This window comes from Panthera tigris, chromosome A1 (assembly GCF_018350195.1).
Source record: "Panthera tigris isolate Pti1 chromosome A1, P.tigris_Pti1_mat1.1, whole genome shotgun sequence".
NCBI lineage: Eukaryota > Metazoa > Chordata > Mammalia > Carnivora > Felidae > Panthera > Panthera tigris.
In genome coordinates this window covers 79,114,217-79,684,990 of record NC_056660.1, presented here as the reverse complement: position 1 = coordinate 79,684,990, position 570,774 = coordinate 79,114,217, and the positions used below count along the sequence as shown (strand labels likewise).

Below are 570,774 nucleotides of genomic sequence, written 5' to 3'. Positions count from 1 at the left end.
GTGGTCCTAGAAATTGGTTATGAAGGTAGCTTTCAGGTTAAGTGTTATGACCAAAACAAGAAGCAAAAAAGATACACAAGGAAATTTTTTGAGAGAATGAATATGTTTGTCACTTTGATTGTGGTGAGGATAACATGAGTGTATACATATGTCCAGACTCACCAGATTGTAGACACGTTAATTGTGTGCATTTTTATGTACTAGTTATACCTCAACAAAGCTGGAAAAAACAGAGTTAAATTTTAGCCACTTAAAAAAAAAAAGTAAAACTAATGCTAGTTTGGCTTTTCTTGGGCAGAATCTACGTACTCGGTTTGCTTGCTTTATTGCTTTGATTGAAATGTCTGAGGCAGTGTTACACAATGGCATTTCTAAATTGTTTCTGTCCTTAATGCCTTCAGTATTTCATCGCTTAAGATCATATCTGTTGTTGGTTTCTGGAAAATAGCCATCGTTCTATTTTTTAAAGCTCTCTTCAATTTCTGTTTGCATCGAGTTTCTGGTTAGGAAATGGGCTGGATTTTATCAAGCGCCTTTTGGTCCCATAATGATAAAATCACGTGATTTTTCTCCTTTGGTATGCGGGGTGTAATGACTCGTGTCCACAGATCTCTTAATGACGAAGCATCCCCATATTCTTGGGATAAGCCCAGCTTGACCACAGCTTATGTTTCTAGTATGCTGCCGAGCTCAGTTGCCAGTATTTTTGCTTGGTGTGTTCACATCTGCGCTCATCCAGAAGGAATGTCTGTAACTGGGAGCATGGGGGGATGGGGGGGAGCATCATTATGAGGGCCTTCGTGAAGGTTTTATGAAACAACGGGTCGTTTGTCTCTATTTGTCTCTGTTCTAGAACAGTTTGTGTAAATAGGGATTACGTGTTCCCTGGATATTTGGTAAAATCACTTGAAAAGCTGTCTGGCTCTGGCAACTTTGCATCTTTTTTTAGGGGCGAGTCTTGGCTGTTCTCGCTGTAGGACTCAGAGGCCATTGGCCTATTCAGGCCACTCGCACCTTGTGGGTGAATGTTTCTACAAAGTCACAGATTTCATCCATACTTTAAAGTTGATTAACAGAAGTTGTGCAAACAATTTTTACGGTCATTTCCGTCTCCTTTGTCTGCTGCCTGCCTCCAAAATCCGGGTGTCTGTGTTGCCCATCACTTTTCCTAAAGGCTCACCAGGAGCCTGGCTTTCTTGTGTGTGTGTGTGTGTGTGTGTGTGTGTGTGTGTGTGTGTGTTTTATAATATTTATTTATTTTTGAGACAGAGAGCACGAGCAGGGGAAGGGCAGAGAGAGAGGGAGACACAGAATCCCAAGCGGGCTCCAGGCTCCGAGCTGTCAGCACAGAGCCCGATGCAGGGCTTGAACCCATAATCTGTGAGATCATGACCTGAGCCGAAATCGGACGCTTAACCAACTAAGCCACCCAGATGACCCCCCAAATATATTTTTTAAACAACCAGCTTTTGGTATTATTTATTAGTTAATTTGTTTTGTATTCTACTTCATTAATTTCAATTTTATCACTTTTAATTTTATCCTTATTCTCTTCTGTTCTGGTTTCTTCTGTTGAATGCTTAACTTGTTCATTTCACACTTTCTTGTTCAACTAAGACTAATTATGGGTAAAACTATAAATTTTCTTCTGGCTATGACTTTAACTTCATCTTTAGATGAAATGTGCTTATTTTATTGATTTCTACGTAACTAATCACTTACCAGTCACATGTCTTTTGATCTGAGAATCATCTTTAAAAATGTTTTCAAATTTCCAAGGGGATGAGTGTCTTCGTTTCATATTATTAATTTCCAGATCAGGTAGGACTATCTGTAAGAACTCTACTTTTCATAATTTATGAAAAAACTCCTGGCCCCCGGGAGTACCAAGAACAGGAAGAAGTTTGGGGAAATTTGTATTGTCCTAAGAAAAGAATGTGTAATCCACGCACGCACATACACACACACACAGTTAATTCTTATTTGAATCCTGAATATCTGTTTATTCATTCCCTCCTTGAAGGGTCTGATTCTGAGAGAGGGGTATCAAAGCTTCCTGCTGGGATTACGATTCTAACAAATTCTTCTTGTATTTTTTATTTATTTTTAAATTTTTTTAAATGTTTTTATTTTTGAGAGAAAAAGAGAGCACGAGCGGGGCAGGGGCAGAGAGAGAGGGAGACGGAATCCAAAGCAGGCTCCAGGCTCTGAGCTGTCAGCACAGAGCCCAACGCGGGGCTCGAACTCAGGAGCCATGAGATCATGACCTGAGCGGAAATTGGACACTCAACGGACTGAGCCCCCCAGGCGCCCCTTTTCGCCTTGTATTTTTGATGCATTTGCCTTCCGTGTGTTCTGGCACATCGACTGTTTTGCCTTTTTAAGTGGACTGTTCTTTTTAACTTTGCCACACGCCCCTTTGCGCGGCCGATGCCCGGATGCTACCTTGGTTCCCCCCAGACCCCGCCCCTGCCGGCTCCCCTGGACGGCCTCAGGTCAGTCTCGGCCAGCGGTGGGCCGGGCACATTGGAGGGTGGAGGCCCCACCTTCATGCCCTTGCTCATTTCCGTGGCTTTGCCTCTTGTGGCGGCCCTTCCGCTGATTCCCTCCTGCGTCAGGAGCCACTCCCTCCCTGACACCTTCCAAACTCGGGGAAGGAACAGCCCTGTGGTCGCCAGCCCCCGACTGTCATGCCCGCGGCTGAGACACCCCCCACCTTCGCGAGCAGTCCTATTCCTGAGCCCCCCTCAAGCCTCGGGCTGTGAGGGCGCGTGTTTCCCCTGCTGCCTCTGCTTCGGGCCTTAAGTTCCACTTTGCCGGCTTCTCTGGTATTTGCACCTGCATGTTCTTTTGTTTTGGTTTGGTTTTATTTTTATCTTATTTCTTTCATATATTTTGGACTGTCTCATAAAATAGTTCTTTGTCGTTTTGTTTCCTTTTTGATCTAAGCCGAGTGACTGAGAGGGAGGACGGGGTGTTCTGGGGTGATGCGGTTTCCTGACGAGGACGGTAGTTTCACAGGTATTCACTCTGTGATCGTTCCCCAAGCCACCGCCGGTGATTTGCGCATTTTCCGGTGACCGGTCACCACCCCGTGAAAACGTAAAGCCTGCACAAAGCTGGCACAGTGCCTCTGTGGTGTGACAATTCCCCCAAGCCGGGCACACGGAGCTGGATCCTTCTCAGTGTTACGAGAGGGTCCCGGTGTTTACTCAGCGGAGGACCGGCCGTGGCTCCCGGGAGGACCGTTCCTTCTGCCGTAAAGGTACAGACCGTGTTTGACAAGTACGTGCAGAGTCACTCCTTGGAGGAGCCGTAGGCCCTCGCGGTTTGTCGGGGTGTAGACTGGAGTAGCCTGCGTCCTCTGGGCTCCTGCGGTGGCCCAGCCCCCCCCCCCGGCCTCCCCACCCCCCGCCCCATGCTTGGTGCTCAGGGAACCCTTCCTGGACCACAGGTCCTGTCCAGTGGAAGCCTGTGGCCTCAGGAAATGCCAGGTCACAGGGAGGGTCCGAGGAGGGTGCCACCGCCCCTGCACCTCCCCCCAGGGAGGGATGGAGTTGCCAGGAGGCCGGTGGGGGCCCCCGTGGAGCAGGGCATGAACGCCAGGGCACAGGAGCCGGCTGGGTGTGGGGGGAGCTTGCCTGGTTCTGCCTCCCGAGGCTGATCACCCCGCACGCAAGAAGCCTCTTCCCCTGGGCCTCCCACTCGGTCCACGGTGCCTCCCATGGCACCTCTCCAGCTCCTTCTGGTGGAGACAGTAGGGCACCCAGGGCCCCAGCTGCTGGTGGGGTCCCCTCCAAGCTGAGGCAGCCTGCTCCCTCTCTATGGTGGGAACCGGAGCTCTGGGGGACACAGTTGAACCCACAGCAGGACATCCACGTGGAAACGTCCAGGTGATGAGTGAATGAGTGAGAACGTTAGTCTGGGACCCGAGAAGACCTGAGAAGGCACTAGGTTTAGGTGTTGTTGGCGCCAGGTGTAGAGGCGTGGGCGCGCTCCCCCGGGGTGGGGCACACAGAGAAGAGAAGAGAAGCGTCCCCTGAAGGACGGCCAGAGGAAGGGCAGCGGGTGGGAGTCTGGTGGGAAGACACACGAGCAGACGTGTCCCGTGGAAACCGGGAGCGGGAGCACATGGGACCCGCGAGAGGGGTTCCAGGAAAGAGGGTAAGAAGTGGAAAAGCGTCTGGGAGCGAAGGGGACGCTCACAGCAGTGGGTTAGCGGAGTGGGGCGGGGGGGGCAGCAGGCTGAGGCTGACAACACAAGCTGAAGGGAAAAGGGTGAGTTCAGGCTGCTGGTGTCACGGTCAGCTCTCACGACCTGGGTAGGACGGTGGCCAGAAAGATCACATGGGGAGGGGTGCCTGTGTGCATGTGCATGCGTGAGTGTGTACGTGTGTGCACTGCGTGTTGCGTGAGTGTGAGAGTGTACACGTGTGTGTGCACTGTGTGTGTGCATGTGTGTGTGCACTGCATGCATGTGTGTGTGCTGCATGTGTGGGTGTGTGCGTGTTGCACCGAGTGTGTAAGTGTGTGCACTGCATAGATGTGTGTGTGTGTGCACTGCGTGTGTGCGTGTGTACGTGTGTTCACTGCATGCATGCGTGGGTGTGTGCGTGTTTCGCTGAGTGTGTGCACTGCATGGATGTGTGTGTGTGCACTGCGTGTGTGCGTGTGTACGTGTGTTCACTGCATGCATGCGTGGGTGTGTGCGTGTTTCGCTGAGTGTGTAAGTGTGTGCACTGCATGGATGTGTGTGTGCACTGTATGCACGTGTGTGTGTACGTGTGTGTGCGTGTGTCCGTGTGTGCACTGCGTGCATATGTGAGGGTGTACGTGGGTGTGCTGTGTGTGTGTGCCTGTGAGTCTGTGTGCACTGCATGCTTGCGTATGTGTACTGCGTGTGTGCATGGGGGGTTCGAGATGCAGGGCGTGCTTACATCTGGAGGGGAAAGAGATTAGCTGGGGAAGGACTCCAACCCACAGGGGACGCAAGAGACACCCTGCAGACCGAATGCCTTCGAGACTAGGGAAATCAAACCTAAATGGAAGTGTGGTGGCCAGTTTCCAGGGAGGGAGCTAAGTTGATATACACAGAGCGACCAGATTCGGGACCCGCACCGGCCAGCGGCCCCTCCCATCACCCCACGCCGGACCACAGCCCAGCTCAGCTGTCACTTTGGTCGTCATCAGTTTGAAGCAGGTCACTGGGGTAGCCAAAGGTCTTGTGTCGGGGCGGAGGATGGGAACACATTCTTGGTGCCGGGACCAGTGGCCGGGAAACAGACACCAGCTCCTCACTGATCCTTCGAAAACGCTCGCTCCCATGTGACTGCAGCAGGCCACATTTACAGATGTGACCCCAAATAGGACTTGCTGTATATTTCATAACTAAAACCCCATCTTGCTCTAGAGGTCCATGAAGCGGGGACGGCAGGAGGGCGGGGGATTGGGACCAACATCGGGCCTCTTGTGGTTGTAGAATCCAAAGTCGCAGTTCAAAGACGAGTCTCGGGGCTCCAGCGCTCTTTGTCCTTGGAACTGTCTTACCATGTGCGACTTTTCCTCAAAGGTTGAATCTTGGTGCCGGGGAAGTAGGTGTCAGCACACTCTGCTCAGCCTCCTTGCCCCACCCCTCCTCCACCAGGAGGGGGCCCTTCAGGAGGCTGGGGGTGGAGGGCCACAGCTCCAAGGTGGCCATGTTTGGGGTCGTGTGGGCACATCTGCAGCGTTCTGCCCTCGGGGCACACTGACTGCCTCGTTAGCCACGACTGCACCGCTTTTATGAGGATTTAAAAAATCTCAGGTTTCTGGGGCACCCGGGTGGCTCAGTCGGTTAAGTGTCAAACTTGATTTCAGCTCAGGTTACGATCTCAGGGTCTGTGGGGTCGAGCTCCATGTCGGGCTCCAAGCTGATAGCATGGATTAGGATTCTCTCTCTCCCTCTCTCTCTGCCCCTTCCCCCACTCTCTTGCTCTCTCTCTAAAATAAGTAAACATTTTTAAAAACTCTCAAATTTCTGCCTTTCTGCCCAGCGATGAGTAAATTAGGCAACACGTCCATAAGCTGAAAGAGTGGGCGGGGAGCTGACCTGGGTTCTGGAAACGATTCTTGATCGAACTTTCTAAGACACGTGTGTGCCTGTCCCCACCTCGCTTAGATGCGTGCACACACATGTACACACACACAGCACACACCCGGACACGCAGGAGCCACCCAAACACGCACACACACATACAACATACTATATGCACAACACACATATACACAACACACGTAGAACACAAGACCCACAACACATAAGACACACAGAGCCGCACAACACACACACACACCAGAGAAGCAGTGTTTTCCAGCAGCTGGACACCTCCTCTCCGCCAGCCCGGAGGCTTCCGAGCACCCCCAGCCTGATTGATTGAAACAGCTCCGGTCTTGAACTACCTTGTCTTTTTTTTTTTTTTTTTTTTTAGTTTTTTTAACGTTTATTCATTTTTGAGAGACAGAGCATGAGCGGGTAAGGGGCAGAGAGAGAGGGAGACACAGAATCTGAAGCAGGTTCCAGGCTCAGAGCTGTCAGCACACAGCCTGATGTGGGGCTCAAACCCACCAACCGTGAGATCATGACCTGAGCTGAAGTCGGATGCTCAACTGACTGAGCCACCCAGGCGCACGAACTACCTTGTCTTTAGAAGAAAATGTCCTAATAAGCTTTGGTCCACCACGGAGGGTCTGTAATTTGGAACACTTTCTCCGAACCATTATTTCTGTTTTTCACTGCAAGGCTAATAATGTAATTGAGCTGTCATTGTTGGATCTTAGGTTACAGACGTTTCTGGCAAAATGCTTCGCACTCGGTGTGACAGAGAAGGTGAACTGTGCAGTGCTTGGCCCTGAAACACGATGTCGCTGGAGTGATTTTCTTTTAATTTTTTAACATTTATTTATTTTGGAGAGAGAGAGAGACACACACACACACACACACACACACACAGAGCGTGAGAGGGGGAGGGGCAGAGAGAGAGGGAGACACAGAATCCGAAGCAGGCTCCAGGCTCCGAGCTGTCAGCACAGAGCCCTACACGGGGCTCGAACCCATGAACCTCGAGGCCATGACCTGAGGCGAAGTCGGACGCTTAACTGACTGAGCCCCCCAGGCGCCCCTGGAGCGATTTTATTTGCACTTGGATCAGAGATGAAAATCTGTGCTTAAATAAATGTTTTACCTTTTCCCCATCATTTTGGTTCTCGGATCCTTCATCAAACAATTGAAGAAGCTTATGTAGGTGTAGACAAAAGCGTGTAGATAAATAATGGTGTCTCTGTTCCTATTATATGTCATTTTAGCCAAATGGCCCACTTTGTGCGAGACTGCTTCCAGACGCCATCGTACAATTATTTCGTATCTGTCACATGTCACACTACCAGGGGGAATACTATTGACAGCTTGTAGGATCTGTGCTAATAAAATGCCCTCTGGTGGGACCTGTGCGGGGGAGCCCAGGTCTTCGTCACTCCCTGGGGCTCTGGTGCCATCCGTGGGGATGGGCCTGACAACCATGGGAGGGAATGTCACCACGTTGAATGCTGTCACCCCGCCCTCCAACCCCGGCCTGGTGACGGACACCCTGAGCAGCGTGAGCCCCCGTCCGCGGGTGTGGGTGCCTTCCCTAGGCTGCGGGCACACTGCCCTCAGCTGACCCGCCACCCGGCTGTTCTGGGCTGGGGCCCCTCCCCCACCGTGTGGTTAGACTCCCAGCAGGACAGGTGCTTGGCTGCCACAGGGCTATGCTTACACCTGAGGAGTAGGGGTTGGTGGCGTCTCTGAAACTGGCCCTGGACTCCCGTGGAAGGTGCCAGAGTGTGAGTGGGGTTTCGGAGCACCCCAGCTCCCCCACCAGCTGCGCCTAGTGCTCTGAGTTGCCTGAGTGACACCAGATGGTGTGGAGGTTGGAGGACGGTGGCACCCGGCATGGACTGGTGCCTTCCGCTGTCCGTCCCTCATGCCATTGTCCCACATGTGAGCAGCGGTGGGGGGGGGGGGTCGCTCCTAAACCGGAGACAAAAGTGGCAAAATCCTAGCCCTCGAGCCTCGTCCCGAAGCAGACACTAGATGGGAGTGACTGGAAGAATCCTGGAGGGACAGAGAGCGTCCTCCGGGCGGGGACCCGCCCCAGCCCCCCTCGGGCCCAAGGCCTCAGCTGAAGGACGGGTAGGGGAGGGGGCGGCAGGAGCTGCAGGCCCCCGGAAGCCTTGAGGCCTGGCGTCTGCCCAGGGCATCTGGTGCACACCCCTGGTTTCAGGGTGACCCATGGTCTTGGGGCTCGCTCCCTGAGACTCGCAGAGTCCTTCCTCCGCCTTCTGGGGTGGCCAGTGGGCCTTGTTCCCTGGCTCGTAGATGCATCACCCCATCATCTTCCTCGGTCTTCCCCGGGCGTTCTCCCCGTGGTCTGTCTTCACATGGTGTCCCCTCTTCCAAGGACACCAGCACCGCACGAGGCCTATCCTGCAGACCCCATGTTTCCGTCATCACACGTGCAAAGAGCCTGTCTCCGCAAAAGGTCACGCCCATGGGGTCCCGGGGGTAGGGCTTTGACATACCCTTTGGGGGACACAGTTCACCCGTAACCAACTCAGCCTTTGCAGGTGGCACGTGTGACCCCCTAAACCCAGTGCTGCCGTGGTTCCCGGAGGACCCAGGTCCTCTCAGCCACCGCACCACTGGGAGGGACTCTCCTGAGCACGCCCGAGGGGAGCTCTTTGGCCATCTCGGCAGACGCTTGTACGTTCAGACCCTGTCTTCTCTCCCCTGAACCCAGCACCTCTGCCCATAACGCACTCTGTGATCTTGTCCCCGTGCTGTCTTGCTTGTCCTGGGAATGCTGTGCTCTGTTCCCCCTGCCACGGCCCTCTGTCGCCCCGCACCCTGGGCCCTGTGGCTGGACACATTTTCCGCGGGGTCAGGGGACCGTGCGCTCACACCCATCCCTGTCACTCAAGCCCCAGAGCCAAACTCCACCTGGGTTGTTACAGGAAATGGTGACACACTTTTGGGGGGGGACAGCCCCTCGGGGAGGCTGCCCCCTCTTCCCTCACTGTGTCCCCGGCAGCTCAGCTTCCGTCCTGTGGCCCTTCTGGGGCTCCAACTGCCAGGGAAGCCTGGGGCTTAGGGGGTGCCACAGCGGCAGGGCCAGGACACCAGGCTCTTGTCCATAGCCATGAACCATTGCTGTAGCCCAGGAGGACGGGTCCTGGCGGCCCCTTGCAGGCAGGGTCTGGTAGCACCTACTGCCCCTAGGGGGAAGGGGATAGGGAGCCCCTGATGGCGATGGGCAGAGGGGACCTGGAGCCCCCATGGCGGTGGGGGGAGGGGACGCGGAGCCCCTGATGGCGGTGGGCTGGGCGGGGCTGCATGGGGAGAAGGACCTGAAAAGGGGTCTGGCCGGGGACGGGAGTGGGGGGGGTGCACTGGGGCCCCACTGGAAGTGAGGAAGCAGGACACTGTCCCTGTGTGTGTGCCGTGCGTAGTTCGGGACTCGCCTAACTTTCTGTGTTCAGCTCAGTGGGTGGTTACCAGGCGCCTCATTCAGCGTGAGACGCGGTGCCGGGCAGCAGAGAGAACGAGCGAGGCCCCAGGACGGCGGGGAGCCTGGCAGGCTCGAATGCCCTGCATCAGTGTGCCTCCAGGTCCCCGACTCCCAGTGGATGCCGAGTGCGTGTCCCCAGATGACCGTTGCCTACAGTGGAGGTGCCCTGTGGCCGGTGTCTGCCTGGCAGGAGTCAGCTGGGGGCTCTGACACTTGATTTTCTGGCCCTTTCTCTGAACAAAAAAAAAAAAACTGGCGTCACAGGGTTTGACGAACGGGAGAGGGAAATGCTGAGAAGCTGGTGGCCTCCATCCCGTCTCACCCAGCCCGGTGAGTGGCAACCCGAGGAGACAATTCTGAGCAGCAAGCACCTTGGGTCTTCCGCAACCTTCTGGCGGTCCTGGTGCAGGTCTGAGCGTGCCCAGGGCCGAGCAAAGTGCCACACGCCAGGCTGCTCCAACAACCGATTGGTGGCTCACAGCCCTGCAGCCAGAAGCTTGAGACCACGGTGTTGCAGGGCCGAATTCCCTCTGAAGGCTCTGGGAGGTCCTTCCTACCTCTCCAGCTCCTGGTGGCCCGGCACTTCTTGGTGGCCTTGGCTTGTGACACATTCCCATCGCTGCCTCCATTGTCCCTGGCCATCTCCCTCTGCGTCCTCTCCTCTGGTAGGGACCGGTCATTGGACGTGGGGCCCAGTCTATGCAGCATGACCTCGTCTTAACTAATTTCACCTGTAAAAACCCTGTTTCCTTGTAAAGTCACATCCTGAGATTCTGGGTAGACGTGACTTTGAGCGAGACACTATTGAATCCACTATAGTGGATGATGTCACAAAGCTTGGAAGACAGAAAAATAGAAGAAATATAAAGAAAAAAGCCCTCTGTTTTGTGTCCCTGTGACCTTTATGAAAACATTCCAGAATGATGCACTCATCTGAAAACAACCTAATTTTGGGTCGAGGCAATCCAGCCAATTCCCGGTCTAAATATTGTTAAGATTCCAGCTGGATCTGTTGCCTTGTGTGTTAAAGACTCCGCACCTCCTGGCTCCCCCAGCCCTGCCATTGCTCTCACAGGACGTGCATCGGATTAGAGGACGTGTCCAGGCCGCGCCCGTGGGATGTCTACTGGGCGGGGTGGGGAGATCTGCGGGGTCTGACCGATCTCGGGGTAAGTATGTGAAGACAGAGTTGGAGCCTCGATGCTGCCTCCTGGCACGCAGGCGTAGCCTTGGGTGAATCTGTGACCCTGTCAAAGCCCGGTGTGCTCACCTAGGGGGTGGATGAGCCAGTGGCCACTGCCTATCCTGTGCCATTCTGGGCAGACTGCGTTCCACGGCCTTACCATCCATACTAACTCACTTCATCCTTACCGCAACCGCGAGCAGTGGTTTCAGAGATCGGGGGCAGAGAGAAGTAACTTGTCCCACGTCACTGTTTTCAGTGGGGGAGGGGGCATGGGTTTGGACCCACGGCCTGGTGTCCTGACGCTGGACAACTACCACCGCTGGACCACAGGCACAGTCCTCAGATGGGACAACAGCCTGTGGTGGCTCCCGCCAGCTGACGTGAGGCACCTTGCTCCCCCGGGCCCTGCCGGCAGGCTCGCCCGATCATCAGGCCTCTGAGGCAGGGGAGGAGCAGGTTCCTTTGCATCAGCAACAGACCAGCCTCTGGACTCCGGGAAGTAAAGGGCAGGTGACAGGCCAGAGAGGTCTCGCTGGGGTGACTCTGGTGCCCCACAGCGATGGTCTTGTGGGTGTGGCGGCTGTAAGAAATAACAGCTCGGAGACCCGTCACCGTCCCAAGCTGCCATCCTCAGACCGAGTGTATTTTCTACTGGTTTTCATTTTTAATGAGGTGTCGAGTGAGACTCCCGTTGGATCAGCGAATCGGCTGGAAGCGTAAATGCCTTCACGCAATTAGTCACGAGCCATGAAACCTGATCCTTGTCTCTGTCAACCTGAAAAATTCTCTTCCGGAAATCGCCAGCCGGAAACCCAAAGGTTTGGGGCCCTGCGGTCCTCTGGGCATCGCCCTGTGGAGCCCTGGCTGGGCGAGCAGGGGGTGGGCTTTGCAGGCTTGGAAACTGGCAGAGCAAAGGGAGCGCCAGGGCACACAGACTCCACCCCTCCCCACCTGGGCGCGCACCCTCAGTATTCAGGCAGCATCTGGCATGGGTCCACACTGTCCCCGTGCTGGTGACACCAGAACGCACGAGGCAGCACGGTGCCGGCCCCCATGGAGCCTCCAGTCTAGAAAAAGTCCCCTTAGCGCACAGGGGCGCCTTCTGACCAGGGCCGCAAGCGCTTTGCCTGAAGGGGCTACAGTGTCTTCCTCTGAGGCCAGCTTGCCCGGGGGGGGGGGGGGGGGGGGGGGGGGGGGGGGGGGGGGGGGGGGGGGGGGGGGGGGGGGAGTGGGGAGAGGGGTGCGCGCAGCCCTGCAGCAGGGGAGGGTGTCCGGCAGGAGGGGGCACTGTGGGCTGATGTCCCTCCCGAGGTCTCCCGGAGGGACTGGGGTGTTCTAGAGACAGAGGACCGGCCAGGCCTGGGTGCCTCTGCAGGTGAGGGGCCTCTGCCCTCAGGCCCCTGGGTCTGGAGGGGTGGAGCTGACGAGGCCACACTTGAGCCTCCAGGGCCTCACTGGGGAGCCTCCCCAGGGGCACGTGCACCCCCCAAGTGGGCAGGGCAGTGTTGAGCCCGGAGCAACTGCCGTCCGGCGGCAAAGGTCTTGTGGGACCCCGGCCTTGCTTTGGGCAGGACGCTGTCCCTAGACCTGACCCTCCTGATGCCCCATGCAGGAAAGCAGGAGCCAGTGCAGACGTGTCACAGGCCGGCAACACCCCTCGCCCGACCTCACCCCTCTTTCCATCAGGTCGTAAACTCCCCCCTGGTTCACGTCTGCTCATTTAGATTTGGTCTCAGTAGTGTCTGTAGTACTATCCGGTAAAGGAGGAAGGAAGATAATGTTCATGTAAATAAAATTTTTATTTTTAATGTTTTTGGCACGTTCATAAGCTTTATGCCCTTTAACTGGCCCTCCCCTGCAAGAGGCGGCAGTGAGATGCCAGAGCCTGGCTCCTCCGTTAGTCCCAGCTAGCCTCGGGGTTTGAGAGTCCCCATCTGAATGGGTGAATCCCCAAACCCCACATTGTCAAAGTCACCATCAGCCTTTGCACACCCATCTTCCACTGGGGACACAATATAAAGAGGCATCTGCTAACATGTGTGGTTGGCTTATTTCCAAGGATCGGAAGCCGTTATCATCTGGGTGAACCCTCACGCCCTCCTCCCCCACCCCCGCCCCAAAAAGCTGAAGCTGTACCTGCTGGGGTCTGACAGTCACAGGGATGAATGACTGGAGGCTCTTCCCCATTGGCCTGAAAACTCGCTTGGAGAAACCAACCACTTGGAAAGCAGATCTCCTTCCGAGTGTGACTGACATCAGCCGGGGCACCCCAGGAAGAAGGTGAGCCGTGGTCCGACAGGACCCCCCCTTCGGGGCTGAGATCTGAGAAGCCTGGACGTCTGCTTACATCCCGCACAATTGCCAAAGAGGCTGCAGGGCTCCAGCACTCGCCGGGGCTGCTCAGTCCCAGCGCCATCCCTCACCACTGTGACCGTGCCCAGTCCCAACAGGGAGAAAATCACATTCACCACCACGACTGTCGGATTAAATCTCCACTCCTGTGAATCATAGGCAATCCATTGCAGGAGCTCATCCTAAACCAGCCTCAGGATTTGCTTTAAACAGATTAATCAGTAAGTATAGTCTAGGGGCGCCTGGGTGGCTCCGTTGGTTAAACGTACGACTCTTGATTTCGGCTCAGGTCACGATCTCACAGTTTGTGGGATCCAACCCTGCATCAGGCTCTGTGCCGACAGCGTGCGGCCTGCTTGGGATTCTCTTTCTCCCTCTCTCCATGCCCCTCCCCTGCACTCTTCTCTCTCTGTCTCTCTCTCAAAATAAATAAGTAAACTTCAAAAATAAATATACTCTAATAAACATGAATATGCAGGAAAGAACAAAATAATACATTTGGAATAGTTACAACGTCAGGTATCCAGGAAAAACAAAAATTTCAGTAAATATTTGATACCTGGTATGCAGGAAGGAAAAAGTAAAACCTGCTTGAAACCAGCCTGAATCTAGCGGTAATGCTCTAGAGTGGTGTATCCAGAAAGTATTCACTTCAAATGTCAGGTGCTACAGAAAAACCCCAGCATCTGCATGTGACGAGCTGTGTGGCGCATGGGGAAGATACCCCTGGGATGTGAACCCCTGTGGTCTTTGCACTGGCTTTACGATGTCTGCCTCCACCAGCAGGGGGCAGCAATGCTGTCCTCATCCCCTTCCTGGCCACCCGCTGACCACCCCCGCCCCCCAGCAGTCCACATCCCAAAGGAAGGGAATTGGATGCAAAATTAACATTGGGGATATTCCTGAGAAAATAATATATATGCTACTTAAAATGATATAAAACTTCAATTAATCTGGGTGTGGTAATTAGGGGAAGTCACTGATAACTCTGTGAGAATTAAAAGCAAAACCACAGCCAGTCCCCAATTACCTGGGGAGAGGAAGGGGCTTCCAGCCCCTCCCCCTGCCGTGAGCCAGGAAATCCATCGGAATGGACCACCTCCCCCAAAGCAGGAGCGCCCCCCCCCCCCCCCCCCCCGCCACCCGCCCAGGGCTAGTCAGCACTAACCTGTGTCCCCGGATCTACCCATCCCCAGACACCTGAACAGGCACTTCAGAGAATGGAGACGTGTCATTGTTCCAGATCCAGTAAAGACAAAACAAAATTGTTTACAATTAAATGCAAAAACTTTGTTCTCTCAACATTTAGGTGTGGGGTTTTTGTTTTGTTTTGTTTTGTTTTTTTAAGAGAGACAATGAGAGCGTGAGTAGGGGAGAGAGGCGGAAGGAGAGAGAGAATCTTGGTCTCCATGCTTAGTGCGGAGCCCAACTCGGGCTCGATCCCATGTCCCTGGGATCAAGAATTGGTCACTCAACCGACTGAGCCACCTGGGCACCCCAACATTCAGTATTTTTATTTTATACTTGTCAAAACAGCTATTTCTAACATGCTTAGGTATGGGGTTTTTTGTTGCTTTTTAATCAGATGTCATTTCTCTGGATACATAAATGGGGAAAACAAGCACAAATAAGATTCCTTCAGGAGACAGGCGAGTCCGCCATTTATTCTGGGCTGTCTACACTGCAAAGCTTTGTCGCTCGGGCAATTTTTGGTGTGACTGCATTATGGAAATGCTCCTACATAGACCAGTTTTCTTGTTTTTGTATCGTTCCCTCCTCTGCCTTGAGAATTTCATTTCAAGTGCTAGGTTAAACAGATTGAAAAATGTTGCTTGGAATGTTATTCTGTCATTTCCTCGAGAAGTACTGTTCCTTAAGTAAATCAAAATGGATGCGTTCACACTGTTGTGGCCACAGGGAAAGAACACACAACACTCAGAAATAAAGCTCTCCCCTCCCTTTTACCAGCAAGGCCACAACAGTTCCGCAAAGCAGCACATTTACTAGTCCTTCTGTCCTTTGACCTTTCTGGACGGCCACTTGGCTACTTAACTATGACATGCCCTAAAGACTTCCCAGTAAGAACTGATTGAAAGTCCCCTGTGGGAAGGGGGCTATTGAGTGATGTTGTAAAAATGCACTTGTTACCCTGCGGACTTCCTCCCGGAGTCCCTCCCAGCATGCAACGCAGCGGGGGTGCTGTCTGAGCCCAGGGGCCGGCAGCCACTTCCCATGGGGTTGGGAACAAAAGACCTCTGACGGCAAGGGGAAAAAGGAGAAACTAAGGAAACATAGTGGCCAGAGTGGCCAGCACCCCCAAAGCCATGCCCAGGCTTCCAACCTACAGAAACTGTGACCAGTGGTGTGTTATTTTCAAGCCGCCAAGCTGTGGCACTTTGCACACAGCGGAAGAAAAAGAGTCCCACCCCTATGGAAGCCATCCCTCTGTGCAGGGGGCAGCCCGGCACTGCGGTGGAACCCATGGGTGCCAGGAGCTGGGAGACCCGCCGTCAAGTCCCAGATGTGCCAAGCTGGGTGACCCTGGATGGTCGCTTTATCTCTCTGAGCCTCAGTTTCCTCACCTGTAAGACAGTTGGTCCTTTGAGCTTCTGGGAATATTTTACTCTAGAGGCAGGAGTGTTTAGAATTAAAGAGAAGGAACCACCGAGAAGACACCCTGGAGAGCCGTGGGGTAATCCTGCCCCGAGGGGCTTATTGTAAGGGGGGTGCCTCTCAGGGCTCCCTGGCTCTCAGCACCCCCTTGTACTGTCAGCTCTTCCTGCCTCTGCGCTGCTGCCCCCAGCTGCCTGCCTTGGCCTCCCCCAGCTGACCCTCCCCCTACCTAGCTTCCAATTTGCCTCCCTCCTACTCCCCACCTGTGACTGCACCTCCCCTATTGGCCCTGGGCCCATTTTGTTTCAGATTCTGGATATTCCTCTGGGCCTGATCCCTTTATCTGCCCTTAAACTGCAGGACAGGGGGGACAGCAAATGTGTGCTACCGGAGGAGCACTGTCACAGTGGCCTCTGTGGAAGAACAGACTCCAGGAGGCAGAGGCAAGAGAACAGAGCACAGAAGTGAGCTGAGAGCATCCCTACCAGAGGAAGAAAATCTCACTAGTTGGTTGTTCACCTCAGTCCTTATCAAAACAGGAATGAGAATAGCATAGCATGGTGGAATGGGATGGGATGGGATGGGATGGGATGGGATGGGATGGAATAAAGTGGAATGGAATGGAAGGGAGTGGAACAGAACAGAATGGAACAAAGTGGAATGGAACAGAATGGAATGGAACGAAATGGAAAGTAACAGAATCGAACGGAATGGAATGGAATGGCCTGGAATGAGGGAAAATGGGTAAATGTGAGCATGGAGGGGAACTCCGGGTAAAGAAGAATCAACACCTCAATAAGCCAGCCCGGGTTTATTTTTTTAATATAATTCATTGTCAAGTTGGCTTCTGTATAACACCCAGGGCTCATCCCAACAAATGCCCTCTTCAATGCGCATCACCCATTTTCCCTCTCCCCCACCTCTCCGTCCACCCTCACTTTCTTCTCTGTATTGAAGAGTCTCTTAGGGTTTGCCTCCCTTTCTGTTTGAAACTGTTTTTCCCCTTCCCTTCCCCGCATGGTCTTCTGTTAAGTTTCTCAAGATCCACATATGAGTGAAAACATATGATATCAGTCCTTCTCTGACTTATTTCACTCAGCATAATACCCTCCGGTTCCATCCACGTTGCTGAAAATGGCCGGATTTCATTCTTTCTCATTGCCAGGTAGTATTCCATTGTGTATATAAAGCACATATTCTTTATCCACTCATCAGTTGATGGACACTTAGACTCTTTCCATAATTTGGCTATTGTTGAAAGTGCTGCTATAAACATTGGGGTACAAGTGCCCCTATGCATCAGCACTCCTGTATCCTTTAGATAAATTCCTAGTCGTGCTATTGCTGGGTTGAAGGGCAGTTCTATTTTTAATTTTTTGAGGAACCTCCACACTGTTTTCCAGAGTAGCTTCACCAGTTTGCATTCCCACCAACAGTGCAAGAGGGTTCCCGTTTCTCCACATCCTCGCCAGCATCTATAGTCTCCTGACTTGTTCATTTTAGCCACTCTGACTGGTGTGAGGTGGTATCTCGGTGTGGCTTTGATTTGTATTTCCCTGATGAGGAGTGACATTGAGCATCTTTTCATGTGCCTATTGGCCATCTGGGTGTCTTCTTTGGAAAAGTGTCTAGTCATGTTTTCTGCCCATTTCTTCACTGGATTGTTTGTTTTCAGGTGTTGAGTTTGGTGAGTTCTTTATAGATTTTGGATACTAACCCTTTATCTGATATATCATTTGCAAATATCCTTTCCCATTCTGTCAGTTGCCTTTTAGTTTTGTTGATTGTTTCCTTTTTATTTTGATGAGATCCCAATAGTTCATTTTTGCCTTTAATTCCCTTGCCTTTGGAGATGTGTTGAGTAAGAAATTGCTGTGGCTGAGGTCAAAGAAGTCGTTGCCTGTTTTCTCCCCTAGGGTTTTGATGGTTTCCTGTCTCACATTTAGGTCTTTCATCCATTTTGAGTTTATTTTTGTGTCAGGTGTAAGAAAGTGGTCCAGGTTCACTCTTCTGCATGTTGCCGTCCAGTTCTCCCAGCACCACTTGCTGAAGAGACTGTCTTTTTTCCGCTGGATGCTCTTTCCTGCTTTGTCAAAGATTAGTTGGCCGTACTTTTGTGGGTCCAATTCTGGAGTCTCTATTCTATTCCGTTGGTCTATGTGTCTGTTTTTGTGCCAATACCATGCTGTCTTGATGATGACAGCTTTGTAGCAGAGGCTAAAGTCTGGGATTGTGATGCCTCCCGTTTTGGTCTTCTTCTTCAATATTACTTTGGCTATTTGGGGCCTTTTGTGGTTCCATACAAATTTTAAGATTGCTTGTTCTAGCTTCGAGAAGAATGCCGGTGCAATTTTGATTGGGATTGCATTGAATGTGTAGACTGCTTTGGGTAGTATTGACATTTTAACAACATTTAGTCTTCCAATCCATGAGCATGGGATGTTTTTCCCAGCTGGGTTTAATGCTCAGGGACCTCCATGAAGGCTGGTGGCCGGCCGTGCTCAGGCCACACATGGGCCTGGAGGCTCTGAGCTGACTCTTAACTGAGGCAGCCCCTGACCAGCAGAAGGCCCGAGGATGCAGAGCCCCTGCTCAGTGGAGATGGCTCTGTCTGAGAACCAGGGCCAGGGAACTGGGCTTTGCTGTGTTTGTTGGAGGCCCCAGGGTTTGTGCCACTGTCCCAGGCCACAGGGGGACAGGCTATGACCGCCAGTGCCATGGAAAGAGTGGACGTGCTTGTTCTGATCACCTTAAGGCACATGGCCCTGTTTATCGATAAATGTCACAGTGAGACTCCCAAGGGCCTCAGGTGTGTTAGGTCAAATGGGGGCGCCACTGCTCTCCAGCTGTGAGGCTCAGACTTGGCTCAACCTTCCCAAATAGTCTTCCCCCCGCCACGTGGAGGAGACCCCAACCCCCACTTCGGGGAATCGTTGAAGGATCACGTGGAGGATTTTGCGGAGCGCTAAGAAGACATCGTCACCTTTCCCACAGGGGCCAGTGCCTGGCTAAGTGGGGAGACCCGCCCAAGGCAGGGTAGTATTTTTGTTACTCTCAGTGCTCAGAGCACTTCCTCCAACCTCATTTCACTTAATTAACTAATTCCTGTGAGGCAAATGCGATGAATAAAACTGCATACCATAGATTTCAGAGAGGGGAATGTTGAGCTTCTCGGGGAGCAGACCGTTAAGCGCCCCCTGTCGCCAGGGCCACTCAGCTTGCTGCCCTGGAGCCGCACCTGTGAGCCACCGGGCCCCCCGCAGGACAGGGCCAGGAACAGCCCTGCTTCCTTTGTTTCAGAGCTTGGCAACCGCTGCCCGTCCACGCACATCCAGTCCAGGGATCCACAATGCTGTGCCTTCAATTGAGGGACTGGGTGGCTCAGTTGGTTAAACATCCGACTCTTGATTTCAACTCAGGTCATGATCTCTCCGTCCTGGATTCGAGCCCCGAGTCGGGCTCCACGCCGACAGTGCAGACAGAGCCTGCCTGGGATTCTCTCTCTTTCCATCTCTGTCTCTCTAAATAAATAAATAAACTTAAAAAATAAAAATAAAACTGATGGGCCAATGCTGGCCTGCCTTGGGGAGCGTTGGTCACAGCACAGACTTTGAGACAAGGAAGTCTGCCCCTTCTCGCTGTGAGCCCAGGCAGGGGCCACTCCCCGCAGTCCGTACGGAGGACGCTGAGGCGGGAGACCCCACTTCCTGGCAAATGTTTCGTTACTCAGTCTTTTGTCTCCCCATAAAACCGTGTTTCTAATGATACCCTAAGGTGCCTTTGGAATCATCAGAGCAAGACGAAATTCTTTGCAAATTGGCAATTAATGCATGCGAGGAAAACCTTTCTCCTCACTAGAATATTCTGCCAGTCAGCCTGAACCCTTCCCCTAGTCATTACATTCTGCATTCATTACAGACAAACACGAGACCAACAGACCAGTGACACTTTCGGCCTTTGGTCCTTCCCGGGCTGTGAAAAACAGCTTCTCTTGAACTGGATGCCAGCACTCAAGCCCCCTGAAAGCAGAGATGTGGTGCCAGGACTCCCCTGGGCGCCTGGCCTGCCGACAGCGGTGTGGACCAGAGGGACGCCAGGATCCTGAGGTGGGAATCCGCAAGAGTAGAGACCCCCAGCCAGCCCTGTGCCCCCCAGCAGGGGTGCAGATATAGCCACCAATCTGCCACACGTCAGAGACAGCTTCCCGACCTGGGACAGAGAACTGCATGGTCTCTGGGTTCTCAGGGGCCACCCACGTCCCCTCTGCTGGACCTTATCCCAGAGCCACAGGCCGCACTGGATTGGGCCCCGGGCTTCGCAGTAAAACTTCCACCCGGGGCTCCATTTCGGGTCTCCTGGTCTTGCTTTTGCTCTAAGCCTGGTGTGTTCGCTCTCTACTTGGTCACTTCACACAAGGTAAGCAAACACCGCTCAAGGAGTAAAGGAAAATTTTAGAATTCTTTTACTTTGCCCTTCCATTTATTTCTGTGTCGTTCTTTGACTATGTCACACGTGTGCTGACACCACCTCCATCTGTCAGGCTGTTGTTCCTTCTGCCCAGAGACTGAGCGGCTTCCTGACGACACGACGTATTCTGCGTGAAAAACACACTCGCGTAGATATGCACAGTACGTATACACGTTTACAGCATATTTTCTGCAAATGAGGGCACATTACACACATCTCCTCACGTGGTTTTCATTCTCCTACTTTGCATGTTGGGGACGGTTTCGCTTCAGTACACGGAGAGTGTCCCTGTTCTTTGAAATGGTTTTATGTATTCTATCGCGTGGCTGCACCAACATTTATTTAGTTAACCAGGCCCCCCGCCGACAGACACCAAATTATTTCCATTGTTTCTCATTGGCAAACAATGCCGTGCCAAATATGCTCGGGCAGGGGCGGTTTTGCGCACGGAGGGGGTATTGCTGTGGGCTTTTCAATTCGTGCACTTTCAACCGCGCCGGGTATCCTCAAAAACTGCTTCCCAGCGGCTGTTCCAATGCACGCCCCCCGCAGCCGCGTACAAGCTGCCTGTCTCCTCCTCACTTTCACAAACGCGGTGTGAATGCAAACCTTGTTCGTAATCATCCTTGCCAACCTGCGAAATAAGGAAATCACATTTCGGCGTTGTTTCAATTTGCACCTTCTTGCAGGGAGTCTGAGCACGAAGGAACCAGCCATGCTTTTCCCCGTAAACTCTTCATATGCTTTTCCCACCTTCCGATTAAATTCCTGGCCTTTTGAAAGACTGATTGTTAGGAATTCGTATCATTAAATATATTAGCCATTTTTCTGTTATTTGAGGTACAAGCATTTCTTCTAATTTATTGATTATCATCTAACTTTGTTTATGACGGTGTTTGCCAGCTAATAAACCGTGGTTGGTGGGGGAGCGGGGTTGGTCAAATGTATCGATCTTTTCTGGCCTCCAGACTTTGTGTCAGAGTTAAAAATGTCTTTCCGAATCAGAGATGGTTTGATAATCCTCCCATATTTCTTCTATTACTTATAATATTCCGTTAGTCATGTTCAGATCTTCTACCCGTATGGTATTTACTCTGGTAAATTTGGGTGGGTAGCTGGAAATTTTTTTTTCATGTGATTACACACTTTCTCACCGATTTGAAATACTACTTACTTATGTAATAATATTGTATTTGTTTTCTGGACTTTAAAGGTCATTCCATCAATCTGTTCATGAACACAAACCGCATTATAACATGTTTTAGTATATGGGAAATTATATTATTTTTCTTTTTCAGTATTTCCCTGGGCTTTCTTAGAGGTGTACTATCTCCCCGAACTAGTGTTTAAAATAACTTTATTTTCTTCAAAAGTTTTGTTTTCACGTAGCTCAAAATGATAAAGAAAAATCGCGAGATACAGTGGAGTGAGTCTTCAGCCTCTGGCACCCAGGCACACCACTTCCTCCCAGGGGCAACCAGCGTTATCACTTTCTTTCCAGAAACAGTTCATAGCAATTTCACATGTGTGTTTCTTTTCTTTTCTTTTTTTTTTTTTTTTTAGTGTTTTATTATCCAAACTTGAGAGCATGAGCAGGGGAGGCACAGAGGGAGAGAGGGAGACACAGAATCTGAAGCAGGCTCCAGGCTCTGAGCTGTTAGCACGGAGCCTGACGCGGGGCTCGAACTCACGGACCATGAGATCATGAGCTGAGCTGAAGTCGGACGCTCAACCGACTGAGCCACCCAGGCGCCCCCATCACATGTGTGTTCCTTATAAGCCTTTTAATCTACTTGTCCCATTTTTTTTAATTCCCCAATGCTGCTAATATCTTAAATGGGATCGAGCTCGCTATATAGGTAAACTAGAGTATTGGTGTCTTTATGAGAAGGTGAATTCTTTCCCATTAACATCTACTCCATCTCCATCTACATGTTTTCTTCTGTGTCTGGCAGCAAGCAGAGTTGTTGTTGTTGTCATAAATGTATCCCTTACTCCATCAGATTTTACTTTATAAGTGAAAGTTATTAATTTCTGTATATGAGTGAGGCAGTCCACACGTCATTCAATTCTCCAATTGCATGGAATTCTAAATAAAACGAGTTGCCCTTCCGAGTATCTAATGCCTCCTGTGTTGGGGGGCAGGAGGAAACAGACAAGGGTGACCGCTTCCCGGACAAGACAGCACCTTGCTGACTGTCTGCTCCAAAAGCCATGTGCCACACAGATCACAGGTCCTCTTGGGGGCCTTGCATCACAGAGCCCCTCTGGTGCACAGATGAGCCCTGCTCACCCTCCTGGGGGATCAGGTTTCCACTGCCTTGACTAGGATGTGTCCAGACATGGTTTTCTTTGTATTTATCCTGATTGGGGGTTGCTGAGTTTCTTCACTTTGTTCACGTGCGATTTTAGCAAGCATAAGAAAAATCCAGCCATATTTCTTCAATTATGTGCCTGTGCCACTCTCTCTTTTCCTTCTGGGATTCCAATTACTTATATACTAGACCTTTTGCTCTTGTCCACAGGGCCTTTAGACTTTAATTTACTTATTTATAAGCCTCTTTCTGTCTCCATTCTTCACATAATTTCTATCAGTCTGCCCTCGCGATTACGGTGTCTTCTTTCTGTCATCGCCATCCTGCCGTTAATCTCATTTAGTAAACTTTTAATTTCAGATAAAAATTCTGAAATTGAAGGTAGAGGGAAGGTGGCGGCAGAGTAGGAAGACCCTAGGCTTAAGAAGAAATTCTGAAATTTCAATATTATCTTTTGCTTTTCTAGAATTTCCATTAGATTCCTTTTTTTTTTCTCTTTCTATGCTGAGATTTAAAAAACTAATCATGAGTATATTTCCTTTTATATCATTGAGAATATTTATAATAACTGTTTAAAATGCTTATCTGCTAATTCTAGCATCTCGGTTATCTTGAGGTGAGTCTTCACTGCCTGTTTTATTTTCTTGAGAATGGATCATATTTTCCTTTTATTTCGAACACATCAGCCTTATGGACACTTTGGACCAGCTAATTCTTTGTTATGGGACTGTCCTGTGCCTCATACCATGTTTATTCCTGGTCTCTACCTTGCCTGTAGCAACCCCCATTGTCACAGCAATCAGATATCTCTCCAGACTGCCAAATGTCCCCATTGGCAGCAAAACGCCCCCCAGATGAGAGCCATTCAAATAGTAAAGTTTTGGATTGTATCCTGGGAATTGTGAATGTTTTGTCAAGGAGACCCAGCATTCTGTTATATTCCTCTGAAGAGTGTTGATTTTTTTTTTTTTTTTTTTTTTTTGCTTTATGTTTTAATAACAGATTCACTCTGTTGAACTAAAACTGCCAATGCCGTCTCTTGGATATTGGCCCAAATCTCAATTCAGTTCTTTTATTCTGATCTGAGTTGTTTGTGTTTGTTCTGTGTGTACTTGGTTTGGGGGTCAGCGAGAGATTGGAGCAGAGTTTATGCACAAAACTTGGGGCTTCGCCCCCTCTGTGTCTCTGCTCCAGAACTTTTCCTTTCTTTCCAGAGGCTGTGGTTGTCCCAAACTCTTCTTTGGTTCTTCAAACAAGAGAGGCTGCCAATTTTCAGCTTTCAGCTGCCCCAGATGGCAAAGTCTGGGTCCTGACCTCAGGCTAGAAACCATGAAAACAGGAGACTCTCCCAGTGGTGTGTCCTTTACCCACATGTCAGCTCCCCTCCAGAATAGGCCTATTTGTGGTCATTCCCTGGTGTGTTCAGGTTGTTTTTTTCCCCCAGAATTAATGGTTTGTAATTAATTAAAACATCCAATCATGTGTTTACATGGTATTATCTGGAAGCAAAATCTTTAATCCTGCAGGAGGATACTGTTTAATAAGTTATCAGTTTGCTAGTGGTGGAAGAATGACCACTTCTGGTCATTTCACTATCAGAGGGAGTGGCCAGTCTTTGCTGCCTTCATCTGTGACACAGGAGGGTTTGGGGCAGGGGGTGGCACCATCTGTCTCCAGTTAGCACTAGCTGAGGCCCTCTGAGAACTCTACTGGTGGCAGGTCTCCTCCAGGACAGGCATTTATCATCTGACCCACCACGTCATCCTCTATCTTCCTCATCACGAGCATTGTCTGCTGAGATTTCCTGCTGTACCGAGTGAAGGGACATTCTTCTGGTTCAACTGAACCAACTGGCTGCACACAAAACAATTTCTTGGTTATGTGACTGTTTTTTTGGTAAGTTCTTGTTTCTCCTTGGGTAGAGCACAGAAATGCGTTGATTCTGCACACCCTTAATAATTAATTAAGACTTTCCTCTCTCAGGGGCACCTGGGTGGCTTGGTCAGTTGAGCATCTTGAGTCTTGGTTTCAGCTCAGGTCATGATCTCACAATTTGTGGGTTCAAGCCCCCCATCGGGCTCTGCGCTGATAGGGTGGAGCCTGCTTGGGATTCTCTCTCTCTCCTTCTCTCTCTGCCTCTCCCCTGCTTGCTCTCTATCTCTCAAAATAAATAAATAAACTTAAAGGAAAAAGACTTTCCTCTCTCGTTACATCTAAAGTACCATGCTGCCGGGTGCCTGGGTGGCTCAGTCGGTTAAGCATCCGACTCTTGATTTCGGCTCAGGTCATGATCTCATGGTTCATGACTTCGAGCCCCGCATAGGGCTCTACACTGACAGTGTGAAAGCTGCTTGAGATTCTCTCTCTCTCTCCATCTCTCTCTGTCCCTCCCCTGCTTGTGTGCTCATTCTCTCTCTCTTGAGATAAATAAGCAAACATTTAAAAATAAAGTACCATGCTAAGCAATAAGGGAATAGAGTGAACACCCATGCCTGTCTTGGTAAGGGTGGAGCTAAGCCATTGCAACAAAAAGACCTGGAGACCATATGCATCCACCACCTGTTTGTGGAACAGTCTCAAAGTGGACAGTCCAGGACGGAGCTTTCCTTCCTCTGCCCCACGCAGGAAGAAGTCACTGCTCAGCCCTCTGCTCTGGCCATGGCCGTCACCCAATGGTCAACGCCGGCTTCCGGCCAGAGGAAAGCAGAGGAGAAGGCTCAGATGTCAGAGGTCTCACACCTGGACGAGGAACACTTCACCCCTCTTCACAATCGTGTGGCAAGAACGTAGTGACACCACTGCCCCTGGCTTCCGGGGGCGTGGGGTCAGGTGACCTGCTTCCACGCAGTGACCTCAGAAGACGGCAGAGCAGAGCTTGGTGGGCTCCCCCTTCGCCCCATCCCGTTTCCACCACCATGACTAGGAGTCGGCAGTGCTCACCCCAGCTTTGCAGGCTGACATCTGTCCACCTGAGGACTTCTCCCAGCGTCTCCAGGACCCTGGTTGCGAGAGGAAACTCGGTGTGCTTGACTGGGATGTCCCTCTGTCCCAGCTGTGTTCTCAGACACACTGTGCCAGACTGTGACCCTGATGGGTCCTGCCCGCTGATTCCTTTAGCTCATGCTCCGCTGAGATGTCCAGCAGCCTGTGCCGTGGGCCGCCAGTGACGGCAGCAAGTACGTGAAAGACAGACAAGAATTCTGACTCGTTTTGGGGGAAAACACCTCAATCCTCGACTTCTTTCCCTGGAAAGACCCTGGAAAATCAATACGGAGGGGGGTTACTTTTTCTGAGCTATGCCAGAGCTTAACTCTGATGGCACATCTTCTCTTCTTTCTCTGTCTGAGCCAGGCCCAGCCCACGAGGCAGCACCGCAGTCCAGTGTTCCCTTGGAAAATTACTGTGGTTTGGACCACATCATACAGCCCATTCCTTGGAAAGAACATCACGACTTCTGCCTAAAAGTAATTGTTTAAATGGGAAAACTCACGCGTGGGGCTTGTCGTTGGCACGACTTTCTTTTGTTGTGGTGACGCAGACCCCGCCGGGCATCCCCGAAGGAAATCATTCTGCCTGGTCACCCTCGAGAGCTTGACTTAATGATGAGGACTCTTAGTGACAGGACTCCCAGTGGAGGTGACAGCTCCCTGCGCACCCTGGCCACACAGGGTCCTCCTTCTCTGGGCACCACTGTCTTCTTTGTCCCAGAAGAAGCCTCAGGAAAACCTTCAGTAACAGAAGCTGGAGGGCAGTGGGGTTCAGCCCTGGCAATCCAGGTGACAGTAGGCGTGCTCAGGTCCCCTGGACAGCAGCCTGCCTCTCCAGGCCATGTGCCCTCAGCCAGTCAGCCCGTTGCCCACCCTGCCTGCGACTGGGGTCCGGGGTTCCACACCAGGTCCTGGGGCAGCCACAGCTCAGCACTGCCGGGCAGGCTTCCCAGGGCTGGATAGAGCTTCACGTGGCCTCTGGAGCCACGGCCACCCTGTCTGCCCACCTTCTAGCCTTACCTGTAAGACCGCATGGGTGGTCTGTGCCTGTGCCCCTGGCAGAGGCTTGCCTTGGAATCTTAAAGCAGCCCATGCCCCTGAGATGCTCAGAAAGCTAGGCACGCAGTTATTGATTTTTGTTTGTTTCAAACAAGGACAGCTCCAGAAAGAAAGAGATTCTTGATACTAAATACACTCCTCTTGGGACACCTGGGTGGCTCAGCCCATGGGTTCAAGGCCTGTGTCAGGCTCTGTGTTGACAGCTCAGAGCCTAGAGCCTGCTTCGGATTCTGTGTCTCCCTCTCTCTCTGCCCCTCCCCTGCTCATGTGCACTCTCTCTCTCTCTCAAAAATAAATGAGCATTAAAAATTTTTTTTAATTAAAAAAAGAAAGAAATACACTCCTCTCATTTAAATTTTTTTTTTTACATTTATTTATTTATTTTTGAGAAAGACAGAGCACAAGTGGGAGATGGGCAGAGAGAAGGAGACACAGAATCCGAAGCAGGTTCCAGGCTCCGAGCTGTCAGCACAGAGCCCGATGCAGGGCTCAAACCCACCAACTGCGAGATCATGACCTGAGCTGAAGTCAGACGCTTAACCGACTGAGCCACCCAGGCGCTCCTACACTCCTCTTGTTTAAATGAGGGTGGAGTTACAGGAAGCAAACTGGAATGTTCCTTCAGCTGAAAGAAGGGAGAAGAGGGAGGAGGGAAGGGAACAGAGTGGGACAGAAGCAGGTCTCTGTGCTTTATGCACATGTAGTATCTCATTTGACTTTCTGGACGACCAAGTAAAGCAGGCGTTTTCCATTTTACACACAAAGAAACCAAGGCCCAGAAGTTCAGGAACTTGCCCAAGAAAGGGGAGGAACTAGGATTTGAGCCCAGGGACGTCTGATTACAAAACTTCCCAAGACACCATGATAGCTTTTTAAAAAGTACTTTTGCACGTGGGCGGAGAGGCAAAGAGCGGGTCCTTCCAACGCCGAGGCCGTTCCCAGGACCCCCGAGAACGTGAAAAGGGGAGATGTATGCTGAGCCCCCCATCCACCTTCCCAGCGTCCTGTCCCAGGGAACCGACTGCCACCCACAGGGGCAGGGGTGACACATCTCTGTGGCGGTCTGGCTCGGCACCCGTATGGTAGCACTTACATTCTAGGCTCAGATAATGACAACCACGTAGTAAGACCATTTTCCGCGAAGGTGCAGGAGGCACTTATTATGTGGGAGCGCCTGCACTTTGTGGAACCTTTACCATCCCTGGCCCTTGCCTGCTAAATACCGAGGTGCTGGCATCCACTGAGATGAGCAAAGTGTCCCCACAGGCATCCACAACAGCCCCTCAGAGGCAGAACACCCTGCCCCCGTCAGGACCATGGAGATGAGGTATTGGTAACAGATGAAAAGGAAAAGCCAATCGGGGCGCCTGGGTGGCTCAGTCGGTTAAGCGTCTGACTTCGGCTCAGGTCATGATCTCGCTGTCCGTGAGTTCGAGCCCCGCGTCGGGCTCTGTGCTGACAGCTCAGAGCCTGGAGCCTGTTTCAGATTCTGTGTCTCCCTCTCTCTGTGACCCTCCCCAGTTCATGCTCTGTCTCTCTCTGTCTCAAAAATAAATAAACGTTAAAAAAAAAAAAAAAAAAAAAGGAAAAGCCAATTCAGAATAGGTCTTGGAGGTCTAGGTCTTGGAGGCACCACTCACAAGTTGCGTGACTTCAAGCAAGTTCTCTGATTCCCCCTCCTGAACCTCAGTCAATCCGTCTGCAAAATGGGGGTTCGGAATCACCTGTCTTCCTTCCTCACTTTGGTCGGTGCAAACACCAAACACGTCCGCACTCATGAGATGGCTTTTGAAACCCCTGAGCCCCACAGATGGCCCCACCCAGGCTGCCCTGCCTCTCCCCACCCCACCCATGCCGTGTGGAACTGGCCCACGGTGTCCTGTTTTCTCTGGCACAAAATCTCTTTCATTTGACCATCTGGGAAGCCTCCAGAATTGGACCCACAAAAGTATGGCCAGCTAATCTTCGGCAAAGCAGCAAAGAGCATCCAATGGAAAAAAGACAGTCTCTTCAGCAAGTGGTGCTGGGAGAACTGGACAGCAACATGCAGAAGGATGAAACTAGACCACTTTCTACACCATCTGGGAAGCAATCTACTAGGATAAATAATACCTCGGTCTAATCAGGGGGTGACAGACTCCTCTCCCCCAAGTACACTGGCGCCTTCCGAGAGTTCCCCAGGACAAACGTCACTTGCCCAGAGGCAGAGCCTTGAATGTGGCCGTGCATCGAGTTGGGCATCCAGGGCCCTGCAGCGTTAGGAGCCGCGTGGTCTCCGCTGGACAGAGCTTGGGTCCAGAGGCTGGGATCTGGGGGGTGCTGGCCCGGCGGCCTCCTGCTGTGACCCCGAGCCGGGCACCCCCTCTCTGCCCGCCTAGATCTCTTCATCCTTAACGTGGAGGCCAGATGACACCTGCCTGTGGCAGCAGGATGAGCCATGATGCGAAGGTCCTCGGAAAATTAAAGCGATAATTACGCATAATAATCTTAGGGGCATCTGGGGGGCTCAGTCGGTTAAGCGTCTGACTCTTGATTTTGGCTCAGGTCATGATGTCACAGTTCGTGAGTTTGGGCTTTGTGCTGACATCTCAGAGCCTGCTTGGGGTCCTCTCTCCCTCTCTCTCTGCCCCTCCCCCATTTGCTCTCTCTCTCTCTCTCTGAAAATAAATAAAAAATGAACTTTAAAGAAAAAGAATAATAATTTTAGCTTGCACAGGGAACAAACTATATGCAAATAGCTCGTATACACATTAGGATGATTTTGCTCCTCTGGGGAAAGGCAGACAGGTTTTTTGTCTGTTTGTTGGTATATATTTACAAGTGCTGTTAGACCAACGCCAGGGTCCGTGTCTATGTGTTAGACGCCGGGCCCACGAAGGCGTTCACGACGCTGCCTTCAGGATGAGCGCTGATTTGAGGACTTCAGCCCCCACGTTAGGACACACCGTGTCACACAGAGTCCGCTATGAGACCCAGGGGGCTGGTAGAACAGGCCCAGGACCCGGTTTTCAGTTCTGGCAAATCCCTCACGGCTTTTACTACACAAGTGTGTTTCCTGCCTTCCTTCTCTCAGCCCCAGGTTTCCTGAACCAACAACCAGGGAGAACAACTTCCCAAGTAAGACTTGCCTCTTCTTGGTGTGGGAACCAGATGAGATGACACCCGTGAGAGGTTCCATCCGGAGCACAATCAGACCTCAGATTCAGAGCAGTGGTCCACTGACGTTGTTGATCTCACACCCCCGTGAGTGAAAATATTTCCACACCCCTCCCTCATGCATCAATACGCGTTTATAAACTATGTATGAGTACGACTCTGCTAACGTAGCCTTTGTATTATAAAACATACGCAGCAATGAAAATATTTAAAGGATCTGTTAAGAATTAAACACAAAATACACTCAAATAATTTTGGTTTATTTTATTTATTTATGGTACAGAAAACCTTTTATGCTCACAAAAGTAGCCCTATTCCCCACAATAAGATTTTCAATGGAAGCAATGTGATTGAACGCACACTCCACTATTTCTAAGATTTTTAGTTTCACGTCTTCTGATGATAGATCCTAGAATCTGCAGGTCTGATTCTCAGTTATTTATTTGGATACTTGATTTTCATGGCTGTCAAACTTGTACAAAACGCTCCTTAAAGCAGCACAAATCCAAAGATGAACCAAGAATGAAGTTACCAAATCGTTTTACTCATTTTTCAATCTTGTCCACCAATGATGGAACCCTTTTTTGTTGCTGTTGAAACTCAGCTAGTAAATTTCCATCTTCCCTGATGTCAATTAGTCGTTCATGCAAATTAACCATAAGGCACTACACGTTAACATTTTTTAGCAAAGGGGATTATAACCCACCATTGTTTGGAAGATTGTTAAACAAGATAAAGACGTCTCTATTTTTTTTAAGTATGCAGACAGGAGCATTTTAATAGATGACACACATTATTTTTGGCAACAATAAAAAATTTAGCCCGTCTGTTTTCAAAAGGTTCTGTCAAGTTTTTTTTTTTCTTCAAAAAGCTGTTACATTCTGACTCCTTATTGTTAAAAGTCACCTGTATCCTGAGGGTTCAAATTAAGAGTGTTTATTTTCCTTTTAAAAATATCTGCTGGGAAGCTCACCGGTCTTGAACAGTTGCGTTGCTGTTGTTTTGTGAAAGAAAACTATATCATCCATCTTTAAGTCCAACAGCCTTTAAGTTACCTTGTTACAATTTTTGTTGTTTTGTTTTTATTTTTGAGAGAGAGAGAGAGAGAGCTGGAGCACGCGCAGGTGCGCATGAGTGGGGGAGGGGCAGAGGGAGGAAAAGAATCCCAAGCAGGCTCCACCCTCCGTGCAGAGCCTGACACTGGGCTTGATCCCACAACCCTGGGATTGTGACCTGAGCCAAAATCAAGAGTCAGTGGTGCCTGAGCTGCCCAGGTGCCCCTACCTTGCTACAATTTAACCAGAGTAATTCTGTGTAGTACAAAAAGTTTTCGTGGTCATTCCCCACCTCATTACAAAGTACTATAAATATTCTTTGATATTTTTGCTTCTAAATGAACAGAGCTGTGTTGGTGGCATCTGGGGCATATGTAGGACTTGTGGTGCAGGAGTTTGGTTTCTATAACTCGCCCTGGCAGGCACAGTGGACGAGTCCCCGTGTGCTGGAGTAACCGTGACCTCACCCCACATCCTTCCCTGTTCTACTTCAGTTGGTGAGATTGGTGACAGGCTTTCCATTGAAATTTATTTTAATAAAAAGCTATTTACTGTGAAAAGTGAATGTTCCATAGCACATCTTTCTTTGGATACAAAGGAGACAGTAGATCTTTTTAAAATTTAATTGCTGAAACAGAATACAGCAGGTACCATGAATCAAGACGCACTGGATACATAGACACCTTGCTTAGACACAAGATATCCGGAGAGTCTCAAAGACCTTGCTTAGACACAAGATATCCGCAGAGTCTCAAAGTGTCTCCCCCACAAGATACTTATTAATTATCAGAGGAGCAACAGTAACTTTCCAGGGCTCTGACCAGGAGATCAAGGTTAACATCACCAGCCACGAGAAAAACTGGTCCATGCAGCCCTGAGATGAGCGGCTGAGCACCCAGCATCGCCTTTGGCGTTTCTGCCGAAGGCACATGACTGTTCATGAGAAAACAGCAAACATCTGAGATCTAATCAGCCTGTATCCTTCAAAAGTGTCAAGGTCATGGAAAGCAAAGAAATCAAAGAAAGAGTGTGGAACAGTCCCACGTGGAGAAGTCTGAGGAGACCCCACGACTGAACACAGCTGGGATCCTGATGGAATCCCGCTAGGAAAAAGCCAGCGGTGGGAAAATTGGAGAAATTCAAACAAGGACTGCAGATTGGTTCATAGAATGTGTCCATGTTAATTTCCTGGTTTCGGTCAATTGCACTGTGGCTGGGTAAGTGTTAACACTGGGGGGACGAGGTGAAGGGTACGTGGGAACTCTGTAAGAGCTTTGCATCTTTTCTGTAAATCCGATTATTTTGAAATAAAAAGTTAAAAAAGGAACATCTATGCTTTCGCCCAGCTGTGTAGCAAATTTCCCACACTGTGTAATGTGGTCTAACCTATTTCTTTCCGTCTTCAGTGATGTTTTCCACATGCGCTCCAGCACTGTTTTATGACAAAGGGAATGCATTTTAGTTTGCCACGCTATTATTTTCTTTGTATTTCAGCTATTTGAACCACAGTTGGAAGTGTTTCCTCAATGGTATTTGGCTTAAATGGCTGCTAAGTTCAAAATCTCAAAAGAGGCTTCTGGAAATGTATCAAATATTTAGTGAGATTTCATACTGTACTGTGGGATCTTTAAAATGGTAAAATTTTGTCTTCATTTTTAAGCATTTCATCCCCAAGCGCTTTGCTCATTTTGATGATTTCATACTATTATCAGCTGATATTTCTTTTTTTTTAAGATTTTTTTTTTAATTTACATCCAAGTTAGTTAGCATTTAGTGCAACAATGGTTTCAAGAGCAGATTCCTTAATGCCCCTTACCCATTTAGCCCATCCCCCCTCCCACAACCCCTCCAGCAACCCTCTGTTTGTTCTCCATATATAAGAGTGTCTTATGTTTTGTCCCCCTCCCTGTTTTTGTATTACTTTTGTTTCCCTTCCTTTATGTGCATCTGTTTTGTCTCTTAAAGCCCTCAAATGAGTGAAGTCATATGATTTTTGTCTTTCACTGACTAATTTCACTTAGCATAATACCCTCCAGTTCCATCCATGTAGTTGCAAATGGCAAGATTTCATTCTTTTTGATTGCCAAGTAATACTCCATTGTATATATAGACCACATCTTCTTTATCCATTCATCCATCGATGGACATTTGGGCTCTTTCCATACTTTGGCTATTGTCGATAGTGCTGCTATAAACATTGGGGTGCATGTGTCCCTTCGAAACAGCACACCTGTATCCCATGGATAAATGCCTAGTAGTGCAATTGCTGGGTCGTAGGGTAGTTCTATTTTTAGTTTTTTGAGGAACCTCCATACCGTTTTCCAGAGTGGCTGCACCAGCTTGCATTGCCACCAACAATGCAAAAGAGATCCTCTTTCTCTGCATCCTCACCAACATCTGTTGCTGCCTGAGTTGTTCATGTTAGCCATTCTTACAGGTGTGAGGTGGTATCTCATTGTGGTTTTGATTTGTATTTCCCTGATGATGAGTGATGTGGAGCATCTTTTCATGTGTCGGTTGGCCATCTGGATGTCTTCCTTGGAGAAGTGTCTATTCATGTCTTTTGCCCATTTCTTCACTGGATTATTTGCTTTTTGGGTGTTGAGTGTGATAAGTTCTTTATAGATTTTGGATATTAAGCCTTTATCTGATATGTCATTTGTAAATATCTTTTCCCATTCCGTCGGTTGCCTTTTAGTTTTGCTGATCGTTTCCTTTGCAGTGCAGAAGCTTTTTATCTTGATGACGTCCCAATAGTTCATTCATCAGCTGATATTTCAAAATGAGACACACCCTTAGATGAGGGGTCCCCTTGGTGAGCATGAATCTGTATCAACAAGTTGAACTCTCTGGACCATTCTGAACCTCGTGGCCTCGTGAGGCTTGAGTGGGTGTCATTGTTTTGCGTCATGAGGGGCCCACCGGGGCTGTGGTGGGTGGGGGGAAGGCCACCTTTTCCATCCTGCCATTTGCTTCACCAGCCTGGTCACCAGTCTGCAGTTCTGTGTGGGATTCTTTGCAAGTCAGTGTTCCACTTCGCCAACATTAGTCCTTCTTCAAACCAGATAATTTGTAAATCCAGTTAAACAGACATAACGAGGCTGTTTGTAAGATTCCGAACAAAAGCAGCTGAGGAGCCACTGACACCTCTCTGAGTGGGACCTTTTGGCCAGGACACAGACTCACTCGTGTGACTGTGACCACGTGAGAGACTAACTCAGTGAGGGCCCCAGTGTCTCTCTGAATATTAGATGCTGGCAAAGTTGGTTTCTTTATGTTCTTTTTAAAAATTTTTAATATTTGTTTTTGAGAGAGAGCGAGAGCAGGGGAGAGACAGAGAGAGAGGGAGACATAGAATCCAAAACAGGCTCCAGGCTCTGAGCTGTCAGCACAGAGCCCGACACGGGGCTCGAACCCACAGACCGTGGGATCATGACCTGAGCCAAAGTCGGACGCTCAACCGACTGAGCCCCCCAGGTGCCCCTGTTTATGTTTTAGATGAAAATAAATATTAGGAGAAGTTCAGATTATGCTTGCCCTACTCTCCAAAGCTGTAATGTCCAATAAGGTAGCCTCAGCCACATGTGGCTATTTAAATAAAACTATAAATTGATTAAAGGAAATCAGTAAAATTAAAATTTAGTTATGCATTTTCATGAGCCACCTTGATGTGCTCCACAGGCCGGGGCTGACGCAGAATTTCCCTCATCATGATGCACTGGAAGGCGCTGTTCCCGTTGCCCCGTGGGCTGCACTTGGTGGCTCGCAGCTCTAGAGCGGCGCCCAGGGTCCGCTGGGTGTGAGCTTGGGCGTGAACTAGAGGTCTGCTCATCGCGAGCCCCGAGCTGTGAGCGCAGACCATGTCCCTAGTCCAGGGTTGGGGAGCCTGCATGAGAAGGCCCTCCCTCTCCTGCACCCCTCCGCGGGCATGTTCTTTTCGCGATTTTGCTCTTGAGCAGCCAGGGAGACCCTGGGAAGCCCCCGTGGGCTCTCTGCCAGGGTGCGTGGGAGCCAGGCTCACGGTCCGAGCATCCTCTTGAAGCCAGCTGGGGGTCGGTGTGCACTTAGCAACATCTGGAAAGACCAACAGCCACTGTGGGTCTGGTTCCCACAAATCAAAGCAAAATAGTAGCTCAAGCTGCCAAAACAGAGTGTTATTATTTGTCCTGTGGTTCGTTATCAGACAGCTTATTAAGATGTCAAAGAAGTACAGTTCTGGGTGAAAAGCCTTTAGCAGGTGGAAGTGAATCCCCGTGATGGAAGGCTGACGGCATGTGCCCGGCACAAGCCAGAGACGGGGGGGGGGGGGGGGCAAATGAGGGGCCATCCTGGAAGAAAAGACCCGAGAACCAAGGTGAAGCCCCAGCAGGTAACCCCTGTCTGCTTTACGATGTAGCCAAGGGCTGGCCCCACGCGAGGTCTTTCAGGTGACCGAGAGTATCACACCGGCGTGTTTCCAGCATAGGCATTGTTTACCTGGGCAAGGAGGCTGGACGGAATCAGGTCAGTGGGAGCTGAGGAAGCAGTCCAACGATGGATGGGCAGCCCGAACCCCACCCCCCAGCGAGAAAGACCCTTTGGTGAAGAGCGCCTCCCTCGGACACCCATGGAGAGGAACCGCTGCATTTCCCCAGCAGGTGCAGGCGAGCAAGAGGCCGGCAACAGAATACAGCTCAGCGGGAAGGAAGGCTTCTCGCCAGGCAGATGACAGAGAGGATGATGAGGGCCGGTGGGTCTGATCCGGGAGGGAGAAAACTCTCGTGAGGTTCGAACACCTTGCTGCCGGTGTGTGTGGGAGGTTGGATAGCTGATTTCCGTAACGGGAAACAACATCTGTTTCTACTCAGGGACCAAAGAATATTTTTCAAAGTCTGGCTGAGCAACGGTTTTCTGTTACTGGCAAAGCCCACACGGCACCTTGTAAATTTGACACCAACAGCTTTTTCTTAACTTGTTCCTTCTGTGGACACGTCAGAAAACAGAATCTCTCGTGTTCCTCCACGCGTGGCCCTGTAGGTTCCCTCGGCCCTGGGGGGGAGGGCGTCCCACAACCTCCTACCTGCCTCCTTCCACCTGCGCTCTCAAGCTCTTGCCCAGAGCGGCCCCTCCCTCACTCAGAGCTGACGACACAGTCTCTTCTCTGTCCTGGTGCCCCACCCATTCCTCCGTGTGGTCAGATTCGCACTGGCCAAGCTGAAAGAGGTCTTTGTTCAACAGGGGAAGAAGAGGAAACCAAGTTTAAGTTACTTTTTTTAATGGAGGTCTACGCACACCCGGTACAGTGTAAAAAGTGCGTAAATCTTAAGCATACAACTCAATGATTTTTTCCCAGGTCAAGATCTGGAACATTCTCAGCACCAAGAATTTCACCTCACGCACTCTCCCCGACCATTAGCCACCCCACCCCCAGAAGCAACCACTATCCTGATGTCTATAAACATTGTCTCTTCTGAGCCGGGCACTCACTATGGGCCAGCCGATCCCTCAAGAGGAGCTCGTGTTAGCCAAGTTCATGAGCTAGCTGTGTAAAAAACAGTGATGCCAACTTACTCATTTGCGGTTGGAAATGCAGTTTCCCCCGGAATTCATGCCCTGCCGGCAAAGCTTCTCTCTTGCCAGCAGGACGGAGACGTGCAAAGTCAGCTTCCTGAGGTTCTTGCTCCCCTGGGCGAGAGCCGGGGGAACGTGGCTAACGTCTGATTCTTCTCGTGAGCTTCCACACAGACGCGACACTACCGGGGAAACGACTGGCCACACCAAGCGTCGACCAGGAAGCAGGGCAACTGGAACTCACATACACCGCTGGGAGAGCCCGAGCTGGGAAAACGACTTCCGGGAAGCGCACACGGCATTATCGGCAAAACCTATTTGCAAAACCGAGCAAATATGTCTCTAGGCTACACCCAACAGACGTGCACACAGGTGCTCCCCAAAAGGCAGGTGGATGTTCACAATAGGGGCGCCTGGGGGGGCTCAGTCGGTGGAGCCTCCGACTTCAGCTCAGGTGGCGATCTCGCGGTTTGTGGGTTCGAGCCCCACGTCGCGCTCTGTGCCGGCAGCTTGGGGTCTGCCTGGGATGCTCTCTCTCAAAGTAAATACATAAACTTAAAAAGATAGTTTACGTTGAAGGTTAGCAAGGACCCACCTGTATGTAATTGGCCATTCTCTCTCAGTTTGACTTGAAGAGATACTTCCCTTTCTGTCTCCACCTTCCCCGGTGTTGTGGCCCATGTATTACCTCCCATCTGGGAGCCGTCGTAATGCATGAATTTGTAGGAGGTTTTCTCTACGCGCTTACACGAGGATGCCGTCCCTCCTCCCTCACAGTGGTGAGCCCCTACTTCCTAACTTGGGGCAGACGGGCCGACACATTTATCCTGCGATCATGGAACATTTGGGGATTGGAGGAAGGGTTTCCAAGCCTGAAAAGGACTCAGAGGTCTGGCCAATAAGAAAAAGTTCAAATTCAGGACGTAGATCAAGAGAGACTTATAGTCAATTGAGGCTTAAGTCATCTAAATAGTATTAATTCTTTGTCAAAGTGAGTATGTGACAGGAAAAGCCCCATCTGACTGAATCTCCTTTTATAAAAATAAAACCCAAACAAGGAACTCAGGCGTTTTTTTTGTTTGTTTTGTTTTGTTTTGTTTTTGCACAGACCGTCTTCTACACACGATCGTACTCTTGTTCCTGACATTTTGCCCCTCCCCCCAGCGGCCCACTGGGGTTTTCGGTCAGGAAAAATCCGAACGTGGCTCTCCCTAGAGCCCAGTGCCCTTTACCACATGCGAATGCACATGCGTCTGGCACAGCCATCCCGGGTCACAGGGAAGCAGTACTGACCTGTCCTCGTCCTCAGTTGGAAGGGGGAGAGGGGGTCCCGTTCATCTTCTTCCCCGCCCCCCCCCGGGTCTAACTGTCAAATCCAGATGCTGAGCCTCTGAGCCTCCGCAAACCCCCTTCTTCCCAGCTCCCTCTCAAGGGGAAGCCAGATCTCCAGCGTCAGGATGGGGCCTCACAGGAAAGCGTGGCTGAGAAGCTCAGAATATTCTTTTCAGTGTTCCTTGGCATCCTCTACCCACGGAGGAAGACCTAGCAAATTAATTCGCCCCGAGTGCACTCACAGCAATGAAAACGTGAGGGATTTTGACTGACCTCCGCTGCCACTGAGAAGTGTTTTTCACATTCACAAGTGGTTCACAGTCACGGAATGAGGGATGAGGAGGCCTTGCAGGGGTGACATTTCCTAAGGCGGTGGCTGCAAGTTTGACGGCTTGCTCCAGTGGTTCCCAAACTGTGCGCCGAGGAACCCTGGTGTGCCACAGGATGCTTTGTGCCTTAAGGATACACAGTGATATTCCCAGGGACCGCTGGCTTGGGGGAGTTCACAACTCGCACACTAGATTGTGGCTACAGGCCCAAGGTGACATCAGATCTCCCTGCAGCTGGTTTCTCACAGCTGCCTCGGCAAATAGCAAGAACCAGGCAAGAAATAGTGACTAAGGATTCAGTGAAATGACTTTATTTTGGTTTGTAGGGTTTTATTTTTTCAAATGGTTACCCAGTCGTGAGGCTACAAATATTTACTAAGTCGTTTGGACGGTACCCCTGATAAACAGAATCATTAGGGATTTCCTTTGGCCGAGGGGCACCGTGCAAGGTGACCACAGGCTACAACAGTGCCCCGAGCTAGGAAGGTTTGGGAACCCTGGAGCAGGCTCACGTCGTACAACTCGTAAAGGAGGTGAAGCAAACCCCAAAGTGCAAACTGACTGGCTTATTTTATTTTGAAATTCTCCCCGCGATCTTCCCCACATCGAAGGGCTCATCAAGGTTTGGTTCCAGTCTCCCAAAATGCAAACATACCTTTAAAATGTGATCAAAAGGGGCGCCTGGGTGGCTCCGTCGATTGAGCATCTGACTCTTGGTTTCAGCTCAGGTCATGATCCCAGGGTCTTGGGATCAAGCCCTGCATCAGGCTCCGGGCTGACAGCACAGAGCCTGCTTGGGATTCTCTCTCTCTCTCTGACCCTCCCCTGCTCATGCTCTCACTCTCAAAATAAATAAACTTAAAAAAAAAAAAACTTTTAAAAAGAGATCGTTCCCCCAGTGGATAAAACATAACATTCAGAATCAAATTTGAGATTTTGATTCCTCAACCCTCTACTAATAACTGACAGCCTGGGGCCAGTTACTTCCCTGAAAATCCCCTGTGTGTGACCAACGTCTCTTGCTAAGCCAGGAGGACCAGAAGACAGTTCAGGACTCACAGCGGCCACTGGCAGTCTGGATCTCTTCACGGCTCACCACCGGCCTCGGCCAGACCACCCAGTGCTTCCTGGGGGCCCGCAGGACCCAGCGCAGGGGTGGAGGCAGCAGATGACCGGCCCCTGCCTCCTGCTCGCCCGCATCTCTGCCCCAGCTGCCACCAGCTCGGTGCTGGAGGCCCCGAGTTTCCTACTGTCCCCACTCCAGGTCTGTTGGAGCTCCGGGGGCTCGGGGCCCCCAACCCTTGGCGCCCTCTGACCGCCTCCTTCTGTCTGTCTGCCCTGTGCTTCATGCTGTGCACTGGGGAGTGGGCTTGGTAACAACTCCCCCTTCTCAGGGTTGCCGGGAAATTAACAAGTGCACGTGACGCAGTCACAACGGTGCTTCTGCTCTTGGTTGTAGGGCAAATAGTTGCCGAATCAAATAGGACAGCACTTCAGGCTTCCCAGATGGATAGCCAAGTTTTCCTGGAGAGATTTTAAACCAACTTCCCCTTTCTTGGGTTTTGGGTTTTGTTTTTCAAAGGGCCTGTTCACCTGAGCCCCCGCCAATATCAGATAGTTCCATTTGCTTTAATTTGCCAATGTGACCTTTACACCATTATCTTCTGCTGGCCCCCCACCCCCGGATGCAATTTGGTTTTCTACTGTATTTTGATGCTGTTTATTTGCCATAACCCAACCCCCTTTCTGAATAGGCGCTTTTGCCTGTTCCTGGAGGGCCTGGTCTCTGTGGCTGCAGGACCATCTGGTGTGACCGACCTGGGGTCACGTCATCCTTTCGCTCTCCCCTGGGACAAACCCCACTTTCCACTCAGGTAGTTGCTCTGACCGTGCCCACCACGCTGCCCCTCCTGCGCCCGCGCCCCGCACTCATACACTTTGGGAGCAGAGCTCCAAATCCACCCCAACCACTGAGCAGCACCCCCTAACCCCCAGAAGCACCCCCTACCACTGAACAGCACCCCCTAACCACCGACAGGACCCCCTCAACTGTGAAAGAAGGGCAGAAACAAGCACCCCCAAAGGGCTCTTTGTTTAAGAGAACCTTACAACACACGTAAAAGAGAAAAATTTACTACAAAGGAAGATAACAATGTGTATCAGGATAAAATTGGCAGTTCTAAACTTAGAACAATGCATCTCATTAAAGGAGAGAAAGGAATCAAGTTTAGTTAACTATAAAAGGAGACAGGGGGGTGCCTGGGTGGCTAAGCCAGTTAAGCGTCCTACTTCAACTCAGGTCATGATCTCGTGGTTCATGAGTTCAAGCCCCACGTTGGGCTCTGTGCCGACAGCTGGGAGCCTGGAGCCTGCTTCAGATTCTGTGTCTCCCTCTCTCTCTGACCCTCCCCCGCTCATGCTCTGTCTCTCAAAAGTAAATAAACATTAAAAAAAATGTTAAAAAAAAAAAGGAGACAGAAAGTCCAGATAAAAGGAAGGAAAAAGTGCATTCGGACATAAAACAAATAGAAGTTGGGCACCTTTTTATAAAGAGTTAAAAATGGAAGGAAATAGGGGAAGTGGGTGGACAGTGGGTTACCTAGGTGATGGGTAAGGAGGGCACTCGTGATGAGCAGGGGTCGGGCTCTGTGCTGACAGGGCCTGTGTGGGATTCCCTCTTTCTCTCTCTTCAAAAATAAATAAATAAACATTAAAAAACAAAACAAAACAAAACAAAAACTTGAGGGCAGGGTGCCTGGGTGGTTCAGTCAGTTAAGTACCCGACTTTAGCTCGGGTCATGATATCCCAGGCCATGAGTTCAAGCCCCGAGTCAGGCTCTGTACTGACAGTGTGGAGCCTGCTTAGGATTCTCTCTCTCCTTCTCTGCCCCTCCCCTGCTCACTCTCTCTCTCAATATATAAATGAACATTAAGACAAATTTTTTTAACTTGAAAAAACAAAGGATTTATATGGAATTGGGGCACCTGAGTGGCTCAGTCAGTTAAGCACTCGATTCTTGATTTCAGCTCAGGTCATGATCTCACGGTTGGTGGGTTCAAGCCCTGCCCCGGGCTCTGTGCTGACAGCTCAGAGCCTGCTTGGGGTTCTCTGTCTCCCTCTCTCTGCCCCTCCCCCTCCTCTCAAAATAAGTGAACATTAAAAAGTAAAGGATTATATGGAATAAATGAGGCAATGCTGGGCTGTACAGCGGAAGGGAATAGGCTTGTATAAAATGCTTCAGTGCTGCAGTTACTGAGAAAACCAGTGGGGTCAGCAAACTGAGGACACAGATCTAGTGCAGAGAAGAGAGCCGGGAGGGCAGCGATGCGGCCAGCGTTTGCTGGCCTTCCGTCCTGGGAGTCCATTGTGTTCATGCTCCTGATGGCATGTGGGTCCCAGTAGTGCTAGCCGCAGGAGGGGGCAGCATTTCTTTTTTTCTAACTTTTGGAAGAGTTTTTGAAGAATTGGTAAATGAGTGGTAGAATTCAGGGACAAAGCCACGTGGGCTTCTCTTTTTCAGTCGTTGTTTCACTACTGATTCGATCTCTTCCGTTCGGCCCGCACCAGCCCCTGCCCTTCCTCTTGCCCTCCCGGGCCCTGGCGCTCCATACTAACCCGTTATTGGCCTGCACCTGAGTTAAGGTCCACAACTCGGGTGCCCATCCTGTCTGCCCTGCTCTCCCTGCGATGTACCTGCTATTGTTTCTGGACCCATGAGAATAGGGAAGTTAGCCATCCACCCAGACAGCAGCTCAGGGCATAGTCTCCTGGGCTCCATGATTTAACCAACCTGTCCACCCTCCAGTGGGCCTTGGAGATGCCACTTCTGGGGTTGCAAATGCCAAATGGGCCACTCTTCACAGGGAACTTGCAGAAATCAGAACACCCCCGAGGTTATAGCCTAAAACCATAGGAGAGAGACTGAGATTCCACTCCCACTGTCTTCCCTCAAAATGTGATTGCTGGGGGCCCCTGGGTCTTTTAGTCGGTTAAGTGTCCAACTTTGGCTCAGGTCATGATCTCACGGTTTCTGGGTTCAAGCGCCACGTGAGGCTCTGTGCTGTCAGCGCAAAGTCTGCTTCGGATCCTCTGTCCCCCTCTCTCTCTGCCCTCTCCCACTCATTCTCTCTCTCTGTCGTCTCTCTCTCTCTCTAAATAAGTAAATAAAATTTAGAGGAAAAAATTGATTGGTCAAAGATCTAAGACTGCAGGCAACAAAGAGATGAATCCACCTGTAACTATAGGCATAGAAGAGAATGTTTGGAACGTACTCTGGCCCTACTCTAGACACCCAAACAGTTCTGGACGCAGCCGCGCATGGCGGGAACCCCATGAGCACCACTGCAGGAAGGCCGGGCAAACACAGCGCAAACTGATGGCTTGACAGCTTAAGAATTTGAAGGAAACAAGCCAGGGCCAGCTGTTCCCTCCAACACCCCAGCAGGTAGGCGTGTTTGCAGATCCCGTAAGGAAGAGGGACGCTGGGTTTAGAATTGCGTAGGACAGACGCCTGGGGGGCTCAGTCGGTGGAGCGTCCAACTCTTGATCTCAGCTCAGGTCATGATCCCAGGGTCGTGGGATGGAGCCCCGCGTCAGGCTCCGCACTGAGTGTGGAGCCTGCTTGGGACTCTCTCTCTCTCTCTCTGTCCCTCCCCCGCTGGCACTCTCTCTCTCTCAAGATTAGTTGATAGATAGATAGATGATAGATACCAAGAATTGCCTGGCTTTGAAATGCTCCATGGATCCTGCCAGAGTCCACAACTAACTCCATGCGTGGGGGACATAATCCCCCTCAGGGGACACCCCCAACTTCCGAGCGGGTTCTCCCGCTAACACTTCTGCCACCTTGGAGTAGGCACACCACGCTTGGGACTCCTCCCTGACACCTGCTCACCGAAACCCCCTCCTCTCACAAGGGCTCCTCACCCCCATGCCCCACCCCCACCACCCGGCTCTCCGCTCAGCTCTACTGTCGACAGGAAAGCCTCAGGAGGTCAGTCACCTTCAAGCAGGGCATGACTATGTCTCTGCTCTCCTGGGAGCCCCACCATTGATGCCCAACTCCACTCCCCACACCTTTGTCTTTCGTGAGTGCTCTGCCCTTCCCGCTCCCGCTCAGAGTCCCCGAACCCCTTTCTACCTTCACGCACGGACCCCATTAACTGGACACCTGAGTCCTGTGGCCTTTCTTGCTCCCCTGAACCTCTCACAGTAGAAAAAATGCTTCCATGCCGTGGCCAAGCTTACGGCCACGTTCTCAAAAACTAGAGGCCCCAGGTCTACAGCCTAAAATTAACCCGAGGACCCCTGAACATGGTGCACATGAGAATACCCCGAGGTATGGGAAGAGAGCTGAGCTGGGTGTGTGGGAGAGCCGGCCGTCTCCCAGCGCATCCTGGATTGAGGCAGTTAAGCATCTGACTCGTGAGTTAGGCTCAGGCCGTGATCTCACAGTTCATGAGTTTGAGCCCTGCATTGGATTCTGCACAGTGTGGAGCCTGCTTGGGATTCTCTCTCTCTCTCTCTCTCTCTCTCAAAATAAATAAATAAGCTTAAAAAAAAAGCTATTGAGTTCCAATCCTGTCAAAGGCCGATTTTTTCATTAAAATTCCTATTAAACTCTTCCCAGAAGAGTAACCAAAGCAGTGTAGACCCTGCCTCAGAATGAGCCTCGTCGGAGGTCATTGAGCACGTCCCCAACAAAGCAAGGGCCACAGCTGTGGCGTGATGGCAAACCTTCTGGCCGCTAAGAGTCACAAAGACTGCTCCCGTCAAAATCTTGTCACTTAAATACTTAGTAAATAAATTTCTTCAAACCATTTCACATCTGTGCCCCTCAAGGATCCACAGACTCACCTCATGACTACTGGACTTCCAAAAGGTAAGGGAAAGCACTTTAAAATGTAACACTTATAGTTTCTCTTAGTATAAAAGTGAGAATCGTGCATTTGTTTTTATTATGTGTATACATACACGCATACATTTATTCTGTAGGCAACTAAGAATAGAAAATGACGAGTCGATTTTTACATTTTATCAAGAAATTATAGAGATTTTATTTTTACAATTTAAGGGGACAGAACCAACAACACACCTTTTAAAATACTCAGAGAAGGGGCATCTGGGGGATCAGTCGGTTGAGCATCCAACTCTTGATTTCAGCTCAGGTCATGATCTTGCGAACTGTGGGATTGAGCCCCACATCGGGCTCCGTGCCGACAGCTGGGACCCTGCTTGGGATTCTCTCTCTCTCTCTCTCTCTCTCTCTCTCTCTCCCTCTCTGCCCCTCCCCCTGCTCATGCTCTCTCTTTCTCAAAACAAACAAACATTTAAAAAATAAATAAAGTAAAATAAAATACTCCTAAAAAGCATCCACAATGGAAACACCAACACATGAATGAAAATGAAAATCAGCGACAGTGTGACCCTCCAGCATAATAATGGAGGCGTTCACGTGGGATTTCCCTGAGAGAGCAGTCTGGCCTTGCCCTGGTGAAAATCCACACAGCAGCCTAAAATCAAATGACTTCTGGATAAACATGCGGCCACCCACCTCCGCATTTTTTCAGAGACAAAACGGCGCAAAGGCAAAAATTGTTTGTAATCTGTACATGTGAGTAACCCACACTGGTTGGCAGAAAGGATCCTGGGGCTGTTTGGACGAAACTGCAGCTGCTTGGAGATGAACATCATGAACTAGATTTATCATTGAGGTCTTCTTGGTGTATTAAGAACTAAGATAATCCAATTTGTGACTCGTCAGTAGACATGAGAAAGAAGGTGTATTCTGTTTCAGGATACAAAGTTCAACATATAAGGATGGAACAGGTCTCATTAATTCTGCTGTCCAGGACTGTCACACCCCAAAACTCATTTTTCTGTCCATTTGATCTCACGTGGATGAAAGGTGAAGTTAAGTCTCCTATTGTATTTTAATTTCCTCTTGCGTCTCTTAGTTGTACCTTATAAAAGTGATGCTTTTTTAAAACTTTTAAATCTTATTTTTAATTTTTTAACTTATTTTTAACTATTTTTATTTAGCTACTTTGTTTTTAACTTTTTATTCTATTCTTTAACTAGTTTTATTTTACTTAACTTTTTTATTCATTTTAACTATTTAACTTTTTAAATGTTTATTTGAGAAGGAGAGCACGAGCGAGCGAGATGGGGAGGGATGGAGCAAGACGGACAGAGAATCCCAAGCAGGCTCCGAGCTGTCAGCACAGAGCCCGACTCAGGGCTCGATCCCATGAACCTTGAGATCACGACCTGAGCCGAAACCAGGAGTCAGACGCTTAACCGACTGAGCCACCCAGATGCCCCTATTTTAATTTTTAATTTTAATTTTATTTTGGAATGACTCCAAAGTATAAAATGTATGAAAAAAAGCAATACCCATATATCTTTCACCTTGATTCCCCAGTTATTCATATTTTACCCTTTTTGTCTTATCGTCCTTTCTCTCCTTCTATTTATCTGTTATTATTTTCTGAACCATCTGAGAGTAAGTTGAAGATGCAATGTCTTATTCCCCCTAAAAACTTAAGAAGTATTTTCCTAAAAATAAGGTCACTCTCCCACTTGACGGTAAAACCAGCACCAGTGCAATGCCACCGTCTGATCCGCAGACTCCCTTCTGCGGCACCCGAGTCAATGTGACTTTCCAGCACAATGTTGGAGGTTCCCAGTCCACCTGGACCACACGCTGCGTGTGACTGTCTCCTCAGTGTCCCTCACTCGGGGCCAGCTCCTCAGTCTTCACGGGTCTTTAATAACCTTGAGAGCCGTAGAACAGCCTAGTTACCTTGGGGACTGTTTCTAAACTTGGCTTTGTCTGATATTTCCTCCTGATTATATTCAGAATGTGCATTTTTGGTAAGAATACCGCAAAAAGGACACTGTGTTCTCCGTGTGGCGTATCAGGAGACGCACGATGTCCCTTTGTCTCCGCGGTACAGGTAATTGCGTGCAAGTGCTGGAAACCGTGTATGCTCTTTATCGCTGAGGGTTCTTATCTGAATTGTTACCATGATGACTTTGCCAAATGTTGGTTTTCTAATTCCATCACTCCTTCTACTTGTATTAGTTGGGATTCTGCTGTATTTTCTTACTTGTTCCTGTCAGATGATACCCACAGATCTTTATTTTACTCAGTGGGTCGTAATCTATCTATTGTGACACTCAGATGTGGCCCATAGAAGCTTCTTCAAGATGACTCCCACGTCGTTTGATGTGTTCCCGGTAGCTTTGACGTTTCCTCACTTTCCGGCACAAGAGACGTTCCAGGCACAACACATTTCCCTGTGCAGCCTGGAGTCGGGCTTTTTTCAAGAAACCCTGCTTCCTTTTAGCGGAGAAGGGTATTAGAAACCACGATCTGGCCGCGAGACCTGCTGGTTGCATGGGGCCCATCGCTTCGAAGCCCTGAGTGCACAGAACTAGGAAGCACGTGTGCAGGCACATCTGAATTGACATGAGTTCGTATTGATGGAATTAACTCTAATTCAATACAACGGAGGCTGTCTGCCCCTTTTCATATTTGTAATCCTCTACGGGTTTGGAATATGGCTCTGATTAACCTCGGTGCATTACACACTTGCTCAGGTCCCCTGCACCAAACCTCCTGGCCCCCCAGACCATCTATTTGGCTGAAGCCTGCAGACGCAGCCTCACAGATGTTCCCCCCTGGGTGGCTCTAACAAACTCTCGAGTGGTCCTCCAGAATTCTCTGCTCCCAGCCCCAGCGAATGCATAATCTCACCCGCCACATCCCCCACCGAGGAGAGGGGAAGGGAGACGGTACGGGAGACGGTACGTTCATGATTCATTAACACTGGTAACTGTCATAACTTCACTGGATATTGTTCCTGTTAGAATTACAAAGCACTGGGGTCGCGCGGGTGACTCAGTCGGTTAAGCGTCTGGCTCTTGATTTTGGCTCTTGTCATGATCTCATGGTTTGTGGGTTTGAGCCCCACGTGGGGGTCAGCACTGACAGCGTGTAGCCTGCTTGGGATCCTCTCTCTCTCTGCCCCTGCCCTGTGCTCAATCTCTCTCTCTCTCTCAAAACAAATAAATAAACATTAAAAAAAGAATTACAAATCACCATGCTTTGCTTCGTTTAATTCCTATTCTTAATTCAGTGTAGTCTGAAATGAAGATTTATATCTTTTAAACAAGTTTTTATTTTGCTGGAATTTTAGAGTTATAGAAAAAGGCGCAAAATGGGAGAGTCCCATCTGCCCCTCCCCCAGTATCTGCTCATGTCTCCATCTCACACAATTCGGTACATTTGTCAACATTCAGAGATTAAAGTTGGCATGTTTCCACTAGCCGAGCTCCAGAGTTTGTCTGGATGTCACCAGTTGCTGTGTGAATGGCCTTCTTCCGTGCAGAGACCCCACCCAGGACCCCCCATGGCGTTCAGCCATCATGTGTCTGTGGCAATTCATCAGTCTGTCCTTGTTTTCCATGACCTTGGCGGTGTGGGGAACATTGGCAGGTATGTGATGGACTGATGTTTTCACTGTGTTTAAACTAGGGTTGTAGGGTTGTTCTGGAGGACACTGAAAGTGAAGTGTCCTTCTTTCTCCCCACATCCTACCAGACACGCGCCATCAGCACAAATGGGCACTGGTGACATTAATCTGGATCGCAGACTTCTCGGCAGTGAAGCTACCATTTTCTGGTCTCCAGACTCTAATCTTGGGAAGTAATTCGCTGAATCCAGTCCATCCTCCAGGGGTGAGTGGGGCGGGGGGAGATTGGGCTCCGCCTCCTGGAAAGGGAGTACTTTCCTGTATCATTTGGAATTATTCTCCAAGGAACATGGGTCTTCTTTCCCTCTTTAGTTACTCTTCCAATCGTTTCTTTATAGCAATATGGATTCATGTTCAGTCTACTATACATACAGATACAGAATACAGAAATCATCACAGATATATGTGTATACCTGGGTTAGAGTGCATACATACATCTCCTAGCTTCATCTGCTACGAGGTCCTATGAGAAGTGATAACGGGGAGCGACAGGCACAGCTACCACCAGCTCTTGGTGTCTGAATATCATCCTCCGATGAAATGAATCAGACTCCCTGGAAAATAATGGATTCTGGGATGGGCCTGGAGGATCTAGTAGTGCAAACAAGTAAGGAGTGCTCAAAAAACAAAAGAATGGGGACGCATCAGAGGGATATGGGAGCCAACCAGAAGAGCTCTCACGGGCCGAAGCTAGAACAATTTGAGCAATAGAGTGATTCTTTTTGTTATTATACCTGTGTATTCTATCAATGTGTCGATACTTACGTTCTACCAAATCTTCTGTGGCTGCAAATATGCTGCTGGCCTTTTAACAGCCATTGCACAGTGACTGCAGTGTGTAAATCCATAAGATAAAATCCCAGAGATAGAATTGCTGGCTCAGATTTCAGTGGTGGCCGTTCCTTATGGCCTCTTGTTGTTTTAGCATGGAAAATGTCTTCTCAGATTTGTCTAAAAATACTAATTAGCGCCCGTACAGATTCTCTGCTGTAGTCGTTCCTTTCATGGGGCCATGAACCCGGATGGATCATCTCACATATGCAGGTCGTCGTCACGATCACTTTTACATATGAAGGTTAAAATTTTATTCTCATTGTTTTTTGGTCACTGAAGTTGGTCTTTAGGAGAAAAGAGAGATGAATGCAGAAGCCAAACATTCCACGTTGTTCTGAGTAATTCACAACAGCCGCACTTTCTGTTTCATGGAGGAAGATTTTATTAATTACAAGGGAAAGGGAATATAAGAAACTGAACAATTATAGTAAAGATCAAGAGGGAGAGAGTACAGAGAACAAAGAAGGCTAACACACCAAATCGGGTACTCGTAACATCCCACCTTCTGGCGGGGGAAGGCCCGTGGTGAGCAGCCCGCTTGGCGTCCTGATTAAGGGTCCTGGGCAGACTGTCCTCCCCTCAGGTGAGAGTTCAGCTAGCTCTTCCCGCCAGGGCAACAGGTGCACCACCCGGCCGTGTGTGATCTATGCTGAATCATGAAGTTTACCTAAGTGCAGTCCCGAGCAAGCTGGTTTTTCTCTGTTTCTCTTATTGTATCAGGATCTTAGGAACTTGGCATCCGCGTTTTTCTCTTCCTTCCCTGATCCATTCCAGGCCCAGCCCGGTCCGGCTCCGGGAGGTGAGGCATGATAATCCCCCTTGGTGTCAGGAACAGAAGGGTCAGTTCTGATCCCGAGGCCAGATACGGAGCACAAGCCAAGTAAGCCCCCCCGTGATTGCGTATGTGTGGCTCTGGGCAGAAACGCACAAGTCACACAAAACAGCTTCAGTACAGAACACACCTGGAGGTGAATGTTTACATATTGTTTCGTCATCTTTTAAAATTCTAGATTACGTACACTTCTCCGTATCTTGGAGTTTTCTCCAAGTAGAAATTCTCAATGGCTGGGGAGTAGTCCCGTTGTCCAGTGAAGCATACATTTTTACATCATTTTACTATTTTTAAATATTTTGTCTGTTTCTTTTATTTTATTTTTACGGTTTTATTTCCACTCCAGTTGGTTAAGATACAGTGTAATATTAGATTCTGCTATACATTATTTTTTAGTTTAGTTTTTGGGTCTTTTTTATATAAAGATCGTATTTTTAAGTAATCTCTGCATCCAACGTGGGGCTCAAACTCACAACCCCAAGATCAAGAGTCACACGCTCCACTGACAGAGCCGGTCAGGCACCCACCCTCTAACTTTGTTTAACGGATTATAAATAGTAACATACATTACAACTAAAACTGTAAGGCATATCTTTATATGTAAACCTTTCCAGACCTCTCTGATTATTTCAAGGGGATTTTTGAAAGTGATGTCGTAGGACAATCGGAAAGCGCACCTGAAGGTTTGAAACACAATGGCAAACCACCCTCTGTACTGATTGTATCCACTCACCACTCCCCCATCAGAGGGTGACTTCAGGGAAGTAACTTGAAAGTGTCCCTGAGCGGGTTAAAATAAAATTCTAAGTGTCCTTGAGCAGGTTAAAATGAAATTCTAGCCAGCTACACTTAGCTAGCTAGATGTCAGGTCACTAAATCTGAAATAGGTTCTAGCTAAAGAGGACTTAGCTGACTATGGATCCAGCAGACCCTGAGCTTCTTGGAACCCAAGGGCTGAAGAAGCCGATGCAAGGTCATTTGAAGGCTAGTAAAAGGTCATATCCTCTCCCCGATGTACTCAAAGGTATCTCTTCCCCGATCCAGAAATTCATTGCATTGAAATGAGCTCTTTGGGTGAAAAAATCTGAAAGTAAGACCATAAGGAAAAGATAGTGAGGATGAGAAGTTTCTTGGAGGTGGGGGCTTAGGAGGGGGGCCATGGGGTGCATTCGTGCCTCCCCAGAGGATAGGTGCAGGTGCACTCCCCCATGGTGGCCATGAACCTAGAATTCCCTGCTCTGGACACCTAGAAGAACCAGTAGTGAGGAAGTGGAAGCCCTTGGGTGGGCGAGCCTCAGAACCAAGACCAGATGCTGTGGTCTGTTAGATTAAGCAGAGCTGACATCTAGAAAACATTTGTGTCTTTAAAAATAATGTGGGGGAGGGGCGCCTGGGTGGCTCAGTCAGTTGAGCATCTGACTTCAGTCATGATCTCCTGGTTCACGAGTTTGAGCCCCACGTCAGGCTCTGTGCTAACAGCTCAGAGCCTGGAGCCTGCTTCCGATTCTGTGTCTCCCTCTTTCTCTGCCCCTCCGCTGCTCACACTCTGTCTCTCTCTGTCTCTCAAAAATGAATGAATGTTAAAAAAAATTTTTTTTAATAATAATGTGGGGGAGGGAATATCTTTCAGCTAAAATGTGTAATTTTTGTACAATAATACTGTAGAGGCGCTTGGGTGGTTCAGTTGGTTAAGTATCCGACCTCAGCTCAGGTGACAATCTCGCAGTTTGTGGGTTTGAGCCCCGCGTCGGGCTCTGTGCTGACAGCTCGGAGCCTGGAGCCTGCTTCGGATTCTGTGTCCCCGTCTCTCTCTGCCCCTCCCCCGCTCATGCTCTGTCTCTCCCTCTCTCTCAAAAGTAAACATTAAAAAAATTTTTTTTAATAATACTATAAACATAAATATTATAAAAATCAAAAATTCTAAGAAGAAAGTACAGATCATCAGATGAATTAAGTCTTCAGCTTTAAAGGATACTGGACTTCTCAGGGTTTGTAAGGAAACAGCCATGGCTATTTTTAGTCATACTCATGACCAACTCTTGGGCAGGGCAGACTCATTCGGTTCCGCTCATCAGGCTAACAAGATTCCAAAGACCTCATGGCCACTTCCAAGAAACAAGAACTTAGTTCCAAGAACTAAGCAAGCCAGGCTGTGACCTGCACCCCTGTGCTCCAGATGTGGCAGAACCACTTGGAGAAAGGAGTGGGTATATGTATGAACTGACACTGATTCTTCCTGTAGAATGGTCTGGAATGACACCGCAGCCGTTAGCTGCATTTCCACACCTGCAACATGGAGGACTTCCTGTGTGATCGGAAAGAGGCTGCTATGACGTACACAAGAGATCAGAGTCTCTCTCTTTTGAAACTCCAAGGTCATAGAAATCATAGTCATATTCCACAAAATAACTATATATGACCTTCAAGGATAGGCCCTTCCTCTTATTATTTTAAGAAAACTATATCAATCTGCTCCTTACTGTTTAACTCATTAGACCAGCAAAAAGTTCAAACGTCTTGGGAACTTACAAAATAAAATAACATTCCATTGCTCTTTTGAATGAAAATTATAAATATATATAAACCTTTAAATAACGGAATAGGGATTTTTGATACATTTCTATTCCTATTTTTACTATTCACGTTGTAGTTTGCCGTCAGATCTAGAATAATAATGACCAAGGTCAATCACATGTGTTTTCGTTACTCGTATTTCTGCTTCAAAAAAAATAAACATTATGCATTCTACTATAAAAAAAAAAAGATTAAGCAGACAACTTGTCCAATGAACAGTCTTACTGTTCATTCTCCCAATTTTCAGTTAAGACACTAAGTCTTTGGTGAGAAATCCAGATGGGAAATGGCGGAGGTCCAGCCCCATTGGGTGGCTTCAGACGCCATGCTGTAATTCCTCACAGAAGGGCGGTTGCCCCAGAAAACCCCTACCTGAGTGGCTCAGACTGGGGACTCATGGCCTGGCTACTTGGGGCACCCATGGAGACAGCTTCCAGGTGCCAGAGCCCCGCTGTCAGGACTCACACACCTCAAGCACTGGGCCCTGTGGGTGGATCATGATAAGTGTCTACTGGTTGACTGAAAACTGTACAAACTTCATCGAAGAAGGACTTACAAAATGGTAGGAGGAGAACAGAGAGATTCACAGAGAGTGGGAGACAGAACAACAGTTTCCCAGAGGCTCCCCTGTAGGTGGCGGCAAGGGGGAGGAGTGAGGGCCAGGAGAGGAGGGGGCCAGGGGGCAGGGACCCTTAAGGGTCACATATGCCCTAGAGTTTGCCACATCTGTGTGTCATGTCTTGGGTGGCCATGCTTGCTCCTCGTCCAATAAAACTTGGCAACATTCAAGCTGTTTGAAAGACCAAACAACTCATTTAGAATCCACTTGTGTTAGAAACGCACCTAAGGAATTCAGTTTTCTTAATTGGGTAAGGCAGTTTCATTAACCCTTCACAGAACTTTATCACAATCACACTACTCTTCAAATGAAGTGAGAAACCTAGAATACCAACTCTAGATTATATAGTAGAAGGGGCGTGAGATTCATTTTGAATTATGAAAAAAAGGAGGCAAAATAAAAAAAATCAAACTTGATATTAAACAAGTAAAATGCAGTCGTGCGTTTCCCACTGGGCTGGCAAAGGAGAACAGAACTGGGCTTTGAAATTGTTGAAGCTTCTTTTTAAAGTAGACTTGGGATTTTAAACCCTCTGGTCTCTGAAACAATCATGGAGGCATTTATGAGGTTTTCAAATGAGTGGTGGCTGGGCAGAACCAATTAGCAAAGTGGAGGGGGCCCCGCCCCAACTACTGGTGGGCAGGAAAGACCCCCAGTCTCCATGGCCACTTGGAGTCCACCTTGGTCCTTTGAGGGAGGAACTGCCGATTCATGCTTTTCTCACATCATCTCCCCACCACCTATCAGGAACATCCATCCTTACAAAGCAGCCCGGAAATTCTTGGCATTGGACAATAAAGTGAAAAAGACAGCAAGATGTTTATTGCTGAACAAAATATTAGCAAGATAAGGCTGTGTTCGTGATTCAGATTTTCCACCCTAACCTATGTTAGGCAGGAGTGACAGAGGAAACAGACACAGATGCCTGGAGGAATACCTTTAAGGCTAGAAGCATCTTTGCTTGGGAAAAGAATTAAATCAACCAGTGTTCTCCACACAGTCTCCACTGTTCACCCATCGGTACATAGTGTTTGCACCTGTGCCCCTAGTCTATGCATATTTATAAGTTACATGCATGAAAGATACTGGAAAAGCAGCAATTTTCTTTAATTTTTTAACATTTTATTTATTTTTGAGAGAGAGAGCACAAGCAGGGGAGGGACAGAGAGAGAGGGAGACACAGAAGCCGAAGCAGGCTCCTGTCAGCACAGAGCCCAATAAGGGGCTCAAACCCACAAAGGTGAGATCATGACCTGAGCCGAAGTCGGATGCTTAACCAACTGCTCCACCCAGGCGTCCCCCAAAATAGCAATTGTAAATTGCTATTTTTTTTGGTAAAAAAAGTAAATCATAAGTATTCGAATATTTCCTTCCTGCTCCCCAGTGTAGAATTCTGGTCCTGGGGGGGGTCACCATGCACTTTGGAGTCTACTGAAATGGTAAAGGAATTCATGGAAACATGCAGCCTGTATTTTAATTCAGAATATAACAAAGGCAAGTTGAAGAAAGAGGATGGATAGATAAAAGAGAAGAAGCATGTTCATGAGGGAAAAGGAACATGTTCTGGGTATTTTGGTTGTCTTTTCTCTCGGTTTGTATTAAGTTGTATCACTCACATTTCTAAACAGAGACATGGCACTTTGATTTTGCATTTATTCAGAATGTTAGGTTTTAACTTCGCTCTCGTAAGAACAGAGCTATAGCAAGGAGCAGATTAAAACCCTGTAGGACTTTAAGAAAGCAGGGAAGGGAGGAGGATAGGAGGAAGGGCGTTGAGACTACTGAGAGCACTTAAAAATGTCCAGGTTATCCAGGAAGAGTGAGGAACGGAGACACAGTCAACTGGGTGAGTGTCACCTGGGAAGAGCCGGTGAACACTGCCCTGGGGGATGGGCACAGCAAACTGAGAGTCCTTGGGGGCCATTAAAATCTGAGGACACATGAGCAGTAAGGACCTGGTGCTTTACAGGCAGGGGACACAGGATGGGGACACTAGACGGGGACACTGGACAGGGAGGCAGGGACACTGGATGGGGCACCAGACGCTGCCCCCTGACCCGGGCTGCACCTTTCATATCTCGCTCCATCCCAGTGTCAACACTGCAGCCTCCAGTGAAACCCTCCCGGCTGCTCCAAACTCAGTGGCCACTGTCTGCCTTGTGCCACTGCTGTGACCAGTACGGATTTCTATTGCTGCATACTTTTCACTATGCTGCAATTACTAACATTAGCCTCTGACTGGAAGAACACAGAGTCAGGACTATGCCTTCTTTAGAACCCATGTTAACCGCAGAACAGATAACACACAATCCACCAAAGCCGATTGAAGAATGAAGGCTGAATTTGAAAGAGTGGTTTGGTGAGACAATCCAATGATTGTGGCTAATGTCGATACCAGTGGCGGGGTCGGGGTGGGGGGGTGTCTGGGTGGCTCAGTCAGTTAAACATATGACTCTTGGTTTTAGCTCAGGTCACGATCTCATGGTTTGTGAGATTGAGCCCCATGTCCAGCTCTGTGCTGACAGTGCAGAGCCTGCTTGGGATTCTCTCTCTCTCTCTCTCTCTCTCTCTCTCTCTCTCTCCCCCCACCCCAAAAATAAATAAACTTTAAAAAAATACCAATGAGAGAATGAGGAATACCACCGGGAAGCAGCAGAAGTTGCAAAATTCTTAGGCTGAGAATATTTTTCTAAACCTTTGGAATCTGATTCCTCTAATTATGCAATTTGTCTGCAACGTAAACTTCTCTGCTGTCCTATTGTATCAAACCCGTGTGATTCCAATTAAAGTACAACGGGGCGACTTCCCAGCTAATTCGATTAAAATAAAGTTCACATGAATAGTCAGCTTCCCAGGGTCCTGTCTCATCCACACTGTGGTGTTGAGTTACAGCCTCAAGGGTTTTCAGAAAGGAAATTGCTTGGATTGTACTTTGAATTTCAAACCAATTACTTGAACCTGCAAGGGTTGTTTCTGGCGTTTGTTCCAGTAGTATTTCCTGTGCACGCGCTAATGTGTGCCAGGGCCCAGGATGTAGAAGTGAATCAATCAAGGTTCCTGGTCTCTTGGAACTCAAGGTTTAATGGGCAGAGGGAGTTGATAAGGCCCGTTTCCAGTCATAGGGCAGGCTGGATCTCCTGGAAAGCCCTGAGGTTGAAGTGATTCCTATGTTAGAAAATACTTTTTAAATGCATTGCCGACATGGCATGAAGTTAAAACAATTCCACAGAGGCCAAAACCAAAATGAAAGCAGAAAGCCTTGTTGGTGCCCAAAATGTCTTTCCCCTTAGGCTAAACGCTCCGGCCTGGGGCTACCCCCTGCGGGCGGCAGGGGGCCCAAGGCACAGAGTGGACCCTCACCTCTCTCGAGGCCTCCCTGGTCCAGAGCCCACCCCAGCTGCAAGTGTAGCATCATCCATGCTCAGAAAGCTAGAACAAGGATAGATTTGCCATGCAGAACAGGACAGCAAGGAAAACTATCTTTGTCAACTGTGGTCGGAAATGCAAAAATGCCCTCCCTTTCTCGTGTGTTTGTGGTGTGGATTTAACCAGCTTTATGGTTTGAAAAACCCCACACTGAGATTTTTGTTGGCCTTGGTTTCCAGGTTGCTGGGGGTCAGCAGAAGAAATGAACGTTCCAGTGGAAGATGTCACCTTCAACCACAGCCTCGACTCCTATTGATGAAATCCCGAAGAGATCAGCTGCGTCACGGAAGGAAGTGAGCTCATTAATTAATTTTAAAAACAACAAGAGAACGAGGTCCTACAGCTGAGAATGACAGACAGCAGCATAAAATCCTCGAAGACTTCAGATACTACAAGTATTGCACTATGAGTTATATACGATGTAGAATTATCCATCATAGAATGACTATGTTTAAAATGATTTTGAAATAAAAGCTTAATGATATGATTAAAGAGCAAGGAAGTTTTTCAAATAACCAAGTAGAAGTTTCAGAAATGAAAACTATAATTGAAATTTAAAATTTAATGTAGAATAGGGATGGGGCACGTGGGCGGTTCAGTTGGTGATGCGTCCGGCTGTCGATCTTGGCTCAGGTCTTGATCTCGGGGTCGTGACTTCAGGCCCCGCGCCGGGCTCCATTCTGGGCACGGAACCTACTTAAATAATAATAATGTAGAATAAATATCAGATTCAATATTACTGTCAAGGGAATTCGTGACCTGGACGCTAGAGCCAAAGGAGTTATCTGGGATGTAATGTGCGTAGACCAAGGTAGAAAATGCATTTAGTAGGGACATGAAGAGAATGAGAATTTGGATCCCTGTGTGATCAGAGCTCCAGACGGCTGAGATGGAGAGAATCTGAAAGAGTAAACCACCAACAGATTTTTGCTAAAGGAAACCCCAAAGTCAGAACTTAAGGCGGAAGAAAACCTCCCAGGGACAACTTCTGAGGCGCGGGAGCTGTGGTGAGCAAAGGTGTGAAGGAGAGAGGGCAGATCTGGACAATATTGGCCTTATGAAACAGCGATAATGTCTGATTTGTGACAATAATGGTGCCATCCCGGGCAACGGTGTATCTACATGGGTGTTTATATTGTTACAGAGGAGACACGGGTGTGAATTAACCTCAGGCCTTGCTGGGGATACAGGACAAGGTCCAGAGTAAGGACTAAAGGCATACAGAGGGTGTATCACTCCTCAATGTTGGTCTTGGCAGTTATTTGGGGGGATACGACACCAAAAGCACAGGCGACAAAAGCAAAGATAAACACACGAGAGGACATCAAACTAAAAAGCTTCTTGTGTCACAAAGGAAATCAACAAAATGAAAAGGCCACCTACAGGATGGGAGGAAATATTTGCAAACCATGTATCTGATAAGGGGGTAATATTAAAATATATAAGGAACTTGGGCAACTCAAAAGCAAAAAAAAAAAAATTTTTTTAATGGGCAAAGGATCTGATAGACATTTTTCCAAAGAAGATATGTCTTCTAGCAGAGGCCTACCAGCATCAGGGAAATGCAAACCAAAGCCACCATGAGAGATCACCCTCACACCTTTAGGATGCGACAATCTCAAAGACAAGAGGGCAATGCTGGCACGGATGTGCAGAGGGGACCCTCATGTGGAGGGGCCTCGAAGGACGAGAAGTGGACCAGCAGTCCCACTGCTGGGGATTCACCTGAAGGAAAAATGAAGCCAGGATCGTGAAGAGACATCTGCGGCCCCATGATCATCGCAGCATTACTCACAATCGTCAAGATATGGAAACAACCCATCTGCCGACAGATGAACAGGGAAAGAAGACGCGGTATTTATACACAGTGGAATATTACTCGGCCGCAAGCAAGAAGGAAATCCTGCTGTCTGCAACAACACGGATGAATCTAGAAGACATTATGCGAAGTGAAATGGGGCAGAGCAAGACCCTGCGTGATCTTACTTATATGTGGAATACTGTTTTTATGTTGAATTCACAGAAAGGGAGAGCAGAATGGTGAGGACCAGGGGCTGGGGGCCGGGGGTGGGGGTGGGGACGGGGAGACGCTGGTCAAAGGTTATAGATGAACAAGCTGTGGGCATCTAATGAACAGCACGGTGATTATAGCCAATAATACTGTGTTATGTACTTGAAATCACCCAGAGAGTAGACCTGAAGCATTTCCAGCCTCACACAAGACAACTAAGCGAAGTGATGGATGTGTTAATTGGCCTGATTGTGGTCATTTTGTAAAATGGACATATGTCAGATCATCAGGTTGTATGCTTTAAATACACACAAATTTAGGAGCGTCTGGGTGCCTCAGCTGGTTGAGCATCTGACTTTTTTTTTTAATGTTTATTTATTTTCCAGAGAGAGAGAGAGAGAGAGAGAGAGAGACAGAGTGCAAGCAGGAGAGGGGCAGAGAGAGAGGGAGACACAGAATCCGAAGCAGGCTCCAGGCTCTGAGCTGTCAGCACAGACCCAGGTGCGGGGCACGAACCCACAAACCCTGAGATCATGACCTGAGCCGAAGTCAGACGCCCAACAGACTGAGCCACCCAGGTGCCCAGAGCATCCGACTCTTGATTTCAGCTCAGGTCATGATCTCACAGTTCATGGGATGAAGCCCAGCATCAGGATCTGTGCTGACAGTGCAGAGCCTGCTTGGGATTCTCTCTCTCTCTCTCTCTCTCTCTCTCTCTCTCTCTCTCTAAAATCTCTGCCCCTCCCCCACTCACGCTCATACTCTCTTAAAATAAATAAATAAACTTTAAAAAAAATATTTATTTATCTTTGAGGGGAGAACACAAGCAGGGGAGGGGGGGACAGAGGATCCAAAGCGTGCTCTGCACCGACAGGCTGACAGCAGAGAGCTGGACGTGGGGCTCGAACTCACAAACCACAAGATCATGATCTGAGCCAAAGTCAGACACTCAACTGACTGAGCCACCCAGGCACCCCAAAATAAATAAATAAACTTAAAAAAAATGTGAATACATAGAATTTTATTTGTCAATTATACTTCAATAAAGTTGGAGGGGAAAACATAAATAAATAACAAAAGCTATGAAAAACAACAAAATAAACTCAACGAAAGAAGAAAGTTCTATTAATCAGAAATCAATAAAATGAAAATAATCACAGATTTGATCACTAAAACCAGATACAGTCACTTTGGAAGGACTACTATTTGACCACCCGATGTAAGAAACAAAATACAATATCCAATAAACAACACTAGAAAGGAGAGAGGTTACACGACCATAGTCATTGAGGAGATAAAAGTAGGCAATACCTTCAGCAGCAGATCGATACATGTGACAACCTGGATGAAACTGATGATTTTCAGGGGAAATGCACCAGAGAGTATAGGAAATGTCAAATGGAGTCAAGGAGAGGTAGAGAGGTCCCGGATGTAAGGAACCAGAACCTCCCTGCTGTCATGACTGCTCCGTTACTGAAGCCGCGTCCACTGACCCCCTGGGCCTTTCCTGTGCCTGTGACTTGCCCTGACTGTGCTCCTGGCGAGGGTCAGGCTCCCTGCTGGCCACCTCTCTAGCTGCACTCTCCTAGCTGCACACTGGTGGTCCCAGTGACTGTCTCTGCTGGCACGGGGGCAGGTTCGGCAAACCAGCCTGCAGCTGGCAGGGCTGGCGGTCCCCAGCTGGTGAAGCAGCCCGTTGACGCCCGGGCTCTGCATCTGGGGACCGACCGGGTTCCACCCGGCCTGGGCACTGCTGACCTTGGGCGCTCGAGTTAACTGGTGGCGAGGTGACAGTTTCTGGTTTCAGTTTGGGCAGACCTCTCAGTGGGCACTTGGTGCACAAGGGCACCTGGGCCGGTTTCTCCCGCCTCCTGGCCTTGGCTCTTGGACTTCATTCAGCCACCTCCGAACAAGAGGTGCGGGGTCTCATAGCCTCCTTTTCTTGCTGAAGAGAAGGCTGATGAGGAAGCCGGACGGTTCAGCCAGCGAAACCCTGACTTTGAGGGAGGAACTAGAAACCAGGGAGCCGTTCGGTTCAGTGCTGAGGGCCCACATTTGGGGGAGGAACCAACGCTCACAGGGGAGCTCTGGCTTCAGTCGGTTTGTGTGTTTGCTGCAGCTTTTGGTAGCTGAACACAACTGCCGTGTTCTAAGTGGAAAATGGGAAATGAGCACATATCTCTGCTGGCAGCCCTTTGGGTCATATTCTCCCAAACTGAGCAATCTTTTTTTTTTTGCAACACTGCTTGGCCACAATATTCATTAGACTCCGGAGAAAAATGGCCAGTGAACGGGTCTATAAATTATGGCACCAACTTGCAATGAGATTTGTGTTGTAAAGGGGAGACATCTGGAAATTGGGCCTTTTTGTCGCATCTTGTTTTGCGTATTTGGGTGTGCATCCACGCACGTTGTAAATGTGAGATCTTCTCGACCTCCAGTGACATTGCTAAAATTAACTTGCAAAAGAGCTCTGTTTAGTTGGTTTAAAGGTAAGCGCTTATAAGAAGTGGGCATTCTGCAACTCAGAAACACAGAAACGAACTCAAATGTTTTACAAGTTCACATGATCTGGGAAAACATATGCTATTAAAGCTAATATAAAGTCGTTTTAATTAACCTGGACACATCTTTAGAATTGTCAGCATCACATATGAGGCTTTTTTACGCTTACTGAAAGTTAAGTTGGTGTTATCTCCGTTGCAAAATTTGTCCAGAAAGAAACAGAACTTTCCAACTCTAAGGCCTCATGAAGTTTTACCGGTAAGCTAAGAACAAACACACAGGTGTAGATAATTTTAACAAATGTCGTTAAGACTACTGGAAATAATTGTGGAAACAACTCTGTATGTGAGGAAAGCGAGGCTGGGTATTTAAACGGGGAACACTTAGGACAAAATCTGAATGAATGTAGAAAAGGGTTGTAGGAGGTTCGTGAGAAGAGAATCTTTGGAAAGGACCTCCGTGTGTGATCGGGACCAGGATGGTGGAGAGCAGTAGGGAAAGGGATTTATCAGAGAGCGAGCGACACCTTGGCGGGAAGGGAGGGTAAAAGTAAGATCGGGCAGAGGTTGAACAGTGACACGGCATCAACGGGAGTCCCAGCTGGTTCTCCGAGGAGCCCCGACAGCTGGACTGCCCTCCAGAACCATCCTAAATTGGGCCAAAAGGGTTGGGCTTTCCTAACAGTCCTTGGATGGGACCACCTGCGAAGGGGGGCCCTGGGCAAGGCGGGTGTCTTCAATGAAGGCAGATCCCTGGCGGCCTTCTCACAGCTGGGGGTCCTTCATTCCTGAAGGGGGTTCTGGTCGGCACAGCATCCAGCCTCAGAGCGGAGATCCACGCGGTTCCCTGCATGTCCTTGTCTCAATAAGCACATCTCAATGCGGGAGACGACAGGGAAGAAAAGGTAGGGACTGCACATATGTTTCCAAAAATGCACCTTGAGGGGATGAATGAGCTTTAATATAAAGTGCACCTGTATAAGGTTGGAATTGGGGTTTTCTCTCTGTGGAAATGAGTTTTCTTAGATTATTAGCCTAAATTGTAAACCAAGGTTTTTCTTTATCCTTAATCTGCTTAGAAAAACAAAGTTTCTATGTTTTGTCTTTATTAGGTTGTTGATTACTTAACGTTGAATCTTAGCAATATTTTTTTAAGTTTATTTATTTTTAGAGAAAGAGCAAGCAGGGGAGGGAGGGAAGGAGGGAGAGAGAGAGAGAGAGAGAGAGAGAGAGAGAGAGAGAGAGAGTCAGAGTCCCAAGTAGGCTCCACGCTGTCAGCACAGAGCCCAACTCGGGGCTCAAACTCACCAGCCAAGCCATGAGATTGTGACCTGAGCTGAAGTCAAGAGTCAGACGCTTAACCAGCTGAGCCACTCAGGTGCCCCTGAATCCTCTCATTATTAAAAGAACTAAGTTTTCTTAATAATTACGTAACCCTCTGAATTTGCCTTTTAGAATCTCTTATTGTGACCTAGATAAATAGATAATGAAGTTTTATAATGACTTGTAATCTTATTTAGGCATGTGCTTTTCAACTTTTTGATATTTCAAGGAACTTCCCAAAATTCAACTTTTCTTTCTTTCTTTCTTTTTCATTTTATTTTTCTCATCATGACAAGTGCCCTCCTTAATCCCCATCACCTATTTCCCCCATGCTCCCACCCCATCCCCTCTGGGAACCATCAGTGTTCTCCATAGTGACGAGTCTGTTTCTTGGTTTCTCTCACTCTCTTTCTTTTGCTCGTTTGTTTTGTTTCTTGAATTCCACATGAGTGAAATCATAAGGTGTTTGTCTTTCTCTGACTTATGTCACTCAGCATCATACCCTCTAGATCCATCCATGTTGTTGCAGATTGCAAGGTCTCGTTCTTTTTTATGGCTGAGTAATATCCCAGGGTGTATATAGAGTTATAGAATAGATAGATACCACATATTTATCCACACATTATTGACAGATGAGTGGGTTGCTGCCATGAGTTTGGTTATCGTACATGATGCTGCAATAAACATAGGGGTATGTGCATCCTTTTGAATTAGTATTTTTGTATTTTGGGGAAACCCGGTAGTGCAATTGCCAGATCCAAGGGTAGTTCTATTTTTAACTTCTTGGGGAACCTCCATACTGTTTTCCACAGTGGCTGTACCAGTTTGCATCCCATCAACAGTGCACGCGGGTTCCTCTTTCTCTGCGTCCTCGCCAACACTTAAAGTCTCAATGGTTTACTTTTGCTTTTATTTCCCTACCCTCAGGAGACCTATCTAGAAAAATGTTGCTATGGCCAGTGTCAGAGAAATTACTTCCTGTGCTCTCTTCTAGAATTTTCATGGTTTCGGGTCTCACATCTAGGTCTTTTAATCCATTTTGAGTTTATTTTTTTTGTATGGTGTAGGAAAGTGGTCCAGTCTCATTCTTTTGCATGTAGCTGTCCAGTTTTCCCAGCACCATTTGTTGAAGAGACTGGTTTTTTCTCATTGCATATTCTTGCCTCCTTCATCAAAGATTAACTGACCGTATAATTGTGGGTTTATTTCTGGGTTTTCTCTTCTATTCCATTGACCTCTGGGTCTATTTCTATGCCAGTACCGTACTGTTTTGATTACCATCACTTTGCAATGTAACTTGAAGTCTGGAATCGTGATGCCTCCAGCTTTGCATTTCTTTTTCAAGGTTGCTTTGGCTTTCTGAGGTCTTTTGTGGTTCCACACACATTTTGGGACTGTGTGTTCTAGCTCTGTGAAAAATGCTATTGGTATGGTGATAGGGATGGCACTAGATGTATAGATTGCTCTGGGTAGTGTGGACATTTTAACAATATTTGTTCTTCTAGCCGATGAGCGCGGGATGTCTTTCCAATTCTTTGCTTCGTCTGCAATTTCTTTCATCCGTGTTTTCAGAATACGGGTCTTTCACCTCTTTCATCAATATTCATTTCAATATTCCTAGGTATTTTGTTGCTTTTAATGCCACGGTAAATGGGATTGTTAATCTCACTTTCTGCTGCTTCATCCTTAGTGACGAGGAATGCCGCAGAGTTTGGTACGTTGATTTTGTATCCTGTGCCTTTACTACACTCATTCATCAGTTCGAGTAGTTTTTGGTGGAATCTCCGGGGTTTTCTATATATGGTACCAGGTCATCTGGACAGAGTGAGAGTTTTACTTCTTTCTTGCCGCTTTGGATGCCTTTTATTTCTTTATGCTGTTTGATTTCTGTGGCGAGGGCTTCCAGTACTGCGTTGAATAAAAGTGGTGACAGTGGACATTCTCGTCTTATTCCTGACCTTAGGGAAAAGGCTCTCAGTTCTTCCCCATTGAGTATGGTGTTCACTGTGGGTTTTTCACATATGGCCTTTATTATGTTGAGCTATGTTTCCTCCAAACCTTTGTTGAGTTTTTTATTTTTCTTTTTTTGAGAGAGACAGAGCACAAGTGGGGGAGAGGCAGAGAGAGAGACACACACACACAGAATCCGAAGCAGGGTCCAGGCTCCGAGCTGTCAGCACAGAGCCCAACGTAGGGCTCGAACTCACGAGCCATGAGATCATGACCTGAGCCGAAGTCAGACTCTTAACCGACTGAGGCACCCAGGTGCCCCAAGAGTTTTTATAATGAATGGATGTTGTGCTTTGTCAAATGCTTTTTCTGCATCTAGTGAAATGATCATATGGTTTTTATCCTCTCTCTTATTGATGTGATATATCATGTTGATTGTTTGCAAATATTTAAAATACCCTTGCATCCTGGGAATAAGTCCTACTTGATTATGGTATATGATTTTTTAAAATATATTTTTGGATTTGGTTTGCTAATATTTTGTTGAGGATTTTTGAATCTATATTCATGAGATATATATTGACCTACAATTCTCTCTCTCTTTTTGTGGTGTCTTTATCTGGTTTTGGTATCAGGGTAATATTGAACTCATAGAATGAATTTGGAAGTTTTTCTTCCTTTTCTATTTTTTCGGAAAGGCTTGAGAAGAATAGATATTAACTCTTCTCTGAATGTTTGGTACAACTCACCTGTGAAGCCATCCAGTCCTGGACTTTTATTTGCTGGGAGGTTTTTTTTTTTTTAACCTTTCTTTTTTAATTTTATTTTTATTGAGAGAGAGAGAGAGAGAGAGAGAGAGCAAGTGGGGGGTGGGGCAGAGAGAGGGAGAGAGAGAATCCCAAGCAGGCTCTGCTCTGTCAGCACAGAGCTGACACAGGGCTCAAACTCACAAACGATGAGACCATGACCTGAGCCAAAGTTAAGAGTCAGATGCTTAACCTATTGAGCCACCCGAGGCCCCATTTTTGCTGGGAGTTTTTAAATTACTGATTCAGTTTCATTGCTGGTTATCGGTCTGTTCAAATTTTCTATATTTTCCTGCTTCAGTTTGGGTAGATTATATGTTTCTAGGAATTTATCCATTTCTTCTGAGTTGTCCAATTTGTTGGCACATAGGTTTTCATAATTTTCTGTTAAAATTGTTTGTGTTTCTGTGGTGTGAGTTGTTATTCTCCTCTTTTATTAGTAATTTTGTTTATTTGGGTCCTTTTTTTAAAATGAGTCTAGCTAGAGGTTTATCAATCTTGGTGATCTTTTCCGAGGGACCAGCCCCTGGTGTCATTCATTGATCTGTTCTCTTGTTTTGTTTTTGTTTTTTTAGTTTCTATATCATTTATTTCAGCTCTAATCTTCATTATTTCCTTATGCTGGGCTTGGGTTTTGTTTGCTCTTTTTTTTTTTTTTCTAGCTCCTTTATGTGTAAGTTTAGGTTGAGATTTTTCTCGCTTCTTGAGGCCTGTGTTGCTATAAACTTCCCTCTTAGAACCATTTTTGCTGTAACCAAAGATTTTGGACCATTGTGTTTTCATTTTCATCTGTTTCCCATGCAATGTCTTTGATTTCCTGGTTGACTCATTCATTGTTTAGTGGCATGTGATTTCACCTCCACATACTTACAGTTTTTCCAGATTTTTTCTTGTGGTTGATTTCTACTTTCGTAACATTGTGGTCAGAAAAGATGCACAGTGGGGCGCCTGGGTGGGTCAGTCAGTTAAGCGTCTGACTCTTGATTTTGGCTCAGGTCATGATTTCATGGTTTGTAGGCTCAAGCCCTGCATCAGGCTCTGTGCTGACAGTGCAGAGCCTACTTGGGATTCTGTCTCCTTCTCTCTCTTCCCCTCCCTCGCTTGCTCTCTCTCTCTCTCTCTCTCTCTTAAATAAATAAACAAAAAAAGAAAAAGAAAGAAAAGATGCATGATATGACTTTGATCTTTTTTAATTTGTTGAGACTTGTTTTGTGGTCTAATGCGTAATCTATTCTGAAGAAAGTTCCGTGTGCACTTGAAAAGAATGTGTATTTTGGAACGTTCTGAATATGTCTGGCAAGTCCATCTGGTCCAGTGTGTCATCCAAAGCCAGTGTTTCCTTGTTGATTGTCCGTTTGGATGATCTGTCCATTGATGTAAGTGTGGTGTTAAAGTCCCCTAATATTATTGTATTTACTATTGATTATTTCTTTTATGTTTGTTATTATTGTTTTAGGTACTTGGGATAGTCTATGTTGGGTGCATAAATATTTATAATTGTTATCTCTTCTTGTTGGATTGTCCCCTTTGTTTTGGTATTCCTTCTTTGTCTCTTGTTTCAGTCTTTGTTTTAAAGTCTATTTTGTCCAATTTAAGTATTACTACCCTAGGTTTCTTTTGGCATCCATTTGCATGATGAATGTTTCCCAAAGTTCAACTTCTAAATGAAGTCTTTTTGACGATTTTTGCTTGTTTATTTGGTATGTCAAATCACATGGGAAGCATTGTGAAATAAGTGATGATAACCTTAGGTTATATTATATGGCTGGATGCTATAACTGTTCCAGAAATTATATAAAGGCCTATGGTTTTTATATGTCCTGGTATAATGCCATCACTTGTAGCCCTAATAATTGACATGTTATGTGTCACAGAATTTCCTTGTCAATTGCACTGTTACAAGGAATACATGTCTCTGATACCTTTAAGATCATAAAAGTAAGAGTGAGAATTTCTGGAACTAATCGGAAAATTGCACCCAACACTCTTGTTTGAAACACGGCTGGTTGTCTAATGTTTGCTCTTCCAGAGTTAAAGCTACCTATGACTTTTAGATATTTGGTAAAATATTCCTTTGTAAACAAATAGGAAAACTTTATCTTTTTCTCTCTATGTGATCCCTTCAGAAATCAGAAAGTCTCAGTATTTTTATATTTTCATGGCAATATATTTATTTGCATAAGTTCAATAAGAATCTGATCTTCTTGTAATAGGCCACCATTGGAACACTGGTCATATTACTAAGGCTTTGGCTGGGTTATCATATTTGAGAGAGACAGGTATAGACTCGGACATGTCCAGACAACTTTAAGGAGATAAGGTCAACTTTATGAATCCAATAGAGCCCCTTCAAAGAATTGACCTGGTACGTTGCTATTTATAGGGTTCCCAGAAGCCTCCCCAAGTGAGTAAAAAAGACGATTTCCCAGCAGGCACAGGAGTGTCAGGATATTTGGGGACTTTGAGAAGAGAGGAATTCACTCAAATCTATAGGTATTATGGGTGAAATCTGATGGCAAGTATTTGGCATGGCTTATTAGTCTCAAGAAGCTGTTAAAAACTCAACCTGAAATTTCTTATGAACAGTTCCAGTAAAGGAAATTTAAAAAAACAAAAAACAACAACTATGTGGCCAATCATTATTCTTGCTGTGTTTGTGTAAATAATCAGGCCAACTTTGTTAAAATTGGACAGATTTACAAATAAATTAGTCTTAATTTGGCTATCTTTGGAAATAGGGTGATTTAAAAAAAAATTTTTAATGCTTATTTATTTCTGAGACAGAGAAAGACAGAGCACGAGTAGGGGAGGGGCAGAGAGAGAGAGGGAGACACAGAATCCGAAGCAGGCTCTAGGCTCCGAGCTGTCAGCACAGAGCCCGATGTGGGGCTCAAACTCACAAACCGTGAGATCATGACCTGAGCCGAAGTCGTTTGCTCAACCGACTGAGGCACCCAGGCACCCCAGAAATAAGGGTGATTTTAAAGAGAAACATCAGGGGCACCTGGGTGGCTCAGTTGGTTAAGCGTCTGACTCTTGGTTTCGGTTCAGGTCATGATCTCACAGTTTGTGAGATTGAGCCTCATATCGGGCTCTCTGCGCTGACAGTGCAGCGTCTGCTTGGGATTCTCCCTCCCTCTCAAAAACAAATAAATATTTTTTTAAAAGAGAGAAAAGTCGGGGCACCTGAGTGGCTCAGTTGGTTAAGCATCCGACTTCAGCTCAGGTCATGATCTCACAGTTGGTGAGTTCGAGCCCCGCATCAGGCTCTGTGCTGACAGTTCAGAACCTGGAGCCTGCTTTGGACTCTGTGTCTCCCCATTTCTCTCTGCCCCTCCCCCAGTCAAGCTTTGTCTGTCTGTCTGTCTCTCTCTCTCAAAAATAAACAATAAAATTAAAAAAAAGAGAGAGAGAGAAAAGTCATGTTTCAGTAACACAGCTTTGTTGATGTTAGATTCTAGTTCTGATTAGTTATCTTCAAGTGTTTGTTGTTTGTCTATAAAACTGGGCAGGATCTTGAATTCTTCTGGTTTCCTTGAACATCTGGCTATGACTCTCCAAACCAAGGTTTCCAGTCTTCTCCCATTCTCTTGGCTTGGAATCATTGAACTAAAACTGCTCTTTTTCCCGAAGCCCTGCAGACTGAAACTAGACAACTTGAGGTCAACCTCAGAGAGAACTTGCCATAGTGACCCACGTGTAGACAGTCTTCATGCCTGTCACTGTGTGGTGTGGGCCACTCAGAAAGAGAAGGAGGCATACAGGTAATTGAACAAGTTTATTTCAGTCATCCCAGTGTGGTGGGTCTGCCATTGAAAAATTCAGACTTTGAGACGCTCATGGATGGGAACAATTTTATGGATCAAAGACAAAAAAGAATTGCATGCAGGGTGACCCGTTAGCTGCAGTCCACTGTTAGGACACCAGGAATCAGACTGACTGCCTAAGGGAACAAATACCCCAAAACCCTCTATGATGACTTTAGTACCAGACATAGACTTAACTAAATATCAACCCCAATATTCCTTGGAGGACCAGAGAAGAGCTAAGCAATGGGGATTTGGACACCACGCCGACTCTAAAGCTGGCTGCAAATATAATGAACCATTTTCCCAAAACATCTTATGGAAGAAGTAATTAACCACATTCACCAAAGCACCCTTTATGGGTATCAATAAAGATCTTCGGTGGACCCAGAAATATATCGCGGGTCCCGATCTTCAGAGAACTCTTCAAAAATGTGACATCTGTGTTAAAAAACAACCCTAAAGCTGGGCCCCTACCCGTTCTAAAAGGTATACAATGTAGAGGCCCTAGACGTGGAGAAGGCTGCCAGGTAGTCTTCACCATGACGCCAAAAACAACAGGGTAATTCTTGATATTTGCTAGTATTTCAGTAGACAACTTTACAAGTTGGGTTGGGCTTTCCCCATGCTGTTCCGACTTCAGAAGTTGTCAAAACACCTGTAAATGACGGCATTCCTAGGTTTGGACTGCCGCTAACAATTCAGAGTGACAACAGGTTGGCATTTGTGGCAAAAGTCACACAAGCAATGTCCAATGCCTTGGTCATTCTTTTTTTTTTTTTTTTTTTTTTAACATTTATTTATTATTGAGAGAGACAGAGCATGAGCATGGGAGGGGCAGAGAGAGGGCGAGACACAGAATCCGAAGCAGGATCCAGGAGCTGTCCGCACAGAGCCCGACGCGGGGCTCAAACCCAGGAACCGCAAACCCAGGAACCCGAGCTGAAGTCGGACGCTTCACCGACTGAGCCACCCAGGCGCCCCTATTGCCTTGGTCATTCTATAGAAATTACGTGCTTCCTGCAGACCCCAACCAATTGGAAACACAGAAAAAATGAACTTTGGCAAAGATATGCCGAGAAATCAACTTAACTTGGGGAAAAAGCCTTGCTGGCTGTCCTGCCTTGGGTGAGTGTGACCCCCAGAAGTATGCTTGGTTCAAGCTCCTCTGAGATGTTATGTGGAAGACTGTACACCCTTTTTGTGACTTAGGAATTCCCAACAGGCTCACACTTAGGGAGTTGGATATGATCAGGTACATTTGATACATAAGTTTGCTTCTAGCAGGCTGACGAACCCACAGATGTGCCTCTTCCTGACCTGAATCCTGGAGACGTGGTGTCAATAAAGACCTGGAAGGGCAGGTGCCTGGAGGACCGGCTCTAACTTCATGGGACAGGACTTTACGAGGTGCTGTTGACCACCCATTCCTCAGTAAAGCTACAAGGAATTAAGCCGTGGATTCACCACCCTGGGACTACAGGCATCCGCAGGTTCCCCACACCCTGTCAGCAAGGAAGCCATAGAAAAGAACCCAGCTTGGACCATTCAACCTGTGACAGACCTGACACAACGATTTAGGAGAGCCAGTCTGAAGAAATCAATCAATAAGTACAACATGCTGCTTGGTCACGACAGCTCTCCCCTAAAGTCCTAGATAAATACAGTACAAAAACTAATAACCAAAGTGCAAAAGTCCTGGTAATGCAGAAGGTTGGGTTCCATCTGGAAACTCGAGAATATTTCTAGGCACGTGTGGAAAGGTTCCATTCCTCTACCCCAGTCTTCACCCCATGTCAAGCAGGAAGTAACCAGAGCCATAAAAACTCTAGGTACCCAGAATCCTGTGGTGCTGATCCTTTACCCAGAAAATCTCAGTTAGCTGATGAATTTCTACAAATAATGGGAAATTTCCAAGCAAGCAAGATGGCCAGATCAAGGACCAACATACAGAATTTAACTGCTTTCCTACATGCAAATAACAGCCAATAAAGCAAAGTCATGGAAAAACTCGTCCATGTATGGTAGCAACTAAAATGCAAAGTTCCAATAAGAGATAGGAGGAAAACTACCAAACTTCACTAAAGGATATAGTAGATGCTGTAAGTGAATGGAAACACACGACACACCCGCACGAAAAGATTCAAATACCAAATATATAGATATTCTCCACTAGTTAATGGAAAGTAATAGAATGTTTGCCCTATTATATATAAAAATAGATACTAGAGGGGCACCTGGGTGACTCAGTCGGTTAAGCATCCAACTTCAGCTCAGGGTCATGATCTTGTGGTTTGCGAGTTCAAGCCCCGTGTCGGGCTCTGTGCTGACAGCTCAGAACCTAGAGCCTACTTTGGATTCTGTGTCTCGCCCTCTCCCCCTTCCCTGCTCATGCTGAGTCTCTCTGTCTCTCAATAATAAGTTAAGTAAAAGTTAAAAAAAAAATAGATACTAGAAGGGCGCGCCTGGGTGGCTCAGTCGGTCAAGCATCCAACTTCAGCTCAGGGTCATGATCTTGTGGTCTGCGAGTTCAAGCCCCGTGTTGGGCTCTGTGCTGACAGCTCGGAGCCTGGAGCCTGCTTCAGATTCTGTGTCTCCCTCCCTCTGCCCCTCCCCCACTCATGCTCTGTCTCTCTCTCTCTCAAAAATAAATAAACATTAAAAAGAATTTTGATAGATACTATAAAGCTACTGCAACAAAAACACTGGAGCTCGTTGCTGCAGATCAGTCAGTAAATGGAAACTGGAGACATCTGTGTATTTATGGAACCTCAGCATATACTAGAGTTGACATTTCATAGGAGTGAGAAAGTAGTGGATGATCTGGCATTGGATTGAGACAATGGACCATCCATTTGGCTAAATACATCGTGAGGGTTAATATGCAACATTATTTTAAGTTCTATGAACTTTTATATACTTGTCTTGCCTGAACTTCATAGAAACACACTGAGGGATACATATTGTTACCATTTCACAAAACTGAGCCTTGGAGACAGGAAACAACCTCACTGGTCACCCAACACTCCCCCCCCACCCCCAACCACCCAGAGCACAGCCATAGCCTCTGGCTTCTGGGTGTATCTGCCATGCCTCACGGCATCGCCCCCACTTCCCCATTGTATTCCAGCAGTTTCTGGAACTCCCCACCCCAAACACCAAATAAATTCCAGATGGATAAAGAAGGGTTTTTTTTTAAATATAAAGAATAGGGAATATTTTATAATCTTAGGATGGAAAAGACTTTCTTAAGCAAAATATAAACCCTTATAAGGACAAAAAGTTCAGAGCAGCCAATCTCAAAATTTAAAGCTTCTTTATGACAAAAGATGCCATAAACCAAAGTAACAACAACAGACTGGGAGAAAATATTTGCACATAACAAAGCAATAAGACAATTAATGACTTTAGTATAAATACAAATGGCCAATATACACCTGAAGAGTTGCAGAAAATCACTACAAACAAGGGAAGTGCAAAGTATAAATACACATACTTATATATAAAATATACAATATGTATTATATAATATGTATAAAATATGTAATATTTAAGTAGTTAATCTATACTACATAATAACCATACAATTATATCTTTTTCTCAAGATAGGAAAACGTGTTAATATCCAGCAATGATAAAGATAAGGGGAGGGAAATATTCTCATATACTCTGGTATAAGTGCAAAAGGGCACAGCTTTTTGGGCAATTTGGCAGAATGATAAAAGTGTGAGGTTCTTCTCTTACAATTTCATTTCTGGATATCGTAGAGAAATGCTCCCACGTGCATGATGAGACCAACACAGAGATACCCATCTTAGAATGGTTTGCAGTAAGGAACAAGTTGTAGCAATCAACATGTTGACCAACAGAGGAGTGTTTACATAAGTTAGGACAAAATTATTTGCAGTAGTTAATTATATGTTAATTAATCTTTATGTACTGACATGCAAAGATCTCCAGGGCAAAGTGTTACCTAGGAAAAAAATTAGTGTAAGATCAATACAGAGGATACGATGCCATTTACGTACAGGGCAAAGGGAAACAATATCTTTGCACAGGTTACCTACTGCTGTGTAACAAAACACCCCAAGTTAACTTTCCTGAGCCTCTGCGGTTTGGGCAGGGCTGTGCACTCGGTGTCACCTGGGGTTGGAACCACCTGCGGGCTTGCTCGTGCGTCTGGTGGGAGGCTCTGGCTGCCCAGAGACTCTGCTGAAGTTGTGGCAGGAACACCCATCTGGCCTTGGTGGGTGGCTGAGTCTCAGGGTGAGCCTCTGTGGACCAGGCTGGGCCGGAGCTATGCTGCCCTGTCCACCCTCACCTGGGTAGTCTCGAGGCCTCCCAGCCGGCTGGCCATGGTCTCCTTCTGAGCACAGGCTGGAATGTTCATCCAGAGGCCAGGGGAGGGGAACTAGGCCCCACCTTTAATGGGAGGAGTGAGAAATTTGTGGTTTCAAAACCACCAGAGAGGCATGTACGTAATACCCTGGACAGAGATCTGTGAAGACAGACGCAGCTGTGATGCTGGGGAGGTTAGCAGGGCTGGGCAGCGTAGGTGGTGGTAGATTTGGTCAGTGTAGAAACCCAACGTGGACTAGCTGAAGAACAAAAGGGTTTTTTTTTAATTTGTTTTTTTAAATTTACATCCAGGTTAGTTAGCATGTAGTGCAACAATGATTTCAGGAGTAGATTCCTTAGTGCCCCTCCCCCACTTAGCCCATCCCCCCCTCCCACAACCCCTCCAGTAACCTTCAGTTTGTTCTCCATATTTATGAGTCTCTTCTGTTTTGTCCCCCTCCCTCTTTTTATATTATTTTTGCCTCCCTTCCCTTGTGTTCATCTGTTTTGTCTCTTAAAGTCCTCATATGAATGAAGTCATAAGATTTTTGTCCTTCTCTGACTAATTTCACTTAGCATAATACCTTCCAGTTCCATCCACATAGTTGCAAATGGCAAGATTGCATTCTTTTTGATTGCCGAGTAATACTCCATTGTGTGTGTGTGTGTGTGTGTGTGTGTGTGTGTGTGTGTGTGTGAATGTATGTACACACACACCACATCTTCTTTATCCATTCATCCATCGATGGACATTTGGTTTCTTTCCATACTTTGGCTATTGTTGATAGTGCTTCTATCAACATTGGGGTGCATGTGTCCCTTTGAAACAGCTCACTCATATCCCTTAGGTAAATACCTAGTAGTGCAATTGCTGGGTCGTAGGGTAGTTCTATTTTTAATTTTTGAGGAACCTCCATACTGTTTTCCGGAATGGCTGCACCAGCTTGAATTCCCACCAACAATGCAAAAGAGATCCTCTTTTTCCGCATCCTTGCCAACATCTGTTGTTGCCTGAGTTGTTAATGTTAGCCATTCTGACAGGGGTGAGGTGGTATCTCATGGTGGCTTTGATTTGCATTTCCCTGGTGATGAGAGGTGTTGAGCATTTTTTCATGTGTCAGTTGGCCATCTGGATGTCCTCCTTGGAGAAGTGTCTATTCATGTCTTTTGCCCATTTCTTCACTGGATTATTTGTTTTTTGGGTGTTAAGTTTGTTAAGTTCTTTATAGATTTTGGATACTAACCCTTTATCTGATATGTCGTTTGCAAATATCTTTTCCCATTCTGTCAGTTGCCTTTTAGTTTTGCTGATTGCTTCCTTCACTGTGCAGAAGCTTTTTATTTTGATGAGGTCCCAGTAGTTCATTTTTGCTTTTGTTTCCCTTGCCTCTGGAGACGTGTTGAGTAAGAAGTTGCTGCAGCCGAGATAAAAGAGGTTTTTGCTGCTTTCTCCTCGAGGATTTTGATGGCTTCCTGTCTTACATTGAGATCTTTCATCCATTTTGAGTTTATTTTTGTGTCTCCTGTAACAAAGTGGTCCAGGCTCATTTTTCTGCATGTTGCTGTCCAGTTTTCCCAGCACCACTTGCTGAAGAGACTGTCTTTATTTCATTGGATATTCTCTCCTGCTTTGTCAAAAATTAGTTGGCCATTGTTTGTGGGTCCATTTCTGGGTTCTCTATTCTGTTCCATTGATCTGTCTGTTCTTGTGCCAGTACCATACTGTCTTGATGATTATAGCTTTGTAATACAGCTTGAAGTCCACAAAAGGGTTTCTTGACTCGCACAATTCACCATTCCAGGGATTCAAACGATGCCACCAGGGACTACACTTATCTCTGTTTTCCAGGCAGACTTTCTCCACGTGGTGGGCAAGGCAACCCCAAGAAGCCTCAGATCCAAATCTCACACCTTAGCGGTTCCAACAGAAGAGAAAAGTCACTGTGCTGGTAACCAGAAAAAGTTCCGGGAAAGATGCATAGCCATGGGCTTGGGGTGCCTGCCTGCCCCCACACTCCCGCTGGGCCAGCAGTGGGCACTGTAAGCAGCCAGGTCTTGGTGGCTTTGGTGGCCTTGGTGGTCTCTTCAGCAGCTGCCTACTATTCTTACTCTGATTTGCTTTGGGAAATCTCCTTTCTTGTGGTTGCTCTTGGGTACGTATTTCAAACATTTTCCCCCCCGCATATGAAATATATCCAGTCTTTTTACTGTTTGAGGCTTGGTCCATCGTATTGATGAGGAGTCTTTCGTAGCTTCCATAGATTGAGACACCAATTCTCTCAATGTTATGTGTTTGATTTTATTGTCTTCTTTATTGGGGGTGATCTTCTGCTTGTCTGCACTTCAGGAATATTGGCCTGGCACCCTCAGCTGTCAAGATCCCAAGCTGCCCTATTGTCAAGGGGGGACAGAATGGTTCAGGTGACAGAACAGTCTTGTCACACACACACCATGGTGTTACCACTTCCCTATGAAGCCAGAGATGTCATTTGTTGCCTTCTTCCCTACGCCAGATACTAAAAAAATATAAATAAAATTGTTCTAAGACTCTTACTGTGAAGTAGCCTTATAGGAGCAAAAGAAGAAATAAAATTAGCATATCCGTCCGTGTATTTTGTTTCCGCAAGACATTGGCCCCGCTTATAACAGTAATCCCACCACAGTAAGTTTTTGCCAGTATGAACCAATTTGCTCCCCTGTGGTCTGTTCAGCTGTTTTGTATTTTTCGAAAAGTAGGTTGTGCTGGTACAAACTCAGTGGCAGGAATTGCAGCCTCTAAGATTTGCTCCACACCGGCAGGTCCTGTCAGAGGTTCTTAAGTGTGAATGATATGCTTACTGGACACTGAATGTTCAAATAACTTTTAAATACAGAGTAACATGAATAAACCTGCAAACTGTTTTCAGAATTGTCCTCACACATTCTGTTCTCACCCTTCCCTTCTGCAGCTCAGTTGGGTCTCTCCTTTTGTTAATATTCTTGAGTCCAGGAATAAGGTTTCAAAATTTGCAAAGTGAAATGCTCCTTATTAGCCTTTGACACCGAATGATGAGCCGTGAAAGGTTCTAGGAAAGTCCATCCTTATGGGTCACTGCCTTCAACTACCTGATGTTTTCTGGCAGATCTTTGTGCCCTGAGAGTATTTCACTGTTGGCCAAGTTTTAATCATGTTTAGGGAGGAGATCAATGATGAAAAGTGTCACAAATATTTTGAAAATCATGTGTATTGACCACAGAATAATTACAGTCCTCACCACCTAATTTTTACTTACCTTGAAATATAAAAGTTAGGGCGCCTGGGTGGCTCAGTCGGTTAAGCGTCCAACTTCAGCTCAGGTCACCATCTCACGGTCTGTGGTTTCAAGCCTCGCGTCGGGCTCTGTGCTGTCAGTTCAGAGCCTGGAGACTTCTTTAGATTCTGTGTCTCCCTCTCTCTCTGCCCCCTCCCCCGCTCACGCTCTGTCTCTCAAAATATGAATAAATGTTAAAAAATTTTTAAAAAATAAAGTGTGCAAACATGTTTAAAAAAAAGAAAGAAATATAAAAGTTAATTTCCATTCCCTGAGCATATCCCAAGTAATGTGGAAAGAATGAAGCCAAATCCAGCCTGGTTGCCATGGTGGCAGTGTAATTACCCGTTTTAAACACAGCATCTATCAGGGCAAGAAGGATTTTAAAAATGGAAAAGTTTACTCCAAACACAGTACCTGACTGTCCAAGCCAAACTCGTGGCTCAGCATCTAGCAAGCCATCTGCCCTTGGCCATAGTTGGGGCCACATGTGTCTTCTCCACCTGTGCAGAACTGTTCCTCAGGTCACATCTGTGAAGATCTCATCACCACCTGTCCCCGGTGCCACTCTGCTTCCTGGATTTTCTGAAAGGTTTCTCTTCCATCTCTGCTTAAGGCCTAGTCAGTCCGTTACCGTTAGTTGCAGCCAAAAGATGCTTAAATACAACAGTAGAGAAAACAAATAACTATCAAGCAATCTCTCATGCAGAAATAAATTTGGGAGACAGCAAACCATTTCAAGCATCTTTGTAAGTGGATAAATTGTTAATAAACCCTACAAACAATTATTTACATCTGTTCTTTTGAAACTTCATAGTAGAAAATATCAAATGCATTGGGTGACCAAAATCTAACCAAATTCCATTTCTCAAATATTAATCATTTAGAAATACTGCATTTCTAACGGCCTATACATCTATCCTAAAAACATTTCCTTTACCCAAGTTTGAAATTCTGTCCTAGGTGTGATCATAGAACATTTAGAAGTTAGAAAAGAAAATGTCAAAGAAAGAAAAGAAAATGTCTTGTTTTTCTGTCAATTCACGGATCGAATATATACTTAACACACATCTACTGAAGGCCTCTGCTCTCTGCAGACAGCAGCTCCCCCCACGCCCACAGGAGGGAGGCCAGCCCCAGGCTCAGACGGCAGCGTGGGCACTGGCCTCGGTGACCAGACCACCCAGGTCTGGCTCAGGAGCCTTACCACTGACTTGAGCGACTTCATCGTTCTGGGCCTCAGTCTCCTCACCTACACACGGAAGTGACTGAGCTAATTTTGGGTCTACTCGGATTCAATCAAGAGGGGAGTCAACAGGACGATTACCATGTCTCTCCACCCCTGGGTTCTACACAGAGAAACAGGGTCATTTCTGGAAAAGCAGCTGCAGCGCCCCCCGCCCCCCGCCAAAAGGACGGAAGACGAAGCCGCCACTGTATTTTACAGCTGGACTTGATGTTTCTCTCCAGCTGTAAGCAATCTCAATTCCATTTTTTGTTTAATGTTTACTTATTTTTGAGAGAGAGAGAGAGACAGAGCATGAGTGGGGGAGGGGCAGAGAGAGGGGGACACAGAATCCAAAGCAGGCTCCAGGCTCTGAGCTGTCAGCACAGAGCCTGACGCGGGGCTTGAACCCATGAACCGTGAGATCACGACCTGAGCCAAAGTCAGACACTTAACCGACTGAGCCACCCAGGTGCCCCTCAACTCCATTTTCCAGAACACATCTGTTAATTGGAATGATCAACAATGGACCAGAATTGTGTAGGATTCAGCATCCTTAGAGTGGGTGCGCACATTAGCTGGGCTCATCCCCAGACTGCGGGACACGCATGGTCAGAGTTGTCTAGGAGGATGCTGGGCGAGAAAACTGACCTCCCCAAAGGTAGGCTGTACTGGTCCGCCATTCCCGATTCAGACCTTCTGACTTCACATATCATTCTGCACCTGGTAAACTGCGTAAAGTCTTAGGGGTGAAATGCAATCCTAAAACTGACTATGAGGCGAGGCAGGAAGCATGCGAGAACAAGGCGCAGGTGCACCTGGAGGGAAAGCCCGTGTGTGCTGCGCTCGGCAGCATCGGTCTTTCCTTCCCGTAAGAAGCCCAGCCACAAAGACCCCAGGCTGACCACCCTGATGTCTTATTCCGGCTCTACTCCTGGACCACGTGAGTTTCTTGGATCTTATTGTTTTTGTGGTCATAAACTGAGGGTAATTCCCTACCACACTGGGAAGCAAGGACAGAGACGAGACCACTGTAGACACCTGGTTCCACTCCTGACATCAGTTACTTTGGGCCAACGGTGCCACGGCCTGCGACCCAGCGCGTCTCCTGTGCAGGATGGTGGCTAAGAGGATACAGGCTTTGCAGCCACATGTGGGCCCCCTGCCAGGTCGTGGCATCCTCTCCAGGAACACTAACGTCTTCCCAGGCAGGGCTGTTGGGAAGATCTAACATACAGTATACACGGTGCCTGCACACGCAGACGATACATGGCGGCTGTTACTTTTATATGTTGGCTGAATAATTTAAGGTTGACTCAAACCTGACATTTTCTTGTTTAGTAAGAAAACTCTGGTTTAAAATGAAGCACCGAATGGCACAAATCAAGACTTAGCCAGTTACTGTTTGCAGGGACTTTTTAAGTAAGGATTTCTCTGTTTTATTCATTACAAGTGGGGGGTAGGGGCAGACACAGAGATTTCCAAGCAGGCTCTACGCTGTCAGCAGAGCCCGACATGGGGCTCAAGCTCACAGCCCCTGAGATCACGACCTGAGCTGAGATCAAGAGTTGGACACCTAACCAACCGAGCCACCCGGTTGCCCTTCTAAGTAGGGATTTTAAGTTGAGAAAGCATCGACCCCATCTTTATGAACAAAATCAGGTAATACAAAGTATTTGAGGCAAGAGAAGTGACCTAATGCTTTCCTTCATTCCAGTTAAAACCATGTATTTGTTGTCCTTTTTTGGTGGGTTGGGGGAGCGGGACACAGCACACTGGTGTTTGGTCTGTGAGGGAAACAAAGCCCCCACAAAACCCTAAAGAGGCCCTTTTGGTACGTGACAGACCTCTCTCCTGCTGTTCCCACCCCCGAGCCCTCCACAAGCTTGTAGACGGAGGGTAAGGAGAACACGAGTTCCTCAACAGCAGTAAATGATAACTAGCCAGTTCTCCAGGTTAAACGAACCCAGAAGTCTACCTCCCAAATTGCTTAAAAGCACCTGGGCCCCAAGACTAAAGAGCTCAAGCTGAAACAGCGGGAGACCGACAGCCACGAGACCTCGTTCCGTACATGTAGTGATCGCAAGCAATCAGCAATTCCTTTAGACAGACGGTGCAGAAAGGCTGGTCTCCTGCAAAAAAAACACATCATGTCTTTAAATAGTGCGTGGACAAAATGTTTGAAACTCTGCCTAACGAGGTTTGATACCTTAATACATTCTGAACACTATGAACATGAGATACGAAAGGATATTAAGAGTAAACATCCGTTCTTTCCAAAGTAGGTAGATAGTAAGACCATGCCTTTTATGTTGGTACACGCGTTATTACGTCAGCACTTGCAGCCTCTTACAGCCTTGGGTACAAAGACCAGCACACCCCACCCCAGTGTCGTCTGGGTGGGTGGCCTGTGGGTCCTGCCACTGCGGTGTTCCTTCTCAGGACGGGGACGCAGGCTCCTGTGCCCCAAGAAAGCCATGCCACGGCTGTCAGTACACACCGGTTACCTGGATGAACCAAGGTCCTCAGTCCAGGTTAAAATGAAGCATTCAATTGGGGCACCTTGGGGCTCAGTCGGTTGAGCGTCTGACTCAGTTTCGGCTCAGGTCATGGTCTCATGGCTTTATGGGTTTAAGCCCCACATTGGGCTTTGTGCTGATGGTGTGGAGCCTGCTTGGGACTCTCTCTCCCTCTCTCTCTCAAAATGAATAAACTTAAAAAAAAAAAAAAAAGACTTGTTTAAAAGTAAATAAAAAGAGGTATTCATTCTACTGCAAAGTTTAGACTATGTGAAGCGTAGTAACTCAGTTATTAAATACAAACAATGGATGGCTGCCAGAGCAGGCATGGGCAAAACGGGTGAGGGGGTCAAAAGATACAAACTTCCAGTTGTAAAATATGCCAGGGATAGGAGTACAGCAGGATGACCACAGTTAATAATACTGTATTGCACATTTGAAAGTTGCTAAGAGAGTGAATCTTTAAAAAGTCCTTATCAACAAGTTTAAACAAAAAAAGTTTAACTGTAGTGACAGGTTAACTAGGCTTACTGTGACGACTTCATAATACATAGAAACATTGAGTTATCGTGTACCTCTGAAACTAAAACGTTACAGGTTATACCTTAATTTAAAAACTCTTATAAACAAAGAAATCTAAGCAGCCGTTCCACATTAGCTAGCCTGGCATTCATCTAGTTTCAGACTCTGGCCCCCTTGCAGTGTTTCCCACGGCCACCTGCATCTCTCTACTGTATCTAATCATGACCTAAAGCCTAAAGCTTGACGTGCTGAGTACTCACGTGTGATTTTACTGTTCACTGGAAATAATAAAAGGGATTTAAAGATCACTAAGTCAACAAAATCTTCCTAGACCATCAAATCCAACAGAATCTGCTTCTGTAACGTTCCGTATTTTTAGAAAAAAATGCCTAGGCTTTTGTCCTTATGGGAAACTTCATCAAAGGTAGGGGAAAAATACCCAGCATTTGTCTTATCCACTTACCCTGACTTATTTCTCAGAGGCACCTTTTACGAAATAGGGGTTTTAAAAGTGACCCATGGATGGAGTTAAGCTGTTTATTCAAGATCAAACCCCTAAGGGAAAAAGATGGGTTTAAACCCAGCAAAGTTTAGCCTCTGTGTCTGTCTCTACTACAGCCTTTTACATACACCAGAACTGTATAAATATGAAGAAATCCAGTATTAGCAACTGTGTTCTATTCAATCTTAACTCCCATAACTTCACTTTCAGCGTTAGCTCTAATTAAAATAGAAGTAGAAAAAGCAAATGGAATTTTCTAGAAGGAAAGATTCTTTTGAACTACTTTTATTGCCACTGGACTGCTAATCAAGTATCTTAGCTTTTTATTATTTGTCTAGGTTAATCTTAACACTCAAAAAGATTCTTAAGGGGCACCTGGGTGGCTTAGTCGAGCACCCGACTTCGGCTCAGGTCACAGTCTTGCGGTCTGTGGGTTTGAGCCTCATGATGGGCTCTGTGCTGACAGCCTATCAGTGCAGAGCCTGCTTCAGATCCTCTGTCCCCCTCTTTCTGCCCCTCCCCCACTCACACTCTCCCCCAAAATAAGTAAATGTTAAAAAAAATTTTCTTAAATGTTTTTGAAGTTTTGCCTTCTTGTAGATCCTGATATGCAAAAAGGTCACATTTGAAGGTATAATGAACTGCAATTCGCATTTCTTCACCAGACAGTTCTCTATGACAGGGATTCACTGTAAAACACTGAGGGATTTCCATCTGGCACAGATAATGTTCTCGGTGTTCATCAAATGAAGTAAACACTCAGAAAACAACCTAGTGTTTACCCAGAGCCCTGTGTGCTCCAGCGGCCACTCAGTTCTTCCTTGTGACGGCTTCATAAGCGGCTACAAGGCAGACTATACGAAAGAAACAAATTCTCTTCTCCACTTACCGCTTAGAAATGTGAACCATATTATCCCCTATAAATGAAGTTGGTCTACATCAGAAATCAGCAAACCTCTTGAGCGCAGGGCCAGAAAATAAGTAGTATCAGCTTTGTGGGCCATTTGGTCTCTGTTGCAAACAACTCTGCCATCGTACAAAAGCAGCCACAGACGATGCTTAAGCGGATGAGAATGGCTGTGTGCCAATAAAACTTTATTTATGGACACTAAAATCTGAATTTTATAATTTTCGTGTATCATAAAACAGGATTTTTTTTTAACCATTTAACAATATAAAGCTCATTCTTGGCTCACGGGCCCTACAAAAACAGGTGGCAAACTGGATTTGGCTTATGGGCAGTATTTCCCACCCCCTGGTCTACATATATATTCTGCTTTGACATTTATTTGCTGGCAATTAGATAACTTCTACTTCGTTATTAAGAACGACAAAAGAACTTGCTTAAGGCTTCATCTAAACTGCTGGTATACAAATTTGTAAAACAAAAGTTTAAAAATTACTTCCATCCAAATTAAATATCCTGCTAGAGGAGCAAAGAGACCAAATTTATCTCTCGACCTCGCGTCTGCACAGCTCTCGTGCACACACAGGAAACACACCTTAGTCCTACAGTGGCATTTGATGACCCTGAGACAAGCACAGGGTCGCTTGGAAATGCACATTTACGCGCCTTATGTAAATGAGTATGGCCACACTGGGGTGTGTGATGGCACAGAGTGATTCGAAGTTCCATGACCAAGCCACTTCCATGTGGTTTCATAAAAAAATATGTCCAATCACTTAAAAAATGGCCACTTGGGGAACAAGCCAGTATATAAGATGTTTGCCAGGTAAAACTTAAACCATTTCCTTTTCTACAAAATAATCTTCAAATTTAAAACCTTTATATTGAATTGTTAGATGGACAGACATTATTAGAGCAAGAAACAGATTTGCTACGGGCTATGTTTGTAGCAATTCGGCTAATTTTTTTCAACATACTCATGAAGTAATGACATTATTTTTATTGAAATAGCAGCTACGTGAAATCTCTTTCCACATTTACTGCGTTAGGTTGCTTCCAGGCCACCCCCAGCCCAGCCAACCAAAAACAAAAAACAAATCAGTCTGAGACTCACTTGAGTGTTTAATTCAAACCTATATTTGTAGTTTCTAAAATGTTGATCCACAGACCACTCTCTGGTTACACGTGTGTAGCAATGAAAACAAAGGCAGAGAATCCCGGCCATCCCGACAAAAGGAACAGCTCCTTTCCCAACATCCTTTAAAAATACACATGGGACCGTCTGGCACATCAGCGCGGGCGGTGGTGGAACACGCGGGCTCCTGGTGCTCTCCTCCCTGCGGGCCCAGCTCCGCCAACTACCTGTTGTAAGCCCGCTCCTTTTTGGATTTCTCCAGGGCCTTGTCCATGGTTTTCTCATTCTCCCCTCGACACTTGGGACAGTACCACTTGCCCTTTGGTTTATGATTCAGCCCCACGCAGGAGAAGTGGAACCACTCGATGGGGCACTCGTCATTGTCGCAGCCGATCATTTCTCCATAGGAGACCTGATTGCACAGACAGTACGTGGGCTCGTTCGGGTCGATGGGAAGGTCTGCAGGGGACGCCTCCCTCTCGGCTTTGGCCTTGGAGCGCTTCTTCTTCTTGGAGGCTTTCGCCTTCTTCTCCTTGGGCGTTCCCGAGGTGACATCATCATGGTCGTGATGATTGGCCGCGTTCTCCCGGTTCTCGTTGTTGCGCTGCCGCCGGGACCTCTTGCTGTTGGTCTTTTCCGCCTGCGTGACGGTCTCGCTCTTGGACTTATCCTGGCCGGCTTTGCCACTGTGGCCAGTGGTGTCATTGACCTCCTGGTGGGCCTCAAAGAGCTCCACGTGACTGTCCACCTGCCTGGTCCGGTTCTCCACCAGCTCCACCATCTGACTCACGATCTGGATCTTCTCGTCTCCCAGCTCCTGGCTCCGAATCAGGGCTCTCTGAATGCAGTGTAACACTCTCCTCTTCTGGACACTGTCTGTCTCACGTTTAAATTTCTCATAGTACTCATCCAGCTCCTTCAGGATTTCTGCAGAGGGAAAAAGAAGCATTACACCCATGCCACAAACACTGCTGAACCTTTTATTTGATTCTCCAGTCTAGGAGAAAGCAATGGCGAAGCACAGAAACGATCGCTGCAAGATTTCCTAGGATGAAAATCCTGCAACCTACAGGCCTTTCGAGGGGGCACCGTTTTTTCTCTATTGAAAAAAATCCCTGGAACTAAATACAGATGCCAACACCGTTCCGGTTCAGCGAGGTGCTGCTCAGAGCCCCCCGGGGGGCTCTGTGCATTCAGAAGCATGAGGAACGTTTCTCGGAATGGGCAAGGACGAGGAAAAGTTTAAATTTAGATGAAGTGCTGGCACCCAAACTTTTATTTTCTATAAAATTAATGATTTATGTCCTATATTTCCATTATTTTATTCAAATATTCTTCTAACTTAAAGGCCTGTATTTCCTTCATTTTAATGTACCAATGTCTAGAATACCCTGTTAGAGAACGTATATAAATAGTACCCAGTGACCCAGAGCCTCAGTTTGTCACATCTTTCTCCTCCTACCACATTATTCCTCTGTATTTACTGAAAACAAGAATGGTTTGTCACAATAAAGCCCAACAACCTAGCTTTGCTTTGAAACAAGGGTGTCACATTTTGCTTTCGCATTTACTGCTTAAGACAATACACATTCATATCTATAAAAACAAACAGATTTTAAAACATTACCAAAAACAAAAACCCTCAGTACTATATTTAAACCTTGTACAGGGGATGCCTGGCTGGCTCAGTCTGTAGAGCATGTGACTCTTGATTTTAGGGTTGCGAGTTCAAGCCCCACATTGGGTATAGAGATTACTTAAAAATAAAATCTTACAAAACAAAAAAACAAAAAGCCCCAAAAACTCTGTACAGACACTATATGATTGGAAAATGTAACTTGGGAAAATTAGGAAATTTCCCAAGAAATAAAAGTTGTTAAATTATCTTGATCAAAATAAAGTAAATATTCTTGCCAAAAGCTATTGAAATACAAATAGAAATTCCCAGTTATTTTCCCCAAACAGTAACAAATCTAAATAGAATCAGGGGCACGTGGCTTAGTCGGAAGAGCACACAAATCTTGATCTCTCAGGGTTGTGAGTTCCAGCCCCATGATGGGTGTAGAGATTATTAAATATCAATAAATAGTATCAGATTTTTTTTTCCCTGAAACCCTCTGTAGTCTCTTAAAATAATGCAATTCTACTCTCCAACCAGGAAGTATGTGTATGTATGGGGCCGGTGGTGAGGGGGGCAGGGGAGCAGTCGGTGATGTATAAAATGTAACCTGTAAGGGTTCCAGATCTTATCTTCAAATAGTTATAAGGCATAAACCTAACACTGAAATAAACACAGGCACTTAGGCCAACCCTGAAGCTTACCTAAATGTAAGTATTCTGGGGTGCCTGGGTGGCTCATTCCATTAAGTATTGAACTCTGGATTTCAGCTCAGGTCATGATCTCAAGGTTCATGAGTTCAAGCTCTACATCAGGCTCTGCGTCGACACTGACAGTGTGGAGTCTGCTTAGGATTCTCTCTCCCCCATGTTCTCTTTCTCTCTCTCAAAAATAAAGAAAACAAAAAAGAGAGCTCTGAAGATACTTCCTAATTGAACAACGTAGACTATCTGCCACCAGAAAGGAGGAATGCCACAGTCTCATAGCGTCTTAGAGTAATTCTGAAAATAGGCTCAAGGTATCTAAGTTCTATTTCATAGATATTAAAATATGAGTTTCTGCAATGTATTTTTAAATTGATTGCACATTACAAAACTATTATCTGGTTTAATCAAGTAACCTTTTTTTTTTTTTTTTAAGTTTATTTTGAGAGAGAGCAAGCGGGGGAGTCAGGGAGAGAATCCCAAGGACGGTCAGCACTGTCAGCGCAGAACTGTACACAGGGCTTGAACTCACCAACCTTCAGATGAACCTGAGCCACCGATTCAGAGTTAGATGCTTAACCAACCAACCAAGCCACTCAGATGCCCCTCAAGTAACCAAATTTCTAACGACAATGTTACTCTTTGATAGAAGAGAGAACGATTTTATCTTATTGCTAATATTAAAATCAGTAAGGTATGGCTTCTTTTGTATCACAAGCAAACTTATATCCATGTGAGGCCTCAGTCTTGGGAAAAAAACAAAAATGACATCACAAAATTACCCAGAAGTAATTCTGTTCCCTACACAATGGCTTAATTTCTGAGACTCTCCAAGTACACCGTTCCATCAGCAAAGCCAGTTAAGTACACACTGTAACAAGACCACCACCAGTTCTAACTGCGCGGGCGCCCTGCCAGGACACTTTCAGGAGCTTCTTCAGTTCCACCAGCTCAAACTGCTGCTGACGTTCCTTCTGAAACGCTCCACACCAACATCACTGTAGGCAAGCAATGGTACCACGGAAAGAATTTAAGGATTAAGTGAGACTGTAGCAAAATTTAATGTGATCTGGCCAATGTATAAAAGGCTGCACTGGTGTTCTTTATGAAGCTGACTTCCATTGCGAGGTGGGTATTTTTAAAATACTTGAAACATAACGCAAAAATAAGTTTGAATTCAATAATCCAAGCATAACCTCAAATAACATTTAAAATTGGTAAACTAATTATAATCCATCTTTATGAAGCAGTCTCCAGTTGATGCGTACTAAGCAAGTCTGACCCGCAACACAGGCCCTTCGAACGAAAAGCCCGAGTGTTCCCACGTACGGTGCACACCCCCACATGCACAGCGGAGCCCCCAGGCGAGGGGTGACCATTACCGGCAGCTCACTCGGCGGCACCGGCTGCCCGCGGGCACGCCGTCTTCCCCGCAGGAGCAACCAGCCCCGCCGCGGGTGCAGGCTGTACTGGAGACACCTGGTCCCGAAGCAGCAACAAAGTAACTTCGAGGGGATGCTAGATGAATTCACAAACACTGTCATCTTGAAATTTCCTGTAGGCGCTAACGGACGGTGAGGGCGACAACGACTCCCTTTGACCTCTGCACCGAGTCGCCGTCCCGGCTCGCCCTGCGCCCGGCCCCTGTCCCCTCACGCTTCCCCCGCTCCGCGCGGACCTGGACCATCGACGGGCCCGGGGAGGGAGGCCTGAGCTGCAACCTCTGCAGCTCCCGCACCGGGACGCCACCATTGCTCCGCGGCCGGAAATGGCCAGGCTCGAGCCCCTGAGGGACAGGGGCGGGGCCTGGCCCCCAGCCAATGAGGAGGCGGTCAGCGGGCATCGCGCCCCGCCCCGAGAGCCACCGCCTGTGGGGATCGCCGGGCCGTAGGGCGGAGGCCGAGCGGGGCTCCAATCACAGCACAGGATCGACGAACACGGCCCACCCCAGCAGCGCCAATGGCCAATCCCAGGCCGGAGGCCGGGCGACCCGAAGACATTCAAATCAACTCGACCCCCCTCCTCCTCCCCGCCCCTCTGAAGAAAAAAGAAGGCAGCGGAAACAGAGACCCGTGCCAGTCACTGCGCAATGCCCACCCTCCTCCGGCGCAGCAACCAATAACTCAGCAGCGGATGGATAAGGACATTCCATGGGGAACGCCGAGACCAATCACAGGGAAGCCAAAGCGGGACGTTCGCAATATGCTAATAAGACCCCTATAAAAGTCGCTGCAAAGCAGAGACTCGGCTAGAGCGCGCAGGGGGCGCCATGCCCGCAGGGGTGCCCGTTGCGCTTCGGGGCGTGCGGCTGCTTCCCACCTTCCCCCCCCCCCCACACGCTTCCGTTTCCCTGCTGCGCAGCCCTGTAAACATTAGTAAACTCCGAGTGACGATTCGCGTCCCATACGCAGCCCCCACTGCCGTGCCTGACCTGGCAGGAAAGTTTCCCCAACAGCCAACAATTCCCAGCGGACACGAACCCTCCTCCTCTGTCCGGAACTCTGGGCAGCCGGGGCTGCAGAGAACGACCCACAGGTCCTCTCCCCTGCCATGTTCCTCTGCAAACAGACAATCTTTGCCCGCGCCCCCCGAGCACAGATGGGCGACTTCCTCGACCCATCCTCCCTTCCCTTCCCTCTCTTCCTCTCCCCTTCCCCACCGCACGCACAGAATAAAGCCCTAGCCCTCAGCGAACTACACCCGGCCGCGCCGCCCCCTACACGGCGGCCCTCACTCGGTGTCCAGCTCCACGGGAGGCCCGGGGGGCTGCGCGGGGGCGGAGGCGGCCGGGGCCACACCGCGCGGAGTGCCGACCCCGGACTTTATATAACACTCAGATTCGGGACTGGGTGGGGGTGGCTCCGGGGATGGCAAGCAGAGCAGGGGACCCGCCGCCCGCAGCGCCCTCCCAGAAGCCCTGCGCGCAGCCCCGTCGCTGCGCCCCTCAGCCCCAGCTACCGCGGCACATCCCTCCCTCGGCGCCCTAGCCTGCGCCCCCCTGCGCCCCCTCCCCCGCAGCACCCCGCCTCGTCACTTCACTACAAAGAGCGCTTTGCTCGCGCAGCCTGGCATTGAGACCTCTCGTTCCTCCTTCCTCCTCCGTGTCCGGGCTTCGCGCACAAGGACCTTGGCGAATCAAAGACGCTCCAGACCTTTTGTTCCTGCCCGGCCGGGGCCACCTCCGCGGGCCCGCGGCTCCTCCGGGCGGGGAACAGGACGGCCCGCGGCCCCGCGGCGCGCCGCGACCGGCGGGGATGGAGCGGCCGCCCCCGCCCATCCATCCCGCCGTACCTTGGTATTTCGCGTCGATCTCCCGCATCAGCGAGACGTTTCTCTGCAGGTCGAATGGCAGAGACTCGATGGAGTCCAGGTAGTCCTCCACATAGTTCACCAGGTGGATCTGCTCCCCGTTGGCAGGGCTCAACATGGTTCACCGAGGTCCCCGGCGACTCGGCGCGGCTTTCCGCTTCCTCCAGCCCCCGCCCCCTCGGAGCCCAGCGCTGCAAAATGCAAAGCTCCCGCCCGCCGGCGCCCCCCCTCCGGCCGGCCCCGCGCCGCTACATCTGCGAGCCGCGCCGCCTGGGCCCGGGGACCCGGCGCCTGGCGGGCCGGGCCGGCGCTCGGCGGCCTCGGGCGCGGGGCGGGCGCGGGCTGCGCGTGCGGGCGCGCACCCCGGCGCAAGGGCCGGGGCCGGGGCCGAGCGAGCGCGGGAAGGGGCGCGCGCCGCCCGCCGCGCAGCACTTGTCCAACGTGGAGAACCCAAATACCAGTTTCAAACACTTGGGAAACATTCGGCCCCCCGCACCGCGCATGCGCCCCGCCCCCCACGGCCCCCTCCCCGCGGGCCCCGCCCCCGCCGCATCACGCCCCTCACCGGCCCGGCCGCGCGGGGGGTGTGGCTTTGTCTGTCACTTTGGCTGGGGAAGGGGTCGCGGGAACAGGGGCGGCGGGCGAAGCGCAAACTTTACTAGGAGTTTCGCACTTGGAAGCAGAGCCTGTCGGGCGGCAGTGCACGCCCACCGGGGAACGTGGGGAGCAGCCGGCCTCGCCGAAGACCCGGTCGGAACCGACTTAGTCGTGGTACCAATGCCGCCGAGGCCATCGCTCGCCTGGGTTGCCACCTCCCTATCCACACCCAGCCCCTCACTCTCCAGAGCCCCGCCGCGCAGCCGGGCATAAGTAAGGCCCGAAACAGACTGGCAACGCCAAGACCCAATCCGCTCGCCGCCCTTCCTCGATAGCCCAATCAAACCGAAGGAGAGGCGGGACGAGTGAGGATAACCCCTCCCACGCTCTTACTACGAGAAACCCGCGTCCCGCGGGGGGCGAAGGGAGGGGGCGCGCCGTGCAGGGCGGAAGTGGTGGCGCATGCGTACTTGCACGGCCAGGGAAGCCATCGGCCCGGGAGGGAGGAGACCTACCATTAGGCGGCCGGACCACCGCTCCCAGCAACCTCAGCGGCTCGCGCGCCTGCGCGGTCCTCACCGCCTTCCCTTTGTGTCGCCGGCTGGAGCCCAGTGCCGAGCGGCTTGGAGACAAAGGGGCCCAAGAGGGGAGTTGCATTCGTAGCCGGGCTCCCGCAGAGGGCGGGCGATCCCGACCCCATCCCGACTGTGCCCTGGGATCCGATCTTATTCGAAAGGCCACTCAGATCGGGGCGGGGCAGGCGTCCGGGACCCGCTCCCCTTGCCATCTCGGCCTCTCCCCTCCCCCCACGGCCTCTCTCCCCACCCTAAGCTCCCGGATTTGGGTTTTCTGAAAAGCCCCGCGCAGACGATCCCGTTGCCTAGGCGACGGACCAGCGCGCAGGCCCGCCGCTTCCGGCAGAGGCCCCGCCCCGTGGGCGTGGCCGCGCTCCGCCTTTGTCCTCTGGGCTCCGGCCTCTACGGCCACAGCTGGTGCCTCCGGGGCGGGCCTCCGCTGCAGCGATCCTGTGCAGCTCGCAGGCTTCCTTCCTCCAGGTGGGCGGGGTGTCCTGTCGGGGTCTCTGACCGTGTAGCTGGCTCAGCTCTACCTGCTCCCGGTCTCTGCGGGCTGAGCAGGTGCCCTGGATCCCGCGGGATGCTCTTCCACAGACTCCGAGCCAGGGCGCTCAACTGCTGTGCAAACTCGGAGTGCTCGGCGAGGGAGGCATGTTGTCAATAGGCCAGGCCATTGGCGATTTTTAAATTACTGTATGTTAGGGGCGCCTGGCTGGCTCAGCCCGTGGAGCCTGCGACTCCTGATCTCCATCCAGGCAGTGAGTTCCAGCCCCAAGTTGGGTGTAGAGATTACTTAAAAATAAAATCTTTAAATAAAAAGTAAAGAAAAATAAATTACTGTGTGTAAGCCACTAATATTTCAGATCAGCCCGACTTTTATAAAATAGGTTGTTATCCGGTGGTACTCATTCCAGCGATCGTACGGCATTTTGTGAGAGGGATGCCAGTAGAGCAAATGAGACTAAATCGAGCTGTTTTGTCTTTGAAATGGTTGGTTCTCGTTCCAACGTTGTTGCGGTGATAAACGACGAAGAATGTAGCACTTTGAAGTAAATAGATTTGATCTTCACTCTTAAACCCCTTCATCCCTTCCCCACATCAAAAGAATGCTCGCTTTGATAATTGGGAAAATAGTTATTTTACTTATGGATTCACACTTCTTTCAGTCTTGGCTCAGTTTAAAGCAAACGATGAAGTTTCATTTCATTTTATACAACAAAATGTATTGGCCACTAGTCTGCACGAAAAGACTTGAATACTATGACATTATGTGACAATAGAAATGGTATATGGGATAGAGATAGGATACAAAGTTGAATAAGAAAAATAATTACTAAAAAATAATTACTTTTCTCTGAGAGCAGACAAAAAATTTTTAAGTACTTATTAGTAGATCTTTGCATTTATTGGCTCTAGAATGAGTGTTTGTCTGAATTTAAGAATAAAGGTAAGACATAATTTACTGCTTCCAGGGATAAGCCAGTTTGAACTAGGGTATCTTAAAAAAAAAATTTTTTTTTTTAATGTTTATTTATTTTTGAGAGACAGGGAGAGGGGGAGGGGGGAGCGGGGGAGGGGTAGAAAGAGAAGACCTATAATCCAAAGCAGGTTCCAGGCTCTGAGCTGTCAGCACAGAGCCTGTTGGAGGCTGAAACTCAGAAACCATGAGACCTGAGCCCAAGTCGGAAGTTTAACGCACTGCGCCATCCAGGCGCCCCTGAACTAGGTTATCTTTTTTAAAAATCACGATATTATCTGAATAATGATTCCTTTCATGTTTCCATGGTCTTCACAGACACAGAAACAAAAGGTTATCTTAATCATTCAACAAGAAATATTTCGTGAGTGCCAACCAGGTGCTAGCTACTGCTTAGGCCCTGGGGATACAGCAGTGACTAAGGAGCTTACATTCTATAAGATAGTTTACCCTGTGGGCTGAAAAGTCAGAAAATATTTTATTAGCTTTATAAAGTTCTTAAAAAACATAACAATGACTTAACAGTTTTCTGAACAAGGTTAGAAGACCAAAGGCTAAAACGTAACTATGATCATGCATTTTAAATATACTACTAAGGAAAAGTAATTCTGAAAATACATCGAAGAACCCTGGCTGTTTTAGTTCTGCTCTTTGGAGTGTGTTGCAAAGATGGATATTACACTTTTTTTCTGAATTATATTTCTAGTTTAACTGGTGATACTCAAACTCATGGGGGAATAAAATCAGAAGTGAACATACAGTTTTTGTTTGTTTCTTTTCAGGTGCTTAAAAAAAATAACACATTTATTTCAAACTTGAAATACCTTAAACACTGTGCTACCTTATCTACCCTACTTTGGGTTTGCAAGACTTGGCCTTAAAAGCAAAGGTATTACTGAGAACTACATTTTTGGTTGTCATTAAGGACTAGGAAATGGCGTTCAAGATACTTTGAGATCATTATTATTATTTCTTTTTTTTTTTTTTTTTTGAGAGAGAGGAAGCGAGCAAGCAGGAGAAGGGCAGAAAGAGAGGGAGAGAGAGAGAATCCCAAGCAGCCTCCACACTGCAAAGCCCAAACCCATGAACCATGAGATCATGACTTGAGCCGAAATCAAGAGTAGGACGCTTAACCCGCTGAGCCACACAGGTGCCCCTGAAATCATTAATTCTAATATACTTCTTTGTTCTGACCCAGCGTGAGGACGAGTCCCTCCAAATTAACAGGATTCTCTTTTTTGGGAATATATTTGCTAATCTTCCCAGTCATTTTTACTATACCTGAATATTCAACCTGCAAAAGGAGTTGTATTTTAATTATTCATAATTAATCATATTTTAATTATTCTGTATCATTAAATAGAGGGTTATGTTTATCATAGTTTTGATGATTTCCAGAAGACTTAAGAAAAAGTAGAATTGCTGCCAGTTAGGGCTGAACATATTACACGACCGGTTTTCTGAAGACAGAAGATCCCATTGTTCATTTAAAAGTCATGACTTTTCTATGGCCAATTCAAACATGCCAGCTATACAGATTCATGTGTAGGATTTGGTCTTCAGTGTTACTAAATCTGTTTTCAAAACTTCTAGCCTTTCCCGTGAATTCTGTGTGTTGTCACAGATTGCCTTTTGTTCATTTTCCTCTTTTACCAGCACATCTAATATCTGGACCAGAGCTTTCCCTACCAGATATTTTACTGCCCAGATTTCCTCCCACAGGCACAACAGGTGGATTTCACAGAGTAATTCAGCAACCCTTTGCTGAATTTAATCTGCTTACAGTGAGAGAGTTCAAAAAAATTTACAATCTCAAGTACTCAGAAAAATATACACATTGTACTACAAATAAGAGACAGTAACAAAGGAACCAAAATAGGGATGCAGAGAGCAAGGGAGGGATAACCTGCCAGTAGGACTTTGAGGAGTCAGGGAGCCTGTGCTTAGCACTGAGGGAGAAGTCGCCTAATTCTCAACCACAGGTTCTAACGCTTCAGCACTATGCATTAGAACAGAGTTTACGTTGGATTACAATTTAGCTTGAAGCACAATTGCAGAATTAGACTTCAGGGATCTTGAAAGAAAGAAAAAAATAAGGAACATACCATTTTGTCTCTGGTTAAGAATTTTCCTTTCAACTGAATGACCAAAACAAACCAAAAAAAGGAAAGAAAAGAAAAAAAAAAAAACAACTTAGGGACCTCTGTGCGGTTTTGAGGAATGTAAAAACAAAGGGGATTTCTTTCTCTTTCTCTTTCTCTCTCTTTTTTGAGACATTGTTTTGCAAGACATCAGTAAGGGTACTTTTGTCAAGACAATATGAAAGCGACTTCAAATGAATCCGCCTTTTAAAAGTCCCACTGAAACCGCAATTCAGATTGTTTTTGTTCTCGAGAGGAGATGATATAGAATGTTTAACCTTAATGAATCCCAAGTAGACACTTCCCACTACTGGCACTTGATGAATGGGGCGGTTTCCAAGCTTTGGTCTTGCATCCGGAGACAGAATGCTGTCTTGGGGTGCAAGTGTGCCTTGTGCTGTTAAGTGGAGACGTGCTGTGTGCGTCTTGGGGTATCAATATGCTGTGCTGGGGTGCACACGTGCCTTGTGCACATTGGGATCATACGTTGCTGTGTTGGGGTGCAGACGTTCTGTGTTGAGGTGATGTGTTTGCTGTGTGTGTGCGCTGGGGCACAAACGTGCTGTGTTGGGGTGCAGACGTGCTGCGTAGGGGTGCTGATGTGCTGCGTGTTGTGTTGGGGTGAGACGTGCTTCCTGAACAGGCGAGAAGCCGGAGGCGTGTGCCCGCACGGTGAACTCCGGCACGGGCGGGAGGTGGGCACCGGCCCTAATTCGTCAGCGCACAGCCCGCACGACGGGCTCCAGGGAGAAGAAGGGCCCCCTCCTCCGGACGCGAAGGAGCGCCTCTTCCTACCTCCTCCCGCGCCCGCGCCGCGCCCCGCCCCCAGCGCCGCAGCAGGCGCCACAGGCCTGTGGGAGGCGCCGCGGCCACTTCCCGACCCCTTCTTCGGGGGTTGACAAGGCCGAGGCAGGTTATCTTCCGGAATGGGCGGGCAGGGCTGCGATCCCTTCCGGGATGGGCGTGGCGTGGTCAGATCCTTTTCCGGGTTGGGCGGGGCCTGGGCGTCCGCCGTTCTGGGTTGGACAGGTCACGGAAAGCCTTTTCCGGGGTAGGCGGGATCTGGAGGCCCTCTTCCGGGTGGGCGAGCCCAGTGCGAGTCCCTCCCGGAGTGGGCGTGGCGAGCCTGTCCCGCGGCCGCAGGTCCCCAGGCTCCGAGCCGCGCGCCTGCAGGCCATGCTGCGAGCGTGCGGGGCGGGCGTGGGGCCCCAGCTTCTGCGGGCGGCGCTGGGCCTGGGGGCCTGGCCCGGTCCGGAGCGGGCGGCGTCGGGGACGCGCGGGCAGGGCTGGCTGCAGCCGGCGGGCCACGACACGGGCGTCAAGGTGTACAACAGCCTTACCCGGAGGAAGGACCCCTTGATCGTGGGCAGCGCGGACGCCGCCTCCTGGTAGCCGCCGGGGACCTGGGGAACCGGGGTGCTGGGGACCAGGGGCGGGAAGGACTGTGCGTCGGAAGGTTCTCAGGTGGAAAGCATTCAGTAAGTGACAAGTGCGTGGCGGCACAATTGGAGATACTGTGCTGTAGTCACGGGTACTTGACAGGCTTGGGCTGGGAATCCCCCAAACGTGGTTCTATGATACCCTGAGAATGTGGTGTCCTTTCTTGCAAGTATGATTCACGTGATGGATTGTAACTGTGTTCCTAGGTATAGCTGTGGACCAACTGTCTATGATCATGCACACCTTGGCCATGCTTGGTGAGTGACCCCAGTTTGATTTTTCACGCTTCAAGCGACCATTCATTTTGTAAAGAAAGAGTCTTTTGCAGGTTTTTTCCATTTCTCAAGTGGCAGCTTAATACCGAATATAGTCCTGGTGCTGTGGGAAGCACACCTGTTAACAGTCTCTCATTTCGTTCTTGTAGTAGTTCTAAGCACTCATGCCCATTTCACAGGTGAGGAAACTGAGGGAGGCAATGAAGAGCGGTGATAAATGACCTGTTTTGGAATTAGATGTTTAATGCGATGAGGCCATTCCAGGGGTTAGGACTCAGCTGGTGAGTTATTTCTGGCCCCACTAACTTCTTTCCAACTTTGGACAAGCCACTTTATTACCTTGAGTCCTGCTTTCTTTATCTTTGTGACCGGGACGATAATTGTATCCATCTTTTTTCAACCTGCACAATTTTTTGAAATAACGCCCATACAGTGCTGCTTGCAGAGTGCCTGAAGTGTGATGCGTGGTGGGGACTTCACAGTTAGGGTGAGGAACTTCCCCGAGGTCACACATTCAGGAAGCCTGGAGCCTGGTGTCTCTGATCTCCCAGGTACTCGCTTTCTCAACCTGCTAACCAGCAGCTGCACTCCTGCCTACCTTTGTCAGAATTGCACTTTTCCGAATACTCTCTATGTTCTCTCATTCGTGTTTTAAACTTGTTGTTTCAGACCTAGACTAAAAGTGAAAAGCTACCTGTGCTCATTACACTTCTTACAAAATCATGTATCACCCAGGAAGTTTGGAGCATTTTTTGTGTTTTGTTAACATCAGTAGTGTGGGAATCCTTTCTTCCTTCACTGTGGGCTAACTTAGCGTTACTTGTAAAAAGCATATCTTGACCTCTTTATTGAAGTATGAAATATGTTGGGGAAGTATTAAAAAACAAGAACTCTTCCCAACCTGGAAAAACCTCTCCACAAAGGCAGAAGAGAAAGCAAAGTTTATTGTTGAGTAACATTAAATCAGAACGGGACATGGTCACAGGCAGCCCGCTAACAGGATTGCAAAGACAGAACTCTCATAGAGCCAGGTGGGTGACACTTGTGAGATCAGGTGGGGTTTGTGACGTGCAGTCAGATGACACGTCCGGCCCGTCCCTCTTCCTTCCTTGATGACTTTATTTCAGAAGAGTGGCTCTTAGTTCTGATGGATGTTAGCAAACAAACGGGGTCCCAGTGATCAATACAAGTTCTGTTTACTGAGCTTTGATGCCGCAAACTGAAGAAAGGAAATGTTTCACTATAGAGCTGCTTAGACTGAAGGTCTTCTAGAAGCCATCCGCACAATTTTCCACTTGCCCAGGAGACCTTTCCCCTCTGCATGCACGAGATCGCGTTAGTGTGTCGTGTTGGGGTTTACACTGATTAATAAATACCTGAAACTCAGAGCGCCTGGGTGGTTCAGTCAGTTAAGCGTCCGACTTTGGCTCAGGTCAAGATCTTGCAGTTTGTGAGTTCGAGCCCCACATCAGGCTCACTGCTGTCAGCATGGAGCCCATTTCAGATCTTCTGCTCCTCTCTCTGCCCCTCCCCTGCTCATGCATGCTTTCTCAAAAAAAAGGAAACATTTAAAAAAAATAATATCTGAAACTTTAAAAAAAAAAAAAAAAGGTGGCTCTTGGGTCCTTGAGAGTTTTCTGGTCATGGGACTCAACAGAGGCTTCCTTAGCCATTAAAGCCATCTACAGAAAACATTTCATAAAAATTAAAACAAACTTTTTTTTTTTTTTTTTTTTTTTTAATTTTAGAGCACACATGTGTGCCTGGGAGTGGGCAGAGGGAGGGACAGAATCTTAAGCAGTCTCCACACTCAGCGCAGACCCTGGCGCGGGCTCAATCCCACCACCTTGGGATCATGACCTGAACCCAAATGAAGAGTCAGATGCTCGACCAACCGACCCACCCAGGTGCTCCTTACATCCATTTTAGTAGGACTGAGGAATTTCTGAAAGAAAGGGGCGGTGGGGGAGAGCCTGTTTCCTTATTTTCAGCTAGGAGAACCAAGCCTCTTGATTATAATTTGTACTTGCCCTTACAAATACAGAAAAGAGTACAAATGTTAAGCGTACAGCAGAATGAAGTGTTCATGGCTCTTAGAGGGAGACATGTTACCGACAGCCTAGAAGCCTCCCCAGCGCCCCATTCGTCAGTCTCGCGCCCCGCCCCCCGAATCCCCTCAAGGATAACCGCTAGGGAAGGCTGGGCTGGGAGACAGAACCCATTCTTCAGGAGTCCTTCAGGATGTCCCTGGGGGTGGAAAATCTAAGAACTACAAGATTCTGAAGATATGAGGTCGTATGGGCAGGGAGGGGCAGGCCTGGCTCCACTGCCCCTAAGGTAAAGTTCGAAGTCCTGAGGTCGTCTCTGCAGTTCTATAAGCCTGTCCCGACTTACCGTCCAGGCTCACGTCTCCCCACCTTCCTCCCCAGGTAGCCACACTGGCCTCTACTGAAAAAGACGTGTACCGGGCACCTGGCTGGCTCAGTCAGTAGTGTGTGCGACTCGATCTCAGGGTTGTGAGTTCAAGCCCCACCTTGGGCGTAGAGCTTACTTAAAAAAGAAAAAGAAAGAAAGACATGTAGTTAACAGACACAACACCTGCTCTTGCTGTGTGCCAGGCTCTGCTCTAAATGCTCTGCAAACACCAGCCACTGTAACACCCTAATGGCACCGGATGATGGTGCTGTGATCCCCCAGCTACAGATGGGGACATGCCGGGAAGGGGCTGACATCGTGGACATGGAGTGGCCCCTGGGGGAGTCATGCACCTGTGGCCTCAGTGCCATGAAGCCCTTAAACTCCTCAGGGCCAAGCATGTGACTCTTTTTACTTTGTGCTTCTTACTTTTTCTCTGAAATCTCACTGCTTGTAGGGTCTTTCCCTGCTCAAGTCGCAGGAAGGGCATGGTGACGCCTGTAGGAACTCGTGCTGCACAGGCCTCAGGATCATGTCCAGCAACCCCATGGGGTGGTGGGATTTTGCCCAGTTTCTGAGTAAGCAGTTCAAGCCTTCAAATGATTAAATATCTTGGCAAGGAGTTTCTGACATCGCTTTGTCACCCAAGCTGCGTTCGGGGAGTGGGGGTGTGGCAAGCCGAAGGGGTGTGATAACAGGGCTCGTCTTCGAGGGAAAAGGATGTTCGGAACTTAGAGAGGTTGTGCGGATGACAGATGAGCGTGAGACTACCTGACCTTGAGCTTTAAGGTTGCTTTTATGAGAAGCCAGATTCTTTTTGCAATTTATATCCAAGTTAGTTGGCGTTTAGTGCAATAATGATTTCAGAAGTAGATTCCAGCAATTCATCCCCTACTTATAACACCCAGTGCTCATCCCAGCAAGTGTCTTCCTGAATGCCCCTTACCCATTTAGCCCGTCCCCCTACCCACCTCCCCTCCAGCAACCCTCAGTTTGTTCTCTGTATTTAAGTGTCTCTCTCTCTCTCTTTATTTTTTTAATGTTTATTTTTGAGAGAGAGACTGAGTGTGAGCTGGGGGGAGGGGCAGAGAGAGAGAGGGAGACACAGAATCCAAAGCAGGCTCCAGGCTCTGAGCTGTCAGCACAGAGCCCGACACGGGGCTGAAACCCACAATCCATGAGATCGTGACCTGACCCAAAGTCAGACGTTCAACTGACTGAGCCACCCAGGCGCCTGTGAATTTAAGAGTTTCTTATGTTTTGTCCCCCTCCCTGTCTTTATCTTATTTTTCCTTCCCTTTCCCCGTGTTCATCTGTTTTATATCTTAAATTCCACATGTGAGTGAAGTCATATGATATTGTCTTTGACCAATTTCACTTATCATAATGCCATCCAGTTCCATCCATGTAGTTGCAAATGGCAAGATTTCCATTCATTTTGATTGCCGAGTAATACTCCATTGTATCTATATATACCACATCTTCTTTATCCATTCATCCATCGATGGACGTTTGGGCTCTTTCCATACTTTGGCTATTGTTGATAGTGCTGCTATAAACATGGGGGTGCACGTGTCCCTTCAAAACAGGACTCCTGTAACCCTTGGGTAAATACCTAGTAGTGCAATTGCTGGGTCGTAAGGTAGTTCTATTTTCATTTTTTTGAGGAAACTCCACACTGTTTTCCAGAGTGTGAAGCCAGACTCTTGACATTTACAATTTTTTTTTATGTTTATATATTTTTTTGAGAGAGAGAGAGCGCGAGCGCAAGCTAGGGAGGAGCAGAGAGAGGGGGAGAGAGAGAGAATCCCAAGCAGGCTCCATGCTGTCAGCACAGAGCCTGACGCAGGGCTCGAACTCCCAAAATGGGACATCATGACCTGAGCCCAAATCAAGAGTTGGACATTCAACTGACTGAGCCACCGGACACCTCCAGATTCTTGACATTTTAAGTGGCTCTTGAACCCTTCTGGTTTTATAAGTTTGAGTTGCCCCAGTGTAGCCCACGGATAAGCCGATGTGTTAATATTCTATGATAGTTTTACACGTTCTTTAGGAGTGACACTGTACAGCTTTCATTGTACTTGCCTCAATTTGTTGTTACTGCTGTTCTGCCCTAGCGAAACATTACAGTTACTCTAGAACACGAACTGGGATGGTAACAGCTCTCTGTATTTTAAGCACCTAGTGTCATTGTATCAGCGGTGAATTTTTATACAATCCAATGGATGTAAGCGCACTTACCAGCTCCAACGTTAAGAGTGCTAATACCACACCTGACATTGAGGGGATGCCTTTGTTAGTTTCTCGCGAGGACCCGCGTGGGCCCTTCTCCTAGCTGCACGTGAGCTGTCTGTTCTGTCACACACCCGACTGCTCTGTGGCAGCCTGTTAAAATGTAAGGCGCTCCGTTTTAAAGGTCACGGCGGTGATTTTCTGCATTAAAGACGCCCTAATACTTATCTCCTTGCAGCTCATATGTTAGATTTGATATCATTCGAAGGATCCTCACAAGGGTTTTCGGATGCAACATCATCATGGTGATGGGAATCACGGACGTGGATGATAAAATCATCAAAAGAGCCGGTGAGGTAAGTGTCGACGACGACCATGTTGATCGTGTGAGTGTTCTGATCCCTGCGTGGCAGTGCCGTGGCTGTTGCACACGTGTATTTTATGTCTCACTGTCCGTGTGTGACCCAGCGAGGTTGTGCTGACAGGTTCTCAGAGGAATCCCTGTCCCGGTAAAAGAGGCCTGTTCGATTCTGGTCGCCAAAGCCTTTGATGCCGAGTCTCGCTCTGTCCCGGTCTCCTGCTTGAACCTCATCCTTTTCTGGCCCCTCGGCCCCCCAGCCTCCTGCGCAGAGTGAAGTCAAGGGCCACTTTGGGCTAGAGAAACTGAGCTCATGGGAGGCTGAATTTTCCCACCTGTTATGTGTGAAGCGAACGGGGCACTTACAACTCATACGGTATTTAGGGGAAGTTTTTTGGGGGGAAGTTTTAACTGAGGGGTTGAAGTTAAATATTATAGTTAAATTTTTAAAAGTCAACTTTCAAAGGTTTGTCTCTTCTGCTTGTCATAATTAGCAACTTTGACAATTATCTCTAAAGATCTGTAAAGGATTGTTAAACGGTCCAATCTGTGCAAAAACCTACACAGAGCATGTGACATTCCTGTTATTTTAGAAGATGTATGTATGTACTGAACACTGTATGTGCTATTTTTTTTCTTTAGGAAACCAGTTTATAATGTTTTATAGTCTGCTTCCTCCACTTAGTGTATTTTGAGAATTTTCTTCACGTTCTTAAATATTCTCGAGCATTTTTAAATAGCCTCGTAACATTCCATCACATGGACATATCATAATTTATTTACCGTTCTTAGTTTTGGACTCTTAAGTGCTTCCATAGTCAAACTTATTTTCTAGAAACCACATCTCCCTGTTTCTCACAACTTGCCTTTTTTTTTTTTTTTTTTGTAACTTTTATTTACTTAAGAAATCTCTACACCTGACATGGGCTCGATGTCACGACCCTGAGATTAAGAGTCGCACGCTCCTCTGACTGAGCCAGCTGGGCGCCCCCCAATTTGCCTTTTTAACAACTCGACAGCATTCCATGCAGGGGGCTATGCAGCAGCTCCCCGTCTGGGCTGCGTCGTTTATAGCTGTTAAAGATAGGGCTGCTGTGAATGTCTTTTTTCCATAATGTCTTGTTTCACTAAATACTTTTCCCAAAGTGGAATTTCTGGTTGAAGGAGGAGTGGGTTCTTTGATAAGGCTTTTCTTCTAAGAGTTGGGCCACTCAGAGCGTTTACCAGCGGCACTGAACATGGGCTCCGGCTTTAAATGTGTTTCCTCGAGTCCCTCGGCACAGCTGGGTTGGCCAGTGGGCAGCTTAGCCGGTGTGCCGTGTTCCCCTAAGGTAGACTCAATCTCCATTTCCAGAACTGTCCCCGAGGGTGTATCAAGCCACCAGGGGTCAGACCTCCGCCTGGCTTTGTGCCCACGAAGGTGAGGGAGACGCTTCCTGGCCGCACGGAGCTTGTGTCCCCCATGAGGCGGACGATCCCACAGAGGGATGCTCGTGTGTCACATGGCTCATCTTCTAGCCAGGATGGGGGACCACAAGGAAATCCATCAAACCGCCCCGGAATTCAGAAATGACTCCCTGGAGGAGGTTAGCCGGCTGACCCGCAGTTAGTGTCAGAACAGGGTTGAGTCCCGGGACACCGGCTGCACGTTCGGTGACAGAAAGAAGATACCGCAGGCTGGGAGCGGAGAGCAGGCAGGCCGGCCTGGGTCACCGTCCCTGGTGCCCTGGTGGCTTCCATTCTGTCTCTGCCGCTGGGGTCAGGTGTCCCCCCGCTCCAGCCAAGGCCGTGCAGACGTGGGGAGCCGTCCCTTCGTCGGGAGCTGCAGTGAGGGGCAGACGTGAGAGGACAGCAGGGAAGGCAGGGGCGAGGGGTCCCGGGGAGGTACCGCTCTGCGACAGCTGGCCGACCCCACAGGAGGAGGGGCTTGGAGTGGCTTCCCCAGGACTGTGTGACTTGAGTGCGTGCTCAGCCACCTCGCTGGGGGCACAGCCTTCTGATCCTAGAGTGAAGCTTTTGAGCAAACGAGCTGGCCTGGGGAGGGGCGGGGGGCAGGGAGCTGTGCTGTTGTCTGGAATGTGCTAGGAGCGGAGGCTGGCCTGGGCAGGCGCTGGGAAGGCTGACCCCACAGGGGCTGAGCAGGAAGGCCTGTGTTCAGAATGGAGACGGCACCCAGAAATCCGTGGTCTCTGACGTCGTGAGCACGTACTTGGAAGGAACATGGCAGCACGAGGCATTTGGAAATGCAGGTTGGTTAAGGAGGAAGGTGACGCCGTGAGTGTTTCCTCCATCCTTACCCTCAGTGGGCACCTGACAGCCCAAATGGGTCCCTGAACTTGATGAATCGGGCTCTGCTGTGAATCTGCAAAATCGGGGGTGGAGACCTCGACCTGAAAGGCCTGGGTGGAGACGGTCAGGCTCTGGAGGGCCCCGGGGGAAGGGGTGGGGGTTGGTTAGCCAAGTGGGTGACGGGACACATGTCCCAGGAGGGGCGGCAGCAGGGGTAAACGCAGCTAGAGGGAAGTTAGAGGATTTCACAGATACCATGAGGAGGCAGCGCATGTCAAAGAATTATGTTATACTTAAGGGCACAGGCATGCCTCATTTGGTTAAGTGTCTGACTCTTGATCTCAGCTCAAGTCATGATCTCATGGTTCGTGGGATCAAGCCCCATGTCAGGCTCCGTGCTGACCATGCAGAGCCTGCTTGGGATTCATTCTCTCTCTCTCTCTCTCTCTCTCTCTCTCGCTCTCTCGCTCTCTCGCTCTCTCGCTCCCTCCCTCCCTCCCTCCCTTCCTTCCTTCCCCCCTCCCCCCCCTCCTTCTGTCTCTGCTCCTCTCCTGCGTGTGCTCACTCTCTCTGTCTCAAAATAAACCAAAAACAACAACAAAAAAATCATCTCCTACTTACACTATGAACAGGCTGGTAGAATTGGCTGAAAGATTCTGTATGCAGAGAGCGCTTAATTTTTGACCCCTGAGAATTTCCATACTTGTCCTGTCATATGATGCTAATGTGGCACTGGGTAGATCTCTTCAAGATATATCTGTAGGATGATAAAGCGCGTATCTGAAACATGGTTATGAAAACATCTATTTGTTTTTTAGCATCTCGCGAAAAAGGCCGTCTTTGATCCAGTGCAACCTTTTTAAGTGATGGCGGTATTCTTCATGCCATCTGCTCCGGCACTTTTAAAATATTTTAAATTATAACATTATGCTTTTCTGAATCACTCCCTTGACTTTAATTTTTGGCTCAGTGTTACAGTTTGTCGGGGATAAAAACCACAGACAGGTTTCTGGGGTGAGGGTTTCCAGAGGAATATGGTACATCTGCATAGTCACCGTTTGTAAGAAAACTTGTAATGAGTGTGGCATAGAGATTTGAGCCAAAGGTATTCTTTCTGTGCTTCAAGAACACCGGCCCCTGTTGCTCTTCTTTCTGGGAGGAAGGCTGGACGCTCAGCGTGAGTGCCAAGGCCCGAGCAGTGGGACTCTTGCCAGGGGGAGAACCAGCTTGAAATGGTTTATGATGGTCAGGGCGAGCTGGACAGGAATCTGAAATCACAGGACTAAGATGCCGTTTGGGCACCTGCGTCCTACGGTTTGCTGGGGGGGTGGGGAGTGGGGAGCAGTGCCAGCCCGATGGTAGTGGGATGACCAGCTGCCTAAAAATCAAATGTAAAAACTTTACTTTTAGAATATGATTCCGCTCCTCCCTGCAAAGCCGGCAATGGATTGATATTCCCCTTACAATTCACTGTCACTCAGCATTTCTGAACCATGCCCTCTGGGCTCGTGCGTGTGAGCTGGAGAAGCCACAGGCGGAAGAGGGGTTGCGTGTTTGCAGTATGGTACTTGCTAGGTCGTTACAGGAGTGTGTGTGTGGCCGTGTGCGTGAGTGTGCATGTGTGCAGCCGTGCGCATGTGTGCGTGTGCATGTGTGTGCAGCTGTGTGTGTGTGCTGCTGTGCGCACACGTGCATGTGTGTGCAGCCTTGAACGTATATGTGCGGCCGTGTGTGAGTGGCTGTGTGTGTGCGTGCATGTGCTGCTGTGCGCGGGTGTGTGCAGCTGCGTGCATTCATGTGTGCAGCCGTGTGCGTGTGTGTGCAGCTGCGTGCATGCATGTGTGTAGCCATGCACGTCTGTGCGTGTGCGTGTGTCTGCAGCCATGCATGTGTGTGCATGTGTGTGCGTGTGCATGTGTTCTTACTATTCCCCTTCTTCTGAACTAGAGACCCGGATTCTAAAGTTCACATGGGACGGCACAAAAGCAATAGTAGCAGGAAAGTTCTGTAAAAGAAGAGTATTAAGGAGGGAGTAGTCTGACCCGATATTAAAACATACTTTTAAAGCTATGGAAAATTTTTTGTTTTCATAATCTTTCCCTTTTCTGGCACAGTTTTGAGGTCAAACAGACCTACAATCAATTGCATTTAGTGCACACGAGGCCCACAGCACGGTGACGTGTGCACCTGTGAGCCCGTCTCCCATGTGCAGACGCATGTCTCCATCCATCCATCACCCTAAAAGTCTCCTCTGCCCCTGGCCATCCTCCCTCCGTGCCACCCTGCCCCCGAGCATTCACCAGTCTGCTTTTTGTCGCTCTCAAGGTTGTAGGAATTAAAGGTCGTTGTACAGATACAATGAGCAGATAACAGGACACGTTAGAAAGTTGGACGTAGACACATTAAATAATGGAAATTTGTTTTATGGTAACGATGGCACTTCACATCAGTGGGGAAGAGAGGAATTATCCAGTAGAAAATGTTGACTGTTAGGTAAGCATCTGGGAGAAAAATAAACCCCAGTTGAATGTGTGCCTCAACCAAATCTAGGGCAGATTGGAGACTTAATATAAAAGAAATGGAACTCCAAATTACTAAAGGAACTTTGGGGCAGTTTTTATAGCCTCTTATTGGGGAAGGCTTCCCTAAATTTGTTTCCAAACCCAGGAGCCATTTGTGGGAAAAGATTGAGAAATATAATTTTTTTTAACGTTTATTCATTTTTTGAGAGAGAGAGACAGAGCATGAGCGGGAAAGGGGCAGAGAGGGGGAGACACAGAATCCGAAGCAGGCTCCAGGCTCTGTGCTGACAGCTCAGAGCCCGATGCGGGGCTCAAACTCATGAACTGCGAGATCATGACCTGAGCCAAAGTCGGACGCTCAACCGACTGAGCCACCCAGGCGCCCCAAAGATTGAGAAATATAAAGGATTGCTAAATATAAAAATTTTTTCTACATGACCTAAGATAACCATAGTGTTGAAAGACTGTGAAAATAATTGAAATTCACCTCAGAGATAAAAGGCTAATTTCTTTCATGTAAAAATACTTCCTACAAATCGGTAAGAAGAGAAACTGGTATGGTGGCCATACGTTCCCTGTGAATGTTTCCTAAACACGTGAGATGTTCACGCCCCCTCAGAGGAGGGAAATACATGTTACAGTTACGAGAAAGCATCCGTTAGCTGTCATGTTGACAGCGTCCAGAGGTGAGTCCCCTGCGCGGTTGGGGCTGGCCCCGCAGACACTGACGCACCCTCCATGGGGACTGTGGACAGTAGCCAGCAAGGGTATGTGCATGTGCCCTCTGCCCGGCTGTCTCAAGTCCAGGGCCGTAGCTCAGAAATGAACCTGCATGTGTGTGATGTGACGTGTGTCCCAGCAGAAGACAGCGTGACGAGGGGCCTGGGGAGGGGCTCTGAGTGTGGGTGTGTGATGGGAGGCAGTCAGGGGACAGGTCCGGGTGGTGGTGGTATCGTGTGCAGGCCGCAGGTTCAAGGCAGGGCGGTACATTTCAGGAGGGAGTTGCAGATATGTGTGGGGGGGTGCTGGGTGTCGTGTCTTCAACAGAGGTGTTAACCAGCATCGTCCATTCACACCATTGTCTTCACAGCCGCACCGAATCCTCGTGGCAAACTTGGGGGTCATCTCTGTGTTGCAAAGAAAGCCTGAGGCACAGGGGTTCATTGCCTTCCCTACGGCCACACAGCTGAACCGCCCCTTTGTTCGCCAGGTTTATTTATTCAGTACCTGTCTGTTGGTGAAAATTTCTAGGATGATTATCTGTCTGGGGCCCTGGGCAGGGAAGACCATGGCTGCAGAGTGATGGGGTTGGAGGGGGCATCTCACTTGGGAAAGTTTCTTACTGTCCGGGAAGCGGGAAACGGAGCCCTGACCTGGGGGCCAGGGGCTGGGGAGGAGCCGGGGCTGCGGAGGCCAGTTGAGGGAGGGAGCGGCTCCCGCTGCCTTCACATGCCCAACAGTGTCCGGTGCCGTGTCCTGCTTTTGGTCTCTGAGTGTTTTTTTCTGCTGATGCTGAAAAGTAAAAAATACTTTGGGAGCCTGGTTTTGTACGCCAGCGCCCTCTGAGAAGCTGGGGCTGCAGGTGCGCGTCCCCATATGCCCCAAGCGCAGAATTCCACGTCTGTCTCTGGGGCCGGCCTGCCCACCCGCCCTTGGGTGGAACACTGCCCGCCCACTGCCCTGTGTTCAGGTGCTGTGTTACTTTCAAAATACTTCCCCGAGTTCCTCTTTCATGTATTTTTGACTTGTTTTCTTTTGCCCCCTGAGGGGTAAGGGATAAGATAGGAACCCAAGTTTCTGCTTATTATGTAGAATAGATTGAAGTAGCTTGCCCTTGCCCTTGCCCTTGCCCTAGAAAAGTGGAGGCTTTTGTGTGTGTTTTTGGGTTTGAATTACGTAACAGAAATCGTCACATTGTTTATTCCTTTTTTCTCTCTAACCAGAACACGGGGTCTGTAATGAGCCTTCGTGACTAGCTAAGTGACTACAAGGACTTGGAGACCTGACACTGAGAGCCCCTGTGTGAGCCGGCCATGGTGAACTGAGGCCAGCCGCGTGGGGCTCCACCTGCTGACCAGCTCGCCTGTCTCTCTGCAGATGAATGTGTCACCTGCTTCTCTGGCCAATCTTTACGAAGAGAATTTTAAACAAGACATGGCAGCCTTGAAGGTAAAGCGTGTTGTTGAGTCCTCTCACCACAAGGGGATGCCATGAGCGGTGGAAGCCAGCACGGTGGACCTCCACTTTTCACCCGCCAAAAGTCACTTCTCCTTTGCCTTCCATCAGGTTCTCCCCCCGACGGTGTACTTGAGGGTAACTGAAAATATTCCTCACATCATTTCTTTCATTGAAGGAATAATTGCTAACGGGCATGCTTATTCGACAGCACAAGGTAGGGTTATGCTGCTTGAACTGATCATTGGGGAAACGCCTGTAGGGTTTGGAGGAACTGGACACGTGTGAACGACTTCCTGGAGTAAGCCGGATGGTTTACTGTCTTTCTTGAGGTGATTCCTGTGTGAAACGTGAGATTTTCTTATGGTTATTGTACCTCTTGGCGAAGCTGTTGAATCCGTTCTTTTTAAAAGTATTTTCCGTGGTCACAGGAAGACCTGAACATCTGGAGAGCTCACCTAGATAAAGCAGTTACCGCGGCCAGGTGGCAGGCGTACAGGTGTTCTTTCGAGCCCTTCTTTTAGCGTGGTTGCAATTTTCCATGACAAAAAGCTGGGGACGAAAGCCGTACCCTTAAAGTTGCACATTTTGTTAAAGACTAGCCCTCTGACATTTTTCTCTGTGTGCGGGTGTATGTTTGAGGGGCCAGCGAAATCGGGCTGTGGACATCCTGACCCTCCCACGTGCACCTCTGAGTAAGAGAGCACCCCGCATAACCGGGGTCATTATCCGACCGAGGTGCCGGACAGTCCCTACCGCATCCTGTCCTCCACATATTCACGCCCTCCATTTGTCCCTGCCTCTCCCAGCCTGGTCCCCTGCTGGCCGCCCACTGTCTGGGGCTGTGCCTTCTGTGTGTGTTACCACTGGTCAGCTGTTTGGGGGGGCCCCTTCCTCTGGCTGTGTGTGTGTGTGTGTGTGTGTGTGTGTGTCCCTCTGGCCGAGGTCTCCTGTCCTCGGAACTTTTCTCCTGGCATTTCTGCCTCTGGGATGTCCTTCACTCTCAGCTGCACCCCCTCCCCCTCCCCCCGGTCCTTCCTGATCCAAGTGCCACCTGTCCTGGACCCCTCAACCAAAGCTTTCTCCCTCCCAGGACGCTGCTTCACCGCTCGTGGTGGAAAGCGGACTTCGGCCCTGTTCTGGTGCCGGTGCTGTGTGGTTGGTAGCCAGGCACGTGCTGCCTGAACTTGCTGGTCATGCCCTTGTGTTTTGTCACTTTTTGTCATTTCTGGGGCCACAGGAACCTTGTGCTGTTAATGAATGACCCACCAGCATGCCCAGCCTGGGGCTGGGAGAAACAGGTATTGTGACGTTTGTTGCAAGTAAATAACAAGTTAAGTCACAAACTGTAAGGCCTGAGGGTGGACACAGCTTCTGCAGGTCACTGGACTTACTGGCCGGAAGCATCCTTCTTGCAGGGTTCTTGCTGGGAACACAGACCCATGGAGGGGCCCTGGGTCCCCCAGGTCCCCGGACCTTGCGCTGCCTCTCTCGGTAACCTCTGCGTACACAAGAGCATGTGTTTTTGGTTTTGTTTTTCCTTTACCTTATTTAGATTTTGTTTCCAAGAAGAACTTGTTTTTAAGGGGCTTAGGGGACTGAACTGGAGTTTGCTCCAGAAAATACAAGAATTGTTTCCCTGTGGCTGCCCTGTGACGTGGAGTGAGACGCACCACCTGGAGGGCAACCCTCACGAGGGGCAGAGGCGCTCATCCGAACGCGCTTTATCATTTTATTACTGTGCTTTATTGTCAGTTTTTAATAATAGACAGCGTAAATGTAATGAAGTCAAAGTAAATTGATGTTAACTCAAACTCCATTAATTTGAACTTTTCAACAGTTCCGTAAAATCTCGGTTGTAATTTGAATTTTGAACTCTTTGAGGAAACAGTTCAGCAAATCGGTAACATGAGCAAAGGTGAGGAGAATTGTCTCCTTTTTGAGAGCGTGTTGACGTTCTGACGTGGTGGACAGCAGCTCCCAGTGTCCCTACTTACCCCCGGCGTAGCTTGGGCTCTGATATGAGCTCTGGGAGAAGAGGACAGGCCGGGGCAGCGCCCAGCCACCCAGGGCCCTTGTATCAAGTCCTTCCCCGCCCCACCCCCACCCCCAGTCAGGATAGAGATCTGATGTCACAGTCCTGGCCACTGAGCACGGGGCTCCTTCCTGGGGGGGGGGGGGGAAGGGTGGTGCTCCAGCACCCGCTTCCCCCTCATCCATCAGGGTGCTCAAGTGTGGAGGTGTTTGGGCTCCAAGTGAAGAGATGGTCGTAGACATATCTGGGTCAAGACGGGTTTTTTGTAGCCGCAGAGCCCAGAGCTGAACGCAGGCTGCAGTAACACTCTTTTTCCCCTCTCGTGAAAAAGAACCATCTCGTTTGACGTAGATCTTACACTTGGGTTTTCACACCCACTCTGGATGTTCGTGATGTGTGCAAATGCGTGCTTTTACGAAATAGTGGTGGTGGCATGAATTCTGAGTTAGAGACAGAACAAAGGGGCCACGTGAAGGCCAGATGCCAGATTCTGAGTTTGAGTCCTAATTACCAGTCAGCTCCCAAGCCCGTGTAGATGCTGATACTTAAGACTTGAGAAATGATGAGTTTCTAATTACCTTTGTAAAACAGGCAACGTCTACTTTGATCTGCGGTCAAGAGGAGACAGGTACGGCAAGCTCGTGGGTGCGGTCCCCAGTCCCGCCGCAGAGCCAGGTGGGTGGACACCCCCCTCCCCTGTGCTCAGCCTCCCCCTCCCCTGTACTCAGCTTCCCCCTCCCCTGTGCTCGGCCATGGTGATGGCGCCAGACCGTCCATCCCAGCCGTGCTGTGCATTTAAGTCCCTCTTTTCTAAGAGAGGAAATTTGTGGAGTATGAGGTTCACACGGCAAGTCGTGAGTCTCCCCCAGCCCTTCCCCAGAGAGCACACGTTCACGGTGTCCCATCTCCCCACTCTCCTCTGCCTTGCTGGTATGTTCAGTTCCACATGTACTTGGCCATACGTTACATCCCCGTAGGTATTTTACCATATAGTACGTTCCTAGGGGATTTTAATCTCTTCCTGCAGTCCCTTCTATTCCAGTGACTGTTAGAATGAAGCTATTTTTGTGGAGAAGAAATGTGTATAGAGAAGTAAATTTAAAATAATTTTAGGGGCACCTGGGTGGCTCAGTTGCTTAAGCATCCGACTCTTGATTTTGGCTCAGGTCATGATCTCACGGTTCGTGGGATCGAGCCCCGCGCTGGGCTCTGTGCCGATGGCACGGAGGCTTCTTGGGAGTCTCTCTCTCCTGCTCTCTCTCAGCCCCTCCCCTGCTCTCTCTCTCAAAATAAATAAACTAAAAAAAAAAAAAATAATAATTTTAAAAGGATACTATTTAAAAGAACCAAATAAAAACAAGCAACATCTCAAAAGACAAATTGTCCAAGTCATTTCTGTCTTCAGGCATTATCCTCTGCTCTATAAACAATGCCATTTAAATTTAATTACTGACAGTATTATTTGACTCCTCAGAAATGGTGTCTGTTACTCTTAGTAGTATCCTGCTCCCCTTCTGAAAGGCCAGAACCGAGGACCGCTGGACTGGCCACACATGTTCATATGCGGTGTGCCCCCTGGAGTCAGAGGACGAGCCTCTGAGACACATGTTCTAGCATCAGCAACGCTTTTGTGTTTTGATAGACTTTATTTTGGGGGGCACTTATAGACTCACAGCAAAACCGAGGGGAAGGAACAGAGATTTCCCACATTCCCCTGCCCCTACTCGTGCACAGCCTTCCCCATTATCAGTGTCACCCACCAGAATAGGACGTTTGTCATAGTGGACCTGTGTTACACATCATCACCCAGAGCCCATGGTTTACATCAGGGTTCACTCCTGGTGTTGTACATTCTTTGGAATTGGGCAAATGTGTAATGACACGTATCCACCAATGTGGTATCACACGGGGCCACCTCCCTGCCCTCAGACCCCTCCCCGTGCTCCACCTGTCCGTCTTCTATCCCTCCTGACCCCTGGCAACCAAGGATCTTTTATCACCTGCATAGTTCAGCCTTCTCTAGAATGCCATAAAGTTGAAATCATACAGTCTGTGACCTTTTTCAGACTTGCTTTTTTCACTCAATACACATTTAAATGAAAATGTGTATTTAAGCCACTAGGCCCCACCAGGACGTGGGCAAGGGGACTCAACTGTCCTTGGGGACAGGGGACTCAACTACCTTCCACGTCTCTTCATGGCTTGATAGCTCATTTCTTTTTAGTGTCGAGTAATATTCCACTGTCTGGATACAACACGGTTTATCCACTCACCTGTCAGGGAATCTTGGCCACTTCAAGTTTTGGAACAGAGAGCCCAGTAGTGGCTCATCGTACAACCTCGTGTTATCTCCTGACCCTCCTCTTTGGGGTTTTCTTGCCCCTCCAGTGTGATGGATATTCTGGTTTTTGGTGTGTGGTTGTTGTTGTTGTTATTTTTCTCTATATAATTCTCTTTTGGGGGGAAAAGTTACCTGAAACTCATTTGCTGGCAAACACAGCTTTCTCACAACAAGAATAAGGCAGAGAGAGCTCAGCCCAGTGCCCCCCTGGGAAGAAGCTTCAGTGTTTGTTATTTGAAATCCCGACTCGTTCTGCTTGGTGGGAGCTGGCCTTAGCTCCGCAGTGAGACCTCACAGTCCGGCATGTTTTAGATAAAAGCGTTGGGTAGTCCTTCCAGTGGCCACCTGGGGAGAGAGACCCGTGAATGAGAGATGTGAGGTCACTGATAGGAAGGCACAACATCTTTGGGATGTGCCTCCTGCCTCCGTCTGGTGGCGGTGCTGTGTGGGTTTGCCTGTTGTAGATTCTCGCCCCTGATCGGTCACTTGATCTGTTGGCAGTTGATTCTGACAAGCGGCACCCCAGCGACTTTGCCCTGTGGAAGGCAGCTAAACCCCGGGAGGTGTTTTGGGCCTCTCCTTGGGGAAACGGGAGACCTGGCTGGCACATCGAATGTTCCACCATCTCAAGGTAAGGTTTTGTGTCACCATGGTGGCTCACACAGTGCCCAACCTGGCTGGCACAGGGTGTGGGTGTGGACAGTGGGGACCATTCCGGGGCTTGGGAGGAAGGCTCCGGGCTCCAGAGGAAGGGACCAGCCGTAAGAAGGGAAACCAAACCCCGTCCAGTGTCAGCGCCTGTTCTTTTTAGTGGAAAAGCCAGCTGTACAGGTCGGTTCTGGATTTCCCGTCACACACCGGACACTTCCAGGTGCCCCTTTGTCTTTCCTCTTCTGTGGGTTTGGGGCGGGCCCCTCAGGGACAGGGAGCTAGACCACCTTCCTCTTGATTTTTTTCTTTTTTTCTCTTTCATTAAGTTTTTTATCTTAGTTCCGGTATAGTTAACATGCTGTGTTCTGTTAGTTTCAGGTGCACAACGTGGTGATTCAACAATTTCGTACTTTATTCAGTGTTCATCACTATGAATGTACTCTTAATCCGCACCCCCTATAACCCCCATCCCCTGCCCACCTCCCCTCTGGTGACCATCAAGTCTCTATAGGGTTAAGAGTCTTTCTGGGTTTGTCTCTTCTCCTTTGTTCATTTTGTTTCTTAAATTCCACACATGAGCGAGATCATAGGTATTTTTGTCTTTCTCTGACATATTTTGCTAGCCTTTATTATGCTGTCTAGATCCATCCATATTGTTGCAAATGGCAAGATTTATTCATTGGCTGAATACTATTCTATTGTGCATGTGTGTGTATGTATTTATGAGTACATATATGTGTGTGTGTATGTATGTATGTATGAGTATATATCTATGTACGGGTGTACATATGTATCTATGTACAAAACACTTTCCTTATCCATTCATCTATTGATGCACACTAGGGCCGCTTCCATAGTTTAGCTCTTATGAATAATGCTGAATAAACATAGGAGTGCATGTATCTTTTTGAATTAGCGTTTTTGTATTTTGGGGGTAAATACCCAGAAGTCTGATGACTGGATCCAAGGGTAGGTCTATTTTTAACTTTTTGAGGAGCCTCCATACTATTTTCCACAGTGGCTGCACCAGTTTGCATTCCCACCAACAGCACGTGAGGGTCCCTTTTTCGCCACCTTCTCGCCAACACTGGTTGTTTGTTGTATTGATGATTTTAGCCATTCTGACAGGTGTGAGGTAATCTCGTAGTTTTGATTTGTATTTCCCTGATGAGAATGATGTTGAGCATCTTTTCATGTGTCTGTTGGCCATTTGGATGTCTTCTTTGGAGAAATGTCTGTTCACTTTGGCCCATTTTTCATTGGATTCTTTGGGTTGTTTTTTTTGTTTGTTTTTTTAATTTTTTTTTTTCAACTTTTTTTTTTTATTTATTTTTGGGACAGAGAGAGACAGAGCATGAACGGGGGAGGGGCAGAGAGAGAGGGAGACACAGAATCGGAAACAGGCTCCAGGCTCCGAGCCATCAGCCCAGAGCCTGACGCGGGGCTCGAACTCACGGACCGGGATATCGTGACCTGGCAGAAGTCGGACGCTTAACCGACTGCGCCACCCAGGCGCCCCTCTTTGGGTTGTTTTGTGTTGATTTGTATCCATACTTTTTCCTTCCTTCCTCCCTCCCTCCCTCCCTCCCTCCCTCTTTCAAGTAGGCTTCACACCCAGCATGGAGCCCAACACAGGGCTTGAACTTATGATCCTGAGATGAAGACCTGAACTGAGATCAGGAGTCAGATGCTTAACAGACTGAGCAACCCAGGCATCCCTGAGTTGTTTAGTTCTTTATGTATTTTAGACACTAGCCCTTTATCTGATATGTCATTTGCAGATATCTTCCCCCGTTCAGTATGTTTTCTTTTAGTTTTGTTGATTGTTTCCTTTGCTGTACGGAAGCTTTTAATTTTGATGAAGTCCTAATAGTTTATTTTTGCCTTTATTTCCCTTGTCTCAGGAGACATATCCAGAAAGATGTTCCTATGGCTGATGTCAGATCACTGCCTGTGCTCTCTAGAAGGATCATTATGGTTTCAGGTCCCACATTTAGAGCCATCATCCATTTTGAGTTTATTTTTGTGGATGGTATAAGAAAGTGGTTGTTTCATTCTTTTGTATGTAGCTGTCTAGTTTTCCCAACACCATTTGTTGAAGAGACTGTCTTTTTCTCTTTTTCTTGCATATTCCTGTCTTCTGTGTTGAAAATTGACCATAGAGTTGTGGGTTTATTTCTGGGTTTTCCATTCTGTTCCATTGATCTGTGATGTCTGTTTTCACCAGTACTGTGCTGTTTTCATTACTAACACTTGAAGTCTACAATTGTGATATCTCCAGTTTTTTCTTTTTCGAGATTGCTTTGGTTGTTTGGGGTCTTTTGTGGTTCCATACAAATTCTAGAATTGTTTGTTCTAGCTCTGTGAAAAATGCTGTTGGTATTTTGATAGAGATTATAATAAATGTATAGATTACTTTAGGTAGTATGGACATTTTAACATTTGTTCTTCCAATCCATGAGCATGGAATGTCTCTCTTTTTAAGTAAGTTCTATGCCCAGTGTGGGGCTTAAACTCACAACCCCCCAAATCAAGAGTTGCGTGCTCTACCGACTGAGCCAGCCAGTTTTGTTTTTTTGATGAGTCTGGCTAGAGGTCTGTCAATTTTTCTGATCTTTTCAAAGAACCAGCCCCTGGTTTCATTGATGTGTTCTCTTGTGTGTTTTTTTGTTTGTTTGGTTGGTTTTGTTTGTTTTTTAGTTTGTATACCATTTATTTCTGCTCTAATCTTTATTGTTTCCTTCTTTCTGGTGGTTTGAGGTTTTGCTTGTTCTTTTTCTAGCTCCTTTATGTGTAAGGTTAGATTGTTCATTGAGATTTTTTCTTGCTTCTTGAGGTAGGCTTGTGTTGCTATAGACTCCCCTCTTAGAGCCACTTTTGCTGCATTCCAAAACATGTAGACCATTGTGTTTTCATTTTCATTTGTTTCCATGTAATGTCATTGATTTCTTGATTGATCCACTCATTATTTAATAGCATGTTATTCAATCTCCCTGTATTTGTAGTTTTCCCAGATTTTTTTCTTGTGGTTGATTTCTAGTTTCATAGTGTTGTGGTCAGAAAAGATACATGGTATGACTTTGATCTTATTCAATTTGTAGAGATTCATTTTGTGGCCTAATGTGGCCTAATTCTCTTCTGGAGAATGTTCTATGTGCACTTGAAAAGAATGTGTATTCTGTTTTAAGATGGAATGTTGTGAATATATCTGTTAAATCCATCTGGTCCATTGAGATGAGAGGGGTGTTAAAGTCCCCTATTATTGTGTTACTATCAATTAGCTCCTTTATGTTTGTTACTAACTGTTGTATGTATTTGGGTGGTCCCATGTTGGGTTCATAAATATTTACAGTGATTATATCTTCTTGTTGGATCGTCTCCTTCATTATTTTATAGTGTTCTTCTTTGTCTGTTGTTCCAGTCTTTGTTTTAAAGTCTTTTTTGTCTAGCATAAGTATTCCTACCTGGCTGTCTTTTGACGTCTGTTTGTATTATAAATGTTTCTCCATTCTCTCACTTTTGTCTGAAATGAGTCTTGGGGTGCCTGGGTGGTTCACTCGGTTGAGCGTCCAACTTGATTTTGGCTCAGGTTATGACCCCAGGGTCATGGGATTGAGCCTCACATCAGGCTCCATGCTCAACACGGGGATGCTCTCTCTTTCTCTGAAATAAAAAAAATAAATAAAAAATAAAAAAAGATTTGAAATGAGTTTCTTGTAGGCATCATATATAGATGGGTCTTATCTTTTTATCCACTGTCACCTTATGTCTTTTGATCGTAGCATTTAGTTTACATTCAAAGTAATTCTTGATAGATATGTATTTATTGTCGTTTTGTTACTTGTTTTGTGGTTGTTTTCATAGTTTTTCTCTGCTCCTGTCTCCTCTTTCATGGTTTGCTGGCGCTCTTTAGTGATATATTTGAATTTCTTTCTCTTTATTTTTTTGCAATCTATTATTGGTTTTTGATTTGTGGTTACCTCTAGGTTTGTTTATATTGTCTCCTGTATATAGCAGTCTATATTAGGTTGATGATCACTTAAGCTTTAACCAATTTTTTATTCTTAACCATGTTTTAGGTATATGGTGTCATACTTTACGTCCTTTTATTTTGTAAGTCCTTTGACTGATTTTTTATAGATATACTTATTTTTACTGCTTTTGTGTTTTTTCATTTTCATAGTCTTAGTTTGGTCTTCCCTTTCTACTCAGAGAGTCCCCTTTAACATTTCTTACAGGTTTGGTTTAGTGGTTATGAATTCCTTTAGTTTTTGTCCAAGAAACTCTTCATCTCTCCTTTTATGAGTGATAGCCTTGCCAGATAGAGTATTCTTGGATGCAGGTTTTTTTCTTTCAGTACTTTGAATATATTATGCCTCTCTGGCCTGCAGAGTTTCTGCTGTTCTGAAAAATTAGCTGATAGCCTTATGGGGTTTCCACTGTATGTAACTGTCTTCTCTTGCTGTTTTAATTTTTTTTTTTATCACTATATTTTGCCATTTTGATTATTCTGTATCTTGGTGTGGACCCCCTTGGGTTACTTTCCTTGGGGGATTTCTGTGCCTCCTGGATCCAGATATCTGGCTCCTTCCCCAGAGGAGGGAAATTTTCAGCTATTATTTCTTCAGATAAATTTTCTGTCCCCTTTTCTCTTATTCTGGAATCCCTATAACGTGCTTGTTATTACACTTGACAGGGTTGCTGAGTTCCCAAAGTTTATCCTCATTTTGAGTTTTTTTTTTTTTTCTCTCACCAGCTCAGTTTGATTACTTTCTGTTGCTCTGTCTTCCGGGTCATTAATTAGCTCCTCTGCTTCCTCTAGCCTGCTGTTTATTCCACCTAGTGTATTTTTAGTTTCATTTATTGTGTTCTTCATCACTGTTTTTGGTTGTTTGTTTAATCTTTCTGTTAAGGGCCTCACTGACATCCTCCACTCTTTTCTCAAATCCAGTGAGTATCTTTATGATCACTACTTTAAATTCTCTTTCAGATACAGTACTTACCTCTGTTTCACTCGGGTATCTTGCTGCGGTTTTATCCTGCTCTTTCATTTCGGACATACCCCTCTGTCTCATTATATCTAACTCTCTGTTTCTAGGTGTTGGGAATGTCAGCTATGTCTCTTGCTCTTGAAAGTAGTGGGTGGTATGCACTTTTAACTTTTAAAAGTCGGTATGCCTGACTTTTAACAAAGGGCACTGGTCCTTTTCCACGGGGGATGTCAAGCTGCTGTGGAAACGGGGTGGCTGGGGCTACTCTGCGAAGTGTGCACGGGAAGGGGGGTGCAGTTTTAATAAGGTTTGTGTGTCCTCCCTGGGAGGTGACCAGCCACCCCACCGGGATCGAGGCCCCACAAAATATGTGGGTTGGGACATTCGGTGTTGGTGAGCTTCGGGTCAGTCTTCTGGGGAAGGGGACTGCAGCCCTGGGGCTAAGTCAAGCATGGGGTAGGGGGACAGTATAAGCAATTTACGTCATGTCAGTGCAGTGCTGGTTCCCACAGGTGGCTGTGTGTTTATGCTGAGGGGCAAGGGAGGGAAATGGTGTCTTCCATGGCCTTTGTTTCTGGAGGGATCTCCCTATGATCCCTGCCTCTCCAGATACGTCTGAGATGAGTAAATAGCTGTCCTTCCTGTATGCCCCAGGCTTTTTTCAAACTGCTGCTTTGGAGTTAGGACATGTGCAGGGTGTTTGTTGTGATCCCTCTTTAAGGGCAGACACTCAGCTTCCTAACGCCCTCCTGGCTCTCCCAGAGCCTAGCTGCTGATTTTTTTTTAATTCTAGGTTTTTAATTCCTGCTGGTTGTAAGAACTCATGAAATTCGGCCTCTCTCACTTTCAAAGCCAAATGCTGTGGGGATTCATCTCCCCCGTGGGGGCTCCTTGGCATGAGAGTCTGTTTCTTGCCCTCCTGCCTGCTCCTGGCTCCCTCCCGACTGTGGTCAGCCGGGGCCATTTTAGCTCCTGACTGCATCTTTGCCCTGCCCACCCCTCTTTGATGTGGCCTCTCCTCTACCTTTAGCTGTGGAGTTTGTTCTGGGAGTCTTTGGGTCATTTTCTGGGTTATTTCTGCTGATGTGAGTGTTTTCTAGTTGTATCTGTGGGACGTGAGCTTAGGATTCTCCTATTTCACCGTCTTCCCAGCCTCTCCCTAGACCACCTTCCTTTTACTTGCTCTTGGTTACCAACCCGCTCCCCAGAGATGGTTCTGGATCGGACCCCTCAGGCACCACCCCAGCTTCCCCTTTCCTGGCTCCTCAGTCTTCAGTCTGCCCACTCTCCCAGCTCTTCCTGGGCAGCACCAAGTACTGGATGTTTCTGTCTTGGGGATCTCCACAAACAGATGCTTTTGTGATCTCAGTTCCAGATTTGCAGGAATCTGCAGAATCTCCAGATTCTGCTGCTTTTTTTTTTTTTTTTTTTTTTTTAGAGAGAGAGAGAATGAGCAGGGGTGGGGCAGAGAGAGGGAGGGTGAGAATCCCAAATAGGCTCCGACAGCGTGGAGCCCAGTGCAGGGCTTGAACTCACAAATCACGAGAGCATAACCTGAGGCAGAGTCAAAAGTCAGGACGCTTAACTGACTGAGCCACTCAGGTGCCCCGTCTGCTTCTCATCTTACCATCTGCATTTGACCTGCTGTTGTCTCCAGGCATCCCCACTGACTCCTGAGGTCTCCTGAGGTCAGCAGTGACCCCCACCGCCAGCTGGTCAGTGACTGGTGGTCAAAACACCTGCCCTTTCCTTGGCTTCTGTGAAACAACTTTCTTCTGGTTTTGCTGGGGCCTCCTCCACCTTAGATCTCTGTAGACGGGTCCTCTGACTTCCCATGGTTCTGTCGGTAGCGAGACGCCCCTTTTCTGTGTGTGGGTGTGTGTGTGTGGGTGTGTGTGTGGGTGGTGGGGCACACGGTAGGCGGCACACCACATGTGCTCTCTTGTACAGGCGTGCCTCATTTTACTGTGCTTTGTAGATGCTGCTGTTTACAGACTGAAGGTCTGTGGCAACCCTGTGTAGAGCAGGTCAGTTGGCATGAGTAGCATTTGCTCACTCTGTCTCTCTGTGTCACATTTTGGTGATTCTTGCCATAGTTCAAGCTTTTTTATTATCGTTATAGTTGGTATAGTGATCTGTGATCAGTGATATTTGGTGCTACTGTTGTGATTGGGGACACGTGACCCCCGCCAGGTAAGATGGCGAACTTAATTGACACGTGTGTGTTCTGACTGCTCTGCCAACTGGCTGTTGCCCCATCTGTCTCCCTCTTCTCGGGCCTCCCTATTCCCTGAGACACAACAGTGTTGAAATTAGGCCACTGATAAGCCTACAGTAGCCTCTAAGTGTTTAAGTGAAAGGGAGAGTCACACGTTTGCCACTTAAAAATTTTTTTAATGTTTTATCTATGTTCGAGAGACAGAGCATGGGTGGGGGAGGGGGAGAGAGAGAGGGAGACCCAGAATCCAAAGCAGGCTCCAGGCTCTGAGCTGTCAGCACAGAGCCCAATGCAGGGCTCGAACCCACGAACGACGAGATCGTGACCTGAGCTGAAGTCGGACGCTTACCAACTGAGCCACCCAAGCGCCAGATGTCTCTTACTTGAAATCAAAAGCTAGAAATGCTTAAGCGCAGTGAGGAAGGCTTGTGAAGACTCAAGACAGGCCAAAAGCTGGACCTCTCGTGCTGAACAATTAGCTGCCTTGTGAATGTAGAGGAAAAGTTCTTGAAGGAGATGAAAAGTGGTATTGCGGTAACCACATGAATGAGAAGAAAGTGAAACAGCTTTTCTACTGATATGGAGAAAGTTTTAGTCATCTGGATAGAAGATCACACCAGCCACAACATTCCCTTAAACCAAGCCTACTCTGGAGCGAGGCCCTGACTCTCTTTAATTCTGTGAAGGCTGAGGGAGTTGAGGAAGCTGCAGAAGGAAAGTCTGAAGCTGGCAGAGGTTGGTTCCTGAGCTTTAAGAAGCTGTTTCTGTAAAAGCGCAAGGTGGAGAAGCGAGCGCCGACCCAGAAGCTGCAGTGAGCTGTCCAGAAGATCTAGCTAAGACAGTGAATGAAGGAGCTACGTTAAACCACAGATTCTCAGTGTAGACAGAGCACCTCTCTGTCAGAAGAAGATGCCATCTCGGACTTCACAGCTGGAAAGAAGTAGTCAATGCCTTGCTTCAAAGGACAGACTGACGCCCTTTTAGGGGCTAATGCAGGCGGCTGGAGACTTTAAGTTGAAGCCAGTACTCATTTACCATTCCACAAATCCTAGGGCCCTTAAGAATTAACGCTGAATCTATTCTGTGTTCTGCAAGTGAACAACAAAGTCCGGATGACAGCCCATCCGTTTACAACATGGTTTCCTGAATGTTGTGAGCCCGCTCTTGAGACCTGTTGCTCAGAGAAAAAGATTACTTCTAAATGTTTTTTTTTTTAACGTTTATTTATTTTTGACAGAGAGAGAGAGACAGAGCATGAACAGGGGAGGGTCAGAGAGAGGGAAACACAGAATTTGAAACAGGCTCCAGGCTCTGAGCTGTCAGCACAAAGCCCGACGCGGGGCTCGAACTCACGGACCGCGAGATCATGACCTGAGCCGAAGTCGGCCGCTCAACCAACTGAGCCATCCAGGCACCCCAAAAAAGGTTACTTTTGAAACTGCTCGTTGACAACACACCTGGTCACCCAAGAGCTCTGATGGAGCTGCACAAGTTTAGCGCTGTGTTCCTGCCCGTTAACCCAGCACCCATTCATTCTACAGCCCGTGGATCAAGGAGGAATTTCAACTTTCAAGTCTTAATATTTAAAAAGCACATTTTGTAAGGCTATAGCTGCAGCAGAAAGTGATTCCTCTGGTGGATCTGGGAAAAGTAAACTGAAAACCTTCTGGAAAGAATTCCCCATTCTAGATGCCACCGGGAACATTTGTGATTCATGGAAAGAGGTCACATTTCAACATGAGTAGGAGTTTGGAAGATGCCGATCCAACATCATGGAAGAGCTTGAGGGGCTCGAGACTTCCGGGGAGGCAGTCACTGAGCTGTGGTGGAAACAGCAAGACAACTAGACTCAGAAGTGGGGGCTGAAGACACGACTGAATGGCTGCATCTCAGGGTAAAACTTGAACGGTTGAGGAGTTGCTTCTTAAGGATGAGCAAAGAAAGTGCTTTCTTGAGATTCCTGGTGGAGACGCCATGGAGATTGGTGAAATAACAACAGTCATTTATGAAAGCTACGAGACTGCGTCATAAACTCAGTTGAAAAAGCTGCGGTAGGGTCTGAGAGAATTTTGAAAGAAGTTCTGTGGGTAAAATGCTATCAAATAGCTTTGCCTAAAAGAGAAATCATTCATGGATGGGAGAGTCCATCGATGTGGCAAACTTTCGTGTTGTCTTATTTTAAGAAACCACCACGGCCACCCCAGCCTTCATCAGTCACAGCCCTGATGAGTTAGTGGCCACCACCATCAGACAAGACTCTCCACCGGCAAAAAGATTACCAGCCACTGAAAGTTCACGTGGTGTTTTGCATTTTCAAGCAATAAAGTATCTTTTCATGAGGGTGTGTACCGCGTTTTGTAGACAGAATGCTGTTGCACGCTTAATAGCCGACAGTGTAGTGTGAACATTTATATACGCTGGGAAACCAAAAAGTTCATCTGATTGGCTTGTGATACTTGCGTTACTGCGGTGGTCTGGAACCGAGCCTGCGGGAATCTCCTGGGTTGCCAGCAATATCTTTTTCTCCCTCTGCACTGTGTCCGGGAACCGCCTGCGGTGGTTCTCGAAGCCCGTCATTGTGCCTCAGCTCCATGGCGCTGTGCTGTGTGGGTGCACCATTCAGCTAGCTGGGACCCTATGGATGAGCGTTCAGTTCCCAGTGTTTTGTTCTTATAAATACCTGCGGTGAGTAGCCTGCAGTGAGTAACACTATTTATTTCCTGTTTCTGGAGGTGAGGGGCTTTTTAGTATCGTTAGGAGCCCATGATTTTCAAACATTTGATGTGTTTGCCTTCATCGCAGATGTTTATTATAATAAGCAGTTTTAAAGATTAGAAACATAGGGGCACCTGGGTGGCTCAGTCGGTTAAGTGTCCAACTTCGGCTCAGGTCATGATGTCACGGTTCGTGAGTTCGAGTCCCACGTTGGGCTCTGTGCTGACAGCTCAGAGCCTGGAGCCTGCTTCGGATTCTGTGTCTCCCTCTCTCTCTGCCCCTCCCCTGCTCACACTCTGTCTCTGTCTCAAAAATAAACATTAAAAAAAAGAATTTAAGAAAGAATATTAAAAAAAGATTAGGAACATAAAATACAATTAAGGTAAACAGGTCAAAGTGCCGGCTACGCCCAAACTTGAAGACCGGCAAACCCAGCCCCCTTGAGTTGGTCACCGTGTGGTGCTGTTTGCTTGCCAAGTCTGAGCGCACGCGTCGGGCGAGTAATGCCCCAAGACAGCACTCTGCCCCAGCCACTGACCGCAGACTGGCTTCCTTGTCCGGGGACGCTCTTTCCGTTCCACCGGGTGGGAGGGCCACGTCCTCCGGGACCCGCCGATCCAAGTTGCGTTCATTCCACTGATGGCCTAGAGGGATGCTTTTCCACCGCGCCTCCCCTCCTGTCCTCACCTGTGATGACGTCCAGATGACTCTTCTGGAAACGCATCCGGGAGCTCCAGGCCCAACTTTTCGTTAACAAACTACCGTACTGTCAGTCCTGCTGTATACACTTAGGTGTATATATAAATGCTTTTGATTTAAGACCAACGTGGGCTGCATATTAGGTTGTAAAAAGATACTTATTTGTAGATTCGAATAATTTCTCTAAAGTAGTAGAAAAAATGAACTAAATTTCAAATTAATGTTCCCATTAAATATTTTTGTTGAAATCTAATGAACTAAGAGAACTCCTCGGGGTTCTCTTATATTGAAACAGGTCTAACATATGGACAAGGATAGAAACTAATGTAAGCAACAGCAAGGATCCACAGTGTAGCTTTATTTTTTTTTTTTAAGTAACCTCCACCCCAACGTGGGGCTTGAACTCACAACCCTGAGACCAAGGGCTGCAGAGCCAGCCCGGCATCCCCTCCCCCATTTAGCTTTGTTAAACCCTCATGCTGTCAGCTTTGTCTCTGATCTTTGTAAAAACGAATCACTCATTATAAATAGAAAGGAGCCTCTGTTGCTCTCCTCCCTAGTCCTGCCCCTCCTGCCTCATGCGCCCTGCGCGGTGTTTGAACCAAGACTCCGAGATTCTCTAAGCCCGTCACCAAGGATGTACAAGAATGGGCTGGCAGGTTTTTGCCATGCCTGGCGTCTCTGTGGCCAGCGTGGACGTGGTCTTTCCAGAGCCGGCCTGGTGGGAGAAGAGTCGGCTTTCAGCAGAGGGAGCTCAGCGAGGCTATGGCCCCTTTGGAAATGTCTTTTTTAACCACAGTGTCTGCACCCGCAGCCCCTCTGAGCTCTGGGACGGGGAGGGGACAGGTGACTGCATCTGCCCACAGGCCTGTGTTCCCCCCATGCTGACCGCGCGTCTCCGTGTCGTCCGAAGCGTCCTGCTCAGCCTGGCCTGTAGGTGCTGGTGCCTGTTGCTTCGCAGGTGCTCTGGGGACAGAGCCATCTCCGTGGCCCCCAGCAGCCCTGTAGGTTTTAGGGTGCAGTTTTGTGGGACGTGAGGTTTTCTGGGAACGCCACAGAATCAGACGAAGCAGATGTGCCGGCAGCTGAAATGCATTGCTTTGAATTCAGTTACCTTGTTATTTATAAGTGATCACTAAATAGGTATATTTTCAAAAGCCATGACAAGAATTCTCTTGATTTTATAGTTCTCTTTTGTTAAAGTTGGAAAACCACTCAACTCTACCTGTTGAAGAAGAAAACATAATTTTGTTGTTTTTAAAAACTGTATATTGTAGGTGAATATTGTAGGTATTTTCCATTTGAAAGACATTCTTCTTTGGGGCATCTGGGTGACTCAGTCGGTTGACCATCCAACTTCGGCTCAGGTCATCTCACAGTTAGTGGGTTCGAGCCCCACGTCAGGCTCTGTGCTGACAGCTCGGAGCCTGAAGCCTGTTCGGATTCTGTGTCTCCCTCTCTCTCTGCCCCTCCCCCGCTCGGGCTCTGTGTCTCTGTCTCATAAATAAATAAACATTAAAAAAAATAATAAACAAAAACAGTATATTGTATCCAGAACAAGGAGAATTAAGCCTCTTTACTAGGATGTAAAACTATGAATCAGGGATTTATGAAGTAAAAACGGAATTTCAGTTTCTCCCTTTTGCATCAGCTAAATGATCACACATACTGATTTTAGATTGAGATCCATTTGATCCTTGCACAAAGGCCAGGAGGGCTGGCCGCCAGACGGGGTATGGAGACGTGTGCTGTTTGAACTGACCCCCCACTCTGTGCTGTCCTGCAGCTTGGTGTTTGGAAGCCGGCTGGACATCCACTCGGGCGGGATAGACTTAGCTTTCCCTCATCACGAGAACGAAATCGCCCAGTGCGAGGCCTTCCATCAGTGCAGGCAGTGGGGAAATTATTTTCTGCATTCTGGTAAGTCGTGACTTCAGGTTGACTGTGCTCTATTTCGGTGCTGTCGCTTCTGTCACAATTGGAAAGACATAGCTCGGTTCGCAGGGGAAGAACCTGTCCTCTGTCAAGGTGTTGGAGTTTAAGTCCGCCGGATGTGAACTTCCTCGGATGGGACTGGAGTTACGAGGGCGGGAGGGCTGACTAGTGCGTGCAGAATGTTCTCCATCGCCGGGGCAGCGCTGGCAGAAGCACTCTGCTGGCTGGCGCACGAGGCCAGGCCTCACTCATGCAGGCGTCCGTGACTATAAGCCCTGAGGCTGCTTGGCCCAAAGCGTGTCCACTGCCACGTTTTCCGGTGGACAACGACTGCCCCCACAGTCGCCGCCACGTCTGCCGCTGTGCCCTGGAACAGCCGTCATGGGTCTCTGCCACCCCAAGCCCATTTCTGCACCTCCTTGGAGGAGCGTGCGGAGGAAATGCAGAAGCGGGGCCGGTGAGCTGTCTGGTACCCGCTCCGGAACAGAACCCGGCAGGGGCCAAACTGCATTTCTGCCGGCGGTGTGCACGCTGGCGACTCCCTGGAGGGGACAGGAGCCCCGTGATGCTGCAGGGCCAGCCCGGTGGGCGCCTCAGAAGTGACCCCCGGAGCCCAGTGTAGCCCACAGTCAGGGGCCCACCCTTGGCTTCAGGAACCTCGGGAAATAGAGCCTCCCTTTGGCCTGGGGACTGGAGAGGAAGGCCCACGTCGAGTAAATGTGTGCAGAGCCTGTCGGGCAGGGAGCCTCCGCGGAATGAAGGGCTGTGTCCCACCCCGGGTCAGCTGTGTGGGGGCCTGACACCCATTCACACGTCATGGTCGTGCTCCTGGTCACTTAGTTTTCTCCTGCGCCTGTCAGCGAATGTGGGCCCGGGGACCAGAGAGGACAGCGGGCCAGCGCCCCTCCTGCTTCCCTCCAGGAGTCACTAACGAGGTGTTTGGGGGCCACAGAAAAGCAGGTCCTGTTCACCCCCGGTTTGGGAACAGAAAAGGGTTTTCGTTGCTGCATTGTGACGACTGTGACAAACTATTAAGACAGCGGGCTCTCTGCCACTCTGCCGTCACCCTGTCCTGGAGAGACACTGGTGTCTCCTGATGCACAGGAGGGTTAACACCCCTCTTCTGAAGTAAGTGAACGGAAGATGAGTAGTCGGATGTATTTCATTTTCTAAATATTGTCAATTAAAAAAAAATGGGGGGGGCCTGGGTGGCCCCGTCGGTTGAACGCCCCGACTCTTGATTTTGGCTCAGCTCATGATCCCATGCTTCGTGGGATCGAGCCCCGAGTCGGGCTCTGCACTGAGTGCGGATCCTGTTTGGGATTCTCTCCTTCTCTGCCCCCCTCCCCCGCCACACATGCTCCCTCTCTCTCAAAATAAATAAACTTGAAAAGAAAAAAAATTTAGTTAAAAAAACTAATAAAAAAGTGTTTAAGTTTAGTTATAATCTCTACATCTGACAAGGGGCCCGAATTTGCCACTCTGAGAGCAAGTCACATGCCCTTCCAGCTGAGTCAGCCAGGTGCCCCGAAGAGGGTTTTGTGTTTGGTATATATGTGTTCTATGACGTTATGTGTTTGAGGTCATAGTTGTTTGGAAGCTACACTTTTTAACCAGTTCTCAGAAAAACTGGCCTTGGGGCTCCCTTGTACTCGGGCTCCTGTCAGAGAAGGCAGAAGCATCTTTTGCGGGAGAGGTGAGGCCCCCCCACCCCCCGCGCCCCACTCCCCCCCGCCCCGGAAGGAAACCGTGTGAAAGCAGGGACTGAGAAGCTCCTGACGTGGGCTCTTGTCTCCCATCACACACACTCACACACTCACACTCACACACTCTCCCAGGCCCTTGAGAGGCCCGTGCCAGCAGACCGCAGCACACAATCGGATCATTTGCAGAGACCCGCGCTTTGGAACCTCCGAAAACCGGCACGTATTGCCAGGCGCGGGGTCTGCAGAGCCCCAGGCTCTGTCCTTTCCTGGGGTGAGGGGTCTGCGGGACAGGGCGGGGCAGACCTGCCGACCTCGAGCAGGCGTGGCTGTGGGTTACCTTTTCCTGGGGGGCCGAGCGTGGGCGAGGGTCTGGGGAGGGGGGGTGGGGCACGGGCGAGGGTCTGGGGGGGCACACTATCCACACAGATGCGGGCGTGTGCCTGCTGGGGATGAAGCGCAGCGTTGTGGGAAGTGGTGCCTGGCGCTCCGACAGAACCAGCCCTCTCCTCCTCCTCCTCCTCCCACCAGACTCGGCACAAATCACCATTTTTTGTTTCAGGGCATTTGCACGTGAAAGGCAAAGAAGAAAAAATGTCCAAATCGCTGAAAAACTACATCACTGTTAAGGTAACCCTGCACCGCTGGCCTGTCTGGAAGGGCGACCCCAGGTCTCTGACCCCCGTGCTCCAGGTCCTTGTCCCGTGGCCCCGACAGGCTTCTCCTACCTCCCAGCTTAACGTGCGGTCTGGGGGTGGAGGCAGCCCTACTCTGCCACCCGGTGCCCTCTTGGGGCAGTGCCCTCCGCGTCCCCCTGCCCTCTCCGGGCGGCCTCCCCATGGATGCTGCCTAGCTCCTCCTGCGTGCTGGGACTCACGCCACCTTCTTGCCTGAGCCCCTTCCCGCACTCAACCCCGAGTCACACCTACCCCTTTTCCTGTCCCACCACCAGCCTGCTGGCCTGTGGCTTTGGGGCTTCACTGCCTGTGGTTTTGAAAGCCACCTGTTGAGAAAAGCATCACTGCGCCGTGGGGATGAGGGGTGGGAGGGGGCGTCCACATGAGTGGAAAGCACGTGAGCCAACGGGAGCGCTCCAAACACTTCGGTCTTAGTGTTTGGGGCCGTGAAGCCAAACACGGTTGTAATGGCAAATACTGAAGTGACAAGGACAGTTACCAGACCTTTGTCCCCTGAGTCCCCGGCCCGGAGAGCTGTCCCCACCAGAGTTACGTTACATACAGCCGGCCCCATATCTGTGGTCTCACTCACCAGTGTCCAGAGGCAGTGACAGCCTCACGCTACACCACTGCCCTCCTGGCATCCCAGGGGACGCTTATTTTCTCACAAGAGGGGCGAGAACAGGACCAGAAGGTATGTCGACAGAGACAGAGGCCACGGGCACTTACATCACAGTATGTTGCCACAGCCGTCCTGTAGTTGATCTCGTGCTGTGCCTCAATTACAATGAAACGTCGTCACAGGCATGTTAGTATAGGGAAGACCAGTAAACACGGGGCTCGGTGCTATCACGTGTCCAGGTGTCCACGGGGCCTCAGAACGCACCCCCCCGTGGACGGGGCGGGCTGGAAGCCAGAGCGGGGGTCCTCCTCATAAAAGCGTCTTTATCGACTCCTCTTTAGCAGAAGTGTTCATTCTTAGACACGTTTTCCTGCAGAAAAGTTACACACTTACACGCTCACCACACAGGTTCAAGAGTTATCACTTTTCCTGCACCTAAGGGAGTGGTGGGCGTGTGTGCACGTGTGTGCACGTATGCATGGTGTATGTGTGTCTCATCACCACTGTCGTTGAACCGTTCAACACCGCAGGCGTCACGACCCTTCCCCATCCCGCCCGCACTCCTGAGGACAAGAGTGACACGTCAGCAGTGGCTTCTCAATACCAGTTCCCCAGTCTGCGTTCTGACTTTTCCACGTGTCCAGTGTCCCTCAGAGCCTGGTGTTTGTAAAACCAAGACCCGGTGAAGCTTCACGTGCTGCGTTTGCGGGCCGTGTCTTTCCAGGCTTCTCAGGGGAAATGCTCCGTGGTGGGAAGGCACGGAACCGAGTTCCCGTCGTAACCGTTCTGCGGGTACAGCGCGGTCGTGCTGACTGCCCTCGCTGTCGGGTTGGACGGCTCTGCCGCTTCCTCCTCGTGCACAACCGACACTCTCCCCATTGAGCATCTCCCCGCCCGGCCTGGCCCCGGCATTCCTCATCCGCTTTCTCTTCCCACGATGGGGGTGTTCCGTGGACCTTGCGCCAGCGCAGACAGCGTTCATCCCGTTGTGGCTGTTTCACTGGGCACCGCGTTCACACGTCACCATAGCGGGTGACCGGGGCTCCTCCCTCCTCACACGCAATTATATCCTCCTGTTGTTTGGTTGGGTGGGTTGTTTTGGCTTCTGATCGACAACAGCCTCTCCCTGTGGTGTTAACCTTTTTGAAGGGATGAGGCCAGTTTTGGTGAATGGCCCACGTTTTGCATGTCTGTGGTGTCCTGTATCATATGTCCTTTGCATATCTGTGGTTTCCTGTCTTTCCTCATAACTGGAAGTGAGGCCTCAGGCCTGATTCGGTTCAGGTTCAATCTTTCTGGTGGGAAACTTCCTCCGTGGTGCTGTGGGCTTCACGCAGCATCCCTCTGGGGCCACAGCGTCAGGCTGTCCTGCTGGTGACGCTGGGCTTGACTGCTCGGGTAAGGATGGCCACCAGTGGAGATTCTTTTTTCTGTATATTTTTAGTATTTTTTAAATTTAAAAAAAAATGTTTTTGTTTATTTTTGAGACCGAGAGAGACAGAGCATGAGCAGGGGAGGGGCAGAGAGAGAGGGAGACACAGAATCCGAAGCAGGCTCCGGGCTCTGAGCTGTCAGCACAGAGCCTAATGCGGGGCTCAAACTCACAGACTGTGAGATCATGACCTGAGCTGAAGTCGGACGCTTAACCGACTGAGCCACCCAGGTGCCCTTTTTCTTTCTTTTTTAAAGTTTATTTATTTTGAGAGAAAGAGAACAGGGGAGGGGCAGAGAGAGAGGGAGACACAGAATCCGAAGCAGGCTCCGGGCTCCGAGCTGTCAGCACAGAGCCTGACACAGGGCTCAAACTCACAGACTGTGAGATCATGACCTGAGCCGAAGTCGGACGCTTCACTGACTGAGCCCCCCAGGCGCCCCGCTGACAGAGAGGTTCTTATTTGTCTTTCGTGAACATGGAGAACCGGCGAGGTGATCTGCATGGGGCGTCCTCTTCCCAGACCACCTCCAGTCTGTGGTTTTCTCATGCTCTGGTGGCTTCACCCCATCGTGCGTGTCTCTGGTCCCTGCAAAGCACGCTATCTTGTGCTGTTGCCCCCGTCACACTCCCTGGCTGGCAGTCCTTTTCAGAGACGGGGGCTTGTCTGTTCTTTTTTTGGTACCACTAGGAGTTAAGCTTTTATTTTCACTCTGTGTATTATCAATTCAGCCTTCGTTCTTTTTGTGCTGAAATTATTCCAGCTCTGGCCTGGGCAGGGGGGAGGGACGGGGAAGAGGCTCCTTCTTCCGGGGGAAATGCCCCGCGCATCCTGGCTTTTGGCCCCGTTTCCCGTTGCATCCTGCCCCAGTGCTGCCACTCCCCCCAAGGAGCTCGCTGCCTTTGCGGGAAGATGGAATCTCGAACCAAGATCTGGATGCTCGGTGTGTCTACCGCAAGAGTGACATTGTTTCCAGGCCTCTTCAGGGGACAGAGCTGGTGGAGATGAACCCATGTGCGTGTAGTTGGTCCCTGGAGTTCATTGTGAACTATCCAGTCCCATACTATAGGACTTTCTTGTTTTAGCTCTTTTCCCTCTTTATGAAAAATCTTGTTTCCTTCCTTACAACAGCACATCAACTTCATGCTTTCTCTTAAAATTGACATATTTAAAATGTTAATACCAATAGTCTTATTAATGGTAAAACTACTGAGTGAAGTTAAAGTTTCCTTGCAATTCTTGTTTTTAAGAACAGCTTTATTGAGATATAATTCACATATCAGAGGATTCACATTTTTTTTCATTTTATTTATTTTAGAGAAAGCACACACGGGGGAAGAAGGACAGAGAGGTAGAGAGAACATCCCAAGCAGACTCTGTACTGTCAGCACGGAGCGCAACATGGGGCTTGAACTCACAAACCATGAGATCATGCCCTGAGCTGAAACCAAAAGTCAGACACTCAACTGACTGAGCCACCCCAGGATTCACCCTTCAAATTGTATTATTTGGTGGTTCTCAGTGTCTTCAGTGGCTGCACAAGTCTGTGTTCCCACCAACGGTGCACGAGGATTCCTATTTCTTCTCCACGTCCTCACCAACACCTATCGTTTCTTGTGTTGTTGATTTTAGCCACTCTGACAGGTGTGAGGTGGTGTCTCATAGTGGTTTTGATTTGCATTTCCCCGATGATGAGTGATGAGCATCTTTTCAGGTGTCGGCCATCTGGATGTCTTCTCTGGAGAAGTGTCTGTTCATGTCTTTTGCCCATTTTTGAATCAGGTTGTCTTTTGCTCTTCATAGATTTTGGATACTCACCTCTTTATCAGATACACAGTTTGCAAATGTTTTCTCCCATTCCGTGGGCTGCCTTTCCGTTTTGTTGATGGTTTCCCTTGCTTGGTAGTTGGATACGGTTGCCTTTTCCTTCTGTTATTACCAGGAATTAGTCCCCAGAGACTGATTGCTGTAGAAAGACTACAGATTTCTACTCAAAGTACTATACTCTACAGGCGCCACCCCCCTAAGGGGGTAAAAATTCTGAATGGGAGGAAAACCCCTTTAAAATAAAATTGTAGGGGCACCTGGGTGGCTCAGTTGGTGGAGTGTCTGATTTTGGCTCAGGTCATGATCCCAGGGCTGGAGGATTGAGCCCCGCTCAGCGTGGAGCCCGCTTAAGACTCTTCCTCTGCTCCCTCCCCTGCTCATGTTCTCTCTCTCTCTCTAATACTAAATAAATAGTAAAGTAAAATAAAAATAAAATCCTACCATCCTAACATCTTAAAACCCTTTTTGGAGTGAAATAGAGAACATAGCTACCCAGAAATATACGAAAATGGAAGGGAGGCTGTCTTTGTTTAGAGACGTCAGAGAGCTTCATCAGACATAAAATGGCTGTATTACCACAGAGTCTTTAAATGTTTTTACTAAATGCACAAATACAAGCATAAAGTCAGCAGGGAAGGAAAGGTACCCAGTTCACAGAAAACACAGACGTGTGCAGAACAGGTGCATTCTGGGTGCGGCCATATCGGGACCCAGGAGATGCACCGCTTTGCTCTGCTGCAGACCACTCCCCACGACTCCCACTGCACACACCCGACATCTGGCAACATCTTGGGAGGAGAACACAAGCAGCAGTAGCAACAACAAGGAACTGAAGTGAAGGGGGGCGGGGTGGCACGGGTCCCCTGACGCCAGCTCGCAAGGAAGCAGCTCACACCCGGCTGTAGAGCCGTGGAGCCTGTGCTTTTGGGAAGGAATTCTCAAGAAATGGCCCCAAGCTGAGGGGACCCCGCACGGGAAGCCTGCCCCCCCGGCCCCCGCTCTGCAGGTGCAGACCCAGATGGGCACTTGGGTCCACCGGGGCAGCACACGGGAGCTGTGACACCAGGGGCCTGTGCCTCAGCCGCCCTGCTCACACAACCTCACAGACCGCAGTGGGGAAGGGACCCAGAAGTAAGACCTAAGTGGGGTGCAGCTTGGAGCCCGCAGCAGAGCAGGGATCTGGTGCCGTGTGGGCCGCTTGTCAGCTCTCCGCGCCTCGTGTCTTTGTCACCGTGGTGGGGCAGACGCTGTTGTGACGCAGTGCAGCTTAGCAGTTTGTGACGAAGTTGTGGGAGCCTTCCAGTAGGTTCTGCCATTGGCAGTGTAGCAAGTACTCAGCATGTAAGGGGCTACATCCACCCCCCACCCCCCCGCCACCACAAGGCCACGTCAGCCCCGGGCGTCCTGTTATTGCTATGCGGGCCCCAGGAGGCCAGCGGTCATGTTAACCCAGGGGACAGGCTCTGCCGCTGCCTCCAGGGAGCTGCCCACCGGTCCTCATGCAGGATCCCGGCCACCGCGTCCCCCCCAGCTGTGACATGTGGGTCCCTATGGCCAAGGGGAGGGCGGAAGCCACCGCTAGACGTGGAGCGGGAGAAGGGCTGAGAGAGTCTCCTTTTGCTCACACAGAGTCCACGACGCAGGGACATTTGACTCAAACCCCACGTTGTCAGAGGGTCCCGTTGGAGCCGGCCTGTCCTCGGGGCCACTGCTGGTCATCGGTGTGGGCCCCCGTGGGCTGGGTCTGAGTGTCCCAGGCAGGCCAAGCGGTGCCCAGTGGCCTGTCTTTGCATCCCTGCCCTGTGCGGTCGCCGAGTGCCTCTCACCAGCCACCACAGACAGGGTTTGGGGTTGTTTTAACAACTTCTACAACAGGTTCTTGGGGCATCTGGGTGGTTCGGTGAGTTAAGCATCTGACTTTGGCTCAGGTCATGATCTCACGGTTCATGAGTTCGAGCCTCGCGTTGGGTTCTGTGCTGACAGCTGGGAGCCTGGAACCTGCTTCGGATTCTGTGTCTCCCTCTCTCTCTGCCCCTCCCCTGCTCCTGCGCTCTCTCAAAAGTAAATGAACATTAAAAAAAAATTAAAAAGAATTTAAATGACAGGTTGTTAGTTTTCCTCAGTTTAACCAGGGGCAGGGTATCCTCTGAGAACACGAGCTAGGTGCCCGCCTCACTGCAGTGCGTCAGGGAACAGCCTGTGGGAGGGTGAGTTGGTCTCTGCCCTCAGTCTGACCCTGGTCCTGGCCTGTTTTGATGTCCTAGGCGGCTTCCGCTCCTGGGACCCCTGCCATCATGGGGCCTGGAGCTGTGCCCATCCTCTTGGGACCATGTCATGGCAAGGGGCTCCCAAGGTCAACATCAGTGTGGACTCCCTGCGTCAGCGCAGAGCAGGGGGCCTTCCCCGCAGACGCAGTCTGAAGGGAAACGTGGGGAACGTGCAAATAGGGTGGAAACAAAACCAAGCTGTCCATAAAAACTCCGACGTCTTGGTAAGTGGGGTTGGCTCACACGGTCATAGCGCACGTTATAATTTCCGGGTTCTCCCTGATTTCTCTGCCAGGACTTCCTGAAGACGTTCTCCCCCGACGTCTTCCGGCTCTTCTGCATGCGAAGCAGCTACAGGTCAGGTGAGGCCGCGGCTAGGGGCCGAACCCAGTGGTTCGAAGGACCCACACTCAGGCTGGGGAGGAAGCACAGCCTTGTCAGTGTGGCTGCCCTCGTGCCTGTGGGTTTGGGTTCTGAGTGCAAGCCCAGCGCTCGGCCAGAAGATTCTAGAAGCTTGTGTCTTGGAGGCCGTGGGTTCTCCAGTCAGCCCCTGCCCTGCTCTGTGTGGGTCTGGATGGGGTCCCCCGGTGACCCCCTCCCAGGTGGAGAGTGCGTTCTCACTGTAAACGCTGAGTTTGAGGGCCTGTCCTGAAATACAAGCCCCGTGTCCCCACCACCGACTGATCCCCCAAGCAGTGGTTCGGGGCCCAGGATCTCCTGTCCGCAGGAATGAACCCCTTGGCCAGGCGTACTGGGGGTGGTTCTCCGTGTCTTCCAAGGAGGGGAGGCCCGGGGCGGGGTGGACCCTCGCGGTCCCAGGGGGCAGGGGGGCGGCGGTATCCGTGTCTGCTGCTTCACTTGTGGCTGCGAAGTGCAGTAGCTCCCCAGGTGACCGCACGTGTCCCCTCCGCAGCCGTGGACTACAGTGATGGCACCATGCTGGAGGCCAAGCACCTCCTCCTGGCGGCAGCCGCGTTCATCGAGGACGCCCGGGCCTACATGAAGGGGCAGCTGGTGTGCGGCCCCGTCGGGGAAGGCCTGCTGTGGGAGAGGTAGGTGCCCCCCATCCGCCCCAGGGTCCTGGGTGCTCGATGTGGGGCTGCCGAGAGGGCAGAGGCTTCTGGGGGCTGATGCGGCGCCTCAGGCGAGTGGTGGTCCTGCTGGGGAGGGACGAGGACGCCCTCAGAGGGCGACTGTGCAGGGGTGGGTGACACCCGTGCCCGGACAGGGCGCTCACTGGTGTGCTGGTGAGTGACGCACAGAGGTTCCAGGTGCCTCGCTCCATGGTTCGGTAGGGCTGGTGGGTGCGAGGCCGAGTGGAGGGGGGTGGCCTTGGTGGCTGAGCTCAGACCTGATCGGGGGTCGACCTGAGGGTCTGCATGAGTGTGTGTCCCCCTGCCCCCTGCTGTTACACGCGGGTGTCTGTGGTCACAGGGCAGCCGAGGTAAGTATTAAGCGGGGGACGTGGGGGGACCCCCGACCCTCCACGTGGAAATTGCCTGGTTCTGCTGCTTTGTTAAGTGGTTAGATGTGTTCACAAGACCAGGGATTGACATCAGAGATGGAAAGGAGCTGGAAAGACCCAGGAAACTGGGGAAATGCTTGTCTGGTTAGGAGGAAAAGCAGCAAAGCCTGGAGCACTGGGACAGGTGGGGGGGGGGGGGCACCATCAGCAAGACTCGGCAGCCATCTAGATGGCGGATACAAGGGACAGGTGGACACCCTCTTTGCCTTGGGCGCTCCTCACTACTGGGCCTGGTGGAGGGAGGGGGTAGAGGCCATTCGGCACTCTGGAGGCCGGGTTCTGCTTTGTGACAGAGAGCCCTAATTGTGGCCTGTTCCTCGTTGCCTGGTCACTCAGGCCAGGCTGGAGAGCAGCCACTGCCCCACCATCCAGGGCCGCAGGCCCACCAGAGGGGCGAGTGTCCAGGGGCTTTGCCGCCCCAGTTCAGGGCTGCTTATGATGCCGGAAAGGGTCCCGGGGCTCCACCTGCTTGGAAATCGGGGAGTTCGCAGGAAGTGGGGGGATGTCCAGTAATGGTGGACAACAGGGAGCCCATGTTGCAGACGAAGCTTCAGTGTATGAGGCAGCAGGCGTGCAGGAGAGGGGAGGGCCAAGGGACACCTGCACGTCCTTGCCATGGCTGCGGGGGGGGGGGGGGAGGAGGTGGACTATCACGGAGACTGCACTGGCTGGCAGGGCTGTCACAGCAGAGGGACAGAGGTGGAGAGGCTGCAGCCAGGTGTGGGGAGCAGGATGCACTCAGAACCTGGGGGAGGTGGGGGCAGGCCCTAGGGGCCATTGGATCCCAGATGCTCTGACTAGCTGCCCACAGACAGGTGTGGTTCACGGGGTGGGGGCAGGGCACAAGCTGCTGTGGCCTGCTGGGACTGCGTGACCCTGAGGTGGCCCATCGGGACCTGAGGCTGCCCTCCGAGGGAGGCCGGGCTCTCACCATGCAACCAGGTGCCCTGCCTGCAGGCTCCTGGGCAGGGGGGTTGACCTCGTGCCGTCCTTCCCTCCAAGCCTGCCCAGGCCACTTCTGTGTGATGCGGGCCGAATGCGGCCTGGCCTCGCAGGGATGCTGCCTTTCCCACCACCGCATTCTTAAACCCTTACAAGCTGCCCACACGCATAGCAGGGGTTCAAACCTGGGTTTTAGGGGCTTTCTCCCTCTGAATTCTGGGGTAACGTGAAGATTCTGGGCTAGTTCTCAGTAGGGGCGTCTGCAGTGGGGAGGGCCCTGTGCTGGGCAGGGCCGGGGCGCTGAGGAACACCCGTGTCTCTCCAAGGCTCCGCCACACCAGGGAGGCTGTGAAGGCTGCGCTGGCAGACGACTTTGACACGCCTGCAGCGGTGGACGCGGTCATGGACCTCATCCACCGCGGGAACGGACAGCTGCAGGCACGCACTAAGGTAGCCCCAGCACGTGGCCGTAGCACTTTCCATCGATGGGAAGGCAGGGGTGCCACCCTGCCACCTCCTGGGGTGGCCCCCAAGGCCTCCCCTGACTTCTGGGAGCTGCCCTGTCCTGCACGGGACCCGCCCTCCCAGAGCAGGGAAGTTGCACACACGGACAGGCACCATCACGTGTTTGCTGATACAGGAAGTACCTCCTGATGCCCCCGTTTGCTCAGGGGAACTCGGGAGAACCCAAGTTTGATGGGATGTGAACTAGGACGTTGGGGGAAGTTGTGTGTTGGGACCCCAACTGTGCCCACCCCACCAGGCCCATCTTTGGGCCTTGGCAATAATCCCCTTGGTGAGGCTCTGTCCCCGTGAGCCAGTGACCCCCCCCCCCCCCAAGGACCCACCTGCTGAGAGCATCACACCGGGGGTTAGGTTTCAATATCCAACTTTGGGGGACACAAGCATTCAGACCTACCAGATCCCCGTGTTACAGATGGGTAGACTGAGGTGCAGGGGTGACGTGGCTTCCCCGTCGTGCGGCAGGCTGGTGAGGGGCAGCTCTAGGACTGAGTCTAGAATGTCCTCCCGGCACGAGGACCTGAAGCCGGGACCGGCGGGGACCTGCCAGGTCTCTGTTCCACGTCACTTCCTGTGCCTTGAAAGCGCCCCTTTTGGGTGATCTGCCCCAGGAGCCCAGTGGTCCCAGGAGTCCTGCCGTGTTCGGCTCCATCGTGTCCTACATTGAACACTTCTTCGAGACCGTCGGGATCTCTCTGGCGGACAGACAGGTACACCTTTCTCTTTTCAGGCCTCACTTGTAGGATTAGGACTATGTGCAGGAACCACTGACTTTCCCCTTTTAAAACATTCATTTCAGTGGATAATTGTGTTGAATTTACTTACGTGCTTAAAACACATTCTTTAAAAAGGAAAGAGGCTTAGAGCTAGTATCTTCCTTCTGGAAGCTGCAGGGAGCCCATGCGGACTGCCTGCTGTCACTTCTGCACGTGTACTCCTGTGTGGTGTTGACTTTGTAAGACTCAAAACGCAGGTAATTGCACAGAGGACGTTTTTCCTGAGCCTCCTGAGAGTAAGCTGCCAGCCGAGCCCCTCGGTGTCTCCTGCCCCCCCCCCCCCGCCTCCTCCTCAGGCAGCCTTCCGCAAACACCCCCTCCAGGGCCCCACCTCCATGGCACCCTCCCCACGCTGTCCTGCCTGATGGCTTCAGGACTGCGAGACCAGGGAAGGAGGGGAAAGGTCAGGGCTTCAGACAGGTGTGACTGTCACACGCGTGCTGGGATCTTTCTTCCCAGATTGTGCTGTTGAGTAAGAAGAAGCCTGCCTGGCCCGGCCCTCATCATAAAGTGCTCCCTCACCTTCCCCGCCTCGGCAGCTGATACCGGCTCCCACTTGGGGCTCACGTTTTTGTAGTCAGAAAATCGTCTTAACTGCAGAAGCAGTAACTGAAGATAGGATAGGTTCCAGAAGCTTGACCCCACAGTTGTGTAATTCACACATGTGAACAGCTGCTAGGATCCCCTCCCATAAGGAAGAAGCTATGTCGGGGAGAGACAACTCCTGGCAGCTTCAGATGCATGCGACCCGCTGAAATTTCTCCCCTGGGCACGGGGAGTGTTGGCCAGTATGCGAACCACGTGCGAGGTCTATGCAGTTTTGAGTATCTGGTTAGAGGGAACAGATTCGGTTCCATTAGTCGGTATGGCGTGGACTTTCCGACCTTGGTAATCACATCTGTGCACTCGCAGCTCCTGGCACGGCCGCCTGGCCTCCCGGGGACCCCTCCCTCCCAAGGACGTGGGTGGCAATGGGGAGCTCTGCCTGGTGACCCAGGTGTGCAGGCCAGGAGTGTGGAGAGGGGCCAAGGGCCCAGCCCAGGGAGGACGTGCTGCACCCCCCACCCCGGACACGGCCGCTTCCCGGCCTCACTAACCACGCTGCTCCCCTGGGTATAGTTCGTTCCAGGCGACGGCAGCCAGGCCGCTCTCCACAGCGTGGTGGAGGAACTGGTCCGGTTCCGGCTCAAGGTCCGGCAGTTCGCGCTGGCCAGCGGAAAGGCCACCGGGGAGGCCCAGCGGCAGCAGCGGCTGGACAGGCAGCCCCTGCTGGAGGCCTGTGACGCTCTGCGCCGGGACCTCACTGCCCACGGCATCAGCATTAAGGTGAGCCACCACGGCCGGGGGCACCGTCACCCCGAGGGCCTGTGTAAACCAGGTGGGGGCACGCAGACACGGAATGGTCCGAGCCAGACCCGCTGGGCTGATGGCGCTCGTGAACAGAGGACCACCCCTCCCCCTGCCCCATTGACACGAGGGACCCATGGGAATATGTACTGGGGAGGAGACGCTGCGGCTGGGGACGGATGCAGGAGCAGGCCCAGGTGGCCCAGGCCCGTGGAAGCATTGGGGTGGCAGTGAGCCCTGCGTCGCCCCCTCACGCCGTGAGCTGTGAGGGAGTCCACTCAGCCAGAACCTTCTTCCTCTGCAGGACAGGAGCAGCACGTCCACGTGGGAGCTGCTGGGTCAGGACCACAGACCAGGGAGCTGAGGGCTCCCGACACAGTTCTGTAAAAGCTTTACATTAAAGTTTCCTATTGTAGCTGTTCAGTGAACATGGAAGTAAATCACAGTGACGCTGTATGCCCGAAATGTGCATTCTTCACGGTGCCGATGGACAGGGGCGGTTCTCAAACCTCCTCGACAACATTGGTCCTTGACGCTGGCCCTGTGTCCCCGGGTGACACCATGGCAGGACCCCACGAACACCGGAGCCCCGACATCAGGACGCAGGTCTCACAGGAGTCAGGACGGAGTGGCCTGCACCTTGAGCCCTGGGCAGTGCTGAACTAGGGGTGAGGACCCGTCCCTACATTCCCTTCTGGCTACACAAGTAACGTGTTAATCATAGGAAACAACATAACCACTCCCGCAGTCACTGCTGCACTCTGACCGTGGTCTCTTCACGCGGCATGTAACCTTTTCAACCATGGTTCTCGTGTGCCATCCTTTGTGGGAGACCTAATTGGGCCGTGCTCCAGCGGCCGATTCTGGAAGAGTCTGGATGCCAGGGTGAGAACAAGTCACAGGGCGGGACATGGCCGCGTGGCTCATGGCTGAGCGTGTGGTCTCCCTGCTTTCAGTCCGTCTCTTCCCCCCCTACCCCCCGCAGGCCGTGGCTGCACCCCCCCTGCTGTCCCATACTGCCGAGATGGCATTTCCTGGGCCTGTGGGTGAGCACACGGCCACCTTCACTTCATCCCTGGCCTCCAGGACCCCAAAAGGCACCAGTGTCCCCTTCTACCCATTCATAACTAGACTTGCCTACAGTGACCCAGCTCGTGCAAATATACCCTGGGCAGGTATGCCTCTTACAAGGATACCAGAGTCCCTTCAGTACCTGGGGGTCACACTGTCCCCTGATGGCCAGAGGCCGACCCCGGCCCCCCAAATGTGCTCTGTGTTGCTAGCCTGCTCTCAGGAAAAGCACATCCCTAGCTGGAGCTAGTAAGTTCATACGGGTTTGTAAAAGCACAAGAAAGCAGTTAATTTTCGTAACAGCCACTTGCCCCTAGCTACAGGAATTTTGAGCAAGAGGGTTTGTACTTAGAGCAAACCTATAAAAACCGTTGCTGTGACTACTACAGTTTATTTTCAGCAGAAGGAAAGGCCGAGCGCATTTTAACAACGTTGGCGACAGGCTTTTACATTTTCATCTCCCTGCTGTGTCCTCACCTAGGAAAGGCGTCTGCTAAAAAAGGAATACAAAACCATGCGTTGAAATAGTCACCAGGATTTAGACAGAATTCCCCAAAACGAAAAACAGGAAGTTTTTAAAGTTACACCTGAAACAAGGGGGGTGGGGAGGGAGAGACAGGTTTTTAAGAAATGTGGCTTTAAAGGAAGGATCCATTTGAGGTAGGGGTCACACAGTATCACCCCAAACATCAGGGGAAAATGGCGTTTGAAGGAACCACATGGGTCACGAGCGGCTGCCCAGGCATCACACAGACATCAACTTCTTGACCAGAATCTGCTCCTGAGGACACACCACCTCCAACCAGCAGGGCCCTGCTGTCCGACCGTGTTCAGTCCCCGTGCCCCGATGGGCCACGTCGGAACCCCACCCACCGCTCAGGGCTGTGTCGTTTCCTCCAAAAACCAATCACTGATTGTTCTGAAATGCTTCCATTAGCCCAAACCACCAATGCTTATTTCTGCCGGGTTTCAATGTAATCAGTGTTTAAAAAGCAAACGTGAACGAGAAAACGAAGGCCACGCCACCCAGTGGGCCTCAATTTTAAAAAGCACAGCTCATCATCGTGCAGGTATTTGGACAGGACCCAGGGGATCCCCGTGGGGGGGCATCTAGCACGGGGAGCTCCTCACAGAAACAGGAAGCAGGCCGAGTCCACAGCACCAGCTCAGCGGCCAGGACCGTGTACGTCTTTCTCTCCATCACTGCTGAACAGCCAGGAAAGTTCAGGAATCCCGTTCAGTGTCCCTGTAACACCTATAGCTACGTATTAAGGCCAAAACCAACCTGTGGATCATGCTGCTCTCGTACCCCGAGGACGGGGACCCGCGACAAACGCAGCATCCCCATCCGTGGTGCGGCCTGCTTCCCGTTGCCTCGGCTCAGGTTTCGAAGAGTCTGCGGAACGCGGGCCCGACCTCCGCGATCATGTCGGTGGTGGTGGTGGAGCGGCCGTGCTTCTGGAAAGCCTGGTGGCTGCACTGGCGTGTGAGAGAGCATGCACCCAGGGCGGCCAGGAGCAGAGGGCTGGACCTGGAGGGAGGACCGTCAGACAGGCTCCACTTTCCCTCCCACGTCCCCCTGACACCCCAAACAGATTCAAGCCTGCTGGGCCCCTGAGGCAGAAGGCGGCTTTATGACCAGGGACACGGATACGCCCGGACACAATACCCACCTGCCTGGAGGACACACCGCAGCTTCCCCCCACAAAGCATGGCCTAGAGCGCCCTCGGTGCCAGGGTGCGAGGACGACCAAAGATCTGAGAACGCGGGTCCTCGCCCCCGTCTGACACCAGACCCCCGTGTGGCACCCGCACGGTTCCTGCCCACCAGCAGTGCCGCCACCCTGCAGGTCCCATAAAGCTTCACGGGTGTCGAGGGGGCCTCCAGACCCGGGACATCCCGTCCCGGCCCATGTGGCCACCAGTGTCACATGATGCGTGTGGAGGACGGGGTGGGGGAACCTGCCCGAGCTCACAGTTCCGACCCGGAACGTGAGCCAAGCCTGCATCTCCCAGTCCTGCCACTCAGAGGAAACTCCACTCTTTCGGGACAACGGGCACAGCCGGCTCCCCTAGGCCCCGCGTGTTGGTCCCACGCTTCTGCCGTACGAGGGGGTACACCTCGTACCCCCTGGAACAGGGTCCCAAGCATGGCCGCCATGTTAGAATTAACTGGGGGGCTTTAAAAACTCCTGACACCTCGGAGCCATGGGCGCCAAGCAACAGGGCAGGGCCCCAACCTCACATGGAGCAGGAGCTGTGCGGGTGACTGTCCTGGGACCCCCCCTGCCCTGGGGTCGCCTCCACGTGATCCCGAGCTTTCCCCTGCAATGTTCCAAGCGGCTAAACGTACGAGCAAACGAAGTGGCTCACACGGCTGGGAACCGGAAGGACAAGGGAGGAAGACGTCACATACCCGTTTGTCTTCTCGGGGCTGGCGTGCAGCGCCCAGTGCACCAGGACACCCAGGGCGCCCGACATCAGGTCTCCCTGGCCGCCACACCTGCGGCTGCTGCCTTCGTGGGCACACTCGAGCACTGCGGGGCAGGAGGGACAGGGCCGTCAGAGCGAACTGGCCTGTGCCCGGGGTGTGATTTGGATCAGCTCCGGCCCTTCCTGTCTGCTCCTAATGAGGCGGTGTGTTTTAAGGAGAGCAAAGCCAGACGGGTCTGGAACCACCTGAGCCGTGCAGGTGGCGAGCAGACTCGTACAACTGGTAGGGCGCTGCCGGAACACATCGGAGAATAGCACAGGTACATGGGGTGGCCAGGCTCATGGGCTCCGAGAGCCCAGGCCACCCAGGGACCAGCACCGCCTTCAGGGAGGTGCGTGCCACGCGAGTGCCCCCGGCACAGACCCAGCTGTGACCGTTTCGTTCACTCTGTGTCACGAGCAGCTGCTCTGAAAATACGGATCTTGAAAACGGGTTATTACAGCCTCTGAATGTGTCACACTCCAGAGCTCTCTCCAGCAATAAAAGCCCCAAGGGTCTCAGGGTCCCCCAGAGGACACGTGCTGTGTCTGTTGACCGCGGCCACATGAGTTGAGCACTCTCGGTGCTCAAGGGTTTCTTCCCCCTTACAGCAGGTGACAGTCCTGGGTCACGCTGTTACAGCCAGTGTGCTCCCTGCCCCCCATCATGGTAAGTGAGCGGAGGACCGGCTTTCAGGGCACTAGGGAGGCACTGCAGCCGCCAGAACCTCCCCCTGCTCGGCCCACTCAACAGCCCACAGGCCCTGGCGCAAGGACGAGGGGGACGCAGCCCCTCCAGCACCTGGCAACCCCTTCCCCGGGGTCGGCTCTGAGCACCTCCTCACTCTCCCACTGTTTTCACAATAGAACAGAATGCGGTAGAATAGTCAAACTCGTCTATGACCCCGCAGGAGTGGGAGGCAGCAGGCCAGGGACCCTGGAGCAGCCCCTGCTGACGGGACCGCGTCGCCACCACCCCTAGCGATGGGGAGGGTGAACGCCCTGCGTGCTCAGTCCCCTTTGCCAAACAGGAATAAAACTAAGCTCATCAGGAAGTCCCTCTGTGTGGAACACGTGTGGCACAAGGGACCACATGTGCCACGGGGATGGGTCTTCCAGAGCCCAGGGCCCAGCACGGCCATCCGGGCTGACAGGCGTGAGGCCTACAGCTACCCACCGTGTTCGCCGTCAGAAAGCACGTCCCGCTCCCCTTTCCGGACCACGGTCACATTCCCCAAGGCCTGGCTGAGTCTCCGTACGGCTTCACGATGATCACTGCCTTCACGATGATCACTGCCGTTCACAAGGTCCCTAAGCTGCGAGGTGGGACATCACAGACAAAGCTGTCGGTGGACGCCAATGGCGGCACGAGCAGCACAAATACCGCCCTCCTGTTGACACGGAACACTGCCCGTGGTGGAACTTTCAAGGCTCACAGAAGTGACACAGGCCTGAATGATGATGCGCTAACATTCACGGGGTGCTCAATATGGAAGAACTCGTGGGTTTACATCCGTTGTGTCATTTCGTCCTCACAGGCCCTACGAGGTGATGCCGTCATTACCCACATTCCACAGGCCAGGCAACGCGGGCAGGGATGGGCTGATCCACAGAGCACCCACCCACCTCTCATCCACCAAGAGACATGCTAGCGAGAAGATGCCCCATCATCACACGCCCCGCCAGGAACCAACAGCACTGTTAGCATGTGGGGAACACGCATCTACCCGCTGGCCGTGTGCAGGGACAGGTGGGGCAGAATCACAGCATCGTCCCACCCCGTCTTCGAGAGTGGAGGGGGGGACCTCACACCCCATCCCAGGAGGGACTCAGGCTCACTCCCCGTCTCCTGGGAGGTCAGCAAACTCACCACGGCATCAGAGAGTCTGGTGAATTCCCCGTGGTTGGGAGTGAGAACGGCCTTCCGGTAGCCGTGGATGAGGGCCGGGTGCTGAGCAATGAGCCACAGCCCATCCTGCAGACAAGAACAGGTATTTAGCGCACAGCCTCGGGGCCTGGCTGTGAGAAGGGGAGCAGAGGAGAGGCCACACTCACCGCATCGATGATGATGGGGACATCCCTGGCCTTGGATGCTTCTAAGATGCCCTACAAGGAAAAGGAAACCACACTGAGGACAAGCCCTCACCCCACCCCTCGTTGGAATTCAAAGAACACCAAGCAAGCAGTTCCGCAATGAATTACAACAACAGGTCATTGACAAGCAGAAATTAAATGTGGGCAACAAACAGAACAGACCCCCCCTGACCCAACAGCAGGCCCCTCTGGAAGTCAGGGCCAGCCCACAGGGTGGACCCCAAGGCACAGTCTCCCACTCTCCCATCAGCACTCACCGGGGTTCCCAAATCATCAGTTCTTATGCAAATTTCCTAACACTTTATGTTTTAAAATAAGTGACCACGGGGCACCTGGGCGGCCTTCCATTAATATCCTCAGCTCTGGTCAGGATCCCAGGTGGGACTGAGCCCTACACTGGGCTCTGCGCTACCAGGGGGGAGCCTGCTTGGGACCCTCTCTCTTACCCTCCCCTGCTCACATATGCACTCGCATGTGCCTGCTCTATCTCGAAATAAACTTTAAAAATAAAAAGATAAATAAAACCAGTGATGATAATAAGCAATAAATCACCTCTGACAAGGTTATACTCCAAGTTTCAGAAGTTTTTTACTAAATTATCTTTTTTTCCCAGTATATGAAGTTTATTGTCAAATTGGTTTCCATACAACACCCAGTGCTCATCCCAAAAGGTGCCCTCCTCAATACCCATCACCCACCCTCCCCTCCCTCCCACCCCCCCCTCCCTCCCACCCCCCCATCAACCCTCAGTTTGTTCTCAGTTTTTAAGAGTCTCTTATGCTTTGGCTCTCTCCCACTCTAACCTTTTTTTTTTTTTTTCCCTTCCCCTCCCCCATGGGTTTCTGTTAAGTTTCTCAGGATCCACATAAGCTATCTATCCATAATCAACATACATACACTTGCTTATTGCTATGAACCAGTATTTTACAAGATCATGTGCTGCAAATGCACTTGAAAGTAGAAAACATTAAGAAAACAATGAAACAAGAGCCCTGCTCTAGGACGGCTGGTGTCCTTGGAACAGGAGAAGAGGAAGGACACAGACAACATGGAGACAACTGTGTGATGGCACAGCAGGAAGGCCAAGGAGACAGGCCTCAGGAAAAAGCAAACCTGCCGACACTCTGCTGTCAGACATCTTCCAGGACAGGGGGAGCGGGGGGACCAATGTCTGCTGTCCCAGCCCCCGCCTGTGGTTGTCTGTGGTGGCCACCTGAGCAGGCAGGTACAGATGTCTAGTGCCTCAATGGCGTAAACTCCAGTGTCTTCTGGGCCCAAGAGGAAAAGCAAAGGAACCAGGGGATAAATCCAGGACAGGTGACAGCTGCCTTAATGACGGCCCTGACTTGGGATTTGTAAGATGTGTCGATCTCTGTGAGGCAACTGTTTGACTTAGGCTTCAAGCGAAACGGTCCAAGATATGTACTGAGCAGCTAGGACATCGCCAGGTCACACGCTCTGGACCTCCAGAAAGCATCTTGTGATGTACACCGGCTCAGAGTCCAAAGACCGTCCCCGAAGCCCCAGCTCTGCCACTTAGAGTTGAGTGAACTTAAATCACTTTACTTCTGTGAGACCGGGTTTTCTGATCGCTAAAATAAGGATAAGGCCTTGAGTAATACTCTGAAGTTTGTATGAGGACTAGAGATACCGCCTCTAAAGATTTACCCAGCTCTTGGCAAGGGAGCTGACAGTCCACAAATGGTAGCTGCAGTAATCATTTTAAGTACACAGTCTAGCCCTGAGCCTGACAACTGCTTAGGTCTAACACACATTTACCTTTAAATTCCTATTTCCTTCAAGTAAATTATTTTGGAGGCTCCGAGGACCTGCACATACCTGAAATGCAACCATTAAAAAAAGGAAACAGTAAAACAAAATACATGGTAAGCAGAAATAACTTAAAACATTAAAAGGTAAATCCACATACGTTTCACACAAAGTTATTCTGAAAATGAAACGAAGAGCCCATGAGACCAGAGCTGCCCTGCCCCATGGCCTCAGTGGTCCTTTGCTGACACTGGTGTGAGCGACGGGAGAGCGGCCAAAAGCCCCCTCAAACGAGGGTCGGGGCACAGGAGCCTCGTGGAGCCGTACTTCCTCCCTTACAACGAAAACACTCCTGCTTGCTTGGAATCTGGCTCTCCCATTAGAACAGATTCAGCTTGGCTAATTCCACTTTCCCGGATCTCTGGGTGCAGGCTGCAGCGTCTGGCCACAACGAGGATGCCTCCACCTCTGTGCTTTCCTATCACACTTCTCACAGAGAACAGTGAAGTCCACGTTCAAACACCGAGAAACCTCAGGCAACACAGCGGGGCATCTGAGTCGTGTAACGTCACAGGTCACTTGGCTCTCCTGAAGCACAGAGCCACGTGTCAGTTGCCCACTGAAGGACCAACTGCTTCCATCACTCGGAGGACTCGTACGAAGTGCACTGTGCACGTGGCTTCGTCCCCACTGACTCTGCTGCCAGGACAGCGGCCACAGTGGCGGCGAGGGCCCCAGAACACAGCAGACAGAGGGGAGCCCAGGGAGACCAGCTGATGACACGACCACACCTCTCTCCGTGCACATCCAGTTAGCGCTACAGGGTCCTACAGGGTGGATGGAAAGGAGTGAACGAGCGCCCCCACAGGTCAGAGGAGGCTGCGCAGCAGCCCCGAGTGTCCAGCAGAAAGACGCAGCTGCAAACAAACCAGCAGGGGGCGCCCAAGGGTCAATGGGTTGAGGGTCCCACTCCTGATTTCCGCTCAGGTCGTGATCCCAGGGTTGTGGGCTTGAGCTCTGCATCAGGGCTAAAGATCCTCTCCCTCCTGCCCCCCACCCTGACTCGTGCTTGCTCGCTCGCTCTCTTTAAAAATTTAAAACAAGTAAACCAGGAGTACTCCCTGGGGGACAGGGCTGAGGGGAGAAGGGACGATGGCCCCCAGAGCAGAGTCCTGGCCAGGGCAGCACTCCAGCAGAGGGAACAGCCGTACGCACAACTTGCAGACGGTTATCCTGAAGAAGACGCCCAAAAGAAATGGACGTACACTCATGCACAAATGTTCAAGACATCAGCACTGCAACAGGAAAAAGCCAGAAGCAGCCCAAATGAACTAGTTAAATATGGCATGTGGTGATGTAGCTATTAAGAATCATGAGGAATATACACATACCCTGTCAGGAGAAAGTGTCCAAGACTTAGCACTGAACAAGCACAAACTACAGATAAATAGAATGAGGCTAGTCAAGAGCCTACATTCTAGATCTGGAAAACTCTGGTTCAAAACCAGCATATGAACTGGAAGACTTCACAGCTGCAATACCCGCCCCCCCCCCCCCGCCCCAAGCTGACCTACAGATTCAACACAATCCCCGTCGGAATCCCATCTGCCTCTTCGGCAAACTGACACGCTGATCCTTAACTCCTGGAAAAGTGCACGGGACCTAGGACAGCCAGAATACTCTTGAAATGAACAAAGCTGGAGAGATCCCACAAAGCTTATCGCATAGCCACCGTCATCAGGACTGTGTGGCACCAGCACATGGACAGCCGTACAAACCAATGTACAGAAACCAGAGCCCAGAAATAAACCCTTACGCCCACGGATTTCCAGCAAGGACACCCAGACAGCTCACTCGAGGCAAGTGGAGCTAGAACTGAACATCCACTTGCCAAAGAACACAGGTGGACTGCTTCCTTACACCATACGTCAAAATCAACTCAAAATGGACCACAAACCTAAATATCACAGCTAAAAAACAATTAAGCTCTTAAAAGGCAGGACGTGATCAGAATTAAAAATGTGTGCTGCAAGGGGCACCTGAATGGCTCATTCGGTTAAGTGTCCATCTGACTTTGGCTCAGGTCATGATCTCATGGTCTGTTGGTTCCAGCCCCGTGTTGGGCTCTGTGCTGACAGCTGGGAACCTGGAGCCTGCTTTGGAGTCTGTGTCTCCCTCTCTCTCTGCCCCTCCCCCACTTGCGCTCTGTCCCTCAAAGATGAATAAACATTAAAAAATAATTTAAAGTGTGCTGCAAAAAACAAAAATCAAAAACAAAAATTGTGCAGCAAACACAAGTTCCTCAAAACGTGAACAAAAGTGATCACAAAACCTGTAACAAAGATTCGTGGTGGCGTTAGTCGTAACAGCCCAAGCAGAAGCCACCCAATCGTCCATCAAGTGATGGACAGGTAAACAAAATGTGGTCCATCCACAAGGGAACGTCAAACAGCAATGAAAGGAGTGGAGCCCTGGGCCACAGTGGACACAGACGAACCCCGAAATGCTGGGTAAACACAGCTGGTCACAAATGCCACGTAGTGTAAGACTGAACTGCTAGGAAAGGCCCAGAACAGGCAGAGCCACAGACCATGCCGCCTGACACCTCACCTTGGCGGGGGGGGGGGGGGGGGGGGGGGGGGGGGGGTGTCAGGATTCCAACACGTGAGACTGGAGGGACACACACACTCAGACCACAGCTCTTAAAAGCAGCAGCCAGAATTTTGAGGTTACGTTGAATCCATCCACACCAATAGCATATCTATGTCTCCACAGCACATGAGCAAGAAACCTCGCCATAATTCGATAATCAGCGTCGAGCACGAAAGAAGAAGAAAGAGGCCAGAGAGACTGTTGTGAGCTCCACTCTGTCACGGGGCCAGCGGTGAACTGGTAGGTCACAAAAGGTCAAGAATCCCATCATCCTGAGGGTCATAGGGGCACCAAACACTCTGACCCTATTCCGGCAGGAACCCTCACTTGCCTCTCTTCCCAAAGACAAACCATGTGGCAGAGAGGCTGTCCCAGGCCCTGTCCCACCCACGCTGCGTGGACAGCCACCATCTCAGGACAAGAGCACACTGCAGACCTACTGTGTACGCACGGGGATGCCCCTCCCGTCTCCCTCTCGCCTCACGTGACCCAAGGGGCCTGGCACTCCTCAGCTATGATTGCACCAACTTTTCAGCAAGAGGTCAAGGCTCCAGGGCTGGATGATGCCACCGGGCAGGCAGCATGCCCCCGTGCTGGTGCAGGTGGCTCCGAAGCAGGAGCGCCCCAATGCCCCTCATTTACAGGGTGTCACCTGGAACTACTGTTCAACTGTGCAGGACTGGCTCTCAGATTATCTGCCCCAAATGTCCCAAGTGTTAGCTCTTTCGGCTCTCTGGAGGACAAGTCAGTGGCTGTCCTCCCATGGCAGGCGTCTGTCCCCATGCCTCTTGTTCCAGAGCAGAGTGGGACACCCGCACGTGAGCGATCCCAGTGACTCCCCCGCTGCAGGGTGAAAAGCTGACGCCCCAAGAGCAAGAGACGCATCCCATCCCGGTTGGTTGTTAAAACCTAAAGGTTTGCTACTCTCTCTCTGCCTAGTTCCTCCTCCCTCCCCCAAACCATCTCCATGACTCCATCAAGAGGCACCAGAACACTGAACAGACGCTCCATCAAAGTGCTCGTCTTCTGACTTCTGAGCTCAGTCGGGTCCATGAGAAGAGGGAAGTTCGGTAATTCTCTACATTACTTACCTTAACGTTTTCGAGAAGAACGTTGTCTCTGCCCAGGCCAGGTCCTACCACCAGGGCGTGCAGTCGGGGCAACCATGTCTCCACGTCCCGCACGGCACTGGGGCTGTCGCTGCGCAAGGAAAAGAAGGGCAGAGCACTTACAGTCTGCACGTGTTGGCTTACCCTTTAGGGAGACCACACGTTCTTCTGGATTCCCCGTTCTTATTCCGAGTTCCTTCTCTGTGCCGGCACCACACCCGGCATCCAGCCATCAGCCTCCCTGGCCTCCTCCGCACACGGGTTCTCCCCAGAACACCCAGCTGTGGAAACCTAGCTCTCAACATCTACGATAAGCCAGATAAGACACGTGGCTCCTTCATAACCATCTCTGCCCTCTGGAAGGAACCCGTCTGTCTCCATCACTCACAGGAGGCGCCCGGGGGACCCTGTACAACGGAAGAGCGCCTTCACTTAGCACAAGACCTGACAGCTGGAGGCACTTGTGTCACTCCTTCCCACCCACCATCTCGCTCTTAGACTCTTGGAACCCACCATGTAAAGCCTTGCCCAGAACAACCCCACCATGAGCCCCAAGCAGCCGTGCTTAGTCTTTGTGTGACTGACTGCAGGGACGCAGGCACTTCCAAGAGGGTGCGGTTGTCCAGAACACCCCGCCCCCCGCCCCTGCTCCCAGATGTCTGCATGCTGGGCCGAACCTGCTGACACGCACTCCTGGGTGGCCTCATCCTGTCTCCTGGCTTTAAACCTCTCCCACACGTGAACAACCCGATTTACCCTTTCCCTGACCACCTCCATCTCGTCCGGTGCCTGACGGCAATGCGCTCGGATGTCCGACAGGCAAGTGAAAACACACCCAAAAGCCAGCCCCTGACGGTCAGGCTCACCCGAACCTGCTCCCCCACGCCCCCACCTTGTTAATGGACAACCAGCTTGGACCGAAGCCAGGACGGCCTTCACAACTCTTTTCCTTCTACCCCACATCCCACCTGTCAGCAGCCCCTGGGCTGTACTTTCAAACGTGCCGCGAATCTACCCCCTTCTCCTACTCGTACCCATCACTCACTGTCACCTATGACACCCCCATGCAACCCCTGCTTCCACCCTGGGCCCCAAGAGCTGTCAACACAGCAGCCAGACGAGCCTGTTACAATATCCACTGGATGCGGCTGTTGCCCTGCTCAGGGGCTCCAGCGGCCCCTCTGCACTTCCATGAAAGCCAGACCCTCGTGATGACCCCCACAACCTGCTAAGCTTGACCCTGAACCTCTCTGGTCACCTGCCCTACCTGGAGCTCCTATTGCTCCCCAACACCCCGCAGCCTGAGCTGTTGCATCAACCCTTCCCCGTGTCTGCAGGGCCCTACCTGAACGCACCCTCTGGGCCCCCGCTCACGATCACCCCACGGAAAAGCACACACACGCCACGTGCATGCACCCCATGTGACATGTGGTGTTCCATCCCCTGCCCTGGCTCTCCGCGTGGTCTTTACCGCCCTCTGACACACTTGTCCTACTTGTCTGTCTCCAGGACTTTGCTGCCCAGTAGGACAGACATCAGCCCCATGTGGCTACTTAAGTTTAATTAAAATAAAAGCTCAGCTTCTGAGTCCCACTGGCCACATTTTAAGTGCTGGGTAGCCACGCGTGGTCAGCAGCAAGGAGAACGTTTTCATCACTGCAGAAAGCTCTAGGGCACAGGGCTGTCCCAGAAAGGAAGCTGCACAGAAGCAGGTGTTTTGTCTGCTTGGTCCTATACTGTCCCTCTGGAAGCAGGGCAGGGACTGGAAGGGGAAGCATTTGCTGAATGAGGAAACGGCCCCACTACGGTCCGACGGGCTCCTCATTACTGCTGTGGGGGCGTGGCCACAGGCAAGGCCCCAACCTCTCCCTGGAGGCCTCAGCCCTTTCTGACAGCCACGGCGCACAGGGCCCTGGTGGCCCGAATCTCGTCCCACGCTGCACACACATGGCTGCTGGGCTTCTGACCTTACGGCTTTGTCCCCTCTCCTGAGGGCACCTCCCGTCACCTCCCAGCACAGCAGCCACCGGGCAGAGGCGCCTGCAGCCCCTGACGAGCTGTGAACCACCCGCACGGCCCCACTCACAGAACAGGGTGAACGATCAGCTCCGGGCTGTACGACTTGATCACGGGAGCAGCCTCCCGCGTGCAGAACACGTGCGATAGATCTGCACCCTAAGAAACGAGCACAAGGGTGGACTCAAAGCACGGCCCACCCGGCAGGCTCCGAAGGGGTGTCCGTACAAGCCCCTCGCCGCGGCCCCACACTAGGGTGAGGTGGCTCAGAGCAGGACAGACCCTAAGGAAAGGTCTGCAGAGAAAGCCTTTTGCCGCACCCCCTCCCCCCCAAAAGGCAGGTCAACCCAGACCAACTCAGCTGTGTCACCCTAAGGGCCGCGGGGGGGGCACATTTCACTCATACTGTGCCGACAGGGCTATTAGGACTTGATCAAAGGCCTAGGAAGTCGCGAGGTGTAAAGACGCCAACTGCTTAAGGCAGGACAGAGGCGGTGTCCCAGGATTGCACTGAAGTACAGTCCTAATGAAACTTCAGTTAAAAACTCCCAGTTCTTTGGTCACAGCACAAGGTCAGGATAGATTTCAAGGTGCTTTTCGGGGCATCTGGGGGTTCAGTCGGTTAAGTGTCTTACTCTTGGTTTTGGCTCAGGTCATAATCTCACAGTTCAAGGGATCAAGTCCTGAATCAGGCTCTGTGCTGACAGTGCAGAGCCTGCTTGGGATTCTCTCTCCCCCTCTCTCTGCACCGCCCCCCGCCCCCGCCCCTGTCTCCTTCTCTTCCTTTCAAAAATAAACTTTAAAAGACAAAGACAAGCTCTTCACTAGACAGAGAAGCTGTAAACAGACCTACCACTTTGAGAGCGGAAATTGCTGCGAAGTAGGGGGCTCCTGTGTACCTAAAAAGGAAGATACTTACAGTCAGAAACTACTGGGAAAGAGTCAATACAGCAGGTTTATCAGAGGGTTACAAAGACATGAATCACATGGCCCAAGGCCCAACACCTCGCAGGTGCTCAGAAAATGTTCAGTGAACTTCAGCAAACATGGGTCACGACCAGACAAGTCACTGTGTCACATAAGACCTTTGTGCCACATCAGGACCGCCACTCTCTGCAGCACGGTGCCCACACAGAAGACGGAGGCGGCCACGTGAGCTCACTGAAGGGTCTGCCAGGAGACCCCCAGGGGCAGGGGAGCACAACACAATCAGGCACCGAGACTCACACAGCTTCCTCCTGCTTCCGCCCTACCATTCCAGAATGCCTATAACTGTTTTTAAGGTTGCATCAAACACAGAAAGGAAAATTCTTTTTGGGGGGGGAAGAGGGGAGAGAGAACCCATTCACATAAGGGCGAGGGGGCAGAGGGGTGGAAGGAAGGAGAGGAACTAAAGCAGGCTCCACACTCAGCAAGGAGCCTGATGCGGGGCTCGACCCCATAACCACGAGATCATGACCTGAGCCAAAATCAAGAGTTGGACGCTTAACCTACTGAGCCACCTAGGTGCCCCTAGAGAGGAAAATTCTTGAACTTGTCATCGGACTAGTGTAACCTTTACGTCAATCCCGAGCAGCGAAGGGAACCTAGGAAAAAGGCTGAGGACTCTCTACACGAGACACTCTCCCAGAGCAGGGCCGCCAACGGGCCGGGAGCACAAGGCAGGACACACACATCCTCTCTGGCCCACCCCACAACGAGGACACAAAACAACGAAAACCAGCTTGCCTACTTGCCCAGCAGAAGCTGCCCATAGTCACAGGGCAGGGGGGCGGGGGATGCTTGCTGGTGGCAGCACACACACTGGTATCTGGAAGGCTAACAATGTGTCCTTACTGTATTATCATGTGGGGTACCATAAGGCTGTCACTTCACACATCTCTGAAGTGCTTGAATTTTTATAAACAAGTACATAATGCTTTTCTAACCAGAATGAAGAAGATCCTACTTTAAAGGTTAGTTCCTAAAGCTAATGGACAGATTTTAAATTAGATAATTACCCCCTAGCACGCTACACTACCAGACTATCTAAAAAGAAAACCTGAAGACCAATTCTTCCCATGCAAACGTCCCAAAATACAAAGCCAGAGATGGAGGGGATCTGAGGAATAAAACCCCCGACATGCTCAACACTCTCAAGGGGGCCGGGACCCAAGGGCCTGGCAGGGGCCCCCATCCCAGAGGCCGGAGGAGGGCTGTCTTTTAACTGGGGGCCTAAAGGAAGAAAGGCAGCTAAGAGCTAGTGATCCAAGAGTCCAACATGCGGTAGCAGGAAGAGAACCAGGTGCGACATGACAGCCAGTAAAAGGCAAACTTCCCCCATCCAAAGGGATCATGTCTACAGACAGAAAGCACTCAGCAAATCTCAACATTATTGAAAAGAAGACACACCCAGACACATCTGGAGAAAACTGCAGAATTCTTAAAAAAAAAAAAAAAAAAAAGAAAACCTTACAAACAGCCAAGCAAGAGTAAATTACTTACTTACAGATTAAGGTGAACTTTTAAGGTGCAGAGTGGAGGCTAGAGGACAATATGATCACGTGCGTGGATTACCAGAGAAAATCGCTGCCACCTCGGCCAAGGCGCAACTCAGCCTGCCTAGCAAGACACCGGGGGTGTGCAAGTCCTCCACGGGCCCCCTGCACACTCTGCACAAAGACCATGCCAGAAGAGGCCAAGGACTCCTACCCTGACTGCAGCCCACCAGGCCAGGCAGGAAGCAGACAGCAGTGTAAGTGGCAATATACAAAGTGACAGTCAGCAGTGAGAGCTCTCTAGGAATTCTTAGATCACGTGTTCACTCTCCCCAGAGGCATTTCTAATTCACAGTAGGTAGAAAAGGCAGCCACTAGCTACATTTGAAAGTATAATAGGGGCATCTGGGGGGCTCAGTCAGTCAAGCGTCCAACTTTGGCTCACCATCAGTGAGTTCAAGCCCCGCAACAGACTCTGTGCTGATAGCTGGGAGCCTGGAACCTGCTTTGGATTCGGTGGCTCCCTCTCTCTCTCTACTCCTCCCCCATTCGCATGCGGTCCCTCACTCTTAAAAATAAATAAACATTAAAAAACAAGGACAAATTACAAAATGTTACGCGTCGAATAACTCAGCGGCAAAATATATAAAACCAGAAGAGAGACCGGGCCATGAGAAAAGGGTAGGCTCTAATTTCATTAATGACTCCCACGAACATCTTCAAATTGACAAAGTACACCAAACACATGCTGTTTTTATCCTGATTACAAAGTAATACCTATTTGTAGCATGGAGCCTGGTCCATATAGACAAGGGTAAGGCAAGAAAAAACAGCCTCAGTCTCCACCACAGGCAAAATCGTAACACTGACACACCCCCGCGGACCGCACACTCAGGGCCCGTTTTCTCCTATTCAGTCAAGAAGCTCATCACTGAAAGATACCGAGTGTTGTAACATGGAACTACATTTAGAGATGATTACTGGGGTCTAACTGGACAGATGGCGGGCCGCTAAGGAGGCAGACAGCCAGGTAACAGAGGTTGTTGACACGCTAACGTGGTCCAAGTCACTTACTCCTGGCAGCCTCCGACTATACCTATTCTTCCGTCCTGACCTTTGTGCTTCTTGGTGGTTAGAGGAGGGATGATATTCCTCACCAGCTGTAAAGTATTTTCCATATCCGTTATTGAATGTGGTTTATGCAATGAAAATGCTCTTCTTAAAACTGAAAAACAGGAAAACAAATTATTTAGAAAAATAAGTATCCATCGGCATACACAAAAGAGACTGAAACAAGACAGCCTGTTAACCAAAACACCTCACAAAGCTGACTTAATATCAATGCTAGATTTTTATCCAAAGGCTTATTTTATTTCTATAAGCAAATGTTTGGAAATTACAACACAAAACACAAGCTGTACATTATCAAATTTGTTTCTGAAATGTATCATTTTGAAGTCTGGCTAATCTTTCAGAAAATGTTTTTAATGCATTCCTACTTAATAAACTATACACATTCCATTTCAATCCTCCTTTAAGTCTTTTTTCTCAAACTGGAAAAGCAACTTCCCACTTGTTACCTTTCACGGTCACATTCAAGTCTGAGATTCACATTACTCCCAATTTGCCAGTCATGATTCTGACACTCAGTTGGATACATTAAGTAGTCCAGAAATGGGGGGCGCCTGGGTGGCTCAGTAGGTTAAGTGTCCCACTCTTGATTTCGGCTCAGGTCATCGTCTCATGGTTTTTGAGTTCAAGCCAATGCACTGATAGGGCAGAGTCTGCTTAGGATTCTCTCTCTCTCTCTCTCTCTCTCTCTCTCTCTGCCCCTCCCGTGTGCACTGTCTCTCAAAATAAACTTTAAAAACTTAAAAAAAAAAAAAAAAGCAACCTAGAAATGGCATTCTAAATAATAAGGTGATTTTTAACTGTCAGCCCCATACTTTCTACCTTCTTGCAAACCAACACAAGCTACGACTCAAAACAATCACTGTAAACCTCTGGCCAAGAAAAGGCACAAGTGGGCTTGCTCAGGGACAGCCCCAGCCCGCTGACCCCTGTGCTTCCAAAGTCCCGGGGAGTGTCCACAGTGCCACCTCCCAGAGGCGCTGCCTGTCCACACCCCAAATCTGGGGGCTGCACAGTCTCCTCGTGGGCACCCCCTGGTGAGCTGCATGAAGGGAGCTAGAGCCATTACAGTCACATGTGACAAATCACTGCTTGAGAGCAATCCACACGGTCATGAAAATGGTTGCTCTGTGTTTGTTCCAAACGTTAGCACATCTACGTAAGGACCGGACTGGACAACACAAGAATATCAAAGAACGGCCACTCCTTCAAATTCTCCACATCAAGAAATACAGTTGCTTTTTACATTTTTTTAAAATTTATTTATTTTTGAAGGAGAGACAGAGTGTAAGTGGGGGAGGAGCAGAGAGAGAGGGAGACACAGAATCCGAAGCAGGCTCCAGGCTCCGAGCTGTCAGCACAGAGCCCGACGCGGGGCTTGAACCCATGAACCCTGAGATCATGACCAGAGCCGAAGTCGGGCCATTAACCGACTGAGCCACCCAGGTGCCCCTATGGTTGCTTTTTAAAGTCTAGAATTGTGAAAGCACAATCCAAACTTACCGGTCATTCAAGGGTTGTTCTGGGTTCCTGACAATGTTGTGGTTTATCAGGGACCGTAACTTTATGCTAAGGACTTAGCCACACACAAAATACTCCTAAGGCCACCCCACAGCCCTTTGCCTACACAGAACATGGTTCAGCCCCACCTACAGATTCAGGCTAGGGGTCCCCTCACCCCCAACCACCTTAGAGTGGCACAGAGCAAGACACTCCATAGACGTTGGATGAATTCAAAGCATGTTGGTTTATTCTCATTAGAAGCCAGTCTGTCCACTTACAGACCAGGACACTGGAGCCCAGGGAGACAGGCCTGTGAGGACACCTGGGTTAGTGACAAGTAAGCCAGGCCAGAAGACACCGCTGTACCAAAATGCTGCCGTTTTAAGGCAAATCGTTTTTCTTTAACCAAATAGTCACCACACCAACCAAAAGACGAGACAGAGATGATCAAACCTGTTTCAACTGCCCCCATAACCATTAGGGTCTGGGGAATAAAACCACTCGGGAAGTATGGCATTTTCACTCGTGAACCAGTAAATCCACGCTGCTCACCAGCACCCGCCCCATCCACCTGAGGGCCAAACCAAGGTCAGTTACATTTCCTTACACTTGGAAGTTAATCGGTTTCAGCTGGCTTACCGGGGGCAGACCCCGTTCGGTGTTGTCCACAGAAATATTTAAATAGAAACATCAAAGTTCTGCAGGAGAAAAAGGCCTTGACCAAAGGCGATTCCAAATGTATCCAATTAAGGGGCGCCTCCGCCGCTCAGTCAGTTAAGCTGTCTGACCAGCTCAGGTCATGATCTTGCGGTTTGTGAGTTTGAGCCCCGAGTCCGGCTCTGTGCTGACAGCTCGGAGCCTGGAGCCTGGAGCCTGGAGCCTGGAGCCTGGAGCCTGGAGCCTGCTTGGGATTCTGTGTCTCCCTCTCTCTTTGCCCCTCCCCTGCTCATGCTCTGTCTCTCTCTCTCAATAATAAATGTTAAAAAAAAAAAAAATTAATCCAATTAAGTCACCTGGTCTTCACAACAATTCTGAGTCTGGAAGAACAGGTCAAACCTGCCCGTTTTTTGTTTGTTTTAAGTGGCTGAGGCCGACTGGAGAACTGAACGGATTTCGTAAGCCTGGGCTGTTTTCTGGAATTACTTACCACCAACGACCCTCCTGATAACATGTCTCTTTGTGCCCGCTGTGCCTTTACACTAACGAGACCCGTCCTAATTTGGAGTCCCTGCACCTGACAGCATTCTGGACAATAACAGAGATGTCCTAAAGCTAGCACAAGGGGTCAGTGCTCGAGAACTCCACCTGTGTTTTGGTAAAAGTTCAGCAGGTCGGCTTAGTAATAAATCTTCAAACTCCAAGAGAAATACTAACTCATCACAGGGTACAAATTTAGGAGAAAGGGCTACCAGTAAAAAGTCTCTGAACAAACTGTGACCAGAGGCTCCATATGCGTCTCAAAGCGTTTGGCACCTGAAACTAATGGCATGCTGTGTGTCAACACGACTTCATACTGTGTGTCAACTATCGCGCAGAAAAACAAAAACCCAAAACTCCTTAGGTTATTCTGTGCCAGGCCCAACTATATACACGCCTTTGGTAAAATCCATCTGATGACTATTACAGCAAAAGTAAATTTTACCACTTCAGTTACTTACTGGCTAGGGAACCGTGGCTTGCTTAATTTTCGTTTTCTCAGAGCCTCTTCCACACAAAGGCGGATAAACAAATGTCTCCACCGTGTTGTGAGAAGTGAGAAAATACAATATACAAGCTCTTTCACGGCTTAAAATATATTCCTGTATCTTACACAAACACAAATAATGTACATGTACATAAACATCCACAGGGCAGAGAGGAAAACCCCTCGAGGGGGTACGGGGCTCCGACTGGGACACGCTTGTTCCTTACGCGCCTAAATCCTTTTACACCGTCCGTCCTACTTAACAGCCGAGGCCGGGGCTGGGTCCTCGGGGGGTCATTCGGGTGAACCCCGCATGCGACCTGGGCCCCAGGCGCGCCCACCGGGGCCGGGCTGCGCGGGGCGCCCCAGGACCCGCTCGGTCCCTCGCCCAGCGCTTCCGGCACTTCCAGTCCGAGACGCGGAGGAAACTCTGCACCGCCTCGGCCGGCCTGCTGGCCCTGGCCCGGCCCCCCCGACGCCCCCGCGTCGTCCCCGGCTTTCGGCGGCGCCTCCCGTCCGGACGAGCGCCTGCGGCCAGGTACCTGCGTCCAGCGGCGGCCCGTAGAGCGCGAGGGCGGCCGACAGCAACGCAACCACGGCTGCGCCGGCGACCACAGCCCCGGCCCCCGCCCGAGTGGCCATCCCCGCAAGGACGATAGCGACCTTACCTCGCCGGCCGACCCGGGCAGCCACCCAGACGCGACCCACGACCATCGGCGGACTTCCGGGCTCGCGCCCCGCCCCGCGCCGCCGCCGGAAACACGGCGGCCCGCGCCGAACCGGAAGCAGGCGCTCAGTCCGGCCTCGCCCCACCCACAGGCCAGCCTCCACCAGTCATAGTTGGTCTCCTATGATTGACAAGCTCAATGCCCAACCCAGCAGGGCCCCAGCTCCGGACGCCTGGAGTTTTGCCGGAAAGCAGGTTAGGGCATCAGCGTGCGCCGTAGTGATTGGGGGTTTGGGTTGTTTTTGTTGTTCCTATTTTGGGCGGGGAGCATTATGGGAAGTGGGGCAGCACGCTGCCTCGTTGACAGACACTTTGCTTTTGGGAAGCAGGTGGAGGGGTCCGGAGGAGCATCTCTGCGCAGCCCAGTCCCTCATGTGCCGACCTCTCCCCTGGACTCCCAGACTAGTCCGTCCAGCTCGGTGGCCCCCGCCAGGCTCCCGCCTCCATAAGCCGGAGCTCTGCCATCGCAGCTGCTCGAGTCAGAAACCCGGAGGGCAGGCTCGCTCCCCTCGTTCCCCCGCACGCATCCCTCCTCCTGACGGCCTGCCTTGTGGAGGCCGCTTTTAGGGAAACAGGCTTGAGCGGTGGAATGCAGAAAGGGTCCACGGCGACCCCCTGGCTGAATACCCACAGGCCCATCAGGAGACCCACCTCAGGACAGCCGTAGCCCCTAACTGACCAACGGGCTACTTACAACCAGGCGCAGTTACGCAAACAGGGAGAATTGCATGCCTTGCCATACTTCGTCTTCCCCCTTTAAAGTAGCCCCCGCCCACTGTCTCCTTGCAGACAGCCGCTGCTCCCTTGCCCTGTATGCAAAAGTGCATCCCCTTTGCTCTGCCTCAGGTGAATTCTTTCACTTCCCTCGCCCCTGGCTTCCACCCCCATCATAGCCTCACGTTTGGGGGCCCCCATCCCACCGGGAGAGACACCACGTTTAGACACCACATGCCTTAGAAACGGATTCAGAATTTGCCTGCTGGCACACTCTGCTTGAAGCGCTGTCGTGGCTAGGAGATGATGGCAGTGGCACTCTGTTAGTGTCCTGGGGCTCCCATAACAAATTGCCACACCCCGGGAGAGGGGGACACAGAACAAGAGAAATTTCTTGTTTTATGGTTCTGAAGGCCAGAAGTCTACGATCGAGCCTTGCCCTCTGTAGCTTCTCTCGGTGCCATCATCCTATCATCCTGGGCGTCCCTTGCCTGGCAGCTGTATCACTACAATCTCTCCTGTGAGTGTCCTCAGGTCATGGTACTCGAGTCTTCTTGCAAGGACACCAGTCATATTGAACTAAGGCCCACTCTGATTACCTTATCATAATTTGAACGTCTGCAAAGACTCTGCTTCCAAATACGGTTACACTGACAGGTGCTGGGGGTTGAGACTTAACATATCTTGGGAGACACAACTTCCCCATAACACCTTGTAAATCCATCTCCCTATTTCCCTACAGCAACAGAATGATTTTTTTTTTTAAGATAATTTGTTTTGAGAGACAGGAGGGGCAGAGAGAGAAGCAGAGAAAGAATCCTAAGTGGGCTTTGCAGTGTCAGTGTCAGTGTCAGTGCAGAGCCCTAGGCGGGGCTTGGTCCCACTGAGTAGGTGAAGGTCTAGCATTAGGCAGGGATAGATAAGGGATCCTCAGGGAGGCAGGCTGCAGTCCAAGTGAGAGGCTGAAGGGTTTTGGAAAAAAAAAAAAGGGTAAATGTATCCCAGACCCACCTGGGCTAGGTGCCATGACTGGAGTCTCACGAACGTTCTGATAAGGTCCCAATAAAAAATCAAAGACAAAAATCCTTGGTGGCAACCCAGTCAGGGACCCCTCTTACTCTTGAGAGCTTTGTAACTTCAGCTCAATAAACTCTATCGCTTTGCTCACTCTCTGTTGTCCATGAGATTCATTCTTCGACTCCGGGAGACCGGGACCAGTGTCTCTCCCACCCTCCTGTAACACCATGAACCCTGAGATCATGACCCGTGCCAAAATCAAGAGTCAGACGCTTAACCAACTGAACCACCTAGGCGCCTCGACAGAATGATCTTTCTTAAATGAAAGATCACGTCACTCCTCCGTACAGAACCCTCCAATGATTTCCTGCGTTGGAGCAAAATCCAACTAGGTGCTGTCTTTCCCGAGGAATAATTTACATAACAAAAACTTCACTGATTTTAAGTGTACAATTCTATGAGTTTGCACAAACGTATACAACCATGTAGTCACCACCACATTCATGATTTAGAACACTTCTATCAGCACTCCCACATCAGGCTTTTGATGCTATTATAAATGGTATTTTCTTAGTTTGAATTTTTTTTTTTTTTAATTTTTTTTTTCAACGTTTTTTATTTATTTTTGGCACAGAGAGAGACAGAGCATGAACGGGGGAGGGGCAGAGAGAGAGGGAAACACAGAATCGGAAACAGGCTCCAGGCTCTGAGCCATCAGCCCAGAGCCTGACGCGGGGCTCGAACTCACGGACCGCGAGATCGTGACCTGGCTGAAGTCGGACGCTTAGCCGACTGCGCCACCCAGGCGCCCCTCTTAGTTTGAATTTTTAATTGCTCATTGCTTATATACGGAAATACAATTGATTTTTATATATTGACCTTGTATCCTTTGACCAGGCTAAATTCACTTATTAGTTCTAGCAGATACTTTTAAGATTATTTGGGCTCTTCTTATAAGCAATGACAGTTTGCCATTTTTGATGACGTTAACTTCATTGACTTCCATCACTTGTTAAGGTGGTAGGTAGCCACCAGATTTTTATTATTAGTATGAACTCCTGAATTTTCATTTTACTCAGTAAAATATATGAGTTTTTATTTTATCTTATTCAGAATTTTTAATTTTATATATTTTTAACTGCCCAGTTATTTATTACCAGTATGAATTCATGAATTTTTATTTCATTAGTTCATTTTATTTTCATCTTATTTATTTATGTTACTCTTTTTAATATTTAAAGAAAAATTTTAACATTTATTTTTGAGAGAAAGAGACAGAGCGTGAGGGGGAGAGGGACAGAGAGAGAGGGAGACACAGAATCGGAATCAGGCTCCAGACTCTGAGCTGTCAGCGCAGAGCCCGACGCGGGGCTCGAACTCACGGACCGCGAGATCATGACCTGAGCTGAAGTCGGACACTTAACCGACTGAGCCACCCAGGCACCCCTCTTTTTAATATTTTAAATGCAAACATATTTAAATATTTACATTTCTTTTTTTTCGTTTTTTAAAAATTTGTTTTTTGAGAGAGAGACAGCATGAATGGGGGAGGGGCAAAGAGAGGGGGAGACAGAATCCAAAGCAGATTCCAGACTCTGAGCTGTCAGTACAGAGCCCGAACGGAGAGATCATGACCTGAGTGGAAGTCTGATGCTTAACTAACGGAGCCACCCAAGTGCCCTAAATATTTACATTTCCACCATTCCCCTAGGGACCCCAGCCTCAGAGCCAACTCTAATCCTTGTGATAAAATCCTTCCCACAGAACGCAGCATGTGAGTTCCTTCTCCTGTGGGGGGTGGGGGAGGAGATCTGTGCGACCTAAAAAAGTTGTGCAGATCGATCTAAAGGACTCTGCCTCACTCAGCTGTGGAGCCGTGAAGAGGTCATTGGCACTGGCCCAGCGCCAGTGGAGGTGTCATGGCCGAAGCAAGAGCTTGAAGCTCACTGGACGCAGACCTGCTTCACTGCAGTGCTAGGATGGGCCTTCCCAAGCCAAAACCACAGGGAGAGGAATGTAACCCATCTGAAATGCGGGCACCCACTTGGTTTCCAAACATCACCCCTGAACTAGAACAGCTTCACCTTTGGCCCATCCTTCTGGCAACGTCCAGAGGTGACCTTCACCTTCCAACAGTCCTCCCCAGGTTCTTGGCCTCCAGGCTGCTGTCCTCATCAGCCAGGCTCAGAAATTGATCCAAGAGAGAACAATTGGAACCCAGATCTTTTACTATCCAAATATCACCTTGGATAATATCATAGAAGACTTGTAAGAACGTTTTTCAGTATTCACCCACAAAATCTGAAAGTTCATTAATGCTGAAATAATCGGTAATTTTCTTAGTAAGCTTGAGGGGACCATAATTAGCATAACACTGACAAGGGATTTGCATTCAATTAGCATATTCCTATTAATTTAATTACCGCGGTGGGAGCAGCTCCTTAGCCTGCCCTTTGATAATTGGGAGGCTGTCCTTTGCTTTGAGAACTATCTCTCGTGACATCTTACCTATTATTTTTAGCTTTGCAATGAAGAGCCATATAATTAGGGGATATAGCCAGAAGGAAAAATAAAATTTATGTCCAGGATCAGCAAATTTTTATTTTCAGACTTAAGGAAAAGCCAGTCAGGCTTAGGTAGATTTGGTTTCCCCGGGGGCTTATTTGAAATGCAGAAGCACAAAGGGACCTATTCTTTCCATAACAGTTAAGTCGTCCATTTCAAGGGATTGCTGTGATTCAGCGTCTTTCTTAAAAGCACAAATAAAATAACCAATTGAAATGTTGATGCTGTTATTGATTTGCCTGGAACATTCTTTACCTGGTGTGGCCTCAGCAGGACGTTGTCCTCGCGACCCCAGGAGAGGCCAGTGGTGAATGCTGAACACAGTTTCACCATAGTCTCAACCCATAGGTCAGTTGGATGGGGCTGGAGAACAAAATTACCAAAATCTCATGAATAAAGCACTTCTCATATCTGTCACCCTTGCAGACGGCACTGCGTTGGTGTTCTTAATCACTTTGTCTTACATAAAACTCCAAGAGACTGTTTCTCCTTCCTTTCTCCCTGCATTTACCGAAGGAAACCACACTGCACTGGATCTGAGGTCATGAAACTCATCTTACTGACCTCTGTTCGGCGGGGGGGCGGGGTGAGGCTGAGAGCAAGTAAAACGTCTGGCTGTATAAAAAAGGAAAGAGAAAATCTAGCTAGTGCTAATCTCAGTGAGAAACTTTAGAAGGCCTACAGTTTAAATAAAAACATCTTATATAATCATAACATAAGGGAAAAAATACTAGGTTGAGTCTGGATGTGAGTTCTAATCCTCAGCGGTAACCTTGAGCATTTAGGAGAGCTGCCTCAACTTTTCAGGTCACAGAGTTTTTATCACCAAAAGATGAAATTAGATGAGATAACCTTTAGTGTTTCTGTCAACTCTAGAAACATATTTGATCTACTAATACACTTGCTTACATTTTATCTTCAATTTCATGTTACTTTTAAAATACGGTTTTGAAGTCCTCTAAGAGGAACAGTAATGTGCTCGGGAGTTGAAATTAAACAAGTGGGGCGCCTGAGTGGCTCAGTCAGTTCAGCCCCCGCCCGACTTTGACTCAGGTCATGATCTCACGGTCTGTGGGTTCGAGCCCCATGTCAAGCTCTGTGCTGTCAGCTCAGAGCCTGGAGCCTGCTTTGGATTCTGTGTCTCCCTCTCTCTCTCTGCCCCTCCCCTGTTCTCTCTCTCTATCTCTCTCTCTCAAAAATAAACATTAAAAATTTTTTAAAAAGAAATTAATCAAGGATATATATAGAACAGAATCCCAAATGATATTCTCCTCCCCTCCCCTGCTTACACTCTCTGTCTCTCAAAAATAAATAAACATTAAAATTTTTAAAAAAGAAATTAATCAAGAATTTATATAGAACAGAATCCCAAAGGATATTCAGACCAATATCTCTTACTTTTTAACTGAAAAATACTTTCTTCTTTCTCTAACTGAAATTTTTCTCCAAAATAAGAGAAAGCCACTGGAAGGGTGGCCAGGTGATGTCACCTGATTGGAAGCCAAGTGACTTCATGCCATGGATACCCTCTGTCCCTAGGACATTCAGGCTCATCAGACCTCGGGAGTTCAGCCTCTCTGCTAGACTGGTCCCAATTTCCGTTATTCTTGGTGGCTTATGTAAGGGAGGAAACAATCTTCCTCTGCCCCCTTAGGGTAGGGGGTCTATAATCAGACTGACAAAAGACAGATTAACAGGAGAAAAGGCAGACACATTTCACTTGTTGATAATTTAATTTTTCCCCATGAGTGGAGGCCTGCACAGAGATGGAGACCCAGAGAAGGGGTCCAGTTATGGGAGTGGGGGCATATATACCACTGTAACAAAGACAGTTAAGTCATGGAGAAGTGACCAGACCAAGGAAATGGGGTTTGGGCATCCAGGAGCAGACGCTGTGGGAAAGGAACTATACGGGGATACTAATGGAAGCTGAGGGTTATTCAGTGAGACGGTTTATGCAGAGGCATCCTGGGACCACCGCCATCTCTGGTGATAAAGGCGGTCCTCCCTTCCTGGTTTGAGACAGGGGCACCCCTTCCCAAGGCAGATTCACTTCCTGTTCTTACGTGGAAGGAGATGGCAGGGCTTCCTGTGTCTACTGTTTCTTTCTTTTTTTTTTTTTTCTCAAGTTTACTTATTTTGAGAGACAGAGAGAAAACGAGCAGGGGAAGGGCAGAGAGAGGGAGACAGAGAAGCCCAAGCAGGCTCCATGCTGTCAGCACAGAGCCCGATGCAGGGCTCGAACACACAAACCTCGAGATCATGACTTGAGCCAAGATGAAGAGTCGAACGCTTAACTGACTGAGCCCCCCAGGCGCCCCGTGTCTGCTGGTTCTTAGTTCCTTCGGCTCAATATAACCTTTATGGCAAAGTGGCATATTTGGGGGTGGCATACTCTGATTACATATTCAATTGTAACAAATATGAGAACTGAGATTTCAACAGCGCTGTCTAGAACTTTCTTACGACGATAGAAATATTTCCATGTCTGTGCTGTCCAACATGGTAGCCACTAGCCACACGTGACTATTGAGGATAAGAAATGTGACCAGTGCAAGTGAAGGGCTGAATTTTTTTAATAATTTTTTTTAATGTTTATTTATTTTTGAGAGAGAGAGAAAGCAGAGAGGTACAGAGAGAGAGGGAGACCCAGAATCCGAAGCAGGCTCCAGGCTCCGAGCTGTCAGCACAGAGCCCGACATGGGGCTCGAACTCTCGAACCGTGACATCGTGACCTGAGCTGAAGTGGGGCCCTTTTCCGAGGGAGCCACCCAAACAGAGGAGATGAATTTTAAATGTGAACCCACTCAGATATGCGCATGTGGCTAGCAGCTTCCGGGGACAGCAGAGCTCCAGGATACTGAGAACATAATCCATCAGAAAAGACCAGGTTAGCTTTTAGCAAGAGGAGTTTGACGGCGAGCCTTATCGCACACTGTACCCAGCACTCCGGGTCACATTCCATTCTGGGATGTTTGCTTTTTCTTTACTTTAGTATTTACCCAGAGTGCCCTCTACTGTCTCTGGGATGACAGTTTTGAAATGTCCTCAGTGTGAGTGCCTGAGGATGACAATCGGTTCTGTAAACCCTGCAAATCAGCCCAGAACTAACTGCTGTTACCAGCACGTCTTGTCTTTAAGTCCTGATGCTTCAAACTCGACACAAGCAGAACCTCTCCTGAAGATAAATTGGCAATGAACTCAGGAGACATAAACCATTCTGGATTCTTGATGCACCATTATTTCTGCTAAATCTTTTCTTCTTGGCCAGGATAATGTCTTTAGGCCTTGCTAGGAGCTGATGTCTAACATCTCACATTTATATTCTGTGTTACAGGGAAGATAGGCAGGGAAACCAGAACTCGATAGATCTGCAAGAGTCTGAGGCAGATATGGGCAAAACGGCGGGTGGCTTTGAGAATGAGATCCAGAAATTTAAGTCCAATCCAGGAAGCATGGAAATCCAGTGAAGAATCTTAAGGAGAATATGGGAACCTCTGTTTGGTTTGCAACATAACCATTTTATGGGTTAGAATCATTTCTCCCTGGTGATTCAGGGACAAGTAAAAACAAAAAGAGAGACAGAGACAGAGAAGCCAGGCTAGCCTCTGCTTAGGGGATATGGTACTTTCAAATTCAAACTAATAGTCGACTTAGTCAACAGCTTTACTTGGGGAGAAAAAAAAGTGACGCAAAGTTTGTGGTGGAAAATCGCTGGCTTACTTGGTGGGCCACGTGAGTCACTAGGCAGAAGTTGGAACACCTGCGTTTTCTTGCCCTCCCGTAGGAGATGTGGAGAACAGTTAGAGAACGTGGATCGTGAGGATACAGCAATCCACGTGGGCTTAAATCACAGGGAAACAGAGAAAGCACAGAATATAACAACACAGGTTGCGTTCGACTCAAAAAGCGGAAGGCACAAATCCAATTTAGAAGCTCACAGAGCAGGAAGGATTTACAGCTTCTGCAGAAACTAAGTGGGTTGCAGGCTTGGGGACTCGTTAAGTTTCTAACCTGAGCCATCGTGATACAGTTAATGGGTGTACGTTTAATTAGACGCTCAGGAGGCAGAATGAATGTGTCATCTCTGCGAATATGTATTGTTTATAAGCACGGGGCACTTGCGGTGTGCAGGGGGTGGGAACCTGGGCAGAACCCAGCTCCTGCCCGGACCAGTGTACAAACCCAGGCAGGGTGCCTGGTGGCTGGCCGTGGGAGGGCGAGGCAAGGCAGGAGAGGGGCACTGTTGCCAAGCCTCCCACCTCCTCCTCTCTGGCCGGCATAGACGTGATTCTGCACTTGAATCAGGAAGCTTGGCTCCGTCCCCGGTCCGGAGGTTAATCCAGGCTGATCTGACCTAAGCACAGTGGTTCCATCCCGCTAGCTGATTTTGTAAGTGAAGCAATCCTGGCCACGAAGCTGTGAGCGAGGCTTCCGGGAATAGGTTCTCTGCTCTCAGAGGGACGCGGGTGAGCGTAGGCCAGCCCATACAGGACACCTACAGCTGGAGAAGCCTTGGGAGCCTGTGCACATGTGGCCTGAACGTGAACCAATGCGTTGTGAATGGCAGGGCAGAGAGACGGGGAGAACGCGAGTCTCCCGGATTCTGCGGGAGCTGACACCCGATGGCCCTACGGGGAGAGCAGCGGTCCGGTGTGCCCAGGGGCACTCCAGTCTCAGCCCTGTGGCTCCCTGCTGCCTGCCCCGCATCGTACCGAGGGTGCTACATCTACTGTTTTCTTTCCTCCTCACGGCGATTTTTTTTAAGCTTTTTACTTTGAGATGTTTGTAGATTCACACATAGTTGAAAGAACTAACACAGAGAAATCCCATATAGCCTACCCAGTTTTCCCCCAGTGAGGACATCTTATGAGACTACGGTACATCACAACCAGGAAACCACCACGGATGCGGTCAAATATAGGACAGTTCCATCACCACAAGGATGACATCATCGCCCTTGTACAGATACACCACCTGCTTCCCACCCAGTCCTCCTGAACCCCTGGTGGCCACGGATCTGTTCTCTGTCCCTATGATTGTGTCACGTCAAGAACATGGTATCAGTGAAGTCTACAGTACATAACCTTTTGGGATTGGCTTTTTTCACCCAGGTTAATTCCCTGGAGATTCATCCAGGTTGTTGCCCATTGGTTCTTTATATTTCTGAGTGGTTTTCCGCGGTGTGGATGCATTGGAACTGGTGTGTTCATTCACTCAGTCAAGCACAATTGCATTGTTTTTAGTCGTTGGCTGTTGGGACTGACCTGATATGAACATCCACGTGCAGATGTCATTTCTCTGGGGTAAGTGCCCAGAAGTGCATTCAAGTCATACGGTGGCTGCATATTTAGGTGGCTTTTTCGTGTGTGTGTGTGTGTGTGTGTGTGTGTGCGTGTCCCAAGTGGCTGTGCTGGCAGTATGTCTTCTCTTCCTAACCTTTCAGAGTCTACTGATGTTTCATGTGGAACACAAGGGTTCCAGCTGTACTAGTGGGAGTCCGCCACCTTCTGCCACGGATTTTTCTAGGCAGATGAGCGTTAGTTCCCCAGGACTGCCGTAACAATGTACACAAAGTGGCGACTTCAAACAACAGAGACCTGTATCTAATGGTTCATTCAGAGTCCAAGATCAAGGTGTCCACAGACACGTGCTCTCTCTGAAAGCTGTGGGGACATCCTTCTTTGCCTCTTCCCAGCTTCAGGTGGTTACGGGTGACCCTTGGTGTCCCTCGGCGACCCTCAGCTGGCAGCTGCCTCACCTCCATCACCTCCGTTGTCACATCATCCTTCTTGCATGTTTGAGTCATCAGATGGCCCCGTTCTTCTAAGGACACCAGTCACAGCGGGTTAGGAGCCCAGGCCACCCCATTGTGACCTCGTCTCAGACTCACAAACTGCATCACAATGACCCCATTCCACATAAGGTCACATCTGAGTCACTAGGGGTTAGGACTCTAATGGATGTTTTTTTTTTTGCGGGGGAAATGCCATGTTCCTGTGGAAGAAAACGACACCCAAGCGCCAGCCAGTGGCAGAGCTGGGGTCTGAGTATGATTGGGCCACTCTGGTTACTATATCCCCATAACTGCCTGGGCTCACCCAGCTCAGCCAGCTAGTAAAAAGTATGTTAGTCCTTAAGAAAAAGGAGGTCGTAGCAGCTGTACCAATGGGTCAGTACCACAGGTCATTTTTTCTTGCTTTTCGTTGCATTTTCTACCTCTCCTTTTGCTGTTTGTTTTCTACTTGTCTTCTACCTGGAAGGTCTGGCATGAATGATTTCAGATTTTTGACAATTATGGATATTTCCATCGTGATCTGTGTACAGATACATTTTGGTGAATGTTCCATTTCACATATATTTTATTTAAGTGTCCTAAAACTCCCTGAGAGGAGGTGAGCAGATACTAACTTCATTGTCAGATGAGGAAATTAAGCATTAAACAGACTAAGAGCCTTTCCCTGGTTGAATATTTATTAAGAGAGAGAACAGAGATTTAAACCCTAACTTGCTTCATTAAAGTCCTTCTTAACTATTTACAGCAACCACCCCCAGGAGTCGTATAGGATGGCTGAGAATCAGGGGCCATTTCATTTTTACTTTGCATTCTTTTTTTTTTTTTTTTAAGTTTAAATATTTATTCCTAGAGAGACAGAGACAACGTGAATGAGGGAGGGGCAGAGAGAGAAGGAGAGAGAGAATCCCAAGCAGGCTCTGCTCTGTCAGCACAGAGCCCGCTGCCAGGTTGGAACTCAAACAACCGTGAGATCCTGACCTGAGCTGAAACCAAGACTCAGACACTTAACTGACTGAGGCCCCCAGGGGCCCCTTTACTTTGCATTCTTATGCACTATTTGATTGAAAGAAAAAAAAAAAACAAGTATGTATGGGTTTTGCAATTTTGTAGAGAACAATGAAATTGGGGCAGGGGTTAGGCAATCGCACTTCTGGGAATTTACCTCAAGGACTTAGTCCCACAGACTCAGAAAGAAACTCGCAAGGGGATATTCGTCAAGGGTGGGGATCCAGAAGAAACGTGACCGGCGTGTGAAGGGCCTGGTACACCACACTCAGACCCCAGCACCCCTTCCTGTGATGCCACCTGTAAGGCTTCCTGGGAACGGACGTATTTGAGGGCAGAGTCGGGAAATATCTGGAAAGATCTTTCCACTACACTAAGTAACACTGGTTTATTTCTGGATAATGGAATCTCATGTATTGTTTATTTTTGCTTTGTCGTGTTTGAGGGGTCCCTGGGGGGCTCAGTCAGTTGGGCATTTGACTCTTGCCTTCGGCCAAGGTCATGATCCCAGGGTCATTAGTTCAAGTCCCGTGTCCGGCTCTGCACTGACTATGAGGAGCCTGTTTGGAACGTTCCCACCCTCTCTCTCTCTCTGCCCCTCCCCTGCTCTCTCTCTCAGAATAAATAAATAAACATTAAAAAAAAAAAAAAAGAAAGAAAGAAAGTGCCCCTGAAATGCAGCTGGCCCTTGTCTTCTCCGGTGGGGTGTTGGCATAGGCTAAGGCTGAGCATTTTTAATTTATGCAGCTGAAAGGAAACATGTTTATTATTATTATTTTTAAAAATTTTTTTAGTGTTTATTTATTTTTGAGACAGAGACAGAGCATGAACAGGGGAGGGTCAGAGAGAGAGGGAGACACAGAAACCAAAGCAGGCTCCAGGCTCTGAGCTGTCAGCACAGAGCCCGATGCAGTGGTCAAACCCACAGACCGTGAGATCATGACCTGAGCCGAAGTCGGACACTTAACCGACTGAGCCACCCAGGCGCCCCTGAAATCTCCATTTTTAGGTCATCAAAGCTCATGTGCTGGTTTCATATGGTTCAACATCTATTTTCTTCAAAAAAAAAAAAATGTTTTAGAGAGGAAGAATGTGCCCTTGTGAGTGGGGGAGGGGCAGAGAGAAAGTGGAAGAGAGAATCCCAAGTTGGCTCCACACACAGAGCAGAGCCGGTCACGGGGCTCAAACCCTTGAACCGTGAGATCATGACCTGAGCTGAAGTTGGACCCTTAACTGACTGAGCCGCTCTCCCCCTGCGTCTCCTCAACCATTATTTTTAATGGTTCCACCTTCATCAAAGAGTAGTTGTTAAGACCTGTCATGTAAGAACGGGACCGAATCCCACCATTTGAACACACTTCACGAGCCACACACCCTCCCCTTCTCCCTGCCCCCCCAAAGCCAGTAAATACTTGAATGATGCCAGAAAATTCGATTTCAATTAAAAGTACATGCGATGAATTTTCAGCTTTCCCTTTGGTCCTTTCCATAAACTTCCACCCCGCTTTTCCCGGTTCAAATTAAGTTTAACTTTAGATTTGCTTTTTCTCTTTTCAGAAGTAATGTGCATTCATTGTAGGAGATGTGCCAAGTGGACAAAAGCACGGGGGTCCAGAAGGGTCAGCACCCCCCACACCGTGTTCATTGCCCTCGTCTGAAAACCTCGGATCAGCCCTGTTCATACTTCCTGAAAACTACCTTGGCCTTGTAAAGAGTCCCTCATGGCTTTGCTAGATTATCGAGACCCGTGCTAATACTTACTCAGGTGACTTGAATTAGCTCCTTAATCATCAAGCCTGGGTCTGCTGTAGAAGCGTGTGTCCGGTGGTACAGTAAAAATAACCGGCTCCTCTAAGGAATAAAAAGTGACTTGAAACGCAGACCCGAGCACCTTGGCTGTCTCTCAGATACCGTTCTGGATGATTAACGCCTGGGACGAGGTGGCCTGGCTCTGCTCTCCAGCCACAGAACAGTCACCAGGGCCCATGGCATCCAGGGAAACCGAGAATGGAATCAGGTGGGGGGGAGGGGGGAGAGAAGGAGCTGAGCTAATTTCTGAATGTATTTCAGGGCCACACTGTGGACAAGTTAGTGCCCGTAAATGATGAGACGCTCACGCCGGAGCTTGAGTGGCGAGGTGCCTTTCTTCAAAGCTGGCCGATCCTGGGTGCCGTGGGGGCTCCCCCTGGCTCTGGTGGGTTATTGCAGTGGGGACAGTGCTGTCTTCAGATTCGCGTCTGCTCTGGTTGCAGACGAAAGCTACAGGAAGCATCTGGGAAATGAAAATACATTTATTCCCCTTGGGTAGTCTTAGAAAAAATGTCTTATCTCAGTCCGTTGAGGCCGCTCAGAGTCCCACACACGGGGTGGCTTACAAATTAGGCAGCTCTGCAGGCCGGAGGCAGATCAGGGTGCGGGCTGGTCTAGTGTCTGCTGAGGTGTCCTCACTGCGCCCTCTTGGGGTGGGAGCGGCAGGGGCTCTCTTGGGGTCTCCTCCCAGGGGTACTAACCCCCTTCAGGAGGGCTCTACCTCATGACCCAATCTCCTCCCAGATGCCCCCCTCCTAATCCATCATCCCCTTGGGTGCTAGGGTTTCACCGCATGCATTGGAGGGACACAGACAGACCCAGCAAGTACGCATCTTTCTTCTTAAAGATGACGCCTGCATTGTGCAACGAAGCGTGGGAATCTTGCCCGTGTCCTGCCAGGAATGCTGGACTGTGGGCCCCCTGGAGGGCCTGGGGGTCTTGTTGAGCACAACCCACGGTGCTTTGGGCAATGCCCACGGGAGTGGGAGCTCAGCTCTGGGCTCCACTGAGGCCCTGAAGAAGGATCCTTCTGGTCACATTGCAGGCAAGAGCTCTGCCTGGAGATAGGTAACATACAGCGGATTCAGAGAGAAGCTTCGTCTGAGAAAGCAGCTTCACCCCCACAGGGAAGGAGACTGGCTGGCCCCAGGATGGGAAGTTGCCTTGGCAGACATTTCCACAGCGGCCACACCTCCCATCTCCCCTAAGAATTCAATGTCTCCCCACAGCAGCCCTGTCTGCCCCCCTCACCCTATGGTTGGCACACGGACCCTGCTCTCTCACTGCTCAGGGGCAGTGAGAGAGCTCACATGTGCGTGACTAAACTTGCCCTCTTTTCTCCTGTCTGTTGTTAAGTGTCTGGGCCCCCGCCACTGGGTCTGCACCAGTAGAGGGAAAGCGTTTCCCCCAACGATATGAATCAAGAAGGGCAATCCTGGGGTTGGCAACACCCCCTCCATGCTGCCCCCTTAAGACAGCTGTCTGCTGCCCCATGTCTGCCCATGTGTGGGTCGTGATGGTCTCTTCCCCGGAAGGTCCAAACCTCACAGGGATGCAATTCGAGAAATTTACCAGAACCATGAAACCCTTCGATTAGACCAAGTGGTGGCTTACAGGCACCAGTCGCAGCTCTGGCTTAACGTCCTGAGATGAGGGTCACCTTCTTTTTCAGCAGGCATTATGCTCATTGTTTATTTAGTTTTTTTTTTTCAGATCTTCAGAAATTCTAGTCTTTAAGAAGGTCTGTTTTTACAAGTGTACTCTTGGCAGGATTTAGGTTTGATTCCAGAGGGGCCAATGTTCCATTCCAAGGAAAGGTAGAGAATATTGTACGTAACGGAGTTTCAGTGCACAGATAAAGACTTACGGGACACTTATCGACTGTATGGTGCGTAGGGGTGCCTGGGTGGCTCAGGTCATGATCTCGTGGTTTGTGAGTTCGAGCCCCGCGTCGGGCTCTGTGCTGACAGCTCTGAGCCTGGAGCCTGCTTTGGATTCTGTGTCTCCCTCTCTCTCTGCCCCTCCCCTGCTTGCACTCTGTCTCTTTCTCTCTCTCTCTCTCTCTCTCTCTCTCAAAAAAAAAAAATGAAAAAATAAAATTAAATTAAAATAAAAAGCAAACCCACATGATGAGGAGAGAGCCCTGGGGAGGCCAAGGCATACATGGTCAGGAAAGCTACAGATTGTCAAGAGAGAAGCCAGAAACAGGGTCAAAGGCCACAAATGTATTGAGTGGCCGAAGTGACCGTGAGGTGGGTGCCCGGTGATGTGGGTGAGAGCAGTTTCGGGGCACGTGGAGGGCAGGCTTCTGGAGGAAGTGGAACAGCTAGTGACCACAAGTCTTGTGGAGAATGAAGGAGTTTTAGCCACACAAGGGAGGAAGCCCCTTGCTCAGAAGCCTGCCCATCATGGCTCAAAATTCCAGCTGAGACTCAGTGAGGAAGAAGAAAACGAGAAACGTACAAGAGGAGAAGGGGGTAGTTCACAAGGTGGGCATAGCCATTAAAGGCCAGGAAAAGTAGTTATTTTTTAATGTTTTTATTTATTTATTTTGAGAGAGAGAGAGGGAGGGAGAGAGCATGAGTGGGGAAGGGGCAGAGTGGGGGGAGAGAATCTCAAGCAGGCTGTCAGCACAGAGCCCAACGTGGGGCTCAATCTCAAGAACCAGGAGATCATGACCTGAGCCCAAACCAAGAGTTGGATGTTCAACCGACTGAGCCACCCCGGCGCCCCAGGAAAAGTAGCTCTTTCGCAGAGAATTAGAAGAACAAAAAGCTGTCCCCTGGGAGACCAAAGAGGTAATTGCGGACGGGATAGCACCGTGTGGAAAAGACTTTCACGTACAGTGTCTTAGAAACATTCAGCATCCACTCAATTGGTTACTGAAAAATCAAAAGCAATGAACTTGGAGTTCCTTGTTCTCTGGGCACAGGGAAGGTCACTGTTTCACAAGAGGAAGTTGAGCCGTTAAAAGCAAAAGCTAAGCCTGCATGTCAGACAGGGGAAGGATGAAGAGAAAATTGCACAGGTTTGGGGGGAGCTCAAAGGTCAAAGAGCAAGGGCAACACAAAACCCAGCAAAGACCCAAACCCACAACTTTCCAGAAGCCCCCTTAGCAGACGGAGTAGTTAAGTTTCTTGCGTGCATTTCCAAACATGGAGGCGAAGCTTGACCTCGGAAGCCTGAGGCCCGGGTGGGAGGGAGGACCTTTCTCTTAAGGTGTGTGCCATGTGAGTGTGAGTTTCCCCGCCGGGATGCTGCTGTCCGGGTGGCCAGGCTAGGCCTCCTGGAGGAGCTTTGCTGGGGACCCCATGCAAAAGAGGCAGGAATGCAGACAGAAGGGCTCCGATGTCCTGTGAGCTCCAGGCCCCTCAGTCCTCGTTACTCTGCACACAAGCTGGAACCGTGCGGCCCAGGGAACACCCTTCTGAGCAAACACCGCCCCTTTTTTTCACAGGGGCAGAGGATTCCTGCGGTGGCCCCCGAGCCTCCGGGCCTGGTGGGTGGAGGCCAAGGAGGCTGGGGAGATTAGCCCCAGGGCTCCCAGGAGTAGGGGTCCCAAGCCTGAGCTGCTCAGACTCACCTGGAGGCCTGGGCCCCACCCAGAGTTCCTGACCATGGGTGGGGCTGGGGCTGGAGAACTTGGGAACTTCAAGAACCACAGGCCTGGCCTGAAGAAAACCATCCCTGAGAGCGGGTTCTCAGGACTGAATAGGGAACAGCCAGATGCTAAGGACCCATGTCTTAGCAGAGAGCAGGAGAGGCGGCCCAGCTTAGGAGGACCCCAGAGAAACCGTGGGCCCAGGGAGGAAAGGGACATCTCCGCCAGGGCCAGAGACAGAGGGGAGGGGAGAGGCTGGGACCTGACTGGGACTTCACTGCCTGAGGCCCCCCATGGCAGTGCTGGCCTCTCCCCCTCCTCTCTCTGTCCTCGAAGCCCTTCAGAGTTCTCCCCACAGACGCACATCCTCCAGGATGAGGTCCCAGACTTGAGGTCAGTCAGGAGGTGAGGCACAGACAAGCTGGTCTGTTACACAGAGGAAAGGAAGGGGTCACATCTCTGCTCTCGACTTGTAGCCAAATGGCGCAATGCTGCTGGCAAGGGACAGGACGGCCGGGCACGGGCTCTCCTGGGAACAGCAGCACCAGCCATGCCTGGCAGAGCCCGGCTGGCCTTGACCTCGGACCTCCGGGACTGCGAAGAGATAACTGTGTGTTGTTTAAGCCATCCAGAATGTGGCACTGGGCACAGCCGTCCGGGCAGACGAATACACCAGGGAACAATGTGTCAACGTGCTTGTCCCCAAGGAAGTTGCAGTCTGTTCTGGGGACAGAAATGTAAAGACCCTTGTTCATCACAAGACAGACACGGGTGTCTGAGAGATGCTTAAACCAGGGTCAGGACAGAACAGATGACCCACACTCTGGGGATCTGCCTATGGAATCACCCAGATTTGGATGAAGCTGAGCTAGGGATAGACAGAATGGACGCACTGGGAGATAGCACCAAGGAGGATGCTGTGGGGCTGACCCCAGACCAGTTCCGGCATTCGTGGGCAGGACCTAACTTCAGGTTTCCCCTAGAGTGTGTGACTCAGGGGTGGTGACAGCAGATGATGCAAAGGCCGGGTGGGCCATCGGGAAGATGGACTGATGGTACAGGGGACAGGATCTAAGGGGACCTGGGTGGCTCAGTCGTTAAGCGTCCAACTTCGGTTCGGGTCGTGATCTCAGGATTCGTGGGTTCAAGCCTCGTGTCAGGCTCTGTGCTGACAGCTCAGAGCCTGGAGCCTGCTTCGGATTCTGTGTCTCCCTCTCTCTCTGCCCCTCCCCCCCCAAATAAATAAAACATTTTTAAAAATTAAAAAATATATGTATTAGAAATCTACCATTTTTGGAATTTTGTATTGGCTTCTTTTCCATTTCTACAAAATTCTTTAAATTTGTTTTGAAGTTTTTGGATAGTTTTTATGATAAACAGAAAACGAGCTGATGGAAGAAGGCATTGGTGTCAAATTAGATGAGATTCTATGTTGAAATCTAGGAAGAAGCAGGTTTGTGAGCTACAATAGCAGCCTGTATTGCTAGTTAGATCATTGCCGCTTTGGGTATTTTGTTTCACTTTCTTTAAGCTGGGAAGGCAGTTTTCAAATGTTCTCAGTCAGGTTCCCACCTCACCCCCTAACTTGTGTGCAGACGTTTATGCCGAACAAATAGTCTTTCTATGACCGTGGTTTGCCCAGCAGCCCTAGAAGGGTCCCGAGGCATTGTTTCCCCAATCCCAAATCCGGGAATCCAGCCCTGGGGTCATCCACTGACTCCAAGGAAGGGAAGAGCAGAGACTCGGGGTGGCGGGTTCTGAAACTGAAACGGAAGACCGACTCCATAAACACCCACAGTTTCCTGCCCAAGCTGGGGTGGGTTGCTGTCCCCGAGGGCCTGATTCATCATGCTGAGTGCTGTTGGTGCCGGCTGAGGAGGTGTTGGTCGAAGTGGGGGGCTCCCCCAGGGAGGGAATAGGGATCTGACGTCTCCCATGCACCCCTGTGTACAGGATCACATGCCTCTGGGGGGGGTGGTGGGAGGTACCATGCACATTTGGAGGTGAGAAAAGAGTGCAGGACCACTTGGAACATTTGCCCTGATTTGCTTGGTTAAAACGTAGCCAACAGGGTTCCCAATTCAATTCTCTTGTCATCTCTCCACACTCAGCTGACACCAGGCCTTCGGCAGTAAATTGAAGGGATCACGACGGATATCGAAATGGCCAGAAACAGTGCAGGAAAGATTGGAACGTTTGGTACCTACAAATGAAAGTACATGTACATTTGGGGCGCTGGGGTGGGGGGGGGGGCTCAATTGGCTGAGCGTCTGACTTCGGATCAGGTCATGATCTCACGATTAGTGAGTTCCAGCCCCGCTTGGTCTCTGTGCTGGCAGCTCGGAGCTCAGAGCCTGGAACCTGCTTCAGATTCTGTCTCTCTCTCTCTCTCTCTCTCTCTCTCTCTGTCCCTCCCCCACTCACTTGCACATGCTCTCCGTCATTCTCTCAGAATAAATAAATAAACATTAAAAAAACTACCATTAACAACATTGACATGGTTGAGTTTTGTGTATGTATATATATATAAACTTTTATATGTTATATTTCATAGAAATTCATTTACAGGTATTCGCTTTACATGTTTTGTGTTTATGTGTTGGAAATTCATTTACATATGATACACATATGACTTCCAATCTTTTATTTTGAAGAATGGCAAATCTATAGTAGCACCATGATTTAAAAAAAGTGTTCGCGGGTTTTTAATGGGAAATTAAGAAAAGGAAACCCACCAACGACCAGTAGATTTTTATTTATTTATTTATTTTTAAATATTTATTTCTTTTGGGGAGAGTGCAGTGGGGAAGGAGCAGAGAGTGGGGGACGGAGGATCCGAAGCCGGCTGTGTGCCGACAGCCTGTCAGTGAGGGCCCAATGCGGGGCTGGAATTCATGTACTGCGAGATCATGAACTGAGCCGAAGTCAGACACTCAACCGACCGAGCCACCCAGGTGCCCCCTGACCATGGATTAAAAAAAAAAAGGTTATTTATTTATTTTGAGAGAGAGAGAGAGAGAGAAAGTATTTGCGTGCCATGAGTGCACACGAGCCGGGGGGACAGGCAGAGAGAGAGAGGAAGAGAGAATCCCAACGAGGGGCTTAATGTCATGAATTGTGAGATCATGACCTGAGCCCAAATCAAGAGTCAGACGCTTAACCGACTGAGACACTCGGGCTCTCTGACCAGCAGATTTTTAAATAACGATTTTGACCTTACTGATGATCAAAGAAGCACAAATGGAAATGAGACCTACTTCTACCTACCATGCTGGTAAAGATTAAGCTTTGTCACTGGATATTGGGAGGGTGTTGGACAGACAGGGGAAATATTCAGCACACACGCTGCTATTCTGTGCAGAATCCCGTGCTGACATCACTACTCTCAGTGCATCTGCCCACCGAACCCCAGGGAGATTATCAGTTAGCTTTGGCAACAGAGTAAAGACTACATTTCCCAGCCTTCCTTGCAGCTAGGTATGGCCACGTGACTAACTCATGGCCAATGGGATATAAGCAAAAGTATCATGTGTCACCTGTTTGACACTCTGCCTGTCCTTCCTTACTCCTGCTGCTTGGAATGTGGCTGTGATGGCTGGAGCTCCAACCGGGACTTGGAGGGTGAGAGTCGACTCTGAGCTGGCTGAGCTGTGAGCTGGAAGGAGTCCTGAGGATTTTGCAGAACAGACTGCCAGGCCAGCCCCAGATGGTCTACCTCAGAACTTTTTTGTGAAAGAAATAAATGTCTGTCTCTTTTAAACTCCAGTTATTTGGGGCTTTCTGTCCCTGTCAGTGAGAACCTCATCCTGACTGACCCAGTTTACATATGCTTCACCTGGCAATTCCGGCTGCAGCAGATTAGTTTACAGAAATGACTGGACAAGTGGGCAAAACTGTCTCATACCTTAGGATGCGATGGCTCAACCCACTGTGTCCATGATAATGAGGGGTAGCATCTTCAGCGGCCGCTGGTACATGTAGAGAACACTTTACATATAAATCACTTTTGTTCTGAAGGGGAACCTGGGTCCTGTGGATGTGAACCACGGAGAAAGAAATGAATATTTTATGGCTGTGAACGTTGGGGTCCTTGCGTAGATGGCGTGGTGCAGGGCAGGACCTCCGATTTAGACACAGCCTCTGCCACAAGCCTCTTGATTTCGGCTCAGGTCATGATCTCACAGTTCGTGGGGTCGAGCCCTGCGTCTGGGCTCTGTGCTGGCAGTGCAGAGCCTGCTTGGGATACACTGTCTCTCTCTCTCTCTCTCCCTCTCTCTCTGCCCCTCCCCCAATTTCTCTCTCTCTCAAATAAACTTAAAAAAAGGAAAAAGAAAATAACCAGGAGTGATGTTCACCTCTGAGAAATTTAACGATGAATTTTAAAGTGCATTGGTATTATTCTACAGCAGTGGTTCTGAACTGAAGGCCATTCTGCCCCCCAGGGGACAGCGGGCGTGGTCTGAACAGATATCTTGGTTGTCACCACGGAGAGGGTGTTAGTCCTCCCATCTGGTGGTTAGAGGCGGGGCGCTGCTACCCATCACAGAACACCCCCCCGTGCGTGTGGCCGTGCTGAGGTCAGGGATCCCTACTCTAGACAGAGACGACTGTCGCCTGAGAGCTGATGGAGACGTGGCAGCACCCCGTTTTTCCGGATGCTTGTCCACGGCTTCTCTCTCTCCCCCTCCCATGCGCTCCTCCTGTCCCTCCTCCCCCCACTGTATCCCACGTGCAATCCACAGCAAATCCGGTAGATTCCACCTTCAAAACACACTCAGAGTGTAAACACTTTGAACATTCCTCAGTTATCATGCTAATCCCAACCACCACTGTCTCTCCCAGATGCCTCTGCCTCCACCAGGGCCGCAGCCACCTCAACACAGCAGGGAAGTGACCTTGTTTCTCCTCTGCTCAGAATCCTCTGTCACCCTTTTACCTGGTACAGCGTCTAAGCCTTAGCCCTAATGATGCCCTCTAGGCCCTGGTATCCTTCTCTGCCACGCCCACCCCTAATCACAGCCCTGACGTCTAGCTCACCTCCTCTCTCTTCTTCTGGCTGCTCTGACTTCTTGTGGTCCATCAAGCCCGCCAGGTGGGTTTCTGCCCCAGGGCCTTTGTACTCCCTGCTGTCTACCTGAATCCTTCCTTCTTTCTACAGATGAATGCACCTTCAACTCTTTACCTCCTAATGCTTACAGAAACTCCATCTCGAAGACATCCTGTTTAAAATGGAACTCCCTGCGTTTACCGTCAGGCCTTGTTCTCTAGGTACCTTCCCCGTTTATTTTTTCTCCGTCTAATATTTAATCACTGTCTAAGACGGTATATATTTTGCTTGTTTATTTTGTTGGTTGCCTAGGTCGGGGCTTAGAGCTCAGTGCTACAATTCCTACCCACTGAGAGAATAAATGATAGGTAGGGTCTGTTGTTTTGTTTTGCTTTTTTTTTTTAAATTTTCAGTTTATTCATTTTGAGAGAGAGAGAGAGAGAGAGAGAGAGAGAGAGAGAGAGGCAGACAGGGAGGGGCAGAGAGAGACAGAATCCCAAGCAGGCTCCGCACTGTCAGCATGGAGCCTGATGCGGGGCTTGAACTCACGAACTGCGAGACCATAACCTGAGTCGAAATCAAGAGTCGGATGCTTACCCGGCTGAGCCACTCAAGCGCCCCATGTTTTGCTTTGCTTTTTAAAAAGGAAGAAAGTACTTTAAAAGGTAAAATTGTGGCATGGCAAGGTACCTAGAAACACTCCCAAGTTACTTTGCAAAATCCAACGAAAACAGCCATATTTTCTCATTTCTTTTATTTTCACTGTAGACAGTCCCAGAATTGTTAAGTTTACATCTCTTTTAAAAGGAAACTGCAACAAAAAAAAAAAAAAAAAAAAAAAAAGAGGTTAGAGTGGGAGAGAGCCAAAGCATAAGAGACTCTTAAAAACTGAGAACAAACTGAGGGTTGATGGGGGCTGGGAGGGAGGGGAGGGTGGGTGATGGGTATTGAGGAGGGCACCTTTTGGGATGAGCACTGGGTGTTGTATGGAAACCAATTTGACAATAAATTTCATATATTGAAAAAAAAATAAAAGGAAACTGCATATTTTTCTTGGCCTGGGGAACGTTTCATCTAGCAATTGGAAAAAGGATTAGCCTGTTAGGCCAGTGGTTTAAATCCAGGCAGAGTAAACATCATTCTTGGCAGGTGAGTAGCTCCTTAAACAGACTCTTAACCCAACGTCTCCCTCCTTCTTCAATACGGCCTCTTGTGACCGTGACTAGGGTGACTGATGGTCTTCTGGCATTTTTTAGGAGTGGCTGAAATTTGACATGGAGACATTCTCTCATTTGAATGTAGTTTTTCAAAGTGCCGGAGAATTAAAAATTTTTAACACACTCACTGAGTGGATTCTACACGCCAGGCACTGGCTGGGTGCTGGGATGGTCCGTCCCCTGCGAACCTGCTCTGAGAGCAGCTGTCTTCTGCAGTGGAGACAACATTCAGTTAATGAAATGTATCCAAATACACAATAATTGAGCACGGACCGTGTCTCGGTTCTAGGCACTTGGGACACACACAGAACAAAACTCAAGGACCCTCATGGGCTCACAACACCCTGTTTAGTGAGTGAGAGGGTAAGCTGAGACAAGCAAGGATGGCTGGGGAGGATACTAAGTTAGTTTAAAACCTGCTCCCTGTCTCTATGGAATTTGACAATTACTATAGGAGGTAAGAATGAAAATACAATGGTCTGCTTAGGAAGTGCAGAGGCTTGGAAGGGCTGGGAGGGGGGTGGATGATGTGGTTTCAAGTGTTGGGGGTTGGAGCCAACAACCTACAGAGTTCTCCAGATGTCTTCAGTGCAAAAAGGTGGTCTTATTAAAGCATGGGGACAGGAGCTGTGGGCAGAACAGGGTGCACTGGGGTTGTGACAGGTGACTGATTACAGACCTTCAGGTTGGGAGGGGGTTGGGGACAGCGTAAGTCTCTAAGGTATTTTGGAAGCCAGGTTTCCAGGCTCCTGAGGGGGCTCACAATTGGTAAGTTTGCTTTTTTTCTTGTAAATCATTAAGACGGTTGCAAACTGACGGAGACTCCGGTCCTGCACAACTGTGATCTCTGTCAGGTAACTATTTGTTTCTTTTTAGCAAAGCACTGACCTTCAGACACTTGGGCGTTCCCGGAGGAATGTTAGACCCTGCCTGCCTCATTGTTAGCGGGCTGCAGGTTATAAGGAAATTTAATTTTATTTTCTTTCTTTTGCCTTTGTTCTCATCAGTGGACATGCAGAGAAAGGACTGTGACAGGAGTCACCGAGGGGGGCCTGGAGGAGGGGACCTGCTCACACGGATGAGGGGCTGGGGGGGCTGACAGGTGAGGCAAACCCAGCAAGTGAGGGTGGGGGGCAGCACACCTGGGCATGGTGCGTTCTCAGGACACAGCTTCTCATCTCCCCAGGATGGTGAACTCGTCCGTCCTTTCCTGACTCGAAGCTTTCTTGAGTAACTATTGTGTGCCAGCTAGGCTTTGATGTGGAGCACAAAAGCAGGGTACAGGACCGGTGGGCAGAAAGAGCTGCACTGGGGTAGTGAGGAGTGACCGATTCTAGAAGATTTTCTACTCTATGGAGGGGAGGGTGGAGTCCAGCTCCCAGGAAGTTGAATCCACGGGTTTGTGGAAATTCAGCTGTTGATAAGATTGCTTTTTTCTTGTAAATGAAACCGACGTTGACTCAAGTCCTGCCTGCCTGCGACCTCTGTCAGTAAACCACTAGTCGTCCCCTCTGGCAAAGCGTTAGCATTAAGGCAGTTGGGCGTTCCCGGAGGAGTGCTCTATTCTGCTTGACTCAAGTTATGTGTCACTCAGGTTATAAGGAAATTGAATTTTACCTGCATTTCTTTTTGCCTTTGTCCCCCACATCAGGAAGCAAGGCAGGTCTCTGAACAGGAGAGGCAGGAGTTAGGAAAGGTCCCGCTCCCCAGACTCAGGGGGAGGGCGGTGCGGTCACACCTCTGCACACCTGCACCCGAGCACCTGCTGGGCCAGGTCCTGTTCCCCCTTTACGGCGACCTGCGGCACACACAGTGCCCTCAGCAAACCACCGACCCGGATTCAAACTAGAGCATCGAGTTCCGCTTCAGCAGTTTTTTTCTAAACTAAATACCAAATCCCACATGCTGCACATTTTAGAGGAGTTTCAAGGTTTACTCAAAAAGGAGGAGAGATTTTGGCAGCAGCCACGGCAACTGACAAAGACAGACTGTGACTCCCAAGTTTCAACCGGTCACGGCCGCGCACCTTTTCAGATACAAAACCGCGCAAACGATTTCTTGCAAAAGTGCAGAAAACAAAACAGAAGCGACCCTGGAGGCGCCCCTCCGCGGCCTCCAGCTCCCCGAGCCTCCGCCACGAGGCTTTTTTCAGACGCTCCTCGAAGGTGAACTTCTCCTAACGGCCTTGACCGGTGGCTACATTTGTGCACCCGCAGATCAGGGGACCTGCGCGGCGGGGCGAGCGGCCCTCGGCCGGTGGCGCCGCGGGGCACGTGCGTGGGGGAGCAGCTCCCCGGGCTCCGCTTCTGCGGCCGCGAGCCGCCCGAGCGACCCCCAGGCCGCGCCCCGCCCCAGCCCCGCCGGCGGGACCCGAGTCCGCCGTCCAGCTCGGCGGCCGAGGGCGGGGGGGCGCGGCCAAGGCGGGGGCGGGGTCAGGGGCGGGGCCGGGAGGGGCGTGGACGTGACCAAGGGGGCTGTGACCACGGGGCGTGGCCTGGGGGCGTGGCCGGGGCGGGATCCGGGGCGACCCAGACGGGCGCGCACTGCAGCGGTCTGGAATCCTCAGGTGGGCGCCTGGTTGCGTTCCCCGCTCCTGTCCGGGCTCGGACACGTGCCTCCTCTCTCGCCCTCCCAGGCGTCTGAGCGGGAGGACCCCGGCGGGTCTCCGCAAGTTCGGGGTCCTCGCGAGCCCTGGTCCCCGCGAGTCCGGGTTCCCGCGAGTCCGGGTCCTCGCGAGTCCCGGGTCCGAGCGATCTGGGGGCGGCGGCCAGCTGCTCCAGCGGCTCCCGGGGCACACGGGCCGGACGGGCACGGAGAGCAGGAGACGGGGGCCTTCCTTCGGGAAGATGAGGAAGCCCGACGGGAAGATCGTGCTTTTGGGGGACATGAACGTGGGCAAGACGTCGCTGCTGCAGAGGTACATGGAGCGGCGCTTCACGGACACGGTCAGCACGGTGGGCGGTGCTTTCTACCTGAAGCAGTGGCGCTCCTACAACATCTCCATCTGGGACACGGCAGGTGAGGGTCGCCGGCACCCCCCGGGGCCACTGTCTCGGGGCTCTGCGGAAGAGGTGTTTCCGGTAGGAGAGAAGCATCCCCCAGGACCGGGGTCTCCTAGGGCAGGAGTCCCCAGGGCAGGGTTCCGGTGCAGAGTCCCGCCTTGGCACGACATGTGACCCCATCTGGGGGGGGGGGGTTAGACCCCTAGTGACAGTGCGAGGCCGCCCTTGGCCCCTCTCTGTCACTACTTGTTCTGTTTTGCTGGCGGGGAAACCGCTCAGCCACTGGGTAGGTCTTAGGGACAATATAGGTGACTTAAAAGCACCCCGGGCTTCGAAGAGAGAAGCCCCTGTTGTCTCCTGAACCTATGGTGGCGTCTGGCTCCTGAGCCCCAGGGTCCTGTGCTAAGCCTGCTAATGGTAACAATGGTAACCAGGTTCTCATGAACGTGATCTCATGTGATATCCATAACAACCTTGAGGCCTGAGCAAAGCTGGTAAATTACCCCTTCTTTATAAAAGAGGAAGTTGAGCCACCGAGCATTCCCTGCAGGGTTTGGGGAGGGGGAGAGCAGGAAGCAGGCAGAGCTCAGGTCTCTCCTGGGAGTCCTGAGCACATCTGCATTTCCCACCACGGGAATCATCTGCTTGATATCAGTGCTTGGGATGAGCTGGTATCTGCCATGGAGGGGTTTGAGGTAGTTTTCTGTAGAAGCATTTTTAAGAGAAGTAATGAGTTATTTTTTAGTGCATGTAGCGTTTGTGATTTTTCCAAAGTAGGGATGGGGGTCTTGATTTAGGCTTCCAGTTTGTTAGCCCTGCAAAAGTTCACTGGCAATTATAGTTATTGCTGTAGTGGCTATGATATATATAATATATTGCTATAATAGCCATTACGATAGAATTTATCTCCTTCTCCATGAAAAGGAACAGAATGCTTGAAGTAGGTAAAGGAACTGTAAATAGGATGGCAAATTTTCAGTGAGCGCACCTTCTAGAAGCCTGAAACTTGGAGGTCTGACTTTTTTTTTAGGCCAGCACTTGAAGAAGTGATCAGTATATACCCGCAGCTCCTGTCTAGAAAACTTAAATTAGTAGCTTGGGCGCACCGTTCGGCTAAGTGAACAAACTTGGAACTAGTTTTGTGTTTAAAATGGAATTCATGAAGTCAACCCATGTGCATCTACCCTTCTCCCTCCATCCTGCGTTTTCTCTTTGAAATTTTTTTAATGTTTATTTTTGAGAGAGAGCGAGAGAGGGCGAGCATGAGGAGGGGAGGAGCAGAGAGAGAGGGAGACACAGAATCCGAGGCAAGCTCTCCGAGCTGTCAGCACAGAGCCCGACGCAGGGCTCGAACCCATGAACCGCGAGACCGTGACCTGAGCAGAAGTCGGAGGCTCAAATGACTGAGTCACCAGGCGCCCCTTCATCTGCAGTTGTTTCTTGTTGTTTCTTGTGTATTCTGGCGGTTAATGTCTGACTAATCGATTTGCAACTGTGCTGTGGGAACAGTCTCCCAGGTACCAGTGTCCCGGTCCCTGCTCTTCTCCAGCTCCAGGCTGCAGGGAGGCTCCGAGGTCGTTTACCTAGGCTGACTTTCTAGCACTAAGCGCTGGTAGGGACAAAACACAAACTCTGGAAGTCAGATCAGATGAAAGTGACTTGTCTGTCTGGTGTGCCGCTGGCCCCTCAGATCCTTCAGCTGACTGGTCGTCGTTGGTGTACAAGAGGATAGCGTGGGACTGGTGTTGCGGTCCCACACTGAGAAGCCCTGTAGCGGCTGCTGTCAGAGGCTGACCTTAACCGTGTGGCGTGGGGTCTCTGGGACGGGAGCTGACCTTTGGTGTCGAGCAGGCGTTCCCGGCGTCAAGGGTGTATGAAGTAGCAAAGTGATTTTGACTGGCCACTTTCTTCAGCGACCAGGACGTGATGCAGCCGGAATCTTGAACGCCGGGGGATTTTGTAAGACAGCAGATGTCATGTCCCAGACGTGCTGTCCGGCTCCCGGGGGCGGCGACTCATTTCCTGGCTGCCGCTTTCTTGTTCCTGGAACTCAGCGTGAGCTCGGTCAGCCTCCCGGGGCAGTGGGGGTGGCCGGGCCGCGTGTCCACATTGCTGCCCTGTGTACACAGGCGTAGGGTGACCGAGGCTGGCGTTCAGCAGTGACACGGGCCATTTCTGTGCCTGGCACCCCAGCCACTGTGGGGTTATGGGCAACTTGGAAGGAGATGCCCACATGGGTAGAGTCCAGGTACCTTTCCTTTATCTTTGTTGAATTCAGAAGGGGAGGCTACTTTCTTCCTCCTCTTGCCTTGTTCTTGAACTTCCTCTCCATTCCACAGACGTCCTTTGTTAAAGTTGTTCACTTTACTTTTTGTAACCAAGGCAGAGGATAAGGACCCACTGGAGGCTGGCTGAAGGGTGCCCTTGGTCACAGGAGGCGGGCGGGGTGGAAGTGTGGGGTGTGCGGGGTATCAGGACACCCGAGGGTAAGGCTGAGAGTTGGGCTCGGAGAATCTCACTCTCGTTCTTTCCGACAGCCAAGCACCTGGCGGCTTGCAGCTGGAGAGGGGAGGGGAGATGCGCGAGGCCGGTGAATAGGTCATCTTACTCAGTGACACAAGAGGCCTTCGGAGAGGGAAAGATCACTTCCAGGTTAGGGACGGGGCAGTGGAGACCGGCCGAAGCTGAGAAAGGTCCAGACTTTGGTCCTGTCCAGGCGCCCTGCATGCATCGCCTTGGCCCTTCCTCACTCTGACGCTTGCCTGGTCGGGCAGACAGAGGTGAGGCTTTCACTGCGAAGGTTGGGTGAGTCCTGGGAGCAGAGGGCGGTTGCCCGGAGATGAGAGGCGCCCCCGCAGAACTGCCACCACTCTCCTCTCCGTCATTTCTTTGCCCCGTCTGAGCAGTCTGAAAAGACGTCGCCCATCATTCAGCAAATGTAAACCTGGCCCCTGCTACAGGCCTGGGGCCGCTGCTTCCGCGGGCCTTCAACCCCAGAGGAGGAGGTGGGGCACAAGGAAATGAGTGGCATCATTTCACATCTGGTTATCGTCTTGAAGAAAACACAACAAGATGGGGAAGCGACCGGTGCGCCCCAAATAAACTGCACCCGCAGGGCCCGGGAAGGCTAGACGCCCCTCATTTATTCCTCCCTCAAGGCTGTAGTCCCTGGAGGGGGGCCATGCGGCTCACTTTTGCACCCCCACCCTCTGTCCTGGGAAGACAGAGCACCTAGTCCCCTTTCCTCCACCTCCGGGGAGCAGCTCCCATTTCCATCTGAGCTCCCACTGCTCACACGCTTACCGTCCACGTTTCCTCCTGCCGGCTTGCGTGGCCTCCACAGATGACACGGGTGTTCTCTACCCTCCCTGCCTCTCCGAGGCCTCCCCAGTGGGGCTGGCAGTAGCCGTGTCCCTGCGGGTCTGTGCCAGGCGATGCGGGCTCTGCCGTCTTGACTTCTTCCAGCCTCTGCCGCTGCCCGGATCCGGAGCCCCGCCACCTTTGTCACAGCAGCCGCTTTGTCACGGCACCGAGTCTGCTCTAGGATTTTACTGCTGCTCCGACAAGTGCCACCCACTTAGTGGCTTAGAGTACAAGGCTCAGAAGTCCTACCTGGGTCTCACCGGGCTGGAACCCAGGTGTCTGCAATCCGCGCTCCTCTCGGGAGGCCTTGGGGGAGGGTCTGTCCCCTCCCCCTTTTCCAGCTCCTGGAGCCTGCCCCCTCCCCCCCCAAATTCCTCATCTTCCACTCCCAAGGCCAGTGGTGTCTGTCATCCTCGCTGGGACCCTGACTGTCGTGCCCCCTCCCACATTTAAAGGACCCCCATGATTTACCCTGGGTTCATCCAGCCAATCTCTCAGCTGGTTAGCAACCTTGACCCCCCCCCCCCCCCCCCGGCCATGTAACTGAACATAGTCACAGGCCCCAGGGGCTAGGACTTCTTTGCCAGGGAGGGAGGCTGTCATCCTCTGCCGGCCGCAGCCCCTGACCACGCGTGTGATTTGGTGGCTCTCCTCTCTCTCCACCTCCTTTTCCTCATCTATAAATGGGGACAGTTGTAGCACCCGCCTAATGCATTGTTAGGAATCAATAGGTTAATATTGGCAAAGTGCTTGAACAGCATCTGGAATGAGGAAGCACAGTGTTCGTGTTTAATGAGTAAACAGCTATCCAGTGCTGCGCGCTTCTGGCCACGATTACCACTGGCAAGCATGTCACCGAGGGACAAGAGCGGCTTGAGTGGGCCCCCAGTAAATAATTCTGCACTAAATGGAGAGCTCAGAGAGACGGGGATTCCGAGCAGTTGGTGTTATGACGATAGCTTCATACTATATAGTGTGACTGCTTTGTTCTTTTTTCTCTGGGTTTCCTTGGCTAATTGGGATCTTTTGTGGTTCCTGATAAATTTGAGTGTTTTTCCTACTTCTATAAAAAAATGTCATTGGAATCTTGACAGCGATAGCATTGAATCCAAAGGTGACTTTCGGTAATAGTGACATTTTAACAATATTAATTCTTCCAGCCCATGAACACAGAGTGCCTTTCCATTTATTTGTGTCTCCTTCAATTTCTTTCATCAATGTCTTGTAGTTTTCATCCCAGAGATCTTTCATGGCATTAAATTTATTCCTAAGGATTTTATTGTTTTTTTTTTAAGTCTTTTTTTTTTTTTTAAGGGGCACCTGGGTGGCTCAGTCAGTTCAGTGTCCAACTCTTGGTTTTGGCTCAGGTCATGATCTCATGGTTCATGTGTTCAAGCCCTGAGTCAGGCCATAGCTCACCCTCTATCTCTCTGCCCCTCCCCTACTCTCTCTCCCTCTATCTCTCTCAAAGTAAATAAACATAAAGAGAATAAAGTCTTTTTTCTTTAAGTTTTTATGTATTTTGAGAGAGAGAGAGAGAGAGATTGAGAGTGAGTGCATGTGCAAGCGGGAGAGGGACAGAGACGAAGAGAGAGAATCTCAAGCAGGCTCTGTGCTGTCTACACAGCCCAAACCCTGGGATCACGACCTGAGCCGAAAGTAGGAGTCAGATGCTTAACTGACTGAGCCACCTGGCTGCCCCTATTTTATTGTTTTTGATGCTATTGTAAGTGGGATCAGTTTATTTCTTTTTCAGAAATTAGTCTATGGAAATGCTACTGATTTTTGTATGTTAATTTTGTGTATTGTATTCATTGACTGGATCTCACAGTTTTTCTGGTTGAGTCTTTAGGATTTTCTCTTTATAAAATTAAGTCACATGCAAACTGAGGCAATTTTACTTCTTTCTTTACCGTTCTGATACTTCCTATTTCTTTTTCTTGCCTAATTGCACTGGCTGGCACTTCCTGAACTGTGGTGAATAGGAGGGGTGAGAGTAGACAGCCTTGTCTTGTTCCTGATCTTAGAAAATAAGCTTTCAACCTGTCAGCGCAGAGCGTGATGTTAGCTGTGGGCTTGTTGTGGATGGCCTCTGGCATGTTGCGATGTGTTCTTTCTGTGCCTAATTTTGTTAATGATTTTTATCATGAATGAATGTTGAGTTTTGTCGAGTGCCTTTGCTACGTCTACGGAGATGATCATCTGATTCTTCTCTTTCATTTTATTAATGGGACATGTCCCATTGATTGGACTACCCTTGCATCCCAGGGTGGCAATTGGTTTTAAGATCATTCTCTCGAGGGGCGCCTGGGTGGCTCAGTTGGCTAAGGGTCTGACTTTGGCTCAGGTCATGATCTCAAGGTTTGTGAGTTTGAGCCCTGCATCGGGCTCTTGGCTGTCAGTGCAGAGCCTGGAGCCTGCTTTGGATTCTGTCTCCCTCTCTCTCTCTCTGCCCCTCCCCAGCTAGTGCTTTCTCTTTGTCTCAAAAATACATAAAAACATTAAAAAAAAAAAAAAAGAACTTTCTCTCGAATAGCTTCAGTGCAGCCCAGGAGAAGATGTTGCTGTCCTGGGTTATGAAGTCATGGTGCCTATGACGTTAGCTCAGAGGTCTTGGCTGCCTGTGCAGAGCCCAGGGCCTCGGCCCGATCTGAAGGATGGGGTGGCACACAGTGAGGATGCCAGGTGAGTGCGCCCTCCTTGAGGACCGTGAGCCCCCGTCATTTTCCTTCCACTCTGGGTAGAAGCCACGGCCCCCTACCCCCACATTTAGGCAGCTGCTCCTACATCCGGGGAACTGTGGCAGGGATGCTTGTCCCAAGTGAGGTGGGTTCAGGTTGGAAAAGATGGTGGTGCCGTGGATGAGCCCGAGGGTGGTCTCTGGGACAGGGACCGTACCGTTGCTCATCCTTGATACCTTGGACTGGCCTGTGAGGGCCATGCGGTTTGGACAGCCACAAGGGATCGGTGCAGAGCAGGTGCACAGCCTGTGCAGAATATGGAACCCACGGTGGAGGACTCAGATCTCAGCTGAATCTCTTACCTATTCCCGCCTGCTGAGTGGTTTTGGTGGTCCTGATACCCTCTGCCCAACAATTGGTATTTGTGTGCCGGGACAGCATCTGGGGAGCTACATCCGCTTCCTGTGGATGAGCAGACCGACCGGGCCCTCCCTGGTCATCATGAATAAAGTTTTATTGGCACACAACATGCTCTCACACTGTCCTGGTAGAGCCCCGTTGTTGCAATAGACACCATGTGGCACCGAGAGACGAAAGTGCTTACCCCCCTGCCCCCCCCCGCCCCCCCCCCCCCCGCAGAAACTAGGCTGACCCCCCGTTTCGGTCACCTTGAGCGCAGACTGCTTCTCTAAAAGTCTTTTCTCTGGTTGCAGAGACTCCCCACAGAGTCGCGCATTTCGCGGCTATTGAGGGAACCCTGATCAGTTCCACTCAAGCCGCGGCCACGCTTCCCTGTGGGTCCTTCTCGGGGCTAGATGGGGATGCGGGTGGGGTCGGAGGTGAGCTCCACGCGGGCCCTGACAAAAAATAGCTCTTGGAAAAATAATCTTAGTTTACATTCGAGATCCGGAAGTCACACCTGCAAAGCCTGTGTTGTGGGGGAGCCCGTATCTTTGGAGGTGGATCCGCGTCTATACCGCTACCGTGCACTTTGAGTGGGCGCCCTCCGTGTGCACGGCCTCTTGCGCAGAATGCCTGTGTTTTCTCGATCAGAAACAGTGGCCTGAATATGAATGTGGGTACTAAGACAGGTGGAAGGGAGCCGACCCCGGGTTCAGCAGGGCAGACAAAGCGCCATTGTGCTGAGTGACTCCAGAGCACAAAGCGAGCCTGTGAGCAGTGCGCGCGCTGGGAGTCAGCCCAGAGTCCGCCTGGAGGGGGCGCCGAGGACTCTGGGGGTGGGAGAGGTATTTTCGGCTGGTTAGTGTGGTGTCCATTCAGGAGAATTTAACTAATTCAGGTCAACCATGCTCGTTAACTAAGCCTGATCGCATCTAGCGTCTCTGGAAGATAATTCCAGGCTTTATCATTTCAACTCGGACTTGCCTGTCCTCTTGCTTTGTCGGGACTTCACATAACTTCCCTTTCTGTGAAGAAGAAATCTTACACACAGTTGCCCACATGTGTACAGACATACAAGTTTAAAGGGCCGTTCATTCTTTTTTTTTTTTTTTTAATTTTTTTAATGTTTATTTATTTTTGAGACAGAGAGAGACAGAGCATGAATGGGGGAGGGGCAGAGAGAGAGGGAGACACAGAATCGGAAGCAGGCTCCAGGCTCTGAGCCATCAGCCCAGAGCCTGACGTGGGGCTCGAACTCACGAACCGTGAGATCGTGACCTGAGCTGAAGTCGGACACTCAACCGACTGAGCCACCCAGGTGCCCTAAAGGGCCGTTCATTCTTAGAGGAATGGCTTTGTCACCTGCTGACAGATTTTCCCGGTCCTGCTGTCCTGTGCCCGCTGGCCGAGGAAGATCCCAGCATTCATTTCTTAATTTTTTTTAATGTTTATTTATTTTTGAGTGAGAAACAGAGACAGAATGCAAGGGGGGCAGGGCAGAGAGAGAGACACACACAGACACACAGAATCTGAAGCAGGCTCCAGGCTCCAAGCTGTCAGCACAGAGCCCGACGCGGGGCTCAAACCCACGAACTGTGAGATCATGAGCTGAGCCAAAGTCAGATGCTTAACCAACTGAGCTACCCAGGCACCCCAACCAGCATTCATTTCAAAGGTGGAGAGAAGGCAGGCCAGCTCGGGATTTCTGGGTCCACAGAGTAACACAGTGGTAGGCTCCCTGGGTTCTCTTTTTGCCTCATTTATTCCAAACTTGGAGCTGAAGAAGCCAGCAACCCAGAAATGCCAAAGGGCACAGACAAAACAAAACAAAATTAAAAGCCTGTTCTTCCACCAAAGGATCAGGAAAGGGGTAGCCTAGTGAGGCAGACCTTTTCAACAATAACTGTTGTACTCCAGTCAAACACTCAGAAAAACCGGGGCACCCCCGTCCCCATCATCAAGGTAGGAGCCGGGCTCATGTCCCCACCAGCTGCTGAGGAGCCCTCCCCACCGTGTGCCGGTGGAGGCTGCATGGGGAGTCTGGACTTCTGCCTCCACCGGCCCCAGTCCCGGCCCCCGCCCCCCCCCCACCCTCTGGTCCCCCACTGCTGGGGTGAAGGATCCAGCTCAAACGGGAGATTTAAGTGAGACCCAGTATCTCGTAGCACAAGACAGAAATGTCCAGTTTTCAATACAAGAGCCGCTCTTTGTACAAGCACCCGGAAGATCTGTAGCAGAGTCGAAAGTGACAATCACTGGATGCCAGTCCAGAGCTCACATAGATGGTGCAGTGACCGACAAGGACTTTAAGGCGGCCGTCCTAAGCATACTTCAGGGAACAATCCGGAGCCCTTAAACCCAGGAAACAAAAACAGAGAGCCTCAGCAGAAACAGATTTAAAGGACCCAAATGGCAATTTCTGAACTGAAAAAAAATGCGATAACCCAGATAAGAAGCTTAGTGGATGGACTCAGCAGCCCAGCGGAGGGGAGAGAGGAAGGAGCCGCGAGCTAGAAGACAGGGCAGCACACAGCACCCAAGCTGTACTACAGACAGCAGCTGGGGGAGGTGAGCAGAGCGTCAGGGACCCGAAGACCTGGAGAGCCAACACTGTGCCGTCAGAGTTCTGGAAGGAGAGGAGGGGAGTGGGGTGACAAGGGGCCACCAAGGGAAGCAGGGTGGAAGCAGCCAGAGGGGAAAACAAATCAGAATGACAGCCGGTGTCACATCAGACACCATGGTGTCAGAAAGAGGTGGCTTCTGTTTTCAGGTGCTGAAAGTGAAGATGCAGAATATTGACACATAATTCTCGTCCGTCGTCAGTCCCAAACAGTGACTCTGGGAAGATGTGGTTCTTTAAAAAAAAAAAAAAAAAATTATGTTTATGTTTTTTTTTTTTTTTGAGAGAGAGAGTGTGAGCAGGAGAAGGGTGGAGAGAGAGGGAGACAGAATCCAAAGCAGGCTCCAGGCTCCCAGCTGTCAGCACAGAGCCTGACACAGGGCTCGAACTCATGAACCTTGAGATCGTGATCTGAGCCGAGTCGGATGCTTAACTGACTGAGCACCCAGGCACCCTGGGAAGACTTAATTTCTGTTGCGTTTGCACCAACATTGACTTGGGACTTTTAACTTGTCCTGTTCTTTAAGTTATACCTATAAATGCTCTTTCATACTTAATATGCTATTTAGGCAAACCTGGGATGTCCCCCCACCCCCCCCCATGAATTTTAAAAGCTTCTGGCTTTGTAGTTTAAACATTGGCAACAAATTTTGTATAGATAATAGCTTTGGTTTTTGGCAAAATTGTCCTGGTTTTGTTTTATTTTTTAGTAAGGCTTATTTTTTTTTTAAAGTTTATTTACTTATTTTGAGAGAGGGAGAGAGATCAGGAGTGAGCAGGGGAGGGGCAGAGAGGGAGGGAGAGAGAGAATCCCAAGTAGGCTCCGCGTTGTCAATGCAGAGCCCGACGTGGGGCTCGAACCTCCGAGCTGTGAGATTATGGCCTGAGCCCAGATCAAGAGTCGGACGCTTAAATGACTGAGCCACCCAGGCGCCCCTTTCCTATATATTCTTCGAAAGTTCTTAATTTCATTAATTAACAGCCTTTACAGGCGTCAAGAATCCATCCTGGGGTAGAGTAACAGTTACACCTCCTACAGGAAGCCTTTTTGTTCAGGTTATACCAGAAACGCATGCCTGTATTTGAAAGTAAACGTTCAGGAATAAAGAACAGATCGAATGGCATGATTTTGACACTGTGTTGGCCCATGAGCTACCATGGGCCCTTCAGGGACCCCGTGTCACCAGCCTCCCTGAGATGAGGCACCATCACAGATTGTGGCCAAATAATAGCTGCTGCCTATGTAGCGCTTACTGTATACGCCAGGGCCATTCCCAGCTGTGTGTGTAGCGCTTACTGTATACGCCAGGGCCATTCCCAGTTCTGTGTGTGTAGCGCTTACTGTATAAGCCAGGGCCATTCCCAGCTCTGCGTGTGTAGTGCTTGCTGTATACGCCAGGGCCGTTCCCAGCCATGTGTGTAATGCTTGCTGTATATGCCAGGGCCGTTCCCAGCTCTGTGTGTGTAACGCTTGCTGTATACGCCAGGGCCATTCCCAGCTGTGTGTGTAACGCTTACTGTATACGCCAGGGCCGTTCCCAGCTGTGTGTGTAACGCTTGCTGTATACGCCAGGGCCATTCCCAGCTCTGTGTGTGTAACGCTTGCTGTATACGCTAGGGCCGTTCCCAGCTCTGTGTGTAGCACTTACTGTATACGCCAAGGCCGTTCCCAGCTCTGTGTGTGTGTTAACCACAGGGTCACAACCTGGGTCAGTCTACACAAAGCCCGGAAGTGGCTGGGCTGGGCAAACTGCCCAGGGTTTCTGCAGTTGGTCACCCAGCCTTGTGTGTCCTTCACTGAAACGACATCTAGTCTAAAGGGACAGTGACCTTGTGAAGTGCTCTGTGCGAGGCGCAGTCTGTGCCTACACACGACGTGACGATGTGCCAGCGTGCCTGTGAATGTGGACGCGGTGTTGCACCCAGCAGTGGTAGGATAAACATATCTCCGGGGCCGCCGGGTAGGGGGGCGCTCAGTCGGTTAAGTGCCCGACTTCAGCTCAGGTCATGATCTCACGGTTCGTGGGTTCAGGCCCCATGGCGGGCTCTGTGCTGACAGCTCAGAGCCTGGTCTGCTTCTTATTCTGTCTCCCTCTTTCTCTGCCCCTCCCCCCACTCGTGCTCTGTCTCTCAAAAATAAATAAACGTTAAAAAAAAATTTTCCAGCCTTTGGGCCACGGGTCTCAGGACAGGATTCGTGCATCAGCAGGCCTGTCATCCACTCTTTCCCACGGGGAATCTCCCGAACCTCGTACACCTGTCTTCATGTCTGAGATGGCACTCTCATTTGTACCGAGCCGGTAGGCAGTATAGCGTTCGATCTGTCCTTGAGACAGAGGTCCCGAATCTGTCACTCCCCTGACTCAGCGGTGCTGTTTCTGGGCAATCTTGTTCGAGAAGGGCCGGTGGGACGCCTGCTGGGCACCGTGGGCCCGTCAGCCTCTCTTGGTGACCGTCCAGGTCTCCGTGTCTGGGTCCCAGAGCAGGACAAGCACGCCCTGTGGTTTGTGGCACTGAAGGTCATCCCGTCCTGTTGGCAAACTCCCTGGGTCCAGAAGAGCCTGTGTGCCGGGAAGCCACCCAGGGCTGTGCCCCGCACGCGTCAGTGCCTTGCTGTGCCCTCGCTGGAGGTGGAGTTTTTGCTCAGAAACAGAAGGCCGATGTGTGACCACGCGTCTTGTGGAAAGCCGTCGTCTTGTGGCGTTTCTTGGAGTGACGCGTCCCACCTGAACAGACTTAGCCGTGCCCACCTTTCCACGCACAGCCGCGCTGGCGGGCTCAGCAGATTTTTATTTATTTTTTAGCTGAATCAGTTGGGATGCTTTTTAATGAGGATTTGTCCTTTCTGTCTCCGAGTTTCAGTGACCTTGTCCTAAAATTGTGGTAGAGAACCTGGTTTACAGGGTTATTCTGAAGCTTAATGAGGATTGTGGATGGGAGGGGGGGCACACGGTGGGTCCTTCCTTTCCCTGGTGCAGAGTAAGAATGCTCAACCTGTGTAAAGGGGGCGGGGGGCAGGTGGCCAGGTCTTTCCCTGCACCTTTCTAGTGGCTTTTCTCTGACAGGCTAAGGAATGACTTTTGGGATTACTGATGGGTGTGGTTTGAGTTGGACATTTAATTTTCATGTATTTTGCCATATGTTGACTTCCAGCTTCAGCTGAAGACCAGACTATCACTGTTTCCACGGAGTCAGATTATCCAATAGGAATAAAGAATTAAAAAAATGGTAACAATTTTGGCCAAAGTCCAGGTATGGTAATCATTAATTGCTTAAACATGAAGAATGGTGGATGTAAAGAGGCCCTTTTCTTAACATTAAAGGGCTTATTTTATAGTCTCTTACTGGGCCCTTTTCACATATTGCTTTGTGCTTGTTCTTGGGGGGGTGGTGGTGAGGGTTTTGTTATCCCCCCAACTTTGTGCTGACTCTCAGTTCTGTGCTCGTCCGAGCTCGAGGAGTCCGGTGTGGCCACCGCCAAGCTCCCTCTCATTCTGTGTCCCAGGCTGAGCACTCGGTTGGTGTGAACCGTCCATTCACACACCCAGTCAACACTGCGCACCTGCTCGGGGGCTAGCAGTGACCGTGGTGGTCTTTCCTCCTGGGAGCTGAGTCCTGGAGAGGGATGGTGGCTGACAACTTTGTGCTTGAAGGAAAGGGTGGGCTGGTGGAACGGCACTGATCGGCCCCGGTTTGGACTTGAGGGTGTGGTGGCTTGTTGTCCCCCGTGGAAAAGAGAGTTCTGCCTCCTTTGCACATTAACTGCCTCATCCTCTGTGTCTTTCTGTAACGTGCATCCTGTGTTACGCAGTGTTCCCATTGTGCGTCCTTACACGGCTGTCTTCTTGGCGTCTTCAAGACCTCTGTCTGCCTCCCTCATTAAATGAACTAAATAACTAAGTAAAGAAATAAATAAAGATCCTGAACGTATATTTACTAAATTCAACGAACTAAATAAAGATCCCAAACGTATATTGACTTTTTCTTTTTAAAAGTAAGTTCTAATGCCCAACGTGGGCCTGAACTTTTGACCCCAAGGTCAAGAGTCGCATGCTCCACCAACTGAGCCAGCCAGGCACCCCTATATTTACTTGTCCCCCCAAATTTTTATTTAAATCCAAGTTAGTTAACATACCGTGTATTATTGGCTTCCGGAGGAGAACCCAGTGATCGTGTCTTACATATGACACCCAGTGCGCACGCCAGCAGGTGCCCTCCTCAGTGCCCATCACCCTTCTAGCCCATCCCCCACCAGCTCCCTCCAGCAACTCTCAGTCTGTTCTCTGTGTTTAAGAGTCTCTTATGGTTCACCTCCCTTGCTCCCTGCCCCCCGCATATGTTCATCTGTTTTGTTTCTGTTTACTTTTTTTTTTTTTTTAATCTGTTTGGGAGTCATGATTTTGCCCTTCCTTGAAAATTGCCTTTTAACATGTTTCAGAGTAGAAATTGCTTAAAAAAGTGCTTGACCAAATATCCTAATGCTTTTCCTAACAGAATTTAGAGGCCTGCCCTTGCCGCTCAAACCCTTACTGCCTGGCATTTTCTTACACAGACCAGTCATTCTGCTGCTGGTGTTAGGAGCAGCTGACTTCTTGGGGGCCCTTGAGCAGCTGTGTGAGCGCTCTGGGCCTCTGCTTCCAGATCTGTGAAGTGGACACCCAGATAGTGAGGAGCACAAAGTGCCCGTGTGTGCATGTGTGGGTACATGCGTGTGAGTGCATGTAGGTGTACGTGTATGTGTGCATGCACGTGTGTATGCACGCATGTGTGTGCACGTGTGTATGTGCACATGCTTGTGTGTGTGCACGCACGTAGGTGTACGTGTCTATGTGCATGCATGTGTGTGTGTGCACACGTGTAAGTGTGTGCAGTGCATATGTGCATGTGCGTGTGTGCACGTAGGTGTACATGTGCACACGTGTGTATATGCATGCATGTGCATGCGTGCACGTGTGGGCACATGTGCGTGCATGCATGTAGGTGTATGTGTGCATGCCCGCGCGTGCACAAGATGTTCTGCCTGCACTTGGAGTGAATCTCAATCGAAGTTTGAACTGCTCTCACAGCAGTTCTCAGAGGGAGTGAGACTTGGTTAGCAGAATCAAGGACACTGGTCAGGACACTGAGGCCCCTGTGTCAATAATGGAGCACAGAGGAAGCAGTTCTCCTAAACCACAAGAAGCCAGACTGAGTGGAGGATGTTTTAAATGCTTCCTGAGTTTATATCATAACTAGAACTTACCTTTTTAAGTTTATTTATTTATTTTGAGAGAGTGCATGTGCACACGAGCAGGGGGAGGGGCAGAGAGAGGAAAATCCCAAGCAGGCTCCTCGCTGTCAATGCAGAGCCTGATGCAGGGCTCAAACCCACAACTGCGAGATCACGACTTGAGCCAAAATCAAGAGTCGGACTCTCAGCCAACTGGGCCTCCCCGGCACCCTCTATCCTAACTGGAACTCTTCTGCTGTGAGGATCTTGCGTTATGAGTAGCTGGGAACAGTGTGTGATTCACCTATCACAGGGCCTTGTGAAGTAGCAGTGTGGTCCCCTGCAATTGTAGAGCATCTGAGGACACTTTGTTCCCACTTTTCAAGGCGTGTTGACCTACTTGCTTAGCTCTGCACCTTTTCCATAGCAGCTGCGGAAGCACATTCCAAACCGAATTTTTTCTAATCTGATCAACTCTGGTTGGTTACCTCGTAGCCCAGGTCCCTGCTGCTCAAGAGTGAAGCTCTAACACCTGGTGAGTGGTGCCTTTCAGCTTTCCTGGGTTGAACCCCCTGCAGCCCTCTCCCCCTCCCCCTGGGGAACTAGGACCGGGTGCAGAGTCTCAGGAGAAGGCACTGGAGGGGTGGAGTGTAGAAATGGCAAATGCAGGTTTGAGTTGCATCGTTGGGTTAAAACTGTATCTGGTCCTGGGTTGATGAGAGCTGCCCTGGATCCCTCAAGGTTTTACAGTCTTGCTTCCCAGAGGGAGGTCTGTGGGCTGGAAGAATCCAGCAGAATCCAGGCCCCACCGAACCTCTTGAATCAGAATCTGCATGTAAACCACATCACCAGGTGATTCTTGTTCCAGGTGGACAAGAATTACTTTGTGTTTGCTGCAGCTACTGTAGAAATGAGCTGTGAAGGTACAGACAGGCAGGGATTCGGCCATTTGGGTTTTCCGGTGTTCTTAGTAGGTGCTTTGTTTTACGTACAGTTCTATGTCTCTGTCCATCTCTGTCATCTACCTATGCTCTTTCTACCTATCCTCTCTCTTTCTCTAAGTATAGACAATTTTTCTTAAAACTTTTTTTTAATGTTTAGTTATTTTTGAAAGAGAAAGAGACAGAGCATGAGCAGGGAGGGGCAGAGAGAGAGGGAGGCACAGAATCCAAAGCAGGCTCCAGGCTCTGAGATGTTAGCACAGAGCCTGACGCAGGGCTCGAACTCAACAAACCTTGAGATCATGACCTGAGCCAAAGTTAGACGCTTAACTGACTGAGCCACCCAGGTGCCCCAGACAATTTTTCTATTGTGGTAAAATACACAGAACAGAATTTATCACTTTAATCAAGTGTATAGCTTGGTGGCACTGAGTACATTCCCATTGTTGTGCAGCCACCATCATCTCCAGAACGTTCTCCTCTTCCCGGCTGAAGCTCAGTACCCATTAAACACCAGCCCCAGGCCCCCTCCCTCTGGCCCTGGTGGCCCCCCTTCTGTGTTCTGTCTCTATGAATTGACTGTTCTAAGTAATTATTTAGAAGTTTTACGTTTATGTACACTATAATATTCTATTTAAATATTAAACGAGCTCTAACAAAATATTTCAATGTGATTGATTTCAAAGGGCTTTTGCACCGTTCCATGGGTGAAATAATTTCCAGGAACTCCCGGGTTGACCCGCCACCCGCAGAAGGCATTTCTGGTTTACGGTATCTGTCAATGAATAATGTACTTTCCAGGGACTTCTGTGAGAACATACCCAATCTGTTGAGCAAGGGATAGCTAGAGGTTGTAAACATCTAGCTGTAAACATCTATCTGGATTCCTTAGAATTGCTCAGAAAAGGTTTAATGTGCTTCCCTCGGGATGGAATTAACAGAAAAGCAATTGTTCTCTGCTGTGTATTTCTCAGGACTTTATATTACGGAGAAGAATAAAACGTTGTTCTGGATCGCAGAGCTGTTAGACATAACTGGGGTATTTACTGAATGGGCTACTCTAGATAAGAGGCTATTCTAGATAACTTGATATTTCGAGAAAGCTCTCTATAAAGTTAAAGAGTTTTCTTCATACGCTGTTTGCAGTTGAGTCTCGACTTTGAAACAAGTTAAAACTTGCTTTAAAAAATCTGAAATGGGGGCGCCTGGGTGGCTCAGTCGGTTGAGCGTCCGACTTCGGCACAGGTCATAATCTCGTGGTCCGTGAGTTCGAGCCCCGCGTCAGGCTCTGTGCTGACAGCTCGAAGCCTGGAGCCTGTTTCAGATTCTGTGTCTACCTCTCTCTCTGACCCTCCCCCATTCATGCTCTGTCTCTCTCTGTCTCAAAAATAAAATGTTAAAAAAAAATTTTTAAAAATCTGAAATGATTTTAGTCCCCTGCTTTAATAAGTAGAGAATTTAGCAAATAATTGAATTTTTCTTTTTTCTTTTTTTTTTTTAAATTTTTTTTTTTTAACGTTTATTTATTTTTGAGACAGGGAGAGACAGAGCATGAAGAGGGGAGGGTCAGAGAGAGGGAGACACAGAATCCGAAGCAGGCTCCAGGCTCTGAGCTGTCAGCACAGAGCCCGACACGGGGCTAGAACTCACGGACCGCGAGATCATGACCTGAGCCGAAGTCGGCCGCCTAACTGACTGAGCCACCCAGGTGCCCCAATAATTGAATTTTTCTTTGTTAATCTCACTCTAAGAGTTAATTATCACAGGACAACAGAATATCTGTTGGAGGTAAAAGAGATTGGATTAAATATGTTGGTATGTGAGAGGTTTTTATTAAAAGCTAAATCTGTTACGTAAGTGTATTTTCTTTGGAATTGCCTCTTTTTCGTAATATTAGATTGCTAAAGATCATATCTTTATTTGAATTACTTGCTTTTATTACTGAATTATTTTTAGTACACTCCTGTCGGAGGAGAGTGAGGTAATTTGAGAATTAAGCTCTAGTTATTATTATATAACCTTAGTAGTTATTTCAGAAAGCCCAGTTGGTGAGTCACAGACAGAGGATTAATTTAGGTGCAATTAATTATTTGGTTCACTTGGGCATATGACACGTTCGCTGTTTTTGGTTGTCTTCAAATTATCAAACAGAAACAACAGAAATGACACGCGTGCGGGTTTGGGTAAAAGCACAACGTGTGTAAACAAATTCATTTTTCTGAAACACCCTTCCTATGCCCCATATGTTGTTATTCTATTAGTTGGAAATCATCGTGGGTTTGGGCAAGATGAAAACGCCTCCTGTAACAGGCTCGGGTCTTTGTCTTTAAAATGTTATTTAATCCCTTCTTTTGTTGGTGTAATTTATTACTTGGTGTTGGGCTTTTAATTCTTCCTTCTGGCAGAAAAAAACCCCATTAATATGGAGTGGGGTTTTTTTCCTTTTAAATTCCTACTCTTTGATGTCCAGCTGATGGCTATTGGCTCGGGTCTTTCCCTGCAGTTTCTGGGAGGTTCTGTGAGCAGACGTGTGAGCGAGACCGGGCTTCACCCTGCCCGTGGAAGGGCCTGGACGGACAGTGCGCGGTGGTCCCGTCTGTCTGAGAACAGTAGACGGTTCATTCCCACCCGTCCACACTGCCGCCTGGCTGGGAGGGAGCGTCTGTCCCCCAGGGAAGCCAGTTCTTCAGATGCCGGTGTTTCACTTTTTGTGCTTACCTGGCCTCTTTGGGGCTGCTCGCTTTCTGATAAGAGGATGACAGAAACCACCCCGTTGTTTCTTCTAGATTTTGAAACACTGGCATTCTTTTCTCGAGCCCTGAGCCTCCCCCTGAGCCATGCTCGTGTAGGATTTGGAGCTGGCTCCTGGGAGCGGGGCCTCTGGACCCTGATGGCCGTGGCCCCGGCCCGCGTGCGGTGCCCGCAAGGTGACCGAGCGTGTGCGGGCTGTGTGCAGTGCCCACAGAGGTACGTGCCGTGACAGTGTTGCTGCTGGGGGTTAACACCCCGTGTTGTCGCATAAACGCCCGAAGAACACGTGGCCAAAGCAGCCCCCCACTCAAAGGGTCTCCGTCCCCTGACCTGACCCTCTTCGGATGGGTCACGTGTGCTTCTGACGACAGGTGTCGGTACCGCTTCCCTCGTGGTGCCTCCGGGTGGATAAGCGTTAGTGTCTCGGCGGTTACCCCCTCTTCTTTCTCGAGTTTCTCCAGCAAGACGGGCAGCCGGACCGGGGTGCGCGCTCCTTCTCCGGTCGATCAGATCAGAGGCCCGAGGTCCTTCCCAGAGCAGCGTCCGCTCGGGCTCAGCTGCGGGACGTGTTTTCAGGAAGCCGGCAGATTTGCTGACCTTGCTGGGGACGCTCCGTGTGCGTGGGCTGGGGCATATGCGGTCACTGCCGTCGGAGCCCTCCCGTCCGCTTCTCCGCCGTGGGTCACTGCAGGGCACAGATGCCCAGTTTTTCTCCTGCGCGTGGAGGGGGTGGGAGAGGCCCCCGCACGTGGGTGTGCTTTGGTTCCGTCTGTGACTCCTGGCCTCTGTGAGAGGCGAGGCCTCGGCCCGTGGCCCCGTGGCCTCCGTGGACCGAGTCCTGTGGCTGCCACACGCTGGGCGGCTTGCAATTCCCGGTTGCATCCCCATCCCGGATGAAGGTGTTCTGGATCCTGACTTTGGAAACCCTGTCTTTCCCGTGTTTACTGTTCGGGTGTTGAAACCCAGGCAGGGAGGCTGGTGTGTTTGTGGGTGTGCGCTCTGTCTCACAGGCAGCACAGGGGCTCCCCTGCTGGGTCTACGTGTAGAGAGGGAGGCGGTGGGCCCCGGGAGTGGGCAGGACTGTCCTCAGCGAAGAGGTGAGCCGTTTGGGTCACAGTGACCCTCGCCACTGCTGGAAACCCCTTTCAGGACACTTCCCCCTTTCCTGTGGACAAGTGGCCAGTGAGCCGAAAGAATTCCTTTTTACTTTTTTAAGTTTATCTATTTATTTTGAGAGAGAGACAGAGCGAGCAAGGGAGGGGCAGAGAGAGGGAGAGAGAGAATCCCAAAGAGGCTCCATGCTGTCCGGGCAGAGCCTGTCGCGGGGACTGATCCCACGAACCGTGAGATCATGGCCTCAGCCGAAATCCAGAGTCAGATGCTTCACCAACTGAGCCACCCGGGAGCCCCCAGATTCCTTTTTCTCCAGGAACTTTCGGTCTTTGCTCTTAAGGCCTTCAACTGATTGGGTAAGGCCCACCCAAGTCACGGAAGGCGATCTACTTAAAGTCAGTTGATTGCAGATCTCAAAAAATACCTTCATGGCAACATGTACACTGACATTGGACCATGTAACTGGACACCACAGCCTGTGGCCAAGGTAACCACACACAGGTATTGTGGGGGTGGCAGACTGGAGCCTCTGCGTGGACAGTGCGTCCCTGGATGAAGTGTCCTTGGGTCTTCGGTGCACATATACTGTAGAGGCAGCTGCGCCCGGCGCTGGCCCCAGACGGCCAGGCCTTCTTCTCAGCCCGGGAGGACACATGCTTCCTTTTTCTCATTGCACCAGAAGAGCTTTAAACGTCTGTGCTTTTGTGAACATTCCTGGGGGTAGCTGTTTCCACGGGCCATTCTCCAACCACGCTCACAATCCGTTCAGGACAAATAAATAAACTAAAAAAAAAAAAAAAGAAAAAGAAAAAAGAAACAGCTTTCTGATTCTCACATGTTAGTGACTGGCTTTTACTTGACTGTCACCTCTGGCTGCACGTCACATGCGCCAGGGAGCTTCTGACAGGATATTGGTACCGACCCCCCCCCACCCCGTCACATCCTGTTTTATGGGCTCTGGGGTGAGGGGCCCGAGCATCACTATCATTTTGGAATTAATGAAGCAGTACATGCACATGTTTCAAACGTGCAGCCCGCGTCGCAGCGTGATTTCTGACGGCCACACCATGCGTTCAGTTGCTTCCGACCGCGGAAGCAAGAACGAGACCGTGTTCAGGGTAAAAAGGGTGGGCGGTCACCTGGCCCCAGGACGGCTGCAAATAAAAGCGAAAGCAATAGAGCAGTTTGTGTCCTGTGGTCCAGAGGCTGCCCGGGATCCCTGCGGGCCGCTCGCCGACTTGTGTCCCCGGGGCTGCTGGTGGGCGGAAAAGCTCCGCTGATCCCGCGCGGCAGCTACGGGACGAGGCGCCCCAGAACGGGAGAAGGCCATCTCTGAAAGTAAGGCTCGTCAGTAAGACAGGGTAGGGGACTGGTCGGCCGCCAGAGTGGCCAACAGGCCCCGGAGACAGTCTGTAGACGTGCTGATGAAGAGACCAGGATGCGGGGGCCTGGGAAGGTGTTTATCCTTGGGTGGGCAGGGCTCTGACCCTCCGTCTATTTAAGCAGCACCGACGCGGGGCTTGGCGGGAGCAGGTGCACGTCTAGGTGGTTCCTGTCCCAGTTATGTCCTCTTGCACGGCCGCCCGCTGGCGGGACTGCCCGAGTTCCAGTGATCGGAACAGAGGCCCAGCTACTTGCCCAGGGTCATACTGTGGGGCTGTGAGTGTGGATAGTCTGTGCTTGGAGCCACGCTCTCCCACGGCTGGTTAGACCACAGACTGCCCGGTACCTGGGCTCCCGGCTCCTGCGTGCATGGGCCCCTTGCTGTGCTCTCTGGTCTCAGTTTCTCCCTCTGTAAAATGGGGGGAGGGGGAGGCCCCCTTTGTGCGGTTGCTGGGAGGACCTCGTGGCTGTGTCCACTGTCCTCATGCCGACCCCGCTTTCTCCCGGTCACTGCCCCTCCCCCTGTCCCCTGCCCCCAGGTCCTGGCTGCCACCGACCCCTTGGAGTCCACCAACCGGTATTTGTCCCGTGACTGGCTTGTGGCCCTTCTGTGTTCCCTGCAGCATTATTCACAGTCCCTAAGGAATGGAAACACCCCAAATGTCCTTTGACAGATGAATGCATAAAGAACACGTGTCTGTGCGTACAATGGGAGATTATTCAGCCTTAAAAAAGAAAGGGTCTACATTATGTGAGTATGTGGGCGAATGGGAGTGATTTGCTTCACGGACAAGCCAGGATTCCTGGACAATCACACGCGCTCCCGGCCCCCAGCCCCTGCGGACCCCCACGGCAGGGGCAGCCCCGGCCGCTTCCTGGAGGCGTAGGAGGCTGGGCCCCTCCCCGGACTCCTGCCTCCAGCTGGCTGGCAGGCGGTCTGGCGGGGCCAGTCCAAGCCTGCAGCCTGGCTTCCCACCTGGCCTGCGGTTTGGCCCTCGCTGACCCGCACCCCCCTTGGCTGGCATAGGTCAGCCGCTTCCCAGGCGTCCCCAGAATCGGGCCACAGGGCTGTTAGTTCCTCAGTGTGAGCCAAATAGAGGAAACTCCCGGACTTCCCAGAGCCTCGGCTGTGGAGCTGGCGTGGGCAAGTGGGAGAGAGAGAGAGAGAGAGAGAGAGAGAGAGAGAGGGAGGGAGAGGGAGAGAGAGAGACACCCGCCTGGTGGCCACGGGAGGGGAGCTTGTGCGCTGCTGGGTCCCGCCGCCCACGTAGGCCTGGAGCAGGTGTTTCCCATGTGTTAACGGGAGCCTGACCTCACAGCCCAGCTGCGTTCACAGACCTGCAGAAAACTTACGAGGTCTGGAATTCAAACACCGTGCGAGGCTCACAGAGCCAGTTCTCAAAGGCCAAGTCTTAGGGAGCCACCCCTTTATCGTTGCTGTGTCTGGATGCCGGAAATGCCAGGGCTCCCGCTGGCACTGGGCCAGGGCTAAATTCAGAACCTCTGTTCCCGGTGCGACTACCCCGTGCCTGTGTGGGCACCGCACTCTTGTGACCGCCTACCCGCCGTGGATTGTGTCTAAGCCAGAATGTAAGGATTTCGGGTACAGAAACCGCTCACTCGAAAATTCTTTGGTTGCCAGGCCGCCACACTCTGTGTCTGTGTTGGCTCCTGGGCGAGCGGTTGGGTGATCAGAACAGCAGCTCTTGTCTCCTCTCCTTTCAGGCTAACGTTTGGGATTCTTCCATTCTTACTTCCTTCATTACTCTGAGTTTTTTCTTGGTGTGTCCGTATTGTTTACTTTTTTAGTTTTTTAAAGGCAAATCAGACATTTTTGTCTGGAAAGGAAAAGTATTTTCGGCCTGGGCTCAAACACAGTTGCCTTTTTGTCCCCAGTGAAGTGCGTAACAGACGGACAGACGGTCCCCCCGGGATAACTGGAATGCCCCTTCACTCTCCCCTCCTTGGCCTTGTGGGCTCTGGCATGTCGGGCTGGTCACCTCTCCTGTTGGAAGATCTCACGATGCCCGGATCGTTCTAGATGATTAGTGTCTGAAAGGAGAGTCCTAGTCAGTGGTGATGGTGGGGAAGCATATCTTTCTTTTCTTCTTTGTTTATACATTAAAAAAAATTTTTTTTTAACATTTATTTATTTTTGAGACAGAGAGAGACAGAGCATGAATGGGGGAGGGGCAGAGAGAGAGGGAGACACAGAATTCGAAGCAGGCTCCAGGCTCTGAGCCATCAGCCCAGAGCCCGACGCGGGACTTGAACTCACGGACCGCGAGATCGTGACCTGAGCTGAAGTCGGACACTCAACCGACTAAGCCACCCAGGCGCCCCTGTTTATACATTTTTAAAAATGTTTGTTGATTTTTGAGAGAGAGAGACAGCGTGCAAGCAGGGGAGGGGCAGAGAGACAGGGAGACACAGAATCCGAAGCAGGCTCCAGGCTCCGAGCTGTCAGCACAAAGCCCGATTCGGGGCTTGAACTCACGAACCGTGAGATCATGAACTGAAGTCAGACGCTTAGCCGACTGAGCCAGCCAGGTACCCCCCCCCCCCTTTTTTTTTTAATTTTTCTTAGTGTTTATTTATTTTTGAGAGACAGAGAGAGACAGCATGAGCGGGAGAGGGCAGAGAGAGAGAGAGAGGGAGACACAGGATCCGAAGCAGGCACCAGGCTCTGAGCTGTCAGCCCAGAGCCTGACGTGGGGCTTGAACTCACAGACCACGAGATCATGACCTGAGCTAAAGTCGGACGCTCAACCGACTGAGCCACCCAGGCGCCCCTCTCTTTTCTTTTTAACTAATGCCTGCTGTTGCCAGTTTTGAAATTGGTTTTTAAAGACTTCTTGACCATCGTCTCCCAGGGTGGGTCCAGAAAGCGACGGGAGAGCACAGCTGAGTTTCTGCCTGTTGGCACGGGGCGTCGTTTCACGGGAACTTGTGATGAGATGATCTGTGTCAGGGCTACGTCGTGCTGATGCTCACGGGCAGGAAGGCTGTTCTGTGGGTGCTGGATTCCAGAGCACACGCCGCTGGTCAGCAGGCAGCCCTGGGAAACTTGCTTTCTGGCACATCTCTTTGACCTTCAGCATCTTTGCAGGGCGGGACACGTCCCTCCAGCCCCTGCCAGACCGGGCCTGGGCGGCACCTTCTCCACCCCTCCCCCTCCGGATCATTTTGGGGGGACATGTGGGGCCTTGCTGGACAAGAGGGGCGCCCTGGCTTTGGGTCTGGCTCTGTGCGAGGGGAAGTCAGCTGTCAGGTGTAGGTTCACACCGTCTTTCTCAGCAGGCTGCTCTCCACCCGGAACTTAAAGTGAGGCAGTCAAGGCCATTTCAGAATAACTGGGGATTGGGGTGGCAATTGGTTGTGTTGCTTTGGTCATTTAGCTGAATGAAAACAGTGGTTTATCGGCAGAGGACATGTGCTTTATGTGAATATACGTGTGTAGGTAACAACCTGCCTTCAGCCCATGCTCCTGAGACCCCCCGGGCCAAAAGTTCTTCCTTTCTTTTTTGTCAGGGATCCCTTTCTACCAGGTAGTGTGAGCCCATGACCCTTTCTCTGAATACTGGATTTAAATGCATGCAGGGGCGCCTGGGGGGCTCGCTTTCGATCTAACTCAGGTCCTGATCTCACAGCTCGCGGGATTGAGCCCCGCCTCGGGCTCTGCACTGACAGTGTGGAGCCTGCTTGGGATTCTCAATCTCTCTCCCTCTCTCTCTGCCCCTCCCCTGCTCATGCTGTGTCTGTCTGTCTCAAAATAAACAAACTTAAAAAAAAAATGCATGCAGTAAAATTCAAAGCTTCCCTTGGAGACCAGGCTTCCTGTAACAGCCTGTCCAACAGCTGTCGTTCCAGAGCAGGGGGTGGTGCCCCCGGGTCCCTGAGGGCCTGGACACTCACTTCTTTTTATTTTATTTTTTAGTGTTTATTTATTTTTGACAGAGAGAGAGAGAGAGAGAGAGACAGAGCATGAGCAGGGGAGGGGCAGAGAGAGAGGGAGACACAGAATCCGACACAGGCTCCAGGCTCTTCGCCATCAGCACAGAGCCCGAGACGGGGCTCGAACTCACGAATCGCGAGATCCTGACCTGAGCCGAGGTCGGATGCTCAACCGACTGAGCCACCCGGGCGCTTCTAGGGATGCTCATTTCTTTGTGCACGCCAGTGTCTCGATCAGGCCCAGCTCCAGCCGCACCTGCATTCGGGGTACGGCTCCCATCGTCCCTCTGGGGTTGCCGACCTCGGACGAGAGATAACCTGCCTGTCTCTTTTCCTCTTCCGGCCAGGGCGGGAGCAGTTCCACGGCCTGGGTTCCATGTACTGCCGGGGAGCGACCGCGGTCATCCTCATCTACGACGTCAACCACCCGCAGAGTCTGCTGGAGCTGGAGGACAGGTTCCTGGGCCTGACGGACACAGCCAGCACTGACTGCCTCTTTGCCATCGTGGGGAACAAGGTGGACCTCGTCGAGGAGCCGGCTGCAGAGGACCAGGAGAAGGACGGGAGGGGCCCTGGGGTGGCTGGGCGTGGCGGCGAAGCACCCAAAGCGCCCAAGCAGGTGCAGCCAGAGGACGCGATGGCGTTGTATAGAAAGATCCTGAAGTACAAGATGCTGGACGAGAAGGATGTGCCGGCCGCTGAGCAGATGTGCTTTGAGACCAGTGCGAAAACTGGGCACAATGTGGACCTGCTGTTTGAAACCTTGTTCGACCTGGTGGTGCCTGTGATCTCGCGGCACAGAACCCAGGGGCCGCCGCAGACCGTGGACATCACCAGTTATAAGACGCCCGGACAGACCCCATCTGGGTGCTGTGCCTGATGCATGGGGGCGCCGAGCCCCAGGGTACATGATCGGCCAGGGGATGACCAGCGCGGTCGGAGGGCGGGTGGAGAGCCCAGCGTGTTCCTTAGTGGGGCCGCACACCAGGAGGAGGTCCCGGGGCCAACGCCAGCTGGTGGTTTTGCGGCTGCTGGGAACGGTCCCTCGGTCTGTGTCACCGTGCCGGGAGGTGGGGGGACAAGCGAATCCCCTGCAGAAACCACTCTTCTGAGCCGAGATGCCCAGAGACTGCTGTCCCCTGCTGCCTCTTCCCTAACAACCTGGCCTTGCCGGAGGCCGTGGCCGGGCTTTGGAGGGCACCCGGCGTGGCCCCCGCACCACTTTTATGTTGTTCTTAAACATCGGTGCCTCCTGGGTCCTACCATTTGGTACTTGTGTCCTGAGGTATCACGATGATTCTGGACATATTAGCTTCTACGCAATCAGGAATCCCTGCTTCGACGTGGGTGCAGCCGTATGAGTGCGCGTATTATTAAAAAGGATTATAGGAAGACCCTTGGTGTGGAGTCTGTGTTGATTTAGACTTTATTTTCACTGCTGGTGGGCCCCTTGCGGGGGCTCCTGGGAGGTGGCTGTGAGCTTAAGGTACTTGTCTTTCAGGGTGCCTGGGTGGCTTAGTCGGTTAACCGTCTGACTTGACTTCGGCTCGGGTCATGATCTCATGATTCGTGGGTTCAAGCCCGGAGTTGGCCTTTATGCTGGTGATGCGGAGCCTGCTTGCGATTTTCTCTCTCTCTGTCTCTCCCTTTCTCAAAATAAATAAATAAACTTAAAAAAACAATGGGAGTATCTCAGCCAGCTGGGGCCGCTCGTCTCAGACCCTTAAACTCTCGCAGCCGTGGGGGCTGGATGCCAGAGGTCCGGGGGGGCCAGATCCGATTTCTGGTTGGGCCCCTTCCTGCCTTGCAGACGGCACCTTCTCACTGTGTCCTCATACGGTGGAAGGAGCGAGCTCTGGTCTTTCTTTTCTCGTAAGGGCACTGATCCCATCATGAGGACCCCACCCCCAGACCTCCAAAGGCTGTCACACGGGGAGGGGCGGGGTCTGGGCTTCAACATCTGCGTCTTGGGGGAAGCAAGCATTTGGTCCATAGCAGAATGCAGAGAGGCAGAGGCCAGCCTGAAAGCAGTGTGTTTCGTGAGTCGTTACTTCCGGAGGGTGCGGGGAGGCGTGCGGTAATTGTGTTCAGTGCCCACGACTGGTGTGGGGGCCTCCAGGCCGGCCTCCTCTGCTCCCGTGTGCTGCCTTTTCCGGGGTGTGCGTGAGCTGACCTGCGGGACGAAACGAGGCATGGCCCCCTGCCTCCGTCTGGGGCTCCCCAGGGGGGACGCCTGTTACTGAAACCCACCCTGAGGCCTGCCTCCCATCCCACAGCGGGGCGCACTGGACACTGAAGATGAATCAACGCATCATCAGCTTGGTCGAATTGTATCTTTGCTAGATACACCTGCCACCATCCAGGGGGCCCTGGAATTTGTCTCCAGAGGCCATGGACGCGGTGTCCCGTGAAACCGTCTCTGGTTCTTGCTGGAAGGCGGGGCCGGCTGAGTCCCTAGGGACCTGTCCCCCTGAATGTTCCTTGCGTGTGCTCATCCGCTCTGAGCACCCCCAGCTCGTGTCCCTGAATGGCCACACTTCCTGGGGGATTGCCTGGGATGGCACGTTCTCCGTCAGCCACGCGTAATTTCAGCCTTGGTTGTTGCCCTAAAAATACACTTCACGCTGGGCTCTGTCCCAAGTAGGTTTGGGACACTGGCCCAGTTCTGGGGTCCAAACCTGCTCACAGGTTTTCAGTCTGACCATGTGGGCCCAGTTCCCACCCGGGGAGCCAGGTAGGCCCTGGGGAGGCTTCAGGCGGCTCGGGTGGGTGTGGGGGAGCCAGCTGGTGGAAAGAAAGGGGGTTTCTTGGCTGGGTGTGGGTTTGAGCTGGCAAGCTCGAACGTTCCTTCTTCTCATTTGCACAAATACGGCTGCTGGGGGGCAGGGAGGCCACGGACAGCCCTGTGACCTCCCACTGTGCCTGGTCTCCGAGCCATCGCGTCAGGCTTTCACCCAGGGCTCCCTGTGTCCTCCCATGGGTGAAAATCTTTTTCTTGACATTTCCTGGGTGGATGTTTCCTGGTGCCTGAGGGGCCGAGCGAGGCAGCTGCATCAGGGATGGTTGGGGAATGTCATCTGGGTCATGAGCCCTGCTCCCCCCTTTCCCCACGCAGCCGGGCCGGGTTCTTAAAGGTACGACTGTCATTTTCAAACCTGGTGGAATCAGAGCCACCTGCTGTGTCTGGAAGCCACACCTTCGCCTCTGGCACCCAGCTTCCCTGCAGACCGGCCCTCAGCTTCAGGCGCCTGGTTCCGGGAGCTGCCGTGTCCTCTCCCCTGAGTTGGGTTCGGTGGTCTATCTGCTGCCCCAGACGAGGTGCGCCTGTTGTATGCCCCCACCTGCTTGTTTCCCTGGGAAAAGCCGTGGAGGCCTCACAGCAGTCCTGGGCTGATGCGTCCGGGCGAGGTGAGCGGGGCGGCCTGGCCCGGGGAGGGCGCCCCCTCCCCCCCACCCAGGACAGTGTGCGTCTCCAGGGGCACTTCCCCCTCCTCCCACAGCCTTGCCCTCTGGTGGCCTCGCTCACAGGTTCATGCCTCACATGTTTGTGTGTGTGTGTGTGTGTGTGGGTTCCTGTCCCCTGGGCAGGGAGGGGGGGCAGGAAGACCCCCAAACAGTGTCCTCAAATCCAGACACCAGAATCCCCTTTCCAGGAACTCTGCAGGGATCACTTATTTTTTCTTTTCTTCTTTTTTGTGTTTATTTACTTTGAGAGAGGAGGGGAGGGGCAGAGAGAGAGAGAGAAAGGGAGACACAGAATCGGAAGCAGGCTCCAGGCTCTGAGCTGTCAGCACAGAGCCCGACGCGGAGCTTGAACTCAGGAACCGCGAGATCATGGCCTGAGCTGAAGTTGGACGCTCAGCCGACTGAGCCCCCCCCACCCCAGGCGCCCCAACACTCGTTTTTTTCCAAGCATAGAAGTAGGGATAAGTCAGCTCCAGGAAGAGCATGGGAACCCCCCAGTCCCACCACAGGGGAGCCAGACCCTGACCCCTGTGACCAAACGGCCTCTGTGGAAGCAGCTACAATTTCAGGCCGATTTACATCATCACATGACCTCCGTCCAGCCGCCCTGTGCTCTTGAACCTGAGCTGTGGGATGGAGACCAGCCTCCCATGAGTCCGTCTGTTTGGCAAGCCCCCGCCAAGGGTCAGCCTTCAGGCAGGGCGGGCATCAGGGGCCCCCGGGGAGTGTGTCCCACCAGGGAGGATGCTGGTGCCCAGCGCCCCGTCCTTCATGGCATCACACCTAAGCCGAGTCGAGCAGGGATCTTGGGGACTGTGCCGCACTTCACAGCCGCCCCCTGATCGTGGCGACCAGAGTCTGGAATGAACAGCTGCCTCCCACAGGGGGCGCCGTGTGGGCCGCTTTCAGGCCTCACATCCCGTGGGGTGCTGTGACTGTTGCCATGGAAACCATCTGTGAGCAGGTTGTAGGACACAGCACCCGCGTCGGCTCGACTGCTTCTCTGCCACATCTACCTGGGACGCCGCTCAGCCCTGCACACACGGGACAGCCAGGGACCTGGGGGGTGGGCAGCCCACGACCCCCCGGGGCGAGAGCTGGCGGAGGGAAATGTCTCTTTTCCATGCCTCGGCTGCACAGCCTGAGGCTCCTCCCATGGCCTTCCTGGGGGGTCCCTGCAGGACAGAGCCCTCAGTACCGCATCCTCTGCTGGAGTCACTCTGCCAGGCCCTCTCCATCCTCTGATCGGGACTCGTGTCCCCAAAAACCCTCCTGGGCAGAGTCCTTGTCCCCGTCAGCTGCTGGGGGACAGTGCAGGGTGGTTTCTCAACTATTTCGAATGATAGTATCATGCGGAATACTCGTTTAGTTACGTGGAAACTGTTCCTAGAAACGTTTAATATGAGGTGCTTGACTGGCTCAGTTGGAGGAGTGTTCAATTCTTGATCTCGGGTCAGTCGTTTGAGCCCCACATCAGGGGTAGAGGTTACTTAAAAATAAATGAAATCTTTTTAAAAAATTTAGCATGAGATTGCATTTTCTATAATTTTTTTTAAGTTTATTTTTGAGAGGGACAGAGACGGTGTGAGTGGGGGAGGAACAGAGAGAGAGAGAGAGAGAGAGAGAGAGAGAATCCCAAGCAGGCTCCAGACTGTTATGAAGAGCCTGACGTGGGGCTTGAACTCACAAAACCATGAGCTGACCTGACCTGAAAACCATGACCTGAGCTGAAACCAAGAGTTAGACCCTTAGCTGACTGAACCACCCAGGTGCCCCAATATGAGACTGCATTTTAATTTTTTTTTTTTTTTAATTTTTGAGGGAGAGACACACAGAATGAGAGTGGGAGAGGGACAGTGAGAGAAGGAGACAGAGGCCGAAGCAGCTCCAGGCTCTGGGCTGTCAGCACAGAGTCTGACGCGGGGCTCAAACTATGAGATCGTGACCTGAGCCGAGGCTGGAGACTTGGCTGACTGAGCCAGCTGGTGCCCCAAGACTGCATTTTAAAGGCTGGAAATAAATTCTGGCCTGGGCTCCCAGAGGCCTGCCAGGTTCCAGAGATGTGTCTTGGGGGTCTCTTGGAAATACGGAGATCTGACCTGGGACGTTCTGTCAGAACTAACCAGATGACTTGGGAAGTGTGTTTGTGAGGCGCCCGTTCTCTTGAGCCCCGTGAGTGGTGGCTGGGGTGTTTCCTGTGGGCCCTAACACACTGCAAACACAAACACCTCCCTGACGAGCCACACCACAGACCCGGGGAGGGGCGTGGCGGGTGTGTGGGGTTCGTTCAGCAAACTGTGCTTGACAGACGTGGGAGAATGAAGGCCGTCAACACCTTGGGGTATAAAAAGCTCAAAACCAACTTTTATTGTGTGTTTGTTACAGAGGTTAGATATGTCATAGGAGTATGAGTCACCAAGAATGGAGGGTAAGTCCCCGGGGCCACCTGGGGCAGTAGACACATCACTTCTGACTACAGTGTGCCACATGGCGTGGCTGACAACAGGTGGCTAAGAGGTCTCCCGATGGTCTGTGAAGACGAGGCGGGGGGGGGGGGGGGGGGGCGGGGACAGAAGAGAGCTCATGTGGGACCATCAAAGTCTTAAAAGGCACATCTGGCCTTCCTGAGGGGTTAAGAGGCACATCCTGGGTCTTTGGGAGGAAACAGAGCTGCCAGCACGGAGGCCCGGATACCCGCAGGTGGGAGCCGCACGAGGGGTTCAGGAGCCCTTGGCGACACGCTTCGCTTATCAACACCACCCCATTAGGCGGGTTCAACAATGCGGGTCGTCTGCGGGGTCTGGAAGCGCAGTGACTCTAAGGGCACGTGTGGAGACATCAGCTACACCTAGTGCAGAGCACTGTGGCACGGCCTCATGGGGGTGTTCGGGTGGTGACCATTCTGTTGGGAGGCAGGTGTCGCCAGTGCCCAAGCCCCTGCGGGTGCCCACGGGCTGTTTGGTGTGAGCGCTGGCGCTCAATTCCTTTGGCAGCCTTTCCGTCAGAGTTTGAAAGAGAGGATGAGATCGGTTTTGGGGGCGGCGTGTGAGGTAATAAGTTAAGAGTGAGCACCAAGGTGGCCCCCCCGGCCGAGTTTAGCCCCCCGAGAAGCGCGTGCGGGGCGCGGCCCCCGCACGTCACAGGTTCTTCATGCACACCTGGCAGCGGCTGATGTGCGTGCGGATGAGCCCCGCCTTGAGGGTGTCGGCGGACGGCGAGCCCTGGAAACTGCGCTCGGGGATGGTGGTGAGCCAGAAGCTGTACTTGTTGGCGTAGTAGTGGCAGGTGCCACGGCCCCCGTTGCACTCGATGAAGGGCGTCGCGCGGAAGTCCTCCAGGCAGCTGCCCGGAGACACCAGCGACTGGCCACCGCCTTCGTCGCCGGCCGCCGTGTGCTGCACAGAGGGAGACGGGGCAGGGCTGTGAGCGTGCCCGCAGGGGGACGGCCCGGGCTCTTTGATGCACCGTCCTCCCCCCTCCCCCCCAGCTGAACACCCCCCAGAGTTTATCTGCGCTTTCAATACAGACCGCCTGCAATAAACCAGGGTGGCCCACGCACCAGGCACGGTGCAGGGACAGGGACGTGAGCCCACGCGCACCGTCTGAGCTTCAGGGAAGCCCAGAGCAGAAGCAGGTTATAACCAGCACACGCAGCTGACTTCGTCTTGGGGAAAAACACCGTCTCCCGAATCATCTACTCAAAGGGTGAAGTGTGTTCACCTGGCAGGACAGATACCAACGTGTGAACTGCTTTTTTTTTTCTTTTTTCAAAGGAAAACTAAAGTCAACATGCAGGGCACACGTGAGGCTGGTAAGGTAAAAATAAGTCAGAAAGAAAGTGGCCTCGACAGCTCCTCCTCGCTTGTTCTTCTAGAGAGAGACTGGGAGTGGTTCTGGAAATCTCCCCTTGCTGGTGTCTCGATAACCAACAGGTACTACTTGTGTAATGATTGTTTTTTCAATCAGAGGGTTGTTAATTAGGCAGCCGGTCATCTGAGAGGACCGTGTGGCTGCTGGCTGGGAGGCGGGAGGCGTCAGAGGGGACCTCGTCTTCACTTCTGTCACCTGCTACTTTCTCGTGGTGTCACAAGTGCGGCAGCTCTTGTTAAGACGCACGGGACCCCCGGGGCCCGAAGCTCATAGAGAAATGGGCCGCCAGGCTTGGTGGGACACACACTGTCCCTGTGGCTTGTGGGACAGGGATGTGTCTCAGCCACAGTGTGAGGGAAAAAAAGGAGGCTGTTCTGGGGCATCCCGGGCGGGTAACCTGGGTCAACCTCTTTAAACAAAGCCACAAGCACAAGAAGCTTTGAAAAAGGCTTGCGCTCGCAGAATGCAGGAGCCCCCCCAGCCCAGAGCCCCACAGTCCGTTTGGTGTGGGAGGGAGCCTCAGGCCCCACTTGGTGTGAAGGAAAGGAGGCCGGCCTGGGAGGGCCCCGCCCTGGAAGGACACCTCGAGGGAGCCGGTGGGCCAGGGTCAGGAGGAAGCACCCTGCGGGAAGCCTCAGAGCTGGGAACAGCCTGGCCGGCAAGGGCTCTGACTTTAGTCTGCACACACACACACACACACACGCACACCTGCACACAGACGCACCCCGATGGCACGTGTAACCACACAGGCTTGTTCTGTCCTCAAAAGTCACCTTACGTGGCCGTGATCAGTTTCTCGAAAAGTAGGGAGGTGCCTGTCTTTGCACAGAACTCAGTATTCTGTGCTTCGAATTATTGCAGCAATGATACCTCTAAAAATATTAAGATATGAATACTTACCTTTTCCTATCGCTTACATGTTATGTTATTTATATGATTTATGACTTATGGCACTTATGACGAATGTAAACACAAGGCCTACTGTCGTCACTGGCCTTTCCTTTCTCCGTACAGTGGTGGAGTAAGCAGGAAAACCGTAAGGGCTGCTATCATGGTGGCCCAGTTTATCCTAATTGCAGCCCGTACAGTGGCCTGATGGCAAATTCACGGGCCCCTGTGGGTGGGGCAGCCCATGCCTGACATGGCTCAGTTTGCAAAGTGCTTAGGCAAAAGTGCAGGCTGTATTCCAGCTCTCATCCCCTGGGCCAGATGCCCTTGTGCAGTGTGCAACCTGAGCAACTGTCCCGTGTGATTATTCTTACAGAGGCAGGGTGTGTTGGGGAGAGGAACTAGATTTCCACCCAGTTCCATGCTCAGACAGAGAAAGCGGGCAAGTACCACATACCATGAGGAAAGAATATCCAATCCACAGACTCCGCCATCCAGCTGGGCAGTGGGGGATGGAGACATCTTGACTGTGTACCGCTATGGCGACGGCTGGGGCCTCACACACGGAACAGCGGCTGATGTAAGGCTTGATTTCGTCCTCGGCCACTGGCATCATGGGCAGCGGGGCCGTGGTGGAGAGCCAGTAGGACTTGTCGTTGCGGCTGGCGTAGTAGCACACGTCACCCGGGTTGCAGTACAGAAAGGGCATGGTGCTGAACCGAGCCAGGCAGGAGCCCGCCAGCCCTGTGGAAAGAGGTCGCAGCTGAGTGTGGCTGGGAAGACGCCCCTCCAGGCCGGGCCAGGTCCCAGAGGCCCCACATCAGGGACCTGCCCACCAGCCACCCGGCGGGGCTCAGATCCGCACAGGGGACCGAGCTAGCGGTTTCCAATTCCTTTTTTTGGAGTCTGCCCTGCCATTTCAGCCTTGCCCTTCTAGAAGTTTTCACACACATCCCTGGATGGAGTGGGGTCTTCATGAAGTAGCACCTGGCTGAGGCCTATGTTGTTTGGGGGTCTTCAAGACCAGCCCTGAGAAACCCCTGATGGGACCCAAGATAAGGGCCTGGCTTCCTGCACCCTGAAGGGCCCTGCCCGAAGGAACTCCGTCCGTATGAACCCCAAACACTCCCCTGCTCCTGGGTACAAAGGTTGCCTTTATCTCAGGGCAGAGAGGATGAATTAGAGCTGCACAGTCTTCCCTGCTCAAATGGGCTGCCTACTGGGCTTGGGGACAACGTGTGGGCACCTGCCACCAAGCCTGCCCAGCGCGGGCCCCACCGCCTAGGCTCTGCTCCCGGCTCTGTGTTTTAGGCCCTGGCCCTGTGCGTTCGTCCCGCTTTGTGTTCTGTTAAACTTATTTCGGAAGTGGAACCTGTAGACGGGAATGTGCACACAGCATCGGGGTCGGATTGAGGGACTCCCCACCCCTGTCCCTACCACAGGCCCCTCGGACGGAGGTACCCCTGCCCCTCCCCGACTTTTCATGTGTGCTCGCTGCACTTCCTGTGCACTTTTAAGTCCTTTCAATTCCTTTTGGCAACCAGGCTTATTTGAATGCACATCTGTTCTCCTGGGGGCTCTGTGTGACCCCCCGCCCCTCACGGCCCCAGCCTGACCGTTTACAGAGCCTGCGGCGAAAAGCCAAGCTGGGGGTGAAGCTTCTAGTGGCCTCCAGGGCAGGCGGGGCCACCCCTGAGCCTGTGCAGGCCGCAGCCTCCGTGGTCCTGACCTGAGCTTTGGAGCTCTCAAAGGCCATTTTCATCTCTTCTGGAAGCCCAGGGATGTGGATGGGCCCAGTGCCCTCGATCGGCAGGAGCCCGTCCAGCCAAGAGCTGCCAATGCTGACCAGGAGCCGAATTGGCCGGGGCTAGCCGGGCGGTACCTACCCAGGTCCTGGTTGTGCGCCTTCTCCTGGCCTTCAAAGTACAGCAGGCTGTACCCACTCCAGAGCTTGTTCATGCCCACGGGGCACATGGGCTCCTGGTCCGTCTGACTGTGCTTCACCAGGAGGTAGCCGATGCTGACGCTGCGGCCGGGCATGCCGGGCAGGCCGGGGGTCCCCGGGCGGCCTGGCTCCCCTAGAACCCGGGAGAGAGTGGCCGCCTTTCAGCTGCTGTGTGGACCTTGGCCTCTGCGGCTGCTGCCCGCTTTCTGCCTGAAGCTTGGCCCTCACTGGCTGTGCCCCTTGGAGGACCTGCCAGGGCCCTGAACGAGGGGCAGGTGCGGAGCCAGTCGAAGGGCCCAGAGGACTGCGGCTCACCCCCACCCAACAAACGGGCCTCCTCTGTCCCAAGAGCCCTGTGGCTGGGCACGTCTGGGTTAGAACTCTGCCTCCCACGGTGCCCACCCAGGGCTCAAGTCTGCTCCCGGAGCATAGCGGAACATCTACTGTGCCTCCAACAAGACGACCCTTCAAACACTGGGAATCAGCTGTCCGTGCTGATCCTGACTTGCTCCCTGCCCACCCCCCCAAGGGACACTTCCACTTGTCACTTGTTCCTCACGGGATGTCCCCTCCACCTCTGCTGCTTGGTCTCCCAGCCTGGATGACTCCCCTCTGCCCACGTGTGTCCCTGGACATACATCCCCCACGGAGCCCGCAACCTCCTGGCCATGGGTGGGTCCGTGCGGAGGACAGCGGACTGCACGCTCCTGTGATGGGAACACCGGTCGTGCACCCCAGTTGAATGTGACTCACTCCTACCACTGTTTCCCAGTGAGCTCAGGGGGGACTGAAACAAATCTACTTCTTTGTGCACAAATTGCTGGTATTTCTGGCCTATCCCGCCCTGCGTACGTACAGATCATTTTAAGAAATCAGTGACACCAGACTTTACGATGGCTGCCACTAACACAATTGCTTTCCTTCAGCTCACTGTCCCAGACCTTTGAGATCATAACAAAGCCCGTTTCTCGAAGTGCGTTGATTGCCTCCTTCTCCGAGCCACCTGCGGACGTGTCAGTGGAAGGAAGGGGGCCGGCCTGTCTGGGGACTCTGGACTGGGTGCCCTCACGGGCACAGGTGTTGTTACCGAGTGCCACAGCCTGGGTGAGGGGCAGCGTCTTTCTGCTCGTCTGGGTGCTGGCTCATCCCTCCCCACGTACCACAGAACACTGGTCAGACCCTCAGTGGACCTGGAAGAAACCCCCTGCCCTCTGCCCCCTTTCCGTCTGCCACTCACCTTCCTGGCCGATGGGCCCCTGCTGTCCCATGGGCCCCTGGTCTCCTCGGAATCCAGGAACAGCAGAAATGCCACCTCTTCCCTGGGGCCCTGCCTTCCCTGGAGCCCCTCGGAAACCTGCACAGCCACGAAACGGGTGTGAGCACCATGGAAGGCATGACCGTGCTCAGTGTCACTGATGCTCAACACAGGCTTCCCGGGGAGGAAACCCAAGCGAGAAGAACGCAAGCAGGAAAAGGCGTTTCCCTGGCGGCTCTCCGGCAGGGCTCCTACCTGGCTCTCCTGGGGGGCCCTGGGGCCCCATCTCTCCCTGTGCCCCCGGGGGGCCTCTCCTTCCGTGTGGACCCACTGGCCCTGGCTGGACGGTGATCTTCTGGGGGATTCCCACAATCCCAGGGGATCCCATAGAACCGGGGGCACCTGGAAAGGGCAAAGAAAGGCCAGTTGACACAGGGGCGCCCCCTGTCTTCCTTGCAATGATCTGTATTCCATTGTTTTCATCCGTTGAAACCAATCTTGGAGCTTCCTGGAACCATCTTGCCATCTAGAGAATAACCCGTCTGCGAGGTCGCTAAGGGCCTTCCCTTCACCGGCGGCTGTCAGTCACCCAGTCACGGCGGGAGCCACAGAGGGTCCCAGCGTGGCACTTCAGAGGGAGACCTCGGAGGGGTCCCCCAGCCCGGAGGGCCAGGGATCGTCCTGAAGCCCAGTCCTGGGGCCACCCACCTGAGATGCTGGCTGTGTGCGTGTGCGAAGGCCACTCACCTGGGAGTCCCCTGTCTCCTTTGGGCCCCTTGGGGCCTGGGTCGCCCACACTCCCGGTGGCTCCTGTGTTTCCCATGAGTCCTGGCTCCCCTCTGGGTCCTTCAAGACAAGCAGGACACAGAGGACTCACACGTCTGTGTGGGGGCTCCAGCCCTGCCCCCCCCTTCCTGCCCTGACTGGTGCCGCCAGCCTCCCCGGCAAAAGGAGACAAGAGGAGCCCTCCCTCCGTGGGCACCGTTACCTTTTACTCCCGGGAGCCCGAACACGCCAGGCCGGCCCTGGGGCCCGGGGTCCCCGCCCCACCCTTTGGTCCCGGGGTTTCCTGGGGCTCCTGGGTTGCCCTCGTCTCCTTTCCTTCCAGGGAGAGCAGCAGGTCCAGGTGGCCCCGGGGGCCCTCGATAACCTGTCGACATGTGTCACCAGAAAGACGTTACACAGGAGGAGGGCACGGGCATGGCCAACCGGCACTGGCATGTGTTGCAGGACGTGCCCGGGGGGCCAGGTGTCGAGTCCCCTGTCTGGGGGGCGTCTTTGGCATGTCTAACACTGGACGAGTTTTCTTTATTGTGGTAGAATATACATAACATAAACCTTACCATTTTAACCATTTTTTTTTAATTAAAAATTTTTTTAATGCTTATTTTTGAGAGAGAGAGAGAGAGAGAGAGAGGCAGAGAGAGAGAGAGAGAGAGAGAGAGAGACAGAATCCGAAGCAGGCTCCAGGCTCTGAGCTGTCAGCACAGAGCCCGACGCAGGGCTCGAACCCATGAACTGTGAGGTCAGGACCTGAGCTGAAGTTGGACGCTTAGCCAACTGAGCCACCCAGGCGCCCCCATTTCAACCATTTCTAAGTGTGCGGTTCAGGGGCACTGAGTACACCTGTACTTCAGGGCACTGAAGGACCTGTGTGGCCATCGTCACACCAGGAAGGTCCACCTCAGACCTTCTCATCTTCCGGAAGCGGGGCTCTGCCCCCATTCACCTGCGACTCTCTGTCGCCTCCCCCAGCCCCGGCTTCCCCCATTCTCCCTTCCGTCCCTGGATCTGAATGCTCTGGGGACTTGTTACCAGTGGCATCACACAGTGCTCGTCCCTCCGTGCGCGTGTGGCCCATTTCCCTTTGCACAATGTCCCTCAAGGTGGCAGTGAGAGTCTGTCCCATCCCTACAGTAATCCGGTCACCGCCGGGTCCTGCCCCACAGATTGCAACACACAGAAACAGGAGTCCTGCTTACCTTCTGGGCCAAATATGCCCGGCGCCCCTTTGTCACCAGGTGACCCAGAGATGTTGGAAGGTGGGGTGATTCCTGGAAATCCCTGAAGTCCCGGACTCCCGACTGGGCCTCGTTCCCCTTCGGAGAGAAACAGAAGTCAGTTTTGCCATCACCGTCCAACTTTTCAATCTATCGTTTCCCCTCCTGTCCAGGAGCAGAGCCGCCAAGGAGGGGCAGTGAGGGGAGGCGGGGACCGTGCCACACTGCGGGCGTGGGGAAGCCACCGGCCCCTCCTGCTGCCTGGAGGGTCCCACGGATCTTGCTCAGCCGACGTGGCTGTGGTACTTGAGGACGGCCCCTGGGCCCTGGAAGGCTGGCTCTGTTGTTGGCTAGCACTTGGGTTGGGATGGAAGGTTCCGGGTGTGGCTAGCACTCGTGTTGGTCCAGAAGGACCACACGGACGCTCCCAGTCTGCCCTGTCGCCCTCCCTTCGGTAGCCTGGGTCCCAGCTTTGCACAGCCATCCTCGCCGCCCGCGGGTTCTGCGCTCGCCGATCCGCGTACTCGGCGGGGTTTACTGGCGATGCGCCCTCAGTGCCGGCGTCCCTCCTGGACAAGTAGAAGAGGCAGACTCTTGCGTGCCTGCCGACGTCCTCGTTTCAGCTCCAAGTGTCAACAAGGATTCTTCCTGTGTCTGTTTAGTGCTGTGGTGTTTACATTTCTGGGCTTCTTATTGGTGATTTCACTGTTAAATTGTCCCCCCTCCTCCCCGATCATGCCGAAGTGCCATCTGGCATTCCTCAGCTCAGGACAGCTGTGGCGTGCTCACAGCGGACACGTGTGTCACAGGGGCTTCCTTCGGGCAAGAGACCGAGCCGGTGGCCGCGAGGTCCACGTCAACGTATCAACAACACACATCAAATAAGGTGTCTTTCAACAGAAACACATGAGAGCAAAAGGTCACGTGCAGGTCGGTCGGTGAACGTGTGACCAGGGGCTGTCAGGAGCCCGACTCTGCATTTCCATGAGAGTCCCTGGTTCAGAATCTCTCACTTGGTATTTGCTTCGCAGAACAGAACTGCGGCATGGGACAGGACCGGCCTCAGGCACTGACGGAGGACAGACGGTGGAGGACAGTCCCCATGCGAGCAGATCTGTGGGAGCCCCCCGGTCCTGCGTGTCGGCCCACACGACGGTCACAAGTGCCCGTCCGTGCTCGGCGGGTGTGGGCGCTGCCAGTGGGGAGGCGGTCGATTTCTCTCCTAATTGCCAGACTGGTGTTTGTTTTCTCCCACAGTCTGGAGGTGCAGAGAGGCGTCCGGGTGTCCCGGGACCGTCATGTCTCCACCACGGTGGACGGTGAGCTGGGCAGCATGGGGCAAATCTGCGTGACCGAGGGGCCAGAGGCCGCCTCCTGTGCCCCCCACGCAGCCTCCTGGCTGGTCCTCAGCCACACCGCGGCTCCAATACCCGTCACGGCGCGTGCCTCTGCGCGGCGGATGGAGAAACGCGCCAGGGGGAACACTGAGAAAGGTGTCATCTTTGTCTCGATTGCAGGCAGTGGGCAAGCGGGTTTACGAGGCCTGTGGGGACCGGCCAGCTGCCGTCTGTAGTTTGACAGAAAACGACACCAACTGAGCTGTGTCTAACTATTATCACAAAGTGACTGAAACAGGCGGCGAGTGTCAGTGGATAATGGCAGAAACTCTTGAGTCAGAAGATCCAGAGAGGCCGGATTCCCACAACAAACCACAGTGACTGGGCCTCTGTTAACGACACTCTGAGTGACCCAGGCTCAGTTTGCTGGAATCAGGATCAACACAAGCCCGTTCCCTCCTTGGCGCCCATGGATCTTCCTAAGTGTTGAAAGAAACCCCCGACTGATGGAGGTTTGATGAAAGGCCGTCCTGCACAGGCAAACCATGAATTGAGCCCCACATCAGCGGCAGGAGGGGCCTCGGCTGCAAATCTGCACTTCTGGCCTGAGGTGAGGCCCACGGGAGGGACAACGATGGCTCACGGTCACCCACCATCCTCGGAGGACAGTGTGTCCTCACCGGCCTGCCTGGGGATGTCTCCGTGGGAAGTCTCCCTCCCTCACGACGGCCAGAGGCTGTGGCCCAGTGGGCAGAGCCCGGAGTCTCTCGGAAACCACCAGCTCGTTGGGCTGCCGTGATTCTGATGCGGGACGAGGCCCTCGTAGGGGACAGCTGCTTTACAGAGAGCTGCGAGGCCTCAGGGCCATGTGGGAGCCCGCACGTTCTGGGTCCCTCTGATGGAGTGCGGGGGCTACACTGTAGGTTCAAGAATTCTGGGAAACAGATGGCGCACAGTTACTGCGCGATGGGATCGTGGGGCGGGGTGGCGGAGTCTTTTGACTTTGTGGCGGTCACAAAGAGTTTCACAACATTCTGCTCCAACGAATGTCTGTGAACACTGACTCTGCGGCAGGCATCTCGCCGAGGTATAAACAGGGGAGTAAGAGAGGTGATTTCTGTCCTGCCGGGAACCGTAACCTATCCCTTGTTGCCCATTTCTGAGCCTGAACAGTGTGCCGTATGCATCAGTCGGCGTGCCTCAGGACACAGGGCGCAGCTGAAGTCTTGTGAGCACTGTGCCTCTCGCTTCCCTCTGTCCCCTGGACCTGGCCTCACCTCCATATCCCAGGCTGCGTTCCCCCGCCCCTTTCAGAGGGCAGCTCCTCTTACGAGCAGGACTCTCTGAAAAAATACTAGTTGGAGGCCTTTTAGGGAAGCCAGAGAGCGTTGCTTTCTGGGCCTCTATGTGTAAGAGCCTCACCTGTATTATCTCACCGCATCCCCTCGATACCCAGAAGGTGGGCTTCTACTTTCGTTTTATAAGCAAAGCCATGTGCAAGGTCGCACCAAGTGAGAGGCAGAATGAGAACACACATGCAGGCATCTGACTTCAAAGTCACGGGCACTGCCAGCTCCCCGGGGGGCTCTAAGGAGGCTTGTGCCGGTGGACCGACCCTTACCCCCGAGCGGGGAATGTGCTGGTCAACAGACCCCGACTGAGGCTGCGTGAGCACCGTGCAGCCTCTCAGGGCTCATACTAAGGCCCCGGCTGGCTGAGCCTCTCCTCATTCTCTTGCCTTCAGATCAATGCTGTGGAGCTCAGATATCAGGGAATTCTGGAGTTTCCAGCTATTTGAAAGAGGGGCAGTGACAGACCTTGGAGAATCAGGCGATGTGGTCGGTGAGCCTCTGGACACCGGCTGCCCTCTGTGGGGGATTGAGTCGCTGCCTTCCTTGGGCACTGACTACTCTATGGGGTTGCTGGCTCTAGCTTACTAGAGTATCCTGACCGAAGCACGCCCTGGGCCGCTGTGTGACAGGCCTGCACCCATGTGCTGGGTGTGCTGGTGGCCACGGATCGTAAGCAAACGCTCAATGACACTGTAATACTTTCAACACGCTCTGCCCCTAGATACTGATTGGACTTCTGTCTGGAAACGTTTCCCACCTCAGGTCAGGCTTAAGCACGTGTGCCGGGGGCTTGGGTGGGAGTGGGGCCCTTTCTCAGCAGGTGAGACACCTTTCCCTGGTTGGCTCCTACCACAGGCCAGGCCTGCCTGCGGGGTTCAGCTCGGCGACTGTAATGCTTGTGTTTACGTGTTCGTCTGACACTGAGAGCTTGTGACAGGTAAGCACTGTGCAGGTGCCCCGGGGACATGGGGCAGGGGACAGAGTGTGGTCCCTACAGGTGGGAACGTGTCCTTCCCACCAGAGAGGGTGGTCACTCACTAACCCCTGATGGATTCTAAGAGTATAAGGGTGGAGGGCTGGCCAAGGGGTTCTGCAGCAAGAAACTGTCTGCAAAGCAATCGGCACTTTCTAGGGACCTTTCCACATCCATCTCTCGGACCCACAGACACCCCAGGTTTGGTGCCGCTGGCTGGTCCTTGGCCTCACCTGGATTTCCTTGCTCCCCTTTCTGTCCTGGGGCTCCGACAGGGCCTGGGCGGGTGTTGGCCTCTCCTGGGTCACCCCTGTCCCCGGCAGGACCGGGAAAGCCGGGGTCTCCGTGGGCGTCCACACCTGCGGCAGGGTTAACACAGCGGTGAAGTTAGCATCCTCAGCCATGGCAGGCTGATGTGCGGAGGCAAAAGACCAGTGATGCTGTGCACCAAGACTCGGGGATGGAACCAGAGGCCGGCCGTGGAGATCCCAGCTGGCCATGCGGCCTCAGTGTCCTGGATGTGACTGTAGTTGGAACCCCTCTCAGTCTGCAGCACCACGGAGGAGCCCAGGTGGCCTCCGGGAGGGCCGCACAGCCCGCACAGAGCCATCCTGCTCCCTGAACCCCCAGGTCCAGGACGTCCCCCACTAGCCCCTGCCCCCCACCACTGGGTGTGGTCACGTGGCTGGGGCAGGATTAAATACCTGGGGATCCTGGAAAGCCTTTGGTGCCTGGCAAGCCGTGGAGTCCGCTGATGCCTCGGATGCCCGGAAAACCTGTGTGGGTTTCACTCACGGTTATTTCATGCACCGGAGAGCAAAGAAACTCTTGAAGCAATTCACACCTGGTTTTGTTTGCTGTTATACAGTCATCCATCCGGTTCACTCAAAAGCCCGGCAAACAGCAAGCAGTTCTGCACACTGTGACTTGCACATCACTTTCGTGTCACCCAGGAGAACCATTTAACTTAGATTGTTTTCATGGAATCTTTTCACAGGTTCGTTACGGCCATAAGGGAGCTGGATGGAAGTGCGGTGTTTCTCCTGATGCTTCACTGTACATATGTGGTTTGTACAAGCTGTGCTCGGAACCAAGGCTCTAGCATTATTTCATTCCCTCTGGATTCCCGAGCATAAACTTTTCTAAGTAGGACATGTAAGGCTGACGGCCAATGAGCGCGATTCTTCCTGGGATATGGGGAGTGAGTGTGGGTGGGGGTGGCCCCTTAATGCTGGGAAAGACAGCTCCTGAGGGCCTGGGTAACCCCCCAGCTCCCGCCAAGAGCTCGGCCAGACCTGGCTCAGCCACAGCTGGAGCCCTGGACAGGACAGCGGGGACACTGGCTTCCGTCCCTGTCCCACCTCTGCATTGCTGTGAGCCGACCAGAGAGAGACCAACCTGGCTCCCAGTGCCCCTCCCCAACCTGCAGGCCTGGCTCTGAGTTGGTGCTCAGAGGGAGTTGGTGTCTGCAGAGGGAGAGACGCTCTCACCTGGTGAGCCTGGGATCCCGGGCCAGCCATAGTCTCCTTTGTCACCGGGCGCTCCTGCCCGCCCCGGCTCTCCCTGCGGCCCCTGTAGCCCTGTCAGTCCTGGGAAGCCTGGGGATATAAACACACCCTTAAGTGGGACTGGAACCCCCAGCAGCACCCAGGAACCCCAGGGCCTCCCTGGTCTGTAGCTCGGTTCTGCCTGGAGGAGGAGGGCCTCTGTGGGAAAGGAAGAGCCTTCCTTCCAGCTGGAAACGTGCCCCACGTACGGGCTGAGGGCGGGTAGCTCAGCTTTGCCAAAGAGAGAGCAGCCTGTGTTCTCCCAGTGTTGTCCTGCCATCTGCGTGGGAGTCTGGAGGGAACCCAGGAAACCCTGAAGGATCAGCCTTCAGGTTCCCAGGTCCCACGCAAAGCAAGGCAACAACAAAACAAAAGCAGCAACAAGGAAAAAGCGGGGAAGTAGCCCCCCTGTCTGCTTTCCAAGCTAACTCGGGATCCGCAAACACGTTTCTGCATATTCGGATGCACAGAAGGGGTGCTATGGCCAGAACTCAGCCTGAGTTCACGGGGAGACACCGGCCACAGGAACTTGTGCATCAGTTCCTGTGCATGTCCCCACGGCTGGCCGCCTGGTCCTTTCCACGAGCTCGGTCCTAAGGCAGAGCTGGGTCACGGGTAACATGCAAGGGCCATCTTCCTGGGGCGCGGTGTGATCGTGGCAGACTAGGAGACAGGCACACCGGCCACCTCTGTCCTGGGGTCCTGAGGTTTGGAGCCCCAGCTGTGGGGGTAGGGCACACGTGGGGACAGCAAGACAGCAAGAGATCGTACCTGCTTGCCCTTTAGGTCCTGGAGGGCCTTGGACGCCTGGCACGCCTGTTATCCCGGGGAAGCCGACTTCACCCTCCGTTCCTTTTTCCCCAAAGAATCCCTTTAGACCTGTAAGCACAGAGTTCTGATTGGAGCCGAGCAGACACTGCCTCCCTGGGGCTTAAGGGGACGCCAGGTAAGGGATGCTGTCATTTCACACGGCTGCTTCTGCTGTGAATGGCTCCTTATCTCAACATGTTCCTTCCCTGACTCCTGTTTTACCTAATTCAGTGGCCCCACGTCCTAGTATTCACGCCCTTGGGCATGGATGGGGCCGACGTGGGTCACCCCAGGTCACTGTGTCACTTCATCGGCCATAGAATGTGTCATGCATCCCTGTTTTCACTTTGTCACCTCTTTGGGTGGCTGGCTCTGGAGAGGACACCCAAGCTGCTCGGGGAGAGGCCCACGTGGTGAGGGGCTGAGCCTCCCGCCAACAGCTGCTCTCGGGTGCCATCTTGGAGATGGGCCCTCCCGTTCCAGACCAGCCCGGGGTCAGAACCACGGCGCTCCTGAATTCCTGGCCCCTGGAGACCATGAGATACTTCTTGTGGATGTTCTAAGCCACTGTGTTTTGAGCAGCTCGCCAAGATCACCACCTAGGGCCCCTATCGGAGTGGTTCTTCACATGTGGTGTGTCGGGGACAGCTGGGGAATCGGTCATACATGTGTGAGCCTCTGTCTCAGGGATGGCTTAGCAGGCCAGGGGCAGTCTGTAATCTGCACCTTCAACTAGCACGTCAGGAGACTCCGCCATGGCCATCAGGCAGACTTAGAAACCCTGCCTTCGCCAGTGACATTATTCCGGGTCAAACGTTTGCGGTGTTTTCTGGCACGTTGGAGGATTTTGAAAACTTCGGATCAACTTACATCCCACATAATCACTTTTGTCCAGGGTCTCCTCAATTCTGAGTTGCTCATAAAAGGTACTGTTAACGTTTGTGTGGTCTTGAAGCAGAGCCACCTGAGAAGTTCTGCTTCTTTCTATCAGTTATTCTAGTGTTTTAAGAATCCTCTCCAAACCCCGATCAGCCGCGTGCTCTCCCTGCAGACAGTCCCGTGTACCTTCATCCCGGGGACGCCAGCCTGAGCCCCGTTCCCCCCCACCCCTGCCCCCCCCCCCCGCCCAGTCCCCCGAGGCCCCTACTGCGTAGGAGCTGGTCTGATCAGGGCCCCTCCGGCCGCCCCCTCTGCTGCTGACCTCTCAGGCGGCCCTCATTGGTCCGAGGGAGATGGACCCCACGGTCGCCTGATACACGTGTCACAGCCCCTCTGTGCCTGGGACTGATGTCCTGAGACACAGCCCTACTTCCTGGGCCCACAGCTAAGTCACCTACACGGTTGAGGGGTGACAGCCGGAGTTCTTGGTGGGGACAGCCTCTTTTCCCCAACATATTTTCAGGTGAATAAACGAGGTCATTGTTAGTGACCACAGAGCAAAGATGGTCTCACGTTTCTGCTTTTATAAACCAAATTGCCCAAAATTCTGTAGAAGGGGAGATATAGGCAGCCCAGGGTGCCTGTGTGGCTGGGTGGAAAGCCACCGTGAAACCAATGATAGATGTGCAGTGAGCCCAGAGCAGCCGGGAGGCATGGACCGTCTCTGGCTCCATGTGGCCTGAATGCCCCAGTCACACGGACAGACGCTTTCCCCCGACCAGCGCTGTCCCTAAGAGAACTTGGGGCTCCAGGCAGCTAAAGCAGTGAGGGGTCCCCCGAGAGAAAATCCCCGGAAGGGATGCATCTATCCCCGGCGCCCACTAGTGGGAATGCTGACCTTGGCCTCAGGGACACTCAGAGAGGAGGAGTGAGCTACTGTACCACGTGAGGCACCCCTCCCCCCACCCCATGCCGTCGGGGGCCTTGTTGCCCTGCTCAGGGCATGCGCCTGACTCCCGCTGCCCTCCTGCAAACCCCTTGCTGCCTATCACACGCTCTGGCCATTGTGTCATTTGCTTCGTGTCCTACTGTGTCCCTCTCAGGGATAGAGAGAGCTTTCTTAACATTGTCTTCAGGTTTAACTGAATTAAAAATTCTTCTTTGCACATTGGGCTTGGAGACCTCAAACCGTTCCCTGGAACGGGACCCACGATGCTACAAGTGGAGACACATTGGGCCGGGCCAGCTCGTGAGTGAGGCACACCCAGTGCTCAGGGCTGTCCCGAGATGGGAGACAGGAACGACTCAGGTACCTGGTGCTCCAGCGACGCCCCGCTCCCCCTTCAGGCCTGGGCTTCCTGGCAGGTCTATGGTGTCTCCAATGTCACCTAATGTGCAGAAAAGATGGTTGACAACCATTCTTCTGAATGGCAGGGGGTTAGCTTTGCAACTTCTGTTGTGTTACTGTTCATTCATTCATTCATTTGTTCGTTCATTCATTCAGTAAGCTTCATGCCCAGCATAGAGCTCAATGTTGGGCCTGAACCCACGACCCTAAGGTCAAGACCTGAGCTGAGACCAAGAGTTGGATGCTCAACCGACTGAGCCACCCAGGCGCCTCTGTGTTACGTTCTTAAGACAAAGAATTTGCTTCAAAATTCCTGCCAGCATCTCCGGGCTCGTCACCACACCCGCCCAGAATGCTCTGGATGGTGGACACCCTACGGTCATGATCCAGGCAACACTCACCGAAATCACCTGTGGGGCCAACCTCGCCGTAAAGACCCGCTCTCCCCGGAGCTCCCTTGTCGCCCTAGAGCAAAGTCAGACACGGAAACATCTTAGGAGGCTGTTCATGAAATAAGTCTATAATTTAGGAGGGCTAGGGCGTCCAGCTACTTGGTTTGCTAAAACCACCTCTTGATGTTTGTTACGTCATCATTTTGTAGCACCCCCCCTCATGTTTTTCTGCATGATAGCAGGTGGTTTGCTCCCCCGTTCTTACTGAGCGGTAAAGCTTTACTGAAACCAAGTATGTAGATGATGTGGGTCACTGTCATGACAGTGGTGGTGGCACTCGTGGCTGATCGCGTCCCACACTCTGCTCAGCTGTGCACGGGCACCCGTGTTGGGTCCTGTCTCAGAGGCAGGTATGATGAATTCGCATGTGACAGATGAGGACGTTGAGGCACAGAGAGGCTAAGTAATTTCTCAAGGTCACTCAGCTAGTAAGCGGCAGAACTGGGATATGAACTTGGGCTGCTGGATTCCCGAGCTTGCTCTGGATGTTGCACGGCTCTGCCCTCCATCTGCAGACGTGAGACTTCCCTCCAGCAATGCTGATTCCTGATAATGAGCCTGGGGTGGTGTCTGGGTGGCTCTGTGACCATGCAAACCATGGTTTCCTCTCTGAAGGGGCTTCTTCCTCAGATGGGGGGTGGCCTCCTGGTCCACCCTGATCCTCTGGTCTACACGGCAGCGTTAGTGGGGACTTGTGCACAGTTACCTCTCCCAGCATGGCTAACTTGAGTCTCTGGACCACGAGAGTAGCTCCCCTTTGGGTGGGGGGTGGGGACGCTGTGCCAGAGGCTGCATCATTGTCCACATGATGATCTCTTTTCCTTTTTTTTTAAGTTTATTCACTCATTTTTGAGGGGGGGGGGATAGAGGGGCACAAAGAGAGGGAGAGAATCCTAAGAAGGCTCCATGCTGTCTGCACAGAGCCCAACGTGGGGCTCGATCCCATAAGATCCGTCCCACAACCATAAGATCGTGACCTGAGCCAAAAACCAAGAGTCAGCTGCTGAACCGATGGAGCTGCCCAGGGCCCCCTCCCTCTTTTCCTTTCTTAAAGCTTCCTGTCCTGAGGAGTAACACACACCACTGTGGTGAACTCATCTCAACCGCTCAGTGACCTTGCATTCATGTCCCACCCAGATAGACACACAGAATATTTTCAGAATTCCAGAAGGTTCTTTTGCGCCATTTCCTAGTCCCTAATCCCTGACCGACCTCTGTCACATCGTCTGGTTGGTTCTGGACTTCTACACCCGTGGGATCGCATCCTTTGTACTCTGTTTCTGGCTTGCTCGGTTCGACGTGAAGTCTGTGACAGTCACTTGGGTTGGTGCATTTATCAGCACTTCCCCATTTACCACCGAGTGCTCGTCCACGGTCGGAACGCGCCGTGTCCGCTCACCTGTTGGCCGGCATTTGGGCTCTCCCAGTTTTTGGCTGTTAGGAAAGAAGCTGCTGGGAACACCGTCCTCTGGGCCCCTCAGTAGACACACGCATCCTTTCTAAGCGACCCGAGTAATGGCACACACCTGCTGCACAGGTCCCATCAGGTTCCGGGTGATGGAAGGAAGACACCCAAAGAACTCAGATGGCGTCACGTACATGAAGGTGGGCTAGACACAGGCCAAGCTGGGCTATTACTAGAGGTTTACCATAGGGTGGCCAGGCCTTCCGATCTGCCCAAAATGGCCGAACCCCACTGTGAGCGCCAGAAACGAGTGCGTCACATTCTGAGGACTGTGAGCGTAAAGTACCTTTAGCCGTAACAGGTTGAGGGGCTAATTTCGTGAAGTAGAACCGACTGAGGGCCCCTCTGTGCCACGTTACACAGACCACGCCCTGCCTGGCCAGTGACATCGCAGGGTAGCCGTGTCCTGAGCCTCACAGACGAGGAGGCAGGTGTGGAGAGACGGGAGCCCCACCCGGGGTCACTGTGTGTCTGTGTCACCCCGACTCGGCGCCCGCACCCAGTAAGCACTCAGAGCACGTGCGTGGGGTGAAGGAGCCAGTGAACGGCAGGCCGGGGTTGTGTCCACTCCGTGACCCAGTAATGGGTCCTCTGTCCTGATGTCACACACGATCACGTGTAGAGTTTGATAGCTGTACATTCACGTGTAGCTTTCCCAAGGGGGCCGTGAGAGAGCGCGGAGGCCACTCCTCTGCCAACCAAGGCCACCAGCAGCGTGGGCGGCACTGAAATCACCACTGGGGCTGGTGTGAGCAGCGTCCACTTACACCGAGCCGGGGACCCAACTCCGAAGCTGTCCCTCGACCACTCGCACCCCAGCAAATCTCTGGTCGGGAGCAGAGGTGGGGCTGGGAAGTAAGAGGTGCCACTCACCCGACTTCCTGTGAACCCGGGAAACCCGATGATTCCGGGGGGGCCGGGCACGCCGGGGAATCCTGGCAATCCGGGCACGCCTGGGACTCCGATGTCTCCTTTGACTCCTTTGATGTGGCCCGGCTTCCCTGGCAAGCCGGGGATTCCAGACAGCCCGGGGATCCCTGGCATCCCCGGGACACCTGTGGGGAGACCCGAGTGTGAGGAGGCAGCACCCACCCCAACCTTTCCCATTGCTGCGGATCCTAAAGCAGGAGAGGGAGGCCACTCAGGCGGCAGGGAAGCGGTGGGCCCACTTGCTGAGGTGTCAGGGGCCGGGGGCTGGGACACGGCAAAGCCTGTGTTGGGCGGAGCGGCGTCTGGCGTAGACCCTGCTGCTCCTGAAGCGGAGAGGGGTGGGCGGAGAGGGGTGGCGATGCTCACCTTTTAGGCCCAGGTAGCCTTTCAACCCCATAGGCCCCTCGTCTCCTTTCTCCCCTTTGATGTCTTTCATTCCTGGCTGGATGATGGGAGGTGGTCCTGGGGGCCCCGGGTCCCCGCGGCTGCCTGTGAGGGAACAGGATGCGGTCTCGCCATGGGCCTCTGGGCCACTCGCCCACTGTGATCCTGGCAAGCGCGTCCCGAGAGGCTCTGAGCCTCGGGGCGGCACATTCCCTGGCAGCCCCCACTGGGCCTGAGCCGGGCAGGGGCCTCCGAGAGAGGCCGAGGCTGATGGAAAACGCCTGTCTTCTCCCACAGCACCTTCTCCACGCGAGCCAAGTGTGGACCTGTGCCCCCCACCGCTATCGAACTTTAGGACATTTTCATCACCCTGGAAAGAAACCCCGTGCCCATCAGCAGTCACCCCAAGTGCTCCCCACCCCCAGCCCCGGGGGACCACTAATCCAAATCCCGTCTCTAGATTCGCTTGTTCCGGATGTTTCACGTAAAGGGAAGCAGACCACGTGCGGCAAAACGTCCTCAAGTTTTACGCACGTTGAGCGTGTGAGAGGCCTTTGTTCTCTACGGCTGGCCAGCATTCATGTGACACCACATTTACCCACGACGCGTATCCAGCGTGTTTCTGCTTTTGATTGTCATAAACAAAGTTGCTCTGAACATCCGTATACAAGGCATGTTTTCACTCCCTCGGGACGGAATTGCTGGGTGCCTGTGTTGATCTTTCCACGACACCGTCAAGCTTCTGTCCACACTGGCCACGCATCTCGCATTCCCGCCAGCAGCGTGTGATACCCACGTGCTCATTCTCATCAGCACGTGGTGTTATAATTACAGGTTTAGAGGCCGTGAAGACACTTTCAGAACAAGGGCATTTGAGCAAAAGTCATGAAAATGTGGCTCGTTGGAATACACTTCCTAAACAAGGAGCCTCACGCTTGGGGTCTTGAGATGCCCCCGCACCGGGGTTTGAACTGGCCTCACGTCTGTGGCACAATTCGTGGGCACAGTCCCTCCACCGGGAACACCGGGTCCCCATTTGCCAAATGGCCCTCGCCTCCTTCAGAATTTGTCTTCTGCTTTTCACCCGGCTTCCCGTGACCTCACGCTCACCATGGGATAATCATGGTGGGACGTTTCTTATGATGCATTATGAGATCCTTGATGCGGCCGCCTGTTTTGTTCTTAACAGTTTCCTTTGTGTAAAATATACAGGCCGTGGGGATGTGATGTGCCACGTAGTGACCATGGCCAATAACACTGACCTGCGTATCTGTAAGTTGCTAAGATTGTAGATCTGGAAAGTTCTTACCGTAAGAAAAAATTCTGTAACTATGTATGGTGACAGATGTTAACTAGACTTATGTGGTGACCGTTTCACAGTATATACAAATAATCATTATGCCATGCACCTGAAACTAAAGTTGTATTCAATTATACCTCCATAAAAACTTTTGCTGAATAGCAAACAAGCTAGTTTCCTTTGGTTGGGATTCTTCCTTTATTATACTGCTGGTGGGTTGAGGCAGAGATAAAGCCTTCTGATTTTTGTTAGTTTCCTTCTTTTCTTTTCTCTTTTTTTAAATGTTTATTTAGTTTTGAGAAAGAGAGAGACAGAGAGAGACAGTGTGAGCAGGGGAGGGGCAGAGAGAGAAGGAGACACAGAATCGGAAGCAGGCTCCAGGCCCTGAGCTGTCAGGACAGAGCCTGACACGGGGCTCGAACTCACGGACAGCGAGATCATGACCTGAGCCGAAGTCAGATGCTCAACTGACTGAGCCACCCAGGCACCTCAGTCTCCTTTTCTAGTTGTGCCCAGCTTTGGGCTCCTGGAAGGTTCGGTCCAAGCAGCACTACGCCCCACAAAAGTGGGTCCCAACCTTGTCAGGACAATATTAAGAGAGGTGGACATACCTTTCACACCTGGCTCACCAGCCAGACCCTTCAGTCCTGGAATTCCAAAAAATCCGGCCTCTCCTTTGTTTCCTGGAAGCCCAGCTCTTCCCTTGAGCCCAACCATGCCTTGGAAACCGTCCATCCCGGGTGAACCTCTACTGCCTTCAGAGGAAACGAGAAAAGTGCTGGGTTAGGCCTGGAGAAACACACGGGGTGTTTCCATCTTGCTTGTCTGAGACATTCCTGAGGAGTGGCTCGGGTAGTAGGGTTCCTGACCTAAACTAGGGATTTCCGGGGCCCCATTCCTCAGGTCCCCAACCGGCTGACTGCCCCCCAGGGACAAGGCATCAGGCAGATGTACATGGTCACAGGAAAGACACAAGGCAAATGGGTGGTAGCCGAGGTCCGTGGGCCTCAGGGAGAGGAGGCTAACACTGCAGCCAGCACGGGAACCGCGAAGGACCGAAGGACCGCAGGACAAACATCTCTGTGTGGCCCCACAGTCGAGGGCCAGGGGCTCCCCTTCTAGGAAAACTGGTTCGTCTACAAATAAGCCCACCCTGGTGACCAAGCGTTTTCCTGGTTTTGGTTTTGTATTAGCCAACTGGCCTTGGGATATGCAACCAGCCTCCGGGGGCCTCCACACAAATCTCCCACACAGACCCCAAGTCTGCTCCCTCGCTCTCAGGAAATTACGACAGGGCATTTGGGGGCATGTCCGTCACACCCAGCCTGGCAGCATGAGCTGGCTTTCCCAGGTATGACACCTCCTGGGGGCTGGTGAGGGGCTGGCCTCTCCTGCAGCCATAATGAGTCCCGGTCACCCTGGTACCCGCCTGGGGGAGCGCCCTGTCTGCCGATCCTCACCTTTGGGTCCGGGGACACCGGGAATTCCACTCATTCCTTTAAATCCGGGGCCTCCTGGGGGACCCCTCTCACCCAACAAACCAGGGTCACCTCTGTCGCCAGAAAGACCCTTCATGCCCACAGGGCCGGGGATGCCTATGTCACCTGGGTCCCCTCTGTCCCCAGGCAGACCTGAAAGGCAGAGGAGGAAAGAAAGTTAGAAAAACACGAATGAACTCGGAAGAGCTAAATGCCTCTCGGACCCCTCACCTGGGACAGCACCCCGCCCCCCGCCCTCAGGGCCATCTGGGCCCCAGCCTCCAGGGCTGTCTCTTGGTGGGGGGACCTGGGGGGGATGGCCTCTGGCCTCCACTTGCTTCCTGCCCCCCTTTCCCCCTAAGGAAGCTCCTGTTCTCCCCCAGTTTGCTCACTTTCAGAAAACAAGTAATTTCCCCTCCAGAGCACAGCGGTGATTCTGCAGTGGAAATTTCACGTTTTTCCTAAGTGACATCTTAGCCAGAACCCCAATATACACCAGGTACAGAGCATGGGCAGGTCTCTCGGCCTGTGTGAACTCTCGTTTGGCACAATGCGTGCCCTGTTTCTGGAACGTGTTAAGGGCTGAACTGTGTCTCCCTCCCCTCCCCTCCCCTCCCCCACCAGTTCATATGTTGAAATCCTAACCCCCAATTAGGGGAGTGTGTGTGTATCTGAAGATAGCACCTTTAATTAAAGTGAAATGGGCCCTAATCACATGTGACTGGTGTCCTCATGAGAAGAGACTAGGACCTACACACAGCGGGGGGACAAGCACGGGAAGGAGTGGCCAGCTGCTCAGTGTGGGTATTTTCCAGATCCCCGCAGCTCTGGGGTGGGGGTGGGGGGAGGGTCCTTGGGGCCAGTTTGAGAACTCCCCCAGGGAAGGGTGGGGCTAGTTCACTTGTGCAAGTGAGGCCAGACCCCTCCCCCTCCATGGGATAGGGGATCCTTACCTCCGCGGCCTGGGGCGCCTGGCAGCCCCAAGGGCCCCTCCTGGCCAGGAGCTCCTGGGAAGCCATGCAGTCCTGGTGGCCCGGGCAGGCCTGGCTGGCCCGAGGGTCCTGGGAAGCCCGGCTGGCCCTTCAGGCCTGGCATTCCCGGCATGCCCTGGCTTCCTGCGGACACCAGACAAGCCCCGTGAGGCCGACCCCACACCCTTCGCTGCACACAGGCTATACCTCTCAGGCTCGTTCTATACAAACAGGACGCAATTATTTTCTAGACCGTGAGAAACCCGGAAAATACACAGAAGTATCAAGGGTATTACAGTAGCTCAGGCTGTCCCCCAGGGGCCACCACTGACAGCTCGGTGTATGTCCTTCCGGCCTCTGTTCACACAAACACACCTGGGAACCGAGGCTCACAGACCTCATCCCTCGCTGGGAGTTCAATTTTTGGCTTTTTTCTCCCCAGCTGACATTACATTTTGCGCATTTTGCCACACTTGATCATGACCTGAGCTGAAACTAAGAATCGGACGCTCAACCAACGGAGCCACCCAGGCGCCCCCCCAAAAACATTCTTCACGTTTTAAACGGCTGCCTGAGTAATAGCATCACGTTGTGTGGACACACGCCGCGCACGTCTTTCTTTGCTCTTACAAATGGTGCCGTGAGGAAGCTGATTTTGGAGCACAGAGCTGGGCATTTCTTCGGCAAAGTGCCCTAGAAACAGACTCCGTGGGTCAGAACTGCCTTCCACACACACTACTGCACGGCTTTCCGGCTTCTGCCCCCACCTGTCCTGGGGGGCTCACCTGGCGTGGGGCTGGTGCTGAAGGGAACAGAAGCCTGGCAAGGAAGATACCTGTCTACCTGCATGTTGGTGTGAGTGACGTTTCCTTCTCTTGGTGTTCGCTTTCTAATGTGATTTTTGTTCTGTGCTTCTATTTTCCTTTGGGGATTTTGATATTTGTATTATGGATTTTAGCATTCCTCATACACGTTGGCTACTCTTTCTTCGTAGCTATCGTAAAGTTTACTTTGCTGCCCAAATTCTCATTGCTTTTGACATAAAGATTAGCATTCGCGTGAAAATTTAATGCGGTGTGCACGCATGTGCAGGTGCACGTGTGTGCACACACCCGGGCACAGTTTCTTCCCTTGCTTTTACGTTCAGAATATCCTGCCGTACCCAGTAGTCATGTGAGCATATATCTTCTAGTTTTTAGATCCTAAGTCCCCCAGCTTCCTTCCATTCAGGCATTTTTACCTTTCTTGGACTTTGAGGTTGGCTATATCCATCCAGTGAATAGGAGGAGGGGCTGTGCCCGCCATCTCACAGTGCTTGATGGGTGACCTTTAAGTGCACCTGCTCACGTATCCCATGACCACCCTCCCGAGTGTGTAGGCCGACCCGAGAGGAGGAGGGACCGGTCGGGGGACGGAGGGGAGGGGCATTGGCAAGAGGGGCCAAGCCAGTCTTGGGCCAACTCAGAATCCGACTTGCCAGCCTGAGTCCCAGTTTTATCTGCTATGTGGACAGAACGGGGGAGGAAGGTCTGCAAACAGCGGGGCAGATTCGGGGCAGAAGGCTGCAGAAAGTAAGTCTCTGGGAAGGCACAGATGCACGTCCTCCCATTTTCCAGCTTCACAACGGGATCTGAGGGCACTGTTCCCACTCTGCTTCTGTCTCTGGAGGGAACAGCTCACGGTGCCGAGGGTATCAGACGGCAGGCAGCATTGCAGGCACTCAAGTCTAACCGGGGAGTCAGGATCCTGCCGCGATGCCGTGCTCCATGAGGATGGGCAGGTACCTTCACCCGCAAGGACCCTCTGGGCTGGTGAACGGAGACAGCCCAGCCAGGAAGGTCACGGGAGCCCAGGCTGCAGGGGCGAGGGCATCCGGGCACGATTTCGGGAGCGCCTCCTTCACAGGAGTGGGGAGTGGGCAGGACACGATGCAGGGGAAGGAGGGAGAACCGGCCGCTGCTACTTCAGCGGCCGCCTTAAAACAATCCGGTGTGGCGGCCTGTGCCTCCGGCTTTCTGTCGTGATCCTGGAACTCAGGATTTTAAGCCAACAGCCATTTCCAGAACACGGGCCAAACAAGGAACAACTACCAAGGATCCGTTTCCCTCAGCAAAATAGCATCTAACTCGTGGACCCGCACCCCTACTTCATGCAGGGGTTCCGCTCCGCCAGGCTGCGTCCGGGCTCCACGGGGCCTCGTGCACACCACCTGCCATGGCCCCACGGCCCGGGCAGGACGGACGAGATGGAAACAGGTTCTCAAGCCTCCGATGCTTCTGAGGTCAGAGCTTGTACTGACAGTGTTTCTGCCTGGGCAAGCCGGACACTGAGGTGGCCTCGGCCGTGGGAAACCGTCACACGCTTGAAAGTAAACCTGCTGCCAGTTGCTGTCCTGCCGAGGTGCTTTGACGTCCGCAGGGAACAGTTACATTTAGAAAATCCATCACAAGTGCCCCCTGTCAAGAGCCTGTGGGCAGTTTCTGCAGCCGGACAGCAGCCCCGACTCTTGGGGACACAGTGCCTGCCACGCCTTTAAACAGTCACCGGGGAGGCTGACGCACGTGGTCCCCGGTGTCCACACTCGCCGAGTTATGCCGTGTGTTCCATCCCTACCGGCAGGTGGCCAGGTTGGCAGGGACAGCCCCGGATGTCCTGGCATCGGGTCCCCACTGCTTGATGGTTCTACACAGGCCTGTGCAGCTGATTGGCTGTGTGTAAGAGGGTGATCGTGAGTGTGTGTGAGAGTGTGTGGGCACACACGTGTGGGTCTCTGTCATCATGTATGCACAAGCAGGTGTGTGTGCGTACAAATGTGTGGATACATGCACACGAGCACGTGTATATGAGTGTGTGGGCGCATGAGCATGTGTGTGCACTCTAGCCCTCTTAGGCTCCTCCTTCCATTCTTTGGGCCTCCTCCCCATGGGTCTCTAGGGGAAGCCTGGCCCCCATGCTGGGGGTTCTCCTGGCCAGCCGACAGGGCAAGCGTGATCAACATGGAAACCCACCTGCCCCGTCTCCCCTCCCCCGCCCCGGCCCCAGGCCTCCTAGAACCTGACGGGCTCCCCCAAACACCACTGCTCTCCTGAGCTTGCTGAGTTCGCCTGCCTGTGGACAACTGGCTTCACCCGCTCGAGTGTTCGTGTAAAGGATGCCGAGCGAGGTCTAATGGCACTGGAGGACGGGACGCCCGCTCCCTGCCCCACAGGAAGCCCCTTCCGCCCGGGTTTGGGAGCAGACATGTGGTGGATACGCAAAGTCACGGGTCTGCCTGCATCTGGGTATCTGAACAGGAGCACCACTGGCCTGGTGTCTCCCGTGCGCGGTGCACTGAACAGAAATGCTTGGTCTTTAGTGACGGTCGTTCATAGACGGAGGGCGTCTGCGGTTCTCAATGCCAGCTCTGCATAGATTGGGTACTTCACTCCTCAGCCAGCAGCCTTCCCACTTTGCTAAACGTGCACTGAGGATATTGGGAACATTAAAGTGTTTTACATGAGAGGTGCCTGGGGGGCTCCGTCGCTTAAGCGTCCAACTTCGGCTCAGGTCATGATCGCACGGATTGTTGGTTCGAGCCCCACGTCAGGCTCCATGCCGACAGCTCAGAGCCTGGAGCCTGCTTCGGATTCTGTGTCTCCCTCTGTCTCTGCCCCTCCCCCACTTGTGCTCTGTCTCTGTCTCTCAAAAATAAACATTAAAAAATTTAAAAAAATTAAAAAGCAATGTTTTACACCAGTCCGTTTTTACACCATCCAGTTAAAGCGTGTCCCAGCTCAGTTCTGTCTCCTGCCTCGCTCTCTTCCCAAGCTTGGCCCTCCTCTCTTCTCACCACCTGCACTCGTTCCCTGAAGGCACCAGTGAGCCCCCTGCCCCCCATTCACGCCCCGCTGGAGAGTAGAGGGTGTGTCTCATTAATCTGCACCTGTGAGTCTCAAATGGCCATTGTTCTTGGCTGTGAAAAGGTAAGTCACAGGACGCTGATGACCGTCCTAACCCGCTTCGAAGGAACACTGGTACTGAGCATGGGGCAGAAACCACGTGTGCTGTGGCTTCTCATCAAATCCTCAGGAGGGATTTCAGACCCACACTCGGAACCCACGGTGTGGTGGGATTGGGCCCCCCGCTCTCCTCCCACCACCAGGACTTACCCCGGAATCCAGGTGGACCTCTCTCTCCCGGAGGGCCTTTCAGCCCAGGGTGTCCGGGGAGCCCAGCATCTCCCCTGGGCCCAGGCTGGGCTCCCAGAACTTCTCCGGGAAGGCCCCTGTCCCCTGGGGGCCCGACGGGCCCCGGCAGACCGGTGGGACCTGGGTGCCCATCTGGGCCACGGAGGCCCGCCACGCCTTTGGATCCTCGGGGCCCCACGAACCCTGAAAGGAAACACAAGTTAGTACCGTGATGGCCCAAGAGAGGTATAGGAGAGAGGCCGGAGACAGCAAGATTTGCAGTCGGGGGGCCTCGGCTCAAGCCCCGGTCCCATCACTTACCTCGGGACCACAGCATTCTGCCCCCTCTGCCATCTGGCCCCCAGCCCTACCATTTGGCTAATGTGAAGGCCTTTAGAACCACCTGCTTCTTGGATATGAATCTTCCTATTTGATGGGCTCCCTTGTTGATCAAATAATCCCCAAAGAATGGCTTCTATGGACCTTCCAAGTTATGTGTGCAAATGGGGACGGAGACCCGGGGTGAGAATGACCAGGTCTCTCGAGCCCGAGCTCCACCTCCCTGGTCACAAGTCCCTGACCATCAGTCCATTTGGAAATGCTCTGGAGGGGGCCAATCGCCCTATTGTTTTCACGGTCAACTGTCCACGTCTGGATAGAAGCACGGTGGCTGTCACATGCCAGTGCCTGTCCCGAATGACTTCCCCTTCCCGTGTCCTCATCCCTGATGTGATCTGACACTGAACTCTCAGAGTGGACGGTCACGTGTCTGTTCAGGAGGAAAGCTTTCTGAGGTCATTACTGCCGTGGCCGTGGAACGCTGAGAAGGAAGGGTCGACCCGACAAAAGAGACCCCACACGCGGGGTCCGGGGCCTTTCCCGGGAGAAGGCTCGCCACGGCCCGCCTGCAAGATGGGCTGACCCCTACGGCCGTGTCTGAAACACGGAACAACAGATCTGGACTTTATGGGAGTATTAATGAGTGGGACCCAATGCCAGAACTTCAGTGATGTGATTTATTCACAGAAAGTAGAGACTCGGCTTTTATGGAGACGTTCAAAGCCGTACGTGGGCACCGTGGGCTCAAATTGCGGGCACGTGTGTGTATGTGGATCTGACATCCGGAGTAGACTCTGTTCTGCAGCTTTCAAAGTTGGGCATTTGGTTTTCTTCTGCACGTGGCACATTCCGTGTCATAAAGAGTGACACGTGTGCAAAATCAGAGTATGCCAGTTCCTCACTTACCCCTTTCCTCCGTTCTACCCCGATCTCCCCGTTCACTTACGGGCTCACGTTTCAGTACAGAACAGGCTTCCCATCAACACCGTCCGCCCCCCGCGTGTGCTGGTGACAGGCACATCCCGCTCAGTCTCTACCGCCGGAGCGCGCTCTGGACAGCTCACGCCCGCCTGGCTGGCACCCAGCTGGTGACCGGGTCCCCTTCCCACGCAGGGCAAGCAGGTGTTAACAAACTACTGTCCTCTCAAGAAATTCACACTTTGCTTTGGTATGTGTGACAGGACCGAAGTGACCGTGCCCTAACTGCTCAATGTCTGGGTGCCCCCAGAGCAGGGCAATAGGCTGGTCCTCTGGTGCTGGCATGAAAACTCTCCCGTGTCTCCAGTACAGGTTTTCACCAGCCCCATGCTGCACAGGGAGCACGCCCCCTCTTGTCGCAGGACACGGAGATACTTGTCACGAAAGGTAACAGGGCGAACGTTCCCTGCGGTCCCATGTCTCCAAGCACCCCCCGGCACAGTCCCATGTCCGGACCAGTGAGTCTGGGGGGAAGAGGTACCAGGACTGACCCAGACTGGTCCAATTAGGGTTAAACCAACTGCCAGAGTGTGACACCCTTCCCTAAGGGGCAAAATTCAGACAGTCTTTGCCGAACATATCTGCTGAGGGTCTAAACCTCAGGACACCACGGTACCTGGCTCTGTGCGATCGTCCAGACATCTGGACTGTTCTGTTTAGTTTCCCGAGACTGGTTTGTAGGGAATGCAGACGAATCCGAATGCTGGAGGTCACGTTATAAAGAGACGGTCTGCACTCCTGGGGGCAGTTCTGCCCCGTTCGTGTGGTGTGTAAGGGGACGTGTGGCCTCTGTCTCCAGCTGTGTGGGGGGTGAACTTGCTGGAGGCAGATTTCACTCCTCCCGATGAGTGATTCCAGCAGAGGCTGGAGGGGCTCCTGACCAGGACCCTGCGGGGGACATCTGGCCTTGGGCCAAAGCGACTTCCACAGTCCCTGTTTCAATAACACGATTCTAGGGGCGCCTGGGTGGCTCAGCCGGTTGAGTGTCCGACTTCGGCTCAGGTCATGATCTTGCGGTCTGTGAGTTCGAGCCCTGCATCAGGCTCTGTGCTGACAGCTCAGAGCCTGGAGCCTGCTTGGGATTCTGTGTTTCCCTCTCTCTCTGCCCCTCCCCTGCTCATGCTCTGTCTCTCTCTGTCAAAAATAAATAAACATTAAAAAAAATGTTTTTGGGGTGCCTGGGCGTCTCAGTCAGTTAAGTGTCTGACTTCAACTCAGGTCACGATCTCGCGGTCCGTGAGTTCGAGCCCCGCGTCGGGCTCTGGGGTGACGGCTCAGAGTCTGGAGCCTGCTTCGAATTCTGTGTCTCCCTCTCTCTTTGCCCCTCCCCCGTTCATGCTCTGTCTCGCTCTGTCTCAAAAATAAATAAACGTTAAAAAAAATGTTTTTAAAAAAATAACACGATTCTAAAACTGTGTGCCTCTGCACACCAAGTAACACAGTCATGCCTGCTCACACTGCTGGAGACACAACTGCGTGGGGCACCTGTGCTTGGGCACACGGGACCGTGCCGGGGGGTGCTTGGGGACACGGGACTGTGGCGGGGGTGCTTGGTTGGGGACACGGGACCGTGCCGGGGAGTGCTTGGGGACACGGGACCATGTCAGTGGGAGTGCCGACACGTCTCCCCACAATCAGTTACCGGCAACACGCTCACTCCCTGCCGTCTTATGCTCTCTTAGCCACCCACCGTTTCTGTAATTCTTTGCCGCGTCAAATGTAGATGGAACCATTTGCTCAGACAAGCGCCCACTGAAGAGTGAGCAGGCAGTGCCGTGAAAAGTGGACACAGGTGTCCTTTGTGTGGTGTCTGGTGCGTGATCAGCAGATTGGAATCGACGACCGAGGGCTCCATGCCTTTAGTGACAGTCCCAGAAGAGGGGAGTGTTGTGTTGCCCTCAGAATGTTTCCCACCAACCAGAGAACATTGCTCTGCACACCTACCTCTTTTCTCCTCCGGGAGCTGCAGGGGTCTCATGCAAACTCCAGCAGGACATTAGTGATGGGAACGTCAAGAATTTAATTTCCCAACCGCAAGAACAAAGTGGTCATTGAGCACACGTTGAAAGCTTCTAAGTGTCCAAAGACAATAGAGCTGGGGCACCCATGCCACACACAGTCATTTCCCGAACCTAAGGGTCGTGTGGGGGTCTGCCCCTGCCTTACCTGGGGGTCCTGGGAATCCTTCACGACCTGGGTCTCCTGGGAGACCCTTGAGCCCCGGTACTCCGTCAGCTCCTGAGGGTCCTGGTATCCCTTGGAGGCCCTTGGCACCTAAGCAAACCGAAGAAAGCAGGACACAGGTCAGAGCCCCATGTGCAACCCCCAGCCGGAAATGCGTGGAAGATGGTCAGGTCTAGCTCCTGACTTAGCATGGTCTAGGAAATGATGAGGACGGGGAATGTGAATGTAAAATGCCACGTATTTTTCTTAAGTTTATTTTGAAAGAGAGAGTGAGAGTGCAAGCAGAGGAGGGGCAGAGAGAGAGAGAGAAAGAGAGAGAGAGAGAGAGAGAGAGAGAGAGAGGAGAGAGAGAATCCAAAGCAGGCTCCTTGCTGTTAGCACAGAGCCTGCCTCAGGGCTTGATCCCACGAACTGTGAGAAAACGACCTGAGCTGAAATCCAGAGTCAGATGCTTAACCACCTGAGCCCCCCCAGGCGCCCCTCAACACTGGGCACTTCCGACCTCTGGCCACATCCCACTGCAAACCCCACAGACCACGGCAGCTATATTGGTCAGTTGCTACTAGAATTCACTTGAAGTCTTCCCTCGAGTTTGCTGCACCCAGAGCCAATTTATCCAGATTTGAGAGATGTTGACTTATACTACTTATAATGAATGTGTTAGACTCAAAACCAGACGAAACCTCACACCAAATAAATGAACTAATTCTTTACTACCGGATGTTGTTGACCTGAATCCTTTCCCATGGGAAGCAAACTTGAGGGATTTTCCCCCGGGCATCTCTGTGTCTGTCTGGTCCAAGCCTCAGAGATTCCCTTCCATCAGAGACTCTCGGAAACCACAGCCAGTACACCTGCCTACTGCAGGTGGCTGGGCACCGGGAATCACCGAGATTCCCTGCAAACACTAGTGAGAGCAGCAGCCTCCTCCCTGCCGGGTGCGAGGCAGCGTGCAGGGCAGGGGCCGGCGAGGGGATGGGCGGGGAGGTCTGTAGGTTCACTAGGGGTTCTAGCTTCTCCAGCTGCCGTCCCGTTAGAGGTGCCCTTGAAAGTATGAGGCTGGGCTGGAGCTTTGCCATCACGTAGACGGGGCCAAAGCCAGCCTCCTGGAATTCTCAATATTTTTCTATGTGGGGACAGAAAGACGTCATGAGAGAATTGTGGGCACCCTTCCCTTGGGGCAGGGGAGCAGGGGGCCATGTGTGGCACTCAGCAGGCCCCCTCTGGGGCCCCATTCCCTGACACTCCCGTCGAGGCAAGGCTGGACTCGGGAGGTCACACGGGGTGAGGACACAAGCTCACCTCTACTCACTGCAAATAAATGCACAGATTCATTCCACTGATGAAACGTCCCCCTCAGATCACCAGCTGCTCAGCACAGTTAAGTGACTTTAAACAGATCCCTACGCTGGGCCATGGAGATGGGGAAGGCTCAGTGGGGACCAGAAGTTGCTGTCAAACGACGTCCTTGCTAACACATGACTCCGCGGGTCTAATCCTGCCGCTCTATGACGAACGGGGTGGGCTCAGACCCAGAGACACAGCAACGTGCTCGTTCAGAACTCCGATACGCCTGGGAGTCTGTGACATGAGTGAGTGAGGAACGGGATGACAGGGCTGTGCACAGAGGATGTCCCACGCGAGCACCAAGTTCGACAGACAAGACAGGACAAAACAAAGCCAAAGACACACTTTCAGGTTGTCTGAAGTGAAGGTGCGTGAGGTGAGTCCGTTTCTGAAAGGAAACCACCATGGGGCCTGAGGGCGGGCGCAGCCGAGCCCCAACAGGACACACAACCCAGCACGCGGCCTCTGGGCTGTCCTGCTGTCACGGGGTCACGGGCACGTCCCTTCCACGAGCGGGAAGCACCACAGACCCTTTTGTGCAAGTTCACAATCACCTTCCGGACCGAGGGTTAGTCTGCACCAGACACGTGGACTCTATGAGCTCCTTACAGCTTCATGTCCTTAAAATGCAATCAAAATCCTCCCCTCAGACTCAATTCCTGTGTATTTTGGGCCCTGCTTCCACCCAGTTTCTGCCGAAAATGGTCCCTCTGCAGGCTGCTGACCCCAGGGCCCCGGTATTAGTGGCCGTGTGAAAGCCTGCGGACAGACAGTCGTCCGGAGCTAGAGCAGGGAGGATAATGCAGATAACGGAGTGAGGAAGACACACGCTGGGTCCTCAGAGGACAACACAGGGACATCTAACACTGCTTTCCGTGCATATGACACTTCTGCATTTCGTCCTGTTGTCCCCGGATCCCGCATCACCGTGAGTCCCGGAGATGCCCTTAGGATCTGGGGACGCACACCGTGAGGCAACATACTTTCCAGTTCTGACTGTTGTCTCGCACTGGCTCAGCACCGCACTTCACAGTTGACACTGGACCTCAGCCCCAGCGCATCATGTGCAGTATTAAGGGCATCGTTTGCAAAGTGGGAGGAGTCTAGAATGCCTGTATTAGTCCTCTGGTACAGCTAAGAGGACAAAGTTCCACAAGGGAGGAGAGAGATGCCCAAGGCCCTGCTGCCAGTTAGCGTGAGAGCCGGACCCCACGGCAGGGCTCTGGCCATGCGCCCCACGCTCTCAGCACCGAGCGAGTTGTTGAGTGATCGAGGCTCTCGCCCTTGCCAGGAGGAGGACCTGCCCGGGGCCCTGAACTGCTCTGTCCTGGGCTGACAGACACAGACATCTGGGCATCACCCAGTGGTGGGGCTGCCCCGACCCCGCCCGCTGTCTTTTTTGAAAAGCCACACACGCTGCAGGTGGGCGTGGACGGCTTCCCACACTGGGCTCTGCCACTGAGAGCCTTGCTCCAGTCACGCGGGTGCTTGGTTGGGTGATGGGTCCGTGCCAGTAGCCGCATGGGGCTGCCGAGATGCACCGCTGGCCTTGTGAACTTCTGTTCCCCTCCGTCAAAACCCAGAACAAACAATCCCCTCCCAGAGGTTCGTCCCACAAAGGCTGGGACACCAAGGGGGAGAAGTGGCACAGAAGCGAGCTTCCTCCAGTCTGGAAGTGGCGGGCCAGTCTCTGCCACTCTTTGGTGCCCACTGAGGCTGGTGCCGTGGTGGGGGCTGGGTTCTGTGCAGTAAGAATTCGCTCCTCTAGCCCGGGGCTCAACTAGGCGTCAGTCGCCACACGCATTTTCCACGGCGAAGAGGAAAAGGCCGCCTCCCTACCCAGGTGACTGAGGTCTGCGGTCATGTGCCAAGGTTGTGGAACGTGGCAATGTCCAGAGGCGGGGAGGGGTGCAGGGGCAGCGGGGGGATGAGCAAAGGGGCCAGAAGGATGAGGAGGACACAAGGGGAGGCTGGAAAACACCCTGTTTACCTGTGGGGCCTGGGGGTCCCCGCAGGCCTGGCGCTCCCTTGGGTCCTCCGACGCAATCTGGGAAGAAACAGGAAGAAAGAAAAGACAAGTTGGGGCGCGATCATTCACACCGACTCTCATGGCTGTGGGCCCTGCCAAGGTCAGAAGCACCAGCCCTGAAAACCGGCTACCACTCTGTGATCAGAGTAACTTAATGATTTAATGAATCTTGATTCTAACGTAAAGGAAGGTATAGTTTCACCGTGCAATGAATCGGAATATCAGTACTAAGGCCAACCAAGTCGACCCAGTCCAATAAAGCCAGCACGGGGCTGGCGATGCTACATCCCCACACTTAGGGCGACACCTGGGCACAAGTGAGCTAGTCTGGGTCCATCCTAGTCTGTCAGTGTGACTGCCTTTCTTGTGTCTGGGAACGGTCACCAGTGGATGGAGACAGCTTGCAATTTCGAAAGGAATTCTTTGACTTCTGCTTTGTGACTTTGAATAGTTTCAGAATTGGCCACGTGCGTTAGCTGCTTTGAGAAATGAAACCCAGGCTGCAGCCACTTTCGGGCGGTGTGGACGAGGGTGGGGGCATCACGTGGTGGTACTGTGGCCTTCATCTGAGAGAGCCCCTCACAGACACAGCAGCTCTCCAAGACGTGCTTTGTCTGTCTGCCCAGGCCCTGGCCTCCTCTGACGCACGAGGGGTCCCCGAGGTGCACGCTGGCCAGCCCAGCTCATCAGAATAGAGGGACAGGATGTCCTGAGGGCACGGCCTCCCCCCCAGACCCTCATGCCCAGGGACGCTCCCACCAGCTCTCCGAGGGCCTGCAGGTGACGTTCCTGCTCTGCACGCACATGCCTGGTCTGTCCCCGCACGTCCACCCCACCTCACGCGGGAGACCCACACGTCCTGATGCTACGTCTCCGACCCTGACCTCGATCTTGAGGCTCACACCCAAACTTTGGTCGGCCGCTTGGGACCTACTGCTGCCACATGTTCTACGAGCATCCTGAACTCTGTGCCAACCTCTTTGCCGGTCTCTTCAAAACCCTCCCGAGGCTGGCACGCCCTTCGTACTCTGGACACCTCCTGGCTTCCCACTGCGGTTCCTGACACGCCCTGGAGACTCTGGCCCTCTGTGCCGGCTGGGCCCGCCTCTGATGGCATCTCTCCCCTCTGTTTTGCCACCACTAGGCCTCGGCACAGGGTCCCTGCACATCCCTTTGTTATCGGGCAGCCCCTGTGCTTTCTAGCACTCATTCATCACTAGACCACACTCTCTTCTGACAGACATCTGGAGCAGTTTTCACCACACACAGCCAGCGAATACAGCTTACACACACATACACACACACGAATGTATGCATACACTCTAAGTGTGATGGTATTTTATCAGCACTGTAGCCTGGGGCTTCACACCGGTGGGAAGCCTGGCAGGTCCGTGTTTCACCGTGCGTCCCCTCCCCCGGATGACGAGCTGACGGAGGGGTGCCGACCTGCGGGAGCTCACGGCAGCCACTCACTCGTTAGTGGCCCATCTTACAAACCCAAAGCTTTCAAGTGTCCTAGAGCCTCCTGGTCTCCATCACGGTACCTGGCCGCACGGTCTTCTGTCCGTCATCTCCGATGGGCCTTTTCACACCTGTATCGCAGTCTGGGAGCAAGACACAATGCAGGGGTGAGGCGATTCTGAAGCAACCGAGGGTTGCCAACCTATCCAAGGGCGTGTGCTGCTGGGTTGGGCGGGGGGGGGGGGGGGCGGGGTGTGTGTATGGCTGGGACGGCAGGGAATCCAGAAGTGCAAGCCTGAACGGTGTGTGGAGCCCCCGTGACCAGGGCACCGGAGGGACAGGCCCACCCGAGGGTGACCTGACTGTGGTCGGCCAGGAAAACCCCGCGTTGGTTTGTCTGTGTCCATGACTGATGGTGCAACATGGACTGTCCCGTGACGCCAGGGGAATTTATACATTTGCTGAAGAAGGGGAAGGTCCCACGACTGAAAGATACAGAGAGGACTCCTCCGTACCTATCTGTCCGGGAGCACCCGGGGGACCAGCGGGCCCGGGAAAGCCTGGTGGTCCAGGTGATCCCACATCTCCGGGGAAACCACGCTCGCCTTTGGGGCCGGGCAGGCCCAATCCCCGGGGGCCCCTCTCTCCTGGAGTGCCCTTCGTGCCCGGTGTTCCTGGGTAACCGGTGTCCCCTGGGGGGCCTGTGATGCCGTCACCCTGCATGAAAATTCAGTTTATCTCTTAAAATACGTGGGAACCTCAACGGCCATATCCCGGTTCTCCTTCCCATTCCCCTGAGTTGTGTGTGAGGGACACAGAGCCGAAGGACGGTGGAGAGTCACAGGTGCCTCAGTCACAGTCTAACCGAGCTTGGGATGAAGGCAGGTTTTGTGCACGAGTGACACAACGGGAGACACACAAATCTGAGTATTTGCTTTCCTCTTCCTAAGCCTCTCGCCCTCCTCAGTCGGGACCTTCATTCACAAGGAAGAATCCTGAGGGGGAATTAGGTGCAAGCCCAGATCATCAACAGGAGTAGGAACAGACTGTTCTGTCATGATGAGGCAGGTGTGACATGTCCACTATCCACAGGGGTGATACGTCGTTGGAGAAAGGAGTCTGGTTTGGGCCAGAAGGAGCAGTGTGTTCACTGGAAATAAGGAGGTAAGACAGGACCAAAAAGGCAGGGTGCGGGGCGCTGTGAGGGCTCAGTCGGTTAGGCATCCAACGTCGGCTCAGGTCATGATCTCAGGGTTTGTGGGTTCGGGCCCCACGTCGGGCTCTGTGCTGACAGCTCAGAGCCTGGAGCCTGCTTCGGATTCTGTGTCTCCCTCTCTCTCTGTCTCTCTCCCGCCTGCACTCTTTCTCTCTCTTAAAAATAAATAAACATAAAAAACAACAACAACCCCGCAGGGTGCTCCCCGTGGATGAAACCACCCAGCAGGTGTGGAAGGCAGGGGGCAATGGAGAGATAAGGGGACTGTGGGCACGGGGGTCAGAGGATGGCTGTCAGCAGGTCAGGGGCAAACACAGAGGGCTTCACACTGGGCCTATCTGGATGAGACGGTGCAAAGCCATGCTGGCGAATCCCAGCCCATCTGTCCAAGCGAGAATGAGGCCGGGACGCGCCCACGGCAGGCAGCAGCCCGTGCAGGGCAGAGCCCCACCTCCCCAAGCCCCTGAGGCTCCCTGCCCAGCTGGGATCCTAGGACCCCAGGCTGGACCCGCACTCAGTGCTGACAGGTGATGGCCCCTCGCTGTTTCCCGCCCATCTCAGGCACAGCTCGGAGGCGGCAGCGTGCCAATGCAACGGGGCCGCGCGAATTCTTTTTGGAAACGGTTTTTCAGGGTTGAAACTAAAAAAGCAATACTAGGTTATGAATAATCCAGGTGTTTCCAGGGAGCCCACGAGAAGCGCACCGGGAGCGTGCGAGGGCCACACTGGAAGTGACCCACGTTGGGCACAGCGGAGGCCTGGCTTTTGGAACGCGGCAGACGAGCCGCTACAGGGAACCGCGGCGTGAGGCTGAGAAGGAAATGTCGCGGGGTGAACTGTGTCCCCGCCAGACGCTGGAGTCCTGATGCCCCTGCCTGAGAGCGTGGCTGCTCTGGACAGAGGGTCTGTGAGGGCGATCGGGGTAAGGAGAGGCGGAGCCCTGCAGACGGGAGTGCCAGATACAGACAGATATGCGGAGGGAAGCTGATGCGTCGGCACAGGCAGGAGACACGAGGGACAGCCGTGGCCACCAGCACCGGGGGACAGCTTGGAGGAGGTTCTGCCTCGGGAGGAAGCGGCCGCCACCCCAGGCTCCCATTCTGTCCTCCACCAGGAGAAACACCTGTTAACTGGTTGGCCTAGAATGTTCCCTCTGGGCGTGGCTTCTGACCTAACTCCCCGCTTTGTAACGGACAGGATTTGTGCTCATGAAACCACACAGGCTGCACCGGGTGGACCCAGCCCCTCACTCGAGATACTCACAGGGGGGCCTGGGAGGCCTGGGAATCCATCCAGCCCATCACGCCCTGGGACACCGTCGTCACCTTTCAGGCCAGGCACGCCTGGGACACCTGGCTGTCCCCTCTCACCTGGGAAGGGATTTGAGGTGTGACTGTACTCACCCAGGTGCTGCCACGGAAGGACCGCGGGTCCCGGAACTGCCAGACCCCAGAGACTGACCTTTGGTGGTGATTGCCCGAGAATCGCCCTTCACCCCTTTGGGCCCTGGAGGCCCGACGTTGCCAGGGGCGCCCTGTGGGAGTAAACACACAGTTTCTGCCTCCTTCACACTGTTAAGGACGCCAGGGAAGATGACAAGTTTCGGCTCACACAGCTCAGGAACCTCTCCAACATCATGCCTGGCACTGCCCCCGAGGATCTTCTGCCATGCGTGAGATGCTCTGCACCTGGTGGTCCAGTCTGGGAGCCACCAGCCACAAATGGCCACCGAGCGCCCGAATTAAATTTCAAATAATGAAAACTTAACAGAAGGAGCCATACGTGGCTGGATAGTGAAAACCAGAATCTCGCTACTCAAAGTGTGGTCCGCCGACAAGCAGCATCAGTCTCTCTTGGGAGCTCATTAGAAATGCAGAACCTTGGGGCACCTGGCGGGTCACTCGGTTACAGGTCCGACTCCTGATCTCAGCTCAGGTCATGATCTCATGGTTTATGAGTTTGGGCCCCGCGTCGGGCTCTGCGCTGACGGCATGGAGCCTGCTTGGGATTCTCTCTCTCCCTCTCCCTTTGCCCCCCTACTTGTTCTCTCTCTCTCTCTGTCTCTGATAAATAAATAAACTTAAAAAAAAGGCACAACCTTGGGCCCCACCCTGGGGTACGGAACAGGAATGTGTGTTTTAACAAACTCCCAGGGATTCACATGCTCGTGAACTCTTGAGAAGCGGTGACCTAAGACAAACCCAAGGCTGCTAAATCTTCAGCATGTTAGTTAGAATCCAAGCCTCCACGTACAAAGGAGGCAAGTTTGTGCTCATTCAATACTGAGAACGACAAAGAGAGCTTTGTGGACGGCTCGTCTTCCAGACTGAAATTAAGGTTGGGAAAAAAAATCATACTTTAGAGACAAGCTTATGGCAGGGACATCACATTTTATGTCACAAAATCCAGTCTAGGTTCAGTGGGGAGAAAGGAGCAGGTTCACAGGCCAGGATGTTAATATGTGTGATGTGCTAGTTTCTGGAAAATCTTGCCTGTTATTTGCAAGAATATGAGAACTTGCAGTGTTGGTCTAATGAAATGGACTGTTCTGAAAAATTCCACAGATACTTGATTTATTGATTTAGTTCTTTGCGGAAAAGGGCAACATTCTTTCCGAGTCCGGGAGGGCGCGTTGCATACAGACAGCGCTCATTCTCTGCAGGTGCTGGGCAAACAGGTGGATGGATGAACTCACTTACTGACTGACTCCCATGCTTCACTCTCCCACACTCTAGCAGCACAGGCAGTAAAAAAACCAGAACCATCCCTGGCATTTCTCCTGTAGCAGGCGTGCCAGACACATAAACATATAATTAAATGCAGGACAACAAACACGATACCCGAGGTCTCTGAACAAAAATGCCGTGGGTGTGTGTCACACAGCTGGGGGAAGCGTGTACCCTTGGAAGATGTCAGACACCCCGGTGCACAAAATGGGATCCTTTTGGCTTCTAGGAGATACTCGATCATTTTATAAACAGCCGAAGATCCTACTAGTTTGGCCAGTAGTAATTGTGGAACTCTCACCGCATATGCATTTACATGCTGAGAACTCCCTGATTGGGAGACGGTATCATTTAAAAAAAATTTTTTTAACGTTTATTTATTACTGAGAGACAGAGAGAGACAGAGCATGAGCAGGGGAGGGGCAGAGAGAGGAGGAGACAGAATCCCAACCAGGCTCCAGGCTCTGAGCCGTCAGCACAGAGCCCGACACGGGGCTCGAACTCACAAACTGCAAGATCACGACCCGAGTCGAAGTTGGACGCTTAATCGCCTGAGCCACCCAGCTGCCCAGAGACGGTATCATAGCCCCTACTGTTCTAGTTGAACAGTACTGTGTTATCCTGAGGAATCTCAAGGTGTGAAGCAGAGAACAGGTGCTCTGGAACTCCTTTCGCCCTCAAAGCTCCTGTGTCACAAAGCGATTATAAGTCGGAACCTTCTGTATCAGCAGCTGCGTGTGGCTGCCTTTCCCCGGCACCAGGTCACACAGCCAGGTCATTCTGTCCTTGGTCAAGTGTCCTGAGCAACTTTTCCCCTATTGGCTGAATAAGTAAAATGATAGACTTTCCACACTATAAGTCTATTGCGATTGTCTCTTATGTAAAATAAATGCTGTATAATTTCTTTGGCTTTAGCTGATACTGGCTTTGAAGTCACTGGTTAAAACCTCTTGCCCAGGAAAGATCTACAGATATTCTTTTCATCGGTGTGAACTAAAATCCTAGGCGTGATCTAAAATAAAGGTGTGATACACACAAGGAATCCATGGGCAGGTAAGTTCACACACTCGTGTAAATTCATGGTTTACTTGGGGGGGGGGCCTCACTTTTTAATCTGGTTCAGAGAGACTTCATAAAATGCTTAATCAGTTCTGTACCAAATCTGAATGTTCTGTAAGTAAGATGCTTTACATCCAAAATGCTAGGTTTTTAAAATTTTTTTGAGATGTAATTTATACACCATAAAATTTACCATTTTGAAGCACGCAATTTGGGGTTTTTTTAGTGCAACGAAAACAACTGCAATAATTGCGAGATTGTGCAACCGTCACTATTATATAATTTCATCACCTCCCCCAGAAAACCCCAGAGCCATGAAACACTCACTGCCCCTCCCCTTCCCCCAGCCTCCGGTGACTGCTGTCTGCTTCCTGTCTCTAGAGTTGCCTGTCCTGGACACTTCCACAGTGGCCACGCCGTTCACATTCTCACCAGTGAACGTTTCGAGGTTCCTCCCGGAGCACGTGGCCTTTTTGGATGGAGCACTGGGCGGGGGGTGAGCGTTGCTGGTCTAAATCTGCGTTCATTTAATAGACAAAAGCCGTCAAGGACATCCTATCAGCTCTGATGGGACTGGTGTCTCACCTTGAACCCTGGGAACCCAGGGATGCCATGCTGGCCGGGGTCTCCCTGGCTCCCTTTCTTCCCAGGCTCCCCGTTGATGCCTGGAAGGCCCTTGGGTCCTGGTGGCCCCGGGAGGCCCCCGATGAACTGGTCGCCTTCTGCGCACTTACAGTCCCCAGCGTCACCTGCAACACAAGGGAGGCGGGAAGACTCACTATGTGCTCGTGAATCACATGCTTTGCCGGGGGCAGAAGTCCAGGGCGGTGGGGGCTGGACCGAGGAGGGGGCACTCGGGGACCTCCCGTGCTCGGGGGACTGTTACCCATTACCCCCGTTTCCTGCATGAGGAATGTGAGTTACTCCCCAGGACTCAGAACCCTGCCACGTTTACCCAACATGTTACCCAACAGGCCGTTTACAGAGCTGTGTGTGGAGCTGAGGAACAGGGGCTCCAGAGGCCACCACGGGCCTCCCAGGTCAGGGACGGGGGGCGGACAAGGCTCCAGGGTCTGGGACAAAGGGGGGCCATGGGTGGGGGGCGGTGTGCCTGGCTGGAGCGGTGGGTTCAGAGCCAGGATCCCGGGTGAGAGGGAAGAAATCTGTGACCTCCCTTCTTTGTGTGCCTGTGGCGGGGCCCGGGGAACCCACTGTTCGTGGCGGGTGCTCCCCAGGGCACAGGTGGCAGGCGGGAGCTCACGGGAGGAGTCCTCTGCAGCCCTCCATGGTGAGTGATTCTGCAGTCACCACCTCCCCTCCCCCGGGCGCCAACACACCCTCACGTCCCGTGTGAGCCACAAAGGTTGGGGTGTGCTGCTTGGGGCCCCTGGGCGGCCGCCTCCCAGAGACGGAGCGTCCCCCAGGCGCGGGGTATTTTGTACACAGAAACCCCTTTGTTCTGCTCGGTCGACCGCACCTCCACCAGCAGCGAGGGTGAGCCCAGGGCGTCTGCCCTGTGGTGACTAGTCCCTAACTCGGGGAGATGGGCAGCCAGGCCTAGTCTAAGGGAACTCCGTAGCGGACAAGCTTGCGCAGGTGCTCGTTACGCGGCCTTGGCGCTGAGCCCTTAGAGGAATCATGGATTCATTGGCTCCGTAGTGGGCTCCGCACTCCCAGAAGGTTCAGTGGTGCAGGCGGAGACACAGATGGGAGGAGGGAGCGCAGACGGAGGGCCGGGTGGTGGGTGCCACGCACCTCGGCTCCGGTAACACCGTGGGAGAAAGGAGGCGCAGGGGGACGCGGAGGGTTGTCTCACGTCAGAGCCAGTGAGAGGGGTCATGGCCTCCCGCCCTTCCTCCGGTGCCCTCGACGTTCCTTACCTTTCCAGCCTTTCTGTCCGCGAGCCCCCGGGAAACCAGAAGGGCCAGGGTAGCCCACATTTCCTTCCGCTCCTTTAAGGCCGAAAAGGAAACCTAAGGAGAAGATCCAAGGGTGGCCCGTGAGCACAGTGTGGAGACCCCACGTCTCCCCGGACCCAGTGCTGGAAGGCTTACCGCGAGGTCCCCCAACAGGGTGTGACTCCATCCCAGGACACCCTCTGGGCCATTCTGTGGCCACAGCTCCCAGGGATGCAAGGAAATGAGAGGGGCTAGGTGTTCAGCTTTTCTATTGAAGTCTAGAGATAAAAACCTTTGCTTTTGGGAAATGTTGAGTCCAAGGAAAGGCTTTCACTTTTCTACCATGTATTTTATTCTGCTAAAAAAAATTTATTTATTTTGATACAGAGAGAGATAGAGCATGAGCAGGGGAGGGGCAGAGAGAGAGAGAGAGAGAGAGAGAGAGAGAGAATCCTAAGGAGGCTCCGTGCTGTCAGCACAGAGGCCGATGTGGGGCTCGAACCCACAAACTGCGAGATCATGACCGGAGCCAAAATCAAGAGTCAGAGGCTTAACTGACTGAGCCACCCAGGTGCCCCTTAGTTTATTGTTTTTCAAAAAAAGTGATTTATTTTTTAGTTTCTTAAGATTTTATTTTTACTAATTGTATTTTCTTCTTTTTAGTCTTCTATATAGTTTCAAACTCTGAATAGTAAACACATTCTTTTACAATAATTAAAAAAAAAGCAATTCACATGTAAAAAATTCTATGGGCATTTATACATCGTGGCGACAACTGGTATCTTTACAATATTTCTGTGTAATCGACCACATATCTGTTTATGTGCTAAAGGCTTGTAATCCAAGACCAACACAAGTCTGGTGTCCCCAAAAGACAGAAAACAGAGTAAGATATTAAAACTACCTCGGTTCTCTAACTATTCCCCTGGAGCAGGTGCACAGCCGGGTTTGTGTAGTTAATGCAGAGAACAGGGGACCATGTGGCTCCGGCAACCTCACCTCCCCTTTCCCGACCCTCACCCCCAGTAACTAGGCTCAGGGCCCCTCAGAAGCTCTGCTAAACTAATTCCGAGCAGGAATATGTGGAGGGATTAGAACCACCCACCTTCTGGCCGCGTCTACTGGACGGCAGCGCCACCTTGTGGTGAGAACGAGCCGCGCACTCCTAGACACCAGCAGGGCCCGGAAGGATTGGAGGGTCCCCTACCCCGTCTGTCCTCAGGGCCAAACCCGGTGAGGCTCGAGACTCCAGCCCCAGATCCAGACCTCCCCCGCCCTACACTGGGACACATGCTGCCATTCCGCAGGGAGGGAGAGGGAAACAGGCCACTAGGGAGACCGGAAGGAGAGTAAACACCCGTGCTAACGTTTGCTAACTGCTTGGCAGAGGGACACCAGGATTTCAACGTCAGCAGCCTCCCAAGTAGGGATAGATATTTATGGAAGGGTGGCGACGACTACTGTCCCGTGTGGCTCGCTCTCCCTACGCATTCAAGATGATCACTCTCCTTTGCTCTCGGGCGTCGAACATCTGTCTCATCCGGCACCTGCGTGAGCCAGGTGCCGTGTCTGCAGCTGGAGAGAAAACCGCAGACCCTCACGGTACCTACGGTTTACGCGTGGACACACAGCAGACACACATTAGTGAACAAACCCACACGGAAGTTCAAATGAGGGCCGGTGCCACGTGAACAGGGAGCTGTCAGGGAGAGCAGTAGAGACAGCCTGTTCAGAATGGGGGGTCAGGAAAGCCCGGTCTAGGCGCTGGCCCAGGACCCAAGGAACAAGAGGGAGCTGGCCGAGCGTGGGCACCGGGGATCGCTCCGGAGAGAACAGCGCACCCGAGAGCCCCTGAGGTGGGAGGAAAGCCAGGAACTGGAGGGGAATGCCAGGGGCTGGGGTTTTCTCCAAGGGCAATAGGGAGCCACTAAGGAGTTCTGAGGGGGGGACGTCACACAAGTTTATGGGTTAAAAATCTACATGCTACCCCTGCAGACAGTTGAGTGGAGGCTGGTGATGAGCGGGCTGACTATAGCAGACACGCGCGGTGTGTATTCGAGTAGCACAGGGGGCGTGGGGGAAAAGTGGTGGACAGACTGCAGAGGCAGAGTCCGTGGGACCTGGCGATGGGTCCAGTGTGTGGGCGAGCGAGGCTGTGGGCCAAGCTCCGGGTCTGTGTGTGTGTGTCGGGGCGGGGATGAGGCCCAGCACGGGGTGTGTCGGGTCGGGGAGCCGGGCGGCAGGAGACCCAGAGTTCAGTGTGGACACACAAAGTTCGAGATGTCTGTGAGACAAACCAGGCGGCCATGTGACGGATGACAGTTTGTGAGAGTCGGGGGCTCAATACAGAACTGGATCGGGGACACAGGGAGTGCGGGCAAACGGCCTGAGCTTAAGGTCACCTTAACTGGGGGGTCCAGTGGGTGGGGGTACAAGACAAGGGTCCAAGACCAAACTTCAAGGAACCCTGTCACCTCCCAGACTGTGTAGGCGGGAGAAGGAGGGGCCAGCAAAGGCGCCTTGAAGAGAACAGCCAGTGAGATAGCGGGGGGGGGGGGCACAGAGGGCCAGCCCATGAAGAAAGCCTGCCACCTGCATCCTGTGCCCATGAGCAAGATGGAGCCCTGGGACCTGCTCCTCAGGTCACTGGCGACCAGGCCAAGGGCATTCAGGCTGCGGTGACTTTGGGGGCTTTATTTTATTTTATAATTAAAAAATGTTTTTAATGTTTATTTATTTTTGAGAGAGAGAGAGGGAGAGAGAGACGGAACGCAAGCGGGGGAGGGGTAGAGAGAGAGGGAGACAGAATCCGAAGCAGGCTCCAGGCTCCGAGCTGTCAGCACAGAGCCCGACGCGGGGCTCAAACTCACAAACCGTGAGATCATGACCTGAGCCAAAGTCAGACGCTCAACCAACTGAGCCACCCAGGCGCCTCCTTTTTATTTTATAATACTTTTTTTTGTGGGCTTTATTTTACATCTCCTGAAGTTGTAAGAAGTGCAGAGCACAGGTAGGCGTGTGGCCACGGATATCTCAGGGATGCTGGCATTTTACGTTTGACACAAACACTGGGTGTTGCTGACACTGCAAATCCAGTCACAGAGGCACGGCGTGGCCGTCGTAAGGGGCCATCCTGCCTCTTTCCTAAGTGCTCTCTTTGCCTAATAAATTCGTAACTTCAGACAAGTCCTATAGGACAGCAGGGCACCTCTTAGACATTTCCAGGATGATTCTCCTGAAGAGGCCAGTGGCCACAACAAAGCTGTGAGCATTCTGACTTATTCTAGAAAACGACAGGACTGCCCCCATCCTCGGTTCCGTGAACTCGGCTCGAACCAAGAGCGAGCAAAGTATTTAGCTGAGAAGAAAAACTGCCAACACGGTTTGATTCTACAGGAACGGCAAAAGGCTAAGAATTCTGGTTTTCATTAGTAGCAACACATAAAGCAGGATGAAATGCGGTTAACAGGAAAGGAATCCAACAATGTCATTCCAGGGGGAGACTTGGAGAGCTCTGTGGGAATCAAGGTCACTGATATTACATTATGTACAAAAATCCTAAGAGGCCATTGTGGTTGGCTACTTCTTGTGCAAGAGATCGCTTTACAAAAGCAATTGGGAAACAACGTGTCTCACAGGGGAGAATAAATATTTCAAGGAGAACTTAAGTTCTATGCTTTTAATATCGTAAGTTGATAAAAGTTATTGGACGCTATTCTATGTATTTTGTGGATAAAATACGCACAAGAAAGTGGTTGATTTGTTTACAGCTAACTGATGTTAGCAAATCACGGTCTTAACCGAGCAGGATTTGTAAAACAAGATGGTGTTTGTATCTTTAGCAAAACGAAATTTGGTTACAGGAATTGGGGCAAGGTCAGCCTTCAGTCAGTCTTCTGAAGAGGCAAGTCTTTGTGCTTAAAAAATTTTTAACACATCATGTTCTGTTCCCAGAGAGGAAAACTTAACAGATAACATTTGCTCAGGAAATATCATGCTCACAGAAACTTAGCCATTATCAACGATGTCACAGGAATAAATATTACTTCCAGGCTAAAAATATATTAAAGACAACACTGCTCAAAAGATTTGGCAAATCCCAGGGAAATATCTGCACCTAAAAATTTCCAGAAGAATGTGACAATTTGGCTTTGCCGGTCAGAGGAGAGTTGGAGCAGGAGAACCACATTACATAGCAATCTGTGCAACACCAAGTGGAATCAGAGAGGGGACTGCTGATATTTTTACAGCTCTTCTATTAAAGTTTATTTATTCTGGTAGGGGGGATGGACAGAGAGAGAGAGCGAGAGAATCCTAAGCAGGCCCTGAGCTGTCAGCACAGAGCCCCAAGCGGGCTCGAACTCACGAACTGTGAAGTCATGACCTGAGCCGAAGTCGGAGGCTTAACCGACCGAGCCCCCCAGGCGCCCCTGGGACTGCTGATTTTTCAATGGGAGGTGTATGTGCAGATACACTTCTCTAACCCCCAACATCTTTCCTCTAGAGATGGCAAAGAGAAGCAGTCTTCCCAAAGCACCGAAAGCACAGATCTGAACCTGACCTTTACACTGAAATCCAACACTACCTGTTGGCAATGTGAGGCTCCCCCTCTCCGAAGACAGGAAGCTCCCAGAGATTATTGGGATGGGGCAGGGTGCCAGGGAACTGAAAGTCAGATGTTTCGAAAGGAGGCTGACAAACTATGGACCATATCACACGGGAAGAAATTGGGCGCTCATGTTTTCTTCTAAGGCCTCATATATCCAAACTCTTGAGGGGATGGAACGCTCCCATTAGGGGATTTTACAATGTCGAAAACAGCACTTTAAACTCAGAAGCTGCAAAGATCACCGTTTTTGATGGCAAGCACAAAGACAGACTGCCTGTCTCCCTGCCTCCTGGGGGCACCCTCAGCTAAAAGATGAGCCAGGGTAACATCGGAACCTGGAAGTTCCACTCTGCTACGGTTCAGCGACACCCCCAGGCAGCGTGGGGTCCAGAAGCTCATGCTTGTCTGGTTTACAGACGCTCAGAGTCTCGCGTCTCGACCTGGGCCAACGGCGGCCACTTCCTGTTACGATAACGCAGTCACCTCTTCCTGTCGACTATTATCAACTGTTCAGTGAGAGGCTCCACGTGGGCTGAGAAGACAGATTATCAAGTCTGCTTGGATTGTTAGTAAGACAGAGGAGAGAGGCTACAAGTCAAGGCAGGAAGGCTCCACCCTGGAAGAAGGTGATGGAACGTACCACACAGACACCCGACAGCGTTCAGCGTGCACCTGCTTCCAGACTGCGCGGCTCAGGTCTTCCACTGGAGAGCTGACCTCACTGGACCCACAGCCAGCCAAGCCCTACTGGGTCATGTCCGCGGGCCTGCTGATACTCAACAGATTCACCAGGCTGTGCCCTCCTTCCATCACCAGCCTTTCTGTTTGCATCCCAGAGCACCTGCCTCGCCCTAGCGTGATGCCTGCCGCGTTGGTTCACGGAATTATTTAGCAGAAAAACCCCAGGAAAGATCTGACTGGGGCCAGGCTTCTTTGTCTGAACACGAAAACCACCACTCTTGAGTTTCCTTCCACTTACCGTCTGGCCCAGGTAGTCCGGGAGGCCCTGGCGGTCCTCGGGGCCCTGGCTTTCCGTCGGTTCCCGGAGGGCCGGGGTACAGCGCGGGGATGCCTGGGTCTCCTATGAAGCCTTTGGGCCCCATTTCACCTGGTAAACCTCTCTTGCCATCTGAAAATCCAACAGTGACCACCGGCAGCATGAGACTTGTGACGTGTAATGTGTGTGTTGGCATTCCCGTCCCCAGGAGGCCACCAGGACTCGCGGATTTACAGTCTGGTCAGGACCTTAAGGGTCGATGCCATTGGAAGGTCCCATCACCGTATTTCAACTTTAAAAAAGACCCTCCTCTCGCCCCCCGACAATGGTCTGAGAGTCGTAAGTGTGGCCACGATGTCTGAGGGCTGTGCACGCTCCTCCCGGCCAGCTGACAGCATCATGCTGGTTACTTGTCAACCACACAGCCTGGCCCTGTGGCGGGGGGTGGGGCGGGGCGGGGGGAAGGGTCACTGTCACAGGCCCAATGCTCCCGGGAAGACACTGGGTGCATGCACTTGAGTCCGTTAGAGCTCCTGAGCCTCGTCTTTAAGAGACTCCGGCTGCAGAGCTGAGCAGTCAGTACGGGGACCCGAGGGGACGTACGTTTGGTCTTTTGACACCAGGGAGCCTTTACCTTCGTCTCCGATGGACGTGCCAGGGGGGCCTGGTGGGCCCGGGTCTCCTGGTTCACCCCGGCTTCCTGGCTCCCCGTGGGCCCCTGGGAATCCTGGGTCACCCCTGACACCTGGAATCAAGACAGACTTCGAAATGAGAACAGGACGCTGTCCAGGACCCGCCTCAGACATGCACAATTTCACCAACCAAACATGTATTTACTCGTTTATCTCGTACACCGAAGGATGGCGGGGGTCCGAATGTTTAATATATGGGGGTCTCTGCTTTCGAGGAGCTCATTCCTAATCAAATAGGAGCGATACAAGATTCCCATAAATATCATAAAATGACAGAGAGGTTTCAAAAGGGGGAAAGATTATTTTGGGGAGAAATCGGACATTGAGGGACCGTAGAGATTAAAAATAATAGGAACAGGTGACATTGTGGAGCTTTTGCTGTGTGCACTGGGCTTGGTGTGCAATACTTGACTGATTCGCATAAAGCCGTGGGGGACGGGGGAGAGCTACAGCCCCACTTTTACAGACACGTGAGGCTTCATGCCACCGGCACTCAGGTTTCACGGACACGGCAGCCTGGCAGTTGGACACGGGTGCCCTCTGAGGGGACAGGAGACAGGAGGGACAGGGCAGAGGACGGTGGCAAAAGGGGATCTGGAGAGGAGATCAGCCAAGTGGAAAGCAGTGATCAGGGGAGTGTCTGCTTCTGGCGGGAGTGCTGGGGATCTGTGAACAGGGGTCAGGCTGGGAGAGCAGCTGAGTCTAGAGTGGGGATAAAGAAAGAAATGACAGGCCTGGGGATCCCCCCGTGCATCAGGCTCCGTGCAGGGAGACCAGGAAGTGAGGAGGGTGGCTTCCTGCGTGAGGCCCCTCGTCCCCAGAGCCCCAGCTCCAGCCCAGCTCCGCTTTTCCTGGCTGTCTGCTGGAGGGATAGCGTATGTGAGCCCTCTTACAAACCCTATCCTGAAACACACACACACAGACACACACAGACACACACAGACACACACACACACACACACACACAGAGCGGCCTCGCTGTGTTCTGTGCAGGTCAACAGCAATGCTTTACTGTGCAACACATTTTTTCCCCTGGAATACAACTGGGAAAGATGAGAGAAAAGATGAGACAATATGATATTTTACCGCATAGGGATTATCAAGTGTTAGGAAAGCCATCCCTCTGCATGGGATCTTTAATTTTTTTGTTTAACCTCAAAAGCAAGTCGTTGAATTAAGGATGCCCGTGTGCCTGTGTACAAGCGGGTGGAGAGTGTGAGTCTGGGCTACCTGTGCTGGGGCTCGGCTCCCTGCGGAGGGCGGGGCAGGGGAGGGGTGCTGGGTTCTGCACAGGGGTCAGGGGGGTGCTGAACGCTCCTCCTCCACTCATTCTATGTGACCTTGGGCAAGTTGCTTAACTTCCTGTGTTTCAATTTATCCACCAGCAAAACAAGACTAACATCAGGCCCCCTCTCAAAGGGTGGTTAGGAAAAGTAAATCAATTAACAAGCATCATGGTCTAACAACTCAGACCCCTGCCCGGGCTCCCGCGAGCCCTAAAGAAACGCTCGCCATGAGCATGGAGTGAGAGATGACGATGAAGGTGCAAACCACAGACTCATTTGTTTGGAAGAAGAGCAGGACTTGTTCCAGTTACTTTGCAACCATTAGGGAAAAAGAAGCACACGTCTCCTCCACCCTTTGGGATTCGACGAGCTCCTGCAAAGCTACTTTGTGAAGATATTTATTTTCCTTTCTTCGCTGAGGGAATCTGCTCATCAGCCTGTGTCAGGAGCCCTCACCTGCCAGCTCACCAATTAAAAAAATTTTTTAACGTTTGTTTATTATTGAGAGACAGAGCATGAATGGGGGAGGGGCAGAGACAGAGGGAGACACAGAATCGGAAGCAGGCTCCTGGCTCTGAGCTGTCGGCACAGAGCCTGACATGAGGCTTGAACTCACGAACCGCGAGATCATGACCTGAGCCGAAGTCAGACACTTAACCGACTGAGCCACCCAGGCGCTCCCCAGCTCACCAATTTAAAACCATCGCCTTCCCAGTGTGGTTTTAGAAATACAGGGTGGTGGACAGGGGAAGCTAGATCAATGCTGGGCTCTTGGGCAGTGAACGTTTTTGAAAAATCGCCAACGTTAATTTAAAAAATTATGTTCCCAAAGCCTCAAGGATAGTATTTCCATTTCCCCAAAACCACTGACAGTACATCAACCTCATGTTCCTCTTCCTGGGGTTTCTGGCCTGGCAGGCATGTCGCAGTCCATGGACACCCCATGGACTCCATGAGTACCAGCCGCGCAGGGAGGGTGATCTGAGGTGTTGAGCAGGGATTCCAAATATACCCATTTACCGGTATGTGTTAATTCGCAAGAATGCACAAAACACAGCTGTTCTTGCGGAGAGAGGCCAGTGGTGTCCTTTCAATGCCACCCTGCAGAGAACTCCCTCGGGGGCTCTGCCGGGATGTCCTTAGCCCTGTGCTAGTCTAAGTTCTCACCAACAGCGGATAAGCACATGCAAAGGCTGTTCTTAAACTGACAGATGGTTCACACCAAGCAGGAGAGTGAGTCCTTGACCCGCGGACATATACTGGGTGCAGGAAGAAAACATTAGACCATCTTTAGTTAAAAAAAACTCTTTTAAAGTAAAACTCTTGGGGCGCCTGGGTGGCTCAGTCGGTTAAGTGTCCGACTTCAGCTCAGGTCATGATCTCACACTCCGTGAGTTCAAGTCCCGCGTCGGGCCCTGTGCTGACAGCTCGGAGCCTGGAGCCTGCTTCGGATTCTGTGTCTCCCTCTCTCTCTCTGCCCCTCCCCTGCTCATGCTCTGCCTCTCTCACTCTCAAAAATAAATAAATGTTAAAAAAAAAAAAAAAGAGCAAGGGTACTTTCATAATAAAAAGATGATGTACCCTACTCTAATTTAAAAAAAAAAAAAAGTAAAACTGTTTCCTGATGTGCATTATTTAGTACATACACTGTTCAGCCGTTCAGGTAACCTACTCTCTGCCTGGTCCTGTTCTAGAAATTGGGGATACAGTAGTGAACCATAGCAGCCAAAATCCCTGGAGCTTTGCACAACATAGGTGAATCACCCATAAGTAAATATACATATGATTACTTAGAGGGGGCACTGAAAACAGGTTTTTTTTTGAACCTAGAAGGACTCACATTCAAAAAGGTTCTGAGCCCACTGCTCTTCTCACAGAATTAAAATCGTATTTTGGTATGATCCTGCCAATCTGGGAGGCTGAGTGAAATCACGAGATGGGCATTAGCTGTGACACATGCAAAACCTTTCATGTACACTCAGGGGTCAACTGGGGCACCGGGAGCCTCTCCTGGGCAGTCCATCATGCACAACAAATACCTGGGGATTCCTTGAAGGTTGAAAGGAGGTGGCTGTGTACAGATTATGGATTATGGCCAGTTTCCGGCTTCAGACTGGCCAGGAGGGGCCGTAAACATCTTGGTGCACGTGCGGCAGAAACCAGCAAAGGCGGCTGGGACTCCCGCCGTCAGGGAGGCCAGATGTGCCCAAGGACTGGATTTCTCCAGTGACTTTACAGGTGGCGAAACCAGAATCTGCACGACGTATGCGGAAGTGCAGGGCTCGCCCAGCAGAGGGCGCTCTCTTAGGCACAGGTGAAACGAGCGCCTCTCTGTGACACTACATTTAAGCATTTCAGCTAAGTTGTACATGGGACTGATATTCTCCAAAGGTTATGTTCTAAACATCTTTTGTTTTGCTTTGCTTTGTTTTACTCAGAAAGCCTCTCTTGCCAGTTTGTGACTCTGTGTCCGAGACAGAAGAGGATCCTGTACGATGTAGACACGCAGGAGAAATCACACACAAACCTTTGGCCAGGGAGGGATGAGGCGAGTACGCAGGGGCACCTGGGGGGCCGCGGTCGCCCACTTCTCCCTGGAGGAAGAAAGAGGAGAATGGAAGAACGTGAGGCCCGCCTTTTGGAGTTTGGGAAACTACGCTTAGTACCAGGGAGTAAAGCTGGATGTGGACCGTCTGCCCTGTGCTGTGGTGATGCCCGGGCATCCCAGCCACCAGCCGGACACACCAAGAGGCAGTGGTGCGGGCAGGGCACCAACCTCACTTTGAAGTCCTTGTCAAACACCAGAAGCGGGCAGGGGACGACTTTCTGCAGGGCAGACTGTTCCCCTGTTGGTCACGGTACCCCAGCCACCCATCGGATACCAGGCTGCAGCCACACCCAAGCTGGGAACGATGCAACTGTACCCTGATCTGGATTGTGACACCGAAACTTCCAAGTGCTGCCTTGGTGTCCTCGAGCCTCCCGGGGCCCCCGAAGGCCTGACCGCGGAGTGCCCCTGTCCTCACCAGATACGCTCCCCACCAGCAGGAAAGCCTCCCCGCCTGGCTGGAGCCCCATCACCCGACCACCTGCACCCCACCTGGTCCTCAACCTACTGGTCCTCACCTCCCTGCCAGCCCATTCTTCGAGCAAGCCAATCATACTCCCCCCTGGGGACAGGGGATACCCCACCCTCTTGTTACTATAAAGCCTCTCCCCACAGCCCCGCTGGTCCTCTCTGCTCCCGGGCGCAGATCCCGAGTGTGCCCTCCATGTGCCTTGTGTGGTGTGCAGCACTGTGAGGTCCGGACACGGGACCGATAAGTCTGTGTCCGCATCATCTGTCCAGTGCGGGGTGTTGTGTGCTTGCTTAGCTAGTGTTAAACAGGGCAGAGGACACCTCCTCCAATGGGGTGGATGGCAGGAGACCACACCTCCAGCCACAGGAAAACTGAGCTCACCTTGAGTCCCGGGGGTCCATCCGGGCCTTGATAACCATCCAGTCCTTTGCTTCCCTGCAGGAAAGATGTTCGGGGCTTAGTTTTACCGCTAACACAGAATTTAAAGAAGTGACCACGATACCATTATTACGGCCGACAACACTAACGACAACCCATGAAAATTACCTACTACCCACTCTGTGCCCAATGTTCCCTGATTGTGGTCTCAAAGTCCAAACGTGACCTGCGGCTGATAAGCCTCATAATTATTTTGTTTAATTAACATTTTTTTTAGCGTTTATGTTTTTGAGGCAGAGAGCAAGCAGAGGAGGAGCAGAGACAGAGGGAGACACGGGATCCGAAGCAGGCTCCAGGCTCCGAGCTGTCAGCACAGAGCCTGACGCGGGGCTCGAGCCCACGAGCCGTGAGATCGCCACCTGAGCCGAAGTCGGACGCTCAACCGGCTGAGCCACCCAGGCACCCCGGCCTCACAATTCTTAGGAGTTGCCTCCTCCTTTCTACTTTTTCCATAACTTCTGTTATTGTTGCTGTTGAAGAAACCGGGTCACTGGTGGTCCACTCTTCCTTGCAGTGGTGGAAAGTGTGCACCTCTGCCCGCAGACGTCCTCTCCAGCAGCTGTTCTCGCTACAGGCTTCCCTCCCTGGGCTCAGGTGCACCTTCCGAGCGAGAATTAGTCACAAGGCGTGTCGTGTCCTTCCTACTGCGTCACTTCAGGAGGCTTGGGGCCGGGTTGCCCCCCTTCAGTGATTTTATGATTGATCCATCTATTAAAACCTTCCCCCAAGCGGGATTTTGAAAAATTTTTACGAGCACCAAATAGGAGCATTAATGCCCCCTAATTTAGAATTTTTCTCTTCATTTAGAAAGTGCTCAGTGCTGCTTTCTAATCTGCTTGAATATTTATTGAAAGAGAACGTTCACCCTCGTGAGTCACATCATAGCTGGATATATATGTAAAGCTTTTTAAGAAACCTAGAAGTTCATTCCCTCTTGCCAAAGAATAGGTACAGTGAGGCCCCAAGTTGAGAATACCACGCGCCAGTGGTGTAAAAAATGCAGCCTGGTTATTTCACAGGATGTTCTGGAACGCGGGAGCACACATGCTGAAAGTCCTGTTGCTTAGCGTGAGCAATGACGGGGTTGGTTTTGTGCTTTCCGCGCAGGCCTTTCATGTCGACGGACTTCCTTTCACACTAGGTGGAGCTGACGATTCAGAAGTGAAGGGAAACTTCTCCGAGGTCCCACCAATCTCCTACTTGGAGGCCATCTCTCGAGACAGGCACGGAGTCCTGAAAGAGCGCGCCGATGACGGGAGCAGCTAGGCGCTCAGTTCTCAGCGGCCTGCGCGCCAACCTAACAACTCAGCCCAGACGCCGCGCTGGAGGCGGCCAGACGTGCATTCGTGCTACGTGCCTGAGTGCCGTCTGGCTGGGCGACGCCATCACTGGGCAGTAGTGGGTAGTACCCCCCCACACCCCCTCTGTACAACGTGCTCACCACCTGTGCTGCATAAGCCACAGCAGCACCAACGTTTCCGAAACACGTCTGAGCAAACGTTTGGAATGAGCCGGGGGCTTCGGAAAACCAACAGGGGAAAGGGCAAAATGGAAGAGTGCTCAGGATGTCTCTCACTATTGGCTCTATCGATCCACAGGTCTCCCTGTTGGCTGCTGGAACCCCAAAAAGCCAAAACAATGATCTAGAAGTTTCCCTGTGAGTTCTCAGCAGCAGGTAATTGACTGGGGATGGGGGTGGGCTCAGTATTATGTAGGACTCAGCAGAGTAAAAGGGGGAGATTGTACTTAGGTGCACGTGAGACCACAGGCAGCTGGAACCCTGATTGTTTGGCACACCAGGAGTCAACACAACCACCTAACGGGTTGTCTTTGTGTTTCTGTGCAGACATAACAACAGGGGTGGCGGTGGGGGGGGGGCAAGGGCTGTGCGGTCAAGGAGGAATTATCTGGGGACTAGATCAGTAACTGAACAGGTCGCTAGGAGTAATGGCAGCTTGTCAAGTAAGACGAGGTTCAGTGGTCACGTCTGAGGTGCCGTGCGGCCTAACAAGCAGGGACTCTGCCATCTGTACATGTCCTGGGCATTTCCTATTTGTATGGTTGAGTAAACTGTCTCCCCACAGAGACGTCCCACTTGGCCGGAAGTGTCCCCGTCTTCCCCTGGAAGATGAGGGCCTTCCGTTCTAACATCTGGCCACAGCAGTTAGAGGCCCCAGGTGGTCAGTGTCTAACTGGGCGTCTTGTCTCACATAAACAGCGAGTTCCAGGGGGCAGCTGTATCCAACTGCATTAAAAAAAAGTCTGTAACTCCTGAGTGCCGGGTGTAGAAGAAACCCGTAATTATAATTTCCCTGTCACTGGCAAGCGATGAAAGTTTGAACGACAGAATTTCGGTTCCACAGGCAGTGGAGACGGGTCCCTTGTAGACGTTGCCTTAGTTCTCTGTCTCTTTGCTTGATTAATGAAATCCTTCCACTGGAATTTGGCCTTTTGGCCTTCGGTTGGGGTACGCCTGGACAGCCGTCCTCCAGGAACACCGCCTTTGGGGGTGCCTGCATCAGTTACGAATGTCATGAGAACGTGGATGCAATTAGGGAAACCCTGGTGTCAGCTTCTCAGCCTGACTTTGGGATGAAAGGACAGGAACGGGAGGAGTGAGACAAGCCAAGGTTGCAGGAAGGAGTCGACGCTGGTCCCGCTGCGAGCGGGTTAGAGTGTCAGCAGAGCCTGGGTCTAGGGCTAGTGCCGGCTGGAAGCCGGACCCGGAGGCCACGTCCATCTGAAGTCCCCGGGGAGCTCCCCGTGGAGACTGATGAGCCCCACGTTCTTGTTGTCCACACGGCGGTGGAGCCCTGGCAGGATTCAATGCAGTCATGATTCAGAGGCTGAACTGATTTCCAAAAAGCCTGTCTATGCACTTCCTAGGACTGAATGATGGAAATCCTGGCCTACGGGCGCCAAGAGGTGTGTCCCATACTGTCGACCGTGTGACGGCTGCAAACAGCAAGCAGCTGGGAACCACGGTGAGGGGTCGTTAGGCACACGGTGCGTCCTTTTCCCGCAATGCTGTGCAGGTCGCTACCAAAGCTCTGTGGACGTGTCCGTGCTAATGTGGAATCATCTGCAAAGCACGGTGGTGAAATAAACAGGCGCGTCAAACTTACCTTTTGTCCTGGTGAACCTTTCTCGCCATCGAGGCCAGGAGAACCCTGGGTTGGGACGGAAAACGGAAGCAAAAACATCTCAGAATGGACAGCAACATTTCCCGGAGGGCTCTATTACCGCCCCTGACACGGGCTAACATGAAATGCTTTACTATGAAAGTATCAAAATTATTTTCTGAAGGAGGTGGGTCATCACATCTACTGCCCAAAGAAATACGGAGAAGTCTAGAAAGACGGTATGGTTCATCCGGTGGAGGTGTTAAAAGACCTGCACTCCAACTTCCTCAGGGGTCTCTTATTTTCCAAGATTCTAACACGCGTCCTTTTAGTGGCGGTGGCTACCAGAGAGCCACCACAAGGCCACTCTGCCTTTGTTCTGGCCACATTTCCCAGTGCACTTGCAGTGAGGTGTGGCAGGAGACCGAGCTCCGGCCGATGGAGGGAGGACCGAAGTGGCAGGCGTCATCTGAGGCCGCGCTCTAAGGATGGAGGTCTGCCGTTGGGCATGGGAGCCACAGGCGCTGAATCTCCATGGGGGGGGCACTCCCGTGACCCCCAGCACCCCACCCACCGTCCTAGACTCTCAGGGAAACAAGAATCAACTTCCCGTGTTGGGGACAGTCTACACTTCCGTTACCGTGGGTTAAGGCAGCCTCACCGGCATTGGCAGAGATGTCTCTGTGTTCTGCCCCTGCCCTCCTTCAGTGGAGTCTCCAACATCATGGTTACTGGGGGGGAGGGCGTGTCCATCACTGTGGGCTCGCCCGCCGCGGTCAGCGGGCCACTCTGGCAGGGACGCTGGGAGTGGGGAGGCTGTGCGTGGGTGAGGGGAGAGGGTATGTGGGACCTCTCTGTGCCTCTAGCTCGACTTCGCAGGGAACCTCAAGTCTGCTCGGAGGAATCCAGTCTACTTAACACGCAAAGCCAGCAAACCGCACTTACGGGATGCATCGCTTACCCGTGTGCCCGAGAAGCCCATGACTCCTTCTTCTCCCTTCAAGGCGATGCCCTAGGAGGAGAGATAAGATGTGAGGCAGCTGGCCCGTGCACTTTACCCCCTCGGGTGTTCTAGCCCCCTGGGACTCCTGGGGTCCCCAGTCCAGCCCAGCACGATTCAGGGTCACATAGAGTCCCCCAGGTGGCCTGAACTAGCATCGCTCCAGGACACCACTGGCATTGTCACGTAGCAGGTGACGCCCAGGAGGGCTGGGAATACAGGGCAGGCATGACGAGGACGGAAGACAGCATAGCAACGATGTGCTGGCCCCAGAACTGAAGCCACTGCCAAGCCCGCCGTCCCTCCGCCTGTGCACCTGCTCTCTTAAAGCGCCGACGTTCAGGTCACAAACCCCAGAAGATGTTGGTTAGCTGGTGTATATTATGCAAAAGGGGAGACATTCTAAAATTGTTTTCTGAAAAGAAGCGTCAAAGCGCCACCCGGTGTCACAGGTGGATGCTGCTAGAGCCCTGTGCGTGGTCACCGGGAGTGGGGGCCGGGGGGGGGGGCTGGGGGGACCCTGCCAGCGAGAGGAAACCCGGCCGCTGCTCGACTTACCTTTCTTCCCGGCTCCCCCTCACTCCCCTTTTCGCCCTGTGAAGACAGTGAAGTGTCAGAAAGAGCATTAATTCAAGAGCAGAAAGGACGGATGGGCTTCACCATCCAAAAAGTAGTTAATGCAACGGCAAACAGTGACTACGAGTGACTCATAATAAACAACTCCCACGTTTTGCAGCTTCAAAGTTCAAGAGAAAAGAAGTATGACTTCTTCTGGTCTTTCCCAATATCAGTTAAATCCCATGCTACGTCTGGTGGAATGGGGAGGCTGCCCGTCCGCTCTCTGCACGGCCCCCCCCCCGCCCACAGCGCAGGCCCACGGTGACGTGCAGTGGCAGAGGATGTGCCCGTGAGAGGCCCCCAGCGATGGCGTTCGTTTGAATAAAAGAGCCTTAGGAAGGTCCTCTCGGGGGAAAAGACACGTTTGGAGCATATTAAAACCCCAAGCTAAACAGGCTTTATTTAGGAAGCAGGCTCAATTTTATATGATCGCTTTTTACCACTCTTCTTGGTCTAAAACGGGGGAAGAAATGCAGTGACCACTGGGTTCTTTCCCTCATTGCTGCTGAGACGGCACCCAGGATTGCTGTCACTCTCAGCGGCCTCCTGCAGGCTGGCCGGGCCCCTGTCCCCCATCCATCTTGTTGCAGAAGCTGAAGGAAATCTGCTGCAGAAGCTTGAGCACCTCGGCAGGGATCGCACGTCCTCTGGCCTCACTCCCCGCTTGGCTCCTGTCCTGAAACTGGACAGAGGCCCTACCTGGCTGATGGCGAGGGCACCAGCAGGAGCCGGAGTCCCGCCTGGATCCCACCTGATGACTCAGTGGGGTCCCCTTTCTGCCTGGATGTCCAGGGACATCCTGCTCTAAGCTCAGATGGCTCCTGACACGCTTTCCTTGGTGTTCTGCCTTACATCAGCCACCGCCCAAGCCCCTTCTGTCAATGGTCACGTGGCTGTTAAGTCAGGCACAGCTGCCCAGAGCGACTCCCTCCCAGAGGCCTGCCTTCCCCCAGCCACAGCCGAGCACCCAATCCCCATCTGGACAGATACTTGAGAGTTGGAATTAGATCCCATGTTTGGGGTTTTCACTTTGGTCCCAGGCACTGTCTGTGACCTCAAATTGGGGACTTTGCCATGATGGAGTGGTCTCCACTCAGCAGCATTATGAGGTTGAGTTTATTGACCACCTTCCTTTGGCACAAGGGAGCCCGGACACTGGGGAAGGTTCACTGGCCTGTCTGAGTGAGTGAGTGGTAGAGTGGGGTGTTAATTAAAAAAAAAAGTTTATTTATTTTTTTGGGGGGGGAGGGGCAGAAAGAGAGGGAGACATAGAATCCCAAGCAGGCTCCACACTGTCAGCATGGAGCCCGACTCGGGGCTCGAACTCACGAACTGTGAGATGGTGACCTGAGCCGAAACCAAGAGTCGGGCGCTACACCGACTGACCCACCCAGGCGCCCCTGAATTTTTATTTAGATGCCAAGAGTACACTTTTAATCAAAGAAAATGTTAATGGAAATTATAAAAATCAGAAAACTGACTCATGGGAGAACGCCCACAGTGATGCTCCATTGTCAGCAAAGACAAAAAGTAGGTTTCTTTTGCGGAACACAACACTTTGCTCAGATAGTTCCCATCCTGGCTCTGAATTATGCTTGGACCATTAACCTGTGCCTGCACAGGAGATGTGCATACTCAGGACAGATTGGAGACTGTTCGTGAATTCTGCTGTTGTCACAAATTTGTCACAGTTTTTTTTTTAAGATGATGGACTAGCACACCTGTGTGATTATGGGCGGTGTCTTCATGTATGATGAGCCAGCTGGGTACTAAGACTTTACCACTTCGTGATTGTTTTAAAAAGATAAAAGTTCCTTTCTTTTAGTTCAACTGGAAACACAGTCAACTTTGCTCAAGCCTCTTTACCTTATACTGATCTGGGTGGAACATCTCCTTCATGGGCCCGATGATGGCATGGTGGATGTCTGATGGAATCCCATTGGGTCCCGGCTGTCCCATGTCACCCTGGGAATGGTTTAGCAAAAGTAGTCAGCTTTAAATTGCAAAGACACCATCAGGTGTGAACAAAAGCACCACTACAAACTGCTATTCCTACTTTTGTATATTACAAAAATTACACCAGTTTTGTAATGTTATAATCATAGTATAAAATAAAATCATAACATAAAATTATTTGTGTCCTCCTTGCATTCATCATCATTTGCAATTTATTCATAAACAGTGTTGAGGTTGTTCATAAGTGTGGGTTACATTTGCTTCTGTGGCGTTATCTCCTTATGATGAATTCCTGTACTAGGGCTGAATGTCTCCACATCAATGTTTCCCTCTATTGTGTTCCAAGATTGGGACCCAGGTGTAAGATATGCCTGAGAAAGGAAAGACTACTCCAGTCTCGCCACTGCTATGCCCGTTAAGGGTGTTCTTATAGAATAAAAAGTAGCATCTTCAACAGATAAAATATCTCAAGCTTTATTTGCACTTTTGTCATTAGCAAGAAACACTTCTCACTTGGTGCACAGATCCCAGAAGGAATCAATCTGCAACTATTAGACAAGGATTCTTGCATAAGAAGGGGCTTCATCTACCAGAAACTGACACAAAAAGAAACCTATTGTCTTTTCTTTGGCATTTCCACATGCAGACTATGGAATACAAATTTGAGCCCAGATGTCATATAATGTGAACAGGAGCAAAGTGACACACGTAGTATTCTGAGAGTCTGCTAACATTGTATCTGAGAATTGCCTGGAGGTCTTGGTTCGTCTTCCTTTACCTATGGGGCCTCGATACTCTATTAACATTCAACTCAACTCTTTGGAGATGATACACATTCACTTCTTTTCCATCCTGTCTAAAGTGATGACTCTTCCTTCTGCCCAGTGATTTCTTCCCAGATTTTTCTTCTTTTTATGTTAGTTCACTATTTTGTCATATTTCATTGTATAGGTGTGTAACTTTTTATGTGTTCAGATTTTTCAACGTTTTCCTTTGTAAATTTTTTCTACGGTATTAGCACAAAGAAAAAGTCTTTCTCTTCGGACCTGAGCAGTACCGGACTCCACTCAGTGTACTGTGTGATCAAACAGCCCAGTGGAAAAACAAAATGAAAATTCATCAACAATGAGGCCACGGCACAAAGTTCACGGTGGCCAGTGGGTTTTGTGGTGAGTGCGACCTGTTACGTGTTGGTGAGCCTCTGCTTGTGTGAGCCACCTGCCACATTGGGCGTCTCACGTGAGTGGCCTCAAGTGATGCTCTCGAAGGCCCTTGGTCTTTGCGTGTTGGTGGTGCAGGGATTACAGACGCCCACGTGGTTCCTGCTCGCCTGTGAGCCCGGTCCCTGAGTGGGCTCCACGTTGGCTCGTGGTTCTCCATTCAGTCTCTGCTCACTTACCTTGGGGGTCCGCACATTGGGAGACACCTCGGGCAATATTTTTCCTTTGTGGGTGCTGCAGACGGCTGAAGTCACTCACATCTGTGTCACAGGTCTGTCCGGGGCTAACCTAGACTGTTGGCTTTCACTGTCTCAGTGACCCATCACCGTAACTGGAGCGTTTCCCATAGCCCGGCATTTTAGAGTGATCATTTCCTATGTAAGTGGTCAGAAGACGACTGCATGGAAAGCAGTCATCAAAATGATTTATTTCCTAATTGCTAAGCAGGCCTCTGCTTTAATCTATTATGTTTCCTTACCTTCTCTCCCTTCTGTCCATAAAAACCAAGTCCTCTGTTGCCCTGAAAAGAGAAATGGTTTTTCTGAGTTTTTAAAAGTCATTAACCACAGAGAAATATATATATATGTGTGTGTGTGTGTGTGTGTTTATATATATATATATATATATATATATATATATATATATATACATATACATATTTAGAAGAAGAGATGTAAGCTCTATCTATTTGCAAAATACCAAACAATTATCTTTGCATAATATTCTGGCGTCTCCTCCCCAAACCTATTTGACACAAAAGAAAATTAATGTCTTTTCTTTTGCGAGTTTCACATATAAAGTACGTAATAAAAGTGTGAGCCCAGAGATCACACAATATGAACGGGAGCAGGCTGGGGTCACGTAGAAATTACGGAAAGCGGCACCTCATGGTGTATCGTGAGTGTGATGAAAACAATGGGCTTTGGGAAAATGCTGTGCTATTCTTGAATACAGGTGTGCTTTTAGGGAAAATCCGTATTTTATACTCTAAGCGAAACCCTGAAAATAGCGGATTAATGGCGGTTTTTCTGGACTCTGTCACCGCTGGGAATGTTTTAGCTTGCTTTTTGAAACATATTCTGTTGTTCAACCATCCCAAGGCTCCCGAAGTTGGCTGTGTCATTAATTCTGCACCTGCTGTGTGAGCCAGGGCTCTGCGGCATTTAACCCTGTGCAGCGTGCGATGAATGAAGATACCACAGACGTCTGGCCGTGGCCTCCCTGCTGGCGCGCAGCAGAGCCCAGACCTGATCCCGAGTCTCTCGGACTCGGTAGCGCACCTGTCGTCTCCACGGATGAGGGTCTCAGCGTCTCCTCAGACCCAGGAAACAGCCACTCCCTGCCCCCCTGGATCCCAGATCTCAGGATCAGGATTCAGTCTCACTTCCGCCTCAGCCTTTTGTCATTTTGGTAAGATAATCCTGATTCCACAAACACATCTGACCCTTTTCATGACTTTAGGGGCTGGGGATTCTCTGGCTGGGGCCCCCGACTTGTCACGTACTTAATAGATTCACAAGTGGGGGGGACATGTGTTCGAGAACTGACTTGACCCCCAAGTCCAGGAGCAGCTGTGCTACACGCTTACACATGTTCTAGAAACAGCGCTCTTTTCTTTGGCGTGCAAACAACTCGGCTTCCTCCCCAGGGCCCCCACATTCCCACCAAGACAAAGGATGGCGTGGGGCCGTATCTGCTCCTTCTCTCTGCAGTACCCTGCTCCCCCCCCCGATGCCCAGATATTCTCCAAAAAACACAAACAAAGCCCCTAATTAATTTTTGCTATTTTGCTCCTTTCCCACCTGGCTGGGAGCTGAAATCAAAGCACAGCAAGGCAGCCGGGCCAGATCAGAATGCGCTTTGCCGGGGGCCCCTGCTGTCCCTCTGCCTCGCGAGCCGGCCGCCCAAGTCCCCAGGAAGTGACCTGGTGGACGGCGAGGGCTGTTTGTGCTGCAGCCAAGCGGGGATCTGAGGCGACCCTGGGGCTGGGCGGCCCCGTCCCACATCCGCTTCTCTTGGCTCGGGGCCGTTCCCACCCTGCTCGTGGCCGCAAGACAGTGGGGAGCCCAGCGGTGGGGGCAGCAGCCTTAATGAGCTCCAGCCCCAGCCGGAAGCCAGGTCAGAGGTGATGGGAGCAGAGGAGGGGGACGGTGGACGCCGAGGTCCCCCGGAGGCCAAAGAGATGAGGTTTCTGTAGAGCAGACATGGGAACATGCAGGCTGGGGGATGTCCCCGGCCACGCGCAGGCCACGGGATGGTCCTTGCACACTGGCAGCTGCAGCCCAGCATTTCTGACCACCCATCCCCTTCCCCACCTGCCTGCTCTTGGTCTTAGACATTTATCCAACTTTCCCTGTTGACACTGAACCCTAGTTCCGTCTACAGGTTCTGACAAGCCACCTCCTTTCTTGTACTTCATCCAACTTAATCATCTTTCTTGGGTGGGAACAGTATGGCCTTGGGCTCAAGCCTGACTTGAAAATCACAGACTAGCTTCCTGGGGGCTGGTGTCACCCTCCGGCACAAAGAGCTTAGTTACATCTGGGCAGGAATGCCACTGGCTCCCCACCCCGCACAAATACAGCCACATTTTGTCCCCTCTGGTGCACTGACACATTCGGATACACACGAGCTGGTCTTGCGTCTACATTGCTAATCAAACATTCATCAGTGTGATTTCCACACGACGGCAGTGGGATGTGATTTTTTTGGTCTTAAAAACCTACAGAATCATTTTCATCACAAAATAAACGATATGTCGTTGTCAACCAAGTAGCCCTATGGTCAGGAAAGGGGCACACAAGTGTGTAAGCCACCCCTCCCCCGTCACCGACTTACCGGCTGTCCTTTAGGTCCAGGGGGTCCAGGCGGGCCCTGCACAAATACAAAGAAATCTGTAAACTGTTTTCTTTATCCCAGGACCCAGATAACTTCTGCTGAGAAGCTCTGGGAAAGCCATTCTGTGTATATTTAGAACACCGTCTAGTATGTAGAGAGGTTTCTGATCTACCTGCCTCAGTGGGGAGGACGGGCTGGAGGGCAGAGGACCGGGGGCGGGCCTGCCTCTCAGAATTTGCCAGCTGTCCACCTACAGCTGTTCTGGGTTTGCTCTTCTGAGTTCAGACTTTTGACTTCACCCGGGTCCTAACTCCTGCCTGCTCTCACCCCCCGCAAGGTCCCAGGCCCTGTCACCGCGGACACTGCCTCCCGTGACCTCCTCCTAGCATGTTTTGCTGGAGGGGTCAGCAAATGTTCACAAGCAGAATTAACCTGCGGGTCCAAACTGCAGGGTTGAAAGTCCATCTGCAAACACCACGGTCTTTCTGCAAAGTGTTCCGCGTCAACGCCACACTTAGGATGAGGTGTTAAACACGCACGAGATGGGCGGTTAGCGTTTAAGCACAAGGAAGCATGGGCGATTCTAATGGCCCGTAGAAGAACCTGAAGCTGTCAGATCAGCTCAGGACACGGCGGGGACAGGCCCCTGCTTCAGATTTCCCCGAACTGTGTATTTAAAGACCAACCCCTGTCCGTGTGGCGTGTGTACCGTGGGCGGGCCGACAGCTGTATGCGGCGGGGGAGCAAAGAACCTGGCATCTCGCGATCCTCGCTTCTCCGGTTTTCTGCGACAAGGTCTCTCTCACCTGGACCCGGACCTCCCCCAGTGTTGTTCAAGGCCCATTTGTCTTGATGCTAAACTTCCAGGGAATGAGGGGCAGACACCCAGTGGGGGTGGTTTAGTGCCGGGCCGGTGGGCGGTGGGGGAAGTGGTCTGGGGGGCTTCATGGGCACCAGCACCTCTGTTTTCTCGTCCTCTCCCTCCCTGCAGCAAGCCTTCCCTCACCCCCGTGTTGTGCAGGTGCCACTCTGTCTGTTGAGTTGCACGGGCTGGGAACCCCTTCAGGCGGCCACTGGGGCCATTTTGCTAACTGATGTGTAACATCTCACTGGCAATGATGGCCACTCCCAGGTGTGGCACAGCTGTCACGATGGCCACGCCCAGGCAGAGACCATTTCTTCTTATCCACCTGTCGGACTTTGATGTGCTTGGCCCAGGGGTGACCGCCCCTCCCCCGCCCCCCCGCCATCAGCTGGCTGGGTGTGGGGCCGAGAGAGCTCATCTCGACTGGAAGGGGGCCCAGCCAGCACCATCTCCACACTGGACATGCTTGGTGGTGATCTAGTGCCCACAAATTTCAAGTCCTCATTCTTCAATCTTAACAGCAGCAAAACGCATGCGAGAGAGTCTCGACAGTCTCCATCGTGACCACAAGCATCCGAGATGTATCGTGACGTTTCCACATGCATCAACAACTGAAGAAGCCATGTGTCTGGGGGAACACCCTGATGGCCCCCTCAGAATGAGCCGGGCACCTGCTACTTACTGGTCTTCCTGGAGCTCCAACCGGACCCATCTGTCCCATAGGCCCGTGGCGGCCAGGAGGCCCCTGCATACAGGCAAAAAGGAAGGCTGTTAGGAGAGGGACACCGGTATATGCAGTCCTGAGTTCTTGACATTCTGCTTGGAACATTCTCTAATGAAAATAGACCTTACCTGGAAACCGACCAATCCAGGCTCCCCAGGTTCACCCTAGTTGAGAGAAAATAATTTTAACAGTTCTGGTTTTTATTTATTTATTTAAAATGTTTTTTTTTTTAACATTTATTTATTTTTGAGACAGAGACAGACAGAGCATGAACGGGGGAGGGTCAGAGAGAGAGGGAGACACAGAATCTGAAACAGGCTCCAGGCTCTGAGCAGTCAGCACAGAGCCCAACGCGGGGCTCGAACTCACGGACCGTGAGATCATGACCTGAGCTGAAGTCGGACGCTTAACCGACTGAGCCACCTAGGCGCCCCAAGAGTTCTGGTTTTTAAGTGTCTTTAGATTTAGTTACATTTTATCACAACTTTGGAAACAAATTCGGAAACTATATCAGCCCCGCCAGGGGCTTGGTAATGCTACCCTTTATCTGGGGCATTGTGAATACAGACTGGAAAGGTGTGCACCCACAGGTAAATGTCACCCCGATGGGAAATTGATGATTTTTTTTAGTTTACTTATTTTGAGAGAGAGACAGAATCCCAATCAGGCTCCACACTGTCAGCACAGAGCCCTACCCGGGGTTTGATCCCACGAACGGTGAGATCGTGACCTGAGGGAGTTGGATGCTTAATCGACTGAGCCCCCCAGGCGCCCCAGGATAGAAATCGAAGGTTTTTAGCTTCTTCATGGTGCTGGGCTGTTCTACCACCCCAGAGGCACTTGCTTATAGCTCAGCCATACTAGGGAAGTTTTGTTATTATTAGGAATTACCCTGATAGCTCAGGCACGAGTCCCACCTCTAGCGAACATACCCTGTATTTGTCGCGGTCCACACTGGAAAGCGCGTACGGCTCACCTTTCTGCCCCTTGGGTCCTTGGGGCCCCTATGGTAGACAGGACGTGGAAGACAGAGAAAACACAGAAAGGCCCATGAACACTCAGTGCAGTCAGTGCTAGCCATGTGGGTGATTAGACATTGTCTGTTATGGGCAATGTCAGTGGTCCTTACGGCTTATTTGGGTTATTTTGAACACCAGTCCTACATTCAGCCACAAAGATGAGACTTTCGTATTTACCCAATAGTATCTTCCTTCAAAGTTAAAATGGAAACGTTTTATAGGACTTAGGTTATTTACAAAAACCCAAAAGGATGCTCAGTAAACGAATCCTTCAGGATACCAACATGTTGTTTCTCTTCGTAATAATACACTTTGTCTTTTCTTGGGCATTAGGGTGCTAAAGATATTAACACATATGTTCTGAAGCACCATTTTTGGGAAAGATGCTGGGTCATTCTGTAAAAGTGGAATTGTGACAAATACACTCAGTACGTGTGCATATTGTATGTGGATGAATGTCTTTCAATGTCTGTGTATGAAATCAGTATTAAAAATTTTTTTTTTAAACATTTAATCTTAAGACACACAGAGAGACAGAGTGCAAGAGGGGGAGGGGCAGAGAGAGACACACACACAGACAGAATCCCAAGCAGGATCCAGGCTCTGAGCTGTCAGCACAGAGCCGGACATGGGGCTCGAACTCCCGAACTGTGAGATCAGGACCTGAGCCGAAGTCTGACACTTAACTGACTGAGCCACCCAGGCGCCCATATAAAATCAGTATTTTAAAGTGATGGTTATATTTATTGATAATGATAGTTTCATGACATTACAGCAGACTGGAAAGTGATGGTCCTCGTTGACAAGGTGACCCACACATAAAAGACAACCCAGGGAGAGGACTGGGGAGGAGAAGCGAGAATAAGAGAAATCCACGAACTTTAGGGGGAAACACGCAGGGAGGAACGTGTGAATATTCTTCCCCAGTCTTAGAAATGTTTTCTTAAATAAAAAGTTTTACCAAATAAGATGTTGGCAAAACCCTGACTTTGCAATATTTTGATGGCAAGAAGGCAGCCATACAGAAATGGAAAACATTTCAAGATTCTTTGCAAAGACCTGAAAACTGAGTCTACAAAATAGATGAATACACGGAAGTTTTCCATAAAAAAAAAAAAAAAAAAGCACACTTCTACCTGCAGGGGCTGTTTCCATGTCACAGAGGATTTTAGAATCTAACAAGATGGGAGCTAACGGCATTCTGTCAAGCTCTAATTAAGCCTTTTGATTTTGTTTTTGCTCTTGCCCAATTCTTCCCTGTTACTTGAATTGTAGCATGGGGGGAAATGCAAGGACACAGGTAAAACTGCACGATACAAACCACACGCATTATTTTCTATCTTGTTTACAGAATAAATTTGGAGAATGAAGTTCTCTGGACGCAGGAAAATCATGCTGAGATGTCTGCAGGAACGTGTGCATCCTGACCGCTGCCTAGGGACAGGGGAGCACCTGCCTGGGGGTGCAGGAGCCGGGCTGAGCACACCTGCCGCGGCCGAGGGGTCCACAGGAGCCAACCCGCCCTCCTTGGAAAGTCTCTCTGACACAATTTCTAAAAGGGCCTTCTGGATGGGCCCATGAAAGGCACACCACACATCCTCCACCCGTCTGCGGACAAGGGCCGGCCCCCCAGCTCCTGGAGTTCACCACCCCAGCCACACCCACTGCCCTGATACTCACAGGAGGGCCAATGAACCCCCCGGGGCCGACGGGTCCCTGGTGGCCCACGTCTCCTCTCGTCCCGTTGCAGCCATCGTGACCAGGTGGCCCTCTGGGCCCACCTTGCCCCGGGTGTCCCTGGGAAAGAAGAGTAGGTGAGCCTTCTAGCACACGGTCTGGCGTTCTCATGAAGAGCGTGATAAAACACTTCTAAATCTTCCCACCCTGCATGAACCCAAGGGCAAAGAGAACTCAAAACCAGCAGGTGGGTGAATGAAAGATTAAGTAAATGGAGGCACACAGGTTCGGTTCTGAGCAGGAGAAAGGCCTTCAGGACAAAGTTCTGTTTGCCATGGGCTGGGTAAAGAAGTCCATTACCGCCGGTCTATCGGGAGGTCTGTGTCAGCAGGGACGGGTCACGGTAGATTTAAAACTTCTAGAAGGCACTCTGGAAGCGGCTAGGTCTTTCAAGGACAATAAGGGGCCCCATCTTTTGTGCCCAACCGAACTGTAGAGGGTGAGTTGACAGACTCACATCCTTCACAGGAAAGAGATTCACACTCCTCCTGCCCCCCCAAGGGATTTCATCCATGACTTCGCCATATGTAGAAGAACTGATTTCCTCTTATTTGCTTTCGAATAAAGCCAATAAAAGCAACATCTGATGTTCAGAGATGTCGGGGTGGGGGAGGGGAGGGAAGGCAGCATGACCAAATGTCTTTTGAATAGCTAGGGAGTCAGGCTGAGTTAATGACCTGCTGCTTACGTACTACGAGACCACGGCCTATTTTGCTGTTTCTTCCCCCGGCACCTGTTTAGATATATGCCATCTTCTTAATCTCTCTAAAATTTTGCTTTTGCTGACAATGGACCAAGCATACATTCCAGAGTGGATTTTTTGAGGCCCCATTAGGATGCCTTTTACACTTACATTGAGAAATTTGGGACATTTCAAGAGAAATGAACAAATCCTACATAGAGTGCCTGGACCCTGAACGATATTAAGAAACACAACGAGAAGAGTTGCATTTTAATTTCGTTGTCTACCTCTCATCGCTCTCCTTTAGACACTCAAAGCCGCTGCTTTAACTGGGACCCTCAGACAAGCACAGATCCAACAGCCAATCCCCTGGTAGACGAGAGAAATCCCCTCCGCCCTGGAAATCACGGGGTACCATCCATCTCTCCAGCTGAGAGTGCAGCCAGCTGCCTTGGTAGTGGCCAACTACAGGCCTTTTTTTGGGGGTCTCTGAAAGCTGATCCTTCAAATTCAGCCTGAGAAAACAAGCCCGGTGGGTGCTCTGCTCACGATCTGTGCGGTCTTCCATGATGCTTTTCGTAACTCGAGTTCTTCACTCCTCTCCAGAGTGATCTGTCTCCTGTTGGCCTTTCTTGCTCCCTTGGAACTGATCTAAGTCATGTGACATGGCGTGTCAGTCAGACGTTAGTTGGAGACTGTTCTTCAAAGAAAAATTGCAATTACCTTGAACTGACCGCCCGTCTCATGTTCAACATCTAACTGGACACGGCTCTTAAGATCTGACTGCACATCACATTTTATATATGGCTCCTAAGTGGCTAAAATTAGCCCGGGGGCAGATGGCACATGGGTGCATGTATGTGCAGTTCCAGAGTCCTGTGGTCAGTGGGCGAGGCCATTGTCAGCAGCACGGAGATTCTGCAGAAACCGCTCAGTTACCTGCTTACTGTGACCACTCTCTCATGTGAAGATACTGCCTCTCCAACTTGTGAACTATTTCCTCCTCAGAGTAAATGGGCATACAGTGGAAAAACCAAATATGACTCAGAGTAGCTATACTGTTTTTCCACATCCCTCCTTTTAAACTCAGATTTCGACTTCCAGAAGACAAAACCGACAAGGTGGCCCAAAGAGCTCAAGAAAGCAGTTTAAGAATAGGTGGTTTTGTTGCAGGCGGTTGGTAGGAAAATGCTATCATTATTTGTTTATCCCTGAAAATCTACGGATTCTTTGACTCTGACTAATGGGGAAGTGACTACCTTACTTGTTCACACAGCTGTGTGTCCTAACTGGTGCGTGTGAGCCCCCGTCCAGGGGACGCTCCGGGTCAGGTCACCGTCACGCGGGCCTCAGGTCTGCGTGTGGCCTGTCTGTAGCCCTGACCGCCTTCCTGTACCGCTGCACAGCCTCCTGGGTATGCAGCCGGCATTCTGAAGAACCTCCTCTCTGTGATGCACAGCCTCTCTGTGATGGCTCTTCTGTGTTCCCTCCTACAAGGCGGCTGTCCTGCTTCCACAGCTCCGGGAATGCATCTGTTACGTGTGCACACGCGTGTAGATGTGCGTGCTAACACAGGGGCAGGGGGTGTGGGCATGTGGGGTAAGGGCTCGGATGTGTGCACACGAGGGAGGTTCCTGAAGCAGATGTCCTCAAACCTCAGCAGCAGGCGAAAGCATGTGTCATAAACACATCTGTCCCTGCGGCTGGGATCCGTAGGAGGCAGACCCTGGGAATCTGCTCATGGATCCTTGTGAAAGAGGTTGAGAGACAGGCCGCTGTGTTTATTTTTTTTTTATGCCACAAGAAGTAAAGTAAACTAGGTTAGAAAAACACATTTTATTGCATTTTGAGATTTTTCTCATGGACAAACCCTGTCTTTTCTTCTCACTTACGCATGGTTCACTAGAGAACTGGGGAAGCTTCACCAACGTCCAGCAGAGGGCGTCCTCCCACCCACCATCTCGGCTGTGCCCCTTTATGTTCAGGTCGCTTTACGGTTCCAACAAAATGTCAAGCCGCATTCTGATTGCGCATATCTAACGTGCTAGCCTTCCATTACAAAACCAGGTCCGGTTTTCGCCAAGTAGCCTCGATTCCGAAGCCAAGCGCAGAAGAACATTTACAAAGGAACCAATCTGTGCCGTATTTGATGGGACTCCAGGGGAAAAAGGATGCACTGAGAGCCCTACTTCATTTCGTAAACCAAACAGGAGGCCTAGGTAGAAATGCTTCTGTAAGTCAGGAGCTTGCTTAGCATGTGTTCGGTGTTTTAAAATCCTACAAAATCTTACAAAACACTTACGGGAATTCCGTCGGCACCAGGGAATCCGGAAACGCCTCTTGCTCCCTGTAAGGAAGGCAGACAAGCTTACTGTGGGCCGGGACACCCACTGCCCGTCACAAAAGTGGAGGGAACATGAGAAGTCATCATACCACATCTCCTTTCGGTCCTGTGATCCCCGGTGACCCCCTCTCGCCCTTGTCACCTTTGCGGCCCTGCAGTCCTGGGAATCCCTGCAGGCCTGGGGGCCCGGTGTACCCCTGGGGGCCCACTGGCCCTGGCTGGCCCTGCAGAAACAACAGAGTTTAATCACGGTTAATAACAACAGACGAGCATTTTCCAGCGTGCTGCTTTTGAAACGACGCTTTTCTCTCAAAGAGCTATGATGTCCAGGGAACGTCACATGTAGACAGTTCTATCTCCTGCCACAATTGCCACAGAGTGACTTCTGGCTAAGAAAGAAGGCCTAGAGTGTTAAAAGAAAAAAAACATGTTAAATGTGAGAAAAAAAAATCATCCTAGATCACTAATGTCGCGTTACCGTGAAATGCTGGCATTAGGTTGGGATGAAAGAATCCGCTTACTTGGCTTTTTAAAAAAATTTTAATGTTTATTTATTTATTTTTGAGAGAGAGAGAGTGAGAAAGCGTGAGCAGGGGAAGGGCAGAGAGAGAGGGAGACACAGAATCTGAAGCAGGCTCCCGGCTCCCAGCTGTCTGCACAGAGCTCGACGCGGGGATCGAACCCACAGACCGTGAGATCATGACCTGAGCCGAAGTCGGACGCTTAACTGACTGAGCCACGCAGGCACCCCTTACCTGGCTTTTTTTTTTTTTTTAAATAAAAAATGTGTTCTCAGTTAACAGGAAAATTCCAAACAGATTTCCAATATTTTATCTCTACTCAGTATAATGCCTGTAACAGGATGGAAATGTATATGGCACTCAGGTATCAAAATGATCCCCAGATGTTTAAGTGATCAGATAATCTCCCGTCTACACACATACTACACGCACACACAGAGAAACATTAAAGGTGTCTGAAGCCTGTAACAATCCACACCCGTGGCCATCGGACATGAGTGGCCATTATTTAAAAAAAAGACAAAATGATGTGCTGGTGAGCACACGGAGAAATCAGAGCCCTCGGCACTGCGCGTGGGGATGTAAAACGGCACGGCCGACGTGGAACAGGATGGTGGGTCCTCAAAAATTAAACAGAGAATTGCCATTCCATCCAGCAACCCACTTCTGGGAGAATCCTCAAAATCGCTGGGAGTGGAGACCGAACAGGTGCTTGGACGCCTGTGTTCGCTGTAGCATCTTCCCCAGCAGCCAAAGGGCAGACGCACGGCGTTTCCTGGGAGATGGTGAGCATACAAAATGGGGTCCATCCACGCCACGGGCGATTATTCACCTGGCCGGGGGGTGTGGGGGCCTCACCTCCCAACACTGCCGACGCCTGTGGACGTGGGGCCCAGGTACGGGGGAAGCGGTCAGAATTTCTCGGAGGCGGAAGATACAGATGGAGGTTAAGATCGAGTCGATGGATGAGACCTGCCCCGAAGCTCGGGACCCCTGCCTCCTCCAACAAAGGGTGATTTGGGATGCCCCCTTAGGGCTCCCTCTGGGCCAGGTCAGTTCTGGAGATGATGGGTTCTCTTGCTCTACCCTCCTCGTGTTCCGGAGGGTCCGGTCAAGGTGGAACTCACCAGATACTCCGTCTGAGTGCAAGCATCGCAGGCAGTGGTGAAGCCAGGGTATTTCGTGTCTTTGAACAATGCGGTAAAAGGGGGCTATCGCCCCTTTCTTGTCTCCCCCTCGTTGAGGAGGGTTGTGCTGGAAGGTGGGTAGCCCTGACCATATGAACACATGAACCCCAGGCTCACCCTAGGCTAGTGCTCAGGGCCTTCCACCTGCTACGTTTGCTGGAAGTGTGGGGACAAAACGTGCTTTGATTCTGATTTTTACGGATCTTCTCCAGTCGTAATCATTTTTGTTTTGTTGGCACTGTTAGAATACCACCTTCTTGTGATTATGCGGTATGCCCCAAGCCCTCGAATGCCCCCAGTCATGGTGAGGCTTGCACGGCGAGCGTCCTTTTGGGCGTAAAATGTTCTTCAGTAACACTGTCACTTTTACCGTCTACAAAGTTCATCCCCATCTGGGGGGCTCACTGCACGCCTCCAACTAGGAGCGGCACCTACTGTTAACCACAGCAGAACATGTGTGTCTTCATGATGAAAAACCACATTCTTGTCGTGCCTTCAGTAACCTCTCCTCGGTTCCCTTTGATGGGAAAAGTGATAGCGACATCATGTACTCACTTTCCTGCCATTGTCAGTAAACTTCTTTTCAGCCTTTGTTTCTTGGATGGGAAGTCTGGCTTTTGGAATGAGCCTTTCCTCTTCTGAGGCGTGCTATCACTGTGAAATTCCCATAACACAACACAGACCCTTTAAAGGGGCTTCTAGCACATTCACAGTGTTCTCTACCCACCAGTTTTATCTAGGTCTAGAACATTCCCATCACCCCAAACGGAAACCCGTACCCACTGAGCAGACACTCCTCACTGCCCCTATATTTGCTGTCTGCTCTCCGTGTCTGTGGGATCTATCCATTCTGGGTATTTCACATATATGGAGTCATATGTATGATATGTGACCTTTTGTGCCTGGCTTCTTCCACTTACCATAGAATTTCTGAGGTTCTCCCATGGGGTAGCACCTGCAGTACCCCATTCACTTCCACGGCTGAATCATACTCATTGTATGGAGAGACCACAATTTGTCCATTTCATCCATTCATGGGCATTTACGGGGTTCCCACCTTAGGGCCATTGTGGCTCGTGCTACCATGGACGTGCACGTACAATTACCTGTGTGAGTGCCTGTTTTCGATTCTTCTGGGTACAGACTTCGGAACGGAATGGCTGTGCCTTCTGGCAATTGTCTAACTTTTTCAGGAACTGCCAGACTGCTTCCCACAGTGGCTGCATCACGTCCATTCCCAGCAGCGGTTTGTGAGGGTTCCAGATTTCTCCACACCCTTGCTAGCACTCACTCTTTTCCCTTTCTTAGAAGTTCTAGCCATCGTGGTGGGTGTGAGGATGGTGACATTCTGAGGAGTTTATCTTGAGCTTCTGACAGATGGGACATTTCACAAATTCCATCCAGCTTCCGCCCTGGGGAAGGGCCAGGAAGAGTCTGGAGAAAATCTGAATCAGACCTTCGTCCCCACGGACTGGACCCTCGCTCTTGCCCACAGTGCAAACGCTGTGCTGTTGAGGCGAAGTGGACATTGACGTCAAGGTCAAGGACCTTGCTCTGAATGTTTTAGTCATCAGGCCTGAGATTTCCCCGAGGATATCCTGCCGGCCAGGGCATCCAGTGTGTCTGTCAAGAGCAGTTGGAATGATCAGCTAATGAAAAGGAGCTTCCTCTGTGCTAATTATCACCAACTTCCACCCTTAGTGGGAAGGTCACGGTCGGAAAACCTATTTCCATCTCTTCCCTTCCTTTTGTTCTAAGTGACGTTAAAAATAAAAATTACCCCAGAAGGAGACGTCTAGTTTGAATGTCTCTGCATAAACCTCAAGGGCTCCTGAGAGTCTTGCGGCGCACTTGACAAAAGCATTCCTGAGAAACATTTCTTAAAAGCCAGCAGACGCTGTGAAAGGAGTGGAGGGACCATGTGCTGTGACCCCCATCCCGCCAGGCGATCTGATTCAGATCTACGTGTTACTCGCTGGGAGACAGGACAAAGGAAAAAGCATCATTAAATCGCGTATCTTCTGGGATGAAGTGCCTGTTATAGGTTTTATTTTTAAAAATCTTTAAAAACGTTTCTATTTTTGAGAGAGTGCAGGACGGGGTGGGACAGAGAGAGGGGGACAGAGGATCTGAAGCGGGGTCTGCACCAACAGCCGTGAGCCCGACATGGGGCTCGAACTCACGAAGCAGGAGATCATGAGCTGAGCTGAAGTCTGACGCTTAACTGACTGAGCCGCCCAGGCGCCCCCGTCTTGGTTTGAAAAAACGGTTTATCTTATTTTACCCCCATGCCAAACACGTGACAACTGTCACCCCCCACTTGAGAGGAGACAGCGGGGGCTCTGGAAGGAGCCCAGTATCGTGAAGTTGGGTGGGGAGTGGGCCGGTTCTGAAGCTTCCGTGTTCCATTACATCATTGCTGCTCTGAGTGAGGTCCTCGACCTGAATCAGCTCCATCTGGGAGCTTGAGAGAAATGCGGAGTCCCAGGCTTGGCCCGGACCCTCCTGGAGCTTCAGTGACCACCCTCCCCGGGGGGTTTCTTTGTACAGTAGCCTGGGAGGCTTACTGCTCAACACCCCTCCCCCTGCGACATTCTCACAGAAGCAGGTATCTTTTAATAAAAATCTCATTTAATAAAAAATGAAGTCAGGTCTTAGAAGAACAGTTGAGTGTTTACTGCATCAGGCAGAGAAAGATCTAATATTTACGTTTGTTAAGTACTATTTCTAATGAACTTTTCTGGGTCTTAGGCTTCAGTGGGATCTGCAACAGGCCAGAACCAACTTTGCTCCCTGTGAGGACGGAAGGTTGCTCATCATGTCTCCTTCTTGAAATCACTCCTGGAGCCCGTGTGGGATCCAGGGTCGGCGGTGGAAGCTGAAGTCTGGAAAGGTGGATAGAATGCGTCCAGACTTGAATACACATTGCTCAAATACCGCGGCTGCGGCCAGAAGGCACTTCAAGGCCTGAGACTCTTACTAAGCTTTCCTGAACTTGGAATTTTCACTTCTGAGAAAAGGGCAGAATATAACCAGCTATGTGCACGCGGGGGTGACTCCGGGCCTGCGGACGCGGACACGAAGGTGGGGCGCTGATCATGAAGCGGGGCCGAGAAGTGTGGCCTCACACGCGGCCCCAAGGGGGTGCCTGTTTCCATCCGCAGCTTGTTAACCTTACAGCTCTCTGTGGGGAGGAAGGTAAAAAAAAAAAAAAAAAATAGCTTCCTTTATCAGAGAAGGATAAAGAGAAATGTTTCCAAGGATAAAACCCTGCTTCACTGCACATCAGGATTTTTAATTTACAGTACAGTATTTTCCTGCTCGAATAAGAATAAGCTTTTCACTTACTGGCCAACATGTGAATAGTAGGAAATCCCTTCTCTTTCTGAAGTTGACTCTTCCTGTCTTGCCTTTTATGGGCAGCGGGCCCCAGCAGACACCCCATATCCTCTCCCGTCCCCTGGGGGGCCCCTCCCTTCCTCGGCTGCTGGCGGTGCGTTCCAAGCCTTCCCGGCCCTTCCGATGCTGCCCTTCTCGGTGACCCTCTGGGGATTCCAGCCCAGGTCCCAGCTCGTTAGAAAATACGTCAAATGGCCCAGAAGCTGGGCAGGGCTACCTTTGAGGATCCAAGAAAACAATTCCTTCAGCTACAACTCAGACTTCGTCGCCGTTCTTAGGGTGAGTGAGTTTTTTGATGGCCCTGGCCGGGTGAGTCTGTACCATTTTCTGAGCTCATGATAACGTGGAGGCATCGGAACAGGACAGAACCTGTACGATAACAATCAGCAGTAACGAGCAGCCGCCCGATCCACGAGAGACAGAGCCCGTGGTCGGTCTGCCACCCTTTGCTTGTGGCTTCTTTGGCGTAACAGAACACCAGCCCTGCCCCGGCTACCATTCCGAATCACGGATTCCACCTATATGAGGTAGAACTATACTGGCCTTGGAAGTCCTGCTCTCCAAAATTATTTGGCACTGGCCACAGCACCAGCATCTATGCAAAGCAAATACATCCACACGTAAGGAAATAAACCGTGACCCTCGTCTGGTTCCATGTACACATGTGTGGTCAAAAAGGGTCACAGACCCGAGTGTAGGAGCTAAAACTCTAACTTTCTGAAGAAAAGCACACAGGGAAGAGTCTTAGCGACTTTGCATTAGGCAACTGTTTCTTAGACGCGCCCCAGAGATCATGAACCGTAAAAGAAAAATGTTGAAAACACCAGAAGGCTTGATCTTAAAGGTACCATCAAGAAATAAAGAGCAGCTACAGATGGGGGGGGGGCATATTTCCAGAACACATATGCCTGATATGTGACTTTTGTCCAGAGTACACCCAGAAATCGAGGACAGAGACACTCTATATGAGATCTGAACCCACTCTTCCTCAGAGAAGACGACCAGAGGGAAGCCAGTCCACGCTGGTGCCACCAGGGAGGGCTATGGTCAGGACAGCCCCCCAGGGGTGGGTCGCCCGGCAGGATGGCATGCCAGGACCATGCCGGGGAGGCTGCCGGTGTGATGCGGAATGGGCAGCCTCTCTGGGAAAGTGTGGCAGTTTCTTATAAAGTTAAACATCCGCTTACCGTAAGACCTGTAGGTAAACGTTCATAGCGGTTTGGTTTATTTCAGCTGAAACCCTGGATGTCCAGCGTCTGATGAGTGTAGGAACTGGTACGTTCGTAAAACGGAATACCACTTAGCAACACGAGGGGGGAAATGACCTGATGTGTGCAACATGGAGGACGGATCTTGGGGCGTCATGGTGAGGGAAGCTCATCCCACCCATCCCGCTGGTAGGATGCTATGCTGATATCTGACTTACGACATTCAGAGAAAGCCAAACTAGGCACAGGAAACAGAGCAGTGGTGGCCGGGGGTGGAGGCAAAGGGAGGGAAGAGACTGAGACTTTTGGGGCTCATGGACCTGTCTTCCTTCACGATTACATGTAGCTGTACACGACTGTCAGTATCCACTAAATTGCACGCAAAATATTACCTCGACAAAATTAACTTAAATACAAGTGAAGAGAAGAGTCTGGTAAAGACACACATTAAGAGGACAAGTCTGGGGGCGCCTGGGTGGCTCAGTCAGTTGAGCATCCGACTTCAGCCCAGCTCATGATCTCAGGGTTCATGAGTTTGAGCCCCGCATCGGGCTCTGTGTGGAAGGCTCGGAGCCTGGAGCCTGCTTCGGATTCTGTGTCTCCTCTCCCTCTCCCCCTCCCCTGCTCACACACTCTCTCTCTCTTAAAAATAATAAACATGAAAAAGTTAAGGGGCATCTGGGTGGCTCAGTCGGTTAAGTGTCCGACTTTGGCTCAGGTCATGATCTCATGGTCTGTGGGTTTGAGCCCTGCATTGGGCTCTGTGCTGGGAGCCTGGAGCTTGCTTCGAATTCTGTGTCTCCCTCTCTCTCTGCCCCTCCCCCACTCATGCTCTGTCTCTTTCAAAAATAAATAAATGTTAAAAAAAAGAAAAAGAAAAAAAAAAAGAAGAGAAGCCTGAAGTTCATGGGCTTGTTGGATACGACCAAGTCCTTCTGGAACATTCTTACGAATGAATTTATAAGGTCACTAATGTTTCGGAAAGGAAGAAGGAAGAGGGGACACTTTTAAAACGCCTTATTAAAAATACACTTAGCCAAATGCTTTTTAAAAATGTCTGCCAGGGAGATGAAAAAAAAGAAAAAAAACCCAAACTGCAGAAACTAAGGGCTGGTCTGGAGTCCAGTCCGGAATCTGGTCTGTGGCACTTGATGTGGACAGAAAGGAGGGCCGTCCGCACTCAGCCCGCCGAGCGGCCGGACTGGAAGTGGGTCAGGACCAAAGAGAAGGCCAGGCGGTCTTGGCCTCCACGATGCACAGTCTTCAGAAAGAACACACCAGAGGCATCACCTCTACTCATAAGATGCTGCTGTACAGTTTTACCTGAAATGAGTCACATTTTACAGCAGAGGAGAAATGGGTCAGCTCCCGGTCCCCACCCACAGGAGCAGGACATCTGCAAACTCTGCTCCTTCTTCTAAAAATAGGCAGCACATGGGCCGTCCCACTCGATGGCTTTTACCCCAATGTGAGGCCACGCTTTTTACAGTCTGGATGTGACGCTGCCTGGCATATGTCAGAAAAGCAGAACTTCTGGGAAAGCCTTCCCCTGCTTGCGGCAATAAATACATTTCGTTTGCCCGAACGCGACTGCTTGCCTAACACACCGGCTTGGTTTCTCAAGCCTCCTGGCCCCAAGAAGACATGGAGTTGGATGTGGATGAACTGAGGGCCTCGGGGAGCCCAGACGGCAGCCAAGAATGGGCTGGGACCACAGGTGTCCCATAGGCAGGAAATGCTCTAACTGAGCTCTGACTACACGGAAAACAGTATTAGTGCCCAGAGTAACCGCAGCAAATGGCCTTCATGTCCTTATGAGTGATACAAGGGCTCCTGGCTATACTTAGGTATCAGAAAGTGACAACCAGAATACGAGGCGATTTTGGAGTTACCAAATCAGGCAACTGCAGGTAACTAAAACAGCCGTCTACGTGTACGGCCTCAGTGGAGACCATTCATTTCCACGTGCCAAGACTCCGCCGGTCTCCTTAGATCATACTCCTAGGCCACGCTCGAGTGTGACGTGACTTACGGCAGACCCTGTGCGTTTCTCTCATGGCCCCATGATTGGCAAACAAGCCCTGGGGGGGATGCCTGCACACAGGGGAGCCGCAGAAGACACCCGTGTGTGGGGCCTCCCGATGCTGGCTCCCCTGATGAGGTCATCAACTGGCCGGCAGGAGTGCGGAATGCCTTTTGGATGTTGGTGGCATGGACCAGGAGCAGGACCCAACAGTTCTATCTAGCTTGCTTTTAGAATAAACACAGTCATCTGAAAGAAAACTATTCTTGAGGTTGGCATTATATTGATTTTTTTAAATATTTATTTTTGAGAGAGAGAGAGAGAGCATGCACATGAGCAGGGGAGGGGCAGAGAGAGAGGGAGACACAGAATCGGAAGCAGGCTCCAGGCTCCGAACTGTCAGCACAGAGTCCGAAGTGGGGCTCGAACCCACAAACCATGAGATCGTGACCTGGGCTGAAGTCGGATGCTTAACCCACTGAACCACCCAGGCGCCCCTGGAAATCCATATTTTTAACAAGGTCCCCAAGCAACTCAGATGCAAAGCCAGGTTTGGGAGTCAGGGGACAAATATAATTCTCACACAGGACAGGTGAGGGGACAGCCCAGGGAGGTGGAGGTCTTAACCCACAGCTCTGCTGGCCCTCCGCCCGAGAACACTTCATGACATCCTTCTGATGACGCTCCAGGTGTCACGGTCAGGGTGACCCATTCCGCTGACTCTAGGGGCCTGTATGCTTGTGTTCGTCAAGTGAATGTAAGACCTCCTCTCACTTTACGACCCAAGGACTGCTTCCTCACTCCCCTGCACAGAGGACTGTGTGACCCTCCCCAAGGTGGATGGGAACTGTAGCCCAGCAAAATGCGTCAGGATGGAACTTTCCATATTTTCAGCATTTACAATGTTTTTGCTTCCAAGAGTTAAAGAAGAAAACTCCCGAGGGTCAGTGACCTTATTCCAGTGATTGAAAAAACTCCAGCAGGGGCCATACTGGTTCACTCTGGTTGCTTTGGATCTGATGATGCTCCTATATCCAGTCTTTGGAGACTCCCGGGGTCTCCTTGGGAGGACCTGAAACCCCCACCACTCATTTCAAAGGGAGCCGGTCTCCACAGAGCCCAAGAGCAGGCTGTTTCCCAGAACGCTATGCAGTTTGGGGCCGTTTTCTTGATCCCTTGTAATATTTTGTTTTCTGAGGATAATGATTTCATTCCCTTTAACAAAATGAGACATCCCTCACCTTTTAAAAGAAAACCTGGCTAATGTACCCCAAAGTAAGTCATTAGAAGTTTTAAGAGCAGTAACCATGTTTTTTTAAAAAAAAAATTTTTTTTTAACGTTTATTTATTTTTGAGACAGAGAGAGACAGAGCATGAACAGGGGAGGGGCAGAGAGAGGAAGACACAGAATCTGAAGCCGGCTCCAGGCTCTGAGCTGTCAGCACAGAGCCCGACGCGGGGCTCAAACTCACGGACCGTGAGATCATGACCTGAGCTGAAGTCGGACGTTTAACCGACAAAGCCACCCAGGCGCCCCAGTAACCATGTTTTATGCGCATTTTGTGAGAAGTTGGAAGTGATGAGTTCAAACAGTGGATGCAGTTATGCATTTAAGTTCAGATCCAGCATTTAAGTTCAGATCCGAGCAGCTTGGCTCGGAGCCAGTCAGGGCTGACGGAGGTCCCCGTGGTCACAGGAAGCATCACTGTGTGCACTGTCCTACTCTAGAAGGCTGGGTAAGCCCTGAAGGTGGTGGTTTGTCACTTGCATAGGCCTCAGGGCTCCTGAGTGCGGGGTGACGTGGGACGCTCCCCGCCAAGTGGCCTGATGGACGTTCCCAACACCAACGTCCCTTACCTACAGGTGTTGGGAAAAGGCTTTCTGCTTGTAGACCACTTTTACGACCATTATAACGAGTTCATGGTTTCTGGGGCACTTTTGAAGCACAGTGCCAGTGCGTAAGACTTGTGGGGGGCTATCGCCCTCTGGTTCTGTCCCCCAGTATGCCAAAGTGTGTCACCTACAGCCTTAGATCCCTCCCTCACTCTGCTCCAGCCCGTGGAATTACTGATCTGGTTCTGCACTGGGCAGGTGATCTGGTTCTGCACTGTTGGGGAGAGGGCTTTTCAGGCGTCAGCGTGGATCACAAAGGCAGAGCACCCAGACTCATGGGGAGGGATACCGGCCTTATCAAAACTGTGTACCATCGGATAAAGAGAGATCAGCCGCCGAAATCAAGACCTAGGAAACCAGGCCAGGGTTTTGGAATGCCGAGACTCCCGCCCCCAGGGATTTACTTCTGGTAATCTTTGAACCACGCTGTTTTGAGGACAACTGTTAGCGATAAACGGAACACGCTGGAACCATTCTGCACAACCATCGTACCTCAGGAGGAGCAAAGGTTACAGACAAAAGGGGTGTTTGCCAACTGGGGTCTGGGAAAAGCTATAAAAGGAAGCTTTTCGACACTAGCTGAATGTTTCTTTTTAGAATAAAAATTTCACTCTGTATCAACAGAAGACACCTTCTCACTGCCTCCTCCTACACTGCGGGTCAGAGGAACGCGGTGCAGTTCCCGCGGCTGGCACTGGGTGGCAGTCAGTCGCGCTTTTGGGAGCGAGACCCCGCCCCACTTCAGACTTCAGGTTTGTCGCGTCCAAGATTTTGGGACTGTTCTGGGTGACGATGACCCCCTTCCGTGGGACAGAGGGCAGGCCCCTCAGTTGTCACGGGGAGCTAACCTCCCAGGGGGAAAATTCTGATGAAAATGTTCACGGCAGAATTCCAACGGTGTCGAAAGAGCGTATCAAATTCCGGTTTTCTCTTCACGGGGCACTTGAACTAACAGTAATTAATTATCTTGTACTTCCCTTCCCTTTTGACTTGACCAAAGGAATGTGTTCTAAGTACACAGAAATAGCGGAGGACCCGTTAGACCCAGACCCAGTGCAGAGTTCCGGGAGACAGCAAAGTAATAAGTGCAACCAACATTTCTAGAGTGGAGCGTTCACGGTGCGGAAAACTTTCCACCAGCAAACGGATTTAATCCCCATGGCACCTCTACGGGGCAGGTGCTGTTCCCATATTGGCTCCGAGGATGGATTCGTGCCCAGCTTTGTGGGACGTGCCCAGAAGGCAACGTCAAGGCGCCTACGAACGCCCCTTGAGTAACGGACATGACTTGGGACCCTGAATCATCTGTTTCACTTATCTTCACGAGGCTACAACAAAGCCAAAAGCAATGGCCAAAGTGACAAAGCCAAACAGATGTACGCCTGGGGTTCGTGCAGACCCAACAGAACAGAGCCAGTCACCTCCCTGGGAGATTATCTGAGAACCTGCTTCTCTGCTTTAACCCAACGCTGCTCAATTGCCGCCATTTCACGGCTCATTAATCCGCCTCCTGCTAGAAAGTGACCGGGGCAGAAAGAGAAGGTGAAACTCCAAGTCACTTCTGTTACTTTTTAGCAACTCTGGTCAAGAGGTATGCGGGGGGGGCGGGGGCTGCAGGCTGAGACATCAGGACACAGGGAGGGGGGCAGCTGGACGCATCCCATGACTGCGCTCTCTCTGGCACCCATGCATACTTGCTGTTGGGGGAAGACCATGTTAGCAGACTTCTCAACGGTTGAGGAGGCTTTTATGGTAAGAAGATTGGATCGCTAAGTATTTCCTGAACAAAGGGTATGCTGGATCTGTGAGAGTAAGTTTTCAGATACACGGAACTTGCTGGAAAATCGCCTCTGGCAAGAATAAGTTCCTCGGGGAGAGGCCCGTCGGGACAAAGCAGAGCCCGAGACAGGAAACAGGGCCACGTACTGCTAGTGCCATTTCTTTTTCTTGTTTTAAGGTTTTTAAAAATGTTTATTTGAGAGAGAGAGAGAGAGAGAGAGAGGGAGAGGGAGAGAGAGAATCCCAAGCAGGCTCCACACCATCAGCACAGAGCCTGACGTTGGGCTCGAACCCGTGAACTGTGAGATCATGACCTGAGCTGAGATCAGGAATCAGATGCTTAACTGACTGAGCCACCCTGGTGCCCCTGCCAGAGCCGTTTCTAAGGGGAGGCGAGACTCCCCTGGAGGGAGGGAGGAGACCATGTCAGAACTGGCAGCTACTTGGTTGGGAACACAGTGAAAAGGTGTGAAAGTGGCTTCTAATTGGATGTGGCAGAGATGTTACGGGACAGAGAATGGGAGCTGTTTCCAAGAGCAGGCGTAGAAGGAACCCCCAGAAGAGGCGTGTAGAAGACGCTGGCAGGGGCCCGGATCGTCTGCATCGGGAGTGCAGGGCGTCCACAGTCCCCAGCCGTGTGGGGCTGTCCCAGCAGGGGCAGATGCTGGTGGTCCACCCACGGCCGAGTAACAGATTTGTGCAGAGAGCTCGAAGAACCCCCCAGGATGTCAGAAGCACATTAGGACATCTAAACATAGATTTACTTAAGGACACGTGGAATTGTAAGCTTGGGAACAACTCCTAGAGAAGGACATAGCGCTATCTAACTTGGGGCCCAAGTGGTCTGGACCCGGTAACGTGGCTAGGTCGTGGTGAGCGGCCGGCCATATTCTAGTTCATTAATTTTGCACACTCCACGTTGCCCTTGAAGTTTGGTGCTGGGGGAGGTTACGTGGCAGATAGTGAAATCAGATCAAAGTTTAGTCTCCTTATTTACATCTTTAAAAGTGTCTAACATTTTGGAAACGGTTCCACAGAGTATTTGTTGCAAAGATATTATCAATAATGACATCTAGGGGCCTCTGGGTGGCTCAGTCGGTTAAGCATCTGACTTCGGCTCAGGTCACGATCTCACGGTTTTTAGGTTCGAGCCCCGCGTTGGGCTCTGTGCTGACAGCTCGGAGCCCGGAGCCTGCTTCGGAGTCTGTGTCTCCTTCTCTCTCTCTGCCCCTCTCCTGCTTGCACTCTCTCTCTCTCTCTCAGAAATAAATAAACATTAAAACATTAAAAAAATAATAACATCTCGTGCACTGGTGGAGATTCTGGAACTGCTGAGCAGAGGCACGTGATGACGGTGACTGTCCTCGGCCACAGAGTGGATGTGTGAGCTGAAGGTCCGTGTCCGCCATCAGGGTTAAATCCCGCTAACAAAGGGCTGGCAAGCACGGTCGTGTCTGACACAGCAGATGGCTATCTGGACATCCTGGACTTCCCTCCGAAGACTCCCTGGTCTAGAGTGGCTATTTGGATCAACACTGAACACACATCCGCAATTAAAAAAAGAACAACAAACCACGAGAAATTGATCTTTTTTCAGTCTGGTGGAAAGATAATGGATGGCTCATTTGTACAGACATGAAACCCGGGGTCCTGGGTGGGAGGAAACCAAATGACATTAACACTCATTCCAGAGAAGTGACTCAGCTATGTGCTGTCCTCCTGACAGGGGCAGAAACAACCTCCAGAATGCTCGTTCTTCTCAAAGCCATTTGCCGGGAGAAGAAATAGCAATTTTCATCCACAAAATGGGAGGCGACCATGCTACACAGCCACCCCTCCAAGGCACATGCTCACTGCTGATGTGCTCCTTCGAAGACCGTGTGGCCCGAGACAAGATGCACACGGTTCACCGAAAAGACAGGGAGCCGCGACGGGGAGGCTCGGAACACAGACCTGGAGGCGGGCCGATCGGCACGCATGGTTCCTGCTGTCTGTGGGAGCTGGAATAAACATGGCAGAGTTCATCCATCACACGGCTGGAGCCCAGCATCCTTGCGAGCTTCCCCCCAGAAAGCCCTGCCCTTCAGACTTGGGAAGATGTTCCCTTCTGTGCTGCATGTGGCCGTGTTGTTGTCCATCATGGTCACGGCCTTGTCGGTTGGTCCCGTTCTGCACATGGTGGGCCACAGGTCGGGGTAACACCGTGAAGGTTAGGGGTTTCCTCTCCGCCAGCCTGGGTCGCTGACCCTCCAGTGGATTCCAATCCTAAACGCAGCGGAGGGGAAGAAGAACGTCCGCAGAAAATACAGAAAGAAGAACACACGAGCAAACAGGAGATACGGACCATGAGACGATGCCCCTCGTCCCTACTTGTGCACGGACGAAGGAGGCCACGTCCTCACTGGTGCAGCCTCTCGTGCGTTTCTCTGATTTAGACACGCTGCTGGTTATGAATGACACTCACTATCTGCTTCCCATCGGGGATTTATGGGCAACGGCCGCTCAGTTCGGCAGTGATTTCTTTGAGCCACAAGATTCCTCCTTATCAAGCAAAACAGTAGTGCTTTCTTGGACGCCTCCATCTGATGCGCCAGGAAGGAATTCAGGAGGCAGAGGCTGGCATGGCTTTTCCCTCTGATAGTGATTCACTGGAAAATGATTTCCCATCAAGAACGCGCTTCCATTTCTTTAGCGGCTTTTCTGCTCGCCCTTCCATGCCCAGGACCACAAGCTGGCACCTGCTTGCTCCTGGGAAGGTCTCCAAGGGACACACCGATTGGCATGAACATCCGCTAACTTTAAGTCTCCTCTCTCTTTTTGTTTAAATTTTAACATTCATTTATTTTTGAGACACAGAGAGAGAGGATGAGCAGGGGAGGGGCAGAGAGAGAGGGAGACCCAGAATCTGAAGCAGGCTTCAGGCTCTGAGCTGTCAGCACAGAGCCTGACGCAGGGCTTGAACTCACGGACTGTAAGAACATGACCTGAGCCGAAGTCAGATGCTTAACCGACTGAGCCACCTTGGCGCCCCTGTAAGTCTCCCCTCCTAAAAAAACCTCCAGAAACCAAAAACCAAGGGGAAAAGTGAGGTGATTTCAAATGGTCTAAGTTAATTCAACTGGACCTAGTGAACTTCTCCAGCCACCGCTGCTGCCTCTGAGCGCTGGGCTGGGACTGTGGCACGCGGGTTGGGCAGTGTGGAAGGGTGGGGATCCCCCTGGCACCACCTCGCAGGCATCTCCCCCCACGCATGAGACCCCAGGCGTCCATAGTGCCGGGCACTTGAGAGGCTCCATCACCATCCCGCCATCCCGAGCATCCCAGGGGCACCTGCCCGCGTCAATCCCCTGCTGGCTCTCTGAGCAAAGACTGTTTTCCAAGCACAGCCTGCCTGTTTGGTCTCTGAAATGATCTGCTGCATTGGGATTTTATAGGAGTTTTATAATTTCTTCAGTCCCCACTGCCCGCCAGCCGTCCCCCTTTCTCTTCTCAACCCCTGGCCTGGCCGTGTGATGTCAACCAGCAGCGCCTGCCCTGTGGCCCGCACCCCGCTTCCCTGCTAGGAGAGCGTCCTGCTCTCTCCCCTGGGGGGGGCGCCATGCCTCTGAATCTGCGTCTCCCACCTCCCCACAGTCTGGCACGCGGGCTGGTCACATACGTGAAGGATGAAAACATACGGGGCTTTATGAGTATTCCACTTTATAGCGAGGGCAGAACCTTCAGATACGTGTCGGGTTGGAAGTGCTCCATTGACCCAACAAGTTTCCTTTAAAAAAGCAATTAAAGGGGCGCCTGGGTGGCTCAGTCGGTTGAGCGTCCGACTTTGGCTCAGGTCATGATCTCGCGGTCCGAGAGTTTGAGCCCCGTGTCGGGCTCTGTGCTGACAGCTCAGAGCCTGGAGCCTGCTTCCGATTCTGTGTCTCCCTCTCTCTCTGCCCCTCCCCCATTCGCACTCTGTCTCCCTCTGTCTCAGAAATAAATACACATTTAAAAAAAAATAAAAAAAAATTAATAAAGCAATTAAGTAAGAGAAACCGAAATACCTCATTATCATATGATTTGCTACCTTACGCTTTTTTGCTTTGCACGCCAACTGATTCACAGAGACACAGTTTACGAGCTTTCAGGCCAAGAGGCTATAAGCTGAGCCAACCACCTGCAGGTCAGTGAGGTGAGGAGTCAGGGTCCAGCCTGCTCTGAACCAGGGCTGCTTGGAAAGTAACAGAGCTGAGCGTTTTCCTAACACAAAATGTGGACTTTGAAGAAGCTTTTTTAAAAATAGGTTTTGTTTGCTTTAGTTCCCACGGCCGGGCCGGTGTGCAGCAAAACCCCAGTGTCTCCTCTCCACGCGTCCAGTCAGGTCCCCTTGAGTCTCCACGGCAAACACCTTCGCGAAATGGCGTAGGCCACCCTTCGTGTTACTTTCGTTCCCTCTGTTCTTCATTTTAAAGGACACGGACCACGCTAAAATGAGTTGTTGGTTTGGCTCCCCTGAGCAGAGCCCAAACCGACAGTAAACAGCACCAAACCCGCCCTCGTGACACACTGGGTCGTAGTTTGATGACGCTTTTACCTGCGAACTCGTTCTCCGCGTCTCCGCCTCCCTGATTCACAGGAGGTGGTCAGGACTGTGATGATGGGATACACGGATGGATGCAAATTTATAATAAAAGGCAAAACCAAACAACCATGGACGGAACAGTCCGTTACAAAATGGAGCTGTGCTAAACCAACCCAATGGTTAGGAAAGAAGTTGGAAATGTGTGGGTGTGCTCTCAAGGTCTCAGAAAAATTCAGGAAGTGCACCAGATGTCTTCTGTTAAGAGGCGTTGGAAGTCCCAAGAGCTACATCTTTTTTTTTTTTTTTAAATATAAGTTTATTTGTGAGAGTATGTTTTTCCTCTTAAATAGTTCTCTTCGAAAACTTCCCAAATGGAATGCTGGCCAAAGTGGTGAACCCCTCAGGCTTCAGGGAGCGACTCAGAGTGTGTGCACTTGAACGTGAGAGTCCCTACAGGAGGCAGAGATCTAGGTCAATCATCTGAAACACTTCATTTTCTGAATAGCTCTTTTCTCTTACTTACTGAAGCAGAATCAGGGCTTTTTCTTTAATCTAATCGGTCATGAGTCGTATAGTGCAGGCTCAGAGGTAACCATATTTTCCCTCTTTGGAAGATGATATAAGAGGTCATAATGGTAAGCATGCTGCTATTTTTGTGTGTTTTTGACATAAGCATTGATAAATAAGGATCACATTCAAGGACTCAGAAATCAAGTTAGTAAAGCTAGTAAAACACTGGGGTTTTCTGCATTTTGGTTATAATTTTGAATGTATATTTGAATACGAATGAAATGATACTTTTCTTAGTGTCATTGTTTTTTTTAAGTTTTATTTATTTTGAGAGAGAGAGTGCATGAGTGAGTGGGGGAGGGTGGAGAGAGAGACAGAGAGAGAATCCCAAGCAGGTTCCGTGCAGTCAGTACAGAGCCTGACATGGGGTTTGAACCCATGAACCATGAAATCATGACTTGAGCTAAGATCAAGAGTTGGACACTTAACCGACTGAGTCACCCAGGCGCCCCTACTTTCATTATTTTGTAATCGACTTTGGGCTAGAAAAGCTGCCTTGAGCCCCATTTTGTCCAGTTATCAGCAGGAGAGGGACAGAAATTTCCTTTTGACCAAAGTTTCAAAAGCCACAGAATGAATTAACGTCCAGAAAACATCTAACATCTTATTGCAACATCTTGTCAGCTCAGAACTTTCCCACCTATGCTGCTCCTACAAGTTGGTCACACACACCAAGTGTGTATGGACGATTAGGTTATGTAATGAACATGCACTATATGAATGAATGAAAATGGAAGTCACCATCCCGGCTGGCCGGTCCACGAGGCTGTAGGAACAGCCGGTGCGTGAACCCTGGGAGAGGTTAGAAACGCAGCTGGTGTGTGTTTGGGAGATTTGTCTGGTTACTACACATGGTTATTGGATATATTATGAATATGGAACAAATTCAAGAACATTAGATTCTCCTAGCCTTGTGGCGATTACCAAAGTCATCAAGAATTTTAATCAAGCATCTTACAGAAGGAACTTGTACAATTATCAAATGACAGAAGCTGTGACCGAAGCCAGCCTCATTCAAATCCTCCTGTCTCAGCCTTGAAGCAGTGCTGTTCCCTCTGAAGGGGGCAGGTGGCCTCCCATCTTCCTGGCAGGAAGACCATGGACCGCAAATATAACTAGATTAAAATAAATTAGGAGAGTTGTGTGGGAATTTACATTTTCAAACATTTTCACAACCAATCCCTCCAAACTTAAGCCATTTCCCCAAAGTTCCAATATTTTCATATATTACACGAAAGTGGATTGCGTCGCCTGAGGAATGGCAGGCATCTGGAGAAGGGAAGGTTTCACAAGCCCTAGGCTGGGACCAACCCTTGTTATTTGTGGAAAAGAAAAGAAGTCAAATCGGTCAGATAGGCAAGACTGCAGGTCTGGGGCCAACCAAACTCACAGAACCACTTAGAACCCATTATGGGGGCGCCTGGGTGGCTCAGCCGGTTGAGCGTCTGACCTCAGCTCAGGTCACGATCAGGTCATGTTTGTGAATTTGAGCCCCACGTCAGGCTCTGTGCTGACAGCTCGGAGCCTGGAGCCTGCTTCAGATTCTGTGTCTCCCTCTTTCTCTGCCCCTCCCCTGCTCATGCTCTGCTTGTCTCTGTCTCTCTCAAAAATAAATAAACATAAAAAAAAATTTTAAAGCCCCATTATGGGTAAAGCTAGATTATTTCCCTCCCAGAGTGGCTGGGACGGGATGTTTCAGATTTGCCCCAAATGGCAGCATTAATCTATCCCTGATCTACCACATCTGGCGGGGGCTTTGGATTGTTTCTGGACTGGGAGCTCCTCAGCGTGGTTTCCAGCCTCATAGGCTTGAGGATGTGTGTCCAGGAAGAACCCATTTTCTGCCTGGGTGACTGTGGGCAAGTGGTTTAACCTCAGACTCAAGGTCTATGAAGCGAGCGTTTCGTGTGGACCCGGGGAGTCGAGCGGCTGGCTAGGCACGTGTGATGTCCACGGCTTCCCTCTCCTACTTCTCTTTCCTCCCGCTTGTACCTTAAACGTCCTTCACAGGAGCTACTGGAACACCTGTGTACGGTGGCTGCTTTACAACCTGTGTGTTCTCTTGATTTTCCTGCCAACGAAGAAGGTTCTTCTGACTAAAAACTGGCAGGAGTTTGTGGTTGATCTCTTGATAAAATGGCCCAAGCAAGCCAAGACAAATATGGTTAGACGGTCAAGGGAGAAGATAAAAAACAAGCTTTTTAAATGGATTTGGCCCAAATAAAGTGACTTTTTAAAAATCAGTCTAAATTAATTTGGTTGGTGGTCTCACAGGCGGCTGGATGACTTTCCACTCTGACCTGCCTGCCTCTCAAAAGTTCTGTGGGAAAATCCCATACACAACATTAAATAAAAAGAACAAGCATCTTTGGGAAGATGAAACAGTTTCATCTGCATCTAGATGCAGCCGGTATGATACCAAGTGGATGGCACTTGTCTCTCTGTTCCTCAGGTCAATGATGGCCCTAAATTGTATCTCTCATCCTTTGTTGATTTATATTTGCTGCTGTTATTTAAAAATTTTTAAATGTTTTATTTATATTTGAGAGAGAGAGAGAGGCAGTGGGGGAGGGACAGAGAGAGGAGGAGGCACAGAATCCGAAGCAGGCTCCAGGCTCCGAGCTGTCAGCACAGAGCGAGACGCGGGGCTCAAGCCCACGGACCGTGAGATCATGACCTGAGCGGAAGTCAGATGCTTAGCCGACTGAGCCACCCAGGTGCCCTAGCTGCTATTATTTTAATAGGCTGGTTGAGTTTTTCCTCATAGCAGACAGGCATTTTATTATTTTTAGTTGCACTTAAGTAAATACACTTCACACTTTGCCTTTTTTTTGCCCTAAAGCAGGAAATACAAATATTAATGGAAACAGCCAAGACGGAGAAGGGACAAGAAAAGGAAGCAGGAGCGAAAGAAGAAAGCTGGTTTTTGGCTCAGATTTGTGCACGTTTCTAAAAATAACATCAAAGCCCTCAGAACACGTATGGCCTGGGGGCGCCTGCACTTGTTGGATGTTTCCCAGGGTGTCCAACAAGGCTTCTTTCAGCAAATAGCAGCCCATCTTTTCAAATTAGAGGGCTGTTAAAACGTGGCTTTAGAAAATCTTTTGCAGGACTCAAAAGAAGAGATAAATCTATGAATCTGAAAACATGGCGTAAAAGTCTTATTCTAACTAGTGTCCTAGGCCCCCAAGCTCAGAGCTGGTCTCTTCTCTATGTCCACAAAGCACGTGGAGTTGGTATAATTAGTTTGGGGCTCAGGTCACATGGTCGACCGCTGCTTCAGCAACATGCTTTGCAAGGGGCGGTCCCGTTCGGGGACCGTATTTCCACTTTTGATTTATTCCCCAAATGTCTGCTCTTCCAAGGCTGTGAAATATGCCACCTACAGTGTTCTAAAAAAGTGAAAAAACAGTTCACCAGTCTACTACTATAAAAATACGCATCCATCATCAAATGAAACAGGAAATGAGAAATTCATTCTGCAAAGTTCTCTTCTAATAGGTTCCCCCCCTCCCCCCCAGTCAAGCCCATCGATATTGGTGACTTGAGCATTCAGATGACAGGGGCGCAGGCCAGGGACACGGGGTGGCGGCTGATGATGCCAACAGGGTGTCTTAGGTTCCGGGGCAGCACGGGGCACCTCCCTGTTACAGCTGTACTTGGCAGAAGCCCTGTTAGCAGCAGCCCAAGACTCTTGTGATGCAGCTGTAAGTAAATGGACTGTAAAATGATCTTCAGGCGAATATCAATGGGGGTGTATAAACAGGGGACCAGAAGACGTTTTCCAAAAAGTCTCCGCCTGTCATGTAATATTAACAAGGCTGCCCTGTGGTCTTGGCAGCCTGGGCTCCGGCCTGAGCAACGTTATGACCAAGGATGGTAAGGCTGTGAAGAAGCCCATATTAGTCATGACCCAGGAACCCGGGCTCTCACAAGAGAGTGCAGTGCCCCGGCCAAAACACGCAATCGGATCATAGGACATCTGCATACTTAACTTTTCCCTAAAATCTCGCTGTGCCTACGGTTTGACCTGTCCAACAGTTTAAAAACATGATGGGTGGCAAATCTTTGCCATCCGTAATAAAGAAACAGCAACCATTTAAATATCAGTGTTGATTTTATTTTATCATTAGGAATTGGAAATCCTGTTTAATTCCTTCCTTTCAGGATAAAAGGGTCAACCTTGTCATTTCCATTAAAAACTTGAATGGCTTAATTTTAGAGTTTCATGGAATTTAATTATAAAATGTTTAGTCTTTATCTTTTGGAGATCATTAAGGGGGTGAGTATGTCTGATGGTTTGCTAGCGAACCAGAGACGTGAAGGCACGTTCCAGAAAAAATTAAATGATTCTCTTTTCTAGGGCTTCTTGCTGGCTAAATCCCATTGTCCTGGGAGCCTGTCCAAGCAGAGAGCTCACCCCGGTAATTCCTGACACACAGGAACTCTGGGGCACCTGCCTGTGGGGGAATCATCACTACCCACCACTTAGGGGGCAAGAGAAACCTGCACATATTTCCCCAAGTACTGGGTTGGTTGTTAAAAATCCCTTTCGATCTGCATTGTCCAATCCCACAAATCCTCAAAGACAGATTCCCATTTAAAAAGCATAATGGAGGGTCTAGATCGGTGTATCCGTTGTCATTAATGTACCGTCCTACTGGAGGATGTCAGCAATAGGGAAGCTGGGGGAGGACGGTGGGGGGAGTGGGGGAGCAGTCTTGGTACCTTCCGAACAATTTTGGTGTAAATCTAAAACTGCCCTAAAATAAAAAGTCTTTTTAAAATAATAGAAGAGAGGGAAAAAGTACATTCCATTTATTTTAGCCTCATTTTCATTAGGACCTTTTACTTGTTTGGGGTTCTTGCTTATGATCTATTTTATTCCACAACCCTCAAGTGGAATTAAAGACTTGGATCTAAAGCATCCATAGTGAGACAGTTTGTTGGGGAAGATTTTAAGTTATAAACAGAGTTTTATATGTAGTTGATATAATGGCCAAGTCTAAAGAGGAGGAGTAGAGCCTTACGGGAGGAATGTGTCACATTCTCACGTAACTTTGTAAAGTGAGGGCTGGTGATGGGGGTGGGGAGAGGGAGAGAGGGGTGGGGTCGGGGAAGAGGGAGAGGGAAAGAGAAGGCAGAAAAGAGAGATCACCTATTGAAATTGGCAACTTGCTGGCCATTCTACCCAACATGCAAACATTCTATCTGTGCCTTTCACACAGAGCGTGTCTCTCCACAATGGACGAAATTACTCTCTTTAAACCTCCTCTCTTTTCACACAACACGGTAGTTGCAATTACTTCATAGAAAGTGCTTGGCAGAAGAAAAAGTGGGCCGTTCCAGCATGGACAGCAAAGCTGGTTGTCTGGACAATCACTGGGCGGCGGGGGCTTCCGAAAGGGAACATTCACACGACCCGTCACGGATCGTACTCACGGACCTGAGGTCCTGCTCCCCCGAGGAGACGTGTCTCCACTGGTTACTTCCAAACCTGTGGAGGACTAGTCTGCACAGAACTGCTCAAGCAAGGAGCATTCTCTCTGTGTTACCATCAATAAGCTGTGGATAATTCGAGCATCACAAGATGTCTCTTGTTCTGGAATCACTTACGAATGAAAGCCAAGTGTATGGAAGATGTGGCAGTGGAGGGGTTCGGGGCCACTGGCTGGGCTGCGTAACGAGCACCCGATGAGCCAGAAGTCCTGCTGGCCATCTCCATGTCCCATGTGATGGGTTGCATCTGACCCTAGCAAAGGCACACACAAGCTAGTCAAACCCTAACCCATTGACTAGAAAGTACTGGAAGATGCCTAAGTGGATGTGTCAGATAGCAAGGAGAGGACCGCAGAGTGAACCCTGGCTGGAGTCACGCACCCAAGGACGTTCTTGAGTCACTGAGTACAGTGTTAAGAAGCAGATTTATGTCGGGACGCCTGGATGGCTCAGTCAGTTAAGTGTTCTACTGTTGATTTTGGCTCAGGTCATGATCTCACTGTTTGTGGGACTGAGTACCATGTTGGGCTCTGTGTTGACAGCACAGAGCCTACTTCAGAGTCACTCTGCCCCTCTCTGGTCTCTCTCTCAGTTAAATAAATAAACATTAAATGCATAAAAAAAAAAGTGGATGTATGTCAGCATGCCCGGGATGTGGGGCGTTGCTCTGGGGCGAGTATCTGGAAACATCCACAGCCCACGATACAATGGCACCATCAGGGAAAGACTTCTGACCTGGAAGTAAAAGGCTTTTCTGTCTTCTCGTGTGCACTTGCATACGATTATCTGTCAAGCTCTGAGCAGCCCATCCAAACCCCTGCTGTCAGGGCCATCCTTAAAAAAGCCCATCTGGTCATGGGGGCCTGAAATACAAGTACTCAGTGGCTTCCTTTCTTTTAAAAAAAATTTTTTTTAACATTTATTTATTTTTGAGACAGAGAGAGACAGAGCATGAACGGGTGAGGGGCAGAGAGAGAGGGAGACACAGAATTGGAAGCAGGCTCCAGGCTCTGAGCCATCAGCCCAGAGCCTGACACGGGGCCCGAACTCACGGACCGTGAGATCGTGACCTGAGCTGAAGTCGGATGCTCAACCGACTGAGCCACCCAGGCGCCCCATCAGTGGCTTCCTTTCATTCTCAGAGAGGCCGAGCCCTGCACAAAGCCTCCCTCCTCCCGCACAGGCTGATCTCTGGCCCCCAGCAAGGCCCCCGGCTGCCTGATCCTTGCTCAGGGCTCACACCCGCCTGGTACACCTGGGGCACGAGCCACCGCCTTCCTCCTAGGACCAAAGTCCTTCTGTCTTCAAACATTCCTCTCTTTCCTCCACCTCCTGGCCCTACTTCCTCGGCTGACCAGCCACCAGACCTCCTTGGCTCCTCTCCCTCCTTGCCCAACACCCCATCTTGTCTAGGCCCTGCTCAGCTGGCTGTGTGACTCTTTTCGGGACCATCTCACTGTGTCTTCAGCCTTCCCATCACTACACCTGGCTCCTTCAAACACCCTTTCTAGCACGTCAGGCCACACAGCAGGCCTGCGGTGGCCCCCCACCGCCCTGCACAGAGCCTTCCCACTGCACGGAAAGTCCTCTATCCAGACTCGGCCTGTCTCCTTCCTGCCCCTGGCCCTTTGCTCAGGATGCAGCCCCATGGGCGGGATGCACTCTGGTCAAGGTCATCTAGGGCCAAGCCCCTGCCGCACTGGTGTGCACAGAGGCCTCCAGCTTAGACGCTTGCTGTTTAAAGGGACTTCTGTTCCACCTATCTGTGTTACCCAGACTCCCAGCGATTGTGCCCTTCCTTCTTATGTGTTAATTTTTTGTGTCTTTAATGGACTGTAAGCTCCTCAGAACGGGAATCATATTTCTTTGTGCTTTCTAAGCTTCATGCATTTATTTTAAAAATATTTATTTATTTATTTCTCAGAGAGAGACCGTGTGTGTCAGGGAGGGGCAGAGAGAGAGAGAGAGAGAGAGAGAGAGAGAGAGAGAGAATCCCAAGCAGGCCCAACTTGGGGCTCAGTCCCACGAACTGCAAGATCATGACCTGAGCTGACATCAAGAGCCAGACACTTCACCGACTGGGCCCCCCAGGTGCCCCCGTTTATTTCTTATCATAGTGATCTGTGTGTTACACAAAACTTACCCTTTTAACCATTTGAAGCGTGCCGTTTGTTGGCATTGAGCACACTCACAATGTTGTACAGCCAACAGCTCATTGATGTCCTAAACGTAACAGTCCCCGTGGGACAACACCGCCTGTGTCTTCCCTCTCTCAGGCCCCCGTAGCCTGGAGTTTGCTTTCTGTCTGGAGAATGTGCCAGCTCTGGACATTCCACGTGTGAGCGTGGGCATACACGTGTCCTCTGTGGCCGGCCCCTTCTGCGGGGCTTGCTGTTTCCACGGTTCATCCGGGCCGCGTGTGTCCGCACGTCACGCCTCGGCGGGGCCGAAGAGCGCTCTGTCGTGTGGATGTCCACACTCTGCGTCCCCATTCGTGCTGGCGGGCTCCTGGGTCGTCCCCAGCTTTCGGGGACTGTGAAAAGCACTGCTAGGAACGTGGTTTACACACAGCTGCTCGAGGCCCTGTTTTCAATTCTCCCGGGCGCATAGGTAGGAGTGCCATTGCTGCTCCCTACGGTGACGTATGCTTACTTCTTGGAGGAGCAGGACCCCTATTCCTTGTGTTTCTGTGGTGCCTCATACTGCTGGTGGGGGGTGGGAGGAGAAGGTGGGCACACAGCTAGTATTTCATGAACTCAGTGGCAGCAGAAGGCAGCGGTTCGCAGCACGGGCTCTGGAGCGGGAAGGTCTGGGTTAGCAATGTTGACCCTGGGCAGGCCGACCTCTCTGTGCCTCCGTTTCCCCATCTGAAGGTGGAAGTGAGCAACCTGCCTCACTGGGTTAGTGTAGCAGAGGAGTGAGCACATACAAAGTGTGAAGCAGTGCCAGGAACAAAGAAAGCAGTGTCCACGTGTCTGCTGTTGCTCTATAATGATGGTAAATTAGGACCCCCGCGCCCCCTCGTCCGGGGGTTAGGAGATCCCCGAGGATGTGTGCAAGAAACCCAAGCTAAAGACACAAGTCAATCAGCTACAGCACGGGCGGTCGTAGCTTGACTTCTCCCCCCATCCTTCCAGCGTCTCCCTGAACCGTTAAGGATGCAGGCGGGTCTGTGGGGCTCCACCATCACTGCCTTCTGCAGGAAGCCCTTCACCAGCCACGGGTCCCACAGTCAAGTTCCGGGAAAAGACATTTTGAGTCTCATTATATCTGAGTCATGCATTAAAGGTCTCTTTTCTAAAAACTCTTAATAGTACGATTCGCTTGAAATGGTCCAGAATTACGGCACAAAGTCTAACTGAAATGGAGTGACTAAAATCCAACAGTAAAAACCTTCCTACCCAGAGAATTGAAGGGCAATTCAACAGCAACGTCATTTCGTTTTTACATAAGGCTTGCGTCACACTCAATGACAGTCGTAAAATTATAATCCTCACATAATTTCCACACCCAAGTACTGCCATTTAATTCTGGAAATTACTCGTGGCTGGAAGAGTAATCCAGCATTAAGAAACCAAGCCAGTGGTAGGTGCAGTTAGATATTTTAATTTTATTTTTCCTTTGAAAGTCTTTTATTATTTATTTATTTATAAGAGAGAACGAGCGAGCGTGCACGTGCATAAGCAGGGGAGGGGCAGAGAGAGAGGGAGACATAGAATCAGAACCAGGCTCCAGGCTCCGAGCTGTCAGCACAGAGCCCGACGCGGGGCTTGAACTCACAAACCGTGAGATCGTGACCTGAGCCTCCTGAGCGACTGAACCTCCCAGGTTTTTAAATGAGCTTGTTAGAGACACGTAAAAGACAATCACACAAGATGGGCTTTATTCACCGTTCTCATGAATTTGTGCTATTACAGGGCTCCTAGAGTCGTGTGCAGGTCACATGTCCCCAGGCGGGGGCCACCAGGGCCGGGCGCCCTTTCCTTCCTCATGACTGGGACTCTTCCCGTTGTTCTCTATGTGGGGTGTGGGTGGGGTGACCCCGATCACAGCCACTCCGGGACTTGTGAACGTACACAGTCACTCCTTAGCTTTACCTTCTTTTCTTCTCTTTTTTTAGAAACAGAGAGGGAGCAGGAGGGGGCAGGGTGAGAGACAGAGAATCCCAAGCAGTTCCCACTGCGGAACTCGATCCCATGACCCTGGGATTGTGACCTGAGCCAAGTCAAGAGTCGGATGCTCAACCGACTGAGCCGCCGGGCGCCCCCACCCTTAGCTTTACTTTCTTGGCGCTCAGCTGTCTCAGCAGCCACACGTCTGTCTTCCAGGACTTGACTTGTAGTTGGAGAAAGAGGGAGTTGGGAGGGTGCCACAGGAGAGCAGATGGCTCCCAGGACAGGAAATATGCAGTAATTACTGCTGACCACAGTTAGACAAGGCGGGAGGGACGGGCTGTGGGGAGGGATTCTCGGCGTCCCACGGGGAAACGGGAATGCGCAGCATGGCCTTTCTTCCGCGCGGAGCGGGGCATCCACTGCACAGTTCACGTCTGGGCAGAAACTTCACGAACACTCCGCAGACGAGGCGCCTACACACGCACACGGCCTCCGAGAGCCCCACGCATCTGGGACATGGCCTGTGGCCCCTCCAAGTGAATCCTAGCCCCCGTTCCCTCGGTCCTCGAGGGCCCAGTTCTGGTCCACCCCCCGGAACCTACCTTCCCCTGCACCTGGGACATGGGGAACAGCCCTGACACATTTATCCAAGCAGCGGGTCCTCTGGAACACAGCTGGGAGCATGTTAGGAAAGTCATTCTCTGGGCTCTTCTACTGGCTCCTTGCAGGGCTCTTTCCTTGCAAGGCGCTGGCTGACTTCTCTTCCCGCTGATTCTTTTTGCTCAAATCTTGTAATGTTTGATCCTGACTTTCAGTGTTCATTTCAGCCCCTTCCCTGTTCTGGAATCCCAAATCTGAGGTTCTTCACCTCCTGTCATTTACTGTCGAAGACTCAGATGCTTGTTTCCAACTCCTCCAAATTCACCCTGGGAGGGAGTGGAATGTGTGGTGGCTAGAAGAGAGAAGCTTCTGGAAGAAGTGCACACAAGGATTCTCACCACATATGGAGGTGTAAGGAGCACTGAGAAATTCAGGGTAAATATTGAGGAAGAGCAAACTGAGACTGACCCAGTGAGCTGGAGAGAACCACCACACCAGGCCCGCCAACGCAGTCCATGGAGGGCAAAACGGGCCACGAGGGGGATGGCGGTGGCCACACATTAGGACAGGGGCACGTGGTCGCCATCATTTACCAGGTACCGGAGATTGTCATCTACCGCTAACTCTGTGACAACATCTAGATTCTGTCTTGCAGAGCCAAAGTGTGGGGCCGACAGAGGCGGGGGATTTCCTCATGGCCATTCAGCCATTGAGAGGTAGAGCCAATTTCTCCTTCATAAGCATTCTGAGTGACAAGGGACACATCATTAGTTCCCTGGAAATTCTTTTAACTCAGTGGATCACTAGCATCATCAAACATCCTGCACCGATAACAGCAAAGCAGCCACAGGCATCTGTGGAAAGGTGCCCCCAGAACGGCCAGGTCTGGTGACCTCTACCTGGCAAGGTTTTCTGACTGTCCCTGCTTTGCTAACCTGGAAATGGATGCTTCTAGTGGCTTTGCTACCTGAAGTCACACTATTTCCCACTGGCAGGACGGGCGCTCCTAGGCCCTGGAGATATTACAGCTATTTTCTTAATGAGTGAGTGTGATGGGTGCAGCCAGGCCGGCATTCTGGAAGCATAGTTGCCAACGAGACTCTTTGAAATGATAACAAAAGTAACAAAAACAACTCCAATCACTACTAAAAAATAGTACTTTTTCTGTATGTGTGTGAATGAGGATGTATCATAAAAAGAAGTCTTCATAATTTACTTACAGCCCACATAATTAAATAGTTTGAAAAGACACTCTCGGATACAAATAATGTAGCTCCTGCTTGATAGACATCCATCTGGAAAATAGATTTCCATGTCAGAAAGGAGTGTAACTTGAATTTGGCAGTGACCACAAAGGCCCGGGATGCCATGGGAACAAGACCCGCCTACCGCAGCCGTCCAGTGAGGGGATTACTCACCCAGGTCTAACGGCAGGCCGCTCTGTGCTTTCTCAGGCTCCGCACCCAGCCCTGACATATAGGATCCCTCTGGGGAAAGCATCCCGACAATGTGTCATCCGGAATGAGCATCAGGAAGTCCAAGGGCATGAGAATGGGCTCTCCGATCCCTAAAGAATGGTTTGCGACTGCCAGTGGAGTAACCGCAGCCGAGTTTATACGTGGACTTACAAAGCGTAAAACTGGGAACGCTAACGCAAAAGCTTTGAAATGCGATTTAGCGGGGCGTCGACTTGTGGACGTGAGTCTGGACCAGGCTCTGTCTTCAACCTGTGGCACGAGGTTGGGGGCACTGTGTTGTCTGCTGGGCTATCACCCGCAGAACCTGAGTGCAGGCTCGAGGGTGTCAGGGGTCCCTCTGGCTCTGACGTTCGAGACGTCAGGGTTCTTGGTCCAGGTTATTACGTAAGCCCAGGGATTCCGTGGAGACAGTGGAGCCACCCACCTGCCACAGTAGTCTTCCCCCGAGGTCAAGCAGACTACAAATCTCGAGTGGGGTGGTTGCGTCTTCAGAATATGGTCATCCTTGCACCTTGCAGTCTGCATACAGTACACACCCGATATGCACTTGTGAACAGTTGGGTGACATGGTAATGCCGACAGATTCTTCTCCAAATTACTCCGTGCCAAGCAAAGCAAGCACTTACTAAACTGAATTGGTTTGGCCAAGTACATGGGATTGTCGACTACACGTACTTGTTAAACATGGACCTTTGAGAGAGGTTTGGGTCAGTAGGAAAGTAGGAATTTTTTTTTTTTTTTTTTTTTTGCTTTAGAAATGTTTCAGGCAAAAAGCATCTTCTACAATGAACAAGGAGGGTGGTGTAGACCAGATATGGCCGGTCCTCCTCTCTGGGGGCTGGAGTGAGAGGCACAGGACCAGGAAGCAGCATCCCATTCCTGGGGTCGGGCTTGACTCCTGGGGCTGAAATCTTGGGAAGCACACATCACGATCCCTGCGATGTGTGTGCGCACGAGGACACGCGGAGGAGAGGAGTCTGTATCCCGGGCTATTTCCACCACCTTCCCTCAAACAGAGGACAAAGGTGGAGGTGAATGTGGCCGAGGGCCCCTGCGTGGGCTCTCTTGCAGAGGCGACGCCCACCACGCTGACAACCCATTCATCGTGTGGCTCTGATGCCCAGCTTTGACGCGGTCGCTCGCTACTGTGTGACCAGAGCGTGGTCACGAAGGGTGGCTTCAGTCCAAACTGTCCATGTGCAAATCCATGTGAGTGTATGTGCACACGTGCTAGTGCCACAGCATGATGTCGGCTACAGACTGGTGGCGTTTCCACGACCGTAAGTGCCCCCTAAGCGATGCATGGCTCCGCGGGACACAAAAGTGATAGGATGTTCTAACCTGAACATTAGGACGTGATGGTGACAGCGTTGGCTCCTCTAGCCCCTTCTCCACCCAGGTTTCAGTTCCACCCTGTATGCTGGCCAGTGGTGTCTCCTCTCACTCTTGGATGGGGCCAGGTCTCCCTGAAGATGCTCACCTGTGGGGACAGGTGCGGGGGTGGAGTCCTGCTGGAGCCAACATCAGCTGGAGATGTCATACGTGGGGCGGGAGGGCCCGGGGGCCACGTGCCAGGACACGGTGAGATGACAGAGAGGGACAGTGGGACCCCCCCCCGCCCCAGAGGGCTCCTGGTTATGGGGCCTTTGCCTCTTGGGCAGGTGGGCGGAGCAGGCACCTGCAGAGGTGAGGCAGGCAAGGCAGCTGCAGGCAGGGCAGAGGGACAGGGATGAGGGAGGCGTGGGAGCAGCAGGCACGACAGACCCACAGGGGAGCCACGGGCAGTCCCGGAAGCCGTGGAGACCATGCCGGTTTATCATGCACAACGTCTGATGTCAGAGCAGAGTCTGTGCCTCACATGGGCACAGCTACGGCCCGCGAGCCAATCAAACCCCCGTTTATGTGAAAGGGGAACAATTTTGTTTTTTGCTGACTCACCACATGGGAGCTTTATGCCAGGTTAAAAGTCAAAACGCATTGCTCTCCGAGGGATAAAAGCTGCCCCTTCTATAAACACATTCCTTCCGACGGCATTCATCTCGCTCTGTGGTCTCCAAGGCGGCAGCCGCTCGGAGCATGACAGAGCACAGGGCTCAGCTCCTTCTCATTCAACGAGTAAAAATAAACCCTGAATTTTGGGCAGAGGCAAGGCCACGGTGCCAGGAGTTGAAACCTTCCCTTTTCAAGTAGTGTCTGGAGCACCGAGCCGCGCCCGGCACTCGGGATGCCAGGAAAAGTCCAGTATCTCTCCTCCAAGGGGCGGCGGCTTCCCGGCCGGTGGGGGCAGGAGCCCGGCTGGCCGGCCTCGTCAGGGAAGGCTGTGCCGCCCCGTCTGTTATTAAGTCCTGCTCCGGGGTTTCACGCTGCGTATAGATCTTCCCTTACAGCTTATATTTGGCCTCCCAGGGTACAGTCTGAGGAATTCTATTCAAGTCAAGCTTCAACAGGACCTGCCTCTAAGTTTTCTCCTTGACCATTTTTGGTCTTTTACTCTAAAGGTTGTACTGTCAGGTTTCCTTAACGTAATCATCAAGGGATACCAAAAAGTTTATTTTTGGCTACGCGATCAACATGGGAGCTTTATAAACATCCCCGAGGCATACATATTATAATTGCACCTAAGTCTCTACACTATAAAGTGCTGCTTCTCTAATAAACGTTGAATGACCTTGAGCTGAGTCCAGAACAAAGTTCCGGGATCTGCAGAAAGAGCGGTGTGCTGGCTCTGTGTGCAGAGCTGCACACCTGCACTGGGGCTCCGCTTTCAAAGCCAGGGCCTGGGAAAGAGGAAGCCTCAGGACTGGGCCTTAGAAAAGGAGATCATGACTTCACTGCCACGAGCCTACTTATTTGGCCTCATTACTTGCCTCTGAGTCTCATGGACTGAGATGTGTTCTGAAAAAGCAAAACTGAGGTCCCGGAAGGCATCTATACTTAGAAACAGGTGCAGGCCCTTCCACCGACCCTGAGTTCCTCTGCAGCTCAGTGCCACCGATGGCCAGCAGCCCCCTCCGTGCCCGGTGTGGGATTGCCGGTGGACAGGTGCGGGGTTTGGCCAATAGTCGGCCTGCCTGAAAGGGTACTGTTGCCCCACAGATTCCAGAGGCTTTCCTGATGGCAAGGGACAGGTGTAATGAAAGCACAAAGCCCATGAGCATATCATGGTTTTTCTTATCAGATGGATTTAAGGAGTGGCTCTCAAGACCTTGGGCAGTACAGATTTGGCCATCAAGGAGGCAGGGCTTCTGATGTTTAGAAAATACCGCTTACAACAGTGCACCTGTTATATATATATATGAGTATTGAGAGGATCTATTTAGGTGATTTTTCTGGATAAACATTTATCCATGTAACACCTGACCTTGGCTCACTTTCAATGGACACCTTTCTGAAAGCCCTTGACCCAGAAGGCCAGCATGGGGGGCCTTGGTCATTCTTTTGTGATAATTTAGATGTGCTTGCTCCCTGCTCTCTCCTGCCTCTCTGCCCCAGACTGTGATCTTCCTGAGGGTAAGAATCTTACCCATAACTTTTTTTTTTAATTGCTGTACTCTACACACAAAACACTCTGTTTATGTCTGTGGGCTGGATGAAGAAGCGGAAGAATGACACAACACTTAGCCACCCCACACGGCACGTAGTTGCCTTATAAATGTCATTTCTAATCTCCACGTCAAACCTGTGGGGTGACCATTTTAATTTCCACTTCTATAGATGGAGAAGAAGGGCTCAAAGCTATTAAGGAGTGTGCCCAGATCACGTGGGTAGAAATGAAAGTCTCATGTTTTCCCCTCAAGTCTTTTAAAATGTGCTGTGGAGGGGCGTCTGGGAGGCTCAGTCTGTTAAGCGTCCGACTTTGGCTCAAGTCATGATCTCATGGCTGGTGAGTTTGAGCCCTGCGTCGGGCTCCGTGCTGACAGCTCGGAGCCTAGAGCAAGCCTCAGATTCTGTGTCTCCCCCTCTCTCTGCCCCTCCCCTGCTCGTGCTCTGTCTCTCTGTCAAAAATAAATGAACATTAAAAAAAATAATAAAATGTGCTATGGAAAGAATGTATTCCATTCAGCTCACCAGCAAGGATGCTGTGGTGCGTGCAGCTGCTCCTGAGAACAGAGGCCCTCCCATAGGCGATCACACCATAACTGCTCTGCTTGAAGACATGTGAAATGGAGACAGGCTTAGTAACGCAGAGAAGGGATTCTCTCCCTGATGTATGATTTGCTGCATGCCAACCCTCTCAGACCGGCTAACCGGCTTCTACTTCCCGAGCTGTTAGTGGGGTCGTCCAGCAGCAGGACACGAAGAAGCCATGAAGAACGTGGCAGTGGAAAACACGGTGGTTGTGGCCCACAGCTGGCCCCTGAAATCACTAAATCATCACGCACGGCATCAAGTTCCTGGAGGAATCACAACTCAGTGGAAGCAGCAATGTTATAAAATCTTGGCATAAGAATAAGAGTGATAATGATAACCGTAAGCTGATGATAAAGATGTGCTGGCCCTTGGCTGTGTGTATTCTACACCTCACCCCATTTGCCTCTTCGGGGTGTCCATTAATGTCTCTGTTTTCCCAGCGGGCACGCTGGGGCCCATACCACAGCTGATAAGGGCTGAGGCCAATTCCAACCCGGGCTGGACCCGAGCACTGACCGTTGGACAAAGAGTGGATTCCTGGATGCAGATCCAGGGGGGGCTAAGAAGCAGTTGGTTATCTGAGTCTCATTTTCCGACCTGTCCCTGAGCCCTGTCTGGTGTTCAGTGGCGGGTGGGGATCACTTGTTCTAAGGACTCGCTTGCCAGTAAGACAGGAGTGTGACAGGAGTTGACAGCTCGTCAGTCTTGATGAACTGGCTTACCTGTCGTTTCTTTCCCCTAAGGAACGACAGCATTTTAAGTGTTAGGAAGACTTAATTTTTCTAAAGAATCCATGGTTATTCAGATGTTTATGTGAGTAAGGCTAGGGGGCTTCGGTTCTGCTGCAGGGGGCACAAGGGAAAGGAAACCAGAAATACTGGTACAAATTCTTCCATTCTTAAACGCACACACACACACACACACACACGTGTGTGTGGGCAGGTGTAGGTGACGGTCTTACCTCTAAGGTAGTGCGAGGCTCCAACGAGCTAGCACACGTTCAAATACATGTATACTTAACATCCTGACATTTAAAAGATTAATATTTAATAAAAAATATTAAAGCTGTAGAGACGAGTAACTACAATTACTGTGGATTGGGCAAAGGCAGAGAAGTCCCTTCTAACAGGTTTCTATAAAATAAGAAATGATACTAATACATGATGTCCATGCTGTTGGAAAAACAAAAGACCTAAATAATGAAACTTATCAGCTTCACCCAACCCTCAAAACAGAAGCACCTCAGATTTCTTTCAAAATCTGCCTTTTTTAAAAGTTTATCTATTTATTTTGAGAGAGAGAGAGAGAGAGTGGGAGCAGGGGAGGAGCAGAGAGAGAATCCCAAGCAGGTTCTGTGCTATCAGCACAGAGCCCGAGGCGGGGCTTGAACCCATGAACCGTGAGATCGTGAGCTTAACCAAGACCGAGCCACCCAGGAGCCCCTCAAAATTTGCCTTTTAAGAAACTCAGTGGGGTTCATAGGTCCCCTGCCGAATGCAGATCTCCCCCCGCAGGATTAGGGCCTTGGAAAACTTGCTCTTTATTTTTTATTTATTTATTTTTTAATTAAAAAAAATTTTTTTTAACGTTTATTTATTTTTGAGACAGAGAGAGACAGAGCATGAACGGGGGAGGGTCAGAGAGAGAGGGAGACACAGAATCTGAAACAGGCTCCAGGCTCTGAGCAGTCAGCACAGAGCCTGACGCAGGGCTCGAACTCACGGATCGCGAGATCGTGACCTGAGCCGAAGTCGGACGCTTAACTGACTGAGCCACCCAGGCGCCCCAAAACTTGCTCTTTAGAGAAGTCTAGCTCAATCAGTAATCCAGGCGTGGCAGGAGCACAGAAGGTGTCAGGAGGGTGTGAAGCCAGGGAGGCTGGCAGGAGGGCTGGCCTGCTAAGGGTTCCTAACAAAGGAAAGCTGAGGGTGACCAGGGAGGGGGCGCCACTGAGGCCGGAGAAGGGAGAGGAGGTGGGCAGGGGGTGCACAGATTGGCGTGAGGCTTCTGTGGGCAGATGAAGTTAATATGCGGCCGTTTCCTTCAAGCAAATATGGAGCTCGGCCACGCCTCCTGCATAAGCAGGACCCCGACCCTGGAGCAGACCCTCCGCGTCCTCCATCCCACACGTGCTCTGTTCCAGGCCTGAGACAGCGGTGCCAAGGGAGGAAACAAGGTGTCATGCACGTGGGACCCAGCATTTGACCGCAGTGTCCTGGCTCTGGGCTCCGTGGCCCAGCCGTTATGGCCCCTCCAGACTCGGATCTGGGGGTGTGCCAGCAGGAAGGCATCACAGAGCTACCGCTGCAGCGGGGACTCTGCAAGCCCCCTCCTGTCCCTACCCCCGGGGCTTGGTGCATAGTAGGGCACACAAACGTTTGCTGAAACGAGGGCTGAAATGAGCAGCGAGATGGGAAGGGGGCCGTCCTGGGCTCTTGCAGTGCGTGGCCACTCGTTCTCTCCTTGGGGCTCCAGCCCACCACGCTTGGGCCAGATAACTGTCTCCTGTGGACTGCCCCTCGAGGCAGGTGCTCCCGGCACCCCCAGCCCCTACGTGCCAGGAACACCCTCTCCTTACTTGTGACACCAAAAATGTCTCCAGACTTTGCCCAGTGTCCCTTGGGGGGCAGAACTGCGCTGGGTGAGAATGTCTGGTGCAGCCACGTGAGGTCTCTGCCATGCCTGTGACCTAGGTGTGTGCCTACACATCACGGCCAAGTAGTTATACCCGGGCTCACCGCTGCCGGTTCTGTTATCTCCCTCACAAACCTAGAGAGCAAACCAGGAGGGTCCTCCCCAGGACAAATGAGCAGTTCTCATCTGTGATTTTGTCTACTGGTATCAGCACAGGGCTGTGCACCGTGAGCCTGGGAGACAGCAGTCTTGTCACCACGGTGGGGATAAGGAAGGCACCAAGGGATCAAATTACTCGCCTTAGGACAGGGCAGATCAGATAGGAGATATTTTTCCTGGTCTTTCCGATAGTTCGTATCTCCTAAATAGCACACAAAGGCTGTCTGTAGAGAACACTGAACTCAGAATGCACCTGCTGGGGCTGATTTCAAAATGAATTTTGTCGCAGACAGAATCTGCATTAATAATTTCCTTGTAAAAGAGATTTTACTGACCATTTTTGTGGCCTGTAATCAACTTGCTTTGGTTGCTGTTTTCTCCCAGCTCTTTAGATCAACTTTAAAAGGCTGCCTGACGTGTTATAACTGTTTTTTAAAATTTTACTTATTTTTTATTTGAGAAACAGAGAGAGAGAGAGAGAGAGAGAGCACAAGAGCGCGAGTGGGGCAGATGGAAAGAATCCCAGACAGGCTCCATACTCAGCATGGAGCACAACGCAGGGCTCAAACTCACGGCTATGAGATCATGACCTGAGCTGAAATGAAGAGCCGGATGTTCAACGGACTAAGCCCCCTGGGGGCCCCTCATTTGTTGTAATGCTATAGTCTTGTTCCATCCTGGGGAACCTCCGGGAGTGCAGAAGTCCCGTAAGGAGGGGCTCTAGATGAGGGTGGGCCTCAGTTTCCTCACCTGTGGATGACATTTCCTAGAGGGATAAGGTTCCTTCTAGACCTAAAAGTCTCTCAATTCGTTCCATGTCTATTTCCCTTTGGACAAAACTTTTTTCCTCTTGTCTATATTTCCTTATGTCCATGTTTTATTTGCAAACCATGTGATGAGCAAATCTCCGACACTCATCCTTCAAGAGCAAAGAGCCAGTATAAACGAAGGTAAAACCCAAGAGGCATGCCTCTCACTTTTCAACAGAGAACGCAGAAAGCACTACTCAGGGAACAGAGGCCTGACGAAGCCTGTTGAAATTCTCAATTTCACGTTATAGTTTGATTCAAGACAGCTGGGCTATCCCCTCTGCCAGAGTCATCTAAAATGTGACAGAGGTTTGAACGTTCTTGCAAGACGTGCTTAGGTCTCTGCCGGGTTCCCACATGCCTGTTTGTTCTCTGTCGGAGCAAACCCTTCTCTTTTCCAGTCTGGGTTTTGACGGCTAACAAGAAAAACATTTCGACAACATGCACTTTTTTTTCCAACCAGAGAAGTTCTGCAAACAAAAGCTTTGTTGAAATACACTTGTAATATGTTTAAATTATGTCAGTATGAAACTATTAACTATAAATTAGTCTAATTTTTATAAAGTACATGTTAAGAGGATTTTACTTTCTTTTTTTAAAGTTTGTTTTGAGAGAGAGGGAGAGAAAGGCAGAGAGAGAAAGGCAGAGAGAGAGAGACAGAGAGAGACAGAGAGAGACAGAGAGAGACAGAGAGAGAGAGAGAGAGAATCCCAAGCAGGCCTGATGCAGGGCTCAAACTACCGAATCGTGACACCATGACCTGAGCTGAAAATGAGAGTTGGACACTCAACTGACTGAGACACCCAGGGGCACCAATTTTACCTTCTTGAACATGTTTTTCTATCACCTGAAGTTTTAGTATTGCTTCACCAAGTTGAGCTCAACTTGATGAATCTCTCCATGATCGAAGCAGAACCAGGTGTGTGTGTGTGTGTGTGTGTGTGTGTGTGTGTGTGTGTGTGTGATTCTCTGAAGAGGTGGCCACTGGGGCTTCTTTTGAAAGCTCTTCCTGTGATCAAGTACTGCTGTTTTCAGTGGCCCAGGTGTTCCACCCCTCCCGACGGCACAGGGCTAACCGTAAGGATGTTCACCCAGAAAGCCAGCCACCCCCAGCCATATCCAGTTGACTCACATTTTCTGTGATAATGAGGACGCCAGGGAGAAGTAACACATCCACGGTAATATCCACCGTTTGTTGAACACTGAGAGCATGCCAGACACTGGACATTTAAGCATTGAAGAATATTACTTCTTTCGAACTACCTCGGGTGGGTATTACTACCCTACTTTACAGAGGAAGAAATTGAAGGCCAAGGAATATATGTGAGTCCCCCAGGGTCTACAGACATAAGCGGTAGAGCTGGAAATTGACTCCAAAGTGAAGACTTTTACCTGCCCTTCTCACTCCCACATACTAAGACCACATTACATCTCACAGTGAACGCTGTAGTGCACGGACACCGCATTTTTTTGTACCGTGGGATGTCTTCCATAGGCTCCGCGTGAGTAGGTAGGTCCTGACGTGAAAGGGCTCTAGAAGGAACAGGGCTTAAAACCAGGGCTTATATGAATCCATTCTGGGACGGAACAATGCTACAAGGAGGTTTATTGGCAGAGCTGCTTAAAATATCACCCCTTGATCTACTAAGAATAGTCTTAAAAAACTTCCAGTCCGTTCAGGGGGTTCTTGAACTTTGGGAATGCTTCCGAAGAGGACAGAAAACCATGCATTTAATGGGACTCTGGTGGTGTAATCAGGACAAGGTTACAAGAATCGGGTGGGGCGGGTGAACACTGAGAAGAGCAGGGGGGCGGAACCGGGTGGGAGCAGGGCAGCTAGTGCTGAGGGAAACGAGGAGAACATTTGCCATATTTGGAGAGCCTGCTGGTTTTCAAATAGGAGATCTGCCAATTCATGGAACAGAGCTGCCTCCAGAGGAGAAGAGAGAGAGAGCATAAACGCAAGCAGATGTGGAAAGGATGGATTTTTAATTTACAAAATTGTGGCTTTATATATTTTTGTTTCTTCTCTGGCTTCGTGGTTTTGTTTAGAAAAAGAAATCGTTGATGCAGAAATTACAGGTTGAGGAAGAAAAGATAATTAGGAACAACTGAGTTTCAAATGTGCAACCTCATACCCAGATTTTAAAGGAGGCCCTTCAGGAAAAGTCAAGAGTACGGGCTCCTGGATGGGCTTCTGATTTGGTTTCCTCAACTCTAACGATGGAACTTTGGACAGCTCACTTCATTGTTCTCCATTTGATTTCCTCAACACACACCAGGGGCCACATCACAGGCTCTTGGAAAGACTGTGAATTAATGAATGCAAAACACTTAGCAAGCACCTCGCCCACAGTAAGCCATCAGTGTGTGCCAGGCACCATCATAACACACGGTGACCCAACTGGGCCCCATTTTCTGTGTTTTCCTTTCACGCACAGCATGTGCTAAATTTGAATACGATACAACTGTCTTATTAATAAAACTTCAGTCCAGTTGCAAACTCTCAAGCTGGGTAATTTGAGGAGTTATTCCAAATTCTGTAGTCTATGGTGCAGACACACAAAATCTCTGTCAAGTGCTACGTTATGTCCTTGAAGAACTCTAGAATCCAAAAGAGCAAAAATAGAAGGGATGCTCACCTTAGCACGTGCCTCATCAACTTACAGTTAAAAAGTGGTAAAAAAAATCACAGAGATAGGAAGAAGCTCATTTAACAGATGCTGAATGATGGAGGCGTTAAGATGTGACAGACTTTCATACAAAATTCAGCAGAGTTACATAGAATTTCAGGGGTACTGCAGGTTCCCAGAGTCCTCAAGCTCTGCATGGCAAGGCTCTGTGAGCCGTGGCTCTATGGGAAAGCATGCTTCTCAGCCTGGGAAACCCCGCGGGTGTACTGAAGCCACACACAGAGACAGGAGAGAGTGAAGCCCTTTGTTTAAATCCAACATGTTATGGAATTTCTCAGTACAGTGCTTTGAGGGTGATGGCTGCTCCATATCTGTGATTAGCTGATCCCGTGGCGGGGGGAGGGGGATGTTTCTATGCGATATTTTGATTTTTCCTCTTTAAAGCAGAGAAGTCTAATATTTCACTACCCGAAACCCTCTGCATTGGATACTCCATGAAAATAAGATAAAATATGTTCTTGAAAATATACTAGCTACCAAAAGTCATGATTAAATACCAAGGAAGGTAGAGAAGGCTATCATGCGTGGGACATTTCCCCACCTACAAGGTGCTTTTGCAAAGTAATTGGTGTTGGCTGGGCAGCACGCGTGAGGGGAGTCCTGAACCCATCTGGGTGTTCGTAGCCCAAGTGCACTCTTAACATAGAACAAATAACCCCAATGTGAGTAAGAGCATTGGTAGGAAGAACTTAGGCCTAGGTCATCAGGATTCTTTTGTTAATTGTAAAAACAGGTAGTGGACATCCCACCTCTGAGAAATACTATGCATCCCAAAATAAATGTTTAGTCACTAAACCATATGGCTATTCAAAAATGGAGTAGATTGCTCCATAGTGGCCAACACACGACAGGAATGCACACCAAAGTTTGGAAGTAAAACCATGTGAACCAGAACAATAATCTTCCATAACAGGCATTGTGCACACCCCAGACAATGGGAAATTGAGACACACAAACAAAAGACAAACAACAAAACCTGCCAAAAAGGCATAGGAAACACCTGCTATTTAGAAAAAAAAAAATGGAACAAGATACTAATGGTTATTTCATGTGCTTTGCTATAGTGGCCACAAGATGAGACTTAAAGCATTGTGGAAAAATATCAGTGCAAGAATAAGTGTACTTTAGGACATTTTGTCTTTTCAGGTTACCTTTGTTGGTAATAGGAGAAAAGATCGTTATAGATGAAAAAAAAAAAAAAAGCTTACGTGCCTTCCAGAAATAGCACATGTTAGAAACGAATCACAATTACATACAAACAGTGAGATGCCTCTGAACTTCAAACAACAGAACACTAATTATTTCGATTAAAATGGCACTTTTTCCCATCTTCGCCCTGACCTGTCAGAAGGAGGCTCATTGATTCTGAAATAGTTTACGATTCACAGGGAAGCAAAACGGGTCAATCTGACTTGGTCTGCAGAGACAGAAATGTTATTATCTTTTTTAGGACAAAAAAACGTCTGTGGAGAGGTTTTGGGAAAGTGTTTCTCTTTGTGCATGACCCCACCCCGGGCGAGGGTCTGTGGCCCCCCTGCCAAAGGAACCACCTCCACGGTGCTCCGTGGGGCCCCAGGGTGTCTGGCTCAGGGAAAATCAATGGCACCCTTGTCCAGAACTTCTTGAAATATCCAATTGTACGTGTTTCTTTTATGTTCTAAATTTCCATGAAATACAGTAAGGACACTTGGAAACTCCCAGAGTAGGATGTAGCATCCTTATCTAAAAACAAAGCAGAAGGTGAGGGAATCCCCCCAGCTGCCTGGGGTGGGAGTGTGGTCCTGGCTGTGCCCCCAGCCCCTGCCTCCCTTCCTATCTGCGCGCCAACTCCCTGCCGGTTTATTCTGGGAGTTCCTGTTGACGCACAGCCAGCAGAATATAGAGATCACTGGGGCATATGGGTGGGGATGGGAACGACGATGAATTCCTGGAACAGCGAACGTCAGTCCAGAGGAGGAAAGTTGGATTCTAGCGTTCTCCCCTGTGACAGTGACACCCCCCCCCCCACCATGTCTCCCAAAGGACAGGGGATATTCACGCCCAAAGGAGAAGCAGATTTAAATACCTGATGTTGTCAAAAATAATCAATTCTTGTGCCTAGAGTTTAGGAACATCAGGACTAGGTTTGATATAAAAACCTGACAAATGTAAAAAGGCAATAGTGTATTCTAATAAAGTTTCAGGGTATTCAAAATACATGCCAGACTTCATTTCAATTTGTGAGATAAGATTAAATGCTAAAAATAACTAAAATCCCATGTTGAGCATGTGATAAAGGGTTTTCTATGATAGCAAAATGCTTTTTTTCCTGGAAACACGCACACATAAAATATGTATTTAATAAACATAAAATACACTAAATGAAAATCCGTAAATGTGCATACGCATATGTACACACACAGATAATGTGCATATTTCAAAATCCTGGGGTTATTTTTTGAATCTTTTATATGTTAATTCTAAGAAGAATGATCTTATCCTGGAAGCTTTCTCAGACGGCCCCCGTGTCTGCTGGAAAGGGGTGTGGGGTGGTGGTACAGGGCCCCTCGCCCTCTGTCAATGCAAGTTTCATGGGACTAATCTATTCATCTTTCTGATCCACATGGGATTTCCATTACTCATCTTTCCTTCCAAGATAACTGACATTTTTGAAGGGCAACCGTTTTGTTAAATTTTATTTCCTTCTACTAAAGAAGTCTTTTTAATCTTCTGGAATTAAGGAGTTCATTTTCATCCACAAAGTTCTTTTTGTTTACTTCCTTAGTCTGATTATTCTACTCAAGGGTATGCAGATGGCTACATACCCCTTTTCATCGATGCTATCCTCAAAATAAAAAGTCCTAAAAATACCAGCGGCAATTAACATTTAGAAATCTCCTTTTTGGTTACTAGCCATCTTCATGGAATGTCTGTGTTTGAATTAGCTCAGTACTGGACAAGTAGGAGGGAGAGAGACCCGGGGCAGGAGAACGCCTGTATGTCCCCATCCCCAAGCCGGAAATGCTGGCTGTATCTTGTAACAACTTCACAGCAATCAAAGTAAAACCTTGGATTGGGGTTTAAAAATTAATTCTACACATGGAACGCTGATAGTCAAAAAGCAAAACCAAAAAGGAACGTGACAAAAAACTTACATAAAAAATGGATTTGGGGGGAGAAGTATATCCCTTGTGAGCCCATGCAAGAATGTGTTTGGTAACAAAGGGGTGACAGGATTTTATGGTGGGGTTCAGAAGCATAGCATCCAGATCCAGAGAGGAAATAACTCCAAGCACTCACTTGGGTCAGGCAGCTGCTCCAGGACTGAAGGAGGAAAGGGAGAAACTTAGGAGACCATCTTCACATGAGCAATGGGTCAGGAAGTCAGGGACCCAGTTTATGCAACACATGATAGCTTAATATGAAAAAGGTTAGGAGATCGTGTGCTTTCCTATAATCCTGCTCAGATCAGTAGATGTGGGGGAGAAGGAGATTTGACTGGGGGCTGGTAGAGGGATGCAGGAAGGGAAAGCTCACTGGGGTCAGAGGGGCTTGGGCTGGAGTGGTACGTGGGCACTGACATCTGGCACATCCATGCTTGTGTGTACGCTTGGGTGCGATCAGGGGAGGGCTCCTTCCTGCAGGGACACGGGCACGTATCAAAGCTAAGCTTTTGTCCAGGGAAGCATCCTTAAGAGCTCTGGTGGGAACAACTACAGCACACACCCCAGTGCAGGGCCACCTCTCATGTGCTGTGATGGGGTTCTGGTTGGCGAACCACCTGTCAGTAGTGTCCAACAGTGCTCTCTTCGATGGCACAAATTTTTGTCGTCTGATGATGGCTGACACTCATACGAAACTCCCCATACAGCTATGCTATAGCACACGTGTTACCTCAGCCTTCTTGGATTTCAAATTAAACACCCTAATGCTATTACTTAGTTCAACCTCTTTCTCCTTGCCTCCAGTTTGACTGAGTGCTTAAAAATGACTGTTTACATATAATATAGTTGTGGCACTAACAGAACTTTCTTCTGTGACTTGCAGAGGCTAAGTCTACCTTTCCAGGATGATCTTTAGTTCACCTCCTGTACAACACTTGAGAAGCAGGCTGATGTCACCGTCCTGGCATCTCTTGCTTTCAAAATCCACTCTTTCAGGGCAAAACAAACTCATGAAAAACACCAGATACAGGAGGGATCAACTCTTACGAAAAATGTGAAGCTCACAAGGCACAGAAAGAAATATCCTACGGGCTCAAACAGGATCAATTCAACTTCTTGTCAATGGTATGTCGACCACTGGGTCTCTTTTAAGTGAAGCTTATGGAATGAATCTTACTGTCTCGAAACTTTAAGTGGGTCTCACTGCTCTCTGCAAGTCTCAAAGGAAAACTCTGATCTTGGGGGAGAGCTGAACTTTTTTGGTTCAACTTTCGGTTAGGACTTAGATTCTTTCCTTTTGCAGTAATATACTACACTTTTCATTAATGGAGTTTTTAACATGCGCTTTACTCTGGACACATATAAATCTACTCTGAGGTGGGGTTTTTTGTTTTTTGTTTTTTTAACACCCAAGAAGAGAACAGGCTGCCATCAATCTCAGATGCCCTCTTCTCTTTTTCCTGGGTGTGACACTAGGGACAAAACTTGTCAACATACTACACCTGTAATTCTATCATTCTATGGAGAGAAACACAAATATTTGTAAAATATCAGGTGTTAAAGGATGAGGAATTCACCCCCAGGCTCCAAGCACAGGAAGCCTGGCCTCATGTTTCAGGGTTCTGCTTGAATTGTCTGGGCTCCTGGTCAGTCCTCTCCTCCTTCAGACTGCAGAGATGCGGCCTGAACTGTGACAGGCTTGCTCGTGAGTCTCGCCCTGGTGCCCACCCCCCCCCCCCCCCGCCCCGGGCTGCTTGGGCACGAGACCTGCCTCCTCTCTAGGCTGGGCTGACGAGCAGGATGTTAAAAGCAACATAAACAAAAAAGAGAACTGCTCCTCAGAGAATCACAGAATTCTGTTAATTTTGTTCTATCTTCTTGCAGACATGTGCGTCCTCAAAGGCTCTGGCAACGTGTTTTTTTAACCAAATCTGAGAAACGCTACTTTTGTTGACAGATGCTAAATCTGGGTGCGATGCATAAAAACTGATCTGGACGTTAGGGTTCTTTTGAAATATGAGCACTATCTTCACAAGCCTTTAAAAATGCCATTATCGCCACTTAAAGTATATTTTTTTAAAAGAAAATAATTACTACCATGCAGAGCTGAAACATGCCAGCACTTTAATTTTTATTACTGAGACCAGGCTCACCATAGAACTCATTTGTCCTTCTGTTTCTTTATTTAAAACAGACTTTAGGTTTGAAGAGTAGTTACAGTGCCTTGCAAAGACAACAATTTAATAAAAAACATCAACACTGACAAGGCAGCCGAGGACTATTAGGCCAAAGATATTATTTGCCCAGCATTAATGACTTCCATTTCACTTCCATTTTGTTTTGTCTCCCCCACCGCTTTCTGGTCCCAATCCTTTAGGAATTATCCATCCCAACAGTGTTTTGGGTACAAAAACTTTTGTTCCTATGGCGGGATTTTTAATGCCCTCACAGTGGCTCAGGAGGAAACTGTCCTCAATACAAGGTCTGTATTGCATTACTGGGGCGGCTGTTCCTGCTTCATTCTTCCAGAATTTAAACTTTTAGGCTGGACACAGAGAGGGAAGGGACAGGGATATTTTGACCTTTCTCATCAGTGGGGACATATGCCCTTTTGAAGGCCTGCTTTGTGCTTCCCATATGAGTCAGACATCTGACGACTTGAATGATTTGGTTGTCTACACCACAATGTGCTAGCTTGGGTGGGATGCCAGAGGGTTCAGAATCACAGGCTGTTTGGGACCTCAGGTTGGGCAGTTTCTTAAGAAAAATTTGAAATGCCTAAAAGCTGTCAGAAATAAATTGATCTTCTGCTCGCCCAAATGCCAGTGATGAGTACAGTATCTCTGTCCGTGACTTTGAAGGACAAGGGTGGTTCCCTCTGATTTAAAGGGAAGAACACAAAGCAGAGATGAGATGACCCTGATTTCCTTCTTCCCAGGGCACCCCCCAAGTATGTGTCCATTTAGGCAGCACATTCCGAAGGCCCCTCAGTGAGGAAAGTGTGTGTAGGAAGAGTTCGTCTGGTCACTTCTGCCATTATTCTCTGGTTACTATTTAACTATCTCTGGAAGAAAACAAAAAGTATTTTCAAAACTTTGCCATGTGACCTACTGGTTTTCTCTTTGCTATGGAAGCAGTGTGATGTCTAAGTACTTCGACGCAAGCGCACGGAGCCTCTGGTCAGACAGCTCACTTGGGAAGCACTTTGAGACGAAACCACAGTGGGCAGGTGCGACACGCATGCTTTCGGCACACGAAGACTAGACCAGGCCACGTGAGGCCCTCTCTTCCCCTGTGTAGACAGATGACCAACTCAGAGCAAACATTTCTGTTTTCAGACTTGCTTTCAGAAAGCAGATCATGCTCGGTAACAACCCTGCTCTGGTCATTTCAGAAATCCTGCAATTGTTTACTTAGAATGAATTGGAAGTGAATAAAACAAAACAAAGGTCTTTGAAGACTGGTGTTCTTTCTGTAACAGAGAGGGGAAATGCTTTAATGCTATACTTGTCAAAACATTCCATCAGGAGGTAAGAAAAACGAAGGATTTCTGAAGGCAGAGCTTTGGTTTGGTTCGGTTCTAGAACAGTAGAAATATTCATTTGTCTCTCCCAGTTTATCAGCCGTCTATTGGTGTCTGTGTGAGATTTTCAATCAAGACACAAAATCGTTACTACCATCATCATCCTGGCTATGGACTGATGTGATATTTTCCTTAAAGCCATGAAAGGCCATTTCCCAGGATGGTCAGCTCTGGACCAGCGCCCACTTAATTATTGGGTCGCCACCCTAAGTGCCAGAGGCTGGCAGGGACGGGCTGGGTCCCTGAGCTTCCGCTGGCTCAGGCCACCACCCAGAATTCATGGGAAGGTCCTGGGGGCTCCTCCACCCGTTCCGACCAGCCGGCGGACCTCGCAGGGCCAATTTTGTGCTTCTTCAGAAACCACACTTTCTACATACACAAAAAATCTGATCACAGTTAAGGTCTAAAGGGTTGGGGAACAGAGACCCGCCTACGTACAAAAAAAAAAAAAAAAAAGGTTTTCTCTCAATGTGGCTCCCTCTTCTGCGTGGGCTCTGAGAATGTCTACTCTACACTTCGTGTGTTTAGGTGTAAATTCCGAGGGGAACGTTTGGATGTGTGGTTCTCTCAGAACGAGATACTAGGCGTCACCTCCCCCCAGTGTTTCCAGAGTAACAGACGCTTCGTGGAAGAATTTGTGGTGTCTGTGGCACCAAGGCAGCCATCTTTCACGGGCAAACACCTGGACACTCAAGACCACGGTGCGGCGACAATGTGCCACGCAATGTGGCACGAGCTGCCCATGTGATTTTTTGGGTGTGTTTGTGTACAGTGTTCATTGGAAGAGGGAGAAATGGATGAATCAAGTAGGAAGACCTTTACAATTCTTCCTTTGCACTCAGGTACTAAAGACATCCGATGGGCCAATGCTTCATTATTCATCACTGAACATGTACCGCTCCTGCTTGCAAATGTGTTCTCTGCTGACTCCATCATCTGTCAAGTATCTGCTCCCTATCAGCAGTTGTATCATGGCCATTTCTGTTGAGGTTGATAAATGCTAGGCCACGACGACTGTGGTTAATTTTCACCAGTGACTTTCATGGTTCCTATTATTTAACAACATATTTTACTGGTAGAAAACAACCCAGGATATTTTGTCCTGGGGATAAAGACCATGATGATTTCGATGGTGACGAAAACATGTGTTTTCTCTAAGCACTGACTTTCAACCAGGAGATTCTGTCCAGAATGATGTTCTCTGAATCCATTCAGCAAGGCGGTATTAAATTTTGTCTTTTTAGGATCTGAATAATGTATTCTTCCTTTTGGATGAGCTCCCAATGGGCCCGTTTTCTGTCAAATCCTGACTACCTGTCATAATGGTCCTTGCAAAATGAAACAATTACCATCTTGGGCCAGGTAAAATGGGGAGTGGGCCTGAGCCACGTAACCGTACCTCTCTTCTCCAGCTGCACCATTAATGCGTTTCTACACAGTTTACTGAAAGCCCTGCTTTAAGAAAATGCTTACTTGATCTTGCCAGAAAGACAGTGAGAATAGCCTGATGTTCCAAAGCTGAGGGCTGGGTGAGCAAAGGTCTCCTGCACCAAAGCAGCTAGACAAGGAGTTTCTAGAAGGGGAGGCCCTGACCAGAGCTCACGCTGGAAATGCAGGTTTCCCTGAGGCTGTGGGCAAGGTTGAGGATGTGATGAATCATGTTCGGTACAGACACCACTTCCAATGTGTCCTGCTCATGGGTCTCTATATTTTTGAGATAACATGCTTTTAGTAAGATATAAGCAAGTTGCAATCTTGGTCTTACTTTCACAAAACCCTGACTTTATATTGTGCTTTATTTTTGTCTAGGATTTGATATCTAGAACATTCCTATAGATTCACAGTGAGTTCATTGTCTCTCCTACTCTCCACCTCCGTACTCCCTAGAACTGTGATCTTCAATATGGAAGCCATGGGAGCTATTCAATTTGAATTTTTGTTAACTAAAATTAAATAAAATTTAAAATTTCTCTAACTACATTTTAAATGCTCAAGTAGCCAGGATGGACAGCATAGATACAGAACATTTCCATCTCTGCAGAAAGTTCTTTTGGAGATCACGGGGCTAGAAAGCTCCAAAAGATTAGGGATATTGATTGCTTTGTTTACTTCTGTATTCCGGGTGACAAGACGGGACCTGGCGTGTGGTAGGTATGTAATCGCTGTGTGTCAAACGAACACTTTGATTTTCAAGTTCTAGTTTCCAACTACGGCTGTGTATAATCTACTATTTCATGGTATTTTTTTTGAGTAGACTAGATCACCAAAACATGAACCTCACCAGCCTCCCCATATGAAGATCTCTGTGACTTGAGTTATAAGTTACGTGACTTCTCTAAGGACATCCCTCAAATGGTTTCTCATCTCCCTAAGACTCGGACACAATCTTCTCGCCGCCCCTGACCTTTACGGTTGGACCTGGCCTCGCACCAGTGTCTCCCCTTGCTGCCCCTTAAAATTTTTTTTTTTAACGTTTATTTATTTTTGAGACAGAGAGAGACAGAGCATGAACGGGGGAGGGTCAGAGAGAGGGAGACACAGAATCTGAAACAGGCTCCAGGCTCTGAGCTGTCAGCACAGAGCCCGACGCGGGGCTCGAACTCGCGGACTGCGAGATCATGACCTGAGCTGAAGTCGGCCACTTAACCGACTGAGCCACCCAGGCGCCCCACCTCTTGCTGCCCCTTAAGCACTCAGGGCACACCCTTACTTTGGGGTCTTTGCCCCTGCTGTTCAGGGGACCCCCCTGTTCACTCATGCACCCCTTTCTCTTAGACAAGTGCCTTGTTCGCAGATGGTACACAGTGCATGTTTGAGTGTTGAAGACATGCCAGCCTCCATGGTTAAAAGGAAGCGGGGTTTTTCTCATGATGGCAAACATAAAAGCACATCACTACCTGTGATCTACAAGTTAGGTGGACCCTGTCTACACCTGGTGTAATATTAGTTTCACTGCAGAAAATAACCACGTAATTGAGATGCTGCAGCTACTGTAGCATCAGATGAGCCAGAACCACACCGCTGTTCCAACAGCACGCGAAAAGTAGCGCACGATTTTGAAAGCAGGTGAGACCCATGTGTGGACAGGTATTACAAAATAGCACCCAGGTCATGTCCTGGCTGGTTCTGAATAATTTGTTGTCCTTTCTGGATTGTGATAGTTCATAAAACATTGGAGGTGGATTCTGATTTTTTTTAACGTTTATTTACTTTTGAGAGAGAGCGAGAGAGGGAGTGACAGAGCAGAGGGGGGGGCAGGGAGAGAGGGAGACACAGAATCCAAAGCAGGCTCCAGGCTCTGAGCTGTCAGCACAGAGCCTGATGCGGGGCTTGAACTCACAGACAGTGAGATCATGACCTGAGCCGAAATCAGACGCTCAAGCGACTGAGCCACCTAGGCGCCCCTGGAAGCCACTTCTGTTAAAGGTTCTGAGTGTGCCATGAGAAAGTGCCAGGAAAACAGCAGCTGGTCTGAACAGACGTTTGCCATAGCGGCACCGACGTTCTGATCCCACACATGCGAGCATCTTCGGGGAACAAAGGTGATGGCCACGTTGCCACGGAAACCCGGGCGTGGACCACGTACAGCACACACGTTCCGAACTGAAGATCTCTCCGTAGCACTGCGTTGCTCTACCCGCTTTTCAGACTTGTAGCGAGCCATTTCAGAGAAGAAATTCCATAGTATTTTGCAGTCCTGGCTACTCACATTTAAGGGGAAGGTTTACGGTCTGCAACGCAGGATAGAAGGTACTCTTATCAGCAAGACTGCAGCTCACCTTACAGAGAAGATCTTGTCAATCACCTGTGGCTCATAGCTGCTCTACGTCCTTCTACCCCTGTCCCTGGGTGCCAGGGCTCTGCTTCCCTTCATCTCTTGGTCGCTGCTCCTCTGAGCTGACAGCAAGTGGCCAAAGACAATGAACCTTTCCACTGTCGCAGGGCACCTGCTCCCTGCTACCCCCTGCCAGAGTCCCCCGTCCACTCTTCCCTGCTTCCCCTTTCACTCGGCATCTCTCTGGTTTCTTTCACTTTGATTTACATTGTCGGACGTACGGAATCTTGTGAGGTTAAGAATTGTTTACTCATACTTTGACTCCAGTCCGGGGACCCACAGACTGTGGGAAACTCCTGGCTGCATGAAAACACGCAGCAGCTACACACAGCTTGGTGCAAGCCGTCGCTACCGTGCACGCGAGGGGCTCATCTCTGGTCCCGTGGTTGGTGCTGTCAGGCCCACGGGGGGCAAGCGGGTGGCTGAGTGCTGAGTGGCGGTGGGGGGCAGGGATGCCAATGTCCTCAAGCAGGGGCTGAGGACAGAGCTCTGAGAACCAAAGCTGTGGGTTCTCTTTTTCTCACCGTAGCCCGACCATCTCCGTAATTCCCAACAATTTGGACCTAACAGAGTCTTGGTGCTTACCAATCTCTAAAATATCTGATTGTCTGGGGAAACAGGTGCCCTGTGAAGGCTGATGCCACGAAAAGCTGCAGTAAGCTATCCGACCCGAGTTTATGGTCAAAAGTCAAAGGGCTGGGGGAACACGAGCCTGTCTAAGGAACTGAAATAATGAATTAAAACTGACCTCCGTTGGAAAAACCTGAGAATTTCACAACCTCTAGGTAAGTTAATGAGCAAAGACAAAGATGTCTTTATTTGTTGAGTCGGATGCCTCACCGGCTCTCCTCGCTGTTGTCTCTACTAGTGATTTTTGTATTACCTGGTGCGTCCCGCTGTTCTGATGGAAGTTCTGCGACAGAAATGAACTCTAATGCTTTCCATCCAACAGACTTCCACCCCGTGAAAGAAAGAAAAATATAAAATATATGAAGGAAGAAAGAGTAAAATGACTAGAAACAGGCGAAGGGGCTGGGCAGCTGTGTCTGGGGCCGGTGACCGTAGGACCACTGGCGGCAGAGGGCTCGGAGAAGTTAGTTGGCCGGCTTCCGTTGTGCCTGTCACCCTGTACGATATCGGTGAGTCAGGACTTACAACTTTTAATGACTCCAATATATACACAATCGTTTATTGTATTTTTTAATGTTTATTTATTTTTCAGAGAGAGAGAGAGAGAGAGAGAGAGAGAGAGAGAGAGAGAGAGAGAGAGAACACGAGCTGGGGAGGGGCAGAGAGAGAGGGAGACAGAGAATCCCAAGCAGGCTCCACGGTGACAGCAGAGAGCCCGACATGGGGCTCGAACTCACGGTCCCTGAGATCACGACCTGAGCTGAAGTCGGATGCTCAACTGACTGAGCCACCCAGGTATCCAATAGTTTATTTTATATACAGACCCTCAAACAGCAATAAATTATCAATTCATTTAGGGGCACCTGGGTGGCTCCGTTGGTTAAGTGTCTGATTCTTGATTTTGGCTCAGATCATGATCTCATTGCTTGTGACATCAAGCCCCGCATCGGGCTCTGCCCTGATAGCACAGAGCCTGCTTGGGATTCTCTCTCTCTTCCTCTCTCTGCCCCTGCCCTGCTCTCACTCTCTCAAAATAAATAAACTTTTAAAAAAAGTACCAGTTCTTTTCTCAAAGTTCTGCTTCCCTCACTGAACCACTGAAGGGAAGGGTGGAGAACTGACCAGAGCATCCTAACTCATGCAGAGAGAGGGCCAGGACCCCTCTCATTTGGCCTGTGTCCTTTCCTTCCATCCACAGAGAATCTCCTCCATGTAGGCTACCATCTGGGAAGAGGCAGGCACAAAAGATTACTCATCGAAGTCTGAAGACTTGACTTGTGTTCTGGACCACACTGGAGCAGGTCACTTACCACCCCCCTGCCCCCCGCCCCAGGTCACTGTTCTCCTTCCCTGACGTGTGAACTAGGGAACAGGGCCCAGAGCACCCCTCCACACCTCCCAGCTCTGCCCAGGGAGTGAAGAGTGGGGCCGCAATTCCTGCCCTCCACACCCTGGCGGCTGGTGGCATAGTTTTTCCACAGGGCTGGACGGCCCTGCCTGTGAGAACAGTCTTCTCCCTGCTATGACCCACCAGCCCCCAGCGAGGGCTGGGGAAGCTGCACACGTTTCACACTGAGCTTATTCATTCGGTAACATGAGAATTCATTCGGAATCAGAATCCACAGTGCGTTTGTGATTTCTGCTTCGAGTCCAAAAGTTATCCAGTAACATACAGCTTCTGATGTCGGCTGTCACCATGGTGAGGAACAAGTGAACTCTACCCTGTGCCCATATAAGGCCGGGCTGCCCAGGGCCCAGGGAGCACAGAGCTCTGCAGCGAGGCATTGTCATCTGTGCTCCAGAAGCGCCGTGGGGAAAATATATGGCAAGGGACCCTGGGGGAGCTGTGGGAAAGAACAAAGTATGCACTCAGCTCTCTAACAGCAGACTCTGTCCAACTGCTATTTTTATGCATGACATTACTTTTAAAAAATATTATCAATCCGAGAGTAAGACAGAAATAGCCCTGCCGTCTACAGGAACACATCTGGGTAAATTTGTTAATTAACAAATATTTAGTGTACATACACCAGGCTTCTGGAACTGAAACGGGTACCGCGCCTTAGCAAGCACACTAATGAGGTAGACGTAATGGTTCTAACAACAGGTATCTCCACTAATACAGGCTCACCCCATAGAACATGATAAATGGTGCCATTTCTCTCTCCTCTGTAACTTTTTTCTTCCCATTGACCATCAGCCTGTCTATCATCTTGTTGACTAGTATCCAGTGGCACACCTGGGTCACCGGGGCAGCCCTGGAGCTGACTAAGACAACCCAACTTGTGTCTGTAAGGTCCACTGCAGCGTGGAGGGCTGGGCAGTGTGAAGACGGGGGCAAACGCAGTCTGAACGCTACATGTGGTGGGTCCCACAGGCCAGGCCCCAAAGTGGGCTACCACGTGGCTCTGTCTCTTGAGGAATACTCACACAGCTGTCACATCTCATCTTAATGTTATCATAATCTGTCTGAAGAACTAGAGGCAGGTCAAACTCACTCGGGGCTCTGGATTACTCGCGTTAACCAAATTAACTGGAAAGGGTCAATTATCTACTTGTTCACGTACAGAAACAGTGTCAGGCTATGCTGTGGATGAGGGATGATGGGAAATTAAAAGCCCTCAGTGCCAACTTACTGACTTAGAGAGACCTAGGGACCCTTAGAAATCCCCCCTCCTCATAACCACTCTGAGAAGACCCCTGGCTTTCCGTAAGAGCACATAACTACGTAGATGGTCCTGCACAGTAAAATAAAATACAATGCTAAGTGACATAAATCAGCTGGAGAAAGACGAATGCCGTATGAGCTCACTCATGTGGAATTTAGGAAACAAAACAAATGAGCAAACAAACAAAAAAAAAGAGATAAACAAAAAAAAAACGCAGACCCTTAAATACAGAGAACAAACTGGTGGTCGCCAGAGGAAGTGGGTGGGGGAGGGGTGAGACAGATAAAGGGGACTGAGCACAGAGAAATGCGTAGAATTGTTAAATCATTATATTGTACACCCGCAACTAACAGAGACTGCATGTTAGTTATCCTTGAATTTAAAAAAATAATAATCAGAACAAACTATCTTTACTGAAGAACAAAATTTGTATAAAACTGTTATGGGAAATGTTACCATATTGGTTCTGCATTAAGCAATCATAAAAAGTGAAAAAGTAACCTTCTGCTCTGTGTGGGTTCTGTTTGGCTGATCACGTGGAGAAAAATGCAGAGTCTCTCCGGAGTGTCTCTCTGGAGTTGAATTCCCTCTTACACAGGCGAGTCCCACAGATATTTGTAAACCATTAATGTATCTTCTTCCCCTTGCCCATATTCGGCCGGGCCAGGCCAGGCCCTGGGGAGGGGAGGCTCTGCGTCAGGCAATGGTCATCCCTGACCCGGAAGTGGCACTGGGAAAACCGATAGCAATGGACCCAGGGGGTTTCAATCTCATGAAATGGCTTCCATATGTTTAAAAAATACTTAATCCTTGTTAAATGCTGATGCATAATCTTTGATTAGCAAATCTTTTTTTATTTTTCAGTTTATTTATTTATTTATTTTGAGAAAGGGTGCACATGCATGTGAGAGCAGGGAAGGGACAGAGAGAGAGGGAGGGAGAGAATCCCAAGCAGGCTCCATGCTGACCGTGCAGAGCTGGACATGGGGCTCGATCCCGTGAACTCATGTAAGATCATGGCCTGAGCCAGAACCAAGAGTTGGAGGCTTAACCAACTGAACCACCCAGGCATCCCTCGCTCGATTAACAATTTTTAAAGCACGACGTCCCCATTTCAAGCAGAGGAAACTTTACTGAGTCAACAACAGCAACAACTGTCTTGAGGACCATAACTCATGAAGGACATAGCACGTAGGGACGGAAGCTCTGGGCGAGTGACAAGAAGCCTCCTCTATGGTGGTCTTCGGCCCTGAGAGGACGGTTAGTCAGTCCCATGGTAGTGAGACCAGCACCTTTGTGAAGGGGTTCCTTATCAATCACAGATTTTACATGTTTGACTTGTGGAGGGGACTCGGGTAGGAGAGGGCACAACGTCCAGCCAGCCGCAGACTGGCCCCACCGAGCTCCGCTGAGGCGCGTCCTCCCTCTGGGGTGTGGGAGTGGAGAGTGGGGACCGTCAGCACTGACTTCAGGATTCGGGGTGGGGAGACGCATTTGGAACGCCCGAGGAGCACTGTCAGAGGGAATTCCCACAGCAAGAGGGAATGCAGGCAACACGTCCCAGCCGCCTCTCACGACCTGGCCCCTGGTGGACGAGCAGGAGCCCCATGGGGAAACACGATCCCAAGACGTGAAGCCTCAAAACACTCTGTGTCATAAAACGCTATATGGTCCCCACGCGAAAATGGGCTTACACCGATAAATATAAACAATCTCTTTTTGAAATCAGTAACGCCAAGACCCAAACATCAGCTTTAATGGCAACGGGAAAGCCAGTCACTTCAACATACTGAACCCAGTATCAGTCCGTATTTTGGGTTCCGATGCGGGGTGACCTTTTTTCCCTGACTCATCTGATGAAACGCACTACAGAAAGGATATTCAGGGGATGAGTGGAATAATTTTAAAAGGGAGAATTATTCTCCATGGCAGGATGCTTGTGCCCTCTAGAATATCAGAATATCTATACCGTGAGGGGGGAGACACAACCATGTCTGCTTTATGTAACACACGCGTGTATATACAATCTCACAAGTAGAAGACGCCCTTCGTAACAATTAATAAGAGAAAAGATGTGTAAGAAAGTTGTCATTGTTCTCAATTTGTGCGGAAAGTGGCATAAATTGACCAGACTTTGCCTCGTATCATTGCTTGTTCTGATACGGAAGAACACGTCTGTGTTAAACTTCTCAGCAAAGTACGCAATTGACTTAATCACGTGGTTTAAGGCGCTTGGGTTTAGGTGCGAGTATAAGGAAGAGAGGTTGATGGCGACGGTGTGACTTACCCGCCCTCCTTTCTCAGGGAAACACTGGCAGCCCCCGCTACAGTCTCTGCCCCCGCAGGGCACGTCGAACTTCTTCACGCCCTGCAAGAATAACACGAAGAAAACGTTAGTCCAAACACCATCGGCTACAGCAGGTGTCACAACAGCATCTGCTGAGAGGAGGTCCAACTCCGGCCACGCGGTCTTTATTCAGAACAAACAGACTTCGGGGCACCTGGGGGGGCTCAGTCCACTGAGTGTCTGACTCTCGGTCTCAAATCAGGCCTTGATCTCACAGTTCGTGAGCTCTAGCCCCACGTCTGGCTCTGTGCTAATGTTGCGGAGCCTGCTTGGGATTCATTCTCTCTCTCTCTCTCTCTCTCTCTCTCTCTCTCTCTCTCTCTCTTTTTCTCTCTCTCTCTCTCTCTCTCTCTCTCTCTCTCTCTCTCTTTTTCTCTCTCTCTGCCCCTCCCCCCCCACTCTCTCAAAATAAAGAAATAAACTTAAAAAAATAAAAATAAGCAAATAGACTTTAATTTTTAGAGCAGTTTTAGGCCCACAGCAAAAGGTACAGAGATTTCTTGTCCCCCCCTCCTCCCCTTCCCCCCAATGCATCCTCCCCACTATCAACTTTCCCCTGCAGAGTGGCACATTTGTCACAGTCGATGAGCCTGCAGTGACGAGTCCTCACTGCCCAGACTCCAGAATTTACATGAGGGTCCCTCTTGGTGTTGTGCCTTCTATGGTCACTGTGCCTTTTAAAGGTGATAAATGCCAGATGCCGAGCTACGTCCTGGGTCTCGACAGTCAGGGAGAACATTCCCTGAGTGCAGGATTCCGTGTGAAGTGAGCCTGTAAGGACACTCTGTTAAGTAGTTCAGAGTGAAGGAGGAACTCAGGCACACAGGAGGCGGCCCTTCGTTCTCTGGGAAATGTGGGGTGTGCATCCCAGAGGAGGGGGGTTCAGGGTGAGCAGGATTGGGCTACCTTCAATGCTGGGCCCCCATCATACACCAGGGATCCTGCTGAACTAAAGGGAGAGGGGCTTCCAATGGGGAGGGGGACCTCGCAAATGCACCTGTCAGGAGGTGCAAACCCTCACCTCTGCCACAGAGGTTCTCGACATCCCCGGTGGTGCCAGCAGAGGACACCCTGTCCCTTTGTTCTGTGAGACCCATTGGTCTGCGGGGGGAGGAGGGGATGGACGGAAGGGGCTTTCGCGAGGATTTCGCAGACTTTTTGTCAGATGCCGAGACAGAACTCTTCAATGAAGTGAGTAAGTCAGGGAGCTCTGTGCCTGGACAATTCCAATGGGATTCCAAGGCATTTCTTGCCCTTGATCTCAGTATTTCAGGTAAAGAAAGGACTTGGACTTTGGACCATGTCTGAGCCCTTCCTTTCAGACCACTGACAGTACTAAACATTTTGAGTGGGACGGACATGACAATTAGGTTGACCTCTTCTCTCCCCTTCCTAATGAGCCCTGTCTCTCCCATCTGCATGACAGGTGAGTTACAGTGGCAGCAAGCAGGGGAGTCCCTGTCTGGCACGTCACCCTGGGCCAGACTGCCCGGCTGTCAGGCACTGATACTCCAGGGGCTCTGGAAGTGGTCGGCTTCCGGTGAGCGCCAAGCCAAACTTTACCATGCACGCAACACTCCCCAGAAAACAGATCGTTCCAACTTTACATACAAGAGCATTTTGCCACATCTGTCCCATTCTCTTCTAAGTTAAGTCTCAATGACTAAACAGGATGGTCACCTGGGGACTCCCTCCATTAAGCTTTCTGTTTCTTGTGCTAGAGCGTCAGCCAGAATCTTCCCCATTCCTGGCTTGGTACTGATACTCATGTGGAAAGGGACACGGTGTTGCCTTGGCCACCTCTGTGACATCTGCTAGTCTGTGACAGTCTTCCTGGACATGCAGCCTTGGATGGGCACACAAGTGAACTCTGACTCAAAACTATCTGGCTGGAGTTTACCCAAGATCACAATAACTACTCAATGCTCTTTTTGTAGACATGATAAATTCCTTTCCAGGGCTAGCAACTTTCTACAAGAGGGATCTTGTGTCCCTCCAACAGCCCTTTACCTACTCTAGTCTCTGATGCATCAGTCACTACTCTGAAGGATTCAAACAAATCTGAGAATCTCAGACCAACACCTCGAAGCCTTTTGGATCCCTTGCTTATCTTCCTGTGAGAATAGCTTTGAGTTCCACAGTGTAAAAGTAAACACATTTAAAATCCTTCCAGGCCCTCAAAGTATGTTTCTAGGTATTTGCCATTTTTTTTATGGCTTCAATGTTCGTCTCTAGTGGGGCTCATTTTAAAATCCCACGATTTTGAATATTTGGTTTTTGTCAGTCCAGCTCCATGCTAAGCCATTGGTTTTACGGATTACCCTGAATGCCAAAGGGAGACGTCTAGAGGGGTCACCATATTTCTGCTTCATATTACATACGACTGGGATGTGAATAGGTGGCTTGGCAGGTGTCCCTGGTTCACACAGTAATTCATTTGCCAGTTGTCTGGAAAGGGTAGGGGGACTCCTCAGTCTGAAGGGTGAAGCATAAACTTACATTCTCCATCTGGTATTTGAGAGGCTATTTTTAATTTTGATTTTAAGCCCGCTTGCCAAATCCCTGGATATAAATCAACGGTTGAAATGATTTTGAAGGTTTTGAATCGATCTAACAGACTTTCTGTCCTAGGCTTAGGATATACACTGGACTTAGTTACAGAGGTGAGTTCTTCATAACCTGCTTGAAATTCAATAGTGCCGCTTTGCTTTGGAGCTGGGACTTGTAGGTCTGATAACTCCCAATCTTGACACTTCCTCAACCGTGTGCCATGGCTCGGGTACCCTGTCTCAGGAGGTGAGGAATGATAGGTCATGGAGAGGCAGGCCTCCCTGTACAAGCCACAGCCAACTTCCATCATAGAGATGCCAGCCCCGTGTGCCTATGTGTGTGATGTGATGTGGTGTGCGTGAGTGTGTGTATTTTCCCATCGACACCTGGCATCTTGCACATCCTGCAGAGGGAACCTCATGAATCCTGGTATCTAAGAGCTCCAAGTACCATGAACTGGAGTGTCAGACTCCAGGATGCACACAAGGATTTATTAGAGCACAGCGTGTGCTCCAGACATCTCTTAGACACTGAACAAGTCTCAGACCTGAGCCTTGGTATTCCCTGACGGGACGTGGGCTCTGAAACATTCTCAGGATACGAATGCCCTCCTGAGGACCCCGGATGAAGAGTCTGTGAACTGCTGTGTGGGTCCTCTATGTCCCCGAACAGAACACGAAGGGCTCCCACCAGCCGCTGCCCACGCTCTGAGCCCTTGGGTCACCGCCTTGATTCGACTGCTCAATGCAACTCAGAGACGAACCACGATCCTTCCTGTCACCTCCCTGGTAAAGATGGCCAGTTTCCCCTGACCGCGCACTCAACTCAAGAGTCCGTCCACCACCCTTGAAGATGGCAGGTTGGCCTGGGTCTAGGCCTTCAAACTCAGTGTCTCTAGGAAGTCATGCTTTCCGTCTGTGGCTCCGAGATTCCTGGGGACCATCAGGTAAATTCTCACGTCAAGTCTGAATTCCCATGGGCATCATTCTGTACAGCAAGATTTCCGCACTCTGTCCTCCACCCCTTACGGCCCCCTGCAGCTGTGCCTGTCACTGCACTCAGCATCTCGACGTCCACAGAGGAGACCCTGTTCCCAGGGCCAGGAGGCTCCTGGGGACCCTGCTTGAGGTATGGAAAGTGTCCACTGTCATGGAGCACGTTACACCCACTCAGCTGAGCTTGTCTGGACGTCCTTCATCCCTGGGCAGAGCAGGACTCGCAAATGGGACCAGTTATGGTGAAGATCCACGCAAACCGGGAAGGGCCTCCACCCCCTTGAGAATGCCTGAATCTGACACGCACGCGTTCACAGGTCCTCGTACTCACGCAGAAACTGCCCCCTCCCAGGCTCCGGAACCATACAGGAGCCGGTGCCATGTGCCTCCCAGCTTGGAGGGATCAGGGAAACCCCCTCCCTCAGCTGCAGCAGTGAGAGAGCTCCCACCCCCCCAATTCCTGGCAAACATGACCACAGGAGGGGGCCTGGAGATAGTTTAAATCCACTCATTGGTTCCTTCCTTTATTCTTCTCCGAAGGCTTACTCTGGGCCGAGCACGGCGATGGGCCATGGGTGTAAAGTGGGGAGTAGACGACACGCACCAGTTGACAAGAAAATTCAGTGAACAAGCAAGGGAACCTACATACTTTAAATTATGGCGAGTGCCATGAAGAAGAGGGGCTGTGGGAGGAAGAGTCAGGGAGGCCCGGTCACAGTCACGGTCACGGAGGAACCTGACTTAGCTGGGCTCCTTCCTTTGGGGCTGTATTGGGCCCACGCCACAGGGTGGGCGGGGCAGGGGTGTGGAAAGGGGGTTGATAGATTGCAGGCTGGGGCTCCCACCTCCTGCCTTGGATGTAACGTCTAAGAGGTGATCAGCCCACACTTGAAACGCTACCGTCCCCGTCTGGACCCTCGGCACCTCAGCGCGTTCCGTGGACACAGCGCCCGTGTCGCCTGGGCATTACTTAGGAACGCAGGCTCCACCTCAGAGGTCCTGCATCAGGACCCACTTTCCAACACACTCTCCATGTTGCAGCGGCCTCCCGTGAAGCCACGCCCTCCAGTGGAGCAGGAAGAATATTCCCCACGGGTTCCATGCTTCCACACCCAAAGTGGACTCAGGCATGTTGTTCTAGAAGAGTGCCATCCCCAGACTCCCTCTGACCCCAGCCACCTGGGGCCTGTTTATAGGGAGGCTCTGGGCACTCAGGGCTCCGTAGCTGAGCTCCTCATCAATCACCGTGCCAAAAAGACGTTCAGTTCTCTCTTCCTTATGCAGAACATCCTGTTAGACTCTTCTCTTCTGAATTTTACCCTGCCCTGAACTGGTAGCCAGCCTTATTGTGCTAACTTGAAATTCTAGGAATTACAAATGACCTGGAATGCCTAAGAGCCAATTGGCAATGTAAAGGCACAGATAAATTTTCTAGAAACCTTGGATAGTCTGCTCAAGTGGAATGCCACTGACATTGTTCCTGGGGGCAACGTGGAGGCCTCTGAGCAAGAGATTTTTTTTTTGGTCAGCTTTTTATATGGAAATTATTTTCTTTAGAACCTTATCTCCATTTTGGCGTCATTCCATTTAGACAGATTTAAAAATATGTGTATTTGCATGGCCCTTCAGTTCATCCTAGACACATCCAAATCCCCCTCCGTGCAAGATCCATTCCTTGGGGAGTCTTTTGTCTCTGGGAGAAGAGGGGTCACGGAATCTTCTAAGAAGGCCAGTTTCCAGCTTCCTGGATCCGGCATCTATCAGGTTCAAGCAGAGAATTTCTTGCCTTGAGCCACGGGCTCTGTGGCTGCCAACAGACTTCTCTGCCATCTATAAATGGAACCCAGTCTCGTCGGAGTAGGTATGTGTAGACACAGCTGCGGGATTAAGGGAACATCCGGTCCCATGTGCGGCTGGCCCGGCCTCTTATCTGAGCAATCGACTCACATCAGGGGAGCGGAGAACCATGCTACCTTCCCTGGGTATCACATAGCATTAGGCAGAGAGGAAAGGCTTTCTTCTACCGCCCAGCCCAACAGACACATTCTTCTGGAGGTGTCTGAGGAGCGGTCCCCTTCTAACCAGCGAGAAAATGGCTTTTCTCACTTCTCCCAGTGGCAGATTTGTCCTCATATTTAGGAAATTTAAAAATAGGTTTAAATAACAATCTGAATGCCAGGAAATAAAGCACACAAAAGAGTTGGACTCTTGAAGACCAGCTATTTCTGTAACCATCAGTGTGAACCGTCCATGTATATTAAGGGAGCAAACCCGCGGACACAGATCCAGGTTTCTGCAGATGTGAGTCTTGTGTAAGGTTGATACAATATTTACAAATGAAACAAGTAAAAATGCTGGGCATTGTTCTCAAATTGCACATAAGAAATGAGTATTAACCAAATTTATATGAAGACCCAAGAACAAAACTCATTTGTCCTAAAACAAAGAATATTTTGTCCTCCACATATTCCAAGAAACTTCTTGTCCAAGAAAGTCTTTCTCAGCCAATATACCTCCAGCCAAAAAGAGCAAGTCTCTGTAGGGAATTTACAGATATTTTACCGCCGGACTGCCCCCAGCATCGAACCCAGGCTTCCTGTGCAGGGGGCTACTGAATAACCCAGTCTAACAGACACAGAAGACAGACATTCCTTACTGCAGAAAAAAAAAGTAGTCCTTTTTCATATTTAAGGTAAAAAAAAAAAAAATCTATACAAGTCTTTGTTTTTGTCACAAGTCTGGTCAAGCTTGACTTTATAGAATTACCCTTTTAATCCAAAAAGAGGCCCAAAACAAAGAAGAAAGCCAACTTGGGAAAAAGGTTCCCAGTAAAATTCTATTAGTTTATCAAAACAGGAAATATAAGCCATTTCCGCACATGCAGCTTTAGAAATTAAGGAAATAATTCCAACATGGTATTAGCAAGCCAAAGCATATGGCAGAGGAAACGCGGACCACGGCCACTCCACACTGAACAAAGCCCTCCTTCCCTGTAAGTCAGGTGGGAAACGCGGCCCATTCAGTGTCCTTTGTTTAAAGCATTTCAAGGGCACCCAGGATAGATGCGCCAGTCCAGAATGGTCCTGGGACTGTCACCAGGTAGAGGCGGTGAAATAAATGACGGGTAAAAGTGCGGACCCACGTAAAGCCAACAACTCCAGGGGCCTGTTTCGGACTCCAGCTAGTTCCAGAGCAGGCCTGTCCTCATGGGGCTGGGGGCTCGGGGAATACAGGAGGAGGTGAGGGCACTGTGCTGGAAAAAGAACCAGAAGGGCCAGGATGAGTTTAAAGGGCAGACAACGCGCCGGTCTCTCAGGGTGATGGTCTAGGCTGACTTCGGGCCAGGCGAATACCTGCGGGACAGCGTCACCCCTGCTGACTCACCTGCCCAGCAGACGTCCCGGGAGGCCTCCCCTAGTCATCGGCCACGAGCCACGTGACGTTATATACTTGTATGTTTTTACGAGCAACAACGGGCCAACGTCTCCACCCTCTCTTGCGCTGCAGCCAGAGGTCTAGGGGTGTTTTCCACACAGAATCGCTACTGACGAGACGACCTGGGGCTGGGGCGCTGAGCCGTAGGACTGGCCGGAGGACCCCCAAAGCAGGAATCAGGCACGACGGGGAGGGCTGCTGGCGGCCACAGGGAGTGCGGGAGGCCCAAGGCCGAGGCCAGACGCTTCCCCGAGTTACATCACCGGTGCTTAGGACACCTACAGGCGGCCCAAAGGAGGGAGGCATGCGAGGTGTCGGAGTTGCGGAAGAGCAGCCCCGGGGAGGCCCGGAAGAGGCCGGCCAGAAGAATTGGCGATGAGGCAGGGGGCAGGGGCTGGGCAGGGAAGTGGCCTGACTTTGCTGAACTGTAGCACGCTCTGCACAGAGCGGGGACAATAATGACTGTGCCCCAGGTCTGCTGGGGGGATTCAGTGATGTGTTCATGAGGTCTCCCGCACCTTCCAGGACCAGGCCTGGCTCCCTGGCGGGGGCCCCAGAGCCAGGAATGAGGGCTAGCGCCCAGCCAAGGTTGCATGAGCCAATGCTTCCTTAGAAACCCGTTGCCCAAGGCTAGAAATGATCTCAGCGTGTGGGTGGGCCTGCCTGCAGGTGAGGACACGCGGGCGGGAACGGGTGGGCGTGGCCGCTCCTGTTGTGCAGGCTGTGCCCTGGGACCCTCCTTTGCTCCTGGGGCGACAAGCAGAGCCCGCCTGTGTGTCCTCCCCAGCGAGGAGGGCAGGGTGCCCCCGGGGGGTTCTGGCATGCGTGGGGTCAGCGCAGGTGCTGACATTAACAAGCTGCCATGAGTGCAGGTGACATGGGCTCTCTCCAGAAGCACCCCTCCCTCTTCCTTCACTGTGTCCTTTTGGTGGACCCAGCTGGCCTTCAGCCAGGAGGCACCAAGGCCTCATGGCTGGGTCCCTTATTAGGTGCTGGGTGGAGACTGGGAGTTGTCTGATCTTGAGTCATCTAGACAGCGAGGGCCCAGGCTGTAGTCGGGACGCAGGCAGGCACAACCAGGCAACCATGCAGGCTGGGGGTCAGCGGTCAGCGGACTCCACTGGCAGCCTTAGGAGACGACACAGTGCCAAGAGAGGATGCCTGGAAAGGCAGGTAATTTCCAGCCCGAAGCAGGAAAGATTCCTGTCCCAAGTACAAACTGCCTCCGTTTTCAGGTGCTTCCCCATCACCCAATGCCTAGCCCACTTGAGTTCTGGTGCTTTTTACTTCCGATTGCAACAGACTTCCTGGAATCTGTTCGCTATTCCCACCACATCCGCTGCCTCCCGCGGGACCTATAGCAGCCACAGTCTCAGCTCCTAAGACCTCTGAAGATTTATTCTTCTAGCAGTTTAGATACGTTTATGAATCTATTTTGAACTCAAGCTTATTCACTTGACTCCAAAGGCTGCTCTTGAACCTTTTCCTGCCAGGGATTCCCTAGGTCTCCAGTTACAAATGAAACACAGTCTCCCAAGTATCAAACGAGAATGAGTTCTCTTTCTTTGCAAGCATTTGAAACGGCTCGTTGAGTTCTTCACACAGGTGCCTCCTTACCTGTCCCTGTCACTCTCCTGTGGCGGCTCCTCAGCCACCTACCCAGGCTCACGAAGGCCAGGGCGCCGCCCGGTTGACCAGTGTGCCAGCGCAGGACCCAGGCTGGGGTTCTCCCAGGAAGGTGGTCGCTCGGCGACTGCCCAGGCTCTTCAGAGTGCATAACTTGAGAGCCAGTATGCAACGCCAGCCACCTCGCCAGAGCTGGCATATCCAAGTGCACAGGTACACACGCAGGCAGAACGAGATGGGATACTGGATGCTTGTATTTGTCCCCTGACTACTGACCGGACATCTTTGGTGGGTCTGTCAATGGAGAAGTTTCTGGAAGTCACCCTCCCTCCGCTCCTTCTACTTCTCTACCCTTAATGTAGATGCCGCCATTCATGCTTTTATTAATCACTAGTGCCTGGAGTCTCGGGCCATTTGGGCCGCTATAACAGAGTATCATAAACCGAGTGGTTTGTAAACAGCAGAAACTTATTTCTCCCAGCTCTAGAGGCTGGAAGGCCAGGATCAGGGCAACAACAGATTCGGCATCGGGTGAGGGCTGCACCTGATTCCTGATTGACAGACAGCATCTCCTTGCCACGTCCTCACATGAGGCAGAGAGGGGGCCAGAGAGCTCTGTGGGCCCCTCTATCGGGCACTGATCCCGTCGTGGGGGTTTCACCCTCACCACCTAATCCCCTTCCAAAGGCCCACCTCCCAGTCACATCACCTCTGGGGTTAGAATTTCAACATGAATTTTGGGAGGACACAAACATTCAGGTCAAGCACCTGGCGAGGTGGGTAATTACTTCCTCCTGGTGTCCTTTAGAGCTCCCCCCAGGCTCAGTTCACAAGGTACATCCTCTGTGTGTGGCCTTCCTCTGGTCCCTGCACCTCCCTGCTTCTCTGGACTACCCGCCTTGCTTCTCCTGACACCTGCCAGTCTACATGCTGTTCCATTCCATCCACTCCTCCAGGGCTGTCAAGGTCTCCTATTTCAACTCCCAACCGAGTGCTTCATAAAATATTTTCCCACGATGGTGGAATGCTAAGGATTTTAAATGCATTGAACGTAACACCTCTGGGTCCCATCCTCCTCAGGGAACGCGCCTTGGTACAAGCTGTGCCTTCAGCCTGGAATGTTCTACCTCCCGCCTTGCCTTCCCCATCTGCAGAGCCGAGACCCTCTCAAACACTCAAGCACAACAGCCACTCACCCTCTGGAACAGCAAAGTCAAACCTGTGTTGATTTCACATCTTGTCCTTACTCATTCTGTTTAAGTGTGGGTGTTTCTGCTAAAACCCAACATAGGGCTATTTCTGGAAAGCCTTTACTTTCTGCAAAATCACACGCCAAACCAACAAGATTGTATGGGAAATAACAGTGTTTAGAGGCAGACCACTCAACACCTGCATGACTTTGTAACAGGGCACTAATAAAATTAGTCCTAATCCCAGTAAAAATAATAGCACAGTTGAACAGACATGTAAAATCCCTGATCAGTAAAGAAATACTACGGGAACTATAGGGCTTCATCTTAAAGAGCAGTGAAGGCAGTAATTTGACAGAAGGGGGCAGAAAGAAGTGGTAAGACCCCTAAGCTGTAGAGAACAAGAGCCACATGGCCAACATTGGGAAGAAGGACACAATAGGTGCTCCGGGGGAGGGGCACGGACCCACCAAGCCCAGGGAGTGAAGGCCACCACTTGGGCGTCATGTACAGAATTAAATTCTTCGACAGCTTTCTGTGTTCACTGTTCATCTACTTTCCCTCCAGCTACACTGTCACTTGGCATGCAAACCACATGCCCGGAGTAGCACCACGCATGACCCAACACGGCCTCCATTCTAGGCTGACTTCATTCTCCCGTTGATCCGCCATCGTCTATGGGCGGATCTGAGTTGGAGAAAATGCACTGTAGCAAAACAGACTGTACTTCCATATCCTCTCACTTGCTACTCATTCCTGTGTCAATGCTTTCACCCAATGAATAAGGAGTCGGCCACGTTAAAGACTATTTCTGATGAAGGCTACTGTCATTCGGTCATTTCTTATCACCTTGGGGATACAGTCCTCAGTGTCGAGGAAAACGACTCGTGGGGATCTTTCAGCTCTTGTTTGAGAGGCCACCTATGTGATTATAGCTAGGAATGAGGATCTGTACACACAGCATAGCTTCTCATGTTCGATTTAGAATAAGCACCCTCAAATATGTGTGAACCGTTCTGTGTATGCCCTGCTCATCTAGTGGGACACAGCCCAAGACATCCTTTAGTGTCTGCATTACCTCACACATTACCTACACTACATTTTATTTATTTATCCAGCATGTCAGTTCTTGGTATTGTCTGGCAATGAATAAAAACGTGTATGTTGTTAGTGCCGGCGTAGGAGCCAAAAGTGAATATTTAACATTGTTCTTGAGCGATGGAGTGGCTACATCTATTTATTCCAGAAAAGTATGCCCTGTTAAGAGTTTTATCTAAAACCCTCCCCTCATGCTAAATTTGGGGGCAAAATCCAAGAAGAACGGAACGAAAGAGCCTTAGCAGTGCTCTTTTGTGATACAATGAGATTTCTGTTTGGGTTTGGTAAGGACTGGTCCAGGCAAGGCAGGTGCTGGTTTGTGTTGGCAGGCAAGGAACAGCAGTCTGCCTGGGCAGGCTCGAGTCTAGACCAGAGGAGCTAAGTCTCTGCAGACCTGACATCAATCTGAGTCAAATCACGGCGGCTCTGGGGCCAGAGGAGGGTCCATACCAAAACCACAGCCACTTTTATGTACCTGCTGGCCTGGCTTCTGGGGAAGAATTTCTGCATTTCTGCTTGGCTCTTTCTCTTGTGCGTACCCAGCCAAGTTAACCAAGCCGGGCAGCTTTCGGAAGGTATCTGTGTATGCCTTTGCACACTAGCAGTGACTTAGGATTCCCTAGCTGTGAGCTTAGTGGTTTTCTCTGCGAGGGATGAAGGTCTACTCTTAAGTCACGGCAGAAATGTATTCTGAGGCCAGCAGCTCTGTCCGAGTCCTGACTGGTGCAGGCGGCCCTTAGTTACCTGTGTGCAGATTATCCGTGTGGGTATTAATCCGCTTGGATATCCCCACAGTGAGTTTCCAACCCCCTGCCTCTCTGTGCTTCTCAGTAGGCCACTGCACTTCTAAGACTTGGCTTCTGTGCTGCCTGGAGACCTCGTCCAGCAGTAAATGCAATACTGACTTACCAAATACTGATTTCCCAGGCACTAGGTTCAGACCAAGTTTTGGAGTTTACCTCCACTGAGAAGGCAAATTCAGAATCGGCACGCACACATTGGTACCCTCAGGGGCCGGTTCTGTAATACCGGTGGATGAGGATAGTTTAGCCCACTTTTTATCCTGTGTCTGGAGTGTCTGCAAGAGCACAGGGTCTTCCCGGGCCTCAGGGGTGCCACGGTTCTGTTTCCTGGGTCTCACTCGGGTGTGCACATATGCACGGGCACGCACCCGGAGTGGCTCTCCAGGGCACCATGTTTGCAGGGAGAAACGGGCTGCAGACTGGCACCCCAGCGCTGTGGCCTGTGAGTCACCCCTATCCCACATTTCCACTGGTTTCCTCGTTTGCAAACCCGGTAGAATCCACCATCCCCACCTCTCTGGGTTGTCAGGAGGAAACCGGATGAACCCGTGGGAGGAGCTTAGCCACGGTGCTCAGCACAAGGCAGGAAGGATGTGCTACTCATGTTCTTAACCTTTCTTTTGCTTCACCCAGAGGAAAAAGATGCCAGCCTCCCCTCCCCTGCAGTTCAGATCCAGTGATTATAGCAAGTGTGAACATCCTCGTTGTTCAGGGAGATTCTTGTTTGTGGAGTCAGTGGAATCCTTCTAGGGTTTTTGCTCAGTAGGCATTCACACGAGGATGAATCTATACAGAGCTCATGGAATTAACCTCGGAAAGGCAATATTTCGTGAGGTACCAGCTTCTCTGAGTTAAGATTTTGAGAGGGAAATTTAGTATGCCAATTCCTCTTTAATAATGGAATTCTTTTTTTTTTTTTTTAAATTCAGTGAATAGTTGGCAGAGGCAGAATTTAAGCATCTCAGCTATGCTGAATGTGGTACCCAAGGTCAACCAATGAGTCAAGGTCACTTGGGACTCAAGCCAAGACCTCCTATTCTCTTTCCGTCACTATGAACCTAAGATAAAAATTCATGAATACTGTCTGAGCAACAAGGCTTGTAATTCCCCCAGTGTATCAAAAGTGCTCTTATCATATTACAAACAACTAACATGCTGAGACTGTAAACATTCAAAAGAGTGGACTTCCTCAAATACTTTCAGTGATGTCATCTGGCCCTTCTTTCACATCCGCTTTTATTATGCTCCTGTCCTTGGAAAACAGAGTTTGTGCCACAGCACAACAAAGGCCAGGAAATGTCAGGACTGTGGCCGTGAGGCGGACCTGGAAGCTAGGAGAGACTGATAAAGTACAAACACCTCCAGAGGAGAAGAAAGGAATCGCCATGGACAGCAATCTGCATGGCTAGGCTGAGATGGGCGTTCTGCTGCCCCCATCTAACACGCTTGGTTTGCTACGTCGACGGTGAACTACTGAGTTGTTTTATCAGTAGACAGGCACTCCCCCCCCCCCCCCAGGCGTCTCCTAGGAAACGTCTTTGGGAGCCCACCACCTGCTGCGCACGCAAGTATCAGGGAGTCTGGAGGTGACTGGGCAGGCCCCTTGCCCTTGGGAGATTACAGATTCATTGGTCTCCGCAGTAGGTACTCAGCGACACAATACATGCGAGAGTAAGGTGACACGTGAAGGAGCAGGGACAAAGGGGAAATAATTCTTACCCGCATTATTGTGTTTTTAAGCTGAATCCTGATTGCTTATCTGCACTGTTTAAATGAACCTGCCCTACTGATTTAAAGCACGTTTTCAGTCCTTTCTACATTTCAGTCCTTTCTACTGTCCATGTATCTTGGTGTCCTTTGGAGTCTGTCCCATGCTTACCTGTGCAGACAGGTGCACCCCTAGCAGACAGATTTCCTGACCACAGCTGGGAAAGTGGGGAGAAGAAGGCGACACAGAGCTTTGGGGCAGGAGCGGAGAGCGCGGGGTGTCGACACTATTAAGTAGGGGTTTCATCCTAAGGTGGTCCTCGCCACGGTTCCCCGCCCGACAAACACACGTGCGGCAGACCAGTTGTGGGTCTTTGCCAACTCTGTGGTGATTCAGAACTTCCTTTCACCAGGCTCACCACCCCCGGGAGGAGAGGCTGCCAGGAGCTACGGCTCCCTTACATACCATAAACAGTCAGGCCTGATGTGAATGGCAGCACTTCCTCCCACCAGCGCACTGGAGTCTTTGCCCTTAATAGACAACACTTCTCTCTCTGGGAGCAACCCAGAAACGTCTCAGATGCAGGATGGGATGCGGCCCTTTGAAGTCCCAGCCAGCGGTGCCCCTAAGGTCACTGAGCAGAAAACAGCAGGAGAAAGGCCTGACGATGATCGAGGGCTGTGTGTACACCCGCCAGGCTGGAGCCGCAGAAGCTGGAGTTTGCCATGAGACCACTTACGGGTCAAGGACAGGGTGGCGCTGAGACACTTTTAAATATTCTCTGCCCATTGACAATTCTTTGTACTTTAAAATATCCTCATGAATTATAGGAGGGCTCTGCTTTTCCCCAGAACTGGCTTGTAGGACTGGACTTTTGGGCCCCGGGCTCACAGGACCACCCTTCAGAAGATGCTGCCCAAGGAGCTCAGACATTGTGCCAAAGTGAGGGCCAGTGGGAGGGGCCAAACCTGCACTTTCACTGGAAGAGTCATGGCTGCGAATATTTTCTTTTCATGTTACCACAGCCCTGTGTCTTCTCCCTGCTCTTTATTGCTTTTCTTTCTTTTACAACTTTAGAATGGAAAGTCTTTAGAAAGGATTGATTTGCTAGATTCGGCAGTCATCTGGTATGGGGACTGTGGGTTCATCTGTGGCTGAATGGAATCACATCTTCGGGCTGGGCTGCCCCGGGTTACCACTGGACCGGAGGTTCTCAGACTCTCAACCATGGAGGTCATTTTTGCCCCGCGTCCCCTTTTCACCCACCCTCAAGGACTCAAGCCATGCTCTTGGTATCCCAAACAGCCAGATGGACCCCCTTCCAATCCGTGTAAATAGCGCCAGTGTTCTGGATCGAGTCAGTAGAGTTCCCACAAAAGCAAAGAACTCTGATGCGTTATTAGCTTACACAGCCTCATCAGACGGTGATGTGCAATTTCTGGAATGCTTTTGAGATGCTATAGACCATCTCTATTCTGGGTAGCCCAGATGCATGATCCAAGGCAGTCCACTCCATGGGCCTCAGTGATGTTTCCTTCCACCTTGGCTACTATCTGTTATGGTGCCAAGCCCAAACATCAAAACTTTTGGAACTGGGGAAGATTGACAAGATGATTAATTCTAGGCTATCCCAGACTCTTTTTACTGAGGACCAACTTTTAAGTGTATTTTATTTGTGTTTTTATAAATGTTTATTTATTTTTTGAGAGGAAGAGAATGAGTATGAATGGGGCAGAGAGAGAGAGAGACAGCATCTGAAGCAGGCTCCAGGCTCTGCACTGTCAGCACAGAGCCCAGCGCGGGGCTGGAACTCACAAACTGTGAGATCATGATCTTAGTCAGATGTTCAACCGACTGAGCCACCCAGGTGCCCAATAATTCTTTTTTTAAGTCTCAGGCTTACAAATGAAGTCTCAGGTTGTGGTGGTGGTGGAGACTGAGGGCCGGCACCACTCCCACACTCAGGGTCTGGGGTAGCTAATGAGGGCAAGACTGACCCAGCCAGGCTTTGGATGCATGAGAACCCCCATTCTACCTGCATTTCTCATGAGAACACCGGGTGCTACAGAGACCTTAGATAACCCCCTGTGATTAAATACCAGTGTGCAAAACCCCACAGCATGTGCATGCATTTTAATTCCCTCCTACTCCAGGAAACCTCGTCATGCCCGTTGTCAGGGTAACATGCTGCGTCTCCCATATCCTCTTTCAATGACTGAATTTGGTCCTCTTTTTCTATAAACAATGATTCTCTCTGCATAAACGTAGGAAGAAAAGTCTCAACTCTCTGACCCATTTAAAAACCAGCAACTGAACTTTCTTTGAGCCCCATGTATGCTCTCACAAGATAGTAATGTGAAAAGAGGTCGGAGAGCAGTGGCCCTATTGCCTCCACCAATGGTGTCCGGGGAGGACACGTCGCAGTCCCTGGGGACCGCTTGCGCAAGACTCACAACTTCCAGCCACAAGTCTCTGCTTAGAAGTCAAACACCATTTTCTTCCTTTTATGGGGCACGCACTCTCCCAAAAATTGTCCTGTAGATATTTAAGAAAACAAAACGAAGCCCCAAACAAAAATCCCTAACTTCTTACTGAACACGCGTGACCTCCCCGCTAGAGCACAGCAGCCTGGAGCTCTTTGCTGGTCGGGCCAGACCTGGGGGGTGGGGTGGGGGCACCAGATGTTCTCCGAGCTCTTGTCTTCAGGGGACAGCAAACATGAGGCTTTCTTCCTCTTGCAAAAAAGTCAGGCTAGCAATTCAGGGAAGCACATCACTCCTCTCCAGGCTGCAACTTGAGGCCATTTCCTTGGCTACTCTGCACTTTTCCCTGTCATTATTCAGATAAGCGATCCCTTGGGTCTCAGTTTTACCTTCTCAGCAGAGGCTTCTTGTTTTCATTGTCGGTGACACCAGGACACCAAGCAGGGCCCGCTCGGGAGGCTTCAGTCTCCCCAGGGGAAGCGTTTTACCGACTCACAACCTTTTCCACATCCTTTCCCTGGTCTTAGAATATCAGCATCTCATCTCAGCAGCCGTGCCCTTAGTAATTTGACCTGTCCGTCTACCTACACACACACACACACACACACACACACACACACACACACACATACACACACACACACCATTTGTTCTCCATTTCATTTCCGCCCTCTTTCCCAGCTCACGGAAACAGGTACCCACCGCTGCCTTCCTGAGATTCTCAGTGTGAGCTCTTCCTGCAGACTATCTGTTCGGCCTTCACTGCCTGAACAGCTTTTTTTCCCATAAACTATGGAAGATTCTTTTCCTCTAATTATTAGAATCAACTAATGAAGTGTTTATGGATCATGAAATGCCTGTAAAAAGATGATTTAATAAGCATTTATGGAAAGATCTAACTTAAAAATCAGCTTAGGACATAATTTAGCAATAAACAGCCCTCAGAGGGGTAGATGGCCCATTTGGGAAATGTTTGGGTTGTGGTTCTAGAGTCCCGTAAAACCACACCACTAGCCTCATTGAACAGCAAAGCAACAAGAACTGTCACTCCCAGTTGTTGGTGTTATGCTGTTTACTTTCAAAGCATTTTTTTCGTTGAGTGGGCCACCTTTAATCTTCATGAATACCAATGCTTTGTTTTTAACAGTTAAAGTGTTTGCCTTATCCTAAGCTGTCCTGAAAAATGTCTCAGGCACAGGAACACACAGCAAAGCCTGGGAACTTTCTGGAACCTTCTGGAACACGAGCATTTCGAATTCCTATGAGCACACACCAGTGTCAGTGTCGGAGGGCCATGGTGGTCAGCCACACGGAGTGGGAGCTTTAGGACCAGTAGGGTGAGGTTCCATGCAGGAGGTTGGTGCCCATGCTGTCGAGAGCACCTGGGTGTGACTCTGGACTGTGTGCAGAGCATTCCAAGGTGAACCTCCCTGACCTGCCGTAAACGGGCTTCCCTCCTGATTGTGATCCATTTCCATGTCTGCTCCTTTCCCTGGTGCTCCTGCCTGCTGTCCTCTTGGCTCAGGGCCGGCGGCCGGCTCCCGGCCAGGGCCGATGCAGCTGGACCATGATCTGGGCCTGTATGGCACGCTTGCCTCCCCTGCCCACCAGCTGTGGGCCCTCTCGGGCTCGTTTTGGTTGGGACACCCTGTTTTAGATGTTATTTTTATGATTCCAAATCACAGAGCACAGCGCCTTTTGCCCCAGACCAAGGATTTCCAATTACTAGCCTCATGGCGCCCCTGCCCTACTCCAGATCTACGGAATCAGAAGCTCTGGGGTTGCACTGTCACCGCGTCAGAAACTTGAATGTGCCTATGCAGTGAGCATATATGATAGTCCTAGATGTACGGGGTATCGTAAGTGCCCAACGTGGGTCATAGACACACATAGACGGGTATGGTCTGTTTCCCACGTCCCCCTCATTTCCACCGGGCCCACTGGAAAGTCGTTGCTGACCACTGCCAGGACTCAGCACATCTGGGAGCTTGTGCCATAACCCATGTGTGAGCCGGGGCACATACTGCCACCTTGGGGGTGGCCTTCTGAGAAGCCAGCCCACGGCCTGATGGGAACGCCTTCCCTGTGACTGCTCAGGGCGAGCAGAAGATAAACCTCTCTCACGTGAGGCTTCCGAAGCTTCGTATGCTGAGACTCTGAGTTTTAGGAAGGTGGTCCTTGGGCCCTAGGCTCTGTGTGTAAAATGTTCAAACATCCTTGGGAAGGAAGCTCACAGATGAGCTGTTTGCTGGTGTGATGCTGCTGCTGACACCAGGCCCCGCCTCCCATATACCGCCCCCCCCCCCCCCCCCCCCCCCCGCAAAGTGTGATATGCATGACAAGGGACCCATTTGCTCCAGTAAAGGGATCAAGTGTGAGTTTAACTTGGATAAAACGGGGCCCATCTGTCCGGCCTGTGGTTGGGCCCATACCCAGGAGGCCCAAGACTAACCCAGCTTCCTCTGCAGCCCTCCAAAATGCATTTTATTTTAAGGATCCTATAAAAACCTGCTGTTCAGCTTCATTTTGATATCCACTCCCCACTTTTTCCTGAATTCATTTGTTTTCATGAATAGCGCCATTATCCTCGACAAGTGCGGCAGCATTAAAATTCCCTGAGCGTTCATAAAAGATCGGTTATGCTTGAGACATACAATCAGACACGTTATCAAAGAGGGTCATTAGAATATTTTCCAGGAAAAGAGGAAATGGTCAAATCTTAAAATTCTTTACACCCATGTGACAGAATAGTGGAGAAAATAATTTGGGGTAGCTGAGAGACCAAAAAAATAAACAAATAAAAAGTTTTGTTTTGGTTTTAAACTTTGGAATAGACACAGATGTGAACTTTTCTAATTTTATCTTCAAATGTATCAGCTCTAGGTAGAAAGGTAGCTTGGATGTAACTGAGTGACCATGTAAAGTGGGACCGGGATGCGGTGCCTTGTTAACAGGAGTTAATAACGTTCTTCCTTCCTCAAAGGATGATTTAAGTGGGCGCAAGGCAAGGGACAGAGAAATGGATGGTCCAGGTCCCTGGGAGCGGGGTCCCAGCCCTGCTAACTTCCTCCTGTCTCAGATGGGGAGGGGACTCAAAGGTGCTGAATCGGTCCGGGGAGGACCAAGGGCCAGCTCCAGGCAAAGACTGGCATGCACCAAGCTTCTCCCTTCTCTCTTGTATTTCTTCCTACACAACTGAGACCATATTTGGTGTAAAATTCCACACCCATATTTTTTCTTAATATGAAACACTTCTCCATACTACTAAAAGCTCTTCCCGGACAAAAACATTTATCCTACGTTGGCTGAGTGATATTTGTTCTTAAGAGATGCGCTGTGATCTTCCTTATCGTCGCCACGAGATTACGCACAGAAGTACTTTCCAGGTTTCCCAAATTATAAATCTGTACTGCGAAGAAAAAACCTGCTTAGTGAATAAACATCTAACGGGTGTGCCGTGGCCGTGATGAGCGAGAATCCTCAGCTTGCGAACGGGAACCTGCTCCCGAGTGTGCAACCTGGATTTCACTCAGATGCGAGATGTGTGTGGACACCCTCCACAGAACGTGGCCACGAACCTACTCACTTACGCACATCATTAGTCTCTGGTCTAAAGGAGGCTTTGGGACAGAGTCATCTGGACACCATGCAAGTACATTCAGGCACTCGCCTGGCAATAATCCTCATTAAGGATTAAGATTGTGCTTGCCAAACAAACAAGCAAACAACTAGCTCACTAACTAACAAGAAGTCCTTCAAAAGCTAGGTCAGTCTTCTTGAATGTCAAAGCCAGAGATGATGGCCCCTGCCTGACTTCACAGCCAAGCCTAATGGCTTATGCCACTCTGCTCTAAAATGAGAAGCTACGCATTTATGTCATCGGCATTTATTGCCCTCCTCCAGGTTCAGGCAGCAAAACGGGCACTCTAGGGCCACACACCCACGCCACATCCCCGCGCTCCAAAAGCTAACACTAACTGAGAGCTCAGATGCGCGACAGCGGTGAGGCAGAGTCAAGGCTGCTGGCGTGGGGCTTGACCACGCCACTCACCTAACTTTCTGGACCTCAGTGTCCTCGTCTATAAAATGAGGATAATGCTAGTTCTTACCTCACAGGGTTAGAGTCAGAGTTATTCGTTGCCGTGAAGGCACCTGGAGGGAATGTATGCAAGGCTTCGATGACATCCACTCTTACTATCTGTAACCACAGCTACATGTAGGGCCAGGCAGACGTGACTGTGTAAGGGCCACGGCAGAACATGTTTGATCTGCGATGCCTCAGCCATACTCCACCTGAGAGAAGTTAGGAAGCTTTTGGAGAAGAAGAATTGTACTTCCAAACATTGTCCTCTATGAAGAGAGTTAGTCTGGAGGCAGGTGGGGGAGGTGCTCGGCAAGTGTGCAGGTATGAGGATGCACACCTCACCGCAGGGAGTGAAGAGGCTAGTGACATACCACAAGCAGTGCAGAAGGAGCTGGGCTTAGCCAAGCAGGCTGGATGTGGGAGGGACGTTAGGTCCCAGGACGTCAGGGCTACAAGAGGTTGTGGAGAATCCTTAGGGCATCCCAGGCATAGAGAGGATTTTATTCACAAAATGTAAACAGCTGTCTTTCTGTGATGATGTGAAGTACATTTCTTTCTGCCCAGGGAAGGGGCCAAGGTGGAATGACACTGAGGGCTGCCATATAGACATCTCTTCAAATGACAGACATCAGGGACCACCAAATGGACACCCCTGAGGTCATAAATCAGAGTGGAGCCTGGGGCATGGCTGGTCTTAGGGGTATTTTCTCAGGGTGGTGGGTGGGCCACACACTTTCCAGAAGCCTGGTTGGCCCCTGTGAGGACTCGGCAGGTGTGATGCCTCTGACATCCACCCTCTCGCTGTGACAGGATCAGGGATAGGACTCACATAGCTACCACTGGAATTGGGGCTTCTGGAAATATCACTGTGTTTAGATTGTGAAGAACTTTGACTGAGCCCAACAGCAGACTCCACCGTAACGGGAGTAGGTATCATCTGAGGACACCGATGGCTTGAGAAACATGTTCCAGGCCAGGTACGCAGGGACCCAGGCAACGCCAGACAGAGTCACTACCCACCTTTCAAAACATGACTCTCAAGGATGGCAAAATATGCTATAAACATAGAAATTGATTCTTCTACTACAGGTGAACATACTAGAACACTGGATAGTCCGTATTTCTGTGAGCCCACCTTCCCTTGCCTTCTGTCTGCCAGTGCATGCCTTCTCAGGAACACGACCGACATTCAACATGCCACAGTCGACATCCAAACTTGGACAGAAGGCGGGGACAGGGAACATGTCATCTGAGGAAGGCTGTGTAAAGGGAGTTGTCATATCTGTCGTACAGCAATAGGGAAAGCATGAGTGTGTGTGGATGTCATTACCACTTAATTCCTGGTTTATTCTCTGTGTTTGGCTCTCTGTTCTAAGCCTAATTAAAGACGAGGAGGGCTTGGAATATTGTTTCCAATGGCACTTTCTTTTGGAAGATGGTCCAGAAAGCTATCTTGGGGATCATACAATTTGGAAGGTGAGCTTGGGTTCCGAAAATAGCTTGTGTATATTCTAACATCCATTTTGAAGCCTTCTGGTGACCATGTTCATAAGCATTTCCTGGTTTAATATTGCTAATGTATTCTAGGCAGTATACAAAGCATGAGAGAAAGAAGTAAAAGGTATCAGGACCAAGAGGAAATTGTAAAGCCATCTTTTAAAGATAAAATGATCACATTTATCGAAAAATACGAAACAATCTACAGTAAACTTTTGGAATTAGCGAATGAGTTTGGGAAAGCACTCACCATAAAAAAGGTGAATAAGTGGGACTACATCTACATTTAAGCCATCAGCTCATCAAAGGGCATCATTAAGAGAGAGAAAACTTGAGCCACTGAGTGGAACAAAGTGTTTTTAACACACGTAACCAAACAGGGGCTTGCATTTAAAATAGATGAAGAGTTCCCAAGTCCTCATGAACAGGGGCACCCAAGAGAAAAATGGGCATTAGACCCCCAACCAGCAGATTACAGGACAGAATATGCAAATGGCCAATACATACACACAAATCATGCTTGACCTCATTGGTCAACAGGAAATACACACATTGTGAGAATAAATATGAGATACTACCTTCTGTTGGTTTTGAACCAGTTTCTGGAATACTGCTTCAACCTTCCTACTGCCCTTGGTCTCAGAAACTTGGCTCCATGGTTGGGAGTGGTTTGAATGTGAGAGCTGGTGGGGTGTGTGTGTGTGTGTGTGTGTGTGCTGCTGGGACGTGTTCCTGCCCCCATCTCCCACCGTGGCGGTCAAGGCGGACGAGTGAGGGTCAGGCATGGGTTCCATGGGTCAAGGCATGGGTCAAGGCAGCTGAGGCCAGCAGACTGCTTCATGGCTCTAGCTGTGTGTGCCCCTGGCTGCCATTGACACAAGCAGGGGAAATGATGGCCTCTCCCTTTTTCAACAGCATGGAGATCTCTGACAGGTGTAAGACGGAGGGTTGATACGGAAAACCCATCATAGAGACACAGGGTAGACAACGTCCCATGTCCCCATCTCTTACTCTGCCATGGCCTGGCATTATCACCTGGCTTTACTGGTATATTTTAGGTACAGTGTAAAATGTTCAAGCTAACCTTTGGAGGATGGTTTAAGAGCTTTGGGGTCTTTCTAGAAGAAACCAGTATCAGTCCATTTCCTCTTGTAAAAAGCTTTGTGGAAAGCAAAAACTATTACCGACCCCAAGAGAATCTGAATGCCCAGGGATGTTTAAATAGCATTTGATGAGTAGCTATTTTACGCGGAAGTTGAGAAGATATGAGACACACCACGGAGGAATGTTGGCGGGGAAGAGTCCAAACACCCTAATAGCCTGATTACCCAACTATGCAGAGAGGAATCAGTCAGCCAAAATAGGTCAAGACGGGCAATCCCGCTGCCAGTGGTTGGTAGAAAACTCTCCTTAATTGCTCTTTGGGAAACTAATTGGTCTTAGCAGAAGCATCCAACAGGAGGTCTTTAATTCGGGGGAGCAGGGCCAAGCCCTCTCCCTGTATGGTCCCTATATGGCACAGCCTGGGAGGCCCTCTACCACAGGTCCGAGGACCGCGCACCTTGGGGAAGTGTTCAGGAGGAAGGTGGACGTCCCATAGGGGAACCTGGAAAAACACAGATATGTACTTTGCTTTGAGCCATAAGAGAATCCCAGAAATATCGGCCTGAGGAGATTTTAGCCAAATTTTCAGAGTTGCTTACGTGAATTGTGAACAAGCAGATAAGGGGTCTCAATAGATTTCAGGGGATTTGCCCCAATCAGGCTGACATTCTGGCTGGGAAGGCTCTGGCACAGTCCTGCCCCCACCCCCTCCCAACACCTCCCAGCTCCGTTCCAACTCGCCACCCACCTACACAATGAAGCCACCCAAGTAAAACACCGTGTCATGGCAGTATCTTTCCATGCTCGCCCAGAAACCTTACCCCTTCTAAACGCTGACACGTCAGTTGTCTGCTTAGTGACCGTTATAATACTGAAAATTCTTTATTTGACTTGCTTGAGATGAAATCATGCAGCTGTAAGAGTGATTTGCAAAACAAAATCAAGTTCCATTCTCAGTTAAAGGGACCATGGAAAGCCCTGAAATCTCTAATGGTGAAACTTCTTGTCTATCACATTTCATTAAAGGTTATTACAGCACTCCTGGCTTTTACACAGAGTAATTCACACTCACAGAAGAACAAAATACAACGCAATGTTGGTTTGGCAACTTAAAGCAATATATTTAATGACCCTGTCATCTTTGGCTTTGCCACTGAAAGAGCTGACAAGGTGGTTTCATAGCACAGTATCCTTAGACTTCGTGATCTCACTGTGGAATTATGCACTTGGCTGGGGGTCCCTGGGGAAGTCACTGCGTGCTTCTCTCTTTTCCTGCCAATGTTGTGGCTGTTAAAATAGCCCCCCATTTCTCTCCTGGGGTGACTGAGACTACCAAATGAGGGTGTCCACGGAGCTACGTGAATTTGGAATAACTTGCTTGGGACCAACCTTTCAGGCAAAAGAAGCCTTCTGACACCAGCTCTATCTCAACCTAGTGACGCTGGCATGTTCCTGAATTCCTCTGTGCTTTCCCTTCTTTGGCTGCAAATAGGGAGGAGTGCACCTGTCCCATCTATTGACAAGGCTGCTATCAGGATTAAGAGAGATAATGGCTATGACACTTTGCTCGGAACAGTACAAAGAACTATGGCAAATATAAAGTATCAGCAACAAGGCCGAGAGGGCAGGCTTTTCTATTGTGCGCAGGGCCACTGAGATCGCCCCATCCTGCGAACACCATACCACACGGCAGGCCGCCCGCTGGCTGATCTATTCTCTCTCAGTACCACCCATCCCAAAGTGGCCCCTTCCTCACGTCTTCACCATTGTCTGGGACCTCTGTGAAAGCCCTGGCATGTCATGAGTCACAACTCAGCTTTCTGGATTCTCGAAATGAGGCATTCTCATGAATTCAGGCTTTCGAACTTCAAGAAATCAGAGCTCAGGTTCAGGCGGGGGCATTGTTCTTAGACGTGCGCAGAGTGACTGATTTACTCTCTCTCGGTACCACCCATCCCAAAGCGGCCCCTTCCTCACATCCTCACCATTGACTAGGACCTCTGAGAAAGCCCTGGCATGTCATGAGTCACAACTCAGCTTTCTGGATTCTCGAAATGAGGCATTCTCAGGAATTCAGGCTTTTGAGCTTCAAGAAATCAAAGCTCAGGTTGACTCAAGGTGATGTCAGGCGGGGGCATTGTTCTTAGACGTGAGCAGAGTGAGAAAAGATTAAACGGGGTGGTGCCTTACATTATTTTAAATGTCGTGTATCTTTCAAACCACTAGCCTTTACAAAATCTGATACCACAGGGATTAAATAAGTGACTTGTTTCAAGGTCTGAGCTTCTCTGTTTAATTTTCTCTTGCATTTTGTTACTTATCTCTTTGACTTTGTATGCATTGTGCTAAAGTAGAAGAGTTCACTTTTGCCATATGGGGCCTCAAAGGAGAATGTACTTTGTTCCATGACATAGTTCTCGGAAGATCGATGGGTTTTGGCTTGGTAGGATATTCCGTTCACCATTCCCAAAATAAGCCTTTAAAAACAGTGAATCATGTCATTTACTCAAAAAATGACCTAATATGTAAAATGACTTAATTACTGAAATTAGATGACAGCATTAGTTTATTAAGGCTGACACCGGACCAGGGCTTGGGTTCTCAACTCCACCGGGGGCCAGCTGTGTGCCGGTTGGAGGGTGTCTGCACCTCTCTGGGCTGTAGGTTCCTCATCTTAAAGAGAAGTTTGGACGAGTTGGTCCCTAAGGTACAACCTGCTTCTGCCCTTTTGCAGCTAGCATTAAACTCTCCACAGACAAATGTCCTTATGCATCATCCTTCAGAAGATACAATCATTTAATCCAATTAATCCAAATCTTAATCCAACATGCTGTCAGCACACTGAGCTCAACATGTCTGCACCTTCAGTTTCTTCTGAAAGTCCAGTGTTTTGTTTTCATGAGAGAGAGGAATGTAACAGAGAAAGATAATAAAATGCTTAATGGGCGAATCCTCACTTCTACTACACTTGCTTCAGCAAACTTGATAGGCCTCATCTGGCTCTTTCTTCTTCAATGTCAAACTGGGGAGAAAAGTTTGACTAATTTCATTTCATTGTGGAAGGGTTAGATTCAAGGAAAAAAAGAGTCTGGATTGGGGAATCTTGAAAAGAGAAACAAAATCGGACTGATTTTTAAATGACATGTCAGCAGTTGGGCTAAGCGGTCACGGCCCTCAGACAGCTTCTCCTGCTGGGTTGTGACACTTCCCCAGGGACAGAATATTTTGTACGTGTAAATGAGCAGTTCAGAAGCGCCTCAAGGAGATGTGTTTTCATAAGCAGATTAAGCATCTTGATTGACTTTTTTAAGACTGTTCATACTAACTGAAGACCCCTTCCAGCATACAGTTCAACTGAAGACAAAATCATAATTATTAGTATAGATTATTGAGGTGTATGGTACACGATTTATACTCTATGGTTCTAGTATTACCTAACAGTCATAGCATACTGACTCTGTTCCACACGTAAAATTTCAGGAAAATATTACACAAATGTATTTAGACTTTACTAAGTCTCTGGGAAGTTAATCACGCTGTGTATGTGACCGAGAAAAGCTGTTTCTGGTCACAATGTTGTTTTAAAGGGCGATTTAAAAAAGACGATAGCAAACAGTAAAACTTTGCTTGAAACAAGGGTCTTAGCTAACTCCGAAAACAGAATTAGCCGGGCGTGGGTCCTGGCGGGTGTCGCTTCTATTGGGAGGATTTCAGAGCTTTGGTGACACCCACGGGATGGACGCCTCTCTGCGATCAGCACACCAGCCACTTCAAGCAGGACCTCCCAGTTTTCCACCCAACACCCCATCACCAGCTCTCCGCGTATGAAAAGACATGCACTTAAAAGTCACCTGCGGCTGTCTAAGGGGTCACCTGAAGCACTCTCAATTCCTGGTCTTTTAATGACAGGACTCAAATGCAAAATGTGGGCTCAAGCTGACCTTAGGATGGACGTGCCCGGACGGGTTGCAGCATGATGTAGCAGTTGTTTCTGGCTGGGATTCACCGCGGTCAGTGACTCGGGGACAAGTCTGTCTTCAATCCGTGCTGAGCCCTGGGGTGGGTGAGGCTCTGAGCGAGGCAGCGAGCCAACAGTGGAGGGAAGGGAGCTTATCCAAGTTCAGTAGCCGGCAGAGCCAAGGTGTGGACAGCCGGGAGCCTCCCGAGGGCAAGCCACAGGGGTGGCCAAAATGGGGTCCTTTGGAATGAGGGCAGCTGGGCCAGGGGACCAGCAGAAGTGGGTGGGGGTGGGGGCGCGTATGTAGGAAGATGGCAGGGGCATCTGAGTTGAGACTCTACAAGTGATGAAGTGAACACAGCTTCAAACTTCTGAGGGCAAGGTCGGGGGGACACTGAGCAAGCCTGCACCTTGAACCCAAGCTTATTATCCATCCATGGTCAAGTTTCTTCGGTCCCAAACTGGTCAAGTTTTCCAGCTGACTTAGGAGCTGCCCTCTGCGACTGTGAGTTTCATGGATTTTTGAGCAGTAACTCAACAGTCAGGCTGAGACAGTATTATTCTCATGTTGCCATTAACAGGCTGACAATCAGGGAGAGATGGACTGTCTCTTGAATCAGGATTCAAGAGCTGGATGGAGACAGATCCCACCGGGCATGACCCAATACAGTAAGTGTCACTAAGGGGGCAGCTGGACCTGTGTGGGGTGCTGGGAACCGCCAGGCCCGAGGAAGAGCCTGGGTGTGGCATGTGGCCTTCTCTGTGTGACCTCTACCGTTAAAGCCACAGGAGCCCGAGAGGGGGACCACGCAGACAGGGTCAGTGAAAACGCAAATGACTGCTGTCCACCAGCGGTCCACCTGAGACACTTCCTGTGGCCGCTGAAGGAGCTACCTGGACACAAAACCTTCTGGAACTTTCCGGCCAAGGCTCCATGACACTGGGGCGTGGAGGAGCCAGGGGACTGGGCTGTCACCAGGGAGAGACGTGAGGAGGGGACACACTCAAGTCCAAGTGGTGACAAGTGTAGAGGGATCACAGCACGTGCAGGGTGTCTATCCTGCGGACCCACATTCAGCGCTCCACCAGCGCTATGGAAGACGGTCCGTGGAGCAGCGCGGAGGGAGGAGTACGAGCTCACCTCCCAGAGAAGGGAACGGAGGTGTCAAGAAACTAAAGATCCTTCCCAAGATCATGGCTCCCGACTGATGGAGCCCGACCTGGACCATGTGGGCTGGACTCTGAGGTCACAGATGCTCACCTCGGGGGGATGGGCAGAGTTTTAAGTTCTAACCAAATGAGCGAAGGTGAGGGTTTGGGACGGGCGCATTCATCATGTCCCCCTCCCACAGACAAACCAAAGTACAAGTTGGAGGAGAGAGGACAGCTGACAGGAACGCAGGTCTGAAGGAAGACATACGGGACAGAGGTAGTCTGCAGTGGGGAGCTTCACACTACCGCGTGGCCCTGGTCCTTGTTCCAAACAAGCATTCTCCACCTCGAGGCACTAATCTTCCAGAGCCATTTCCCCTGTAGACATTTACACGAGACGTCTGCCTCAAAGAACTTAATCTTTGCTTTTATCTCTAATATGTAGTTGTCTTACATGGAATTTTCCAAAGGATGCTGTTTGATAGATGCTTTACCCAGAGACGGTCAAACGCATGACTGACCATCGCGAGGGAAAATCGAGTGTCACTCCATGAGAAGCAGAGCTGCCCTGAACAATCTAGAAAGATAACAGGGGCGGGGCTGGGGGTGGGGGGCTGTGCCAGCAGCCTCATTTCAAAGGGAAACAGGCTTCAAGTAAGCCCTCCCTGAAGCGGGAGGCTTGTTGTCTGTTTCCAGCGGTGGTCTCTAAACAGTTCTCCAGGAAGGTACCGGTTTCTGCTCACTGTGTATACCCCTGGTTACACTTTTCAAACTTTTTCATACTAAGAAGACCCACTTTTCAGGGTGTTTTGGCCAGCTCAGGGTCAGACCTGCTCTCAGGCAGGGCATGACTGCAGAGGCTTTGGACTTGCGGGTCAAAAGATAAAATGCTTTTTTTTTGTTTTGTTTTGTTTTGTTTTGTTTTTCAAAGAGAGAAATTCCTTAACCCTTGCAGAGCAGAGCAGATGAAAATGAGGTTTTTCAAGTCCGTGACTTTCCAAACTCGCCTGCACAGGCCAGCGTAGCCTGTTGCCTGTAACGTTTCGGGAGCTGGGTACAACAGTTTGGGGGCACGGGAGCCCTGGTTATACATGCTATTGGTTACTGGGGAGCCCCTGTTCAAAGGGAAGACAGAATCTCACGGCTCTGGAGACATCTTCCAGGGACCGCTACCCAAGCTGTGGTCCCGGGACCAGCTGCACCCCACACCCTGGGAGTGCATTAGAAATGCGGGGCCTCGTCCTCCAGGCCTGCTGGGTCTGAAACTTCTGGATCAGATTTGGAGCCTACACATGGTTCTCTGGCCTGGCTCTTCAGACCTGGCCGGGATCAAGGATCTTTCTGGTGCACAGGTAGGGAGGCATCACCTCCTGCTGGACTCTGTGTCGGGAACCAGCATTTACAGGAGAGAGTAACCTCAAGGACAAGTCCCCTCCCCATCAGCTACCTCACTGTCATGGGCCCAGCAGGGAGGGACTCGAGACTCTGGCTGACAAGTGGGGGGCTTTGAATGATGGCCCCCCAACCATTCCACTCGACTATGTGGTTTGGTCACTGGTCCATTTTCTGCACTCTTACCCTTCATAGACCACAAAGCCAAGTTTCTGCAAGCACAAAGGAGGCCACTGGCCAACTTCTGCCCTGAAGAAAAAGTTCACCTCGGCCCACAGACTGCTCATTGGCCACATGCCTGACTCCCCCTTGGGCCTGAAGCTCAAGAAAAAGAAATGCCATGAAGCAGGCTGGCATTCGGTCTTGCAGTGGAAGCATATTTTTCATGAGTTTGACTCCGCAGATAAGCCAACGTCTGTCCACCCCAGTAGCTTTTTACACAGTGATTTGAGTTCAGTGAAGCCAACGACAGAGGAACTCCCGTCAGTTGACCCCAGCTGTGTGTGTCTGAGGGACGTGCCTTTGGCGCTGAACCTAATCATTTGCGCCGTTATTCTGAACACAAAGTTCCCCAAACCCTTCGTGTCCGTTCTGACCAGGACTCCTGTCTTTCCCACTTTCTTCCGCCTGTCTGTCCTTGACTCGGAGCCCAGCCACCCCGCTCAGCCCTGCACTGGGCACTGGAGACTCGGGACACCCGGGACCCAGCCCCTGCGCTCCCGGGGCTCCCGGGGTCATGCCCAGGTTGCGGCAGGAAGAGGAAGGCCTCCTTCCTTTGGGATTTCCTCCCCGCGCGTCTGTGTGCCCTCCTCCCTCGAGCACCGTGGAGGTGATCAGACACCATGCCCCGGAGACACCTATGCCAGCTTTATCCATGGGGGGGGGGGGCCTGGCTGCCCCACAGCTTCTCTGATGTGCCCTCATCTCAAAACCAGGTTTTGCGATGGCAGAGGAACAAGAATTAAAGACACAAGCCTGGTATTGCTAACTCAAAAAGAATAAAAAGCACACAGCACCATGCCTGCCAGGAACCCTCTTGCCAACATCTGGTGCCATCTCTGGGCAGGTGGCCGCCCCTCTGACCCTCTCCTCCCCTTGGGCATCGGGTCATGGCCTGCTCACAGCTCCCCAACCACAGAGGGCAGAACTGGAAACCCCAGAGTAGCCAGCAAGCCTCAGACACGTGGTCCCACCCCGCCACAGGCCCCAGCGGACTGGCCACGGGTTTCTAGGGTCGACACTTTCTCTAAGACAGAGGAGTAATTCAGCAGTGGGATGCTGATCGAATGGGGGAGCTGGGGCTCAGCATGTTAGACCCAAACACTGGAAAGGGGGACAGAAAGGCCACCTTTCTTTAAAAAAATTTTTTTTTAGCTTTATTTGTTTTGGGGGTGTCTCGGTGGTTCAGTCGGTTGAGAGCCTGACTTTGGCTCAGGTCATGACCTCGTGGTCTGTGAGTTCAAGCCCCACGTTGGGCTCTGTGCTGCCAGCTCGAAGCCTGGAGCCTGCTTCGGATTCTGTGTCTCCCTCTCTCTCTCTGCCCCTCCCCTGCTCATGCTCTTTCTCTCTCTCTCAAAAAGAATTAAACATGAAAAAATACTAGCGAGGGGTGTCTGGGAGGCTCAGTTGGTTAAGCGTCCGACTCGGCTCAGTCATGATCTCACAGTTCGTGGGTTCGAGCCCCACGTCGGGCTCTGTGCTGACAGCTCAGAACCTGGAGCTGCTTCAGATTCTGTGTCTCCCTCTCTCTCTCTGCCCCTCCCCCGCTCATGCTCTGTCTCTCTCTCTCAAAAATGAATAAACTTCAAAAAATAAATTAAAAAAATTATTTATCTTGAGAGAGAGAGAGAGAGAGAGAGAGAGAGAGAGAAAGCACAAGTTGGGGAGGGGCGGGAGGGGGGAGAGAATCCCAAGCAGGCTCCACGCTGTCCACGCAGAGCCTGACTTGGGGCTTGAACTCACGAACCGTGAGATCAAGACCTGAGCTGAAATCAAGAGTTGGATGCTTAACCAACTGACCCCCCAGGTGCCCCAAGACACTTTCTTTCCACCTGTGTCTGGGTCTTCTCCCTCCAACTCTGCTGACTTTCCCTGGGTGGCCGGGAGCCTTCTGATCACGTCGTCAGCCTCCTGCGTGTAGAAGTCTTAAACATGCCAAGCCTTCCTACGGAATGGTTAAATGCCACATTCATTTAATAAAATCTCCCAGCACGTCTGTGAGGGTCCTGTGCTGGAGAGGACACATGTTTTGGGCCCTCAGGGAGCCCAGAGTCCACTCCAGTGACCTGAGGCAGCCGTGGGTAAGAGGGATTTAGGCTCAGTGTCCCCACTGCTCCATATCCTGGGGTCTCCCCCACCCACCACGTCCGGACCCAGCACTGCGTGGAGAGAGGGGCCATGGGCCTGCAGCCTGGTGACCCTGGACAAGGCTTTAGCCTTGGTGGCCTGTGATGGCCTGACCGCTGCCCCCTGGAGACAGCCCCCCCTCTGGGGTGCTGGGTGCAGCTCCTCCTGGGCCTCCTCCCGGCTCTCTGTCTCGATGCTTCACTTTCTAACACCTTCCTGAGGAAGCCCGTGTAGCCCCTGGGCCTCAGCAGGTCTGTGACACCCACATCTGCCCCCCCCCCCCCCCCCCCCCCCCCCCCCCGCCAGCCCAGGCCTTACCCACGAGCATCATCACACCTGCATATCCAGGCCTGGAGGAAACTTGACCCCACACGCCCCGCAGCCTGCTGGGTCATGGCACCACCAACATGTGCCAGAAAGCGAGCCACACAGCTAGAGGAGAGGGGCCACTAGGGAGCCAGGCAGGCCACGTGGGGAGACGGGTCTGAGAGACGGAGGCACGGGAGCCCGTGGCCGACCTGCCCACTCGTCCCTTTGGTTTGAGCTGTGAGTCACTTCCTCTGAGACTGACACCAGCCGCTAGTGCCACCAACCAAGACGACAACACTGAGCTCTGAAACAGTAAGTTAAAAAGCACAGGAGCATTATTCAGCCTCACCAAGGAAGGGCGTTTGGACACAGGCTGCACCGCGGATGAACCCCGAGGACGTCACGGTGCGCGGTAAGCCAGCCCCCGAAGGACACGTGTCGTACTGTCCCGCTTACACGAGGTCCCCGAAACAGGCAAACGAGGCTCGCAGACACGGAAGGCAAAACGGGGGTCACCGGGGTGGGGGAGGGGGAACGGGGGTTACCATGTCATGGGGACAGAGGTTCAGTTGGGGGAGATGAGAACATTCTGGAGACAGATGGTGGTGTTTGCACAGCTCTGGGAGCAGGCTAGACGTCACTGACCGTACACTTGAAAACGTAGAGACAGTAAACTTCACGCTGTGTGTGTCAGATCACAGTGAAAACGTACAAGAATCAACACAGGTGTGCACCATGTATACGAGAGATCCGAGGTGACATCAGTAAGACTGTTTTCAAGTGATTAGTTTACAAACACTGTATGTTTGTGATGTATGTGATATGTGAATCATGTACCAAGACCTTACTTTTTATTTCAAGAAATTTACCCAATTTTTACAATACTCAGAAAGAATACAGATGAAAAATACTTTTTTTTTTTTTTTTTTTTATGTGAGGAATTAAATAAAGGAAACCTCACCAAGGCTGCCTTTTTTTCCTATGTTTATTCTTACGGACTTTAGTTAATTAAACCCAATGAGGAAGAAAAACCACCACGAAGGCAGAAATATTCCCTGAATAAACACTCTTTTGTCCTTAACTCAAGAACTGGAAGAATACAGATTTGTTAAAGGTACTGCAAAAAGGAGAAAGAGGCAATCTTAAGCATGGATGAAATATCTGTGTATCTTCTTTTAAACAAACTTATTTTCCTTTGAGGCACTGCTCTGGCTTTTGCTCCGGTTTTCATACAAACAGAAGCAGATGGCTCTGGGTTAGATTTGTTCTGAGAGAACCATGCTTTCCAGTTATTTGAGTTATCAGGGTCCATCCATTCTGTGTTCTAGAACTTCTAGACAGGAGTCAGTACTATTCTTATCTGCTTTTACATCTTAGGTAAGGAGTTTCTGGATTCAAGAAAAATCGGGAGTCCTCTCTCTCTGCCCCATCCCCATTCATGCTCTCTCTCCGTCTTAAAAAAATAAATAAAACATTAAAAAAAAAAAAAAAGAAAAATCAGGAGTGAGCCTGAATGATCTTACACCTCCTCCCCACCCCGGAGTAAAGTGAGTCATTTATTCTAGGTACCGCTCGGATTGGAGAGCAAAGAAATCACCCCCAAATTACAGCACGGGCTCACCGGGGAGCTCAGATGAAGCGTGAATTGTACCCACTGGGTGTATTGGGTGGGACATCCCCAGGATGGGGGCTGCCTTCAGCAGGTAGAGAGCCCAGGACTGGAGGACCAGAGCTTCTGGGGAGCAGAGCAAATTTTCTTGGTCTTAAGGGCAAAGTTAGTCTCTGCATGGGCTTTGGAATTCCTGTATAGTTTCTTAGGGCCTGTTATAAATCCCAATGACCCTGGGGAGGGATGGGTTCTAGCGTTCTAGAAGATTCTCCAGCCCCTTGAGGGCTGCTTAATCCAGAGGTGGAAATGTGGATGTCTGGCCCCAGCCCAGAACAGATCACTCAGAGTATGGGATTTTACAAGTTCCCCCGGGGATCCCAATGCCCTGCCAGGCCCAGGTCCCTGCTTTCATGGGAAACCAGAGGCAAATTGTGCATACACATATGAGCAGGAGGGAAGACCTGCTCTGAGCAAAGTTTTAGATCTAGGAGAGCACAGGAGCTTGGTGGAGACGTTTTGGAGCACTGATGAGAAATCAAATAGAATCTACAAAGATAAATTTTAGGGGCACCCGGGTGGCTCAGTCGCTTAAACGTCTGACTCTTGATCTCATCCAGGTCATGATCTCGTGGTTTGGGAGTTCGAGCCCCAAGTCAGGCTCTGCCGTGACAGCTTGGAGCCCGCTTGAGATTCTCTCTCTCCCTCTCTCTCTCTCTCTCTCTCTCTCTCTGCCCCTCCTGCTGCTTGCTCTATCTTTCTGTCTCAAAATAAGTACATAAACTTAAAAAAAGAGAAATTTTACTCTTTTTTTCCCGGTTGGACTCCACTGATGTGAGTTGGGAGAGGAAAATTTTTGTCTGTCATCTGCTGTCATCAGAAAAGCAGAGCGGTTTGCTGTTACCACTGGTACTCGGGGCCAGCCAGCCAGCATGGGCACCCCTTCCAGGGGCTGGGGGTGTGAAGGACTGAATTTGCTTGCTCTGTACACACATCCTGCCCTGTGCAGGCAGCCGGAGCCAGTGATTTGGGCCAGGTTCCATTTCCACCAAGAGTGTATCTGACAGCTCCATGCATGGTTCCTATAACTGAGCTGCTGAGGTTCCTCCCAGAACCCTACAGGAGGAGATGGGACGCATTCTCCTTCGAAGCCCCAGGAAATGCCTTGTGTCGTGCCCTGAGGGTATGTGCTCCACGAGGGTGGGAACCAGACCTGGAAATGTCAGCATTTACGAGCCTTCATTTTCAACATGAATGATTTTTGCTACGACTGTCCTCTTTGTTTAAACTTTGCAGCTTTCTCGAAATGCAGTTAAAATGAGTGTGTCTGCCCTTTTGCAGTTTTATGACAGCCAAGGGCGGGCGGCTGAAGAAGGCTCGCTGCGGCAAGAAATACATTTATTTTTTCCAACCTCTGGTATCTCGCTGTTGGTCAGCACACACAAAAACTGATGTCTCCCGTGCTGGCATGAGATCGACAAGTCATTTCAGACTCTTTGCTGTTACCATTCCCTGTTTTGCAACGGGAAGGGGAGGCTGGACCATAAAAGCTGGTGACTAAGATGAAGGAAATCCTGTCTGAGCTAAGATTGTCTTGGTGGGGGGTGGGGGGGGGCCCACGAAACCTGGTTGGAATAAGCAGGAAATGAAGGTGGCGTTCAGATCGGAAGGAGACGATCTGGGCCCAACTTGGCGCTGTGTTGTAACTTGCGAGGTTGTTACAGTTGGGACAATGTTAGGACAATGACCAAGTAAGGAAGAAAGGGAAGGAGGTGGGCTTCCTCCGTGAAATTCCCAGCTGGAACCTTCTACCCACTGGCCTTCCTCACCTGGGCGCTCAGGAGGAAACAGGTCGGTCTGTGTGACCTGCCCACCCTGCCAGGAAATGGCAGGGGGGATCTCTGGGCTCTTCCAAGAGAGAAACCCTATCCTCGGCTTTTACTGGGTATTTTCTATGCTGCCTCGCCAAACCCAAATCTCTGGAGTCTTCTTGCTTTGTTAAATTATACTTGGGTCTCAGAATTATTTGAACAAAATGTTCTTTGTAAGTCTTTCCATTCGTTCTGGAAATAATTTAGTTACACCTTGACCTAACTTTGATTAAAATTAAAATTCTTTCCTTCGTTGACATTTATCAAACTCCAGAAAATGGAAACAACTGTCCAAAGGCTTTGGGAAGATGCCCCTATGCCCATGTCGCCTCGTGGGCCTTCTGGTGTCCACAGGTCACTTGCTGGGGTCACGGCTGCTCCCCGCCAGGCTGTGCGAACACAGTGGGGTCTCAGCGCCAAAGATGTGGCCTTACTCCCCACGATTCCTCCCGTATGTCTCAGCCCTGCTGGCCTGGTGTCTCAGCCCACCTCTCCCCTGTCCCAGCTTGTGAGCTGGGCAAGACCCGGTCCCCTGCCTTGGAGGCCCTAATCAGAGAGCACCCTGTGGGGGCAGTGAGGCAACAGCTGTTCTGTCCCCAGATTCTCATAGCACTTAACCTGTTTCTGGGGCTTCACGTTTTCATGTTTTGAGGAAGAAGACCCACCCATATTTAATTAAAATTTTTTAATGTTTACTTAATTTAGAGAGAGAGAGAGAGAGAGAGAGAGAGTGCAGGGGAGGGTCGGAGAGAGAGGGAGACACAGAATCCGAAGTAGGCTCCAGGCTCTGAGCTGTCAGCACAGACCCAGACATGGGGTGCGAACCACGAATGGTGAGATCATGACCTGAGCCGAAGTCAGACACGTAACTGACTGAGCCACCCAGGTGCCCCTAATTAAAAAAAATCCTAAAACCAGGTACCATTGGCCAGCATTTATCAAGCCCTACAAGGCTAAAATTGCTAAGATCTTTATATGCGATTTCTTTTTCCCTGAGAGCACACTTACAAGGCAGAACTATTTTTATTCCAGCTTTAGAAAAGCAGCTAAAGCTTGAAAGCTCAGTAGCTTTGCCCAAAGTCACGCAGCCAGGAAGTAGCAGATCATACTTCGAACTCCAGACCCAAGCTGGCCTTCCTCTGCAAAAACCAACACCACAGTCCCACTCTCTCTTCCACGTGCCGTGGAACAAACCACGGCTCTGGGTCTCGAGTCTGCCTTCTACAGGTTTGCTGACAACCACAACCGTGTGGATCTGAGGTACCGTAAGGCCTACTTGTCAAAGGAGAGAGAAACTTTGTCTCACACAGCGAGCTTCCTCTCTAAGCGGGGATGATCCCAGGTGGTATATTCAACTTCAAACATTGTCACACAGTTGGACAACTCCCCTCCCCCCCACTGTGCTCTGAACGCCCCCATCCACTGCCCCTGGCCTGTCTCACTCTGGACCCAGACCTGAACCCCCGGGAGGATTCATGTACATAAAGGCTCCCAGGACAATCCAACACATTCACTTGGTGTGAACGAATTACACAAAAACCATCTCACTGCGACCTTGCACCATGGTTACCAGCATTCCTGTTTTACCCAGAAGAAAAGGCTCAGAGAGGAGAAGTGACTTCTCCTGGTCACTGGCCCCAACCCCAGAAGCTCCAGCTCTGCCTGACCGACCCCACCTGCCTGCCAGCTGGCATGTGGGAAACTCAATGCAGAAGGATCAGAATGAAAACACTGCTGTGAAAGCAGGGAATTGGCACCACCCAGGAGAAAGGGACCCTGTCTTCATTCCACTGCGGTCCAGGGGTCTCTGCACAGTCAGCATAATTTGGGGAGGGCCCTTACTCCCCAGGAGGGTTCAGTGAACCCTTCTCCAAGTTAAGACTAACACTTTCCCCATAGCCTCCTCATCTGCTGGAGATAATGCCGTGCTTACGCGACCCTCCCCGCTTTACAAAGCCGTCATCCACACGCCTCCACGGCCTGGAATCTCCAAAAGGACCTGGAGAAAGAGATTTCCAGGAGTTCTGTCTGTGGCTGGGATTCCCCACTGCCCATTCGGGCCTCTCTGGGTCATCCTGTCTGGACTGCCACCTGTCCGGTCCGCTTCTTGGGGTCCACAAGCCACTCAGTCACCTATGCGCACAGGCCAGCCTCTCTGCAGAGGGGCCCCTGGAAAGAACAGGTCTGCCTGACAGTTCCCTAGAGACAGTCATGACCCCCTGCTTCCACTGGGCAGCCCTTGTGGGGAAAGGAGGCAGGAGTATCCACGGCCGTGTGTGTGAGTGTGTACCCTACTGTTCTGTTTCTCTCATTTTGACAACCATGATCTTTCCATCTACCATCTGTCTGACTCCACCCATATCGTCCATCTACCTATTTACCTATCTATCCATCTCTCTCTGTAATCTATCAATCATCTACGTCCATCATCCACCCGTCAGTCTATCTATCCATCATCAATCTACGTCTGTATCTAGTCTGTCTCTACCACCTCTGTCTAGCTAGCACCTACATCTATCGTCCATCCATACTCTATGCAGATAAATAGCAGACACACAGATCTCCCACGTGATGGACATACGTATGCTTTATGTGTCCCACGCTGTGTGTACCTTGAGTATGTGTTCGTATTCTACGACAAGGGACTTGTCAGCCTAGCACAGTGGTTGAGAGCAGAGGTCTTGGAATAACCAAGTCCTGGACTTCGCTCCCAGCCTCACTGCTTACTGGCCATGACACGTGCCCTCACCTGGGTGTGCCTCAGTCTGCACACCTGTAAAGTGGGGCAATTGCAGTGCTGTGGGCATTTAGCAGGTACTGTGTGTTGGTGGCTTAGCTCAGTTCCTGGCACCAATGTGACCAGCAGGCAGTGGCTGCTGTATTTCTGGGATATTTTAGTTGTTCCTGGGGCTTCTGGAGCCCTGGGAGCACCTTTGGGGATCCCTCTTTCTGATTTCTGATCCCAGGAGATCCCACGAGCCCTCCCAGGGGCCCCTTCCTTCTCTCCAACCTGGAGCCAGAGGCCACCGGGTGCGGGCAGAGGGGGAGGGGAGTGTGCCCAGCAGGGCCCGTGGCACTGGCCGGTTTCCTGCGTCCTCCCTCCCACCAGTGCGTGGTCACAGCACCGCCACCGCTAATCAGCCTGTCTGTTCTCTGACGGACAAGCTGGAGCCGTGGAGGCATCCCAGGGAGCATGTCCTCCGTTCTCCTGGGGCCCTCATTACCCCACAAAGACAGTCACAGATCCGAGAGTGCTCGACACGCAGACATATTGTTATGTCATTTCTACCAGGTCCCAGAAAATTAGTGCATGGAATTCCAGAACACCCACTCTTCTGTAGTTCCCACATGGGAGATCACCGAACTGGGCAAAAGCAGCAACATAGGAATTTCATGGGTGGGGCTGAAACAATCCCCAGGAAAAAATGCAAATCCTTCACAGACAGATCAACACATCCATTATCATCACACTCAGCTAGTGCTATCCAGCGGGGGCAGTGCTTAATTCGGGAACGCCCCTCCACCCCCCAGTGAGAAAAGCTACATTTTAATCTAATCTTTTATTCATTGTTCCACGACTGTATTTCTCACTCAAAAGGTGTGCTGGAACACTTTCAACTAACTGCATCGCCACTCATTTCTGGAACACTTTATTGAAGGACTACTGTGTTTCAGGCCCCGGAGCAAACGATGTATCAGTGAACAAACCCCAGACGAAACGCGCCCTAAACTTTGGATTGTGGCAGCAGCAGTTACGTCGAGGATGAGTGAAGAAAGTGTTGGATGTCTACATGGGTTATGAAAGATAATTTAAAATCTTGAATATCTTTTTAAATTTTATTATTTGAGAGAGAGAGAGCGAGAGACAGAGACAGAGGAAGAGAGAGAGAGAGCAGGAGAGGGGCAGGGGCAGAGAAAGAGGGAGAATTCCAAGCAGGCTTCATGCTCAGCATGGAGCCCAACTTGGGGCTCGATCCTACTACCCTGGGATCATGACCTGAGCCGAAATCAAGAGTTGGATGCTCAACTGACTGTGCCATCCAGGCGCCCCTATAATCATTAATATCTCATGCTATTCTAAGTCCTGGCAGTCTGAGAGGGCACTTTAATTAGACCGATAAATGGGTCTCATTTCCAAGGGACAGAGGCTCTGGCCAGGCGGGTGCAGGCCTTCTGACCTCTGCCTCTTGGGCAAGGGGGCAGGGTGTCCTCTGTGTGACGGGGCTGTGGGCTACAGGGAGGGGACAGGGTGTGCGGGCAGCTACAAAACAGAAGGGGCCAGGGCCAAGGGCCAGGGGCTGCTCTGTTCCTGCAGGGTGGTGATAGAGGCTAATGTGTGAGGTGACAGCAGCTGGCCACCGGCCATCCTTGATGCTGGCCCTTTCCCGCAGCCCATGACTAGAGTGGAAGGTATGGCCACTTGGAGATGTGGCTCGTGGCACTCTGTCACGGGGCCGGTGGCGATGCCGGGAGCCTGCACAGATGGGGCTCCAGGACCCCGGACACCCCAGGCTGAGCCGCTTTCCCACCCGGCTGTCCACAGGGTTTTCTAGGTGTGGAAGGTGGGGGTGGGGCTCTCCTTGCGTATGCAGTGCCCAAGGGCTTACGGATGCCGGCCTGACAAATTAGGAGGGGCCAGGGCATGAGCCAGCTGTGTTCAATGTCTTTCTGAGAGTGGCACCATCGTGCCGACCTGTCCTGCCACCGCAAGGTCTGGAAAGAACTACGACGGCTTCCTCCCCGGGCAGTCAGTCAAGGACGGGGGGCTGCCGTGGCTCACCCTGGAGCCCCAACAACAGGCCGAGTCATGGAAACTCCATCGGGATGCCTCTTCTCCCCTGTCTTTGGAAAGCACTCCACCCGAGTTAGGGGGACAGAAGCTCTTGGCCAGGGAAGGGCTGCTTCTGCCGTACCTCCAAGCACACATGAGTGCCTTTTGTTACTTAGTCTATTGGAGAGAAGATGGGAGCACTATCTCCCTCGTGCTGGCCACACCTGCTGCTCTCTAGTACAAGACCTGCTGCTTCTCAGCTTCCTCTCGTCCGCCTGGCGTGTGCCCGCCCAAGGAGGCTGCCCCGTGGCTTCTGAGAGCAGGTGTTGACTTGGAAATATTTAGATCTGCGGAAAAGGTGCACAGACAGTGCAGAGGGTCCCTGCACACCCTCCATCAAGAATGATGATGCTACGTCAGCATCTTCGATAACCTCGGTGCGTTTTGCCAAAACGAGACATTAACGTTGAGTGCGTTGATAAACTACAGACTCTACCAGGCTTTTGCCAGTTTTTTCCACTAACGTTCTTTCTCTCTTCCAAGATCCAATCCAGGATACCACACTGAACTTAGGGGAGTCTATTTACAAAAGAACCCGTTGCTTGGAAAGGCAGCCTCCCTCACAGCATCAGAGCCCGCTGTGTGCACCAGGAGCCCGGCCGAGCGCTGGGAGATGGGGGGGGGGGGTGCACCCAGCACAAGGAGGCCAGAGCCAGTGGGTGGGGCTGAGCTTGCAGGGATGCTGCTGGGATTTGGGCTTCCTTTGAAGTGCGCTCCTGACCCTGTGGACGGGACTGGAGAAACTTGTGGGGCCCTCCTAAGACTAGACATCCCCTTTTTCATTCATTCATTCAGTGTTAGAAGCCACTGACATCATGGTTAGTGAGTCACTTAGGCCTTTATCTGACGCGAAAGAGTCTTACTAACTGAGGGTTCAGCTACCAGGGCAAAAGGTAACCACCAAAAACCTGCCTGCTTTCATCTCAGCTGATTAAGTACCATTCACTCAATTCCAGAGGCTTCTCAGGCCCTGAAGATAAAAAGCCTAATGCAGTATGTTTATTTTTTTTAATTTTTTAATGCTTTTATTTATTTTTGAGAGAGAGAGAGAGAGAGCGCACGCGTGCAAGCAGAGGAGGGGCAGAGAGAGAGGGAGACACAGAATTTGAAGCAGGCTCCAGGTTCCGAGATGTCACAGAGCCCGACGTGGGGCTCGAACCCACAAACTGTGAGATCATGACCTGAGCTGAAGTCAGATGCTTTACCGACTGAGCCACCCAGGTGCCTCAGCATATTTATTTATTTATTTATTTATTTAAAAGTTTTTTAACATTTATTAATTTCTGAGACAGAGAGAGAGAGACAGAGCATGAGCAGGGGAGGGGCAGAGAGAGAGGAAGACACAGAATCTGAAATAGACTCTAGGCTCTGAGCTGTCTGCACAGAGCCCGACACGGGGCTCGAACTCAGAGACAGAGCATGAGCAGGGGAGGGGCAGAGAGAGAGGGAGACACAGAATCTGAAATAGACTCTAGGCTCTGAGCTGTCTGCACAGAGCCCGACACGGGGCTCGAACTCACGGACCGCGAGATCATGACCTGAGCTGAAGTCAGACGCTCAACCAACTGAGCCACCCAGGTGCCCCCAACATATTTATTTTTAAGTCACATTCTGGAACAGTGTACGTGCGTACCTGGAAAAGCATTCCCGTGGCAGGGTTGCAGCTGGGAAGGGTGGGAGCCAGCTCAGCACACAGGGGAGGGTCTGCACTGGGTGTGGACACTGGAGCGCCCCAGCACTGGCACCCTGCAACACGACTCCTCGCCTTCCCCACGCCCCAGAACCAAGGTGTCAGGTGACTTGTTCTGGGGGCAAACAACCAGTTAGTAGCCAGGCGGGGGTGGGGGCTCCGTGCCCCCAAGACTCCTGTGTCGTCAGTGGTTTCCGGGGGCCACCAGCCACGGCACAGACTGCCTGGTTTGCAAGCCAAATCGGCCTTTAGCGGCAGTGATGACGACCACCGACCCCAGCAGATATAGCAAGACGCGGCTACAGACCTTTCACTAAAGCTTCCTCATCAGAGATAAATATTCTTTCTCGAAGTAAAAGAACAGACACTCTAAAACCACCTTGTGAGTCAAGACAGCCCCAACTTCCCTCACATTCTCTATTTATTTTTTTTTAATTTTTTTTTCAACGTTTTTTATTTATTTTTGGGACAGAGAGAGACAGAGCATGAACAGGGGAGGGGCAGAGAGAGAGGGAGACACAGAATCGGAAACAGGCTCCAGGCTCCGAGCCATCAGCCCAGAGCCCGACGCGGGGCTCGAACTCACGGACCGCGAGATCGTGACCTGGCTGAAGTCGGACGCTTAACCGACTGCGCCACCCAGGCGCCCCTCACATTCTCTATTTAGTTGAAGCTTGTCACCCATTGTTTTTTAATCCTTTCTCCAAAAAGACCATCCTTTCTGTGTTTTCCATTTTAGCAAAGTCTTTGTTTTCTACTTGAGAACTTTTCACTTTCTCCCTCTCTCTGGCTCCAAACATCCCACAGTGAGGCAGTGCGAGGGCTGTGTCCCTGTGTCTGTCCTTTGCAGCCGATTTTAGTTCTACGACACTATGACAAATTCCTCCTGTCACTGACTGTGGCCAAGTCATACCGGCCACCCAGGGAGGTCTGCTTTCCTGGCCTCCAGAGAGCTGGATCCATGCTTCCTGCTTGTTTTTCCACAAACAGAGGAGGAACCCTGTGATATTTCCCTTCTTCTTAGGGGCCCAGATTTCCAACAATGGGACTAGTGCTCTAGGGAATTGTGGGAAAGAAGCGCTCTCCTGGATTCCTGTGTCGCACACTGGAGGCATCTCAGGATCACACATTCTTTATAGCTTACCGACAAGCCAAGGGAGAGGAGAAAACCTCAGAATACATTGCTTTTTTTTTTTTTTTTTTTTTTTGCGAGGGGGAGAGAAAGGTATGGCTGCATGCAGAAGCATCCCATGAATTTTCCAGGGCTTGGAGCCCTGGAAGGGGCCTGGAGGTTGAAGCTGGTGCTGAAGACAGTGTGGAGCCCAGCACTTCCTGGGGTGGGCACAGCACCTGCACCACCAGGCCCCCCTGGCTGCACCCTAATACCTGGGAGAATCTACAGTGTGCAGCCAGTCTCCCCAGCCGAGGTCGCAGGGTCAGCCCGGCCCACGGCATATTTGATCTCAGGGAAGGCCTTTGTTCTCTGGAATTCTCTTCATCCCAGAATCACACCAGACGGGCTCTTAGATCTTCAAGGCTGCTGCCCCATCTCTCGAGATAAGTAACAACTCAGCACCAGCTCAGCATGGGCTGCAGAGGGCTTTCAAGTCTCTACAAGGCCCCACCTCAGGAACCTTCCCTCCCAGGAGCCCGGCACATGCCTCATGCACTTGCCCCATGCCAAGCTCCAGCCTGCTGCTTTGGGGTCCATTCGCCCGACAGCCTTAGCTCTGGGCTCCCGCTCTTTCGAGCAAAGCAGCAGGGGACGAGGAGTGATATTTCCCTTTCCAGAAACCAGTGTGTGGGCTTTACTCTCAGTCACGGTCAAGAGCAAAGAGAAAGCAGAAGACTCAAATCCTGAAACTCAGGAGTGTTCCCACCACTGACTTACAGTCTGATCCCGGGTCACTTAGTGGGGCAGGTGTCTGGGTTCCAACCCCACATTGGCACTGACAAAGAGAGAGACCTTGAGCAAGCTGTCTAAACACATTGTGCCTCTGTTTTCTCATCTGTAAATTGGAGGTAATAATAGTTACCTACTCAGGTAGACGCAGTGTGTTTCCCATGAGGCCTGTGGACCAAGACATGTGGAGAAGGCCCACAAGTAGGCCCATATAAATAACTGTCTACTCTCTTCTGTAACTGTTTTCAGCTGCTTCTGCTACAAAGCTCTTCCAGCTAAAAGAGCAGCCCCTTTTTTTCTGACCTGACCTACCCCGGGGAAGAGTCCTTGGCTCAAATGGGCAATGAGGCAGGGGTTCTGGAGCCTAGTAGACAAACAGGGGAGGAGATAAACTTGCCACAAAGAAGACCGAGTTCTTAATGGATATCGTTAAGAACCAAGGTATTACCTACTAAAGCCAGAGGTCAATAAGAAGTTAATAAGTAGAAGGGCCGATGTTGAATACAACAAACTGCCTATCCGTTGAAGACTGTATACATACATCCATAAGCCTCTAGTAAAACGACTCAAAATGGCAAGTGACTCCAACCGCCTCCCTACCCAACACTCTAATTCAGTGGTTCCAAACTTGGGCGTCAAGTAGAATGCACCTCCAGGCTCCATCCCAGAAAGCCTGACCAGAAGACCTAGACTGGGAGCGAACCAGTCTGCCCAGGAGGGCGGAGGGGTCCAAGGTCCATGCTCTGGGAAGCATGGCCAGACAGTGAACGCTCTCAGTCCCATCGTGAGTCAGAGGGCAGATGCTCAGGGGAACGGGCCGCATCTAAGCGGTTTTGGAGGAAGGCACAGGGGCCGGCGCCCGCCTCTGTAACAGGCAAGGGAGGCTCTCTTCCCATTCTAAGTCTGGAAACTGGGGCCCAGGATCTGCGGGACCAGGGGAGAGCACCGTTTATGAGTCCAGTCTTCTGCCATGAAGCCCTTACCAGTGTTAGGATCAGTCCCACCTGAGACTCATGAGACTTCCACCATCCCCAGGAAGAAAACCAGGGTATTACAAAAGTGGTTTTAGGGCCAAGGGGTGTGGAGACAGCACACCAGGGCACACGCTCTCAGCACAATTCAGCGTGGCCTTTCTAGGTCCTCCTCCTTCTCACAGAGTGTGTCTCCCACTCTGACTCGTGACTCTGGGCCAAGTCCTACCTGTCATGTGTGCCTAAGGACCATAAGAGTCAACGGTTCCAGCACCTAGGCTTTCACCTTCCTCAACCAGGACACGTGGAGACGACAAAGAGACAGACTTGAGCTTTAAGAAAACTTTGGCCTGGAACGTTCTGGTGAAAGTCTATGGACTTCCCAGGCCGGGTCCTGAACTGGAGAAAGCAGAAAAGTAGAGCTAAAGTTTCTTTCCAAGCTGGAGTAGCACTTTTTCGCTCACTGCCTTTATTTTATTTTATTTTTTTTCCCAACGTTTTTTATTTATTTTTGGGACAGAGAGAGACAGAGCATGAACGGGGGAGGGGCAGAGAGAGAGAGGGAGACACAGCATCAGAAATCGCTCACTGCCTTTAAAAGCCTTGTTTGTTTTACGTGAGGACAGAATGATGAAAATAACAGAATTTCAACCAAACCACGAAGGCAGCTTCCCAGGGTCCTGTGTGTGCACCCTGCCCACACAGGGAGCCTGCCACAGTCACCTGGGAAGTCAGGAATTCTATCAGAGTGCGCCGAGGGTGGGGAGGGGATACAGTGTGTTCCCTGGGATTCTAGTCCCAGTTGGAACATCTGTGTCCACAACGGAAGAGACTGCCAATGACCCACGTTCTGTCAAGTTTGGTGAAGAGTGGCTCCAACTACTTAAACCCAACTTACAAAATCCCATCTGCAATCACAAGTGCAGTGCCAGGGCCGGCAAGGCAGCTCTAAATGCACCTGAACGCCTCCCAGCCCTGCTGTTCCAGGGCCAGACTCGGACCGGGGAGAAAACGCAGGGTTTCTGCCACTTTGCACCCACATGGGTTACAACAGATACACTCTGGTCCTGCTCGCCCCTCGCCCCGCCCATTCCCCCAAAGCCTCTCATTTAAAGGCAGGAGAAGACCCTCCCCCAAGGATGGTACCCAGACACCAGCTTCCCAAGGCCACAAACACGTTTCTCCTGGGTACCCCGGTGCCTCCCACACCACATGACTGACAGCCTTCCCTCTAGAAGCCAGAGTTTTGCTCAAGCTTAGGAGAGGATGCCGCAGGCTACGTTTTAAATTACTGGCTTTCGTGGGCGGCCCCCGCCTGTAACCCACACGACAGAAGTGGGGACCCCAAGGGAAGGCAAACTTGAGGAGTTCTCTGGGGAAGGCCAGCTCTCTGGGAACCTGGGCTGGGTCATGGCCGCACGCGCACGTGTACGCACACACACGTACACACACACACACACACACACACACACTCAGGTGAGCACCCATGAACTGCCTTGTGCTGAGGCCACTCTGTGTCCCTGCCACACTCTTGCCAGCGAATCAGAGCCCGTGAACGGGACCCAGGACTTACCGCCAGGACGCTCTGGGCCAGGATCCCCACTGTCACAGCCCCCAGCAGCAGCCACCTGGAGGGAGAGAGAGGGAGGGAGAGGGAGCGCCATGAGCGCGCCGGCTCGGCTGGGCAATCCCCGGGTCACCCGCAAGGCCCCCCGCGCGCAGGACCCACGGGGACGCGGCCGAAGGTGGCTTACCGCCGCAGGGCAGGGCTGGACGCCGAGCACTGGTGACGGTCCATGCTTCCGATCCGGCCTCCCCGGGCGCCGCTCGGTCCCTCCTAGCCTGGAGGGCGAGAGACAAAGCGGCCTCAGCAGGGGCTGGGGTGGGAGCATCCCGGGCCCCCGGCCCCCAGCCGCGGGAAAGCTGGGCGCGCCCCCGCGCCCCTGTAGGGGTGACAGAGAGCGGCCCCGAGACCAGACGCAAGAAGGGGGAGCCCTCCACTTAGGCCCCGCTCGGCGCTACTTCGCTGAGGCCGCCCGGCGCCCCCCCCCCTCCTCCCCAGCAGAAGCGCGCACGGCCCCCGTCTGCTGCGGGCGCCCCGAGTCCCAGCCCCCGGCCCGCGGCTCGTTGTCCCCGGGGCCGCCCTCACCTCGCGCCCGGCGCCGGCGGCCGTCCGCGCGCATCCGCCGGGGCGGGAGCGCAGGCGGTGCGGTGGCCCTGGCGGGTCCCCGGTGCCCGCCCGGGTCCTCGGTCCTCCGCCCGGTGGGCGAGCGCGGGGGCGGGGGGCGCGGGGTCGCGGGGCGGCCGCCGGAGGGTGCGGAGCGCAGAGCCCTGGCGTCCCGGCGCGCGGCGGCCACAATCCCTCGGCCGCGCGCTCCCGCCGCCTCTTACCCGCGCCGCAGGGTCCTCCCCTTTGAGACGCCGCCCGCGCGCCGCCGAGGGGAGGGGGCAGCGCCAACAAATTGAGGAGCTCGCCGGGCCGCGCTCAGGTCTGCGCCGCGAGCCGCCGCGCCCCAGACGGTGCGCAGCGCCCGCGCCCCGGCCCTCCGCGAGCCCGCCGCCCGCCGCCCTCCGCCCGCCGCGGCCCCCGAGCGCCGGCCCCCGCCGCCACCCGCCGCCCCGGGCGCGCCACCATGGGGCCCCGGCTCGGCGTCTGGCTGCTGCTGCTGCCCGCCGCCCTCCTGCTCCACGAGGAGCGCAGCCGGGCCGCTGCGAAGGTGAGTCCCCGGCCGGCCCCGCGCCCCCTGCGTCGCGCCCCGCGCCCCGGCGTCGCGCCCCGCGCGGCCCCTTTGTCCCCGGACCGAGCCGCCCGCCCCTCCGGGGGTGTGGGGGGGAGGTCGCGCGGGGGCACGGCCGGGTGCCCTCTCCGAGCCGGTCCCCGCCGGTGACTCCCGGTGGGCTGCGCTGGCGCATCCGTTAGGGAGCCTCCTTTGTTGTGGGCTGGGTGGGGGCGAGGTGGACGAGTCCCCGGCGCCCCGGGCGAGCGCAGCCGAGCGGGGTGCGCCCCGTGCCCGGGACTCCGCGGGATTTGAACTCGCAGCGCGGGGGGCCTCGGCGGCCCGGCGCCCTCACCTGCCCCGGGCGCCCCCGGGTGGGCCGCGGCCCGGTGGGCAGGGCACGCGCGCCCACGCCGCTCACAGCCCCACACTTGCGCCCGGGAGTCGCTTTGGGCGTGTTTCTCCCGTTCTTGGGCGACTCTGCTGGTTGATGCTGAACAGTTCTGGGCCGTTTGCCTGGAAACAGCTGTATCTTTGCTTTCCCACGACTGTGCTGTTGCGGGAGGACCGGCCAGAGCACCAGTGGGGCTCCTGTGCGGCGCGGCTTGAAAAGTTAGGACCCCTTGCCTGTTATTGTATACGTTGAACAGCTACAACCACGTTATATCTGGGAGTGAAAGCAAAGCGAAACTACATCTTAGTGTTCTAAGCACAAATTGTTTTCCTCGTTTTCATTTCCTCCGCTGTGTGTTTGCCCGGAAAGGATCTGGGAGCTCGGCTTGCTGGAGTAAAGGCTCCCAGCCCCGGTGGGTCCTTGATGTACTGTTCTTTCCTTTTTTTCCCTTCCCCTCAGACAGAATAAAGACGTCCGCCCGTTACCCAGTGGGGGAGCCTTGTAGACAAAACCCCGGGAGAGTGTGGCTTCTTGGCCCAGTTTGCACGCCCCCCCCCCCCCATTTAAAATTATTTTGCTACTTGCCACTTTTCCCACTTACTGTCTCACTGTTTCAGATCCTAATCTTGCTCTTACGTTTTGTTTGTTTGTTTGTGTTTACTTCTCTTCTGGAGGATTGATTGCCACCAGCCCCGCTTCACTCTTCACTGGGTGTAAAATGTATTAACTGTTAGGTGCCAGGAGAAGCCGGTAGTTCGCACACATGCCTCATCATCCCAGACCTGACCCTTTACTGGCTGCTCCTTCATCGGTGTTGAAAAGGCTGGTGATCACAGCAGCAATTAACTGCAGACGATTTCTCCCAGCCCCAGAGTCGAGCCAAGCTCCATGCTCGGTTTAAACGCTCTTCAGTAATGATGACAAAATACTTTCAAAAGAGGAGTCTCTAGAACACGTTATTTGGGTGCAGAAATATTGACCAAAAGATTTATGACTTGCAAGGAGAGATTGCTAAACTCGGTGGCAAACAAATGAGAGAAAGTTCTCTAATTTGGAGCTACGAATCTCTGACTTAGAGTGTCTAATTGAAAATCTTAGCAAAGCAGAGCTAATTGTCAGAGCTAGCTTTTCAAACAGCCAGGACTTTAAAGGATGAGCCACTCACTTACAGGGACCCCTGTTCCTGCCTGGGAAACCAAACCCATTGCTCTTGAGTTTGGGATGCTTTCACTTCCCTTTAATTATTCTCTTAGGCCCAAGCACATTCCTTTCCACTGGCTTGGCTCTAAGCCTCAAGGTATCACATACTATCTTAGGATATCTGGCGTGTGAATGGACACTGTCTGGTCAATCACCAGTTGACTTACCAGGCATTATCATTGTACTTCATTTTTCCTTGCTTAATTAGAGATACATGGATATGAGTTATGGATGTACACAAAAATCCAAAAGTAATAATTTGTCTAATTTTAAAATTGTTTCACTCTTCATGCCATCAAGAACATTTTTTGCTTACTTCTTTGCAGAGTTACCAAAAAGTTGAAATGACTTCAATATTCATCCAATCAAAATACATTGAAAAGTACCTTTGAATGCAAAGATGCTGTAAGTCAATCAAATCCGAACTCAGAAGCCAACACGAATGATTCTTGGGTCACCTGTGCCTTTGAAAGAGTGTCTGAGTCACACTTTTACCTGCATTTGTACCTGTCCCAACATTACCTCCTATGCTGGGCGAGAAGTGCACTCCCCACTCCCCATATGAAAGGCTATTTGATTTTATATTTGACCATATCTGCCGAGGCCTGTTGTTCATCTACTAGTAGATGGGTTTTATCAGCCAGTGACTTTTCCCCAAGCCGAATCTGCCCCGACTCTCCTGCACAGCTTTTCTTTCTGAGACAGGAAAGGAGGAATAGGGTGCAAGCCTGAGACAAAACTGTGCCCCTCGTGTTATGGCCGTGAGTGCCCTCTGTTCTTAGTTAAGCAGTCAGACGGAAGGGAGGTGTCCCCACCACACGCGGCCTTCAGACTCCTCCCTCACTGGTCCCAGGGACACCCCTTAACAGAGATTATTTCTCAGGATCAGAAATGTGCACTTTCCTATGTGTGTGGTGATGCCTGCCCAGTGGTGTTGGCACCGTTAGGCCCTCTCTCACTCTCCTGGGACTCAGTGACCCGGAACTGCAATGAAGTGAGAGTTAGTTCCCTTGTGAGTATGGACTGTGTTCTGCTGCAAATGTAATTTAAACGAGAAGGCTGATTTCCAATTTAGACCCAATGACAGCGACACCACCAGCAGCCCAATATTTCAGGAGTGCCATTGGTGAAGACATGATCCAAACCATCGTGTTCTTAACGTATAGACTTGATCAGAAGGAAGGTGTGTGCGACAACTAGGTAACAACCGGCAGGAAGAGTGTGTGTGCATTGTGAGTGTGTAAGGGTGGACCCTCACAGATTTATTAGTGGTGTCGATTAATCACATACGCAAAGAGCCAGTGTGGTTTAGGGACGAGACAATCTTCAATTTTATCTGCTTTGATTAAGCAAATGAATTTGGAGGACTCATTCACCCTCCGTCTCCGGCCCTGGCAGACTTGCCCCTTCTCCCAGGGACCCCTCCTTCCCTTCCTTTGTTCCGCACATGTGCCCTGGGCCCTTCTTCATGCCCTGCGCTCTGCCTGGTGATGGCCGGGCCACAGTGAGGGGGACCCACCCCGCCTCTGGAAGCTTGCGGTTCGGCAAGAAGTGCTGAGCAGCAGGTCAACACCACTCAGGCTGGTCAGTGCTGCAGTCAAGGTAAATCGAGGGCCGGGAGAGCCTCTAACCAGCTCTGGAGAACTCAGGGAAACTTCCCTGAGGACATCCCACCTCCAAATCAGAGGGGAAAATAGAAGTATAAGCTCAGTGTATTATTTTTATGAGTTGTTACGGTACATTATACTCATAAGGGGGGATAAATCTACTCACCTGTTCTTTCGTATACCTCCAGGGGTTTGCATTTAAAAATGACCCTAAGGCTCCCTCCTGTGAGATACCAACATGTCATTGCCTCTGTTATTAACGTGGTAGCTGAACTTTCCTCCCGGAAGGGTAGAGACACTGAGGGACGAGGTCTCGGAGAACAGAGGTGAGAAGTTCCCAGCTCCCACCAGTGGCCCTGAGATTGGTGGTGTCCCCTCTCCTGAGGCTGCAGGCCCATCAGGATGTTTGGAAAGTTGCCGCATGGATGGCTGATTCTAGACTGGAGTGCCTTTAGGAACTGACCCAGAAAACCTACCCTCACTTGGGCAAGGACATGAGGGAATTCACAAAACCCTGCATTATTCATTAACAAGACTGTTGGCAAATGTCTTGGGACTGGTAGGGATGGTCATAACTTTACCAGTTCAGTTATTTGGTTAAGAGCTGGTAAAGGTTTTGCAGACCAGTCGAACCCACAAGCGAGGCTCTAAGACAAACCCTTTTAGAAATCCGGAGGGCATCGAGACTGGAATAAGTTACAACGCTTGTTTTGCAGAAGTATATACAATGTTTGTTATAACATTTGTTCCAGAAATTTAGAAAGGATTAACCTCATTAAAATGCCTCTCCAGCACATTTGGTATTTTGAATTCTTGAGGTGGAGTAAGCAAAAGCAACAATAGAATGCCTAAAATAATATCATTAGGGGATTGTTCTTCCTGCTATTATTAAACAACCACTAAAAAATGTCAACTGTAAAACAATACAAAAGAATATTCCTACCATTCTGACGTGTACAATGAAAGAGGATATAAACCAGAACACGTTTCAATGGTTAATTTCTTTTGAGGAGTTGAACCCCGTAAGAATGACTGGGGTTAATATTTTTCTCGTCCGGCAGCTGGTGAGCTGCTTCCAGCCTTTGTTTCCCTCCATTGTTCTCCTGGTCCCAGTCCAGTGACATGGGTCTCTTCTAGTTTTCTTCTGCGTCTCCCTTCTGCCTGTCCCCAGGCCTTCAGCGTGGCTGTGCCGTGGGGTCTGCTCAGCTGGCTCCTCTGTCTTCCCCGTGCTATCTCCTCTCTCGCTGGGGAGATCTGGAAGGATTCCTCATCATTCCCTGAAGGGGGCTCCAGGCTTTTCTCTTGATTTCCAGTCTTGGGTCTTCATGTTCCTGTGGGACAGGTCACCTTGGCTCTGGTCTCAGACTCAGTGAGAGTGTTCAGAACCGAACTTGCTGCTTTTTACCCACCCCGGACCGCCTGCCCATCCCGACTGTGGTCTTTTGGTCATTGATGTCCCCGTGGCTCCTGACACTCAGCTTGGACACAGTGGCTTCACCCCGAGGCCTCGCCCTCTCTGCTTTCCCACCTCCGCGTCACTCAGTCCCCAAGGCTGCATTGTCTTAGTTCTAGGGGCTTCACTGTCCCTGCCTGCTTTCTCCTCCCATGGCCATGGCCCCCTTCCAGTCTGTGCACCTTGGGCCGGGTGGCCACAAAGCCCTCTGGTTCCCGCGCCTCGTTGCGGCCACAGGTTCTGTCCATTTGTCATGTTGTCATGAGGCTAACGGTATTCAGAGATCCCGCTTAGGACCACGTGATTCCCCTGACAGTGGCTACCTGCTGTCTAACCAAACCTTCCCTTCTTTTCAGCTGGGTGGTTTGTGTTTGTTTTTTAATAAAGACTTTATTTTTTATAGAGCAGCTTTAGGCTGACAGGAAGGTGCAGACAATGCCCCCCACACCCCCTCACCCCCCACTTGAGCACAGCCTGCCCCATTATCAACATCGCCCGCCAGAGCGCTCCGTTTGTCCCAATGGATGAGCCTATGGTGACGCATCATCGTCACCCAGACCCAGAGTGTCTGGTTTACGTGAGGGTCACCCTTGGTGTTGTGCGTTCTGTGGGTTTGGACAGATGTGCAGTGACATGACGCCGTCACTGAATATCACACCAAGCATTTTCACTGCCCTCAAGATCCCCTGGGCAACTCTGCTAATCCTTCCCTTCCCCCACCCTCCTGGCAACCACTGATCCTTTTATTGTCTCTATAGTTCTACCTTTTCCAGAATGTCATATAGAACGTAGCCTTTTCACACTGGCTTCTTTCCCTCGGGGATACGCCTTTCAGGTTCCTCTGCGTCTTTTCATGATTTCATAACTACTGTGTTTTTAGCACTGAGTAAGAGTCCACCTTCTGGACGCACAGCTGTTTATTCATCCATCACCTACTGAGGGGTATCTTGGTTGCTTCCAGGTTTTGGCGATTATGAATAAAGGTGCCGTGAACATCCAAGTGCAGGTTTTTGTGTGGACGTAAGTTCTCGCCTCCTTTGGGTAAACCCCTGGGCATGTGATTGCTGGGTAGTATGGCAGAAGCATGCTTAGCTATGGGTGCCCACCATGCTGTGTTCCAAGGTGGCTGTGCGTCCCCACCGTTATCATTATGAACGAGAGTTCCTGTGTGTCCACCACACCCTCCTCAGCACTCGGCGTTGTCGGTGTTGGGTTTTGGCCATTCTCCATAGTAAGTGTGTCTCATGGTGTCTCATTGCCACTTTAATTTGGATTGGGTTTGCGTGCCCTCCGCAGCCCGGATCCGTGGAATTTATGTGGCCTTCTTCTTCATGACTCCCCAACCTAGAGGTTGGGTAATTGTCACAAAGGACCAGTCTCTGTGTTCCATGGGATGATGTAATCGCTTTGAGCCTCAGGTCCCTACTCTAGTAATACGACGTCCGTGGGAACCTTCCCATTGCCCAGTGCAGTTGTGCCCTCAAAGCAGGTCAGAACTCAAGAAATGTGGGGTGTTATCACTGCCGCGTGGCTAGGATCTCATCGTCTTATGTGTGTTAGTCTGACGCCCCTGACAATTCCGAGACACTGTAGGACACGGCTTCTTTTGAAAACACCCCCACTACGCGAGGAGCGCCTGACCCATGGAGGGAAATCACTGAGCTCTTGTCATCGGTGCTAATGTTTGTGGGTCGCATTCAACTCTCCACCCCGCTGGGACCCCAGGCTGGCACATGGGAGTGGTGTTTCATCTCTGTGGCGGTGTCGGGGAACGGGAATAAAATCAGTGCCAAACAAAGGTGTTTCCTCTTCATTTGGAATTTGGAGTAGTTACTGCACCATAGACTAAACACGACTTGGAAATATACACAGTGCTGAACTCTTGACGTAAATAGTTCATTCCGTGGTTTAGTGACATTCCTCGCTTTGCCATCTTTGATTTTTCATCTGCTCACTATAAGAACGTTTCATGTCACCTGAGTTGTGAGTCTTGCTGGGATTTGTGGTGAAGCACAAGACAAACGAAAGCACCCAATGGGACATTAAAGGAATAGTCCATGCGCCGTGTGGCGTTGGTTTCACCTCCTGCTGATGAAGGACAATTCTTGAACCCCCTCATCTTCTACTGCTCTTAGAATCAGTACTTTGTTCAGAGTTTGGGAATGACTTTGTTCGTTACTGAATACATAGCTCAGTGGCCTGTGGGCATTTCTTTCTGGGTCCGATAACAGCAGGTTGTGGCTTGGTCTGGGTGAAGCCGTAATGGGAGTCCATTGCTTTCCACATGTACTGACGGTCGGAGGAACTGTTTGTACCCTCTCTCAGAGAGAGTCTAGCCACTTAAAATAAATGTTGTGCAAACCCAGCAGAATATTTTGGAGACCTAGTATTCCTGTGTCTGACGTTTCGTTAAAGATGTTAAAAGTTTTATTGAGTGTTTGCTTTAGAAAATCAACATATTCCTCCACGGAGAACAGAACCCAGGGCTTTCTAGTTGTAACTCAGAATGCCTCCAGAGCTGTTGGCACAAGTTTTCACGGCAGCCGCTCACACTTGGTGATGGGAAGAGGTTCAGAGAGGTGGGTGGCAGGCCACGGGGGTGCCTTTACTTAGGACAGGTGAATCTTCCCTGACATATGTCAGCTAGCACGTGGGCATTTGGCAGGCCTCAGGATGTTACAGATAAACAGAGGATAACTATATTGGTCTATTCCTTTGTTTCTGATAAGGAAGTGTTAATGGATACTTATACATACATATGTAACTGTATAATGTATCTACCAGTGGAAGATTGGGGGCTATGTCTCCAACAGTATTTTTTATAAAGTAAGCGTATTATTTTATAATACAAAGAAACAATCACAGTTTATTCTAAAACCCCACAAGGATCCTTTCAAGCAACCAGTCAGCACAGGAGTATTTATTCCTACATCATCCAAGAGCGTCAGCCCTAAAATGTCATTTTAAAATGCAGGCAACTCCTTTTCCTAAGAAGCATTAATTTTTCAAGTCACGTTTTAGAATTTTTTTTTTAAAAGAATACAGTAACACTTGAATGTCACAGAGTTATTACCGAGTTGTGTGAAACTTACTTACCAAGTCCAGACCATTCCTGGAGAAAGACTTGAGTGAAGGTAACATCGCTGTCTTTTTACACCTCTAACATGCAAGGTTTTATGAGGAAGAGAAAGGTCATGGGACCTATCACGTGGCCCATTTTCTGTCATGTCCATTTGGAAAATACTTGATCTGACTTTATGTCTTAAGTAGAAGTAATGGTCTATGAAGGGGTCAGCTCAATTCCAGGGACTCAGTGAGCCAGGCAGAAGCAATGTGTCATTCTCTGGGACGCTTGGCTTGGGCTGTGCACACACCGCTTCTTGGAAAGACCATTGCGATGTCTCAGAGGCATCCGGAGAGGAGCCCTGCGTGGGGCAATGGACACTGCTGTTAAATTCAGGGGTGCTGGTTCCCCTCCTGCTGCACCTGTCCCCAAGCTGTGGGACCCTGTGCAACTTCCCTCCCTCTCTCTGCCCATGTTTCCTCACCTGGACCATGGCGGTGGCGATGGTTGGTGCCTGGCTAAGAGGACATGTATGCAGATTAAATGAGTTAATGTTTACCAGGCGTTTATATAGTGCTGGGCACCATTCTCTTTGTTAAATGAAAAATAAGCACTGAGGAATAAGTAGTGAAGTAATTCTGTCATCAAGGCACCCTGAAGGTCACCTGGCCCAGTAGTTCTGGAACTTGTGCTCACAGCAGATTCTCCCGGGGCTTGGTGAAGCACAGGTGCCAGGCCCCCTCCTAGAGTCCCTGATTTGGGGGTGAGTTGTGCACCTGAGAGCTGCCTTTCTAGCAGGTGATGTGCGGCCGCTGTTCCAGAGGCCATGGGTCTTGTCCATTCCTTTTTCTTACGGGGCCAGCTGCTTGAGGATGTGGGCTATCCACCTGCTCTTCTGGGCGTTAGTTTGTCCTCAAGTAGAAGCTGAACTGTTGTATTGAAAATGACTCACAATTCTCGTTTTCTTCTTATTGGTTGTTGTTGCCACTGGCAATCCCAGTTCTAGCCCTGTGGTGCCATTTGAAGGGGGAGAAGTGGGAAGAAGGTTCTAGAAGTATATATGTGGAGTGTCTGTGTTTGAGAGTTAATTTGAGGGGGTTTCGGCCGATGAGAGTTGAGAAGATGCTGGTGCCTTGTGGTCTTCCTCTCCTCAGGACACGGGACATGTGTCTTCTCAGGATTATCTACCTTAAGTCAGAATTTTTGCCATCTCTCAGGCTCTGTTCTCTCTCTCTCTCTCCCACACACACACACACACACACCTGCTGAGAATGTGCACAGGCTGTTTGCTTACAGGCTGGCCGGGCCAGAAGGCAGGTGGGTTGTGAGGCTGGCCCCCCAGGGCGTGACTGCCGTGTCTTGCTGTGGCCCCCCCCGCCCCCCATGGGTCTCTGTTGCTTGCCCTCCTCATGAGGAGTTTCTGTTTCGTGTCCTATTACGGCTAAATCTATTTCCTGGATATTAAAGACCATTTGGGGTTAGTGGTTTAAAATAACTCCTAAATTTTGGTCAGGAAATGGCCTATAAAATTGAGATAAACTTGCCAAAGCAGGAAGATGGGGGAACCACTACAGTATGAGTAGTTCAGCTTCTGGGTCAGACGTATTTTGGAGAAGAGTGCAGCCATGGTCCAAGCTCAGTTCTGTTCACTGAGAAACTGGGGAGGGGACGCTTTTTATTCCATAGGGTGTAGCGGGCAGTGTTCTTGGCTCATCCCTTGTCTTTGACAAGCATTTTGGCACATAGATGTTATGCTGACGACAGATGCGTTTTATCGGTTGGTTCAAACAACTCTGAACAAACAGCTATCAGGCGCCTTAGTAATAATTAGATTTTGTTTTTCCAAATGCTGAACACAATAAGATTGTATTTCTTTATTCTGGAATTCAGGCTCTTAAAACTTGAAAAAAAATTTATAGTTAATCATTTTTTTATAATTTCTTATTGACCTTAGATAATTTCTCTGCTCTCATAGAGTGATTATGTGTGAGTCTATAGGATAGACTTACACGTCCTTCCCTTGACTGGATAATTCATTTAAAACATCCCTAACTTTGGGCATTGTTTTAGGCCAGAAGGCAGATTTGTAATCAAAGCACCCCCCCCCTTTTTTCTTACATCCTTGAAAATAAAATAAATAAAGCTAAGAATTCACTTAGGCACCTAACATAAAGTAATGGGTCCATAACTCAGTATCTTGCTTCTGGCATTCAAAATGTGTTCCACAAATGTGTGTTGAACACTCACTAGAGGTTGGAAAATATGCCAGCAGTTAGAAGAGTTCTTATGCTTTGTACTCTGCTCTGTGCCCAAGTTAAGGTAAGAGCAATTTTAATAATGGTATAATAGATGTTATACTGAACAATGAAGATGTTCATGGTGCTCTTTTTTGCCCCCAGAGTTTTCACATAGGTTCTGAAACTGTAGAGAGATCATCGTGCAGTCATAGACTCTGGGGCCAGACCACATGGGTTTGAATTCTGGGTTCACCGTTGACTTGCTGTTTGACCGTGGGCAGCCTTCTCAGCCTCTCTGTGCTTTGTTTTCTCTTTTGAAAGTAGGAGTGATGGTACTGTTCCTTTGTAGGATGGTTGTGAAGATAGCGTACATGATAATACATTCCAAGCACCTAAATGAGGAACTTATATCACGGGTCCCGGACACGTCAGCTCTCATTTATTTCATGATTATAAACGATGTGGACTGAAAAATATCTTCCTTTTACCTCTACGTGGTTCCTTAAAGTACGGTAATTCCTGGGTAATTTGTAGATTAGGATTATAATGATATTCACATATTTCAATTAATTGAATAAGTTTTTATTGCATCATTTTAAGGATATAATTCTATACCCAAGGTTGAAAACTGGGCTTTGAAGACAAAAATAAAACCAACACGAGCAAATTGAAAGGAAACAGTGTAGTGATTCCGCACGGGAAGTGGCCATATTACCGCAGTTTCTGACTCTCGCGAGATGCCCTGACGGTTTGTATTTGAGAGCCATTCAGAAGAAGGTGTCTTCTGGGGGTTTCTTCCTGCACGTGGTTAGTGTGAAAAGAGCATGGTTTAATAGAGTATTCTGCAAAAGTGGGAACCGCTTTCCAGAACTTTCTGCCTGACCTTGTTCACATGAGAAAGGGCATCTTATCCTGAGCCTGAGAAATGAAGGGTTCTCGGAGCTTTGTCTCTTCCACGTCCCAGATGCATGTGGTCTCTGGGAGTCTGAGACTCCACCTCAAGTGTCAGGGACTCTGGTAATTTTCCACCAGCACATCCGCTGAGTCCAGAGTTGATGGGTCTCACTGAAGACAACAACCCTATCTTTTAGTGATAAATTCCTCTGGAATCAGCCAGTCGTGGCGCTCAGCAAGCTGCTTCGGCTCGAGTGCAGATGTGGAGACAGATCCAAGAGGTGGCCCACTCCGGTGCTGAGATCACATGTATCACCGGGCCTCATCCTGCAGGAACGGCCGAGTTTCTGTGAGAGACAGTGTCTGCGGAGCACCAGACCTGGGGCTTCCAGCCACATAACCCTCTGCTGCCGAGATCCGTTTTAGAATTCACAGAAGGTCGGGGTCAGGACGCCACAGACTGGGAGAGCATATGAAGAAAATCCAAACATGCTGACACATGGGGGATGTTTATCCGTTGAAAAGCCTAAGACGGAGAGAGCCCCATACATCTTGATAGAGCCTTTCTGCAGAGGTCTGTACGGGCCTTCGGGAAATGAGTCTTGCTTGTACATTTTACAGTAGAATGGTCATTTGGAGGATGTCAGGGTTTTCGTATATTAAGTACCTTTGGTTCCTCCGTATGCGCATATATGTTTACGTGTTTGTATATACACATGTGCGCATGACTTAAATGTATTATATACATTGATGTAATGATTTTTGGTCCTTCCTTCATGCATTCATTCATGCGGTAAGTATCGTACTGGGCTGTGGAACAGAACAGACGAGAATTGTTGCCCTCAAAGATTGTTTGTGGAATTAATACAAACAAACAGTTTGGGCCTTCCATCATACTGAACTAGAAAATACTTTAAAAGATGCTCCTCTTTGCTCTTTTAGGAGTGGCTCAGCCTCAGAAACTCAACTTTGTTAAAAGAGCTGTAAATATAAAGACCAAAGCTCTTTATTGGAAGTATTATCTACTTTGTAGATTATCTCTAACAGACCCTTCAGGGCTGTTCCATTTATTTAGAAGGTAGGTGGGGGGCACCTGGGTGGCTCAGTCAGTTAAGTGTCCAACTTTAACTCGAGTCATACCTCACAGTTGGTGGGTTCGAGCCCCATGTTGGGCCCTGCGCTGACAGCTCAGAGCCTGGAGCCTGCTTCGGATTCTGTGTCTCCCTCCCTCTCTCTCTCTCTGCCCCTTCCCTGCTCGTGCTCTGTCTCTCTCTCCCTCTCAAAAATGAATAAGCATTTAAAAAAATTAAATAAAAAAAATTAGGAATTTCAAAATATCTCTAGAGCAGGGAATGAGTTAGCCTGGGTCTCCTCTCGCCCTGGGAGTTATGCAAAACTAGCCAGGGGAGAACGCTTCGGATTTAGGGAGGACAAAGGCAGCAAATGTGGAAATACCAGATGTAAGAATGGAGACTTCAAAGAGCAAATGTGTTTCTACAATGTTCATGACTTCCAGGCATTTTGATGAGAGTGGTATGTGTCACAACAGCAATGGTGCAAGAATATTGTCCCTTGCCTTAAAATTGCTATGTGGCCAAGTCGGCAGCATCCTGTGTGAAGAGGTTGGACACAGACAGAAGAAGGGATGATTTTGTAATCAACAGGGACGTTCCCGAAGGACCTCTAGTTCCAAAAGACAGGGGTCACTCCATCCCACCCCCACTGCATCCCATCCCACTCCATCCCACCCCCCAACGGCGAGCCCCATGGGACAGGCTGCCACCGTGTGCACCAACACCGAGAAATGAAGGGCTCGATGTTCTCTACCTAACACGTCCTTGAACTTGGAGGGGTTCTTGTCACAGTTAGCAATGAGCCCTTTTCTGCGGATTATGCTATTGGGAAAAATTGAAATTGTGCCGTAGGGACCTTTACCACGGTTCCTGGGCAAAACCAATCTAATGTGTGAGTTAGGGATAATGAATCAGAAACGCAGGGACTGTTTCTGTAAAAATATCGAGTGGCTTAAAGAAAGAAAACATGGGTCAAAGTTCTTGGCAAAAGATGTTGGGAAACTGTCCCAGGCAATTGGTAGGACACATCCTATGTCATCTTGCAACTGGGAAGAGCTATTGATACAGGGGAAAGTTGTAATGTAAAAATCACTGATGGAATGTATGATGTCGCAGAGCGTTTTTAGTGGGAAGTTATTATAGACCCGATCATTAATGAGCTTAATTCCCTGAGTTGGCAATTCTCTTCTTAAATGAAACCTCAGAGAGGAGAGAGGTGGGAAGATCAGCCGGTTTCCATTATGTCCAAACACCATGTAAAAATGCTGCCTGAGTTTGAGTTCCCATATCTGAGCGGAATTGCTTCTGACCTCAAGCCAGAATGACAGATGATGGACAGCTCCAAATGTTAACTCAGCTTGTTCTAGTCCTGGGTGATATGCCACTGTGTAATTTGAGAGGATATGGTATTAATTTGAAAGCTCTGCCTTGCAAAGCAAAATAATTAGATTGAGTTTCTTATATTAATAGCTTCGTAGGCAGATGCAGCGGTCGCTGGCTTGTATAGTGTTTTCTCTGTTCTTCCCAGATTCTGAGCCATGATGCATGTGCAAGCCATGGGCTGTGGTAGCCTGAGTATGTGCAAAGCAGAGATGTCTTTCTATGAAACAGCTTTACGCAGTTTTGGTCTTAGGTTTTCAAAATTGGGGACTTTGCTAATCTGCATAGGTGTGCACTGTGGCCCTGGGTGGTGAGTGTAACAGAAAATCACCAGACCTGGGCTCACCGCCCATCCGGTTGGTCCTCCTGTGTGTGTCCCAAGCTGGATGAGGCCCTGGTATAAGGCGACTTTGAGTGGAATCCAACATTTAGCACCAGTGGATGGAAAGTGACCGTATTTCTAAGAGCAGTTCTGGGGAAGAGGTCTAGCTGGGTACTGAGATTTGTTACAGCACTCAGGAACTTCTCATAACTGCAGAGTCTACCTGTGAATGTGAGTTGTGTTGTCTTAGCTTCTACCTGAGATCGCCATGCTGGTAATGGCCCTGAATACTTGGCATTTCTCCTAACCCTCCACGTGGAGATACCTCTCTTTGATGGCCTGCTGATCCTACCTGCTTACCCACCGGAAACCCCACGGAGTTCCTGTCTCTGTCCTGTAGCAGCGCCAGGCAGGTGGGACCGTAACAGCGGGGGGCTTGGAGCCCTATGGAGAGAACCACACACAGGTCTTCCTGACCTTTGGTCCCTCTCTCTCTTTCTAGTTAAATTAAGGGTAAAAGGTGGTTTGGGATACCCACTCCCAAATTAGAGGCACTGGAAAGATTAAATTCAAGAAACAATCATCTAGTGACCATTTTGTAGTGTTTCAGATGAGCACATTGTGTGACTCAAACTTATACAATGTTGTGTGTCAGTGACCTCTCAAAACTGGAAAAAATATAATCAAACTTAAAAAAAAATTCAACTTACAAGTGAAAACTAATGGTCTAGACCACAGGGTGTTCTCTTCAGTTGGGGGCGGGTGTCCATGAACCCTCAGAATCATATGTACGTTAATGAGTCCGTGCATGGTGCATTTTGAAGGAGGCAGTTCCTGGAGCCCTTATCAGACTCCGGAAGAGATACAAACCGCAAATTACAGGTCTAAAGGCATGTTTTTGGTAGCTGAGTTTTTAAATTTTATTTTAGAGAAAGTATGGGCAGGGAAGGGTCAGAGGGAGAGAGAGAGGGAGAGTGAGAGGGGGAGAGAGAGAGAGAGAGAGAGAGAGAGAGAATCCCAAGTAGGGTCCACACTCAGCATGGAGCCCAACGCGGGGCTCGATCCCACGACCCTGGGAGCATGATCTGAGCCAAAATCAAGAGTCGGATGCCCAATTGACTGAGCCCCCCAGGTGCCCTGGTAGCTGATTTTTATAGTAAGATCCATTGCACAAATTTCCTTATGGAAAAAGCCCTTGAATTTGGCAGAACAGAGCTAGGTTTGACCATCCCCCAAAGAGTTGGCTCTTAGAAGGAGGCAGGATGTAGGCACTTGTGAGGGTGACAGGAGAGCCTGCTGAAGGAGGACATTTTTGGCACATATGATCTCATTGTCTCCATCAGATGTTTGGCACACATCTCATTTTCCTGGAACCACTGATTTCTTTGGGTGTAAACATCCAACACTCCCCTGCGTTTCAGCCCCTCAGTTTTCCTGCCATACCTCGCATGGTATGTGCCCATTGCTGCACAGGACTTAACACCAAGCCAGGCTCTCTTGATTGTCAAGGCTGTGCTAGAAAAGCTGAAATCTTGGAGGTGAACCTAGAATTTGTTTGTCTGCAGATGGTGGAACTGGGCGATGACTTCAAGAACCCAGTTCAGAGCCTTGATGTAAGGGGAAAGTGAGGGGGCCACAGAAGAGGCCGTCTGACCCACAGGGGAAGCGTTTCTAAGAAAACACGATGGAGCGTGTCCTTACAAAGCCATGCTGTGGCTTCATGCTGTGGCGAAGGACTGCACGTTTGTGCAAGGCTGTTACACTCCAAGGCCCGTGCCCTGTACTGCTTGTCCGCCATGTAAGGCACAGAAGCAGGTGTGCAGAGGGCCAGCCCAGTCCACGCCGGTGACCCTGGCATGGTTGTTAATTATTAATAGAGCTCCCATTCACCCCCAGCAGTGTCCTGATCTGGAAGATTAGTTATATGGGAGCCTGATTTTGAGATTCAATGCTGAGAGCTTTCTACCCAATCTTGAAGAGGAAAGCACATTCTTTGGTGCTCAGAAGCCATGAAAACATAGAGTCAAAAGTCACGAAGAATTTGGGGTGCACTGTAAAAGATGGTCAGAGACCAGTGATTCTTTTCTTTTTTAGTTTTTTTTTTTTTTTTTTTAAGTTTATGTATTTGGAGGTGGGGGTAGAGGCAGAGAGGGAGAGAGAATCCCAAGCAGGCCCCACACTGTCAGCACAGAGCCCGATATGGGGCTCGAACTCATGAACGTTGAGATCATGACCTGAGCCAAAACTAGGAGTCGGCTGCTTAACCAGCTGAACCACCCAGGCGCCCAGAGACGAGTGATTCTAAGTCCCCTAGTGACTTGGGAGTCAGCGACGCTCCTCCTGGTGGCAGAATGTGCAGGCAGGGGTTTAGAGACACAGTTTTAAGGTGGGGAGGGGAGGCTGTCAGGGTTCTAGGTCAGGTAGGTGTTGGCCATTGTCCTGGGGAGAAAGGCACGTGGGGTGTTTGCTACTCTGTGTACTTGTCCTAGGTCCCCACAGCCCCTCCTGCCCCCGATTTGCCCACTTCTGTGTTTGTCTGAGAGTGTGGACACCTGATCCTGGGCACACTCACTTACTCTCAGGTTCCGCCACTGCCCGGTGACCCCTCCCCTGCTCACTGACTGGCCCTGGTGGAGACTGGCCAAGAGCCCAAGGTCATGGGCAGAATGAATGAGGGTGATGTCAGAAACAGTGGGATGCGGGGGGTGGGCTGGGTGGAGTTAGTGAGCTGCAGGTGATGCCAGGACAGCGCATTCCTTGCAGAAGGAGGTCAGCGGTGCCACCACGACCGATGTCCTGTCCTGTCCTGTCCGGGGGTCGGTCGGGTGGCAGCTGGGAGCGAGTTGCAGTCGGAGAACAAAGGATCTCAGAAGCCGAGGGAGCCTGTAAAAGGAATGTTATGGGCTATGTTGCCTTTTAAGGACAAGTCTGGTGTAATATAAACATGTTGTGGGTCATTAGATGTACTGATTAAGAGGGTAAATCGTAAAAGAAATTAAGTCTTGGACATAAAATTTAAACAGCACAGTGACATTTTCATGATAAAACTAACGCTACACGGATTGGCTTCCCTCTGGGGAGCCTGGAAACCAGAAATGCAAAGCTCGTTCGATGGGGCATTTTAGCTCCCAGCGTGTTCCCACGTATTGCATGGCTGAAAGAATACATGTTTTTTAAAAAATTATTTCTTCATTTTGAGGGAGAGAGAGGGTGAGCAGGGCAGGGGCAGAGAGAAAGAGAGAGAGAGAGGATCCTAATCAGGCTCTGCGTGGTCAGTGCAGAGCCTGACGTGGGCCTGAACCCATGAAACCCCTGAGATCATGACCTGGGCTGAAGTCCGACACTTAGCCACCTGAGCCCCCCAGGTGGCCCTGAAAGAACACACTCTAAAAGGCCTCCAACCAGGCTTTAAGTAAGAGGACAAAGGGTGCCCAAGCCTGTCCAGCACCCCGTAAGCTTACCGAATGTGACGCAAGACTCCTCTGCCTAGAAGAATACCCCGTTGCCTCCGAGCGAGTGGCTGCAGATGTCCAACGGCTCCTCTCCCCTTCCCACACGGTCAAGACCAGACCCTCTCTCACTACCTCCCAGGGGCCGTAAGACCGGCCTGCTCGTCTTCCACGAGGGTGTGGATGCGGAGCGTTAACAGTCTCCACCCTGGCGTCCGAGGTCTATCCACAGGCAGGGCAGACTGTCCACCACAACATTCGGGAAGAGGAGGTCACTGCGATGAGTCTGTCCTGTGAGGGACGGCCTGTGGCATCGTGTGTACCCCTGCTCCTTTGCTGCTGGAACTTTCCACACAGAAGGAGCCGGAGGCATTAGTATTTGGCCCTGAAGGGGGCTGTGCGTATTCTCCGTGCAGTTATGGACTCGAGACCATCATCAGTTTCTTTCAAACCACATTAAACGAACTCCCACTTGAGTGACTTTTAAATGTCTGTGCAAAGGCAGTACACAGAGTGCATGATAAACACCGACACAGTCAGGTGGGACCAGTTCTGTCAGCTGCTCTCCCCACGGTTGGATCATCCTCGAACAGAGTGTGGTTGCAAGAGATGAAATTCTTATCTCTGCACCCATGCATTCTTTCCAGAAGTGACGACAGGCCTCTCTTTAGACAGATTCTCCTACTTGGCCCCCAGACTCAAAGCGAGCTCCAGGCATCCCAACGCTTGCGGGCTCCGGGCGGGCTTCCCGCATTCCCACAGCTCCCCCCCGCCCCCTGCTCTGGAAGTCCTTTGCGCCTGGTGGCTGGCAGGTGCGGGGCTCCTACCTCAGGGCCTTGCAGGAGGCCTTTCCCTTGGAAGCAGCTGGGTGGCGTGCCACATGTGCTTCCTGCTTGGGAATGGTGCGGAAGCCCCCGGTTGTGGAAGTGTGTCTGATTTTCCACGGTGCGGCCTTGAGCTCCCGCCAGCCACCGCTGGGCAAGGCCCGAGGACACGCTGACTTCATTCTGCGTGTCACCGCAGGACGGGCTGCCCGCACAGGTGACGGTTCACGGCTTCCAGCCACCCGGTCTCTGCAGAAAAGTTCAGCGAGCACAAGAGCCCCGGTTGTAAACGTGTGACGCTTCGATCCACGTTCACCGTGGAGGCCCCAGCCCTGGCTGTGGGAGTGTCACACGGACACCCGTGGCACTGGGTCCTTGGCACACATGCGGTGGGGGGGGAGTACTGAGTTGTGCAGCTGCGTGGGACGGTTCAGGTAGCCACCATGGCTGGCCTGGGGCCCCGGGGTGGGGACCACGTGCTGCGGTTGGGGTGTGGCAGCATCCTAAAGGCATTCTGTTGCTTTTGTCAAAAGGTGGGACAGGAACTGGGGAGGGTATTCTTGCCCCTAGACATTCGGTAGGAAAAAGAACACCTCTTTTTGTCCATCGGCCCATTCCTTGGCCTCGTGACCCTGACGTGTGCCTCGGGGGTGCCGGCGGTCCTGCTCGCCTCTCCCTAGGTGGGTGGCCTCCCGGGGAGAAAGACGCAGAGTGTGGAGTGCGTCGTCACACCCTCCTCGCCCTCGGCTTCGATCCCTCCGAGTGCCGCTCCTGAATTTTCTGCAGTTTTGTGTTGGTTCCAAGCTCATTTTGAAGGAGGGCTTTGAACTCGCGTTGTAGAGTGCAAAGTGGAATTCTTCCCAGAAACAGATTCCACGGAGCTTGTCTGTGACTGAGTGCAGGTCAGAGGTCCGATGGCCTGCGACCCAGGAAGACGCACGCGCCCGCCCGTTACTGCGCAGACCTGGAAGAAGTGGACGTCTGAGAGGGTGTTGGTGCCGCCGCGGTCCAGGCTGGACTCCAGTACCTAGTCTCCCCCCCGCCCAGTACCTAGTTCTCTGTGGCCTGCCCTGTGCTCGCCCTGCCACACGGAGGGGCCTCCGGGGCTCGGGAGCAGAGTGGGGTCCCCAGGCTGCCTGTCTGGTGCTCTCGGGCACCTGAGCCCCTCCCATCCCTGTTCAGGCGTCTGCTGGGCATCCCCGGCTGGCCGTGACCTGCTTTTCTCCGGCCACAGCCTCTTTCTCTCTGCAGCTGTTTCTCCTTCCCCGCCTCGCTCAGGACGGGTGTCCTGGAATGACCCACTGCTGCCTCCCCCCCCCCCCGCCTCCCCAGCCCTGAGCTTCCCGAGGCTTGCCGGCCCTGTCCCCAGTGCTGCAGCCCCGCCTGCACGAGCCCTCGTCCGGCCCGGCCATCGGAGGTCGGCTATTCCAGGGCAGCCGCTTTGGCCTGTGCCTTCTGAGATCGCCGCGCCCGCCCGCCCCCTGGGAGCTGCCGGGTGTCCCGACGCCCTCCCGAGAACGAACCAGACGGTTCTTGGCCCCGAGCTCTGGTCCCTCGTCCAGAGTGAGGTCACCTTGCCCTGCGTGCGCGGCCGGGGCTTTGAGTCCCAAAGAACCCGGTGTCCTTCTCGGCTTTGTAACCTCCCGGCTCTGTGAGTGTCTCTTGCCGGGTCCTTCCTGTATTCGGGCCTTCCGTCCTCTCGGAGCCTCTCTAGGCTGGTTTCTCACCCGTCCTGGGGGTCCGTGTTGGCACCTCGTCCCGTGTGCTGTGAGAGTCGAGGGTCCCAGTGGCGGAGGCTGTGGGACGAGGCGTTGGACGGAGGATGTGACCCTTGAACGGCGGCTTCACCCGGCGCGCTGTTGTGGCTGATGGTGTTAGCGGTGGGACCAGCGGCGACACCTTTTGCGGTGTCAGCGGGGGCTGTTTCAGTGGCAGCAGCGTTGGCGGTATTAGCGGCAGTGGCGTCAGCAACGGGATCAGTCGACGCGTCGGTGGTGGTGGTAGTCGCAGCAGGGTCGGTAGCTTCAGCAGTAGCTGTCACCCTAGTGGAGTTAATAGTATCAGCGGTAGCGTTTGCAGCCTGAGTATCCACGGTATCCTTAGCGACGGTACTAGCCGTCGTATCGTGGACGTGTCGGTAGTGGTAGCTTCAGCGGTCGCGTTAGCAGCAGTATCGGTGGTATTCACGGTTGTCTGAGTGGTGGTGGCGTCAGCAGCGGCTTCGGGAGGTGCGTCAGGAGTAGTAGGTTCAGCAGCCGCGTCGGCAGTGCGGTGGCATCAGCACCAGTGTCACCAGACGTGTGATCGGTAGCGTCAGCGGCAGCATTACGGACATTATCGGTAGTATTCGCGGCAGCAACAGCAGCAGCAGCGGCTGTGGTAATAACAGCATTACCCGTGGTAGCAGCAGCGGTGTGAGTAGAGGTATTAGTAGCAGCGGTAGTAGCTTTAGCGGCAGCATCGGTAATAGTAGTAACAGAGCGACAGCATCGGCAGTATTATTGGTAGATACATTAGTAGTAACAGTAGCATTAGCACTAGTATTACTAGAGGTATTGGTATTAGTGTTAGTGGCAGCATTACCAACATTATTCGTAGTATCAGTAGCAGCGACAGGTGCAGCAGTGTTAGTATCAGTAGCAGCGTTACCCGTGGTGGTAGTAGTAGCATTAGCAGCGGTGTTAGTAGAAATATTATTATAAGTAGTAGTAGCATTAGCAGCAGTTTTAGGAATGGTAGTAACAGTATCAGCAGTACTATCATCAGATACATTAGCGATGGCAGTAGCATCATCACTGGTATTACTAGAGGTATTATTATTATTAGTAGCAGCAGCATTACCTGCGGTGGTAGTAGTAGCAGTAGCAGTGGTGTTAGTAGAGGTATTAGTAGCAGTGGTAGTAGCATTAGCAGCAGCATCAGGAATAGTAGTAACAGAGTAACAGTTTTGGCAGTATTATTATTAGATACATTAGTAGTAGCAGTAGCGTTAGCACTAGTATCACCAGACGTGTTATCAGTAGCATTAGCAGCAGTATTACTAACATTATTGGTAGTATTCGCAGCAGCAACAGCAGCAGCAGTGGTAGTAGTAATAATAGCATTACATACAGTAGTAGCAGTAGCATTAGCAGTGGTGTTAGTAGAAATATTATTATTAGTAGTAGCATTAGCAGCAGCCTTAGGAATGGTAGTAACAGTATCAGCAGTAGTATCATCAGATACATTAGCGATGGCAGTAGCATTATCACTGGTATTACCAGAGGTATTAGTAGCAGTAGTAGCAGCATCATTACCTGTGGTGGTAGTAGTAGCAGGAGCAGTGGTGTTAGTAGGTATCTTCCTAGTAGTAGCAGAAGTATCAGCAGCAGCATTAGGAATAGTAGTAACAGTATCGGCAGCATTATTACTACCAGCAGCAGTATTAGTAGGTGCCTGAGCAGGAGTAGTATTAGCAGTGGTATTGGTAAGAGCAGTATTACTGTTACCAGCCGCAGCCTCAGTATTGGCAGTGGCGCTGGCCACAGTAGTAGCAGCAGCAGCAGCGTCACTGGCCATGTCAGTGGATGGATCCGTGTCCCCAGTGGCCTCAGCAGTGGTTTTTCCTCTGTCACGTGGCCCTCACGCTGGCCGTGCTCCCCGGGCCCTAGGCCCCTGCCTGTACGGCCTCATGCGCGCGCGGCCAGGCCGGAGCTCGGTACTCCGAGGCAGCCCCAGTGATCGGCAGCTGCTGGGTGACGAGGCACACGCGTGGGGTTCTGTGGGCACGTGCGAGGCCTCCTGCTGGTCTTCTTCCTTCCCGGTGCATCCGTGTCTTCACAATTCACGTTGTCGTTCCGAAACCTGTGCCTTTTGGCTGCAGCATTTCAAGGGAACTGATTCTGGCTCACGCCGTAGTCTTGAATTTGGAAAATAACTCATGCCAGAAAGTTGAACTGTTCTTACGTTCTCAACGTGACAAGACGCAGCGCCGCTCAGATGCGCTCTTTCCTGGCCCTGCCCCCTGGCAGGTGGCCGTGCGCTGGTCCTCCTGGCCTGCTCGGCACTCAGGGCCGTCTCTGGGCTGTGGGGGATGCTGCTGCCATAGCCTTTCTCCTGGACAGGGCAGTGTGGCTGTCTGTCTCCTGGCCACCGTGTTCGGTGGTCACAGCTACAAAACGCACTAGGAGAAGTGGGCAGAATGAGTGAGGTTCAGTCCTGGGGTCATTTTTCTCTGACGTTCAGGGAATGGTCGCGTTCGTTGGCATCTGCCTTACTGGCCTGATGGGGTGAGTGCAATGTAGACCCCCAAAGAACCAGGCAGAGCACTCTTGTTCATGTCAAGAGGAGGACAGCGCCATACTTCTGTTCACCGAAAAGGCCTTTTATGGAGAGGAGACAGCTAGGGGGGTTATTTTTGGTTTGTCTGAACCGCAAACCCCATCCACTGAATGTGATCAGTACCGCCAGGCGTGGTTAGGAAAGCTCATTCATACGGTGTCCCTCCCGTGTTTTTTTAGACACAAATTGAGGGAAGACACGGGCTTCCACTTCTACACTGCTGAGGAGTGTGAATTAGATTTTCGTGTTCTGTAAGGGGTCAGAGGCTAAGATTAGGGTATCACCCTGACTTTCCAAGAGGCTAGACTAGCAGATCCTTACAGCTTTCAGGTTATACTTGTCTATTTGGGTTGGGTCATAACTTAGGTAGTTCAAGCACATATGTCAGATGTTAGGGGCAGGGCTGTGGCTTTGGGTTTCTCAATACCGGAATGCCGGTCGTCTCCCCAACTCCTGGTTTTGGCTCAGGTTGTGATCTCATGGTTCATGGGATTGAGCCCCACGTCGGGCTCTGTGATGACGGTGTGGAGCCGGCTTGGGAGTCTCTCTCTGCCCCTCCCCCCTCAAATAAATAAACTTAAAAAAAATAAATTGGAGACACTGAAGAGAGAAGCTCTAAGGGGGCCATTGGTGAAATTCAGCAGCCCCTTTCCAGAAGTTTCTACCAGGCAGCGAGCACTCTGTGTCTGGGTTTCAGTCTGGAGCTGTGTGTACCCCACCCCCAGGGACACCCACAGGCTTGGGTGGTGATTCACTCTGGCCCCCCGCACCCCTCTCCCTTTGTTGAGAGCCGTCTCCGTGCTCATGTGGGGGTGGGATAGGGCGGTCGGGAAGAAGGTGTGTCCAGAACTCTCTCTGTGTGTTGAAGGGCAACCCAGGCCCAAGAGTGAGAAAAAGCTTTCCACTGGGTTGAGTCAGCACCGCAGGCTGGATGGGGCCCCCTGTATGCCTCTGGGCCTCTGAGCGGGCTCTGTGCTTTGTGGGGGTTGCCACAGGTGGGGGCCCCTCTCTGTAGTGGTCGGTCTCTACCCCGTGGCTGCCAGTGTCCCCGCTGAAGGCTGTCGGCCTGCAACCATCACAGCCTCCTGGGTGTTGTTCTCCCACAACTCACTCCCCTGCCAGCCTGAGACTTGGTTAGCCAACTGCAGGGTCTGGGGCCTTTGGGCCAGGAAAGGGAACACGTTCCCCACAAATGCCACCCAGTGCTGCTGTCCAAGTGGCCCAGCCCGTGTCCTGGCTCAGTGCTCAGCGTCTGTCCTGGGACACGTGCGTTGTGCCATCTGGTGGGCTCCTGGAGGGCAGGACATCTTAAGGGCAGTTTGTGTGTGTGTGCACATGTACATGTGTGCGGTTGTGTACCTATGTGCACGTGCGGAGGGGGTGGGGGCCCAGACACCCTGGCCTTTCCCTTTGCATTTTCCCTGCTGGCTCTGAATGCTTTGTTTCACGCCCTGGGCTTAGTACACATTCTCTTCTTCCCGTATTATCAGCATAAACATATTTCACTTTTGGCTAATTAGCTATTTCTATTAAATATCAAAAGACCAAATCTATGATTTAAAAGCTAGCTGCTGACATAAAATTTGCTGCTCTACATGGTTCTTTGTTTTCTCCAATCTGTCCTCCAAATCTCTGGTTTGATGACTTCTCTTTTCTGAACATATTCTTTTGCTTGGTCTTGGGAAGAATCCTGTAACTACCCTCAGCTTCTGTGTTTCTTAGAAGAATGTCTTTCTTTCTTTCTTTCTTTCTTTCTTTCTTTCTTTCTTTCTTTCTTTCTTAAAACAAATTTTTTTAATGTTTATTTATTTTGAGAGAGAGAGAGACAGAGCGTGAGCAGGGAAGGGGCAGAGAGAGAGAGAGGGAGACACAGAATCGGAAGCAGGCTCCAGGCTCTGAGCTGTCAGCACAGAACTGGACGCAGGGCTCAAACCCATGATCTGTGAGATCATGACCTGAGCCAAAGTCCGACACTCAACCGACTGAGCCACCCCGGCGCCTCAAAGAAGAATGTCTTTCAGATGGAAAACAATAGATAGATAAAGTTGAACCACAAAGTAAAGAGAGGGAAAGATACCATTTAACTCCTTACATTAAGCCGCACCTTTACGTCTGGAGGTCAGTGACCACCCGGGCCCTGGGGCCACCGGAGGTGGTCAGGGCCTCTGCCTCTGGGCTCTGGGGTTTGAAACATGGAGAGGTGCAGGAAGACTGGAGATGGCCACTGTCATGGTTTTTAGGGAAAATGGGACAAGGCTCCATCGCAGAAATCCCACCCCGGTGGGATCCACACAGGGGTTGCCCTCCCAGAGTGAGTCTTCAGCAGGAGGCTGTGAATACTTGGACACGAAGCCGTGGCCTCAGGGAGGCAGCACGGTGGCCCCCACATCAGTAGACACAACGTGTTTTGCTTTTGGCACGTTCCGCCCAGGAGCCGCTGTCACGGTGTGACCCCTGTGGCAGTCTGGGCGCTTGCTGAGCCTCGCCCGGGCGGTGGGACCCACACCAGAGCCTCAGCCGCCTGCTCGCTCGACGATCTTGGGCAGGGCCTCGCAGCTCTTCCCAGTGACACCCGTGTCCGCTAGGAGCTGACTCTCGAAAGCACCGTGTGTGCCGTGGCGAAAATGTGATGGATCTGCACCGGACAGGGGGCAGAACAATGTGGACAGGACGGCAGGGAAGGCCCGGAAGGAGGGCCGAAGACAGCACTGGGGGGACTCAGGCGCACAGCGTAGGGTCCCCGGTGGACGTTGCAAAGTGACGGTGCCTGAGTGTGTTCTCTCTGGAGTACCGGGCCATGCTGACGGGCTGTTGGACCCGCGACGGTGGCGGAGGGTTGGAGACATTTATCAGCATGCGAGGGGGGTATGACTTTGCTGACAGATTGGGAAATGGCTTTAACTCAAGAAATAAGACCCTTAGTTTCCAGAAAATCTTGGTCCGAGAGTGACTAAAATGTTCCAGAAAGGAGAGGTTTTGTAGGTAGCATGTTCTCTGATGGAGGGCACTCTGATTTGGCTTTACCCAAACTTCGAAAAAAAATTTTTTTTAGTGTTTATTTATTTGTTTTTTTGAGAGGGAGACAGAACATGAGTGGGGAAAGGGCAGAGAAAGAGGGAGACACAGAATCCGAAGCAGGCTCCAGGCTCTAGCTGTCAGCACAGAGCACGACGTGGGGCTTGAACCCACGAACCATGAGATCATGACTTGAGCCGAAGTGGGAGGCTCAATTGACTCAGACACCCAGGCACCCCTGGTGGCTGCTTTTTTAAATTTTAATATAGAGACAGTGTGGGCAGGGAAGGGTCAGACAGAGAGAGAGAGAGAGAGAGATGGAGACAGAGACAGAGACAGAGACAGGGAATCTCAGGCAGGCTCCACACTCAGCATAGAGCCCGACATGGGGCTTGAACCCACGAACCATGAGATCGTGACCTGAGCTGAAGTCGGATGGTCAACCGACTGAGCCTCGGCAGGCGCCCCTGGCTTTACCCAACCTTAACTTCTAGTCTCCGTGACTACTTAACTTACAGACTTTTGATAAAACGGAGTTCTCTGAACCCACACGTTAGAGATGCAGGCGTCCTGCTTTGTGTTTGACGCTGTGCCCTCCGTGTTGCCGCAGGGGTAAATACTTCATCCCGTGCTGGCACTTCTTTGCAGCTGGTTGTTTTCAGCCGATGGCTCTGCTTTTTCCCGTGGCCATTCTCAAGGGGCTAAAGATGCTAATAAAATAGTTTGAAATCATGTCATAAAATGTGCTTCAAGGAGCACAGAGTACTTTTTGGAATGTTGAAAATTGGTCAGTATTGTTGTTTCTCACGTTTTGTTTTGAAAAACAGTAATTCCAGCTGTGGGAGATGGGGATAACCCTTTCTAAAGTCTTGTCACCACGTAACAATGCTCTTACAGCTGTTCTCCCCAGAGAAGAAAGTTGGAGGGAGTGTCTTCCGTGTCTGGTGGCTGCACAAACCCATGGATGGTGTCAAAGATGTTGGGGCCCCTGGCCAGAGGATGTTTTGTTTACTGAGAAAGCTTGGAGCCGTACGATTGTTTTTAGGACCAGATAGTGGGGAAAATGGAACACATGGTTGGGTGGGAGAAGAAGCTTCTCTCTTTCACTGATCCCAAAGAATTGGGTAACTCTCGAAGCACACAACGGGTAATATGGCCCCCTGAGTAGTTCCACGTATTGGGCACACACACACGTGTGAACAGAGACACACAATGCCAGATACACCTTCCGTCTGGTACTCACGTGTATTTCGTAAAGAGTGTTTGACCAAGAATACGAGAAAGGCTTTAAGTCTTTAAAAAAATATTTTTTAATGTTTATTTTTGATAGAGAGAGAGAGAGAGAGAGAGAGAGAGAGGCGGAGTGCGAGCAGCGGAGGGGCAGAGGCAGAGGGAGACACAGAACCCAAAGCAGGCTCCAGGCCCCGAGCTGTCGGCACAGAGCCTGACGCGGGGCTGGCTTCTGTCTGCAGAGGTGTGATGTGTGAACACCATGCCACGTAAGATAATTAGGCCAAAGCAAACTCATGATTTGTGAGCAGGGACTTGAAGATTCCTGGTTTTACTATATAATTCATTTTTAGAATATTTTCCCCCGTCATACAAGCACACAATTGTTTTCGTTTTCAATAGCATAATGGTGACTTTGTGATGTATTCGTGAGAATTATGAAGTTTGGAATGTGACTTTTATTTTAAGATTTGGAGGGAGCTCCTAAAGGCATTTCACTTTTGACCTTTATATGAAGTTGTCGTTGACTGTTGCTGGGTAGAGGGCGTCAAGTGCGAGCGTGTTTGTCGTCTCCGAAAGGTTGTATGTGTTGCATAGGACGACACGGGGTAAACACATAGAAAAATCAGAATGGCCAGTCGCCTTCTGTTTTCGCTGAACGCATTAACACGCAGTATTTCAGTTCTTTTAAGGTCTCGCTTGGAGAAACACAAAGCTCTTTATTCGACTTGGCAGATGTTATAATTTTGGGATGGATTCGTAAATAAAAAGGGGCTCCAAATTAAAAAGGAGACATTGCCACTAGAAACAAAATGTTAATAAAGAAGAGGAATAAAGGAAAGGGGTATCAGAAAGGAAGACCCAAAGGGAAGTGCGGATGCTAGCATTGCTGAAGCAGGTGCAAGGGGGGAGCTCTTTGGGGGCACCTGGCAGGTGACGGCCGAGCTGAGGCAGGACAGTGAGCACAGCCAGTGAGGGCAGTATGGCCTTTTTTAAAGAATTTTTTTTAATGTTTTTTATTTATTTTTGAGACAGAGAGAGACAGAGCATGAATGGGGGAGGGGCAGAGAGAGAGGGAGACACAGAATCGGAAGCAGGCTCCAGGCTCTGAGCCATCAGCTCAGAGCCCGACGCGGGGCTCGAACTCATGGACCGCAAGATCATGACCTGAGCCGAAGTCGGACGCTTAACCGACTGTGCCACCCAGGCGCCCCAATATGGCCTTTTCGATGACAGCCCGCAGAAGACAGGCGAGAGATGAATAAGAGATTTTCATCGATGAATCATGCAGAGGAGGTTAATGGTTGTGGATGAGAGCACGGTCTGGAATGGTTAGAGACTTAAACGGCAACAGCAAAGTTCAATATGTGAAGTCTTGGTGGGGCAAACTGAAGAAGGAAATCCTGCGAAACACTTCTGAGTGGCCGGGTTTTGGTGCTGGGAAATTTCCCCCGGCAAGCGAGGATGTACACAGTAAGAACTTGGCACGTTTTGGTTCCCTCTGGAAACCCATAGGCGTGGATGTGGCCCTCGGAACCCCAGAGAGAGTAGCTTAAAGGAGTTGGGCATGTGGAACTTCATGAATGACGCTATGTAGTGTGCACACTCCGGGAGCCACCCAGAAACATGAGTTATTTCAATGATGTTGCATTGCATCCTGGTCTAAGATGGCACAGAGAGCAGGCGGTCAGGCCCCAGCCGCAGGGGCACGGACGGAACACACCCGCGGAAGGGACGCTGTGGCCGCGCCAGGCTGAGTGGTAGCAGAGGAAAAGCAAAGTAAAAATGGAGGAGAATGAAGTAATCCCGGATGCAGTGCAAAAGGGAAATAGAGTGACGTGGAATGTAGAAACCCAAATTACCATCTGAGGGGGAGAAGGAGTGATGTATGTCTTGGTGAATGACAGGTTCCCTTTCTTGGTGTAGAAAATGTTGGCTACTTGAACGTTGCCTTAGTTCAGGCTGTTGTAACAAAAATGCTCCAGACTGGGGGGCTTGTGGACAACGGACGTGTAATTCTCACAGTTCTGAGGCTGGGAGTCCCAAGATCAAGGTGCCAGCGGGTTCCACGTCCGGTGAGAGCCCGCCACCTGGTGCGCAGATGCCCATCTTCCTGCCGTGTGGCGGGGGGCGAGGGCCTCTGCGGGGTCTCCTTTGTGAGGGCGCCAGTCCCACTCGTGAGGGCTGCACCTGGTGGCCTCCAAAGGGCCCACTCCTGCTACCATCACACTGGGCTTAGGGTGGGATTTCAACCTGTGAATTGTGGAGGAACATCAGCATTCTGTCTGTAGCTATTTTATTAAGTAATTTATGGTTTTAAGACTTGGGAACATTTTATTGGAATGTTATCATCATTGAAGCCAGATGATGACATATTTGCGGTACATGATTGCAAAAAGTAATACAAGAATATGTGAGTTCAAAGATCTTTGCTTAAAGAGAGAGTTGAAGCTGTCCCCAAGAGGGATGGCGGGCAGAAGGGGGATGCGTGGGGGAAGAAGCGGGTGTCAGCAAAGCCTTGGATTAACGGAAGGCATTTTACAGGACAAGACATGAGTTTTGGTTTGGAAAAAATGAGAAAAAAGAAAATCGGGATGTCTCTGAGCTGCTGAAGGCGATAACACAGCGGATGTAACCAGCATTCCAACGGTAGATAGGCAGACAGATTGAGAATGTGATAGTGTCGAGAGTTCTGTCTGGGAACAACAGGTTTCCTTGAGTTGCAATCCCGTTCTATGCTCGGACAACCTTCCTACGGTAAGAAATGCAGCTCACTTAAATTCCAGACATTGCGTTGGAAAATAAAGAAGAGGAAATGGCCGTGAGACGTCAGTTATGATACCAGTCAGAGGTATTTGTTGAACATTTACTATGTGCAGAAAACAGACATCCGTTGGGAGGAACACTTTTTTTTTTTTTTTAAAGACTTTGAAGCCAGTGCGAGTGCTTTGTAGGTGCACATCGGATGGGTAAAGGAATCCACGAGTGAAATGAGATCACGCACGAAGGAAGAATCTGCAGAGTGGCTTCACACAGCTCCTTGAGGGACTCCAGGGGATTGTGTGAAGTGTAGGACTTTCAAACTGTTGACAAATATTTGATCTTGTCAAAACCCAGAAGCTAAGTATGAAATAGGGTCAGAGAGAAGGTGGGGGGAATATAAAACTCCCACCAGCCTGGGCGGTGTCTCACTGGAAAGCACTTTACCTTTTCCATAAAATATAATGCTTCCTCTTCAGTGTACCTTCATTTACATCCAGCTACCATGTCTATAAATGGCTCCTGAAGCTTATTTTTAAGATCTTCTGAATCATTAGGAGAAAAATATTACTTAAGCTTAGTTAATGTATGTACATCTCAGTGGAGGGGGCTGGAAACGAGAAAGCTAGAAGTCTATGTGTGATAGTTTTAAAAGAAAAAAAAAGGCAGAGGTAAGCACGAAGGAATTTAAAAAATTTCCATCGAATGCAGTGTTAGGATGGGTTATTGTGTTGATAAAGGAAGTTAGTGATGATGATTCAAGTTTGCAAAAGGAGATTATTATGAAGAGAGAGTGAGTGCTAACAGTTTGAGAAGATGATATGGGAACGAAGGGGGAAATGAAACCAAATGGATGTTGAGAAGTCTGAAGAAAATAAAATCTCTGGGTTAAGTGAGGGTGAACTTTAACTTGCTCAGCAGGCCAAGACTGAGGTCAAGGAAGATATGAGGGCAGAAAGGGCAAAGTCTGCAAGGGCCAAATGTGCCAGGGAGTGGCGTGAGTCCCCCAGAGCTCGAAGGGAGCCTAGAAGGAGAGAGCCAAGAATTGAGCAGATTCTGGGATGGGGGGTGTGTGGGTGTGGGGGGATAGGAGTGGAGGAGGTGGGGGTGGGGGTAGGGGTGGAGGGATGAGAGTAGAGGAGGTGAGGTGGGGGGTAGGGGTGGGGGATGGGAGTAGAGGAGGTAGGATGGGGGTAGGGGTGGGGGTATGGGAGTCGAGGAGGTGGGGAATGGGGGGGTTGAGAGTAGAGGTGGGGTTGGTGGTAGGGGTGGGGGGATGGGAGTAGAGGAGGTGGAGGTAGAGTGGTTGTGGGGGATGGGAGTAGAGGCAGTGGGGTGGGGGGTAGGGGTGGGGGGGATGGGAGTAGAGGAAGTAGAGGGTGGGGGGTAGGGGGGCGTCCCTCTGCAGAAGGGGAGATGGTGCCCGTCTGGCTGGGTGCCCTGGTCACCAACTTACCTGGTTGTTCCACAGGAAGGATTATTATATAAATTAATCTGAACTCCCTGGTAGAAGATATTCAGAAAAGATGAGTCATTATATCAGAGATTTCGGAGAGAGACAGATTGGGGAAGGAAAAGAATGATGAAGAAAAGGAAATTTGGCCTCAGTGGCTAGTTTTCAAAGGACGGATTTGTTGTGTTCTATTCAGGGGAGTGGCTAATTAGTCAAAATTGAAATGTGCTATTAGGATTGATAATACAGGGAAATCAGAGTGTAGCCACCTGAGGGAGGGCTCCATTGCCCTGGAATACAGCTCCAGGGTGACCTTCCCGTAAACGTACGTGTGGACTTCCTGGAACGCACATTTCAGTGATTGAAGCTCACTCAGCAAGTCCACTGTAAATCGCCGAGCTAACCTGGAGGTCCTTCAGTGAGTGGCCAGCTCGGTGACAGAGCCTGCGTCCCAGCGAAAGGAGCCCAGAACAGTCCCGCTTTTTACAGGTTAAGCGTTAGAAACCTGGAGTCTCATTTTTTTTTCTTAAAAAATTTTTTAATGTTTTTATTTATTTTTTTGAAGGAGAGAGAGAGAGACAGAGCATGAGCGGGGGAGGCACAGAGAGAGAGGGAGACACAGACTCTGAAGCAGGCTCCAGGCTCTGAGCTGTCAGCACAGAGCCCAATGCGGGGCTCGAACCCACGAACCGTGAGATCATGACCGGAGCCGAAGTTGGACGCTCAACTGACTGAGCCACCCAGGCGCCTCCTGGAGTCTCAATTTTTAAAATATTCATTCTAAAAACTCTAGAATATGGTTCAGGCCACGTGAGACATCTGGAGGCAGATTCCAGCCCACGGGCCACCACTTTGCTATCTGTGTTCCAAATCGAAAACGCTGGGATCTTCATATCGAAGTGTTTTGTGTCGCGTTGTGTTGGTGACATATAACTTCTGGTTAGAGCTGGCGCACGGTGGTGGGGACCTGGATTGTTAGGGCCAGCGTCCTTTCTGACTGGTTGGTATGGCATATCATACTGGTGGGCTGATATTTTTGACCATTATTCTGCATTTAAGTAGCCCATTTATGTATCTAATGTGGTACATACTAGTTAAGATTGAGAAATTCGTTATTAACGTATAGTGAATTCTCTATCTTGTGTAATGTTACTAATATGGTAAGTCATTACTGCGTATAATGTTCAGGGTTATCTGATGCCAAACGTTATGCCAAAATTGCAGACCCTCCCCGAACAACCTGGATAGAAACGCTGAGGGTGTGGTGGTGCCTCGGCTGAGTGGAGGCACTTGGCAGGATGGTGAGGTTTTGGCACGAAGGCTGGGATGTGTTCCTCAAGGACCCAGCAGAACGCTGGGCAACATCTGTAGTAACTTACTGAATTTTTGAGTTATTGAAGGAAAGGACAAAATATCTGGGTCAACAGTAAAACAATTGTGCCGATAGAGGTTTTACTCTGCTCCATCAGACCGTTTCACAAGTGAGGGTTGTATACATGCGTGTGCTCTCTGTAGCTCTGCTGTGAAAACAGAAGTGTGAAGGGTGAAACATATGGTGTAGTTTATCCCCACATCTACCTGAAGATGTCTTAGAATTTAAAAATGCCTAAAAATTCTCTTGAATAATTTTAATGCATGTTCCACAGGTACCCACGCACGTACACACACGTGCACATTTACGTCTACATCTGAAACAGGTGTAGAGATTTCTGCTCTGAAGGATTCAGTACTTGCTGTTTTCTCAGTGTTTGTCTAGGGCTCTCCAGAGACATGGGGCCGATAGGATGTATAGAGAGACGTATAAGGGGAGATTTCTTTCTTTCTTTTTTAATGTTTATTTACTTTGAGAGAAAGAGAGAGAGAACGGAAGAGGGGCAGAGAGAGAGAGAGAGGGAGGCAGAGAATCCCAAGCAGGCTCTGTGCTGTCAGCGCAGAGACCCCCGGGGCCGTGATCCCATGAGCCATGAGATCACGACTGGAGCCAAAACCAACGGTCAGATGCTTAACCGGCTGAGCCCCCCCAGGTGCCCCAGGAGGTTTCTTTTAGGCGTCGGCTCACAGAGGAGCTGGAAGCCGCCCTATCTACCATCTGCAGGCTACAGAACCTGGAAGGCGGGTGTGAAGTGCAGCTGAACTTGAAGCCTGAGGTCCAGGGGCCTGGAGGGTGCAACCCAGGTCTGAGTCTGGAAAGCCTGGGAACCGAAAGTGCCAGTTTCAAGATGTTGGGGGCACCGTCGGTGGGTGGACACATGTATCATTTCAGCTGAACAGGCTGGGTGATTGTGTCCCCACTCTTCTGGGGGGGATGGGGGTCGGGGGCTCAGCGACTTGCTGCGAGCCAGACGGCAGGTAGGCAGTGTGGCCAGATTCAGGTCCCTCTCTGGAAAGCTGCGTGTTCTCCTTTGAGCACGTGGCTCACGATGAATGGTGTGGTCGTCAGAGCAAAACGTCTAACAACTAATGGGGGAAAAGGGCTTCTTAAGGCAGAACCACTTAATATGCCCAGATGCATATTTCACAGCCTACCCTGAAGATTTCAGTGATTTCAGTTTGAGTTGTGTGTATTTGAAGGTGTAGACGTCTCTCCCCTTGTGTCCATGTTTCAACGTAGCGACTAGCCGATAACATCGTAATTTGTATTACACCATCATCTCCCCATTAATTGAGGACAAAGCCTTAGTGTTTCCCCCTGTTTCCCTGTAGCACTTCGTATAATATTTTGCTCAGTATTATTGAACAGATAAGCAAATGCATAATTAAAACAGTTGTAACAGCAAATGTTTAAGTAAGAATTAGTTTTTAATTTGGCCTAGCCCAAATCTCACTGGTCTTTTTGCCTTCCAATATAACAATTTTTAAACTTATTGGGAAATTAAGGAAATGGGATCCTTTGGTGATTAAACTGCTGTAAGTACTTTCCAAGTGTCTGCACTTCAGCCGAGGACTTTTGTCACGCTGATGCTCATTGAAAAGAGGGTCTGTGTCTAGGCAATGCCAGTGGACGTCGGGGTCATCTTGAAGGATCATTCTGTCCTTGTAACCAGAAGGTGTGGTTTGATGGACTTTACACCCACTTAATCCCTTGTGTCTGTCATTTGAAAAAAAGAAAGAGGAGGGATAATTGTAGTTCTTTCCTTATTACTCGGTTGTGTGAGACAATTTAAAACCATTTCCCCAATGAAGCATTTAACTCTGGGATCTGAGTTTCTGAAGCAAGCCTTGGTTTGATTTACAGACTTTTCCTTAAAGACCACTGCCATTTGAGGCTTTCAGAGTTTATGATCTTGTCTTTAAAATGAGGATTTGAGGTAAGGGAGGAGAGGTGGGTTTAAGACAGGTCTTGCTTGCAGATTCTATTAATTATTCAACAGCTGTTTATTGAGCACCCACGAGGGACTTCATGAGCGGTAAAAAGCTTGTTTTCTGCAAAGGGCTGTGGGTGGGGCTAGAGCTCGCACTCAGTGGTCAAGGAAGCATTTTTTAGACACGGGCGGGTCATGTCGTTGATCGTGAGGGCAGACCTATACCAGACCTTAGTTCCTTCTATGTGTGCATCCCCTGATAGCTGGGGACCTTGTCATTGTCTGTTCTGGCACCTAGAACCATGGCCAACAGTAAGAGGGATTATGTAGGCCTGTTGAGTTCATGGATACATGAGCGATTAACCCAGCCAGTGGTGCCGGAAAAACCTCAGAGGTGGTCTGGATCTCAAAACGCTTGTGCTCTGGGACAAGTTCAGGCAACCATTTACTGTTTATAATACACTCATTTAGATTTTGAAAATTTTAACTAGCTTACTTAAAATTTTGCCAGTACACACACATGCGCGCGCACACACACAGACACACACACGCACTTTTTTTTTTTCCTTCAAGGAAGGAGAAAAGAGACATTTCAATTTGCTTTAGGTTCCCCTTTATACCCTGTGAGCCCAGAGCAATCAATGACTGTGGGCTCCCGTACCCCTCACCATGCCCATGGGCTGTCCTCTTGGTGGGGGACATGGGGTAAGGGATTCTGACCTCGGCCATGTCATGTTTGTATAGCAAAGGCCACCTTGGAATGTGGTTTCCATTTTAATTGTTTAGGGTATGGAGAAAATCAACTCTTCCCCTTGCCCACATCTTAGTGTTAACATCTACCTTTGTGTTGGCGAGAAAGGGGGTTTGGGCAGGTGGCGTGAGTTAGGTACCCCTTCTTCTGTCTGTCCGCTGCAGTTTCACAGTTTGCGCGATGTAGAGCAGTTGACATGTTTGAGAAGGAGCTTGCCGTGGAGTTGAGGAGCCGAGGACCCTGGGAGACACAGACGCGCAGCACAAGCCACACGCCACGGCTGATAGGAGCAGCCGCACGTGTGCTCAGTGACTGGGGACTGCTCTGCAGGTCGAGGTATTTCTTAGAAGTGTGTGATTAGCATTCGGAGTTTGGAGAGTGTTTTTGTTTCAAAAATGTGAAGTTCAACATGTAATTGTGAAACGCCTTTTCAAAAAAAGCAGAGTTAGCCTTTTGCTTTCCTTGCATGTTGCATGTATGTCCCATTGTGTTGTCCTCCCTTCCCCAGCCCCGAGGCAGCCTTCCTCCCGAGAGTCCTGTTCCTTCTGTTGAAGAATGGTGTTTAGAAACCAAGACGTGAGAGGTGGGTGTGCTGATGGCTACTGTGTTGCCATTGCCTTCTAGACTCTGAGTGGTGCAGTTAATACTTTCTATTAGAAAAAGGGCGTCTCTAATAAGGGTAGAATTTCAGCCAGCGTCGCCTGCCGTGTCCTGTGTGTGGCTTCATAGAAGGCCTCGTGGCGTGGTGGAAATTCTGCGCGTGGATGCCAGAGACACCTGGCCTCTCCTCTTACTCACCCTGAGCCTCAGGGGCCATGAAATGACCCTCCTGTGGTGGTAGGTGGATGCAGGAGGGGAGAACACAGCTCTGTCTTGGGCGTGTGCATCATATCCTAGTAGCTGATGCTTCCACCATCGTCTTGATATTATCTTCTTAATCCTTATTTTTCTTCTTTCTTTCCATAATCTGATTAGGAGGTTTCAAGAGGAAAGTTGGCATTGTTATTAAAAACAATTTTAAAGAGGAAATACTTAATGTACTCTTAGTATGGTAGAATGATCGCAGATCAGTTTCTGGCAGGTTAATCTTTCCACCGCTTATCTTTGCCATCTCGGTAAGGCGGAGGGACTGACTGGTTTCTGCTCCTGAATTATCACGTTTGCCTCCATGGCGGCGTGGAAGTCGGCCTCACCATCCAGGTGAGCTGCCGTGGCATCTGGCCCATCCAGGTTGAGAATTTCATGCCCGAGGCAGGAGGCAGCAGGGTTGGGGGAGGAACATACTATCCTTGAGAAGCTCTGGTCTCATCTTGGCATCTGCCAGAATTAGGTCACACGCATTCCAGCCGTCGGAGCATTTCCGTGTTTCTGGCTTTACAGTGCCAGTCCCCATCGGCATTTTAGGTATTTCGCTTCATGTGTGAGGTGTCGGGACCCTTCACCCAGGCAAACAACCTGAAGTGGTTCTTTCTATTTGTTTTGGACCTGGAAATAGGATCTTCATGGTGCTATCACTTCAGAAACGCCCTCAAGGGCCCCTCAAAGTTGGTGTCATCTGGTGAAGCTGCCTGGGACATGCTGCGACCTGTGGTTAGCTGGGGCCCACCCTGCCATGTGCGTGCATGTCCCATCACATGTCAGTGTGATCCTGTGTGTGGGAGTCATGGCCAGCCCTTGTGAATTCGGTTCGGATGGACATTGCCACGTGTCTTGTGAGCTCCAGAAGCTAGCTTTGCTTTTTCGGCTTTCTTGATTGCTTCTGACACTGGTTATCATCAATGTATAGGCTAAGTGTAAAATGGGGTGACTAACTGCTGTCTTCATAATTCCAAAGGGCCTTCATCTTCTAGATTCTGTGGTCATTTAATGCATGGGAACTGTGGGCCCAGCCTATCAGCATTGGCCAAAATCCTTTTATGACAATTTCCTCCTACATGGTAAGAAACATATATAGGCTCTCCTGATTTTATCAAGGTTTTTTAGTTTGATTATTCTATAGTTTCCTATATTATTATTATTATTTTTTAAAGTTTATTTTGAGAGAGAGAGAGAGCGTGAGCAAGTGGGGGAGGCAGAGAGAGAGAGGGAGAGAGAGAGAATCCTAAGCAGACTCCGCACTGTCGGCACAGAGCTTGATTCAGGGCTCGAACTCAGGAACGGTGAGATCATGACCTTAGCCAAAGTTGGACACTGAACCAGCTGGGCCACCCAGGGGCCTCTTTCTTATATTATTAAGTTATATCATAAACAAGGTTTTTTTTGTTTGTTTTGTTTTTTAGCGTATCTGTGAGCACTGAAGGATAGAAGCACTTTATTTTTTGACATCAGGGAATGAGTCTTTCTTCTGGATAGGAGCCATTTTTCTAAAGCTTTCCTTAAAATGTGATAATTATTTAAAAACTTTCAGCCTCTGATGTCTTTGGTAAAATATGCTCTCAGAGGAGCACACTGTTGATAACTGAAACTCTCTGGAGGACTTGGCCTCACGTGGGAAGTCACACCTGCGCTGTGCTCCGGGAGGCGGGTCTGTGTGGCCACGAACTGCCCTGGGCAGGGCCGCCTCCCCCCTGCTCAACCCCCTCCCCCAACCGCCTCTCCCCTGCTCTTACCTCCCTCCCATGACCGCCTACCCCCTGTTTTCATACCTCCCTCCCCCGACCGCCTTCCCCCTGCTCACACCCCTGCCCACCCCGACCAGCCAGGAAGGGGCTCATTGGGTGCAAGGTGGACGAGGCCCTGGGCACCAGCAGTGTGGATGGCAGGGGAGCCACCGCGCCCGCGGGTGACCACAGGTCCTTTCTCTCAGGGCGCTTTGTGTCATTTGCGCCTCTGTCAGCAGCCGCTGCCCTCACCAGGAGGCTTTCTCTGTAGCCCACCCTCAGCTGCTCCAAAGGGCTTGCTCTACATTTGCCCTGTCGCTGCTGTCCCCTGTGGACACTGCTCTGCTCCTCACAGCCTTTTCTCCTTTTGGTGTCCTTTCCCACATTTTCATACTCCTTTACCCTCCTTAAAAAAACATATAGGAAAGTTGCAAGAACTCTGCTCCCGAAATTCGCTCCCGAAAATCGGTTGTTGACCTTTTACCGTCGTTTGTGCTTTCTGTCTCCAAATTATTACTACTCTTTGCCAAGCCGTTGGTGCGAGTTGTTGGCCGTCACGTCCCGCAGCCCCTAAGCGTGGCAGCCTTACATCTGAGATCAGGGTTCTGTCACTGAAGCGCGGCGTGCTCGCTAAATCCAGGAAGCGCACTGTTACAATGCTACATCCAGCACCAGCATCCGGTGCAGGGTGACACGTGCTGGCCTGTCTTCCTCGAGGCCACGGCTCTTCTGCAGGATGCGACCTGATGTTTTCTTACCGCAGCCAGCTCAGGGGCCCCTTCTCCTCAGCGGGAAGCAGGGCCGGCATGGAAGATCCTGGGGGTGGAGTCCCTGTCCCTCTGCATGCCGTGAGATCCAAGGTGACAGTGATGGACGTGCTCAGAGAGCTGCTCGTGACATGCCGGTCCCACCACGCGGCGGGAGTCGACTCTGTGGCCCCCGAGTCCTTGGGCGTTGCCCGAAGCCTGATGCCCTGTGCATGCAGCCGGGTGTCAGCTCATTTCCATACTCTGCTGCTAAAAGAGCTGAATCGGGGAATTGCTTTCAGCCCTTTATCGCGGTGGCGATCTTTTGCTGTGTAGGATTTCCCCGGCGCAGGCCGGGGCATGACTTCATTCTTTAGAGCACGCAGCAGCCCCCGCTCTGGCTTGCTGTGTGTGCGCCGGGGACTGTCACGTCCCCATCGCTCCCCCCCCCCCCACGCGGTGGGCAGCGCAACTTCCAGCGGCCAGCACTTGGCTCCCCAGGTGTAATCCCAGCGGGCGTGTTGGTGTCTGGGATGATCGGCAGGAATTTGGGGCAGTCGGCTAAGCCTGGGCTCCTGTCTGAATCCAGCCCCTGATGAGGAAGGCTGGCCTGGCTGAAATGGAATTAAAATGACCGGTTCAATTGGCTTCTTTGGGGCAGCTTCCAGACTCAGGATCACCCTCAAGACAGAGTGCCATGGGAATGCGCACGGTGATTCAGAAAATGAATCTTTTTGCTCATCGATGTGCAAGGAGGCGGGCACCATGTGGGCAGGAGAGGAGTCCCTCCGTCCTGGAGGCTGGAGATGGTGCCCTGTCCCTGCTCCGGCCCGAGGTCACCTTTGTTAGAGCCACTGGCTGAGCTGTGCCGCTAGCCTCTGGTCTCCGTCTCTCTTGTCCGACTGTGTGGTGCCCACATGTCGGGTGCTGAGATCTTTTATCTGGTGAGAGTGGGGGTGTTGGTCACTTCTGAGTTGACAGTATGAACCCTAACTGTGTGGGACTCTAGGTAAGGGTGTCCCATGTCCCACCACTGTTTGGGACTGTGGCTGTCTTCATGAATCTTCCCATTCTGAGCTACACTCATGCTCTTAGGGCTTTCGAAAGCTCTCCTTGGCCTCCTCTGGCTTTGCTGACGTCCTCCAGTGACTGTGCAGGAAAATTACGCAGTCCGCTCCTGGGAAATAAATTTATACTGCAGTTCACCCATCATGAATCATATTTCTGTGATTTCTACCTTCCTCCTTTCTTTATCCTGACCTTCTCTGCATTGAATGGAAATGAGGTCAGGCTTCCCTTGCCCCCAGATTCCTAAATCTGAACCTGGGGACTGAGAGGGTAGAGCAGGGCTCCCTGAGCCGGGAGGCGGATGGTGGTGAGACCATGACGCAGGGCCCGGCACCTGTCTCGCCGGGGCCCCACTGTGCCCCGTGCGGCCAGCGTTCCTGCACACGCTGGTTATTCGGTGACAGAGTAGGAGGGAAGAAGGAAGGTCTGTTAAAACAAGCAGTAGGAGATAATGGGACGGTGGAAAGGCATCCCAGGGCTCAGGAGGCCTTATTCCCTTGTGCCTCCGGCCAGTGGCCCTGGTAGCACACAAGCCCAGGAGGAAATTGAGGAAATTGCCCCACGCCTGCCCCAGCCAAGTGCTGCGTAAAAACAGTCTCCTTTTGAAAGGTGAATTCATTTTGGGATTTAGAGACTTCATGTATGGAATTTCCCATTTCTTGATATATTCAGAAAAGTGAGGGACGGCACTATGGTCTTTGACTTCTGTCTCTTCCCTGGCTCTGTCCCTCACGGGCATTTGCGCTGGGAGGCAGGCGGCAGGTGGGGCGGGTGAGCAGGGATATTGCTAAATTTGGGGCCTCGGCGGAGACCCCGTGTGGCGTGGGCAGCTGGCACGGTTGCCTGCAGGGAACGGAGTCCGTGATTCTCCCCGGAACGACGACAGTGTTGCCGAGGACAGACAGCTGTGGTTTGCAAACTCCTTAACGGTCTCCTGCTCCATGAAGAAGGAGCAGAGTCTCTGGGTTTCAGCCTCAGAAACTAATTAACCCAGACTCGTGAGAAGTGTGGCTTCAGTGCCAACTTGGAGCTCGCGCGGGATTCCTGATGGGGGCGAGGGTGGGGGACGCGTTCTCCAGCGCTGGGAAAGTCTCTCGCTTCGAGAGCGAACTGGGAATACAGCTGCCGCGCTGACATTACCCCAGGCAACATCAGGGAGGAGGATGTTCTGAGCTCTGTCTTTCGGTACAACTTTTACAGATGTCTTGGCTCTGGAAAAAGATCTGCCCTACTTTTTTTTAGGGTAGGAAACTTTTAACCGTCTCATTTCGGATTTTCCTAGATTTATAATTAGGAACTTATTTTTACTTGGTCCTGACATAGCTCAAGCTTGTATGTCTTTATAGCTTGTAAAATAACCCTAAGAAGCATTTACGAGACCTGATCTGCAAAGTAACAACACCATTTCAACCATTAAGTTTATGTTTTCGCGAAAGATGCAATTGATGAAGTTTTTACTACTCCCACACAAGAGAGGCAATGTGTCATTCATTTCAAAAATCACATTGTTCCCATTTGGTGATAATAAGAACAATGCCAGGTTGCTTATTTTAATGCAGGGTTCAAAGTGGGTTTTAAAGGGGTGATGCGCTTCAGTTTCTGTTAATAATCTGCTGTGTATGTGACCCAACAATGGCCAGGTAGTTTCTGGCAGTTACTGATGGCACGCACTCCCTGTTCTCTGCGCTGAACTTACGTCCCAGATTTGGAAGTGCCAGACTGGGGGTGTGATGTCCTCCCCGGAGATCAGAGCTTACCTGGACTCACTGGACCCTTTGGCTGTCTTCGATCCGGGTGGTTTGCTCTCTGGTTTAGAGCAGAGGGGGACACCACAGAGGGGGGCACAGCACATTTTCTTTGGGTCCTTCACCAAATGCATGCACGTGTTCCTGGAAGGGTTGAGCATGTAGAGTTCCACCAGCTAATGTCACCTGCCGGGGAGAAGTCTGACTTATTTGATTCAAGTTCAGAGCCACAACGTTGAGCGCAAACCTTGACCTTCCACTTTCCATGTCAAGAGTGCCTTTACACTTGCGAGGTCTGTGGGGTCAGTGCCCGGAGTGCATCTTTGGGCAGGAAAGGCTGACAGCCTCTTTGCAACACTTGAAATACAATATTGATTTTATAATGCAGCCCTCGACTGGAAAGGTATCATGGGGGAGACAGACTTGTCAGGTGGAAATCTTTAGGACCAAGTGGAAAATTTAGAAAAGCAGTAGATTATTAGGACAGCTGGAAATACGGACCTTTAGCCTGGACATTCCAGGTAGGTGATATTAATTAGTGCAGCAGAGTCAGGAGATACGTGTTTCCCCTGAAAATGTGTTCTTTATACTCTCCTTCCCACTGTGTGAACCCCAGCCCCTGGGAGTCCAGGGTACCACATTTCCTCCTCCCAATATGGTAGCGGGACTGGGGGCCAGGCAGCGTCCACCGGGCAGTTTTGTCCAAATACAGACTATGATTCACAGTGACGAGAGGAAGAAGAATTAAGGAAATCCCACATGAAGTTACACACACACAGAAAGCTTCTGAAAATGACTTCTGTTTTGTGATTTACCATAAATAACAGTCAATTGGCCAATTGGGTGGTTTCATTGCCATGACCTGGCCGGGGATGGGGGCAAGCATATTTGGAAGCCCACCTTCTTACCATCATCCGTGGGATAGTTGGTGGTGTGGGTGCCTTTGCAGAGTCAGCTCATTGTGGAAAGAGCTAGGCTGTGGAATTAGGTCCCAGTTTGGACCTTGGTGCCTCCACTCTCCGGCTGGGTGATACTGGGCTCTGCAGATCTGTTAAGTGAGCACCTCTTAGGGTTTGGTGACCCTGAACGAGAATCTGACCATCTGTTTCCAAAGGCCCCGCAGCACACAGTAGGTGTCTTCCCTTCCCCCTCTGGGGGTTCGCTCCATCCCGTTAGACGTGTGGGGGAAGTGCCCTCGGGCAGGGCAGAGGAGGGAGAGCCCTGGGCCACCTGTGTTTTCCAAATTCCATTAATCATATTCCGTGTGTCCTCACTTTCCAGCTACCCTGCAAACACCCCATCTGGTGGTCTTGAAATGGGTCACGTCCCTTCCATTCTGGGCCGGTCTGCTCAGGTCCCGCCAAAGGCACGGCCGTCTGCTCAGAAGATGCCATGGTTCCCGCCACGCTCGGGGGGCACTGCACAAGGCTCGAGTGGTGAAAATAGGAAGCACCAGGCGTGCTGCTAGGAGGTGACAGCCAGGGCCTAGGTGCCACCATGCCTGTGTCCCTCATTGCAGGGTCCGGATGCCACCACTCCCGTGTCCCTCACACCAGCCTCTGGTGGCAGATCTCATAGGAAGGGGTGACACACTTTCAGACATGATTGCTCACAGTGAGAATGCTCCAGCCCCATGCTGGGGCCCCTGCTGAGGCAGGTCCTGGATGTGTGTGGGGTCCTTGAGCAGGCCCTGTGGGCCGATTCCCAGGGGGCCAGCAGACAGCAGGGCTGTCTAGGAGTATTGAAGTCAGCGTGTGTGTCTTCCTTCTTGGTGTGGCCAAGTCGGGCTTGAAATACATTCGGGGGATCTGAGGAGACACTCGATTTAAAGGCTCAGGAGTACTTGGGCTACAGGCAGTTAAGGAAGAAGTTCTGGGGCCTTCTTTCCCCAAACACAAGAAATGGTAGAGCTTCAGAAGACTGTGGCCCAAAACAAGCATGCCAACAGCTCCCCAAATCTGGTAGGAGGAAAGAGAACAAACGTCAACATCTTCTTCCAGGGAATCCAAAATTAGAAGCTCCAGTGATGAGCGTGGCTGTGGGTTCTGTGGAAAGACACGAAGGGATGGGGGGCTCACTGCCCACCCCGGCAGGCTATCTTCTGTGACTATGGGTTCCCAGCAGGAAGGACTGCTGTAGGACATCGAGGTTTTGAGGATAGCTAGCCAGATTGTGAAAACTATTTCTCACTTTTTTTTTATTGGCATAAAACATGCATGACAGAATTTGCCATCTTAACCATTTTATTACTTTTTTGATTTTCAAAATGTTTTATTTATTTTTGAGAGAGAGGGAGAGAGAAAGAAACAGAGTGTGAGCAGGGGAGGGGCAGAGAAGGAGACACAGAATCAGAAGCAGGCTCCAGGGTCCGAGCTTTCAGCACAGGGCCTGACACGGGGCTCGAACCCACAAACTGTGAGATCATGACCCAGGCTGAAGTCGGATGTTTAACCCGCTGAGCCACCCAGGAGCTCCTGCCATCTTAACCATTTTAAGTGTATGGTTCAGTGGCTTTGAGTCCAATGTTGTGCAGCCATCCCCGCCTTCCATCTCCAGAACTTTCTCATGTCATCAAACTGCAGCTTGGTCCCTGTTAACGCAGAACAAAGTTAACGCAGAACAAAGTTAACGCCCTGTCAGCGTGAGGGGCGAGCATTGGGCTTCTCTCCAGGGCGTCTGGGAAGGACGGTCTTGTGTTCTCCCTGGTGCTACTTGATTTTCGTGGAGTATAAACACTGAGGATGCAGGGGTGGGGTAAGTTACCTGCCTGTCCTCTGTCCCACGGGGCACGGGTGGCTCCTGGCTCTTGGATTGGGTTGCGTGGTGACATGGTTACAGGGGCAGCGTCACCCTGGCACCCGGACACAGCCACGTGTCCCCCAAACACAGAGAAAAAGGTGTCACCTGGGCCTGTGGGGTTTCGATGTGCGGCCCCGCCTGTGTGGTGCTTGCCAGCTGACGGCGGGTGACCTCTGGTTTCCATGGCCCTTAAGTGAACAAAACTCGGTTAGAGTGATTGACTTGTTCTGATTTCAAACGATAACATTTTATCACATTCTTCAACACATTCTTGAAAATAAACTTTTGCTGTCACCTTTTTTATGAACCAAAAAATATGAAAACCGTTCACAGATGACTGGACGGCGAATTTCCTCCCCCGAAGGGCGCAGCAAACGGTTTCAGTAAAGAAACGCTCTGGTTTTCAAGGGGGAAAGCTTGTGATCTGCCAGTTTCCTGTCTAGTCGACACAGCAGAACAAAAGAGGACAATTTGATTCCTTCGACTCCTTGGGCTAAACTAAGATTTCCCATGACATGTTTGCTCTACCTGATTTTGTAGACAAGCCTTTTTTTTTATTAAAAAAAAAATTTTTTTTAACGTTTATTTATTTTTGAGACAGAGACAGAGCATGAACAGGGGAGGGGCAGGGAGAGAGGGAGACACAGAATCGGAAACAGGCTCCAGGCTCTGAGCCATTAGCCCAGAGCCCGAAGCGGGGCTCGAACCCACGGACCACGAGATCGTGACCTGAGCTGAAGTCGGATGCTTAACCGACTGAGCCACCCAGGCACCCTGACAAGCCTTTTTTTTTTTTTTTAATGTTTTTATTTATTTTTGAAGGAGAGAGAGACACACACAGAGCATGAGCGGGGGAGGAGCAGAGAGAGAGGGAGACACAGAATCAGAAGCAGGCTCCAGGCTCTGAGCTGTCAGCACAGAGCCCGACACGGGGCTCGAACCTACAAACCGTGAGATCATGACCTGAGCTGAAGCCAGACGCTCAACCGACTGAGCCACCCAGGCACACCCACCCCCCCATTTTGTTTTTTTTTTAAAGCACTACTGTTGATGAAATACTTGCAACGTTTGCTTTAGATTTGCACGAAGTAAACATGTCATGTCAGACTAGAGAGTGAATCATGCAGCCGGCTGCTGATGGAACCACCTCATTAGGGTCCGTGAGCTAAAAACAATACAAAATAATTGGGGCTGGGCTGGTGGGGGAGGAGGAAAAGGTGGTTTGTTGGAAGCAAAACAAGGTCTGGAGAGTATTGCCTTAAAAAGGTAAAACATACAAACGGACAGGAGGGTAAAGCCCAGTTGTGTGTGGTTCTGGAAGCTGGGCGAGGCGCAGACTAAGGTATGGAGCAAGGCCTCCCCTCGGGGCTGGGTGGGGTGGTGGGGACGTTCAGGCCAGATGCCACCTGGAGCTGGGTGAGCCGCAGAGCAGGCCCTCTGGGTTGATCAGTGCTGCCAGTGAGCATGACTGATAGATCACGGTCTATCTTACCATGGGTGATAGATCAAGGCTGTGTATATCCTACGTGTCTTTTCCCTTTGTGATGCAATGAAATGCAATGAAATGTGCGTACCCTGAAACTGTACTGGGCACCACTTCGTCTTTATTTTTTGAAGTTACTTAGTAATTTAAGGGTTTAGAAAATATGTATTTTGGAAACCACTGCGTGTCAGGTTCCTTCGTATGGTCAGATTAGCAAAAGCCCTAGTGCAACTAAAAATTGAAATCTACAACAGCTTCAGCTAGTACCATCTATTAGCTTCTGCAGTAATTCATTGGTAATTCATTAATTCATTAATTCATTCTGTATTAGTTCATGAATTCATTAATTCATCAGCCGGTAATCCCAGGCTGTATTTTTAATGGAGAGAAGGCACATGGTTGTAGTAAATAGACTGAAATAAAAAATTCAAAGCGTATATCACCATCTAAATTAATCCATTGGATTTGGGATACTTTTATTTGTCAGACACTAATAGCAAGGTGTGAAGCTGTCGTTGACCCACACCAGTCTTCTATGTCACATGCTCCATGGCTGATGCATGTTATGGCTGAATAAATGTGCAGACTGAATGAGTGTACCCTACGGGGAAACACAGCACAGACCACTGTAAATTTGTTTTCAGTCTGTGCAAGGCTACGAACAGAAATTTCCGTGTGTAACACTCCATCTGTTCAAAGTACACTTCATCCTGATGTTTAGGGACTGGATGCTGGTAACTCTAAAATACATCTACTACGTCTCAACCACCCACCTGTGGTAATGCGTGTTACCACGCGCGGTGGGGTGTGCTCCGGTCAAGCTCTGGCTGCAGGACCTCCCCGTGGGCGCGGACTCACTCACGGCCTCAGATGCTGCATCACGGGCCCGGCACACAATGGGTCACCAATCGATCTCAATCCAGGGGGTGAGAACTCCTGTATTTATTCTCTGAGCAGCCTAGTCAAAACAACTCCATTTCTTTTAATGGCGAAAACAATGGGATTTGTTTGATTTCAGAAGTAGATTTCCAAGTTCAGGGTTCTGTAGAAGTACATTGTGAATTGATCAAAAAGGCAAACGAGAGGCGTCAATAATTAGCTCATCAGAAAGGAATATGTCATGTATGCACACAGACGTGCACAGAGACACATAATGCCCGTATTTCTCTGTGCAAATGAGGTCAAGAACAACCACAAAGTTCATATCGAAGCAATAACACACTAGAAAGTATGTGATGAGCCTGGAGACATTGTGGTTCATATATGAACTAGGATGCTGTTGATTTTTTTTTAATGTTAATTTATTATGAGAGAGACAGAGTGCAAGCTGGGTAGGGGCAGAGGGCCAGAATCTGAAGCAGGTTCCAGGCTCTGAGCTGTTAGCACAGAGCCTGACATAGGGCTTGAATCGTGAGATGACGACCTGAGCCAAAGTCGGCTGTCTTAACCGACTGAACCACCCAGGCGCCCCATGGGATGCTATTGATTCTTAATGTGATAGTGATTTATGGCCAAAATCTCTTTGATAATTTAAGAGAGCAGTGACTTTGGATGCACTTGGGTTGGGAGTTGGAGGCACTTGGGTTGGAATCTAACAACCAGAAACAAGTAAAGGACAAGGAACCCGAAAGAATTGGGTTGTCACCTGGCATTTTCCCTGCAAGACATGACATGAATTGGAGTGGAGGCCAGTTCTGCCATTTTAACCCGAAAATCCACGCCGATGCTCTGAACTGTCAGTGACACCACCTGTAGAGAAAAACCGGGTCGTTGCCGGTTGGTCATGAATTTGGCCGATTGTGTCATTATGAGTGTAATCTCCTAAAGATTCCAGGTTTTAGGTGTTGTTTGGCCAGGTCCTCCTCTGAATATTTGTATTGGCCTTTGGCTTATCCGTACTTGATTTTGCCCAAGAACTGGCTCGCTTCACTGCATCCAGGGTATCTTCCTCCCCATGCCAGGTGCCTCATCCCGTCTTTATTCCTTAGTGTCCCCTTCGACCAGTGCCTTGTTCTCCCAGATGCAGAAATAGTAATGGGCTGCTCTAAAAATGAACCTTTGCTTAGAAATTAGGGTAGACGTTTGAACTCTACAATGGGCAGCTCCTAGCAGAGATGCTCTAGTTTTTCCAGGAGAGGATTAGCTGCCATCTAGCACGTGAAGATGTCCATCAAAATGTGGAAATATAGTCGTTAAAAGCACAAGAGTGGTTTTGGTTTCCGAGGCGATATACCTCCCCAGAAAGTACTTGTTCTGAATCGTGTTCACAGTCCAGTTCACCCTGACTCCACATGGGTTCTCTTTAAACTCCATCCATGGTAGCAAAAGGTTTTCTCGAATTTTCTAGATATTAACATGCTTGCTGTGGGTGCTGTACCATTAAGAACCATATTTTTGTTCCCACAAATCTCCTTGGGCTCTGTTGTACTGTGTGCACAGTGTCTCTCTGAGGAAATAAGAATTTAATGAACGTAAATGAGAAAGAGAAAGTAGGGGTATTTGTGTATCCTTCCAATGGAAGGATCAGGGAAATAGAATGAGTGCTCGTTTTCATATGTTATTTATTTCACTTTTATAATAAATTCTGAATGGCTTAAGTCCGCTTAATATTTTTCTTAATTCTCTTGGGAAAGGTCGGGGTTTCTGGAGTCATCACACATTTTGATAGCTACGGACATGTGTATGTGGATTAGCCTGTGTGGTTTTAGGAGTTGCTGGCAAACTGGAGGGTGTAGGAATAGGGTTCTGCTCAGGGACAGAGTGGGAGGTGTGGTTTAGAAATGATGGCTCTGCACAAACCAAACATGTGCAGCTGACCTCAGGGCCGCACAGGAACCTCAGAGGTATCGCGGGGCACTCTCTCTTGGCCACAGCGTAAATACCAGAGCTTGCCGCCGAGAAACCACTGCCTGACCACCAGGCGCTTCACTTCCTCCTGTGGTTTGCCCCATTTTCTCTCCTTTAACCATAAGTGCTTTGCTTGTGTGTTTAGGTGGGTCCTTCAGAAGTGCCACTACGGTTTGCAAAGTAGCATTTTTGGTTTACCGTCCATTATGCTCCATGAAAGCCCGACGAACTCGTGGAAGGTTTTAGTGGAGGTCTTGCTAAAATGTGCATGGGACCCAGAAATACGTCACGTAGCACACCCCCACACGGATCCCCGAGCTTCTGTCAAACGCAGAGAACCCCTGCTGTGAGGAGTTTGGTCACCCGCTGGGTGTACCATGTGACACTTCTGTTCACATTTTGCTTAGGTTTTCAACTCTGGTTTCAAAGATACAGATCAAGTAATAACATCCTTGGCGGTGGGGGGGGGCGGTGGGGATGCTTCGTCTGGGTGTGGAGGACTGGACCGAGACATCTGAGAATCTATCATTTATGAAGAGTGTAAATCTGCCTTTGAAAAGTGGCTTTACAGATGAGTCTGGTATCTGAGACTGAGCGCAGTTACAAAAATGACCCTTTGGCGTCATTCTGGCTGGGATTAGCCTCCGCGTGCATGTTGTTCCAAAGTGCGTCCCACATCTGATGCAACAGGTGAACAGCTGTGATGCCAGTGTCCTGACAGGATGTTTTAGTGTCTCTGTGAGATGGAAGTAGCATTAAATCCGTGGACACTGTCATGTGCACTTATTTGCCGTGCTGTGTGGTTAGGTCGTACCCCACAAGAAGGACTATCTGGCACGGTCTTTGCTACTGAACACCCCATACGGCCTTCCCATGGTGGGGCATGGCGTCTCGCCATGCTGGGGAGGTGTGCAGAGTCTTACCTGTGTGGCCAAGAGCCTCATTCCCCACCGTGCCCTCCTGGGGTCTGGTCCTCTGTGATTCCTCTGTGATTCCTGCCTTCCTCTCCTTCCTCTGTGCATGGTTCACCTACTTCCTCCTGGAACGTCCACGTTTGCCCCTCCAGGCTGTGCCGTCTTCCCCGCCGCCTCCGGGAAGCCACCCGGAGCCACCCTGATGGGGCCTGGCCACCAAGCAGCGACCTCTCTCCTCCCACTGGGTGTATCAGCTCAGTCCAAAATAAGTTTCTCCTTCTTGCGTTCTTGCAGAGGTAGTAACATGAATGCTCCTGACTTCTTTAGTTTGGGGTGTTTTTCTCCTCCTGGACTAGAACACGCCTGCAGGAAGGAGCCGTGCCTCGGGCACGGTCCCTCATGTCACTGAGGATGGTGCGTGAACATCACCCGGGCTTGTGTTCATGTCAGTGGCTCTCGGACATTTCATGGGCGACTGGCCGAGATGAATTTTAGGGATGGTCTGCTGGATCTATAGTATTTCTTGCTAAGGATTTACATGATTTCTTGCATCAATGAATAGGATTATGAATTAAAGTTTGATAAGAAGATATGAGATCTACACTTTGGCAGAGAATAAAATCTTAGCTTGAAATGAGGCTAATTGAGGGGCGCCTGGTGGCTCAGTCGGTTGAGCATCTGACCCTTGGTTTTGGCTCATGATCTCATGATCTCGCAGTCGTGGGTTTGAGCCCCGAGTCGGGCTCTGCACTGACAGCTGGCTACCTGCTTGGGATTCTCTCTCTCCCCCTCTCTCTCTCTGCCCCTCCCCCCACTCGTGCTCTCTGTTTCTCTCTCTCAAAATAAATAAACTTAAAAAAAAAAAGAAGAAATTGCTCTAATGGACAGAACTGCCAACGAAGAAAATGAAAATTGGTGACCATTTCCCATCATGAAACAAGACACATTGCTTTCTTGCCTCCTTTCCCCTCCCTTCCTATCTTTCCCCTCCCCTCCCCTGTCTCTCCACTCCCCTTCTCCTCGCTTTCCCCTCCTTGGGATCGGGCTCTTTGGAGAATATCCTTTCCCTACTCCACACCTAGTGGAGCTGTAGCTCCTGTGACCCTCAGTCCCTGACCCCTCCCTCCCCTCCTCTACCTCGTCCTGCCCCACCTCCTCTTCTCAGAGCTGCCTCCTTCCCTTCCCCCCCCCTGTCGCCTGCCTCCCTCAGGGCCCTTGTGCCCACACTAACCTCACTGCCAGCAGGGATGGAATTTCTCTCGGTTCAGAACTTTTCAACGTCCCCGTGGCCGGTTGAATGGCACAGAATCCCCTCTGCGGGCCATCCAGGACCCACCAGCTGGCATTCACCCAGCCTCGCCAACACCTTTTCTCTGACACCCTTACCTTATTTAAGGCTGCCTCTGAAGCCTTGGCACCTGACCTTTCCACCATTGAGAGCAGGCTCAGGCCTGAGCATTGGGTCACCTCTGTGTGTGACTCCTGGAGAGCGTGAGTCCCGTCTGAGCCCCCCTTTCACCCTCTGAAGTAGGAGGACAGAGCCCAGCATGTAAGTGTGCTCATCAGATCCTTACGGGGCGGGGGGGAGGCCTGTGCGGCCAGTGCACCAGACCACGGTGTGCCCAGAATTCCCTAGAAAAGGAGAGCTTTCTGCCTGCTTTGACAAGGAGAATGTATCCTGTTAGGATGGAAACAGAGTGTCAGGGAGTGTCACTCAACTTGGATCACATTCCAAGAGACTGGAGGAGGTTGGTGGTGTCGCTAATCTCGGGAGAAATTAGCAAGCATTTAAAATATTTAATTGTCGCAGGAAAAAAAAAAACGTGGCAATCTTGTGGCCGCTGGTTTAGTCAAGCTCTGGATTCAAGTCGCAGGTCAGTCACAACGGTGATGCTTCGCTGGTCACTTGGGCTTTTGTGTGTCCCTTTTAAGTGTGTTACGAACTGTTGGCGTCCCTAGAGGACCAGGATGTGGAGCACGATGGGGCACGATGGGAGACATAGAACCCTGACCCCACCTTTCAATACACAGTATAATGCGGGTCTCCGTGCCTGAGTGCTGGTTATCCGTTACTTCCCTAGAACACGTGGAGCCTTCGGGAGATCTCTTTAAAGAGCCCTGTTGATGGGAAAACTGCCCAGCATAAATCCCTCTTGACAGCTGCCCAGTAGACATGCAGCGGGGCTTTCGGCGGGTCCGCTTGTTGGGAATTTTTCATTACCGTGGTAAAATGCAGCGCATTTTCTGGGTCATGATAGGAGAAGCATCTGAAGTTCACTGAATGCTGTTTTGATTTCACATTTAGGTGCAGTTAGGAGTTTTTTGGAAGGTATAGTGCCGGCGAAGGTGCTGGGTGGGGGTGGGCTGAGCAGGGGCTTCTCGCAGCCGGGCCGTCTGTCCACCTTCCTACAGAGGTGTGGCGCCCTTGCCACAGTATCGTGGAGGAAATGTGTTCATGTGATGTTGCCAAAACTGTGATACAAGGTGTGGGGAGAAATACTGTGAATCTGGGATTCAGGTTCAGGGTGAGCACAAGAGACCGGCAGCAACATGGTCCAAGGGACCACTTTTATTTTTTGAAGTTATTTATTTTGAGAGAGAGAGAGAGAGAGAGAGAGAGAGCAAGCAGGGGAGGGACAGAGAGAGAGGGAGAGAGAATCCCAAGCAGGCTCCGCATGGTCATCGCAGAGCCCAACGCAGGGCTCAAACCCACAAACTGTGAGATCATGACCTGAGCCTAAATAAGAGTCAGATGCTTAACTGACTGAGCCGCCCAGGCGCCCCAAGGAGCCCCCTTTGAGGGTTCTTGCTGTCCAGGCCGAGAGCAAGCAGGACGGGGCCTGGGGCTACCCGCTTCACATCCCCTCCTGCCTCCTCTCTCTCTGTCCCCTTTCCTCCCTTCCTCTGCATCTGTGTTTCCTCTCCAGCCCTTTAGGGCATCCTGGAGCGCAGCCCTGTCTTGCTTCTCCCACCCCAGGGGCATCGGATCATACCGATGGGTGTGCAGAAAGCACACAGTACTTCTGCTTCAGAACATGCTTCTGAATTACATGTGAATCCTGGAGACCCCATGAACAGTAGATTAAGCGCTCTTCTATTTACGACCAGGAATTAATGAAGAAGGCACCTGTTACACCCAGCTGTCGGGATTGAGGTCGTCCAGGCAATGTGCTGTCACTTTAAGACCGTGATTATAGATTGATTGGAGTCAGAGTCCCTGGCCTCCGAAAGAGTAAACACAGAAGCTGGGAAGGGCCGGGGCTCTGCAGGGAGTCAGCTACGCCCTTTTCGCCCAGACCTCCAAATTCGACTCCCCACCAGCCTCAGGAATGTGTGTTGTCACTCATCACCTGCCCAGCTGGCACCAGTGCCCACCCCGACCAGCCTCCCTTGCCAGCTCTCCCTCATTCTGCTTTGTTCCTAGGACAGCACATCCTCTTGAAGCATGTGTTTGGGACTCTGTCTCCACAGCCGCCAGTGTCCCCCTTGTGCCCCAACACCCGCGTCCCACACCCCGGGGCCGAGTGCCCTTTTGCTCCGCTTTGTTTCCCCTTCACCTCTTTCTTCGCAGCAACACTCCCTCCCCGTGTTCTGCCCTCCCCCTCCAGGCCAGCACCCCCCAGTCTGTCACCTCTATACTGGGACCTGCCCTGGAGATCCCTCTGCACTGGGACAGGGTGCAGGGCCCCCGCCTCTGCATCTGTGGGACTCCGCTACCCTCTCTTGTAGGAGGCGACACCTTGTCATCTCACGCCTCCTCATCCCGCTTGCTAACGTGCTTAGTGCTACGCGCGCCTGGCCTGTGTCAGGTGCGGCAGGTGCCACACTCCAACCACCCATCAGGTCAAAGATGAGTCACGCTGGGGACTGAGACCAAGTGTGGGTGAATGGGCGGCTCAGGCCCACGAGGGAGCGGCTGCGTCCTGTGGACTCACCCCCTGTGGGCTGGTCTGGGGCTTCAGAAATAAAGGCGGATGTCTGACAGGCAGTGGCCGGACCAGGGCATGGAAGCAGTCAAGTCTGCTTTGTGTTTTGGAGCCACAGCGAGAGGAAGGATGAAAAACAAAAAACAAAAATAGCCAGAAGAGCCCCACGGACTTCAGCCCAACAGAGGCTTGCGCATTTTCCCAAAGCTGGAGAAAATAGTCCAACTTTTTTTTTTTTCCCCTAGCCTGGCTGGGTGAAACATTCTGGGCTTCAAAGAGTGGCTGGGAAATGTACGTGTGGCACTCGGGAAGGGGTCTCCGAGGAGGCGACCGGGTGGACACGGTGTGTGTGTGTGGGGGGAAGTCGAGGCAGTGGGGCAGGGCCGGCCGGAGGGGTTCGGGAGCTGGGGGGACAGTAGCCAAGAGCAAGAGTTTTATTGGGGGAGGGCTCCTTCCCTCCCCCCGTAAGTAGGAAATGTGTTCCCTCTGTGGCCAAGGAGCCCCTGAGTCCACACCTTCACCCAGGACGGCCTCTTGCCCTGGAGGAACATTCGGGGAGCGACTCAGTGGGAGGACCCCTGGGCTGGAGACTCACATCACCTCCCCGGAACTGGTGAGTCAGCAGCACCAGGGGGAGCCCCTGGCCTCCCGGTTCTGGCCTCAGCCTTGCCCCACCCATGTGTCCCAGGGGACACGCCGGCCCACCAACTCATTTCACACAGAGACCTCTGAGCCACTGTCACGGGGCCGCTAATTATAGTCACATCTGCTTGCAGCTGGACAAGACATGACCTGGAGGTGAAGTGAGGCCCCAGCCATTCCCTCTGGCCCATTCCATTCCCCAGGCGGGGACCTTGAACGTCCAGCCCCACCGAATGGGAGAAGGGGTGGAAAAGACATGAAAATGAGACCACATAGATCGTAGGGTGGGTGACATCTGCACAGACCCATGATCCCAGGCTGACGGTCAGGCGAGCCAGGCAGACACCCCCCCCCCCACCAGCTTCCTCCGCGTGCGGTTTTGCTGGGAGCCCCCACAGACCCCACAGGCCCCAGCCTCCCACGCACTGCGCTTACTCAGACGTGCTCATGTCACAAGTTCAGTTTGTTTCTCAAAGGTTTCATGCTAATTTGTTTTTTTGCCAAGAATGCATCAACACTTGCAGTTGTTTTCAAATGGGAACAGAAAAATTTTGTAAGTCCAGAAAGTAGTAAGGGTATTTGGTTTCCATGTTTTCCATGATTGAATGAAACAGAAATGTTGTTTTAGTTAAACAAAATCCTCCCTTCCATTGAACTAACGACGCAGGATAATTTTCACATCCTTTGAATTGCATCTAACGTTTATCAAAACAAAACGAGGCCGATATAATAAAACACACGCAGATAACAGAACATGGATGGAGAGCCCCTTGGAGATTAATCATCCTTACATCCATAATGCCAAACATAGTTCTGGAAGTTCAAAAATGCTGCACAAATGTAAGCTTTTGAGAAATTGCTATTTGCACTGTAACATCTGGCCTCTATTTCGCTCTCCAGTTTGCTAATAAGTTTTAAACTTTTGGGGGGGGGGTAAATTTTATTGAAGAAACGTGTGAAATGATACGGACACAGTTGAGTGCATCTTGCACAAACAGAACACACCCACCAAACAGAAGCCTGGAAACCCCTTGGTCCCCCTTCCCCTCACCGACAGCCCCTGGGGGTAACCAGCATTCAACTTAATTCTGTTTAGTTTTCAGCTTTGTATCAATGGACTCACCGGGCTCGCTCTGCTGTGCCGGGCTTCCCTTCGCTCAGTGTCGTGTGTGTGAGGGTCCCCCGTGTTGTGGTTGCCCACGCCCATGTGTAGAGGGCTCCCCCTGAATATGACCATTCTTGAATATGCTTTATCTGATTTGATTGAAATACAACAAAGTACAAAAACTGTGAGTTCCCAGCTCAGTGACCTTTTGCAAATGGGAACCCCTGCCCCATGTAGACACCCGACTCATCAAGCAGAGACCATGTCTGGCACCCAGGAACCACCCTGGGTTAGGTGACCCCCCACCTTTTGGACTTTTTCACCCTGGATAGTTTCACCTGTCCTTGAAGTCAGTGCAGCGGGACCAGTGTGTGTTCTTCTGAGAGTTAAGGTTCTCTTTCAGGGCTGTCCCGCCTGGGCAGTGGGTGCGTGGAGGTGTGGAGGGCCATTTTGCAGAACCTCATGGCAGTAAGCAGCATTTACGATATTTTAATGTCCAAAAAGAAGGTGGACTCTTGATGCGTTTCTTTTGGTGGTCCTCTCTGATTGACCACATCAGCACTTTACTGGTAATGAAATAGAACGAAAAATAACGGAACGGCAAAGATCAAAGTCTGGTAGCATGTGATAAGGGCAAATGTGGTTAGCTGCACGTGAGCGTGTCTCTCGATGATGTCCCCGCGATGCACGTGAACACACACACACCTGTGGGGCACATGCCAGGCGTGGAATCATGTAGGAAAGCCCCCGTGTGTATGTTCAGGCCCTGAGACACTGCCGAACAGTCGTCCAGCATCTGTCCCATTTGACAGTCCCATGGTGGGGGGAGGGGGAGGTAGGAGAGCCCCACTATTCATTCCTGCACACCTTTAATTTCTGCCCTAGCAGCTCTGAAATACATGCCTTTGTCTCCACATATTTCTTTGGTTGGATAATGATTCCAAAGCTTCCCTGAAGAAGTGCTACAACCAGGAAGAAAATCGGGATGGTAATATCACCACAAAACTATTCTGACATTTTGCACAGCATGGGGAATGTACAAAGGAATTTGAAAGATAAGCTGTTTAGACTTGGCAGATGTCCACATGTCCCTATTTGGTGGGATGGGAAACACATAAAACTTGTGAAAGCAGTGATGTCAAAGGTCTACCTTCCATCAGAAGCAGGAAAGAAGCGGGGAAATGGAGGACTTCATTGTTAAACCCATTCCGAATATGCCTTTCCTGCAAAAGTTATGTCACAGCTGGCAGATCAGCGGGACCGAGTGTATGTATGGGCTTGCGCTCTGTCTGTCTCTCACCCACACCCCTCACCCCCGACTCACACACGCGTGCATGCACACACACGCAGAGCACTTGGCATCCTTCGGTTAAGCAGAAAGGCGCTCTCCAAACTGAATCCGCGAACCTCCCCCCTCCCTGCATTCCCACAGGGAAGTCACTTTAATGTTGAGGAGACCTCCCTGTTGGTCTGAAGATCAGAGAAGGGCCGGAAATAGGCTTCATTTCAAGCTAGAGTCACTGACCTCCATGATCTCCTTCCTTCTTTGGCACTAGGACTGCAAATCCTAAATCTTAGGGAATTTTTAGAACTTAATGTACTTCATAGCACTCATGCTGGAAATTGGGGCATGAAAGAAAATGTATATAATATTAATTAATTTGTCATGACCTGAAACGTATAAACAGACTGGACAGGGGCACCTGGGGGGCTCAGTCGGTTAAACGTCCGACTTTGGCTCACATCATGATCTCGCGGTTTGTGGGTTCGGGCCCCACGTTGGGCTTTGTGCTGACAGCTCAGAGCCTGGAACCTGCTTCAGATTCTGTGTCTCCCTCCCTCTCTGCCCCTCCTCTGCTCATACTCTGTCTCTCTCTCAAAAGTAAATAAAATATTTAAAAAAAGAGAGACTGGAACAGACTAGAAGAGACAGTTGTTCTAAAGGCTATGTTGTTGTACCATCGCTTTCAAATTTTATCATTAATTGGCCCTTAAAGTGGCCACTGAAGTTGTGTGTGGACACGTTTGTCTGCCAGACTCCATCTAGAACAAATGTGTTTTTTCTGTTTAAAATGCAGTTAATTCAATTCAGCTCCCACTGGACGTAACTTCTTACAATCCCATGGTGGGTTATTGGCTGTGGGTCCTGCCGGGAAGAGGCCAGGAGGATCATCAAGAGGGATGTGGTTTTCATTAAGTTGTTCTGCACCGTTATGGGGTTAGGGATATAGATACAATGTTTTCCCTCCGAGAGCTGGCTGGGATTCTATTCTCCCCGTGTCTAGGTGCTCCCCCCCAGTGTTGGCCATGGAGATCCCACTTCTGCAAGAGAAACCAAGACCCACAGCCCCCAAAGACCAAGAATTTGGGGTCTTCAGCCACATTCCCCATGTTCGAGTGGAGAACGTCTTTGACCAGCTTCCTCAGCCGTGACCTCTTGGTTTGAGCACTGCTCAGCAGGAAAGCACAGGCTTTCCTCCTAACTTGGAGCTGACTTACTCGATGCTTGCACCCCAGTGAGGGGAAAGGCACAAGAAAGAAGTAGGAGTACTTCACAGAGGGTACAGATTTTTCCCATTCTAGAATCTGGAACAGATGGATGGGAGCTAGTTGATGGGGCCCGATGTTCCAGACACTGGTAGAAATGAGCATCCCTCATAAAGTCCCTCAACGTGTGGCCGGTAGGGAGTTGTTGGAGTCGATGAGACCCCTGCACACCATGATTTTGCTGCAAGGTCCAGATGCAAAATGTGCTTCCTCAGGAAATCATGACATTTGCGACGCCATGTTTAACATGTTAGGTGGGTCACCAGTGAAATTTTGGATCCAAGTAACTTACATAGTTTCATTTGCCCTTTTAAACTTAGTGATTCACAGCAGAGAGTGGGATGTACATTACTTAAGGCTCTTACTTTATTTAGCTATTTCAAAATCATGCATTACACCTGATTAAAAAGGGATCCTTAGAGGGGTGCCTGGGTGGCTCTGTTGGTTAAGCATCCGACTTCGGCTTAGGTCATGATCTGGCTGTTCCTGGGTTCGCATCGGGCTTTGTGCTGACAGCTCAGAGCCTGGAACCTGCTTCAGATTCTGTGTCTCCCTCTCCTTCTGCTCCTCCCCTGCTCGTGCTCTCTCTCTCTCAATAATAAATAAACGGTCTTTTTTTTAAAGGGATCCTTAGAGCACCATTGGTATTCTTTTTAGCAGCATACCCTTAAATCACAACTAAAATACCTCGTGTGCCATGGTGATATCCAGCATGGACCATTATGTGCTGACAATGTTAAGAACCAGAATGGTGATATTTCAAAACAGATTTTAGGGGCGTCTGGCCGGCTTAGAGGACCCCGAGACTCTTGATCTTGGGGTCGTGAGTTCGAGCCCCACGCTGGGTGTGGAGATTACTTAAATAAATAAAAACTTTTTAAAAAGCAAAATAGATTTTATTTAGCAAAGTAAACATGCATTTTTTAATTTTTTTAGTCTAAAAATTAGTTTTTTTTTTTAATAGGGCCATTTACGTAAAATGCTAGGCCACCCAGAAAGTGAAACAAAAATCATGGTCTAAAAATGCCTTTTGTTCTGAAAGGCTGACCGTAATCTAGGTATTATTAGAATTACTAGTCCTTTGGAATTGCCTTGTAGGGCCAGCACTGGTAATAAAAATTTCCTACAAGAATAAATCAGAAAGGAGCCATGAATGTCTTTTGTCTAGGATTTTTTTTTTTTTAATTTTGTTTGATATACAGTATGAGGTGGTGGGGGCAGGGTGGGGATCTTTTATTCCTATAATAGAGCCCGTGATAAAGGCTCTAGTCCTGTATTTCTTGTCTCAGATTGCCCTGAGAGTTTGTCATGACCCGCAGCCTTGCCCGGGATAAAACTGCCCATTTGTTTACCCATGCACGCTGGCTGTGTTTCTGTAGCAAAGGCACCAGAAGCACGTTGACCCCAGCGTCCACAGTCGTGGCCCTGTAACCTCTTATCTGGTGTCCCTTGCAATTAAAGCATTTGCTGAGAGCTGAAGGGAACAGTTCCAGGAAATTCATGTTTATAACTTCCTCAGACTGAACGGAGATAAGCTTCTGAGATTTTATCAACATTTCAGAAGAGAAAACCCAGAAAGACCAAATAGCCATTTTTGCCTCAGCCACATGATCCTTTGCCTAATCTGGAGTTTAGAAGAAACCATACTGAGCTGGGAGTAGAAAAGCCCGCCTTCCCGCTTCAGGCTGTTGTTGGGTTTTGGCCAACGAAGCCTGGGTGGTAGGTGGACCTCTCTTTCCTACCAGATAAATGAGTAGCCTGGGTGATTTTCCCTTCTGGCATCTGTAGGAGTGGGATGGGGGTTAGCAGAGTTTAAAGAGCAGAGGTGTGTTCCTGAACCTGGTTCAGGAGCAGGAGTTTATAGGGCTGGGCTGGGAGCCGGCGGTGGGGGGCTGGGGGGGGGCGGGTAGGCTGATCCAGAGCCCTAGCGACTGTCCTGGACAGGCACCCTGTTCTGGTCTGGGGGTTCACCCAGCACCCCCGGGAGCCCCCTCCTCCCTGGCCGGTCCCACTCTCCTCACCCAGTTTCCTCTTTGGAGTACTTACCCACAGTGCTGTTAGTTAGGCAGTAATATGTTGGGAGCTGATATACCCGTGTCATTGGATTGCTCTCTACACCTGTTATTTAAGGTTGGTTAAATGGCCACCACCAGCAGCAAGCCCACAGTAACTGGGTAGGCACTGCTCTATTTCCTCAGTTCCAAGACGCCCATTTATTAATGCATTAAGTCTGAAGCTCCAGTATATCTTCACGATGGATGATGTGTCATTGTGTAATCCGTGCTATTCTTTATCTCTTGGCGTGAGTCTTACAACCCGTGTAGTCTCAGATGACATACAGTCTGTGTCAAGCTTGGTGTGATTCTGGGCCTGTCCCCCAAATGTTCTCAGGTCCTGGGGAGGCAGACGAGTAGAGGGTTGTGAGGGGCATGGGACAGGTGTCTTGGTAGAGGCCTGTCACCCCACTGTGGGAGCCCAGGTGGGGTGCAGCCACCCGTCATGTGGGGAGGAGGCAGGAGACAGTGATGTTGTTAGGAACATCTCTTGGGTCTCTGAGTACTTGGATTTGGGCATTTTGGATGAACCTTCTGGAGCACAGGCTTAAGATTTTGGCTTCGTGTCTTTGGAAAACTCTGAGTGGTCACCAAAACCCAGATTGTGAAGCAAAACTATGCACATGGCTTGATGTAGGATGTTAGGAGGTTATGAGATTGCACGCTGATGACTGCCACACGTGTGAGTCAGGGAAAGAGAAAGACCATCATCTACGGAGTCTGTTTGGACTGTGGTCAATTGTCCCCATTTCCAAAATATAAAATTAATAACAGCTCACTGTCTTGGAGGCACTTGTTCAGGTTTCACTTTATGAAATAAATATCCCCAGATGTAGTTGTTTTATGCAGAAGATCTCCACGGCAACAGGGCTAAGGCTTGAGGATATCGTTAAAGAAACAGACTTCACGTGATCACAGTTCTATTAATAGTATTGTTTTCTTTTTGAGAAATGATCTCTTGAAGCAGAATTGAAGCACACATTGTATCTCAGACTTAATACACAGCCTCTAACAAAGCGTATTAACTAAAGTTTTTCTTGTCACACCCCCTTCCATTCTGTCTCCAATACCTGTGTCTGTCTTGGGTTAAAATTTGGGTTTGTCTAAGGAACTTGCGAATGTGCGTAAGCACCTTCATACTTTTATCTCTTAATGTGCTGGTAGTTTTATGGAATGGAAGTTGGTGGTGGGTTCTAATTTCAACCTTGTCCTAGCATGTTATATTCAAGCTCCAAAGTCAGTTCTTGCATCTGAAAAGTGGGGATGGTAGCATTTACCTCAAAAATAACCGTCAGCTGATTAAATAAGATGATGGCAAATTTTGAACACGTTAGTTCCCTTCCTTTCCAGCTTTCTTTTCTTATAGGATGCCAGTTTAGTTTAGTTTAGTTTAGTTTAGTTTAGTTTAGTTTAGTTTTTCATCAGAACAGCTGTATTCCTTAATCCCCATTCCCCCACCCGCCTCCCCTCTGGGAACCATCAGTTTGTTCTCTGTAGTTAAGAGTCTCTTTCTTCCTTTGTCTCTCTTTTTTTCCTTTGCTCGTTTGTTTTGTTTCTTAAATTCCGCTTACAAATGAGATCATATGGTATTTGTCTTTCTCTGACTTATTTCACTCGGCATTATACTCTCTAGTTCCATCCGCATCTATGCAAATGGCAAGATTTCATTCTTTTTATGGCTGAATGATATTCCACCGTATGTATACATCACCTCTTCTCTATCCTTCATGTATCGATGGACACTTGGGCTGCTTCCATATCTTGGCTGTTGTAAATAATGCTGCAATACACATAGGGGTTCATGTATCCCTTTGAATTAGCGTTCTTATATTTTTTGGGTAAATACCCAGAAGTGCGATTGCTGGATTGTGGGGTAGTTCTATTTTTAACTTTTTGGGGAAACTCCATACTGATTTCCACAGTGGCTGTACCAGTTTGCATTCCCACAAAGGTACACGAGGGGTCCTTTTTCTCCACAACCTTGCCAGCACTTGCTGTTTCTTGTGCTTTGATTTTAGCTGTTCTGACAGGTGTGAGGTGATATCTCACTGTAGTTTTTTGGTTTATATTTCCTTGACGATGAATGTTGTTGAGCATCTTTTCATGTGTCTGTTGGCCATCTGGATGTCTTCTTTGGGGAAATGTCGGTTCATGTTTTCTGCTCAAGTTTTAATTGGGTTGTTTGTTTCTTTGGGGTGTTGAATTATATCAGTTCTTTATATATTTTGCATACTAACCCTTTATTGGATATGTTGTTTATAAATATCTTTTCCCATTCAGTTGGTTGCTTTTTAGTTTTGTCAACTGTTTCCTTTGCTGTGCAGAAACTTTATTTTGATGTAGTCCCAATAGTTTATTGTTGGTGTTATTTCCCTTGCCTCAGGAGACATATCCAGAAAGATGTTCCTATGGCTGTTGTCAGAGAGGTTACTGCCTGTTGTCTCTTCAAGGATTTCTATGGTTTCAGGTTTCACATTTAGGTTTTTAATCCATTTTGAGTTTATTTTTGTGTATGGTGAAAAAAAAGTTTCATCCTTTTGCATGTGGCTGTCCATTTTTCCCAACACCATTTGTTGAAGAGATGGTCTTTTCCCCATTGTATATTCATTCCTCCTTTGTGAAAGATTAATTGACCATAGAATTGTGGGTTTATTTCTAGACTTTCTATTCTATTCTTTCTATTCTATTCTATTCTATTCTAGTCTAGTCTAGTCTAGTCTATTCTAGTCTATTCTTTTTATGTCTGTTTCTATGCCAGTACCATACTGTTTTGATTATTACCACTTTGTAATGTAACTTGAAGTCTGGAATTGTGATACCTCTGCTTTTGTTTTTCTTTTTCAAGATTGCTTAGGTTATTTGGGGCCTTTTGTGGTTCCATACAAATTTTAGGATTGTTTGTTCTAGTTCTGTGAAAAATGCTGTTGGTATTTTGATAGGGATTGCATTAAATGTGTAGATTGCTTTATGTAGTATTGACATTTTAACAATATTTGTTCTTCCAATCCATGAGCATGGACTATCTTTCCATTTCTTTGTGTTGTTTTTAATTTCTTTCATCCGTGATTCATAGTTTCAGGGTACAGGTCTTTCTTTCACCTTTTTGGTTAAGTTTATTCATAGGTATTTTATTTTATTTTTTTGGTACAATTATAAATGGGATTATTTTCTTAATTTCTTTTTCTGCTGCTTCATTGTTAGCCTTCATTATATTGAGGTATCAGAGGGTTTTATATCATGAATGGATGTTGTACTTTGTCAAATGCTTTTTCTGCATCTGTTGAAATGAACGTATGGTTTTCATCCTTTCTCTTGTTGGTATGATATATCATGTTGATTGATTTGTGAGTATTGAACAACCCTTGCATCCTGGGAATAAATCCCACTTGATCGTGGTGAGTGATTTTTTTAAAGGTATTGTTGGATTCAATTTGCTAATATTTTGTCGAGGAATTTTGCATCTATGTTCATTAGGGATCTTGGTCTGTAGTTCTCTCCCCCTTTTCTTTTGAGGTGTCTTTATCTGGTTTTGGTATCAGAATGATACTGGTCTCAAGAATAAATTTGGAAGTTTTCCTTCCTCTTCTAATTTTTGGAGTAGTTTGAGACTAGGTATTAACTCTTCTTCAAATGTTGGTAGAATTCGTATGTGAAACCAGCTGGTCCCAGACTTTCATTTGTTGGGGTTTTTTTGATTACGGATTCATTTTCATTTCTGGCAATTGGTCTGTTCAAATTTTCTATTTCTTCCTGCTTCAGTTTTGGTAGATTATATATACATCTAGGAATTTATCCATTTCTTCTAAGTTGTCCAATTTGTTGGCATATTATTCTATTCTGTTTTATTGGAATAATATATTAATATTATGTCCTAATATAATGATTTAATAGAATTAATATTATATCATAATATTTTATTACAATTGTTTGTATTTCTGTGGTATTGGTTGTTATTCTCCCCTTTCATTAATTACTTTATTTAGATTTTCTCTCCTTTTCTTGATGGATCTGGCTAGAGGTTTATCAATTTTGTTGATCTTTTCAAAGAAGCAGCTCCAGGTTTCATTAATCTGTTCTCTTGTTTTTTTAGTTTCAATTTATTTCTGCTCTAATCTTTATTATTTCCTTCCTTTTGCTGGGTTGGGGTTTTGTTTGTTCTTCTTTTTCTAGCTTCTTTACGTGTAACATTAGGTTGTTTATTTAAGATTTTTCTTGCTTTTTGGTGTAGGCCTGTGTTGCTGTAAACTTTCCTCTTAGAACCACTTTTGCTGTGTTCCGAAGGTTTTGGACCATCATGCTTTCATTTTCATTTGTTTCCATGTACTTTTTTTATTTCTTCTTTGATTTCTTGATTGACCCATTCATTGTTTAGTGGCGTGTAATTTAACCTCCACGTATTTGTGGTCTTCCCAGATTTTTTCTTGTGGTTGATTTCTAGTTGCATTGCATTGTGGCCAGAAAAGATACATGGTATGATTTCCATCTTTTTGAACTTGTTGAGACTTGGTTTGTGGCCTAATATGTGACCTATTCTGGAGAATGTTCCTCTTCTCCAGCTTTTATTACATGCTTGGGTTCTTTTCATTCAAGCTTTAACTGAATTGAAAATCAGTTCTCTAAGGTTGGGCTTAAAATAAGCTCCTTCATTTATTTCCTCTTTGCACAAACATTTTTTGCATACTTGTGTGTCCTTGAGAATTTGGAGGACAAAGCATGGACTCTGCTTTCCTGGGGCCTCAGTTTCCCTGGTCTCTGGTCTGAAACTCCTTAATCAGTATCATAGCCTTGCAAATATGGGTGATGCCCTGTTAAAATCATCCCTGGAGAGGCGATTCCAAAAAGTATAAATAGAAGCCTTCAGTTTGTGGAGCAACTAATGCTTTGATTTGCTCTACTCCAGGATTACTATTTCATCTATGAGGGCAAGAGAGAGGAGCCAGAGGCTACGTACATGATAACCCCATGAGAGCAAGTGCAGATCTCACATTTTGAGGTCATACTCCTCATAACGGGGTAGGACGTTTCCCATAAATAGGTGAAGATGCCAAAATCATTTCAATTCAAAAAGTGACCTCAATTTGCAAGAGTTCTTCTATTTAAAGACGTTTTTCTCTTCCTTCCAGGGCGGTTGTGCTGGCTCTGGCTGCGGGAAGTGTGACTGCCATGGAGTGAAGGGACAGAAGGTAAGTGGCCAAAACTTAAATGGTAACAGTTTGTTTTGAATTGCCATCGATATGGAAATCATGAAAAACTTCATTAAACCTAACCAAATCATCAGCAGTTCATCTTAAAGCCTTATTACTTACTATTTTGATAATTTCCCCAGAGTGATTCAAATGAAGCAAAACCAGGCTTAACATTATGTCTAGGGGATCTCAGCAGCAGCTCCCCAAAGACTGTGATAATTAGTGGCAGTTAATGCAGAAAAACGGATTCGGTTTCTTTCCTTTTTTGACTCAAGAAGGGACACGTGTATCGGCAGAAAACCTGTCAAGTCAGTAGTATTCTTTGGAACCCATGTGTAAGAACGAAACTTAGCACGTTTCTCAAAACAGAAAAAGTTTCTATTGCACCTAAGGGCTTCAGATCAGTATTTTTAACCCCACACTGGCCCAGAATTATTTATAAAAACAGTAAATATTTATTGTTCCCCAAATGTAAATTGAATTATATTTTTCTAAGCAAGTGTTCCTGCCTGTCATTTAAGAGTCACAGACCTGGGTAAATCCTTTTCTCTGGAGGGCAATCAATCTGTGCGTTTCAGTTGTTTGGAGAGAGGGTGTCTGCCTGGGTTTCCCTGGGGTCAGTGCAGCACCCTGAAACTGTGTGGTTCTGTACATCAGGTGTGGCCGTGAGAAGACATGGCCAGTAAGCCAGTTGGCCTGTGACGAGTGGGGGCCCGAGGCAGGCGGGGGTGTATGGAGCAGGGAGGCCCATGGACCACTGTCTGCTCCTCGGGCGCTGAGGGTGTCAGCCAGGCCTGGATGTCCATTCTCTACTTCATGGCCTGCTGCAGGCTTATCAGGTCACAGGCTCACACTCTTGAAATTCAGAGAATTTTACTATACAGAAAATGGTTTCGTTTCTTTTTAGCTACTTGCTAAAGTACCAACATTATTATTAGTTTTTAAATACACTCATAGTTGGTGGTACCAGTATTAATGGATGGTTGTGTGGTTTTTTTTTAAAGTTTATTTTTGAAAGAGAGAGAGAGAGAAAGAGAGAGACAGAGTGTGATCTGGCAAGGGGCAGAGAGAGAGGGAGACACAGAATCCGAAGCAGGCTCCAGGCTCTGAGCTGTCAGCACAGAGCCCGACGCAGGGCTCGAACTCACAAACTGTGAGATCACAACCTGAGCCGAAGTTGGACGCTTACCTTCTTAACCAACTGAGCCACCCAGGAGCCCCAATGGATAGTTTAAAAAAAAATTTTTTTTTAACATTTATTCATTTGTTGAGAGACAGAGAGCACAAGCAGGGGAGGGGCAGAGAGAGGGGGAGAAATGGAATCCGAAGCAGGCTCCAGGCTCTGAGCTGTCAGCACAGAGCCCAACCTGGGGCTTGAACTCATGAAACGCGAGATCATGCCCTGAGCCGAAGTTGGATGCTCAACCGACTGAGCCACCCAGGTGCCCCTGGATAGTTTTTTGAACAAATGCAGTATGTGAAAATATATTGATAGCTTTCATTATCAACCATATCAACTATAATCCACCTTCATGGTCTGTTCATTTTCTTATTTGGGAAGTTTTTCTAGCTAGTTCCAGTGTGCATTTGCAAGAGTTATTTTATAGTGGGGGAAAGTATGTTCATACCACAAGGAATATCTCTCTCTCTCTGTCTCTTTCTTTTTTCTTTTGATCTAACTTGAGTTTTACACATAAGCACACTGAGCTAACAAAGACATTCTTAAAACTATAAAAAGTAGAACTTTCCTATGTCAACAAATAGGAACTGAAGGCCTGTATCAACATCACAGTGTTTTTCTTGTAACTTAAAGCATCAGGAGCTGGAGGGGAGGTGGCGGTAACGAGTCTCACTCTCAGAGAGCGGAGTCCATTCCCCCGACTTTCCCAATCTCCCCTCTCATCCAACAGCTGCAGACTCCGGTGGTGGCCACCCCCCCGCCCCCGCCCCACGGCTCTGCTTTTTCAGACTTCCTATTCCATGCATATGCTTTCCAGCCTGACTCATTTTCATTTTTACCCCAAATCCACCCATTAATAACATGTAACCAGGCAGAATAATCTAGATATAGCTTTCCAGGTATTTTTGGCTGAGTTTTCTGTGACTTGAGAACAGCTACTCAGAGACTTGGTTCACTTTAGTTTGGATTTGGTTAAATATCTTTAGAGAAGGCGGGGGTCACCTCTGAGTCACGGCCAGCATCTAGCACCCAGCCCCGCAAGGAAAGGGTCTTTAAACATTTCTTTTCAAAAGTGAGCATCGAGGAAACCTTTGAGCATTGAGGGAACCCTTGAGGTGGCTGGTACACTCAGGTGAGGCCAGGTCTGTGTTTATCTCCACAAGGAAACATGCCTGCTTCCCACTTGAGCACTGGACAGTCAAAGGGAGGAGGCATCGAGGGCGAAGATGTGCCATTAGATTGTGCCCCTTTCTTGTGATGTGGTCTCAGGCGAGCCTCCCACTGAGACCAACCTGAGCCTTGAAATCAGAAAACCACAGAGCGCCCCCTTGGGGGTGGGGTGGGAAGAGTAGAATTCTCCTCTCCCCCCTTGCTGACCATCAAGAAGATTCCCAGCCAGTGGACCAGACATCTGGGATCCAGGGCCTCCGTGACCTTTCCTGGCTGGCCCTGCCCCTCAGCACCCTGTCTCTGCCCACTTGGGATTTTTTATCTTATTCCTAAAACAAGACTATTTAAAATGAAATACTTGTAAGCTGTAGGTTAAACCATTCTGAATTAATCTTTTAGAAGACTGTAATTTTCCAATGGATTCAGAAGGCCCCTTGAAATCTAGCTAAATGGTTTAGTATTATGTCTTTTCAACAAAAATTGAAGATGTGTCTTGAGCACAAATATTTCAGGCCCCACGTTTCACATAACATGACCAAGGAAGAGGTCCTTCCCCCCCGCCCCCCACGGAAAGAGGACATTTTAACCTCCACTCATTGTCTTGAAACTGATGTCGGTCAGTGTTAATGACCTGGAATACCTGAAGTGTGGTTGAGCCGGGATTTCAGACGTGGTTCCCCCTGTCATGCCCTCCCCCTCCCCTCCCCTCCCCCTCCCATCCCGAGGTCAGACAACAGAGGATTTTATTCTCAGCTGGCACGTCAGTGACAGGAATTGGTCCTTCTCCACCGCCATCGCCCCCCGCCCATTCTCAGAGTGAGGCCTGGGCATGCTAATGGGGTTTAAATGCAAAATGAGCCGAGGGTGTAGAATCACAGCCCCTAGATCTAGCAGTTCGGATCACCGGCCTGCTTTGGAGCTCCTGCCGGATGGCTTCGCTTCTCCTCTGAGTTATTTTGCTATTCTCAAATGACTGCAAGTCAGATGAATTTTGACCTGTTTTTTAAAAATAGGATAGTAGGAGCCACATAACTCTGAGACAGTTAAAGTTACCTAAGTGGGACAGAGTGTCAGCCGCCTTGGAAATGTGGAAATCGCTGTTTCTGACACATGTCTTTTCCACGTCTCCTCGAGGAAAACTTTCACATGCTGACTACTTAGAATCCACCGGCGGACCCTGGAATGTCTCCGGTCTCAGTTGCCAAACCTTTTCTGGCTAAGTCCCGTGTTCGAGGGAGATGTCATTCCTGGGCAGAATGTCTTCTATTCTCCAGTTGCCATAAGTGAGTGTCAATGTAGGGGGTCTTTGGGCATGTTCTAATCTCAGTCATCAGGCTAACCCTGGGCGTCTTGCTCTGTGTTCACGAGGCTTTCGCAGGATGTCAGGGGTCCTCGGAGATGTTTGTCTCCCCACTCCCCTGGCTGGCACGTGTATCTTCAGGTGCTTTCTCTTAGGTAATTCGGGTTTGTACCGGTGGCTTGGTGTTCCTCCGGAGGCCTCAGCCCTGTGGGAACAGTGGCTGCTTAACCTGATTAGCGTTTTGAATGCTTGCTTACTCAGAAACAGACAAAAGTTGAGCTCTTCTTTTGCTTGAGAACCTGCTTTTCGCAACTCCGTGAGATATTAGGAAAGGCAGCACATTCCGAAGAGTTACTGCTGTCTGCTTGGGAACTGGCTGTTTGTGTTTTGCCAACATAGAGCTTACAGAAGAAGTCTTTCAGATGTTTTGGCCCCGGGAGCCCCTGTTGATGTAAAGCACGCATTCTCTTCTGCGACCCCACAGCATTCAAGACAGGGAGCTCCCCACCAAACCAGGGGTGAGAGGCGTGCAGACGAGGCGGATAGCCGAGTGGGGAGCAAGCAGCCGAATCGCAGGGGGTGCAGAGAAAACAGGTGCCCCGGTTCTCAGAAAGGAACGGCCCCATGGCCCAGAGGTGGCCCGGGGCTGCGAAAAAAGGGACCACTTCCCGGTGAAGTGCGGTGCAGACATATTCTGTGTCCACTCATGCACCTGACGTGCTTGCCTAGGGAGCAGGGTCACTCACAGGCATAAGGACACACACAGAGCTTACCCACGCTCATCTGAGAAAATGCCTCTTGTGGCCAGTTGATAAGCGTATTGTTGAAAAGGCCTGATGGTTCCTAATCGGGTGACTCTGGCAAGGGGCTTTCCCCACCACGGTCTGAAGCAGGGTCTTCATGAAACAGAATTGTGGCATTTCTGTCGCCTAACAAGAACTGTGTGGGTGTCTCCTCCGTGTACTCTACCCTGCTGATGCCTCGCTGCTTGCCAGCAGCGTGGGGAAGAAGCCCCATGTCCTGTGGTCGCTGGGTAGACTGTGAGTCAGAGCCCCGCTCCGCACGCGGGTCCTGCACAGTGTGATGCGTCATCAGCGAGGACAGCCCCAGATCACCCGCAAAGCAGAGAACTTTGAAAATGGAATTTCTGTTGGGCTGAAATGGGTGCCTTATCTGATTTGGAAGGGTGGAGGAGTCTGGCCAATCTGGAAGGCGTTCTGTGTTGGGCCCTGGAAATCTGGGAGGAAGTTCGCGTCACTCTTCTTGCGGGACACTCTTTTCTTTTATTACGGCGGATGGTTTGGGGCTTCGCCAGCCATTTAGTTCCCATATGTGTGTCACACAGTCAATAAATATCCCACATCGGGCCGCCATATAAACCTGTCTGTCTACATCTTGACATTGAATTGTAGCGTCTGCCCGTTCACAGCCAATCTCGGCAGGAGAGGAAAATCCTGGCTTTGGAATGTCAGAGCAAGAGAAAGGGTTGACGTGTATTGAACATCTATGTTGGGTCAGGCGCAGTGCTGAATTTTTTAATGCTTCTTCTTCTTTGTTTTATAGTTGAAGAAACCAGCGAATCCAGGGTTTCTCACTTTTGGCACTATTCACATTTTGGGTGGGCTAGTTTTCGTTGTGGGGGGTTCCTTTGCATGCAGGATATTTAGCAACATCCTTGGCCTCTGCCCACCAGATGCGACCAGCACCTTCTCCCCCATTTGTGGCAACCGGAAGGTCTCCAGGTTTGGCCAGATAGATGTTTCCACAGGGGGCGGCGGGGGGGTGGGTTGTGGATGGAGGGGAAGTAAAATCATTCTGGATTGAGAGCCACTGAACTGGCCCCATCTCTTTTAGGGAATATAAGGCAAGGCAGTGGTCAGAGCACTTCTCAGTTTCCATTGTTCAAGATAAGAGGATCTTGATCTGGGGGATCCCAAGGAGAGGAATTCGGGGTCCAGAATATTGAAGTCTTGAGCAAGCTCCCGTTGCTTTAAAACTCAGTCCATGTGGGGTACGCTGCTCTCCTGGCCACCTGCCTAGGAAAGCAGACCTTCCAAAGCCTTTCTCTGGGCAGTGGTGATGGAACAGATTGCTGGAGAACCACAGAGAAATGGACGTATTCCTTTGGGGCCACGGGCAGACCTCCCAGTTCCAGTTCCAGATGAGCATCCACTGGGTTAAACAAACAAGCACAGGGAGCCACCTTGTCTGTGACACAGAGCAGGTCAGAGGTCGTGTGGCCACATCCCGAGTCCCGCTCCCCACCTGAGGAAGGTTAGGGGAAGTCCAGCCCAAATAATCAGCATTTGCTCCCATCCGGAGGATGTTCATTTCATACGGCATTCAGAATAAAGCCTTGAGGGGAAGGCGTATGGAAGGGAGGTTTCTCTGGCCAGCATTGGGACCCCTTCCTCTAGGAAGTCCTGGTGCATTCTCTGTCCTGTAGGAAATCTGTCACCTTGGTCCAAAGGGAGTGACTTTGTTATGTATTGGGCACGCCTCCTTGATTTCCCAGGAGGTAAATATGGCCACATTTCTTACACATTCTGGATGTAGTCAGAGACTAGGGTCATCAGCTTATTCATGGCCTCGTTGACATCTGGGAAGAGGCATCTTGTCTCTGTTTTCCACGGGCTGCTCAGAGTTGTGGCAATCAATCAGCACGCACTTTTCAGCCATTACTTTGCCAGGCACCTTGCAAGAGAGCAAAACAAGCATTTTCAGGGTCCTTCTCTCAAGGGCACACGGTACATAAGGAAAAAGTGTAAAGAACACGCTGATTGTAATCATGTCTGAATACAAGAGAACAGGCAACACTTTCCCGCCTTCCTGATTCTGTGTGCCCTTTTACATTGGTTTTTCTCATCGGCTCCTGTTGGCAGAGGCCTTGCTTGCTGGGGACTGGAGACACCGGCCCGCGCCCCTGACAGTGCTCAGAAATGCCTCAGGACCTCAGTCACCTTTACGGTGAAGGGTCTCAGTTTCTCACGACCACCACTGTGGGGCACGCGTTTACTAGTGTTTCCGTATTAAGTGAAATTCTTTTTTGAGACAGGGACTACATTGTGTTAGTATTTTTTGGGAATTCAACAGTCTTTAATTTATTTATATATTTCTTTCATTGGTCTTTTAATTTATTCATGGCTAATAACAGACATATTTTTAGCCATGATTTCATTACAAAATAAAAAATAATAGGGTGTTTTGTGTGTTGTACTTTATATTATGACCAGTTGCCCTCTTTTCACTCTTAGCATAGAATAATAGATATGTTATATGTTATCTTTCTATTATTCTTTTGTCAGGGTATTGAAAATCCCTTTCTCATAAATTAAATTATATTAACCATCATTCTAAATATTAACGGTGTCATATTTATCCCTTGTTAATGTTTTCCTCAAGTAAATGAAAGTAAATATTTTTATATAAATCTTTGAAACTAGATAAATGAACTGATTTGGACTACTAGTAATGAATTATTGATAATAACGACAATTTATTTACAAAGCACTTACTCTGTGAGAGGCATTGCATTGCATTTGGATCAGGGAGAATTTTAAAATCCAGTATATTGAAAAAAAATACATTTTTCTACTCATAAGATTTGAAATCTAATCTATAAAGTCAAAATGCAGAAGAGAGTGCTACTTACTACAAAACATTAGGAGGTTTATTTAACAAAATTGTGGTTAGCGTATTTGAAATTACTTCCAGTATTACTGAGACTGATTGGATATCTTTATTTTTATCAGTGTTTTGAGCATTTCTAAAAGGCAATGTGTAGTTTGGCCCTTCCCAAAACATGAGTCTCAGAGCATCTTGAGATGTTAATAGATGTTTCCTTTGGGATGGAACAGGGAAAATGTTCCAAGGACAAATGAGTGTGGGGAACACTGAGTTATGGCTAAATGCTTGTTTGTTGTTTCCGGGCCAGAGCATCAGCTTTAATGACTTAGGATCTTTAATAAGTTTGTGAGCATTCAATGGGAGGCATATGATGTACCGTTCCCCGGATGTGCTCAGTCATAGACCCTTTTATCTCTCGGATGGGAGACAGCCTGTAGGCAAGAATGTTTTGTTGAATCAAAGCCTTCCTTCTGGTGTGACCTCCACCATCTACCATGTGCTGAGTGTATCTCATGCAGTTACTTAGACCAGGTTACCCTCAGGAAGAGGAAGGTGGCCTTTGACTTGTGGCTTCCCAGGGCTGCTACAGGGGCACATGGAAGGCATTGTGCCCAAAAGCACTCAGGAAATTGAACATGTCACATATGTGCACGTGTCTGCTTAGTGGTAGCCGAGTTTGAAGGTTGCATGAGTACGAGGACAGGCTTTGCTGGCGGGGCCAGCTACGCGAGGGTTCCTGGACATACAGAGAGATGTGGAGACCCCTCTTCCCAGGTGGAGTCTGCAAGGCCAAAGACGCTGACCGGTTACACCTGTGCCAGAAGCTCTCCAGAGACTCAGTTAAAGAGACGTTAGGATGTTTTCAGCGCAGAACCATTGTTAGGAGGCATGTTTGTAGCTTTTGGATGCTTTTGGTGGAGGAAAAATGAGATGGGCTCACTTGGGAGGTCTGTCTGGAAATACATCCAGTTTCTAGTCAGTGTCCTGATTTCATCACCCATTTCCAGAATCCTTATCCCTTAAAACGTAGGGGGAAACAATTCTCCCTTTACGCAGCCCAGATACCGCTACAGGGTTTTGTGAACTGCTCTTCCTGATGTGCATGTAATTACAGGCGTTGTCCAGGCTCATCCCTGCCCCCAGCCAGCTGTCCCTGTTCTAGATATCGTAAAGGGGGAACTTCTGAGAAATGTCCTTTATTTTTGCCACAGGAGGGATCGAACACCTCAAGCGTCTACTTTAATCACTTCGGGAGCCATTGGTATTCGCTGCAGGGTCCCATGGTGTGTTCCTTCTCTTCCGGTTAGCAGATCATGTGGGCTAATACACCCTCTTTTCCTTTTCCATGTTTTCTGTGGTGTCTTGTAATGCCAAGATTTTTTCCAGATGGTTCCTATTTCCACATATTACACATGACTCATCTGGCAGAGTCCTCTTGAGAATCAACATGGGTTCCCACATTCACCTACTTTTGTCTTTTTTATAGTGCTTTGAAAACAAAGAGCTTTAAAAACTGTGTTTGAATCCCAGGGTTAAGATACTACCAGTATTCCAGAGGGGAGTCACTGAAAACGGATCCACGTTAAGTGGCTTTATCTTATTCTGCACACAAGCCCCACCATGGACGTCTCATGGATGTTTCACCACCTCAGTACCCACTGGCCCCCCCTAGCGCAGGAGGGACGCGGGCTATGCGCTCCCACCTTGCACCCCTCTGCCTGTTTCTCTCTGCTGCATAAAGTCTGCCCTTTGTCATGTGCTTCTGGGGCTTGTGAGACTCGTGATAGATGACAATCACCAAAAAAAAAAACCCTAAACCTACGTTGTTTTTTTATTTGCACCTCTATTTGGAACACACCTCATCGAGCACAGCTTTAAAAATAGTGATTTGATCTTGTTTCCATGTTTAGAAGGAGGAGTAGGAATTAAATGTCTTGAATGCAATATTGTGTCCTGTGACTTTTAAGGCCTAGAACACCTCATGTGAGTGAGTGGACGCTGTCGTCATGATGCTGGGCCCTGATAGCCCTCGTCTTGATGACTGACGGGGAAAAATTGTTTTTTGTTTTTTGGTTTTTTTTTTTTGTAAATAGGATCCTGAGGAAACATTGGTTGTCAGGAACCATAGCTTTCTATTTGAAGGAGCCAAATGAGACTGTGTGTTTTAATTCAAGATCAAAGGCAACTTAAAACAGGCCCTGATAAATGCGAACGGGGCATTTGGACTTCTGTCGCTGAACATGGAACACACGAGCACTGCGAATATGTCTCTAGATGGCACGTAATGATGTGAAGTGCTTATGGAGTGTGGGCATGGACACGGCACCCGCAAAAATGATCTTAGCAGAACCCTCGTCCTTGTGAAGTGGTTCAGCACAATGTGCAATTAAACAAAGGAAGAATTAGTCAGCGGTAACGAGCAAAGCAGATGGCCCCAGGAAGTGGTGCCCCCGTGTCTTCTTTCCCTCTGGCAAACCCATTAGAAAAGGTACAGCTCGAACACGTCTCCCCGGTGGCTTAGCTGCCTCCGCTGGTTAACCACATGGTTTTGCAAATGCACGATGCTTATCTGGCCCAAAATTTCATTGACTCTACATTTCTTCACAGGGGAATCCATGGAGCTAATAATGAATGAGTCTTGGCTGATTGCTACAAGGCCACCATGAACTCATTCTCAGTTAAAGCCCTTCGGTGGGGGTTCTCCTTCATTAGCACGAGGATGTGCAGACCCTGTGCTTACAGACCAGCCTCCAAAGGGATGTAAGGTGCTCCTGGTAATAAAGACAGATATGAATCTCTTACACGCATCCCATGTGATCGTGAGGTTTTATCCGGACATATTTTATGGATGTCCCATCATAGCACATGAGGGCCATATGTGAGTTCACTGATTCTAGGCAAGACATCGGTGCTGTAAGTTGATGTGAATTCTGAGACCTTTAGGGAATGGCTATGTGCGTGATTTGGAAATGGCTTTCCCTGGAAGATTGGTTAAGGAAGTAAGTAATTAAGTCTACCCATAAGTAGATCCAGTGAACAGTTGGAGCCAGAAAACAATGTCCACCACCCCACCCCATCCGCCTTTCATTCTGGGGGCTTCTGTTCCATTTGGCAGTGTGCCGATGGCCGGAGGCGGTGGTTAGCAGGACAGGCATGACACGGGCTCACGGCAGAGGGAAGTGTTAAACAAGCAACAGCACCAATAAGCCCTGGACTGAACACTCTGTTACCAGCTCTGGGGGAGACAGGGTTGTGAGACTGAGCCCCCCCGGGGACCAGAGATGAGCTGGGGTCTCGGGTCAGGGAAAGGCAAACCCAGCTTTTCACCAGCAGGCACCTCAAATTCAGGCAGCACTCTCGGGGCACAAGGCTTAGACCCCCAGTGTTTCACATCTGCTCAGATTTGGGGTGGAAAATTAGACACTTTGGGAGACTGCCGTGGGCTACTGAACCCCCCACATCCCCATCTCATCTTCTCCTTTCCACCTATGAGACCCCAAATCTTTAAGGGACACAGTTTCATGAAAGTGGTTTGGCCATAAGCAGAATGTGTGTCCTTCCGTGAGCCCTTGGGAGTTATTGTTTTCTTAGGCTGGGCCTCCCGCCTCGGGTCTGGTCTGTGTTTCAGGGACGAGGGTGGAAGGAGCCCAGACGAGGCTCATTCCCACACTGTCTGCTTCGCGACCCGGGAGGCCTGGGAGGCCCGGGAGGCCACGCTGTCCTGTGCACTGGGACACAGCGCTTTTTCTCCTGGTCCAGGGCGTGCTGTAAGCATCGCTGCGGAACCCTCCGGCCCTGGCCGGTGTGCTGACGGCGTTTGGTGGCTCAGGCCCAGAACGGAGGCGCCGGGTGGAGAACAGCACCTCCTTGGCGGATTCGAGACCACACAGGCTGTGCCCTGGGAGCCCAGCAGGGAGGCCACGACCCCGCAGTGTCAGGAGGGCCCCTGGGGGCGTCCTGCCTTCCGGGGCTCTGTGTCCTCTCTGGATGTGGGGTACGTGGTTCTTTACCAGAGACGGTGACCTGGCAGCTTGTTGAATGTCTTGCCTGCCAGGGCAGAAGTGCTCTCTGGCTGCGGGAAAAGCTTCCAGTAAAAGCTAAGAATAGTATTCTGAAGTATGATTTGCAGTCATGAAGCAGAGCAGTGGACATTAGATGGCTGACCTGTGCCCAGGAACTCTGCCCCTTGGGCCCCTGTGGGTCTGGGGCCGCAAGGACAAGAGCTGAGGCCTCGCAGGGCGTGGGGCTCCCTCTGGGGGCTCTGAGCACATGACATTGTGTGTGGGGGGGCTGTGCTTTCACAACTCGCTGTGTGGGCACGAGGTGCCTCTTTTGTCTTTCTTTCTGGCAATTTGGTTCTCCCCCTCCTTCCCGCCACAGGTTTCTAGTCCTTTCCCATTGCTTCCTGCTCTTCCTGTCTGCTCACTGCCCAGGAACACCTCATTCACCTTCCCCAGCCCCATGGCACACATTCCTGGGGCCTGCCTCCTGCTTACCTCCTGTCTGTGTTCATGTGCGTGTGAGCCACATGTGCACATGCACACACACAGCACGGTGCACACGTAGGCACAAGTGCACACACAGCATGGTGCACACATGCACTCGCACACACATGCACACGCACACACATACACACATGTGCGCAGATGCATGCATGAACTCGTAGACACACATGTGCACACATGCACACATGTACACAGCGGGGCACACACACGTGTGCACATATGTGCACACACGCACTCAGACACGTGCACACACGACACGTGTGCACACAGTGCATACATGCGTGGACACATGCACACACACATGTGCACACGTGTGCATACATGCACACACACACTGACACGTGCACACACACATATATACACATGTGTGCACATGAGGAGGATGTCTGCCAGCTGTGTGCGCCCTGTGGTCTTGTGATTGGGTGCACATTTCTCAACCAGACGGTCATTATGTTTCCAAGGCGAAATCTCCAAAAGGAAGCACCGGCCCCTGGGCATGAAAGGACATCTGGGTCAAAACGTGGACAGGCCGCCCCCGGAAATGCCAAAGGCCCCTCGGTGCTGCGCTCTTGCCGACCTTGCTGCAGTGAGCTGCCATGTGAGCAGCAGGGGCTCTGGCGTGTGGCAAACGTCAGGACGCCCGGTCAGTCCGAGAGAAGGAAGGTCAGGCCCCCAGCGGCTTGTCCCTTTACTGGCTGATGTCTCCGCCGTGCCGAATGCTTGCTCGGGGGTCTGCGGAGGAGGGGGATGGTGGCTCGGCGGCTGTATCTGGTGTAGCCTTCAGCCTGGGTGTTTCGAGCCTGCTGGTGTGAAAATGTGAGTTTCTTGAGCCCCGTTTGCCTCCGGGTTCTTCTCCCGCTGTTCCGCTTTGAAAGAGCTCGAGGTGCCCGCGTGAGAGTTCCCATGGCTCCGAAGGCCGTCTTGACTTCCTTGATGCCTTTCCTTTCCACTTGCTAATCTGTTTGGTTCTCCGTATTTCTGAGATCTAACTTGGGGCCGGGGGCTGGTGCTTAAGTCGCGTGCGACTTTCTAGAAGACCTGCGGTGGTGGTTGTCCCTGCCTGGCAACAGTGGGTCATGCGTCCCCTCTTGCTCTGGGGTAGGTACCAAGCCCCAGGAGTGAGGAAGATCGTAATTGTGAAAACATTCCTGGCAACAGCCATTAATCTCCTTTCATACCTCACTCTCTTGCCTTGATGAAGTTGTACTCTTGCCCCAAAGGGTCTGTCTTAGAAAATTTACCATTAAAATTCCCCTCCTAGGGGGCTGTTCAGACTCTGGGGACATAGTCCCCTCTGGGTTCTCTGTCTCACTGAGGGAAACACAGTAGAACACACAGTGAAACAGGTGCCTTCCTGTGACCTTAAGGGCCATCCTACACACCAAATGATGCTTCGAGCAAAGTGACCTACTCAGGGTATGTACTTTAAAATTCCATTTATTTATTTATTTATTTACTTACTTACTTACTTACTTACTTACTTATTTATTTATTTATTTATTTATTTATTTATTTATATCCAAGTTAGTTAACATACAGCGTAGTCTTGGCTTCAGGAGCAGAACCCAGTGATTCATCACTTCCATACGACACCCAGGGCTCCTGCCAACAGGTGCCCTCCTCAGGGCCTGTTGCCCATCCAGCCCATCCCCCCCACCTCTCTCCAGCAACCCTCAGTTTGTTCTCTGTGTTTAAGAGTCTCTTATGGTTTCCCTCCCTGTCTGTTTGTACCTTATTTTTCCTTCCTCCCTCCTATGCTCATCTGTTTTCTTTCTTAAATTCTACATGAGTTAGATCGTATGATATTTGTCTTTCTCTAACTGACATTTCTTTTAACATAATACATTCTAGTTCCATCCACGTTGTTCCAAATGGCAAGATTTTCTTTCTGATTGCCGAGTAATACTCCATTGTATATATGCACCACATCTTCTTCATCCATTTGTCACTTAATGGACATCTGGGCTCCTTCCATGCTTTGACTACTGTTAGCACTGCTGTGAACATTGGGGTGCATGTGCCCTTTCGAATCAGCATAAACTTCTGTTCTTTTAAAAAGGAATTTGTTTCGCTCCACGATGGATAGGAATGTACACATGTCATTTTCTGTCCCATTGAATGTTTTGGGACACAGCCCCCTCTCCTGAGGGTGTCCTGTGCTCCGTCATGTATTGAGTATGAGTTCTAGAAGGAGTGTAGGTAATCTCATTTCAGAAGCAAATCCTTTGTCGCTTACTCGGCAGTTAAGACATTCAGCTGTGGTTGTTTCACTCCATCAAGAACAATGCCTGTTCCCTGATTCAGGACTGTCAATGGTGGGGGGGGGGTGCCAGGAAGCCCAGGTGGCTCGGCCCTTAAAGAGCGAGTCCAGGGGCCCAGGAAGGCGGGTGGGCCATGGCCCAAGCCATCCACAGACTCCTCACGAGCCCCGAAACGGGGCCAGTGCCTGTCACTGCTGTATTTGTTCTTCAGAAATTCTGCACTGCAGCAATCAACCTTGGTGTTTACACACACACAAATAGCTGTCAGATGATAGCTTTTCATCTGATTCTGACAAAAAGGGTGCTCTTTCTTCCTGTAGAGAAGCATGGAGCTTTGAACCTCTTTATTCTCTTGAAGATGCCTGGTGGGTTCCCATTGGTTAGAAATCCCCATGGGATCTCGGAAATCTTACAAAATTAGCCATTTTACATCTGGGGCAGGGACAAGGGGAGGCCACTTTAGGTGGTTGGTTGACCAGCGTCCTCGTGTCAAGGAGAAGTCGCCTCAGTCATTGTGTGGGAGGCTGTACGTCCCCCGGAGTGCGGAGCGGAGGGGCCCTGGCAGCAGGTGTGGCCTGGCATGCCTCTTCCTGCACCCCTCCCTCCCTCTCTCCCTTTCTCTGTCACGTCTACACTCGGGGCCATCCATCCTGTAACTGATTCTTTAAAAATTTAGTTATGGAATACAAGGTAAAATGTCACACGTTGAACTCCACGATCTGTAATCTGTTTTTTTTTAAATGTTTATTTATTTATTTAGAGAGAGAGTGGAGCAGGGGAAGGGCAGAGAGAGAGAGAGGGAGAGAGAGAATCCCAAGCAGGCTCCACACTGTCAGCATGGAGCCCGATGCCGGGCTCGAATCCATGAACCGTGAGGTCATAACCTGAGTCGAAATCAAGAGTTGGACACTTAACCAACTGAGCCACCTAGGCGTGCCTGTAATCTTTTTCTTTTTAAATGAGAACATTAATTTTTCCAGTTTACAAACTGTAATGCAATTTAGGCAGATTTCTGCATCCTGTCTCCTAGCCAAAGGACATAGTATTTTAGTCTATTGGCATTAAGTAATTAGAATAAAAAAGCAAGAAACTATCTTGTATATGCAACCTTAGAAACCTCTACAAAATATATAGAGTAAAAATGGCATTAAGTAAGATTCTACTAACTTACAATTTTGCTGTGATTTGGCTATTGGGTTAAAATAATCTCCACGTTATCTTTTGGAGACAGGTTTGCCAATTCTGTTACCAATCCTGTGGTGAAGGGACCCTGCCTTTTCAGGGAAGGCTGCTTTCAAATATTTAAGACATAGTTACTTGTTGCGTTAATTCCGCACCATGGTTTTTGTATTGATGGTGCACTTGTACGCTTTTCGTAGCTATTCAGTTGTCAGATCAAAATCTTGACCCCCCAGACACCCTTCTGTATCTTGCTTAATTTCTTTCCTTGAGTGACTGTCTATGTTTTAAAAGAATTAATGGTGTTTACTGAAAATAGGCTAAAATGCAGTTAATTATTAATTCAGATGGATCTGACCCCTTTTTCCAAGTTAACGAGGGTAAGCGAGTTGTGGGTTCTGTGAAACCTCAGGCCCTCCCAGTATGGCATTGCATTATACGGGCAAAATGGAGTTGTCATGTTTCAGCCACTTTGGAACTGCTCTTATCTTTTAGATTCTGAGTATGATTAATGACGTCTTGAAATTATTGCCGCGTGCTGGGGGAGAACATTGTTAGCAATGCAGCACGGCCAGGCAGCTTTGTCGGAGGATGAGGAAACAGAACACGTGTGTGTTATCGGATACTTGTGAGCAGGGCCCTGGGGCTGGTGCACGGGGTGGCTGTACAGACTCGGGCTCACTTGGGAGAATAAACAGAGTGTCCGGAGCTGGAAAAGAATGAATATCAGATGTGTTCATTGAGGAAAAATAAAAAAACCTTATGCATAAGATAAGTGAGGAATTTCTTAAAAAAAAAAAGAAAAACAAATTGCCTTATCTTTTCAATACCCAAGAAATCTTTATTTCCCATTGTCAAATTTAGCCTCAGAAATAAGAGTGAGATAATTCATGGGTCATGACCACTGGGAAGGGAAAAAGGCGACACTGCCTTTTCATTCTCTTTTAAAATACTCTGTGGCTTTTATAGGAAATGCAGTTGACTGGATGGGCTGACAAATCTTGATAGTAAGTGCAAAATATGTGTATTTAAATAAACAACAGCCAGACCAGGTTGGTCCACAAATCATGGGTCCAGTGTTGAATACAGCGGGAAGTCAGGGAATACCCAACGGTGTGATCCTTTCTAGGATCCAGTGTGACTCAGTCGTCCCATCTTCTGGCCGGCCGGCCTGATTCTCAGAGAGTCTTGGGGGCTGGGGCTACAGACACAGTCTCTGGCTCCTTGGCCGGGGTTCTCCCCAATATACAGCATTATCAGTGCCCTCATTGTAGGAGGTGCCCCAAAGCAGAGCAACCATGCCTCGTGTTTCTGTCAAGTTTGGAAACCAGATTTCTAACCCTGTGTCCTCTTAGTATTATATTATTTCCTTGGAACCTTTTTTTTTTTAGGTTTATTTATTTATTTTAAGAAAGAGACAGCATGAGTGGGGGAGGGGCAGAGCGCGAGAATCCCCAAGCAGGCTCTGCACCGTCAGCGTGAAGCCCGATGCGGGGCTCGAACCCATGAAGCTGTGAGTTCATGACCTGAGCTGAAACCAGGAGTCGGACACTCATCCCACTGAGCCCCCCCAGGTGCCCCTTTCCTTGGAATCTTTAATACTTTGTGTTCCCTGATTCACTCCTGAAATACTTAGTGAACACCTACTATGTGCTGTCTGTGCTGGGTGCTGGGGAGCAGGGACACCCGTAAAACCTACTTTTGATAGGTAGTTGCATTTAACTACATTTTTAAAGAAAAAACAGAAAAAAATTTTTTCTTAACGGACAACTAGCAATTTTTCTCAAGGTTAAACCTGACCGATACCTTGCGTGCCTTTCATGTTATTAACTATGATGATTATTGTCAGGGCATTTCTTTTGCATTTTTCATTTTTATTGTTAACACAGACCACACACACACACACACACACACACACACAAATGCCTGACCTAGATTGTGGCACTTCCTGACTTTTATGTGTCCCGATTTTGTTCAGGATGCACGCACTTCCAGGGCTGTGTCACACACCCACATACATTTCCAGGTTCAGGTGAATAACATCCTCATTATGGTAACATGAAAACCCTCTAAGGCTGTTTAGGTTTTGTGCACTGATCGCTCTTTCTCAAGTTTGCTGACGACATGGAAGCCATCTCTCCAAATCTCAAGGTGGTTGGCGATAGTGAAAACAGAGCAAAGTATCTTCTTTAAAAAAAATGTTTATTCATTTTTGAGAGGGGGAGAGAGAGAATCCCAAGCAGGCTCCACACTGTCAGCACAGAACCTGATGAGGGGCTTGGACTCACGAACCATGAGATCGTGACCTGAGCTGAAGCCGGATGCTTAACTGACTGAGCCCCCTGGGCGCCCTGCAAAGTGTCTTTTGAGAAAAAGATGTACTTTTTCTGTCCACATCCTCCAGAGCTGCTAACTCTGCTACTTCTTAATAACCTTGTTACTTTGCTGTCAATTAGTTATTTTCCTTCGGTGTTTATCCTTCTCCCAGTCTTCAAGGTATAACATAGAATTTTGATAAATCCCATGAAATGTTACAAAAAAAAAAAAAAAGAAGAAGAAGAAAAGGCACTTGTGCTGGTGAGTGGAAGCACAGCTCCTCTTAGGCAAGATTATTCCCTTACCCCAGAGTGCAGCTTTGTAAGCATTCGTTCATAAACAGAACCCCTTTGTAGGGTCTATTTCTAGCTTGGTGGCTTTGCTGCTACTGAGTTTTGCCCAGCTCTGTGCCTGTTAGACCAGCGCCCCCTCCCCTCGCCGGGCCAGTGCTGAGCTGCAGCTGGATTTCGCCCTGTACTCGCTGCAGTGTGTAACATGCACAACCGTCCACAGCCACGGTGAGGGTCCGAGCCGCAATAGAGCTACCTTTTATGTCTATACTGTTTTCTGCTTTAAAACACAATCTTTAAGTCTGTGTATGACAGAACAGAAGGTAGTAGGATTAGGCACAGGCATTTACGGTTCTGATTTTCACACGAGCTCCATGTCAGTAAATCAAGAGTTTAGCAAGGGAGATGTTAATCATCTTTTTTGGAAGCCATTAAAAATTGGATGAATTTTTTGCCTTCACAAATGGCAAAGATCAGCAGAATGGATTAAATCACCTTATGTATATGTTTCCTATAAACTTGAAGAAGAAGGGACCAAAGAAAAGCCTTTAAAGAAATTCTCCTGTCAGCCTCTACCTGTTTTATGAATGTTTTGTAAGGATTTAAAATTTTTTCCGTGTGTGCTATTTTCATGCCATCATTTAGAAAGCTGAATTTACTTTTTTCCTGTATTATTGTTTGATTCAAGTACTCAGTTTACAAAATGAATGGAAGAAGCAATCTGAGAACTAGCCACCATTCTTATTACTGGTGGGTTCATCAGCACTCACCTGCCATGTTATAGCCTTCATGTTCAGGCTACTAGTCTCATATTTAATTTTAATTACATTTTTAATTCTTAAATTTTTTTTTTTTTAATTATTGAGAGACAGAGAGAGAGCGTGAGCAGGGGAGGGGCAGAGAGAGAGGAAGACACAGAATCCGAAGTAGGCTCCAGGCTCCGAGCTGTCAGCACAGAGCCCGACGCGGGGCTCAAACCCACAAACCGCGAGATCATGACCTGAGTGGGATGCTCAACCGACTGAGCCACCCAGATGTCCCTACATTTTTAATTCTAAGTAAAATTCTCTCTTTTCCTGGGTATTGTATCTTTTAGGCCTTATCAAACTGACTGAATATTTAATATTAGTACATTAATATGATGAATAGTAAAAAAGGCTGAAGGCTTCAGGTTCCAGAAGGGTTTAATTTGAGACAGCGTAGTCCCCTAGCGCCCCCTTGTGGTGGGAAGCCAGAGTTGTGAGGCTTTCTTTACACGCGCCTCTAAAAGCCCATTCCCTCTTTGTTTATTGTCTCTTAATTGAGCTGGATTAGTTAGATGCAATTGTCTTCTTCAGATCACCTGCATCTAAAAGGTCTTCCCCAGGGAAGGGATGTTTGGCTGAGATCCGGGGATGTGTCGGGTGCTGGGGGATGGTAAGGAGTGGGGTATGAATACAAACGTTTCAGATGGGAACATCCATCTCTGAGCCCCACTGGGTGCTCCCCGGAGGCGGGGACCCTGGCCGGGGAGGCAGCGGAGAACCAGGGTGTAGGCTGGAGGGGGACAAAAGTGCATGTGAGTGAAGGGCTCCTGGGTGGGGGTGGGGGGAGGCTACAGGAGAACCCATCCAGAAATTTGAACCTTCTCCTTGAAATTTGAATGAGTTAATAGAGGCCGGGAGGGACAAATGTTTCCCAGAGAACGAACGGCCTTTGGTGGCAGTTTGCTGGGAAAATGGGCATAAGCTACGGGTGAAGGTCAACTTTACCAGGAAATGTATACACGGGATTTGGCAGAATACATCCACAGCACTTGGGGAAAATGTTATCACACTGTTTCTCCTCTTCCCAGTTTGGGCAGCTGACTACTTCAGGGGAATGGCTTAAAATATTTACACTTCAAAGTATTTTGAGCAGATGCCTGCTTCAGAGGGAGACTTAATGAAAGCATGTTAGCCTGGTTTTTCAGAGAGAGCGTAAGAGACAAATTCTGAAGCACACGTTTGCCGCTGAAGATCCTGGCTACCGCTTACGGCTTTCGAGCATGTCCGCTGTCCGCAGTATTCAGCTCTAATTAGGGAGACATGTCAGGAAATTTTACAAGTCCTAGGGGCCTTTGGAAGATTTTAAGGTGGTTTTTTTGTTGTCGTTTTGTTTTTGTTTTTTTCTGCTAACAATTTGTCAGCACTTGATTTTGCTTTCTGGAAAGTTTTTCCCACTAGAAGGGGGAAGTCAGACGTTTGGCCCTTAGATGGCTGTAGGCGAGCAGTTTAAATTTATGAAGACAACACCTAGGACTCTTTCACGTTATTCTTGCGTTGAATGATGGTTCTGTAGAAAGTATTTCGTGAAGAACTCTCTGTAATTCCTTTTTTGTTTTCTTCCAAGTTGATGTACGAAGTGGATTTTTGCAGGTCAGAAAGTATCGAGGGTTCTGTTCGTTGCCAATGTTGATTAATCACACATCCATATTGTGTGCTCCCCTGCAACCGTCCTCCTGCTTGTTTTGTGTTACGCACGATTTGAGACTTTGGCTCCACCAGCTGGCTTCACGGCGGTGCTGAAATTCCGAGAATTGTGCTAGAGTGTATCGTGGGCTCAAATAATGTTTCAGTATCAGGATTTATCCGAAGGAAATCTGTCCTTGAACATGGAGACTTGGAGAAGTGCTGTATCTGTGGGCTGTCTGAAGCTGGGGAGCCATCAGCTGGGCCTAGGTGGGCCTTATCCACGAGAGGGATCCTCTCCGCAGGGTTGGGAATTCCTGCCCAGGAAGCCGGTGGCAGAATGACCCACGTAAAGCTGCAGAGGGGAAAGGGCTCCCAGCCAGCTGCCCTCCCACGGTTCAGCATGTAGGTCTGCCCCATTCTCCGTGCAGACCCGACCATCTGCAGCCCCAGAGTCATAAGCCTGGTGGTGGTCATGTGGCAAGAGGCGGGGTGGCGTTAGAAGAGGCAGGATGGGCCCAGAACCCTCCTAGGAATGGAATGGATCTGACAGCACATGAGGTCATGAACTCCAAGGTCACGGGTTGGGGGATTTTTTTTTCCCCAACACGTTTCCGAGTCTTCTCTTCCCTTGAATTTGTAAAGGACGTTCTAGAAATGCCTTCGTTTCTAGAAACAACCTCTTGAATGCTCATCTTTACTCCCCCTCCATATATAATTGCTCAAGCTCTTAACACATATTTGCTGGAGAGCCACAATGTAAAGATTCTGAATATTGACCTTAAATTAATACACGCGTGTTCGTGTAGGAATCCAGGTACATGTCTCCTACTGCAAAGGAGAATCAGTCTTTATGTCCTCCTCTTTGGAAAGCGTGTTCAGGGCTCCAGCTGTGTATTTCCCCTCCCGCCGGGGCGCCAGGGCGGTAGTCCCACCACGATGGCAGGCCTCGTGGTGTGGGCGGAGCTCCCAGTGGGGCCTCGTCAGAGTTTTTCCAGGACCCCGTGACACTTCCCACCACTTTCCCACTGTCGGCATTCAGGAAATGGCCCCGCAGATGGTTGTTGGGCTCAGCAATTGCTCTTGTGGAATTTTTGGCCGAGTCCCCATGTCACCCATTGACTGACTGTGACCCGTCATTTGAAATCGTTTCCCCATCGCTGAATTCTTGGTGAGTCCTGGCTCCAAAAGTGAATGCTTTCATTCCTTCACTCATTTGCAGCTTTGCTTGGAAATGGAAGCCTCCAGGCGCCCAGTGACAGAAAGAAACAGCTGATCCGGGGTCCTGTCCTGATCACAGCTTGCTTTTTCTGTTGCTGCTTCGGCCGCAGGCACATAGGTCAGCCGGGGTTCCCACGGCGCCCGCATGGCTTCAGACCTGGAAAGGGGCCCCGTGGCCCAGTCACCACCCTGTACTACGCGTTAAGTTTCTAGGGCGCACACCCATACGAGCGTGGTTCGCTACTGGCTAGTTCATCCATCCGCTCAGCGATTTTAGCGAATTCAGAGAGGGTGCCGATCACGGTGAATTAATAAAACGATCTCACTGCATTTACCTCTAAGAGGTGGAAACCCAGCTACAAAATGTCTCCAACTGACACCGCTTGTGGGGTCTGTTCTGCTTTGTGATGGATGAACCCAAGCGCGTGGATGGCTCTACCCCCCTGCAGTCAGCCCTCCTGGGGCCAGGAAGCCTGGTGCTCTGGACACACTTTTCTTGTGCTTCTGTCCACTGTAAAGATCCTCGGTCATATCATTTTAGATGTGAAAACTTAATTTAAAATTTAACTAAAAGGATGAGATCCCATGCTGACTGTTGAAACAGGCATGCTACGGCCTCTGATAGTAGGACTTGACCGCTTACTCTAGGTTTATGTTGTGTTAACTTCAATGTTTGTGGTTCGTAACTGTATTACCCTTCGAAGCGAGAAGCTTTACAACTCTTCCGATTTCAGCCAACCAGGGGGCTTCGTTTGTATTTGGATTTTTCTGACTTGGACAGGAAGGGGTGTCACGTCCTAGCGTTGGAGTTCCATCTTGAGCTTGTTTCCATAAGCATTTTAAGAGGAAGGGGAGTAATTGATATTATAACAGAATCTTTTATCCTCCTATTTGATGGAGTTTTAAAAGTATGTCCTTGCTTTAGATAATACATACGTTATGCAAAATTTGTAAGTTACTCCATGCATGAAACTGTATTTCATGCCTAATTTAGAATGGCTAATTTCGATGCCAAGATTATTCTCCACGGCTGTATTCTTTCATCTTTATAATGATGGCATTTTGCTCTTCCTCTTCAAACTCTGAATTCCATCATTTGAGGACACATCGGTAATCGGTTCTGCTGTTGATGCATGGACGTTTTAAAATGAATCTAATACAGTTGCACTGACGTTGGAGAATAAAAGTATGAAATGCAATTGCATCCACACTTTTGTGTCATATTTTACCAGCTTCTCTGGTCTTCCCTCCATTGGAGATGCTCATTACTGTGATGAACAGTGGTTGGGGGTTCCATTTCTGCCCGGTACGGGTTAGGCGGCCACCATGGCCTTTTGGACCTTGCCTTGTTTAAAAAAAAATTTTTTTTAACGTTTATTCATTTTCGAGAGACAGAAAGAGACAGAGCGCGAGCAGGGGAGGGGCAGAGAGAGGGAGACACAGAATCTGAAGCAGGTTCCAGGCTCTGAGCTGTCAGCACAGAGCCCCGATGCAGGGGCTTGAACTCACTAACTGTGAGATCATGACCTGAGCTGAAGTCGGACGCTCGACCGACTGAGCCCCCCAGGCGCCCCTTGGCCTTTGCCTTTACCGCATCGTGGGGTGTAGATGACTTGGTCCTGTTTCTCAGGGACGCTGACGGCACAACCCCTCCTGCCTTGACCCCCAGTGTACGGGTGGCCACAGTCGAGGTCTTACTTTTACAGCTGCACTGCCTGTCTGCATCAGCCAATGCTTCCTACAACGACAGTGGGGATTTGCTGAAAGCTCAGAGGAGTAATTTGGCCTGCATTCCACGCACGCTGTGTGCCAGCTAACTGTATAGCTGTTTGAACGTTTATCCTGTCTGCTGGCTCTGCTCGGGTGCCCATAATAGCCTTGGACGGGGCACGGGATATTGGATTATTCATGTGCACTCTTGTCTGAACAAAAAGAGTGGGAAAGTTAAAAAAAAATACGTGGGAGATAACAAGAACCATGTCAATGGAGGAGTCACTTCCTTCGTAGCTAGTTAATTCCAAAACTCTTGGGATATGCGGATTGCTTAAGTGTTCCAGGGACATTTGGGAAAGAATGTGTTCTTGTGGTACAAGCAAAGACTCGGAGTCTGATTTCTGTGTTCTGTTCCCAGCAGCGTGTAGGGGTCACCCGGTGACATGTGACAAGTCAGTTCCGTGTCAGAATCCTAACGTCCCTGTCTGTGAAATGGACATAAGAGGGGCTAACTTCACGTTGGTGAATTGTTCAACAGTTTGCTGGGAACCAGCTTGCTCTAGTGACCTAGAAAAACCATGCACTGTGGTGCAGGCTGACCTCATTTCTATTTTTGGCTTTAGCGCTGACTCAGTGAGAAACTTGCAGAACTCAGCGAATCTGGCTCTCGGCCTCCATGCGTTCCATGGTTAAAATGAGAATTATAAAGTCTTCTCTGCACTGGGTCTCATAGCGATAGAGCCAAATACTAATGAAGTTCGAAAAATATGCCACCAAATACATGGGAAGGCTCTTACATCGATGCGCCTCTCACACTTCCTTCCGATGTCCTATTAGGTTATCTGGGGAGACACAACTCGGTGTTCATATATTTTTCTCAGCCAGCTCTTGGCAGTTCAGTTCTATTCTGTTTCGGGTAGAATTTTCCCACATCCGAGTAGTAGCGAGGAGGTGGGCACGATGACGGAGCATCTCTATGGTCAGCGCTCTCTGTGGTTGGACCCCACGGTTCATTATGTTTCAGCGTAAGAATGAATATATTTGAGTAGCTTTCCATGTGAACAGGTCCTGGTCTGAGAACGCTTTCCTTTGCCGGCTGTCCCAGTTCTCGGGAGGAGGAGCCAGCCGTGTCGAATCCCGTGCCGAGGGCTCCGGGCACGTTAGCATTTGCTCCTCTGGGTGGAGTCTCTGGACGCTGCTGTCCTGAGGGCTGTGCCAGGCTTCACGGCTTAGTTTTCTTGAATCCCTTTACCATTTCATTGTGTCTTCTCGAGTTTGCACTCATCTGCACATTTGCTCACACGCTGCTTCTGGACTCCCGACTTCCACTTCCAGCTAATCCTGCGGTCCACGGGGGGGGGGGGGGGGGGCGGCGGTGGAAGTCCCAAGCTCAGAGCCCCATTCTGAGCTTCTAAAAATGCAACAGGTGCTGAATTTGCCAGCAATGCCAGGACCGGCCAGTGGTGTGGAAAGAAGGGCAGATCCTAGACCCCTTGCCCTGTTTCCCTCCATCTGTACGACGGTGAAACTTTCCAGTAACTCTCGGGGACCTGCTCTTCTGGGGGGTAAAATGCTTATGTTGTATACCGTATAGCTTGCCTGTTTAGTTTTGCTTTGGGCCGATATGACTGAGAAAGTACTGGGTGCTAAGTAATCCATAGGACCGTCTGCTTTTTCAAGTCAGCTGGCGATGGCTGTTTCATCTGCACCCTTTGTTCTGGAAGATTGCAGTGAAGTCCACGTACTGTAAAGCACACAAGTTTTCATGATATCAGGTCGCGATTGTGGGTGATTTTATCTTGGCAGTCTGAGTGTGGCGATCTGCCTTCTTGTGGCATCAGGTCACAGGCTCGCTGGTGCCTCTGGGAGAAATCCTGTTTCCGGGTCAAACGTCGACGTTCCTGCGTGCTCTTGTGCTGGTTGTATTTTTTTTTAGTTTCTTGTGCTCACACGACTGAGATCGCCCTCATCGCTGCCTGTTCCCCACCTTCCAGACTCAGTGACTCCTCTCTTTTCTTCACATACTTATTTTGTGTTCATCCTTCAAGCGCCAGCTTCGGACTCAGAACCCCAGACGTTTGGACCTTTCTTTTTCCTTTTTGAGTGTATTATGACCGCCTGCACATGCACTGAATGATAGTATTTTATATTTTTATTTTATTAAATTTTTTTAAATGTTTATTATTTTTGAGAGAGAGCTAGAGGGCAAGCAGGGGAGGGGCAGAGAGAGAGGGAGACCGAATCTGAAGTAGGCTCCAGGCTCCGAGCTGTCAGCACAGAGCCTGACACGGGGCTCGAACTCATGAGCTGTGAGACCATGACCTGAGCCAAAGTCACATGCTTAATGGACTTAGCCACCCAGGCACTGCCCCCTCCCCCACCCGCCACTGAATGATAGTATTTTAAAAACAATGTTTCTTATTTCTTTTTGCTCCAAGAGCATTGGCAGAGACTCTAATTAAACTTTGTGCCTTTGCAAACAAACACTTTTTAAGGACACTTTTGAAAGCCCATCGTCCGATTGTTGATTGCACAGAGAGGTCTCAGCATCTCGTGTGGAAGCTCACACCACGAGCTCTGCCTACACACCTCCTAGGAATCCGAAGGAAAACTGTGATGCTCTGCTTACAGATTCTCAGTGCCGTGCGTGCCGATAATAAGATCCCACTAGTTGAATGACAGCATAATCAATTTGGTGAAAAAAACCCAACTAGCCATTATTTTATTTACCCGGTAAGTTATTGAGCATTTAGAATATAGAACATAGAAAGCATTGTCCCAGGTGTCGGAGGTGAACACTCCTGTCCTCAAAGAGCTTGGCACGCAGTGGAGAAAGGCCTCCTGGAACGGGAGTTAGTTCGGAGCGTGGACCTTCAGGTGCCCGCAGGGACTTGTGTGGTGCTGGACGGTCGTGGCAGGTTCTGCCAGCGCACCTCCCTTCTGACCTGCTCCTTCTCCCCCGCAGGGTGAAAGAGGCCTCCCGGGCTTGCAGGGTGTCATCGGGTTCCCCGGGATGCAAGGACCGGAGGGGCCGCAGGGGCCCCCGGGACAGAAGGTAAGCTTGGCCGTGCCACTGCGGGGAGGAGGGTGTGAGTTTAAGGTGGTCCACGTTCTTGTCACGGTGGCACTTCTGTTTGCTTGCAGGGTGACACTGGAGAACCCGGACTGCCTGGAACAAAGGGGACAAGGGTGAGTACACCTGTCACCTAAGTCCGTGAGGCTGTGGTGATGAGTGATACAGTGATGCCTCCGCTTGAGGGCCCTTCATCCCTTCTCACCTCCCAGCAGCCCTGAGGGGCGCCCCCTCTGCCCCCCATCCTTGCCGGTCCATCTTCCCAGAGCTCCGACTGTGCGGGGCCGGGGGGCTGACGTGAGCCCCCTGCTCTGACCCCCGCCCTTGTGGTGGCTTTTCCCGTCGGTTCTGTTCTTCCAGAGGGTTCTCACACACATGGTGTGCTTTGGGGGAGGGGCGATGACGTGTCTACAAGTCATGGAAGAAAAGGGCTGCCATTATCGAGAAAAGGGCGAACCTTCCCAGCTCTCACTTCGGTCTTCCTTCTTCACACTGCACTCTGGTTTTGCTCCTTCCATTCCTGGCAAATGCAAAGAGGAAGACCTCTGAAAGCACGTTCTGAAAGCAGAGAAGCAGAGGTGCTGTAAACGTTTCATTCCGCTGTTCTGACACGGTCACCGGCACCTTGGGCAGGAGGTAGAGGAAATGGCCCCGGGGGTGCCCGTGACGGAGCAGATCCAGACTTCCACTGGGAAGGACTGGGCTGCCCCCCCCCCCCCCCCAGTGAACCGAGTTCTCTTACAAATGCTTCTTCCCAGCAGTTTGCGATTTTAATGTAAATTGTGTCTATATTTATATACAAGTAACTTGTATGCGTTTGCACGTATACTACGTATATAACGTGTATGTTTACATACATACTACACACATAATAAAGAATATATTTTACCTACAAATCACGAAGTGTGGAATGAGGACAGGGTTATTTTGTGGCTGTGCAGCCTTGGTCTTAGAAGTACAGTAAAACCTTGGTTTGTGAGCATAATTCCTTCTGGAAACACACTTGTCATCCAAAGCACTTGTGTATCAAAGTGGATTTCAAGAACCACAGGCTCAGTTGTGATCACGTGACGTTCGGTGTCACGAACGACTCGTATTGCAAGACACCACTCGTTTATCAAGTTAAACTGTATTAGAGGTGTTTGCTCATCTTGTGGAACCCTCTCAGAACCAGTGACTTGCAAGCCAAGGTTTTGCTGTAATTAGCGTCAGCTTTTGGTATAGAGTTGCTGCTTCCGGGGGCCAGGCCCTCAGCTGCCTGCCCCCAGAATGCAATGTGTGCTTAGGGTGGATGCTCTGAGCCCCAGCGACAAGGGTGTGACACCCTCAGCCAGGTAGGTGTGGTGGGAGGAGACGAGGGTCCCCCCGGCTCACTGCACTCTCTCTCATTTCCATCCTTACAGGGACCCCCAGGAGCATCAGGTTACCCGGGAAACCCAGGACTTCCTGTATGTATCTAACTTCCTGTATGCTTCCTTAACGAGACTTCTGATGTGCGTGACCCCACCATCATGTGATCCTCTGTTCTGGCTACTTTTCACTTTGTTAATTGCAGGGTATTCCTGGCCAAGATGGCCCCCCCGGTCCTCCAGGTATCCCCGGATGCAATGGAACAAAGGTAAATTTGGAACACAGACCCTTCCCCCCGTGCTCTGGTTACCCGACTCGTGTTGAGAAGTCCTATGACATGGTTTTCATTGCCACAGATGGAAAGCTGTTCGCCTTAAAGTGTCCTTTAATTGATGAGGAAATCAGTTTCCCCATATTTAATATTTGCAAAAGGCAAAGCTGTGCCTTTTCTGAGGACTCTTATCCTGCGATTGCTATAAACACTAAATTTCTTGCCTCTAATCTGTTGCTGAAGCAAATAAGGAAATGTTATTATTATCCCTTGTCCCTATCCGTTATATTCTCATGTGTATTTCTCCTGTCACCAAGTAGCACTGAGCAGGGTAGCTGCCAACAGGTAATTGTTAGGGGGTCCCAACAAGTGAAGGATCTGTGAAGGGAAGGACAGAGTACCTGGTGTGGGTGTCTGGGAGGATGTGCTGTGTGCCTGGCCACACACCCGAGTGACTTTCTGCTGTCCCCTCAGGGCGAGCCAGGGCCTCTGGGGCCTCCAGGTTTGCCTGGATTCACTGGAAATCCCGTGAGTATAGCATCGTTTCTTTCTTCGGTTATAATTCTTCTTTTCTTGGGGCACCTGGGTGGCTCAGTCAGTTAAGTGTCCCGACATCAGCTCAGATCATGATCTCGCGGTTCATGGGTTCAAGCCCCGTGTCGGGCTCTGGGCTGACAGCTCAGAGCCTGGAGCCTGCTTCCTATTCCATGTCTCCCTCTCTCTCTGCCCCTCTCTTACTCGCATACTCCCACTATCTTTCTCAAATATAAACAAACATTAAAAAATATTTGAAAAAAAATTCTCTTCTTCACTTTCTTTCCCTTTTTTTTTTTTTTTTTTTTTTTTTTTTGCACTTCTGTCCTAATGCTAATGCTGTTTTGAGAGAAACAAAACTAATACCAGCCTTTTCTTTTATAGGGACCACCAGGATTACCAGGAATGAAGGTACGTACTTACACTCGACTGGGTTCATCACGGGTGCCTATATAGCAGATGCTGTAGACACAGCTTTACTGTATGTTCCCGGGTCTACTGGTGGCCTGGTAATGCGTTTGTCTAAACCCTGCTCTGTTCAAAGAGTGTCTGAGTCCTAGGCACAAACTTAAATTTTGGGAGGTAAACTTTAGACACCAGGTGCAGTTTCTGAATCGGAAATAAGCAGAAACGGGAGCATGGTGCGATGTGAGTGATGTGAGTCCAGTCCAGATTAATTGTCTGTGTAGACAGACTGGGTGACACTCCTCTTCCAGAGCCGTGGGCAGAAACACTCAGACTGTTACCGTGTTTAATCTCTGTGGTTTCACTTGAATACCACCATCTTGTTCTGTGGCCTGTGATCTGGAGACACCATCTTATAAGTTCTGTAATTCCTGCAGGAAGACCCCAGTTACTTTAGGTGAGACCCTTGGTGTGCTGCCCACCCCCCTTATTCAGAGCCAAACCATGGGCTTCGCCAGCTTGATTGTCCCTGTGTCAGGGTGGCCCCGGACCCTCTGCACATGGTGAGGAGGAGAAGCCCTGAGCCCCTCCCACTGCGGCGTCCAGAATAACGGGTCCCTGTCCTTCATCCACACTCATGCCTTGAGCAAGCGCGGAGTGAATCCGGGCAGGTACTCAGCTCTGTCCCAGCCCCTCCAGCATTCTTCTCTGGGACTGGGGAGGGGGGGAGGCAAAAGGAACCTGGCCCACGGGTCCTGCCCAGACAGGTGGGCGGTGATGTGGCCGGGGGCTGTGGTCACACCGAGATGACTCAAAGCATGTGCCCACTCCCCGCCCCTGTGCGTGCCGCAGAGCAGTTTGGGGGGCAGGGGCATCTGGGTGTTGAGAGCAGCCCTGTAAAAGGACAAGTTCCAGTTTTTCTTTCAACAGCCACACTGCAGACGACCACATATCCGAATGAGGTGGAGTGTCCCTGTGTCCCTGTGTCCCTGAGAAAACCTGAGAAATAGAATCCTCACGATAGTCCTGTATTTTAGTCGGGGCTCTGCAGAGAAGCAGAACCAGTAGGGTGTGTGTGTGGAGTGTGTGTTTGCACACGTACAGGCACAGACGTACATCCTGGTAGAGGGGTTTACTTTAAGGAATTGCATGATTGTGGGGGCCTGGCGAGTCCAGAATCCTCAGGAGAGCATCCTGGAGGCCCGGGGAAGAGCCAGGGTCCCAGTTCAAAGACTGTCTGGAGACAGAATTTCCTCTTCTTGGGGGAGGTCAGGGTTTTTGGGTTTTTTTTTTTTCCCTTCCTCTTGAGGCCTTCAGCTGATTGGACGAGGCCCACCCACATTAAGAAGAATAATTTATTTTACTCAGAGGCTTCTGATGTAAATGGTTATCTTATCTTAAAAATACCTTCCCAGGGACATCCAGACTGGGGCTTAACTGAACATCTGGGTACTGTGGCCTGGCGAAGCAGACACATGAAATCACAGCCTGTTTTATACAGATGCTCATCCTGGGTCTGTTTGTGAAAGATAAGCCTTATCGCATGAGAACAGATGGAGCCTCGGCCCCGATCTGCACTCTGTCTTCAGGCGTGGGGCACGGCCACGCACAAGCGGGGGGCTCCTCGTGTGACGCCTCCACATCCAGTCCTGGCGCAGCCGAGACCAGCTAAGCGTGGAGCTTGACGCTGGCCATGGAGGCAGTGGCAGTGAACGTGGCGAACGTGGACGTGGCCAGTGCGCGTATTTCAAGCGTAGATGGGCTCTCAATCCCAGACACGGGCTGATTCGGCACCACTAACGCTCGCCTCTTACGCAACGGGTTCTCGGTTTCTTTCCACGAGTATCAGTTTTCGTGACTTTCTTTCCTTTTTTTGCTCACCCCCTAGGGGATCCAGGTGAAATAATTGGCCACGTGCCTGGGACCCTGTTGAAAGGCGAAAGAGGATTTCCCGGACTCCCAGGAGCACCAGTAAGCGTTTGCTAAATCACCAGAAGCACATGCGGTGTCTCTTCCTGGCTCCCATCTCATTCTCGCGTTTTCACTAAATTGCAGGGCTCGCCGGGACTGCCAGGGCTGCAAGGTCCTGTCGGCCCCCCGGGATTTACCGGACCACCAGTAAGTTTGGGGGAGGATGTCTCTTGGAGTCGCTCATTCAGTGAACAGCACTGTGTTTGTGAAAATAAATCCGATTTCTTGAAACCTTTACAGCGTCGCAATCTCTCTTAATTTGGATCGGGAGAGAGAGCTTCTTGGGAAGATGTGTGGCTGGCACTTGGGGTCCCTGGGGAAAACGATGGCAGCCGTAGTGCAGGCCAGGTCGTCCCCCACACACGGCACCCTCGCCGGTGGAGGGGCTGGGGGGCTGCTGATGATACTGTGGCTGGAGGAGGCCGAGCTCAGAGCTGGACAAGGCAGCCTGTGCCCTGCCCGCGGACGCGTAGGAACAGTTATCCCAGAGGGCCCGGCTTCGCGGGCGGCTGTGGACACAGACCGGGCGGCGGCAGGGACTGCGCCATGCTTGTGATAAAGGGCGAGCACCCGAGACAGCCCCCCGGAGGCTCCGCTCCCTGCCTGCCTCCTGCACAGCCCGTGATTCCCAGGAGGAGGGCCCATGTCCCCCACTCGTACCGTTTGGGAGCACGAGACACTTGGCAGTAACAACACTTCCCTACTTGTCAAGTGCCTTGTGCCCTGGCGATGAGTAATGCACCGCGGTGTGCCGTCCTTGCCCGCCCACCTGCTGGTCCTTCGGGCCTTTTGGTTCACCTCCCACCCTCCCTCCTTCCTTCCTCCTCTCTCCCTCCCCTCTCCCTCCCTCCTTCCTTCCTTCCTCCCTCCTCCCTCCCTTCCTTCCTCCCTCCCTCCTCCCTCCCTTCCTTCCTCCCTCCCTCCCTCCTCCTCTCTTTCTCCCTCCCTCCCTCCTCCTCCTCTCCCTCCCTCCCTCCTTCCTTCCTCCCTCCCTCCCTCCTCCCTCCCTCCCTTTCTCCCTCCCTCCTCCTCTCTTTCTCCTTCCGTCCCTCCCTCCTCCTCCCTCCCTCCTCCTCTCTTTCTCCTTCCATCCCTCCCTCCTCCTCCCTCCCTCCTCCTCTCTTTCTCCCTCCTTCCCTCCTCCTCTCTTTCTCCCTCCCTCCCTCCTCCTCCTCTCCCTCCCTCCCTCCTCCTCCTCTCCCTCCCTCCCTCCTTCCTTCTTTCCTCCATCTCTCCCTCCTCCTTTCCTCCCTTCCTTCTCCCTCCTTCTTTCCTCCTCCTCCTCTCTCTCCCTCCCTCCCTCCTCCCTCCCCCTCCCTCCCTCCTCCATCCCTCCTTCCTTCCTCCTCCTCTCCCTCCCTCTCTCCCTCCTTCCTTCCTCCCTCCCTCCCTCCTTCCTTCCTCCCTCCCTCCCTCCTCCTCTCCCTCCCTCTCTCCTTCCTTCCTCCCTGCTTCTTTCCTCCTCTTCCTCTCTCCCTCCTTCCTTCTTTCCTTCTTCCTTCCCTCCCTCCTCCCTCCCTTTCTTCTTCCCTCCCTTTGACCCTTCCTTCCTTCCTTTCTTCCAAATCCAGCAACTCTAATGTCCATTCTTGCAAAAGTAACCTCTTTTATATTCTTGCAAATAAATGGACTCATTTTTGTGAAAGAGAATGACTAGGCTTTTTTTTTAATGATTAAAAAGCATTCTGAAATTTTGCTGCAAACACAGGAAGGTTTTTACTTCACTACAGTCTATGCACTTGAAGAAATCATTCAACTTTTTAAGATAAGTAGTTATATCCAAAGTGGACAAATGCTACGTTATTTCCAACCTGGAAACCCCAGCGCTCTCAGAGAGTTTGGCTGATAATTTAAGTCATCACCTGTTAGCCGGGCACATTGTTGGGTCAGTGGATTTCACAGGGAAGTGCCTAAGATTCTGAGGTGTTTACATCCCTGGTAATTATTGGCCTGGACTAATTCCTAGTTATTTTCAAAATTTTATAGATCCAAAGCACAGGAATAAAATTTAAATATTTAACAAATATCATATTAATCGTGGGAATCTTAAGATAACCTCATTAAAAAGCATTTAAAGCTTACCAGGGTTATGAATGATATTTAATTAAAATGCTCTTTTTTACAGGGCCCTCCAGGTCCTCCTGGCCCTCCAGGTGAAAAGGTAAATATATTTTTCATTTGAATTTCTTCAGCATTTGTATAAGACTACCACAAAATCACCATAACTTGCTGTTTAGTCTCTGTAAACAGTTTGAGAAAGTTATTTTTTTTGTCTCTATTTAATATCTGTCTACCCACCTGCCCATGTATCTGTATACCCATCCCTCTATCTATCCATCTGTCATGCATCCATCCATCGTCTGTCCATCTGTCTGCCTGTCCATCCATCTGTCTGCCTACCTGTCCACCCATCCATCCATCTATCCACTCATCCATTTCCATCTATCCATCCATCTGCCTCTCTGTTCATCTGTCTATCAATCATCTATCCATCTCTCTGTCTATCTGATCTGTTCATCTGTTCTGTCTTTCCTTTCACCAGTCCCTTACTTTGGAATCATTGATCTTTCCTTTAGTTTTCTATAGTCACATTTTATTTTATTTTATTTTATTTTATTTTGTTTTGTTTTATTTTATTTTATTTTATTTTATTTTATTTTATTTTATTTTATTTATTTTTGAGACAGAGAAAGACAGGGCATGAACGGGGGAGGGGCAGAGAGAGAGGGAGACACAGAATCGGAAGCAGGCTCCGGGCTCCGAGCCATCAGCCCAGAACCCGACACGGGGCTCGAACTCACGGACCGCGAGATCATGACCTGAGCTGAAGTCGGACGCTTAATCGACTGAGCCACCCAGGCGCCCGTATAGTCACATTTTAAAAACCTTAAATTAAAAAAAAAAAAGTTTTATAGAATTCGTTTTCAATAATACTTTAAAAAACGTTTTTAATAGCCACTGAATACAGCAGGACACAACTTTGTGGAAAATGTTATGATACTTGTTGGAAGCAGCTCCTGCCTTGACCCCACCTTATCATTACATTTTGTGTGATTTTGAGCAAAGTGGACAACTCAAATAACGGAAGCCTAATTTTTAATCTACAGGGGCAAATGGGCTTAAGTTTCCAAGGCCCAAAGGGCGACAAGGTGAGTACACGTGGCTCTGGACTGTTGTCATGTTTATTTTTTATTTTTTTTAACTTATTTATTTATTTTGAGAGACAGCGGGAGCAGAGGAGAGGGTGAGAGAGAGAATCCCAAGCAGGCTCCGTGCTGTCAGCACAGTGCCTGATGTGGGACTCACACTCACGCCCATGAGATCATGACCCGAGCTGAAATCAAGAGTCGGATGTTCAAGCAACTGAGCCCCCCAGGCGTCCCATGGAGTGTCGTCATGTTTAAAATCACAGTTGTAGGGATGATAGAATTTCAGCCTCTGGACCTCCTCTTGGACCTTCCTAACCACAGTTCCCCTACTCTGCATGTTCTTGAATTTATTAGTGTTTTCCTTAAAATCCATGGCTAGAAGTCACTGAGGTTTTCTACGTGTGGTCTGACCAGCAGAGAACACAAGGCCATTCTAGTTCTAGTTCCCTGTGCGTTGAATTCAATCAGAATGTTCCCAGGCAGTGATAAAGCCAGGCCCAGACTTTATTATAAAAGAGGCACATTTAGGACTTGGGCGTTAGTGGTACAGCTATACTAAACCCTGCAGAGATGGAAGGCCGTCATACGAGCCGGGAGAGGCAGGGAGGCAGAGACTGGAGCAGGGGAGAAGGGAGGCCAGCGGTGGCTCCCTGATCCTCCAGTGATCTCTCCACCAGTTTCCCTGCGTCAGAGTAGCCACATGGGCACCAGCCAAGTGGGGATTCCGGGCCTGTGACAGCACCTGCCGCGGCCCACGTTCTTCTCCATCGGAGCCTAAGTCGGTGTAGAGACCACCACCGGTGGGTGCCAGGTGCACCAGAGGCCTGGGCAGGTCTGGGCTGACCTGTGGCCTCCATGTTTCACCCCAGATTTGGTCCAGTCTTTCCATAGACCTCCGAGGAAGGTGACCCTGCAAATTGAGTGTTTTGGATCTCACTCATCGTGCGATGACTGGGATTCTCTGTACTTCTGGTTGCGTCCAGCTGTCAGAGTTCCCGAGGGAGAACATTCCCGATGGTTCCCTTCCTTTTCGTGCCCCTAAAGATACGTCCTTTCCTCTCAGGCTGTGTTAGCAGTCTGTGACCCTTCCCTCCATGCCATCAAAATGCGGGAGGACAGCCTCTGTGTCCTGCTACGTATGCATGTACCGCAGAAGTGCATGTGCGGTCCTCACGTATGCACGCATGCAGAGATGTCTCATAGATGTTCAGGTTCCATTCCTATTACCTGAGGTAGTGGCTTTCCTGACCCCTGAGAGGTGAGAGTCTCCTGGCTTCGTGTCCTTAATGTACCATCTTCCTACTGACACTGCGTTTTATGCTGAGACGGGGATAGATTAGAACAGAGTTTGATTACCTTTTTGCAAACCAGATGTTCTATTTTGCCTCACCAGGGTGACCAAGGGGTCAGTGGGCCCCCGGGGGTTCCAGGACAAGCTCAGGTTCAAGAAAAAGGAGACTTTGCCACTAAAGGAGAGAAGGTAGGAGACGGACTTTCTTAGGTGAATGCTGGCTTTCGAATTTGGGACAAATTGGAGGGATGCAGAGAAAACAGGTTTATAGATTGTCCGTCCCGCAAAATATGAGCATAGGGGGAGCAGAGGCAGCTGAACTGGGTTGGGGCAAGGCTGAGCTCCACATGGGGGCTTCTTAGATGCACCAGGTTGAGGCCAGGCTGGGTCTGCAGCAGGGACAGAGGCTGAGGGTGCGGGCGGAGGGTCCCAGCTGCCGTGGATCGAGCATAATGATGTGGTCTTCCCAAAGCCACACCCTTCTGGGAGTTAGGACACGAACATGGGAGACCAAAGAGAATTTCCTTGTTGATGTATCGGGAAAAGGCATTGCTTTCCTTTTCCATGTTCAGTGTGGTGTGTCAAGATCGATACAACCGTTAATCCTGATGGCTCACTCTCTTGCTCTCTTTTGAAAACTTCTTTTAGGGTCAGAAAGGTGAACCTGGATTTCAGGTAAGGCCCACATTCCTATTTGTTTATCATCATTTTGTGGGAACGCTCACGAAGTGTTGGGTTGAAGTTACGAATTTCTTCACCTTCAGTATAATATCGACTCAATTGAATATTTTACTTAAATGTCCTAATGAATCTTTCTGTTCTTTCAAGGGAATGCCAGGGGTTGGAGAGAAAGGGGAGCCCGGAAAGCCAGGGCCCCGAGTAAGTGCCTCCCAAGTCCTTCTGTTCCTGACTGTAAACTCATGCTCCTCCCTTTCCTAGAATCCCAGACTTACAGAAACATGAGTGGAAGAGGTCTGTCCTCTTCGGAAGGGCTTTCTCGAAGCCCTTGTAGCAGGAAGGAGGAGGCCACCTCCACCTGAAAATCCCCCTGGCAAGGCTGAGGCCTCCCACCGCAGAGAGCTGGACTGGGGGGCTCTCTGGACAGCCACCCGCCTGCTGGCTTCTCACTGAAAGCCCCCGGTCCTCTTGCGCGGAGTGCCAGGTGCTCTTTTTGGCTGCCTCCTGAGCCTGCTCGGGGCTCCACCTGGAGCCCAGACTGCATGGCCTAGACGTGAGGTGTTCCGATGCTTCCCACCCCTGAATCCTGGGGACGGGAGACCCACCCGCTTGTAGCGGCCTGAGCCCGTCCTGCTCCTACCCTGAAAATGATGCGTGCAGACCCCCATTAAAACGAGTCCTCTGCCTACCTGCCACCGGCCCCTTGCCATTCAGAAAACCTCTCTGCTGTTAGCTCTGTCGCCAAATGTAACGGTTATCTTGGGAGATTTGGGGCTACTCCGGCTCCGTTTTCTAAAACCTGGAAAGTCCTCTTTGGCTGTCACTCCACGGTTATTCTCTGTATACCGCATTACTCGTTAGTGTGGTGTGGGCAGCTAGCTCATGTAGGGGTTCAGAGCCTTGGTGTTAGAGCGTATTTATTGTTATTTTTATGAAATTCTAACGTCTAAATCTTTATTGTACAGGGAAAACCTGGCAAAGATGGTGAAAAAGGAGAAAAAGGGAGTCCAGTAAGCATTTCTCTGTAATTTCCTTTCTTTCTTTCTTTCTTTCTTTCTTTCTTTCTTTCTTTCTTTCTTTCTTTCTTTCGAAAGGGAAAGACTTTTTTTTATTTAAGAAAAATTTTTTTTGATGTATTTTTGAGAGAGAGAGAGAGAGACAGAGTGTGAGCTGGGGAGGGTCACAGAGAGAGAGATACAGAATCTGAAGCAGGCTCCAGGCTCCGAGCTGTCAGCACAGAGCCCGATGTGGGTCTCGAACCCACGAACTGTGAAATGATGACCCGAGCTGAAGTCGGATGCCCAACTGACTGAGCCACCCAGATGCCCCGAGACTTTTTAAAAAATATTTATTTATTTATTTATTTATTTATTTATTTATTTATTTATTTAACGTTTACTTATTTTTGAGACAGAGAGAGACAGAGCATGAACGGGGGAGGGTCAGAGAGAGGGAGACACAGAATCCAAAACAGGCTCCAGGCTCTGAGCTGTCAGCACAGAGCCCGACGCGGGGCTTGAACTCACAGACCATGAGATCATGACCTGAGCCGAAGTCGGCCGCTTAACCGACTGAGCCACCCAGGCGCCCCAAACGTTTATTTATTTTTGAGATAGAGAGGCAGAGCACAAGGGGGGAGAGGCAGAGAGAGAGGGAGACACAGAATCTGAAGCAGGCTCCAGGCTCTGAGCTGTCAGCACAGAGCCCGACTCAGGGCTGGAACCCACAAACTGCGAGATCATGACCTCAGCTGAAGCCAGACGCCTAACAGCCTGAGCCCCCCAGGTGCCCCGTATTTCTCTGTAATTCTTAAGAACAAACTGTTGCCCTTGTTTGCTCATTACTGTTCTCCATGTTTCACTTCAGGGGTTCCCGGGTGACGCAGGGTACCCAGGACTCCCCGGACGAGAAGGTTTCAAGGTAAATGGTGACACTACTTGGAGCTTTACCTTATTTTGTAGTTCAGCCCAGAAGTTGTTCGTAGTGTGAAGGACTGTGGACTCAAATAATAAAAAAAATATTTACCTTCCCTACGAGCAAATCACAACTTAATTTTGTGGTTTTATTTGTGTGTGTGATTTGAAAAAATTTAAAAAAAATTTTATTCAAAAATTTTTATTTATTTATTTCTTTAAGGTTTATTTATTTTGACAGAGAGAGTGTGAGTGGAGGAAGGGCAGAGAGGGATAGGGAGAGAGAGAATCCCAAGCAGGCTCTGAGCTGTCAGCACAGAGCCCGACGTGGGGCTCCAACCCATGAACCATGAGATCATGACCTGGGCCAAAGTCAGGTGCTCAATGGATCAAGCTACCCAGGCACCCCTGTGTATGATTCTTTTTAAAAGAACATAAAATGTTCCACTCATTCAAGTTTTTATGCCTTATTTTTGGTAATAGATGAATTTTATCTGGCTACAAAACAGCTGAAAAGGCAGAAAGAGTGAAGAAAAGAAAGCTTATCTGATGTTTCTGTTCCCCTCTCAGAAACGGAGTGCACCATTGCCCTGTGTATCCACACAGGGCACACACCTGTGTATCCGCACACACCCTGTAAAACAACGCCCTGTGTGTGCACAATTGCCCTGTGTGTACACACACGTACACCCTGTAAAATAGTAATGGGTGACGCCTCTTGGCCTCCTTGCTTAGTGATACGACGCGGGTAAGGATGTCTGTACGCGCGGCCACATGGGAATGTACTCTGTGCCCAGGCCTTCTGCATGGCATCTGGGTCACACCCACATGGGGATGGGTACAAGTATCTGTGCTCACTTGTCTGCTCGTTTCCATGTCACAGATTGCTACAAGTGTAATTTGGGGGGGGGGGGTCAATGTTTACACTCTCTTTTTTGAAAGTTTTGCCACAGGCCACCAAATTGCCCCTGGAAAAGAACAGCCATCTGTCTGGGGCCCTTTTTTGTTTTTTTTTTTTGGCAACTGCTTGTTATCAAACCTTAAAAAATATTTGTCAGTGTGGTAGGCAGAAAACTAGATAACATAAATCTCTGCTGAAGGAAGAAGTAGTTTGGAAATATTTCTAGTGGTGACTCATAGACCAGGGAGCAGACCTCACGGTTCGTTCATGAAAGCCAAGGAAAAGGGAAGTAAAGGAAAAATCCTTTACTGATACTGTAACTTTTTTTTTAAAAAGTCAAATCTTGTAGATTTTAAAAGGTAAATCCGTTTAGAATGTATTAGCTAAGATATTTTTTAAGTCCCAAAGATGTTTCTAAAGCCTCTTCTCATATTCAGATAAGAAAAATCAAAACATTGAATTCTGGTTTACTCCTAAGTTTATTGCCTTGGTTGAAAGGGGAAAACTACATTAAGGGACTATGTGCAGATCTTAGGACTTTTAAAGATACTATTATGATGGCTTACATAAAAACATTAGATATAACAGGATTAATTTTGTTGAGTTTGTCTTCTTATATGAATGAAATTAAGCCTCAGAGTGACCAGAATTTATCCTCCCCCCCCCCAACGTTTTCAGGTAATGCTGGGTTTTAAGGAGAGAGGCGAAACCATAAATATCCTTTTACAAGGACTCCAAGGCAGCCTCAGACAACCTTACACCTAAAAATCTCTAATAAAATGATTTCTTTAAGAAAATACATTGAGAAATCAAAAGCTTCCATTTCATTTCATTTTATTGAAAGACCACCACATTCTAACTCAACTTACGGATGGCTCTATGCGAGTTGTCCAAGGGAGTGTGCAACCAACCGAACACAGCAAACGTTGTGAGCGCCTTTGTCCTGTTAATAATTGCGCTCCCGGTTATGATTTGTAGAAATCCTTATTTCCACGCGGCACGCTGCATTCGTGTTTGTTATGACAGGTCCGGAGCACTTGAAGGTCCGTCCTCACAGTGAGGAAAATAATTTTAGTGTTAAGTGGGCACAGTCTTTATTTTTCCAGGAAAAAAAAAAAGCAGTTGAACACTGCTTTCTGCAAGACAATCCATATCGTCAAAAAAAGCCACGTATTTTTTCTTTTGTAGGGAGACAAAGGTGAAGCAGGTCCCCCAGGCCCACCTGGAATCGTGAGTAAAAATAATGTCTGGTCGTCTGTGCGGGCGTTTGACAGTGAAGAGAAGGGGGTTGGGGCCACGGCATTCCTGCACTTACATTTGTATATAAAGAGGGTGCTTAGTATTGACAAGAATAAACTTATACTTTGTATTGCGTGGAGTTGGGCACTTACATTTTATTATATTTGGATCATTTCCGCATCCCCTTGGCCACGGAGAATGGAGAGATTTGCCCGTGGATAACGATACGAGCAAAACCGTTTGAAACTGGCCCGTTAGGCAAAGTGTGAAGAGAAGCAGGTCGCCCATAATCTCTCTGGAGCACAACAGTTTTTGTGTCTGCAAAGAACATTTTACCTCTAGTCCACGGGCGTAGCTGTACCTGCCTGCGCTCAGTGCGTGCAGTGTCTTTTTCTTTTTAACAGTGAGCGTTCTTCATGTTTGCAAGTTCTCTGGGAACGACTGTTTTCAGTATCCTTCCAGAGAGCCGTGCTGTCACTGGCTTAACCCGTTTTGTCCCCCCACCCCAGTCTTCTTTGGAACGATGAAAATGTTCCCATTGTTTCGTTTGCTGCAGGTGGAGGGGTGCCCAGTGCTCGCATACGTCTGCGTGTCCGCGCGGCACTCAGGGACTTCTCCTTAGGGGGCGTTTCCCAGACTGGGGTCCCTGCGGCAGAGTACGGACCCCCCCGACTGCCGTTCACACCGCCACGCAGGCTTGGGGTTCCCCTTTCCGTATCCGTGATCGGGCAGCCACCTTCGAGTGGCCCGTGTGTAGCCTCATCGGCGGATTTTAATCTGTTAATTTCGTCACTACCAAATTCTATTTTAAGGGAAATATGCAATATTTGAGCTTGCCATTTCCCTTGAATTTCTGTGATTTAGAAATGGGGTGGCCTAGTTCACTCCCTTGTCATGAGGCTGACAGTGTCGGCCGTGTCCCTAGGCCCTCGAGGACGTCCCCACTGTGGTCCAGTGAAGTCTGCCTGTGCTGTTCCACACTGCCCGGGAAAATCTAATAGTCCTCTTTAAAGTAGACTCTTCGTTTTATGGCTTGTCGGGACATTTAGAAATTCCAAACCCAAACCTCAGAATTAGTGCTTCTCTAACCTCACCTCCCTGGCAAAGCTCCCACTGGGCCAGCCATTACAGGGGGCAGAGGGTCTGCCAGGAGGGCCCAGCGGAATGTCCGTTTTCTGTGTTGTCTTGACTGTCCCCTCCCCCCCCCCTCCCCTTCCCCCACGGCTGTTTCTTTACTTCCACCTTTCCTGAAATCTCTGGAAGATGTTAGTTTTCTCTCTGCTCTTCTGTGACACGCACAACCGGCCGCCTCCACACACCTTGGTCTCTTCTCTTCTGCCCCCAGGTGATCGGCACGGGACCCTTGGGAGAAAAAGGAGAGCGGGGGTACCCAGGGTCTCCAGGGTTGAGAGGAGAGCCAGGCCCCAAAGGTCAGTTCCTGTTTCTCCTCCGTCCTCCTTCCTCCTCCTCTGTCCCTCCCTCCCTCCTCCTTCTTACCTCCGCCTCCCCCTTTCCTCCCTGTGCCCTTCCTCCTGCCCCTCCTTCCTACCTCCCCCTCCTCCCCCCTCCTCTGTCCCTCCCTCCCTCCTCCTCCTTACCTCCCCCTCCCCCTTTTCTCTCTCCCCTCCCTCCCCCTTCCTTCCTACCTCCCCCTCCAACCCCCTCCTCTGCCCCTCCCTCCCTCCCTCCTCCTTCTTACCTCCCCCTTCCCTTTTCCTCCCTTTTCCCTCCCTCCCCCTTCCTTCCTACCTCCCCCTCCCTCCCCCTCCTTCCTCATCCCTTCTGTCTTTTTCTCCTTTACCTTTTCTCCATTTTCGACCCGACACCCTCCCATTTTAGTGACACTGACAGGTCTTGCACGACCACGTGGTGACAGACCTGCTCAGGTCTGTCCTTTGTCCTGGTGCCAGGTCCCCCAGAGCCCATCTCTGCCCGTCTCTGCGGGGCCGGGGGCGCTGTGTTTCCCCCAACGCTCTTCCCTGGCGCCTGGCCTGGGGCCTTGTGGGCACAGATGCTCGGGCTCGGGGTGTCTGACTCTCCCCTTCTCTTTCAAGGTTTCCCAGGATTACAAGGCCAGCCAGGCCCTCCGGGTGAGTATCCTTGGCTGATTGTTTCAGATAACTGTACAACATCTGTGTGCTTCATGTCCGGAACATGTTTGTTGTGTATGCCAGGGTTTGCCAGAAACGGCTGGCGATTTTGTGCATGTTTTTCTAGTTATGACAGCAAGGTGTGTGCACAGCTGTGGTCCTTTACTTTGTAAGTCACAGGCGGCCCTGCGGGTGTGTGTTCCTGGGGGTTCTCATGCCTTCCTCATACTTCTCTCCCTGGTTTGGACCGGCCTCTTTGCCCCCGCCGACCCCCAGGCTCCTTCCCTCCACCCACACCCCCTCCACTCAGGTCCCCAGTATCTGGCAGGCCCCGCCCCCCCGCCTCACTCACCCCTGCCCAAGGACGAAGATCCTGTGTGTGGCAGGCCCCTTCACGCCCCCCAGCCTCATTCCCCCCCCCCCCCCCCCCCCCCCCCCGGCCCAGATGCAGGTCTGCAGCATCTGGCAGACCCTTCAGCATCGGTGCCCACAGTCCCTGTCTCTGGGGTGACTTTGTTTCTCTCTTGGGACTAGAATCAGGGCTGAAGCCTCCCTTACTGATCTGAGCACCTCTTCTCTGTGGAATCTCACAGCTCTTGCTTGAACTTGGTGTGTGATTGCATCACACCTGCTGCTTAGCTAGTGTTGGATCCTGTGTGTGTGTGTGCATGTGAACATGTACGTGCGTGTGCATATGAGCATGTATGTGTGTATACATATGAGCGTGTGTGCATGTGAACATGTGTGTGTGTGTGCATGTGAGCATGTGTGTATGCATGTGAGTGTGAGTGCATGTGAGCGTGTGTGCATGTGAGCATGTGTGTATGCATGTGAGTGTGGGTGCATGTGAGCGTGTGTGCATGTGAGCATGTGTGTGAACATGTGTGCATGTGTATGTGAGCATGTATGTGTGTGTGCATGTGAGCATGTGTGTATGCATGTGAGTGTGGGTGCATGTGAGTGTATGTGCATGTGAGCATGTGTGTGAGCATGTGTGCATGTGCTCATGAGCATGTATGTGTGTGTGCTCGTGAGCATGTTTGTATGCATGTGAGCATGTGTGCACATGAGCATGTATGTGTGCATGTGTGTGCACGTGAGCATGTGTGTATGCATGTGAGTGGGTGCATGTGAGCGTGTGAGCATGTGTGTAGGCATGTGTGCATGTGCATGTGCACATGGGAGTGTGTGCATGTCTGTGCACATGCGTGTGTACACGCTCTCCCAGTCCCTGGAGTGGGTCATACAGGCTGTGAGGGAAACCCACATGTGCCCTAGAATCGATACCACAGCCAAGAGCCTGGAATCCTTACATCTTTGGTTTTGTTTTTTATTTATTTTTGTGTTTTATTCTCTTTTGCTTATATTTTGCTTTCCCCTTTCTGACAGTGCTTTGGCTATAATTTCCCCCAAGCTCCTTCCTTGTCTCTGGAACAGACTGTACCCCAAGTCCGTCCCGCATTGAGGATTTGCTTCAGCCATTCTCAGGCAGGGCCTTCTCTGCCCACGTTCCTGCTTTCCAGCAGAGCTTTTGGGTCGGCCTCTAAAATCACCCCATGTCTGTTTCCATTCACTTTCTTCCTTGTGCTTAGGAACCATGCTGGGGCTTCTGTGTCCTCGTGAGCCCGTCACTTCCTGTCTCCCCTGGCATTCACCACATTTACTTTCCAAAACCATTCATCTGCCCAACTGTCTCCTAACTGACGGTGTTGGGAAAGGTCTTTGAAACTGCTCTGGCCTCATCTGCTCTCCCCTGGTTGGAGCCCGGCCGCGGGCTCAGCGCCCCGCCCCCCAGGCCGCGGGGTCCCCTCCTGGGTCTGCAGCCCAAGCCCCAGGGACCGCCTTCGGTTCTTGCTGCACTGAAGAGTGGGTTTGTCATGGATGGCTGCAGTTCCGCTCCTGGGACCTGTCATCCCTCGTATCCCTCGTGTCTGCGCTGCTCTGCTCTTGGTTCAAGGCTGCGTGACAGTCCTGCCTCTGCCCTTGGCTGTCAGTCCCCCACCTCGAGGCCAGGGTAGAGCAGCCCCCGAGCTGGTGTTCTGCCGGCTCTTCTCGGTGCGCATCCTGGGGGCCCTGTCATCTTGTCCTCTAACATTTACAGCAGCCGAACTCGGCTTTCACGTTCACGCCTGACCTCAGGCTCCACCAGACCACCTTATTTGTCTTAACTTTTTGGCTGTTCCGTGTAGATTGCCAACGCAGTTCCCGTCCCCTAGGCCTCCTGTCCCACTTCTGCTTTTGTTCGGTGACATTTTTATGCCTTATCCTCTACGTGGGAATAGAATTGAGCCCCAACAGCCTTTTCATTCATGCAGTGGGAATACTATTTGCACCAAGAGAAACTCACAGGTTTTTCACGTCTGTGTGCTAAGTCCTTTTCCTTAAAGCTAACTTGTAGGAGGCATTTGCCTGGCAACCTTCATGTGGTGGGAGGCCTGAAAATTTAGCTCGTTTTTACTTACCTAGAGCAGTTCCCCTCTTGGTGATGGGCACACCTTATTTTACCCTGAACAGAGTTAGGAAAATTTGTGTGGCAGACGCTGAGCTCACACGATGATGGTGACATTTTGCTCTGGTTTCAGGCTTCCCGGTACCAGAGCTGGCAGGTGCTCCTGGCTTTCCCGGTGAAAGAGGGCAGAAAGGTGACCAAGGGTTTCCAGGCACATCTTTGCCGGGACCAAGTGGAAGGGACGGGCTCCCGGGTCCCCCCGGGCCTCCTGGGCCCCCTGGACAGCCGGGTCACACAAGTAAGTTCTTTCCAGGACAGTTCGCATGTGTCTGGTGTGGGACGGGTGCCGGGCAGAGCTGCCTGGGTGTTGCGGGGAGGGGGGGGCGGCGCTCCAGGGTTCTAGTGGGATACAGAAGGCCGGGCGTCCCAGGCTTTGTGAGTGATTTGTGTCCCACTTAGCATCTTTGCAATGCTAGTCATGCTACGGGATGGAACTATAAAACAATAACCCTGGTCAGAGGAATGAGAAACATACCAGCCAGTTCTGAGGCTCTGGGCATCGAAATGAAAAGGCAAGGCAGCTGAAAACGGGATGCATTCCTGTTCATCCAGAGACACAGATTAGCACTAAGACACGCACGCACGAACAAAGAGGGGTCTGCAGGGGACGGAACGCACGACTTCTAAGTCGAACGGTACTTTGTGTGGATGTTTCCCGCATCAGCTCACTGTCAGAGCTGAGCATGGGACGTTAAACTCTTGAGTCAGTAAACGGGGTCCTGGGACCCCAGAGTGACACCAACGCAGAATGTAAGACTTCAGAGGAATTAACTCCAGCGGGAACATGTGAGATTCTCATAAGCAGCACGTGCCCCTCAAGCACTGGAGACCCTGGTCTTCTGTGGGGCTGATGCAAGGGGGGGCCATGGCTGCAAGTACCAGGCGGCTTATTTGCCAGAATTCAAACACGTCTTTAAGAAAGCGAGTTCTCGTGGGCGAGGCTCCATACGGAGGCCAGATAGGAACTGGAGGGAACAGTTGATTCCAGGTGTGAAGCTTTACTGGGAAAGGATCAGCAGAATTTTCTTTGTCAAGGTGCCCAGGGCAGGGGTGGGTCTGTGACTTCGCAGGGATGCCCCCCCTTTTTCCCACGGATCTGGGAAAGGTGGAGAATGAAGATGATAGTGAAGTCCTATGACATTCAGCCCCAAGTCACTTTCTCTCCATGTGTCTGAGAGGGTTGTGAGTGGCCAAGGGGCCTTCGGGGTCACAGGTTTACTCAACAGGTACCCCAGGCACTGTCACAGTCCTGCCCTCCTGGGCGTGCATCCCATGGGGGAGTGGAAGCCAAGTGAATTATGTGGTCTGCAGGAGTGACAGGTGCAGGCTAAACACGAGCAGCGAAGGGACCGCCAAGTTCTGGGTGAGGGTGCTTCGGGTCATGGGTCTAATTTAAGTGGAGTGAGAGGCAAAGATTGAAGGGGATGAGGCATCCAACCGTGGGGAAATCTGGGAGAACTTATTTTGATACGTGTAATTTTTTTTCACTACCAAAATAAGAACAAATTTCATGTAAAAACATGACCTTCCCACTGCTGTTAGTCGAGGAGGATGCGTCAGCTGAGTGCAGTGTGACATCTGCCATCCCCGGTGCCATGTTGTCCCATTTTGTTTATGTTAATTAAGTGATTCATCTGCATAACTTTGTTTTTTTTTTTTAACATTTATTTCATTTTTGAGAGAGAGAGAGCGTGAGTGGGGAGGGGCAGAGAGAGAGAGAGACAGAGAGAGAGGGAGACACAGAATCCGAAGCAGCTCCGGTCTCCGAGCTGTCAGCACAGAGCCCATCATGAGGCTCGAACCCACAAACCGTGAGATCATGACCTGAGCCGAAGTTTGGGCGCTTCACCGACTGAGCCACCCAGGCGCCCCTTAAGTGATTCATCTATAAATGAGATTTTTGTTCAGTTGCACAGTGTATGTTAAAGAGGCGACGTGTTAAGATGAATTGATTTTCACAAGGATGTAAAGTTGCTTTCTTACGGGTGTGTGGGATTCTGCCTCAGATGAGGCTGGCCAGAGATGCGTTCTGGAAAAGGAAAGAAGTGAGTGATCGAATGTCTGCCCGTGTCCATGTGCCTGCAGTTGTAGGATCAGGGAGCTCATAGTCCCCGGTGCTCACACAGCCTGGCGGTGCTGGCTCCTCACGGTCAGATAGTGTAGGGGCTGCTCCTGGAAGCATGAAAATGACAAGACTTTGTTTAAGAGCAGGAAGGGCCCAGCAGCCGTGGGCGGACCCTGGGACAGAGCCATCGCCACCTCAGGGCTCCTTACCGCCGGTGCTGTACCTCCAGGAACCCCCCGGGAAGACATAAACCCCGAACCCACAGACAAAGCAAGAACTCTCTCTGTCTCCCTTGGACTGGACTTTGCACACACTTGAAATGACCGGTCTCTTCTGAGCTCTGAAGGAAGTCATCAAGCAGGAAGGTTCGGGCCCTCTGTCCGGCCTTCTGTTTGGGAGAGCAAACCCACCGTTGCCCGTCTGGTGCCTTGTGCCCTGGAGAGAGCCGGGCTGGGGGGCAGGAAGGTGATTCTGGCTGCTTCATCCAAGTCAGGGTGTGGGGACAGGGCATCAGGTGAGGGGCACGGCCTCTCTGCTGGCCCTCTCCCCTCCTCCTCGGACGCAGCTCACTCACCAGGCTCCAGTCTGCAGTGAGGACCTGAGCGCCCAAGGGGAGCCCTGGGGTGAATTGTTGGCTCTGTCGTTCTTCTTCCAAGATATTGGACCAGGAGACATGAACTCTATCACCGCGTGTCTGAGCTACGAAGCAGTGCTTTTTCTAGCAGAACCCCCGACAGATGGTGTTTCCACGAGTGCAGTTTGTTTTCATGCCTCTTTACGTGCGTGGGGCTCAGAATTGGTTAGAAGCGCGTCCCCATGGACAGCCTGCATCTCTGAAACAATGATGACTTCGCTGTAAATTTGCTGAGGAAAAGAAAAAATAATAAAGTTCTTCAAGTCTCGGCTTTCAGTTCGCAGATGTATGGCCTCGCTTTTCTGGGCTAGTTTTTTAATCTGTAGAATAAGGACCCAGGTGTGTACCTTACAAGGTGAAAACGAAGGAAGGTACAGGACAGGGCTGATGAACTGAGAGGTGCTTTAGGATCGTAAAATCGATGTTTTAGCAGTGATAGTGTTGAGAGGTCGGATGGGTGCTGGGTGGGCCTGTGTTCAAATTAACTTTCCAGGATCGCTTTAAGGCAAGCTGAAGCTGAATTTCCGGCACGTACCAAATAGCCTGATGTACTTTGGTATCGCAGTAGGGGTGGGGTGAAGAGGGGGTGTTGATACCTGGTTTCCGTTTGGTGGGAAGGGTCCTGTAACTTTGAAAGTCCATTCCAGATGGAATTGTGGAGTGCCAGCCTGGACCACCAGGGGACCGAGGTGCCCCTGGAAGTCCGGGGCAACCAGGGCTGACGGGCGAAGTCGGAGAAAAAGGTAAGAGATGCCGATGTTTTAAAAAAATGATGATTGTGCTGGGGGATGTGACGTACTTCTGCATATCGGGAGCGTGAGCGTGCTCTTCCCTTATTCAGAACTCCCGTCCAAGTCTGTTCCTAGGATGTGTCTCCCTATAGCTCTGTCGGGATGTCCCGTTGTTGGGTTTCCAGGAAAGAGAGAGAGAGAGAGACAGAGACAGAGAGAGATGAGAGAGAGACAGAGACATAGAGACAGAGAGAGAAACAGACCAGAGAGACAGAGAGAGAGCTATCAGCTGGGAGGCAACAGGGAGCCCCGGTCCTGACACGTAACCGCTCTACCCTCTAACGGCCAGCAGATTAAACCCTAAGACTGATATCTTAGCTCAGTCTTTTGGTTCAAAGTCTGGAAGATCCATTCTCAGAGAACGAATGGCTTTCTTTCAAGTGAGTCACAGATGTGTGCTCAGAACACTCCCTAGTCCTCTGAGCCCTGTTCCTGTAATTGGTGTGAGTGAACCCGCCTCCCTGGGGTGGCTGCCCACGCCCTCGGCTCTCAGTGTTAAGGTCACCATCTCCCAGTGCCTGCCGTAACGCCAACCCAGCACACAACAGCCTCTCTGCACACTCGTGCCGACAGTGGATTCTCACGGCACCAGTGGTGCCATCTGAGAGTGCCGTGCCCCTTGGACGGTCCACTCTTGATGGGTGTCTCAATAACCAGAGAGTAGAGCCACCGGGAGACTGTCCCCAAGGCTAACCCCACTGGGCACCATTGGTGGCCTTCCTCTGCAGATTTCTTCCTCTTCCAAAGTCAATGGCACAAATGCTGCGTGGAAAACAGTTGCAGCTAACATCTAATTTGGGCAGCCACGTAAACCTCACAAGTGGAAGTGGTCTTAGCAGTCATCACGGAGGGCCACCAAGCCTTTGGTGTCATTAAAAACCAACGCGTACTTGGTTTGTAACGAATGTTTCTCGTTACCAGATGGTTGGTACTTCCTGAGGTGGGACATTCCTCCTTATGACACAGAGTCAAAAGCTTCTTTGTCCTGAGACCTCCACACTCTTGCTGTAGAACCACCACGTGTGAATCCCGTGGGGCCCAGAACTTAGCAGGCTGCCAGCTGACTTGTGCTGTCCCTGTCCCACAGATGGGCTCCTGTTTGTCCTTGCCCACACAGCAGGGACATGGGCTGTCTGTGTTGGTCCCATCACTGTTCCCAGCAGCAGGTTCTGCCAGAGGGGAGCAGGCTTAGCAGTGCCGGGGCTGTGGTGTGCCAGTCCGGGCCAGGCCAGGGCACGCAGGCCAGCCCGTCACTGCCCGGTAGTAGGGGCTTCTCCTCGCGCCGTGCCCTGATGAGTCCCTCGAAGCCAGGCATTTTAAGGTTTAGGACACAGGTTTATCTGAGACACCATATGGCCTTGTGGCTTAGTTTGAAAATCAAGACCTAAGATGTTAGAATTTCCAAAAAAAAAAAAAAAAAAAACGAGGCATTTTCTCCCTTTTTGTCTGTGCTGCAGTCTCTCTCCCTTTCTGTCCTCAGTATCGGGTCACGTACGTGTTCCCGTTTTCCTGGCTTTTCATTCCCATTGGTCACCCATCAGCCTGTAACCAGGTTTAACGTCCAGGAGTTACAGGTGTGGAGTTCGCTAAAAAATGCGACATCAGAGAGAAAGGTGATGGGAAGTTTTCAAGACGGAAACAAAACTAGAGCAGTCAGATCTTTCCAGGCTGTGAGCAAGCTTCATTTCCAGATCACCTTTTGGCGAGGCAGTGCCCGTCCTCGTGCAGGGCAGAGGGTCCCGGCGCCCCAGCAGTGGCCTGTGAAGTGTGCAGAGGGTGGCGGGTGGGCCCCGGGACGGGCACACGCCACTGGTTAGCACAGCAGAGGTGTCTGGGGGCGGGTGTTGGATGACCAAGGACACTGCACTGAAGCAGGACGCCATTAACAGTGGCTCCATTTTCTGTTCTGCCACCGTGCTGCGGACACTTGCATTCTCACGTGCATGTGAGGACCTCTGTGTTCCCTTTGCAGGTCAGAAAGGAGACAGTTGCCTCATCTGTGACACAGCAGGACTTCGTGGGCCCCCTGGACCACAGGGACCCCCAGGAGAAATAGGTGAGACCCCGGATGTGAGCGGGACCAGGCCAGAGTTTGCTTCTGCGGGTTGGAAATCACACTGAAACGAATCTTATGCCATGAGAGACCACATCTCTGCATTTAAAACTAAAGCATAAAACAGAAAACTTTCGGTCCCACTTCCAGGATTTGCCTACTTTGTTGAAAGTCGTCCGGATGACCTACAATTTGGCACCAGAGAGCCCTTCCAACAAAAGGGCGATAGCATACAGTTCCCTTAGCTCCACAAATTGAGTTCTCTTGAACGAAATGAACAGAAGTTTTCTGGTTAAAACGGTTCCTGGCGTGTGGGTGGGGGCACTTGTCACCAGCTGCTTCAGTGGCTCTTGTCCACATCTGGGGTCGCTTTTCCCCTTCCCGAGTCCACCTTGGGCACGTTCGTTACTACCGCATTGGGAGTCTTCAAACACCATCTGCTTCTATGAAGGTCCCTCTATGCTCTTGATTCTTTTTTTATTACTTTTTGACTTTTTTCAATGTTGACTTATTTTTGAGAGAGAAACAACACGAGCAGGGGAGGGGCAGAGAGGGAGACACAGAATCCGAAGCAGGCTCCAGGCTCCGAGCTGTCAGCACAGAGCCCGACATGGGGCTCGAACCCCCGAGCCGTGAGATCACGACCTGAGCCAAAGTTGGACGCTGAACTGACTGAGCCCCCCCAGGCGCCCCTGTGCTCTTGAATCTTGAAAAGGAAAGGTGTGGGGTTATTAGGATGTGTCTCACCCACAATGTGTCCTACCTCCCTTGTCTTCCTAAAGGTTTCCCGGGACAGCCAGGGGCCAAGGGTGACAGAGGCTTACCCGGCAGAGATGGCCTGGAAGGACTGCCTGTAAGTAAAGCCGTCTGGTTGGAGTACTTAGTGGAAGTAGCTGCCGAGCCAGCTAACAAAGGTGTATGTTGCTGCATTTGTGAGCATGGTTTCTGCAGTGTTATTGGGGTGCTGGCCCAGTGTGGCTGTCTAGAACAGTCTGGAACAGTCTAGAATCACTCTACATGTCCACCCGAGGGTGAGCAGGACTGTCCAGGCCAGAATCCACATCTCAACCGCCTCTCTCCTCACCTGGCCAGAATTCAGTTGCCACGTCCCTGTGTCCAGGGGCAGCGGCTGCTGTGTGTCACCTCCCTACAGGGTCTCTGGGGACTCTCTGGGGACCCGGGGTACTGCAGGGGCCCCTCCAAGCAGCCGCGCTCCTGAGGTCGGCTGCCGACCTTCTGCGTGAACATTGCCTGTCACAGCAGTAACTTAAAAACGTGCCGTAAGTTCAGCACGGGCAGTTTCCGTGGAGAGACGAGCACTGGCCTGTTTCCTTCGAGGAGTTTGGAACATTTTCATTCTTCGTCTCCCAGAGGTGTTGTTCGGAAAATTCCTGTCACCTGTATCTACCGTGGGGGTGCTTTTCCGCATCTGAGAATGAGATGCCTCTCTCACGTCGATGTGCAATCTTTCAGTTAAATGAAAATCAGCTCCTAAACTTTTCTCATTTGTTTAAAAAGAAGCCATTGAAGGGAGCGGTCATCATCTCAGACACTGAAGGGCGCTTTTGGTGCACGTGGTCTGCTCTGTCTCTAAAGCGTTTAAACCTGAAGGCCTCGTTCTCGTATTTTCTTTGTTCCTCTAAGCTTTGCAAGCATTAATGAGTTTCTCCACTTCCTTTCATGACTTTTTTTTCCATTTTTCCTCTCTTTCTTCTTCTGTCAAAGTCAAATCTTCAGCGTTATCCTTCTTTGAGGTAGCTCTTTAACTTTGCAATCTTTAAGGATGTCGCCGGCAGCTTTTATGATAGCAGGTCAGGACAGAAGTGGGCGTTGACATAGCCGTGAAGCAGCTGGGATTGAGCGATGCGTTTTCTCCTTTTGAAGTTAGATCTTGGGATTCTGCTTCCAGAACGTCCCTGGTGCCTGGGGAGCTGAGTTAGAAGTCGCAACTGTTTAAAATATTTCTAAATAAATTAGAAGTTCCCATAACTGGGAAGCCATGGCTCTGGTGGGGATCAAAGACAGAAGAGCTTTGAAGAAGCAGAAGAGGATGCTTTTAACCTCTGGACACGGTCCTTATCTACTTGGCCTTCCTGGAAACTTCCTGCCTTGACTCTGCCTGAAACCCCATGCAGACACCAGCCCCCCAGCCCCCAATCTAACAAAAACGGGACAAGAGGAAGAAGGGAGAAGGACAGTTGAGGACAAGTCCTCATGAAGAAGAAAATAAAGAGAATGTACGACGGGACTTCTAATCCCCACGCCTTCCCCATTGGGAACTCCGAGCTCCTTTCTTTCTGCAGATGCCAGAGGTTTCTAAAAATTGTTTTATGGGTAAACAGTTTAATTGAGAAGGTAGTAATTTAACTTTGATTTCAAGCTGTCCTGTGACTCCATGGCTTACCTGGCTCACAGATGGGGTCCTCTTATTTCAAATGTGGCTGGGGCTGGTGGAGGTGCCCAGGAACCAGTGGAACATCCTGGCAAGCAGGTGATAATGACAAGAGATGAAATGCTCTGGCTTCCTATTTGATTTAGGTAGCATTTCTGTGACATGTCCTTTTGCAAGCCGAGTGTTTGATTTGGGGACCGAGGGACAGGCTGGCTCCTGATGGGGACCTGAGCGGCTTTCGTGGTCATCGGGATGGTCTCTTGAAAGGAGTTGTGCTCTTTAGAAGCAGCCTGTGTAGCCGCTGGATCTTCTCTAATTTACGGAGCCAACGCCAAGTTTTCAAGGCAGTGTTTGATTCCTTGTCACTTCTCTCAAGAGATGTGGATCCAAAGGCCTTTGAATTGCCTAGGATTGAGATGTTCCGGGGCAGGGAAACCACATGAGGTGTCCTCAGATCAAAATGTCACCTTTCAAAAAAGAATCAAGATTTCTTCCTTGAAGGATAGCTGGCGAGGTCACCATTATGAAGATAAAGAATTATATTTCCTCGCTCTGTGCTTACAGAAAACTGTATTCCTAGGCTGTGAATCTTCACCGTAAAGGAACACTGATCTTTCCAGGTTGAGAAAAATCTACACTGGTGGTGATTTCTTACACTGGTGTTCAGTTTTTACTGGTGAATATCGCTAGGTCATCTCCCCCTTCCTCCAATCCCCCCCAGCTGCAGACATTCAGGACACGAAGTTAGCCTTACGCCTGCCCTCCATGCCCTGAAAGACGGATGGGAGAGAAAGGTGTGCAGACACGCATTCTTAACAAAGCAGAGCAATTTCTGTAATGAGGACCGAGCTCTATACCATGGAAACACAGGAAGGGCTCCACAGAGGAGTCTCGGTGTAGCTGGGACTTAAGGATCCACAGGAGCTAATGTTCCCTGGGGGGAAAGTGCTCCAAAATACCACAACCCCTTTTAACTAAATAATGAGTTTTCCACACCCCCCTGCCAAAGTGCTCTGCGTGTTCGTCCCTCACCGGCTATGTGCTTTCAGTCTCTGCCCTGCGCAGTTGGGTGAAGAGTCGGGAGTGACGTGCCGAGGGCCGTGACCCATGGTGGGCGCACGATCGATGGTACCCGCTTTAAAACCTAGAGATTGTATGAATTTAGGTCCCGGCCCCTTCCTTTCTTTCTGTGTGCGTGTGATTTGCGTACATCCAAGAGCCATTTCCGAGGGAGTGGTGAGAAGGAATTCAAGTGAAATGAATTGTCCCCAGAGTCTAAATTCCGCCAAGTTGGGCAGGGAGGCTGAAGGGCTTTCTTTCTCAGGCCTGAGGGAACAAACACTTGAGATGATGATTTGAAACGTTGTGAGCCCCGGTTCTCAGAGTGGCCAGAGGAAAGACCATCTGTGGGTGTGGGCGTTCCTTGATTTAACTTTCCAGGAACTGGGGAATGTGCTAGGCTGTGTCTCTTGGGAAAGTCCCTTCTGTTCTGCTGACTGCTCACAATGACAGTGATGGAGCTGGCCCGTGCTCACACCCGGACTTTGCTCTCCTTGTTGCCTGTCCTGTCTGCACCCAGAAGCCCTCCTCCAGTTCCTGGGCCTAGGACGCCCCACGCTCAGCAGCTTCTGACAGTCGCTAGAATGTTCGTGTGAATGTCAACAGTTGTAAGCACAGGCAGGTTATCTGGGGCCTGCCCTACAACGTGGGCACCACTCCCCCCTCCCCCGCCCTAACCTAGTCTCTGTGCGGGATACTTAGTACAGAGTTTTTGCCAGGTGTTTTCAAGAGGAGCACAAGAAGCGAGGTCAGATCAGGGCTTTGTCACAGAGCTGTTGGCTGCTGCGGAATGAAGGAGCTGAAATAGGTGACCATTTTTCGGGGAGGTGGCTTCTTGATATCACTGTGGACTAAACCCCGCTCATGCTGGGTCACTCTGTGGACAGATGCCTTTGCTTTGTGCTTGCAGGGACCGCAAGGTGTGCCAGGGCTGATGGGCCAGCCCGGAGCCAAGGGAGAGCCTGGCGAGATTTACTTCGACGCACGGCTCAAAGGAGACAAAGGGGACCCGGGCTTCCCAGGCCAGCCCGGGATGCCGGGCAGAGCAGGCACTCCGGGGAGAGACGGCCACCCGGGTCTGCCCGGCCCCAAAGGCTCCCCGGTATGTTCATCTCCAGCCTTGGGAAACGCACGTTAGAAGCAGGTCTGCAGAGAATGCAGGAATGAGTTATTTGAATCGCGTCTACGTATTTTTGTTTGGATGGGTCGTTGTTATCCATGAACTAATTCAGCGGCTCATGCAGAAACTGACGGGTGTGAACGTCAGTGTTGATGCTGTTGGCTGGGGTGGAGGGGTGACCATGCATAGGCATCTCCTGACGTGTTTTGGGCCGCCAGAGAGACGTCTGTGTGTCAGATTCCGGGTGTCAGGTGGGAGGTGGCATTTCAAGTTAGCGGGGTGCGAGACATCCTCGAAAGGTCAGTTCCAGATACAAATACTTCAGTCTTTGAAATGTGTCCTTGCGTGGGGTGGGAGGGCGAGTGCCCAGCCTGGACAAGAAAGCTGGAGTCATTTATTAACTGCCAGATGACCCTTGTCGGAGGGTGGGAGTAAATAAATAGCAGAAGCCAGCTAACCCCTGCTACTTATTTACCAAAGACGGTGGAAAATGTGACATGAACGTGTATCGGGATGTCTGTTGATAGCGTGTCTTTTTCTCTCTGCCGGTCAGGGTTCAGTAGGGTTGAAAGGAGAGCGTGGCCCCCCCGGAGGAGTTGGATTCCCTGGCAGTCGTGGCGACATCGGCCCTCCTGGGCCTCCAGGGTTTGGCCCCATCGGCCCTGTTGGTGACAAAGGACAAATGGGTTTTCCAGGGAACCCTGGACCCCCAGGCCAGCCAGGTGAGGCCCGAGGTCGCACAGAGCACGGGGCTCGGGAGTCGGGTGTCGGTTCTTCCAGGAGGTGGACGTAGCCCGGGCCCTTCCGTCACGTGGCCGTACCGTCACGTAGAAGATGGGCCAGGCTGGGTGATGTGCAGAATCTGGCTGTAAAGAATTTGACTTCGTGGGTGATTTTTCCTACAATAAGTACATGGTGCCTTCCAGTTAAAGTTGGCCTTTTGTGTGGAAGTGATGTCAACGTGAGCCTGCTTCCCTACGTATTTTCTGTGTGAGCTCTGCGCTGAGAGGAGAGAGTGTGGTAGACGGACAGGCGTGACCCTGCCCTCCCGGAGCTCGGTGTCCGGGGTTTGGCAGCATGCACGGAGTGAGGCCGACGTGAGGGTTTCCCACGGGCGTTCTCCCCCCATCCTCACGCCCCACGTGTTCCCAGGGACGAACGGGGAGAAGGGGTGGCTCAGGCCTCGCACACCCCAGGCTCCCGGGAGTGCTTAGTAGAACGTGATTGAGCGTAGAGACGGCACAGTCCCGTCATTCCCTAGAAAATCCTGGACTAAGAAGAGGAGATGCCAGGGACGGCTTGGGCACAGGGGAGAGAAGGAGGAGGGTGTGACTAAGAAACATCACGAAAGTTGTAAAGATGAACAAAAGGACTTCAGATGGTTCAAATTGTGTGACTAGTCAACCTTGAACAACGTAGTTACTGGATAGTCAAATGGACCAAAACAAGAACTAGGCAGGAGAGATTTCACAACGGGCGCCCCCTCCCCAGGACCCCTGTGGACGCCTGAAACCCCACGTATGCTGTGTTTCTCCTGTACACACAGACGTGTGGCCCAGTTTCACCTGTAACCCAGGCCCAGTAAGAGATCACCAATGGTACCTTATAGTGAAATAGAACAGTTAGAAACATACAGCGTTCTAAACATTGTGTGAATGTGTTTCTCCCTCAATGTCCCTCCTTGTCCTGTACTCAACCCCTCATCTTGTGACGATGGGACAGGACAAAATGCCTGTGGCGAGGGGTGAGTGATGCAGGCGTGTGCGCATACCTTCTGTGCTGCGTCATCTGGTTCCGGGGCCCCGGATGACTGTAGGCAGCTGAGACACACAAAGTGAAGCCACTGACTTGGGTGGATGACCGTGTGGCCCTCGTGCTCACCAATCTGCCGATTCTGTCACAAGCCATATATCCGGCCCAAGTTCTCTCAGTTCCTATCCCATCGGGAGCTATTACTTCCTGAAGTCATAGCGTTAAGATGCGCAAGGTCTCCAGCATGGAAATGTCAGCCTGTCTTTGCTGGAAGTGCAAGTGGCCTAACGTGTATCTTACCGTCATTCTTGTCTGGTGGTGGGGTACCTAGCAGCGGGCTATGGTTCCCTTGATGGTTGTTCTTTGTGTAGCAAGCATCCCAGAAATGTTTCTTTTGTGACTCCTTTGGGGGCAGAGAGATTTTGACCTGGGAAGACCCCCCAATCCTGGTAAAGGGACGTCTGATCCGTTTCCCCATAGCCATAGCCCCTGACTCCGCAGTCAGCATCTCAAGTGCTCTTTGAGCTTGCGGGGTCTGGAAACTTGCAGAGTTGTAAAAGGGAATCAGACTCTTCGTGGCCAGAAACTAGCATCAGAGAAACCATCTGGGGCAGCCACAGACGCGTCCCGGCAGTGAGGGAAGGAAGATTCCTGAAGGAGGTGTTGATGGTGCTATTGGTCAGCTGTCCACATTCTGCAGGGTTCCATCCAGACCCGGTCAGCTTTGGGGTTGAAACCCAGGCTTCTTTGATCTGCCAGAGCCCTGTTTACTCTGGTGACATTAAAGGCTTATTCCCAGGGCGGGACTGATGGCAGATATGTGTTGGAGTCAGTCGGCTGGCATTTCCCAGAGCCTTTAGCTAAAGAATGTGGTGGCTGAGCCTGGGAGGCCCTGTATGTCTTAAATTCCGATAGGGCGTGTGAGGAGTCCACGCGGTGTCCTTGGAGGTGACCCCATGGTGCTTTCCGAGCAGCTGAGCCCTGACCCCCAGTGGATCTCTGAGGCACCAGTGCCTGTACCACTCACACAGCTCACAGCTGCCTGGCTGCAGTGTTCCAGATCATGCCGGATCGCCCAGTTAGCATGTCCTGGAGGTCGTTTACCACTAGACGAGCAGAACTGAGGTCGGCTTCAAAGCAGCTTAGAATTGGTTTTGTCTGATAAATTGAACAGTGAAGTGTTTTGGCTTTGAGTCAGGCTAATTAACAAATTACCCATGGTCATCTCACCTCGTTTCCTAGTTTTGTGACCCTTACTTTGGACTCTTAGAGAATTCATGTGTCAAGTATCTAGATTCTTCTGGATGTAAATTTTGGGGAAAACAAGAAGAGCTCACTGTGAAAGATTCTAGATAAGTAGAGAGAGGAAGTGGAGGGATCCACATGGGGCTTCTCTATAGGTACAAACTGCTCAGGACAGGATGCGGGCTCTCGCTGTCCTTGCTCAGGACGGGATGTAGGCTGTCACTGTCCTCGCTCAGAACGGGATGCGGGCTCTCGCTGTCCTTGTTCAGGACGGGATGTAGGCTGTCACTGTCCTCGCTCAGAACGGGATGCGGGCTCTCGCTGTCCTTGTTCAGGACGGGATGCAGGCTGTCACTGTGTCCTCCCTCAGTACAGGATGCGGGCTCTCGCTGTCCTTGCTTGGGACGGGATGCAGGCTGTCACCCAGAGTCCTCACTCAAGACAGGACGGTGGCTCTCACTCAGTGTCTGTGCTCTTTCCTCAGGTCCCAAGGGTGAAGCTGGACAAGTTGTGCCCCTACCTGGTCCCCCCGGAGCACAAGGACTTCCGGGGTCCCCGGGTTTCCAAGGACCCCAAGGTACATTTAGTGTCCTAGTTTGTCTGGAGATACAGTTGGGACATTGACACGTTTTTCTCACCCTGATGGTTGGTTTTGCTCACAACAGGTGACCGAGGTTTTCCTGGGACGCCGGGAAGGCCAGGCCTCCCGGGAGAGAAGGGTGCCGTTGGCCAGCCCGGAATCGGATTTCCAGGGCCTCCTGGCCCCAAAGGTAAACCCGGAGGACAAGCCCCACCCGGAGTGGGCCCATAGCTCTACTCATGGCCCACACAGGCCCAGCTGTCGGCACCGAGGGCTGTGGTCTTTCCATTGGTTTGCACGTAAATTTTAGGAGAGAAAGAGGCGAGAGATACAAACACTCTACTTGAGGTAGCGACGTGCCATTAAGGGAAGATTGCCAAAGTCTGGAGGGCGGTGAATCCACCCACCAGGGAGCTGGGTGACGTGGTGCCTCCACGCCACGGGTGTTGGTCAGGAGGGGCTGGGACCTTGGGGGCCCAGCCAATGCCCGGGGAGCTGACAGAAGCTCTTTGGGGTGTTGGGGGCGCTCTCCTCATCAGTGCAAGAGGTACACAGAGCAACGGCACTGTGCCGGGCTGGGTTTGGGTCTCCGGGAAGGGTGCTGGGGAATGGGAGGAGGCCCCCACAGCACGGAGCCTGGATCCCCACGAGGCTGGCATTTCAGAAGCAGCATTTCTTTCTGAAATCTGTGAGGCAGTGAGAAGGACAAGGTCCTGGGTGTGTCAACCCTGCAGGCAGGCCCTGGTGGGGGCACCTGCCATCATACACCTTGGTGCGGACCGAGCAGGCGCTGTGAGCAGCGAGGGGCACCTCTTTCCCATTTAGGCCGGCATCCTGTACCCTGTTTTATTGGCCATGTGTGCAGAACCTCATGGAAAGAGCTCTCCAGGCCCCCAGCTTCTTGTCCAGAGGCTCTGCGTGCATCACACCCGCTGTCAGGGTTACAGGCCTTCACACTCGTCTGGCAGCTGTGTCACACACGCACACGCATGCACATGTGCACACACATACATGCACACGCGTGCCCCCATGTATACACGCATGCACACACTCGTGCACACACGAACACACACTCTCTCATGTGCATGTACACACATGCATGCGCACATGTGCCCACACGTACACACGCACATGCACATACACCCACACGTATACACACACACTCGCATGTGCATGCACGCACACACACACACGTGCCCACATATATACACATGCACACAAACACGTACACATACATGTGCACACATACACACACTCACATGTGCACACACATGAACACACACTCTCATGTGCACGTACACACATATGCATGCGCACACGTGCCCACACGTATACACACACATGCACACTCACATGTGTACATGCACACCCACCCACACGTATACACACACTCGCATGTGCATGCACGCACACACGCACACGTGCCCACACATATACACACACAAATATGCACACATGCATGTGCACACGTATGCACACACACTCACATGTGCACATACATGCACACCCACCCACACATATACACACGCACGCACACGTGCGCACACGTATACATGCACGCACACGTACTCACATTTGCACACGCATGCACACACACACGCACACACACACAGCGACCTGTGTCAGGCTTGAAGGCCAGAGGCTCTCAGCCACCCTCAAGGTCACAGGGACAGTGCCTCGACCTTCCACCTGTCCATGAACCCTGTTCCCAGTGAGCCCCATCTCACCATCGTGATAGGCAGAATTTAGCGGTAAGGTCTCCCAATCGGAGGCTCTCTGCCCACTCGCACGAAGTGGTTTGGAGATGCGGATGCCGGTGGGCAGTTAGGTGCATCGTGTGTCCAGCTCCCCGGTTACAGCTGCCCCACAGCACCTGCTTCCGCACACTTACAAATCCCCGAGCGTCGGGACCCTCCGCATCCCGCGGGATAGACTTTGTGCACAGTAGAGCCCCGGGGTAGCCCTTAGCCCACCAGACCCTCTAGGGTTGGGACCCAGACAGCCTCTGATGCCCCACGCGCCTCCGGTGGTGTGGCCTCCAGTGGCTTGAGAAGCAGTGGTCTCAGCGGGGCTGTTCAAACTGGACCGTGTCCCGGAATCAGAAGTCCCGCGGAAACGCGCGTCTGCTCTGGGAGGTGTGGGTGGGCCTCTCCTGCAAGGCGGCCCCCACCTTGGCTGCGCTGGGGACAGCGGAGCCAGATGCCACCCTAGGCTGCTTGTGCCCTTCGGGGGTGGGGCAGGTGGAGAAACCGAGGTTATCGAGGAAAGGAGGAGGGGAGGGTGGGGGAGAGGCGGCAGGCACGGGTCTGCGGTCCATGGCTCCCAAGCCGCTCTGGCTGGTGCAGGCTGGTGCCCCACCCCGTGGCTGGGGTGGCCTCAGGCTCCTCTTAGAAGCACCTCGGAAGGGCTTCTCGTTGGCCAGTCCAGCCAGTTCAGGGGCGTCTGAGCGAGTGTCAGGGCAGTGAAGCAAGTGGGGACCAGCATTATGACAGTAGTGAGTGTTGACTCTTCAAAACAGGTGTCGATGGCCTGCCTGGAGACGTGGGACCTCCCGGGAGCCCAGGCCGCCCAGGATTTAATGGCTTGCCTGGCAACCCGGGTGTGCCCGGCCAAAAGGTGGGTACTGAGCGTTCCCCGGATTGTTCTTTCCCTGTCCTTGCTGTTCATCAGACACATAAAATGTGGCGCGCGGAGTAGAAAATAAGCACACTGTGTGTGGCGGTTGATGTTTGGGGGAGAACCGTACGTTTCGGCTCTGTGAGTGTGCTCTTGCCTGAGTGTGAACTGTATCTCAGCGTACAGTGCGGGTCTTATTGTGAGCGACAGGACAAAGCCGCATGAAGGCCACTGTCCTGAAAGGCGTGATGGCAACCCGGGAGGGTCTAGCTTTACTGATATTCTGATCCAGTAATTCTTCATGGCGGGGGCTGCCCTGGACATCGTGGGCTCTTTAGCCACCTCCCCCTTGGCCGCTGCCCACAGATACTGAAGGAGCACCCCACATCCGCCCCCAGTTGTGACAACCAGAACTGTCTCTCTGAACATTATCAGATGTCACCGGGGGAAACACGGCCCCGGTTGGGGACCCCTGGGCTCGAGGGACTTAAGGACTCTCCTGGCCTCAGACATCCCTCTGCGACTTGCTGATACTTGAAATTCTGCTCATTGAGTATAGCTGACCAATTTCACCTTGCCAACAAAAGAGCTGTCCTTGCCTGTTCCTTTTCTGTTAGGAGGGTGGGCAGAGGCCGTGGGGATTGGGTAGGGGTGCACAGGCAGGCAGGGGCCGTGGGGGACCGGGCGACGGAGGCAGCTGTGTCTCAGTGACCCCAGGGGAGCGCTCTCTTCAAACACACCTGATCTCACGGTGTCCCATTCCATCTGTGTGGCTGACGCGGCTTCCCCTCATAAACTGCACTAGATGCACTCGTGAAACACTAGTCCGTGGTGGTGCCATGCGGATCGCTTTGCACACGTGAGGCTCATGAGTTAGTAAATGCAAATGGAATTGGGATAAGGATTTGGCTCATGATTTAAAGTATTGTGCTTTTTCAAAAGTCCCTTGGATTCACTTCCTTCTGTTTTGTGAACTTGCTGCTGGGACACGTGGAAGAACCTCCAGTGGCCACTTCCTCTGAAGGTTGTGGCCACGGTGGACAACAGGGGGGCCCGGTGACGTAGTGTTCCTCGGGCCTTCAGAGTACTTCCTTTGTCGTCAATCATCTGCATTTATCAAAGCCCTTAGATTCATGACATCCTTTCCATGTTTAATTTGAGGTGAAAGCCTTCGCTGAGACAAAAATCTCAATAAATGGTGTCCTGGTCCCATCCTGGAACGTTGCCACCTCGTAGGAAGCTGTCTATTAGCCGCTCGCAAAGCACATTGGGCATTTTGTCCATCACTTGGTCTCCACTCCTCACAGACACAAAGCGAGCGGAGGGCCGGGGACTCGGGTGGGAATCCTCCCTCTGTGACCTGGAAGGCATTCAGCCATGGGGAGCCTTGATTTTCTTCCTTCATAACATAACAGTAATAAAAACGAACCACCTCTGATTTGTATTGAAATCGGAAGGGGGATGGGTGCGTGAAGGCTTCGTAGGCTTGAGGTTGGACAGCTTCTTACCGACGGTCTGCACTTACGCCGTTGGCCGGATGGAATCCCGGCCTCTCCTGCTGAACCGGCTTCTCTGTGTTTCGGGAATTTCCAGGGAGAGCCTGGCATCGGTCTGCCTGGACTCAAAGGGTTGCCTGGTCTTCCCGGCATCCCTGGCACACCTGGGGAGAAGGGAAACATCGGGGGACCGGGCGTTCCGGGAGAGCATGGTGTTATCGGCCCCCCAGGCCTCCAGGGAATCAGAGGTAACTTCTTCCAGACAAAAGTGGACTGTGGTGGATGGAGGCTGGGCCTGTTGGTTTGGTGTCCACGGGGTACCTGTTAGGTTCTCTGCATTTGTTGAAAGAATGATGAAAATCGCAGATGGTTAGAGCTTACGGTCCTGTGTTGTTGTGGCTGATTGTGGGGGTGGGTCGTATGGTCTGTGTGCCATTCATTTACAATTTCTTCCCATCCAGGTGACCCAGGACCACCTGGATTACAAGGTCCCAAGGGAGCCCCTGGAGTTCCCGGGATAGGCCCACCTGGAGCGATGGGCCCCCCTGGAGGACAGGGACCACCAGGGTCCTTAGGTGATTATCCCTTCCCCACATCCCGCTCCCCAAGGGGAAGGGGCCAGCTCCGGAGCCTGAGTGAAGTGGGGATTAGAGCCCCCTAGTGAATAAAGGGGGGAGGGGGATTCTGTTTTGGGGAGACTGGTCTGATTGCCCCCTTAACCAGAGTTTGTGGGTATCTTTCTTTTCCTCTCCCTGAGCTTGGTTTACGTGCCAGAGAGCACCCCCGCCACCCCGCCCAGCCCCACTTCATGTGTATTCAGTGACATTTTCCTTTAATTCAGAACGACTGGTGTCTCCACCTTACCTTTCCGTGGGGGGTTGGTAGTTGTGGGTAACGTATACTAACTGGTCCTGGAGCCGCCCTGGTCTTCAGTAACTAGTCCCAGAAGGGAGAAGGTGCTGGGGGCCCATGAGTGTAGCCGGGAACACAGCTGAAAAGCAGCTAGTCTTGGGTGTGGACACTGGGGAGGGCCCGGGGAGGGGGAGGGGGCTTGGCAGGAGGGAGGGCTCGGTCTGGGACAGTGCTCGTGTGGCTCCCCCGTGGCTCCCCCTTGGCTCCCGACACGGCTCCCCGAGACAGTGGGAGTTTCCCAGCCCCCTAGGGTGGACTGCACACTCACGTGCCGCCTGCAGAAAGGGATGGTGGGACACAGAAGGGCGCACCGCGGAGCCCCCTGCTCACCGCTCCTGCTCTCCACCTGCTGTAGGCCCTCCTGGACTGAAGGGAGAGAAGGGCTTCCCCGGATTTCCAGGCCTTGACATGCCGGGCCCGAAAGGAGACAAAGGGTCCCCAGGGCTGCCCGGCCTGACAGGGCAGTCTGGGCTCCCCGGTCTTCCCGGACAGCAGGGCACGCCTGGCCTTCCCGGCATTCCAGGTAAGCGGCTTGTAAACGCCGGCCCCTATCTGTCCCCGACTCCCTGCGTCTGCAGTCTGCATTCACAGCCCCTCGTCTGCCGCAGGTCCCAAGGGAGAGATGGGTGTCATGGGGACCCCGGGGCAGCCTGGCTCGCCAGGCCCGGCAGGAGTGCCAGGATTGCCCGGAGAAAAAGGTAGGGGCTGGTCACTCCAGAAGAGCCCGTCTTGTGTCTGTGTCTCTGTGTCTGTTGGGAACTCTGGAAGGGTTGAAGGTGCTATTTCGTACCAAGAGGCAGAGGAAAGAAGAAGGTGAAGCAAGGGTCGGGGAGACCCCTCTTCCAGTAGGAGCTCACGGTGCCCGTGCCTGTGGGGGCAGGGGCTGTGCTCTGACCCAACCAGAGAGAAGACCGGTTTCCAGATGCTCCTTCACCTGCACAGTTGAGGTGTTTGCTCTTTTTAGAGCCAGTGGGATCTCCCATCATGCAAGGTCACTGGCACGGAGTCCTTAGAATCACGTTAGCAACAGGGGCAAATATACAGGCCTTAATTTTTATTTCTTATCTGGTTATTTGAAATTGGCCCCAAAATATGTTTCTAAAGAAATGGACTTTGTGAGACATAAAAAGAGTCTTTTGTTTAGTAGAACAAGAAAACTCCCCATTTTCTTATTTTGTATAGAATTGAGAGGCACTGTGAACAGGTGAGATAAAGCTTCTTAGGAAAGAGGGGAGATGTGAATCATTTAAACTAATAATAAGCAGAGTCACATGCATGTTTGAGTTATTCGCAAATAATGAATTCTTAAAACTGGGCTTTACCGTTCATTTACTCAGGGCCCAGATCCTTCCAGTAGCTCAGACGCTTGCCTGGTGATGCTGCCTTCCTTCTTCATCGGCGGCTCTGCCCGCCAGAAGGAGGGCCAGGCCTTGTCACCGCTGCATCTCACCAGGTGCCTTCTCTTCCCTTTTCAGGGGACCACGGCTTCCCGGGCTCCTCGGGGCCCAGGGGAGACCCCGGCTTCAAGGGTGACAAAGGAGATGTGGGTCTCCCTGGCAAGCCTGGGTCCATGGATAAGGTGGACATGGGCAGCATGAAGGGTCAGAAGGGAGACCAAGGAGAAAAAGGTGAGCGGACGAAGCAAAGGCACGTCCACCTGTCTGACCAGCTCTTCAGTGGTGCACCAGCAACGTCAGACCAGCCTGTGTTTCTGCAAGGTTGTCTTTTAGGCGGATGTGGTCATCATGATTCTTTTCTGTGACCTGCAGGACAAATTGGACCAACTGGTGATAAAGGATCCCGGGGAGACCCTGGAACCCCGGGAATGCCGGGAAAGGATGGCCAGGCAGGGCATCCCGGGCAGCCAGGTACGGAGTGAAGTTCAAGCCCAGTATGCGCCAGGAGCTCACGCTAAGGGAATGTCACCCAGCGCTTTTCATAGGCATTAACCTGTTGGGCTTTTCCCTCTGTTCTCCTAGGACCTAAAGGTGACCCCGGCATCGGCGGGACCCCGGGGGCTCCAGGGCTCCCTGGGCCCAAAGGATCGGTTGGTGGAATGGGCCTGCCAGGTACATTGGATTCACAAAAGGGGTCTTCTTTCTATAGAACAGAATGTCCCGTCCCCGCGCTGGCGGGGACAGGTCTGCAGGATGACATGTGTCGCCCCGAGGGCATAATCCAGGCATGTGCACTTTTTACCCAAGTGCACATCTTCAGTCCTGTATGGTCCCCTGCCTCGGGATCAATGGCACTTGGCTGACACTGTGACCATTACTAAAAAAAAAAAAATAATAATAAATCACAGTTCAATCAAATAAAACATGGGCTGTCTACCATCACCTTTCGATCACCTCCAAGTGACTGGCCACCTGGCCACCATCTCCCTGGTGCGGTCTGGCTTCCCACTCGTCTAGGCCAGCCTCCAGTGCCCTTTGGCACCAGCCCAGAAGAGTTCTCTGGGCTCTGCTGCCCCAATCATGACCTGGCCTCAACTCCTGCGACGGGGCTGGAGAGAGGTGGAGAGCTCTGGCCTCGGGTGGGTCTGGGCTAGCACCACTCCGAACCCACAGGGAAAGGGGAGCCGAGGCAGGAAGCCGGCCCCCTCCCTACGCACGAGGCACGGTATCGCTCCATTTGACATGTAGAAACATCTAGCTTGCTGTCTACACCTGCTTGTAAACAGGTTTGGCTGCCAGCATACCTCACGAAACCAGGTATGCATCTGCTTTCCTTGGCCCACCGCGAGACCCGTCTGATCCTTCTGGATAACGGGAATTGATTGTAGAATAAGGAACACGAAAGTCATTTTTCATACTACTGCCAACGTAAATATGCCAAGGAGTTACCGTATGTCTGCTCTGTCTTTGTAGAATGATGGTCTTTAAGAGACAGGAGAGTCACTTCCTAACATGGCACTAATGTGCGGGTGACGGCGTCTGCCTGCGGGACTAAGGGATCAATAAATGCAGGCACACACGTTCCACCTCGTTCTTGGTGGCTGTCAGGGCGCTTTTCCATGTTTAATATTAGCACCCGCCAAGCACGCACTCAGGTGTTAATTGTGTGTGTTTACAGGAACACCTGGAGAAAAAGGCGTGCCTGGGATCCCCGGCCCGCAGGGCGTCCCTGGCTTACCCGGGGAGAAAGGCACAAAGGGCGAGAAAGGGCAGGCAGGCCTCCCTGGCATTGGGATTCCGGGCCGGCCTGGCGACAAGGTAACCATGTCCTGCGTGGACACTGCCCCCTGTGGCCACCTGAGCGTCTCCGCACACTCGGTGATTCAGAGTGGTCTCCCCTGATTTACTGCACATTGTCCCTCTGGCCCCCTCTGTGCACCTTCCCTGCCTTGGCAAGAATCTGGAGACTGTTGAGAGGCGGGACAGCCAGCCCAGGGCTGGAAGGGAAGGGTGAGGAGACATGTGCGGAGAAGAAACAGAACTGGCTCTTGTTCTGGGCTTCCCACTTATCCCCGGTTTTCAGACGTGGACTTTAATTCTTCGCTAGAAAGCAGGACGTGGAATCCATATAGTGTTATCCAGAAAGGGCCCACAGACACGTGCCCGGGGACAGGTACGAAATTAACGGTCTCGATGTCTGCCCACAGGGAGATCAAGGGGTTGCAGGATTTCCGGGAAGTCCTGGAGAGAAGGGAGAGAAAGGAAGCGTGGGGATCCCGGGGATCCCTGGCTCTCCTGGCCCCCAAGGATCCCCTGGGAGCGTTGGCTATCCAGGTAGGTGAGCCGGGCCTCCTTCTGAGCTTGGGTCCAAAGACAACAAAGTCTCCAATTGATGGCATTCCGCTGTCTTGTTTCTTCCTCTAGGAAGCCCTGGCTTGCCTGGGGATAAAGGGGACAGAGGCCTCCCAGGATCGACTGGCATTCCCGGTGTCAAGGGAGAAGCAGGTAGAGACCTGAGGACACAGGAGACAGAGGACACACGGGGGCCTGTGGGGATGAGGCGGGGGCCACCGAAGCTGGGAATTTCCCTCAAGGTGACAAGTCGTGGACCCCAGAGTGTCACGGGTTGGCACACCCCTCTACTTTTCAGATGGACAGACCGAGTCTAGAGTCTAGGGGGGCTCATGGGGCCTTTATAAGATGTGGCCCCCAGTCAGGAGCCAGAACCAGAGCTGCTGAACTGGCTGCATTGCGGCTCCAGTAGGTTCTAGAAGCATGTTTGTGTTTGAGGTGCATTCCTCGAGGATGCCGGGTATGCACGGGGTAACGGCTCCCTGGGGAACTGTCGGGAATGAGCGTCTTGTCGTGACAGGGTCCAGACCTGACTAATGTGGCTCTTCTCTCTGAGGTCTTCCTGGGAAGCCTGGCCCCGTGGGCCCAGCTGGCCAGAAAGGGGAGCCTGGCAGTGACGGAATCCCGGGGTCGGCGGGAGAGAAGGGGGAACCAGGTATGGTGGCTCCTGCTCCCTTTAGAGCGAAATAAATGCTCCTCCGGGGTCAGCATTGCTCAGGGGTTGGCGTCGCTCCAGGGTCGGCATCACTCAGATCTCCAGTCCATGCTGAGTGACCGGGGCTGGGCACAAAGTGGTATCTGTATCACGTGTCCTTATGGCTGTTTATACACTTGTGTGGACGAGGGGAGAGGCCTAGATAAGAAGAGGGGCAGGTCCTGTACTGACGGGCCTGACCCAAAACACCTGGACTCCCGGGGGCGAGTGAGACACACACAGAACGTCCAGGCTGTCCCTCCTCTGCCTGGCTTTTCCCCCTTTAGAGAAAGGGTCCTGGGACCAATTCTTGCCCTCCGATCTGCTCCCATCCCTTGTGGGGGGCTGCAGGTTCTGACGACGAGAACCACGTACACGGTAATGCTTGTGTGTAGCAAGAATGACACCTGAGGTCTGAGATGGGTGAGCCTAAGGCAGGGGCGTGGGTGTGGGGGTGTCACTGGAGAGGAGCCCTGGGACATCTGCTGCGGGCAGGGCTGGCCCCCTGCTTTTTTTTTTTTAATTAATTAATTTTGAGAGAAAGAGCAGGGGAGGGAAAGAGAGAGAGGGAGAGAGAGAATCCCAAGCAGGCTCTGCACTGTCAGCACAGAGCCCGACTCGGGGCTCGAACTCCCAACCCTGAGATCATGACCTGAGCTGAAGTCAAGAGTTGGACGCTTAACTGACTGAGCCACCCAGGCGCCCCAGGGTTGGCCTCTTTCTAAAAGTTCGTTGTTTCGTTCTGCACCCCTTATGTTTCTATTGCAAACATTCATTTTCTCATAAAAAATAATTCATAAAAATGCCTCCATACCTCCCTTCCCCCCACGTTCATCCTCCTGCAAGCCCCTTACTCACGTTTCTGGCCTTTCTGGTGTTTGCTGCCCCCCAGTCCCCAATACCACCGGCTCTCCCTGCCTCCCTCGAGAATGTTGTTAGCTGGACAGTCGTCTGGGAACAGCCGATTTGTTAGTGTCTAGATGGTGGTAGAAAATCAGCACTTATTTGAACAGAGCATTTCTACTAAATGCTGTAGTGGTCGTGTGCTGAAAAGTACTTAAGAAAAGTGCTAAATTATACACATCCCACCCAGGACTTCTTAGAACAACTGCAGAAACGAGATTTTACTCAGGAGTGCAAGGAGCTGATTTCTACGTGGTGGTGTTGCAGAGTCGACAGGGTTTTGTGCTGTACTCGAGGACCAACTGTTTGAGGACATGTGGATGTGACTTCTTACCCTTGTCTTACAGGCCTGCCTGGAAGAGCATTCCCAGGGTTCCCAGGGGCCAAAGGAGAGAAAGGTAACATTCGCTACATGCGTACTTCCTTTCCACTCGCCGCTGATGCACGTGGCCCAGGCCGAGTGGGTCGGGCAGTTGCGAGGAAGCAGTGGGCGGCAGTGACAGGATGCTGGGTCTGGGGCACACGCCTTCTCCTGGCCCCTGACAGACCAGCATCTGGTGACGTTGCACTTTTGAAAAAGCAGAGGAAGCGTCACAAGAGAGGCCCGATGACCATTTTTGGCCACGACTCTATTTCCCTCCTTTCTTATTGTTTCTTAATAACTTTGAAATGATCCTGGAAGTTTGGTATTTTATTAGTCACGTCTGGGTGGTATGTTGGGAACTAAACATGGAGGAATTTTGTTCCCTATAAGTTCTTACCTTGAAAACTTCAAAAAATAGCGTATCATCGCATTTCTGTCATTGACATACCGTAAGCTACACGCATTTATAGAGTGCTATTTGATGTCTGTTTTTGATACGGTTTGATATATGTATAATCTGTGAAAACATCACCACACTCAAGATAGTGAACATGCCTGTTACCCCAGAGTTTCCTGGACTGCCTAATCATTTCTGTCCTGCCCTCCCACCCCACCCCCCAACACCATCATCCCTCAACCCCACCCTTTGCTCTGTCTTCTGGTACTGTAGATTAGGTTGCATTTTCTAGAATTTTCTATCAGTAGGATCCTGTTTTATTCTAAGTCTGACTTTATTGGCCCAGCACAATTTGTTTGCAATTCGCGGGTGTTGGAGCTCATGCCAGTAGTTCCCTCCCGTTTCTTGCTGAGTAGTGATCCACGGTGTGGATATAATATTACTCGTGTATTCATTCACCTGTCGATGGAGCAAGCCCTTAATTTAGCAGTGCAGGTGCTCACAGACCCCTCTCAGCCTGTATTCCAATGGCTTTTCGGCAGAACACTTCCTTACAAAGTATGAAGAATGACAGGTGGCTCTCATACTCTAAGCTTACTCTTCCCCGGGTCAGCCATGGTCGGCGTCCCGTGTGTCACTCAATAAAGAGGGGAAAGGGCACCCGGCTCTGGTTTTCCCCTGCCCCTCGCACAGCTCCCTCCTCCTCGACGTACAGGCTTTCTCTTCTCCCCTGTGCTTCCCCACCATCTCAAACTGGTTTTGTTGTCTAGGTTCAAAGGGTGATGTGGGTTTCCCGGGACAAGCTGGGAGTCCAGGAATTCCCGGATCCAAAGGAGAGCAAGGATTCATGGGTCCCCCGGGGCCACAAGGACAGCCGGGCTTACCCGGAGCTCCGGGCCACGCTGTGGAGGGACCTAAAGGAGACCGGGGCGCACAGGGTCAGCCTGGCCTGCCAGGTAAGGGTGTCTCACCGGGGCGAGAGCCGGGACTGAACCAGAAGGCACAAACACACACACGAGTGTAAACGAGATTTAAATACTTAAACCTTCAATTGAACTTTTTTACTTAGTGGTTCACAGCATTTCCTGTAACTTGAAACTGCTTACGCTATTTGGGGACCCTTGTGTTTTGGCCTCCGCTGGAGGCCTGTGTCCTTTCTGTGAAAGAACACGGTAGATGTGACAAGTGATTACAGGTAGACTAGACATTATTGGAAAAGACTGGAGCATGAGAGCCACCCGTGGTGGCTTGGAACATGGTGGCATTCTGGCGTGCCCTGTACCGTGTGAGAAAATACCCCCGCACTGGACGCTCGGGCCAGTGCATTCATACCAACATTTTCTGCCTATTGAGCAGGTTGTCCCTTTGAGGACCTGCTGGGTTTCTGCTGTGCTCACACGGGCTGATCCACTATTGTTGCCCCTGGTTGGGGACAGCTGGGCAGCGGGGATGGCAGCCAAGCCCAAGATACTTGTCCATAAAATCACCCTCTCACCTCAGATTGTCACTTCTGTGTCTCCTGTCAGGGCTTCCGGGACCCATGGGGCCTCCGGGGCTCCCCGGGCTTGATGGACTGAAAGGTGACAAAGGAAACCCAGGCTGGCCGGGGGCTCCCGGTGCTCCAGGACCCAAGGGAGATCCAGGATTCCAGGGCCTGCCTGTGAGTTGTCTGTTTGTCGGTCTTGTGTGTGAATAGGATCACAGCACGGTGTGTGTGTGTGTGTGTGTGTGTGTGTGTGTGTGTGTCCACCTGTCCACGGGTGTCACAGTCCTAAATCCTCTCCAGGACTGGAGAGGGCTCCTGCCCCTTGCTGGTCATCAGCTGTCTTTCCTGACATTGTAGTAGGCTGCTATTCCCATGTTCTTTCTTGTGCAGTTTTACAAGGACTGTGAAAGGGGAATGTCACACAGGATCACCGCTCAGTGCCTGGGTTAAAAATCCTGTTTAGGGACCCCTGGATGGCTCAGTTGGTTGAGCGTCTGACTTCAGCTCAGGTCATGATCTCACAGTCCGTGAGCTTGAGCCCCACGTCGGGCTCTGTGCTGACAGCTCAGAGCCTGGAGCCTGCTTCAGATTCTGGGTCTCCCTCTCTCTCTGCCCCTACCCCGCTCACGCTCTGTCTCTCTCTCTCAAAACTGAATAAACAGCAAAAAATTAAAAAAAATCTGTTTACATGCTTGATGAAGAAAGCAAGCCTCAGTGACAAATACATTCCCTAGTTCTGGTTCCGTCAGTGGCTGTCTGTCTGTTTCCATGTACATGTATAGACGTGTGTGTGTGTGTGTGCGTGTGTGTATACATACTTATATTTGTGTGTGTTTTCGTTAGGACACTTTTTTTTTAAATCTTTATTTTTGAGAGGGAGGGGAAGGGGCAGAGAGAGAGGGAGACACAGAATCTGAAGCAGGCTCCAGGCTCTGAGCTGTCAGCACAGAGCCTGACATGGGGCATGAACGCACAGGTGGTGAGATCATGACCTGGGCCAAAGTCGGACGCTCAACCGACTGAGCCATCCAGGCACCCCTTGTTAGGACACCTTTTTAAACAAGGTAAAGCACAGACACAAATACATGTGAGAAACAGTACAACTTACTATATGTTGAGAAAGGAGCTAGAGAAGGAATTGTTTTGAAATAGCCAGAAAAATGAGAGAATACATTTCCAAACATGAATGTTGCTATATTAGAGAGAAACGTAGAGGTGCCTGGGTGGCTCAGTTGGTTAAGGGTCTGACTCTTGGTTTCTGCTCAGGTCATGATCTCACAGTTCATGAGTTTGAGCCCTGCATCGGGCTCCCCACTGACAGTGCAAGCCTCCTTGGGATTCTCTCTGTCCCTCTGTCTTTGCCCCTGCCCTGCTCGCATGCTCTCTCTCTCTCATAACAAGTAAAAGTAAACTTAAAAATAATCCTCCTTAGTATTCGTTTTTTTCTCTCCACATTTAAAATCACTTTTCAGATAAGATATTAAACTAATTCTAAAGAAATTTCGTTACGCTTGAGTGTCTGGAGGAAAGTTTCCAGAAGGTAGTTTGGTGTTGAAAGATTGACATGTTGCCACGACAGTGTTCAGGAAGTCCCAGATCTGTTCTCGGCCCTGTGCTGTGGGGGAGGGGCAGCAGGTCGCGGGCCTTGCACCTGCTCTGGGAAGTCACCACTCAGATGGGGACAGGGGACAGGGGAGCGAAGCGGCATGTGCCAGTTCCCAGCTTCCTACCGCAGCTGCACACAGGCCCCATTTGTTCACAGAGCCTCTTGGGGAACACTGAGGGGCTGCCCCAGCCTCCCGACTTCCAGGCTACTTGAGAGACTTACGGTGTCCTAGCGACTCCCAGCTGACGCTCTGTGTGTGTGTCTAGGGAATCGGTGGCTCTCCAGGACTCACAGGCTCTAAGGGTGACATAGGACCTCCGGGAGTTCCAGGATTTCAAGGTAAGACAGTAAAGGAGGTGCTGCTTGAAGACAGAACCTGTCCGCTGGCACTTTCACACCGATAGGCCAGCTGGATCACAACGCAAGATCGGGTTTTCTTCGAGTTAAAAATGCCGTGTCTGTGTGGCAGCCTGATTTGTATCATCCTATGAATGGCTGTGTAAAGATGCTCTGATTTTCTTATTAAGAATCAGTTTACAGGGGCGCCTGGGGGGCTCAGTCAGTGAAGCATCCGACTCTGGATCTCGGCTCAGGTCGTGATCTCACAGTTTGTGGGATCGAACCCCACATTGGGCTCAGGGCTGACAGTGCAGAGCCTGCTTGAGATTCTCTCTCTCCCTGTCTCTCGCTCTCAAATAAATAAACTCAAAAAAATTAAGAACAGAGAATCAGTAGATCATTTGTATGTCAAAAGACATCATGGTTTATAACGTATTAAGCCAGCATGTACTGGTTGCCTCCCGGCTCCCAGGCACTGCTCTTTTCCTGCCGAATCAGATACATATGAACGACAGGTGACTAAAACCAGTTCCCAGCTTACAGGGTCTTGGGGTCTGTCTGGGGACATGGGTGACCCAAACTGTGACCCCAGCAGGATCATGTGCCTGTCTGCTTTTTGTGGTCATTTTATGGTTTTGGAACGTTTGCACGTTGGGAAAAATGTGACTTCCAGATTCTAGAGGGGAGAGTGTCATTAAAAAGTTTACATAGCTGACCGGAAGGAATGTTCTTTTCTTCTCTGACAGTTGATTGGAAATATGTTCCCTGCGTGTGTGTGTATGCGTGAACGCGGACGTGCGTGCATGCGCCCGTGCTTGCGTATCGTTGGGGATTCGGGGGTTCTGTGCAGAGACAATGTTCTTCTTTCCTCCAGGTCAGAAAGGCCTCCCCGGCCTGCAGGGAGCTAAGGGCGATCCGGGTGACCAGGGCTTCCCTGGAAGCAAAGGTAGGAGCACGTGCTGGGCTGGTGGGGCCTTGCCGACGGTGTGAACGCGTGGATCAGGGTTTGGTTTTGCCCATGAGAAGCGGCTTGAGTATCATTCGCAAGCAGCTGATTAAGAATTCTTTGGTAGCTTGTCAGGACTGCCGTGTGAGGCTGCCCTAGTCGGCATTTTATTAGCGACGCGTCTTAAAAGTCAAGCTGGTGAATCCAGCCGGGGAGGGTCGACAGACTCAAGACTCGAAGTCCTACAGGCTCTGCTTGGTGTCCTCAGGTTAAGGTGGGGCCTGTGTGAAAGGGGGCTGGGCAGCAAGGAGTTTTGCACAAGAAAGAGTCTTCTGTGGCTTCTGCGCCGTCTGTCCCCCGCATGCGGCGACTCCCGGCCCCCAAGACCGCCTCCCGAGATGGGAGGAAATGGTCTAAGTACGACAGGCATCCAGTTCCAGTTTCTGCTGGTCTGACCACGTTTCTAGGGTTCCATGATTTTTGAAATCATGTTTCGAGAGACAGACTGAGCCAGCAGAGTGCATTAAGAAGTACGATGGGTGGGCACCTGGGTGGCTCAGTCCGTTGGGCGTCCAACTTCGGCTCAGGTCATGATCTCACGGTTCGTGGGTTCGAGCCCCGTGTCGGGCTCTGTGCTGACAGCTCAGAACCTAGAGCCTGCTTCGGATTCTGGGTCTCCCTCTCTCTCTGACCCTCTCCCGCTCACGTTCTGTCTCTCTCTCTCTCAAAAATAAACATTAAAAAAATTAAAAAAAGGTTAGGGGTGTGTCCGACTTCAGCTCAGGTCATGATCTCACAGTCTGTGAATTTGAGCCCCAGCATCAGGCTCTGTACTGACAGCTCAGAGCCTGAAGCCTGCTTCGGATTCTGTGTCCCCCCTCTCTCTCTGCCCCTCCCCCACTCATGCTCTGTCTCTCTCTCTCAAAGATGAATAAATGTTAAAAAAACAATTTAAAAAGTATGATGGGGGAGTGAAAGAAATGGGGACAGTGTGTGGAAGGCAGGACAGGACTGGCGATGTCTGGCTGAAGAAAGCGAGGCCGGGGCTGACTGAGAGCCTCCGCACTCCTTCGCTGCCGCTCATCTTTCGGGAGCTGTCGCGCAGAAGGATGAAGTTTTTGCGTCACTGAGGGATGAAGACTGTGGTTATAATGTCCATAAGGCAGACTTCAGAGAAGCATAAGATGAGACCTAATTGCACATGCTGTAGCTCTCCGGGTCGGGGAGGGATCCCTGGGAGGCATGGAGCCCCACCTGCTGGCCCGCGGTTATCAGGGGCTCTGGGACCCAGCTCCCAGTTTGTAGTAACGACCCCAGCATCGGTCAGTCCCAAGGATTCAGGACTTTATGTTGAACAGTAGCAAGGCGTAGGTACGTGTACGTCTCGTGAAGACCTATTACATGTGTTTTTGATACTGAATGACTTCTGAGAAACGTGTTTGGATTGGGTTTCATGCTTGGATCTGCTCCCACGAATGTTGACAGTGGAATTGACCAGTGGCCCCCCTGATTCCCACAGGCCTCCCTGGGCCCCCAGGCCCCCCAGGGCCCTACGACATCATCAAAGGAGAGCCAGGACTCCCTGGCCCAGAGGGTCCCCCAGGTCTGAAGGGGCTTCCGGGACCACCAGGCCCCAAAGGACAGCAAGGTAAGAAAATAGCAAAGGGGAGGTGTGGGGTCAGAAGGAAATAGGGCAGGGTCTGCTCCTCACCAATGTGTCCCAAGCCAGGGTCTCTGGGTGATGGCCGTACAGGTGTATATTTGAATAGGACTTTCTTGATTTCCTTTAATGGATATCAAAACCTAATGAAGTTTCTGAAGGGAACTCAAAAGCCAGAACAAAATACAGGAGAAGCCAGAGGAACATCCAGGGACCTGTGCTCACTCGGGGAAGACATGGGCCGCAGCACAGAGACCATCTTGTTCAGCTAGAAGACAAGAGGTGGCTGGAGGCATTGATCTGGAACCATGAGAATGGGCCTTGACAGTGGCCTGTGCTCGTGCTTGGGGTCCCCAGACACCCGACCTGGCACTTGCTGCTTAGTTGGGCTGAGCCCTCCCTGTCTTAAGAGCTGCTGGTGAGGGGTGGCTGGACGGTAGAGGGGAAGGAAGACTCTATACTTAGGAGGAGGCATCTGTGAAAATTTCACTTTAAACTACCTGGGAAGAAAGGGCCCACATGGAATCAAAGACCTGTCCACGGGTCTGTCTGTCACGTAAGAATTACTTGGGGTGCGGAAACACGGCCTGGGGAAGATGATTGAGAACACAAAACTGGGTCACAGCCCTCCCTCCCTGCCGCGTCACTGCCTTTCCCAAAGCCAGGTGCCACAAGGTAGCAGTGAGCAGCCAGGTGGTGGGGGGGGGGGGGAGGGGGGGACTGCGTGCGGTCTGGGTTAGACGCTGACTGCGTGCGGTCTGGGTTAGACGGTGGGGCCCGCGCCCTGCGAACGCCAGTTTGGATGCGGCCGGTGCCAACAAGGCTTCACAGGAGGGGCTCCAGGCTGTCTGGGAGAACAGTGTCACTGCTGCTGCCGGCCTTAGGCTACAGAGACATTTCAGAAGGGAGGACAAAGAGGCACCCGCCTGTGCTCCAGGCCTTTGTCACCAGCTCCTTTCACTTTCCCACAGGTGTGACAGGATCCGTGGGCTTGCCTGGACCTCCAGGTGTTCCCGGTTTTGACGGTGCTCCTGGCCAGAAAGGAGAGACGGGACCCTTTGGCCCCCCTGGTAGGTTTGCTGCGGCACCCTGCCCACCACCCGCCCCCCCCCCCGCCACACCCCGCCAGCTGCCCTCTGCCTGCATCTCTGGGTCACACGCTGGAAGTCAGGTGTGCAGACGCCTGCAAAATGGAATTGAAAACATCGCCTGCAAGGTTTCCGAGGAAGTCTGTGTGTGTGTGTGTGTGTGTGTGTGTGTGTGTGTGTGTGTGTGTGTGTTAAGAGCAAATAAGCTCATCCAGAAGAGGTAAAGTTGTCATTTTTTCCGTGTGGAGAGACAGATGTTGATCTAAGCCAGTGATTTCCAGATGTTGTTAGAAGATGGCCAGCAGCGACGGCCTGGGGCTTCCTGTGGTGGGGGTGGGGAGCAGGCTGCAGCCACAGAAATTGTGTATCAGCAGTGGACAGGAGGGGTGGATGACGATGCCGGTGGTGGCCGAGAGGCCACCATCCGGCATGAAATGCAGTCGGTGTGCTGCCCAAGGAAGCGGACACTCCGCTGTCCCATGTTGACTGAGATGGTAAAGGCTGAGGCCTCCACTGGAAAGGCGGCGGGGGGGGGGTCCGGGTGGGGGGGGGGGGCCCAGCCCAGCAGGAGGCCAGCCAGCAGCGTTGCAGACAGCGTAGCTACCGAGGGGATGGGGAAGGACGCGCTGTCACTACCCTGTGTCCTTGCGCGGTGCTGGGCTGCCGTGGCAGGAAGCCACCTTTTAAAAGGAGTTTTTTTTCTAGTAATTCTGTGGTCCTTCCTCCTTGGAGGAGCCCCCAAATGTTGTCTGAATGACACATTCCCTCATATATTCCTTTTCACATATTGTGTTTATATTGGACTCCATTTTCTGAGCGTTTGCTTGGCACCGAGCACCGTGTTTCTCAAGCATCGTGGGGGGGTCCGTGCAAAGGGAAAGAAAGGGGGGCAGCGTGGAGGCGGGTTATCCCAGGGCACCTGTCTGCACCCGGGGAAGCTCACTCCTCTCTGTCTTCCAGGTCCAAGAGGGTTTCCAGGCCCACCAGGTCCCGACGGGTTGCCAGGATCCATGGGTCCCCCAGGCACCCCATCTGTTGATCATGGGTTCCTGGTGACCCGGCACAGTCAGACCACGGATGACCCGCAGTGTCCTCCTGGGACCAAAATTCTTTACCACGGGTACTCCCTGCTCTACGTGCAAGGCAACGAGCGGGCGCACGGCCAGGACTTGGGTGAGACCTCGGGGACGCGTGCATTCATCCAACACAGACTCGTGGCGTGCCTAGGCCGGCAGAGCTGTCCCTGGCCCCGCATGTCAGGGCGCCACAGAGACGTCGTTAGCGAGAAGAGGGCCTGGTTCCGCTTCCCTCCCCCCTCACACGACCAACCACCAGCTCAACAGCTGCCTCATTAGCACAGGGAAGTGTCAAGGCTGAGTCTCTGAAAGCTTTTAAATTGATAAAACTTTTGATCTGGTCTTCAAACTATCAAGTAGGTCAAGATTTCCGGAATACATGCTTCACAGCTAGTGTCGGTCTTCTTAAAATAGGGCAGCTTTACAGGTGCTCTGGCTAAAACCCGAGCGTGCGCCCCTGTCCTGAGTCTCTCTGCAGGCTCCAAGCCCCACCCCCGGTGAGTCTCCATGGGACCGCTGTCCATTGGCTGTCATTTCTCTCGTCCACACCGGACGTCCTTCACCAAGTTAGTGCAGTGTCACACACGTTAACCTTTATGGAGGTTGGAAAGAACAAGCCGCCTGTAAGGAGAATCTGCATTTTCGGCAAGATAGTCATTGAAGACATTGTTCAGGGTTACTGTCCGCTGGATCAGGAGCCACGTGATAAATTTCCTTTGGAATTCAGTTTTTTTTTTTTTAATTTTTTAGTGGTTATTTATTTTTGAGAGAGAGTGTGTGAGCAGGGCAGGAGCAGAGAGAGAGGGAGACACAGAATCCGAAGCAGGCTCCAGGCTCCGAGCTGTCAGCACAGAGCCCAACACGGGGCTTGAACTCATGAGCAGTGAGATCATGACCTGAACCAAAGTCGGACGTTTAACCGACCGAGCCACCCGGGCACCCGTTTAAAAAAAATTTTTTTTTTAATGTTTATTTAGTTTTGAGAGAGAGAGAACATGAGTGGGGTCAGGGCAGAGAGAGAGGGAGACAGAATCCGTAGCAACTTTGGGGTTCAGTTTTATAAAAGATTTTTCTCTACTGATAAACTGGTGTGTTTCCCTTAATCAAAATATCCTACATAATTCTTTATAGGGTTTCTTCTGCCTTGAATCACTTTAAATTTAAGTTAATGCTCATTTACAACCATACTTGCCTGTGTGGTGTATTTACCTCCTTTCTGCCTGTAATTGAAAGCAGTTTTATTTCCACCTTAATGGTTGTGTTGTGTGGAGGCAGACTGATCACAGAGCCGGCACTTGAACCTGTGTCTCCCTGTGGCTGTAGGCACGGCTGGGAGCTGCCTGCGCAAGTTCAGCACGATGCCCTTCCTGTTCTGTAACATCAACAACGTGTGCAACTTCGCCTCCCGAAATGACTACTCCTACTGGCTGTCCACCCCTGAGCCCATGCCCATGTCTATGGCGCCCATCGCCGGCGACAATATCAGACCGTTCATTAGCAGGTGAGTCGGGCATTTGTAGGAGCAGATGTATATAATCGAAGAAGAAAAACTGCTTGTAGTCTAGGCAGAGGTTGTTGCTTCGTTTTTTTTCCCCAAAGCTTTTGACCTGTTGCCAGCTTATTGTTTATGATATCAGAGTTTTGTAATAGAGATCAGACATAAAATCATTTGGTATAAAAGTTATTCTCTCTCTTTTTTTTTTTTAAGTTTGTTTAGAGAACGGGCGGAGGCAGAGAGAGGGATGGGGAGAGTCTCTTAAGCAGAGAGAGAGTCTCTCTGTGCTATGAGCACAGAGCCTGATGCAGGGATTGAACTCATGAACTGTGAGACTATGACCTGAGCCCAAATCAAGAGTCGGACGCTTAACTGACTGACCCCTGCCCAGGTGTCCCAAGCTGTCCTCTTTCAGAATTACAGTGTGATGCCTTCGAGAGGCAATGCCCAGCTTTGGGGCAGAATTCCTATTCTGTGTGACTCACTGGGGTGGTCTGGTCGCCCTTTTCCCCATGAAGCAACATCCCTGGAGTCCCCAGCAGGCCTGAGAGCAGCATTCTAAACTTTGTTTTCTTAAATAATTATCTCCCCGAGGAGCCTTTTAATATTTTTTTCTTCTGAATCGCCCACCGCTTTGAAATTTAAAAATTTTGTTGTTATTTTAATTGTAGTAAAATAGACATAAAATCAATCATCTTAACCATTTCTTTTTAAACATTTTTTTTTGGGGGCGCCTGGGTGGCTCAGTCGGTTGAACGTCTGACTTCGGCTCAGGTCACAATCTCGCGGTATGCGAGTTCCAGCCCTGCATCGGGCTCTGTGCTGACTGCTCAGAGCCTGGAGCCTGTTTCAGATTCTGTGTCTCCCTCTCTCTCTGACCCTCCCCCATTCATGCTCTGTCTCTCTCTGTCTCAAAAATAAAATAAAAACGTAAAAAAAAAAAATTAAAAAAATTTTTTAATGTTTATTTATTTTTGAGAGAGAGAGAGGGAGACACAGAATCTGAAGCAGGCTCCAGGCTCTGAGCTGTCAGCACAGAGCCCAACACGGGGCTCGAACCCACAAACCCTGAAATCATGACCTAAGCCAAAGTCTGGTGCTTAATCGACTGAGCCACCCAGGCGCCCCATCATCTTAACCATTTCTAAGTGCAGAGTTCAGTGGTATTTAATGCAGGAGCTCAAATATGGGTGTGAAGTGTCTCTATGAAACTAATACCGCAGACATTCTGTATATCTGTGCTTTATACACAAAAAGATTATACAGATTTGTTGTATACATAAAAATGTATACCTATCGAGATTTTTTGTACTCCCCACCCCCCCACTAACTTTTGTTTCCTTAGGGTGAATTCCCACTGGCAATTCATGTGTTTGACCAAGCAGCTTGCCAAATGAAGTGCTTTCCACACTAATTAATGTCTGGAGCATGTTTTCAAGTCCCCCAGAGTCTGCCTGATAGGAACTAATACGGGAAATTGGAATTAGTATGACTGAGAAGTGCATGGAGGTCCTATTTTTGTCTCATTCCTTCTAGTTAAAAGCTGATTCCTTAGCTGTACTCAGAACTAATAGAAAAGTGACAAAGGTATGAATTCATGTGACCAAGAAGCCGTTCTGTAGTTTTACTCGTTAACACACTAAGGTAATAAAGGATGAACAGAATAACAAGGCAGGACAAGTTTGCTTCAGGGAGGTGAGAGTGGGGACTAACTTGAGCCTTTCTACACTCCCTTTAAAGAACCAGGCAGCTTTTGACTATGAAGAAGGGTAAGGCAGGGTCCTGTGGTCAGTGGGAAGAGGGAGCAGGAAGTAAGCGCTGGAACCAGTGCTGGGAGCCCCAGGCCGTGGGGATTTGGGGGAGGATTTCGGGTTCTGGTACCTGTCTCTGGCTCTGCGGTCCTGGCAGATCAGTCTTATTCAGAGACCTGTACCACACGGGACCCCAGGATGGAAGGGCTGGGAGGTGCCCTAATATTAAAATACAAAAACTGTAGATTGACTTACATTAAACTATCTCCTGATAGCTTTTTTGGGTTTGGGTTGTTTTTGTTTTTGTTTTTGTTTTTTTTGTTTTTTTTTTTTGAGCTGTAAGAAACTTACTTTATGGGTCTTAAAATGGGAAAAAGGTTCTTCACACTTCCGGGCGGCACCTTTCAAAACAGACAGTCGTTTACACATGTCAGCGAGTGCCTGTGACTTTCGCTGTTGAGGCTTTCCACGCTCAGGACCATGTGGGCTGTACTGGAAGGAAAACTAACCACCTTTGTATTTTTGTTCAGCTTCCCTTGGACAACAGGTAGAAAACGATTATTCATGTTTGTTTGCTATTTTACCTCCTTGATAAAACTGACCTTTGACCTCCATTTGCTTGAGGGAAGGGGCTGTGGCATGCGTTTGTGATGTTCCCAAATCACCCTGGGTCTCAGATTTGTTTTCCCCTGTGGCCCCCTCACTTTCAGAAAGACCCCCCCCCCCACCCTGACAGCATGCTTTGGTGCCCTAGCCCTGTACATTTCAGCCCCTGGCATCTCTGTTACCTGACCCCCAGAGGCTCAGCATGCAGGGACTTTATCAGTCATGTCCTGGAGCTGATCCTGAAACCTGCCCCCCCCACCCCCACCCCAGCCTGCTGTCTCACGTTCCCTTTGGAACAGTGCTTCCATTCTGGTCTCTGAGCCCACAAGTTTCCATGGTTACTTTCACCCCGTGGTTGTGTGAAGTCTTGGGCCTTTCGGGTTATTCTGGGGAGGTCCTAAAGCTTAACCTTTCGGAAGAGTTAATAACACAGAATCCTTCCGTTTAAGCAGAAAAGCTGGCAACTTTTCTGCCTTCATCCTGAGAACAGGGCAGACATTTCTGGCTTCGTGTCGACTTGAGTTATCGCACGCTACTGATTGTTTAATTGTTCTGGCGGAAGGGCCACTGTTAGGAGAGCAGGGCTGCTGCGCCCCAGTTCTGGCTCTGACACGCTCTCTGTGGCCTCAGCCTTTGCCGGAATAACCCGGGGGATTCAACCGTCTGAATTTCAAGGGGCTGTCCAGCTCTTCCCGTCTGTGACCCTGTTCCCTTATCCATCTGATGGGGCTGCGTCAGGATGACCTTCTCGACGAGCCCCCCTCCCAAACCCTGAGCCCAGAGAGAGCCTGACATCAAATGCCGTCCGTCTGCCATGCTCTATTTCTGCTTTCCGTGTCAGGCAGACAGATGGTAGCAGATGTACAGGCCAATTTCAGTAACTGTTGTTTAACCGAGGCTTTTAATTCATCTGCATTTGCGTGAATAAAATAGAAAGCTGTGCGCACGCACGCACACACGTCCACGGAAAATCGAATGACTAATTTAGGCCTCTGCCCACTTCTCATCCATTTTCATGCAAATGTTCCGGCATAACTAGGTGTAATTATTAACACCATTTGTAGTCATTCGTCAGCATTGCTAATACTCTGTTCATTTTGTGACTTGAATGTAATTATTTTACTGCTAGTGCTTAATTCTTTTTTCTTGTACAAAATGGTGCCCTGCCATCGAAGGGTTCCCTGAGTTGAGCGGGTCTGACTCAGAAGATTGTGCATTGTTTTCATTTGTTCCTGGGTACGGTCCCAGTGGCCAAGTGTCTGGCATCCCAGCTCGGGAAGCTCCTGTCCTAGAGAGGGTTCTTTGGGGGTCACTCGCACTGCAGTGTCCCGCTGTCCATCCCCGCCTGGAACAGACAGGGTCTCGCCACCGGTCTATTGGCATTGAGTCTGGAGTAAGTCTGAGGCAGGCTCACGTGGACATCCAGCCTCCGATGCATTATTTGTTAGTTCCTCTACGTCACTACATGTATTTCTTAGATCGAAGATGATTCTTAGCTGAAAACAAAGTGCTGAGTTCTGGAAGCTGTAGCACTTGCATTTCACCAACTCTTTCTTCTTAAGTGTTAATTGTGTTTGCTAAAGTCCACGCTCATTGTTGAAAGTTTGGAAAACACTGGAATGCGCAAAGGAGAGAATGAAAGTCAGTGGTCCCTCGGCCCCTCCACCAAAGCAGATGGTTAAACAGCAAGTGTTGGGTGTCTTGGGGATTTATTATTCTAGTACTGAGGTGGGCGTATCAAATCAGTGAGAGTCAGCTGTGGGCGTGTCAGCCGTGTTGTAAGCATGTGGTTGGGTCAGAAAGCGGGAGTGGAGAGGAGGTGTGACAGCACAGGAGAAGAGAACAAACAGGTTTCATCCTGTGCTGTGCTGTCCCTGTCCCTGTCCGTGCTCAGGGTCCCTGCTCTGTACCTTCCAGGTGTGCGGTGTGCGAGGCTCCGGCCATGGTGATGGCCGTGCACAGCCAGACCATCCAGATTCCGCAGTGCCCCAGCGGCTGGTCCTCCCTCTGGATTGGCTATTCCTTCGTGATGGTGAGCATTTGGGGAAACTCCCTGCACCCCTGAAGAGCCTCCCGCTAACACCACCACCACCCCCATGCTCCCACCCTCAGTTGGCTGGCTCGTGCCGGACAGGCCTCTCCTCCCTTGCTGGGCCGCCCAGTTCAAAGCATCCCCAGGGGCCTGGCCTGCTCCACTGTGGATGGCAGCTGTTCCTGCACCCGGCCGGAGCCTACCTCCTGCCTCCCGAGGGGCTGCTCCAGAACTAGGTGGCAGGGACACCAGGAGAAGGTTTCCGGGAGTCAGAGAGTCTCCCCAGGAGGAGAGGAGACAGGTGCCCATTCAGGCAGCTCATGCAAGCCTGAAGCAGTGGTGTGCATCGGGCAGAGGCAGCAGGGGCGCTGGCCAGTGTCTGGGAGCGTGAGGACACTCTCCTGCCACTCAGCTGTCCCAGACACCAGGTCCCCGATGTGCCCACCCCTGAAATACCAGTTAACACAGGAAATATGGCACCTGCTTGTGATCCCATGGTGGCTGGTTACTTTATTTTATTGCCTCAGTTTAAAGAAGTGATTGCATGTATGAAGGCTCTGAACCGGTCAGGTCAGGTTGTACCGGGTAAGCCACACAGTAAGGGCCCTGCACGGAAACCTTCTGGCTCACCACTAAGCCCCGCCCCTCCTCAGTCTCAGGTATGGCCGCCTGGACGTTTTGACCCCCAGATGATCTCTAGCCTATTGTGTATTGACTGGGAAAGTGGCTTCATAACTATTTTCTTCTGCTGCAGTGATCCCAAGTGCAGAAGGTGCCAGAAAAGCACTTTTAAAGCACTTGTGTCTGTATTCACGTTTGGTTGTGAGATTTCCTGGGTTGATGATGCTTCAGGTAGACTCTTCAACAGGACCAGAGAATTTGCAGCCACCCAGAAAGTTAGTTGCTTTGATGATTCTAAATACTGCATGGTAACTACTTGATTGGGAAAGCCAAAAAGTTAAAACTACAGTGTAGAGAAGTCAAGACACCAGCAGTGATGAGACAGATTGAATGTTTTGCCTGTAGAATCATAAGAAATACTCAGCAGAACCTCATGATAACACAAGTAGCCCCTGGCCCAAGGAGTAAAGAGCCTCAGGAAAGCCTTTTGTCCTACGAAGATGTGAAACAATGATTGCCCATAATTTCCCTAAATCAAGAGCAAACTAAAGTAATGGTGTCCCAGGGAACAAGTTCTCCATCACTTCCCAGGCTTAAGGGGCGTTGTGGGGAGGTGGAGGGGCTCTGGCCCCACAGTCTGGAGACCCCTGTTCTTGTCTCAGCTTGGCCTCAAAACTGGGACCATTGTCGAATCCAAAATGTTCTAGCGTCATCCAGTCCTCATCTGGGAATGGAGGGCATTAGCTTTGTCTTCAAAGGGCCCTGAAATTCTCACGTCTGAAATAATAGTCATGGTGGATTTTGGAATGTCTTATCTCATTTGGGGTCATTTATCTTATGGCCCTGGTTTCTGAGCACAGGTAGATCCTACTTGAACCCATTAGACTAAAGTGCATTTTAAGTTACAGTAGTGGTTACTTTTTTTTCTTCTTATTTAAATGATCTCTCTTTTTAAAGGCAAGTAATGGGTGATTGTTCCTTACCTTATAAAAGGATACATAGCATCCAATGCAGCAAATTCAGGATTTTAATTATCCTCCAGGATGTTGATTAGAAAGCTTGATTTCGCATGTATGGGTTCCAACATCATTTACACATTTTGGCTGTTTCTTCTGTCCCAAGTTAGAGGAGGTGTCAAGTGTTTCAAAAATAATAACTAGGACAGCATTTCTCTAAGTGCTGATGAAGCCGGACTGGCCACGCCAAGTTAGGGGGCGGCGGCGGCCCCGCTGGGTCCTGTACTGCCCCGTGCCACTCGTGGAGCCCGGACCAGCTTGCAGGCCATCAGAAGTGCAGGCACTGGGGTGTTCTGGGGATCTGACCCACGGCTCACACGTGGTTTGCTCCGCAGCACACCAGTGCTGGTGCCGAAGGTTCTGGCCAAGCCCTGGCATCCCCCGGGTCCTGTCTGGAAGAGTTCAGGAGCGCGCCATTCATCGAGTGCCACGGACGTGGGACTTGCAATTACTACGCGAACGCGTACAGCTTTTGGCTTGCCACGATCGAGAGAAGCGAGATGTTCAAGTAAGTCTGGGCGGCCCTCTCTGCTGGGGCAGGGCCTTCTCTGCTGTTGGGGTAGGGCCTGTCTGCTGGGGCGGGGCCTCTCTGGTGTTGGGGCAGGGCCTCTGCTGGGGCGGGGCCTCTCTGCTTTTGGGGCGGGGCCCTCTGTTCTGCTGGGGCGGGGCCTCCCTGCTGTAGGGGCAGGGCCTCTGCTGGGGCGGGGCCTCTCTGCTGCTCAGCCGCCTTTGGGGCTTTCAGTCTTGGTCTTCTGGATGGTTATAAAACTGATTAGGAATGTGTGTTCCACAGGAGGTAATGAATATTCGATTCTGTTCTGTGTGGACAGATAACCGGGTCAGACTTCAAAGGCAGATCTCAAGTTATGGGTTCAGTTCTTCCATTTTTGTAGGTGGCGCCACTACAGTGTAGTTAAAGCAACTGGAGTCTTTAAACAGAGCATTTAAAAATATTTGGGGCACCTGGGTGGCTCAGTCAGCTTCTGACTCTTGATTTCTGCTCAGGTCATGGTCTCACAGTTCGTGGGATCGAGCTTTGCGTGGGGCTCAGGGCTCTGACAGCTCAGAGCCTGCTTGGCAATCTCTCTCTCTCTTTCTCTCCCCCGACCCCTGCTCCTGCCGTCTGTCTCTGCTGCTCCCCTGCTTGCACACACACACACACTCTCTCAAAATAAATAAATTAAACATTTTTAAAAATTCAAAAAATAAAAATATTGCACATTTAACATCGGTGAGAGAGGAAAGGGCAGTATTTGCCTTCTAGCAGTTGTAGTGCTGACTCCAGTGTATGTACAGGGTGAGTTCTGAGGGACGAAGCAAGACTTTATTAAACCCATGCAAATAAACATGAATTTTGGCACAAGTGCAGCTGAAATTGATAGGGAGGACCTTACCTTTCTTTTCTGCTAGCACCACTTCACCTTTATGACAGCTGTCCCAAATGGCTGCTGACCTTGCTGAAGTCAGTGTGGGGCCTGCACGGTGGGGATGGAGGGGAGCACATGATGGTCCTCTGTCCTTTGGCAGCACTGGCCCCATCCCCTGCTGGGGCAGACACAGAGGCTGATGGAGCCCCAATGCTTACTGTTCCTTCCCGAAATAAGTGCTGCTAGCCCCTGGGGACAAGCCTTTCTGCCTTTACCTTTTCAGAGAGAATTTTCTGGAACTCTCTTGTGAGCCCCTCGCTTCCTGGGCTTAGATCATAAAAGACAGAGCAACACACTCTCTGTTTGTAATTCTTTAAGCACCAAAAAAGTACCAGGGACCTAATTCATAGCGTACATGAAACCCTGCAGGCATTTGGAAGCTTGACATCAACTCTCCGGATAAAGCTTAACCATTATCCAAGTGCTGAGCACTCGGCAGGTGTATCAGGTTCTCGGGCTTCCATTATAGGGTTAATAGAACAGCAGCCTGGTACGATGAACTAAAACAAAATTAGATAAGATCCTATTAATTTAAATAATTAGTTTGGGGGCAATATGGTTTTCATAGAAGTTGCTTAGAAGCAGCCTTAATTTGAGGACAAGTTACTTGTTTTCTGTGGCTACCTTTTTAATAGAATTTGGTTAGTGCCAACTTCGGTTCTGACTTCACCCCACTAACGGTCAACTTAAGACAGAATTCCTAGGATCAAAGAGCATTTGGGACACTAACTGTCTTCCCCTCTGGCCTCCAGTCCGACCACCTGCATAGAAATCTGGCAAAAGCTTATGAAAGTATTTCAAGGTCTGGTTAATTGTTCCAGATTCATTGCTCATCACACCCTTCAACCAATGTTTAATGAGCTCTCCCTCTGTGTGTGAAGGGTCACAGAGAAGAGCACCTTCCTCCCTGGGAGGAGCGAGTGGTCTAGTCAAGGAGAAAGGCTGGAGTGGGAAAGTCACAGTCCAAGGAGGCTGTGCGGTAACCTGGGAGTGGCTCAGACTTTAGAGCCCAACAGGCTCGGGATGGCTGTGGCTGTGCCCTCACCTGGGCGTGCAATTGGGCCTCCACCAGCCTCACGGCTGCGCATGGGGGTGAACGTGCTGTCGTGCACGGCCCCTGTCCCTCCCCGCACTGTGAGGGCGGGTGACACCCAGTGCGGTGCCCACTAGGTCAGGACGAGCAGTGGTCGCTGCTTGTCATGGGCTGGGCCCACCCCCTTCATCCGGCCCCTCGGGAGAGGGGGGAGCTCCAGGAAAGGCGGGGGCTGCTGAGGGGCTCGCCTGCCTCGTGGAGCAGCGGCGCTGATGGCTGGTTTCTGGGTTGCCTTGTAGGAAGCCCACGCCGTCCACCTTGAAGGCGGGGGAGCTGCGCACACACGTCAGCCGTTGCCAAGTCTGTATGAGAAGAACATAATGAAACCCGGCCCTCAGCTAACGTACAACATGGTGCTACTCCCTCCTCTCCCCCTTCTCTTGTTAACAGCAACGAACCCTAGAAATATATCCTGTGTACCTCACTGTCCAGTATGAAAGCCGTAAAGTGCCTTATAGGAATTTGCCTAACTAGCACACCCCGCTTCGGTGGCCTCTACTCGCTGAAGGAGAAACAAAGAGCATGATAAGCTGTCATAGTGACGCACCAAATGGCACTTTTGATGAAATAAAAATGTAAGTCTGTTCTTGAAGCCAATGCACTGATGCGTGAAGTACGAACTCCATCAGAAAACCAAAGGGTGCTAGCAGGTGCGCGGGGCCTTCCGTTGTGTCTGAACGCCTGTGTCCACTCTTGTGTTGGGACAGGTGCATTCCCTCCCCCCGGATGGGATGTTTGTTTACGTCACCGTCAAGCTGTTTCCAAGCGCAGGTCCCTGGGCCCGTACACGAGTGGGTCCCGAGAGAACAGTGTTCCGGGCCTGCTGATGGAATGGCTCAGCCGCCGAATCTTCCAACCCCCAGACGTAAATGTAGGTCTTTCTGCTCTGTGTGGTACTATGCAGCTGCTTGTGCAGAAATCACAAATTTCCTGTGGAATAAAGATGGTCCAAAAGTAGGCGGAAATTAAATATATATATTATTTTAGTAATTTATATAGATGTCAGCGATTAGGTCAAAGGTTTGTTTCATTTCCACTGTTAAAATAAAGCTTACGTAGTTTCTTCCTTGAAAAGACTGTGTTGTCCTTTCACATAGATTTTTAAACACCCGGGTGTTGAATGTGACACGTCCCGTTTTCGTTGTTCACCTCCAAACCAAAACGCGTGTATCGCCAAAGCCAAACCCAGGTCCACGAGCGCGGCGTCTGCTCCAGTGAAACATGTACTCTGAGCTTATTGTTTGTATTCTGTATTAAATGTCTTCAGGGTTTTAAACACTAATCACAACCGAATGACCTGACTTCAGAACCAGCAAAACCGTAAAAGGCCTTCGTTTACTTCGTATTCGTCGTTCTGCGGCCTGGTGTGCAAAACAGCTCATTTGAACCCTAGTATCAGTATTCCCCCCGTGTAAGTGCCTCTGGGTGGCTTGCTCGCTCCGGCGAGCTGCGTGCAGACGTCAGCAGGGAGCGGACGGATCACAGGAGAGCAGGATTGACCACTGGCAATGACCTTGCACTGTCAATGCGAGGCAATGACCTTGCGCCAAAAGTCTCCAACACGGTTTTAAGACTACTAAGGCCTTTTATGTAATTTCTTTACATGTGTATTTCTTACAAATTCAAATTTGTAATAAAACTATTTGTATAAAAATTAAGCTTTTATTAATTTGTTGCTAGTATTGCCACAGAAACATTAAAAGTTACTGCACCGGCCACTAATAAATTTGTAAGCGCTGCATGCCTTAGATCATTTTTATTTTGCAGTTATTCCAAATGAGAGCCAGACTGGGTGTGATTTACAGAAATTGCTACAAAGAAAAAACCGATTGATCTTCTTCACCTTTCCTCCCTCCCTCCCTTCTGTCCATCCATTCATCCACCCACCCATCCATGCACTCATTGTATGTGTACCAAGGATTTGCCACTCTTCAAATCCCAGTTAGATACAAGATAAACAGATAAACAGATATGAACAACATACATTTCCAGCCACTAAAAGTAAGATTCGGTAGGGATTAGCACCGAGATTGTGGTTATGCAACGATAGGTGCATAAGTCTTACTTAAAGTTGGAAAGAAGATGCCAGATTCTTTAAACTTGGTTAAAACATGATCCCTGAAAATGAGTCTGACCCTGTGTGTCCAAGAAAAAGATCTAGGGGCTCCCGGGTGGCTCAGTCAGTTGAGCATCTGACTCTTGATTATGGCTCAGGTCGCGATCTCACAGTTCATGGGTTTGAGCCCCACATGGGGCTCTGTGCTGACAGCGTAGAGCCTACTTGGGATTCTCTCTCTTTCTTTCTCTCTCTCTCTGCCCCTCCCCCAACTCTCTCTCTCTCTCAATAAGTATATAAACTTTAAAAAAAAAGAAAGGAAAAGCTCTAAATATTGCAACGTTCTGGGCTGTCATACCTGCCATTGCTGTAGTGAGGAAGATATGGGACAGTGTGAATGTGACTTCCCATGCTTGATCAGGAAACATCATTCAAGGTGTAGGTTCAGTCACCTCCCACCTATCTGTGATAAAACTGGTGAGAAAGAAGGGTTCATTTGCTTCCCTTGATGCATGGGATTGTGCAGAACACTGAAACCATCAGGCTGGGTTCTTACTGAAGGAACAGAGATGTGGCGGCCATTGGGAGAGTTTGTTTCTGCATCTAAAACTGATTGATTATAATTTTTTTTTAACGTTTATTTATTTTTGAGACAGAGAAAGACAGAGCATGAACGGGGGAGGGGCAGAGAGAGAGGGAGACACAGAATCGGAAGCAGGCTCCAGGCTCTGAGCCATCAGCCCAGAGCCCGACGCGGGGCTCGAACTCACGGACCGTAAGATCGTGACCTGAGCTGAAGTCGGGCGCTTAACCAACTGAGCCACCCAGGCGCCCCTAAAACTGATTGATTATAAATCACTAGTTACTAGATACAGGTGTGTATAGATGGGAACGTGCAAAGAAGATGATAATGACACCTTGGATCCCAACATTCAGATCCTGTGCATTTTTATTTTTTAAATGTTTATTAATTTTGAGAGAGAGAGAGAGAGAGAGAATCCCGACTTGGGGCTCGACCACACAAACCAGGAGATCATGACCTGAGCTGAAATCAAGAGTCAGACACTAAGCCAGCTGAGCCGCCCAGGTGCCCCAGATCCTGTCCGTTATTCTGAGAGGAGCTTTTATGTTTTATTTTTAAAATTCTCCTACAGTACAATTGATTTATGTTGATGGACAGGTCTATGGATTGTAACATATGGGTAGGTCCATGTAAGCATAATCCAAATCAGTCCACAGAAGAGTTTGAGCCACTGAAATCCCCCTACCCTAACCCTGGCATCCAACCACTGAGCTCCATCACTGTGACACCTCTTCATGAACAGAATAATAGAGTGTGTCACCTTGGAGACGGTCCTTCACCCACCGTGATGCATTTGACACTCCTCCGAAATTATCGTGTGCGTTGATGGCTTATTCCCTTTCATTGCTCAGTGGGATTATATAAATACACCACATCGTTCACCTGTCGAAGAACATGTGGATTATTTCCAGTTTTTGGTGATAATGGATAGAGAATAAACATTCATGTTCAGGTTTTTGTGAACACAGGTTTTTCTTTTTTTTTATTTTTATTTTTTTAGTGTTTATTTTTGAGAGAGAGAGACAGAGTGTGAGCAGGGGAGGGGCAGAGAGAGAGGGAGACATAGAATCCGAACCAGGCTCCAGGCTCCGAGCTGTCAGCACAGAGCTCGGCATGGGGCTGGAACCCATGAACCGTGCGATCATGACCTGAGCTGAAGTCGGAAACTTAGCTGACTGAGCCACCCAGGTGCCCCGGGTTTTTATTTCTTTAGGGTAAGTACCCAGGACTAAGATTGCCGAGTCATATGATAATTGTATGTTTGACAGTGTGAAAAACTGCCAGACTGTTTTCCAGAGTGGCTGTACCATTCTGCATTACTTCCAGCAATGTGTGAGAGCCCCACATTCTCCCCAACGTTTGGAATTGTCAGTGTGTTTTTGTTAGCCATTCTAATAGGTAGTGGTGTGTGGTCAGGCTTTTAATTTGCATTTCCTGGATGGCTAATGACATCAACCATCTTCATGGCATTTGTGTGTGTGTGTGTGTGTGTGTGTGTGTGTGTGTGCTTGTCCATCAACACCTCCTCTTCTTTGAAGTATCTATTAAATTTTGCCCACTTGAAAAATGTCCCTTTTCATACTGTTGAGTTTTAAAAATTCTTTGGATGCTCTGCTTGTCAGCCATTTGCTAGATAGGTGATTTGCAAATTCATCCTCCTAACAGTATCTTTCACAGAGCTAAGGTTTTTCATTTTGATGGTGTCCAATTTATCCATATCTTTTCCATGGGATGTGCTCTTGGTATTGTGTTTAAGAACTTTTTGATTACTCCTAGGTTACTAAGATTTTCTCCTGTTTTCTTCTGTAAGCTTTATGATTTCACTGACTACATTGCGATCTGTGACCCACTTGTAATTTTTTTTAATTGATGACATTCACATAACTTAAAATTCACCACCAGAAAGCCAACCCTTCAGTGGCATTTAGGACAGCTGCAATGTGAATTCACTACGTCTATGTTAACTAGAGGTATTTTTCATCACCCCGAATCCAGAGCCAGTCAACAGTGGCTCCCAAACCCTGGAAACCACCAGTCGGCTGCAAGTCTGGATTTTCTGACTCTGGATTTCATGCAGTGGGATAATCCAGTGTGTGGCTGCTGTGTCTGATTTCTCTCACTGAGCATAATGGTTTGGATGTTCACCCACCCTGTGGCACGTGTCAGTTCTTCGCTGGTTTTGACGGCTGAAGAATGTCCATTGGATGGATATACCAGTTTGGTTAGCCGTTCATCCACTGATGGGTGTGTGGGCTGTTGGGACCTTCTGGCTATTGTGAACATGACGGCTCCATATTGACATCCCTGCTCTCAATTCTTTGCAGTAGGTAACAAGAAGTGGCCTTGACGAGTCCTGTGGTTACTGGAGTCTAACTTTTTGTGGGACCATCAGATTCTTTTGCTTTGAAGCTGAACTGTTTTCCACCCCCACCAACAATGTGCCACGGTTCCCATTTCTCACATCGTCTCCAACACGTGCCATTTTCTGTTGACTGTAGCCCTTCCACTGGGTGTGAGGTGGTATCTCCTTGTGGTTTTGACTTGCATTTCCCTCATTTCTGATGATGTCGAGCATCTTTTCATGTGCTTGTTGGCCATCTATGTATGTTCTTTGAAGAAAGAGCTTTAAGTCCTTTGCCCACTAAAAAAAAATTTTTTTTGGTAAATGTTCTTTATTCTGTATGCAGATTCTTACCAGATACACGATTTGCAAATATATTCTTCCGTCCTGTTGGCTGCCTTTTTACTTTCTTGATAACGTTCTTCGATGCACAAAATTTTACAATCATGATTAGTTACAATTTATCTATTTCTCTTTGGCTGCTCGGTCTCATGTCATATCAAAGAACGCATTTCCAAACCCAAGGCCGTGAACATTTACCCCTATGTTCTCCTGTAAGTGTTTTATGATTTTAGCTCTTACGTTAGGTAATTGGTCCACTCTGAATTAATTTCTGTACGTGGTGTGAGGGTGGGAACCAGCTACACTCTTTTGCGTGTGTGTATCCAGTTGTCTTACACCATTTATTAAAGAGACTATCTTTTCCCCATTGGATAGTCTTGACAGTTTTGTCAAAAATCAGTTGGCCACCAGTGTTCTATGATCCATTTGACTAATTCTTTAAATGACATGTAAGTTTTAGATTATTATTTCACATATGGCTATCCAATTGTTTAGTTGTTGAGAAAGGCTACTTTCTCGTCATTTAGCTGACTTTACATTGCTGATTTGTGCGGGTCTGTTTTTGGACTCTACTCTGTTTCATCAATCTGTGTGACTGCCTTCACCAACACTGTGCCCTCTTGGTTAATTTAGCTTTAAAGTAAGTCTACATCAGTTGGTGTGATTCCTCCTGTTCTGTGCTTCCTTTCCAAAATTGTTTTAGCTACCTGAGTCTCTTTGCTTTTCTGTATAAATTTGGGATTTGGCTACAGAAAAATCCTTCTGGGGTTTTGATTGGAATTGTATTAAATTTATTCATCAATTTGGGAAGAATTGTCAGCTTTACTATACTGAATCTCTTACATTCCAAGAACATGGTATGTCTTTTCATTGATTTAGGTCTTCTTTGATGGTTTTTTTTAATGTTTATTTTATGGTCTCCTTTGATGTTTTAATTATCATTTTATAGTTTCCAGTATACAGATTGTGTCCATTTTGGTTAGATTTGTACCTGAGTGTTTTTTAAGAGCCATTGTTAGAGGAATTCTTTAAAAAATTTTTGACTTTCAATCGTACCTATCTAATCTACATAAATATGATTGGTTTTTCTATGTATATTGATTTGGATCCTGTGACATTCCCAAGTTCACTTCATAGTTCTAGGAGGATTTCTTTTTGTAGCTTTGTTAGGATTTTCTGCATAGACACTCATGTTTTCTATGAAGAGGGACCCTTCTATACCTTCCTCTCCATACTCCAGCATCCACTCTGTTCTTTTCCTTGATTTTTTGCACTGGCCAGCACCTCGAATCCAATGTTGAATAGGAGTGGTGGGCCTGGACATACTTCCCTTGTTTTTGGCCCTAAGGAAAAGGCACTTAGCCTTTTCACTGTTAAGTATGATGTTAACTGTAGGTGTTTATGTAGATGCCTTTATACTGGAGAGTTTTTATCATGACTGGATGTTGAATCTTGTCAAGTGCTTTTTCTGCATCAGCTATCATGGGAGATTTCCTCTTTAAACTGTTAATATTGTGGATAACAGTGACGAATGAAGGTCGGGCCAGTCTTAAATTTCCAGGATACAGCACACTTGGTCACGGTGTATTGTTTTTACATTTTGCTGGATTTGACTTGCTGATATTTTACCTGGAGGTTTTTGTGCTCGTGCTAGTGAGGGAAATTCATTTTTACCTTTCCTTTTTTGTCTTGTTTTTGCCTGGTTTGTGTGTCAGGTAATGTCATGGTCAAAAAAATGAGCTGGGAAATACCCCTCCTCTTCTATTTTCTGGAAGAGTTGGTGGTATTCTTTAAATGTTTAGTAGAAGTTGCCAGTGAAATCTGGACCAGCAAATTTCTCCTGTGCAAGGTTTTTAATCATAAGATCATTTAAAAAATAGTGACAGGGCTATTCAAATTACCTGTTTCATTTTGGATGAGTTTGATAGTTTTTCCTTTTAAGAAATTAATCCATTGCAAGTTGTCAAAATTATGTGTGTAGAGTTGTTCTCAGAATCCCCTTTTCCTTGTGTTCATTGAGCCTGTAGTGACACCCTTTATATCTCCCTTGATATTGATAATCTATATCTTCTGTCTTTTTCTTTGTCAAACCTGTTAGAAGTTTATCAATATCATTGATCTTTTCAAAAAACTAGATTTGGTTTCATTGATTTCTATTGGTGTTTTTTGCTTTCGGTTTTATTGTTTTTTTTTTTAAAACTCGTATCTTTATTATTTCCTTTTCTGTTCTTATGTTGGGGCTATTTTGCTCTTCTTTTTCTAGTTTCTGCAGGTGGAAGTTTAGATGATTCATTTGAGACTTTTATTCTTTTTTAATACAAGCATTTGATGCTACAAATATCCCTGTGGGCACTTATTTTTGTATCCCACAAATCCTATGATATTGTATTTTCATCTACTTTCACCTCAAAATAATTTCTAATTTTCTTTGCTACTCCCTTAGATGCATGGTTATTTTGGAAGTTAATTGTTTTGTTTCCAAGTGTTTGTAGATTTTCCCGTTATAATCCCGTTTTCGATTTCTGGTTTATTTTGTTACAATCACAGAACCCACTGTGTGTGATTTCAGTGATCTTACATTTGTTAAGGTTTATTTTAGCAGGGTAAAGGGTAAGATCTTTCTTGGTAAATGTTCCATGTTTGATTGGAAGGAATACATATTCAGCTAGTGTTCATAGATTGTTCTATGAATGTCAGCTAGAATCCATTTGATTGGTGGTATTGTTCAGTTATTTTATATCCTTAAATTTCTATCAGTCATCGAGAGATGAGGGTTGGAGTGTCTGATGTTACTTAGGAACTTTCTAACTTCTTCCAGTTAGGATAGTGTTTGCCCTGTCTTTTTTTTTTCTTCAAGTTCTGCTATTAGGTGTACACACATTTAATCTTGTTATGTCTTCGTGATGAGTTGATGCTTTTATCTTTACACTCTGTGCCTCTTTATCCCTGGAAAGTATTGTTTTGCTCTGAAATCTACTTTGATATTCATCAAGCCACTCACTCCATCTTTTCTAGTCTCCTACTTTTAATCCACCTATATCATTATATTTGAAGTGAGATTCTTGACGACAACGTATAGTTGAGTTGTTTTAAAATTTCCCTCTGACAATCTGTGTCTTTTAGTTGGTATGGTTAGCCCGTGTTCGTGCGTAATGTCATGACTTCTGTGTTTGGCTATTGATACAGCTTTTTATCACTTGTTTTCTGTTTGCAACATCTTAAAATTTTTTTTTTTTTTTTTTTTTTTTTTTTGCTCTCCTCCTGTATTCCCGGCACCCCAGGCTTTCTCTTGTGTCTGAGGAACCTCCTTTGACAATCCTCTTAGAGTAAGTGTGCTGGCAGCAAGTTCCTGGAGGTTTCCTTCATCTAGAAATATCTTTACTTCACCTTTCCTGAAGGGTTTTTCCTCTGCCCGTGGCATTCTGGCAGCTTTCTTTTTCCCGGCATTCAAAACTGTGTTTGACTTCCTCTTCTTCTGGTCTCTGCAGTTCCTGATAATAAATCCCCAGCCATTCGAATCATTACTCTTCTAGAAATGATGTTCTCAGGCTGCTCTGAAGATTTCTCATTGTCCTCAATTTTCATGTTATTGATTATGGTATGTCTGGGCATGGATTGGGTCCTCAGAACCTTCTGAACCTGTAGATTCATGTCTTCATCCTGTGGGAAATGTGGATATTTCTGGCAGGACATCGGTCTGGTCAGGGTCAAGAGTCCAGGTCCCAGCTTGGCTCCCATGGTCTGTGGTTCCAGGGTCACATCTGTTTCTGTAGCGCCACTCGGATCTGTCTTGCTTGAATGCCACCCTGCACCTCCTTGGGGTGTGAGTGGTGGGGTCAGCCTTCCACGTTGTTGGCATGGCCCTTAGAGCCACAGCATCATCTGCACAGACCCAAGATGGGTCCAGGAGCTCACACACAACTTTGCAGACTTCTTCTCGAGGTCTGTCCTCCTTGTCACCTTCCCAGTACTTGCCAGTGTTTGGAGGTCCCTCTGTTTGATCTCTTGTCCACAATACCTTGGTGTTTACTTCCTTCACTCTGTGCACACTTCCTGGGACTGCGGCCACAGCCGGGCTGAAGGGGGATGGGAGCAAAGGAGAAATGTGGTGAACTCTCCCACTGCTTTGGTGGCATGTCTCAACCCGTTTTTTTTCACTGGTCTGTCTGCTGCTGGTCCTTTATTGGCTACTGCATCATGGAGAGACAGGCTGGGGTGTGCTCACTCAGTCCTACCTGGAGCCAGTACCAACACGATCCCAGTTCAGAAGCGTCGAGTACTAGTTTTGATGGTGGCGAGAGTGACGGTGAGGCACAGAAGAGGAACAAATGGTTTGATTTTGCTCATCTTTAGTTTTTCCCACGCTTGTTTCTAGTGCCTGAATGCGTGGTAAGTTGTTGATTCGGTTAACTATCACACGGCAGCTTTTCTAGTAACAGATAGTGCTGGGTCTTCCCAAACGCTTTTTGGTTCTATGCTTCAACTATGCTTCAGTGACATTCACTGGCCTATGCTCATGTCAGGGACCATTATCTTCACACCAGACCTTCCACGCCCTGGCGCTCTGATGCTGGGTCTGTCCTCCACAATCTGTACTTGAATCAAGGGTCATTCTGTTGTACTCGTGCAACCAGACAGCTCTGACTTCAGATTCTGACCCTGCCACTTACAAAGTCATGACCTTGAGCAAGGTATATAACCTCTCAGAGGCCTCCATAACCTTGGTCATTTTTATTCTGCAGTCCTTCCAAACCAGAGTCATAGACTGGGAGGAATTGATAAGAAAAGGAAAAAGCTGTTTTCTGGCACTCACCCTGCTCTCCCTCCTCCATCCCTCCCTCCCTCCCTTCTTTCCTTCCTCCTTTCCTCCCTCCCTCCACCCATCCAAACCTCCCTCCTTTCCTTCTTCCTTTCCTCCCTCCTCCCTCCCACCCTCCATCCGTCCATCCATCCCTCCCTCTTCCCTCCCTCCCTCCTCCAGCTATCCCTCCCTCCCTCCTTTCCTCCCTCCCTTCCTCCCTTCTTTCCTTCCTCCTTTCCTCCCTCCCTCCACCCATCCATCCCTCCCTCCTTTCCTCCCTCCCTCCCTCCTCTCCTTCCTTTCCTCCCTCCTCCCTCCCTCCTCCATCCATCCCTCCCTCCCTGTCTCCCTCCTCCCTCTCTCCACCTCTCCATCATACATATACTATGTCCTTACTGTTTCCCAGGTACCCGGTTAGGAACAGGATAAATAGGAATGAATAATATCAACCCCTTTAAGAAATTTTCTGTTAAATCATTATGGAAGAAATCTGTAACTCTCCAGGTATATGAAATGAGGTTATAGATCTAGAAGCGATAGTAATGCCATAGACGGGTGTGGGGATGGGGGCCCGATGACAAATGGGGATCTTGAGGGCTGCTGGCTTGAAGATGAAGTGAGACGTGGGATCAGTGAGAAATGTGTACAGGGAAGGGCAGACGGGGATCTTCACTCATCCAGGCCCCGCACGGGGCCGAGGCCTGGCTGGGCTCCCAGCACATGCTTCTGCCTTGAGGACCCAGGAGCGCAGGCCAGCGATGGTCTCCTCCCTCTTTCTGCGTCTTCCTTGGGATTTTGTTAACATCCTACCCTTTAGAGGTAGGATCCAGCCTCCTCACCTCTGTTATTCCAGATCTCAGGTATTTCCAAGTCACTGTAGACGCGCCTCATCCTGTCAGGTGAGTTTGTCTGATTCCACTCCTTCCCCCAGGGGGTGTCACAGACGGAAATGGTGCGTCCCTCAGAGGTAACCAAGCAAACGGGTATTAAGCACCTCTACTCTCCATGCCCACTCCTGACCTCCCACCCCGGGGAGAGACAAGACAGGAAAGCCCATCTCCCCTTACAAGTTCAGATCACCTGGATGCAGGAAATATTTCATAATTAGGGCCTTGTAGGATGACAAGTTGTCAGTGAACTTCCAGACTTCAAGCCCCTCCTCTCTCACTTGCAAACTACACCTGCTCACGCCAGAGACATGAGAGACTGTCTCTTAAAGATATCACGGGTGGGGGGGGGGTGCGTCTGGGGGGCTCAGTCAGTTAAGCGACCGACTTCGGCTGGGCTCAGGTCATGATCTCACCGTTGGAGGGTTTGAGCCCCGCATCCGGCTCTATGCTGACAGCTGGGAGCCTGGATCCTGCTCTGGATTCTGTGTCTCCCTCTCTCTCTGGCCCTCCCCTGCTCGCGCTCTGTCTCTGTCTCTCAAAAATAAACATTAAAAAAAAAAAGGATCTCAAGGGAAAAGTATCTTGTGAGCCCATTTGGTACCTTCCGGATATGAAGTTTCCGGTCTGTGCTCCAGCTCTCACTGGGCTGCGGGAAAGGGCTTTCTCCTCCTGCCTGTCCGCCCCCCCCCCCCCCCCCCCCCCCCCGCCAGCTCTCACCGGTCCAGAAACAGACGGTGCGCCGCCGCCTTTACAGCCCTGCATTCAACCCCCACCATGCAGCCAGCTCTTCTCAGAACCGTGTTGAAATGATTCTGAATCCAGGACCGGGTCCTCCCGGGTCCATCACTGAGCCTCCGTCTTGGGGGTTGTTCTTACACCTGTTGCCGCGGGGTCACCTGACCCTAGAGGTGGGATGGGAGGGGACGCCCGGGATCTTCCCTGAGCGCTGCTCCCGGCGACGTGCCCACCCAGCGCCCTGTCCTGCAGACCCCGGGGTCATTCCACACACCCCCCCACCCCGAGGCACCGTTTCCCTGCTACCCAGGCATTTCACATTTGTTTGCAATTTATTAGTAAAAAGCGTCACATTTTTTCTCTAAGTTAAAACCGAAGCTCTGGAATCCGGAAACCAAAGAGCCGAATTGTACCGACGAGTGCGTTGGGCCCTCCGTGGATGCGGCGGAGAGCCTGGTCTCCCGGCCGTGGGGCCTCCGCGGTGCAGCCTGACCTGCCGCGCTTGCGGGGCGGGGGGACAGGGTCACCTTGACACAGCTCTCGCCCACCTGCACGAGGGCTTGGCCGCCCCTCCCGCCCTGCCCCTGCCGGCTTGCCTGGAGAGCGGGGCTTTGGCAGCTCTGAATCATCCCCACAGGCTCCTCCCTCTCGTGAACGCCCCGTTTGTACTTCCCGCGCCCCCCAGTCCCCTTTCCTGGCCCCCAATAGCCGCGCCTTCCCAGGGCCTCGCCTGCCCTGCCCGAGCCACCGGGAGCCGCGCTGAGTCACGGTGAACCCGGGTCACCCAGCCTCGATCGGGAAATCCCGCCTCGAGCCTCCTCTGGAGCACAGCCGCAGGTGACTTCCGGGACTCCGTTCTGTTCTGTCACCCCCCCCCCCCCCCCCCCCGCCACCGGTCGGCCCTCGCAGAAACCTTTCCCGCTGATTTCCTGTACTCGCTGCCTGGGGCAGGTGGCACAAAAAGGACCAGGACTCTCTGCCTTCAGGGGTATTTCTCGGATGCTAATGGGAAATCCCTGCAGACTGCTCCCTGCTGGCCGTTCAGTAAAACAGCACGTACATCTGATCTCTTCCTGTGTAGGGGAAATTTCCGGAACAAACTGCAGAGGGCACCCCACCCTCCCGTTGCGGAGCGCCTCCGCGGGCCGCAGGGTTTGCTTCCAGCAGCAGCACGATGCCTTTTTCCTCGGTGTCACTGTCCCGAGGCCACTCTGCAGCAGATGGCCTGGTGCTGGCGGGACTCCGCGGCCCGGCCCCTTCCCTTCATTGTTTTCAGGTGACAGAATAGGAAGGAACGTGGATGGAGAATTATTCCAAACATGCAAAACGAATTCTTTTACCGGAGTTTGTGAATGTGAATTGTAAGAGTGAAAAGGCAATGAAAACCCGCATTTTTAAAGAATCACGCAGGGCCGTGGCTTGCACTGGTCTGGTGGGAGCTGGATTCCTCTCCAGAAGCCTTCCTTGGTACTTCGAGAAATCCTGTCTCTACGCCTCTGTCTTCCACCCCCCACTGCCAAGGGCTGTCCCCATAGGCTCCCACCAAGTGTGGGACACAGCCCTGCAGTGCAGCCGCTGAGGAATCTGAGAAGGCTGACCTGAAGGTGGGGGCTTGTTGAGGACAGGGGTCACCTCTGGAAGCAATGTGGCCTGGACCGCGGCAGTGGGATGCTGAGAGGGACTTTTCCTGCCACTCCAAACAAGAGGCATCCAGCGTCACACAATCTGAAGACAGCTGCCAACAACTGGGGCGGGGGGGGGGGGGGAGTGGGAGGGCAGATTCCTATCCAGGAGGAACACCCGGCCCCCACACCCACACCCCTGGCGCTGCCCACACCCCTTCCAGGAGGAGGAGAGGAGGAGAACTGGGCGGTCCCAGGAGTGGGATGCTGTCATTTCCCTCCTCACTGTGAGGCCTGCCGCCACCAAGCCAGGGCACCGAGGGGACTTTGCAGACTCGTTGCCCACCCCCCCCCCAGAGGTGGAGAAGGGCATCTGTGCCCTGGCTGGGGAAGGAGGGGGCATGGTGGGCTGGGGGCAGGGGCTTCAGGACACGACCTGCACACCATGGCTTTTGTGGCCTGGAGATGAGAGCTCCGTTTAGGGGCCTAAGGGCAGGCAGGTGGCTGGAGTTATTCTGGCCCTTTCCAAAGAGGGCCGTGTCTGCGGACCCAGAGTTGCCTCTCTGGAGTGGAGAACGAGGAGGTTCGGAAACTCATTCCCAGGCCCCTTGAGAGCCAGCCCCGGGGACCTCGGAAGGCTCAGATCACACGGACGGCGGATGGGAAGGATGGTGACCCGCCCTCACCCCGCCTGGCTTCATCCCTGCAGGACCAGGACCAGAGGAGGGAGAAGGGAAGGCCCTACCTGCTGGTCCTCAGGGGTCCCAGACTGTCGTCTGTTATTCGCTTTCTGTGATAGGGACCCTTGGGCACTCCAGCAACGCCAGAGGAATTCTTCTCAGAAAAATTGTTTATTTGAAAATGCATATAGCAAAATACATGTAGAGCATTATAAATAAACCGATTATTGAATGCACTTATCAAAATGCTTAAAAATATGAATGTAGTAATACATGTACTTCCATTTATTTATTGGTGGGAGGGAGGGAGAGAGGGAGGGCGAGTGAGAGGGAGAGACAGAGACTCTCAAGCAGGCTCCACACTCTGAATCGACTGAGCCACACAGGCGCCCGCCCATGCATGTACTTCTTTATAAGTACACGAAATAAGGGATGTAGAGGCATAATTATATCTTAAAGTGCCGATGAACACAAGCGATGTTTCACCCTGTCTGAAGTTACTGCACTGTCACACGATAAGATCTGCTTTTGCTTTTGGTGACCAAATCACAGATCCTGCTAACACTGTGGTGGCTTGTGGACTGTAGTCATAACAGAGAAATGCTACACTTCAGGAGAGGTTGGTAAAAATAAAATGTGTGTCGTTTCCGAAGTTCATGGGTTCTGAATTCCAGGGAGCCAGATCGAAGGATGTCTGAAAGAAAGGACGGTCACCCAGCCGTGGGCCATGGAGTCGGTGGGCACCTGACTGGACGGGAGGGAGGACAGTGTCTCTCTTCTCCGGGAGGCTGGACTTCTCTTTGTGGCTGGAGGGAAACGGACAGTCCTGCATTGGCCCACATTTCTACGGAGGGACAGGTGACTTTGCCCGGGCACCATTTGGACAATTGGAGGAAACTGAAAACTTCTCGTGTACATTCTCTGTTGAGTTTACATTGAAATATTGGGTCTTTGGGACTCCCGGGTGGCTCAGTCAGTTGAGTGTCCAACTTTGGCTCAAGTCATGATCTCATGGTTTGTGGGTTCGAGCCCCACGTCGGGCTCTGTGCTGACAGCTTGGACCCTGAAGCCTGCTCCCATTCTGTGTCTCCCTCTTTGTTCTGCCCCTCCCCAGCTTGTGCTCTGTCTCTCTCTCTCTCTCAAAAATAAATAAACATTAAAAAAAAGAAATATTGTTTTTTTATTTCGTTGTGAACATGTTTGTTGTACCTTATGTTCAGGAGGAAAGTACGGGCTTTGAAATGAGACTAAGTTTGACTTCTCGACAACTGCTTGCTCACTGCTGAGTTTCCTCCTCCGGGGGACTCCGCAAGGTTGCTTGCTTGATGGGCTCCAGAGGGAACGTGGTGCGGTAGATGCTGGGTGCCTCAGGGGTCTTTCCTCTGTGCTCCCTGGGCTGCACCCCATCCTCACCTCCCACGCATCTTCGGGTTTGGAGAAGAATTGAAATCATCCTGTAACTTTCCAGCGCATTGTGTGATCCATTGCTCAGCGCCTTAACCGTTGCTGCACTGTGAGTGCTCTAGTAAGTTCTGAAGGATAAGGCCTGCTTTATCAGGTAGTATTCAGGACTGTGTATGATCTAATTCCAACATAGTCAACACAGCAGCCGTCCATTTACATCCCTTAATGTCCTGCTTTATAATTTCAGATTTATGGCAAAATGACAATCAACCTCACGGCCTTTCAATTTTCCCAATTGTCTGAGATGAATTATAGTAAGGAGAGTCTCTCTTAAAATACAAAGCTCCCTCCATTTGCTGGTCTGTTCACACCCCCTACGGTGTGCACACAGGAGCACAGTAAGTGCGAAAGTACAGAAACCTGTACATCCAGTACAAAACCCTTACCAAATATGGAACCCCCGGTTATGTCTTGTTTTACTTTAGTTGTTTTCATGATGGATCCTCCTGCCCCCGTTTGTGTTTCCCCTGTTCTTTCCCAGTGGGACAGTTCCATTAACTGAGCACAATTGTATAGGAAATGGAGTTTACTGCTTCTAAAAAATTGAAAAGAAGTCTATTTCAAATAGTCTGCTTTTCAATCATGTTGAAACTTGTTTGCACAGTAAGACCCATCCTTATCGGGGTGCCCGGGTGGCTGAGTCGGTTAAGTGCCCGACTCTTGATTTCGGCTCAGGTCATGATCTCATGGTTTGTGAGTTTGAGCCGTGCATCAGGCTCTGCACTGACAGCAAGGAGCCTACCTCGGATTCTCTCTCTCTCCCTCTCTCCCTCTCTCTCTCAAAAATAAATAAACTTAAAAGAAAGACCCATTCCTACAGATCTCCCAAATCCAAGCACAACTTGTGACACGTCCCCGTGTCCCTGTGACACGTCTTCATTGTCCCGGGAAAGAGCAGAGCTGAATTCTATTTTTAGTGTTTCATGCCCCTCTTCAGACTCTGTGTCTATCATTTGACCTTTATGATTTTGCTCCGTCGCCATGGAAAGCACGGGAAGGGATGTCTGCATCAGTTAGCTGTGGCTGAATAACAGACCACTCCAGACATGATGTAAGCCCATGGATTTGCTGATGACTCTGTGGGGGGGGGGGCAGGGGGGGAGTGTGGGCGGGGCTCCCCAGAGGGGGCCTCACTCAGGCATCTGCAGCCTGTGGTATCAGCTGGGGAGGCTGGGGACAGAGGCGTGTGTCCCTCATCATCCTGAAGGGTCGCCTTGAAGCCTTCCTGCAGCACAGGGCACTTTGTGAGCCCCTGCTGTCTTACACGCTGATTGTTGCAGACAGAATGTTTGTGTCCCCCTGAAATCCCTGTGTTGGAACCTAAGCCCCCGTGCGACGGTATTGGGAGGTGGCCTGTGGGAGGTGCTTGGCTGACGGGTGGGGAGCCCTCCCGACTGGCATTAGTGCCCTTTTTTTTAAGTTAAAAAAATTCTTTTTAATGTTTATTTATTTTTGAGAGACAGAGAGAGAGAGAGAGACAGAGTGTGAGCGGGGGAGGGGTAGAGAGAGAGGGAGACACAGAATCCAAAGCAGGCTTCAGGCTCTGAGCTGTCGGCACAGAACCCAACGTGGGGCTCGAACCCATGAACCATGAGATCACGACCTGAGCCGCGGTTGGCGCTCACCCGACTGAGCCCCCAGGCGCCTGGCATTAGTGCCCTCACCAGATACCGCAGCTACTTCCACCTTGATCTTGGACTTCCAGCCTCTAGAACAGTGGGAAATACAGTTCAGGGCGCCTGGGGTGCTCTGTCCGTTCAGCGTCTGACTTCGGCTCAGGTCATGATCCCACGGTTCGTGGGTTCGAGCCCCATGTTGGGCTCTGTGCTGACGGCTCAGAGCCTGGAGCCTGCTTCGGATTCTGTGTCTCCCTCTCTCTGTGTCCCACCCCTGCTCACACTTTGTCTCTCTCAAAAAATAAAGTAAAAACATTAAAAAAAAGAAATACACGTTTGTTGTTTATTAGCCCATCCATGTTAGTCTGGAAGAGCAGCCTGGACAGACGGAGCCACTGATGGTGTGTCAGCCACAGGAAGTGACGGTCACACAGCCAACCCTACATTCAGGTCCTGCAACAACCAGCTTTGCCTCCTGCCTGGAGGAGGGGGCTTCAGAGTCAAGGGGGAGAGCATGGGCACAGAGGGGTCCGGGGCCATTTTATCTGCCATAAGATCCTTACATAATATGGTGTTAGATTAGATTGGTCATGTAACTCTAACAGAGAAATAGGATTACACAATCCTAATCCTTTTACAATCTTAGTGACACTGTAAATACTTGTGTAAGTTTCTAGACATAAAATGGAATTCTTATTCCCAAGAACGTTTGATTTAATTTTTTAAAAATTCTGTTTTGGCTACTTCCCCCATGTCTCCTGTCTCCTTTACTAACAAATTACGGGAACTTTCCGGAACACAAGACGAAACAGAGCAGTCTTGCGGGTGCTGGAAAAGCAGCCTTCTCGGTGATCAGGGCACCTGTCACAGACATCAGGGGGGACTTGGGCTCCGCTGTATTTCCCATCACTGGGCATTTGCTCCAGAAGCAATTACTTCCCAGCGAGGCGGACGAGAAGGGGCCCACGTGGGATCTCCCACCTCCGTTGAAGGTGCTTCCCCTTCTGGCGGGGGGCAGGGGCATCCATCTGAGCTGCTGCACAGACACGCTGCCCCACGGTACCTCTGCGATAGGAGATGGGAGCATGGGGACGGGGAGGGCCGGTAGGGGCGCTGTGCTGATGTCCTCAAGCTGCAGCTCATGTCTCTGCGACCCGGGGCACTGTCCCTTCCCTGTCCCCCCGCCCCAAGGCTGGAGGCCCCGCTATTGCTCTGAACGTTACTGCTGCCTTGAACCCAGCCCCATCCTGGCCAACAGTGTCTCAGTCAAACCCTCCTCCACGATACCGGCTCACCTGTGCCTCCTGGGTCCAGCAGGGCCTTGACTGATACACATTGGAGACCAAAACCAGAAATGAAGATGGGAGGGGGTGGGATCAGAAACAGGCAACAATAGGGTAGTTTAAAAGGCCACAGTTATGATTTGCACAAAACACTTAGGTGTCCCCTGCTGTGGGCTGACTTGTGTGGCCTCCCACGTCCCCCGGTGTGACTGTGGTTGGAGATGAGGTTTGTGAGGAGGTTCAAATGAGGTCATGGGATGGATCCTAATCTGATAGGGTGGATGCCTTCTAAGGAGAGCAAGAGAGACACTCGAGTGCACAGGGTTTGAGGAGAGGCTGTGTGGGGTCACCATGAGGGGTGCCCATCCACAGGCCAGGCAGGGGCTCTCATCAGAACCTATGTGGGCACCCTGATCACGGACCTCAGCCTCAGAACTGTGAGAAACACAGGTCTGTTGTTCAAGTCCCGCCCCGTCTGTGGTCCTTTGTCAATGGCAGCCTGAACTAAGACAATGCCAATTTCATATAGGTGCCTGAGTTGATCCCCAAATTTGACTCCAGGGTTCTATAGCAAATGAAATACAGGATTTGTTACAGAGTTTCTACTATGGTTCCCTTGCAATGTGATTTTTAAGTGCCTCTCTGTATCCCCAGTTTTATTTATTTATTTTTAAGTTTTTATTTTTTATTTTTATTATTTTTTTCTTTTTTTTTTCAAAATTTTTTTTAATGTTTATTTATTTTTGAGACAGAGAGAGACAGAGCATGAACGGGGGAGGGTCACAGAGAGAGGGAGACACAGAATCCGAAACAGGCTCCAGGCTCCGAGCTGTCAGTACAGAGCCCGACACGGGGCTCAAACTCACGGACCGCGAGATCGTGACCTGAGCTGAAGTAGGACGCTCAACCGACTGAGCCACCCAGGCGCCCCTATATCCCCAGTTTTAAATTATCTTCAGTGGAGAGTGTGTATGTGTGTGTGTGTGTGCGTGCGTGCGTGCGTGCACACACCTTAATACCTCTTGGAACATCCTCTTAACCCTCTTAACCCATTGGTTTCATTCATATACATCAATGTTATATACACATTACCCATTCCATACATGTCATGTATGTATATAACATATCCAAAGTATTATATATAATAACATTATACTATATAATGTTAGATACATGTTACCTGTTTTCTATACATCATATTTTCTGTCCATATCACCTTTACATTCACCTTTCAAGTAGTATCATTTGTTACATATGCAGCAACTGTTATATACACATCACTCGCTAATACATAGTACCTGGCTAAGTGGTTAGCTTAGGGGTAGATGGGCTAAATTTGGCTTCAGCCAGATCCTATTTAATTAGAAAATGGCAGAGTAGAAATATGTCTACTTAAGGAGGGGACGCATCTAACTGTATGCAGCCTGGACAATATTAAGTACAAGTGGAAAGAAGCAAGTACAAAATGCCTTTGGAAGCAGCACCAGAGGGGAGTGGAGGGCAAGGCCATTCCTTCTCGCTAATGTCTTCTCCCTGGAGGTGCCTGCGGGGTGCACTTGCAAAGTGCAGCCAAAATCGCCCCGGGTGAGTGCTGGTGGGAAGGAGGGCAGAGGGAGATCCAGTCCTCATTGTCGTGCTGTTTGGGGAAATGAAAACCGGAAGGGCAGAGACCGGGGCTCTCGGGGTGGTTCAGGGTCAACTGAATAGAAATCCAGATCCTGCTGGGGACTCGGATCGCCCTCCAGGTAAGCGGATGCTCAGTGCTGGAAGTTTCAATGGCGCCAGCCCACCATGGCCAAGGCCTAGAAGGAAGGCAGCAGGGATCCACAGAGGTGTAGAAAGAGTCACTGTGGGGACAGCAGAAGCAGAAGCACCTCCTTGCCCCCAGCACTACCCCTAGCTCAGAGCCCCCAGCACACCCGCCAGCACCGCCCCCAGCTCAGAGCACCCAGCTCAGAGTACCCAGCGCACCTGCAGATGTCTGAGAGCCGGTTCACATCTATGCCTGGAGACCACAACCTTCCATGGTGTTGACGGCATGTATGTGCCTGTATTGGTTTCTTTGGGCTGAAAACAACAGGAGTTTACTGTCTCGCTGTGCTGGCGGCCAGAAGTCTGAAGTCAGGGCATCTGCAGGGCTGCGTCTCCTCTGAGGCTCTGGGTGGAGTCCTTCCTTCCTTGTCTTCCCACCCCTCCTGGTGGCCCACCATCCGTGGTGTCCCTTAGCTTGTAGATGCGCCTCTCCAACCCCTGGAGAGAGGGAGAGAGAGAAAACCAAGCAGGCTCTGAGCCATCAGCACAGAGCCTGATGCAGGGGTCGAACCCACGAACCATGACATCATGACCTGAGCTGAAATCAAGAGTCGGATGCTTAACCGACAGAGCCCCCCGGGGACCCCTGCTGTCCTGTTCTTATGAGGACACCAGCCATATGGGACCAGGGCCACACTACTGCCGCATGACCTCACCGTAACTAATCACATCTGCAATGATTCTTTTTACAAATAAGGCCATATTCTCAGGGTCTGGGGTTAGAACTTTAACCTGCCATGTTTGGGGGGACACAATCCAAACCATAACGATGCCCAAACAAAATGCTTTTATTTGAGCGATGGGCCCTTGAGTTTTCTCTCTGAGGCATCTTTCCCTAAGGATTGCTGACAATAGTTTATGATATGGATTGAGTTTATTTTTCACTGCACTGATTTAAAAAATGTCAATGCTTTGGCCTGATGACAGGGTGAGTTTGCTTTTATCCTTAGGAAGGACTCTGTGTTGCTTGTCGAATGTTGGCAACTTTATTTTTAAGCGGACAGGAGACGCATCTAACATGTGTACTTACCTGTGGGCTATCCCTCCCCGGGGAAGGGATTGTTAGAAAACCACACTGGATTTGGAGGTGAGCTTGGGTTGAATGCCACACAAGTCTGCATTAGAATTGTTCCACCTCTCTGCAACAGAGTTTCCAGGACAACCTTTCTGCCCATCGGAACTGGAAACCTTCCAAGTAATGGTTCCATCTATCACTCACAATTTGACAGCATGGCCACTGCCTTTTATTTTATTTGCCTTAAAATGAAAGGTCAAGAGGTTTTGACTTAACCTAGGGTTGAAGTAAAGGTAGCATGTCCACAGAGGTGAGCTGTAGAGTGAAAAATAAAAAACCCAGGAGGGCTATGTTGCAGCCACCTGATGTCAGAGCCATTGCTATCGGCTGAAGCAAGCATCCAGTTACTTCTGTGGGAGGGAAATAGTTCAAGCAAGGTATTGTCTATGTTTCTTATTGCTTCAGAAGGGGGTCTATGACTTGGGGAAGTTTGATTCTTTTTTTTTTTTAATGTTTATTTATTTTTGAGAGAGAGAGACAGACAGACAGAACATGAGTAGGGAAGGGCAGAGAGAGAGAGAGAGAGAGAGAGAGAGAGACAGAATCTGAAGCAGGCTCCAGGCTCCGAGCTGTCAGCACAGAGCCTGATTCAGGGCTTAAACTCACAAGCAGTGAGATCATGACCTGAGCCAAAGTCAGATGTTTAACCGACTGAGCCACCCCGGTGGGGTGGGGGGGGGGGAAGTTTGATTCTTAACAGGACTCTTCTCTTGGACAGACGGCTTCTATTGGAAAGCTGGCGCTAGGTTGGCCAGTGTTTTAGAAGACAGCAAGGCAACCCCATCCTAGTTCCATGACAATGTAAGAATGAGGTCCGGGAAACGTGACGCTCTCATGCAAAGTGACTACCAGTAAGGTTACCTGGTTGGGCAGCTGGGATTTGTTCCTTGGCCCTTATTGGTATGTTTGCCTTGAGAAACATTTCTCTGAAGAAGGTCTGTTTCCCCATCCTCTTTAAAGGCTACCTGGACCAACGAAGGTGAGCCAGACCCAAACTCTCTCACTCCCCAAACCAAAACTTTAATCTGTTGAAATAACATTTAAGGAATTGTTGACTGAGAACAGGTTGTGTTTTTCCCTATGACCACACTTAATTCATTTCGACAAAGAGCCTAGATTTCTTTCTGTTCTGTCTTGAGTGATAGCTATGAATGATTCAACCTTCCATGCTGGTAAGGGAAGTTCTCAGATTCACACTATGCTCGATGGCCACTATTTACTGAGTGCCTACTGAGTGCCAGATGGCCATTTACTGAGTGCCTGTCGTGTGCGGGGTCTATACGATGGGTTTTGCATACACCATCTCATGTAACCCTTACGAAGCTGGGTGAGGTAAACAGTGGGCTCTACAGAGAGGCCGAGAGATTGCCCTGAGACCATCCACAAACCTCTGTGCTGAGTATCTGAGGATCCACTCCTCCGCATTGGGCCATGACATTCTTGGGCACAGGTGAAGAACCTGCTTTATTCCTTGGGCTTCCTGGAAGGATCCACAATTGGAGTATTAGGACTATAGCTTCTCTGTTTCCCTTTTAGGAAGGGGGCTTTCTGTATAAGAGAGACCCCATGACTCCATCCAGGAGCAGTTCCCAGTGAGATCCCCTCCCATATTCAACAGCATCAACCATCACCAGAACTGAGAACCTCTTCGGGGGACCCCCTAACCCTCTCCTCTGCCGTTGTAGCATTTCTGCTTGTGTCTGCTCCCCAGACTCAAGACCAGCTCTGCGTGGGTGGCCTGCCCTGACCCAGGACTTCAACTAGGAATGTGTCTTCAAAAATCCCCTCCGGAGCACACGACTGTGGCAAAGCAGGTCACACAGGAGGAGGCCGTGTCTTGTAGCCCCGCTTCTGTACCGTGCAGGGCACCACCCTCCCGGGAGGGGGCTGCGGAGTCTGTCTATTTCATAGTGATTGCTCATGTGATTTGGAAAGACAGACTCTGGGGCCTGAGGCAGGATGTACCCTTAATTGCTTCCAAGAACGATCAGATGATTGCATTCCTTTGAAAGATCCATGAGAATATACTGAAGTGTTCCAGCAAAACAAAACAGAGTTTCTGCACGGTTTCTATTCTCCTCTGGCTCTGTTGATGGGCATTGAATGCCCGGGGAAGGAGTAGGCTGATGGGAGACAGGTCCCCTTGCGAGGGGGGGCGTGGACGGGCCTCTGAGGGAATGTCTCCCTCCTGAGGGATGCGAGAATTGTTCTAATTAAGATGGGGATGTACGGCTTCCACCACACCAGGCCTGAGCCCCACCTCCAGCGACACTGGCTGAAGGGATGAGAAAATGTGAAGGGGTCTCGAGCCCGTGTCTCACATAATTCATTGCCATCCTGTTACAGAAACTCCTGCAATGTGGCAATTCGGAAAGGTTAGGCTGGTTTTACGCGGAGATTTTTAAAGGCTTAACCAGTTTTGTGAATCAGAGGTGACTCATTTCTGCCTGTCCTCATGACCCACTGGTCCGCACAAGTAGATACTTTTGTAGGGGAAGAGAAAGGAAAGGAAAAAAAGAAAACAGAAGAAAATACGCTCTCATTATGCACATTTTTGGGGTGCTTTTATGTCAAAATTACTGGGGGAGAATAGCCAAAGCAAGGTTTTCTGGTATGACTGTGGCTTCCCCCTGAGTTTGGGTGTCTATGTTTGCGTTTTCAATGGAGAAGAGATTTCTTTTTGTGTCCAGGAGTCAAGGGTGTCGAGGATTGCTGTGAGGGTCAGATGCTCAGGCCACAGTGAGCCAGCGTAAGAAGGACCTTGGCGTTGGGCTCTAAACTCCTAGGGGCAGGTGCAGGTGCTAAGTGCCCTTGCAGAGAGCCCAGAGGACACTGCGTCCAGAGGGAGTTCATCAGTCCCTTACTTCTGGGTGCTACGGAGCTGGGTAATGGGGCTAGCACAGACGTTCTGAGGATAAAAACAGTGGTGTCTGAGTGTTTTCTCGAGGCCGAGTCAAGGTGCAGAGCTCTAAAAGGCAGGAGGTTGGCTTAGAGAGGAAGGAGTCTTCAGAAGATTAGGCCCCACAGTCTTCTGAGGCTTTCTGGCCATACTTGTGTTGACTTGTCTGCCGGATTTACGTCCCCGTGTGTTTAGCCCTCCGGTTGTAAGGGCTAGGGAGTCCGGGGCAGATTCCATGGTTGCTCCCAAGAACTCACACCCTCCCTGGACTAGACCCATCATCATGGGCTGTCAGCAGCCCCAATCCAGCAGGGGGGACCCTGCCGGTGTTGGGATTGGTCCCGTGCCACATCGAGGATGTGGGAAGTGCTGTGTGCTTCTGCCCCCTTCTCTTGCTCTTCTGACCTTGGCCCTGAGATGAGTGTGTCTCAAGCAAGCTATGGGTCAGGGAGGCTGAATCCAGCCCAGCCTGCCCACGGCAGAGCAGAAGGCTCCAGGCCCCCATCGTTTGTGAGCATGAAGGAGCCTCTGAGTTTTAGAATTCTTTTTTTACTTTTTTTTTAATGTTTATTTATTTTTGAGAGCGGGGGGAGGGGGCAGGGGGTTGGTGCAGAGAGAGAGGGAGACCCAGAATCCGAAGCAGGCTCCAAGCTCTGAGCTGTCAGCACAGAGCCTGACGTGGGGCTCGAACCCACAAACCACGAGATCATGACCTGAGCCGAAGTTGGATGCTTAACTGACTGCGCCACCTAGGCGCCCCTTTACTTTTTTAAAAAGTAGGCTCCACACCCAAGATGGGGCTTGAACTCAGGACCCTGAGATCAAGAGTCACATGCTCCACTGACTGAGCTAGCCAGGTGCTCCTAGAAATCCTTTTATCATGCAGCACAAACTGATGAATTCAGGATCTTCGGGCGCAGAGTGAGGAATCCTGGGTAAGCCTGTTCTGTGTGGAGGGTCACCGGGCTGGCACAAAGGGAATTCCACTGGGCCCGAGAATAGCAGGGCCCTGGCTGCAGAGACCGTGGCCCCCGGATGAGAATACACTCCAGGGAAGGCCGGGAGCCCATGGTCAGCTCCTGGCTAATCATTTCTTCTCTAAGCCCGATGACAACAGCACACACAGGCTGCATCAGTCGTGAGGAGTCCTTCCAAGGGAGCCACCGTGACGCACGGCCCTCGTGTCGTCTGGGTGGTATGCACCCTATTAATATTAATCATCTGGCTGAGTCTCAGGAACCTGCCCACATCGCTGGCCTTCTCAATGATCTCCATTGGACCTCCCTCTTTAAAGTGGGGTTTTTTTTTAATTTTAATTTAAAAAAAAATTTTTTTTTTTAACGTTTATTTATTTTTGAGACAGAGAGACAGAGCATGAATGGGGGAGGGGCAGAGAGAGAGGGAGACACAGAATCGGAAGGAGGCTCCGGGCTCCGAGCCATCAGCCCAGAACCCGACACAGGGCTCGAACTCACGGACCGCGAGATCGTGACCTGAGTTGAAGTCGGACGCTCAACCGACTGAGCCACCCAGGCGCCCCAGAAGTGGGGGTTTGAGAAGCAAATTGACAGCATCATTTGGGTGACCGGCTGGCTCTTGTAAAAATGGTTAAGAAGATTAGCTCAGCCCCGGGACAAGATGTGTGGGCCGCACTGCTCCTTGGTGCCCGCCCCATCATTAATCTGTACTGAGAGCCACTTCCAGAAGCGGGGGATGGGAGGGGGGTGGCGGGGGAGGCCTGGGAGTCGGGGCGCCCGCACAGCTCAACAGCCAGGCCCTTTGTCAGACCCACATTCTCTGCAGCAACGGGCCTCCGTCTGCACGACAAAAGACATTTTCCTGAATTATGGGAGGCAGAGTCCATTAAGTGCAAAACCACGGTACCAGAATGGTTTCCAGTTTCCTAAGAGGCGGCCCCCGTGGCCATGAACTTTCCCGCTCGAGAACCGGGTGGCAGGTTCTGAATATCCCCGGGAACTAATGGATCTCCGTCATTGGGTGGCATCTCCCCGTCATGCCGTCGTGCCACGGCCGTCCCCTTTCGGAGCAACACAGATGCCTCCCAGGGGATGCACATTTCCATGCTTGTGAGCCTTATGCTGATGCCGGGGAATGTGCATGCATGTGTGTTTAAGATGTGGACACCGCCCGGGCACCTGGGGGGTTCAGTCGGTTGAGCTTCTGACTTCGGCTCAGGTCATGATCTCACGGTCTGTGGGTTTGAGCCCCTCATCGGGCTCTGTGCTGACAGCTGGGAGCCTGGAGCCTGCTTCAGATTCTGGGTCTCCCTCTCTCTGCTCCTCCCCTGCTCGCACTCTCTCTCAAAAATAAATAAACATTAAAAAAATTTTAAAAAAGAAAAGGATGAGAACACCACACTAAGAGACCATACGGATGAGTTGTGTTTCAAAGCTGTGCGGGTACATCCGTGTTTTGGAACTCCTGAAGTGAGGCGCTCTCTTAATAGACAAGTCGGGAAGGGCGTTTGCATTCCCCGGGCCCCTGACAGCAGGCTCCGTGAAGCCCAGTGCTGGCTTAGGACATGTCCTGCAGAAGCCAGCAGAAGGCTGGTAACTGTTCTGTCCCCAGAGCAAGGGACTGGGGACGTCAGAGAACATGCAGGACAGAGGTTCAAAATGTCCAAAATCACTGACTGAACCGGCAGCGGGAAGCGTGCCTCCCACCTCCCCTGTTGGCCCGGGCTCTCCCAGAAGTGGGGTTGGGTATTTAGGGCCTCGCCAGGCGCTGCCGGAGGAGAGGAATCCGCCCGGTGGAGCTGAGAGGCGCTCCACACTGACACTGTCAGTCCTCTGTCCGGGAGTCCACACAGCCCAGATCCACGAGGTCCCGAGCCTCCTGCGGCCAAGCACCCCCCTTACAAGGCCCCAACAGCCGTGCTGTGCATGCCACCCCCACCCCCCGGCTTTGCAAACCCTTTCCTGTAAGGGCGCTTGCAGTTTTTACTGACATTTTTTTTTTTTCTCAGCCCCAACCAGGCCCCACGGGATGGGCCAGGGAGGGTGTCCAAGGCCAGCTTCCCTGCAGTGTCTTTGTGACCAGTGTAGTTGACAATCGGCTTTCAGTGCTCTCAGGAAATGTGGTCTCCCAGGAGTCAGGGCGGAGCCTGGGGGCATGACCTGCTGGTGAGCCCGCTCCGGGCCCGGGGGTGCCCAGGCTCATTGCAGCCCGGGCGACTCAGCCTCACCGGGGTCTGTGCCTTCTGCCGGAAGTTGGATTTGTTTGCACCTCGTTACTCTTCTCAGCTCATGTGGGATCAAATCCGAATCCTGGTGCTGCCAATGTACGAACGGAGGCTTCTTGTCAGACACAGCCCCCGATGTGCATGTTCTCTGAAATCAGCATTATAGATCAGGGAAAGAATAATTCTGTGACCCCGTGTCACAGATTCTTATCTAAACCAGACAACACAGAACGTCCAGCCCCCTTATCACGTTCCGTTAGGGGTTGAATAGTGTCTCCCAGCGAGATATTTACATCCTGAATCTGAGGTTGCCGTGGATGCAACCTTATTTGGAAATAAAGTGGTTGCACATGTAATTAGATGCAATGGCGGGGTCACGCTGGAGGAGGGTCGTCCTAATCCAGCATGACTGGGGTCCTTATATAAAGAAGACAGCACCACGTGAAGACAGGGACACACAGGGAGAATGTGCCGAGACAATGCAGGCAGAGATTGGGGTGTGCACCTGCCTGGCCCGGAGCGCCAGGGGTCGCCGCCACATCCGGAGGCGGGGAGGAGGCGAGGGAGGAGTCTACCCAGAGTGTCAGAGGGTGCTGGCCCCAGACACCTTGCTTTCAGACTAGCTGCCCCCACGCCGTGGGAGAAGACATTCTTGTTGTCTGAAGCACCCCCATTTGTGTTTCTTTGTTACGTCAGCCCTAGGACATGAATACATGGTTTACCGAACACCCCCCCCCCCCCCCCCCCGCCTGGTAGGCGATTACCCCATTTGATAGAGGGAACACTGGCCTCAGAGAGGTTGAGAATCTCTCTGATGTCACACAGCCTGCGCCTCTGAGCGGAACTGGGACTTGGGCTCTTTGCTAGAGTTCTGACCTCTCTGTTTTGTTTTCTTTTCTGATTGCTAGGAGACGCCATGCTTCTAGTGTGTGATGTACGTGATGAAAACGATCAGAAAATGATTAGCCACATTTCGAGGCATTTTTTTAGAGACATTAAGTATGACAACGAGGGGCACCCGAGCGGCTCAGTCGATTAAGCATCCAACTCCTGATGTCGGCCCAGGTCGTGATCTCATGGTTTGTGGATTTGAGCCCCACATCGGGCTCTGCGCTGATGGTGCAGAGCGTGCTTGGGATTCTCCCTCTCCCCTCTCTCTCTCTGCCGCTCCCCCTGTCACACACATACTCTCTCTCTCTTTCTGAAAACAAATACACATTAAAAAAAGTATGACAATGAGTTTTGACAAGTGCATACGCCAGCATATCCCCAATCATAGCAAGACAGGGAACCTTCCATCACCCAGAGGGTTCCCTATTCCCCTTGTTGGTGGGTTTGTGCTCCCCGACTCAGGGAACTGTTTCCTGGTTTCTGTCGGGACAAACGCCTTGCGGAACTTGGTGAGGAAGCACCCGTGCTCTCCGTCTGCTTTCCTTCTGTGCGAGCCCGCAGACCCATCCCTACCACTGGCTCGTTACTGCCACTCGTGTATCTCTCAGGATACGGCTCCTTCACTCTTCATTCACTCTCCTGATGGCGGGCATCTGGGTGGTTTCCAGTTTGGGGCCGTTCTACTTAAAGTTGCGCTCAATCTTCCTGTGGATTTGTTGATATTGTTTCTTTGCTCTCGGGCAAGGATCTGGCAGAGAAGCTGCACGGCCATCCAGTAAAGACACGGCTGGCTTTACGAGCACCCGAGAGGCCGGGCACGAAATGACGCGCGAAGCGCGTGGACGCGAGGGCGTGTGGCGGCCCCGCCTCGACAGCCCCGCCCTGCCCCGCAGACGCAGTGTAACCAAGGGACAGGGCGCTGGGGGCGCGTTCGTCTCGGCAGGTTGCCGCCCCGCTGCCAGGCGCACGCACAGGCCCGGCACACTGGGTTCCATTGGACCACCAATCCGTCTGTGGAGCGGCGAGATCGTGGGGAAAGCTTTGCGGACGGGCACACGGTGTTCTGCTTAGATACAGAATTTGCTTCCTGGATCTCACAGTTGTCTGCGTCCCATGTAATTCAAGTCTCACGGGAGCTGCAGTAAAGGACGTGGGCTAGAGAAGCTCGTGGCCTTCAGTCCACCAGGAACACGCGCAGGGAGGCCCCTTGCTCTGCACCACACGCGACACGCGGCCGCGGGGGAGGGAAGGACAAGGGGCTGCTCCTGCCCCCCCGGAGCCGGCCGGGCGCAGAGGAAGTGAGGTGAGGGGAGAAGGGTCCAGAACAGAGCTGGTTGTGCAGAAGGAGAGAGCCTGGCAGAATGAAGGCGCTCACCGCCCCGCCCAGGGCCTGCACACACTGGCTGTGTGCACGACTGCCGGAGAAGGGCCGTTTCCAAGGAGCACCGTCTGGCAGCAACATCCAGGGGGGAGGTGCCCATTGGGGATGGCTCCGCTCACG

The 570,774-nt window shown here is 50.6% G+C and overlaps 6 protein-coding genes and 1 long non-coding RNA gene across 13 annotated transcripts; 4 read left to right on the top strand and 3 right to left on the bottom strand.

Moving 5' to 3' along the window:
* Positions 1-82,614: 82,614 nt before the first annotated feature.
* Positions 82,615-89,683, bottom strand: ING1 (inhibitor of growth family member 1). Of its 2 annotated transcripts, none has more exons than XM_007075291.3 (2): positions 89,389-89,683; positions 82,615-83,572 (listed from the first exon to the last, which is right to left on the bottom strand). In XM_007075291.3, exons 1-2 carry the CDS (start codon positions 89,528-89,530, stop codon positions 82,869-82,871), a joined length of 846 nt encoding a protein of 281 aa, XP_007075353.2. In that variant the 5' UTR covers positions 89,531-89,683; the 3' UTR covers positions 82,615-82,868. The 2 variants fall into 2 exon arrangements, with proteins under 2 accessions (XP_007075353.2, XP_042836099.1); XM_042980165.1 differs by lacking the exon at positions 89,389-89,683 and adding an exon at positions 88,259-88,533.
* Positions 89,684-94,191: 4,508 nt separating this feature from the next.
* CARS2 (cysteinyl-tRNA synthetase 2, mitochondrial) lies at positions 94,192-138,446 on the top strand. The gene is made up of 15 exons (XM_042980152.1): positions 94,192-94,454; positions 94,713-94,763; positions 99,670-99,787; positions 106,698-106,769; positions 106,887-106,992; positions 109,402-109,485; positions 111,653-111,782; positions 124,212-124,345; positions 126,626-126,693; positions 133,185-133,251; positions 133,803-133,941; positions 135,683-135,806; positions 136,490-136,588; positions 137,774-137,980; positions 138,306-138,446. The coding sequence occupies exons 1-15, from the start codon at positions 94,243-94,245 to the stop codon at positions 138,363-138,365; spliced, it is 1,671 nt and encodes a 556-aa protein (XP_042836086.1). The 5' UTR covers positions 94,192-94,242; the 3' UTR covers positions 138,366-138,446.
* Positions 138,447-139,443: 997 nt separating this feature from the next.
* Positions 139,444-158,751, bottom strand: NAXD (NAD(P)HX dehydratase). 5 transcript variants are annotated; one of them, XR_006215358.1, is made up of 12 exons: positions 158,523-158,642; positions 154,737-154,887; positions 152,039-152,084; positions 151,256-151,344; positions 149,152-149,260; positions 145,418-145,477; positions 143,600-143,650; positions 143,415-143,519; positions 142,722-142,860; positions 141,489-141,609; positions 140,358-140,603; positions 139,444-139,565 (listed from the first exon to the last, which is right to left on the bottom strand). XR_006215358.1 is itself a non-coding variant. In XM_042980130.1 (11 exons), exons 1-11 carry the CDS (start codon positions 158,692-158,694, stop codon positions 140,453-140,455), a joined length of 1,068 nt encoding a protein of 355 aa, XP_042836064.1. In that variant the 5' UTR covers positions 158,695-158,751; the 3' UTR covers positions 139,444-140,452. The 5 variants fall into 5 exon arrangements, 4 of the variants coding, with proteins under 4 accessions (XP_042836064.1, XP_042836057.1, XP_042836077.1 ...); XM_042980130.1 differs by lacking the exon at positions 158,523-158,642 and adding an exon at positions 158,649-158,751 and having other exon boundaries at positions 139,444-140,603; XM_042980123.1 differs by having other exon boundaries at positions 139,444-140,603.
* A 10,035-nt stretch (positions 158,752-168,786) lies between these two features.
* Positions 168,787-171,565, top strand: LOC102954418. Its single transcript, XR_006208271.1, has 2 exons — positions 168,787-169,175; positions 171,363-171,565. It is a non-coding gene; the product is annotated as an uncharacterized LOC102954418 (long non-coding RNA).
* Positions 171,566-183,997: 12,432 nt separating this feature from the next.
* On the top strand, positions 183,998-210,290 carry RAB20 (RAB20, member RAS oncogene family). Its single transcript, XM_007075293.2, has 2 exons — positions 183,998-184,497; positions 209,246-210,290. The coding sequence occupies exons 1-2, from the start codon at positions 184,326-184,328 to the stop codon at positions 209,776-209,778; spliced, it is 705 nt and encodes a 234-aa protein (XP_007075355.1). The 5' UTR covers positions 183,998-184,325; the 3' UTR covers positions 209,779-210,290.
* A 4,415-nt stretch (positions 210,291-214,705) lies between these two features.
* Positions 214,706-388,652, bottom strand: COL4A2 (collagen type IV alpha 2 chain). 2 transcript variants are annotated; one of them, XM_042980099.1, is made up of 48 exons: positions 388,637-388,652; positions 388,000-388,087; positions 387,819-387,873; positions 341,584-341,664; positions 286,267-286,401; positions 286,136-286,180; positions 283,095-283,211; positions 281,328-281,399; positions 280,524-280,559; positions 280,354-280,416; positions 278,807-278,842; positions 276,447-276,488; positions 274,659-274,757; positions 272,733-272,768; positions 272,136-272,186; positions 271,178-271,222; positions 267,996-268,049; positions 267,062-267,128; positions 263,191-263,301; positions 262,539-262,688; positions 256,933-257,025; positions 255,638-255,801; positions 252,729-252,801; positions 252,531-252,637; positions 250,567-250,768; positions 250,135-250,194; positions 248,552-248,608; positions 245,197-245,304; positions 241,696-241,917; positions 237,530-237,691; positions 236,559-236,729; positions 235,710-235,853; positions 233,781-233,903; positions 233,358-233,539; positions 230,969-231,032; positions 230,533-230,607; positions 228,302-228,409; positions 227,474-227,581; positions 226,688-226,759; positions 226,217-226,342; positions 222,304-222,420; positions 221,310-221,471; positions 221,069-221,167; positions 220,577-220,723; positions 220,304-220,420; positions 219,008-219,199; positions 217,579-217,865; positions 214,706-215,758 (listed from the first exon to the last, which is right to left on the bottom strand). In XM_042980099.1, exons 2-48 carry the CDS (start codon positions 388,041-388,043, stop codon positions 215,501-215,503), a joined length of 5,139 nt encoding a protein of 1,712 aa, XP_042836033.1. In that variant the 5' UTR covers positions 388,044-388,087; positions 388,637-388,652; the 3' UTR covers positions 214,706-215,500. The 2 variants fall into 2 exon arrangements, with proteins under 2 accessions (XP_042836033.1, XP_042836025.1); XM_042980091.1 differs by lacking the exon at positions 388,637-388,652 and adding an exon at positions 388,395-388,500.
* Positions 388,653-388,863: 211 nt separating this feature from the next.
* COL4A1 (collagen type IV alpha 1 chain) lies at positions 388,864-542,722 on the top strand. The gene is made up of 52 exons (XM_042980109.1): positions 388,864-388,962; positions 453,290-453,349; positions 479,509-479,598; positions 479,688-479,732; positions 481,020-481,064; positions 481,172-481,234; positions 481,712-481,765; positions 482,156-482,182; positions 484,064-484,147; positions 484,232-484,294; positions 486,273-486,308; positions 487,255-487,296; positions 488,690-488,776; positions 489,236-489,262; positions 489,416-489,466; positions 490,231-490,275; positions 491,132-491,185; positions 493,268-493,309; positions 494,664-494,748; positions 495,373-495,408; positions 497,991-498,155; positions 501,264-501,359; positions 503,380-503,463; positions 504,243-504,313; positions 507,822-508,013; positions 508,585-508,753; positions 511,513-511,605; positions 511,694-511,798; positions 514,127-514,224; positions 515,818-515,968; positions 516,182-516,295; positions 516,988-517,155; positions 517,241-517,330; positions 518,108-518,260; positions 518,402-518,500; positions 518,612-518,701; positions 519,708-519,847; positions 520,237-520,363; positions 520,454-520,534; positions 520,938-521,036; positions 522,326-522,376; positions 523,510-523,695; positions 524,266-524,399; positions 526,098-526,170; positions 527,045-527,116; positions 528,636-528,764; positions 529,748-529,846; positions 530,825-531,037; positions 532,264-532,441; positions 536,710-536,824; positions 538,797-538,969; positions 541,221-542,722. Exons 1-52 carry the CDS (start codon positions 388,879-388,881, stop codon positions 541,300-541,302), a joined length of 5,010 nt encoding a protein of 1,669 aa, XP_042836043.1. The 5' UTR covers positions 388,864-388,878; the 3' UTR covers positions 541,303-542,722.
* Positions 542,723-570,774: the final 28,052 nt, after the last annotated feature.

Bases quoted from the DNA above. Each gene is read 5' to 3' on its own strand.
- NAXD (XM_042980123.1), bottom strand. From the start codon at position 158,622: ATGGCCACTCGGGCGGGGGCCGGGGCTGTGGTCGCCGGCGCAGCCGTG. The intron at 154,888-158,522 runs GTACCTGGCCGC...CCTGTTTTTCAG, and splicing joins CGGGCCGCCGCTGGACGCAG to TTTTAAGAAGAGCATTTTCA. The intron at 152,085-154,736 runs GTAAGTGACTTG...CTTCCTTTTTAG, and splicing joins ATAGTCGGAGGCTGCCAGGA to GTACACAGGAGCCCCCTACT.
- COL4A2 (XM_042980099.1), bottom strand. From the start codon at position 388,043: ATGGACCGTCACCAGTGCTCGGCGTCCAGCCCTGCCCTGCGGCG. The intron at 286,181-286,266 runs GTATGATGACTT...CCTTCCTTACAG, and splicing joins CAGGACCGAAAGGAGATGTG to GGAGCAAGAGGCGTTTCCGG. The intron at 280,417-280,523 runs GTAAGGTCTATT...GCCTGTATGCAG, and splicing joins CTGGATTGGTCGGTTTCCAG to GGGCCTCCTGGCCGCCACGG.
- ING1 (XM_007075291.3), bottom strand. From the start codon at position 89,530: ATGCAACTCCCCTCTTGGGCCCCTTTGTCTCCAAGCCGCTCGGCACTG. The intron at 83,573-89,388 runs GTAGGTCTCCTC...TTCCCTCTGCAG, and splicing joins GGTGGTCCGGCCGCCTAATG to AAATCCTGAAGGAGCTGGAT.
- CARS2 (XM_042980152.1), top strand. From the start codon at position 94,243: ATGCTGCGAGCGTGCGGGGCGGGCGTGGGGCCCCAGCTTCTGCGGGCG. The intron at 133,942-135,682 runs GTAGGTGCCCCC...TGTCTCTCCAAG, and splicing joins GAAGGCCTGCTGTGGGAGAG to GCTCCGCCACACCAGGGAGG. The intron at 135,807-136,489 runs GTAGCCCCAGCA...GATCTGCCCCAG, and splicing joins AGCTGCAGGCACGCACTAAG to GAGCCCAGTGGTCCCAGGAG.
- COL4A1 (XM_042980109.1), top strand. From the start codon at position 388,879: ATGGGGCCCCGGCTCGGCGTCTGGCTGCTGCTGCTGCCCGCCGCCCTC. The intron at 489,467-490,230 runs GTAAGTGCCTCC...TTTATTGTACAG, and splicing joins CCGGAAAGCCAGGGCCCCGA to GGAAAACCTGGCAAAGATGG. The intron at 524,400-526,097 runs GTGAGTTGTCTG...GTGTGTGTCTAG, and splicing joins CAGGATTCCAGGGCCTGCCT to GGAATCGGTGGCTCTCCAGG.
- RAB20 (XM_007075293.2), top strand. From the start codon at position 184,326: ATGAGGAAGCCCGACGGGAAGATCGTGCTTTTGGGGGACATGAACGTG. The intron at 184,498-209,245 runs GTGAGGGTCGCC...TCTTCCGGCCAG, and splicing joins CTCCATCTGGGACACGGCAG to GGCGGGAGCAGTTCCACGGC.